We start from the raw sequence: 576,716 nt of genomic DNA, 5'->3' as shown, positions 1-576,716 counted from the left end.
CTCATGTATATGTACTGTGGAAATGTTATGTTACCACAGTGCATATACTGTAGAAGTAACTTGTATGCATTGTAGAAATTACAACTTACCACATTGCTTGCATTGTGGAAGTACTGTGTTACTATTGTACAAGCATGGTGAGAGTGCGATGTTATCTATATTCATTCATTATGAGATTGTGATGGTGCCACTTTGCACTGTTTGAGTACTACATTGTCACTGTACATGCACTTTTGGAGTACTACGTGTATTTTGTTACAATTTCACTGTAGAAAGACTATGTTATCAAAGTGTGAGCGTCAGTATATATTGTATTACAGAGACTGATGAATGTATCACACATTCAGGATTTTATAATAAAGCCATCTCTAACCAAACTCTACTGTATATTTATAGAGCAGTATTTTAGTGTGTACTTTTCCCTTTTTTTAGATTTCTTGTAGCTTTATAGCCTATTTCATATGGTGTTAGTAATTATTAGTATAGTTCAAGGTAACAGCGAGTGTTTGTCCTGTTCAGCCCGTTCTTGCCGCTTCCACTTACTGCTACCTGCTTGACACTTCACTTATGAACTGGAATAAATCAAGCATCAGCCATAATTATCAGTAAGAAATCATTTAGCAGAAATAAGGTGGTTAAGTAGAAAGAGGTTGTTAAACTCTAACACCACTAGGTTAGTGTGCTAAACACAACTGATTGGTTTAGTGCCAAATAAGCTTTCTGTTTGTTCACTTGAACACTTACTACTCTACGGGAGATGATATGGTAGCATATACAATACCACGCAGAGGAGTGAAGACATTTACTGTAATAAATGTCACCACTCCTGTCTCGGATTATTTCAGTGTGACCCAAAAGTAAATGTTATCCGCAATCTCAAAGTGAGACTGAGAGGCTGTGATCAATTAAATAGAGACTGTGTACTATTGCAAAGGTTAGGGAGGTAATTGACTATTATCTCTCATAAAGCCAATATGATGGCACTAAGGCTTATTACAGTGAAAACCAGCCTTATATCACATCAACAGTAGTACTCAATGGCTATTACCCTAGGACACTTATGTATTCGCGGCATCTAACTTTCGCGTTTTCGTGGCAACGGCATCTCGCGAAAATTTCATGAGCGAAACTAAACTATCATAACGAATGAGCGAAAACGCGAAATTAAATGGCTTTCTTCGTTGATATTCACAATAAAATCGTCATATTAGAAATGCAGGCAATTTTCGGGTGTGGTTGGCTCATTGGGCAAGTTTTGCTAAACTCATTATAGCTAATACACCGACTGAGTAGCTTAGCAAAACAAATTAAGATAATAAGTTTTTTTGGAAAAGCCTAGACAAATGAGGAAGATGATGATATTAGTTTATTTATTGAATTTGTAACTGATGAGGATGACAGTCTGGTAGGGAAAGTCATAAAATTGAATAATAATTATTGTGGTGATGAATTTTATTACCAACCAAAAGCAATAACAACGCGGGGCCATGGCCACCACGGCACCGCGTGCTATAAATACTTGAATTCTAATATTTGTACGACATCAGTCACTGCGGCAGGGAACTTGACGTCATTGATAGTCCAGGAGAAAAACTGCAGCAAGCGATCAAATTGCATTATTGATCTCGCCTACACATTTCTACCTGCGGTTCACAAATACAAACTACCGTACTTTTCGGACGATTAGCCGCTACTTTTTTCTGATGATTTGAGCCATGTGGCTTATAGGTAGGCCTACAAAGGTGCCGGCTAATCGCTGTGGCTTATTCTGTGGCTTTTTCTTTCACCGCTAGGGCGCACTAACGGGAATTTCCAATTAGTGCACTTCTAGCTGTGAAAGAAAATACGAAACAATGCCTCACGGTACTGTCCCGTTAGGCACTAAGTTAAAAAGCGTCGGATAATACGAAACTGTGCCGTTTTGCACCGTTACGTTTTAAATGGCAAAGTTGCTACCACGTTAAAAAGCACAGTCCTTAGTTCTGCGGCCTATAGTAAGGTGCGGCTTATGTATTGTTTTATTATCGTTTTTTGGAAAATAAAGCAGATGCGGCTTATATAAAGGTGCAGTTTATAGTCCAAACAGTACGGTAGTCCCAAATTGAAAAATATTTCGTACCAGTGAACTGGACCTGAGGAATCTAATGTTTGTTCCACTGCATTTATTTTCACATCACTATATTTTCACACTCATCAGAGCTGCGAAATTAAGTTCCAGCAAAATTTTACTCTGTATGCTACTCACAAAACTAAATACTAGCGAAATATAAGTGTCCTAGGGTAGTAATGTTTATAGTTTGGTAGGGATTCAGGCGTGTCCAAATTGTTTGCCGGTGCTGGACCATGGATGCATTCGACAGAGATAATCAAGGAGTTGTCTACTACTTTTTATTTTATATTCTCTTTGAATTGTCCTGCTTTACTTATATTCAGTTTTAATCAAAGTTATCAGAAGATAAACCAGAAATATGTGAACCTTAGTAACTGGAATATATGGAGTGTGTGAGCCATATAGATCAGTGAATCATAGTTGAGCAAAAATTAGGTTTGCATAAGATTTACCAAACATAGAAAGAGTTTGGTAACTTCAAACTCAACTATGGATGCTGTGCAGGGGAATTTGGTTAAAGTTTGAAATCTATCCTTAAATAACTGATTGCTATGGTTTAGATGGGTAACAACCGCACAATTGCCCTTAGTAAACTTTTTCCCGACAATTATTGATCCGTAATACAACTCCCCCACTTAAAAAATACATTTAAAAAATTTATGTTCTGCCTCAAAATGCTTTATTAATTCATTATTTAAATTCGGAGCAGTTATCCTATAAAGGAAGTTGTTTTGCAGCCGTTTAAATAAACTTGTACTAAAAATTGTGGGAATATCGTAAACAATGGGAGCTTATACATTAACGAATAATAATCTGTAACGAATTGTGCAGCATCCACTTTATGTATATGAATTATAAATATGAATATATATATACATGTATATATATGCATGTATATATAATGTGCATATAATATAATGTATATTTATTGTATATTTATATGCAATATACATAGATATCATATGGTTTATCCCACGACCAAACAAGAGTGAAACGATTGATTGGGAGAATTATGATAAATGCACATGTGCACACAACTCCCGAAAAATTATCCGTTAACGGCCGTCACCAAACCCTTGCAACGAAATTCTATCAACAAATTTAACTATTTTTCAGTAAAGTCGTTTAAGTATAATAAAGATACAAAACGCATATAAACTTATTTAAATATGTTACCAAGCCTTTGAAAGGTTGACGCAAATACCTAAAACTAACCCATCTGATCGGATTATACATAAATAGACAGATTTATTAGGACGAAAATCGTCACAAAACGCCTGTAAAGCTTCGTTTAATAAAAGTTAAGACCGGAAATTGAAACGCCGAGCGACAGAGAATAGAACGATAAAGTCTTGCCACAAATCGCCACAAAACGCTTGAACAGCTTGGTTTATTAATAGTTTCGACCGACCTACGAAACGCCAATAAAGCCGTGCGACAGATAGTAGAACTGTTTACTGTGTACTGTTTGAGGCGTAGACCGATTTACAGGTACGAAAATGTGGTACACAGTTTATCAGCCTACGTTTTTGTCCAATTACCGAAGGTTTTTCAAATTATCTAGAACATCAGCCAGATTTCTTTACATCTTATCTACAAGGTAGGGCGTTACTACAACGCCCTTTTATGACAAGAATATTTCTTTATTTCACTCCAGTTTGCATAAAACTTCCAGACGCGTAAATGCCAACGCTTGCTCTCTGTTACATATCGCTGTCAAAACCATTCTACATTCATCACAACACAACCAACTTTCAAACTGTATATTACACATCAGTTTGCCGTTTAACGTTTAATATTGCATTTCAGAGATATAATAAACATATTTATTTAGTGTTGTCATTGTTGTTGTTAGTTAAATTACGTACAGTAGGTTAGGTCTACAGCTTGAATTAATATTTATTTTATTATTGTAAAACATAAGTTTGAGATAGTTAAATATTTATTTTATTAATATTTATTTCTGTTACATATCGTTGTCAAAACTGTTCTGCATTCAACACAACCAACTTTCAAACTGTATATTACAATATATTTTACTTGTAATATTGCATTTCAGAGCTATAATAAACATATTTCATTATTGCTGTTGTTAGTTAAATTACGTACAGTAGTTTAGGTCTACAGCTTGAAATAATATTTATTTTAACCAACAAACAACTTTCAAATTGTATATTACACGGCAGCTTGCCATTTACTTTTAATATTGCATTTCAATATAATAAAATATATAATAAACATATATCATTATTGCTGTTGTTATTTAAATTACGTACAGTAGTTTAGGTCTACAGCTTGAATTAATATTTATTTTATTATTGTAAAACATAAGTTTTAGATAGTTAATTATCTATTTTATTAATATTTATTTCTGTTACATTTCTGTTATTTCTGTTGCGCCTTTTTAGAGTCGTGCTCCCTCAAATTTATTTTATATCGTCTCAAACAAGTCTCATTTACATTATACTCTGTCAATTCCTGCTGAGAACTACTTTTTCGACAACTAACAGTACCCTTTCTTTTTTCCATTACTACTTTGGTCGTGGGCTGTATGACAGTGGAATTTCTAGTTGATATATAATTCATATTGATTTATATAAATTTACATATACATGTATATAAATATAATATTCCTGTGTATGTATTTGAAGTATGTACATGAGAAAGTCTTTAAGGTATCTTCAAGTTGTAAAAGGGAGAAAAATACGCATGTCATACAGCCAATCAGTGTAATTACTTAACAGTATAAACTTGGCTTAGGAATTCTAAGATTTCTAGCGTAATGTGATGACATCACTCATGCAGTATTTCACAGTGTTAGCTAGTATCTGTAGTGATACACAGTACATTGCTACGGCTGTGCCCAATATCGCGGTACTGCAAAGCCATTTTTAGTGTCTGCAAAATTAAGTTATAGGCCTACACTTTCTTATAGATATACATCTATTTCAATGACAACCAACTAAAATCTGTTTAAAATTTTAAATTCAACATAATCTTTTGCATAGAAATACAAAAATCTAGATAAGTATTACAACTTCTTGATATTGGTTGCTATGACATTTTGAAATGTAAATAAAATCGTGCATTGATTTTCGTTTCTCAAACTTTAATACCAGTTTTCTCAAAACAATTTTCTCGCGCTAGTGGTAAACATGCATTCAGTTTATTGACCGTAAAAGCCGCTGTAAATAAGCTAGAATAATTTTTTTTTGCAAAATAACTGATAATCTTCTCCTTATGTTAGTGTAGACTCTAAATCTCACACACCCGACTTAACCATGGTTTTTGTGATCATGAACCATTTTTTCACTTTGGTTACAGATCGCTGTCAAAACCATTCTGCATTCAACACAACCAACTTTCAAACTGTATATATTACACAGCAGCTTGCCATTTTACTTATAATATTGCATGTCTCTTATTGCAGGTGAGAGATATAAACATACTAGCCGTGTCACCCGGCGTTGCCCGTGTAATAGAAGAATATTTGGACAGAAAATTAATTTGTATTTAACATATAATCACATTTGCCATTCTAACTTTCAAACTACATATCATGAGAGAAGTTTTTTGTCTTATAAATAATGAGAAGTGGTGAGAGTTTTGCTATTAGGGCCATTAGGCAGTTTAATAATGTGAGGAACAGCTTCTCGTGATGTTATGCTATGACCCGCGTCATACGTAAAGCAGTTAGGTATAGCTCTGATATAATGCCTTATATTGGTTGGCCAACAACTGCGACATCCTTAGTCCAGTGGGCTAGACATAAGACTTTTGCCCGGCTTCGTGCGAGATCGAATCTTCGTCGGTATGAAATATTTATTTCAAGAATTTAAGATCTATAGCCGGATTTCCGACATACGACACACGGATTTTGAAAAATATATATGTAGATAATCATTTCCTTTCATTATTGCTGTTTGTTGTACATAATAACAACCAGTACATTGCAACTACTATTGCAGTTATCCTATTGCACTGCAGTGACATTTGACGGCTAATATTGCATTTCTCAACCAACAGTACCTTCTCTTTTTTCCAATATCACTTTGGTTGTGGGCAGTATGACAGGAAAATTTCTAGTATTGTGTATATTTATTGTGTATTTATGTTCATTATAAACATATATCTTATGGTTTATTGATATATAATTCATATGTATTTATATATATTTACATGTACATGTATATATATAATATTCATGTATATATATAATATTAATGTATATGTATTTGAATTATGCACATGAGAAAGTATTTATGGTATCTTCAAGCTGTACAAGTGAGCAAAATACGCATGTCATACAGCCAATCAGTGTAATTACTTAACAGTATAACCTTGGCTGAGGAATTCTAAGATTTCTAGCGGAATGTGATGACATCACTCACTCAGTAGTTCTCAGTGAAGTTACACAGTAGTTACAGTGAGTTACACAGAGTCCCTTCATTCTGAGCTATTATTATTAACTATTATTAACTGCTATCATTCTTCGATCATGAGCATCGCGGATTGTCCCCCACAGACTGGCAGCGGGATAGGCGGGCTTCGTTTATCATCATCCAGCTCGCTGGCCGAGCTGGATAACACCTCCTATGGTTTCGGTAAGCAATGTATAAAGACATGTTCATTTTCACTGAAGGAATATTGTAAGTTTATAATCTGTCTATAAAAAAGATGTGATGTTTCTCTTCCTTGAAGCAATATACATGTAAGTTTATAATCTGACTATAAAAAGATGTGAAACTTATAAACTATTGTGAAAATAAATACATTAGAATCGATGTTTAGCTAGTTACTACTTAGCGACTGCTGAAAGGAATAAGGACCTCATCTAAACTGATATATTGTTAAAGTGAGAGACAGTAGAGCAGTGAGCTGTAGAGGAGCGATTTATGTGTTTTTTAAAAACAAAGAGTCTAGTATCAGGCGCTTCAGTTCATAAAATTGTGTTGGAATCAAACCAAAGCAGATGGCGCATGAGAAGTTGTCATACCCATTAATTTCCTTTCATCATTCAAACTGTATTTTGTGGAATGAATCAACAAACATGACAATGAGAGACTATTTAGTCACGCATTTGACATATGAGCAAAAAATCTGACTGTTTTATCTATATCCTTTCTCACCAATTTTTTGTTTGTCTAAGACATGTCTGTAAAATAAAACATAACATTTAATATATATTATAAAAATGCTTAAGAATGCTTGCTTTTTACTCATATTTGTTTACTTTATTTTAGTCCATACTACCTCCTCTGTTAGGTTGATATGGACTATTTTAAACTGATATCAGCTGCTTCAATCAACTTAGTAAATCAGTCAAAAGACTGCAACAAATTTAATTATAAAATGTAGTGACATTTATTCGAAAGAGTAGCCTCAGGACCTACGTAATAATAAGTCATGAAAGGTCATGATGTCGTTATTCTTATTAAAAACTCGCTATAGCTAGGCCAGTACACTACACTAAAAGATTTCCTTAATATAAGACTTGATAAATTCATTAACTATTTGCAAGTGTCTTTCTCCACAAATTCAATCAGTGAAAAAGTGAACATCTCATGTTGACACAACTATTAACATTCCGCTCCAACCAAACTTTTATGAACTGTCATAACTTTCACTATTGAGTCAGAGTGTTATGAAACTCGATAAGTAACTTTGTTACAAATAGAACTCGATCTAAGACGTTTAAACTGAAATTGTATTATTTCATTTTAGAACTCCCCGAATTCTTTGCTCAAGAAGAGGGCAGCTCTTCCTCCTCCGGACAATCTGCGCCAGCAATTACTTGGCCACTGCCTGCTGCCCTTCAATTTATGCTAGATGCTGGTCATCTAGCTACTTTGAGGGCAGCAGAGCCAAAAAATTTAACGTGGCCAGTGATGGAGGAAGAGCTGCCTGATTCGACATCTACTCCTTCATCTCAACCTCTTCCAATGCAATCAGCACCCTATCCACCTTCACACTCCAAATCTTCACCTCAATTTCCATCATCAACACCCCGATCAGTACCAAAGAAACCATCACCCCATCTACCTTCACCATCGAAATCATTACCTGCATCTCCATCATCAACATACTCAAAAGCACCACTCCTCCCATCATCGCCACCATCTCCAGCCCAAACTGGAACAGTAACAAAGATTTTAATTGGTTGCGCCGCGGTAGGAGTGGCAGTGGCAGCCTTCAAGCTGTACAAGTAAGTTCTTATGCTAAACAACCTATATCATTATAGTACATGTTCTATTGCTGACTAAAGCCTGGTTCCTATATCGATTGCGAGACTCCGGCGGTAACAGGCCCGCTGGCATATGTTCACATAAAGCCACATCGTTATTAATATCGTAAACATAATTTTGTGATCAAATAAAATTTTCGCTCCCCCATGCCGTTCCTATAATGGTGACCTTTACCCGTACAGTGCATTCGGGAAGGCTTTGCCTGCGGTTTTTGCAAAATTTGAGCAGTGCGAAACTATTGCGATGCTGCCGGCAACTACTGGCGGTCCTTGGTGGTACTTGGCGTAGGTTCCCATTTCACCGCTAATAACCAGCTGTGCTGTCGCCGGTGCTTTGCGACGTATATGGGAACCAGCCTTTAAGAATTTAACTAATATCTACATGTTACCAATTATAATTCTTTGACTTGTAGGCACTGGTGCCAATGAAACCACCACTTCATTGCCACCAGAGGATGCTGCCATTGCCACTTCTTTCCATCCACCAACTCACCTACTATCGCCACAACAACTGTCACAACCACCACCTCTACTATCCCAATCACCATCATCTTTCGCTTCACCACCTCTAACACCACCACTGTCGCAACCACCACAAACACCGCCACAATCACCAAATCATCTTCACCACAGCTTCATATTTACCCCATTCACTTCATCGCCACCATCACAATTGCCCCTCTACTACCATCACTATCGCCTCACCATTAATAATCATCAACACTACACATGTCGACTCACCACCCCTACCGCCTAGCCCGCCACCCGCTGCCACTCAACTTCCAACCCACTTTTACTCAAATAAAGCCCATCTCTTCTAATCCACTCTTCACCACAACACCACCAACCACCACAACACTATATCTCAGCCAATGTTGAAGTGAGTATTGATTGTCATTATGATGGATGTAACTTTGTTAGAGGATTCTTGACAAGTCATGGCAGTTGAGTACTGACAGTTTAAAGTTTGCTAATATTTGATAATATTTAGTTTCTACTCAGTGAATGTCTGGCGTTGCACGGGTAAACAAAGTAACTAACTAACAACTTTGACTAACTTAATATGTAACATAAGTTAGCTCAATATTTGTTCTATTACACACAGCATAGGTAAAAAGATGCAAAGATTTGGAAGCATGATTCGCTGACATATGATATGATGACTTTCTATTGACTTTTGACAATCCAAACCTTATAAATCAATAGAGGGTAAAAGGCGTGTCATTTGGCAAGCCATCTTTGGTCTTTTTATTAACTGTTGTCACTGATTTACACAAGAATAACAGTTTATACTGTTTATGCTATGAATAGTAATACTGTATCACATCTGCTTATCGAATTCAAGGATAGAAAAATAGTTATAATCTTCTGAATGCTGCATCTCTTTTATTATTTTCTATCTGAGAGTAGTTGAAGGTGATGTTATATATATATATATATATATATAATATATAAATATATTATAATTACTAGAAATTCCACTGTCATACAGCCCACGACCAAAGAGATGTTGGAAAAAAGAAAGGGTACTGACGGTTGAGAAATGCAATATTAGCAGTCAAATGGCACTGCAGCGCAATAGAATAACTGCAATGGTAGTTGTAATATACTGGGTGTGGGTGTTATTATATGTTTATATCTCTCCCCCTGCAATAGGAGAAATGCAATATTGGCCAATATTAAAAGTAAAATGCACTGATATTATTAGAATAGCCAATATTATTAATATAGTAATAATATAAAACCAATGCACAATTTTGTTTACATTTCAAAATGTCATAGCTAGCATTATCAATAATTTGTGATGTTTAAATAGATTTTTAGAAAAGCTGTACTACGTAGTCATTGTTCTGTAGTCATCCAAACTTATAATAAAATATTGTAATGATCTCATAAGAATTGTTAGAAGGAAATATCATCGTCATTTCCTTTACTTACACTGCATTGGACATCAGTTAGAATATCAAAGTACTCAAAAGTGTCTAAAATGTCAGTTATTTTGAAATCAGCAAATTGTCGAATTGCCGAAACCTTCGGCAATTTGACAATGATATATAGACTGGTGAAATGTGCACGTTATTTTTTTATGAAATGCGCGCGACTTAATCATTTTATTCTCTGTTGCTTGGCGTTTCAAGTTCCGGTCCTAACTTTGATAAAAGTAAGGCTTTTATGGCCTTACTTTTATCAAAGTACGGCCATAAATAATACTAAGTAACGATTTTTGGCCAATAAATCTGTCTATTTGTGTATAATTCATTCAGATGGGTACGTTTTAAGATAATGTCGACACTTTTCAAAGACTTGGTAATATATTTGAATTGGTTTATATGTGTTTTTTATCGTTATTATACTTTAACGACTCTGCTAAACGATGGTTAAAATTTTTCATGAGTTTTCATAACGAGGGTTTGCGACGTCGTTGTTGAAAATTTTTGTAAGTTGTGTGCACATGCATTTATCATGTGAATAATTTATCATAATAATCACATCATTTATCACATCATTACACATGCACATAACGGCAGCCTCGTAATACTCAATGACCGGAATGAAACTCTTATTTAAAGTGGACGAAGGTTTGGAGCTCCCGTCGAATTGGAGAAAGTTGGGGGGCTTTTTGTATGTATATACCTCTTTTTCGCGGGGATAAAACCTCATGAATAAGAGAGTTTTACAACATTTACTTCAAATTGAAAAGCAGAAAGTCCATACTTGGAGTGAACTAATAAAATAATTAAAATAGCATTACTAAGGTGTGCCTAGATACGCAGATTCGTCATTATTTGATACATTAATAAATTGAGTATCGATAGCTTTATTATGATATGATACAGTACCAAGGTGAGCATAGATAGCTTTGTAATAATGTGATACAATCAGATTGTCTCTTAGTGATTACATTAGTAATCTCTTATGGTCTCCAAGTGATCTCTAAATTAGAGAGTCTCCATGTGATCTCTTAGCATCTCTAAGTTGGAGATCATGCTTCTTTTGAATTACCATGTTCTTAAATGTCGGTTGCATTTAAATGCAATTTTTGTTAGCTTTGGTAATAAATATACTTATTGGCATGCAAATTCTTTGCTGTTACTATATGTTTACAGTAATTGAGCCCTTGAACTACCTAGGGGGTACATGTAACTCTCCTGCATGCGGCATGGCTCCAAGTCTGTAATGAATATATTGCAGTGAGAGGAGAGCTGCAATGCCCGCAGTGCATGGTCAAGAACAAGAGGTTAGATTGGGAGTACGCACATCGGCCATCAGCAGTAGAAAGAGGGATAACTCCAAAAGGACAAGTAGCCTATACGAATCCTGTCTCATCAGATAAGAGGTTTGTATGTTGTTGTAACTGCCAATTGCATGGTTGTTACAATCAAATTCAAATGAAAGATGCTGCCAGCAGAAATTTGGTACTGGTATAATACTATTCACACATGAAACAATAATACCAGCAGTAGATACAACCCTCCAGTTTATCAGTATGCATATTTAATTTCTTATACACAAGTTTGTCATTCTTTTTCAGTTTGAAATCTAAAAAATTGGAGCCACCGCTACCGGGGTCAAGTAAAGGTCGTTTATCACAAGCCTCCAAAGTATCAAACCTACTTCTCACACAGAACTATCTGCCAGTCGTGGATATGATGACCAAGTTCTATGGAGAGCATTTGGATACTGGCAGCAAATGACCTTCCGATCTCTTTATTTAGAAATGTGAATAATATCTTTATGTGATGTTTGTGTTGAAACAATTATATATTTTGTTATTATTTTGCGTGCTTTATGAATATAATTTCTACAATATGAAATGAGAGACATGAAGCAGATGGAATTTGAATTGCGCTTGACAGTATTGATCATGTCTTGACTAGTTTGTGCAGTGAATCAGATACAACGCAATGTTTGTTAGCGATTCTCAGCAGATAAACATTCACTAGAGCCTGTCAGTCATGTTACCTATATCAGACGATATTAAACTTCAAAAGTCGGTGACTACCCTAGGACACTTATATTTTGCTAGTATTTAGTTTCGGGAGTAGCTCACAGAGTAAAATTTCACAGCAACTTAATTTCGCAGCTCTGATGAGTGCGAAAATATAGTGATTTGGAAATAAATGCAGTGGAACAAACATAATTAGATTCCTCAGGTTCAGTTCACCGATAAAAAAAATTCAATTTGCGACTAGTTTGTAATTGTGAACCGCAGGTAGAATGGTGTGGGCAAGGTCGATAATGCAATTTGATCGCTTGTTGTCTTTTGTTTCTTGGACTATCAACAGGCCCGTTTTCTCTGTAGCAGCTGGCCGGCTGAGCCGCCCCAACTTTTTGGGAATTTTTTACGGTAAGTACTGCAGTCCAATTCGGATAACTCTCCCTGGATAAAATGTAACGTTTCATCTCAAACACAAGGTTAACTCGAACGGATTCGTTTGGTCAGTTCCAACGCAATGATAAGTTGCTTCAGATAACTCGACCTCAACATCATTTATTCGAAAAGTTATTTGCCCAACGGCCATGGACACAGTTTTTATCGCTGTAGAATATCACTTCATTCCAAGCCATAGAGACCAACATCAACTTCTAGTAGTTCTTAGGCATCATTATTATCATCATCAGAGGCACAATATTTTTGGTAACAACTTTTATAAAGGTTTGCAAAAGATTAAGTTTTGTCAAACACCCGCTTGGCCATGTTCCATCGAAAGCGTAAAAGCCTCCAAATGAACTTAAAATAAAATCCGCAAAATTGATCTTTGTTAAAACGCTCAAAAGAAAAAGATGTCTTTTTCTGAGCGTTTTAACTGCGGTCCAGTTTTGCCTATTTTCATTTAAAAACGTCTCGTCAATCACATCACCTAAAACAAAACAAATCTCAAAAAATAGAAAAATGTTGATACTTTCCGATAAAAATTTTTAAAACTTCACACGAGAGGCCCGGCTGAGGCCCTACATGAAAGAAATATGTTGGGGGCTTACACCGGCCCACCCTCCACACAGTAGGTCTTCATAACTAGTCGCCTAACATTAGCCACCCCAACTTGCAACCAGTGAATACAGGCCTGACTATCAATGAACAAAGCTATTTAGTTTCGCTTTTTCGCTCGTTTGTTATGATAGTTTAGTTTCGCACATTAAATTTTCGCGAGAGGATGACACCGCGAAAACGCAAAAATTAGATGAGGCGAATACACAAGTGAATATGACAACATACTCTTGTGAAAAACTGAAACACGAATATTGTAGTATAGAGAGCTGTCGGTGACTAAATGGTGTGTCACCAAACAGGGTTCAGTATTTCGAAAACTGACCAATCAATGTTGAACAGCTTCTGGTTTTTTGTTGGTCAGTTTTGCGTTAAGCTCTGTGATTGGCTAAAAATTTCCAATTGCACCGCTCTTTCTTTAAAGCATCTTCAGAAAATGTTTGCCTTTTTTATTGCTCAGTTTCTAAAATGGAACTAGTTTCACTTAAATCTGACTGGTTAAGTCATAAGACCTAAACTACTTTCGTTTCAGAATTATTCTGATTGGATGTTTTGGTCATACTCCTAAGAGAACAACTCCAAATATTTGAGAAGTTATATATTTGTGCGTGTGCGCGTGTGTGTGTGTCTGAGTGTGTGTGTGTCTGAGTGTGCCAGTGTGCATGAATGTGCGCCATTTGAATGCAAAGTGTATATGTGTGGTGTATCTCTTAGTGTATGAGTTTGTACTTGTTTGGGTGTAAGAATTTTGTGTATGTATGGTTGTAGTTATTTGTTTGTTTGCTTATTCATGTGTCCTGAATTTTGATCTGTTTAGTTATTTCATCTTTGTGTTTGCACATTTGCCTAGTTTGTGTATTTGTTTTATGTTTTTGTGTATCACGTTTTAGAAATACTGTCGTTTTTTCGCAAACTTCTTTTTTCAAATGTTGCTGGTAAGCGAGATACAACGCGCTAAACACTGTTCAATTGCAACATGATTTACAAGTGTTCTAGTGGAAAATTGCTACTACATTGAAGACTATTAAACTACTAGTATGTAGGACCGCTATCAAACTGCTACTGCAAGTTTGGGATATAACATTATGTGATTGATCAACAAATTAAATACATTGCACTTACTGGTACATATCTGGTTATATAAGTGCGTCTGGGTTCATGCGTGTTGGTAGGTGTTTGTGCGTTTGTGCAAACGTTTGTGTGTTTTTCTGTGTTCATGTGTGTGTGCCTCCGCATTTGTGAGCAAGTATATGACTGTGTGTCTGTCACAGTGAATTTTATTAGAATTACTGACATCGCCTGCAAAAAAGTTTTCTAAATGTTGCAGTGTGTGCATGCATGTGCAAGATTCAAAAGGGTGAACTTTGTTCAATCGCAACAAGCTATCAAAGGCTATGAAATGATCACCATGGTCTTCAAAGAAAAGTTTTTAACTTGAAAGTAGAAAGTACATTTAAAACTATCAGGCTGTTACTATGTAAGAGCTATATCTAGCTTCTACTGCAACTTTGGATATAACAGTTTGCAATGGATGAACAAATCAACTATGTTGCTGTTATTATTTCATATCTGTTGGCATATTAGCGTTTGTGTGTGCGTGCGTGTGCATGTGTGTTTACATGTTTGTGTGTATGCGTTTCGCTCAGTGTGTGTACATGTTTGTGTGGGTGTGGCTGTTTTGGTGTCCGTGTCGCAGTCTGTGTGTGTCGCTGTCTGTGCGTGTCGATGTCTGTGTGTCACTGTCTGTGTGTCGCTGTCTGTGCGTGTGTCGCTGTCTGTGCGTGTGTGTCGCTATCTGTGTGTGTGTGTGTGTGTGTGTGCCGCTGTCTGTGTGCGTGTGTGCGTGTATGTGTGTGTGCGTGTGTGTGTGCGTGCGTGTGTGTGTGTGTGTGTGTGTGTGCGCGCGCGTGTGTGTGCGTGCGTGTGTGTGTGTGTTGCTGTCCGTGTTTGTGTGTTTGTCTGTATATGTTTAGGTGCGTGTCTGTGCTGGTGTGAGCAAGTATAAAGTGTGCGCAATTTTTCCAAACAGCGAAATGTAACGCGAGATTTAATGGGGCAAACTTTGTTCAATTGCAACAAGCTATTTTAATCTTTCCAGAGGTTATCTGCTCTTTAAGGACAAATTTTTTACCTGTACTTGAAAGTAGAAGGTACATTTAAATGTGTGTTTGTGTGTGTGTGTGTATGTCTGTGTGTGTGTGGGCGTGCATGGGTGGGTGTGTGTGAGTGTGTGTGTGTGTCCGCGCATTGTTAGCAGGTGTGTGTGTGTGCGTGCGTGCGTGTGTGTGTGTGTGTGTGTGCATTTATGTGTGCGCATGCATGTTTTTGTGCAAGCGTGTTCATCTTTCTATGCGTCTTTGTTAATAGGTGTGTGTCTGCGCAGTTGGTAGCAGGTATTTATATGGGTGTCTGTCTGTCTCTGTGTTCGTATGTTAACCACTAAAACTATTGTCACCATTCCGCAAACATTTGTGATGACTCATATTATTTTCCATACAAACGCGACATTTCATATAGCGCACAATAGGCTCTCAAAGTGAAATTATCCATGCGGCATAAACTTTTGTGTTTTGAGGTCATGAACTTTCTAGAGCAAATAATATATCAGGAATTGATTTCTTATGCATTTGATTAGCTAAGATGCTTTATTTGACTGTTTTGAAGAAGTTAAAGGGGTTGCTAAGGACGATAAAATGACGATATTTCATTTCCAGTTATTTAGTTTACGTATCGTATTTTAAAATGTCTTACCACGATGTCGATGGTGGCGATTGTTGGAAATAATTTAAGTAGGTAGATCTAGATTATTTAGATTTACAGAGTGGAAAAGAAAGTGATAGTGATTCTGAAAGCAGTGAGGTCAATTTCGGTCTTGAGAATGATGGATAAAATGGGAAATTTCCGCCGAGTTTTACGGATAAAAGTCGTAGTGTAGAGACATGTAAAAATAAGCTGCTGCCCAGCCGAACTCAGATGATACAGGAACAGCTCTGCCAGCAGATGTAGAGTTTAATCGCAGTGATGATAAGTACCTACTGCAAGCAAGTAGATGTAGTCTAAGAAAAGTATTGCTTGTATTATTATGAGTATTATTTTATTATGTATTATTTTATTAGTATTATTATGTAGTATTATTATCTTCTTCCTCAGTTTGGTTTAAGCAACCAACCATCTCTTTCCCTTACCAATCTAACCTTCACTGTGATACATGTATTTAGTGTCATGAATTCATATTTACCTCAAATCAGGTAGTACCATCAATGACCCGACTGACAGGTGTTAAACTTATGAGTTGTTTTTAAGGATGTAAACGGTCATGTGGCTGCATCGAATGGTTTGAAGTGTCAAAGATACCCTGATCCGTGCAGTCAATCAATCATTAGCCAAGGAGAGCAGAGATCTTATCATTATTGAAATGATTTCAGCCATAATTGACGTGTCAGAGACAACAGGCAAAAAGCACAAATACAAGGAGATGCAGCGAAAGCGAAACTGTTGCAACTTTGCTCACAAAGGTATGATGTTTTTGATGTGTTACTGTAGAAAATCTGTGAACGACTGCGTTATTACACACTGCTACATAATGCTTTCTGGTATGTAGGTAAAAAAATATGCAGTGAAACATTTCTTTTTCTCAACAGAATAGGGAAAAACATGTTTCAAACACTGAAGCGACACTATAATAAGACAGAAATAGCTGTACCAAGGAGTTTCAATTACCAAGGTAGAAATAAGGGGGCTGTCACATCAGATGATAGTAAAGGCATTGCAGACTTCTTAGACCACATCGCCTCCATTCACTCTCGTGACCTTCCAGGTCGAGTTTCAGGTAAGCCAACTAGGTTTTGAAATTTAAAAATCAAATGCTTTCAAAGCTTAATTACGGTTATTTTATTTTTTGCGATTAGTTAACCTAAGTTATTATTTTTGTCAGAGCTATATTGAACATTATTCATCAAAAACATTCCAATAGGGTTTCGACGTGAGGAACTAAAGATTCTGCCTAGTAGCTTCACAATTGAGTCAAACTGTGAGCTCTATAAGCAAAGGTGTCAAGAGGCTATGCTTAACTTCAAGTGTAAGTCGGCATTCAGAGCAATCTGTAAGGAGCTCCGCCATACTTTATCATCACCAAACCAAGTAAATATCTGTGTTAGCTCTGCCAGAAAAATAACATGGCATACTTGCGGTATGTGCGTTTACAGTTTTAGTCTTAGTGATATTTGAGCATATTGAATATTCTGGCAAGTGTTCTTTGCACACTGTCCACTACCTTTCGTTATTGTTTGTCACAACAGGTCTGCAAACCAGCCGTTAGATAAACGAACTGCAGAGATCAATCGGCTGCTGAATCTCCTTGAACATGCCTTAATGAGTGCATCCTGCTGTCACCACATTATCTAACAAAAGACTTGAAGCTTGGGGATCAATACTTTTCTGACTGGACCTCCCGTTGCTCACTACGGTTTTGATTATGCACAGCAGGTAGATCAAAACCATTTTTAAAACATTGCTTGTTACAAAACGCAAAATCTCATTTTATATTTTTGTCAAAAACACACACATACACAGCTCAAAATATAACAATAATTGCTCGACTATTACAAGGTTATGAGGCCATGACTGTAGTGTTTTGAGTTTAAACACTGCTGAGTTTTAACAATTGGCAATTAGCAATTGCCAATTGCAAATGCTAATTAATAATTATAAAAACAATCAAGTTTATAAATAAAAATATACTTTTAAAAATAAAAACAGTAAATGTACAGTATACTTTCAAGCCTACAAAAAACAACAAATTTTACTTTTGTTTAATTCTTAGGTTTACTACCCTGCCGACCGGCTATCCTAATCCGAATCGGCTATCCTAAAGATGCTAACTCGTTCATCTCAGTAAAAGTTTTGTGAATGGATTGGGTAATTATTCTAACACTGATACATTGGCATCAATGTTATGCCCAAAACCACCAGTTCAATGTGCAACACAATTTGGTCGTAGCTCCTTTACTGTATATTAATGTGTTATTTTCCAACGACACAACATATTACCTTGACCTCACTGTTTTAAGTATTCTAGTTCATGTGGCGCCATTGGAAACTTTTTTATATTGTTCGCCATGTTCGCTTCCCTAAAGATTTCATTATTCATGAGAACGTAATGCTTGTAGCGGGGGGTTGCTATGACCTTTCAAAACGTCAACAAATAATACTGTTTGATATTTAATCCATCAACTGTAAAGACAAATTTCTCAGTTTGTGGCGTCGACCACATTGACCAACACCCTCTTTGATATAACTCTGTGTCTTAGGTTAAATTGCTTTGATTTTAATTCCTACAACAGTTTTGAAAAGCTGACAAGTTTCTCTATTACTTTGGGCTAAAACCAATTTTGTGATCTGACCTAATTTGTATTAAAAATGGCATGACCTGTCACATTTTTCCCAAATGTTTTAAATATGCAAGATTCAATGGGAGAACTTTGTTCAATCGAAACAAGCTATCGAAACCCGTCAAAAGACTCAAGTGCTTTATAAGAAAAAGTGTTTAACGTGAAAGTCTGAGATACATGTAAAACTATTAAACTGCTACTATGTAGGACCGATATCAGACTGCTACTGCGACTGTTGAATGAACAGTTTGGGATAGATAAAAGAATCAATAACATAGCTGTTACTGTTTCATACTGCTTGTGTTTGCGTTTTGTGGGCATGTGTGGGTGTGTCTGCGCAAAGAGGGCATGTGTGTGTGTGTATCTGCATATTGTAGACATGTGTGGGTGTGTCTGCGCACAGTGGGCATGCATGTGTGTGCGTGTGTGTATCTGCGTATTGTGGGCATGCGTAGGTGTGTCTGCATATTGTGGACACGTGTGGGTGTGTCTGCCCATTGTGCAATATATATATATATATATATACAGATGCATCTGTTTTATTGCAGCACCATTATTTGCAGTGGCTATTACGGAGTGATGGGTTTTTGAGATATTAGATGGATTAAAGAAATTACAGTGTATTCTTATACAAATATCTGCTCCATCATACAACAGTTTTAACATACACTACAAAGTGGGATGAGCAATGCCTGAAAGACCATGATGTCTGCTTAGCTTACTGAAGTAGAAGTTGTGTCCACTTTTTAGGAGTATTGTTGCACAAACACTGGCTCTGTCATCTCAGCTAGACATGGCTGAGTTCAGTGGTAAGATAACCTTGACAACTGGAAACATGCGCAGTTGAAAAGAGAGAAGGCAATTTGAGGTTAGATACCAAAGGTCAGGGTTCAATTCAAACGCCACCACTGGTGACTTTTGTTAGGAATTGAACCCGATCTATGGTTTGCAGACCACTAAGTCTCGACTGCATTGTTTGTCAGTTGTCATGTACGCAGTTGGCACAAATTAGTTGTCACATATGCAATAGGCTAACTTAAAGCCCACATGTGATTAGTCAGTCTCAATCTCTTGTTCCATGGCTCTTTACTGGACCACCCAGCTCTAGAATTTTTATAGAATACTCACAGGCTTAGAAAGCCAAGTTGATTTTTGTTAACAATCTTTATACTCTAAAACTGGCTCAGCAGGTTTGAACAGTTGTTAGCAAAAAGCAATCAACAGTTGGCAATAAACAATTGGCAATAAACATTAAACACTTGACAATAAGCAATCACCATTTAGCGATAAGCCATCAACAGTTGACAATAAGCAATCAACAGCTGGCAATAAGCAAGCACCAGTTGACAATAAGCAATTAAAAGTTGACAATAAGCCATCGAAAGTTGGCAATAAGCAATCAAAAGTTGGTAATAAGCAATCAACAGTTGGCATTAAGCAATCAACATTGACAATAAGCAATCAACAGTTGGCAATAAGCAATTAACAGTTGACACTAAGCAATCAACAGTCGACAATAAGCAACCAACAGTTGACAATAAGCGATCAAAAGTTGACAATAAGCAATCAACAGTTGACAATAAGCGATCAAAAGTTGGCAATAAGCAATCAACAGTTGACAATAAGCGATCAACAGTTGGCAATAAGCAATTAACCGTTGACACTAAGCAATCAACAGTCGACAATAAGCAACCAACAGTTGACAATAGGCGATCAAAAGTTGACAATAAGCAATCAACAGTTGACAATAAGCCATCAAAAGTTGGCAATAAGCAATACACAGTTGACAATAAGCGATCAAATGTGGACAATAAGCAATCAACAGTTGACAATAAGCAATCAACAATTGGCAATAAGCGATCAAAAGTTGGCAATAAGCAATCAACAGTTGACAATAAGTAATCAACAAATGGCAATAAGTAATCAACAGTTGACAATAAGCAATCAACAATTGACAATAAGCAATCAACAGTTGACAATAAGCAATCAACAATTGACAATAAGCAATCAAAAGTTGGCAATAAGCAATCAACAGTTGACAATAATCAATCAACAATTGACAATAAGCAATCAAAAGTTGGCAATAAGCAATCAACAGTTGACAATAAGCAATCAAAGGTTGGCAATAAGCGATCAAAATTTGGCAATAAGTAATCAACAGTTGACAATAAGCAATCAAAAATTTACAATAAGCAATCAACAGTTCGAAATAAGCAATCAAAAGTTGGCAATAAGCGATCAACAGTCGACAATAGGTAATCAACAGTTTGTAATAAGCAATCAACAGTTGACAATGAGCAACCATAATTAGCTACTTTAGGTAGCTTTAGTTTACATTTACTGCTATTGTTCTCTAAGAACAGCTCTAGTTTGCTCAGGCATAATTGCGTAAATTTGCTGTTGGTCAAATCAAGCAAACCAAACTCATGTGTCGTTGCACTGCTTTACCGTTCAAATCTGAAACACTGGTTTTAGGCAAGCAAATTCACTGAGAAGTATCTACATGCATTTTTCCTGACCCTTTCCAGTTAGAAATTTTAGGTATTTGGAAAACTTGGTGCGTTTTTCTTCCTATTAGTTGTTCCAAAAAGTTGTTAAACTTTACCTTTTAAAGTGGCTCAGATGTAGGAAATTTATAAAAAAAGGATTTTTTGTTGACATTTGGCATGCGTCTAATAGTGTACACTATGGAAACACTAATTATAGCTACAAAAGCTTTTTTTATCAAGAGAGCCCAACTCCATTTAAGTTATCCTATTTCAGGCAATAATAACTAGCAGTGGTGCTGACTCAGGGTTCTACATAATAGCATAGGACAAGGACAAAGGCATGCTTGCTAGTTTTATGCCACTCGGCTCGGGCTGCTGCTATACCACCCGCAACACTCCTTTGTAAGTACCAGGGAATGTGTAGCACAATCTATATAAACTACCATGTACACTCAAATTACTTTATATTTAGAACCATGAGCTATACATAAGTATTTATGATAGCCGTAACTTTCTGTGTTAGATGCATCTTTCTTAAAATAAGTACCTGTTTCTGTATTTGAGTCACGAGTTCCATCTCTTTTCTATATAAACTGCATCCTTTTTAGTTATGTAGACAAAAGCGGTCATGTGGTATTGTACAGCTGACTGCATTCTTTCAATGTTTACCCTAGGGCCTAGGCTATTAGTAACATCATCGGGTGGCTTTTATACCAAAAAAGACGATGATGTGGAAGAGTTGACATGGCCATCAGGAGCTCAAACTAAACTCAGCTATCCTATAAATGTTACACTGAGCAAACAGATTTCAATCAATGTAGGCTGTACCAGTTCTCATTCACCTACAACATTTCTATTGTTTGTTTTGTGCCATTAAGTGGTTGCAGTTAGCAGAAAAACACGATATCCTCTGCATTTTTAGTTTTTTACCGAAAGATTTTAGCACAAAAACTTTTCATGAATTTGGAGATGTAGCTAAGAACATTAGATTGGCTCTTCTGGCTAGTAAAAAGTTAATTACTAAAGCCATTTGTGGCCATGTGTCTCAATGTCTAAGATATCACAATTTTTCTTTTTTAACAATAAATGTGTTTTCACACCGGGACGATTTATTGGAGTTGTGTTTTTGATGAAAGAGTTGGAGCTGGAATGACATCCAGTCTGTTCACAATTTGAAATCTAGTTTGCAAACCAAACCCAATTCAAACTCTGATTATTCAGAATGAGTTACATTTTTAGCCAATGAAATACCACATCGATATCCGTTTCATTTGCTTGTATTTGCGTCGCTGTTAACATTGCGATATGTGATTGTTCACTTCTATGTTGTACTCTGTCAATGATGGCTGTTCAAAACAGACAAACATAGTATGCAGAACTTTGCTGATTTAGTGTCGGCAACTGATAAAAATACATTTTTACAACCATTTTTCGTGTTACACCAAACCGACTTTGTGGGCATGAAAGCAACTCCTATAAATTACCCCGGTGTAAGTGCACCTATATGAGCTTTTATCAAATCTGGAACTTGTTAGTTAGATCAACTTTCTGGTATTAGCAAAACAATCGTCACATTAGCCAATTAGCTAGCATGAGTAATTTTTTCAGCCTTCACGTGATTGGCTGGTCTGAAGCCTCACAGAATTTAAGCTTTTTTATTGCTCATTGCTTAACCATCAAGCAAGTGGAATTTTTCTAGACTATTTCTTTGTAGATTGTGGGACGCATCTCTACCACCCTCGTATTCCAGTTTGGAAATCAGTTTATTAAGACTCCAGTTGGACTTACAGAGGGGTTGGAAAACACGCAACATCCAAGCATAGATGATTTGGTAAGATCAATGTTAGTGTTCTAGAAAGTACTGACACATTCCATAGTCTCTTGTTCTAGATCCTATGGCAATACATTGTATGTGTAAATATAAACATATTTTGCTGTATCAATATTTGATTTTTATTGTAGTCACCGCTGCAGATGAGTAATAGAATAGTATACACATGTTAAGCATCCCAGAGTCTACTACAAAAAGCTGGTGTAACTACTTCGCAGACGGAAAGGCAACATGTTGATTCTGTACACAAGAAATAAGTCATACGCACTGCAGGAAGACTGGCTTACATTGCTGTCAATACTGACAGCATAATGACATTTAGGCTAAGCTGCCTTAAACTATGACATGTCCACACACCTGCTCTAGGGTTGCATTGGTATGCCTCAGAATATGATCATAGACATCTGTAGACCTATCATAACCTATCATAACCCGAGGAAATCAACTGTAAATAGTTTTAAATAGAAGTTGAATGGTGCTTCACATCCAGGCATGTCAGTTGCTAATATCCAGGCATGTCAGTTGCTAATATCCAGGCCTGTTAATTGCAATTATCCAGGCATGTCATTTGGTAATATCCAGACATGTCAGTTGCTAATATCAAAGCATGTCAGTTGCTAATATCCAGGCATGTCAGTTGCTATTATCCAGGCATGTCAGTTGCTAATATCCAAACATGTCAGTAGCTAATATCAAAACATGTCAGTTGCTAATATCCAGGCATGTCACTTGTTAATATTCAGGCATGTCAGTTGCTTCTACTTGCTGCTACCTGCTAGACAGGTCACTGTTGCTTTTGATCAGCGTGATAGTCTGCATGCAGAGCATTCCTATTGGAGTGGCTCTTGCCTTGCTTTTTAAATGTTCACTTGTCTAGACTTGTCGACTTTTGATCTTTGTTGAGGCAGTTAAGAGTTTATCAGAATACCAGTATCGAAGATGAAATAATACGTTTGCAGAGCTTATGAACTGGAGTAAATCAAGCATCAGCCATAAGTATCAGTAATAAATGATTTAGCAGAAGTTGGGTTGTTAAGTAGAAAGAGGTTAGTAAACTCTAACACCACTAGGTTTGTGTGCTAAACACAACTGATCTGTTTAGTGCCAAATAAGCTTTCTTTTTGTTGACTTGAACACTTACTACTCTATGGGAGGTGATATGGTAGCATATACAACACCACACATAGGAGCTGAGACATTTACTGTAATAAATGTGTCACATCTGTCTTGGATTATTTCAGTGTGACCAAAAGGTAAATGTTATCCGCAATTTCAAAGTGAGACTGAAAGACTGTAATCAGTTAAATAGAGACTGTGCACAATGGCAAAGGTAAGGGAGATAATTGACTATTATCTCTCATGAAGCCAATATGATGGCACTAAGGCTTATTACAGTGAACACCAGTCTTTTTTCACATCAACAGTAGTACTCAATGGCTATTAGTAATATTTATAGCTTGGTTGGGATTCAGGCGTGTCCAAATTGTTTGCCGGTTCTGGACCATGGATGCATTCGACAGAGATAGTCAAGGAGTTGTCTACTACTTCAAGGTTGTCAGCTCGTGAACAAAAGCTCTTTTAATACTCCATAAGTCTCCACCCATACAAGGTATCCGGGGTGAGAAAACAATTTCATATATATATATATATATACAGTATATATATACATATACAGTGAAACTCGGATAACTCAAACTTCAAGGGACCGAGCAAAAGTGTCCGAATTATCTGAGTGTTCAAGTTATCAGAGCACTGTTACAAGTTCATGTATTCACTTATTTATTAGTAGATACATGAACATATACAAACTATAATATAAATCAAAAGCACAAATGGCTTGTTTCAAATTAAATGCTTCTAATGTAAAGTTTAAAACGTTTTTATCAAAAAGTATAGAGATTTTTCTATCACTTGAGATTGGTTTGTTGTTTGAGGTGATGTTATTGCCAGGACGTTTTTTAGATTGACATTGGCAAAACTTGATCGTTGCTGAAATTCTCAAAAGAAAAGACATCTTTTTCTTTTGAGCGTTTTACCCACGATCAATTTTGCCGATTTTTCTTGAAGTTTATGCAAAGATTAACTTACTTTACCTGGCATTCGTTAAGAGCAACACTCCGAGGCAGTTCAATTAAAAGTTTTACGAGGTTTTACGGTACATTGTGTATCACTAACGATTTTTGAATGGATACTTACTGAATGTACACACGTATTCTGTGTTTAGGTCAAACGATGAATAGTTTTTTTTTAGCTAAGACAACGTATACGTTTAAAGATGTAGTTGCGTCAAAATTTAAGTTGATCTTAAAAGAAAGCTTTTTTTTCTTTATCAGTTGATATGTTGTTTGTTGTGTTACGCGATCGCATTGCCAAGATATTTGAAGATTAAAACCGAAAAAATCTGATCGCCGTAAAAACGCTCAGGCCACAAAACGTGCCCAGCCTCGCCAAAAATGATGTCACGCGTTTGGCAACCTCTCTCTATCTCTCGTATTCACATCGGCTATTTGCGATAAAAGTCTAGTCTTACGCGGCTCTATTGGCATATATCTTATTTTGTATTTGCTCGTGTTGGCTAGAATAAAATTTTAAATCCTGCTACAGATGCATTATTATGAATGTTTAAAAGGCCTCAAATAACGAAAATTGAAAGTTTGTTCTACTCACTTTCTCCAAATGTTGTGTAAACATTTGGGTACCGACTACCAATTCTACCGGTCTACGGTAATTCTGTCTAGTCACTTTATGTAGAACGTGGTCTTTGTATCAGCACAGTTCTGCAGCTACCCATATAAACGATATACAGCCTCCCATAAGCCCCGCCCACATTATGTCGCCTATTACCTATTGCCTACGTACTAGTTTCTTACTAGTATTCTTACCGAATGCTAAATAAGCAAGCCACCTCTTTGAAAAGAATATAGACAGGGATTTGAACTCACATTCTCCAGTTCTGCAGACACCCATATACCATATCCGATTCACTACAATATTCTGCAAATCATGTTTTGCATTATCTTCAACAATATTATTTTATTATATAATTTTTACAAGCAAAAATGATTTCATCTCGGCATAAAGCTTTTATTAAAAATATTCATCAAGTCGTGGCCACTCACATAGTATTAGCTGATACAATAAGACAAATTCATCTACTGCAACAAAGTCAAACAAAACATCATCCAGCACGCATTCAAGTCTCGCTTTCTCCTTTATGGCAGTTTCCACACAATGACAAAGCTTCTTCGGCTGGTGGGACGACATAAACATTCTGTAATCAGTAAAACAAGTAAATGTAAACAAAGTAGATGCATTATATATGTCATTCATAGATATGTCATTCTAAAGCGTATCTATTGACAGCTTCCAAATTGGGAGTTAAATAGATTGCAAGTGTAATTTTAAAAACGAATAAACATTTAATAAAGGCACAAGTACGCCAAGCCAACGATTCGAAGCTTTGGTTCTGGAAATTAAAGATTTGCAATGATCAATCGATTTTACCCACTTCCTACGAGTGAAAATAATTTGTAATCATGACTCTAATTTACCAAATAAAATTCGAAAAAAATATTATAGCTAGGTAAAACGGCAGATAAGCTATGAAACGATGATTGGAGATAGCAAAGAATTATCATTTTATTAATTAGTATATGTATTTATGACTATAAAAAATATTACATTTACTAAAGTATAGAAGACTCTCTAATAAAGTATAGAAGTATAGAAGTTAATTTACCTCCATTCTGTCTTCTTCTGCAGCAAAACGCTGCTGACGCCTGTCAGCTTTGGCCATATGCTGTCTACTCTAATCTTTTACTAAAAATTGCTCAGATAACTCTGAGTAGCGGTCGCTCGAACTTGAAGCCATTTTAAAACTATGTATAACTTAGTAATTGTTGAAACACGTTGAATCAGTAACGTTGAGAATGAATTCTCTAGCGATGAGAATCTTCGAGATCACAGACAACGCGTTTTACGAGTGATAACATTTATTACGGCCTATACAAAAATTTCGCGCTCGTGATTGGCTAACGAAGCGACCTCATATTTATCGCTTGTGGTTTCGTTTCAGATAACAAGCTTGTGACGTCACGAAATAGCCACCCGCTGGAACATGAGCTTTTTAAAAGAGGGCCTCATTCAAACGCATATATCTCTGGACAGGGTTGGTCTACAAAGACAACAATGGCATCAAATTGTAGCTGATGTTTTAGCCTTTTATGGGTCCTAATTTAATTTTTGACGCAACTACATCTTTAATTACCACAAATCTTAAAACGTTTTAAACATTCAACATTCCGACGTTGATTCAACACGGAATCCATGTCGGAAAACTATTCATCACGGGCTAGCCGGGTCACGCACTCAAGGATTTTCGCCACGCAAATACAAAACAAAAACATGCTGTTTTTGTTTTGTATGTGCGTGGCAAAAATCCTTGTGCCCGTGACCCAGCTAGCCCGTGCTATTCATCGTATAACAGTATAAATCAAATTTCACCAAACCTTTAGAACAGTCGTTGACAAAAATATTTTGCCGATGGAGGTAGTAACGACGCTTATGAATTACGAAAAGTTGAAGTTTACCTCTATGGCTTGGAATAAAGTGATTTTCTAAAGCGATAGCAACCGTTTCGGTAGCCGTAGGGCAAAAAAACAGTTCGAGTTAACAGTGTTGAGTTCGAGTTACATAGAGCCATTTATCATTGCGTAGGAACGGACCAAGCAAATCCAGTCGAGTTAACCATGTGTTCGCTATATCCGAGGGCGAGTTATCCATGTTTCACTGTATATATATATATAAATTGTTTCCTCACCCCGGATTCCCCGTATGGGTGGTAAATTCTGCTCTAACTCGGGCCTCCTACCAGAGACCTGGGAGTTTTAGCACTCGCCTCAAGATCTTAGCTGTTCCCAATAGCGCACTTTTCCATTATATATATATATATCATCAACTCTCATTGGTAGTGGGATTTGTGTCCCTTGCCAAAGCTCTGAGCTGCACTGATGAGGCTTCAATTGCCGAAACAGTACTGTCTGTAGCATATATATATATATATATATATATATATATATATATATATATACATATATTAATATATATATATATATATATATATTAATATATGTATATATATATGCTACAGACAAAAGAGCTACTATAATAGATATAGCAGTACCCAATGACTACAATATAGACAGCAAAGAAAAAGAAAAGGTAGAGAAATATCTCCCTCTTGGAGAACAGATTGAAAAATGCTGGAATGTAAGAACAACTGTAATCCCAGTAGTCATTGGGGCAGTGGGCGCAATAGCACCGGCGCACAGAATGTTGCTTGCCCAGACACGAACAGCAATCAACTCAGGTGAGTTGCAGAAAAGTGCCTTACTGGGACCAGCTAAGATCTTGAGGCGAGGGCTTAAAGTCTCAGGTCTCTGGTAGGAGACCCGAGTTAGAGCATAAACTACTGCCAACCTTACGGGTTAACCGGGGTGAGGAAACAATTTATATATATATTAATATATATAAATTGTTTCCTCACCCCAGTTAACCTGTCAGGGTGGTAGTAGTTTCTGCTCCAACTCGGGTCTCCTACCAGAGACCTGAGAGTTTAAGCACTCGCCTCAAGATCTTAGCTGATCCAAGGAAGGCACTTTTCTGCAACTCACCTGAGTTGATTGCTGTTGGTGTCTGGGCAAGCAACATTCTGTGATCCGGTGTTATCGCGCCCAGTGCCCCAATGACTACTGGGATTACAGTTGTTCTTACATCCCAGCATTTTTCAATTTCTTCTCCAAGAGGGAGATATTTATCTACCTTTTTTTTTCTTTGCTGTCTATATTGTAGTCATTGGGTACTGCTATATCTATTATAGTTGCTCTTTTGTTCTCCTTGTCCACCACCACTATATCTGGTTGGTTTGCTAGAACATGTTTGTTAGTCCGGATGTAGAAATCCCAGAGGATCTAAGCGCGGTCATTTTCATTCACCTTACCAGGAGTTTCCCGTCAGTGTTGTGGTTTATTAAGGCCATACTCGTCACATAGACTTCTATACACAACACCTGCGACATGGTTTTGCCACTCAGTGTATGATTTTCCTGCTAGCTGCTTGCATCCATTAATGATGTGTTGGATGGTTTCAGGTGCATCTTTGCACAGTCTGCATCTAGGATTGTCTCTAGTGCGATATATTTTTGTTTGGAGTTGCCTTGTTGGGAGCACTTGCTCCTGGGCTGCCATGATTAGCGACTCTGTATTAGTCATTAGGTTTCCTTTTTTCAGCCACATATATGTCTGGTGAAGATCGCCAACCTTAGATATTTGTTGGTGGTAAGCACCATGAAGAGGTTTCGTGTGCCAGTCAATTTCCTCATCATCAAGGAAAAGGTCCATTGTAAGAGCAGCCGATTGAAATTCTGCTAGCAACTTATCTGAAGTGGCCATGGAGGCTGCATAAGCTTTGATGCTTTGTTCTTCCTCCTTTACGGTCTGCTGTACACTTTTGAGTCCCCTACCGCTATCTTTCTTATTGAGATACAATATAGTAATATCAGATTTTGGGTGGAGTGCTCCATGCATGGCCAGCAGTTTACGATTTGCTGAATCTGTTTCCTTGATGGCTTCCTCAGTCCACTTTATTATACATGCTGAATATCTTATTACTGGCAGTGCGTAGGTATTTATTGCCATGACGTGATTCCTGGCATTGAGCTGGTTCCGTAGGACCTGCTGAAGGCGTTTCTTGTATTCGGTGATGGCTTTGTCACGTACCTCAGCTTCGTGGTTGATGTTGCTTTGTATAATTCCCAAGTACTTGTACCCAAATTCTAAATTTTTGATGGTACCATTTTGCACTCTTACGCCATCATCTGTGAGCATAGAAGGGAATTTTTTAACATTTAGCCTTCCACATTGCTCAATACCGAAGGTCATTCAGATGTCCTTGCTGTATACCTGAGTGAGGTGTATTAGCGAATCAATGTCCCTTTCTTTGTTAGCGTACAGCTTGATGTCATCCTTGTAGAAGAGGTAGTTTATTTTGGTGCCACTTTTTAACTGGTACCCATATTGAGTCTTTTCCAGCATATTGCTTAGAGAGTTTAGGCATATGGTATAAGTTTTGGCAGAAGAGCAGCGATGATAAGGAGTGATATTGATAGATGCTTCGCTTTATTTTACATTCGCCAGTTTTTTGCCATTGGCCTCTAGTTCCGTTTTCCATTTGGTCATTGACATCTTGATTAATGCCTCAAGAGCAGGGTGAACATTGTACATACTGAGACACTCAAGTATCCAACTATGAGGAAGTGAGTCATGGGCCTTTTTGTAGTCAATCCAAGCCACGGCAAGATTGGTATGCCTTCTCCTGCTGTCTTGGCAGATCGTTCGATTCACCAGTAACTGATGTTTGGCTCGTCGGGTGTTGCGCCCAATTCCTTTCTGAGCACTAGTCATATAGTGACTCATGTGCTGTTCCAGTTTGTCTGCAACTATTCTTGAGGGCAGTTTCCAGGTCATGGGCAAGCACATTATTGGTCGATAGTTTTTGGGAATCGACTTGTTATTCCACTCCTTGGTCATGCCGAGTGTGCTACTAGCTGCTGTTTGGCAGATTCTGAAGCTTCTATTGTGGCTTCCCTTTTTGGATTTAATGGAAATTCAGGGCGCATGTTTATCCACAGTTGACGCATCCTTCTCATGTAGCCTCACTTTTGAGGTTCAATGTTCACTCATAAAGTAGCTCTGCATGAGGTCCGTGTTATCAGTTCGAGACTATTTCATCTGTTTTAAACCATTAGCGAATTTTTCACTGCCGTCTCCTGGTTCAGCTACAGGCATCACAGACCTTGTTTGACCGGGCGACATCCGAGTAGGCATGGCTTTGGTTATTGCACTCATCATGGAGGTCGTAGATGTTATACAAGCAAAGATCTTGTCTAAGGACCACCAGAAGGGTGCAGTTATTGGGGTTTGAACTTAGGACCTAATGATCACCATCCCGACACCTTACCACCTGCACTACCTGCCCTGTATATATATATATATATATATATATTTATATATATATATATATATAATAATATATATACCTACTAGCTGAATGCTTGGCGGTGCCCGGGGAATAAAAGTTTTTGCACAGAAAATTTATTTTTGTTTAACATATATCAACAGTTACCATTTGAACTTGCTAACTTATATCATGAGAAAATTGTTTTGCTTAGTTTAAAGGTTGACTTGCAAAAAAATTTGCATTACAGTTATTTGGTATGGAAAGATTCACCATGTCTTACTCTGTTGTTTTTTAGGTGCCAAATACGTGGAAATGTGATTACAAAACCTTAGAAGCTCAAAAATGAAAAGCCGCCGTAGATTGGACTCTAGTTATTTATCTGACGTGTTCATTACCGTTTTTTTATCGTCTTGTCACATGATGTTCTCACGTGTATTAAAAGGCCAATAAAAAGCTCACTATAAAACATATCGTAGCACTAGTTTATGGCAAACACTTTGGGTTTTACCGAAGCCCCCGTATTAAATATAGATGCTCGCTACTTTACAGTTTTGTTTTGGCATTATTCAATCGTCAAGTCGTAATTTGATCACATGGCCCAATACTTCGCAAATAATTTTGCAGCACTTTTCGATTATCACAGGTAACCAACAGGCTTGTCATGATTATCAGACAATGATATGTACTCCTTCGAGCTAAGATTAGAAATTTTAACGATTTTTTACGGTCAGTTATAAGATTTCAGTGCTAAAAGTGACAACATTACAATGACGATAAAACAGACGCGTAAGAACAATAGACATGGTTTTATTGAATGCGTGAAGGATATTTTTGAAAATATTTCGATGAATGAGGTTGCATGAAATTGTAAACAGAAACCATCCTCTAACAACTACGTCCCATTTGAGCCGTTTTAGAAAGCGAATCCAAGCTACAGCGGTCTCGAGTGGCTGCGATTAACTGTTTGTTTTTTAGTTTTTGAAAGCTTTTAATCACATTTCCACATATTCGGCACCTACAACACAGCAGAGTAAGATATAGTGAATCTTATGATACCAAAACTGTAATGTGAATTTTGTTGCAAGTCAACCTTTAAATAAATTAAGAGAAAAATAAAACATCTGTAAAGGTTTTCCCTTCTCCGTGAGTTGAGCAATCACTTGCGCAAACACTCACAAATTCTTTATTCCGAGATATGAAAATTTCTATAGCTGAACATTTACAACGACGAAAACACAAACTTTGAAAAATATATATACATATAGATTTATGGATAGATACATACCTCATATTTGTTGTGCAGCCGTTGTGCAGGCACAGGTTTCAGACCAAACATTATATATGAAGTTCTGGATACATGCAACTGGGCTATAATCACAAAAAATCAATTGTGTGGTTTTCCATTGCAGGAATAACTAACGATTGTTGATATACAGCTGTACAAGCTAGTGGAGTAGGTAATAGCAGTAGAAGGTTATTCTTAACCCTTACACTCGAGTATACTGGTACTTAATAGGGCATGAAATGGTTAACGTTTTAGTTGCAGCTTTCACTATTAAAATGGCGCAAAGGGTAAACTTGTTTTTTTCAGTTTTTTTATGAGAAATTTTTTTTTGAGGGGACATGAAACTGACAGTCATTTCAAGACTATATGACAATGGATGTTCTATGTGTGTTGAGACCAGCAGAAAACTAGTAAAAGTAGCTACGCTAAATGTCTACTAAACCATTGAAAAATTAACACACAAAATCAAAGGCAAGGTCTTATGCTAAAAATTTACAGCCGAGAAGGGAAAACTTAACATATTGCACACATATGTATTGTATATGTATTTGACCAAGAGACATATACCTTTGCATGTAACTGAAATGTTGCGCTAATATGAACACTCCTTTGAATCAAACAGTTTCAAACCTTGTTAGTATTTTATCTTTTTGAAAAACTTGGAGTCGGAGAAGAACAGTTTTTGTCTAATGAAAGAGTACTTTACCTAAGCCAGCCATACTCTCAACTCTATGAAAGAAAACGAAGAAACTAACTTATCTTCTATTGTTAAAAGTATTTCTATTGCCTGTTGTGTGTAATGTAACCATGATATTGTTTTTAAAGAATGAAACATCCGGAGAGAATTGTGTCTCTTGAAATTCTCCAAGCAAAGATTGAACTTAACGAGCCATGCAATGTACATAACAACACGAGTAACTGAGTCATGTACCATCACTAGTAACTGAGTCATGTAATGTACCATCACTAGTAACTGAGTCATGACATGTACCATCACTAGTAACTCAGTCATGTAATGTACCATCAATAAAAACTCAGTCATTTAATGTACGGTCACTATTAACTCAGTCAGGCAATGTACCATCACTAGTAACTGAGTCATGTAATGTACCATCACTATTAACTCAGTCAGGTAATGTACCATCACCAGTAACTGAGTCATGTAATGTACCATCACTATTTGCTGGCCAGTTGTCAAGTTTTAGCTGATAGAAAACACAAATGTATTAAGGGTGCTCCTTAAACAAACATCATTGACACAACAAAAAGTCTCAATATAGTGCAGTTTTTACTAGTCTTACAGCCAATCAGCTACATGTATATACATTTCATTTCCACTAGCCAATGAGCCAGTTGTGTTTCATTTCCACTAGCTGATGAGCTGGTCGCATTCCTTTTCTACTAGCCAATGAGCTGGTCACATTTTTTTCCTATTAGCCAATGAGCTGGTCGCATTCCTTTTCTACTAGCCAATGAGCTGGACACAGTCCTTTTCTACTAGCCAATGAGCTGGTCGCATTCCTTTTTACTAGCCAATGAGCTGGACACAGTCCTTTTCTACTAGCCAATGAGCTGGTTGCATTTCTTTTCTAATAGCCAATGAGCTGGTCACATTAAATTTCTACTAGCCAATGAGCTGACTGCTCTGCTGTATTCAACTGTCTAGTTTTGCAAACTGTATTAGGTCTACTGAGTGAATTTTACATTCTGCCTTTCACCTTGCTTATTGGACGCTTTGGTTCATTTGTTGTGGTAACTTTAACGGTTTTAACAAAGTTATCACCCATCACAACTCTTCATTAATCACATGTTTGTATGATTTTGTTAGTTACTCAAGAGCTATTTGCTAAACACCCACACTTCCTCCCTCTACCAGTATTCCATAGAATTGTTGGACATGTTCCATTGCGACAAAGATCAGCCATCGGGACCAGATGTTGGCATAAGTCAGTTGTATTTCTAATATTTTTGGTTGTATCTCCAATATTGTTAGTCGATCTCCAATATTGTTAGTCGTATCTCCAATATCGTTAGTCGTATCTACAATATCGTTAGTCATGTCTCCAAGATCGTTAATCGTATCTCCAATATCGTTAGTCGTATCTCCAAGTATTGATAGTTGTATCTCCAACATGTTTAGTCATATCTCAAATATTGTTAGTCATCTCCAATATTGTTAATCGTACCTCCAATATAGTAGCCTGATTTCTTTACAGAAACTCTGTGTTATTTTTATTTATTTACTTTATGTTGGCTATTGTATGTAGGCCTGTCGTTTTCAGTTCCTATGAATTCTTATGATTACTGAACTCTATGTCTATGTACTGCATGCATGATGACTCATTCATATGTCTATGTATTGCATGCATGATGACTCATTCACATGGCTATATATTACGTGCATGATGACTCATTCATAGGGCTATATATTACGTGCATGATGACTCATTCACATGTCTATGTATTGCATGCATGATGACTCATTCATATGGCTATGTATTGCATGCATGATGACTCATTCATATGTCTATGTATTACATGCATGATGACTCATTCATATGGCTATATATTATGTGCATGATGACTCATTACATGGCTATATATTACGTGCAAGATGACTCAGTCATATGGCTATGTATTACGTGCATGATGACTCATTCATATGGCTGTGTGAGCTCATCATTCCGTGTCTAACATGTACTGGCGCACATTGCGTAGAACGCTACTATGGCATGGCTCCAGGCTTACCAACTGGGTTGGAATTCTGGCTAAGGGACTGAGAATTGCACCCCTGGAGGGGGTGCAATTCTCAATGTTAATATCCAATTTTACCTCCTAAATTTTCTTATGTAACCTCATCTTGCCTGCTATCTACCTGCTTCTGATAGCCAGTTTACTTTTTTGCGTTTCTTTTTGCTTCATAGTTTCGCAAGGGTGTCTATTTTGCTGATTGCTCCAATAAAAGTGCCATTTATTGCTTTCCAAGAAAAACAAAAATGTTGGATAGCTCCTGCGTAATGAGGTCATGCTAGGTAAGTTGTATGTATGTTACAAAGTAAATTATGCAAGCTAGACCGTTTAGATGTACACAAGTGAAGTTATGCTAGCTAAGCTGTTTAGATGTATACTACGTAAGTTATACCGGCTAGACTGTTTAGATGTACACTGAGCAGGTTATTCCAGCTAGACTGTCTAGATGTACACTAAGTAAGATATACCAGCTAGATTGTTTAGATTTACACTAGGTAAGTTATACCAGCAAGACTGTTTAGATGTACACTGAGTAAGTTAGACCAGCTAAGCTTTTTATATGTACACTAGGTAAATTATACCAGTTAGACTGTTTAGATGTACACTAGGTAAGTTATTCCAGCTAGACTATAAAGATGTACACTAGGTAAGTCATACCAGCTAGACTATATAGATGTACACTAGGTAAGTTATACCAGCTAGACTATATAGATGTACACAAGGTAAATTACACCAGCTAGACTATATAGATGTAAACTATGTAAGTTATAACAGTTAGACTGTGTAGATGTACAATAGGCAAGTTATACCAGCTAGACTGTTTAGATGTACACTAGGTAAGTTATACCAGCTAGACTTTTTAGATGTACACTAGGTAAGTTATACCAGCTAGACTGTTTAGATGTATACTAGGTAAGTTATACCAGTTAGACTGTTTAGATGTACACAAGGTAAGGTATTCCAGCTAGACTATATAGATGTACACTAGGTAAGTTGTACCAGCTAGACTATATAGATGTACACTAGGTAAGTTATACCAGCTAGATTGTTTAGATATACACTAGGTAAGTTATTTTAGCTAAACTCTATAGAGGTACACTAGGTAGGTTATACCAGCTAGACTATTTAGATGTACACTAAGTAAGTTATACCAGCTAGACTATATAGATGTACACTAGGTAAGTTATACCAGCTAGACTATATAGATGTACACTAGGTAAGTTATACCAGCTAGACTGTTTAAATGAAGTCTAGGTAAACTACACCAGCAAGACTGTTTAGATGTACACTAGGTAAGTTATACCAGTTAAACTGTTTAGATGTACACTAGGTAAGTTATAACAGCTGTACTGTTTAGATGTACACTAGGTAAATTATACCAGCTAGACTGTTTAGATGTACACTAGCTAAGTTAGATCAGCTAGACTATATAGATGTACACTAGGTAAGTTATACTAGCTGAACTGCTTCGATGTACACTAGGTAAGTTATACCAGCTGTACTGTTTAGATGTACTTAAGGTAAATCATACCAGCTAGATTGTTCAGACGTACAATAGGTAACTATACCAGCTAAACTGTTTAGATGTACACTAGGCAAGTTATACCAGCTAGATTGTTTAGACTTATGATAGGTTAGTTATAGCAGCTAGACTGTTTAGATGTACACTAAGTAAGTTATACCACCTAGACTGTCTATAGAAGTACACTAGGTAAGTTCCATCGGCTCGATTGTTGAGATTTACATTAGGTAAGTTGTACTTGCTCGACTGTTTAGATGGAAACTAGTTAAGTTATACCAGCTATACTGCTTAGATGTACACTAGGTAAATTATACTAGCTAGAGTGTTTAGATGTACGCTAGGTAAATTATACCAGCTAGACTATATAGATGTACACTAAGTAAGTTATACCAGCTAGATTGTTTAGATGTACACTAGGTGAGTTGTACCAGCTAGACTGCTTAGATGTGCAACAGGTAAGTTATACAGTTTACACTGCTTAGATGTACAATAAGTAGGTTATACCAGCTAGACTGTTTAGATGTATCCTAGGCAAGTTATCTGAGCTAAATTGTTTAGATGTACACTAGGGAAGTTATGCCAGTTAGACTATATAGATGTACACAAGGTAAATTATACCAGCTAGACTGTATAGATGTAAACTAGATAAGTTATAACAGCTAGACTGTGTAGATGTACAATAGGTAAGTTATACCAGCTAGACTGTTTAGATGTACACTAGGTAAATTATACCAGCTAGACTGTTTAGATGTACACTAGCTAAGTTAGATCAGCTAGACTATATAGATGTACACTGGGTAAGTTATTCCAGCTAGACTATATAGATGTACATTAGGTAAGTTATACCAGCTGTACTGTTTAAATGTACACAAGGTATTTTATACCTGCTAGAATGTTTAGATGTACACTAGGTACGTTTGACCAGCTAGACTTTTTAGATGTACCCAGGTTAAGTAATACCAGCTAGGCTGTTTATATGTACACTACGTAAGTTATTCCAGCTAGTCTGTTTAGATATATGCTAGGTAAATTATACCAGCTAGACTTTTTAGATGTACAGTAGGTAAGTTATACAAGCTAGCCTGTCTAGATGTACACTAGGTAGTTATACCAACTAGAGTGTTTAGATGTACACTAGGTAAGTTATACCAGCTAAACTGTTTAGATGTACACTAGGTAAGTTATACCAGCTAGACTGTTTAGATGTACTCTAGGTAAACTATACCGGCACGACTGTTTAGATGTACACTAGGTAAGTTATACCAGCTAAACTGTTTAGATGTACACTAGGTAAGTTATACCAGCTAGACTATATAGATGTACACTAGGTAAGTTATACCAGCTGGTCTATATAGATGTACACTAGGTAAGTTATACCAGCTTGACTATATAGATGTACACAAAGTAATTTATACCAGCTAGACTATGTAGACGTAAACTATGTAAGTTATAACAGCTAGACTGTGTAGATGTACAATAGGTAAGTTATACCAGCTAGACTGTTTAGATGGACACTAGGTAACATATTCCAGCTAAACTATATAGATGTACACTAGGTAAGTTATACCAGCTAGACTATATAGATGTACACTAGGTAAGTTACACCAGCTAGACTATATAGATGTACACTAGGTAATATACCAGCTAGACTATATAGATGTAAACTAGGTAAGTTATAACAGCTAGACTGTTTAGATGTACAATAGGTAAGTTATTTCAGCTAGACTATATAGATGTACACTTGGTAAATTATCCCAGCTAGTCTATATAGATGTACACTAGGTAAGTTATACCAGTTAGACTGTTTAGATGTACACTAGGTAAGTTATACCAGTCAGATTGTTTAAATGTACACTTCGTAAGTTGTACCAGCTAGACTGCTTAGATTTACACCAGGTAAATTATACCAGCTAGACTGTTTAGATGTACACTAGCTAAGTTGGATCAGCTAGACTGTTTAGATGTACACTAGGTAAACTACACCAGCTAGACTGTTTAGATGTTTATTGGGTAAGTTATACCAGCTAAACGGTTTAGATGTACACTAGGTAAGTTATACCAGCTGTACTGTTTAGATGTACTTAAGGTAAATCATACCAGCTAGACTGTTCAGATGTACAATAGGTAAGTTATACCAGCTGTACTGTTTAGATGCACTTAAGGTAAATCATACCAGCTAGACTGTTCAGATGTACAATAGGTAACTTAGACCAGCTAAACTGTTTAGATGTACACAAGGTAAGTTATACCAGCTAGATTGTTTAGATTTACGCTAAGTAAGTTATACCAGCTAGACTGTTTAGATGTTTATTAGGTAAGTTATATCAGCTAAACGGTTTAGATGTACACTACGTAGGTTATACCAGCTAGACTATATAGATGTACACTAGTTAAGTTATACCAGCTAGACTGTTTAGATGTACTTTAGGTAGTTATACCAGATAGAATGTTTAAATGTACACTAGGTAAATTATACCAGCTAGACTGTTTAGACGTACACTAAGTAAGTTATACTAGCTAGACTGTTTAGCTGTACTCTAGGTAAACTACACCAGCTAGACTGCTTAGATGTTTATTAGGTAAGTTATACCAGCTAAACGGTTTAGATGTACACTAGGTAGGTTATACCAGCTAGACTATATAGATGTACACTAGGTAAGTTATACCAGCTAGACTGTTCAGATGTACTTTAGGTAGTTATACTAGCTAGAATCTTTAGATGTACACTAGGTAAGTTATAACAGCTGTACTGTTTAGATGTACACTAGGTAAATTATACTAGCTAGACTGTTTAGATGTACACTAGCTAAGTTAGATCAGCTAGACTGTTTAGATGTACACTAGGTAAGTTGTACCAGCTAGACTATATAGATGTACACTAGGTAAGTTATACCAGCTAAACTGCTTCGATGTACACTAGGTAAGTTATACTAGCTGTACTGTTTAGATGTACTTAAGGTAAATCATACCAGCTAGATTGTTCAGATGTACAATAGGTAACTAAAACCAGCTAAACTGTTTAGATGTACACTAGGTAAGTTATACCAGCTAGATTGTTTAGACTTACGCTAGTTTAGTTATACCAGATAGACTGTTTAGATGTACACTAAGTAAGTTATACCACCTAGACTGTCTATAGAAGTACACTAGGTAAGTTCTATCGGCTCAATTGTTGAGATTTACATTAGGAAAGTTGTACTTGCTCGACTGTTTAGATGGAAACTAGTTAAGTTATACCAGCTATACTGCTTAGATGTACACTAGGTAAATTATACTAGCTAGAGGGTTTAGATGTACACTAGGTAAATTATACCAGCTAGACTATGTAGATGTACACTAGGTAAGTTATACCAGCTAGATTGTTTAGATGTACACTAGGTGAGTTGTACCAGCTAGACTGCTTAGATGTGCAACAGGTAAGTTATACCAGTTACACTGCTTATATGTACACTAGGTAGGTTATACCAGCTAGACTGTTTAGATGTATACTAGGCAAGTTATACGAGCTAAACTGTTTAGATGTACACTAGGGAAGTTATGCCAGTTAGACTATATAGATGTACACAAGGTAAATTATACCAGCTAGAGTGTATAGATGTAAACTAGGTAAGTTATACCAGCTAAACGGTTTAGATGTACACTAGGTAGGTTATACCAGCTAGACTATATAGATGTACACTAGGTAAGTTATACCAGCTAGACTGTTTAGATGTACTTTAGGTAGTTATACTAGCTAGAATGTTTAGATGTACACTAGGTAAGTTATGACGGCTGTACTGTTTAGATGTACACTAGGTAAATTATACCAGCTAGACTGTTTAGATGTACACTAGCTAAGTTAGATCAGCTAGACTGTTTAGATGTACGCTAGGTAAGTTGTACCAGCTAAAATTTATAGATGTACACTAGGTAAGTTATACCAGCTAAACTGCTTAGATGTACTCTAGGTAAGTTATACCAGCTGTACTGTTTAGATGTACTTAAGGTAAATCATACCAGCTAGACTGTTCAGATGTGCAAAAGGTAACTAAGACCAGCTAAACTGTTTAGATGTACACTAGGTAAGTTATAACAGCTGTACTGTTTAGATGTACACTAGGTAAATTATACCAGCTAGACTGTTTAGATGTACACTAGCTAAGTTAGATCAGCTAGACTATATAGATGTACACTAGGTAAGTTATACCAGCTGAACTGCTTCGATGTACACTAGGTAAGTTATACCAGCTGTACTGTTTAGATGTACTTAAGGTAAATCATACCAGCTAGATTGTTCAGACGTACAATAGGTAACTAAAACCAGCTAAACTGTTTAGATGTACACTAGGTAAGTTATACCAGCTAGATTGTTTAGACTTATGATAGGTTAGTTATAGCAGCTAGACTGTTTAGATGTACACTAAGTAAGTTATACCACCTAGACTGTCTATAGAAGTACACTAGGTAAGTTCTATCGGCTCGATTGTTGAGATTTACATTAGGTAAGTTGTACTTGCTCGACTGTTTAGATGGAAACTAGTTAAGTTATACCAGCTATACTGCTTAGATGTACACTAGGTAAATTATACTAGCTAGAGTGTTTAGATGTACGCTAGGTAAATTATACCAGCTAGACTATATAGATGTACACTAAGTAAGTTATACCAGCTAGATTGTTTAGATGTACACTAGGTGAGTTGTACCAGCTAGACTGCTTAGATGTGCAACAGGTAAGTTATACAGTTTACACTGCTTAGATGTACAATAAGTAGGTTATACCAGCTAGACTGTTTAGATGTATCCTAGGCAAGTTATCTGAGCTAAACTGTTTAGATGTACACTAGGGAAGTTATGCCAGTTAGACTATATAGATGTACACAAGGTAAATTATACCAGCTAGACTGTATAGATGTAAACTAGGTAAGTTATAACAGCTAGACTGTGTAGATGTACAATAGGTAAGTTATACCAGCTAGACTGTTTAGATGTACACTAGGTAAGTTATACCAGCTTGACTGTTTAGATGTACACTAGGTAAGTTATACCCGCTAGACTGTTTAGATGTATACTAGTTAAGTTATACCAGTTAGACTGTTTAGATGTACACAAGGTAAGGTATTCCAGCTAGACTATATAGATGTACACTAGGTAAGTTGTACCAGCTAGACTATATAGATGTACACTAGGTAAGTTATACCAGCTAGATTGTTTAGATGTACACTAGGTGAGTTGTACCAGCAAGACTGTTTAGATGTGCAACAGGCAAGTTATATGAGCTAAACTGTTTAGATGTACACTAGGGAAGTTATGCCAGTTAGACTGTATAGATGTACACTAGCGAAGTTATAGCAGTTAGACTGTTTAGATGTACACTAGGTAAGTTATAACAGCTGTACTGTTTAGATGTACACTAGATAAATTATATCAGCTACACTGTTTAGATGTACACTAGCTAAGTTAGATCAGCTAGACTGCTTAGATGTTGTACACTAGGTAAGGTACACCAGTTGCACTGTTTAGATGTACACTAGGTAAGTTATACCAGCTAGACTATATAGATGTACATTAGGTAAGTTATACCAGCTGTACTGTTTAAATGTACACAAGGTATTTTATACCTGCTAGAATGTTTAGATGTACACTAGGTACGTTTGACCAGCTGGACTTTTTAGATGTACCCAGGTTAAGTAATACCAGCTAGGCTGTTTAGATGTACACTACGTAAGTTATTCCAGCTAGTCTGTTTAGATATATGCTAGGTAAATTATACCAGCTAGACTTTTTAGATGTACAGTAGGTAAGTTATACAAGCTAGCCTGTCTAGATGTACACTAGGTAGTTATACCAACTAGAGTGTTTAGATGTACACTAGGTAAGTTATACCAGCTAAACTGTTTAGATGTACACTAGGTAAGTTATACCAGCTAGACTGTTTAGATGTACTCTAGGTAAACTATACCGGCACGACTGTTTAGATGTACACTAGGTAAGTTATACCAGCTAAACTGTTTAGATGTACAATAGGTAAGTTATACCAGCTAGACTGTTTAGATGGACACTAGGTAACATATTCCAGCTAAACTATATAGATGTACACTAGGTAAGTTATACCAGCTAGACTATCTAGATGTACACTAGGTAAGTTACACCAGCTAGACTATATAGATGTACACTAGGTAATATACCAGCTAGACTCTATAGATGTAAACTAGGTAAGTTATAACAGCTAGACTGTGTAGATGTACAATAGGTAAGTTATTTCAGCTAGACTATATAGATGTACACTTGGTAAATTATCCCAGCTAGTCTATATAGATGTACACTAGGTAAGTTATACCAGTTAGACTGTTTAGATGTACACTAGGTAAGTTATACCAGTCAGATTGTTTAAATGTACACTTCGTAAGTTGTACCAGCTAGACTGCTTAGATTTACACCAGGTAAATTATACCAGCTAGACTGTTTAGATGTACACTAGCTAAGTTGGATCAGCTAGACTGTTTAGATGTACACTAGGTAAACTACACCAGCTAGACTGTTTAGATGTTTATTGGGTAAGTTATACCAGCTAAACGGTTTAGATGTACACTAGGTAAGTTATACCAGCTGTACTGTTTAGATGTACTTAAGGTAAATCATACCAGCTAGACTGTTCAGATGTACAATAGGTAAGTTATACCAGCTGTACTGTTTAGATGCACTTAAGGTAAATCATACCAGCTAGACTGTTCAGATGTACAATAGGTAACTTAGACCAGCTAAACTGTTTAGATGTACACAAGGTAAGTTATACCAGCTAGATTGTTTAGATTTACGCTAAGTAAGTTATACCAGCTAGACTGTTTAGATGTTTATTAGGTAAGTTATATCAGCTAAACGGTTTAGATGTACACTACGTAGGTTATACCAGCTAGACTATATAGATGTACACTAGTTAAGTTATACCAGCTAGACTGTTTAGATGTACTTTAGGTAGTTATACCAGATAGAATGTTTAGATGTACACTAGGTAAATTATACCAGCTAGACTGTTTAGACGTACACTAAGTAAGTTATACTAGCTAGACTGTTTAGCTGTACTCTAGGTAAACTACACCAGCTAGACTGCTTAGATGTTTGTTAGGTAAGTTATACCAGCTAAACGGTTTAGATGTACACTAGGTAGGTTATACCAGCTAGACTATATAGATGTACACTAGGTAAGTTATACCAGCTAGACTGTTTAGATGTACTTTAGGTAGTTATACTAGCTAGAATCTTTAGATGTACACTAGGTAAGTTATAACAGCTGTACTGTTTAGATGTACACTAGGTAAATTATACCAGCTAGACTGTTTAGATGTACACTAGCTAAGTTAGATCAGCTAGATTGTTTAGATGTACACTAGGTAAGTTGTACCAGCTAGACTATATAGATGTACACTAGGTAAGTTATACCAGCTAAACTGCTTCGATGTACACTAGGTAAGTTATACCAGCTGTACTGTTTAGATGTACTTAAGGTAAATCATACCAGCTTGATTGTTCAGATGTACAATAGGTAACTAAAACCAGCTAAACTGTTTAGATGTACACTAGGTAAGTTATACCAGCTAGATTGTTTAGACTTACGCTAGGTTAGTTATACCAGCTAGACTGTTTAGATGTACACTAAGTAAGTTATACCACCTAGACTGTCTATAGAAGTACACTAGGTAAGTTCTATCGGCTCAATTGTTGAGATTTACATTAGGAAAGTTGTACTTGCTCGACTGTTTAGATGGAAACTAGTTAAGTTATACCAGCTATACTGCTTAGATGTACACTAGGTAAATTATACTAGCTAGAGTGTTTAGATGTACACTAGGTAAATTATACCAGCTAGATTGTTTAGATGTACACTAGGTGAGTTGTACCAGCTAGACTGCTTAGATGTGCAACAGGTAAGTTATACCAGTTACACTGCTTATATGTACACTAGGTAGGTTATACCAGCTAGACCGTTTAGATGTATACTAGGCAAGTTATACGAGCTAAACTGTTTAGATGTACACTAGGGAAGTTATGCCAGTTAGACTATATAGATGTAAACAAGGTAAATTATACCAGCTAGACTGTATAGATGTAAACTAGGTAAGTTATAACAGCTAGACTGTGTAGATGTACAATAGCTAAGTTATACCAGCTAGACTTTTTAGATGGACACTAGGTAAGTTATACCAGCTCGACTGTTTAGATGTACACTAGGTAAGTTATACCCGCTAGACTGTTTTGATGTATACTAGGTAAGTTATACCAGTTAGACTGTTTAGATGTACACAAGGTAAGGTATTCCAGCTAGACTATATGGATGTACACTAGGTAAGTTGTACCAGCGAGACTATATAGATGTACACTAGGTAAGTTATACCAGCTAGATTGTTTAGATGTACACTAGGTGAGTTGTACCAGCTGGACTGCTTAGATGTGCAACAGGCAAGTTCTACGAGCTAAACTGTTTAGATGTACACTAGGGAAGTTATGCCAGTTATACTGTATAGATGTACACTAGCGAAGTTATAGCAGTTAGACTGTTTAGATGTACACTAGGTAAGTTATAACAGCTGTACTGTTTAGATGTACACTAGATAAATTATATCAGTTAGACTGTTTAGATGTACACTAGCTAAGTTAGATCAGCTAGACTGCTTAGATGTTGTACACTAGGTAAGGTACACCAGTTACACTGTTTAGATGTACACTAGGTAAGTTATACCAGCTAAACTGTTTAGATGTGCGCTAGGCAAGTTATACCAGCTAGAATGTTTAAATGTACACTAGGGAAGTTATACCAGTTAGACTCTTTAGATGTACACTAGCTAAGTTACATCAGCTAGACTGTTTAGATGTACACAAGGTAAATTATACCAGCTAAACTGTTTAGATGTACACTAGGTAAGTTATACCAGCTAGACTGTTTAGATGTACACTAGGTAAGTTATTCCAGCTAGATTATATAGATGTACACTAGGCAATTTATACCAGCTAGACTATATAGATGTACACTAAGTAAGTTATACCAGCTAGACTGTTTAGATGTACACTAGGTAAGTTATTCCAGCTAGGCTATATAGATGTACACTAGGTAAGTTATACCAGCTAGACTGTATAGATGTACACTAGGTAAGTTATATCAGCTAGACTATATAGATGTACACTAGGTAAGTTATTCCAGCTAGACTATATAGATGTACACTAGGTAAGCTATACCAGCTGTACTGTTTAGATGTACACAAGGTAAATTATACCAGCTAGACTATATAGTTGTAAACTAGGTAAGTTATACCAGCTAGACTGTGTAGATGTACAATAGGTAAGTTATACCAGCTGGACTGTTTAGATGTACACTAGGTAAGTTATTCCAGCTAGACTATATAGATGTACACTTGGCAATTTATACCAGCTAGACTATATAGATGTACACTAGGTAAGTTATACCAGCTTGACTGTTTAGATGTACACTAGGTAAGTTATTCCAGCTAGGCTATGTAGATGTACACTAGGTAAGTTATACCAGCTAGAGTATATAGATTTACACTAGGTAAGTTATATCAGCTAGACTATATAGATGTACACTAGGTAAGTTATTCCAGCTAGACTATATAGATGTACACTAGGTAAGTTATTCCAGCTAGACTATAAAGATGTACACTAGGTAAGCTATACCAGCTGTACTGTTTAGATGTACACAAGGTAAATTATACCAGTTAGACTATATACATGTAGTTGTAAACTAGGTAAGTTATACCAGCTAGACTGTGTAGATGTACAATAGGTAAGTTATACCAGCTAGACTGTTTAGATGTATACTAGGTAAGTTATACCAGTTAGACTGTTTAGATGTGCACTAGGTAAGTTGTACCAGCTAGACTGCTTAGATGTACACCAGGTAAGTTATACCAGTTACACTGTTTAGATATACACTAGGTAAGTTATACAAGCTAGACTGTTTAGCTGTATACTAGGTAAGTTGTACTAGCTAGACTGTTTAGATGTACATCAGGTAAGTTATACCAGTTACACTGTTTATATTTACACTACATAGGTAAGTTATACCAGCTAGACTGTTTAGCTGTATACTAGGTAAGTTGTACTAGCTAGACGGTTTAGATGTACACTATGTATGTTATACCAGTTACACATTTTAGATGTACACTAGGTAAGTTATACCAGGTAAACTGTTTAGATGTGCGCTAGGCAAGTTATACCAGCTAGAATGTTTAAATGTACACTAGGGAAGTTATACCAGTTAGACTCTTTAGATGTACACTAGCTAAGTTACATCAGCTAGACTGTGTAGATGTACACAAGGTAAATTATACCAGCTAAACTGTTTAGATGTACACTAGGTAAGTTATACCAGCTGTACTGTTTAGATGTCAACAAGGTAAATTATACCAGCTAGACTATATAGATGTACACTAGGTAAGTTATACCCGCTAGACTGTTTAGATGTACACTAAGTAAGTTGTTCCAGCTAGGCTATATAGATGTACACTAGGTAAGTTATACCAGCTAGACTATATAGATGTACACTAGGTAAGTTATATCAGCTAGACTATATAGATGTACACTAGGTAAGTTATATCAGCTAGACTATATAGATGTACACTAGGTAAGTTATTCCAGCTAGACTATATAGATGTACACTAGGTAAGCTATACCAGCTGTACTGTTTAGATGTCAACAAGGTAAATTATACCAGCTAGACTATATAGATGTACACTAGGTAAGTTATACCAGCTAGACTGTTTAGATGTACACTAGGTAAGTTATACCAGCTAATCTGTTTAGATGTGCGCTAGGCAAGTTATACCAGCTAGAATGTTTAAATGTACACTAGGGAAGTTATACCAGTTAGACTCTTTAGATGTACACTAGCTAAGTTACATCAGCTAGACTGTTTAATTGTACACAAGGTAAATTATACCAGCTAAACTGTTTAGATGTACAGTAGGTAAGTTATACCAGCTAGACTATGTAGATGTACACTAGGTACGTTATACCAGCCGTACTGTTTAGATGTACACAAGGTAAATTATACCAGCTAGACTATATAGTTGTAAACTAGGTAAGTTATATCAGCTAGACTGTGTAGATGTACAATAGGTAAGTTATACCAGCTAGACTGTTAAGATGTACACTAGGTAAGTTATACAAGCTAGACTGTTTAGATGTACACTATGTATGTTATACCAGTTAGACTGTTTAGATGTACACTAGGTGAGTTGTACCAGCTAGACTGCTTAGATGTGCACCAGGTAAGTTATACCAGTTACACTGCTTAGATGTACACTAGGTAGGTTATACCAGCTAGACTGTTTAGATGTATACTAGGCAAGTTATACGAGCTAAACTGTTTAGATGTACACTAGGGAAGTTATGCCAGTTAGACTGTATAGATGTACACTAGTGAAGTTATAGCAGTTAGACTGTTTAGATGTACACTAGATAAATTATATCAGCTAGACTGCTTAGATGTTGTACACTAGGTAAGGTACACCAGTTACACTGTTTAGATGTACACTAGGTAAGTTATACCAGCTAAACTGTTTAGATGTGCGCTAGGCAAGTTATACCAGCTAGAATGTTTAAATGTACACTAGGGAAGTTATACCAGTTAGACTCTTTAGATGTACACTAGCTAAGTTAGATCAGCTAGACTGTTTAGATGTACACAAGGTAAATTAGACCAGCTAGACTGTTTAGTTGTACACTAGGTAAGTTAGACCAGTTAGACTGTTTAGATGTACCCTGGGTAAGTTAGACCAGCTAAGCTTTTTATATGTACACTAGGTAATTTATACCAGTTAGACTGTTTAGATGTATACTAGGTAAGTTATTCCAGCTAGACTATATAGATGTACACTAGGTAAGTTATACCAGCTAGACTATATAGATGTACACTAGGTAAGTTATACCAGCTAGACTATATAGATGTACACAAGGTAAATTATACCAGCTAGACTATATAGATGTAAACTAGGTAAGTTATAACAGCTAGACTGTGTAGATGTACAATAGGTAAGCTATACCAGCTAGACTGTTTAGATGTACACTAGGTAAGTTGTACTAGCTAGACGGTTTAGATGTACACTATGTATGTTATACCAGTTACACATTTTAGATGTACACTAGGTAAGTTATACCAGGTAAACTGTTTAGATGTGCGCTAGGCAAGTTATACCAGCTAGAATGTGTAAATGTACACTAGGGAAGTTATACCAGTTAGACTCTTTAGATGTACACTAGCTAAGTTACATCAGCTAGACTGTGTAGATGTACACAAGGTAAATTATACCAGCTAAACTGTTTAGATGTACACTAGGTAAGTTATACCAGCTGTACTGTTTAGATGTCAACAAGGTAAATTATACCAGCTAGACTATATAGATGTACACTAGGTAAGTTATACCAGCTAGACTGTTTAGATGTACACTAGGTAAGTTGTTCCAGCTAGGCTATATAGATGTACACTAGGTAAGTTATACCAGCTAGACTATATAGATGTACACTAGGTAAGTTATATCAGCTAGACTATATAGATGTACACTAGGTAAGTTATTCCAGCTAGACTATATAGATGTACACTAGGTAAGTTATACCAGCTAGACTGTTTAGATGTACTTTAGGTAGTTATACCAGATAGAATGTTTAGATGTACACTAGGTAAATTATACCAGCTAGACTGTTTAGACGTACACTAAGTAAGTTATACTAGCTAGACTGTTTAGCTGTACTCTAGGTAAACTACACCAGCTAGACTGCTTAGATGTTTATTAGGTAAGTTATACCAGCTAAACGGTTTAGATGTACACTAGGTAGGTTATACCAGCTAGACTATATAGATGTACACTAGGTAAGTTATACCAGCTAGACTGTTTAGATGTACTTTAGGTAGTTATACTAGCTAGAATCTTTAGATGTACACTAGGTAAGTTATAACAGCTGTACTGTTTAGATGTACACTAGGTAAATTATACCAGCTAGACTTTTTAGATGTACACTAGCTAAGTTAGATCAGCTAGATTGTTTAGATGTACACTAGGTAAGTTGTACCAGCTAGACTATATAGATGTACACTAGGTAAGTTATACCAGCTAAACTGCTTCGATGTACACTAGGTAAGTTATACCAGCTGTACTGTTTAGATGTACTTAAGGTAAATCATACCAGCTTGATTGTTCAGATGTACAATAGGTAACTAAAACCAGCTAAACTGTTTAGATGTACACTAGGTAAGTTATACCAGCTAGATTGTTTAGACTTACGCTAGGTTAGTTATACCAGCTAGACTGTTTAGATGTACACTAAGTAAGTTATACCACCTAGACTGTCTATAGAAGTACACTAGGTAAGTTCTATCGGCTCAATTGTTGAGATTTACATTAGGAAAGTTGTACTTGCTCGACTGTTTAGATGGAAACTAGTTAAGTTATACCAGCTATACTGCTTAGATGTACACTAGGTAAATTATACTAGCTAGAGTGTTTAGATGTACACTAGGTAAATTATACCAGCTAGACTATGTAGATGTACACTAGGTAAGTTATACCAGCTAGATTGTTTAGATGTACACTAGGTGAGTTGTACCAGCTAGACTGCTTAGATGTGCAACAGGTAAGTTATACCAGTTACACTGCTTATATGTACACTAGGTAGGTTATACCAGCTAGACTGTTTAGATGTATACTAGGCAAGTTATACGAGCTAAACTGTTTAGATGTACACTAGGGAAGTTATGCCAGTTAGACTATATAGATGTAAACAAGGTAAATTATACCAGCTAGACTGTATAGATGTAAACTAGGTAAGTTATAACAGCTAGACTGTGTAGATGTACAATAGCTAAGTTATACCAGCTAGACTTTTTAGATGTACACTAGGTAAGTTATACCAGCTCGACTGTTTAGATGTACACTAGGTAAGTTATACCCGCTAGACTGTTTTGATGTATACTAGGTAAGTTATACCAGTTAGACTGTTTAGATGTACACAAGGTAAGGTATTCCAGCTAGACTATATAGATGTACACTAGGTAAGTTGTACCAGCTAGACTATATAGATGTACACTAGGTAAGTTATACCAGCTAGATTGTTTAGATGTACACTAGGTGAGTTGTACCAGCTGGACTGCTTAGATGTGCAACAGGCAAGTTCTACGAGCTAAACTGTTTAGATGTACACTAGGGAAGTTATGCCAGTTATACTGTATAGATGTACACTAGCGAAGTTATAGCAGTTAGACTGTTTAGATGTACACTAGGTAAGTTATAACAGCTGTACTGTTTAGATGTACACTAGATAAATTATATCAGTTAGACTGTTTAGATGTACACTAGCTAAGTTAGATCAGCTAGACTGCTTAGATGTTGTACACTAGGTAAGGTACACCAGTTACACTGTTTAGATGTACACTAGGTAAGTTATACCAGCTAAACTGTTTAGATGTGCGCTAGGCAAGTTATACCAGCTAGAATGTTTAAATGTACACTAGGGAAGTTATACCAGTTAGACTCTTTAGATGTACACTAGCTAAGTTACATCAGCTAGACTGTTTAGATGTACACAAGGTAAATTATACCAGCTAAACTGTTTAGATGTACACTAGGTAAGTTATACCAGCTAGACTGTTTAGATGTACACTAGGTAAGTTATTCCAGCTAGATTATATAGATGTACACTAGGCAATTTATACCAGCTAGACTATATAGATGTACACTAAGTAAGTTATACCAGCTAGACTGTTTAGATGTACACTAGGTAAGTTATTCCAGCTAGGCTATATAGATGTACACTAGGTAAGTTATACCAGCTAGACTGTATAGATGTACACTAGGTAAGTTATATCAGCTAGACTATATAGATGTACACTAGGTAAGTTATTCCAGCTAGACTATATAGATGTACACTAGGTAAGCTATACCAGCTGTACTGTTTAGATGTACACAAGGTAAATTATACCAGCTAGACTATATAGTTGTAAACTAGGTAAGTTATACCAGCTAGACTGTGTAGATGTACAATAGGTAAGTTATACCAGCTGGACTGTTTAGATGTACACTAGGTAAGTTATTCCAGCTAGACTATATAGATGTACACTTGGCAATTTATACCAGCTAGACTATATAGATGTACACTAGGTAAGTTATACCAGCTTGACTGTTTAGATGTACACTAGGTAAGTTATTCCAGCTAGGCTATATAGATGTACACTAGGTAAGTTATACCAGCTAGAGTATATAGATTTACACTAGGTAAGTTATATCAGCTAGACTATATAGATGTACACTAGGTAAGTTATTCCAGCTAGACTATATAGATGTACACTAGGTAAGTTATTCCAGCTAGACTATAAAGATGTACACTAGGTAAGCTATACCAGCTGTACTGTTTAGATGTACACAAGGTAAATTATACCAGTTAGACTATATACATGTAGTTGTAAACTAGGTAAGTTATACCAGCTAGACTGTGTAGATGTACAATAGGTAAGTTATACCAGCTAGACTGTTTAGATGTATACTAGGTAAGTTATACCAGTTAGACTGTTTAGATGTGCACTAGGTAAGTTGTACCAGCTAGACTGCTTAGATGTACACCAGGTAAGTTATACCAGTTACACTGTTTAGATATACACTAGGTAAGTTATACAAGCTAGACTGTTTAGCTGTATACTAGGTAAGTTGTACTAGCTACACTGTTTAGATGTACATCAGGTAAGTTATACCAGTTACACTGTTTATATTTACACTACATAGGTAAGTTATACCAGCTAGACTGTTTAGCTGTATACTAGGTAAGTTGTACTAGCTAGACGGTTTAGATGTACACTATGTATGTTATACCAGTTACACATTTTAGATGTACACTAGGTAAGTTATACCAGGTAAACTGTTTAGATGTGCGCTAGGCAAGTTATACCAGCTAGAATGTTTAAATGTACACTAGGGAAGTTATACCAGTTAGACTCTTTAGATGTACACTAGCTAAGTTACATCAGCTAGACTGTGTAGATGTACACAAGGTAAATTATACCAGCTAAACTGTTTAGATGTACACTAGGTAAGTTATACCAGCTGTACTGTTTAGATGTCAACAAGGTAAATTATACCAGCTAGACTATATAGATGTACACTAGGTAAGTTATACCCGCTAGACTGTTTAGATGTACACTAGGTAAGTTGTTCCAGCTAGGCTATATAGATGTACACTAGGTAAGTTATACCAGCTAGACTATATAGATGTACACTAGGTAAGTTATATCAGCTAGACTATATAGATGTACACTAGGTAAGTTATATCAGCTAGACTATATAGATGTACACTAGGTAAGTTATTCCAGCTAGACTATATAGATGTACACTAGGTAAGCTATACCAGCTGTACTGTTTAGATGTCAACAAGGTAAATTATACCAGCTAGACTATATAGATGTACACTAGGTAAGTTATACCAGCTAGACTGTTTAGATGTACACTAGGTAAGTTATACCAGCTAAACTGTTTAGATGTGCGCTAGGCAAGTTATACCAGCTAGAATGTTTAAATGTACACTAGGGAAGTTATACCAGTTAGACTCTTTAGATGTACACTAGCTAAGTTACATCAGCTAGACTGTTTAATTGTACACAAGGTAAATTATACCAGCTAAACTGTTTAGATGTACAGTAGGTAAGTTATACCAGCTAGACTATGTAGATGTACACTAGGTACGTTATACCAGCCGTACTGTTTAGATGTACACAAGGTAAATTATACCAGCTAGACTATATAGTTGTAAACTAGGTAAGTTATATCAGCTAGACTGTGTAGATGTACAATAGGTAAGTTATACCAGCTAGACTGTTAAGATGTACACTAGGTAAGTTATACAAGCTAGACTGTTTAGATGTACACTATGTATGTTTTACCAGTTAGACTGTTTAGATGTACACTAGGTGAGTTGTACCAGCTAGACTGCTTAGATGTGCACCAGGTAAGTTATACCAGTTACACTGCTTAGATGTACACTAGGTAGGTTATACCAGCTAGACTGTTTAGATGTATACTAGGCAAGTTATACGAGCTAAACTGTTTAGATGTACACTAGGGAAGTTATGCCAGTTAGACTGTATAGATGTACACTAGTGAAGTTATAGCAGTTAGACTGTTTAGATGTACACTAGATAAATTATATCAGCTAGACTGCTTAGATGTTGTACACTAGGTAAGGTACACCAGTTACACTGTTTAGATGTACACTAGGTAAGTTATACCAGCTAAACTGTTTAGATGTGCGCTAGGCAAGTTATACCAGCTAGAATGTTTAAATGTACACTAGGGAAGTTATACCAGTTAGACTCTTTAGATGTACACTAGCTAAGTTAGATCAGCTAGACTGTTTAGATGTACACAAGGTAAATTAGACCAGCTAGACTGTTTAGTTGTACACTAGGTAAGTTAGACCAGTTAGACTGTTTAGATGTACCCTGGGTAAGTTAGACCAGCTAAGCTTTTTATATGTACACTAGGTAATTTATACCAGTTAGACTGTTTAGATGTATACTAGGTAAGTTATTCCAGCTAGACTATATAGATGTACACTAGGTAAGTTATACCAGCTAGACTATATAGATGTACACTAGGTAAGTTATACCAGCTAGACTATATAGATGTACACAAGGTAAATTATACCAGCTAGACTATATAGATGTAAACTAGGTAAGTTATAACAGCTAGACTGTGTAGATGTACAATAGGTAAGCTATACCAGCTAGACTGTTTAGATGTACACTAGGTAAGTTATACCAGCTAGACTGTTTAGATGTATTCAAGGTAAGTTATACCAGTTAGACTGTTTAGATGTACACAAGGTAAGGTATTCCAGCTAGACTATATAGATGTACACTAGGTAAGTTGTACCAGCTAGACTATATAGATGTACACTAGGTAAGTTATACCAGCTAGATTGTTTAGATGTACACTAGGTAAGTTATTTCAGCTAGACTCTATAGAGGTACACTAGGTAGGTTATACCAGCTAGACTATTTAGATGTACACTAAGTAAGTTATACCAGCTAGACTATATAGATGTACACTAGGTATGTTATACCAGCTAGACTATATAGATGTACACCACGTAAGTTATACCAGCTAGACTGTTTAGATGTATAATAGGTAGTTATACCAGTTAGACTGTTTAGCTGTATACTAGGTAAGTGGTACTAGCTAGACTGTTTAGATGTACATCAGGTAAGTTTAACCAGTTACACTGTTTTGATTTACACTACATAGGTAGGTTATACCAGCTAGACTGTTTAGCTGTATACTAGGTAAGTTGTACTAGCTAGACGGTTTAGATGTACACTAGGTAAGTTATACCAGTTAAACTGTTTAGATGTACACTAGGTAAGTTATACCAGCTAGACTATATAGATGTACACTAGGTAGGTTATTCCAGCTAGACTGTTTAGATGTATAATAGGTAGTTATACCAGTTAGACTGTTTAGCTGTATACTAGGTAAGTGGTACTAGCTAGACTGTTTAGATGTACATCAGGTAAGTTTAACCAGTTACACTGTTTTGATTTACACTACATAGGTAGGTTATACCAGCTAGACTGTTTAGCTGTATACTAGGTAAGTTGTACTAGCTAGACGGTTTAGATGTACACTAGGTATGTTATACCAGTTACACATTTTAGATGTACACTAGGTAAGTTATACCAGCTAAACTGTTTAGATGTGCGCTAGGCAAGTTATACCAGCTAGAATGTTTAAATGTACACTAGGGAAGTTATACCAGTTAGACTCTTTAGATGTACACTAGCTAAGTTACATCAGCTAGACTGTTTAATTGTACACAAGGTAAATTATACCAGCTAAACTGTTTAGATGTACAGTAGGTAAGTTATACCAGCTAGACTATGTAGATGTACACTAGGTACGTTATACCAGCCGTACTGTTTAGATGTACACAAGGTAAATTATACCAGCTAGACTATATAGTTGTAAACTAGGTAAGTTATATCAGCTAGACTGTGTAGATGTACAATAGGTAAGTTATACCAGCTAGACTGTTAAGATGTACACTAGGTAAGTTATACAAGCTAGACTGTTTAGATGTACACTATGTATGTTATACCAGTTACACATTTTAGATGTACACTAGGTAAGTTATACCAGCTAAGCTGTTTAGATATGCGCTAGGCAAGTTATACCAGCTAGAATGTTTAAATGTACACTAGGGAAGTTATACCAGTTAGACTCTTTAGATGTACACTAGCTAAGTTACATCAGCTAGACTGTTTAGATGTACACAAGGTAAATTATACCAGCTAAACTGTTTAGATGTACACTAGGTAAGTTATACCAGCTAGACTGTTTAGATGTACACTAGGTAAATTATTCCAGCTAGATTATATAGATGTACACTAGGCAATTTATACCAGCTAGACTATATAGATGTACACTAGGTAAGTTATACCAGCTAGACTGTTTAGATGTACACTAGGTAAGTTATTCCAGCTAGGCTATATAGATGTACACTAGGTAAGTTATACCAGCTAGACTGTATAGATGTACACTAGGTAAGTTATATCAGCTAGACTATATAGATGTACACTAGGTAAGTTATTCCAGCTAGACTATATAGATGTACACTAGGTAAGCTATACCAGCTAGACTGTGTAGATGTACAGTAGGTAAGTTATACCAGCTGGACTGTTTAGATGTACACTAGGTAAGTTATTCCAGCTAGACTATATAGATGTACACTTGGCAATTTATACCAGCTAGACTATATAGATGTACACTAGGTAAGTTATACCAGCTAGACTGTTTAGATGTATACTAGGTAAGTTATACCAGTTAGACTGTTTAGATGTGCACTAGGTAAGTTGTACCAGCTAGACTGCTTAGATGTACACCAGGTAAGTTATACCAGTTACACTGTTTAGATATACACTAGGTAAGTTATACAAGCTAGACTGTTTAGCTGTATACTAGGTAAGTTGTACTAGCTAGACTGTTTAGATGTACATCAGGTAAGTTATACCAGTTACACTGTTTATATTTACACTACATAGGTAAGTTATACCAGCTAGACTATATAGATGTACACTAGGTAAGTTATACCAGCTTGACTCTTTAGATGTACACTAGGTAAGTTATTCCAGCTAGGCTGTATAGATGTACACTAGGTAAGTTATACCAGCTAGAGTATATAGATGTACACTAGGTAAGTTATATCAGCTAGACTATATAGATGTACACTAGGTAAGTTATTCCAGCTAGACTATATAGATGTACACTAGGTAAGTTATTCCAGCTAGACTATAAAGATGTACACTAGGTAAGCTATACCAGCTGTACTGTTTAGATGTACACAAGGTAAATTATACCAGCTAGACTATATAGTTGTAAACTAGGTAAGTTATACCAGCTAGACTGTGTAGATGTACAATAGGTAAGTTATACCAGCTAGACTGTTTAGATGTATACTAGGTAAGTTATACCAGTTAGACTGTTTAGATGTGCACTAGGTAAGTTGTACCAGCTAGACTGCTTAGATGTACACCAGGTAAGTTATACCAGTTACACTGTTTAGATATACACTAGGTAAGTTATACAAGCTAGACTGTTTAGCTGTATACTAGGTAAGTTGTACTAGCTAGACTGTTTAGATGTACATCAGGTAAGTTATACCAGTTACACTGTTTATATTTACACTACATAGGTAAGTTATACCAGCTAGACTGTTTAGCTGTATACTAGGTAAGTTGTACTAGCTAGACGGTTTAGATGTACACTATGTATGTTATACCAGTTACACATTTTAGATGTACACTAGGTAAGTTATACCAGGTAAACTGTTTAGATGTGCGCTAGGCAAGTTATACCAGCTAGAATGTGTAAATGTACACTAGGGAAGTTATACCAGTTAGACTCTTTAGATGTACACTAGCTAAGTTACATCAGCTAGACTGTGTAGATGTACACAAGGTAAATTATACCAGCTAAACTGTTTAGATGTACACTAGGTAAGTAATACCAGCTAGAGTATATAGATGTACACTAGGTAAGTTATATCAGCTAGACTATATAGATGTACACTAGGTAAGTTATTCCAGCTAGACTATATAGATGTACACTAGGTAAGTTTTTCCAGCTAGACTATAAAGATGTACACTAGGTAAGCTATACCAGCTGTACTGTTTAGATGTACACAAGGTAAATTATACCAGCTAGACTATATAGTTGTAAACTAGGTAAGTTATACCAGCTAGACTGTGTAGATGTACAATAGGTAAGTTATACCAGCTAGACTGTTTAGATGTATACTAGGTAAGTTATACCAGTTAGACTGTTTAGATGTGCACTAGGTAAGTTGTACCAGCTAGACTGCTTAGATGTACACCAGGTAAGTTATACCAGTTACACTGTTTAGATATACACTAGGTAAGTTATACAAGCTAGACTGTTTAGCTGTATACTAGGTAAGTTGTACTAGCTAGACTGTTTAGATGTACATCAGGTAAGTTATACCAGTTACACTGTTTATATTTACACTACATAGGTAAGTTATACCAGCTCGACTGTTTAGCTGTATACTAGGTAAGTTGTACTAGCTAGACGGTTTAGATGTACACTATGTATGTTATACCAGTTACACATTTTAGATGTACACTAGGTAAGTTATACCAGGTAAACTGTTTAGATGTGCGCTAGGCAAGTTATACCAGCTAGAATGTGTAAATGTACACTAGGGAAGTTATACCAGTTAGACTCTTTAGATGTACACTAGCTAAGTTACATCAGCTAGACTGTGTAGATGTACACAAGGTAAATTATACCAGCTAAACTGTTTAGATGTACACTAGGTAAGTTATACCAGCTGTACTGTTTAGATGTCAACAAGGTAAATTATACCAGCTAGACTATATAGATGTACACTAGGTAAGTTATACCAGCTAGACTGTTTAGATGTACACTAGGTAAGTTGTTCCAGCTAGGCTATATAGATGTACACTAGGTAAGTTATACCAGCTAGACTATATAGATGTACACTAGGTAAGTTATATCAGCTAGACTATATAGATGTACACTAGGTAAGTTATTCCAGCTAGACTATATAGATGTACACTAGGTAAGTTATACCAGCTAGACTTTGTAGATGTACAATAGGTAAGTCATACCAGCTAGACTGTTTAGATGTACACTAGGTAAGTTATACCAGTTAGACTGTTTAGATGTACACTAGGTGAGTTGTACCAGCTAGACTGCTTAGATGTGCACCAGGTAAGTTATACCAGTTACACTGCTTAGATGTACACTAGGTAGGTTATACCAGCTAGACTGTTTAGATGTATACTAGGCAAGTTATACGAGCTAAACTGTTTAGATGTACACTAGGGAAGTTATGCCAGTTAGACTGTATAGATGTACACTAGTGAAGTTATAGCAGTTAGACTGTTTAGATGTACACTAGATAAATTATATCAGCTAGACTGCTTAGATGTTGTACACTAGGTAAGGTACACCAGTTACACTGTTTAGATGTACACTAGGTAAGTTATACCAGGTAAACTGTTTAGATGTGCGCTAGGCAAGTTATACCAGCTAGAATGTGTAAATGTACACTAGGGAAGTTATACCAGTTAGACTCTTTAGATGTACACTAGCTAAGTTACATCAGCTAGACTGTGTAGATGTACACAAGGTAAATTATACCAGCTAAACTGTTTAGATGTACACTAGGTAAGTTATACCAGCTGTACTGTTTAGATGTCAACAAGGTAAATTATACCAGCTAGACTATATAGATGTACACTAGGTAAGTTATACCAGCTAGACTGTTTAGATGTACACTAGGTAAGTTGTTCCAGCTAGGCTATATAGATGTACACTAGGTAAGTTATACCAGCTAGACTATATAGATGTACACTAGGTAAGTTATATCAGCTAGACTATATAGATGTACACTAGGTAAGTTATTCCAGCTAGACTATATAGATGTACACTAGTGAAGTTATAGCAGTTAGACTGTTTAGATGTACACTAGATAAATTATATCAGCTAGACTGCTTAGATGTTGTACACTAGGTAAGGTACACCAGTTACACTGTTTAGATGTGCACTAGGTAAGTTATACCAGCTAGACTATATAGATGTACATTAGGTAAGTTATACCAGCTGTACTGTTTAAATGTACACAAGGTATTTTATACCTGCTAGACTGTTTAGATGTACACTAGGTACGTTTGACCAGCTAGACTGTTTAGATGTACCCAGGGTAAGTTATACCAGCTAGGCTGTTCAAATGTACACTACGTAAGTTATTCCAGCTAGTCTGTTTAGATATATGCTAGGTAAATTATACCAGCTAGACTGTTTAGATGTACACTAGGTAAGTTATATAAGCTAGCCTGTCTAGATGTACACTAGGTAGTTATACCAACTAGAGTGTTTAGATGTACACTTGGTAAGTTATACCAGCTAGACTGTTTAGATGTACACTAGGTAAGTTATACCAGCTAAACTGTTTAGATGTACTCTAGGTAAACTATACCAGCACGACTGTTTAGATGTACACTAGGTAAGTTATACCAGCTAAACTGTTTAGATATACACTAGGTAAATTATACCAGCTAGACTATATAGATGTACACTAGGTAAGTTATACCAGCTGGTCTATATAGATGTACATTAGGTAAGTTATACCAGCTAGACTATATAGATGTACACAACGTAAATTATACCAGCTAGACTTTGTAGATGTAAACTATGTAAGTTATAACAGCTAGACTGTGTAGATGTACAATAGGCAAGTTATACCAGCTAGACTGTTTAGATGTACACTAGGTAGGTTATTCCAGCTAAACTATATAGATGTACACTAGGTAAGTTATTCCAGCTAGACTATATAGATTAACACTAGGTAAGTTATATCAGCTAGATTATATAGATGTACACTAGGTAGGTTTTACCAGCTAGACTGTTTAGATGTACACTAGGAAAGTTATACTAGCTAGACTGTTTAGATGTACACTAGGTAAGTTATACCAGCTAGACTGTTCAGATGTTAACATTCAGTCTAGTAGCCATTCATGAGATTCTCGCTGATTTTTCAAAGATTCCTGAGCTCTTGCATCATGACCACCAGGTCAGCATAATTAGAGGCTTTATTGTTTCTGTGCAGGTCTGCAAAATGAGATAGTCTCTTTAGACTACTGTGCTGACAAGCTGCCTAAAGGAAAACTCTCTGTAAAAGCTTGCGGGAAGATGACTCCAAACCCAGAGCGCAATACTGACCTGTAAGTCCTTTTCATCGGGTGCCACCATTAAATTCCTATTGACTTTTTACTTGGTATATAAAGGAAACATTTACACCAAACACAACTTTTATATTATTACAAAAACTCAAACTGTGTTAATTAAAGTTTGATAGACTCAACACCAGAAGACTCTGATGGAAAAAATATCAAATGCTTTAACGTTTTCCATTATCATATGAAGGCTGGTAATATTGAAGCAGTTTATCACTTTGATCATCAACTAGTGATCATGTTCTTGTTGACTATAAATCTATTTGTCATGAGTTTAGATAGCTCTACATATCGGTATATGATAGCATATGATATCTGAATCACACAGGGATGGCGTAACTGTACCATGTGGAAAGCCTAAGAAGACAGATACAGTCAACTCATTAGGTTATACCAATGATTTACAGTCCCCCATACAGGGGGACTGTATATCATTGGTTATACGCTCTACAACAATGAGTACATAGTCTATAACACCAACCAGATCAAGATGAAATATCTTCTCAAGGTCAAGTTCAACTTCCGCCACTAACTCCTTCCATACCAATGCCAACTAGGCCCCAGGGCTGATACTCCCTCCTAAAAGGCCCATTAGGTTTGGCCCAAAATCACGTTTTAGGGGGGGTTTTCAGACCATGGGGCACTGTCAGTGATTTTGCTACTTTAGGGGGAGTTTCCACAGCCAAGCCAGTAAAAGGGCTCATGATCATTAAGGTTTTATTCAGTCAAAGTTATACCAAGAAATTGCACCGAAAATCCAGTCTTAATTTTAATGCAGATTGCTGTTGCTTGCTTGCTGACGGAAAAGGAAGGTAAAAGAGACTGTCGACACTGCATTATAGAGGTGGAACGAGACACGAGACGTCTCGAGTATTGACCTGTCTCGTCTCGTATCGGTCTCATCTCGAGTTAACTATTGCCAAACTCGAGACAGGAAATAGAACTAAAGCGCCTGCGCAAGGTCGTTAAAACATGGCTTCTTGCGGTAGCAACAACTCCATATATTGTAACAGATTGCGGGCAGCTGCCTTTAAAGTTCTACCTGGTCCGTTACTACCTGTTGCTATTGATTATGTTGGCCACTGAGTCCAATCATGTAGTCCGGACAACGGCCCTGTCATATTTTAGTTCGGTTCTGTGTTCTTAAAACAGATACCGGGTCGTATCTAATTGCTCTTCGGATAATCCAATTTAATAAATTGGATAACTTTTGCGGGTAAAATGTCTGTATTTTATCGTATCGTGTCTAAACACCAACTGACCTTCATAAAATTCGGGCCTCTTTTACGTATATATTACCAATCGCGGGTAAAACTTGCCCGGACACGGAGAAACGAACGAAAGGCCGTGTCGACCATAGTTCGTGTTCGGTTAACAATGACGTTTTGTTAACTCAATATAAGAATATACATGTATACAGTAATTAATATAATTTCATGAGTACAATTTAAATGTAATTCACATACTACAGTTAACACATAAACAAAACTTAACATTAATGAAACGATAAGAATGAAAGTGTTATCGTGTGTTCTTTTAGTTGCGGTATTTCTTTGTAGAGCGACGGTTATCGGTTTTATTACACATTACATTAAAAAGTAAAAACTATTCAATAGATGGTAAAAATATACATGTACAAAGCAATATGTTTATAATAATTATGATCAATCAAGCTCAAAATTCTTAGAATATATAACTTCGGTATTTTAGAGCTGTTTGTGTCACTTTTGTTTACAAAAACTACATGCATATCACTATAATAATTAAAATGCTGTATTTAAATCATTTACACCAGTTGAAAATTCAATTTAAAAATAGATTTATTAATTCATATATACCGAGTAGCTAGTACTTGTGTAGTGAAATCATCACCAAATGCTCATTATTTTACTGTCTCGTGTCTCGAGTCTCGACTTTTCACAAGACAGTGTCTCGAGTCTCGTCTCGAACTTAAAAAACCTGTCTCGTTCCACCTCTACTGCATTATCTTAGCAACCCTTTAGCAATATACTCAGAATGGATGATAAACTTATTTCATTGTTATTCATTCTGTTTTCCTTTGTAAATGAAAATGATATTCTGATGGTTGATGCTTGGAATAAGTTATATTAACCCTTTTGCAGTCATATGTGTTGGACCCTGCGACCAACACGTAGAGGCGACTAGGTCGGCTTACTCTACCGGTCTGCATTCGCTCTTCACAGGGGCTGTGTAAGGGTTGCCCGTGACCAACACGCGGAGGCGACTAGGTCGACTTACACCACCGGTCCACATCAACCACCTTACAACAGGAATTGCTCCCTGAGTGGCACTATACTAGTTCGACAAGGTCGACCTGAGGTCGACGGGGTCGACAGTGTTTCTGTGGCTTTACTCCCAAAGTACAGTCCATAGACTGAGTCTTGGAGTAAAGTAAGTGCTCGGTGTGGTTCTGCTATTGCGCAAGTAACAGAATAGTATGGTTCCAAATGCAAGGCATATATTGAACAACGTAAATGAGCCGTGGCTCTGCCTTAAATACAGCTGAATATGCAAATAAGGTAGCAAAGGCCAGCCTCCTTTAGGGGCGTGGTTACATAAATGAAAAAGAGAATACAACTCCAAATGATATAAAGAAAAATAGGAGATGGCAACATACGTTTCCATCACACATAGCGACATTTTGCCGTTTTGCGATTACTGACGTTAGTGGGCAGAGCGACTATTATGCCGCCACACGAACGGTTTTTATAAATAGATTTATGGTTAGCCAATTGCCTTTTTTGTTTAATTTTTTTACCAATAGAAAATTAAAATATATTGGCTTCTGTTAGCAACAAAAAAATAATCAGTTCACATAAGAAAAAAACGATCGTTTTTGCAATACTAAACAAACGAAAAATCCGAAATAAAAACGTATTTAAATAAAATTGGGAATTTTGTTTGTAGCTTTTTTCTGCTTTATTAATGCATGAATCATATTGAATGTGTAGTGGGGCGTGAAACCTGGGTGCCCTCTAGGGAACTCCCAGTGTTTAGGGGGTGTATTTCAAATTGGCCAACCAGGTGATTGGGGGTACAATATCCAAATTCAAATTGACCAACCAGGTGATTGGGGGTACAATATCCAAGTCTGGGCCTATCCAGGTGGGTGTTTCTTTCAGAGTATCAGCCCTGAGAACTACGCTCGATTGCTTTAGTTCTTTCTTGTCAGTTTTCTTTGTATTGTCTCGTTGTTATGATTTTAGGCTTGGTTATTATATAGATTTGTAGTTTTTAACTTTTTAGATAATTTCTCTTGGTACTATTGCACATTGTTCTATTCTTTACTGTGTAAATGAGGATAACAGTTGGCAAGTTACTGTTGCCACTTGCCGTTAGTTGCCACTTTCTGTTGGTTGCTCACAGTAGACGCTATCAAAAGTTCATTCAAACAGCCAATCAAAACTTGCAAGGAACACTTGGCTAGGTTTTCTTATTATGTTGTATCAAATACATGTGTTTGTAGACTCGATACACGGGGCTGGTTCATTGCTGCCATGAATAGTGGTTAGTTTAACATGACCTTGACCTGCAGTCTTCCTCGTTAATGGTCACACCATCAGCTCTCTACCAGATATGAATTGGTTCGATGCCAAAAAGTCAAATTACCTGCTCGTGAAAATGTTTCTTGAGTTCATAACCAGTTTTTAGTAACACAAGCAATGATCCTTACTCCATCCTTACTTAATCATGCAAGACGTGCCTAAGAATATTCATCATCACAATCATCAGAATTTCACTCTCTTTTGTAGTCACTGAGGTTTAAATTTGATCAATTCACCTGTAGAAATCTTTATAGATGGTTAACAACCTGATCTGAAGACTTTAATATGTTTTGATGAATGATGAGAACAACCTTCAGGAACAGCAAATGGCTTAATACCAGCCATGTTACGGTGTTTCAAAGTGCGTTTACTAACTTCAAAGCTCTTTGGTTTTATCCTTAAAACTTTGCAAACAACACCATCAAATAAGTAATAACTGTATCCGTTTAACATGTTTACTTAAAGTAGTTCCTTGATAGACTTGTTTAACTTGGTCTGATATTTGAACTTATATTAAAAATGGTATAGCAAACATTCTGAGACCCACGCGTGAAGGCTGCTCTGTCCGAAAGAGATTGAAAAATATAGGTGACATTAGCAGTGCTTTGTTCATATCAAAGTTAATTTTATCTTTCCAAAATTCTCACCAGCTAGTGAGGAAATGAAGCATCACATTTTATTTGAATGTCATGACTATTATAATGCCACTTGAGAGGAATGGTTGGAAAAATACAGCGCCAAAGGGCTCAAATAGAGGTTTCATATTATATTCCAAATATTTTCTGCCTTCCTTTGAATAGAACTTTTGTTGCTCTTTAGGGAAGATAGGATATTCAGTATCATAAAATAGGCTTAGGTCAAGGCATCGCCCATTTAACCATTTAAAATTGTTGATCTGTCATTTTCCATCGTCCCAGTAAGTCAATTATTCTCAAACATGGGAGTTTTTGCTACAAACCTTAGTTCTTTTAACCAGAGTAAATCAAAACATGCAGAGAACCCTCAGTCATCATATTATATTACATTGTATAAAATACCTGTCTGTTTATACTTGGTACAAGTGGCTGGCTCAACAGCACCCGGACTAGTTGTTAGTTTAACATGATCTTGATATCCGGTTTTTTTTGAGAAAGACGACCAATCGGCTTTTCATCAATGTCTTGCAGAGCATGTCTAGTCTGCAAAACCTGTTACCATATAGATTACACTGGGCAACCAAGTTTCAAAGAATTTTTGCTCGCCCAACAAAATTAGCTGTTTTCTGTCAAGTTTTTTGTGCTAAATACAATTATCCGCGTAGAAAATCGAAAGGATTTTGGTTAGTGAGCTAAAGGAGGTTGTCCGATCCTTGACCCTCTATTCACAGATATCGCAACTCTAAACCTGCTGCTGACTTTAAAGGGAAAATTCCACTTCCCTGACAAGTGGAAAATACCAAGGAGACACAACTGTTCTGCTGGTGCAAGGTGGTAAACTGTTGGAAAGAACAAGCCAAATTGGTGTAATTCAGAAAATTGCTGACTTACTCACATACCCTAGGACACTTATGTATTCGCGTCATCTAACTTTCGCATTTTCGCGGTGTCGTCCTCTCGCGAAAATTTCATGAGCGACACTAAACTATTATAACGAACGAGCGAAAACGCGAAATTAAATAGCTTAGTTCATTGATATCCACAATAAAATCTTCATATTAGAAATGCAAGCAATTTTTTTCTGTGGTTGGGCTCAATGAGAACCTTTTGGTAAATTCATTATAGCTAATAAACCGACTGAGCAGCATGGCAAAGCAAATTAAGATCATATCAGTTTAGTCACGGAATTTGTAACTGATTAGGATGAAAGTCTGGTAGGTGAAGTCATAAAATTGAAGAATAATTATTGTAGTGATGAATTTTATTACGAACAAAAAAAAATATCAACCCTCACCAGGTCCAACCACATTATACGGTTTTGGTTGTAAACAGACACATTAAAGACAGTTCTGCTACTTTAATTATCTGTATAATCACGAAACTCTAAATATTGATTGGCTATACTGTAATCAACAACTAATTACCTGTTTTATGACTCGCCCGCGGTCTAATCTAATTTAAAATTTTCCCACTACACCCTTCTAGAAAGAAGGAAAGGTGTGGGAACTCTTTTATTACAAAAATTCTCTACTAAAAACCTCTCAGGTCTCGAGTTGTTCTCGGCCAAAAAGAATTAAACAACGCATTTGTCCGGATTGTTGGCACAAACAGACCTGCTTTCTGTTGAGTGTTGTGGTGCTTGATAGTATTTTTAAAATCAGGGACCGTAAAGCTCATTTCCACTGCTTTTAAAAAAAATTCACACCTAATATCTTCTCGCCGTTTAGCTAAACTCTCGATCCCTGTATTTGCTCTTATTTCTGTAAAACTGACTTGCCCCTTTAGTTTAAAAATGAACCTTAAAGCGGTGTTTTGTATTTTCTCAAATGTTTTGGTATCTTTTTTCACAAACGGGTCCCATACCGTGCAACCGTACTCTAACAGTAAAAATAAGCAATCTGCCGAGTTTTTGTGTCAGCATGCTTTAAAACTCTACTTAGCATGTGTAATGTTCTATTAGCTTTGTTTATTATTTTTACATAGTGAATTTCTCATTTCAGGTTATTTTGCAACTCAATGCCAAGATATGGATGTGAATCAACATTGTCTAAACGTTGGTCACATAAAAAATAACTTGCTTTTGAATTCGGCTCTCCAACTGAAAGAACAGCACATTTAGAAACATTAAAAGTCAATTGCCACTCATTAGAATACTTTTGAAGTACCCTAAGGTCTTGTTGCAATACCGCTTTGTTGACGCGGGAATTAAATAAAAGAGTATCATCAGCAAACAGTCGGCATTCTGACACCATAAGGTCTGGCAAGTCATTAACGTACAATAAAAAAAGAAGGGGTCCCATAACTGACCCTTGGGGCACTCCTGAGTTAATTGGAAAAAATGCAGAGTTGGCATCTTCCACGGAAACAAATTGCCTTCGGTTCGATAAAGAATCCTCTATCCAAAAAATAAGATTTTCATTTATACCGTAATAGTTGAGTTTGAGTAAACGTTTACAATGATTCACAGTATCAAATGCCTAAGAAAAATCTAATATGATTACATCTGTAATAATTCTATTATCCAGATTAGAAGCAAGATCGTTAATTGTATAAACAAGCTGGGAATCACAAGATCTTCCACTTCTAAATCCATGCTGACTATTGCGCAAAAATGTTATATGTGTTTAGATGATCATGAATTTTAGAAGATAAAATATGTTCGAGAAGTTTACAAGTAATGCAAGTCAAAGACACTGGTCTGTAGTTAGTGGGTAATTTTTTACTTTTTTTTATAAATAGGTATGACCCTTGCAACTTTTCAGATTGATGGTATTGTGTAACTGTCTAACGAGTATTGAAAAATCTCCGTAAGACATGGAGCTATAATGCGAGAAAACAGTTTTAAGTCTTTACTAGACAAATAATCAGGTCCACCAGTTTTACTTTCCTCTAGATTTTGCAACAGGTCAAATACTCCTTCTCTAGAAATTATCAAGTCAGTTTTATCTTTAGGTATATCCACTGATTTCGTTTCAGGTGATTGACCATCATCTTTGACAAAGACAGACTCAAAAAAGGAACCCAGAAACATAGCTTTCTCAGCTGGTGTTTGAGCCAACTTATCATCATATTTAAGATCTGGAATGATGTTGCTTGCATTGCTTCTACTCTCTTTTAGGTAGTTGAAAAAAGGTTTACTATTGCCAGTGAGTAGTGGTTCGTATAGTCGTGTATGTAAATATGATCTCTTAGCTTGTTGCACCAACTTTCATTTTTCTGTGAAGCATTTTTTGCTTACTCAAATTTTTTTTGATATTTGCAGTCATCCATTTTGGATCATTTTGCTGTGTTTCCAATTTTTTGGTAGGTATACATTTGTTTCTCAGCTCGTTGATACCGTTAATAAACAGGTCGTAGATATTACTTATGCGGTGGTTAATGAACTCACAGAAAAATGTTCATTTTTCGATTAGAAAATATCAAACAAAAGCTTGAAATTGCTTCGTTGTTTTAAGCTGATTTTATTGATAGATCTTCGGACAACACAGTCAATTTCATAAAACTCTTAAAGACCGTGGGTTATGTGGTCAACGAATAATAAAACCAGGTTACCACGCAATTGCTGAGAAAGTCCAAAATAGCGTTTATGGCAGTGGCCTCTAGAAAACGCATAAATGCGTTTATGGCAGCGAAAGGGTAATACAGTTTTAGTTGTTATCTGTCAATTTTCTTCTTCTTGAGATTCGAGAGTGAAAGTCACAGCGGGAGGGACTTAGACGTCATTGATAGTCTAAGAAACAAATGGCAGCAAGTGATTAAATTGAATTATCGATCTCACCCACACATTTCAACCTGCGGTTTACAAATACGAACTAATCCCAAATTGAATTTTTTTCTTATTAGCAAACTGGACCTGAGGAATATAATCTGTTTTTTCAACTGCATTTGATTTCACATCACTATATTTTCGCACTCATCAGAGCCGGGAAATTGAGTTGCAGCCAAATTTTACTCTGTGTGCTACTCATGAAAGGGTATTGAGGATGATACTTCTCACTGCATTGTGATGCTGATGCAATTTACAGTATTCCCAACATAGTGACTTGTCAAAGATGAAGCTCGCTTGAGCAATGTGAACGCTGGTGCAATTTAGGATAATTTCCTGTTATTATCTAAAAATTGCTGGTATTTTCAAATCACAGCAAACTAATGTAATGATGGTAGATCGTTGATGACAAACCTTACTAACCTGACAGGATTATCTAGCTAAGCTCAGAGATCCTTAAATGCTTTTTTTGGTATTGCGGAAGCTTTTTACAGCTAGCTACTTTCTCTAACTTTGGATAAACATATAATTTTATTTTTCCAAAAATTCACAGCTAATATAATTTCATGGTTTACTGCTACAGCCAGTATAACTCAATTACTGTATAGCTGTATCAATAAAATTGTATATCGAATTGTAGGGAAGCTCTGGACACGAGTGTCTCTAGGGATGTGAGTAAATGCTTACTTCTACATATTTTCTATGTCTATGCTACTATCACTAACTCCTTTTAGAACACGTTAGTTAGGCTCTTGATGTTCTCTATTTTGTCTCATACCAACTTACCTTCTCATATTTTTAAGGAGAAACGAAACTTGCGGGCAACCTTTTACATTGGAAATACCAAGGACTTTTTACTATAGAAATACCAATAACTTTCTACTATAGAAATACCAAGAACCTTTTACTATGGAAATATCGATAGCGTTTCATTATAGAAATACAAAGAGCTTTGATGTGGAAAAACCAAAAGTCTTTTACTATGGAAATACCGATAGCATTTCATTATGTAAATTTTTGCTTAAACTTGTTGTCTATATGCCATTCAGTTTAGATTTTTAGCAACTCAACAGTCAGAGATTCTATCAAGTATTATGTTTTGTCCTTCACTTAATAAGAGCCGACGTGTTTTAGTCTTAAAGATTGACTTGCGACAAAATTCATATAACAGTTATTTTGTATCAAAAGGTTCACTATGTCTTACTCTCCTTTTGGTAGGTGCAAAAAAGGTGGAAATGTAATTATAAGCTCTTAAAAGCTACAAAGCGAACAGTTAATCACAGCCATCACCAAAGCGTCGTAGTTTGGAATACCTTTATTTCAATGATGTACTCATTTCAGCGTGGTAATTTTGTGATGCACGTGCTGTTATCACCTGAATTGAAAGGCCGATAAAAAGCTCAATAGAAAATTTTTGTAGCATTAGTTTATCCCAAACACTGGGTTTTACCGAAAATCTCTTATCAAATATAGATGCTCGTTACATTACAGTTTCGTTTCAGCTTGGTATAATCATCTAATCGTAATCTGATCACATGCCACACAGAACGATTTCTGCAGCATTTTCCGACTATCACCGATGACCAACAGGCTCGTCATGTTTATCAAAGGAAGATATGCATTCCTTTGAACTAAAGTTAAAAAATTAAACTAATTTTTATGGTAGGCTTTGAGATATCAGTGAGCAAAATTGCAGCATTACAATGACGATGAAATAGACGCGTAAGGACAATAGACGTGGTTTTATTGAATGTGTGAAGTATATTTGTGAAAATATTTAGACTAATGAGATTGCGTCAAAGTGTAAAAGGAAGCGCATCGTGTTCAACTAAGTTCGACTGGAGCTGTTTTGGTAAGAGATTCCAACCTACGGCAACAACCTACGTTTTCGTGATGGCTGCGTTTAACTGTTCGTTATTGAATATTTAAGACCTTGTAATCACATTTCCACATATTTTGCACTTACAGCACAGCAGAGTGAAACGTGGTAAACCTTTTGATACCAAATAACTGTAATGTAAATATTGTTGCAAGTCAACCTTTAGCCAAAACTATGTGTTCTCTTGGTTTGTAACAGGTGTTTATTCACATTGCAAGAGTTTTAATATTAGACTAGCCATGTGTCCGACGCTTCACGGGTGATAAAATAATTACCCCAATGAGTTTGAGTAACTCACGATGGTAACTTAAGCTAGTCTAAATAGTTACTATAATAACAGCTATGTTTGAAGCCAGCTTAATAATCATTAGCTATCATGTAACAAACTCTATTAATACAGTTAGGCAGTAGTAACCATTAGTATTTTTGCAAGTGCTTCAAGAGTGCCTATTTTAACTGATGTAAGATATATGACCGCACTTATGCTATTGTATAGCAGTTTAGCCACTCGGTCTAGTAGTTTCAAATCCAGTCCAAAGCAGATTTTCATTCCAAAAGCTATCACTATGGCTGGGCGAATGACAGACCAACAACAGATACTGAAATTTACATCTATAGGTTGCTGATTATTTTTAGTTTGTTGTTATATTCCCTTATATGGTGAGCTGACAAGGAAGAGATCAAATCAAAAGTCTGCCAACTGCTGTTTTTGTGACAAACTGTGCTTCATACTTTATTCAAGAGTTGTGAAGCAAATTTTTGAATGCGCCTGTCAGGTATGGTCGCCATATAAAAAACCCTAATAGATATGCTAGAAACTATCCAGAAGCGTGTTATTAGATGGGTTTTTACTCTTTAGATTAGAGTAATCAAAAAGTGTCACTAGCTGTATGCAAGAGAATGCCATAGATTTGTTTTAGAATTTTTTTGACAATTTTGAAATTGATATGTTAGGATTAAATTAAAAACAGCTCCCATCTGCAAGCACTATTGTTACTCTGCTGCATCACTGTGACACCATTGAAAACTTGAATTGTTTACACGTATTGCCAGCTAATTAGGTGACTCTTTGGTAGAGAGCGAGTGCCAACTTGCTATATATAAAATAGTCTAAGAATAATAAATACTTTGTGAAAAACACTGGGGATCCATACATTGAGAATATTTTAAAATGTCAATCTCAAAGATAATTTTGTTATTGGAGCTTGAAGAAAATAGCAAAGAAATGCTAAAAATACAATATAACTGCTGTGAAAAAAATTAGGGTAGTCAATGGAAGAGTATTCAGTTAGTTTTATCAAACAAAAGATAACTCCCACACTGGGTGTAACTCATACACGGCTAGGAGTATGATTCAGAATAGTATAATTACTTCCTTTGTTGTTAGCTGGTGGAGCTGAAGAGGAAGCCAGCATTGTTGTCGTCGTGTAAGTAGTAACTACCACATACTTGTTTTTGTCGGCTGTTGCTTGGCAGCAGGCGCATTTCGGCGAAAGATCTTTCCAAGAGACAAGAGTTTTTCTAGACCATATCCAAATCCCAAATAATACCTACAGCTAAACACATGAAGTATTTGAACATGTAGACTGAGTACCCTGGTTTAATACTTGAAGTGTCACACAGGCACTTAATAGTTCTGTCCCATTCCGATGCACAAAGTTTGCAAAATGCTGACAAGAAGCCAATTAAAAGTTATTATTCTCAAACGGTCTGTATATAAGGAGCTTCTGAAAGTGATTAAATGAGAGTACCCCAGACAGGTGACAAGAAGTAGGCCAGGGAGGCCAGATGAGTGAACTTATATTACCCTTTTTACCATAAAGAGACAAGGCCATTTGGTCGAGTACTGCGGTTATACTGATAAGTTTTTGAGGATACCTTTTTATCACTTATTTTGACGAGGAATAGATATTATATATATAGAATATATAGAATATATTATACTGCAAACTGTTTAAACAACTTTTCTTCATTCGTTTTATGCGCAAGTGAGGCTTATTATTTATAGATATACCTTATATCGAAGTCTGAGATAAGCTAACCTATTATTGATATGACAACGGTATTCGAGTTTGCGTGCAGAATTTGAAATTGACGCCGAAAAGAGGCTATATGCTAATAATATAACAGCGGCTAACGCTCATACTACAGAGGAACAAACATTGGCGCCCAAGCGAGAAAAGACAACTACTGAGAGATTAGTATACAAACATTCAGGAGACGACAACTTGTGTTAGAATTATAAATAGATTAACTAGCAGATCATACACAAATTTGCAGGATTGATTTGACAGTTGGTTGAAATAAAAAAACATTTTATTTGCCTGGCAGGAAGAGCCACTTAGCCAGTTTGAAAGATTTATTTGTTACATGAAAAAATCAGTCAGGAGTGCTACCTTACACAACATTGTATTGAACCACACAAAAACACGATTACATTTTTCTTAGGCTACATTTAAATATTTTTTGAAACATTAATTTTCCAATTCAAATAGTCCTTAATATAGTATTTTGGATATGGTATATTATAATATATAATTATTTTTGTTCTAACATGAGAAAGGTTTAGCCTTGTATCGCACTAATTGTTTAAAAAAATATATCAAATATTTATCCGATTTAAATATATATTATTTAGTTTCTTTTTTTATTTTTCTCACATGAAAGTAGCAAACATTGAAATAGTGCATTTTTAATGCTAAACACACATCGTTATGATATGCTCAAAGTATATAACACATTGCTGAACTGTATATTTGTTGAATAACAGCATTTTCTATTTCACTTTAGATAGCTAAAATAGGTAACTTTCCAATAATCTTTTTGAGTTGCTTTTTCCTATCATATCAGTATTTCTCCTATAATATGTTTACTAATCATTCCCTTTTATAAGTTCTATTTTATAAAGTTTTTTTTGTTTTGAAACATAATTAAAAGTTGTCTTTTCTCTTTTTAACGACTGTAATTATTATCTTTCTAATTTTAAATAGCCTCAGATTAATATTGATGCATATTGAGCTCCATATTCATAGTTGTCTAAAAGTTGTATTAGAAAAAGCCTGGGCTATTTCTGCTAATACTTTCAAAATTAGTAGTTTACGCCATTTTGTGCGCTGCGCGGTTGCTACTTTATTTTTTGTTGTGTGAACCATCGAAGGTTTTTATTTAACCCTTTGTATTTTTCTCCCTTATTTGTTTACCTTTTTTGTTGAAATAAGTTTACCTATGACCAAAGCATTTTTATTACACTGATTATTACCTGACAAGTAATTCCCTGACTTAGCGTTGCCCCAACGAATGATTTACCTGAATTTTCTTGGCACTTCAGAACACAAGTTTCAGTGGGTGCCGTTATTGGCTTTTATTTATAATTAATCTGTTGTTTGCAGGAGTAGCAAAAATGGCATGCTATTTAAGTATATTCAGCATATTGACTTCATTCCACTTTTTATAGTGTAGTTTTATCACTAAGAATTCTATGGTAACTGCAATTAAGAATCACAAATGTTTGACAATGCATGTTAATACGTGTTGCAAAAAAGTTAACGTTCCTTACAATTCGAGAGTAACGTTCCACTGTAAACTGTGTTCACATTATCGTATTGAAGGTATCAAATAATATGCTAGAAATCTGCAAATTGTTAAGTTATAAAATAATAATCAAATGTTACAAAGATATAACCAAGAAAAATTGGCACAGACCAACTTTATTTATAATACATTCATAAACAAAAATTTATGGTTTTAAACCAAAATTAATGTTTGCAAAGCAAAAATATTAGCATTGATTGCTCAGCTAGTTGCGCTCTGATTGATGTTTAGTTTGAAACCATTTTATATTTTTCTGGTTGTTCAATACTTTCCACAGTGTGTTTAAACCTCATCTTTTATGCACAGTTGAGCTGGTCAATATAATAATTCAAACAATGTTCAGCAGAGCAAAACTGTTACGCGATGCACTTTAGAATACATCTATACAACTTTTCAGGCTAAAAAAAGAGAAACATCATGTAATCAAAATAGCTCTAGACTTTACCCTCAAAATACGTAGTAGCGCAGATTCATTGTGAATGCTCAAAACTTATTTCACATACATTGAAGTATTATGACCATTTTAAAAATAAAAACTATTAGCATGAAACAATAATTACACTAATGATAAATCTAGTTTGTACTAATTAGCTACTAATTTATAAATCCGTTATGCAATCTGTCTCCATGATTCTTAGTAGAACTGCAGTAATTGACCTTAAAATTTTTCAATTGTGGTGGCACAATGCGGTAAACTTTGTTTACTAGATCAAACTGTTCAAATTCATCGGGAGACTATACCATAATTTTCATAGACAAATGTTTAACCAGAAGCTTGTAGATATGCTCAAACTATTAACATGCTGCTGTTCAGGCCTACTTAATAGCAAAACTTGTTGCATACATATGGATCGACAACATATTGCAGTTTATGTTACATCCTGAAAGCATTGGTTGTGTAACCTCTTGTCACGAAATATGATCAGCTCTAAATATTGGCTTTTTACCTACTGTAGTTACTGAAATATTACCATGTATGAACAGATAAATTTGAAAAACACCTTGTACTCAATTTCGATCTGATGTGAACAGATTGCTTTTAGCTACTGTAGTTACCCAAATATAATCATGTATGAGCCAATTATTTTGAGTTGTGGTTTGTACCCAAATATGATCAGAAAGCTTCAAGCTACTGTAGTCACCCAGTTGATGAAATATAAACAGACTTGTCTGCAGACCTGGAAGTTCCGAGTTCAAACGCAGTACAATTCAAATTTTTCATTGCTAAAATTTTATCACTATAGCTGAATAAACTACCAACAGATGACAAATGGACACTGAGATTTATAGGTATTGATTAAGACATTCTTTAAGTGTGTAGTAAGCTAAACTTGAAGTTTAAAATCAAGTTTAAATTGACATATTAAATTCAGTCTAAACATTGAAGTTTACTTTGTTTTACGAGCTTCAAAAATTGTAGCCACCAAACATGTTGCCGTCAAGTCTCATTCACATTACCTCTAGCCATATGTCTGTCTCAAAGATAAAAGCTGTACAGTACTAAACTTAGTAATGTTGGACTTCACTGCAAATCATAACCACTAAATAGGTCATTCTTACACTGTGTGGGTAGATAGCGAATTACAACAGATTCAAACACATTTTTCATAGTATTATCTAGTTTTTAGGGTTGTTCTTCATGGTATGGGAATGATTAAAGTTATATGCATACTGATTATTTATTGTTTTGATTGTTTATTATGATATTTGTACAGTTATAGCAATTTTATAAAGGAAATAAATAGTGCCTTAAGATACAGGAAACCTGCCATGCAAGTTCAGTCCCGGAGTGCACTAAGTTCATATATCGAGGTTAATTAGCAGCTGCAGTAGTGTTTAAACACATTCTAGAATTATTACTTTGATAAATATTTATGGAGCTATAACAATAGACTACACAATTAAAATACAGTATAAGTTTAAACTAGTTCAATATGAGTTATTTTTAGTTCGCAAAAATGCAAATATGTCATGAAAATCCACTCGTACACCAAAAATGCTGCACATACCGTACAGGATGAAAATATCCGATGGATATAAAAATTCGCGATTTCGCGAGCAGTCAACTCCGCGAATTATTAAATTCCGTGAATAATTAGTTCTATTTTTATCACAAGGGAGAATAACTACTGCATCAAATTGAAAACTAGTCGCTAGGCTAGTTTTTAATATAACTACTAAACGTAGGTGAGTTCCAAAACATTTTTAAAATCATTGCTTAGGCTTTGAGCTAACACCATTGCCAATGCATCACATTTATTTACAAAATTATTCAAGGTTGTCACAAGATAGGCAGAATGGTGTCATAGCGAAAATAGCCACTAGGCAGAAGTACTAAACGTAGCCGAGTTCCAAAACTTCTTTAAAATCATTGCCGGGGTTCCGAGTTTTATTGCCATTGCAGCAAACTTTACAAAATTATTCAAGGTTTTTACAAGTAGTTCGGCATGGCTTCATCATCGCAAAACAGCTCTCCTAGTCTTTATACATTGAAATCAACTCCATCAATCTCGAGTACCGAAGTTGAGGACGATCATGATTCTGATCTGGACATTATGGTATGTATTTGATGTGCTGTGCAGATACGTTTTTCCATTATTAACTGCATTAGTTAATTCTTTTGTTTAAAAACTGATCGCTTTCATTAAATACTTCAGCTATTGTTTTTGTACTTCCTTGACACTTGTTAAGATTTTTTTCTTTTTTGTGTTTACTGCAGATTGAGAATAAAACAACCTACTCCGATTACGAAAACTAGAGACAAGTAGTAATATTCATCAAGGCAGGAATATTGGCAGAGAATCTACCAGTCAACCTAGACCCCTTCATTGACAACAACTCCTTGATATCGCTGCAGCAAACATGATTAAATTATATATTTTATTTCATGTATATATCTACTATATAAACGGCAATCGTTGTCTGTCTATCTGTGTATCTGTCCGCTTTATAGAGTACCGTACTTTTCCGACTATTAGCCGCTACTTTTATATAAGGGCGTGTCTATTCTGTGTTTTTTGTCACCGCTAGAGCGCATTAACGGGAATCTCCGGTTAGTACACGCCTCTATTATAATACGTAACCCGCTATTCATCGTAGGGATGGACGATAAATACTGATATGCTAATAGTATGAGTTGTCTTCTCGATATATTGAGTCACCGATAACTCCCAAATATGAGCAGTATAAATAAATTACCGTATATGGCGGTCTTTTTTTTTCGATTCGATCGTTAGTTAGTTAGTAATCTTTTGTTTTGCTGATAACAAAAAGCCTCTATTTGCAGGCATATTATCCAATAAAACGGAAACTGTAGAAGAATCCTGAATGCAAGATAGTAGTGAACAATTCATATTTAGTTTGAGATTATTTGTGTAAAAGTTAAAAGAAAATTTACATGAGAGGATGACTTTTAATAAGTAATGCAGGATAGCTTATACAAAGATAAATTGATTGATATCTCCACTACTTAATAACGTTGGATTTGGCGCTGTTCGTGATAGTGGGTCATGTTCATTTCCTTCAGCAGCCGAGTTACTAATTTTTTTCCAGCTACGAGTAGGCCTACTGTAACTTACTATTACAGAACTTTCACGAGTACTCCGAGGGTTGCGATACGCTATTGTGAAAAGAAAGAGAGCAGCTGCTATCGACTTACTGTCACCCTGCATCAGCCATGACCAGCTATACGTCGCCTGCTCAAAAGTAGGCACACGCCGAAAACTGTTTCTTCATACGCCCGACAGAAAAACCAAAAATGTTGTCTACCGCATGTGTTGCGTTGAACTAAGGGAGGGAGAGAGGGAGAGAGAGAGAAAGGGAGAGAGAGAGAGAGCGAGGAGGAGAGGGGGGGAGAGAGAGAGGGAGAGAAGGGGGAGAGAGAGAGAGGGAGAGAGAGGGAGAGGGAGGGAGAAAGAGAGAGGGGAAGAGGGAGCGAGGAGGAGAGAGAGGGATAGAAAGGGAGAGAAAGAGGGAGAAGAGAGAGGGGAGAAAGGGAGAGAGAGGGGAGAAAGGGAGAGAGAGAGGGAGAAAAGGGGAGAGAGAGAGAGAGCGAGGAGGAGAGGGGGGAGAGAGAGAGAGGGAGAGAAAGAGGGAGAGAGAGAAAGGGGGAAGAGGGAGGGAGAGAGGGGAGAGAGAGAGGGGGAGAGAAGGGGAGAGAGAGGGAGAGGGGGAAGAGGGAGGGAGAGGGGGAAGAGGGAGGGAGAGGGGAAAGAGGGAGAGAAGGGAAAGAGGGAGAGAAGGAGAGAGAGAGGGAGAGAAAGAGGGAGGGAGAGAGAGGGGGAAGAGAGAGGGAGAGAGAGGGGAAAGACGGAGAGAGGGAGAGAGGGGAAAGATGGAGAGAGAGGAGGAGAGGGGGGGAGAGAGAGGGAAAGAAAGAGGGAGAGAGAGAGGGGAGAGAGAGGGGAGAGACGGAGAGAGGGGAAAGAGGGAGAGAAGGAGAGAGAGAGGGAGAGCGAGGAGGAGAGAGGGAGAGAGAGGGAGAGAAAGAGGGAGAAGAGGGAGGGAGAGAGAGGGGAGAGAGAGGAAAAAGGGAGAGATGGAGAGAGGGAGATGTAACTGCATATTTGGAGTTGTTTTACGGTATGAAAGCCAACTCTCAATAAACCTTATGCTGCCCGTGAATCTGCTCCTGTAGACGGGTAATGCAGCTAGTATATTATAATTTATTACAAACTTGAGTGTACAAATAAAATTTTACAAACGATGAATGGAGTAAATATAAACAGTTTAGTCTATATTGCGGTTGTCTAGAGCAAAAAAATTAAACTGATACTCTTGATAAGTGAATACTAGTGTGTAATGGCGCTCTCTGACTAGTTATTTTGGTAATAGCAGCTCTACATCGCTGTTACTGTCTTGGGTAGATGTTAAAGACGATTCTCTTGCTACTACATGGCTGGTAAGGAAGTTATCATCAGAACTCTCCTCGTAGCTTACTATTGCAAAGTTCTGCCAGCTGGCCAAAGATTTGTGCTCGTAAAGGCGTTTTTGCTTTTTTTTAAATCAGATATATTCTCCTCGTAAGTAGCTGCGGTCACTTCTATCTGAATTTCCAGACTTCCCTGAATGATTTGTGATCTTCTAAAAATGACATACACCACCCTTGCAATCATTGTTCTTCCGTGTATGATGAAAAATCTCTCTCTCACACTAAAACAAATAATGAATTGGTAGGGATGGAAAACATGAATATTGCGTTTTACCGAAGAACCAAAGTAAGATTCAACTAATTTAGTAAATGTGAAAAACTCATTACTTACCACAAATTGTTGGTTCATCAAAGGCCTCCAAATCTGTGAATATTCGTGAAAACTTCTGAACGCAACAAAGAATTTATAGCTTAGTACGATCCACCCGTAGTTGTAAGCTAAATAGAAAACGGAACGCGCAATGCGCGCAGCCGCGCATGCGTAATGTGAACTCTATTGCTAGACGTAATAGAGTTAACTTTTCCTAGAGAGTGGAAGTTTTCAGCCGCGAATAAATTCATCCGCGAATATGCATGAAAAGACAATTTTCGCGAAATATAACTCCGCGAATAAATTAATCCTGTACGGTATATTGCAACAATATCTATTTTTGCGGTGGTGGTGTTATGTTTGTGTGAGCATGTGTGTGTGTGAGCATGTGTGTGTGTGAGCATGTGTGTGTGTGAGCATGTGAATGTGTCCGTGCGTGCGTTTGTATAGATATCATTCAAATGCAGTGTATATGTGTGGTGTATCTCTTTGTGTATTATTTTTTACTTGTTTGTGTGTAAGCAATTTGTGTATGTGTGGTTGTAGTTGTTTCTGTGTTTGTTTATTCATGCGTCTGGAATTTATAATGGTTTAGTTAGTTCATTTGTGTGTGTGCTCGTAGGTACCTAGAGTGGGTATCTGGTGTACGTGTGAGAAGTTTTAGAATTATTGGCATTGTTTCACAAACGTTTTTCCAAATGTTGCTAATAAGCGAAATACAATGTGGTAAACATCCTCCAATCGCAACAAGTCTGTCAAGGAACTTCTCTGAACTTCAAGGACAAGTATTTAACTTTAAAGATAAAGATACATATAAAACAATCAAATTGCAACTGTGTAGGATCGCTTGATTGAAAAAGGTTGTGCTAAATAAACGGTCAAACATATTGCACTTACTGTTACATATCTGACTACACAAATGAGTGTATGTTCATGCGTGTTGGTGTGTGTTTGCAATTGTGTGTGTGTGTGCGTGTAAGTGTGTGTTTAATTCCTTGAGTGTAACTGTACACATGTGTATCTGCACATTTGAGTACATTTTGTATCTGTGTGTTTGTGTATATGTGTTTTTGTGTATCTGTGTGTTTGTTTGTGTTTGTCTGTCAGTATATGTGTCTGTGTGTTAGATACTTGTTAAAAGTATAGATTATGCAATCATGAATCTTTTTAAAATATTGATCTAGTGATCTTCATGTAAGGGTGTGTGTGTGTGCGTAGTGCGTGGCGATGCATGTGTGTTTGTGTATGTTTGTGTTTGTGTATGTTTGCTGGGTCTGTGTTCGCACGTGTTTCACTGTTAATTTTTTTGTATTGGCGTTTGCTGGTGTGTTCCTTTGTGTCCTTTTTTGCGGTTGTCGTGAGTGAATTTGTGTGCTTTTTTAGTGTTTTGCTATGTCTTTGTTTGCATTTTTGGTTGTGTGTGTGTCTGTGTGTGCAGCTGTATGTGTGTCTGTATGTGTGTCTGTGCATGTGGTTGTCTTTCTGTGCGTGAGTCTGTGCGTGAGTCTGTGTTACGATTGTTAGAACTATCATCATAGCTCTGCAAATATTTTTCCAAATGTTGCAGATAAGCCAGTTCATTCAGGTGAACTTTGTTCAGTTGCAACAAGCTGTTCAAGTCTGTCAAGCTGTTGCTGCGATTTTTAAGAACTAGTGATTAACCTGAAAGTTGAAGGTACATTTAATACTATCAATCTGCTATTATTTAGGACCGCCATCTAGCTACTACTGCAGCGTTTTGATAGAGCAATTTGTGATAGATAAATGGACCAAATACATCACTGTTATTGTTGTCTCTTGACATATCTATGTGTGTGCGTGTATACGTGTGTATGTGAGTGTGAGTAAATATGCGTGTGTCTGTCTTGCATATGTGTCTGTGCATCCTTATGTCTATGTGTCTATACTGTTTGCGTTTGTGTGTCGGTGTGTGCTTGTGTGTGTCTGCAAATACGCTTGTGTATGTCTGTGTTTAAGCTTGAATGTGTGTCTGTATGTGTGCGACTGTGTGAGTGTATGTATTTATGCACATAGAGATACACACGTGCATGTGTGTATCTGTATGTGCTTTTGTGTGTGTGTCTATGTTTACGCTTTTGTGTGTCTATATATGTGGTCTGTTTGTATGTGTCTGTGTGTGTTTTTATGTGTGTGTGTTTGCGTGTGAGCAAGTAGGCGTGTATGCTTTGCATGTGTGTTATGATGTGTTCTTTTGCTGTTACATGTGTGTACATCCATGTGTATGTTGCAGTATTGCATGTGTCTGCACATTCGTCTGTCTGTGCGTGTGCATGCACGAGCGGGTCTGCGTTTTTGTGTGTGTGCCTGTATCAGTGCATGTGGTCTGTTTGTGTGTGTTTGTGACTGTATGGGTATGTCTGCGTGTGAGTAAAGGTGTATGTTTGTCTGTGCGTGTGTTTATATATCCATGTGTGGTTGCGTCTATGGGTCTGTCCGTGTGTGTGTCTGTTTATGCGTTAGACGCTCCTTAAATGTGTAGTTTTCGAAAAATTGGTTCTCCATGGGAAGAATGTGGGTGTATGTTGGTTAAAGTCAATGTTTATGTGTGTCCGTATGTTTGTGTGTGTGACCATTATTAGAACCACCATTATCATTCTTCAAACATTTTTTTCAATTTTTGCAGATACCCGAAATTCAATTGGTCGAACTTTGTTCAATGGCAACAAGCTATCCAAATCCGTCAAGTGATTACCAAAATCTTGAAGTACAAGTTTTTGACCTAAAAGTTGAAAGTACATTTAAAAGTATCAAACTACTACTTTTTAAGACCGCTATCAAGCTGATATTGGCAAACTTTTGATAGAACAGCTTGTGATAGATGAATCGATCAAATACATTGCTGTTGTTGCAAATTTTTTGATACATTTGCTTGTGTGCGTGTACATGCCTGTGTGCATGCGCGCGTGTGTCTGAGCGCCTGTGTGCATTGGTCATGGATTTGTGTATGCATGTGCTTCATTTTTTATTGATGTGTATGTGTGTACACAGGTGTGTTCATTTGCTTTTTGTTTGCTTTTTAACTGTATGTGTTGTTGCTTTATGTTTTTATTTGTGCGCGTACATGTGTGTGGTGTGTGTAGTGTGTGTGCATATGCCTGTGTACATGCCTGTGTGCGGAATTCCTGCGTGGATTTGCGCAAGAATTGCGTATGATTGTGCTTCACTGTTTATTTCTGTGCTTTGTTGACTCGAGGTATTTCAATAAAAAAGAAATAGCTCTTGTTCTGTAAATGTCCTTTACAGAAATATGTTGTGTCATGAGTTTTATATCATTCGTTGAATAAAGAACAAGCTTTGCCTACTATGAACTATAAAGATTATGTTTATGCGGATTCTGATGCTTACAATTGATTACATTTATGCATACTTTGAGGGTTGTTGATGCTTAAAAGGTCCAGAGCTTCTGGACGCTGCCCCAAACCTCATTGGGGTCTAAACCGCTCCCAAACTCCCTGGTGCTCACAACTAGTCGCCTAACATTTGCAGCCCCAACTTGCAACCAGGTAATAAAGGCCTGCGTCATAGCAACCGATATCAAGAAGTTGTGATATTTATTTAGATTTTTGTATTTATATGCAAAAACATATGCTGAATTTAAAAATCTAAACATATTTTAGTTGATTGTCATAAAAATAGCTGTATATCTATAAGAAAATGTAGGCCTATTAATTAATTTTGCAGATATTAAAAACGGCTTGGCAGTACCGCAGTATTGGGCACAGTCGTAGTATCATCAACAAATTCTGTAAAAAAATAATAACAGTAACATATTGCCTAACATCGATCACTACATACTTCAATCTTGTAAATCCGAATGATTATTCTTATAATTAAATATTATAATCATCTTATAAAATCGAATAACCATTCTTATAATTAAATATTGTTATAATCTTATAAGAATCATCAGAAAAATATCATCATAATTTCCGTTACTTTCACTGCTTTGGACATCAGTTGGAATACCAAAGTACCCATTCTAAGTGTCCAAAATGTCAGTTTCTTTGAAGTTGGCAACAAAGAAACAAATACTTTTCAGTACTTTTAAGTTAATTACAGAACCCTTTGGCAATTGGGAAATGACGCAGACTGGTGAAATGTGCACGTTTTTCTCGTGAAATGCACACAACTTAATGGTTCTTCTCTCTGTCGCGCGGCCTTATTGGCCAGTCCCAATTTTGATTAGAAAGGCATGTCAAGTTTTTATGTCGATTTTAGGCCAAATTAATTGGTCCATTTGTGTGTAATAGGTCATTTGTGTGTAATCCAATCAGATGGGTTAGTTTTAGGACATTGTCTACAAATTTCAAAGACTTGGTAACATATTTCAATAGGTTTATATGTGTTTTGTATTGTTGTTATACTTGAACGACTCCATAGAAAAATGGTTAAATTAGTTTGGGAGATTTGGGCACAAGGGTTTGGACGGCCGTTCATGAATAATTTTTGTGAGTTGTGTGCACATGCATTTATCATAAAGCTCCCAAACAATCGCTAAGCTCGTGTTCGGTCGTAGGGTTATAAAAATGATTAAGAATGTTTACTTTTACTTGTTACTCATATTTGTTTACTTTATTCTAGTCCATACTACCGCCTCTGTTAGGTTGATATGGACTATTTTAAACTGGTATCAGCCGCTTCAATCAGTTTAGTAAATCCCTCAATAAAGGGAGACAAATTAAGTCAGACAAATATAATCTGATGACATTTATTCGAAAGAGTAGCCTCAGGACCTACATAATAATAAGTCATAGGCTGCAATGTAGTTTTTCATATTAATAATTTGCTATAGCTAAGCCGTACACTCAACTAAAGTCTAAAAAACTTTTCATCATTAGACTTGATAAATTCATTCAACTATTTGCAAGTGATTCTTTTAATTTCTTAGTGACACAAATATTGACATTCTGCTTGTATCAAACTTTCATAGCTTTCAATATTGAGTCAGAGTGTTATGGAACTTGATAATTAACTTTGTTAAAAATACAACTTGATCTATTACATTTAAACTGAAATTGTACTATTTTATTTTAGAACTTCCTGAACCCTATTAGAAGAAAGAGGGCAGCTCTTCCTTTATAACATCTGCGTCAGCAATAACCTGGCCGCAGCCTGTTGCCCTTAAATTTATGGTTGATGTTGTTCATCTACGTAGCTACTTTGAGGGAAGCAGAGCCCAAAACTCTAACGAGGCCAGTGGCAGAGGAGTGGATGACCAATTCTATATCTTCGTTTAATCCCTTTCACCCAACCGTCACCACGATCAGTACAAAAGCAATCACCATCACATCCGTCTTCACCATCAAAATCATCCCTTCCAATTCCATCATCCACACCATCCTTACAAGCACCACTCCTCCCATCATTGCCGCCCTCTCCAGCCCCAACAGGAACAGTGAAAAACTTTTAATGCGCTGTGCCGCTGTAGGAGTGGCGGTGCCGGCATTCAAACTATACAAAAAGTTCTAACGCCAAAAAATCTATACCGTTGTAGGCACTGCTGGCATTGCTACAACACCACATCGTTGCTACCAGGTGATTCTGTCATTACCACTCATATAACCCACTACCAGCAATCATTATTTCTACTGACACCATAAGCATCACCACCACCACCCAATCACCTCAATCACAACGATCCTCTTCGATGAAATCACCACCACTATCACCGTCATCATCAACGCAACGATCTTCCGATTTACCACTATCACCGCAACAACTCTCACAACCTCCACCTCTTTGCTGTCGCAATCACCATAATCTTCAATACCATAATCTGTAACTCCATTACTTCCGCAACCACAAACACTGCAACAGTCACTAACTCATCCTCATCACAACTTCATCTTTACCGCAATCACGTCATCACCACCATCACAATTGCCATCTCTACCACCAACACTATCTCTCATCAATCATCAACACTACACATATCAACTCACCGCCTAGCCCTCCACCCGCTGCCACTCAACCTCCAACCCGCTGTCACTCAAAGAAAGCCTATATCCCCTATCCCACCATCCACCAACAAACACCACAAGACAATACCTCAGCCCAGGTTAAAGTGAGTATTGATTGTCATTATCATAGATGTAAACTTGTTAGATGATTCTTGACAAGTCATGGCAGTTGGTTACTGACAGTTTAAAGTTTGCTGATATTTGATGCTATTTAGTTTCTACTCGGTGAATGCCTGGCGTTGCACTAGCAATAAAATAACTAACTAACAATTTTAAGTAACTTAAACTCGTAACATAAGTTAGTTTCAATCTTTATTATAATAATAGCCATGTCTGTAGCCAACTCAATATTTGTTCCATTACACACAGCATAGGTAAGAAGATGCATATATTTCAAAGCATGATTCACTGAAGTAAAAATGCTGAATTTCTATTGACTTTTTACAGCTGAAAACTTATGAATCAATACAGTTTGAATACCGTGTCATTTGACAAGCCATAATTTTTATGTAATAATTGTTGTCACTGAGTTTTTGCCAGAATAACAGTTTATCCTGTTTATGCTATAAATAGTATTACTGTATCACATCAGCTTATCAAATTCAAGGATAGAAAAATAGTTATAATCTTCTGAATGCTTCATCTCTTTTATTATTTTCTATCTGAGAGTAGTTGAAGGTGCTGCTATAGTCTGAGAGTGGTAGAATGAGGAGACTACTCTATGTAGATGGGCGAAGGGTTAGACTACAAACTAAAGCAGATTTAAAACTTAAGCTGATATTTAAGATACTTGCTGGTAAAAATCTTACTTATATAGTGGGCCATAATGATTGGACCATTTGAAATAAAACATTATTTATCATTAATTATTAGTTCCTTTAGTGTATATTAGATTAATTCTTGTCATACACACATCAATAAAACACAAGAGATGTTCTACACCCGAATATTATTAAATATCAAAGTGTATTCGTTTGTGCGTATCTGCACATTATTACAAATTCCAATAAAATTTTGTTTATGCTCATGGTAAAAATTGACTGAATTTAATGCAGTTTTGAAGCATATTAATACAAGTAGTTATACGCGAGTAAATTGGTGCTCCTTTGAAGTATTACTAGCATCTTAATAGCTGTACTGCCCTTATTATCATCACAGGATAGGATACAATGGGTGCTCAGTAAATATGTCATAATTCTTGAGAAATTTTTTGATGGCGAACAGGCCATACAAGCTGCTTTTTAAATATTGATTATATGTACGGTCTGAAAAAGTAAAAAAATAAGTTCATGCAATGAATGGTAATATCCAGGTGTGTTACTCACTAATATCCAGGTGAGTCACTCATTAATATCCAAGCATGTCACTTGCTAATATCTTGGCATGACAGTTGCTAATATCCAGCCATGTCTTTTGCTAATATTCAGGCATGTAATGTTTCACTTTGCAGACCCCTCGTAGACAAATTGCTAGATATATATAGCTTTGCTCTTGGAATTGCTTCCCTCAAGTGAAAACCATGAGGACATCAGTCTATTCACACCAAGTACTGCACAGAACCAAATATATTCTACCCAGTATTCAGAACAACAATGCTGCTGAGTTGGCATCTACACCCATACCTAGCTTTAAAGATGTTGAGAGGCCTCTCCGGATGCCTTCAGCTCCATCAGGTATTGTTCTCTCCTGGCACTATTGTATTCCTCTTCTATTTCCTGCTGGTCATGCATTTCCAATTTCTGTAATTTGGTTTTGGATACAATTAGAAACTAGCATATCTTTAAAATGTGACCAGAAACCAAAATGACGTGAAAACTTGCTGTTAATTTTAAAAAGGAAATGAACATTTTTAAGTACATAAATGTCACTAAACATCGCACTGCTTCAATAAAATTGGCAAATACATGCTTATATAAGTCAAGAGACAGTACTGTTTGTGTAAACTACTACATTGGTACTCTCTGGTACCATAGCAATACTATTAACATACTGCTTTCTGTGCACTGCAGGAATGGCGTGTTATCAATATAACAGTATTATGTGTTCCTGTGTATGCGCAGCAAAAGCACTCTGTCACTCAAATGCATGTTTGTAGAAGTACTGTGTTACCATTGTGCCAGGGGTGTAATATTGTTGTTGTCACTATGCATAATTGTGGGAATGTTATTCTACTACTGTATATGTACTAATGAAATCTTGTGGTACCTCTGGGCATATACTCTAGAAGTATAATGTACATGCTGTGAGAATAGCGAAAACCACAGGGCTTGTTCTGTGGAAATACTATGTTACAATTGTACAATACTGTGAGATTACGATATTATTCATATGCATGCATTGTAAAATTGTGATATTGCCGCTGTTCATACACTGTTTAGTAGTACTTTGCCTCTGTGCATGCACTGGTAAAGTACTAATTTCCCAGTGTATGCACTGTTAGAATATGGTGTGGCCAGTGTATCACACTGTGGTCGTACTATGTTGGCACTGCGTATGTAATGTTGCAGTACTACGTTGTCACTGTGAGTGCACTGCTAGAGTACTACATGTATGTCATTACGGTTTCACTGTAAAATTACCGTCTTAGCCAAGTGTGAGCGTCAGTGTATATTGTATTACAGAGACTGATGAAGGTATCACACATTCAGGATTTTATAATAAAGCTATCTCTAAGCAAACTCTGTTGTATATTTATAGAGCGGTATTATAGTGTGTACTTCTCCTTCTCTAACACTACCTGTGGGTATACATGTTATTTTATACGGTATCAGTAATTATTAGCATAGTTTAAGGTTACAATGAGTGTGTGTTTTGTGGTGACCTTTTTGGCTGCTTTTGCTTGCTGGTATCTGCTAGACCTGTCACTTTTGCTAGTACCTGCTAGACCTGTCACTTTTGCTAGTACCTGCTAGACCTGTCACTTTCGCTAGTGGTCACCGTGATAGTCTGCATGCAGAGCATTTTTATTGGAGTTTTTCTTGCCTATCCTTTTAGATATTCACTTGTTTAGACTTCCCAACTCTTGATCGCTGTTGAGACACTTGTGGATTTATCATTTAACAGGTTACATATAGAGTGGTTGGTGTACTTTAATACAACCAGGGAGGTGCTAGAAAGCTCCCCTGATTAGCTTATCAATAAATAAGTTTTTTTTTTGTTCGCTTAAACTCTTTCTAATGATACAGTAGCCTAATTATATAAAGGCACAGTTGAGTTTAGGCATTTTCTGTAATAAATGAGTCATCCCTGTCTCAGACCTTCCTCCCATGTGTTCGAAAAAAAGCTATTTGTAATCCGAAAGTGAAACAGAGAGGCTGTGATCAACTAAATGTAGCTTGTGTACCGAGGCAAAAGTTAAGGAGGCAGTTGATTCTTCTCTCTCCTGAAACCAATATTACATTACTAAGTCTTATCTTTGGGATCCAGTTTTATATGACTTTAAGGGAGGCACTCAGTAGCTATTAGAAATACTTACGATTTGGTTGAGATTCAGGAAGGTTCAAATCTTTTGCAGGTTTTGAACCACGGATGCATGTGATAGATATAGTCAAGGAGTTGTCCGCTACTCCAAGGTTGCCCAGGGTTATTCTTCCAGTACTCCCTTGGTCACCCCTTGTCATTTCCAAAAGCAAGTAGTTTTCATTTTATATTCTCCTTGAATTGCTATGTTTCAATTCTTATCAGTTTTAATCAAAGTTATCAGAAGATAAACAAGAAATGGGCAGACCTTAGAAACTGGAATATATGCAGTATGTGGGCTGTAAAGATCGGTGAAAAATAATTGAGCAAAAAAGGTTTTCATAAGATTTACCAACCATAGAAATAGTCTGGTACCTTAAAAAAACTATGGATGCTGTGCAGGGGTGGGCAATTGATGAAGTCTAGATGCTAGCCTAAAAATGATTGGTTTAAATGAACTGTTATTAAAAATAATGGGTGGAGATTGTAAACGACAGGTGCTTATATATTAGCCTAGAGCAAAATCTGCGAAATATATTGTATATAAATAGAATAACTTAAATACAGCTACGTTTTTGTTAATAGGTTAAGTCCTGTTAGAGAAACTAGCCATAGTTCTCTGGCAAAAGGGAATGATAGAAGCTTAGATAACTCAGGCTATTATAAGCTATCTACAGCAGTGAGGATGTCATATAGAGACCACCTGAAGCCATGTAGAAGACTATGACTCACCTCATTTTATAATAATGCTCTATTTAGCCACTTTTCAGCTTTTAAGTTTTCCAGGGAGGGTATGTAATGCACCCTTTGTGATTCTAAGTGTCATAGCTGGTCAGTTTAAAGCTAAAATGTCTTATTGTTAAATTGACAGGTGGGTATAAAATTAGAGGCCACTTTAGTGCATCTTCCTAAAGATCTTCTTTTGCAATCTTTCTTTGCAAAAAGAGCCAAGAACATTTTCTACAGATGACCCAAACATCAGGGTCTCATGTCAGAGTGACCATCGCTAACCAGTATCGATGCCTAGTTGTTCTGCAACAACAGCTCTTGGAATGCTCAGGATCCTTACATTGCGAATATTGACATTGAATTTTTCATTCCCAAAGCAGTGGCAAGAAAACCGCTAATAGTTTTCTCAGTTATCTCCTCACTGTAAGTTGTCTCATCTCTGCAAAATGTCTTATTATAATACAATCATGTAGATGAACAAATCAAATATGTTGCAGTGATTGTTACATATATGTTGCCATGTTTGTGTGTGTGTGTGCGTGCGTATGTGTGTGTGCATGTGTGTGTACATCTATGTGTGTACGCGTGTCACTATGTGTGTGTATTTGTTGGTGTGGGTGTGGCTGTTTTGGTGTCCATATGTGTGTGTCGCTGTCTGTGTGTCGGCGTCTGTGCGTCGCCGACTGTGTGTCGCTGTCTATGCGTGTCGCTGTCCATCTGTTTGTGAGTTTGTGTGTGCGATGGTGCATGTGTGTGTGTGTACAGGTGTGTGTGCATCTGTGTGTGTGTCTGTGTTTATGTTGTGAGCAAGTAAATTAATGTGTCTATCTGTGTGACTATTATTAGAAATACCGTTATCGCTTAGCAAACATTTTTTCAAAAGTTTCAAATACGCGAGATTTATTTTGGGTTAACTTGTAGTCAATGGGGTTAACTTTGCTCAACCACAACGAGATTTTCAAGTCTGTCAAGAGGTAACCATAACCTTCAAGGGCAATTCTTTAACTTGAAAGTTAAAGGTACATTTTAAACTATTAAGCTGGTACTATGCAAGACCGTTATAGTGCTGCTGTGGTGAACTTTGATAGAACAGTTTGCAATAGATGATTGGTTTCACCACATTGCCGTTATTCTTACATATCTGTTGACATGTCTATGTTTGTGTGTGTGTCTCTGTGCGTGTTTGTCCGTGTGTTGGTGCGTTAGACATTCTTTAAAAGTTGAGGTATCGATATTTTGATTCTTGTTGAAAATAACGGGTGTATATATGTGCGCTTGTGCGTGACTGTGTGTGCATATCTTATTGTATGCGTTTGTTGTGTTTATGTTAGATTCTGTGTTTATGTACACGTGTTTGTTGTGTGCGTGTATGTCTGTGTGGCCATAATTTGAATTGTCATGAAAGCTCTGAAAAAATTGTTCCAAATGTTGCAGTTACGCGAGATTCAATGGAGTGAACTTGGTTGTTGAAACTACATTTAAGACTATTAAACTACTACCATGTAGGACCGCTATCAAGCTGCTACTGCAAACTTGAATGAACAGTTTTGCGATATATGAATGAATCAAATACGTTGTTGTTTTTGTTCCAGACCTGTTGAAATATATTTGTGTGTGATTTCATTTGTTTGGGTCTGTTCATGTTGTTGCGGGTGTGTGTGTGTGCTTGTTGGTGTCTGCCTGTATGCGTGTGTGTGTGCGCGCGTGTGTGTGTGTGCTTGTTGGTGCCTGGCTGTATGTGTCTGTGTGTGCGCTTGTTGGTGTCTGGCTGTGTGTGTGAGCTTTTTGGTGTCTGGCTATATGTGTGTGTGCTTGTTGGTGTCTGGCTGTTTGTGTCTGTGTGTGCGATTGTTGGTGTCTGGCTATGTGTGTGAGCTTGTTGGTGTCTGGCTGTGTGTTTGTGTGCTTGTTGGTGTCTGTGGGTGCGTGTGTGTGTGCTTGTTGGTGCCTGGCTGTGTGTGTCTGTGTGTGCGATTGTTGGTGTCTGGCTGTGTGTTTGTGTGCTTGTTGATGTCCGGCTGTAGTTGTGTGCACTTGTTAGTGTCTGGCTGTAGTTGTGTGCAATTGTTGATGTCTGTCTGTGTGAGTGTGTTGCCGCACGCACGCTTGTTGGTGTCTGGCAGTGTATTTCTGTGTTTTTTGTGTGCCTGTATGTGTATACAATTGTTTGTTTGAGCATGTATATGTGTGTGTGTGTGTCTGTGCAAGTTGTGTTCATCTGAATGTGTCTCTGTGTTTATGGGTGTGGGTCTTCGCCGCTATTATCACGTTTATTAATGTGTGTCTGTCTGTGTCTGGGTGACTATCATTAGAATCATTGACAACATAACCCAGGGTCTTGAGTACTTTCATGATATTGAAAATGTTGTCGGAAGATATCTCTTTAAATTTAGCCTAAAATAACGAAGCAATTTAAACTTTTGTTTGAGAACTACTCACCTAAAAACAAATAATTCTTGTGTAAGTTTTGCTAATAACTGCCCAAGTAAGAAAACAGGTAATTGCTTATGTTTATGACGTTATAGCCAGTTCAGATTTATATTTTTTGTGATTATACAGATAATTAAAGTAGCAAGAGTGACTGGTAGTGGTGAAAGTAATAGTTTTATAAGAGCAAAGAACATTGTGAAGGATCGTCTTAGCTTCGTACTGATCATCGCACAAAGTATATATACATTGGATTTTTTGCATAGAAGGGTTAGTTAAAATGTTGGCAAAATAAAATATGTTACAAAAATGTTCTGGATAGAGTTTGAAACTGAAAAAAATATTGTATATATATCGTGAAGCAATATCGGCAACTTTTGTTAAAATGGCTGGCACTAAGTCGATAGCTAAATTTGTACATCTATGGCAGTGAAAGGGTTAAGACTATCAAACTGTTACTATGTAAGACTGATATCCAACTGCTACTGTGTACTTTCAATAGAACCTTGTCTGATTGATGAATGAATCAAATCTATTGCACTTACTGGTACATAATTATCTGGGTAGATAAGTGTGTCTGGGTTCATGCGTGTTGGTGGGTGTTTGTGTGTGTGGAAGTGTGTGTGTGCGCACGGCTGTCTGTGCGTGACTGTTATTTTGTGTGACTGTGTGTGTGACTGTGTGTGTGCGTGCGCGCGCGCGTGTGTGTGCATGCAAGTTTGTCTCTGTTTATTGACTGAGTGTGTTTCTATGTTTCTTTCTGAGTGTGAATCTCTGTGTGTGCGAGTGTTTGTGTATCTGTGTGTTTGGTGTATCTGTGTGTTTGTGTATCTGTGTATTTGTGTATCTCCGTGTTTGTGTATCGGTGTATTTGTGTATCTGGGTTTGTGTGCATGTATCTCCATATGTGCGTTTGTGTTAGATATTTTTTTTATATATAGGTTTCATAAACGTGAATGTTGTTGCAAAGTTTGATCTATCGATCTTCATGTATGTATCGGTGCATGGTGCAATGTATGTGCGCAAGCGTGTTTCTTTGTGTATGTGTGCTGAGTGTGTGTCTGTTTATTGCCTGAGTGTGGTTCTATGTGTGTCTCTGCGTGTGAGTCTATGCATGTCTGCGCATGTGTGTCTGCGCTTTGGTGGTTGTGTATCTGTGTGTTTGTGTATCTGCGTGTTTGTGTATCTGCGTGTTTGTGTATCTGCGGGTTTGTGTATCTATGTGATTGTGTTTCTATGTGATTGTGTATCCGTGTGTTTGTGTACCTATGCGTTTGTGTATCTATGTGTTTGTGTATCTATGTGTCTGTGTATCTTGGTTTGTGTGCATGTATTTGTCCATGCGTGTGTTTGTGTGTTAGGTATTTTTTAAAGTATAGGTTTCGTAATCGTGAGTTTTGATGAAAAGATTGATCTAGTTATCTTCATGTATGTATGAATGCAATGTGTGTGAGCATGTGTGTTTCTTTGTGTATGTGTGCAGAGTGTGTGTTCACATGCGTTTCACTGTTTACTTTTGTATTTCCGGTGTGTTGTTTTGTGTCGTTGTTTGTTGCTATGTGAGTTTGTGTAAATGTGTGTCATTGTTTTTGAGTCGCTTTGTATTGGTGTTTTTGGTTTTGTCTTTGTGTGCTTGGGTGCATGTGTTAGAACTCAGAAACATGCATACGCAATTGTCTTTGCATGCATGTTTTTGTGTGTGCATGCGTGTGTGTCTTTTTGGTTTTACAGTGTTTAAGTTTGTCTGTGTTTGGGTGCCTGTATGTGTGCATTGGGTCCGTTTGTCTGTCTTTGTGTGTGTCTTCAAGACAAGCAGGCATGCGTATGTTTGTCTGAGTCTTAGCATGTATGTGCGTTTGTGTGTTTAAATTTCGGTATGTGTATCTGTGGGTAATTGTGTGGCTGGGTGTGGTGTGTTTACTGTGCATGTGTCGGTGTCTGTTTGTATGTTTGCACGCGCGTTTGTGTTTGTGTATACATATGTGTGTGCGCGCGCTTGTTGGTATCTGGCTGTGTGTGTGCTTGTTGGTGTCTGGCTGTGTGTGTGCTTGTTGGTGTCTGGCTGTGTGTGTGCGTGCGCGCGTGCGTGTGTGTGTGTGCTGGTTGGTGTTTGGCTGTGGAGTTTTCTATTTTTTTTGCTTGTGTGCCTGTATGTGTATGGATTTTGCTTGTGTTTGCATGTATATGTGTGTGTCTGTGCAAGCTGTGTGCATCTGAATGTGTGTCTGTGTTTATGTATGTGTGTCTTCACTGTTATTAATTACTTTATGAATGTGGGTCTGTTTGTGTCTGCATGACTATCACTAGAATTGTCATCATTTTTCTTCAAACCTTGTTCCAAATGTTGCAGATATGCCAGATTTAATTGGGTAAACTTTGTTCAATCACAACAAGGTTTTCACATCAGTCAAGAGGTTACCATAATCTTCAAAGACAAGTTTTTAACTTGTCCTTAAAGATTATGGTAACTTCTTGACCTTATGAATCCTACTGGACAAGTTTTGAACTTGTCCAGTAGACGCATAAATGCGTTTTATTTGGTCTAGTGCCGTAGACGCATAACTACGTTTTATATGGTCCAGTGCCGTAGACGCATCATTGAGACTTCCCCAGCAATTGCGTAGTAACTTCATTTCATTATTCGTTGACAACATGACCCACGGTCTTTAGGACGTTCCTTATATTGAATACGTTGTCCGAAGATATCTCTATAAACTTCGTTTAAAATAACAAAGCAAGTCAAACTTTTGTTTGAGAACTACAAACTTAAAAACAAACAATTTTTTTTAAGTTTTGCAAATTACTGCACGAGTTAGAAAACAAGTAATTGCTTATGTTTATGATGTTATAGCCAATTCAGATTTAGGTTTTCGTGATTATACCAATAATTAAGGTTTTAATAGATAGAGTTTGAAATTGGAAAAATATTGTATACATATCATGAAGCAATATCGACAATTTTCGGTAAATTTGCTGGCAATAGGCCGATAGCTAAATGTTTTCCAGGATGGCAGTGAAAAGGTTAAAGGTTGACTTGCAACAAAATTCACATTACAGTTATTTGGTGTCAAAAGATTTGCCATGTCTTACTCTATTGTGTTGTAGGCGCCAAATATGTGGGAATGTGATTAAAAGCTCGTAAAAGCTCAAAAACAAACAAAAAATCGCAGCCACACGAGACCGCCCTAGTTTGGATTCGTTTTCCAAAACGGCTAAAATGTGACGTATGTGTGCTAAAACGGCTAAAATGTGTGCGAGGTAGTTTATGTTTACACTTTCAAGCATCCTTATTCGTCGAAATATTTTCACAAATATACTTCACGCTTGCAATAAAAACCATGTTTATTGTTCTTACGCGTCTATTTCATCGGCATCGTAATGCTGCAACTTTGAGCACTGATATCTCAAAGCGTAGCATAAAAAGTTGTTTAATTTCTTAAACCTAGCTTGAACGATTGCATATCATCCTCTGATAAAAATGATGAGCCTTTTAGTCCGCTATGATGGTCGAAAAATGCTGTAGAAATTGTTCGCGCCATATGGCGGGAATTGTAAGTCGCGTGATCAGATAATGTTAGTTTCAGTTCAAGTTTGATCTGTCCCAAATAGCAGACACGCTTTCTCGTATTAAACTTCAATTCGTCATAATGTCTAATGCGCCACATCGTGTTTGTGCAGCTGCCAACTGCCAAGCTGAGAAGCACCTTTTTTCTTGGCCAAGAGCAGAGAATAGACCAGACCTTCACCGGGATGTTACAAAGCTGGATGTTACAAACTTTATTTATTCGCCTGCTCACTCTTACCTTTGTTTCCGCCATTTCAAAGACGACATGTTTTCTAACCTGTTTGCTTGCTCTACATGTCACCAAAGCACGTGAGTAATTTATTTTATGAACTATTTGTATTAGTAGTAGCAACTCGGGATATTTTCTAGTTTTCTCCTAATACTACTGTATTAATCTATATTTAGTATTACAATATTAATGTCATTTAATTGTAATATGATATTATTAGTATTTTATCGTTTTAATTACGTGTATTATTCTTATTATAATAACAAAACTAGTTCATACTGCATATCTATCTGTAAAACGTAATATATTAATCTATAATTGATAAAATAATGTTATAAGTTTCACGATTAATTTCGCCGAATTTCTTAGCCCCACTCACTTGTAGATATGTTATATAAAATACTCATTGTCATTTTCTGGCATCATCGTTAATAGCATATTAATATTATTATCATTCACACATCTTGCAGTGGTTGTCACCTACATTTATTTAGTTTGAAGCTCGATCGGACTAAGGCAGTTCCATCCATTCGTTTCCGGAGTGAGGAAAGCTCCCGTGTCGTCCTGACACCTCGGAAGAGAAAGTTGGAGGATGCTGCAATGACTAAGAGGGACCACCGCACTGTGCTGCGCCAGGCATTGACCGAGTACAGGGAGTACGATGATACTTATGTTTATATGTTATTAACAATGCAAGCTCACTATTGACTTATTCAAATATTCATATCACTGAGACGAGCTTTTGCTAAGATATTCCTCAGTTGTCAGTTTGTAGTGAATCCGATCTTTTCGTCATACATGTTTAATCTTTTCGAACCATTTAATTTCGTCATTTACAATATATTACACAAGACATTTTCAGAGCTCCTTCACTTACCAGTATGTTATTTGTGTAGTTGCAGACCTACTGCTGCGGCTACTGCTGTCCAACCATGCCAGTCAATACCTCCACCAGGGAGAAAGTTGCCTCTGCCGGTGCTGATTGTGGCTAACCACAAAGTGTCGCAAGGTGTGTTTAATGGGTGATAGACCCAGTTAGTTGTTCATCCCATTGGTGCTGTTGGTTTTTGTTTTGGTGTTGGTTTGTTTTGGTTTAGACATGACAATTTATAGATGCGTCATACATGAAGCTCATTATCGCTATGACACACCAATTGTTTCATCAGTTTATATTCTTCCAGTCGTTTGATGGTTATCGGTGAGCTATTGATTGTTTGTTCTATCGGACTATTTGACTGATGATAATTTGATTGGCACTAGGTCTCCCTTATTGTATCGGCAATGGAGTTTCAAATTTTTTTTACTCAGGTACTAACACGGATCGAAATGTTCGGCCCCACTTTCAAAGTAAGGGGGTGCAAGCAGACTTTCCTTACCCTCAGCTTAAAAGGGGTTATAAACTATTATACTATAGGCCGATTTTTGATTAGGAAATTGGTGCAAGGAATTATAGTGATCTCTGATGGATTGGTAAACGTCCGCTTGACTTTTAAAGTTTTCTATTCATTAACTTCTAATTTTAATATATTTAATCCTATAGTAGTTCGTAGTTCATTCACCAATATGATTCTATGTGTTACCTAATTGTTGAGTTAATCTTTTAATCATAGCGAATAATGTACAAGACCGCGCTGTATGTGTGTGCCATCTACCGAGTCATGGAGGGCTGAAAGGGAGGACAAAGTGATGGTTGAGGAATTCCTCAAAAATGTAAAATTTTCATTTCTTCGATTACCAAAAACGGTGATGTCCCCATATGCTATGTCCCTTGGATACTAGTTGCCGCTAAGATACTCTAAGCCATAAGGCCTTTAAATTTAGCAGAGCTGTTAAAAATTGTAAATAAAAAAGAAATTATGAACATTCAACTCTGACAAGGTGGTTTTTAAATAAAGTTTTTTGGTCCAAAAGTAAGCCTCCTTTGGCAAATGTGGAATATTGGTGTGTAAAACAACACTAATCTACAGCTTTGAAAAAGAAACACTTGATTTACTACATGCGCAACCTTCTCAATATTATTTGAACAGGAAGTTGAAGATTCATTGGCATTAGATGATGAAGAGTTTGTGCCAACCGCTGAAGACTGGGAAGAGTTTGAGCGCTATGTTGGCCAGCGTCAAACGCTCTCCAATTACATGTAAGATAGAGCTGAACTTGACCAAACTTGACAAAATATAAAGAATATCCAGAGTTATTACTCACATTTTGATGTTTACATTATCATGGATTCTGAAAAGGTTTTGTAAAATCTGTGTCATGATTGGATGGCTATATATTTATTATTTTTTGGATCGAGCAAATATGATATAATAACAGGAAATGATGTACAAATCTTATTGCAAGTCAAATATTGTGTTGTTTATTTTAGACCGGAATCCTTCTTCAAAGAGGAGAAAATAATAGTGAGTGTGACAGCACTCCAGCGACTATTTTACTGTCACGTCTGCGCCCTCCCCTGCTCATTCACGATGGTGCGAGAAGGCGGATGGGTAGAGTTCGAGGTTACATGGGCCTCCTGTCACCAATCCTACACTTGGGAGACAACTGCCAGGGTGAACAGAGCGCACGTCATCAACCCCCTGCTGGCAGCTGCATCACTGTTTTCTGGCGGATGCCTTACGCAGAACCTCCGTTTTCTGACGCTCCTGAACATCGCGATACCAAGCCACAGCGTTTGCCTCTACCAACAAAGAGAATACTTACATGGTGTGAGTGTTAATAAATATTTACCCATAAACTTGAAAAATGTGAGTTAAAGCTTGGCAAACTAATTGAATAACGACATTTAGAAACAATTTTTTTCTTGAAATGAAAAGATGTCATTCTTCAAGCGAAATATATTATAATTCAAAATTCTGATTCATCATCATAATATAGCACAAAAAGGGGAAGAGGATTCTACATTCTTAGACTAATGATAATGATACAAATAAATCTTGTATAATGAAGTTTTACAATATTTTACAGTGTATTGCTGAGCAGTACACCCTGCATAATGAGGGATTGATGGCAGCAATTGATTGGGGGTTGGATTTGGCAGGTGACCGTAGATGCGACAGTCCAGGGCATTGCGCACTATTCGGGGCCTACACTCTTATGGATCAGAGCTGCTGTTTAATAGTCAGCAGCCATCTTGTCAAGGTAAAACTTTGACAGTTTTTACTTCTAAGCCTGACAGAAACCCAAATGTTTTAGTAGTTATCAATACACAGACATGAAGTTCTGATCTAGCTAAAAAATTTATCCAAATAATGTGAAGGTGATTATTGTTGGTCGTAACTTGCTTTACTTTGCAGTCAACGGAGACCACCAGCTCTAACGCCATGGAGCTGGAAGGCTTCAAGCGGTGCCAGTCCGATCTAATTTCGCACGGCCTGAGCGTGAGGTCAATTACGACGGACCGGCACTTGAGTGTAGGAAAATACATACGAGAGGAGTGGGCCGATGTTTGTCACTATTATGTTGCATGGCACATCGTGAAAGGTAGTAATGATTAATAATGGAGCATAAAAACTAGTTAATCATAACAAAAACGCAGCAATTATGCACTGCAAACTGATATAATGTCTTTACTGTTGTAGGACTAAAAAGAAGCTCTACAATCAGGCGAAGACTGCCGCCTTTCGACTTCTGGCTGAACCAGGTAACAAAGAGCCAGCTGGCAACTGGATCAAGGCCATCATAAATCATTTATGGTACTCAATAAACCATACAGATGTGCCAGATGAACGTGAGGCACGATGGCGACAGTTACTCCCTCACATGAGAGATGACCACCGTCTGTGTGACCACCCTCCACTGAAGAAGCTTTGGATTAGACCTGGTATGTAACCTAATATTCGATCAAGTAATTTTAGCACAGATTTTGGTCTGTTGACATTTACAAATATTACAGGAACCAAACTAGATGCTTGGCTCAGTCAAGAATTATCATCCAAACGGCTGATTAGTGATCTCAGGAAAGCAGGCGTGCAGAATACTGCAGAGCTTGAATCATTCCACAAACAGCTCAACCACTTTGCTCCAAATATGGTTGGGTTCTCTTATGATGGAATGAATTCAAGGTGAGTGCAGATTTAATAAACAAAATTGTTCAATGGTAACGTTTTCCTATGTACAGTTGGAATTGTTTTTCACAGACTTCGGCTAGCTGTGATGTACCACAACGAGAACGCCACCCGCTCGTTAAAGTTTGATCGTTTGGGCAACCAGCAATATGTAATGGCACGAAGCAAAGACAACAAGCTGACACAGACGGCGAAAAGAAAGAAAGTCAACCCAACATATGGTAAAAATATATTAAGAAATTAATTACATATGAACCATCAACTAATTTCAAATTGCTTACAGAAGAATTGTCTTACAAAATTCATTGGTGAACTGATGACTTGGTTAGAGAACCACCTTTCTGCCGGTACGAAACCTGACAATCAGCGTTTGCAGCCTCCGTCGCTCTACTCAACGGGTCCTCAGGAAACACGCGAGGAAACTATTGCGAAGTGCCAGGTGTCATCACGCGGCATTCTCCGGAGGAATTGAGAATTCCAGCTCAACTCTAAAGGCGCTCTGAGGCTTCAAAGCCAGAATGATAGTAGGTGGTACTCATTCCCCGGCGATGAGGTTCTCAGAGTGGGCGCCCAGGTAGGGAACCCCAGCCATGAACGCAAACTTCGACAAAGTGTTGGGGCTTAGTAACCGGTGGTAAGCGGTGAAACCAATATGCGTTCCTCTATGTATTTGTTTTTATTTTATAAAATCAGTGATGGCAGATTTATGCACGTTAAGCATGTGATTTTAAATATGGAAGCAATGTAACAGCAGTTTGCTAACAAAAATTACTTTGTTAGCCACATGGTGTGTAGTCACCATGTGGCTTAGCCTGAGTAAAAGTAAAATAACAAAATGACATTGCAATAAAAATGAGTACCACCTACGATATAGAGTTGATCTAGAATTCTCAATCAAAGTCGTTGAGTCTCTTCATCGCCATAGCGGAAGCCTTTGAAGATGTAGTCTGCAAACTCTTCTTCATCATCTGTTGGTGGGAAAAGAGCCCGAATCTTAGACACCAGGCAGGCAGAGGCCGTCGCTCACCGCGACGAATTTGCGGCATAAGCCAAAACACAAGATTGCGGTATGCACACAACCTTTTCCGAGCATTTGGCGATGGCTCTCCAAATGGGAATAGATTATCTACCAAAACAATTATTGAAAAACAATAATTGCTGATCATCAAAATAATCTCGATCTTTATATAATAAAATCATAAAACTAATACACTCTCTACTGTAGTAAGTGTACAAGCCAAATATATATTCTTGTGTTCCACGAGTTCAGAATATGTGTGTTCAACCGATGCATTAAATGTGTAACACAAGAATTGTAGATAATGCTTGACACATTAGCATAGCTTTGGTGTTGTTGGCTGGATTGAATGGAAATCCAACTCACTATGATATCGCAGGTAATTATTCCACCCCAACTCAAGGGGTGCAGGCGCTACCAGTTCGTCCACACCAGGATGCGTACACAGGCATTCATGCTCCCCGCGGTCATGGAGACAATGAAAAGAGATGAACAGATATGTCTATGCAACCATAGCTAATACATCAGGTCGATGTTATCCAACAGTATATCAGTGCAGCACTAGATTTAAATATTAAAATTGTTAATGTTGTCATTCGAGAAAAATCTGTAATTATTTTTTTCGCAATATTGAAGCGATAATTATCATCATTAAAATCATATATAATAATATTCGTTCTATCACTCTCAAGCTAAAACTCTTACTACTAGCTAGCTTGGCACATAAGAGCTGGCTAATGGCGGTGCTTACTTGCTGGGAGGTTTGATTCTGTTGAGGATCTTCTCCAGATGGAGCGTCAGGCTCGAAACGCCAGGGTCTTAACTCTTCAGAATTTGACATTTTTTATGATCGCAACTCAGACATGAATTGTCGAACGGAATGGCCAAGCCGAAACTGTAAAGTAGCGAGCATCTATATTTGATACGGGGTCTTAGGTAAAACCCGAAGTGTTTGTCATAAACTATTGCTACGATAAGTTTGATATTGAGCTTTTTATTGGCCTTTCAATTCACGCGAGAACATCACGTGACAAGACAATAACCAAACGGCGCGGATACGTCATCAAAATCAAGAGTTTCCAATCTACGGCGGCTTTTTGTTTTTGAGCTCCTAAGAGCTTTTAATCACATTTCCACATATTTGGCACCTACCACACAACATAGTAAGACATGGCGAATCTTTTGATACCAAATAACTGTAATGTGAATTTTGTTGCAAGTCAACCTTTAAGACTATCGAACTGCTACCATCTAAGACCGCTATCAAGCTGCTACTGTGTACTTTCAATATAGCATTTTGTGATTGATGAACGAATCAAATCCATTGCACCTACTGGTACATATCTGGGTACATAAGTGCATCTGGGTTCATGCGTGTTGGTGGGGACTTTTGCGTGTGTGTGTGCGCGCGTGCATCTGTCCCCGTGTTATGTGTCTGTGTCTTTGCAGTTGTTAGTGTGTTTATGAATGTGTGTCTGTCTGTGTCTGCATGACTATCATTAGAATTATCATCATTTTTCTGGAAACCTTGTTCCAGATGTTGCAGATACGCCAGGATAAATTTTGTTCAATAACATTATTTTCAAGTCGGCCAAGGGGTTACCATAATCTTCGAGGACAGGTCTTTCCCTGAAAGTTGAAGGTACATTTAAAATTATTAAACTTTCACTATTTAAGATCACTATCAAGCTGCTACTGTGAACTCTCAATAGAACATTTGGCGATTGAAGGACGAATCAAATCCATTGCATTTACTAGTACATACGTGTATCTGGTTACGTAATCACATGTGTATGTGCATGCATGTGGATGTGTGTGTGTTTTAATGTGCACGGGTAGATGTGCACATGTGGACGTGCTTGCGTGTGTGCGTGAGGGTGCGTGCGTGTGTGGTGTATGTGTACTGTATGTGTAGAGTGTGTATGTCTGTGTACGTTTATGTCTGTTCCTGTTCTGTTGTGAGCAAGTATATGGATGTATTTGTTTGTCTCTGTGTCTGCGTTGTTATTATTAGAATTACCATCAATGCTCTGCAAACATTTTTCCAAATTGCGCAATATCGCGAGATTTAATGTGGGGAACTTTATTCAATCAAACTAAGCTGTTTTAATCCCTCAAGAGGTTACTGTGCAGTTACTGTGCAGTTTTTTACCTAAAAATAAAAGGTAGATTTAAACTATTAAATGTGTGGGTTTGTGTGTGTATGCATGCGTGTGTGTGTGTGTGTGTGTATATGCTTGCATATTGGTGGGAGTTTGTGTGAGCGTGTGTCTGTGCAAGCATGTGTTTGCGCATGACTGCGTTTGCGTGACTGTATGTGTGTGCAACTATGTGTGCATGCAATTGTGTGTCTGTTTAATCGCCTGAGTGTGTTTCTGTGTGTGTTTCTGTATGTGAGTTTGTGTATTTCTGTGCACATTTGTGTCTGTACATCTGCGTGTGTTTGTATATCTATCCGTTTGTGTATCTGGGTTGGTGTACAAGTATCTGTCAATGCGCGCATTTGTGTGTTAGACCCTTTATAAAAGTATAGGTTTCTCAATCATGAATCTTGTTGAAAGATTGATCTAGCAACTTTCATGTATGTATGGGTGCATGGTGCAATTTGTGTGGCCAAGCGTGTTTCTTTGTGTATATGTGCTCAGTGTGTGTTCAGACGTGTTTCTCTGTTTACTTTTGTATCTTTGGTGCGTTGGTTTTTGTCATTGTTTGTTGCTGTGTGTGAGTTTGTGTAACTGTGCGTGATTGTTTGTGTCGCTTTGTGCTGGTGTTTTTGATTTTGTCTTTGTGTGCTTGCTTGCGGGTGTTAGCACACAGAAACATGCATGCACGATTGTATTTCCATGTGTGTTTCTGTGTGTGCTTCTGTGCCTGCATGTGTGCATGGGGTTTGTTTGTGTGTGTCTACAATACAAGCAGGTATGCCTGTGTCTATCTGAGTCTGCATGTATGTGCGTTTTTGTCTGTACATTTTTGTATGTGTATTTGTATGTATTTGTGTGTGGTGTGTGTTGTGTATGTGTACTGTGTGGTGTGTGTGTCTGTACATTTTTGTATGTCTGTTTGTGTGTGTGCGCGCAGGTATGGTATGTGGTGTATGTGTACTGTGTGGACTTGGTTTGTACTGGGTTTGTACATATGTGTGTGGTGTACTGTGTGTGGTGTGCATGCATATGTGTACTGTGTGAGTGTGTGTCGCTGTCCGTGTCTGTGTGTATGTCCGTGTGCATTTATGTATCTGCCTGTTCTGTTATGAGCAAGTATATGAATGTATTTGTTTCTTTCTGTGTCTGCTTGAATATTATTAGAATTACCATCAATGCTCTGCAAAATTTTTTCGAATAGGTGATATAGCGAGACTCAATGGGGGAACCTTGGTTCAATCACACTAAGCTGTTTTAATCCGTCAAAAAGTAAAAGTAAGTTTACTAGTAAAGAAAGTAATAGGTACATTTGTAACGATTTAATGTGTGTGTGTATGCGTGTGTGTTTGCGTGTGTGCGTGTTTGCGTGTGTGTGTGTGCGTGCGCGCGCCCGTGTGTGTGTGTAGACTCACAAGATTTAGTGTGTGCGTATGTGTAGCGTGTGTAGAGTATGTGTGTGTGTGTGTGTGTGTTGTGTGTATGGTAGAATTTGCGTTTATGTACATGTGTGCATTGTGTATGTGTCTGTGTGTGAGCATGTATGTGTGTGTATTAGTGTTGGGCCGGTATTGTTGGGCATGGTAACCTCAGCGCGCATTGGCGAACGAATTCAATGGACTTTTCCACGCTTACCGTATCTACTATTATATTACGTTAAATTGGTAATGCCACCAGCCTCGAAGGTTTGGGAGTTCTCCAAAGATAGGAGGATGTACAAAGACTCTAACGATGCCCTTGTGAAATGCTTGTTGTGTGACAAAGAGTTGAAACAGACCAGAGGATCTACCAGCAACATGATATCGCATCTCAGATCAGCACACACCAATAAGCTCTACTCAGCCTCTTCTTTTTCAAGCTCTGGTTCAGGTGAGTCATTGAGATCGATTAAGTTGATTATAGAACAATCAAGAATAGTAAACAGTAAGTCTATAGTCTATGCTAAACTAGGAAACACAAGATAACCCACTCGACTCCAGCAATTCTTTAGTATAGCTATTAACTCCAAATTACACTACTTAGTACTTACTTTATTTTACATAATTATTAATGGAATTGTAGCTAATAAAATAATTTTATTATAACTTTTATATTCATGTAATTAAAAATTTATAAATACTAATTAATTTTAACTAAACCGTTTTGATATTAATTTCAAATGGTTTTTCAAGTTGATATCTCTGGAAAGACTTGAATTCATGATACCATTTGCAAATTGTTTTAGATATAACGTTGACTGCTATGCTAGCAAGCTCAGGTCAAACTTTCAAATGTTTAAATGTTATTGCTGAATAAATAGGATAATTTGTAAAAAATGACCACGTTTCCTTCGTTGTAATTAATAAGTACAAAACCAATGTCTTACACCATGGCATCATCTACCCAAAAGAAGCTGGACAGCTTCGGAATGACCGATCTTGATCACAGCGATTCTCCTCAGCTCTCTGACATACTTTCCTCTCCCCCAAGGTCTCAGGTGACTTCAACCCCACACAGTAAGAAGAATACTAGAACACCAATACACATGTTGAATAGCGATGAAGACGAAGGTAAGCAAAGCATTCATGATTTAATATCTTACAAACAACTTATCCATCAAGTCTTAAAGATAACCATAAATAAATACTCAAATATAAATGCATATTGTAACAATGCAAATCTTTCGATAATAATCTCATTGGTCCACTAATGTCACTCATCCCCTGATAACTGATAACTACAGAAGTATACAGAATGCCCCACACCTCCCTTATGTATGTACCCAAACAGCTACTTGATTTAAACTTATGTTGTTTCAGATATCTCATGTGTTGAGGAAACAGGCACCAAAGCTAGGCTTCAACCAGTCAAAAAATCACAGAAGCTTTCTAAAGGGGAATCTATCCACCAGCTCTTTAGAACTCCTTATTCTTCAAGTTCGGCAAACTACAAGAAGCTTACTACTGCTGTAGCTACATTTATCTTCAAAGAAGGCTTACCACTGTACACTGTGGAGAAGACAGGCTTCAAGGAATTGCTGTCAACTTTTGACCCATTGTAAGTAAAACTAAAATTGGCACAGTAAGTGGATTTGGCAAGGTTGTCATATTAGTCATTTTTTAGCGCCACTACTGACCATTGGTATTTTATAACCAAAGACCTTTTTATGGCGTATACTGTTCACTGGTTAACGGATGAATTTGAGCTCAAGACACGGCCGTTACAGGTAACCAATCTTGACTTCTCGATATGTTATATTTTTCACGCCCCCAATTATTTTGTAACAATAATGAGAAACCATGATGACAAGCAAAATCGAAGTGAGCCCCGAAACTATTGAAAGCTTACCCAGAAACAAATATTGGGATGCACAAACAAGATCAACCAAGGTTGTTTTATGGTGATTTTTCTTCACAAGTCTGTTGTTGAGTTTAATTAAAAGTATGATTTTAGTCTTATTGCTGTTATAACCACACGGTGAGTATAGAAACAGATAGATCATGTGAGACAAGATGTTATTTGATTTTCGTATTAACAATCAAGGCTTGGGTGGATGGTGCAAGCAGAAAACATCATGGTCATTGGTTTGCTTACTAATAAAGTATTAAGATTGCCAGTTCTATATATGTCTATTGTATAGCGCCTTCACTTCAATATATGTACATATTGTGTTTATAAACTGTTCCTCTAGAGAGGAAGTCTTATTCTCTCTTTGATTATTTTCTGTATGTTTAAAGGTCAGCCACTGTCCAGAAAACCACACCGCAGCTAACATTCAGTTGATGTTGGACCAAGTGTTTCTAGATTGGGAGTTGGATGCTGAGAAGCAAGTATCCGTTACAAAAGATAATGCTTCAAATATTTCCACTGCTGTCAGAGATCAAGGTAAATTATAGTTCATTTTATGCCTTTGGCCTACTTGGTCTGATAATCAATTCTTATCTTTTTTCATGGAATTTTAGTTTGTGGAGTTTGTAATTCGTATTGAAATTAATGGTCCAAGTGAACTTCCTTCAAGTATCAAACTATCCAAATAGTTTTATCATTTCCAGACTGGTTACGAGTACAATGTTTTGGCCACCGTTTGAACTGGGCAGTTACTTCTACTTTCAGGAAGTACGATGAGGAGATACAACCTTCGTTAGCTGCCATCAAGAAGATTGTAAGCCACTTTGCCCACTCTCACAAGAAGAAGCGATTGATGAAAGAGGCACAGGTTTGTTTGACAAAACTTTGTTTACCATTCTCACAAGACTGGAAATCCCAAAACAAGTTATTATTTAATATATAATAATGATATACATTTGCAGATAAATAATATTTATCTGCAAACGTATATCATAATGACAAATACGTGTATTAGAATACAATGATGGCTAGTAGTGGTTCCCCTAATAGATCTGAAACACACAGGGCAAGTCTTATTCTGTTCATCATAGATATAGCTTTGAGAATCGCCCATAATGCTGTTACACTCCTAATATTATTGACATTGGAGTGTTTATATCAGACTGTTTGCAAGTAAAAATGTAGTCCGTTCAACCCAAAAGCTATTTGAAATAGCAGTCTTTCACACTGCAGCTGCCAGATCTACAAGAACGTAGCTTTGTCAGTTGCAGCAAAAAGCAAAAAAGTTATATATATAACATCCTTTTCTAACATTTCAATTCTTGCATTCAGGATCGCCTGAACATGAAGAATCAATGCCTATTAAAAAATGTTGGACTCGATGGGCTAGCACCTTCCTCGCCATACAGAGGATGTTGGAGCAATAGAGCGCAGTAAGAGTGGTACTCTCAGCTGATTATTCAGCCACCTATCTACTTCTATCCAATGTTGAGCTAGACATCGACTGCTATAATTGATGCCACGATGCCCATATCATTAATTACCATTAATGACATAATTATGTTATCATATTAAAAAAAAAGAATTTTTGTTGACATTTGGAATGTGTCTTATAGTGTATAATACTATAGAAACACTGATTATGGCTACAAAAGCTTTTTATCAAGAGAGCACAACTTGATTTAAGCTTTATAAGGTATGAACTCAATCATCTCTATCGACCATGTGAATCATCTCCTATGACATATGTACATAGTTAGGCTACCTACATTGATTTAGCCTAAGTTTCCTGAAAAGTTGTATCAGCTATGAGGGTGGAGAGCGGGCAACCGTAACTAGCCGTGGTTCTGACTAAGGCTTCTACACAATAGCATACAACAAAGATAACCGCATGCTTGCTAGTTTTACCCCACTCTGCATGGGCAGGTACACGTGGGCATGGGCATGTACACTCAAACTCCTTTATATTTAGAATTATGAGCTATACATAAGTATTTATGACAGCAGTAATTTACTGTGTTAGATGCATCATTCTTAAACTAAGTACATGTACCTGCTTCTGTATTTGAGTCACGAGTCTCTCATCTATTTTCTACATAAACTGCATCCTTGTTAGTTATGTAGACAAAAGCGGTCATGTGGTATTGTACAGCCAACTGCATTCTTCCAATGTCCACCCTAAGCTATTGTACGGGTGGCTTTTGTACCAACCAAGAGGAAGATGTGGGAGAGTGGACATGTTTAATCAGGAACTCAAACTAAACTCAGCTATCCTATAAATGTTACACTGAGCAAACAGATCTCAATCAAAGTAGACTGTATCAGTTCTCAGCCACTTACAACATTTCCATTTTTTGTTTTGTGCCATCAAGTGGTTGCAGTTAACAAAAGAATCGATACCACCTGCCTTTTTAGTTTTATACCAAAAGATTTTAGCACAAAAACATTTCAAAAATTGTAATTGGGAACATTAGATCTGTTCTTCTGGCTAGTAAAAAGTTAATTACCAAAATCGTTTGAGGTTTATGTGTCTCAATGTCTATGATTACACATTTTTGGTTTTTTTAACTTTAAATGTGCATTCACACATTTAATTTATCACATTTTGGGGCGATTTATCGGAGTTGTGTTTTCACAACTAATACTCGGGCATTCCATTTGCTAATATCCAGACATGTCTGTTGCTAATACTCAGACATGTCTGTTGCGAATATCCAGGCATGTCACTTGCTAATACTCAGGCATGTCACTTGCTAATATCCCCGCATGTCGCTTGCTAATATCCATGCATGTCAATTGCTAATATTCAGGCATGTCAGTTGCTAAAACTCAGGCATGTCAGAAGTTTCTGTTGCTAATATCCAGGCATGTCAGTTGCTAAAACTCAGGTATGTCAGAAATGTCTGTTGCTAATACTCAGGCATGTCATTTGCTAATATCCATGCATGTCACCTGCTAATATCCAGGCATGTCACTTGCTACTATCCAGGCATGTCAGTTGCTAATATCCAAAGCATATCAGTTGCTACTATCCAGGCATGTCTGTCGCTAATACTCAGGCATGTCTGTTGCTAATATCCAGGCATGTCACATGCTAATATCCAGGCATGTCAATTGCTACTATCCAGGCATGTCAGTTGCTAATATCTAAAGCATATCAGTTGCTACTATCCAGGCATTTCACTTGCTAATATCCAGGCATGTCAGTTGCTACTATCCAGGCATGTCAGTTGCTAATATCCAGGCATGTCGGCCAAGAGTTGGAGTTGAAATGACATCCCATCTGTTTAGAATTTGAAATGTAGTTTGCAAACCAAACCCGATTCAAACTTCGACTATTCAAAATGAGTCACCTTTTTAGCCAATGAATTACCACATCGGATATCCATACTGTTTTCCTGCATTTGTGTCGCTGTTAACATTGCGATATGTGATTGTTCACTTCTATGTTGTACTCTGTCAATGATGGCTGTTCAAAATAGACAAGCATAATATGAAGATTTTGCTGATCTGGTGTCGGCGACTGATACAAAGGCAGTTTTACAACAATTTTTCGTTTTACACTAAACCCACTTTGTAGGTGTGAAAGCAACTCCTATAAATTACCCCAGTGTAGATGTACCTACAAAAGCTTTTATAGAATTTGGAACTTGTTAGTTAGATCAATTTTCTGGTATTAGCAAAACATTTGACACATTAGCCAATTAGCTAGCATGAGACTAATTTTATCAGCCCGCACGTGATTGGCTGATCTGAAGCCTCACAGAGTTTAAAGGTTGACTTGCAATAAAATTCACATTACAGTTTTTTGATATGAAAAGGTTCACCATTTTTTACTCTGTTGTGTTGTAGGTGCAAAATATGTGAGAATGTGATTACAAGCTCTTAAAAGCTAAAAAACGAACAGTTAATCGCAGCCACACGAGACCGCCGTAGTTTGGATTCGCTCTCCAAAGCGGCTCAAATGGGACATACTTGTCACAGGATGGTTTCTGTTTACACTTTCATGCAATCTCATTCGTCAAAATATTTTCACAAATATACTTCACGCATTCAATAAAACCATGTCTATTGTTCTTACGCGTCTGTTTTATCGTCATTGTAATGCTGTCACTTTTAGCACTGATATCTTATAACTTACTGTAAAAAATCGTTAAACTTTTCAACCTTAGCTCGAATGACTACATATCATTAGCTGATAATCATGATGAGCCTGTTGGTTACCTGTGATAATCGAAAAGTGCTGCAAAAATTATTTCCGAAGTATTGGGTCACATGATTAGATTAAGACTTGACGATTAGTCCAAGCCAAAAGAAAACTGTAAAGTAGCAAGCATCTATATTTGATACGGGGTCTTCGGCAAAACCTGAAGTGTTTGTCATAAACTAGTGCTACAATAAGTTTTATATTGAGCTTTTTATTGGCCTTTCAATTCTCGTGAGAACATCACGTGACAAGACAATAACCAAACTGTAATGAATACGTCAAATAAATAAAGAGATTCCAATCTATGGTGGCTTTTCGTTTTTGAGTGTTTAAGAGCTAGTAATCACATTTTCACATATTTGGCACTTACAACACAACAGAGTAAGACATGGTGAATTTATTGATACCAAATAACGAATGTGAATTTTGTTGCGAGTCAACCTTTTAGCTTTTTTATTGCTCATTGCTGAACCACCAAGCTAGTGGAATTTTTCTTAACTATTGCTTTGTAGATTGTGGGACGCTCCTCTACCACCCTGGTATTCCAGCTTGGAAATCAGCTTATTAAGACTCCAGTTGGACTTACAGGGGAATTAGAAAGCACGCAACCTCTAAGCATAGATGATTTGGTAAGATCAAGGTTAGTATTCTAGAAAGTACTGGCGCATTGCATTCTCATGTTTTAGATCCTATGGCAAAACATTGCATACGGTATGTTAATATGATCATTTTTGCTGTATCAATATTTGATTTTTATTGTAGTCACCGCTGCAAATGAGTGATAGAATAGCGTACCCATGTCAAGCATCCCAGAGTCTACTACAAAAATCCGGTGTAACTACTTTGCAGATAAAAAGGCACCCTGCTGGCTATGTACTCAAGAAGTAAGTCATATGCACTGCAGCAAGACTCGCTTACATTGCTGTCAATACTGACAGCATAATGACATATAGGCTGCGCTGTCACGTCACTATGACATGTTCACACACTTGCTCTAGGATTGCATTGGTATGCCACAGAATATGATCATAGACATCTGTAGACCTATCATAACATATCATAACCCGAGAAAATCAACTGTAAACAGTTTTAAATAGAAGTTGAATGGTGCTTCACATCCAGGCATGTCAGTTGCTAATATCCAGGCATGTCAGTTGCTAAAATCCAGTCATGTCAGTTGCTAATATCCAATCATGTCAGTTGCTAATATCCAAGCATGTCAGTTGCTAATATCCAAGCATGTCAGTTGCTAATATCCAAGCATGTCACTTGCTAACATCCAGGCATGTCACTTGCTAACATCCAGGCATGTCACTTGCTAATACCCAGGCATGTCATGTGCTAATATCCAGTCATGTCAGTTGCTAATAATATCCATGCATGTCAATTGTTAATATCCAGTCATATCAGTTGCTAATATCCAGTCATGTCAGATGCTAATATAGCCATAGATGACATAGCAATATTTCCATACTATGGCCATACTGCTTTCTGTGCACTGCATCGCTGGCATGCTATCAATGTAACAGTCTTAGGTTGGCTGTGTACGCACCGTGAAAGCACTATGTTACCCAAATGCATGTCTGTAGAAGTACTGCGTTACCACTGTACAAGCGATGTGGGAGTACTGTTATCACTGTACATGGTTGTGAAAATATTATGTTAGTACTGTACAGTGAATGCTAGGAATGCTGTGTTCCCCCTGCATATGTATGGGATTATGTTACTCATGTATATGTACTGTGGAAATGTTATGTTACCACAGTGCATATACTGTAGAAGTAACTTGTATGCATTGTAGAAATAACAACTTACCACATTGCTTGCATTGTGGAAGTACTGTGTTACTATTGTATAAGCATGGTGAGAGTGCGATGTTATCTATATTCATTGATTATGAGACTGTGATGGTGCCACTTTGCACTGTTTGAGTACTACATTGTCACTGTACATGCACTTTTGGAGTACTACGTGTATTTTGTTACAATTTCACTGTAGAAAGACTATGTTATCAAAGTGTGAGCATCAGTATATATTGTATTACAGAGACTGATGAATGTATCACACATTCAGGATTTTATAATAAAGCTATCTCTAACCAAACTCTACTGTATATTTATAGAGCGGTATTTTAGTGTGTACTTTTCCCTTTTCTTAGATTACTTGTAGCTTTATAGCCTATTTCATATGGTGTTAGTAATTATTAGTATACCCTACAGGATGAATTCATTCGCGGAGTTATATTTCGCGAAAGTTGTCTTTTCATGCATATTCGCGGATGAATTTATTCGCGGCAGAAAATTGCCACTCTCTAGGAAAAGTTAACTCTATTACGGCTAGTAATAGATATTCCTACGCATGCGCACACCACGTGTTCCGGTTTATATTCAGTTCACAACTGCTAGACGATCATGCTATTCTACGGTAAACAATTTTTGCTGCGTCCAGAGGTTTTCACGAACATTTATCGCTTTGGAGGCCTTTGATACGCCAACAACTTGTGGTAAGTAATGAGTTTTTTACATGTACTAAATTAGTTGAATTTTACTTTGGCTCTTCGGTAAAACGCAATATTAATTTTTTCCATCCCTACTGCTTCATTATTTGTTTTAGTGTGAGAGAGATTTTTCATCATACACCGAAGAACAATGATTGCAAGGGTGGTAGATGTCATTCTTAGAAGATCACCAATCATTCAGGGAGGTCTGGAAATTGAGGTTGAAGTGACCGCAGCTACTTACGAGAAGAATATATCTGTTTTTAAAAAAGGAACAAAAACGCCTTTACGAGCACAAATCTTTGGCCAACCGGCAGAACTTTGCAATAGTAAGCCACGAGGAGCGTTCTGATGATAACTTCCTTACCAGCCATGTAGTAGCGAGAGAATCTCCTTCAACACCTACCCAAGACAGTGACAGCGACAGCTGCTATTACCAAAATAAATAGTCAGAAAACATCATTACACGCCAGTATTCACATATCAAGAGTACCAGTTTAATTTTATTGCTAGACAACCGCCATATGGACTAAACTGTTTATATTTATTCCATTCATCGTTTGTAAAATTTTATTTGTATTTGAAACATTTTATTTGTACACTCAAGTTTGTAATAAATTATAATACATCTATACATGAAATAAAATATATAATTTGATCATGTTTGCTACAGCGATATCAAGAAGTTGCTGTCGATGAAGGGGTCTAGGTTGACTGGTTGCCTCTGCCAATATTCCTGCCTTGAATATTACTACTTGTCTCTAGTTTTCGTAATCGGAGTAGGTTGTTTTATTCTCAATCTGCAGTAACCACAAAAAGAAAAAATAATAACGAGTGTTGAGGAAGTACAAAAACAATAGCTGAAGTATTTGATGAAAGCGATCAGTTTTTAAACAAAAGATTAACTAATGCAGTTGATTATGGAAAAGCGTATCTGTACTGCAAATCAAATACATACCATAATGTCCAGATCAGAATCATGATCGTCCTTGACTTCGGTATTAGAGATTGATGGAGTTGATTCTAATGTAAAAAGACTAGGAGAGCTTTTTTGCTATGCTGAAGCCATGCCGAATAACTTGTAAAAACTTTGAATAATTTTGTATAAAGTTTGACGCAATGGCAATAAAGCTCGAAGCCTGGCGATGATTTTAATGAAGTTTTGGAACTCGGCTACGTTTAGTACTTCTGCCTCGCGGCTATTTTTGCGATGACGCCATTCTGCATATCTTGTGACAACCTCGAATAATTTTGTAAATAAATGTGATGCATTGGCAATGGTGTTAGCTCAAAGCTCAGGCAATGATTTTAAAAATGTTTTGGAACTCAATTACGTTTAGTATTTACATTAAAAACTAGGCTAGCGACTAGTTTTCAGTTTGATGCAGTAGTTATTCTCTCTTGTGATTAAAAATAGAACTAATTATTCACTGAATTTAATAATTCGCGGGATTGTCTGTTCGCGAAATCGCGAATTTTTATGACCAACGAATATTTTCATCCTGTAGGGTAGTTCAAGGTAACAGCGAGTGTTTGTCCTGTTCAGCCCGTTCTTGCTGCTTCCACTTACTGCTACCTGCTTGACACTTCACTTATGAACTGGAATAAATCAAGCATCAGCCATAGTTATAAGTAAGAAATGATTTAGCAGAAATAAGGTGGTTAAGTAGAAAGAGGTTGGTAAACTCTACCACCACTAGGTTTGTGTGCTAAACACCACTGACTGGTTTAGTGCCAAATAAGCTTTTTGTTTGTTCACTTGAACACTCACTACTCTACGGGAGATGATATGGTAGCATATACAATACCACACAGAGGAGTGAAGACATTTACTGTAATAAATGTCACCATTCCTGTCTTGGATTATTTCAGTGTGACCCAAAAGTAAATACTAGCCGCAATCTCAAAGTGAGACTGAGAGGCTGTGATCAATTAAATAGAGACTGTGTACTATGGCAAGGGTTAGGGAGGTAATTGACTATTATCTCTCATGAAGCCAATATGATGGCACTAAGGCTTATTACAGTGAAAACCAGCCTTATATCACATCAACAGTAGTACTCAATGGCTATTACCCTAGGACACTTATGTATTCGCGGCATCTAACTTTCGCGTTTTCGCGGCAACAGCATCTCGCGAAAATTTCATGAGCGAAACTAAACTATCATAACGAATGAGCGAAAACGCGAAATTAAATGGCTTTCTTCATTGATATTCACAATAAAATCGTCATATTAGAAATGCAGGCAATTTTCGGGTGTGGTTGGCTCATTGGGCAAGTTTTGCTAAACTCATTATAGCTAATACACCGACTGAGTAGCTTAGCAAAACAAATTAAGATAATAAGTTTTTTTGGAAAAGCCTAGACAAATGAGGAAGATGATGATATTAGTTTAGTTATTGAATTTGTAACTGATGAAGATGACAGTCTGGTAAGGAAAGTCATAAAATTGAATAATAATTATTGTGGTGATGAATTTTATTACCAACCAAAAGCAATAACAACGCGGGGCCATGGCCACCGCGTGCTATAAATACTTGAATTCTAATATTGGTACGACATCAGTCACTGTGGCAGGGAACTTGACGTCATTGATAGTCCAGGAGAAAAACTGCAGCAAGCGATCAAATTGCATTATTGATCCCGCCTACACATTTCTACCTGCGGTTCACAAATACAAACTACCGTACTTTTCGGACGATTAGCCGCTACTTTTTTCTGATGATTTGAGCCATGTGGCTTATAGGTAGGCCTACAAAGGTGCCGGCTAATCACTGTGGCTTATTCTGTGGCTTTTTCTTTCACCGCTAGGGCGCACTAACGGGAATTTCCAATTAGTGCACTTCTAGCTGTGAAAGAAAATACGAAACAATGCCTCACGGTACTGTCCCGTTAGGCACTAAGTTAAAAAGCGTCGGATAATACGAAACTGCCGTTTTGCACCGTTACGTTTTAAATGGCAAAGTTGCTACCACGTTAAAAAGCACAGTCCTTAGTTCTGCGGCCTATAGTAAGGTGCGGCTTATGTATTGTTTTATTATCGTTTTTGGAAAATAAAGCACATGCAGCTTATATAGAGGTGCGGTTTATAGTCCAAAAAGTACTGTAGTCCCAAATTGAAAAATATTTCGTACCAATGAACTGGACCTGAGGAATCTAATGTTTGTTTCACTGCATCTATTTTCACATCACTATATTTTCACACTCATCAGAGCTGCGAACTTAAGTTCCAGCAAAATTTTACTCTGTATGCTACTCACAAAACTAAATACTAGCGAAATATAAGTGTCCTAGGGTAGTAATGTTTATAGTTTGGTAGGGATTCAGGCGTGTCCAAATTGTTTGCCGGTGCTGGACCATGGATGCATTCGACAGAGATAATCAAGGATTTGTCTACTACTTCACAGTTGTCAGCTCTTGAATTAAAGCTTTTCCAATACTCTGTAAGTCACCCCTTATCATTGCTTAAAGCAATTAGTTTTTATTGTATATTCTCTTTGAATTGTCCTGCTTTACTTATATTCAGTTTTAATCGAAGTTATCAGAAGATGAACCAGCAATATGTAAACCTTAGTAACTGGAATATATGGAGTGTGTGAGCCATATAGATCAGTGAATCATAGTTGAACAAAAATTAGGTTTGCATAAGATTTACCAAACATAGAAAGAGTTTGGTAACTTCAAACTCAACTATGGATGCTGTGCAGGGGAATTTGGTAAAGTTTAAAAGCTATCCTAAAATGATTGCTATGGTTTAGATGGGTAACAACCGCACAATTGCCCTTAGTAAACTTTTTCCCAACAATAATTGATCCGTAATACAACTCCCCCACTTAAAAAACACATTTAAAAAATTTATTTTCTGCCTCAAAATGCTTTATTATTTCATTATTTAAATTCGGAGCAGTTATCCTATAAAGGAAGTGGTTTTGCAGCCGTTTAAATAAACTTGTACTAAAAATTGTGGGAATATCGTAAACAATGGGAGCTTATACATTAACCTAGAGCAAGGTATCCTAAAAAGTGTATTATTATATTGTCTAAGACTTTTAGACATTTTATCTAAAGAGTGTGATACTTAATTGTACCACATGAAACTATTAGTAATAAAATGCTTAACTTATAGAGTGAAGTTCCACTTATACATATTTTATAATTTAGCTCTGATTTATCATTGAGCACTCTGTAACGAATTGTGCAGCATCCACTTTATGTATATGAATTATAAATATGAATATATAATACATGTATATATATGCATGTATATATAATGTGCATATAATATAATGTATATTTATTGTATATTTATATGCAATATACATAAATATCATATGGTTTATTGATATATAATTCATATTGATTTATATATATTTACATATACATGTATATAAATATAATATTCCTGTATATGTATTTGAAGTATGTACATGAGAAAGTATTTATGGTATCTTCAAGTTGTAAAAGGGAGAAAAATACGCATGTCATACAGCCAATCAGTGTAATTACTTAACAGTATAAACTTGGCTTAGGAATTCTAAGATTTCTAGCGTAATGTGATGACATCACTCATGCAGTATTTCACAGTGTTAGCTCGTATCTGTAGTGATACACAGTACATTGCTACGGCGGTGCCCAATATCGCGGTACTGCCAAGCCATTTTTGGTGTCTGCAAAATTAAGTTATAGGCCTACACTTTCTTATAGATATACATCTATTTCAATGACAACCAACTAAAATCTGTTTAAAATTTTAAATTCAACATAATTTTTTGCATAGAATTACAAAAATCTAGATAAGTATCACAACTTCTTGATATTGGTTGCTATGACATTTTGAAATGTAAACAAAATTTTGCATTGATTTTTGTTTCTCAAACTTTAATACCAGTTTTCTCAAAACAATTTTCTCGCGCTAGTGGTAAACATGCATTCAGTTTATTGACCATAAAAGCCGCTGTAATTAAGCTAGAATAAATTTTTTTTTTCAAAATAACTGATAATCTTCTCCTTATGTTAGTGTAGACTCTAAATCTCACACACCCGACTTAACCATGGTTTCTGTGATCATGAACCATTTTTTCACTTTGGTTACAGATCGCTGTCAAAACCATTCTGCATTCAACACAACCAACTTTCAAACTGTATATATTACACAGCAGCTTGCCATTTTACTTATAATATTGCATGTCTCTTATTGCAGGTGAGAGATATAAACATACTAGCCGTGTCACCCGGCGTTGCCCGTGTAATAGAAGAATATTTGGACAGAAAATTAATTTGTATTTAACATATAATCACATTTGCCATTCTAACTTTCAAACTACATATCATGAGAGAAGTTTTTTGTCTTATAAATAATGAGAAGTGGTGAGAGTTTTGCTATTAGGGCCATTAGGCAGTTTAATAATGTGAGGAACAGCTTCTCGTGACGTTATGCTATGACCCGCGTCATACGTAAAGCAGTTAGGTATAGCTCTGATATAATGCCTTATATTGGTTGGCCAACAACTGCGACATCCTTAGTCCAGTGGGCTAGACATAAGACTTCTGCCCGGCTTCGTGCGAGATCGAATCTTCGTCGGTATGTAATATTTATTTCAAGAATTTAAGATCTATAGCCGGATTTCCGACATACGACACACGGATTTTGAAAAATATATATATAGATGATCATTTCCTTTCATTATTGCTGTTTGTTGTACATAATAACAACCAGTACATTGCAGCTACTATTGCAGTTATCCTATTGCACTGCAGTGACATTTGACTGCTAATATTGCATTTCTCAACCAACAGTACCTTCTCTTTTTTCCAATATCACTTTGGTTGTGGGCAGTATGACAGGAAAATTTCTAGTATTGTGTATATTTATTGTGTATTTATGTTCATTATAAACATATATCTTATGGTTTATTGATATATAATTCATATGTATTTATATATATTTGCATATACATGAATGTATATAATATTCATGTAACAGTATTTGAGTTATGTCACACATGTCATACAGCCAATCAGTGTAATTAATTAAACAGTATAAGCTTGTCTGAGGAATTCTAAGATTTCTAGCGGAATGTGATGACATCACTCACTCACTCAGTATTTCTCAGTGAAACCACATTTCTTCCGCAATTCATTTAGCTAATTCCCTATTCAAAATGAACAGCGAACAACATGTCTTTTTTGAACCTACTAACTGTCCCCCGCAGAGTGGCAGCGGGAGAGGTGGGATCCATTTATCATCATCCAGCTCGCTGGCCGAGCTGGATAACACCTCTTATGGTTTCGGTAAGCAATGTATAAATACATGTTCATTTTCACTGAAGGAACATTGTAAGTTTATAATCTGTCTATAAAAAAGATGTGATGTTTCTCTTCCTTGAAGCAATATAAGTTTATAATCTGACTATAAAAAGATGTGAAACTCATAAACTATTGTGAAAATAAATACATTAGAATCGATGTTTAGCTAGTTACTACTTAGCGACTGCTGAAAGGAATAAGGACCTCATCTAAACTGATATATTGTTAAAGTGAGAGACAGTAGAGCAGTGAGCTGTAGAGGAGCGATTTATGTGTCTTTTAAAAACAAAGAGTCTAGTATCAGGCGCTTCAGTTCATAAAATTGTGTTGGAATCAAACCAAAGCAGATGGCGCATGAGAAGTTGTCATACCCATTAATTTCCTTTCATCATTCAAACTGTATTTTGTGGAATGAATCAACAAACATGAAAATGAGAGACTATTTAGTCACGCATTTGACATATGAGCAAAAAATCGGACTGTTATGTCTACCCTTTCTCACCAATTTTTTGTCTGTCTAAGACATGTCTGTAAAAAAAAACAACATTTAATATATATTATAAAAATGCTTAAGAATGCTTGCTTTTTACTCATATTTGATTACTTTATTCTAGTCCATACTACCTCCTCTGTTAGGTTGATATGAAATATTTTAAACTGATATCAGCTGCTTTAATCAACTTAGTAAATCAGCCAAAAGACTGAGACAAATTTAATTATAAAATGTAGTGACATTTATTCGAAAGTGTAGCCTCAGGACCTACATAATAATAAGTCATGAAAGGTCAGGATGTCGTTATTCTTATTAAGAACTCGCTATAGCTAGGCCAGTACACTCAACTAAAAGATTTCCTTAATATAAGACTTGATAAATTCATTAACTATTTGCAAGTGTCTTTCTCCACAAATTCAATCAGTGAAAAAGTGAACATCTCATGGTGACACAACTATTAACATTCCGCTCCAACCAAATTTTTATGAACTGTCATAACTTTCACTATTGAGTCAGAGTGTTATGAAACTCGATAAGTAACTTTGTTACAAATAGAACTCGATCTAAGACGTTTAAACTGAAATTGTATTATTTCATTTTAGAACTCCCCGAATTCTTTGCTCAAGAAGAGGGCAGCTCTTCCTCCTCCGGACAATCTGCGCCAGCAATCACTTGGCCACTGCCTGCTGCCCTTCAATTTATGGTAGATGCTGGTCATCTAGCTACTTTGAGGGCAGCAGAGCCAAAAAATTTAACGTGGCCAGTGATGGAGGAAGAGCTGCCTGATTCGACATCTACTCCTTCATCTCAACCTCTTCCAATGCAATCAGCACCCTATCCACCTTCACACTCCAAATCTTCACCTCAATTTTCATCATCAACACCCCGATCAGTACCAAAGAAACCATCACCCCATCTACCTTCACCATCGAAATCATCACCTGCATCTCCATCATCAACATACTCAAAAGCACCACTCCTCCCATCATCGCCACCATCTCCAGCCCAAACTGGAACAGTAACAAAGATTTTAATTGGTTGCGCCGCGGTAGGAGTGGCAGTGGCAGCCTTCAAGCTGTACAAGTAAGTTCTTATGCTAAACAACCTATATCATTATAGTACATGTTCTATTGCTGACTAAAGCCTGGTTCCTATATCGATTGCGAGACTCCGGCGGTAACAGGCCCGCTGGCATATGTTCACATAAAGCCACATCGTTATTAATATCGTAAACATAATTTTGTAATCAAATAAAATTTTCGCTCCCCCATGCCGTTCCTATAATGGTGACCTTTACCCGTACAGTGCATTCGGGAAGGCTTTGCCTGCGGTTTTTGCGAAATTTGAGCAGTGCGAAACTATTGCGATGCTGCCGGCAACTACTGGCGGTCCTTGGTGGTACTTGGCGTAGGTTCCCATTTCACCGCTAATAACCAGCTGTGCTGTCGCCGGTGCTTTGCGACGTATATGGGAACCAGCCTTTAAGAATTTAACTAATATCTACATGTTACCAAATATAATTCTTTGACTTGTAGGCACTGGTGCCAATGAAACCACCACTTCATTGCCACCAGAGGATGCTGCCATTGCCACTTCTTTCCATCCACCAACTCACCAACTATCGCCACAACAACTGTCACAACCACCACCTCTACTATCCCAATCACCATCATCTTTCGCTTCACCACCTCTAACACCACCACTGTCGCAACCACCACAAACACCGCCACAATCACCAAATCATCTTCACCACAACTTCATATTTACCCCATTCACTTCATCGCCACCATCACAATTGCCCCTCTACTACCATCACTATCGCCTCACCATTAATAATCATCAACACTACACATGTCGACTCACCACCCCTACCGCCTAGCCCGCCACCCGCTGCCACTCAACTTCCAACCCACTTTTACTCAAATAAAGCCCATCTCTTCTAATCCACTCTTCACCACAACACCACCAACCACCACAACACTATATCTCAGCCAATGTTGAAGTGAGTATTGATTGTCATTATGATGGATGTAACTTTGTTAGAGGATTCTTGACTAGTCATGGCAGTTGAGTACTGACAGTTTAAAGTTTGCTAATATTTGATAATATTTAGTTTCTACTCAGTGAATGTCTGGCGTTGCATGGGTAAACAAAGTAACTAACTAACAACTTTGACTAACTTAATACGTAACATAAGTTAGCTCAATATTTGTTCTATTACACACAGCATAGGTAAAAAGATGCAAAGATTTGGAAGCATGATTCGCTGACATATGATATGATGACTTTCTATTGACTTTTGACAATCCAAACCTTATAAATCAATAGAGGGTAAAAGGCGTGTCATTTGGCAAGCCATCTTTGGTCTTTTTATTAACTGTTGTCACTGATTTACACAAGAATAACAGTTTATACTGTTTATGCTATGAATAGTAATACTGTATCACATCTGCTTATCGAATTCAAGGATAGAAAAATAGTTATAATCTTCTGAATGCTGCATCTCTTTTATTATTTTCTATCTGAGAGTAGTTGAAGGTGATGTTATATATATATATATATATATATATATATAATATATAAATATATTATAATTACTAGAAATTCCACTGTCATACAGCCCACGACCAAAGAGATGTTGGAAAAAAGAAAGGGTACTGACGGTTGAGAAATGCAATATTAGCAGTCAAATGGCACTGCAGCGCAATAGAATAACTGCAATGGTAGTTGTAATATACTGGGTGTGGGTGTTATTATATGTTTATATCTCTCCCCCTGCAATAGGAGAAATGCAATATTGGCCAATATTAAAAGTAAAATGCACTGATATTATTAGAATAGCCAATATTATTAATATAGTAATAATATAAAACCAATGCACAATTTTGTTTACATTTCAAAATGTCATAGCTAGCATTATCAAGAATTTGTGATGTTTATATAGATTTTTAGAAAAGCTGTACTACGTAGTCATTGTTCTGTAGTCATCCAAACTTATAATAAAATATTGTAATGATCTCATAAGAATTGTTAGAAGGAAATATCATTGTCATTTCCTTTACTTACACTGCATTGGACATCAGTTAGAATATCAAAGTACTCAAAAGTGTCTAAAATGTCAGTTATTTTGAAATCAGCAAATTGCCGAAACCTTCGGCAATTTGACAATGATATATAGACTGGTGAAATGTGCACGTTATTTTTTTATGAACTGCGCGCGACCTAATCATTTTATTCTCTGTTGCTTGGCGTTTCAAGTTTCGGTCCTTACTTTGATAAAAGTAAGGCTTTTATGGCCTTACTTTTATCAAAGTACGGCCATAAATAATACTAAGTAACGATTTTTGGCCAATAAATCTGTCTATTTGTGTATAATTCATTCAGATGGGTACGTTTTAAGATACTGTCGACACTTTTCAAAGACTTGGTAATATATTTGAATTGGTTTATATGTGTTTTTTATCGTTATTATACTTTAACGACTCTGCTAAACGATGGTTAAAATTTTGCATGAGTTTTCAAAACGAGGGTTTGCGACGTCGTTGTTGAAAATTTTCGTAAGTTGTGTGCACATGCATTTATCATAGGAATAATTTATCATAATAATCACATCATTTATCACATCATTACACATGCACATAACGGCAGCCTCGTAATACTCAATGACCGGAATGAAACTCTTATTGAAAGTGGACGAAGGTTTGGAGCTCCCGTCGAATTGGAGAAAGTTGGGGGGCTTTTTGTATGTATATACCTCTTTTTCGCGGGGATAAAACCTCATGAATAAGAGAGTTTTACAACATTTACTTCAAATTGAAAAGCAGAAAGTCCATACTTGGAGTGAACTAATAAAATAATTAAAATAGCATTACTAAGGTGTGCCTAGATACGCAGATTCGTCATTATTTGATACATTACTAAATTGAGTATAGATAGCTTTATTATGATATGATACAGTACCAAGGTGAGCACAGATAGCTTTGTAATGATGTGATACAATCAGATTGTCTCTTAGTGATTACATCAGTAATCTCTCATGGTCTCCAAGTGATCTCTAAATTAGAAAGTCTCCATGTGATCTCTAAGTTGGAGATCATGCTTCTTTTGAATTACCATGTTCTTAAATGTCGGTTGCATTTAAATGCAATTTTTGTTAGCTTTGGTAATAAATATACTGATTGGCATGCAAATTCTTTGCTGTTACTATATGTTTACAGTAATTGAGCCCTTGAACTACCTAGGGGGTACATGTAACTCTCCTGCATGCGGCATGGCTCCAAGTCTGTAATGAATATATTGCAGTGAGAGGAGAGCTGCAATGCCCGCAGTGCATGGTCAAGAACAAGAGGTTAGATTGGGAGTACGCACATCGGCCATCAGCAGTAGAAAGAGGGATAACTCCAAAAGGACAAGTAGCCTATACGAATCCTGTCTCATCAGATAAGAGGTTTGTATGTTGTTGTAACTGCCAATTGCATGGTTGTTACAATCAAATTCAAATGAAAGATGCTGCCAGCAGAAATTTGGTACTGGTATAATACTATTCACACATGAGACAATAATACCAGCAGTAGATACAACCTCCAGTTTATCAGTATGCATATTTAATTTCTTATACACAAGTTTGTCATTCTTTTTCAGTTCTAAATCTAAAAAATTGGAGCCACCGCTACCGGGGTCAAGTAAAGGTCGTTTATCACAAGCCTCCAAAGTATCAAACCTACTTCTCACACAGAACTATCTGCCAGTCGTGGATATGACGACCAAGTTCTATGGAGAGCATTTGGATACTGGCAGCAAATGACCTTCCGATCTCTTTATTTAGAAATGTGAATAATATCTTTATGTGATGTTTGTGTTGAAACAATTATATATTTTGTTATTATTTTGCGTGCTTTATGAATATAATTTCTACAATATGAAATGAGAGACATGAAGTAGATGGAATTTGAATTGCGCTTGACAGTATTGATCATGTCTTGACTAGTTTGTGCAGTGAATCAGATACAACGCAATGTTTGTTAGCGATTCTCAGCAGATAAACATTCACTAGAGCCTGTCAGTCATGTTACCTATATCAGACGATATTAAACTTCAAAAGTCGGTGACTACCCTAGGACACTTATATTTTGCTAGTATTTAGTTTCGGGAGTAGCTCACAGAGTAAAATTTCACAGCAACTTAATTTCGCAGCTCTGATGAGTGCGAAAATATAGTGATTTGGAAATAAATGCAGTGGAACAAACATAATTAGATTCCTCAGGTTCAGTTCACCGATAAAAAAAATTCAATTTGCGACTAGTTTGTAATTGTGAACCGCAGGTAGAATGGTGTGGGCAAGGTCGATAATGCAATTTGATCGCTTGTTGTCTTTTGTTTCTTGGACTATCAACAGGCCCGTTTTCTCTGTAGCAGCTGGCCGGCTGAGCCGCCCCAACTTTTTGGGAATTTTTTACGGTAAGTACTGCAGTCCAATTCGGATAACTCTCCCTGGATAAAATGTAACGTTTCATCTCAAACACAAGGTTAACTCGAACGGATTCGTTTGGTCAGTTCCAACGCAATGATAAGTTGCTTCAGATAACTCGACCTCAACATAATTTATTCGAAAAGTTATTTGCCCAACGGCCATGGACACAGTTTTTATCGCTGTAGAATATCACTTCATTCCAAGCCATAGAGACCAACATCAACTTCTAGTAGTTCTTAGGCATCACTATTATCATCATCAGAGGCACAATATTTTTGGTAACAACTTTTATAAAGGTTTGCAAAAGATTAAGTTTTGTCAAACACCCGCTTGGCCATGTTCCATCGAAAGCGTAAAAGCCTCCAAATGAACTTAAAATAAAATCCGCAAAATTGATCTTTGTTAAAACGCTCAAAAGAAAAAGATGTCTTTTTCTGAGCGTTTTAACTGCGGTCCAGTTTTGCCTATTTTCATTTAAAAACGTCTCGTCAGTCACATCACCTAAAACAAAACAAATCTCAAAAAATAGAAAAATGTTGATACTTTCCGGTAAAAATTTTTAAAACTTCACACGACAGGCCCGGCTGAGGCCCTACATGAAAGAAATATGTTGGGGGCTTACACCGCCCCACCCTCCACACAGTAGGTCTTCATAACTAGTCGCCTAACATTAGCCACCCCAACTTGCAACCAGTGAATACAGGCCTGAATATCAATGAACAAAGCTATTTAGTTTCGCTTTTTCGCTCGTTTGTTATGATAGTTTAGTTTCGCACATTAATTTTTCGCGAGAGGATGACACCGCGAAAACGCAAAAATTATATGAGGCGAATACACAAGTGAATATGACAACATACTCTTGTGAAAAACTGAAACACGAATATTGTAGTATAGAGAGCTGTCGGTGACTAAATGGTATGTCACCAAACAGGGTTCAGTATTTCGAAAACTGACCAATCAATGTTGAACAGCTTCTGGCTTTTTGTTGGTCAGTTTTGCGTTAAGCTCTGTGATTGGCTAAAAATTTCCAATTGCGCCGCTCTTTCTTTAAAGCATCTTCAGAAAATGTTTGCCTTTTTTATTGCTCAGTTTCTAAAATGGAACTAGTTTCACTTAAATCTGACTGGTTAAGTCATAAGACCTAAACTACTTTCGTTTCAGAATTATTCTGATTGGATGTTTTGGTCATACTCCTAAGAGAACAATTCCAAATATTTGAGAAGTTATATATTTGTGCGTGTGTGTGTGTGTCTGAGTGTGTGTGTGTGTGTCTGAGTGTGTCAGTGTGCATGAATGTGCGCCATCTGAATGCAAAGTGTATATGTGTGGTGTATCTCTTAGTGTATGAGTTTGTACTTGTTTGGGTGTAAGAATTTTGTGTATGTGTGGTTGTAGTTATTTGTTTGTTTGCTTATTTATGTGTCCTGAATTTTGATCTGTTTAGTTATTTCATCCTTGTGTTTGCACATTTGCCTAGTCTGTTTATTTGTTTTATGTTTTTGTGTATTACGTTTTAGAACTACTGTCGTTTTTCGCAAACTTCTTTTTCAAATGTCGCTAGTAAGCGAGATACAATGCGCTAAACACTGTTCAATTGCAACATGATTTACAAGTGTTCTAGTGGAAAATTGCTACTACATTGAAGACTATTAAACTAGAAATTCCACTGTCATACAGCCCACGACCAAAGAGATGGCCAGAGATATTGGCAAAAAAATAAAGGGTACTAATGGTTGAGAAATGCAATATTAGCAATCAAATGGCTCTGCAGTGCAATAGGATAACTGCAATGGTAGCTGTAATGTACTGGGTGTGGGTGTTATTATATACAACAATAAGCAATAATGAATGGAAAAGATGTTTATATTTTCCCCCTGCAACAGGAGAAATGCAATATTGGCCAATATTAGAAGTAAAATGCACTGATATTCTTAGAATAATCAATTTTATTAATATAGTAATAATAGAAAACCAATACACAATTTTGTTTACATTTCAAAACGTCATAGGTAGCAATATCAAGAAGTTGTGGTATTTATATAGGTTTTTAGAAAATTTATTTAAAAAGTGTTTGGTCATGACAAACAACAACAATGAAAGGAAAATATTACGTTTATATCTCTCTCTTGCAATAGGAGAAATGCAATGTTGGCCAATATTATAAGTAAAATGCACTGATATTATTAAAATAACCAATATTGTTAATATAGTAATACAGCAATAATAGAAAACCTATGAGCATTAATGCGTCTCGAAGATTTCTGCAAACTGCAGCAAAATAAAAGCTGTTATAAAAGTGTTATAAAGCTATAGGCCTAATTTACTGTAATGTATGTAATTCAACAACGATAAAGAAATATGTTTATTATAATTCTGAAATGCAAAATTAGAAGTAAAATGGCAAGCTACTGTGTACTATACAGTTTCAAAGTTGGTTGCGTTGAATGTAGAATGGTTTTGATAAGCGATCTTTAACAGAAAGCGGGTAGGAGCATTCACTCGTATAAAAATGTAGCAAAATAAAAAATGTTCTCGTCATGAAGGGGCGTTGTAGTTTGGCCCTAGCTTGTACGTAAGTTGTAAAGAATATCGGCTAACGTTTTAAATAATGAAGCCTTCGGTGATTGGACAAAAAACATAGGCTGATAAACGGTGTACCACAATTTCGTACCTGTAAATCGGTCTACGCCTCAAACGGTCTACGTTTATTACAAAAACCTTCGAATAAATTCGATTACAAGTAAACAGTACCATAGACTGGTAAAATGAACACGGTTTTCTCGTGAAATACGCACTACTAAATTGTTCTACAATCAGTCGAACGGCTTTATTGGCGTTTCAATTTTCGGTCTTAACTTTTATTAAACCGAGCTTTTCAAGCTTTTTGTGGCGATTTTCGTTCAAATAAATCTGTCTATTTGTGTATAATCCGATCAGATGGGTAAGTTTAAAGATAATACCGACAATTTAGAAAGACTTGGTAACTTATTTAAATAGGTTTAAATGTGTTTTGTATCGTTATTATACTTTAGCGACTTCACATTCCGATGCTTAAATTTCTTGATGAAATTTCTAGCCAAGGGTTCGTCTCATTGTTGATGAATAATTTTCGTAAGTTGTGTGCACATGCATTTATCATAAAAAACTCGCACACATCGCTCCGCTCGTTTGCTCGTGGGACTACTAGTATGTAGGACCGCTATCAAGCTGCTACTGCAAGTTTGGGATATAACATTATGTGATTGATCAACAAATTAAATACATTGCACTTAATGGTACATATCTGGTTATATAAGTACGTCTGGGTTCATGCGTGTAGGTAGGTGTTTGTGCGTGTATGCAAACGTTTGTGTGTTTTTCTGTGTTCATGTGTGTGTGCCTCCGCATTTGTGAGCAAGTATATGACTGTGTGTCTGTCACAGTGAATTTTATTAGAATTACTGACATCGCCTGCAAAAAAGTTTTCTAAATGTTGCAGTGTGTGCATGCATGTGCAAGATTCAAAAGGGTGAACATTGTTCAATTGCAACAAGCTATCAAAGGCTATGAAATGATCACCATGGTCTTCAAAGAAAAGTTTTTAACCTGAAAGTAGAAAGTACATTTAAAACTATCAGGCTGTTACTATGTAAGAGCTATATCTAGCTTCTACTGCAACTTTTGATATAACAGTTTGCAATGGATGAACAAATCAACTATGTTGCTGTTATTATTTCATATCTGTTGGCATATTAGCGTTTGTGTGTGCGTGCGTGTGCATGTGTGTTTACATGTTTGTGTGTATGCGTTTCGCTCAGTGTGTGTACATGTTTGTGTGGGTGTGGCTGTTGTGGTGTCCGTCCCGCAGTCTGTGTGTGTCGCTGTCTGTGCGTGTCGATGTGTGTGTGTCGCTGTCTGTGTGTCGCTGTCTGTGTGTGTGTGCATGCGTGTGTGCGTGCATGCAGGTGTGTGAGTGTGCGTGTATGCATGCGTGTGTGCATGTGTGTGCGTGCGCGCGTGTGTGTGTGTGTTGCTGTCCATGTCTGTGTGTTTGTCTGTATATGTTTATGTGTGTGTCTGCGCTGGTGTGAGCAAATATAAAATGTGCGCAATTTTTCCAACAAGCGACATATATCGCGAGATTTAATGGGGTAAACTTTTTCTTCGCAACAAGCTATTTTAATCTTTCCAGAAGTTATCTGCTCTTTAAGGACAAATTGTTTACTTCAAAGTAGAAGGTATATTTGAATGTGTGTTTGTGTGTGTGGTGTGTGTATGTCTGTGTGTGTGTGTGGGCGTGCATGGGTGGGTGTGTGTGAGTGTGTGTGTGTGTGTCTGCGCTTTGTAGGCTTGCGTGTGTGTGTCTGGGCATTGTTAGCAGGTGTGTGTGTATGTGAGTTTATGTGTGCGCATGCATGTTTTTGTGCAAGCGCGTTCATCTTTCTATGCGTCTTTGTTAATAGGTGTGTGTCTGCGCAGTTGGTAGCAGGTATTTATATGGGTGTCTGTCTGTCTTTGCAGTTGTATGTTAACCACTAAAACTATTGTCACCGCTCCGCAAACATTTGTGATGACTCGTAGTATTTTCCATACAAACGCGACATTTCATATAGCGCACAATGGGCTCTCAAAGTGAAATTAGTCCGTGCGGCATAAACTTTTGTGTTTTGAGGTCATGAACTTTCTAAAGCAAATAATATATCAGGAATTGATTGCTTATGCATTTGATTAGCTAAGATGCTTTATTTGACTGTTTTGAAGAAGTTAAAGGGGTTGCTAAGGACGATGAATGACGATATTTCATTTCCAGTTATTTGGTTTACGTATCGTATTTTAAAATGTCTTACCACGGTGTCGATGGTGGTGATTGTTGGAAATAATTTGAGTAGGTAGATGTAGATTTTTTAGAATTACAGAGTGGAAAAGAAAGTGATAGTGATTCCGGAAGCAGTGAGGTCAATTTCGGTCTTGAAAATGATGGATAAAATGGGAAATTTCCGATGAGTTTACGGATAAAAGTCGTAGTGTAGAGACATGTAAAAATAATGTTGCTGCACAGCCGAACTCAGATGATACAGGAACAGCTCTGCCAGCAGATGTAGAGTTTAATCTCAGTGATGATAAGTACCTACTGCAAGCAAGTAGATGTAGTCTAAGAAAAGTAGTGCATGTATTATTATGAGTATTATTTTATTATGTATTATTTTATTAGTATTATTATGTAGTATTATTATCTTCTTTCTCAGTTTGGTTTAAGCAACCAACCATCTCTTTCCCTTACCAATCTAACCCTCACTATGATACATGTATTTAGTGTCATGAATTCATATTTACCTCAAATCAGGTAGTACCATCAATGACCCGACTGACAGGTGTTAAACTTATGAGTTGTTTTTAAGGATGTAAACGGTCATGTGGCTGCATCGAATGGTTTGAAGTGTCAAATATACCCTGATCCGCGCAGTCAATCAATCATTAGCCAAGGAGAGCAGAGATCTTATCATTATTGAAATGATTTCAGCCATAAATGACGTGTCAGAGACAACTGGCAAAAAGCACAAATACAAGGAGAAGCAGCGAAAGCGAAACTGTTGCAACTTTGCTCACAAAGGTATGATGTTTTTGATGTGTTACTGTAGAAAATCTGTGATCGACTGCGTTATATTTTACACAGCTGTTATTGTTATTACGCACTGCTACATAATGCTTTCTGGTATGTAGGTAAAAAAGTATGCAGTGAAACATTTCTTTTTCTCAACAGAATAGGGAAAAACATGTTTCAAACACTGAAGCGACACTATAATAAGACAGAAATAGCTGTACCAAGGAGTTTCAATTACCAAGGTAGAAATAAGGGGGCTGTCACATCAGATGATAGTAAAGGCATTGCAGACTTCTTAGACCACATCGCCTCCATTCACTCTCGTGACCTTCCAGGTCGAGTTTCAGGTAAGCCAACTAGGTTTTGAAATCTAAAAATCAAATGCTTTCAAAGCTTAATTACGGTTATTTTATTTTTTGCGATTAGTTAACCTAAGTTATTAATTTTGTCAGAGCTATATTGAACATTATTCATCAAAAACATTCCAATAGGGTTTCGACGTGAGGAACTAAAGATTCTGCCTAGTAGCTTCACAATTGAGTCAAGCTGTGAGCTCTATAAGCAAAAGTGTCAAGAGGCTATGCTTAACTTCAAGTGTAAGTCGGCATTCAGAGCAAACTGGAAGGAGCTTCCGCCATACTTTATCATCACCAAACCAAGTAAATATCTGTGTTAGCTCTGCCAGAAAAATAACATGGCATACTTGAGGTATGTGCATTTACAGTTTTAGTCTTAGTGATATTTGAGCATATTGCATATTCTGGCAAGTGTTCTTTGCACACTGTCCACTACCTTTCGTTATTGTTTGTCACAACAGGTCTGCAAACCAGCCGTTAGATAAACGAACTGCAGAGATCAATCGGCAGCTGAATCTCCTTTAACATGCCTTAATGAGTGCATCCTGCCGTCACGACAATATCTAACAAAAGACTTGAAGCTTGGGGGTCAATACTTTTCTGACTGGACCTCCCGTTGCTCACTACGGATTTGATTATGCACAGCAGATAGATCAAAACCATTTTTAAAACATTGCTTGTTACAAAACACGAAATCTAATTTTATATTTTTGTCAAAAACACACACAGACACAGCTCAAAATATAACAATAATTGCTCGACTATTACAAGGTTATGAGGCCATGACTGTAGTGTTTTGAGTTTTAAACACTGCTGAGTTTTAACAATTGGCAATTAGCAATTGCCAATTGCAAATGCTAATTAATAATTATAAAAACAATCAAGTTTATAAATAAAAATATACTTTTAAAAATAAAAACAGTAAATGTACAGTATACTTTCAAGCCTACAAAAAACAACAAATTTTACTTTTGTTTAATTCTTAGGTTTACTAACCTGCCGACCGGCTATCCTAATCCAAATCGGCTATCCTAAAGATGCTAACTCGTTCATCTCAGTAAAAGTTCTGTGAATGGATTGGGTAATTATTCTAACACTGATACATTGGCATCAATGTTATGCCCAAAACCACCAGTTCAATGTGCAACACAATTTGGTCGTAGCTCCTTTACTGTATATTAATGTGTTATTTTCCAACGACACAACATATTACCTTGACCTCACTGTTTTAAGTATTCTAGTTCATGTGGCGCCATTGGAAACTTTTTTATATTGTTCGCCATGTTCGCTTCCCTAAAGATTTCAATATTCATGATAACGTAATGCCTGTAGCGGGGGGTTGCTATGACCTTCCAAAACGTCAACAAATAATACTGTTTGATATTTAATCCATCAACTGTAAAGACAAATTTCTCAGTTTGTGGCGTCGACCACATTGACCAACACCCTGTTTGATATAACTCTGTGTCTTAGGTTAAATTGCTTTGATTTTAATTCCGACAACAGTTTTGAAAAGCTGACAAGTTTCTCTATTACTTTGGGCTAAAACCAATTTTGTCATCTGACCTAATTTGTATTAAAAATGACGCGACCTGTCACATTTTTCCCAAATGTTTTAAATATGCAAGATTCAATGGGAGAACTTTGTTCAATCGAAACAAGCTATCGAAACCCGTCAAAAGACTCAAGTGCTTTATATGGAAAAGTTTTTAACGCGAAAGTCTGAGTAAAACTATTAAACTGCTACTATGTAGGACCGATATCAGACTGCTACTGAAACTGTTGAATGAACAGTTTGGGATAGATAAAAGAATCAATAACATAGCTGTTACTGTTTCATATCTGTTGGTATATCTGCATTTGTGTGTGTGCGCATTGTGGGCATGCATCTGTGTATCTGCGCATTGTGGGCATGCATGTGTTTGCGTTTTGTGGGCATGCGTAGGTGTGTCTGCGCACAGAGGGCATGTGTGTGTGTATCCGCATATTGTGGACATGTGTGGGTGTGTCTGCGCACAGTGGGCATGCATGTGTGTGTGTGCGTGCGTGTGTGTATCTGCGTATTGTGGGCGTGCAAGGGTGTGTCTGCATATTGTGGACATGTGTGGGTGTGTCTGCCCATTGTTCAATATATATATATATATATATATATATATATATATACAGATGCATTTGTTTTATGGCAGCACTATTATGTGCAGTAGCTATTACGGAGTGATGGGTTTTTGAGATAATAGATGGATTAAAGAAATTACATTGTATTCTTATACAAATATATGCTCCATCATACAACAGTTTTAACATACAAAGTGGGATCTTGAAACAAATTAATTTTATATCCAGAAGTTTAACTGCATATTTGAAAAGTTGGTTTGTGGCTGAAACTTAACTGTTTGTTTACTTTGTGAAATTTACTATTAATTTCATTTATATTTATGAACTTCACAAACTAAACTAATTCATTAGTTGGATAGTATTTCTGCTTGTTTAGTCCATTTTCAGTGTTTAAACAAGACTTCTTTGGCCTGTAAGAGCAACCCATTGCAGAGTCTGGTGCCAACTCAGCTGGGAGCAGACATGTTCTTCGAATTTGAAACAATGTAGTTTTTAAACCGTGTTCGTACAAGAGTAGATGCTTTGTGAAAAACATTCAATTTGTGTCACATGTATTATATATTATTATTATTACAGTTGATTGCCTTTCTAGTAGATGTGAAATGTCTGACATTTGCCTTTGTCATTTATACAGTAAAGTTAAGCAAGAAGAGGCAGCAAGGTTACGATGCCGAGAGATTCCATTTACTAGGTACTAAAGTCTTCGACTAAAAGTGCTGGTGATAGACTTGGAATCTTTAATACGATTATGAAAGGAGGGAAACCTAAAATACCAAGTTTAAAAACTAAACCATGCAAAGGTCAAATATCGTGTGCACAGATCACTGATGCTTCCAAACAAAATAATATCCTTTCAGCTTCAAATGGGAGTCATCTACCCATTCGATGGAGTGATCGTACCAATATTAAGTGTGTATGAGCAATGCCTTGAAGACCATGATGTCTGCTTAGCTTACTAAAGTAGAAGTTGTGTCCACTTTTTAGCAGTATTGTTGCACAAACACTAGCTCTGTCATCTCAGCTAGACATGGCTGAGTTCAGTGGTAAGATCACCTTGACAACTGGAAACATGCGCAGTTGAAGAGAGAGAGCAATTTGAGGTTAGATACCAAAGGTCAGGGTTCAATTCAAAGGTCACCACTGGTGACTTTTGTTAGGAATTGAATTCAATCTATGGTTTGCAGACCACTAGGTCTCGACTGCATTGTTTGTCAGTTGTCATGTACGCAGTTGGCACAAATTAGTTGTCACATACCATACAAGTATATTGTGAAAAACACTGGCAATTTATATGTTACGAATAATTTAAAATGTCAATTTCAAAATACATTGTTATTATAAGAGCTTGAAGAAAACAGTTGAGTAATGCCTGAAATACAATAAAATTGCTATAAAAAAATTAGTGTGGTTAATGGAAGAGTTTTCAGTTAGTTTTATCAAAGAAAAGATAACTCCCACATTGGGTGTTGGTCATACATTGTTAGGGGTATGACTCAGAACAGTTTAACTACTTTCTTTGTTGCTAGTAGGTAGAGAAGGAGGAGGGGCTAGCATTGTTGTTGTCATAAAAGTAGTAATTGTGGTGTACTTACTTTGTCAGCTGCTGATCGACAGCAGGCAATTTGCAAATGCAGGCAGCAGGATTATTCAAGAGGCAAGTTTTTTCTAAACCATACCCAGAAGCCCAAAGTATTTCAAACAAATGAACAAATAAAGTATTTGAGCATATAAAATTAGTACTCTGGTTTGGTACCTGAACTATCACACGGGCATGTAATGTTTCTGTCCCATTCGGCTCTATAGTGTTGCTCATATAAATGACACGCTATCCCAATCACTGCAAGAACTAAGTACAATACAGAAAAAATATTGATTCTCATCATGAGCTTTTTTATTTTTTCTGTCCTACGATGACCATTCTGCCGGACCACATATATTATTTGGAAAAAATTGACGAAGCCTGCAACTAAATTAGGAGGTACCAAACAGAAGATACAGTCAAGCGACCCTAAAACAAATCCTCGTAGATTAGTCATGTTTTAGTTTCCAATGTGACCTCCCTGTGACATGGCCGTCATCGATGTTGTCAGTAGCTATGGTAGGCTGGATCACATGATACAGCCTTGTGTACAATAGCAAGAGGAATTATATAACTGATGAAGCCCATGAGGTAGCACCCACTGAGGAATATGATTGGTCTCTCCGGATACTCAAACGGGACTCAAACCTCTGCATGTCCAAAAAAGGTTATGACTGTGAAAAGAGTTGATACGCTGTGCGCAACAGAGGATGTTACATTTCACCTATCATGTAAAATAGGCTCCATGGCAGCTCATTACGCAGTTTGAATTCCCGCTGTACTAACCTTGTTGTAGTACTGTGACTCTACAGATAATTGCATTCACTTACATCTGAACATTTTACACAATAATTATTAATTTTAATGCGAATATTTTAAATATTTAATATTTATTACTATGAATATTTAACTATTTTTTTGGCATATAATAAAACAAGTCATTATGTTGATGATTACGAATGGCAATAAAAAGCTGTAGATAAATACTAACCCTATTTCTTTTCATCACCAGACACTCTCATCATTTTAAAGTGAGTGTTATTTCTGTTTCCTTGATACTTTATTCCTTAATAATTAATATTCCAAATGACTGAACAACTGCCTGGGTATTTCATGAACATCACTGTGCAAATGATAAATTATAGTCAACACACATCATTGCTGTGTTCTTAATATGGCTAATACCGCTGTTTATGTTCTACATATTGCAGCTATTAGTCTATCAATTACTGGATAAGTATATCATGCTAGTGAACTAACTAATTAACGCACTAATATATTAGTGTGTTGGTGCATTAATGCTTTATTGAACTGATGCATTACATGCCTATTACATTAGTGAGCTAAATACTAATATGCGAATGCACTAATTCTCTAGTTTGATAATGCAATAATTAGCTAATGAATTAGTATATTATTACAATTTTTTGCTATTTCATTAGTGTATCAATCTCCTTGTGTACTATTTCATTAGTGCATCAATGCACTAGTGTGCTATTGCACTAGTGTATTAATGCACTGTGTGTTATTACATTAGTGTATTAATGCATTATTAATTATTAGTGTATTAATGCACTGTGATATTGCATTAGTGCATTAATGCACTTGTGCTATTGCATTAGTGTATTAATGCACTTGTGTGCTATTGCATTAGTGTATCAATGCTCTGGTGTGCTATTGCATTAGCGTATTAGTGCCCTGGTGTGCTATTGCATTAGTGTTTTAATGCTCTGGTGTGCTATTGCGTTAGTGTATTAATGCTCTGGTGTGCTATTGCATTAGTGTATTAATGGTCTGGTGTGCTACTGAATTAGTGTATTAATGCTCTGTGTGCTATTACATTAGTGTATTTATGTACTGTGTGCTATTGCATTAGTGTATCGATGCACTTGTGTCCTATTGTATTAGTGTATTAATGCACTATGTGCTATTGCATCAGTGTATTAATGCACTTATGTGCTAATACATTAGTGTATTAATGCACTTGTGTGCTATTACATCAGCATAGATACATACATCTATTTTCGTAGAAATGCATTTTCACAACACCTGATTTATTTATAACACCGAAAGAATATTGGAATATAGAGAATAGAGATCCAGTATATGAAAATCAACCAAACAAGCCATTATTTACAATAGTGAGGGACTTGACAGTCTGTAGAAAGTGATCCTCTGTCCAGGCAGACTCGCTAGTAGAAGTATTGGCATCGCTGCTGCTGCTCTCTGCACTGTAAACATCAGGAGACACACAGACAGATGGATTGCAAAGGTGAGGGATATATACGATGAGTACATGCAAATCAACTAACAAGTAATACCATTGAAATACTATTTTTCAAAATTGTATATATACCACATAAACAGTCCATTTACATTCATCTTTACTCAACAAAATATATTATCTATTATTAATAATTATTAATATATTCTATTTTATTAAATAACATGATATATTATTATTAATTTATTATTGTTAAACTTACAGATAAATGATATACTGACTGCCTCAATAGAGACAAATGCTTCATTGTCTAATAAAACCACAATTTATATCAGTTTTTATGAACAGCAATTAGTGTAGTTTTAGTGTAGTAGCAATTCGTTAACAGTGTTTTCTGGCAGCAATATAAGATTACAAATGAGAACTGTTTAATTAGCCGAATAAGTCTGATGTAAGCTTCATAGCTAATTTCATATTGATCAGATTCAATAATTGTTCCTCGTAATTCTATTTAATTGTGTACAACGTATATAAGACATGATAAGTAGATTGGGGTGGGACTAGGGCTTCTACAAGTTTTGATGTAAAGAGCACGCCTAGATTTAAGAACAAAAGCTAACTAGACATACCTGATATGAAGAGGATTATTGAAGGTAAGGAGAATATCAGATGTAAACTGGGGGAGCCTAAGAAGGGCCATATGAACTTCTACTGTGTTTCTGGCAGTGTCCTTGAACTTGCTCACTGACTGTATGCCTTTCATGAGCCGACAACTCTTACAACTACAAAATCGGTAACTCATTTGCACTCAGCCTATGCACTTCATCAAATAGATGGGCAAGCTTGTAACAAAAGCTTTTCAGAAAAAATGGCTACCTACTCTTCCTTAATAAATCTTCCAAATATACTATGATAAAAAAATATACTATAATACAACAATACGCTATAATATACTATAATAATAATATAATATTTTATGATATACTAAAATATAATATGATAATATAATATACTATAATATACTATGATAATATAATATACTATAATATATTATGACCTTATAACTGTCCAATTATGTACACTCATCATATACACTTGTGATGTCACAATTATGTACCTAGCATAAAGTTAATCATAGAGCAATCCCGGAGGCTCACTGAAATCATAGCCTAATCAGTAGTCTATCGATTGTTTTGGACAGAAAATATGGGATAAACATCATGGAAGATGCTGAACTTTGGCTTTCTGGGTAGTTTGACCTCAATGCTGTAAATGAGACTTGATAGTAGCAGTTTACAAATTTTGTGAAAATGATTAGGGAAAAAATAGCTTAATTTTAATTGGAAACAAGTCCCTTGATAAATTTTTTTAATCATTTGGCACAGTTGCGCGAGCAGTAGCCTAGATAACTGACAAATGCTAATTATGGTTTTTAATTATATACATTGTAGATGACGAACAACTCAACTAATTAAAAAATGACCTTGCGAAAATTGATCTCCATTGCTTTTTCCCAGATTACAGGTTTGAGCTTCCTAAATAAATATTGTCAGAGGTTTCCATTTTTAATGCACCCAATTATACATAGATTGACCAAAAACATCCTTCTTGCTATACATAAACAAGCCTATCATGAAAATGATTCGCCTAATTGTTGTGTCTTTGAAGGCTAATGTGGTTCAAATCTTTATTTAGTGACCACAGCATCGTCCGTGCCCCAACAGTAAATATATCAAAGTTCAGTTGTAAATAGGCTGAGGATGTCGGATACGTCAAAAAATTCAAATGTTTTTAAAAATTGTGAAATTTTAAGAAAAAAAGATCTTTATTAAGCTGAGGCATAAATTGCAGCACATACCAAGAGGCAGATAAAGAAGACAACTCCAGAGGCTGGTTACAGAGACTATTGACATCCAAATCTGCATTATTTGTGTCGACTAAATCTTTGAAGTATATCCTAAAGGAGGGTGAAAGAAATAGTAAGTAATGTACATTCTCAGCACAGCCAGTAAATTAGTGTCTAACAAACACACTGAAAGACATGTTTGAAATGGGTAGCTGGAGTCATAGCAACCTAAATATACACTAGTATGTTCAAGCTAGCATTTCAAAATAAGTTAATTGAAAAGGTGTATGAGAAAACACAATCAAAACATCAATATCATTACGGCTAACACCAACATAATTGGGAATTGACTATTTAAGAGTGGAAATACGCAAAAAAATTACAAATATGAAGGAGGCATACCTACTAACTAAAAACCAAACCCATACAGAAAACAAACGGAAGAAAATAAGTGAATGTGTAAAAAGATAAGAGAGACTGAAGATAGAGAGAGTAAGAAGATAGAACAAAGGAAAACGAAACGATGGGAGACTGGAGGGCGAAGACAGAGAACAGGGAATGAGGGTGAGGAGAAAAAGAGGTCAAGAGAGAGAAGAGAGGATGACAAGAGAAAACGAAAAAAGATAACGAGAGAGAGAAATATAAAGAGTGAGGAAAAACAGTGAGGTGAGGGCATGGGGAAAGAGAACGACGAGAGAGGATAAAAGTAACATAGGAAAAGACTCCAACCTGAGTGCCTGATCATCATCTTCCGATTCCTCATACTCCATCACTTCAATAATGATACTCTGGTCAGTACATGTATGAGCAAACACTTCCTGATTATCTGGAATCTCACGCAGGTCACTGGAAACGCAAGTAGATAAAACCAGGTTATACCCAACTGACTGACAATGTGCCATGCGCTAATTTATCTAGCAACTTTACCGTTCTTTATTTTTAGTGACTTCAAAACTACTTTGCCAAATATCACATATGACTCAAAACATGTAAGTTTATGGTACTAATCTATCCTCGTAGCAGCAATGAACTGTTGGGCATCAGAAGCAGTGAATCTATACAACTGATGTCAGCTGACGTGCAACCAGTGGCATGAGTTCACAACATAAACTCAGAGTCAACACTTAATCTTGCAAACAGGCCTACACCCGTCGCCTCAACATCTAATTTTGTAATACCCTGGAGTCCACTTCAGAAGTCCAGGCTACCCCTCTAGGGCATAAAGAGATAAACCGGAGCAGATAAAAACAATACATATGTTTTTTTTCAGATCTATATCCAGTGCCCAAAGCTGGCCCCTTAAAAACAGGAAAAGTAAGAGAGGTTGAAAACTCTTATGGACTGACACTCCGAGAAAGCTACATCAACAGGTTGAGACAGCACACAGGGGGGGGGGGGGGCTCGACCAGCCAGTCGCCCAGCTGAGAAGAAGAAAGGGAAGAAAAGCAAGAAACCAAAAGCTTCTGAGTCATCAGATACAGAACCAGAAATAGTCTCCTGACCTATCAGATGAGGAGGCTGATGTTACTCAAATTCCTACGTAAGAGTTGGTGACTATGTGTTGGTCAAACAGTAAAACATGTGTATACGGTAAAACACGAAACTAATACAAGAAATATGTATCGGTAGTGGCTATGATAGGTGATGGAGATGTTTGTAAGCTTCCTGAAGAGAGTAAATATTCCCCAGAATATTTACTCTGAAATATTCTGGGGAATATTTCAGAGTAAATATCCTTCCCCCAGCAAATATTCTACAACTGAAGAAGATTCGGTTGGTGGCTCTGAAGTTATGAGAGTTCTCCCACAACCAATTGTAGGTGATCATTTTGTAAAATTCCTTGAAGATGTTGATGCCAACTAAACTATCCATAAATGACAGTCATCGTTTTGTTACACAAAGTTATTTCACGGACACGCAGAATTCTTATAGTTTATCTGCTTACTAACTTGCAAAAAACAGGGGTACCCGTCATAGAAGGTTGACTTGCAACAAAGTTCACATTACAGCTATTTGGTATCAAAAGATTCACCATGTCTTATTCTGCTGTGTTGTAGGTGCAAAATATGTGGAAATATGATTACAAGCACAAAAACGAACAGTTAATCGCAGCCATCATGAAGACGCTGTAGTTTGGAATCCCTTTATTTAGACAACGTACTCAACGTGGTTTTTGTTTTAACACATGAATTGAAACGCCAATAAAAGGCTCAAAATAAAATGTTTTGTAGCACTAGTTTATGGCAAACACTTCAGGTTTTATCAGAAAGCCCTTATTAAATATCGATGCTCGCTAATTTACAGTTTCGTTTCAGCTTGGTCTAATCATCTAGTCATATTCTGATCATGGGACTCATACTTCCTGCCGAATAAGGCGAACAATTTTTGCAGCATGTTTAGATTATCATAGGTGACCAACAGGCTCTTCATGTTAAGCGGAGGATGATTTGCAGTCCTTCGAGCTAAGGTTAACAAATTAAGTTAATTTTTAGGCTAGGTTTTGAGATATCAGTGCTCAAACCGACAGCATTACAATGATGATGATGAAATATATGCGTACGGATAATAGACATGGTTTTATTTAATGCGTGAAGTATATTTGTGAAAATATTTCGATGAATGGGGTTGCATGAAAGTGTAAACAGAAGCACATCGTGTTCAACTATGTCCCATATGAGCGGTTTTGGAAAGGGATTCCAACCTACAGCGTTTTCGTGATGGCTGCGATTAACTGTTAGTTTTTGAGAGTTTGTAATCATATTTTCAAATATTTTGCACCTATAACACAGCAGAGAACACATAGTGAACCTTTTGATACCAACTAACTGTAATGTGAATTTTGTTGCATGCCAACCTATAACAAACATCACAAGTTTTTAACTCTCGTGCATCTCAATGTTTTATGTACACTGTTACCAATAGTTACATAGATGTTGCATAAAAGTTTTTGTTAGTTTGAAATTCAACTTGTTACGTAGAAAGAAGACTTCAGTTCCGCTAATTGCTCACTTTTCTGAAAACCGCAGGGAAGGTACTTCTTGGTGACTTTTTGTGTAATTTTATTGGTGGCGTAATTTCATCATTTTACATTCAGTTTTTTTGTTACTGAGTGTGTGGCTCTTGCTTACTTGGCTACTAACTTTTTATGTTACTTTGATATCGTGTGTTCTCATGAAAATGTGCAGTTATATGACTAAGATTCATTAACATGCATGAAAAACATAAATTTGGTTGTGAGTATTTCAATACAGCTCAAATTCAAGTTTTGCTCACGTGCCCCATGTATGATCAACCTGTCCCCCACTAATGCTCAACCAACCCCTTGTGCGATCAATCAGCCCCGATTTTTTCAGGCCACCTTTTTTATCACGGTTTGGTGTCAGTTGATCCTTAACATCTATGACTTCAATGGTGGCTAGGCACATATACTCTGCATCTTTTCCCCAATTTTGAAGTCGTTTGATCCACTGAATGTGAATTTATCAGGACTTTATCAAAACAGCGCTCAACCTGCCCCGGTCTTCTCTACAAGTGAGTTATCTGATCCTCGACCATATTAGCAACTTTCCACAAACTGTGAAAGCGTTTAAAACAGCATAATTCCTTTTGAACTGTATATCATACTGAAACTCTAAAAGCGCACAACACAATACAAAACAGAAATCAAGAGTAAAATGTTTTTACTCTGTCTCAAAGAAGTGATGTTATAGAGGTAACCGAAGAAACATAATGATTGCAGAACATGAAATCTGATGAATTGTGTATAAATTTGTTACGACAAGAAAAACAAACAGTTTAGCGTAAAGATCTTGTTGCTGAGAATAAGAAGCTTTTTAGCTTTGTCAAAGTTGGATGCTTCCATATCAAAAATGTCAATCAGTGTGTCATTACAAGCTAAAGTTCTGTTAGCAGCCATTAGTTATTTTTCCGTCAGTTAAAAGCTAGCCTACATTAAAACCTCTACTTGAACTCTACTCGAATTATTTGAACGTCAGTTTGATATTCTTTAATTTTTACGAACCCATAAAAGCAAGTGATCAGTAAAAAAGTGCCAACAAAAATGTACTAATAATGACTAGGTTACATGAACAACAATTAATAATAATGATTAGGTTACATTAACAACAATTAATAATAATAATAATGACTAGGTTACATTAACAACAACTAATTCCTTCATTGTTTCTGTTCTTATCGAAATCCATTTTTCAATTTCAAAGCTTTTCGTTTTTTCGGTAAAACTTTGAAAGCAACACCAACGAAATAATTGATCACTGTATTAGGCTAATAGTAGCTCCTTGTTCAACGCAGTCTTGATACTTTGATGTATGTGAAAAATGGTTTCCATTAATGATGGTATATGAACGACTAGTTTAAGGCTAAAAGTTGTGCTTAGTACCCATCCGACTACAGAGTTTACAACTATTAGTGCAACAAAATGCAAGACGTAAAAGTTGACTAGTTGAGTAGTGTAGAAAATGAGTTGAGGTCAGGAGTTGAGGATTGAACAGCTAGAAGATGTTTGTTCCAACAATAGCAATAATCAGAGCACAACTTGTCGAGAAAACGATGCAAATGTTTTTGCTAAAAAAATGATATTTTTGGTTCTGCATGTATTATAAGTATGATTTGTTTATGTTACTTGTTCTTGAATATGTATTTGTAGAATTTGGTAGATTATTAATGTATATTTTATAAATTTGCAGATTTATAGCATATGATTTGATAGCATCCTAGCGGTTGTCTCAACACGGCTTACAATGGATCGACGCTCATAAATCATTTTCTATTGCACATAAAAAACCAAGTTCGGCTGCAAACTGTGATAACCATGTCAATAAATGCAATGAGCTTTTATGCAACAAATATGCTAAATATAGTTACAAAATAAAAAATATCTCTAAATTTAGAATGAAATAAAAAATTATAACTCCAACAAATTTCAAAGCATTTTACTCATCATACCTTAATATGTAGGAATTACACTTTCATTCATTTTTTGCATTTAATAGTTATTGTAACTACATTTACTTTTAGCCTAGTGTCATATTCCTACTAATTGATGAAATAAAACGCACGCGCGCACGCACACACACACATCCGAGAAATGCAGAAAGAAATTCCAGCAAAATAATCGGTAAAATGAGTGATGGTTCCGAAAAAGTCCATTGTCGAATGACTACGCACAGTAGACCATAGTGTAAAAAGCGTTCAGATATCCAATGCAGGGAGACATGCTGAACTGACAAGTAGACAAGGTGAGCGAACGCTATATATGGAAGAAGAACTTCTGGCATAGAAGTTGACCTTAAAAAGATGACCGACTATTTGATGATATTGACAGGACCTTTTACGAAATATATATATAAATATAAGATAGCAGTGAACCAATCATGTTTAGTTTGAGATTAATTGTGTAAAAAATTAAAAGAACATTTACATAAGAGGATGACTTTAACTAAGTTATGTAGCAAACTTGCGTAAAATTTACAAAAAAGACTTTCCACCACTGAAGCGAAGGAACAACTCCTCATTAAATGATGGTGACACTGAGAAGGGCCGAAGAAAGGATCGGAGCAAAGGCTAGAACTACACTATCGAGTCAATAGGAGCTTATTTGTCTAACTAAAGAATTCAAATTATGATGTGTTCCAACGGCTAACAAAGAATGAAATAAATGCAAGCTAAAATACACCCGCTAAAAGAACTATGAGGCACCCGCTACCTTGGACTTACAAGAAGAAAATCCTCTGAACTTCAAGAAAGAGTATTCGTTGGTTCCTTGTTTTATTATCAACTCTTTTCCCATAGTAATTAATGTGTTATAAAAATAAAGCAACATTTTTATATTCTGCATTTACTTGTAAATAGCGTTTGTTTTTTTGAAAAGTAAATGCCATTTTGACCTACAAATTTAAACTATTCGTAACCACCAATCATGTTGTGTTTGCTTCTGCTCGCTTATATAAACAGTTGTTTTTGCATTTGAGGAGCAGTCAAAACTTGGCTAGTATGGTGAGGCATACTATGATATCACAATAAATTTATTTAAGTTCAACACATCTTCTTTTGTAACTTAGACAGCTTGGCTTAAAAAGTGTGCTAGTTTATACACAGTCTGCTATCGGCTGTTATAGAGTGATTTATCGGCTCTTATTGGAGTTGCATTGTTATATACACAGTCTGCTATCGGCTGTTATAGAGTGATTTATCGGCTCTTATTGGAGTTGCATTGTTATATATACAGTCTGCTATCGGCTGTAATATATAGTCTGTATTATCGGCTCTTATTGGAGTTGCATTGTTATATATACAATCTGCTATCGGCTGTAACATATAGTCTGTATTATCGGCTATTTTGCTGGAATTGCACTGGTATATATACAGTCTGCTATTGGCTGTGTGATAGCGAGTCTGTATTAACGGCTTTTACGCTGGCAGTGACGGAAGTATAGTTAAATTGGAGGTGCCTAAGCCTGAGTGGAAAAGTGAGAGGGGATGCAACTCGGTCCAAGGCATTTGCACTGAGCTCCTAGAAATGGTGGTAAAAAACGGCGTATTTTATTGCGTTCACCATGGCATTGAAATTGTTTTTTCTAACCAACTATGCTACTCACAGGCTAGCCATAATTTGAGATATATTGAGCAAAAATTCAATACACGTGGAGTCTATTGAAAGTACAATAGTCAATATAGCAAGTAAATCTTATGCCTAATGCCGTAATTGAAAATCCAAATGTACATTGTCATTAAATTGGCTATCGTTGACTGCTGGATTAACTGCATGGTTGTTACATGTTCGCATGCTGGCGTAACCAACATTATTCTAGTTATTTCTGAATTCTGAACTCAAATTAACATTTCTGCTCATCTCATGTACCATTTTCATTATACTTCAAGTTCAAATTTGTAGTTTGTCATTCCAGAATTAAACAGAATAGTTCAAAATATAGAGGGAAAGTTACCAATGACTGAGTGAGTAGCAGGCGATATATTTTTAAAACTATATCATGAAATAAAAATTATTTATATATATTTATGTATTATATAATTAGATAAATATATTTATTGACTTATTACAAATTTTAAATTACACATAATTTTATACCGTTATCATAGTTTATCTATATTGTTATATAATATTACGTACAATTAACAATACTACTGCGTAGGCCTACTACCAATCATATAAAAACCCCCACAGGGATAGTCAATGAGCATCACGTGAGCAGGGTTTAATGATCGAGCTCTGTTGAGATGAACCCAAACACGGCATTCGAACAAAGAAATATATGTTGAATAAAACCCCTTGTAAACTTACAAATATTATGAATAAGTGGTTATTTTACTGATCTGTTGGTTTCATTTTGTTGTCAAATAAATATAATTGCCCAATATTGTCACCGTTATGATCAGTTAGTTGTCATTCACAAGCATTCATGATATTAATAGTCGCCATTGTGAGATAGTCTAAATTTGCTTTTAGATTTAGAGTATGAAAACTACACTGCACCGCTTTGCCTGCTGTCCCATCTTATTGACCGGGTCAAACAATATGACAACGATGAAAGACTGTGTCATTTTATATTAGAGGTGGCAAAATATTAATAAAAAAAACAGAACAAAGGACATTGTTCGGGTGATTTCGGATAAATTATATTTAACTTAAAGTATATAACTACGACTCCTAAAAATTTCAAAATTGAGAAAAATAGGTAATTGGAAATGTTTTATTTTCCATGGATCCATTTTTTTGTTTAGGTATTATTATCCCTACACTGTAGAAATTCAAGGCCCGCTATTGTGAACCACAGGGGTCTACTGACTGAATGAGCTAATGACACGATAACAGCGAATTGTGTTTTCAAAAACCTAACAGGGCAATGCAACTGCCCCGCGAGAACTGTGTTAGCCCTGAAACCTAGGCTAGCACAATCCTAACAGAGCTCGATCATTAAACCCCGCCCATATGATAGCCGTCACCTATTCTTGTGGGTGTTTATATCATTGGTACTACATACAATACATAAGTGATAAATATACAACTACTAGCTGTGCAACCCGGCATTGCCCGGGTAATAGAAGTCTCTGGACAGAAAATTGATCTGTATTTAACATAACAACATTTGCCATTCTAACTTTCAAACTACTGTACATATTATGAGAAAAGTGATTTGTCTTATAAAAAATGATAAGTAGAGAGAGCTACTCGCTATTAGCCTTCGTGCTATTAGCCAGTACATTTAATAATGTGAGCTAACAGCTTCTTGTGACGTTATGCTATGACCCACGTCGTACGCAAAGCCGTTAGGTATTTGCTCTCATATAATGACTTATATTGACAACCTAGCAATTCAATTTCTGTGGTCTAGTGGGTAGGGCGTCCAACTGGTGCACGGCAGAGTTCGAGATCGAATCTTCTTCGGTATGGAATCTTTATTCAAGGTTTTGGGATCTATAGCCAGAATGCGTACCAACATATCCACAAACATACTTTGAGAAATATATACAATGAAACTCGGCTAACTCGACCTTCACGGGACCGAGAGAAAGTGTTCGAGTTATCAGAGCGTTCAAGTTATGAGACCACTGTCACAAGTGCATGTATTTATCAGTACATATACAAGCTATATATAAATCAAAAGCATTGATTGCTTGTTGCAAGTTAAGGGGCCGCTCGTGTAATGTTTTAACAATTTATATCAGAAAGTATAAATATTTTCCTATTATTTGAGATTTGTTTGTTTGTTTTAGGTGATGTGACTGCCAGGATGTTTTCAGATTAAAATAGGCAAAACCTGATCGCGGTTGAAATGCTAAGAAAAAAAGATATACTTTTCTTTTGAGCGTTTTACCTAAAACCGATTTTGCCGATTATTCTTTAAGTGTATCTGAAGGTTACCTCGTTTCTCCTTGCTTTCGAAAGGCTATCCCCAAATGGATGTTTGGGAAAATTTGATTTCTTCGCAAACCCTTAGAAAAGTCGTTAACGAAAACATTTTGCCGATAGTGGTAATAATGACGCCTAAGAACTACTAAAAGTTGATGCTTATCTCTATGGCTTGGAATAAAGTGATATTCTAAAGCGATAACAACTGTCTTGGTAGCCGGTGGGCAAAAAACTGTTCGAGTTAACAAAGTTGAGGTCGAATTATCTAAAGCAATTTATCACTGCGTGGGAACGAACCAAACAAATCTGTTTGAGTTTACCATGTGTTCGAGCTACCCGAGGGCGAGTTCTCCGAGTTTCACTGTATATAGATTATAATATTTTATCATGTCTTATTTTATTAGTTAGTGCTAATCACAATGTAATAATTATAATAATTTATTTAATTACATTGACATTTACTATATTTAATGATATTTATTTTATTGTAAAATGTGTATTATACTATATTATTAACTTAATATATATTAAACTTAAAGATGTGGTTGCGTCAAAAAGGTCGATTTAATGAAATTAAGACCAATAAAAAGCTGAAACATCAGCTACAACTTGATGTCGTTTTTGTCTTTGTAAACCAATCCTGACCAGAGATATACGCGTTTGAATGAGGCCATCTTTTAAAAAGCTCACATTCCAGCGGGTGCTTCATTCGTGACGTAACTAGTGATACATCTGAAAAGAGTCCACGAGCGATAAATATAAGGTTGTTTCATTAGCCAATCATCAGCACGAAATTTTTATATAGGTCGTAATAAATGTTATCACTCGTAAAACGCGTTGTTTGTGATCTCAAATTTAGGGATTTTACTCTATTATTTAATCGCATGGACATCGATATTTACTAAATTAATTAACATCGTTACTTTAATGGATTACTCGATCGACACGTTTTATTGACGAACAACAGAATTGTAAAGTTACTGCGAAGGTGACTCCGGGTTTTCTGGGCATCAAGTGGTTAATGTGCTACGGAGAAAAATAGGAGAATGTAGGTAAATTTATCTTTTACTTTGAGTCTCCTATAGACATACTGTTGAGTTTACATCCAGATTATATTTCCCTGTTTGAGGTTATAATGTAATTTCCTGCGCGTGTGAGATACGTATGTACAGTGAGTTCTTGACGGCTCGTTTTTAATCCATAGCATCTAGCAATACAATGGCTTAGATTGATGAATATACTAAAGGTAATATTTTTAGTACTCATTAATACATGTACTAATTAATAAAATTATAACTTCTTGCTATCACTAATCATCGTTTTATTATTTTTTATCGGTTCACCTAGCTATATTTGCTTCAAATTTTCTGTGGCAGTTTTATCTAGTAAATTAGATTTATGATTTGACTTTAGATGTTCACTTCTCACTTGTAGAAAGTGAAGAAAATCGATTGATCAATGCAAATGTTTATTTTCCAGAACCAAAGCTTCGAATCATTGGCTTGGCATACTTATGCTTTTGTTAAACATTTATTCATTTTTAAAACTACACTCACAATCTATCTAACTCCCAATTTGAAAGCTTTCAGTAGATACGCGTTAGAATGACATATCTATGAATGACATATATTTATTGCATTTGTTTTACTGATTACAGGATGTTTATGTGGTCCCACCAGCCGAAGCAGCTTTGTCAGTGTGGAAACTGCCATAAATGGGAAAGAGAGACTTGAATGTGTGATGCATAAACCATGATGCTTTGTTTGAGTTTGCTGTAGATGAATTTGTCTTATTGTATCAGCTGAAACTATGTGAGAGTCCACGACTTGATGGATATTTTTAATAAAAGCTTTATGCCGAGATGAAAATTTTTTTGCTTGTAAAAATAATATTGTTGAAGATAATGCAAAACATGATTTGCAGAACATTGAATATATCATAGCCCCGTTGAGACCTGTGTTGAGATCTTTTCTGATAGATGGATTTATGAAGAGCAACCAGAGCGGCATGGACAGTTTAGTAATTTGTTTAGTAATTGAATCCACTAATCAAATGTGAGCAGTGAATTTTTTTCTACACATTGATACCAATAATGACTCGATAACATTGACAGTCGACTACACATACAATGTACACGACTTTTAGGGATGTAGTTGGTTTTGCCACATATTTTTTTCAAAGACAAAGTTTGCTTATTTTACTTACGGTAGTAAGAAACTAGTTTTCGGTGTGGGCAATATACAGCCCCTCCCCAGGAAAGGTGACGGGCATAATGTGGGCGGGGCTTTTGGGGGGCTGTATATCGTTAGTGTGGGTAGCGACGGAACTGTGTTGATACAAAGACCTTATTTTACATAGCTTGCTTGACAGAATTAACATAGACCGGTAGAATTGGTAGTCGGTACTAAGATGTTTACACAGCATTTAGAAGAAGCTAATATGACAAGTTTTTAATTTTTCTTGTTTGAGGCCTTTAAGACATTGGTAATAATGTATCTGTAGCTGGATTAAAAATTTTATTCTAGCCAACATGAGCAAATACAAGATGAAATATATGCCAATAGAGCTGCGTAGGACTAGACTTTTATCGCAATAGCCGATGTGAATACGAGAAATAGAGACAGGTTGTATCAGGCGTTACATCATTTTGGGCAAGTCTGGGCATGTTTTTTGGCCTGAGCGTTTTTTACTGCGATCGAATTTTTTTCGATTTTAATCTTCATTCATTAATCTTTAATATCTGGACAATGAGATTGCCTAACTTAACAAATAACATATCAACTGATAGACAAAGAAAAATACTTTCTTTTAAAATCAACTTAAATTTGACGTAACCACATCTTTAAATATATGTAGGACTATGATATTAAAATTAAATAGTTTATAATAGCAATAAATCATATAAAGTAATACATCTTCATAGTTTATAAAAGCATGCAACATGCAAAATATTAATTCGAAAATTTCTAATTGAAATACTACTGGTAGCAATATTGATAATTTAATTAATTGATATAACATTATAAATCATATTGATTGGTAAATGAAATGCTGCCGCAATATTGTTGGGTATTTTATGTCTAATATTGCAGTGCCTAGTAGCTGCTATGCTCCAGGTTGCTCAAATAGAAGTCGTAATGGTAACCATAACTATCACCGATTTCCCAAAACAGAGGAGCTCAATGGCCACGCGAGATGTCGTCCCAAGAGTCTAAATTAACTGAAACAGAGGTGATCAAAAATGTCTATTAAAGATGTGATTGCGTCAAAAAGGTCGATTTAGTGAAATTAAGACCAATAAAAGGCTAAAGCATCAGCTACAATTTGATGTCATTTTTGTCTTTGTAGACTAACCCTGTCCAGAGATATAAGCAATTGAACGAGGCCATCTTTTAACAAAGCTCACATTCCAGCGGGTCCTTCACTCGTGACATGACGAATGATACATGTGAAAAGAGTCCCCGAGCGATAAATATAAGATCATTTCATTAGCCAATCTTCAGCATGAAATTTTTATATAGGTCATATTAAATATTATCACTCGTAAAACGGGTTGTCTGTGATTTTGAAGGTTCAGGCTATTAGGGATCCCACTCTATTACTAGTTAGTCACGTGCGTTGACTAGTAGTAGATTCTACTAGCAACGTGCATCGACATCGATATTTAATTGACATCGTTAATTTACTGAATTACTGCACCAACACGTTTTATTGACGAACAACAGAATTGTAACAATGCGAAGGTGACTCAACGTTTTCTGAGCGTCAGGTGAATAAAGATCGGGGCAGACCGATTATGGTTAGAGCTGACGAGCGTCAACCGCGTCATGCTGCAGAGAAAGATGGGAGAATGGAGGTAAATTTATCTTTAACGATGAGTATTCTTCTCATGTATTCTAAAAAAATGGTAATAATTTTAATACTCATGAATACATGTACTAATAAGTAAAATTATAACTTTTTGCTATCACGAATCATCGTTTTACAACTTTTTATCATTTCATCTAGCTATAAAAATTTTTTGGCATTTTTAGCTAGTAAATTTGATTTATGATTAAAACTTATGTTCATTTCTCACTTGTAGAAAGTGAGGAACATCAATTGATCAATGCTCATTTTTAACTCTCAGAAACAAATCTTCAAATTGTTAGCTTTGCGTATTTATGCTTTTGTTAAAAATTTATTCAATTTGAAAATTACACTCGCAATCTATCTAACTCTCAAATTTAAGGCTTTCTGTAGATACGTGTTAGAACGACGTATATATGAATGAAAGTTGTTTTATTGTTACAGGATGTTCATGTTGTTCACTAGGGGAGCAGTCGTGTCGGTCTGGAAACTGCCATAAATGGGAAAGAGAGACACGAATGTGTGCTGCACAAACCATAATATGTTTTGTTTGAATTTGCTGCAGTAGAATAATTTGTCCTATTATATGAGATGAAATTATGTGAATGGCCATGACTTGGATGATTTAATAAAAAATTTATGCTGTGACGAAAAATTGTTTGGCTTGTAAAAATTATACAATAAAATAATATCGTTGAAGACAATGCAAAACATGATTTGCAGAACATATTGAATACATCAGAGCCTTGTTGCCATCTGTGCTGAAATCTTCTCTAATGGATGGATTTATGAGGTGTAATCCGAGTTGTATTGGCAGGTACTTTTGCATAGTTCGACACAATTCCAACGAACTAAATATTAAGTTGAAAAGACTTTATGCTCCACCGTACTAAGAGAAAACAGGTGAGTCCACAGACCGCCAACCAGGTGCAAGAACCGCTTTGGTAATCCTTTGCCAGAATAGGTTTGTTAATCTATTTCAACGAAATTGACGTTGTTTTGCATACAATATTTCGGTCAACTCATCAAATCATTCGTTTTGTGCCTGAATTAACTAATCGAATGTATCCACTCTCACTCTTCCACTCAGGCCTAAGCTACTATAACCAAACATTAGTTCCTGCTTGGCCTGGTTCGGGGGTGCCCTGATTTTACTTCAATTATGCGGAATAACTTATGCAAAAATAAATTGATTGATACTACATGTATATACAGTCATAATTCATTTTACGAGTGTCCCGACATACGAGAAACCTGAAATACGAGCCATACGATACAAGTTTTAGAACTAACATAAAAGCAATGTCTGAGATACGAGCACCCGAGTCAGTGGCCAAGTATGTCAGAGGTGTTTTATGAGAACAGCATCACTCTGTATCTTTCAACTGCTCAGGTTATACGTTTGCATCGTGTTTTTCAGCAAAGAATTGTGTAAATTAAAAGTACTGTGCATAGACCAAAAGTTAACTGGTACAATGATGGGCAATGCAAAGAAAAAGCAAATGATAAGATATGATATTAAACGTGAAATTATTGAAAAATATAAGAGAAGTGTACGCGTGATTGAGCTGGCTCGCCAATATGACAGATATACATCCACAATATGCACAATTATCAAACAGAAGAATATTAAGGGCATAAAGCCTGCAAAAGGACTGACCACAGTTTTCGAACGGCATAGCGATCTTTACGACGAGATGAGGACACAGCTCATGTTTTGGATAAAAGACAAACAATTAGCCGGCGACAGCACAACTGAAACAATACGATGTGAAAAGGCTGACGATATCTATCATGACTATAAAAATTGACATTCGGACATGTTGGCTAGTGGTCGTGAATTCACTCTTTTTGACGACACCTGTGTTCATCCTTTACGCAACATGTTGAAAGGGTGACAAAGGCAAGCGTCCTTAGATAAGTTTCTCTTAAAACGACCGGCTGATCATGAGAGCAAAGCAAAGGAAAAGTTAACTAAGCTGGGAGAAGAAATTTAAAACTATGAACGCCTTTTAACAAGTTAATTTCGTCACAAACAAATTTTACTTACGTTAAGCTTAAATTAAAAGTTTGCTTTTAAGTCTGTGCATCCATCACAATCCAAATTTATCAAAGTCAAATGCTGGTATGAAAGATAAATTTTCTCTCCCTCTTTGGCAAACGTTAGCCTTAGCTGCTAGTGTATGTATTTCATTTTAAATTTTAATTAATCATATTTTCTTGCATTATTTTTATTTGTTTTTTTGAAAGTATGTGGTAAGTTAGGACAATTATCAACATGTTTTTCTGTTACAATATCTTCTTTTATGTGTTTTTGTTTGTGTGTTTCATAGTATGGAAACCAATCAATATATATTTAATTGTTCTATATATAAATAAACTGCACCAACATGCGAGTAAATTGACATACGAGCTCAGTCCCAGAACGTATTAAGCTCGCAAGTTGAAGTATATGGCGCCTTACAGTGCCTCGCCTTGCGCGTTCACAACTCGAGTTGTACAACTCGAGTTGCACAACTCGAGTTGTGAACACGCAACGCGACTTTTCAAAAGTAAGGTGCAATATATCGGTATTACGGTAGCATAACCGTAGATCTAGTTATATTAACAAGGGTACATCAATAGGCACCCGTTAGCTAATAGAAATTAAACTGTATGTACTGTAAAACTAGAGCTAATAGCGAATTATTAGAATTATACTGTGCCGAGTTTGCAACTCGAGTTGTACAACTCGAGTTGTGCAACTCGAGTTGTACAACTCGAGTTATATTTACAAACTCGAGTTGTACAACTCGAGTTGTGCAACTCGAGTTGTACAACTCGAGTTGCAAACTCGGCACAGTATAATTCTAATAATTCGCTATTAGCTTTAGTTTTACAGTACATACATATAGTCTGGTGGCCACAGGGCATTTTTGTGTCGTTTTTTTGCCAAGGTGGCACGACAATGGGGTATAACGAATCTTAGATTTAATGGATAGAATAAAACATCTCCTAACTTTTTTATTATACCTACCGGAATTATTCTTGTCAAGCAGTGATTATTTGCCATTAAAAGATGGGTAGAAATGCATAAATGAGATTTCCCTTGCGCCATGCGCAATTAGCCAAATCAGCTAGGTAAACATAAATCTATGCATTTGTTTAATACGGGGCGTATTTGCATTCACCGATAACATTTGTGCTCTTAGTCTGTTTCCGCTGTTCCGTGTTAAAAACTGCCGTATACGTTGGTTAGTAGTAGCGCAAATTTAGTTTCTTCTATTTAAATTGATTACCACAGCTAGCTATTATTAGTTACATAATTCATTATAATCAAGTTTTACATGCTAAGAAGTCAACAAAGTTTTACTAACGGAAAAAAGCGATAATCCAAAGTTTTTATGAGATGTAGAGCACCATCTACAAACAGTCAGATCGCAGCTCGCAGTGTTAGTCGTATGTAAATGCCACACTGAATGCTTGAGGAAGATTGCTAGTGACTCGAATTAACAAAGAGCTTCTCAAGTTGCAAAGAATCTCAAACCCCTGAAAAAAATAAGGTGAGATGATAGCAAACTCATTTGCTTAATATTTATGAATAATTAATCAAAGATTAAATGCATTGCTTTATTGAAAATCTTGCGTTTCCTTCACTGTGTACTGTAGTCAGTTGGATCAATGAGTGATAGGTGTTGATTATAATGAATCAAACTCTCAAGTCAAACTTCTCAGTCCAGATTTTACATATTGGTTACAAACTATACAATAAACTAATCTCTGTCGTAGGTATTGTTGCTGTGTCTTCAGACACTCACTGTTTCATACACTCAATAGCTTAACTCAATTTGTTTAATTTTTAGGCTAAAACGGTAGCACTACATAACATTATAAGCTACTTATATTACTTATACTTACTTATACTAGAATACCTAGATTGGGTATTTTTTTAATAAACCAGTAATACTGGACTATTTGTAATATAGAATGCCTCTGCTGATTTTTATTAAGACTTAGCTCGCCTATTTACAAAATTGGAGACTGTATTGCTCTTTGAAACGTCAAACCAATATCAACACAAAGTGTAGTACCTTTATGCAAATGTATGATTGTTATTTAACTGATGGTTTGGTTAGTTTTAAGTTACTATATTGTGTCACGCAGAACTTATCAGTACTGTATTATTGTGTTATTACCCTATATTCTATTGTATTGTATTATAATAGCTGTATTATGTTGTATTGAACTGATTTGAATTGTGCTATAGGACTGATATGTTGCATTATGTTGTGTCATATTATATATATTAATACATATTTTGTTGTATTTTAATCAATTGTATTATATTGTATTGTTATAGCACTCACATATCAATTATTACCTTACAGAAGTATGCGATGTATGAGTTAACTAATTATTGTTGTGGTTAAAGCTAAAGGGGGTACATCTATTACTTTTATGTAGGGCTATGCACATTGCGTACACGTTCAAATCAGTATTGTAGCTCTTCCTATTTTCAAGTTTTAAATTTATTGCTACATGCTTTGATAGATCGTTTTTCGGGTAGGTTATGATCGATAGATATTGCACCATAAATGTATGTCAGCTCTTATATGTCTATATGATCATTTTGTATTTTGAACTCATTGTCTGTAATGGATGCGATTCTTTACATTGTAGTCGGCCGCCAGGGACTTGATATGACAAACATTTCTCGCCATCACCTTAGCCACTGATCTGCCAGAAACCCTCTTCATACTCGTTACATTGATACCTGTACAACTACTGATTGACAGGCTATACTGTATACCTCATTTGGTACACTGGTTGTGACGCAGACTAACTAACAAATCTAATGTAAACTTAATCTTTTAAATAAAATTATTATTATTAAAATTCTTTTTTATTTAACTGACATCAATATGCGAAATTTCTGGCTTAGCTTTAGATTTATTGTACTGGTAGCATGTTAAAACTATGCAGTATTTTGAAACCATGTATGGTTGAAATTTTGAATGTAACCAGTATGATGGAATGTGTGGTGCAGTATGTTCGATGACAACCAACTTTCTGGATGATTAATTAATATCATGTCTTTGTATGGGTATCTTAGTACTTATGATGACTAGTATGAAGACTATGAAGACTAGTATGATTATTATATAGCATGTTTACCAAAGTACATAGTCTGTTTATCATGATACATCAAAAACTGTTAATTGTTTCTAGAAAGCATATTGCAAAGTATTTAATAAAACTATTACATAATTATAATCTTAAAGCTCATCATCACTGTCTAATTGATTACCATCCTCAATCTCGTCAGTCATTTCATTACTGCACTCTACACAGCCGCATAGACTTGCAAACTCTTTTTTTTGCATGAGCAACTGGTCCATTGGACAAGCTGCCTAGGAATAGCTCTTTGCTCATCAGGAAAGCATTGCCCAGAAATCTCATCATCATCTTTACTCCAGACATGGTTTGTGGGATCTGGGGGCACCATTAATGGTTGAATTTTCCACTGCTGTATTGCTGCTTAGTAATTGACCCTCATTAAATGCCGACGGAGAGAACCCTCTTGGTGGAAGGTTTTTTTCATAAGATGTCCTTGATGAGAACAACCTGTATCTGGCGTCGGCTTCACATGTAGAATCAGACTTGCCATAAAGATGCAGTGTTGAACGTGTTAGTGCGTTGAACAACCTTTTATCTAATATAATGTAGTAGTTGATTATATTGAATTATGTAATCCATGACAGCTAGCTTTGGAAATCGGTATAATTAGTAAATTAAAGTTTTCGATCATTACTCCAAACGCCGGCGGTCGCTTGATGAGACAGGAAACTGACAACAAACCTAATTGATATCGGGGTAATTTATTACCCCCGTACTACAACATGAGGTAAATGTTGGTCTACGGCTCTGATTAGCTGGTCCGACTGACTGCACACGGCGTAAGAAAAAATTTATTTTTGTATAACTACTCACCATTTAATGGCAAATTACTCTTAGCTTATCAACTAAAATAGCGGTAGGAAACTAAATTAGTAATGAATAAATTAGAAACATGTTAAAAGTGTCAAGTTACCATAGACCCCATCTTCTGCCACCTGTTGACACGATAATGCCCTGTGGCCACCAGACTAATAGTTTAATTTCTATTAGCTAACGGGTGCCTATTGATATACTAGTTAATATAACCAGATCTACGGTTATTCTACCGTAATACCAATATATTGCACCTTACTTTTGAAAAGTCGTGTTGCGCGTTCACAACTCGAGTTGTGCAACTCGAGTTGATCAACTCGAGTTGCGAACACGCAACGCGAGGCACTGTAAGGCGCCATAGAAGTATGACTGTACACGTGTTCTTATCTACTATAAACTACGTATGTAATATTTATTACAAATTTATATACGGCAGAATATAAAAACAAATCGCAAAAGTAATGCATGCGCATAAGTACATTGTATATAAATTTCCTCAAGAAAACAAAAGAACCATTAAATGAACAAATAAAGGGATGTTGTGTAATTTGACAATCTTAGCAGATGTATGTTTGATACATAACACAATACAAAATACTACAACTTTTATAATAATTGTTTAAATTACCTCACATCAACACGTGGTTCGGGCAATTTTGCAGTTAAAGCACCACCAAATAGATCGACAGATGACATTATATTCAACGCATTCGCAAGCTTGCGGAATTCGCTAAGAACCAGAAATATAGACTATGCGTGTTAACTTTATTGTTATTTGTGTAGCATGTATGTACGTACGTACAAATGTACGTACTTGTACAGGACACTTAAAATTAAAAATTGCAAGACTTAATGCCGCCAGCTCCTATTAGTGTTCATATGGCGAAACTGGATTCGCTAATAATAGTCTACAGGATTTTGGGAGGATGATTCAATTCTATTTCATCGCGGCAAATCAAAGTTGCGCGCATACATTTCACGAAGCTACTTGACGGCTTATTTTGCATGTATCAATCAATGAAATCCAATGTGTTGCCTGAATTTATATAACACTATTTCTACTATTATCACATTCTATATGCGTCTTTTGTTGCACATATGTAGTATCAATTTTATTGTATTTTTTAAAAAGTACTTTTTATTGACGGAAACTTTATATACGAGTGGTATCCAGATCTAGGCTAGCAATGTTACTTGAAACGGGCAATACAATAGGGTGTGTCGAGAGGAGGTGGAATAAGAGAACCTTTTAACCTCAATTTATGACCTCATAACAACAGAAGAGAAAATTTATAAGTTTGTAATCGTCCCAGCAGCCATATTTTAGTATAAAATTGTGTTATGTGGGATTTGGGAGGAATCGTTATACACAATTCATCGGCACCCAAACACGCCTCTGTTTTGGATTTGCTTTGTCATTTTATTATATTTTGGCTATGCTTAGTTTGTACACTTATGCTTAGGCTGTGCAACAAATATTTTTATTACTGGTATAAGCATTGGTGAATGTGTTGAGCTGATATGTGTGGTTATGGAGAAATTATGTTATGGGTAAGGCCGTTTTTGGCAGGATTGTGACGCGCGGGACATTTGAACGCTTCCTCGCATACCTCTTAGCTCAGATGCGAAATTCTGGTGTCATTCATACTGTTTTAGAAAGTACTTGACATCAACTACCAATGAATGAGATTTCATCCTTGTCATGAAATGTGTTAACAAATTATGAACCATTGAAGCTGGTGTGACGCGCGGGACCATAATTTGACATGAAAAACTACTCTTTGATCAATTGGAAAAATCTTCTGAAATTTTGAACTCATAACATTATTATTTGACGAGCGCAAAGCTCTATTGTCCTTCTGCTAGGAATACATACCATTTTGTTTCCAGGCCCAAATTTAATGTCTCTGTGAGGTTTGAAAGAAGACAACCATCTGTGACGCGCGGGACTGTGACGCGTGGGACAAAAATAACATCATGAAAAATTAAGCATTTTTTTATGTTTTGTAGTTGTTAGACCACAAATTGCTATGAGTTGTAGTTGCAACAGTGAATATAATTGTATTAAACCAACTAGTAATTTAATATTATTATATATTGCATTTAATTTATTTAAACATAAAAAATGTATATAACCTAAAGATTGTCAGACTTTCATGCAGTAAACCATTTTTTCTTAAAATCAGCATGATTAATTTTCCATGTTACACACAGTTCTTTTCAGTAGCTGGTGGACAGTATACTGTATACAGTGCCTACTATAGTAGGCATTTCCAAAGAACAGACACTAGCCTGCCGCAGTCCCAGTAGAGCTAAATCCGCATTGTTGCAGTATTTGCAAGCACAGACAATTTGACCATGTCTAGAAACTGGCTTGCAATTTACTCGGCGCAACTCTTTTTAAATTTACCAAGGCCAACCTTGATATCTGGATATTCCTCCTTGAAAATCTCAAAGATGTCACTTAACGTGTAGTTTAGTGTTTCCGAAGTTTTCATCGCTTACCAGTCTTGTCCTTTACACTGATGGTATCCTTCTGGCTTGGCATTTCTCGACTGATCTTACTGTCCAGGTAAAAATATGTTATCTTCTCCACTGTTGATTCAAGTAGCTTGTTCCGTGACTGAAAATTCATTCGCGCTTTTGGTTTAGGCAGACAAACTGCCTGAAGGACAATATCCTGTTTGGTCGGGCTCATCATGGACAGCTATTTACCAATCAAAAGAGCTTTTCTCCATGGAAAGTGTGGCAATGCTGTCTGTAGCTTTTTTTTCGCTCCTCATTCAGACAGTCAGCTTAAAAATATGGAAGAGGTGCTTGTTCCTGGTGTTGAATTAGCTTCTGCCTCTTTAGTGCAATATTTGGCCTTTCTCTCTTTCCTTAGCACGCTTTGCTTCTAAATCTGATGGAGCCATGGAAAATCTCTTTCTCTCACTGTGCTATCTACGCCTATAAAATCATAAAACTGTACACTAATATGCAATACAGATTAAACCATATTATGTACATATCATATACATGTATATGGCATGAAACCTGTTGAATGTTTACTCAAATTCGTGATTCATCTTACATCATCAAACCACCAGTGGTGTGATTGATAAAAAATGTTGTACGTACTTGTGTATACTTGCTCAGAAATGTATAATAGGCATTAAATATATTTTACCTTTCATTCTCTAGTTTCCTGAATGCTTTAATTCCATGTTGTGCTATGAATATTTCTCTACTCTTACGCTTACGATCCATCGAGTTAGGCATCTTGCAAGCAAATGACATCTAACATAACGTCAAGTATGGCATGACGTTGAGCGTTATGTTGAGTGTGGTGTTATTCTGTCAGCCTTGCCTGACAGCGAGGATGGCATGTTAGTATGGAGTCACTTTGGCAGTATTACCATACTGACAGGAAGTGTGGCATGATGTTAACAGCAGTTTGGCAGTCATTAGAACACATGCCAGTTTGAAAATGTCAAAAAAGCAAACGTACTCTTTCTGAAAAATTCTTAGTGTTTATGAGGGAAACCTACTTTCTCTACTGACTGAAAATTCAATGCATGAGTGGAAAGGAATTTTTGTAACCATACTTTACAAATACACATTTGGTTCAAAGATTACCTCGTGATTTGCACGCTAGGTGTGTGTATTAAAAGAGTAATCTTGACAAGCTCCATATTTTGAGTTACAAAACATGAAATAATTCTATTTCATTATTTTTCTTAAAAGAAACTGGCTTTTAAGACTTGGAATATCCAGCATTACTTTCACATACCAGAGTATCAAAGAGAACTCCCAAACAAAGGCAGACATCACCATATTATTAAAAATGTCCCGCGCGTCACAAATACTTCCATGTACCTATAAAACTAAAACTTGCAGTATTTTCAGCAAATTGGCGTGTTTGGCTAAGCTACAGCAGCCCAAAATCGAATTATAGATGAGAATTTTTTATCTCAGATAGCTTTGAAAGAACAGGCTGCAACTAAATGCACTTAAATTGTGACGCGCGGGACAAACTATTTTTTGCTTGCCTAAATGGTAAGGAAAAATTGGCATTTGTTAGGAAAAACACCTGGGCTAGAAAATACACTATAGTATTGATTATAAAATGGAAGAAAAATTTATTTCAGAATGAATTGCAAAGTTTGAGAAGAGATGATCAATTGTCCCGCGCGTCACACACCATACCAGAAAAACCTACTTGCATGCCCAATATCTTCATAAGAGAAGATTTCATTATGAAAACTTTTGTGTTTCCACATGTCTGAACATGTTTGCTTGCTAATTAACTGAAAATTATGGTTGCTAAAGGCAGAAAAAAAATTGCCTTTGTGTGTGACACCATGCTTGGCCTTGCCCTTATGCATAACTCATCCGAATTCACACACAACATCAGTGTTGAATTTGCTTGTCATATTATTCTATTTTGACTATGTTTAGTTTGTGTACTTGTGCTTAGCTTGTGGGAACTAATTGAATTATTACTGGTTCAGGTACAAGTGAAGGTGTTGAGCTATTGTAAGCAATACCAATATCTACCAGTCAAACTTACTTCTTTATTCTATAACTCAAACAATAAAATACACAACTAACAAACTTCTAAAACAATTATATTAATGACAAAACAATTAGAAGAGCTGATAAAAATTACGTCCTTACTCGAATGGTGGTCTATGCTTGTTGATCAGTCCTGCACTGCTGTTAGTTTCGACAGTCAAACGAGAGTTGTGAGAAGCTATATGTAGAGAGTGCCAGCAGGTGAGATAGTGGTGTAGAAGAGGCTCAGCCGGTAAAGGAGAAGGAAGCTCCATCGGTAGAGAGAGGCTCCTCAGCAGGCAGATGGGAAAGCGTCCAAGGAGGCCCTCGGAAAGAGAGAGAGAGCGTGAAGCAGAGCTCAAGCTAGAGCCAGAGATAACGATGGGGATAGAGATGCTGAGTCATTGGAGCTGTTCTCTTTTATAAATGTCTGGCATGTGGGATGGTTAGCCTGTGGGTGTAAGTTGGGTGTTAAGGTTCAATGTTTTCTGTCAGGGGTATGAAGGTATATTGTTTGCGTAAGTCTTCAGCTGGTGCACGTGATGTCGGCGTGCAGGGTGGAGCTCGTGACTTACTCCTGGTATCTAGGTCATGTTTGACAGGGGTGGCAGATCTATATGTGTGCACTCATTTGATTCGTCTATAATGTTTCTCTGGTGGTTTTCTGATGATGGTGGTTGGTAAGTTTAATTGCTTCGACTTCCCTTTGGTGGTTTCCACAGGTGGTGCTGGTGCAGTTTCCATGACTGATTTCTTCCAATTTGAAAGTTTCTAATTTTCTTTTCACGTTTTCAATTATTGGATCTTTTGACATCTTTTAGGCCTCTTGCTGTTCGTACACATTATATGCTTTCCCTGTGGTCTGGCCTCATTCCCTATTGGTATATTGTGTTCGCAGTATTTCCATACAACAGAGCTATTATAAGCAATACTGATATTTACCAGTAAAGGCACTTAGGCTTATTCTATGAGATAAATTCAACAATTAAAATATACAAATAACAAAATCTAAAGCAATAATATTAATGATGGAAGGTAAAAAATAGCCAATGAAAGTTACATCTTTACTCGAATAGTTGTCCATGTTCTTCGCTCAGTCCCATATGGCTGCGAGTCTCGACACTCAAACAAGAATCATGACAGCCAAAGATAGAGAGGCTCAACAGTTGAAATAGTAGGAGTTTTAGCAGTCTCATCTCCTTCCTTGGCAGTGAAAGAGAAGAGGCTCAGCAGATGATGAAGAAAGAGACTCCGCAGATCGGGGGAAGAAGGCAGAGTCAATGGAGCTGTTATTTTTTGTAGATGTCTTTGTCAGTCTGTAAGGAGGTGTTTAGGTGCTCAGGTTATGTTCTATGTGTTGTAAAGGGCTGATATGTGAGTGGACTTGTCTTGACTATGTCATACAAATATACTGGTTAAAATTATGACTAACTCAATTAATTTTGGTTGTATATGGTGAAAGCGAGCTGCAGAGCTGAGTAGGCCTACATGTAATTGCTTCTATTTTCTTTTGGTGGTTTTGGTGACTTTTTTTCTTTGGTGGATTGCTTCCAACAAAGTTTCTAATATACATCGGGATCATTGCTTCTCTTGATGTCCCTTTGTTGTACCATGTGTTTTTGTTCTTTGTAATATTGGATTAATCTCCTGATGCTTAGGCGTTGCTGGATTATGCTATCTGCTTTTGTTAATACCTTTTCACAACAATTGTACAATGTTTTCTGATAAAAAGCAGTATATCTTAAGAGTGCTGTCAAAAGCTGTTCCGTTGAATTTTACAGCTGATCACCATAAACTGTTAAGAACAGTTGTTTTATTTTTATTAAGTTTTTTTGAAAATGAATTCTCCAAAACAGACACTTTTTGATCATGCGATCTGTTGGGTGCAGGTCAAAAAAAGGAAAGACTTTAAACATCGATCACTAGTAAATATTGAAAAACTACTGAATTCTCGGCGTTGCCTGAGTAACAAAATAAGTCTATATAAAGAATTTATGCAGATTTAACATAAAGCAGCAGTTACCATTTTAACTTTTAAGCTTCATATCATGGGAGAAGTGTTTTTTGTGCAGTTCAAATGAATTAACAGATAAAAGAAAACAGCTGTAAAGGTTTTCAAACTTTTTCAAAAAACTAACTTTTAAATTTTACAACTTGAAAAAGAGTGTTTTGTTGAAATGAATTAGGAGACAAAATAAAAATGTAAAGGTGTTTAAATGTAAATGTGAAATAATTACCAAGTAATGGGCAAATAAATTCTGTTTTGCTATGATTGCAAAAAAAAACTTTTGTATACAACTATGTCATTTTATTTCATCTCAGTGTTGGCATCGTAAAGCAAAAATATCATATAGAGTGATAAAGAAACCCATAGTAATTATCTAATGCAAACACCCCCTGGTAACAATCATCAAAATTTTATGTACATATTACAAATTAATAACAAAACAACATGTTAATCTTAGTAACTTTAGTTACCTACATTAACTTTATTATATTTAGTGGTTATGATCTGCAAGAAAATCTAACATTACAATGCAGTATGTACCGTGGGGAGTACTTACCTTCAACACAGATGTATAACATAAACGTTGAATTTAACTTGAATAAATTTAGCTTACTAAACACATACTTGAGGCCAAGTTTCAGTATGTATTTTATTGAACTAAGCTTCAAATTTTACAAGGGCTAAAATTTTACCACTTATCTGTTATCGACTTCTAACGCAATAACTTTTAACGCAAAACACTTAATTGAGTTAGCGATAATCGCATATCTCTTTTAGGCATTAGGGGAGGGCAAATAGCATATCTGTATTCTTATTATTTCGTCGTAGTCAGTACACTGACTGCCAAATTTTAATTTCAAGAGTACCTTTTGTTGATATCGTATGATGGAGAAAAAGTTAAAAAATAATTCATCCTTGTATAGTGCGGACGGACAAACATTGCCAACAAAAATTCAATTTGTAAGAGAATAAAATATTGTCAAACTTTATTTATAAGTGGCAATTTATAAATGGCTGTATAGCTCCATAAATCTTCATATAACCAATAATAAAGGTTTTGCTAATGATGCTGTAGTCTATTTTTTCAACACAAAATCAATACTTTTAATGGCTTATATATTATTGAATTTATAATAAAAGGTTTGCTAATAACTAAAAAACATGTTCTTATATATTTAGTTGTTGATAGAGTGAACGTTGCAGTTTGGTGATTTTACAATTTTAGTGTGAAGTCTACGATGCCTCCGAAAAAGAAGCGAAAAGTTGATGGTAAGCAATAACTATCGTAGACTTGCTAGAGGAGATGCCTTGAGCTGCAATAACCATTTTGAGTTTGGTAAATTAATCATTTAGTTCCAATTTGTTCTTGGTAGCTTGCGGAACTTTAGCTTTTCTCCAAAAAGTTTCCATATGTATTGGATGCAACAAGAGAGGAGTTTTTTGAAGAGAGACTAGAACTGTTAGTATTGTTGCAGAGGGCCCTTTAGACAGCAGCTTTCAGTGGCAACTGGAGGAGAAACCCAACTCATGGGTAATATATGATGATGAGACACAGAAAGTCCTAACACAAGCCTTCAACAACAAGGAGGAAGAGTGCGAGATCGAAGGTGGGGACTTCGTTGTCCTATTAATCAAGCCTTGCCAGAAGACCAAAGCTACAGGGTATCAAAAGCGGGTCCGAATAGGCAAAGTCGACAAGAAACAAGACAAAGGTTGGATAGCTGTGCAGTAGATTTGTGTATAAAACTGTGAGACTATTTGTTGTCATTTTCACATGCTTGTCATGTGGAGTTGTGACTAAGGATTGGAAGCTTTGATATTCCAGTGGTGACGTGGAGTTGGGAGGATGGTAGAAAAAAGCGGCATTACTACAGTGTGCAGAGCATGATTGACTTAGAGGATGACAAGGATTACTCAACTCTTGATGTACAGTCAGAAGGCAAAACCTACAACGTCGATGTGAAGAATATGAAACATGGAAATAAATATAAAGTGTTTCGTGATGTTGCTGGTATGTGAATTTATGACTTTGTAAAGGCTGTATAAGCTACTACTGTTGGGGTAGTTGCGAAGGTAAAGTTGATACCTCACCTCTTCAGCATAAAAAATAATCCATCACAAGAACGGTTACTTCATCTGAATTTTACGTATTCCAAAGCATAAAATACATGTCAATAGTTTAATCCATTCCAAGTCTTCCCAAACTCACCCCTTTGACTCTCTAAAAAAATTAAACTCAACTTCTCAATTTAATGACTGTACAGTAACTTTAACTTTAGTATTAGTAGTTTGTATAAACAACTTTCCAGTTTTTTTTCTTATCACTAACACTTGGTTTAGTGCCCATGATTACAGTATCTTTAAGTTACGGGGGGCACACACCTTCGCCGGAAAGTTAAATCAATTCTTTTCACATTTTTCCACAGCAAGGTCCAAGCTGCAAATAAGAAAAAAGTTGTGTATAGATAGAATAAGTAAAATAATATAATAGATACCCCCGGTACCCTATAGATTGTTTTCTCTCTCAAAAATGACAGGAGATGAAAATGATATTTTTAAAGCAAACCATGGGACTCTCGTTATTCAAATCGAGTCTGTGAACTTGCGCTGACTTAACACTTTCCATTAAATTTACATTACATTCCTTACAATAGACGATGCAAGACTTTACATTAATTCTATATATTCAGTAGAATTTATGTAAAAGGAGGTTTTTAGAGGTGTCTACTGCATTGTCATTAATACTGCATCTGTATCATACAATCAATATGGAGGGCAACTCTTGCTGTTTTATTACAAAAGATTTCTTGACATTTAAGATAAAATTTGCGCCACTGCCCCATCTTTTGCTCTTGTTTTCTCAGTAGATTATACAGCTACTTGATTGATCAATTGTGGTTGTTTGTTCTAATCAAACCACAAAAAACTATTTATCACAAAAAAAGTTATTTATCGCCCGTAAAAGTGCATCGTCCTGCTCTGTCTTTACTTTAGATGCCAAGGCAGCTATAACAGACAAAGCAGCGGCTTCCTCTACATCTGATAAGGCTAAGAAAGTTGCTGGCAAAGCAGCTGCTGACCTCAAAACTAAAAGTGAAAAATCGACAGCCAAGGAAGCTAAAGAAAGTGAGTTTTCTTTACCAAGATTTTTTGCAATCGGGAATCTTATTTAGCTTCAAGCATCACTATTTCTTAACAGTTGACCTCCCACCTTTATTCTAGAAATTGTGGAGAAAACAGTCTTGAAAAAAGGTAAAGTTCCTGTGGATCCTGATTGCCCATTCAAGGAGTCTATGCATGTCTATTGCTCTGGGGAAGATATATGGGACTGTATGCTCAACCAGGTAAGTTTTAATGTAGGCACAGAAGTTTTACATGTTTTGCCTCATTGATGTTTGTGATAGTTGTCACTCGCTACCCTTGTTAATTTATTACTGTTAGTTTAGGCTTAGCACAGAGACTAGCTGGTGAGCTTCTAGGGGTTTTGACGGGCACAGTATTCCTTAGCAAGTATTTAGCTATCTCTCAAAAATTGATTTATTATAACCACATTTCCCTATAGATCAGGGTTTTTCTACATTAGTTTGAGCGAAACTTTATCACACAACCATCTTAAAGTAGACCGTGACAGGATAGACTATGGTAGCTTTCAAGTAGGACTGCAGTAGGTAAGGAACCATCTTGAAGTAGGCTATGACAGTATAAACTATGGTAGCACTCAAGTAGGACTGTAGTAGGTAAGGAACCATCTTGAAGTAGTCTACGACAGTATAGACTATGGTAGCTCTCAAGTAGGACTGTAGTAGGTAAGGAACCATCTTGAAGTAGGCTATGACAGGATAGACTATGGTAGCTCGATGCAAATAAAGAATTTTATGATACTAACTATATTTTGAGTCATAAAATGATGATGAACATGTGCTCAATGGATATGATGCTACTGTAAATGTTTTTATGAGTTTTTTAAAATCGTACGAACTTTTATAGTTTTGGCTTGAATAATGGTGTAGGTGTGACGCATGTAGGTGTTGACATGTTTTTAACATAATCATGCATGTGTGCTTGTTCTGTGTGGCTTAACATGCATGTGTGTGCCTGTATTGTTTGGCAGCAGCATGCATGCGTGCCTGTAATGCTTGGCTGTAGCATACAGGTGCACCTTTATTGTTTGGCAGAAGCATACATGTATGCCTGTATTGTTTGGCAGAAGATTACAGGTGTGTCTGTATTGCTTGGCAGAAGTATGCAGGTGTGTCTGCATTGTTTGTCAGTAGTGTGCAGGTGTGTCTGTATTGTTTGGCAGAAGCAAACAGGTGTATCGGTATTGTTTGGCAGAAGCATGCAAGTGTGTATGTATTGTTTGTAGACATACATGCAGAATAACAATAACAAGTACTACATAATTCAATTGCTTGAGGCTGACTCGTTGAACAAGTACACTGTTTGGACAAGGTGGGGTCGTGTTGGCAAAGCTGGTCAGACCGCTGACTACCCGTGTGGGCCAATATTGGAAGAAGCAAAGAGGGTCTTCTGTAACAAGTATGTAATATTTCCTTTCAGGATAGTTTTAGGGCAGTTATTTTTTTATGATGGTCATATCAAGGGAAGTTTTAAAATTCTCAAGTGTTATGCATTGTTGGTAAGGGGTGGTTCATAGTTCTCATTAACTACCTACTACATTGTTGGTAAGGGGTGGTTCATAGTTCTCATTAACTACCTAATACATTGTTGGTAATGGATGGTTCATAGTTCTCATTAACTACCTACTACATTGTTGGTAATGGATGGTTCATAGTTCTCATTAACTACCTACTACATTGTTGGTAAGGGGTGGTTCATAGTTCTCATTAACTACCTAATACATTGTTGGTAATGGGTGACTCATAGTTCTCATTAACTACCTACTACATTGTTGGTAAGGGGTGGTTCATAGTTCTCATTAACTTCCTACTACATCGTTGGTAAGGGGTGGTTCATAGTTCTCATTAACTACCTAATACATTGTTGGTAAGGGGTGGTTCATAGTTCTCATTAACTACCTAATACATTGTTGGTAAGGGGTGGTTCATAGTTCTCATTAACTACCTAATACATTGTTGGTAATGGATGACTCATAGTTCTCATTAACTACCTACTACATTGTTGGTAAGGGGTGGTTCATAGTTCTCATTAACTTCCTACTACATCGTTGGTAAGGGGTGGTTCATAGTTCTCATTAACTACCTAATACATTGTTGGTAAGGGGTGGTTCATAGTTCTCATTAACTACCTAATACATTGTTGGTAATGGGTGGTTCATAGTTCTCATTAACGTCGTGAGAAGAGAATTACACGTGAGTCGCTCTCATTTTTCTTTTTTCAACTCAACCATATTTCAATACGGTAAAATTTCTATTTATTATAGCTCTATTCATCCCCTATATATCAGCTCATCTCTTTTACATTTCCTCCAAATTATTTCATTATATTTGTAAAAGAGGTAACTTTATGGGTTTGTAGACTGTTATTTTATAAGTTGTTCACATTGACATATTGCTATAGTTGTGCGCAAGATCATGGTCGCTTTCCTAACTACAGTGAAACTCAGATAACTCGCCCTCGGATAGCTCGAACACATGGTTAAATCGAACGGATTTGTTTGGTCCATTCCCACGCAATGATAAATTGCTTTAGATAACTTGACCATAACTTGGTTACCTTGAACAGTTTTTTTGCCCAACGGCTACCGAGACGGTTGTTATCGCTTTAGAATATCACTTTATTCCAAGCCATAGAGATAAACAACAACTTTTAGTAGTTCTTAGGCGTCATTATTACCACTATCGGCAAAACATTTTTGTTAACGACTTTTTTATAGGTTTGCAAAAAATCAAATTTTACCAAACATCCGCTTGAGTATAGCTCTCTTGGGAGATTGGGAGAGCTCTCTTGGGGGATTGGGCATGGCTCTCTCTCCCCCTCCTCCCAAGACAGCCATGCCCAGGCTAGGGGATAGCCCTCCGCAAGCAAGGAGAAGCGAGGTAACCTTCAGATAAACTCTAAGCAAAATTGGCAAAACTGGTTTTTGTTAAAACGCTCAAAAGAAAAATGTCTTTTTTTCTGAGAGTTTCAACCGCGATCAGGTTTTGCCTATTTTAATCTTAAAACGTCCTGGCAGTCACATCACCTAAAACAAACAAACGAATCTCAAGTAATATAAGGAAAATATTTATACTTTCTGATAAAAATTGTTAAAACATTACATGAGAGGTCCCTCAACTTGCAACAACCAATCAATGCTTTTGATTTATATATAGTTTGTATATACATATACTGATAAATACAATAATACATGCACTTGTGACAGTGTTCTCATAACTTGAACGCTCTGATAACTCGAACACTTTCTCTCGGTCCCGCGAAGGTCGAGTTAGTCGAGTTTCACTGTATTATCATGTTTCTGTTTCCATTTGTGAGTTATTTTCTCTTGTTTTTTCCCAAATTCACTCAGTCAACTGTTCTATCAGGCTTGTATGTATGTATTAGTTTATTCTCCTTTAGATTCCTTGTAAACGTCTGCCTACACAATGTGTTGATGGAAACTGGACAACGGAATGTTTTTATTTTCTTTCAATGCCGCCTGTCATCTGAGATGACAGTAAACATAGGAAATCATGTTTCACAAATAAAAGCAGAGATTAATAGTGGTCATTGTAGCTGGGCCTGAAAGAAAACATGTCTTTTGATTTTAATTGAACTCATAACTACGTATATCCCCTTTATATGATACAGTAGATAGGAACCCTAAAACCTTTGTTATAGCTGATCATAGGAGCAACTGTGGTTCAGTGGTTAGTACGCTGGCATGTAATCATTAGGTCAGTGGTTCAAATCACTGAAGGACTGTTGGTGGTGTTAGGAAGGGCATATAGCTACAATTGCTTCTGTCCTCAGTCGGGTCATCGGCGACCAAACCGGCCCTCTATCCGCGCTCTAGTGTTGGTGAGGAGGGTGGCTAGCAAGCTGCAGGACTATAAACAAAACCTGATAAAGGTTGGAGGAGTTCCTGTGTGAGCCAAAGGTCTGCTAGTAAGAGACTGTCTCAATAAAAACACTCAACAGAAAGCAATGACAAACCCATGTTGAAACCTGCTAAGAGCAGTCATGGTAATTGGAAGAGTGGAGATCCATGATCGCTTACATTCTCATAGTGCATGTTATTTAGAGAGAGAGATAATTGATTACTTGAGCCATGTTATCCGTTATAATACACAGTAGAAGGAAAGAAGAGGGTCTGGAACCCTTTTTCAGTTCCCTCAGATGTTGAAGCAGATGAATTGAAAAAGTAACCTCTTTAACACAATTCTGATGTTCTTACTTTGAATGGTTCTTTTTAGGTTCAGAGATAAAACCAAGAATGATTGGTATAAAAGAAAGAATTTCACTAAAGTTTCTGGAAAATATGACTTGCTTGAGATGGACTATGATGCCGGAGTATGTTTTCTTTGCTCATATCTGCAACTTGAGCAATATTGTTGCCTCTCTTGAGTGCTCATACCAAATATTAGTATATACACCTGCATATTTATCTATACAGGCTGAAGATACGGATACTGATGCTGTAGACAGTGCTAAGGTGGAACCTGCTGATGTTCCTGATTGCAAACTGGACCAGCGTGTGCAAGTATGCTTGCAGTTTTATGTTGCATTATCTGGTATAGTTTGTTCTCCAAATGTATGTCTAACAAACTTGGTCTTCATTCTCAACATACAATTCATATTTCCTTGAAAAAACTTATTGTAGTTTTTTTGACAAGCTCAGACCAACAAACGCACTAAGTTATGAAGTTAGCATGTAGGAGCAGACAACTTACAGTGTGAAACTATCATGTGTGTGCAGTAGTTATGACATGAACTAGCTGGTTTATATGGTTTATTCTTTTATAAGAAACTTAGGAATATTTAGCTCGTGCTTCTCCGGTTAATCCGATTAGAGTCATTCTGCTCCTTTGCAGGACCTGATAACTCTAATAGCTGACGTGAGGGCCATGGAGGCAGCGGTTGTTGAAATGAAATACGATGCTAAGAAGGCACCTCTTGGTGAGTAACCAACCTTTTTGTTGTGCCACCACTCAATGTACTGTATAATACAACACAGTCTCACGGCAATCTGCCTGGCTGTTGGCAGGCAAGCTTACTAAAGCTCAAATCAAGCAAGGTTACAGCGCTCTAAAGGACATAGAGACACTTATCAAGGCTGACAAGTTTGGCTCCGAACTTACTGAAGCCTGCAACGCTTTTTACACACGAATTCCTCATGACTTTGGGTGAGTCTCTTTCCAGCACCGATTATAGCAATCCCTTACTTTTTGCAGTCAATCGGCCAGTGCGCTGATCTCCGTCATTCATAAGTGAGAATACGTGAATATAGAAGCTGATAAAGTCATATCTAAAAAGTCACTTTCTCATTAATCATAAGCATTTTCCCCTTTTTCTTGTTTGTTAAATGATTTTGAGTGTTGAGGCAGTTCAAGAGGCATGATGAAGAGTGTTAAATGCTTCACACTTTTGCACTCCTAAATGTAACAGGAAAGTGTAACAGTGATCTGCGACGGCTGCTAGCACAATGTGTGTGTAGAGGGATCTCACTGGACCAGAGTATGGAAGAGATTTATATATTTTCCCACGACCAAACACGAGCGAAGCGATTGTTTGGGAGCTTTATGATAAATGCATATGTGCATACAACTTCCGAAAGATTATCTGTCAACGGCCATTACCAAACCCTTGTACCGAAATCCTATCAAAAAATTTAACCATTTTTGTGTAGAGTCGTTTAAGTATAATAATGATACAAAACACATATAAACATATTTAAATATGTTACCAAGTCTTTGAAAAGTTGACGCAATATCCTAAAACTAACCCATTAATTTGGCCTAAAATCGCAAGAAAAACTTGACAAGGCTTTTTTAATCAAAATTAAGACCGGCCAACGAAACGCCGATAAGGCCGTGCGACAGAGAGTAGAAACATTAAGTCGTGCGCATTTCACGAGAAAAACGTGCACATTTCACCAGTCTATGGCATTGTCCAATTGTCGAAGGTTTCTGTAATTAACGTAGAAGTACTGAAAAGTACCGTACTTTTCGGACTATGAACCGCACCCTTATATAAACCGCATCCGCTTTATTTTCTAAAAAAACCATAATAAAACAATAAATAGGCCGCACCTTTGCATAGGCCGCAGAACTCAGGACGGTGCTTTTTAACACGGCAGCAACTTTCCAGTTTAAAACAGAACAATGCCTAACGACACAGTTTCGTATTAATCGACGCTTTTTAACCTAGTGCCTAACGGAACAGTACCGTTAGGCATTGTTTCCTATTTTCTTTTACCGCCAGAGGCGCACTAACCGGAGATTCTGGTTAATGCGCACTAGCGATGAAAGAAAAAGCCACAGAATAGCATCACCCTTATATAAGCCGCATGGCTCAAATCATCAGAAAAAAGTAGCGGCTAATAGTTCGAAAAGTACGGTAATCGTTTCTTTTTTGCCGATTCTACCGGACTGACCTTTTGGACACTTATAATGAGTACTTTGGTATTCCAACTGATGTCAAAGCAGTGAAAGTAAAGGAAATGACGATAATATTTTTCTAACGATTCTTATAAGATTATTACAGTATTTAATTGTAAGAATAATTATTCGATTTTATAAGATTATTATGAGATTTAATTATAAGAATAATCATTCGAATTTACAAGATGGAAGTATATAGTGACCGACGGTGTGCAATATGTTACTGTTATTATTTGTCTAAAGGTTTGTTGATGATACTGCGGCTGTGCCCAATATCGAGGTACTACCAAGCCGTTTTTAATATATGCAAAATTAATTAATAGGCCTACATTTTCTTATAGATATACATCTATTTCTATGACAACCAACTAAAGTCTGTTTAGATTTTTAAATTCAGCATAATTTTTTAGACATAAATACAAAAATCTTGATAAATATCACAACTTCTTGATATTGGTTGCTATGACCAATGGTATACAGCCCCCCAGCCTGTGTATAGTACACAGCAGCTTGCCATTTTACTTCTAATATTGCATTTCTCCTATTGCAGGGGAAAGATATAAACATATAATCTTTTCCTTTCACTATTGCTGTTTGTTGTCCATAATAACACCCAGTACATTACAGCTACCTTGCAGCTACCTTGCAGCTACCATTGCAGTTCTATTGCACTACAGTACCATTTGACTGCTAATATTGCATTTCTCAACCGGCAGTACCCTTTCTTTTTCCAATATCGCTTTGGTCGTGGGCTGTATGACGGGAATTTCTAGTATTTAATATTCATGAAGTTTGAAGCGGTGAATAGCGAGTAGTGAGGAATTACTGTACATACTGTATGTACTCGTGTATAAATTCTGTTTCATTTATAAGTAGATCAAGAAGTTTTAAAGACAACAATTGCCTTATTTTTCCAGATCAATCTGGAATAATTATATTAAATCTGAATCGATGTTTGCTGGCCGAAACAAAAACATAACTTTCAAAATACCAAGTATTTTACTCAATGCGATAAATAGAGTTCTATGGTTTGCTTTAAACGGGGTTTGGATTGACTCCATTGCGGTATTATTTGTGCAATGACAGCACGCTAAAACACAAGTTAAGCTTTGCCTCTTCATAATCACCTGCTTGTTACTCCATGGCTAGTACACGAACAAAAGCGAATATTTGTAGAAAAAGGTCTAGTCAAAATGTACAGTCGTAAAATTTCACTTACTGTTTTCCAAATATATTACCAGTTAAATTTATACCAGCCAGTGGCAGTACAGCACAACAATGGCGGCTGTCTTGTTTTGATTGAAAGCGCCGTCGTAAGCTTGTTTACAGGTAATATATATATATATACCGTATTTTCACTGATATTTGATACCGGTAATTCTGTGAAGCAACTTTAACATTTATACGACTAGAAATTCCCCTGTCATACAGCCCACGACCAAAGTGATAATGAAAAAAAGAAAGGGTTCTGCTGGATGTTGAAAAAGTAGTTGTCATCAGGAATTGACAGAGTATAGTGTAAATGAGTTGTTCGAGATGATATAAAATAAATTTAAGGGAGCATCATCATCATCTGGAAACAAAGGGGCTGCCAAGTCCATGTCATTTACATCGCCTACAGCACCTACTGAAGAATTCTCTAAATCAGATTTCAGTAGCGTGTTGTTGAAAATTAGCATTTGATGTTGCTGTGAGGACCTTCTATTTATCCTCCTATTGAGCTGTAATAATTGAGAGACCTGTGGACGGCCACTGCGTCGGCCGAAACGTGGTGTTCTGAAAAGTTGTATGTCCATGGTAGTTGTCAAGTTCTTTTGAAATTAAATTCAAAAAGTCAAATGTGCAAAACAAAAGGTTGTAAAAAATCACCCCTAATCTAGTACTATCTCTAACCTATGTTTTACAAAAATAAGATAAATATTAATTAACCCTCTGGGGCCCCTTGTTGCACTGGTGCAACATAAATTTCAAAACTAGATAGAGCAACTACAAATGCTTTATAGCCAAATATTATTCTCAAGTGGCTTCTTACATATCTTTATGCAACCCTAAACCCAAAATTGATTGGATGTCATGCTCGTGATGTCATCACATAACTCTAGAACATTCCATGGAATTGAGAGTTGACCACACATGAGGAAAGCAACTTTTTAGGCAAAGATTTATAGCTCTTTGAGGTAAGTTGGTATAACTCATTTTCTGTTTTTTGGTACTATGTTGACCATATTTTTACACACATTAAATGTTTCGAAGAAGTACATTTTTTTCTTCTATCTATATGAGCTCAAAATTTCTTGTGCAGGAGTGCAACATTGGGCTCTACATAGCTAAGCTGCAAGCCAAGGGGTTAGTATCGGATGTTCCAATAGACCATTGTTAGGGCTAATGCTCTTCATTCTTGTTGATGTGCATAATACTTAGTGTTGTAAACATGGTAGTAGAGGTACACTGACTACCATTGAAGTAATATTACCAGGTTACCTTCACTGCTACTAGTACTACTACTATTAGTCATTGACTACCAAAGCAAATTGGTATTTCCGAATGATACAAAATTGTGCAATTATTTCAATTGATATAGCATGATAGTTAGGTGTGTAGGCTTTCTTTTGAGCAATTTTAGGTGTTAGATGAATAGTATTTTAAAATATTCTGTTTTAGTTTGTAGATACAAAATGCATTCAAAGCCTTCCACTTCAAACAGCAACAGCAATTGCCTTCGAATGAGAAGCAGAGTTGATGGAACGAATTTGCTAGACGAGCTCTGGAAAATGTGACGAAGGATAGGTGCCACATGGAATGAATGTCTATAAACAGAACCCGACAATACATAAAGAGTAAGCCACATCCATGGCGCTTCAAGATCTAGCATCGAGCAGGAGTCAGTGGCATTTTGCATGACTGAAGTATACCAAGGTGGTGATGGTAAGCAGATGGAGTTGGGCTAAGAAGCTGATGTTGTGCTCAAGCTAACATCTACTCTACAAAAGAACTGGAGGTACAAAATTGTCGGAGGCAACTTGTTTATTGCTATTCCCTTCATCTCTGAGCTAAATAAAACTGGGATGTTCTATACTGATACTGTTCAAACCAACAGGGTTCAAGAATGCATGCTCAATAATGCAAAGTCCTCAAACGAGATAGTAAAGGATCTTATGACAGCTATGTAAAGGAGGTCAACAATGTGGTTGCTGTCAAATAGTGTGACAACAAAGTTATCACCGTTCTCTCCTCATTGACTGGTGTACAGCCCTTTGCTCAAGCCAAACGGTGGGACAAGTCGTCAAAAGAGCATCGTTTCTATAACATGCCTGCTGTTATACAACCACATAAAAATATGGGAGGCAGTGATTTGTAAGATTTATTTTTAGCAGAGTATCGTTTTACCATGAAGAGCCGGTGATGATATCTCTACCTGTAATGAAATTTGTAATGGTAGCCGAAATCAACACTTGGAAAATCTACAGAAGTGATAGTCGCCTTCTCAAGCTACCATAAATAAAGTACTAAATAGAAGAGAATTCCAAGCTGAAGTTGCCGGCAGTCTCATCTATGTCAATGGTGCTGCCAAACAAGGACGACCAGCTGCAGCAGGTGATGCTAGTCTATGCCTTACACCAGCTAAAAAATTGGAAGAGGTCCGTGCAATGTTCACTATGACAATTTTGCTCATTGGCCAATAAAGGCTCCAAAGCGAAGTCACTGCAAGCTGTTCAAGAAAACAACTACTACAAAATGTGAAATAGTCTCTGCTTTCTTGATGAACGAAATTATTTTTGTACCTATCACTGCAAGCGAATGAAGAGCTATAGTTACTTTGGAACAGTTGATATTGCTCCAGGATTTAGTCCATTTGTACCAAACAGTGATGTAAACTTATATGCTTGTGTTATATATATATATATACATGTATATATATATTTATATATATATATATATTTATATATGTATATATATATGTGTGTGTGCATATATGTATGCATATATACCATATATACATATATATATGTATGCATATGTGTATGTATATATACAATTTATATATACTGAATGTATATATATTCAATATATGTACTATATATATGTATATGTATGTATCTGTATACATGTATATGTATATAAGTACATTTACCATTTATTTATTCAAATAAAGTTATTTTACTGGCTCAAATACTTCATAACACTATTGTCTAATGCGTAATGTATATAGGTAGCATTAAAGCCCAATGTTGCGTGAGTGCAACATTTAATATCGCAGGTCAGGGTCGTTGTAGAAAATAAAAAAATTAGAAAAACACTCATACATATATCTGGAAACTATCCAGAAAGTTTGAAAATTTTTAGATCAAAGCTTCTGTGTATGGGCCTCACAGGGTTAAAGCTGTAGGACTAAACTACTGTACTGTATGTAATTTAATAACATCAATAATTAAATATGTTTATTATATTTATGAAATGCAATATTACAAGTAAAATGGCAAGCCGCTGTGTAATATACACAGTTTAAAAGTTGGTTGTATTGAATGTAGAATGGTTTTAATAGCGATCTGTAACAGAAAGCGGGCATCAGAATTCCGCAAACTGGAGCAAAATAAAAAAATGTTCTTGTTATAAATGGGCATGGTATTCGGCCCTAGCTTGTACATAAGATGTAAAGCATTTTGGCTAACGTTCTGAATAATTTAATGAAACCTTCGGTAATTGGACAAAAACATAGGCTGATAAACTGTGTACCACAATTTTGTACCTGTAAATCGGTCTACGCCTCAAACGGTCTACGTTTATTACAGAAACCTTTGGATAAATAAATTCGAATGATTATTCTTATAATTAAATCTCATAATAATTTTATAAAATCGAATAATTATTCTTGTAATTTAATATTTTTGCAAGATATTAAAAACGGAAAGATATTATAAACCTTCGGCAATTAGACAATGCCATAGACTGGTAAAGTGTGCACGTTTTTTTCGTGAAATACCCACGACTTCATGGTTCTACTCTCGGTCGCCCGGCTTTATTGGCGTTTCGTTGGCCGGTTTTAATTTTGATTTAAAAAGGCTTGTCAGGTTTTAATATCGATTTTAGGTCAAATTAATCTGTCTAGTTATGTATAATTCAATCAGATGGGTAAGGTTTAGGATATTGTCTACAAATTTCAAAGACTTGGTAACATATTTAAATAGGTTTATATGTGTTTTGTATCGTTCCTATACGACTCCATTAAAAAATGGTTAAATTTGTTGATGAGATTTCGGTACAAGGGTTTGCGATGGCCATTGATGAATAATATTTGTGAGTTGTGTGCACATGTGCATTTATTATAAATCTCCCAACCAATCGCTCCGTTCGTGTTTGGTCGTGAGATTATTGTTTTTATGTACCAGTCTGCATCAGTAGTCTACATCAGTAGATTAAACACTTGAATTTGTTCTTGAATGCTGATTCCGTGGGGTCTCCAACTCCTTTAAGTCGTCATCGTAAGCGCATCCTTGTGCTGGCTTTAATGGAGTTCTTTTAATAATGATTGCAATTGTTTATTGGTTGCGACCATATTCCTCGGCAATATTAACAATACGGGCGCCTTCTCCCTATTTATTTATGACCTCCAACTTTGTTGAAGACGAAATCATTTTTCCTTCGTCTTGTAACATTTGATCGGTCTCAGATTCCATAGCTAATTAATTAAATATAGATACTTGTAGTTTTATACGTATGCTGAATAAAAGTTTATAGTAAAAGGGAGTATAACGCTAAGAATGAATATTTGCTAATACTGACTGGAGAGAAGTCGGTCATCGTGTCTTTTCTAAACGTTGTGAAAATGTTTTCAGCGAACTGCATATTGGTGTCTTTGTTATTTCGACTTACATAATAAGCACACCGACTGCCAAATTTGAACTTGGGTGAAAATTTTTGTGAGTTCGTATTGTGAAATAAAAGTCGTATGATTAGGTGAAAACTTCACCATGTTCAACTTCGTAATGTGAAAAAAATCGTATATCAGGGTAACCGTATCCTGAGAGTGCATTATAGTATATATATATATACCGTATTTTTCGGACTATTAACCGCACCCCTATATAAACCACATCTGCTTTATTTAAAAAAAAAACAATAATAAAACAATACATAGGCCGCACCTTTGTATAGGCTGCAGAACTCAAGACGGAGCTTTTTAGCACGGCAGCAACTTTGCTGATTAAAACGGAACAGTGCCGTTAGTAACTGTTCCGTATTAACCGACGCTTTTTAACCCAGTGCCTAATGGAACAGTACTGTTAGGCATTGTTTCGTTTTTTCTTTCACCGCTAGAGGCGCACTAACCGGAGATTCATTTTAATGCACCCTAGCGGTGATAGAAAAAACCACAGAATAGCCACTCCTTTTTATAAGCCGCATGAGTCAAAACATCAGAAAAAAGTAAGTGGCTAATAGTCCGAAAAGTACGCTACATACATACTAGTTGAATATATATACTATACATATAATAGTATATATATTTAGAAAATATGTTCAACAGATATATTAAACATGCTGTGCGGCCTTTGTGTGGGCACAAGTTTCAGACCAAACAATATATGTGAAGTTCTGGAGCCATGCAACTGGGCTAAAATCACAAAAATCGATAATGTGATTTTTAATTGCAGGAATAACTAACGATTGATGATATACCGCTGCACATGCTAGTGGAATAAGTAATAGCAGTAGAAGGTTATTCTAAACCCTTACTATTTAGCATCTCAGGAAATGGTTGATGCCACAGGTGCAGCTTTTACTGCTAAAATGGCGCAAAGATTAAACATGTTTCTTTCAGTTCATTTAAAGAAAGTCTTCTTTGAGATGAACATGAAACTGACAGTCATTTGAGGACTCTATGACAATGAATGTTCTATGTGTGTTGACACCAGCAGAATACCAGTAGAAGTAGTTACGCCACATGCCTACTAAACTATAATAAAGTTAACACACAAGATCAAAAGCATGATCTTATGCTAAAAATTTGCAACAGAGAAAAGAAGATTCTAGTTATAGCATTTATTGGGAATACTCAATTAAATGTATACAAGATTTATCGCAAATATACTAGGCTACAAGCAACTAGCAAAGTTCTAACCAATTGCTGGCTAAACCAAAATTCAGTACATCGTATTTGACCAAAAGACAATTAATTACCTTTGCATGTAACCGAAATGTTGCACTGATATGAACACTCTTTTGAGTCCAACAGTTTTAAACCTTGTTGGTATTTTGAGATAGCTTTTTGAAAAACTTGGAGTCAGGGAAGAACTGTTTTTCCTAATGAAAAAGTACTTTGCCTAGGCCAGCCATACTCTCAACTCTTTGACAGAAAACGAAGCAACTAACTCATGTCCTATTGTTATAAGTATTTCTTTAATGCATGATGTGTGTAATGTAATCGTGATATTGTTTTTCAGGATGAAACCTCCGGAGAGAATTGTCTCTCTTGAAATTCTCAAAGCAAAGATGGATTTGCTAGAGGTATGTCAATAAACTTAACGAGTCATGCAATGTACATAACATCACGAGTAACTGAGTTATGTACCATCACTAGTAACTGAGTCATGTAATGTACCATCACTAATGACTCGGTCATGTAATGTACCATCAATAGTAACTGAGTCATGTAATGTACCATCACTAGTAACTGAGTCCTGTAATGTACCATCACTAGTACCTGAGTCATGTAATGTACCATCACTAGTAACTGAGTCTTGTAATGTACCATCACTAGTAACTAAGTCTGCGCTACCTTAAGCCTGGTTCCCATATACATCGCAAACCACCGGCGACAGCACCGCAGGCTATTAGCGGTGAAGTGGGAACCTACGGGCCGGGTATCGCCGAGGACCGCTGGTAGTTGCCGGCGGCATCGCAATAGTTTAGCGCTGTTCAATTTTCGCCAAAGGCCGCAGGCAAAACCTTCCCGAAATTCGCTGTACGGGTGAAGGTCACCGTTATAAAAATGGCATGGCTAGCGAACATTTTATTTGATTACGCGATTATGTTTAGCGATGCAGCTTATATGTGAACATATGCCGCCGAGTCTTACGTCGCAAACGTTTTGCTGCGCAAGTTATCGCCGGAGTATCGCAATCGATATGGGAACCAGGCTTTACTGTCCGCGCTCACAGAAGGTAAACAATGAATCACAAATAGATGGATGTAACATTTGGAAGGTTTTCTTGGATAGACATTTTGTTGAAAGATTTTACAAACAAATGAAAAATGGACAAATTTCGCTTGCTCTTAGTTGTTTGGCTCATCTTCTAAGTTGACTTAGTTAAGTGATATAGAAGTTCACAAGTATGCGAATCGTTCCTCTGTCCAGGCGCTTGGAGATATTGAGATTGCCGTGAACGTACTAAAGAAGGGAGACCAGAACATTCATCCAATAGATAGAAAGTACTTGTCACTTGAGTGTGACCTTGAACCGATGGATAAATCTTGTGATGTATACAAGGTATTGCTACCTTTTACTTCAACCGCTATTTATACTCCTTATATTGACATATGCGTACATTAGGGGGGTATGAATGTTTCTCTCTTTCACTAAAAAATTATTATTTGCAGCTTTTTACTTGTATTTCAGCGTTAATTAGGTTCTCAGTGCTGTTCAACCTACTGGTTATGCCATGTATCTACTATATAAACGACAATCTGTGTTTGTCCACCTTGTAGAGCGGTCGTTCCTTTTTTCGTCGTACGAATTTCAGTCGCACGAAGCAAACTGAATTAATACGAGTAGTAAATAGACTATAGAGCGGTCTTTCCTATTTTTTCGAGTCAGCAGTACGGTGAAATTTATAAACAATCTGTTTCGTCATAGATGCTGTTTAAACTGCCTATTGTTAAACCAAAGCAGTCATGTTTTGCCGATATATCTATGGCGAAATGGATTGTTTATAAATTTCACCGCGGTCGTACGAAGCCAACGGAAGGTCACGTGACTGTTTCTTTTTTTTTTCGGCCACCTAGACAATTCTTTTCGCGTCAAAAATTACCTACTAAGTTTCTACTTCAAAAAGGTAAGTACTTCTTATTCAATGTACTAGAACTCTATCTAGAACGTTTATATATTTTATTTTGCCAACATGTTAACAAACACTGCTATGCAAAAAAGTAATTGTATCTATACTTTGTGCATTGATAAAGCGATTGGAAGCTACGAAGCTAAAACCATCATCTACAATGTTCCTTATTCTTACAAAACCATTACTTTCACCACCATCAGAGTCAGTGTTACTGTTGCTATTTTAATTACCTGTGTAATCATAAAAATCTTAATCGGCTATAGTGGCATCAACATAAGCAATTATTTGTTTTTGAACTCGGGAGGCACTTACAAAACTTACACAAAAAATGTTCATTTTCAAGTTGGACATTCCCGAACATAGATTTAAAATTAAATTTTAAGCTAATTTTATAGAGAAATCTTTGGACAACACTGTCACTACCATAAAAGTCCTAAAGATCGTTGGTTATTTTATCAGCAAATAATAAAATACGCAATTGCTGGGAAAGTTGCAAAAATGCGTCTACGGCAGTCGACCATAGAAAACGCATAAATGCGTCAACATCAGTGAAAGTGTTAAAAACGTTGGATTTGCTACTGTTCGAGATAGTAAACATGTTCATTTCCTTCCGCAGCTGATTTACTTTTTCTTTTTTCTCAGCTACGAGTACTACAGAACTACAGCTACTACAGAACTTGCACAGGTACTACTACTGCATTTTACCTACTAAATTCCTACTTCAAAAAGGTAAGTACTTCTCATTCAATGTTGTATTGTCTATGAATTGCCACACATTCACTACTTAAAACGTTGGATTTGCCATTGTTCATAATAATAAACATGTTTATTTCCTTCCGCATCTGAATTACTTTTACTGTTTTTTCAGCTACGAGTACTACAGAACTACAGCTACTACAGAACTTGCACGGGTACTCTGAGCGTTGCGATAGGCGACGGTGAGAAGAAAGAGAGCAGGGTATACTACAAAAAAGCCCACCATCTCATTCACTTTTAGAAACGCTCCCGATTGAAAATATACCTCAAATAACTTAAAAACCGGAAGTTTTACCAATTCAAACGCTCACCTCTTGAAGCAGTACGATGCCTCCCAATAAGCCTACACTACTGCCAAAACTCAAAAACAGTTTGATTCCCGTAGAGAAAGAGACCGAATTCGCAAAGCAGCAGCTAGACGAGCAGAAACTGCTGAGCAAACACGGCTACGGCTAGAACAGGCCAGAACTTTCACTGCAGCGGCTAGAAGTGCAGAAACTGCAGAGCAAACACAGCTACGCCGACAATGAAACAGAATCGCTACTGCATCTGCTAGAAGTGCAGAAACTGCAGAGCAAACACAGCTATGCCTACAACAAAACAGAACTGGCACTGCACCTGCTAGAAGAGCAGAAACTACTTAATAAACACAGCTACGTCGAGAGCAGGCCAGAATAGATGCTGCAGCTGCTAGAAGTGCAGAGATGGCTGAGCCGACCCAGCAGCGACTCAAACGGCTCAGAGCAGTTGCTACAGCTGCTAGACGTGCAGAAACCACTGAGCAGATTGCGGCGACAAGAACATGATGCACTAGCTACAGCAGCTGCTCGGCGAAATGAATTTCCGGAGCAGACGCAATGGTAACAACAGCAAGATGCACTAACTACCGCAGCTGCTCGGCCAGCTGTACATTGCCTGCTTGAGAGTAGGCACAAGCCGAAAACTGTTTGTTCATACACCCAACAGAAAAACAAAAAATGTTGTCTATCCGCAAGTGTTGTGTCGAATTAACATTGTGTTATAGTAACGTCATGCTTGCATCGAATTAACGTTATGTTATTTTCATGTCATGCTATGTCCTTCATGTTCTGCTTTACTTACATATTATCCACATGCAGCATTTTCTAACATATTTTTCAGTATATACATGCATATATTTTCATGCATTCTTTGTCCTTATTATATCTCATAAAAAGGCTATCATGTTGGCGTTGTTTTATTATTGTAAGCTGCTAATGCCGTATCTGCCTTGACATCATACTGTCTGTGGTATTATACATGTAAATTTTACTGATAGTAAATTTTATCAGCGCAACCACATTACTGTTGCACTGTTTGTATATAACGTGTCAAAACACAGGTTATAGACGAAGATCTGGTCAGCTCTGATTAGTTTTTTAAGCATGGAGGAGTCTCCATTCAATAAATGCTGGTGATAGCAAAATATTTTGTAGAATTTCTTAAAACATGGAAAATTTTTCAATACTGCCAGTTTGAAGAACCTCAGTTTGTCTAGCAATGTCAATTTCATTATCAGTTCTCTGTACAAATATAGGACAACTCTGATTTGAGTGGTTCGAGACTGATGCATTGTACACTAGCTGTCAAACACATTGCAGATATCCATGATTGTTCGCCCCAACATTATTGACATATATGACTGCATATGTGTATGCAGTCTGATCAGATGAACAATTTCAGTAGGCTGCATATTTGGAGTTGTTTTACAGTATGAAAGACAACTCTCAATAAACCTCTTGCTGTACGTGTATCTATTCCCATAGACGGGTAATGCAGCTAGTTAGTGTATAAACATGAGATTAGATGAGACTCAACAACATTGGTCAGTTGTTTAGCATCGGTAGCCAATAGGTACTGGCCAACTGTAACGTTTCTGCCAATGGAAAACAGAAATGTATGAAGGGTGCTCCTTAGGCTAAAATCATTGACGCAACCAAATGGCTCGATGTAGTGCAATTTTTGCTAGTCTTACAGCCAATCAGCTACATGTATATGCATTCTATTTCCACTAGCCAATGAGCCAGTTGCATTCCATTTCTACTGACCAATGAGCCAGTTGCATTCCATTTTCACTAGCCTGTAAGCTGGTCGCATTCCTTTCCTAATAGCCAATGAGCTGGTCGCATTTCTTTTCCACTAGCCAATACCTAGTTGCATTCATTTTCTACTGGCCAATGAGCTAGTCATATCACATTTATACTAACCAATGAGCTGGTCACATTCCATTTTTACTAGCCAATGAGCTGGCTGCACTGATCTACTCAACTGTCTAAGTTTAATGTTCAACACATTTCATTGATAGACAGTAAATTCTCAAGCCTGCCTAGTCTTGTAAACCGTATGAAGTCTACTTATAAATATTACATTCTACCTTTCACCTTGCTTATTGAATGTTTTGGTTAAGTTTTTGGGGTAACTTTAACAGCTTTAATAGAGTTATCACCCATCACAACTTTTCATTAATCACATGTTTATATGATGTTGTAAGGTACTCAAGAGCTATTTGCTAAACACCCACGCTTCCACCCACAACCAGTATTCCATAGAATTGTTGGACATATTCCTTTGCGACAAAGATCAGCCATCGGGACCAGATGTTGGCAATAAGTTAGTTTTATCTCCAATATTTCATAGTAGCCTCGTTTCCTTACAGAAACACTATGTTTTCTTCATTTTCTATATGAACACTATGTTGGCTATTGTATGTAGGTCTGTCATTTTCAGTTTCTGTGATTTCTTTTGATTACTCAACTCTATGTCTATGTATTACGTGCATGATGACTCATTCATATGTCTCTGTGAGCTCATCATTCTCTGTCTAACATGCACACATTGTGTAGAATGCTGCTCTGGCATGGCTCCAGGCTTACCAACTGGGTTGGAATTCTGGCTAAGGGACTGAGAATTGCACCCCCGGAGGCTCCTGTTACAGGTTACATGGTGAGTAAATGACAGTTTTGTCGACGCTATGACAAATATTTGTGTTACACTAGTAAGCGGGTATAAATGAAGTTGCCGTCTTATGCAGGTGTGACTGTTTCATCAACTAAAGGGTCCAGTATATTATAAGGTGTAACCCTGCCAGTAGCTCAGTGTTCAGCCATCTAAAATTGTTGGAGTCTCCCAGAAGTAGAAGATACCCATTTGAGCTTCGAATAACCGTTAATATCTTACCTAGCAATGCCTCATTCGCTATCAATGTTTATATCCAATTTTACCTTCTAAATTTACTTATATAACCTCATCTTGTCTGCTGTTTACCTGCTTCTGATAGCCAGTTTACCTTTTTTGCATTACTTTCTGCTTCATAGTTTGGCAAAGGTGTCTATTTCGCTGATTGCTCCAGTAAAAGTGCCAATTATTGCTTTCCATCAAAAACAAAGAATGTTGGATTGCTCCTGCTTAATGAGGTCACGCTAGGTAAGTTATAGGTATGTTACTAGGTAAGTTATACCAGCTAGACTGTTTAGATGTACACTGGGTAAGTTATACCAGCTAGACTGTTTAGATGTACACTAGGTAGGTTATACCAGCTATACTGTTTAGATGTACACTAGGTATGTTATACCAGCTAGACTGTTTAGATGTACACTAGGTAAGTTGTACCAGCTAGACTGTTTAGATGTACAATAGGTAAGTTGTACCAGCTAGACTGTTTAGATGTACATTAGGTAATTTATACCAGCTAGACTGTTTAGATGTACACTAGGTAAGTTATACCAGCTAGACTGTTTAGATGTACACTAGGTAATTTATACCAGCTAGACTGTTTAGATGTACACTAGGTAAGTTATTCCAGCTAGACTGTTTAGATGTACACTAGGTAAGTTATACCAACTAGACTGTTTAGATGTTTAAATTCAGTTGAGTAGCCATTCATGAGATTCTGGCTAATCTTTCAAAGGTGCCTGAGCTTTCGCAGCACGACTACCAGGTCAGCATAGTTGGAGGGTTTATTGTTTTTGTGCAGGTCAGCAAAATGAGCTAATCTCTTCAAACTACCGTGCTGACAAGCTGCCTAAAGGAAAACACTCTGTAAAAGGTTGTGGGAAGATGGCTCCAAACCCGGATGGCAATACTGACCTGTAAGTTTCTCTTCTTCGGTGCCACCCTTAATTTCCTGCGAAATTGTTAGTTAATATATAAAGGCAACATTCAACACCAATAGAACTTTTATATTATTATAAAATTCAAACTGTGTTAACCAAAGTTCCATAGACTCAACACCAGAGGACTCTGATAGAAAAATTACTAAATGCTTCAACATTTTCCATTATCATATGAAGGCTGGTAATATTGAAGCGGTTTATCATTGTGATCATCAAGTAGTGATCATGTTCTTGCTGACTATAAATCTATTTGTCATGAGTTTAGATAGCTCTACATAGCGGTATATGATAGTGTATGATATCTGAATCCCACAGGGATGGCGTGACTGTACCATGTGGAAAGCTTAAGGAGACAGGAACAGTCAACTCATCAGGTTATACACTCCAGTACAATGAGTACATAGTCTATAACACCAACCAGATCAAGATGAAATATCTACTCAAGGTCAAGTTCAACTTTCGCTACTAACTCCTTCCATAGCAATGCCAACCAAGCCCAATTGCTCTAGTTCTTTCTTGTCAGTTTTCAATGAATTGTCTCGTTGTTATGATGTTTAGGCTTAGTTCTTTTATAGATTTGTAGTTTCTAACTTTTTAGATTATTTCTCTTGGTACTGTTGCACATTGTTCTATTCATGACTGTCTAAATGAAGATAATGGTTAGCAAGCTAATGCTGCCACTTGCCGTTAGTTGCCACTTGCTGTTAGTTGCCCACAGTAAATGCAATCAAAAGTTCTTTCAAACAGAGCAAATCAAAACTTGCTGGGAATGCTTTGCCAGGTTTTTTTATTATGTTGTATCAAATACATGTGTGTGGACTCAATACATCGGGCTGGTTCATTGTTGCCACGAATAATGGTTAGTTTGACACAACCTTGACCACCAGTCTTCTTGGTCACACCATCAGCTCTCTACTAGATAAGAATTGGTTCGCTGCCAAAAAGTCAATGCACTTGCTCGTACAAATGTTACATGAATTCAAAACCTGTTTTTCAGTAACACGAGTGATGATTCTTCATAGACAGTTTTCATTAACGGTAAATGTATTTATTTGACTAAAACTTATCACACATGATATATGCACACAAGGAGCAAACTTACTCCTATTTTGTTCTGTTTTGGACCATTTCTCCCCTTCCAGTTTTGTTATGACACGCTTACAGCTTTTGATCTACCTGCAGCATGAGAGGGATTACAGCCAGATAATGAATGCGTTCAACCTAAGCTATGATAGCATGTGAACTGATAGGATGGGCATATTTCAAATGTTATTGCTGTAAATCCTCATTTGAACGCCACCTCTAATAGAACGCTACTAAATGGGAAGGGTTGAAGAAGACAGCGTTACCCTTTTTTTGAATGTCGCCTCTATTAGACCGCCACATTGACATTCATTATGTTTGATCTTTACGAAACTGTAATAGAAAGGTATCAGTAGAAATTGTACACCAAATGCTACTAATAATGACTCGGTTACATCTATAGCAATTAATTCTTTCATTGCTGCTGTAGTGGTTGCCATTGTTTCAGTGGCGATGTGCCTGAGTACATGTAGATGTGATCATCACAATTATGAGAACTACACTCTTATTCGAAGTCACTAAGGTCTAAATTTGATCCATTGCCTTCAGAATTGTACATAAGGTGGTTTACAACCTGATCTGAAGACTAAAACATTTTGATGAATGATGATAATACTCTGTAGGGACAGCGAACGATGTAACACCGGTCATTGTTATGGTGTATTAAAGTGTGTTTTCTATCTCCAAAGCTCTTTGGTTTTTTTCCGTAAAACTTTGAAAGCAAAACCAGCAAAATAAGTACTAACTGTATCCGTCTAATGTTTACTCAAAGTAGTTCCTTGTTCAACTCGGTCTGCTACTTTGACGAATATGAAAAATGATTTAAGCAAAAATGATGAGACCCACGCATTAATGTCGCTCTGCCCGAAGGAGATTGCAAAATATAGGTGACATTAGCATCGCTTTGTCCATAAAAGGGTTAATTTTATCTTCCCAAAATTATGGCCAGCTGGTCAAGAAATGAAGTGCCACGTTCTATTTGAACATCACCACTAATATAACGCCACTATAGTGGAAGGATTGAAAAATACAGTGCCAAAGCGCTCAAATAGAGGTTTTACATTATATCTTAAAATATTTTTAGGATTCCTTTTAAAAGAACTTTTGTTGCTCTCTAAGGAAGATAGGATATTTAGTACCATAGTTAGACTTGGGTCAAGGTATCGCCGTTGGGTTGTAATGAACCTTACTACAGAAGTAAAAATTGTTGATCAGTCATTTTCCATTGTCCCAACTAGGCAATTATTCTCAAACATGGTAGTTTTTGGTATGTGTTGAAGTAAACATTTTAAGACAACTTCGATTCTGGCCTGCATTTACCTATTTTGGAGGCCAGGTGATAACCTTATGCACCCTTAGAACCTTAAAGGTTGACTTGCAACAAAATTTACATTACAGTTATTTAATATCAAAAGATTCACCATGTCTTACTTTGTTGTGTTGTAGGTGCAAAATATGTGGGAATGTGATTACAAGCTCTTAAAAGCTATAAAACGAACAGTTAATCGCAGCCACACGAGACTGCTGTAGTTTGGATTCTCTTTCCAAAACGGCTCAAATGGGACGTAGTTGTTACAAGATGGTTTCTGTTTACACTTTCATGCAACCTCATTCGTCGAAATATTTTCACAAATATACTTCACGCATTCAATAAAACCATGTCTCTTGTTCTTACGCGTCTGTTTTATCGTCATTGTAATGCTGTCACTTTTAGCACTGATATCTTATAACATACCGTAAAAATTCGTTTAATTTTTTAATCTTAGTTCAAAGGAGTACATATTGGTGTCTGATAATCATGACGAGCCTGTTGGTCACCTGTGGTAATCGAAAAGTGCTGCAGAAATTATTTGCGAAGTATTGGGTCACATAATCAGGTTACGACTTGGCGATTAGATCAAGCCGAAACAAAACCGTAAGGTAGAGCATCTATATTTGATACAGGGTCTTTGGTAAAACCTCAAGTGTTTGTCATAAACTAGTGCTACGATAAGTTTTATATTGAGCTTTTTATTGGCTTTTCAATTCACGTGGGAACAGCATGTGACAAGACAATAACCAACTGTAATGATTACGTCAGAGAAGAACAGATTCCAATCTACGGCGGCTTTTCGTTTTTGAGCTTTTAAGAGCTTGTAATAACATTTCCACATATTTGGCGCCTACAACACAACAGAGTAAGACATGGTGAATTTTTTGATACCAAATTACTGTAATGTGAATTTTGTTCCAAGTCAACCTTTAAACTTTAGTTCTTTCAACCAGAGTAAATCAAAACTTGCAGGGAACCCTTAGTCATCATATTATATTGTATCGAACACCTGTCTGTTTATACGTGGTGCAAGTAGCTGGCTCAACAGCACCCAGACTAGTCGTTAGTTTGACATAATCTTGATCTCCAGTTTTCTTCAAGAATGATAACCCATCGGCTCTCCATCAATGTTTTCCTGAGCATTTGTAGTCTGCAATACCTGTTACCGTATTCATTACACTGGGCAACAAAGTTTCAAAGAATTTTGCTCGCCGAACCAAATTAGTTATTTTCTGTCAAGTTTTATGGGCTAAATCCAAATATCGTCGAAGGAAATGAAGAGGATTTGGCTAACAGGCTAAAGGAGGTTGTCTGATCCTTGACCCTTTGTTCGCAGATATCGCAACGCTAAACTTGCTGCTGGTTTTAAAGGGACAATACCATTTCTCCTGACAAGTGGAAAAGGCCATAGAGACAACTGTACTGCTGGTACAAGGTCCGTAACGCCTTGGAGAGAGCAAGTGTAAGTTGGTGCAACCTAGAAGATTGCCAACTTAGTCACTTATTGAGGATGATACTTGCTGGTGCACTGTGAACGCTGGTGCAATTTAGGTAGATAGCGAACCTAGTCACTTGATGAAGATGATGCTTTGCTGGTGCATTGTAAATGCTGGTACTAGTGTAGACGAATGCTAGCTAGGTACTGCTTGTAAAAAGATCCGGAGGAGGTTGTCATTTGTCGAGTATTGTGCATAAGAATGAATATAATCATGCATCCAAAAGCATTTATACCCCAGAGGGCGGGCCTTAGAAAGTTCAAGAGGGTAAAGCAGATGTGTCAAATATTATGATTCGCAGTTAGTAGCAAACAGGCCCACCCTGAACACTTGATTACATAAAGTCTAGTCCTATTATACACATCTAATGGTTACACATAAACAAAAAGGGGATAAATAAGGATATATATTGTATTGTTTATACCAGCTCACATCAAAAAGGCTGATTGGCTCTCATTTTTGAGATATAGCACTTTTGAAAATATGGTTTTTATGACAAACTACAGCAGCATGACAGGCTTCAAATACAGGATTTGACACAAATAGGCAATGATTACTACATATCACATGCACACTAATACAAACACAATGTTTGTAGTCCTCCCGATTCATTGATTGTTTATTTTTAATTATTGATGTTATTTCAATTAGAATTATTATCATTGATAACATTGATAAAAGGAGAAACCATTACACACAAATATGAAGTGGAAACCTCAATCATAAGTCTCCACCTTCTGTCTTAGGTCACCCTGACCCAAAAGTTAATGGGGGATGATCGCTATGCCATCATATACTCGCTTGGTATATTCTCTTGGATGCGAGTATATACTCACGGTCAGATCTAAAAAAGATAACGATTTGTGAGTTTCTAGCCGTATTTCCTAAATCGGTTGCGGAATGTACACGTATCGGTATCGGTATAAATAGATCCTGCAGATATTCATATGAATATATTGTGCAGGCCTCAAGTTTGTACAATCAAAAGTATAGACTAAAATTACAACCTCAAAAACAAAAAATAAAAAAGCTTATTGTATGACATATATATCTCCGAGTTTCATATCTCGTATAGTTCTCGGAAGGAAGCTATTATGGTACTTGTTGTTATTTGCGGTTAAATTCATGGGCTGCGAGGCACGCTGACTTCTAGTGGTACAATGATCTTCATTTTTATTTTTACTAAAAAGCTCAGGAAACTTGTGTGATATTGCTCCTGGAGACTCGGAACAGGCGTCTCTGATCATTTTATATAACAAACATTTACGCAAGTTGGTTCTACGTTCCTCTAACGTCTCCAGGTTCATGTCTTTAATTAAGCCAGTTATACCAATATCGCGACCTTTAACATTGCAAATAAATCTTACAGCCTTTCTCTGAACCGCCTCAACCTGGTCAACCTCGTATCTCTTGTACGGGTCCCACACCTGGCATCCATACTCCAAAATAGGTCTAATAAAGGATTTATATGCAAGTAGTTTGAGAGCTTTAGGTGCACTAGATATAGATCTCCTTAAATTGATTTCGGCGTCTACAATATAACTGCGCGTTAATAAGGCCGCTTGTACGCAACTACAAAACTGCTAATGCTAGTTGCACTGAGTAGTTGTAGTAGGCTGTTGTTGTAAATGGTTTTTAGTATACTTTTGAATAGAGCTCGTACATTGATAATATTATTACGAACTATTACTTATGTACTACAATGCAAAACGGTTATTTTGTATGACTACAGCAGGTTTTGGCTTGCCACAAAACCGTTTTACTTTTTCTTCTAATTACAATACAAATTTGAACCTGACTTTTCAGCAATTATTAGCCTAGCTACAAAACAGTTATATTTCTATTAAATACATATTGGAACCTGACTTTTCAGCAAATATTAGTCTAGCTACAAAACAGTTATATTTCTATTAAATAAATCCATTACGTCCATGGTACTACTGATTACATATAATCGCCAACACAGTTACACAGTTTTCAAACCGAGTTAGGAACTGCGGGCTAGAAACTCACAAATCGTTATCTTTTTTAGATCTGACCTATACTCACGCATCTATTGACCTGACCTTGCTATTGTCCTTCACCTTAACAGAGTTTAGCGAAAAATAAATTACATGAATAGCGTGTCGGCTTTCCAAAGTGCGCATTCCGAAAAAGTTTTGATTGGGTGAAACAGTGTCGTAAAGGGACACTATACGACACTGGGGTGAAAACGGTGTCGTATATACGACACCGAGACCGGGACAGTGTCGTGTCGTCCCTATACGACACTGGATGAAAACGCCTCAATGGTGCAAGCATAACTTACGGGTCGGTTAGGTACGGCGCCAGTACGGGTGATGGAAGAACATGATAGCTCTTGAGAGAAGCGAGAGTGTCACCTGAGTAGAAGAGTGGAATTTTTGCTCAATATACCTCAAATTATGACTAGCCTGTGAGTAGCAGAACAGAAAAACAATTTCAGTGCCATGGTGAACTCAATAAAATACGCCGTTTTTCGCCGCTATTTCTAGGAGCTCAACGCAACTAGCCTTGGACCGAGTTGCATCCACTCTATCTCCCTTCCACTCAGAGTGTCACATTCTCTTTTTTCTTCCCTATTGCCTCGCTCTACCCGTCTTTCCAAAACCCCGCACTGCCGCCGTACCTACCGACCCGTACATTTTGCCCTTTATGGTAAATTCTACTGACATCTGTGCCAATATACAGCAGCATTCGAAGTTGCTCTTGGACAGAACAGTTTACAATAATTCATTTAAGGCTAGCAACGAATGCGTATTTTGTAACGTAGTAAGGTCATACTTTCCAGTTTTATAGTGCCAGGCTCTATCGTGGTACACAAGATTCGCTGGCAGTTTTGTGCACAAGTTATAGGCCTTATTACCGCAGTAACTTTTATTGGTTCATAGTTTTTTTTTTATATCTATTTATGCGTTATAATCATGTGTGCATATGTATAGTTGATCATGTATTCAAATGTTTAAATATTTTAACTGAAATGTTGGTTGATAGGGTTATTTTTATGTACTCTATTTTAAATCACGTTTTTGCGAGCCATGTACATTCGTAATTAACAGATAGCTGGTGCGAACAAATGCAAGCCTGTTCAACTACTTCTACATACCTGCCAACTCTCACGCATTGGGCGTGAGACTCACGCAATCACCCCAAAGAAAAAATGAAAATGCGTGAGAAATGCGTGAGATTTTTGCCTCAATTTCCACAATTTTATATATACTATCATTGATATATTAATTGCCCCAAATCCAAATCTCACGCATTGCCCCACTCTTGGGTTGGCAGCTCTGTACTTCTATAACCCGATATTGCCCTGACTAAATATAACCCCAACTGAATATCATCTGAAATAGACATAATATGGAAAAAGATGGTATAAACTCATTTGACGTAAATTATGTCAAATGCCCTGTTAGCTCTCAGAATCCATGTGATTTGTTGAAAAAAGAAATGGTTTGTAATCATAGCCAACTGTTTTATTCACGGGTTTTAAGCAGAATAGAAAAGTAGGTTACTCCAACAACACATTTGTGAAGCTGAATTTCTATAAATATGGAAATGTTGTTGTTTGCTGCCTTATTCAATGCCTAAACTCTTTAAGGTTACAAATTCATCATATCTGCCATTCTAAAGCTGTTGACAGATAATAATATATTCTAATAACATGCGTGTAAACATTAGACCATTCCGTCAAAAATGAAGTACATGTACAGACAATATCTATAAAATGTTTCATTGTTTCAAGTGGAGTCAACAAAGATATGGAGAGTACGACAGACGCTCTAGAGCAGGATGCGCTTGATACTGAAGTCATAGATGTCACCTTTATGGATGAGCCTGCTCTTGATCAGACCTCAGGTAATACTAATGGATGAATTATTTTTTTCTGCAGTGCAGCATAAATCTAGTGCATGTTCAACCTGATTTTTTATTGGCCAATATTGTCACCATTGGCTGAGCGTAATATACATTCGAATATTGACTCATGATCACCTCAGTGTATGAATAATTGAAACACGACGCAAAATGTGAGCGGAGATTTATCTCAACATCGAAAGCAATTGGAGAGTAACTGGCTTACTGGTGTAGACTACCTTACCTGCAAACAACGTGTTGAAGTTTAATTTTTAAAGAAGAAAGGGATCCGACCTTAAATTGACCTTAGGTAAATCAGCCCATAAAAATAGCCAAATTATCATAAAATCAGTTTTGGCTATAACTGACCTGCTTTTATTGTTTGCCTTACATAACTGAACATAATGTGTGTTAGTATTTATAACATTTATCAGTAACTATGTTTGTTAGTAATTATAATATCTATTAGTAACTATAAGGTGTGTTAGTAATTATAACATTTATCAGTAACTATGAGGTGTGTTAGTAATTATAACATTTATCAGTAACTATGGTGTTTGTTAGTAATTATAATATTTATTAGTAACTATGAGGTGTGTTAGTAATTATAACATTTATCAGTAACTATGATGTTTGTTAGTAATTATAATATTTATTAGTCACTATGATGTTTGTTAGTAATTATAATATTTATTAGTAACTATAAGGTGTGTTAGTAATTATAACGTTTATCGGTAACTATAATGTTTGTTAGTTATTATAACGTTTATTAGTAACTATAATGTTTATTAGTAACTATAATGTTTATTAGTAACTATAATGTTTATTAGTAACTATAATGTTTATTAGTAACTATAATGTTTATTAGTAACTATAATGTTTATTAGTAACTATAATGTTTATTAGTAACTATAATGTTTATTAGTAATTATAATGTTTATTAGTAACTAATGTTTATTAGTAACTAATGTTTATTAGTAACTATAATATTTTATTAGTAACTATAATATTTTATTAGTAACTATAATGTTTATTAGTAGTCATAATGTTTATTAGTAATCGTTAATCTATTAGTTCCTCCAACATATCACAGTTTTAAGATACGAATAAAATCTCTGGGCGGCTTAACTAGGTTTGACTGTAGGCTACACAGAGGATTGTCTTATCTTCCTTCGTAACAATGAGTTTGTCTCAAAGATCAAATCAACAAAATTTTAAGGTTGCTTGATAGAAAAAGGTATACAGAATATTTGTTTTTTTTTATTTGTAAAAATACACGCTAATCTTAGATTTATTGCCCCAATCATTTTTGGCCAAATTTAAGAGCTCCTTGTCAGCTTAGCTCCTTACTATTTTCCTACTGTTTCATTTTTTCTGAGCAGAAGGCAGGAGCATTCATTTTAGCTTCAGTTGCATTAAATATGTCCTTAGTCAGACCAGCGAGGAACTACATGGTAACCTCTGTTTATATGGCATTACATTTAGTTATCGATAGTAGCGCTATAAGCCAAGCGATTCAATTTACCAAAGTATTAAATGAAATTTCAAAGGATTATCTTGGTTAACTTAGCAACTGTCTTTGAATTAACGGTTCGCTCACTGTTTCATTTTTCTAAATTACTAGCTGAAACCACTAATCATAAACTTTCTCAAAATTTTATCTAAAAATATTGGTATTTTTTCATTTGCGATTGCTTTTGATGTTTGAACTGATCTGAATGTCAAGATGTTTCAAGATTAACATCGATAAAATTTGATCGAGGTTAAGACGCTCAGATCAAGCAAATGCGTGATTATGACATCTATAGCTGCAGAGTGACAGAATAAAGAGTAGTAACTTTGCAATTTCAAAGCAATAGCCGATATCAACTATCGCAACGATAACAACTAGTGACTTCGTTTCGCATGTATTTGTCTTTTTGGCGTTATAATTGCGATGAAGTTTTGTCGATTTCAATCTTGAAACATCCTGGCAGTCAGATCACCTCGAGCATAAAAATATCTAAAATTTTAGAAGAATACTTATGATATCTGATAGAATCTCTTAAATTTTTGTATAAGTTCATCTTTGATAACCAATTTTTTATAACGATTAACTGCCTAATAAGTCATAGAACATACTTTGCAATCAGTTTAGTCTGATGGCGCTGAACTAGATCAGGTGGTGTGATGAATAGTTGTCTCTCTGCCCTTGGTTTAAATTAGCGCAATTTACCTGTGAGAGTTTAAGATGGCTGTTAATGTATATGCCTGTAACAATATTTGTTCAAACAAACAATTTATTTTAATCTATGCACTCTGAGAATTATGTTATTAATCTAAGATAATCTTTATAGTAGTCAGTGAGATATTGACAACTATCTCTGCATTGGTAACAACTACATCTGTCATTTTAATGCAGGTATTGAACGCAAGCCTCTGACAGGTGACACATTAGCATCTTCGATCAAAAATTATACCAATTCTGAAAATCCGAACTCTGCTGACAATGCGACACATGCAGCGGTTGAGGGATCACACAGCGCTGACATGGCTGAAATGGGTCAGGAGCCTCAGTCAAATGTTGGCTCAGTAGAAGCTGATGCTTTGAATGATGATAGGCCAGAAGCACCTGCGGTAGCTGGCAGCGCTGTCAGTACTTCAGAAGCACCTGCTGTAGCTGGCACTGATGTCATTACTTCAGAAGCACCTGCGGTAGCTAGCAGTGGTGTCAGTACTTCGGAAGTACCTGCGGAAGCTGGCAGCGATGTCAGTACTTCAGAAGCACCTGCGATAGCTAGCACTGATGTCAGTACTTCAGACGCACCTGCGATAGCTGGCGGCGGTGTCAGTACTTCAGAAGTACATGCTGTAGCTGGCACTGATGTTAGCTCTTCAAAAGCACCTTTGGAATCAGACATTAATATTAGTTCGAAAGCACCAATGCTAACAAAGACATCAGAGTTTGTTGCCCTCAGCATGACTGACAGCCCAGGTCAGTCTAAGGTGGAGGCTGCAGCACCGAATATATCAAGTTATTTTAACAAGACACCTGATGACAATCCATTTAATATCATCGGCAGCACAGAGAAAGTTGTGGAGAAACAGCCAGGTGGGCAGGAAATATTGAAACATTTTATTTGGTAAAATTTCAATGTTTTAGTGAGCTAGCGGTTTTTTTCTCTGGTATTTTTATGGTCTGCGTTACATTTAAACCTTTATATTCCCTGAGAATAATGTTAACATTTAGGCCTGAGATAATGCGGCGAATTGTTTTTCACTTGATCCTACGCCTGAGTAAATACGTCTGCATAGTTTGACCTTGTTTTTTCCATTATTTCGGTTTGCTTAGGATTAGGAAATTTCGGTCACTCTGTCCAAAATAATTTTTCCGTAGAATTCCGAAGTTTCAAATTGACTGAACTATTCAGCTCTAAGATATTGCTGAAATGCCGAGGACACTCGTAGTTGTCCAAGAAATCAAAAATGGCTGCTAACAGAACATTCGTGCCACACTGGATGACACGGAATAAAAATAGTCAAAAATAAAAAGCTTATTCACCATCTTCTTTTCACAAAGAGATTTACACTAAAACTTAGTTTTTCGATTCATATCTAATATACACACTCTATTGACTCGGTGTGCTGCAATCATTAGATTTCTCCTGTTACCTCCGAAACATTACTTATTTGAAAAAAAGGTGGATAAAACCTTTTATTTTCTATATTTGATTTATATTTTTTATTGAGCTCTTGAAGCTTGAAGCTATAGTACGATATTCAATTCAAAATAATTTATTCTAAGCGCATCTCCTATCGATGGAAAGTTAGCAAGTTGTTAGTAAGCTCTAAAATCAGGGGACCTGCCTGTATATACAGGACTAGGCTGGACAGTCTTGAAGAATGAATGAACTACAAGCTTGCTGTCCGTCCTGAATGTCTAGTAAGACCCATCGCTGTCAGATTTTTAGTTAGCATTCTATTTGGACTCGCTTACCATTTAGCCAAATGGTAAGCAAAACTCTCTAGAGCATGGATACTGTGTGTTGTGAGAGGTGGCGGTGAAAAGAAAGAGAAAGAAGGGCATCTTACTAAAAGGCGCACCATCTCATTCACTCTTGCAAATTCTCTCAGCAGATAATAGACCTCGAATAACCTAGAAATTAAAGGTTTACCCCTCGAAACCTCAGCTCATCCAATGGTAAATAACTTTCAAACTTGTCAACTTCAGTTTCTACCCGCTACCGCCTTTTGAAACTTATGTACCCTTTGGGGAGGTGAGTGTTTGGAGTGGTGAAATCTTTCTGTTTTTATGTTATTCGAGGTCAATTATCTGTGGAGAGCATCTGCTACCCTTCTCTTTTTCCTCTCATCCTGTCCTTTGTAATACGCGTAGTACTTGTGCTGTAGAGATATGCCAGACTCGTATTATGTGCCCAAATTGACGTATTATTTGAATTATTAACTTCATTTTAGACACAAACGCTGAAGGCATGAAAGTTAGGTTGCCTGCAGCAGAAGAAATATTCAGACTACAGGAAGAAGATGGAGAGCGCTTATACTCGCCTCCTATAACTAAGGAAGAGATGGAAAATGAAGACCTTTCTGCAATACAGAATCTTTCAGGTTATGATCATATATAGCTAGTCATTGCAGCTGTTAATCTTGCAAAGTATTCTATAGGAACCATGCAATGTTCATGACAGCAACTAGTAACCTACAATACATGTAGGCGCCTTATAACATTAAAAGTTCTAAATAGTTAATAGTGCAATTTGGCATGCTGGTAATCTCTCAGTAATATGGAAAGTCACAGCCTACTCTTCGAATTTTATTTTTGCAAGTTTTAACGGAAATATTTTCAAGTCACGGATATATGTACAGTCAACCCTCTACATCAGATATATGTACAGTCAAACCTCTACATCAGATATATGTACAGTCAACCCTCTACATCAGATATATGTACAGTCAACCCTCTACATCAGATATATGTACAGTCAACCCTCTACATCAGATATATGTACAGTCAACCCTCTACATCAGATATATGTACAGTCAACCCTCTACATCAGATATATGTACAGTCAACCCTCTACATCAGATATGTGTACAGTCAACCCTCTACATCAGATATATGTACAGTCAACCCTCTACATCAGATATATGTACAGTCAACCCTCTACATCAGATTGCCTTAGCATTTAAATCGTTTAATCTTCAGCATATGTTCCGATATGTCTTTGATTTTACAACCATTCAAGGATTACTGAATTGATTTAAATTAATTTTTTTCATCAAGTCAAAACATACACCATAAATCAATCATTGATGAAGGGTCGATTTGGGCAATAGCCTGGTTAATCAAGGCGAAGAGCACAGTTGTTGCAGAACTATCGGGCTTTTGTAAGTAAAAGGAAGGGACTGGTGAAAATACAGATAAATAGTCAATATAACAAGTACAGTCAAACATGGATAACTCGGCCACGGATAGCTCGAAAACATGGTTAATTCGAACGGTTTCTTTGGTCCGTTCCCAGGTAATGATAAATTGCTATAGATAACTCGAACTCAACACTGTTAATTCGAACTGTTTTTTTGCCCAACGGCTACCGAAACGGTTGTTATCGCTTTAGAAAATCACTTTATTCAAAGCCATAGAGGTAAACCTCATCTTTTCGTAATTCATAAGCGTTGTTATTACCACCATCGGCAAAATAATTTTGTCAACGACTTTTCTAAAGGTTTGGTCAAATTTGATTTATATTGCTATACGATTAATAGCACGGGCTTGCCGGGTCACGGGCTCAAGGATTTTCGCCACGCACATACAAAACAAAAACAGCATGTTGTTTTGTATGTGCGTGGCGAAAATCCTTGAGTGCGTGACCCGGCTAGCCCGTGACGAATAGTTTTCCGACGTTGATTCCGTGTTGAATCAACGTCGGAATGTTGAATGTTTAAAACGTCTTAAAATTGTTTTTATTAAACGTATACGTTGTCTTAGCTAAAAAAACTATTCATCGTTTGACCTAAACACAGAATACGTGTGTACATTCAATAAGTATCCATTCAAAAAGCGTGAGTGATATACAATGTACCGTTAAACCTCGTAAAACTTTTAATTGAACTGCCTCGGAGTGTTGCTCTTAACGAATCCCAGGTAAAGTAAGGGATTTTTCTTTGGGAACTTTTTCTTGAAGTTGCATAAACTTCAAGAAAAATCGGCAAAATTGATCGTGGGTAAAACGCTCAAAAGAAAAAGATGTCTTTTCTTTTGAGCATTTCAACAACGATCAAGTTTTGCCAATGTCAATCTAAAAAAACGTCCTGGCAATAACATCACCTCAAACAACAAACCAATCTCAAGTGATAGAAAAATCTCTATACTTTTTGATAAAAACGTTTTAAAGTTTACATTAGAAGCATTTAATTTGAAACAAGCCATTTGTGCTTTTGATTTATATTATAGTTTGCATATGTACATGTATCTACTAATAAATAAGTAAATACATGGACTTGTGACAGTGCTCTAATAAGTTGAACGCTCTGATAATTCGAACACTTTTGCTCGGTCCCGTGAAGTTCGAGTTATCCATGTTTGACTGTATATGATCAAGTTGAGTTAATTCAAACTTTTTATAGCCTTCATTAGAATAAGATACACTTTATGCTTCTATCACAACCTTTACATGCGCAATGGCCAGTTTACATTTGCGTTTTCATGTCCCTCAAGTAAAGTTACAATGACAATATTTTTATACATTACTAGTTGATTGCCCGGTGTGGCCTGGTAATAAAAAAGTCTTCGTACAAAAGTTTATTTTTATTTAACATATAACAACAGTTACCATTCTAACTTTCAAACATTATGTCATGAGAAAAGTGTTTTGTGTAATTGAAATAAATTAAGAGAAAAAATAAAGCAACTGTAAAGGTTTGCAAACATTTTCAAACAACTTTTAAACTTCACACCATGAAAAAATTATTTTGTTGAAATAGAGTAAGAAAAAAAATAAAACAACTGTAAATGTATGTAAATGTTAAATAATTAGCAAGTAATGGTTAAATAAAGTCTGTTTTGCTACGATTACAATGCAAAATTATTTGGTATACAATTTTATGATTTTAATTCGTTTCAGTTTTGATATCGTAAAGCGAAAGTATCGTATACATGTAGAGTGGTATAGAAACCTATAGTAATTATCTAATTCAAACACCTGGTGAATATCATCAAATTTTTATATATGTGTTGTACATATTAAAAATTAGTAACAAAACAATATGCTAACCTTAGTAACTGTAGTTACCTACAGTAACTTTAGTGATTTAGTGTATTTACTGGTTATGATCTGCAATAAAATTTTACATTACAACGTACTACATGCAGTACATACCGTGGGGAGTTCTTACCTTCGAGACAGATGTATAACATAAACGTTGAATTTTACTTAAATGAATTTAGCTTACTAAACACATACTTGAAGCTAAGTTTTAGTATTTTACTAAACTTTAGTTTTGTCATAGACTAAAATTTAACCACTTTTCTGTTTTCCAACTAGTTTGTACTATAACATAACTATTAATGCTGAACTGAGATAGCAAGCATTATCTATTTCCAGCATTGTGGGAAAACTTTCGGCAATTAGCATATCGACATTTTTGCTATGTTATTGTAATCTGTTCACCGACCACCAAATTTTAATTTTGTGAAAATTTTTTATTGATATCGCATGGTGGATAAAAAGTAAAAAAAATTCCCCTCACATGGCGAGGTTGAAAAATATCGTGTTCCATATAATGAGGTGAAAAAAATCTTAACAGGAGCATCATAATCTGAAGGAACACTGTATTAATTAATAATAAAAAGTACGCATGTACCGTGTGCAGCCGTGAAAAGGATATACAGTATATGATATGAGAGATGGATGGGATAAGAGCTGCTTATCCTTCTAGTTACGCCCGCTTGTTAGCAGACTTGTGATTTGACTATCGTGAGTTCCAATCCAGTATGAAGGGGACTTCATCACTATAACTGGACAGACGATCGACAGACAAACAGACAGACTTAAGATTTATATAGATTACTTTATTTAGTTTTTTCTGTTTTTTGCAGACATTTTAGGTTTCTACTTTTTATTTTTTGTGGTTACATAAAATAAATTATTTAATGCTTTGTGTAAGCGCCTGCTTTAAAATATTTGCTCCAAAAATTGACATTTTTAACATATGAAACAAATCCTGGAACGAATCAACTTTGTATGTAGCCATTTGACTATTGTGAATAGTTAGGCATTATTATTTGCGAAATTAATTTTTTCCACTTTTGTTATAGCTAACATCATAAAGAAAGCAGACAACTCTTTGTACCCTGTATCATTATTTGCCGACTACAGTCATACTTCGACATATGAAGATGGGCCTGAGGGTGTATGTGAATTTTTTCGTATCTCAAATCAATTTTTCTATATAAAATAACTATATACGCGGTAATCCATTCACACCCCCTGACAAAACCATTGGAAAACAGAATATTACAATGGAAAATGTGTTTTTAATAGTTCTAACTCGGCAATATTCGCTCACAAAGATCATATACCGATCTAGTGGTTTTGATCTGAAGTAAAATGTAACATTATTATACACACCACTGTATGAAGTTCTTACCTTAAACACAGATGGTAGCAGCTAAGGGGGGTGTGTGAGAGACATGATGGCAGCAAGTGCGGTATGCTACACTTTTGTGGCGCTATGTAGCATAACGTAAACTGTAAATCTCACTTAAATGAATATTGCTTACTAAACACACAATTAAAGGTAAGTTTTAGTCTTACATTAAATCTAATTCTAATTACCTCTTCGTTTTTATTGTTTTATTAACTTCTTCCAGTTCTTTTTGCCTCGCTTTCATCTTCACTTTTAGCCAGCCCTTTTAAACCTTTTCTCAAACTGATTCGATGAGAAGGACCGAATGATGCTGTTCTTGTAATTGGTTTCATGCATACTCGGCCACCTTAACAGCCGCATTTAGAACCGTTTTTTTCGTATGCTCGTATTTCACTTCTCAAGACAAAATTTGCTTGGACTTTTCCTTGTATCTCAAGTTTTTCGTCTTTTGGGGTATTCCTATGCTGAGGTATGACTGTATAGCTATACTAAAGTGGCCTGTTTATAGAATCTTAAATCTTTTGAAATGATATGCTCACAATTCTTATACAGGAAGCCATACAGCATATTGATTGGTTGTGGAGAGACTGCTGTCAAGATTAGGTAGTCTCCATGGACTGTTTTTAATTCTTCATTTATACAAAATAAAACTGTATCATGCACCCTCCAATAGATTATAGAACAAGACTCGCAAGTGAGTCAGTCAATAGATTATAAAGCAAGACTCGCAAGTGAGTCAGTCAATAGATTATAAAGCAAGACTCGCAAGTGAGTCAGTCAATAGATTATAAAGCAAGACTCGCAAGTGAGTCAGTCAATAGATTATAAAGCAAGACTCGCAAGTGAGTCAGTCAATAGATTATAAAGCAAGACTCGCAAGTGAGTCAGTCAATAGATTATAAAGCAAGACTCGCAAGTGGGTCAGTCAATAGATTATAAAGCAAGACTCGCAAGTGAGTCAGTCAATAGATTATAAAGCAAGACTCGCAAGTGAGTCAGTCAATAGATTATAAAGCAAGACTCGCAAGTGAGTCAGTCAATAGATTATAAAGCAAGACCCGCGAGTGAGTCAGTCAATAGATCATAAAGCAAGACTCGCAAGTCAGTCAGTCAATAGATTATAAAGCAAGACTCGCAAGTGGGTTGGTCAACTTGCAGCTAAAGTAGAAAAACAAATTAGGTGTGCCTAGTCTATACAGGTGATAAAAACTTCATGTTTTTTTACTAATAATTTGTATACCTCTGCTTGAATGACATTTTTATTATCCAGTCACAATTTCACAGGAAGTAGTTCAAATGGATGTGGGTGGTTGTGTTGATGTCTGATGGTTCTAGAGTTGGTCATATTTCATTTATATCTTTTATTGTCTTGTACAAATCTGTCGCATTTTTGCTTGTAAACTGTCTGTTCTCTATATACAGTGGACACTAGCAAGTCAAGTCCACAAGAGATAAACAGGATGTATGATGCCTGGATTCCTAGCGAGTCAACGAAACACTTCCTTAAGCAATCCATAGCAGTCGGTGGAACCTTGCACTTGGCTGCCGATAAACTGCTGAGGCCCAGGCTAGCAATGGCTGACACGCAGGTTAGTCATGTATGTGCATTTACTAGCAGGCTCTTATCTACCCCTAGTAGTGTAGGCTTGAATCACATACATAATGTAAAAGACCAATCAAATAACACCTTAACAACTACTCCACTTGTTCGATTTGTAATCTTTTGCCAACTACGTGTGAAGGGTTAAGGCTTGGCTATGTACACGTACAAAATGTTATTCGTGTAGTTCTAGTAGGCCACACTAACAATTGTAACAGAAACAGCCACATAGCAAGATGTTGGTAATATAGTTTTGCTTGAATGCTGAATGTTAGAAAAACCACCCATAGTTACAATAGTATAGAATAGCAAGTTGCTGCTCAGTCTCAAGACTAGCGACTGTGCTTTTTTCTTTAAGAGGCGCCTCAAATAAAGTTTTTATTCTATGCTCATGATTTGGTCAGTGAAGGATGCGGCCATTAGTTTGGAATTATCACATTTGAGAAGAAAATGCAGTTTTCAAAATTTCAATTGAATTGTTTCAGTGTAGAAGGTTGCTCAGTCGAGAGCCACCTTACCAATTTGTGCCGTTTTCGCTTGCCAATAAAAAAATAGTAAAATCTTAAGAGTTTATGTAAGTTAATGTAAGTGACCTTATATGATGGTAGATACAAAATGTACCTGGGTTTCCATGTACATTTTATTGATGCTTGTTTTCTCCTTGTCTAGCGTTGCTATAAGGTTGGTTTATTTTAGATTTCAGTTGCTTCTATGTTCTGCAGGCAGATCCGGTTTACTTGGAAACATTCAAGTTAAGGGGGGAGCGTGAGACGCAAAAAAGGAAACATATTCTAGACCTGAGTCATGTCGATCACACAGTGGATGGTCTCCATAAGCTTATAGTATGTTTCTATATTATCTGTTTAATTCCTATTCTTCACCCTCATAATAAAGCAGTGCTTGCTATCGCTCACTAAATGTTTCTGGTTTACAATGTTTGGCTTATCACTGTTTTGTTTACCATTGAATATAACCAGTGATGAAAATGGAGCTATATGTAACAGTGAAGTGGGTTGGAAAGAAAACTATGGAATACATGGACATCTACCGTAAAACCTCTATTTGAATGCCACTCTTTAATTGAACGCCACCTCTATTTGACCACCAATTTGACTGACATTCATTCTGTTTGATCTTTATGAGCCCACTCTAGAAAGTGATCAGTAGAAATTTGTCCCCAAAATGGGGCAAATAATGATTCGGTCACATCAATAACAATTAATTCTTTCGTTGTTGCTGTAGCGGTTGCCATGGTTTTAATGACAATGTACCTGGAAAGATTGATCGTCACAATCATCAGAACTACACTTTGATTCGCCTAATCAAAGTGTAGTTTTGTCAAAGTCACCAAGGTCTAAATCACACTCATTGTTTTTATATTCGTTCATACGGCAGTTTACAACATGATCTGAAGATTTGAAAATGTTTTAATGAACAACGAGAATATTCTTCAAAAACACAATCCGATGTAATAGCAGCCTCTCTTACGCTGTATCGAACTCTGTCTTCTAACTCTCAGGCTTTACGGTTTTTTCTTTAAAGCTTTGGACCCAACCATCGGAACAATTAATAACTTCCCCCGTTTAATGTTTTACTTAAAGTTGTTTCTTGTTCAACTCGGTTTGGTACATCGGTGTATATGAAACGTGGTTTAGCAAAAATGCTGGAGCCAACAGCATTAATGTCGCTCTGCTGAAGGAGAGTGCAAAATATAGGTGCAAAATATAGGCAACAATAGCATCGCTTCGCCCGTAACAGGGTTAAATTATTTCTCAAAATTCTGATGAGCTAGTCAAAAAGTAAAACGCTACCTTCTATTTAGTCTACTTTAATAGTGCGCCACTATAGGAGAGGGTTGAAAAATAGAGCCTCACTGAGAAAATGCAGCTCAAACAGAGGTCTTACAGTAATTGTGTAATGTTGACTGTTTTAAGCTGTTCTGCCAGTGGGTTTGACAGTGAAATGCTAACGGTATGTCTCTTATTAGAAAAAACCAGTTTGAATGATGTACAGGTTGGTTCATCGTAGGTGGCTGAGTGTTGGAGGTCCGCCTTGGATCTGACAGCCATAATTTTGACCAACATGGGGCAGGGTCTGCAGCCTCTTTCAGCTTCTGTTGAGTATGTGATAACGCCTGAGTCTATGAAGGTAGGCTTATAAAGCTGGTCTTAATAGCTGTGATTATTGTACGATAGTGTTCATGTATGTCTTTGGGCACTTTTTACTGTATCTAATAATGATATATCGGTTAAATTTAAATTAACACACTACTTTCAATTTTTGCATAATTTAGTTGAAGGTAAGTTTGAAGGTATAGCTCAAATTTAATATACAGTGGTCCCTCATTTTTCACGGTTAACGGAGAGTGGCGTACCCTGCAAAAAGTAAGAATCTGTGAAATAGGAAATAAATTTTTAAAGTATCTGTATATGCCAAATTCTAACACCAGAACACTGAAACTGTTTTCTAAACATTTTGTATGTATTTCCTATATATAAAGTAAGTTGAAGTTCTCTTGATTGACTTTCTGTTTGTATGTCAGCTTCAGTCCTAGTATTTTAAGCCAGGGAATGCACTTACGTAGGAACATCTAGTAGAGTCTAGTAACGTACTCAGTCTAGAAATGTACTCAGTTTAGTAACGTACTCAGTTACACATACACAGAGTTACTTTTATTCTAAGCAATGATGTTCTTGGGCGACTCATTCACATATGTTAGGTCACTATAATCTTATATACTACAAATATATACATTCCAGACCCAACTGTGCTATGTCATATTCCAGACCCAACTGTGATGTCATATTCCGTGAAATAGAAACTTGATTTTTTCAAAGCGCGGGTCATAACTTTAACATATCTCAACGCTTTATACAGTTTTTTAAACTTTTGCAATTACTACACATGTAAGTACATGCACATGTTTTCCTACACTCTATTCGCTATAGTATATTTTATATACATTAATAAAATCTGTGAATGATTAATGAAAGCTAACCAGTGAAGCATGTCTGAGGCGAGAATCAGAGAGGCTCGATGCTAAAAATCTTGAGTCAATCGGTGTCAGGCTAGCAAAACTATGGAAAGGGCCTATTGGTGACTCTCTGTAAACGAATGAGAAGGAATGGTAAATTTTGATTCGATAATTGAAAAGCTGTGTGATGATCTCAAGCTTTTCTTGGTAGAGAGTCTATTTGTATCGCTGATATCAACCAGCGTGTTGCTAGAGAACTTTCATATAAATAGATTGTGTACTTCACATTTAGGCTTTGAGTATGAGACTGACACATGTATGCAAGTGAAGGCCATCAAGAATCCTTAATACAATAAAGTCACGAAGTATAAAGAATTACTGTATATGACTGCTTTGTGCTCGAATCTTTACGAGCATCTCTTATGCAGGTTTGGGCCGTGCGAATAGCCCTCCTTACCAAACTGAGATTTTACAGCATTGCTGAGGCAGAATGCCAGCAGTTTGGACACATGGACAACCCTCAGCTACATTTTGAGTTTTATTCTAAAATGTACCCTGGAAGAACAGGTTGGTCACCCTGCTGTCGACATGAGGTGTAATCTTGTATGGCCACCTTGATCGAAGGTTTCCAACTTGTAACTATTTTACTATGTTGACATGCTACTTCAACATGCAGCAGTCTACACGGGCTATTTAACATTGGGAACTAAACTACTAAGGGGATATGACTAAAGGATATGCAACAGTGTTACACCCGTGTGGCTTGTGTAGCTTGGCCCAAGCCTGTCATTGCTCTAACACACTAGTATCACAATACATCTGCCTTGGGATTAGGGAGTGGTTAAATCACATCAGAAGGCTAACATCTATTAATATTCCATGATTATCTTGATGACTCCATACTGTACATCTGCTTCTTATATGACTCGCACTGTACGTCCGCTACTTATATGACTCACATTGTATGTATGCTACTCATATGACTCGTACTGTACGTCTGCTAGTCATGTGACTCATACTTTACGTCTGGTACTCCTGCGACTCATACTGTACGTCTGCTACTCATGTGACTCGTACTGTACGTCTGCTTATCATGCGACTCATAATGTACGTCTGCTAAGCATGTGACTCATACCATATGTCTGCTACTCATGTGACTCGTACTGTACGTCTGCTACTCATGTAACTCGTACTGTACGTCTGCTTCTCCTTCGACTCATACTGTACTTCTGCTACTCATGCGACTCATACTGTATGTCTGCTACTCATGTGACTCATACTGTACGTCTGCTTCTCATGCGACTCATACTGTACGTCTGCTAAGCATGTGACTCATACCATATGTCTGCTACTCATGTGACTCGTACTGTACATCTGCTACTCATGTGACTCGTACTGTACGTCTGCTTCTCATGCGACTCATACTGTACGTCTGCTTCTCATGCGACTCATACTGTACGTCTGCTACGCATGTGACTCGTACGGTATGTCTGCTACTCATGTGACTCGTACTGTACGTCGGCTACTCATGTGACTACTGAACGTACAGACTGAGTACTTTTTATGGAACCATTAAACTATAACAAACTGTTCTGTTTTCATGTAAAACTCAAAGCAATCATATTCAGCAAAATATGATCTTCAAAATAGCTGGATAATGTTATATTTGCATGAACTCATTTATAACTAGCATGCTTTCAACTTTCAATAGTTAATTATTCCGTAGTTTTTGTCTTGCAGCCATGTCATCAACCAACAACTGTGTAGCCATACAGGACAATTGTAAGGATTGTGACAGCCTATTGATGACATCACAGCTAGTCATTCTCCAAACACACGCTTAATTTGCTAAACATTCATTTTGCGCTGTATGTAGTAGATTCCTGTTTAAGTCCTCAATACTTAATAAATATTAACAAGTCGGGACGTTATTAATATTACAGGAAGTATGGTGCCATTTAGTCTCCGCCTTCTTTACGCTTGCCTACCCCAGTTCCTTGGTCGCCACAATGAGTCTCTTGACAGACTCTTTCATGTCAGAGGACAAGTTAGCAAAATTCTACACAACTTGAAGAATGGTTACAGTGAGGATGGCGGAGCCACCGTCCTCTCATCTGCCAGCTCTGCAGGTTGGAGTTATGACTACTTCAATTGTAAGAGGGGTTAGGTTCATTTTGCTATTCCAACATATTTAAGGGCTAACTAGTTGGCAGATTTAAATTTTCAGCAGATAAATGGCATTTCAAGGGCCACCTCCAAGATTACGTTTTAAAACTTTTAGGGATGTGGTACACCCGGCCGCTCTTGATACTTAGTGTATAAATTGTCAAAAGTTGCATATTTGTTTTACTTTCTAGAAATATTCTCATTGATACTTTCATAACAATTTAGCCAATTTTTATTTGGCATTCATGTTTTTGCCATCACTGAAGAAAGTTTTGGTTTGGAACGTTTTATATTTCTGGTGAGTCATGGAACTCTCCCATATTTTGTTGAGTATTGTACAGACATGTAGGAACTGCATGTCTTTTCAGTGATAATCTTTTTCTAAAAAATTACTTCTTATTTATCAAAAACAGGGCATGTGTTCATATCAAGAATTGTTTCCCCTTGTTCAGGGACTGTACTAAAAGAGAAGACAATTTTTAAAAAAGTTCAAATATCAAAACTTGTGTACTGTACCGTACATAGACCAGTCTATATTGCCTTGCACTCATACTCCCAGGCTACAATATGGTACAATATGCTTATAAAGCATACATGAGACAGTAAAATATGGGCATACCTGCATAATACAGGGTACAGTATAATACCTGCATAATACAGGGTACAGTATAAAACCTGCATAATACAGGGTACAGTATAATACCTGCATAATACAGGGTACAGTATAATACCTGCATAATACAGGGTACAGTATAATACCTGCATAATACAGGGTACAGTATAAAACCTGCATAATACAGGGTACAGTATAATACCTGCATAATACAGGGTACAGTATAATACCTGCATAATACAGGGTACAGTATAATACCTGCATAATACAGGGTACAGTATAATACCTGCATAATACAGGGTACAGTATAATACCTGCATAATACAGGGTACAGTATAATACCTGCATAATACAGGGTACAGTATAATACCTGCATAATACAGAGTACAGTATAGTATTAGTAGCAGCGTTAAAAAGAAACAAAAACGACTATACAACACTCTGGTGGAAAACTCACACGCTTGTGTCGCTAGCGTCGCCTGTCGTGGCAGCCACTTATCGATTAAATTTGTCATTCTTCGGACAGACACGGCTGCATTGGACAAACGTCGAGACCCAGGACGTTGTCCGGGCTATTGAAAGCCAATGGAAGTATAAAGAAGCAGGTTTGACGTTACTTAAAATATATTTGATTATCTTTGCGTTTTATTTTCAACTTTTACAAACTTTTTTACTTTCATAAATTTGTTTCGAAGAGTTTTAACATCATATTTTGCAAATTACTTCATAATTTGAAAAAAAATATGACAGGTCGTATCATTCTCAATACAAATGATGCATTTCATATAGTGCACAATGGGCTCCCTAGGGGGAAAATTGTCAATGTGGCTTAAACTTTTGTGAAGCCAAGTCATTCCAAACATTCATGAAAATTCAATGTTTGTAGCGTGCGGTTGCTATGACCTTTCTAAACGTCAACAATCTTTAAAACGTCAACAACTGTTTTAAATCCAATTCATCATCTTTGAAGACAAACTTTCCAGTTTTTTGTGTTGACCATATTGACCAGCATCACCTTCGATAAAAAGCTGTATTTCAAGTTAATTTGCTTCGATTTCAATTTCGGAAATAGTTTTAATAAGCTGAAAAATTTCTCTATTACATAGGGCTGAAAAACAATTTTGGGATCTGACCTCATTTGTATTGAACATTATATAACCTGTCGCAAATATTTTGCAACGTTTTCTATTTTATTTTTAACAATTCTTATGCAAGGTGATCATAAGTCAAAGGTTGATCATAATAAGACTAATAGGAATGATAGTAACAGTAGTGTTTGTTTCTTTATTGAGTAGTCATGACAGCGGTCTAGTTGAACTCAGCTCTGACTTTTTTTGCACTTCTCACTAAATACAAAGGAAGATACCCAAGTAAGACATTTGACACCCAAAAGTACTTGCCTACATTATCCCACCATGCCTGTAATGAGATGCCAGGAAGCATCAATATTAGTAACAAAGGCTGTCATTCTCACAACATACATTTTGACTGTTTAGCTTCGATGGCCCTCTGGCACCAGAGAGAACTGCGGGTGGTCTACAGTCTTGCCGCTTGCCTCACTGATATGAAGGACTTCAGGTTAGCTATCAGCATCTATAAGGACATACTCGTCAGAGACCCTGAGAATGTACATTTCACCTATAGTGCGATGGCTAGATTATGCTTGCAGGTAAGATTCCAATGACAGTTTTTATCCAGACGTTAGTAGGCTGACAATGTTCAGACATTGGACAACAAAGTCATAAATCTTATGAACATTCTGAGATTTTAGAGTACATTAGCATCTATACTATGTATGCTAATGTATAGATGATAATGTTTAGATGCTAATGTTTAGATGCTAATGTTTATATGATAATGTTTAGATGCTAATGTTTAGATGATAATGTTTAGATGCTAATGTTTAGATGCTAATGTTTAGATGCTAATGTTTATATGATAATGTTTAGATGCTAATGTTTAGATGCTAACGTCAAACTTACTGGCTCAGTGTTACCTGGAGTTTGTTAATTTTCATTCAGATAGCCCACAGCACTCATATAGGGGTTCACCACACTTTACTACACTGCTTTCAGGACAGCAATCCATGAATGAGTTCATTACGGAATATTGTACTTAATGTGTACTAAGGCGCATTCTTGAGTTTCCAATCATACAGACCGTAATACATTTATACTGAAAACAGAAGTTCTAACATTACCAATGGAGCCTGGCATTGCTTAAAGTCTGCCTGATTTTGTGCATTAAGTAACTCATAGTGAGTCTGCTTTTATAAGTCTTTGCTCGCACGGGGAGATTATTCGTATCGGGATTCGTTAACATCACGGAACATTCTTATTATTCTACAGTGGTGAAATGAGGCTGAGTGGTGCCAGGGGTAGGTTTGTCAATCAACCAATCTGATGCTGAGACCCGTAGGAAGCAATTTTTGATAAAGCACCTTAATTACTGACTCTTTCATTTCTTCAGTAGTTCAAGCAAAATTACAAGATCAAAGTTATATAATATAATAGTGTGTAAATAGTTTCTTGTAATTTTTCAAACAAACCTTGAGTCACGATAGTTTGGTACACTGTAGAAATTACTAATAACTATTACCCTAGTAGTCTGGTGTACTATGAGAGATCATCATGTGTGCCAATAAAGCACAGAGAATAGGCATGTGCACAACTATTCTGAACTGCTGGAATGCGGATGATTAGCCTCAGGGTCAAAGTGTCAGGCTGACAAGCCGAATGTCACGAGCTTCAACCCTGTACAAAGCAGTCTTGTTTCCCAACCCTCAACCCTATCTTCAGACACACAGGCTTTTATTATAGTAAAGACTAGGTGAATGCCCGGGTAATAAAAAGGTTTTTCCGTAGAAAATTTATTTTAATCAACAAATACAACATTTACCATTCTAACTTTTAAATAAAGGTATGTGTTTATTTCTCTGTGTGTCCTGCGAATGCATAATTCAAATATTCGAAAGCTTGAGGCGGAGCTAAAACAAATTGCTGAAAAAAATTGTTTACTTCCTACGCTACTCATTCACACAAGATGTGAGAAACAGTAAAACCTGGATTTGAACGCCAGTAAGTAACTTGTAACTTGAGATCTTATTTCAGTTTTACCTTATATAAAGAGCCACGTCTGTTCGAAGCTAGCTAAGAGTGTTCGGAAAAAAGATAGCGCCTCACAGGAATTGACTCCGTACATTCGCATGCACGGATGTGAAGCCAATTGCACTACCAGTAAGCCATGCTGCCACCTTACTATGGTTTGGAATGATGGTAGTTATCATCACGATCTCTTACGCGTGCTGGACTGCAAGCGTGCGTATTTCAACCAAATGCTATTACTGAAAATTCTAATGGCCGCAAACAAACACTTTATTTTATATATATATATAGATTATAGTAAAGATTATAGGAAAGAGTTTGTGTGTTGGTTAAACCAATCACTAGCAAAGTTGAGTGGATGCCCAAGTATTTGATCAATCGCTGGTCAAGTTGCGGCAGCATGTCAGCATCTGTACATTTGATGATTCCTTTCTCTATGACCAAACAGTTGCATATATTTTATTGAAAGTAATAATTACACGTGCAAAAGAGATTCTCTGGATTTATTGTTTATTCTACCTTCTATAGATGGGAGCTTTGAAAACAGCTGAGTCATACTTTGTGTTGTCCGTTAACTCCTGCAAGGATGCATCTTTGAGAAAACAATTGATTGAACTACACAGGTTGGTGCTAAGCGTCACCTTTGTTTTCCTAAGTAATGTTTGAAATCTCTTTTTTGTATAACATAACCAAATCGCCTACGTGCAGACATACCATAAGACGTGCAGACATACCATAAGATGTCACACTTTGGAATCTCATTGTTGATTTGACATATTTAACCCAAAGGAGTTGGCTGCACAAAGCTAAACCAAAGTTTCTGATGTCAAAAGTTTTTCTCAGGAGAAGCAGCCGAGTAAACAAAGTGTGAAAACTTGCGAATGAACGGCATCAGCCATACTTGGTTTAGTTCATCTGGGTTAGCCTGTCTTGACAAGCTGTGGTTTTGCGTAGTTGTCCCCCCTCCCCCCGTCGAGCGGCGAGCAACAACAGCTTGTCACAAGACGTACTGCACCTGATGCATCAGTTGCACTTATAGGGAGTTGTTCTCTTCCGTCTACGCGGCTTGGCCGCGATGTTATGTCGGTCGCTCCATTGGTAATCATAACGGATTTCACGCAAAAACTTATGTAGAAAAATTAAGATAAGAACGTTTAACTGGCGACCCCTCTCTGCAGTAAACTTTATTAGAATTTGAGAACTTAGGCAACAACAGCGACTAAACATGTCGTTATTTGTACGCTCAGTCAGTTTTATTTCTATTTTTGTATCAGTCAGTTTTATTTGTTCTTATGGATTTTATTTTGAGTTTATTTTATTCTCAAGTTCTACTAAAGTTTATCACAGAAACTGGTTTTTGGTTAAACGTAATCTTGTTTTTTTTCTACATAAGTTTTTGCGTGAAATCCGTTATGATTACCAATGGAGCGACCGACATAACATCGCGGCCAAGCCGCGTAGACGGAAGAGAACAACTCCCTATAAGTGCAGCTGATGCATCAGGTGCAGTACGTCTTGTGACAAGCTGTTGTTGCTCGCCGCTCGACGGGGGGACAACTACGCAAAAACAACAGCTTGTCAAGACAGGCTAATCTGGGTGCAAACGAAACTCTCCTTGGCTTGGACAACGTAGTATCACCGGATGCAATGTTTACTTTACTTTTTCACAAATGATTGACTCAGTTTAAATTCAGGATGCAACAAATAGAATCATGAGACCATAGAACAGGAAATGCAATGGTCATAATGTTCTAACTTCGGTTCTGACCGTGTGACTGATTTGCAAACATCAATTGCTTCTGCTGAGGTATAATCATTTTGGTCAGCTGCTGTGTGGCCATCTTTTCAGCTGCAAGTACCAGTACTCCGGTTTACTACAAATTCACTTGCAAGTTTTTCAATAGAATATTCGTATTTTTTGAACCTTAAGTCATTGAAGATAACATTACTTCAAATGCCGTTACAAATCTGACAGCCATTACACTTCAATTTCACTGGCATATGTTTTGTATCATTGAAAGATTTTAAAAACATGGCAAGTAATCTCAAAATTGAAGCTTTTTGTTTAGGTAAACTGATATGTAGTACATGTACACACTTGTCAACTTTAAAATAAATAAACAACTTCACATGTCTACATGTCAGCTTTTGCAGCAGTACATTGGTTATAAGGTAATCAAAAGGTTGCGGCGCCAACTATTTATCTTAATATTCCTAATACTATCATACTCAGTGAAACACGAGCATTACATTAGCAATCGCAAACGTTATTATTAATACTTGATCATTGTACCAAGTCACCGAGTTTTATTGTCATTACATTGAAAGGCAGTAAACAGTATTTATTCCTATCCTTTACCAGGTTGCCGATGCTACCATTATCTGATGTTGCTACCTATTTGATTGTGTTACGAGTTTTCTAAGTGTGTCTTAGAATTCTTTTCAACATTGTTTAGACAGGTCTGGTTATTAGGAACTAATAAGCAATTGGAAGGGTCAAATGTGGTGGTTTTTATAACTGAAAAATAATCACTAGCGAGTGATTACTGACCAGTGATTACTAGTGAGTGATTACTAGCGAGTAATTACTAGTGAGTAATTACTAGCGAGTAATCACTCACTAGTAATCACTGGTCAGTAATCACTCGCAAGTAATTACTCGCTAGTAATCACTCGCTAGTAATTACTCGCTAGTGATTACTAGTGAGTGATTACTCACTAGTAATCACTCGCTAATAATTACTCGCTAGTAATTACTCGCTAGTATTCACTCGCTAGTAATCGCTCGCTAGTAATTACTCACTAGTAACCACTCACTAGTAATCGCTCGCTAGTAATTGCTCGCTAGTAATTACTCGCTAGTAACCACTCACTAGTAATTACTCGCTAGTATTCACTCGCTAGTAATCACTCGCTAGTAATTACTCACTAGTAACCACTCACTAGTAATCGCTCGCTAGTAATCGCTCACTAGTAATCGCTCGCTAGTAATTGCTCGCTAGTAATTACTCGCTAGTAATCACTCGCTAGTAATTACTAGCGAGCGATTACTATCGAGTGATTACTAGCGAGTAATTACTAGCGAGTGATTACTAGCGAGTGATTACTAGCGAGCGATTACTAGCGAGTGGTTACTAGTGAGTGGTTACTAGCGAGTGATTGCTAGCGAGCGATTACTAGCGAGTGATTACTAGCGAGTGATTACCAGCGAGCGATTACTAGCGAGTGGTTACTAGCGAGTGGTTACTAGCGAGCGATTACTAGCGAGTAATTACTTGCGAGCGATTACTTGCGAGCGATTACTAGCGAGCGATTACTAGCGAGCGATTACTAGCGAGCGATTACTAGCGAGCGATTACTAGCGAGCGATTACTAGCGAGCGATTACTAGCGAGTAATCGTTTGCTAGTAATCACCGATGCTATAGCGCTTAATCTGTTTCAAACACACACACAAAAATGATTTGGCAGACATGACTTTGTTTCTTTGTGAACAAGTTTCTTTTTTTGTGGATAAAAAATTTCCATCAATAATCTATGGTTAACTAAATGTTAATTTGAAGGGTTTGTTTACAGTGGCTACATGAGCATTTGTGAGGGATGCTACAGGAACAGCCCATCTTCATTTAACTCGGCCTCAGATCATGAAATGTTAAACACTTTTGTAAGTTTCTCTTCTTGAACATTTTATATCATTTAAAGGTTAACTTGCAACAAAATTCACATTACAGTTATTTGATATCAAAAGATTCACCATGTCTCACTCTGTTGTGTTGTAGCTGCAAAATATGTGGGAATGTGATTACAAGCTCTTAAAAGCTAAAAAACATACATTTAATCCGCAGCCACACGAGACCGCTGTAGTTTGGATTCTTTTTCCAAAACGGGTCAAATGTGATGTAGTTGTGGTAGATGGTTTCAGGTTACACTTTCATGCAACCTTATTCGTCAAAGTATTTTCACAAATATACTTCACGCATTCAATAAAACCATGTCTATTGTTCTTACGCGTCTGTTTTATCGTCATTGTAATGCTGTCACTTTTAGCATTGGTATCTTATAACTTACTGTAAAAATTTGTTTAATTTTTTAACTTTATCTCGAAGGAGTACATATCATTGTCTGATAATCATGACGAGCCTGTTGGTCACCTGTGATAATCGAAAAGTGCTGCAAAAATTATTTGCGAAGTATTGGGTCACATGATCAGATTACGACTTGACGATTGAATAATGCTGAAACTCAACTGTAAAGTAGCGAGCATCTATACTCGATACGGGGTCTTCGGTAAAACCCGAAGTGTTTGTCATAAACTAGTACTACGATAAGTTTTATATTGAGCTTTTATTGGCCTTTCAATTCACGTGAGAACATACGTGACAAGATAATAATTTCGTGGTTACCTCATCGAAATAAAGATATTCCAATTTACGGCGGCTTTCGTTTTTGAGCTTTTAAAAGCTTGTAACCACATTTACACATATTTGGCACTTAAAACACAACAGAGTAAGACATGGTGAATCTTTTGAAACCAAATAACTGTAAATGTGAATTTTGTTGCAAGTCAACCTTTAAGTTATTATAGGTACTTTTGCACAGCTTGTGAAACCTTACAATTCGCTACTGGTCTGATGATGCACTGTTAAGCGGATATGGCAGGTGTATCGATTCATATATTTCTGGTGCTGTAGTATTTATTGTTTTTGCTGTTATCTGTTTTTTGTGGTAGCCTTGCTGCTTTCTGTTGCCATTGTAGTTTTTAGGCATTAGCAGATGGGGGCTTAGACTTTTAATAAGCCCTCTTTTTGGGTTGGCCAAAAAATGTTCACAATATTTCAATATTAAAGATACACACTATTCAAATTTTTTTTACAAACTCGTAATATACTGATACTGCACAAAAATATAATGTAAAGCGCTTTGGTGAAAACTTGGCTTCTCTACCTACTTTCGCGTGTTTCAGTTTAAACATTTGTCATTAATACAAAGGTACTGTGCGGTGTGCATAACCGTGTGTATTTTGGTTTTATTTTTGATGTGACAAAAAGTAAAGGGTTCAATAACTTTCTACAAAGATAACGATGCAACTCAGTGGTAACCCTTTTGTATATGACAAATGTTCATTTCCTGTAGAGCTGTGTCACGCCAAACTAGTTGTCACTTAATACTATTGACTTCTGCTCCGCTTGTGATTCGCTGGTGCCACCAACACCCCCTGCATATGATTATATTTATAAGCTAGGTGACTGCCCGGGGAATAAAAAGTCTGCATAAACAATTTATTTTATATTTAATATTTCACAATTTTTTCATGATATGAAGTCTGAAAGTTACGATTACTTTCAGACTTCATATCATAAAAAAGTGTTTTGTGCAGTTTAAATGAATTAAGAGAAAAAGTTGAACAACTAAAAGTTTTCGAACTTTTTCAAGCAACTGTAACTTTAAACTTTCATGTCATGGAAAAAATGTTGGAATAAATTAAGAGAAAAAATGAAACGATTATAAAGGCGTTTAAGTGTAAATGTCAAATAGTTAGCAGGTAAATATAGTCAATGTTTGCTGCAGTACAATAAACAATGATTTTGTACACAATTACCGGTATACGATTTTAATTCGTGATGCTATCCTGGGTTGAAAATATAGTATATAGTGGTATAGAAACTCATGTTAATTGTCCAATGCAAACACCTGATAAAGATCATCTAATTTTATATACATGTATGTCCTGTGCATGTTAAAAATTAATAACAAAACATTATGTCAACCTTAGTAACTATATAGTAACTGTATAGTAACTAACTAACCTACAGTAACTTTAGTGTATTTAGTTGTTATGATCTGCAATTAAATTTAACATTACATTATACTATGTGCAATATTTACCGTGGGGAGTTCTTACCTTCGAGACAAATGTATAACTTAAAAGTTGAATTTAACTTAAATGAGTTTAGCTTATTTAACATATACATAAAGCTAAAGGTTTTAGTATATATTTTACTAAACTGAACTTCGACTTTGTCATAAGCTAAAATTTTATCACTTATCTGTTTCCTAATGCATTTTCACTTTCATTTACAACGAATAATGCTGAACTGAGATGGCGAGCATCTTGTATCTCTTTCAGGCATTGTCGGAGGGATTTTGGCGAATTGTATATTGGTATTTTCGTCGTAATCAGCACACCGACTGCCAAATGTTGATTTCAAGATCATTTTTTGTTGATATTGTATGGTGGAAAAATATTGTCCTCACATGGCGAGGGCGAAAAAGTATCGTGTTTCATAGAGTAAAATCTTTTAAACAGCGGCATGGTAACCCGTAAACGCGTGAATGTGTATTAACAAATAATTTGGTGCGTGCAGTCGCGAAAAGACTATAGGCCTACAGTATACGGTAAGAGCAATGAATATGATAAGAACGGCTTAGCCTTGTGATTATACGCTCATTAATACACTAGTGATTTGTATGTCAAGAGTTCAAATCCAGTATTAAGGTGGTTTTTCATGGTTGAAACTTTATTGCTATAGCTAGACAGACAAATGACAGATAGCCAAATGTTGAGATATCGGTAGATATACATACAGGCAAACTCGGATAACTCACACTTCATGAGACCGAGCAAAAGTGTTTGAGCTACCAGAGCGTTCAAGTTATCAGAGCTTTGTCACAAGTTCATGTATTTATTAGTAGTATAACTCAAAAGCATAGATGGCTTGTTGCCAATTAAAAGGCTTCTAATGTAAAGTTTACAAATTTTTATTAGAAAGCATAGAGATTTTTTTATCACTTGAGATTTGTTTGTTGTTTGAGGTGATGTTATTGCCAGGACGTTTTTTAGATTAAAATTGACAAAACTTGATTGTTGTTGAAATGCTCAGAAGAAATGTCATCTTTCTCTCTGAGCATTTTAACCAAGATCAATTTTGCCGATTTTACTTTAAGTTTATACGAAGGTTACCTCGCTTTTTCTTGCTTTCGAAGGGCCATCGCTAAGCGAATATTTAGGAAAATTTGATTTTTTGCCAACCTTTAGAAAAGTCGTTAACAGAAATATTTTGCCGATTATGGCAATAACGATGCCTAAGAACTACTAAAAGTTGAGGTTTATCTTTATGGCTTGGAATAAAGTGATATTCTAAAGCGATAATAACTGTCTCGGTAGCGGTTGGGCAAAAAACTGTTCGAGTTAACGAAGTTAAGGTCGAGTTATCCAAAGCAATTTATCATTGCGTGGGAACGGACCAAACAGATCCGTTCGAGTTAACCATGTGTCTGAGCAGTCCGAGGGAGAGTTATCCATGTTTGGCTGTACAGTCATACTTCAACTTACGAGCTTAATGCGTTCCGAGACTGAGCTCGTATGTCAATTTACTCGCACGTTGGTGCAATTTATTTATATATAGAACAATTAAATATATATTGATTGGTTTCTATACTCTAAAAAATGCAAATAAAACACTCAAAACAGGATATTATAACAGGAAAAACATGTTGGTTATTGTCCTAACTTACCACATGCTTTCAAAAAGCAACGAATAAAAAAACAATGCAAGGAAATGTGATTAATTAAAATGTAAAATTAAATACATACAGTAGCAGCTAACGCTAGCATTTGCCAGGGAGGGAGATATAAGTGTTATCCTTCATTACAACAGTTGAATTTGATACATTTGGATTTTATCAAAGTCTTAAAAAACAAACTTAAAAGCAAACCTAAAAGCAAATTTTCATTTTTAACTTAACGTAATTAAAATTTCTTCGGCGTTCATATTTGGAAGTTTCTCGCTGGTTAGCTAATTTTTCCTTTGTTTCGCTTTTATGACTAGCCGGCCGTTTTAAGATAAACCTATCTAAGGGCGTTTGCCTTTGTCGCCCTTTCAACGTGTTGCGATTAGAACGAACACTGGTGTCGTCACAAAGGGTTAATGCACGACCACTAGCCAACTTGTCCGAAAGTCTATTTTTATAATTTTTATAGATTGCACCGGCCTTTTCACATAGGCCTTTTCGCCTTTTAACCACCGGCCTTTTCGCCTTTATTGAAACATCGTTTCAGTTACGCTGTCACCGGCTAATTGTTTATCTTTTATCCAATGCCTGAGCGGTCTCTCCATCAGCGGTCGTGAAGATCGCTGTGTTGTTTAGAAACTATGGTTAGTCCTTTTGCAAACTAAATGCCCTGAATACAACCTTTCGGTTTGATAATTGTAGATGTATTTCTGTCATATTGCTGAGCTAGATCAATCACGCATACACATTTCGCATATTTTACAATAATTTTCCGTTTAATATCAATTGTTATCATTTGCTTTTTCTTTCCAATATCTTTCATTTTACTGGCAAACTTTTGGTCTATGCGCCGTACTTTTAATTCACATAATTCTGCACTGAAAATTGCGCACAAAAAAACACGGTACAAAAGTATAACCTGAGTAGTTGAGAAATACAGAGTGATGCTGTTCTCATAAAACACCTCCGGCATACTTCGCAACTGACTCACGTGCTCGTATCTCAAACATTGCTCGTATGTTAGTGCTGACGCTTGCTTAAAAGCTGGCTCGTATCTCAAGTTTCTCGTACATTAGAGCACTCGTAAGTTGAAGTATTACTGTATATATACCGTACTAGTTGAATGTCTGGCATTGCATGGGTATTAAAAACAGCTTATAAACAGTGGCAGGTAATGTAGTTGTCTGAGGCTTGCCATTAGCCTGGCACATTGCCAATCACTAATTTGAGTAAGCTACTATCCGAATTGCTAAATGTTCTAATAAGAGCTGTTAGAGCAAGCTTTAGTGACGTTGGGTAACGCAGAGTGCTATAGGTATTTTAACCGAGATACTGATTCATATTGCCTAATTAATCCATTGCATCGCCCGTAGCTTAATGGTTAGGTTATCACCTGTTGACTGGGAGGTGTCGAGTTCGAATCCGTCACGACATGGATCTTTCACTCCTAGATTTTAGTTGCTATAGGTAGGCAGACGTTGAAATTTACATAAATATAGATACAAACAGTACTTTTTCAGCTATTTAAGTTTCATCAGTTCAGCTCCAAGCTGGCAAGATAGATGAATAACATTGCCAATGAGAGTTGACTTCCTGCCATGAAACAACTAGGTTGCTTTACAGACTTTAAGAAAAGTCAAATTGTGACACAAGAGTGCTCAAATCACAAATGTGATGAACATTGCACTATATATATATATAGATATCTAGATTGTTGGAATGGCTACTCCAACATTCTATATATTTATAACACTCTGCAGGTTTCAGAGCGTGGAGTGATGGTAGCACTAGGCCTGACTACTTAACCACCATATAGATAGTATATATATATATATATAAATATATATATATATATATCGAACACATATAACTTTTTTTATTAAGTTCATAATATACGTTCTGATGTCAAAGAAATGAAATATAGAAAAACTTACGTGTGTATAGCTGTTGTTGATCCTTTGTAGGCAAAGAACAACGCAGCTGTGTGTATGTTATACAGCGGACAGCTCAAGACAGGTGTCCTCCTACTTGAGGAGCTAATCATGTCAGATCCTGCCAAGTACCTGCAGGACATTACGGCCACCAACCTTTGCACCCTGTATGAGCTTGAGTCAAATGTATCGACTGCCAAAAAGCAGTCTCTTTTGTTTCTAGCTAATCAGTACAAAGGAAACGGGTTCAACATTAACTGTTTAAAGATGGCGTTGTAGATTATATAATGGTGACCGGTATTTGCTGTACCTCAAGTTTTGATGATCATTTTAAGATATCTGATGAGAATGTAGACCTTCACTATTTGTTCTTTTTGTCTTGCTTCCATGTTTAGACATGTTTCCAATTTTAGCTAAAGACAAAACTGTTGATAATAGTTCATTGTTGTTTCAATATGTAACTTACTAGTAATAACTTGCTAGTAAGTACTAAGAAGTGATTCCTAGCTAGTGATTACAGTGTCGTCAGAAATTTGAGACCACCTCACATTTTAAGACACATTTCCTGTGAGCGATGATTTTCTGCCTCAATTTTGCTAGAAACTACCGCTAAACATATACTAGTAGATGCAAAATCTTTCACCATCAATTTCGAGTGTGTTTCCATTGAGCAGTAATTAGCAATTAATTGTTTTCAATGAAACTTTGGATGCAAATGACCTTGACACGACTCAAGAGAGAGCCTAGTTATTTGCCTATTGTATTCACTACTAATTAACTTTGTGATACTCTAGCAACATTATTCAAACAGCTCTTGTGATAGTTGTAAAAAAAGGCTCATTAGGGATGTAAATAGCAGTTGGACTATTATTAATATAGATATAACACTAATAACACTAATTCCATCACCTCTGCTATAAAATGAGATTAAAACTTTTGCTTTATTTTGCTAGAACAAGGAAAGATTTCTACATCTAATGATGTGCAATATGTCATAATTAAATGGATTACATCGCTCCAGCAAGGGTGTCAAAGTGAACATGAGCGTGAATTGTCTGGTGGTCTCATAATTTCTGGCAGCACAACAATACTATGCAACTTTGAGTTTAAAAGTCTCTGAAAATGTGAGGATATCTGACCTTGGTGTCTTTTCAGTCACTGAGGTGAATTAAGAGCTCTATTAATGTATGTATTTATGTATTTATACTCGACAAACATGATATAAATAACAAGGACAGGTAGATGATATTATATACACAAGATTGTATCCAATGTCTGGTGTGATATTTCGTCATACAATCATAACTTTCTGTCATCATTCCTCATTTACTTGTATGGTTATAGCTGCAGTTATCTCCCATGGTTTGAACATCTTCCAGTCGTTGAATCATTTATTTCTTGTTTGGAGCTATGATACCTTCGAGCTGATTCTACAAATCAAATTAAGATACAAGTAGCTGATATGACTGGATAGAAGGATGACTGACCTAATAAATGCCTGTTTTACAACTTTCCATCATAATCTTAGTTTTTAACTGTGAACAAGATGCTTTGTTTTCAAAAGACTTGCAACATTCCTGTTAACATTCCAAAAAGCTAACAATTGGTTTAATCAGGGAGGTTGCCAAAATTTGAGTTTGCTTTGAGTGTTTGGTTTATATACACCAGTGGGAGAAAAAGCCTGCTAGTTTTACCTTGAGCTGAGCATTGGTTCGTTTGAGGAACTGCAATTCCTCGGCGTGTTTCTTCTCCTCAACCTGACGAAGTTCAGCAGCTCTTTTCTCTATTTGCTCGCAGCGTGCTTTCAACTCATTCACTTGCCTCTCCAAGTCACGTTTATCCTGCTCCAACTCGGAAATCTAAAACAAGCGATGAGCTCATTTGAGACATGAGTAATGTTTGCTGATTGACTCTACATACAGATGTTACAAATTTGTTTTTTAAAAACCTAATAATTATAAAAAAAAAACATACTAAATGCTTTATGAATGCTGTCGAGAGTTATGGACAGCATAACAACTTTTCTGTGGTATATCTCAGCCACAGTACCCACCTTTCTTTCCATATCAGCCTTCCCTTGTTCGGCTTGTAGTGCTTTTCTCATACCAAAAGCTACGCTGCTTTCATACAGTGTCTGATAGGCAGCTATTGTCATCCTAATCTCATCTCTCACCCTCAGCAGCAACAATCCTCTTTCTGCGCAGTTGATGGTAACCTGTCTGATCAGCTCATCTACAAAACAGCTCAAGCTGATTTCAATTGTTTATGTCGAATGTTCATAGCTGACAGGTTTTCTTAGCTAAAAAGTTTGGCCTGTTGACTATTCTAGTTTTACTTTTCGTATTGGCTTTTAAAGATCTATAGTTTTTTATGGTCTGCTTAGCAACCTTTATAAAACATGGTAACACAAAAACTTGAAGTTTAAAGGCTAAAGGCTATGAAATAGTACCAAAGCATTGAGAGTAGAGTTCACGTCGCACTGGGCAGATGCCGGTTTCTCTAGCTTGTCTTTGCTGTAGCCGTCTATCTAACTCTTCTTGTTGGTTTACCACATCCAATCTTGTGGCTGGAGTGCTAGACACTTGTTGCACCTGCCAATATAGTAGGTTATTAGATACTTTGAAATTTTTTAAATTCATTTTAGGAACTAAAGCCAACATTTTTTGGCCTTTGACAATAAACTGAACTCAGCCTTCATGCATACAATAAGATGGTCTATTAGCCTTTCGACAGCATTCGGCATTTTGTGCATATTATTTTGCAAAAACCAGAATCACTCACCCAAAGCTGGCCATTTTCGGTCCACTCTCTTGGAGGCAAAATCGAATTCAAAATCTCATCAGTTTGTTGGTTACTTTTGGCATCAACTGGAGGAAGCTTTTTGCTAGGTGGCGTTGGAACAGGTCCTGATCCAGGAGGAGGAGATGTTGATGTTACTTTTAATGCTCGAGACTACAGTAAAAATGAATCATACGTGACAATAAGAAACGACAAGCTAAGTCTTCTTCTAGAATTTCGAGACAAAAACTCGTAAAGTTGAAAACGTACAAGTTTGTTAAAAAAAACTATAGATTAGTTATAAAAATAATTACCATTAAATGTTAAGTTATTTTTGCAAATGCCTCTAAAACTTCGAGCACTACATTAGTTTGCAGATCAAGAATTTGAACAGCTTACGTTTCTGTAGTTTCTTACCTTCGGTGTCTTTTTCTCTGTATTTCTGCTAACTAAAACTGGATTATCGTATTTGACAAGGGATGAATTTGGAGGAATCATAACTGCTGCGTTAACAACGGTTATTCCTTAAAAAATACTCAAACAAGTTTCGTATACGATCGTGCGATGTTTGTAGTTGCGAACTAACTGCTAGTTGTGTTCGTTACCAAGGGTACCCGTTGTGGACTTCCGCTATACCATAAAGGCTTGAACGCTGTAACAACCTAGCTATGGGTGAAGAGCTCAAAGAGGCAATAGACTGCTACTGGATATAGTCGGTCGGACTGAAGCATCGCGAATAACCCGATTGAACAAGCCGTTCTTCGGTACTACTAACAACATGGCAGCTCCCATAGTCAAAGATTTTTCTGGTTTGTAACGAGCTATACTATTTTACTTAAAATTGACAAATTTGTAGTAATCTCAGTTTCAATATATTGGAAGTTCTATTTTTATGTTACCAAATTGACATCAACCTAGTTTTTAACAGTAGATTAGATCGTTTCCTTATTGCTCATATTTTAGCGTCATACTTTCTGTTTATGAGGTGTAGAATTTAGCCTTGGTCTATTAAACCAGAACTTTTGACTTTGAGACCATAAAGCGTCGGGAAATGTAAAACTAAAATGTTTATCAGTTGCGCTGTGTCATCTATTAGATAAACCTTTTTAATATTATGACCATATAACGCCGTAGGTCGCATTGGACAGATTAGAATATGTAGGCCTATATAGATAAACTTGAATAAGGGTCTGTCCATAATCACCGTTGCAACATTTAGAGAGGTTTTTTGCATGTAGTTGTTTATTAAGGGTCTTTTGAACGTATTAAACGCTATATTCTGATAGAGCTTGCAAATCTCTATGAAATGATATACCGGTATAGACCTATTGGTTACCTATGTGCACAACTCGTCTAGTGTCTTCAAACTTTTCAAAAACGTGTGTCACTCTTGCGACGTCAGAGAATTGCGATCTTATAAGTTACTTTAGCTATTTGAAAAACTGTGATTTATGATACACCACAATGGTTTTGCTGAGTTATGATGTTTAGAACACGCATAGCTACAATAGAAACCATGTGCATAGTAATATACATGTATGTCAAGGTGAAGGTAAATTACAAGCCTTAGCATTTGGCACCGTTGCAACAGCCTCGTGTCACCATTGCAACTCGTCTGAATTTTGAAGAGAATTAGTGTTGTAGATTATGTTTTAGTGTATATGGTTTATTGATGATAAAATAAAATGAAATTATGAGTTTAAACATAATTAACATAAAGTAAAAACTAACAAACATAATTGTAATGTGCTAACTAAAATCGAGAGTTTATATATACGCCTACATTTAGCAGTAATTAGATTATCTAGAATTTAAAAAGAACATGAAGTTCAATGGTATTATTAGAAGTCTTTAAAGTATGGAGTTTCCAAAAATATTGAATAGCTAAGAATACGACCTTATTCTACTAGTGATAGGTCTTCTTTAAAGCAGTCTTGATTTCTCTTGTTTAGTGTCGGACAAGACGGTGGCATGGTGATCTATTCAATTGTCACCCATGAAGTATCATTAGTTTTTTTTGTAAATGCACTAGTACTAGAATTAGCCTGCTTTAAAAACTTAATCTCATAGACTTCACTGTCTACCCCTCTGAGCAACCCTACATAGTTTTTTAAGGCTTTTTCTCTCTCGTTATTTTCGTTAAAACGAAGTCGGCCACTTTTAACTTGAGAATTTTTTGGTTATTACCACCTTCATCATTGTGACTGCCATCATCTGAGAATGGTGAAGCAGGTTCAGCTTCAACAGGATGTAGATGTACGAAGGAGTGCTTTTTTTGGTCAGAACTTTGGCTGACTCAACTATATGAAACCGAGTACTTGTTTGTTGCTTGCACATGATGTACATGCTGAATGTGTAAGCAGGCATGTGTAAGCAGCCAACGTTGATCTAAAAATTCTTTCTCTTCAGAAATAGTAGTAATGGGAATCACAATTATTTCTGCTGTAGATTTATTACATGCCATGGCAAAATCTTTGGCATCTTTGATTATCAATTTATGACTTAGTAGGCCTACTTTTTTGTCGCACTAACCTTTTTAAATATCCACCCAATCCATCTATTGGTCCTTTGCCATGTGATGTGGCAAAAAATTCCACTCCAGATTTTCTAGACCATAACTTTCTTTGAACTAATACAGATTTGACATGAGAAATTTGTTTTTGAACTGTGCTGCTGAACCATCAGAAAAAATTTTGAAACTGGGTACTTTGCTGTCAGCAGCACGTATTTTGCCAATGAGCTTGCCCATGAAGGTATGCACAGCATACTTATCATGGGTGGTACAGTCACTTACACAACACAAACTTTTTACACCAGCAGAACCCCACAGCACAATTGGAATTAATGTAATCTGTTTATAAGACCAGTGAGCGGATTAGATCTCGTCCTGGTGAAAAGTTTGGTACTTTTCACTGAAGTCCCCTTGAGCAACCACCTCATTTTCATTGAGATTTATTTTTGACCACGACTACGACCTCATAATACGACGACTGTGCATCTTTTACGTAGCAGTGTGATAGAAATCTAAGCCACTGATTAAGTAAACATGTGACCACGTCGTCAAAAATTTTGCCTTCATCTTTAGTCTTTTGTACCCATTTTTCAAAAGTGCCCCACTGAAATGGGACACTGTTGGAAATGGGGTACAGAAAACGGGGGTACAGATCAATGGGGCCTATATTCCCTTTGATCTTTGACTACTATAGTATACATAATAATCGGTACAATAAGAGTAGATAATGACCAAACAAACAGTTCCCGTAGCCAAGTTGCAATGGTGACACAATTATAAAGAAAATTCTCAAGTTACAGTGAAGGTCTGCTTGTCGGCTTTAAATAGGTGTGAAACTAATTTAGGATCCTAAAAAAATAATTTATCTAATGAAAAATAACAGTGCTAGGCTAATTTTTTCATCTTTTCTGTCGCCGTTGCAACAAAGAATATGCCTGCAGTATAGTGCGTGTCTGGTGAACATCAATCTACATAGACAGTTTTGAATTTTTTCGATAGATAGTAGACAAGTCACATAATACAATTACAACAGTTAATCATGGCTCAATGTTCTAAACCCCTGTTGAATACTAGTTGAGTTTTTAAAGATATTTTGTTTAAAATATTACATAAAATACCCATGATCTAATAATGATTTTGTTATACATTGACGTAGCATATCTTTAGGAGAGTCACATATTCCTACAATTTCAGGTGTTTACTATTGAATGCAAAGTTTTTTTTAACTTTCTTTTCGAAAAAGTCCTTCAGAATTAATTTATTTATGGACATACCCATATACATGTATTCGAGTCGAATGCCCAGTGTGTCACGGTATTAAAAACAGCTTATAAACAATGTCAGGTAAATTAGTTGTCCACCATTAGCCTGGCACATTGCCAATGGATAGTTGGTGAGCTAGCATCCGTATTGCTAAACTTACTACTAAGAGCCTTGAGAGCAAGCTTCAGTGACGTTGCACAACGCAGAGTGCTATGCGTATTTTGACCCAAATAACGACTCATATCGCCCAATGAATCCGTTGCGTAGAATCGTTGTAGCCTAATTGGTTAGGTTATCACCTGGTGAACTGGAGGTTACTAGATCAATTACAGCACGAAGATGATATTTCATTTCTACATTTTAATGGCTGTAGCTGGACAGACCGAACGATGGGCGTTGAGATATATATATATATATAGACTAGCTGCATTACCCGTCTACAGTAACAGATTCACGTGCAGCATAAGGTTTATTGAGAGTTGGCTTTCATACTGTAAAACAACTCCAAATATGCAGTTACGTCTCCCTCTCTCCATCTCTCCCTCTTTCCCGTCTCTCCCCTCTCCCTCCCTCTTCCTCCCCCTCTCTCTCTCCCTCCCTCTCTCCCCCCTCTCCGTCTCTCCCCTCTCTCTCCCCCCTCTTCCTCCTCTCCCCCTCTTTCTCCCTCTCTCTCTCCGTCTCTCCCCTCTCTCTCTCCCTCTTTCCGTCTCTCCCCTCTCTCCCTCTCTCTCTCTCCCCCCCCCCTCTCCTCCTCGCTCTCCCTCTCTCTCCCCTTCTCTCTCTCCCTCTCCCCCCCTCTCCTCCTCGCTCTCTCTCCCTTTCTCTCTCTCTCTCTCCCTTAGTTCAACGCAACACTTGCGGATAGACAACATTTTTGGTTTTTCTGTCGGGCGTATGAAGAAACAGTTTTCGGCGTGTGCCTACTTTTGAGCAGGCGACATATAGCTGGTCATGGCTGATGCAGGGTGACAGTAAGTCGATAGCAGCTGCTTTCTTTCTTTTCACAATAGCGTATCGCAACCCTCGAAGTACTCGTGAAAGTTCTGTAATAGTAAGTTACAGTAGGCCTACTCGTAGCTGGAAAGAATTAGTAACTCGGCTGCTGAAGGAAATGAACATGACCCACTATCACGAACAGCGGCAAATCCAACGTTATTAAGTAGTGGAGATGTGGCAATTCATAGACAATACAACATCGTATAAGAAACACTTACCTTTTTGATGTGGAAATTTAGTAGGTGAGAAATGCGTTTTTCCAGTGGCTCCAAGAAACAAACGTTTACGTGACCTTCTCGGTACACGTTGGCAGTAAATATTAATTGCATGTAAATAACTACTCGTTAATTTATTTTATTTAACGAATAGTACATTTGTATAGCTGTATAGACACCTTTGTATAGGCCGCAGAACTCAGGAAAGGTGCTTTTTAACACGGCAGAAAATTTGCCGTTTAAAAAGCGTGCTAACCGGGGATTTCGGTTAATGCGCCCGAGCGGTGAAAGAAAAACAACAGAATCGCCACTCCTTTATATAAGCCGTTTGACTCAAATCGGCAGAGAAAAGTAGCGGCTAATAGTCCATATTACGAAATTACGATATTACGATAATTAGTACAGTACTCATATTAATTCGGCTGGCTTCGTTCGACCGAATGGAAAAAGAAAGACCGCTCTATAATTTATTTACCGTTACTACACATATTAATTCATTCGCTTCGTACGACCGAAATTCGTACGACGATTATACTGCTCATATTTGGGAGTTATCGGTAACTCAATATATCGAGAAGACAACTCATACTATTAGCATATCAGTATTTATCGTCCATTCCTACGATGAATAGTAGGTTACGTATTATAATAGAGATACTAACCGGAGATTCCCGTTAATGCGCCCTAGCGGTGGAAAAAAACCACAGAATAGACACGCCCTTATATAAAAGTAGCGGCTAATAGTCCGAAAAGTACGGTACTCTATACCGCGGACACTCAATCACATACACACACACACAACGATTGCCGTTTATATAGTAGATACTATAGGTGCCTGGGTAATAAAAAATTCATTGGACAGAAAATTGTATTTAATATATATATAACAACATTTGCCATTCTAACTTTCAAACTACATATCATGAGAAAAGTGTTTTGTGTTTTTGAAATAACTTAAGAGAGAAATTAAAAACAACCGTAAAGCTTTTCAATCTTTGTCAAACAACTCTTAACTCATTCGCACCCAGGCGCGAGTTAACTCGCATATTTATAACGTAGCTATGCACCCAACGCGAGTTAACTCGCGTCTGAAATTTACCAACTCCTTGCATCGTTATTTTTAAATTATAAAAGAATATTTTTGATTAGTTAGAAAGACAAAGTTTTGGCCAATCAGACAAACTTTAAAATATGCCTTTATGACGTCTCCGGCAAAAGTTATAACCAAATTAGTACACCCATCTCAGTTTCTATCAAAACCGGAAATCGTCATGCCGACTTGAAATTTTATCATTCGTGATAATTTTTTTTCAACTCCAGAAGTAAATATGCAGATTCAGAAGTGGTAAGACATTCAAAGACTGCATAAATCAAATCAAAACATTATTTTTAGTGTTTCAAAGTTTTTATTAACTTTTAATTTTGCCAATTTGTATCGTTATGCTCGAATGAAAATGCACTCTTCACGCTGCCAGCCGTAGTCGGACTAACGTTATCTTTCAGTTTCGATAGGATCATATTGATTCATAGAGCTGTCTATGAAGTCTGAAAAGTCAAAAACAGAGTTATTGAACATATTTTTATTATTTGAAACATTTTCATGTTTTATTTGAGTTATATTGGCATATAGATTTGCTATGATTTTGTTTGAAGGATGATGCTCGCGAGGAAAGGTTCGAAGTTAGAGTTTCATGATTTTCATGTTCATCACTAACTGCATATGTATAAATAATAATCATAAATATGTATTGTCTGTAATAAATGAGTAATTTCAGTCAAACTTTGTATATTTTATAATTTTTATGGTGCAAATCTAACTTTGTTTCAGCAAATGACAATTTTTTCAAAATTTGAAATTTCCTGAAACTACCTTCTTTGAGGCACGGATCTACATAAAAGGGACACAAGGTGTCTATATGAATGTACTATATTTTGAAAGAGGAGACTTGGTTGGTTCTTTTGAAATTTGATTGAATAAATTATCTCAAGTCTGTCTCCTGTAGTAGTAATTTGAATTACGACAATTTTCTGAAAAATTAGCGGTATCTGGGGCTGATCGCCTAGAAATTCGTCGGGTGCGAATGAGTTAAACTTCATATTATGGGGAAAATGTTTTGTGCAGATCAAAAAAATTTAAAAAAAAACAAAACAACTTTAAAAAGTTTTTGACATAAATGTGAAATTATTAGCAAGTAATAGCTAAATTGAGTTGGTTTTGCTACGATTACAATAAAAGATGATTCGGTAGTGATACAATTAATACGAACTAAGAAAACAAACAAAAAACCCTGAATATGTAGAATTAATAATAACAATTCTTGCATAGAAGTGTGTGCGCGCGTGTGTGTGTATAAAAAAGATTACTGTTCCACCAGAAACTACCCGTCAAAATTTTGAATACGACGATACTGGTACCTCCCGATACTGGTACAAATGTAAAAACGAGATATCTTACTGTTTTTCTGTGACCGAATGGAGAGATAGTGTCAAGGCTCTTCCCACGGAGACAATATAATTGTCCGTGTGAGAAGAATTGGCCTTAGCCCCAAATATAGTAATTGAACCTTATGAAAAATATTTCTTAACAGGGGCGTCGACAGTGTGGCCTCATTGGTAAAATAATCAGCATGCGCTATTGCTGAACGCACCTACACACCAACACTGAGAAATATATACAGTACATGTATATATATAGATGCATTTGTATGCAAAGTTCAGATCGGCCGTCATTAGTCTGTCCGCAAGCTATCAGGGACTTGGTTTTGTGCTACATTGCACGTTCTCAACGATTTGACTAGTTTTTAGAACCTGTAAACAATAACAAAGCTTAGGCTAATTCTTATAATAAATCATAAACTGTATGTTAATGTAAGGTGTGCGCATGAACAACCTACATTAACACACAGTTAATGTAAGTTTATGTAAATGTAAGTATTAACATACAGTTACATACTTACATTAACATACATGGTTAATCTGGTTTTGTTGGTATCTAAATGCTTATGACTTGTTTGTCTTGTTGCAAGACCTCTTCTATTGTCGAAGGAAACAAAGTTCAGAGTGCAGTTAGTACATATGTATACCCTGTTAGTACATATGTATACCCTGTTAGTACATAACTATACCCTGTTAGTACATATGTATACCCAGTTAGTACATATGTATACCCTGTTAGTACATATGTATACCCAGTTAGTACATATGTATACCCTGTTAGTACATATGTATACCCTGTTAGTACATATGTATACCCTGTTAGTACATAACTATACCCTGTTAGTACATATGTATACCCAGTTAGTACATATGTATACTCTGTTAGTACTTATGTATACCCAGTTAGTACATATGTATACCCAGTTAGTACATATGTATACCCAGTTAGTACATATGTATACCCTGTTAGTACATATGTATACCCTGTTAGTACATATGTATACCCAGTTAGTACATATGTAAACCCTGTTAGTACATATGTATACCCAGTTAGTACATACGTATACCCAGTTAGTACATATGTATACCCTGTTAGTACATATGTATACCCAGTTAGTATATATGTATACCCAGTTAGTACATATGTATACCCAGTTAGTACATATGTATACCCTGTTAGTACATATGTATACCCAGTTAGTACATGTGTAAACCCTGTTAGTACATATGTATACCCAGTTAGTACATATGTATACCCAGTTAGTACATATGTATACCCTGTTAGTACATATGTATACCCTGTTAGTACATATGTATACCCTGTTAGTACATATGTATACCCAGTTAGTACATGTGTAAACCCTGTTAGTACATATGTATACCCAGTTAGTACATATGTACTAACTGGGTATACATATGTACTAACTGGGTATACATATGTACTAACTGGGTATACATATGTACTAACAGGGTTTACATATGTACTAACAGGGTATACATATGTATACCCTGTTAGTACATATGTATACCCTGTTAGTACATATGTATACCCTGTTAGTACATATGTATACCCAGTTAGTACATATGTATACCCAGTTTGTACATATGTATACCCAGTTAGTACATATGTATACCCTGTTAGTACATATGTATACCCTCAGGTACATATGTATACCCTGACCAATTCAAACGTAGTAGGCTAATAGTAGTAGTAGGCTAATAGTCGCAACTTGGTTTTGTTATCGGGACAAGATTAAAGCAGTAAAATTTGAAAAATCTTTTGCACATGACTATAATGCATCTTAGACGCGAATGTGATTGAGTATATCCTGGATATATAAATCCTAATTCTGTCCACATGATTAAATGCAAGTGAGCCAAAATAAAAGCTGTGTAATTATGTTTTACGTTTGTGTCAGACTTATCAATTCTAATTAATTAAAAGTAAAGTTCTCAAATTGTCACCTAATGACAAGAGATTATGAGAAGAGATCGATCACAATTATTTCGACTTCTTTTTGTTGCACCAACTGTTTATCTTCTTTTATAATTTAGTTAGCTTGTGTTCTGAGCTTAGTCTTCAGCTGGTTAGCTACATGAATGTACATATATACTTTGTTAGATATTAGGTACATGAGTGTATATACTTTGTTAGATATTTGATGTTTAATTAAATTCGTGATACTTGAATACATGAAAATAAATTAAATATTATGTTATATCCTTGGTATTTAGTTGTTAACCCTTTCGCGGGCAGAGCGACGTTTTTGTCGCTTTGCGATACGGCTGCTAATGGGCAGTGCGACGTTTTTGTCGTTTCAGTAACGTATTTTATTATTGCAGTTTCTGGTTAGCTAAATGCCGTTTTTTATTTAATTTTTTTACAAATAGCAAGCTACGATATCGTAGTTTCGGTTAGCCTCAAAAATTGACTTTAAAATTGTGAAAAAAACGATCGTTTTTAGCAGTGATGAACAAATAAACTTTCGAAAAAAATTAGAAAATTGTTCTAAATAATTTATCAACTTTTATTTTTCTTGGTTCGGTTTTAGCTTTTATTTACCAAATTTTTCGAGAGTTTGAATTTAGTTTACTGTCATGGCGACTTCTAAAAGAACCTCCCGAGATTATTCTAATAAAGCAAGTACTAGTACCGAAATTACTAGAAGATTCAGAGCTGACAGTGACTTTTTAGATTTAGTAGCAAGAGATGACGGTGAATCAGGTTTGGATTTTGATTGGAATGACTTTACATCTGGAAGTGACAGTGAATAAAAGGCTGGTAGCAGTAATAATGAGGATGTGAGTAGGAGCGATGCCAGTGCCTGGAAGAATATAACCAACATAAACAGAGATAAATCTCCTACAATTTAGCAGTTTATAGCAGTGACAGGCCCAGTATTTACTCCAGTAGATGCTCAACCAGTAGAGTATTTTGAAAAGTTTTTAGAACCTGTCAATCCAGGAAGTACATCTTTGTGGGAGCTCTTTGTTACACGAATAAGTACATGATGCAAAGACTGTGATGTGGGCCTTTGTAAAGGAGAATGCTTTCGAAAATATCATTCGTAAATAGACAATTATTATGAAAAGCATATATTTATGTTATACATTTTTATTTATTTATAATATATATATTTGCCCATGGACATATACATGTATACATATGCACCTTTAAACATAGATATATACACATAATAACACACAGAAAAGTGTATGAACCTTTTAAAAAAAATTGATTTTTTGGAAAATTAATTCGCCCATGGGAGTCTGATTTAGTTTTGAAAATTCGCCCGCGAAAGGGTTAAGGTATTTAGGTTTTTACTCAATTATTTTACTTTGTTCCAAGTAGTATCTCTCTAGCTATTTCTCAACTTATTAATTTTTTTTTACTGTTTAATTTATCTCATATTTGAATTTGCTGGATGCTGATCCACATAAGCAACACAAGTGCATGAGTCATGCAGAGCATTCTACTGTAGGTATTATGAGTTAAAGTTTTCAGCTATCTGTTGAGGTAGTACACAAAGTTGCTCAGATATCTGTTATGGTAGTACACAAAGTTGCTCAGATATCTGTTATGGTAGTACACAAAGTTGCTCAGGTATCTAAGCTGGGGCGTTTAGAATAAATTATACAAGTATAATTTTTATCACAAACAAAGGAAGCTAGTTTCTCTTAATCTCAATGCATTACACTAATAATTCTTGTTTGCACAAAGAAACAAGTCTGAATGTATTGAAATAATGAAATCTATAAAATAAATTACACCCAACCTTTTACAAGATTTCATAATACTGTACGAAATGGCAAACAACAAAAGTATATCAGCACAATTGTCATAACGAACTATATTTGACCATTCTGGATAAAAACATGCTGAGTCTCAGCGCAGTTTAGCGAATCACCGATGTTACCAGTTGTACAGGCTACCACTTCAGCTTTAGCATCTATTCAATCAAAATTAGTACATCAACTTTTGGCAAAATTATAGAAAGGTTAGATGGAGTTTGAGCATCATACCAATATAAAACATCACAAGTTGGATGTCAAAATAGTCATGCATCTTTTTCTTATAATAGGCCTATAATAGACATTAATTGGCATCATGTTTTAATGAAGTATCTACAATCACTGTGTTTGCAAGCTTTGACCAAATCAAAATAAATGTGGTGAAGTTAAAACTCTTTGTTCATTCCTTTTTCGTATGTGAATTAATCAGCTAAAAAATTAGAACGGTTCAATCTTCTGATGGAAAGACTAAAAACGGATGCAAATGAACACCGATAACATAAACATATGTATCCAGTTGTGGTTTGGGACAAATGGATGGGCATGACTCTCAATTATAGTAAAAACTAGCGGAATGCACGGGTATTAGAAATCAGCTTATAAACAGTGACATTTAACGTAGTTGCGTGCCATTAGCCTGGCACATTGCCAATAGCTAATTTGAGCAAGCTAGTACTTTGAGTACTTACTGATAACAGCCGCGAGAGCAAGCATAAAATTACGTTGCGCCGCGCAGAGTGGTATGCGTATTTTCGTCTACATACCGACTCATATCGCCTCGGAATTCAATGCATCTCGCGTAGCTTAGTAAAATATTTGCCTGGCGCATTGGAGGTTCAGAGATCAAATCCAGATAGCTCATTCACGGATAGTTCATTCCTAAATCTTAATAGCTATAGCTGGACAAACTGAAACACTTACACACATCTACACACAAACTTTGAGATGTATATACTGTATATAGATTACAGTCAAAATTGTTTTTTCTGTGTTAATCAAGCTGGCTTAGTTGATATAGAAGTGAAAACATTCAACATTGTATGGCTGTATTTGATTTGTAGTCAATGATATGCTTTTTGCAATGCATATCACTTGCTGACTTTTTAGCAGATATTGATAATTCACCCATTATTTGCTAAAAAAAACTGCTAGCTAGAGTTCTAAAACCTTTTTGGGGACTGAATACACAACTGTAATAACTTATGTATAGAGTTATTTTACCATTTACCTTTACGGTTGTTTTATATTATTTCAGGTGCTGAGAGGCGGCTTCAGCAGATGCGAGATGAGAACATACGCCAGAGCAAGGAAGTAGTGGACCTGTGGAGGAGATTTATTTCGTCCCATATTGGCCGACTTGGTGCAGACAGTAAGCTGAGCTGTCAGATTTCCAATCAGAACTGATCCGTTATTATACTCTTGGCCAGTGATCTGTTCTGAATTTAGAGCAATGACATTTTAGTATGACTCTGAGGATTAAGTTTTGACACTTTCATTATATGGGTTTCACTTTTGTCTCATGCTCGTAGCAGTAGCTAGACTCGAGGTGTTCCAGCATATTCGCAGGCCAGACAGCTGTCTAGAGCTAGTCGGCTATTGAAAAGTTATGTATAAATGTTACTGAGAGTTATTGACTGTAACACTTATCACTTATAGAATGGCTAGTACTAGAGCAGGCATTTATAGCAAGCCTAGATGTGGGAGACATCGCCGTGACAACAGTAAGTGTCACACTATCATCTTATCTTTTGTTCTCAAACTTCATTGTGAACATACAGTGATATGCTATATTGTGTGTATAACATACAGTGATATGCTATATTGTGTGTATAACATACAGTGATATGCTATATTGTGTGTATAACATACAGTGATATGCTATATTGTGTGTATAACATTCAGTGGTATCCTATATTGTGTGTATAACATTCAGTGATATGCTATATTGTGTGTATAACATACAGTGATATGCTATATTGTGTGTATAACATACAGCGATATGCTATATTGTGTGTATAACATACAGTGATATGCTATATTGTGTGTATAACATACAGTGATATGCTATATTGTGTGTATAACATACAGTGATATGCTATATTGTGTGTATAACATACAGTGATATGCTATATTGTGTGTATAACATACAGTGATATGCTATATTGTGTGTATAACATACAGCTATACACTGGGTATAGCATGCAATACTATGTTGCAGGATGTCTACGATCTGTTGCATGCACAGTTCTCAGGGAGCAACAGACTTCTTAGGTTACGTGGCATGTACTTAGAAGCGAGGGGCAAGTATGTGCTACTATATATAAAATATCATTGTTTTACTTCAACTAAACGGTAATTGGCTGCTGCTCTAGTATATCGTGAATAGAATATCGATTATCCACTGCTGCTGGTCATTGTTTAGAGGTCTATGTAAGCATATTCCTACATGGTTTAGACTTACAATTCAGAGTGGCATATACTTCTTACTAGCATGCGTATGCTCAGTCTTGATTAGTCCTCTGCTGTTTGAAGGGTAATTTGTGATTGGTCATAAAGACACACTATGTAACTCTACCCTGATGGTTGGAACAGTCGAAATCGTCTTCTCCTTGTGTAATTCCTTACTAGTATTCTTAGTAAACATATAGTGTCCATTGTCTTTGTCAACTTCATCTCCTATCAATGGAAATGAAGTCATGATTTATGTCAATTTTATTGTTCTGTTTAGTAAATAGTTTTCCTTTAAAGATGAACCTACGCAAAATTTTTGTGAATCTTATCAGAAAATATTGGTATTTTTTTATCATTTGCAATTGTTTTTGATGTTCGAGGTGATCTGACTACCAGGATGTTTCAGGATTAAAATCGTCACAACTTGATCACTGTTGAAACACTCAGATCAAGTGAAAGTGCTACTATGACATCTTTAGTCGATATCAACCATAGCAATGATAGCAACTAGTTACATTACCTGGTGTGTATTTTGCTTTAGGGCGTTTTAAGTGTGATCAAGTTTCGTCAAATTCTATTTTGTAACTGCCTGGCTGTCAGATCACCTCAATATCAAAACCAATCGTTCTCATTTTATTAAAAAGTATCTCAAAAGAATTATGATACTTTCTGATAAAATCTACCAAACTTTCGTGCACGTTCATCTTCACATGCAGCATTGTAAGGGTGAACCCTTCAGTGTTGAACATCCTTTATAATACTGATCAGGTTTCTCATCTACCCTAGGACACTTATATTTCGCTTGTATTTAGTTTCGTGAGTAGCATACAGAGTAAAATTTTGCTGTAACTTAATTTCGCCACTCTGATGAGTGTGAAAATATAGTGAAGTGAAAATAAATGAAGTGGAACAAACACAATTAGATTCCTCCGGTCCAGTTCACTGGTAAGAGGAAAAAAATCTATTTGGGACTAGTTTGTATTTGTGAGCCGCAAATAGAAATGTGTTGCCGAGATCGATAATGCAATTTGATCACTTGCTGCCATTTGTTTCTTGGACTATCAATGACATCAAGGTCCCTGCCGCCGTGGCTGATGTGGTACCAATATTAGATCTCAAGTATTTATAGCATGCGGTGTCCATGGCTCAGGGTTGTTATTGTTTTTGGTTGGTAGTAAAATTCATCACCACAATAATTATTATTCAATTTTATGACTTTCCCTACCAGACTTTCATCCTCATCAGTTAAAAATTCAGTGACTAAACTAAAATCATCATCTTCCTCATTTGTCTTGGCTTTTCCAAAAAAAACTGGTTATTTTAATTTGCTTTACCATGCTGCTCAGTCGGTGTATTAGCTATAATAAGTTTAGCAGAAATTGACCAATGAGCCCAACCACACACAAAAATTGCCTGCATTTATAATATGACGATTTTATTGTGGATATCAATGGCCATCAATAAACAAAGCTATTTAATTTCGCGTTTTCGTTCGTTATGATAGTTTAGTTTCGCTCATGAAATTTGTGTGAGAGGATGGCTCCGCGAAAGTTAGATGTCGCGAATACGTGTGTCCTAGGGTATGGGATGTTTTCCGGATTCTTAACACGCACCTGTTGAAGGGCATTACCTGTTGTTAAACATTTGTTAGTAGATGAGGATTGCTTCATATTTTTAGGTTTGATGAAGCAGAAGAGATATACGCAAGCATTCTCGCGGATGACCCTGTGGATTCTGTAAGTTAATCATCTTCCTTCCATTCACTGCATTTTATCCTTCAAAGATATCTTTGTTCGTGGTTGCCATCTTTTCAAGTTTCTGAGCAACATTTGTCATTTTGATATCAAAGGTACACATAAGTTCATGAACTAGTCGATTTATGGTTTTGAGTTTACACTAAAATTATGTTGGCTAAATTTTTTATTGTAATGAACTGATATGAATGACCATGGTAATGTTACATTGCTCGGTCATTCATACAAATCTGATATTGCTAGATGCAGTTAAAATCTTCAAAGATTACTATTTTCAGTTATAAAATGATTTGTTTATAGTCCTGTTGTGTGGAGGGTACGCGCTGTAAAACTCTTGCTGCCTGAGGATCTGACTTAATATTTTTGTTTGTTTCAACGCTTTGAAGAAAGTGACAAAGAAACAATTTTCAAAATTTGGAAGCAGAAATATTACGTCATTCCATGAGTTGTGTTCCCTTAACTCTCTGAATCGTAAACATTAATTTTCCGCTCAATTTTTCTAGCAGTTGGCATTTTATTCAAATGTTATTATACAGCCATATGAATAGCAGAGAACAGCCTAGTGCAGCAGTTTTATAAAACTGAGCTCGTTATGTATTACGGCATGTCATCCTGTCACTGTGCTGTCACGTCATGGCAAGTGTCCTGTCATTGCGTATGTCATTATGTATGTCATATCATTATGTATGTCATGTCATTGCAGGCAACGCAGAAGAGGATGGCATCTCTACGCAAGTCTCAGGGTAAAATATCAGAAGCCGTTCAGACACTCAACAAATATCTAGAAATGTAAGCATTTGTGACCTTGAGTGGTTGCTATCTAGTTTCTTAGCATGCAAATTGGTGTGTATGCCATACCTGTATTTGTATGCCATATCTGTGTTTGTATGCCATACCTGTATTTGTATGCCATACCTGTATTTGTATGCCATACCTGTATTTGTATGCCATACCTGTATTTGTTTGCCATACCTGTATTTGTATGCCATACCTGTATTTGTATGCCATACCTGTATTTGTATGCCATACCTGTATTTGTATGCCATACCTGTATTTGTATGCCATACCTGTATTTGTATGCCATACCTGTATTTGTATGCCATACCTGTATTTGTATGCCATACCTGTATTTGTATGCCATACCTGTATTTGTATGCCATACCTGTATTCGTATGCCATACCTGTATTTGGAGACTAAGGTAATCAACTGAGTAACCCCCTGGCCTTTAAACCTACAGACTTGTGGGGCCCTAGTTTTTAGTTTCTTTAGATACCTTTAGAGCTGAGGCTTCTTCGCCACAATCAGCATGATGGCTACTTGAATATCGCTTTAGAAAATGTGGGCATCCTTTTTGCAACATTTTGTTTGCAAAGAATCAATTGCTGCGGTCAATCCAGGCAGTGCATTAAGAGTGTATACGGGGGTGTCAAAAACACTGCTACAACGTTACTAATTAATCTCTGGTTCGGTGATGTTTTGGGCTCTTCTGGTTGACTTCTGCGACTGCTCACTCGTCACGTACGCTCCATCTTGGGTTTTCCTTTTCACAAACTTTTTGGTAAAGTTAATAAATAGAATTCTGCTATTTTATCTTAATTTATTAAGCTCTCTTCGTTGGAGGTAAAAAGTTTCAGCATTGTGATCAATTCCCAACAGGCATCATGGCTTAGTTCGTGCAACTAGTTGACTACGGATGAATTGAAAGGTGACCGCCACCCGAAAGCAAGTCAACTTTAATTTAACAAGTTTTGTTTTGAGGGATACTTCACAAATATCGGAAAGATCTACATATATATATATATACATGTATATAGTGCCACTCTGAATTGGTGACACGTTAGGGTGCGAATTGTCGACAGTGGGCAACTCCTTACTCATTCGAAGCATGTTGGCGCTGTTTATGAAAGTTTGTTTTATATTTTATAAAGAGCTGAGTTTAGATGTATCTGTAGAACCAAGTTGTTCTCAATTACATTTCTGTACTGTTTCATGTGTTGCTGGAATCTTTAGTTGGGGATGTGACCGCATACTTTTATAGAAACTGTATGGACTTTGAGGCCTGGTTGGAGTTGTGTGATCTCTACCTCAGTCAGTGTGACTATGAAAAAGCTGCCTTCTGCACAGAAGAGCTGATATTGAACAACCCCAACAACCACTTGTATCATCAGAGATATGCTGAGGTTGGCTGGTTATTCCCGATACAATGAGCCCTTGTTGCACGTTTTATGTTTACCCAGTATTATACTGGGAATGTTAGGTACTATTTTCCCAAAGTTTCACTCTGACTCCACCATCACTGTGGTCAAAGGTTTGCTAGTAATTATACTAAAGACTCTTTCGAATTTCCTACCCATAGAGGTATGCATATGGGTATACATAGAGGTATGCATATGGGTATACATAGAGGTATGCATATGGGTATACATAGAGGTATGCATATGGGTATACATAGAGGTACGCATATGGGTATACATAGAGGTATGCGTATGGTTACACATAGATGTATGTATGTGAGTACACATAGTGCATATGTAAGAACTATTGTTCAGGTTATGAATTGTATTTACTACTACTATTTGGTACACAATGGTATATAATAATACAGTGATTGAGGCCTCTCTGCCATTGGTTAAGTATATACCTCTTAAAACTGTAGTCTGTAATCTTTGTAATAGTTAATATTTCTAGGCTACGCTAATAAAATCATTTACGCCATCCAACAGATGCCTGTGGTTAATGCTAAAATGGTTTCATTGGATTCATCTTTAGGTTCTACCCTTATCAATAGAGCAATTGTTACTCTGTTGTATATCATTCAAAGCAGCTAGTAGAAGATAACTTCAAGTTTATGGTTTTATGCATTCCTTCGTGATTTCTCGTCACAGACCTCCTTGTCAGTAATAGATATTGTGTACCCCAGATACTCGTAGGAACTCTAAAGTCACCAAGTATAGGCACAGTGTTATGAAGTTGGCCACAAGTGGTAAACTAGCGTTCTGCATCATGAAGGCTCTGGCTATAAAGTTGCCTGTCGAAATTTACTTACAATTCCTGTATAAATGTAGCTGTTTGTTATAAGACACCTGTCACACCTGTCACGTGGAGTATGATATCTTATAGATAAAGTACAGTCAAGGTGATTTTGAGCAGGCCAGAACCTATTTCACTCAGGCATATAAACTGTCTCAGAGCAACATGCGTGCCCTCTATGGAACAATTCTGGTATGTAATGACTATATCATTCTGTGTTGTTTCTCTCTTGTGTAGGAGGTAGGATGTTTGTCATGCCTCCAGTCCTTTACTCTCTGCCTCCTTACAGTGTTCACAGAAGTTGGCAGCTGGTAAAAGTAAGGGCAAGTCGGAGCACTTTTCAATAGCCAAAAAATCCTTAGCCCTGATTGACAAGCAAATGGCTGTGAGTATTTCTATGAACCTTCAATTCTTTGTGTTTACTCTATGGATTCATTGTTTTGTCTCACTAATATTCTATGTAAATATTGCAAGGGCCAGAGTTATCAATACGTGTTAGAGTGAAACAATCGTTGCTAGCTTTCAGCAATTTGTATTTGGTGCTGAAATTGTAACAACATTTTCAATGCATAAAATAATCCTACTAAGTGTACAACACAGATACTTAATAACACTACTAAATATGGTAACACTACCAAATATGGTAACACCACCAAATATGGTAACACCACCAAATATGGTAACACCACCATATATGGTAACAATACCAAATATGGTAACACCACCAAATATGGTAACACTACCAAATATGGTAACACCACCAAATATGGTAACACTACCAAATATGGTAACACCACCAAATATGGTAACACTACCAAATATGGCAACACTATCAAATATTGTAACACAGCCTAATAAGGTAACACTCCCTAGTATGGTAAGTAACCAGGTTGACTATGAAAACTCTATGTAGTTAGCAAGTGTTTAAGTTGGGTGGGCTTGCACAAAGCATAAGCAACTCTGGCATGTTTCCACCAACATTGCACTGCAATTTCAATCATATGCTTTTTTTGAAAAGCTGTGAATGAAGCATGTCTGTTGTAGACCTCTGATGTGCCTACTCAGAAGATACACGATGCCGCTATGGAGTCATTAATTAGTGGTATTCTGTGATACATTTATTTTGTTATATATAATATATCTTTTCAGTTCATTGTACTTACATGGTCTCTTGTCATTATTGAGAATTTTAGTTCTTTTGCAATGTGAATCAATTTATTAATAAAATGGATACAATTTTTTCACTGCCCTTATAGTAGTTGCTTTTCTGAATAAATTGAGAATGATTGTTTTTGCTGGCCTCCTGACTATCACTCAACTGGGGTTCTATACCATGCTAGTGCTTGAGAGAATTGGAAGATTGTTTTACCCTTGAAAACAGCGAGCCTTGGGTGAGTAACGATGCAGCGACGAGTTAGAGTGCTTTCAGGTTCTCTATATATACACTAGAAGGGTCCAAGTGACAAAATATTGAATAAGTAACTATTTTTGAGTACACACTAAATTATTCTTTATTTTACGCGTCTCTATAAACTTGGAATTGTCCCTTCCCTGTCACTTATTGATATATGACCTGGATGGTGATTCTCTGATGACCCATGAGTGGAAAAACTTCTCAAGATACTTTAATGTTTTTAGTCAGCTGTAAACAAACATTTGAATTGTTGTAGAATAATTTGGTGCTTATATGTATTATAGTAGAATGGATAAGTGGTCCGGCCCAGTGTCGTATAGTTTCACAGAATCCCGTGACCAAAAGCCGGAAACAAAAACGCTTGATTATAAACAAACCCAATCGACATACTGATCTCTAATGGAATATTCTTACCTCACTCTCAACATCTCACTCTTTTGCATTTACTTTACTTTATTACAAAGAATCATTGGTAGTTTCTTGTAGAGAATTTTGTCATTTTTCAAATGGTGTATAATACAACAATCAATTTCAGAGCGACTGCCAATGGGAGTAATTTTTGGTGGTTAGTGTAGCGGCCTCTTCATTATAACTTATATAAAACAATAGTGGGAGCGGCTTGTTTGTTTGGAGCCGTGCGAGCTCCGATATGCGCATCCGTTAGCAGCAAAACTCTGTGAAGTTATACAGCTCTGTACTGGCAGAGTCATATAGCTTTAAAAAGTCTCGCGACCAAAACCGGAAACAAAAACATCGGATTCCAAACAAACCAGATCGACATACTGATCTCCAATGGAATATTCATATCTCGCTCTCAATACCGCTCTTTTTTGCATTTACTTTACGTTTTTACAAAAACGTTATTAGCAGAATTTTGTAGGAAATTTTGTTTTCTTTCAAATGGTTTGTGGTACAACAATCAATTTTAAAGCGACTGCTAATGGGAGTAGTTTTTGTTGATTAATGTTGCGGCCTCTCCATTATAACTTATATAAAAGTAGTAGGCGTGGTCTGTTTGTTTGGAATCGAGCGAGCTCCCGTATACGCTTCTGTTGGTCGGCACTCTGTGAAACTCTCTGGCTCTGGTCAGGCCTACTGCTGACAGCACAGGACGCTCTAAAAAGTGTGGAGTGCTATAACTAATTAGAGTGTGGGAATAGGTTAAGGTTAGTTATCTTTTTTTCCAGGTTGATGTTTCCCTCTGGGGTCACAACAGGTCTGTTTCGTGCTTCTGCACTTGTCAGGTGACTTGGGTTATGTGGGACATTAATGTCCCACATATGTACAGATTTAATGTATAAATTAATGTGCCATGTATATACAGATTAATGTGTAAAAAAATGTCCCACGTATATACAGATTAATGTATAAATTAATGTGCCATGTATATACAGATTAATGTATAAATTAATGTGCCATGTATATACAGATTAATGTATAAATTAATGTCTCGCGTATATACAGATTAATGTATAAATTAATGTCCCACGTATATACAGATTAATGTATAAATTAATGTGCCATGTATAAACAGATTAATGCATAAATTAATGTGCCATGTATATACAGATTAATGCGTAAATTAATGTCTCGCGTATATACAGATTAATGTATAAATTAATGTCCCACATATATACAGATTAATGTATAAATTAATGTGCCATGTATATACAGATTAATGTATAAATTAATGTCTCGCGTATAAACAGATTAATGTATAAATTAATGTGCCATGTATATACAGATTAATGTATAAATTAATGTCTCGCGTATAAACAGATTAATGTATAAATTAATGTGCCATGTATATACAGATTAATGTATAAATTAATGTCCCACATAAATACAGATTAATGTATAAATTAATGTCCCACGTATATACAGATTAATGCATAAATTAATTTGCCATGTATATACAGATTAATGCATAAATTAATGTACCACGTATATACAGATTAATGTATAAATTAATGTACGTACCACATACAGATTAATGTATAAATTAATGTGTCATGTATATACAGATTAATGTATAAATTAATGTACCACATACAGATTAATGTATCAATTAAGGTACCACATACAGATTAACATATGAATTAATGTACCACATACAGATTACTGCATAAACTAATGTACCACGTATATACAGATTAATGTATAAATTAGATATGCATCTATCTCATTTGACAAAGATTTAAAGACTGGAGTACAGTAGTTGAATGCATCTTTTGGTAAGTAGAAAATAAAATCATCACGCCATGAGTATCTGTTACTTGAGTATTAAACTGTATAAGTGATATATTTCTAAGCTAAAATGCTTGTTGCAATTCTTTGCTGGTCTGAGTACTTGCTGTGTTGATTATCGCTGAAAGGGGAATGTAGTTCCATAAATTGTTTCTTCTAGAGAAATTTTTAGCTGAATATTACATGTTTTTGGTCTAATGGTGACAGTTGCCTATTTGTATTAATGAACTGACAGCCACACCGTTAGGCAAGAAGATAGTTTTTTCCAACAGTGCGGGTGTTCTGAAAATAACAGTAGTTGTACACCTACACACTTACACGTGAAGAAAGTTGAGAGTTAATATCAACTAATTCTATTGAGTTTGTGTCTCGCTGGCTCTACCTAATTTTGATTTCTGTACCCATGTACAAGTAGGTATGTCTGACCATAATTTACAATTGTTACTTTTTACTGGGAGGTCACTAAATGTATTTATAACAATAATTACATTTCAAAACTATAATGAATGTCTCCATATTGTAAAGAAGTACTTAAATTTGGTATCTTTTAATTAAAATTAATTTTAATAAAATTCTTGACCTATGCTACATTCCTTGGAGCTGTGCTACTTTTTATGGAGCTAGGTTACATTCAATGGAGATTTTTTACATTCTATAGAGCTATGTTACATTCCATGGAGCTACGTTACATTCCGTGAAGCTATGTTACACTCCATGGTGCTATATTGCGTTCTATGGAGCTATGTTACATTTAATGGAGCTATGTTACACTCCATAGGGCTATGCTACATTTCATGGAGCTATGCTACATTTCATGGAGCTATGCTACATTCTATGGAACTACACGACATTCTATGGAACTAAGCTATTCCCTATGAAATTGAGTTTGGACCAAAAGAGATGGGGCAAAGAGCAGGTTAATTCATTCCACAGAATGTTTGCTCGTGTCTATTATCATTATAATGCTACTCCCTCAATTAACAGAAAACTTAGGTATAATACTCGAAGCCTGAGGCTATAGCCAGGGCCATGAGAGATCCACGAAGAGCCTCCATTAACACGGAACAAAAAGCGTAAATGCAAATGTATTTATTCAGTAGCATGACCTGGTGTTATTGATCATAGCGCGACAGTTGTATTGTATTTCTTAATGTTTGTCTGAGTCGCCATCTCGTGAATTGCGAGTTGAACTACTGAACCGCGACATGTATTAGCAAATTGAACTAGTGAACTTTAGCTAGCATATCAGCTGCGCTCCAGCACACAATATCTTAAAGCTCCTTTGTGCAGGTTAGTCAAAGATTTTACTTGTGATAATAACTCACACATCATACCTACATATCGTGCTAAAATACAGGCTAGACAAAGCAAGTAAGTGTGCAAATTACTAACTCTTGCAGGTTATACCAGAGGAAAGATGCTGAGATCGGGTGCGTGTCAACTTCTGGTTTTACTGCTTTTGGTGTTTGGAGGAGAGACGAGAAAAGCCAAACCTAACATTGTAATCGTAGTCGCAGACGATATGGTAAGTTAAAAGGATTGTAGCAACTACAGAGATAATAGCTGTGGTGTGCCATATGCACAACTGGTAGCTGTTGTTTTTTCTCCATGTTACTTACATTTACCTTCTTCTCTGAATGAATGTACTTACCTTACATGGTATCTTTATAGAGACTCAACTCGTTATATGATAATCTATTCTTTAGGTCTTCTTGCAAAGACATTTATTAAATACATTATTGATTGTACCTAGGGCTACACTGATGCCGGGTTTCATGGGGGAGACCAGATACCCACCCCTCATATAGATAAACTAGCACATGAAGGTATCATACTAGATAACTACTACACAGCTATGATATGTACGCCATCAAGAGCTGCTCTACTTACTGGAAGGCATCCTATGCAACTGGGGTTACAAAAAGCTGTAGTAGCACCTACAGAGCCATTTGGGTTGGGGCTCAATGAGACCCTCCTACCTCAATACCTCAAAAAGTATGGCTATGTTACCCACATGATCGGAAAGGTTGGTTTTATTTGCACACCAAATAATGGTACACACATTTAATAGTTCTCTGTTTCTGTTACATGCTTTTCATCTGGTTTTATCTATTTTTGCCTTCTAAATCCCTCACCAGATGTACGAACAAACAAGCGTGTGTGTGAGATGGGAACTTTAATCCTGCTATTGTAGTGGCATTTGGGGTCTTTCAAGCTTGTCTACACACCAACAAAGCGGGGATTTGACACCCATCTTGGCTTCTGGAATGGAAAAACTGATTATTTTACTCATATGGACAGAGGGAAAAGGGTGAGTTATAGGGATTCAGATAGAGTAATTTATCCTCTCTGTGTTTCCAGTGGCATTTAGGCTCATACAAGCTTGCCTTCACACCGACTCAGCGAGGATTTGACACCCATTTGGGGTTTTGGGCAGATAAGACAGATTACTTCAGTCACGAAAATAAAGGACACAGGGTAAGTAGAATAACAGCAGAAAGTCAATTAGTAAGTTGTTGTCTTCAGAGATTGTGAGCAGCGTCAAAACACCTTCATTTCTTGTCGAATTCCAGCTGGTAGACAACATTCTAATCACTATCCGTTGTTATGGTTTGTTCTTATCATAAAGGTGGTCTGCATATCAGGTTGACTTATAGCACGTTAATACATGCTGCTCCTTTGAATGATTGCATGTCTGGCTATACCCTGTTTTTCATCCTCCGTAAACAGAATGCATCTAAAATCATTGGACTGGATTTCTGGGAGAACCTCAAGGTAGCAAGGGAATACAATGGCAGTTATGGCACCGAGTTATTTGGGAACAGAGCTGTTGATCTGATCTTGAGTCATGACCAGTCTAAGGTGAGTCATAGTGGTAGTTACGGTACTGAGTTATTTGGGACCAGAGCTGTTGATCTGATCATGAGTCATGACCAGTCTAAGGTGAGCCATAATAGTAGTTATAGTACTGAGTTATTTGAGAACAAAGCTGTTTATCTGATCATGAGTCACAACTAGTCTAAGGTGAGTCATAATAATAGTTATGGTACTGAGTTCTTTAGTAGCAGAGCTGTTGATCTGATCAAGAGTCATAACCAGACTAAAGTGAGTTATAATGGTAGTTATAGTACTCAGTTATTTGGTAACAGATCTGTTAAACGGATCATGAGTCATGACCCGTCTAAGATAAGTGTAATTGCATGTAGCATTTTGATAATCTACTAGCCGAACGGCCCGTGCTAGGGAAATAGAATAATTACTTAATGAATATTAGTAACTTACCTGAATAGCTAAATATTTACTAAACACTTTACAAAAAAAATTTTGGGTCAGCTTAACAATTGTTATGCGTAACGGTCAACAGTGCTAGTTATTAACCAATAAAGCACTTTATGCATGAGCATCTTAACCAATGTAATGACTATTTACTCAATGAATACATTGTATTTTTTCTAGCTTAATCGTTAAGTTTGTCAGCTCTGGATCTGAATCACCTCTAAATCTGGAGGTCCCGGAGGTCAAATTCAGTGCTGTGCAGTATTTTCATTCTTAGAATTTAATTGCCTTAACTGGACACACTGTTTACCAAAAACACTGAGGCTTATATATATATATATATATATATATTTAAACCAAAAATATTGTTTGCCTATTTCTCAACTGTTTCTTTTATAAATAATTATATTGATATATAATATACTATAATTTTTTTATTTTTGTCTAAGCATTCAACCATATTGTTATTTTTTCAGCCTTTCTTCCTCTACTTGCCACACCAAGCGGTCCATGCCGGGATAACGCCACAGCCTCTGAAGGCTCCTCAAGAATATCTGGATCGATTTAAATTTATTCAACATGATGGAAGGCGACGCTATGCAGGTCAGTAGATGCATAAATTCCTAGATACGCAGGTTAATAGATACACATTAATAGATACACAGGTCAGTAGATATACAGGTTAGTAGATACACAGGTTAGTATGTATACAGGTTAATAGATACACTGGTTAGTAGATGTACAGATTAGTAGGTATACAGGTTAGTCAATATACAGGTTAGTAGAAATACAGATTAGTAAGTACATACGTAGGTTTGTATATATACAAATTAGTAGATATGCAAGTTAGTAGATGCACAGGTAGATACCATGTTTGGAAAGCACATTCGCTATTAGATACATAAACAGTAACTGCACAGATTTGTATGCATACAGTAAGGATGAATATTAATAGATACAGTTATTAAATTCAGACACCAACAAGAGTATAGGTTATCCAGTTATTGCATGTATTACAGCTATGCTCTCAGTGTTAGACGACTCCATTGGAAACCTGACTGCAGCTCTAAAGAAGAGTGGAATGTATGAGAACACAATTCTCATTTTCACCACTGATAATGGTGGCCCGGCTGATGGTGTCAGTCACAACTATGCGTCTAACTGGCCACTGCGGTATGCAAATATAATATTACATTTTCCTCTTACTTTGATAAAATATTTGTGAGAAATGTCTGTGCCAGCAAGATGATTGCAAACAGAAGTACATGACAGACCTTACTTGTTTCATGTTAGGAAGCAAAGCTTTAGGCATCATTAGAACCACAATAAAAAAATTTAAATCTTAGTCTACTTTTTCATTTTTATTTTTTCTGTCTTTTTATTTGCAATGAACTTGCTTGAACATCAATTGAGTAAAGACAGTAAACATCTATTTATATTTAGTTTCACTTGTCTGTGGATATGACCTCTATAGCACCTAACTTCTAATTAAACAATCTGCCAAAAAATGCTGGTTGGTTTCTTCGATACTCTCTCAAGTTTTAAGCACAAAAAACCCATTTGGGGTCATGACCTCTCATGGGCCACTCTAATGGGCATGAGGGCGACAAAAGGATGTTTTTCGCGAATGAAAATGAGGCTTTATACAGTCTTGTAGCTCGACGTCTAAAATGTTGACCACTGATCCTTTGACCCCTGACGGCTTATTAGACCAACAAACATAACTACTTGGCCACCTTACAAAGCCTGAGAATAGTTTTGCAAATCAGTGATAAAAACTCATTATTTATATTTCTCTCTTGTTTTTTTGTTTGTTGGATATCTTTGAAATTTTTAGGAATATGAAAATGAAGTTAAAAAATCAAGTTGTATTTTTCATGCTGAGATTGTCGTGTTGTATATACATATACTGGTACATGTATTTACAGTCATGTTTTGACTTATTTGTTTATTTAGAGGCTGCAAGCATACTAACTGGGAAGGGGGTGTGAGAGCTGTCTCCTTTATACACAGTCCATTGCTTAAGAACCCTGGTACTACTTCCCATCACCTCATGCACATCTCTGACTGGCTACCAACTATCATGACTGCTATAGGTGATACTCTAGTAATCTTTGCGTTAAAAAAATGAAAAACTGTACATAGTACTGCAAGCACTTTTGCCGACAGATATGATGTAGTTTTGATTTGTATAAAATAGTTGTATGCTCTATGGCATGATTTTACACTCTATGGAATAGTTGTACACTCTTTAAAGTAGTTTTACACTCTATGGAGTAGTTGTAAATTCTATGAATTAGGTGTACACCCTATGAAATAGCTGTACATTCTATAGAACTACATGTATAATAGTACTGGCTATAGTATAGTAGTGCATTATAGAATGTACCTACGTGCCCGTTAAATGTGCCTATAGAACAGGTACACTTTTTGAAACAGCTACACACCGTAATAAATAAGATACCACATATGTGCTAAAAGGAGCTCATGGAATTAGTATTTATTAAAATAATAATAACTGAATGATGGTTGCAGGTGAGAAACTACCAAAGGATATTGATTACTATGGAGTAGATCAATGGCCGTCTATACAGTTCAACTCTCCCTCTGCTCGTAATGAACTCATGCATAACTATGATGATGGAGCAGGGGCTATCAGATACGGAGACTATAAACTCGTGGTACGTGATACTAAGTGATTTGTGACAGACCTTTAAAATCAGATTTGGGCAGTTGCTATTGGGAGAGAATTATCAATATTGGTAATTTGTATCAATCTGTTGCGATTTTACTGAAGATCTATCCTACATATTTTCAATAACCCACTTTTAGCATCTTAATAGTAAATGCTAACTTTCAAACCCTTACAGATTTGCTGCACAATCAACAAAAATGGGTGGTACCCTGAGGAGCACTTCTATATCGGAGCCAATCAAAAACCTTACATCTTTTGTGGAGAACGCAACTCCTCTCTACCATCTTGCACCTCAGCTAATAAATATTGTCTGTTTGACATAGCATCTGATCCATGTGAATACAACAATATTGCTTCTCTTAAACCTGATCTAGCTGAGAAACTGTATAATAAGCTGATGACATTTGCTGACGCTGCCCAACCTCCTAGAAACAAACCTTCTGATCCTGCATCGTATCCAGACTTGCACAACGGGCACTGGACTGACTGGCTCGATAAACATCCAATATTTTAGCTCTCTGTGGTGGAGAACACTGCTCAGTGATGTTTTTCAAAACATTTGGCTATGTCTCTGATTGATTTTTCTCATTTTCCTGATAACATAGCATTGGTTTTTATTGTTACGATTTGATTTTTTATAGTAGAAATAATTATTCTTAGAAATATATCAGCATCATATTGCTAAAGTTATGACGGAGACATGTTTATACGGTGCCTTTTCTAATTTAATAGTAGCTATTAATTTGCAATATAAAAAAAACAAATATATAGATAACAAAATATATAAAATATATTATTATCTAAATATTATAAAGATAATATAATATACTTATATATAATATAATAATGACTGTGATATACAAGTAGGTGCTGTTCACTAAAGTAGCTGAATTGAAGAAATGATCAAGCAACTAATTGCTGCCAGAGTCACTCTCAGCTCGTGACAAAGGTTGTCTTTGATAAATGGTGATGTAGAAGCTAGAGGACAGGAAGATAGAGGCAGCATATTATTATTACAGAAGCAAACAGTACAACTAAACCGTGCATGAGATGTACTGTTAATACAGCTATAACTGTTGTGGCATTTGGGTTTCTTCAAGCTTGCCTAGCAGTAAGCCGGGTGGTGTCTGCAAATACTTTTATTTTCACTCAGACAGACTTCTGGTGGTTAAAAAGCTGGTTTTAGGGATCAAATAAAAGTTTGAAACGACGTATTTTAGTGACCTGGCAGAAGGCGTGTCATGCTATGCGTGTCATGTTTGGATGAAATCATCCAATAATATGAAAGCGCAGAGTGTCTATGTGGGCTAGCAGACACACCAACACATGCTAACAGGCACACATGCTAACAGACACACCCACACACGCAAACAGACACACCCACACATGCTAACAGACACACTCACACATGCTAACAGATACACATGCTAACAGACACACCCACACACGCAAACAGACACACCCACACATGCTAACAGACACACTCACACATGCTAACAGATACACATGCTAACAGACACACCCACACACGCAAACAGACACACCCACACATGCTAACAGACACACTCACACATGCTAGCAGACACATCCACATATGCTAACAGATACACATGCTAACAGACACACCCACACATTCTAACAGACACACCCACACACGCTAACAGGCACACCAACACATGCTAACAGACACACCCACACATGCTAACAGACATTGAAAAAGTTGGATTAATTAATATAGATGTTATTCTCAAATATGTTAGTTACAAATAGCAGTTTAGCTACTGCTTAGTCACAAATCATTGCCTGGTATAGTAGTGTCTAGCTCTTTGAACACTCAAAATCACCAAATACCGTGTATTTGTGGTAAGTATTTAAGTATATCTAGTCAATATACCATACCTACTACCATACCTAGAAATTGATAAATGTTCTATATATTTTTAATAAGCAGTATCAGGGATGATTCGCTCTCAGTAACACATTTAGTACATATTTACAGTAGAATATATCACATTTTTCACAAGCTCAGTTGACTGCTGGAAATAAAATAAAACCAAATTGCAGTATAGTAAGGCATGATGAGGCCCACATGCGCACTAGCTCTGCAGCTACTTGGGGCACTGATATCAAGATATTGAATTAAAGCAAGATATCGAGGTATTGCAAGATATGGGAGTATTGCAAGGTGTTGGAGTATTGCAAGGTATGGGAGTATTGCAAGGTATGGGAGTATTGCATGGTATACGAGTACTACAAGGTATGGGAATATTGCAAGGTGTGGGAGTATTGCAAAGTATGGGAGTATTGCAAGGTATGGGAGTATTGCAAGGTATGGGAATACTACAAGGTATGGGAGTATTGCAAGGTGTGGGAGTATTGCATGGTATGGAAGTATTGCAAGGTATGGAAGTATTGCAAAGTATGGGAGTATTGCAAGGTATGGGAGTATTGCAAGGTATGGGAGTATTGCAAGGTATGGGAGTATTGCAAGGCATGGGAGTATTGCAAGGTATGGGAGTATTGCAAGGTATGAGAGTATTGCAAGGTATGGGAGTATTGCAAGGTATGGGAGTATTGCAATGTATGGAGTATTGCAAGGTATGGAAGTATTGCAAGGTATGGAAGTATTGCAAGGTATGGGATTATTGCAAGGTATGGGAGTATTGCAAGGTATGGGAGTATTGCAAGGTATGGGAGTATTGCAAGGTATGGGAGTATTGCAAGGTATGGGAGTAGCTCGAGGGCTCTCTTCACCCCTTTGAAAGCTAAGTATTTCTAATTGATTAATATGAGAAGTCAGTAAAGCCTTTATAGAGTTTATTTAAAACTTAAATTGCATGTATAAAATAGGTATGAAGCAGTAACAGCAGATCTTGGTGTTACTGCTCGCTGCAACTGAATGAAATTAGAGAAAACAAGGAAGTTACAAACACAATACATGTACTAGTAAATCTATCCTCGTATCCAAGCAGTGTTAGTGAAGGTGATATAAATGACCAGATTTGGCAAAAGAGTTACACTGACTGTTGCCATCGACTAACCATGCGAGATAAAGAAAAATCAGTATGAAAAATGGAAACATTCTGACTAGACAAGACACTGCAGAAAATGACAGAAAAGTGGGCTTGTCTCATCGCACTATTGTATGGTTTGACGTAATCGCGCTTTACTTCCTGGTCTTATGCGATGGTCCTCTGTGTCAAGCCACATTGGTATCCAAGGTCGTACTCAACTCTGTTCTCAAGCCACACTAAACGCTATACGCATTGTCATACTCAAAGCCGCACACCACATTGTAGCTAACACCATATGCAACTCTGTACTTAATGCTGTACTCAATACTCTGCTCAATACTGTACTCAATACTGCACTCAATACTATACTCAATACTGTACTCAATACTGCACTCAATACTGTACTCAATACTGTACTCAATACTGTACTCAATACTGTACTCAATACTGTACTCAATACTGTACTCAATACTGCACTCAATACTGTACTCAATACTGTACTCAATACTATACTCAATACTGTGCTCAATACTGTACTCAATACTGCACTCAATACTATACTCAATACTGTACTCAATACTGTACTCAAATACTATACTCAATACTGTACTCAATACTGTACTCAATGCTGTACTAAATACTGGACTCAATACTGTACTCAATACTCTACTCAATGCTGTACTCAATACTGTACTCAATGCTGTACTCAATACTGTACTAAATACTGGACTCAATACTATAGTCAATACTGTACTCAATACTGTACTCAATACTGTTCTCAATACTGTACTCAATACTGTACTCAATACTGTACTCAATACTGTACTCAATACTGTACTCAATACTGTACTCAATACTGTACTCAATACTGTACCAAAATACTGTACTCAATACTGTACTCAATACTGTACTCAATACTGTACTCAATACTGTACCAAAATACTGTACTCAATACTCTACTCAATATTCTACTCAATACTGTACTCAATATTGTACTCAATACTGTACTCAATACTGCACTCAATACTGTACTCAATGCTGTACTAAATACTGGACTCAATACTGTACTCAATACTCTACTCAATGCTGTACTCAATACTGTACTCAATGCTGTACTCAATACTGTACTCAATACTGCACTCATTACTGTACTCAATACTGTACTCAAATACTATACTCATTACTGTACTCAATACTGTACTCAATACTGTACTCATACTCTACTCAATACTGTACTGAATACTGTACTCAATACTGTACTCAATACTATACTCAATACTGTACTCAATACTCTACTCAATATTCTACTCAATACTGTACTCAATACTGTACTCAATACTCTACTCAATACTGTACTCAATACTGTACTCAATACTGCACTCAATACTGTACTCAATACTGTACTCAAATACTATACTCAATACTGTACTCAATACTGTACTCAATACTGTACTCAATACTGTACTCAATACTGCACTCAATACTGTACTCAATACTGTACTCAAATACTATACTCAATACTGTACTCAATACTGTACTCAATACTCTACTCAATATTCTACTCAATACTGTACTCAATACTGTACTCAATACTGTACTCAATACTGCACTCAATACTCTACTCAATACTGTACTCAATACTGTACTCAAATACTATACTCATTACTGTACTCAATACTGTACTCAATACTCTACTCAATACTGTACTCAATACTGTACTCAATACTATACTCAATACTCTACTCAATATTCTACTCAATACTGTACTCAATACTGTACTCAATACTCTACTCAATACTGTACTCAATACTGTACTCAATACTGTACTCAATACTCTACTCAATACTGTACTCAATACTGTACTCAATACTGCACTCAATACTGTACTCAAATACTATACTCAATACTGTACTCAATACTGTACTCAATACTGTACTCAATACTGCACTCAATACTCTACTCAATACTGTACTCAATACTATACTCAATACTCTACTCAATATTCTACTCAATACTGTACTCAATACTATACTCAATACTGTACTCAATACTGTACTCAATACTGTACTCAATACTGTACTCAATACTCTACTCAATACTGTACTCAATACTGTACTCAATACTGCACTCAATACTGTACTCAATACGCTACTCAATGCTGTACTCAATACTGTACTCAATGCTGTACTCAGTACTGTACTAAATACTGTACTCAATACTGTACTCAATATTCTACTCAATACTCTACTCAATACTGTACCCAAATACTGTACTAAATACTCTACTCAATACTGTACTCAATACTGTACTCAATACTCTACTCAATACTCTACTCAATACTGTACCCAAATACTGTACTCAATACTCTACTCAATATTCTACTCAACACTGTACTCAATACTGTACTCAATACTGTACTCAATATTGTACTCAATACTGTACTCAATACTGCACTCAATACTGTACTCAATGCTGTACTAAATACTGGACTCAATACTGTACTCAATACTCTACTCAATGCTGTACTCAATACTGTACTCAATGCTGTACTCAATACTGTACTCAATACTGCACTCATTACTGTACTCAATACTGTACTCAAATACTATACTCATTACTGTACTCAATACTGTACTCAATACTGTACTCATACTCTACTCAATACTGTACTGAATACTGTACTCAATACTGTACTCAATACTATACTCAATACTGTACTCAATACTCTACTCAATATTCTACTCAATACTGTACTCAATACTGTACTCAATACTCTACTCAATACTGTACTCAATACTGTACTCAATACTGCACTCAATACTGTACTCAATACTGTACTCAAATACTATACTCAATACTGTACTCAATACTGTACTCAATACTGTACTCAATACTGTACTCAATACTGCACTCAATACTGTACTCAATACTGTACTCAAATACTATACTCAATACTGTACTCAATACTGTACTCAATACTCTACTCAATATTCTACTCAATACTGTACTCAATACTGTACTCAATACTGTACTCAATACTGCACTCAATACTCTACTCAATACTGTACTCAATACTGTACTCAAATACTATACTCATTACTGTACTCAATACTGTACTCAATACTCTACTCAATACTGTACTCAATACTGTACTCAATACTATACTCAATACTCTACTCAATATTCTACTCAATACTGTACTCAATACTGTACTCAATACTCTACTCAATACTGTACTCAATACTGTACTCAATACTGCACTCAATACTGTACTCAAATACTATACTCAATACTGTACTCAATACTGTACTCAATACTGTACTCAAATACTGCACTCAATACTCTACTCAATACTGTACTCAATACTATACTCAATACTCTACTCAATATTCTACTCAATACTGTACTCAATACTATACTCAATACTGTACTCAATACTGTACTCAATACTGTACTCAATACTGTACTCAATACTCTACTCAATACTGTACTCAATACTGTACTCAATACTGCACTCAATACTGTACTCAATACGCTACTCAATGCTGTACTCAATACTGTACTCAATGCTGTACTCAATACTGTACTAAATACTGTACTCAATACTGTACTCAATATTCTACTCAATACTCTACTCAATACTGTACCCAAATACTGTACTAAATACTCTACTCAATACTGTACTCAATACTGTACTCAATACTCTACTCAATACTCTACTCAATACTGTACCCAAATACTGTACTCAATACTCTACTCAATATTCTACTCAACACTGTACTCAATACTGTACTCAATACTGTACTCAAAACTGTACTCAACACTGTACTCAACGCTGTACTCAATGCTGCGCACACCATTGTAGCTGACGCAATAAGCATCTTGACGCCGTACTTAACACTGTGCGCAACGTTGTACACAATGATGTGGCGTAATTAATGCTTTGCGCAATGCTATGCACCACACTTGAGCCAACACTGTGTTTGTCTTAATACTCAAAGATATGTAGGCTAGCTACCGAAAATCTGTAACTAATCTGTAATCTCTTCCAAATCTTTAACAGCTTTGTTCATTTGATGAGACCCTGACAAAGAATTATTATTTAACCAACGAAAGAATCCATGATTTTATTAACAATCATTTTCAGCATAGCTTTATGATCAAGTATTTCAGCATGGTACCCTTTTACTAACTACTCAAGCAAAGCAAGTTCAACAACGTTAGTACACACACAAATCCAACAAACATGGTTGTAAAGCTTTGGTAAACTCTCATTTAAAACAGTAACAGAGTGAAGATCTGCTGGGCTGTAATGTGAGGACAATTTCTCAACATACCATTGATTATTAATACTAATATCATCACTAATTATATAATCAATCACTATCATAGATATATATATATATAGATATATAGATATATATAGATATCACTAGATAATCATCACTATCATCACTAATATTTGCAAACACCACTTTTTAAAACAATAAAGTGTGACTTGCTTATTTTTACAGACTCCTTAATCTAATGCGATACAAAAAACAAAAAGCCGCTAGCCAAAAGCGCTTTGTTATTGAACTTTCTTCTTTGTATTGTTATTGCTCTTTGCATTATTCAGTCACATGGTATGGTAACATTGATCATAGCTCATATGCTTTATTGTATTTGTTAAGTGAACTAGTGAACTACAAAGTGAGCGAATCAAGTGAGCTTATGGACTTGCTAATACACCATAGTAATATCAGCTGCAGTAGTACTCGGTTCCTAGTGTTGTGACTCTTCCGGGTGCGGGTTAGTCACAAATTTTACTAGTAGAAGGTGGATTACATACATCCGACATATATACATACTTACTGCATATCCTAAAATGTAGAGAAAGCTGGTAGACATGAAATGACTAACTCTTACAGTTTATACCAGAGGAAGAATGCTGCGATTGAGTGCATGTCAACTTCTGTTATTACTGCTTTTGGTGGTTGGAGGAGAGACGAGAAAAGCCAAACCTAACATTGTAATTGTAGTCGCAGACGATATGGTAAGTTAAAAGAATTGTAGAAACTATGGAGATATTAGCTGTGCTGTACCATATACACAACTGGTAGCTGTTGTTTCTTCTCCATGTTCCTTCCTCTCTGAACGTATGTACTTACTTTGTATGATAGTTTTTCCCCATGTTACCTACATTTAACTTTTTCTCTGAATGAATGTACTTACCTTACATGGTATCTTTATAGAGACTCAACGCTTTATATGTAACTCTATTGTTTAGGTCTTTTTACAAACAATTAATATTCATGAAATACATTATTGATTATATTTAGGGCTACACAGATGCCGGGTTTCATGGGGGAGACCAGATACCCACCCCTCATATAGATAAACTAGCGCATGAAGGAATCATACTAGATAACTATTACACAGCTATGATATGTACGCCATCAAGAGCTGCCCTACTTACCGGACGACATCCTATGCAGCTGGGGTTACAACATGGTGTTGTAAGAGCAACAACTCCATTTGGATTGGGGCTCAATGAGACCCTCTTACCTCAATACCTCAAAAAGTATGGCTATGCCACTCATATGGTTGGAAAGGTTGGTTTATTTGCATACCAAATAATGGTATAAACAATTAATAGTTCTCTATTTCTGTTCCATGCGTGTCATCTGGTTTTATCATTTTTGTCTTCAAAATCCGTCACTGGATGTATGAACAAACAAGCGTGGGTGTGAGATGGGAACTTTAATCTTGTTATTGTAGTGGCATTTGGGGTCTTTCAAGCTTGTCTACACACCAACAAAGCGGGGATTTGACACCCATCTTGGCTTCTGGAATGGAAAAACTGATTATTTTACTCATATGGACAGAGGGAAAGGGGTGAGTTATAGGGATACAGCTAGAGTAATTTATGCTCTCTGTGTTTCCAGTGGCATTTAGGCTCATACAAGCTTGCCTTCACTCCGACTCAGCGAGGATTTGACACCCATTTGGGGTTTTGGGCGGATAAGACAGATTACTTCAGTCATGAAAATAAAGGACACAGGGTGAGTAGAATAACGGCAGAAAGTCAATTGGTAAGTTGTTGTCTTCACAGAGTGCAAGCAGCATCAAAACACCTTTCTTTCTTGTCCAATTCCAGCTGGTGGACCACATTCTAGCCATTATCAGTTGTTATGGTTTGTTCTTATCATAAAAGTGGTTCGCATATCAGGTTGACTTATAGCACGTTAATATAGCAATTTAATACATGCTGCTTCTTTGTCTGATTGCATGTCTGGTTATACCCTGTCTTTTTCATCCTCTGTAAACAGAATGCATCTAAAACCATTGGACTGGATTTCTGGGAGAACCTCAAGGTAGCAAGGGAATACAATGGCAGTTATGGCACCGAGTTATTTGGGAACAGAGCTGTTGATCTGATCATGAGTCATGACCAGTCTAAGGTGAGTCATATTAGTAGTTATGGTACTGGGTTATTTGGGAACATAGCTGATGATCTGGTCATGAGTCATAACTAGTCTAAGGTGAGTCATATTAGTAGTTATGGTACTGGGTTATTTGAGAACAGAGTTGTTGATCTGATCATGAGTCATAACCAGTCTAAGGTGAGTCATATTAGTAGTTATGGTACTGGGTTATTTGGGAACATAGCTGATGATCTGGTCATGAGTCATAACTAGTCTAAGGTGAGTCATATTAGTAGTTATGGTACTGGGTTATTTGGGAACAGAGCTGTTGATCTGATCATGAGTCATAACCAGTCTAAGATAGGTGTACTTGCATGTAGCGTTTTGATAATCTACTTGGCGATTGCCCGTGCAAGGGTAATAGAATAGTTACCTAATGAATATTAGTAACTTACCTGAATAGCTAAATATTTGCTAAACTCTTTACAAAAAACATTTTGAGCCAGCTTAACAATCGTTACGCATAACGGTCAACAGTGCTATTTATTAACCGCAAGAAAGCACTGAGCATCTTAACCAATGTAATGACTATTTGCCCAATGAATCCATTGTATTTTGTGTAACTTAATAGTTAAGTTTGTCAGCTCTGGATCTGGAGGTCTCGGAGGTCAAATTCAGTGCTGCGCAGGATTTTCATTACTAGAATTTAATCACTCTAACTGGACACATAGTTTACCAAAAACACTGAAATATTTATTTATATTTAGATATTTATATATATAAACCAAAAATACTGTTTTGCATATTTCTCAACTGTTTCTTATATAAATAATTATAGTCATATATAATACATTAATATATATGATATTGTTATCCTTCCATTGTGGAATTTTCATTGCTACTGAAAACATCGTTTAACAAAACGGCTAAAAGACTAACCCTGAGATTTATATATATATATAAACCACCACTGTTTCGCATATTTTTTAACTGTTTCTTTTATAAATAATTATAGTGATATATAATATACTATAATTTTTTTATTTTTGTCTAAGCATTCAACCATATTGTTATTTTTTCAGCCTTTCTTCCTCTACTTGCCACACCAAGCGGTTCATGCCGGGATAACGCCACAGCCTCTGAAGGCTCCTCAAGAATATCTGGATCGATTTAAATTCATTCAACATGATGGAAGGCGACGCTATGCAGGTCAGTAGATGTATAAATTCCTAGATACGCAGGTTAGTAGATATGTAAGTTAGTAGATGCACAGGTAGATACCATGTTTGGAAAGTACATTCGCTATTAAATACATAAACAGCAACTATACAGATTTGTATGCATGCATTAAGGATGAATATTAATTAATATATACAGTTATTAAATACAGACACCAACAAGAGTATAGGTTATCCAGTTATTGCATATATTACAGCTATGCTCTCAGTGTTAGACGACTCCATTGGAAACCTGACTGCAGCTCTAAAGAAGAGTGGAATGTATGAGAACACAATTCTCATTTTCACCACCGATAATGGTGGGCCAGCTGATGGTGTCAGCCACAACTATGCATCTAACTGGCCACTGCGGTATGCAAGGATAGTATTACATTTTCCTCTTACTTTGATAAAATATTTGTAAGAAATGTCTGTGTCAGCAAGCTGATTGCAAACGGAAGTACAGGACAGACTTTACTTGTTTCATGTTAGAAAGGTAAGCTTTAGGCATCATTGGAGCCACAATACAAATTTTTAAATCTCAGTTCACTTTTTCATCTTTATTTTTTCCATTGTTACATCCACTTATTTGCAATGGACTTGCTTGAACATCAATTGAGTAAAGACAGTATACATCTATTTATATTTAGTTTCACTTGTCTGTGGATATGACCTCTATACCACCTAACTTTTATGGTAATTAAACAATCTGTCAAAAAAATGCTAATGGCTTTTTTGATACTCTCCTAATACAAAATGTGTAAAAAAATGCTGGTGAATTCTTTGATACTCTCTCAAGTTTTAAGCACAAAACCCTTTTGGGGTCATGACCCTCATGAGCCACTCTAATAGGCATGAGGGCGACAAAAGATGTTTTTTGCGAATAAAAATGAGACTTTATACAGTCTTGTAGCTCGACGTCTAAAAAATTTCGGCGAATGATCCTTTGACCCCTGACCCCTGACAGCTTATTAGACTAACAACTCAACTACTTGGCCACCTCACAAAGCCTGAGAATAATTTTGCAAATCAGAGATAAAAACTCATTATTTATATTTCTCTCTTGTTTTTTGAAATTCTCTTGAAATTTTTAGGAATATGAAAATGAAATTAAAAAATCAAGTTGTATTTTTTATGCCGAGTTTGTCGTGTTGTATATACATATACTGGTACATGTATTTACAGTCATGTCTTGACTTATTTGTTTATTTAGAGGCTGCAAGCATACTAACTGGGAAGGGGGTGTGAGAGCTGTCTCCTTTATACACAGTCCATTGCTTAAGAACCCTGGTACTACTTCCCATCACCTCATGCACATCTCTGATTGGTTACCAACTATCATGACTGCTATAGGTGATACTCTAGTAATCTTTGCGTTAAAAATGAAAAACTGTACGTGGTACTGCAAGCACTTTTACCGACAGATATGATCTAGTTTTGCATTGTATAAAATAGCTGTGTGCTCTATAAAACCGTTGTACATGCTATGGCATGGTTGTACATTCTATGAAATAGTTGTACACTCTATGAAGTAGATATACACTTTATGGAATAAGTGTACAAGCTATGGGTTAGTTGTACTTTCTAGAAAATAGTTTTACAACATGACATAGTTGTACAATTTATGAAATAGTTGCACACTCTATGAATCAAGTGTACACCATATAGAATAGCTTTAAATTCTATGAAATAGCGGTACATTCTATAGAACTTTAATACTGGCTATAGAATAGTAGTACATTCTAGATGGTACTCATGTGTATGACCGTGAAGTGTGCCTATAGAACAGGCACACTTTTTGAAACAGCTACACACAGTAAAAATAAAATACCATATATGTGCTAAAAGGAGCTTATAGAATTAGAATTTATTGAAATAACAATAACTGCTTGATGATTGCAGGAGAGAAACTACCAAGTAATATTGATTACTATGGAGTAGATCAATGGCCATCTATACAGTTCAACGTCTCGTCAGCTCGTAATGAAATCATGCACAACTATGATGATGGAGCAGGGGCTATCAGATACGGAGACTATAAACTCGTGGTATGTGAGACTAAGTGATGCAGTCACAGACCTTTAACATCAGATTTTGGCAGTTGCTATTGCGAGAGAAATATCAATATTGGTAATTTGTATCAATCTGTTGCGATTTTACGGAAGACCTATCCTACATATTATCAACCACCCACTTTTAGCATCTCGATAGTAAATGCTAACCTTTAACCCCTTACAGATTTGCTGTTCAATCAACAAAAATGGTTGGTACCCGGAAGAGCACTTCTATATTGGAGCCAATCAGAAACCTTACATTTTTTGTGGAGAACGCAACTCCTCTCTACCTTCCTGCACCTCAGCTGACAAATATTGTCTGTTTGACTTAGCATCCGATCCATGTGAATACAACAATATTGCTTCTCTCAGACCTGATCTAGCTGAAAAACTGTATAATAAACTGATGACGTTTGCTGACGCTGCCCAGCCTCCTAGAGACAAGCCTTCTGATCCTGCATCGTATCCAGACTCGCACAACGGGCACTGGACTGACTGGCTCGATAAACATCCAATCTTCTAGTTCTCTGTGGTGGAGAACACTGCTTGGTGATGCTTTTCAAAACATTTGGCTATGTCTCTGATTAATTTTTCATTTTTCTGACAACATAGCTTTTGATTTTTTTTATCGTTATGATTCGATTTTTTATAGTTGAAATAATTATTTTTAGAAATATATCAGCAGCATATTGCTAAAGTTATGTTGGAGACATGTTTATATGGTGCCTTTTCTAATTTACTAGTAACCGATAACTTGGAATATAAAAATTAATATATAGATAATAATATACATAAAATATATTTTTGTCTATATATTGTATAGATAATACACGATATATTTATATATAATATAAATATATACAAATATATCTATACATAATTTAAATATAGTATAGTATTGATAGCTACAATGATATGGGTGCTGTTTACTAAAGTATCTGACTCGGAGATGTCATCTGGCAACTAATCGCTGCCAGAGTCACTCTCAGCTCGTGACAAATGAATTCTTTGATGAATGTTTATGTAAAAGTTAGAGGGACAGGAAGATAGAGGCAGGGTTATCACGGAAAGAAACAACACAATTAAAATGTTCGTGAGTGAGATGTATTGTTAATCTCGCTATTGTAGTGGCATTTGGGTTTCTTCAAGCTTGCCTACACACCTACAAAGCAGATATTTGACACACCTGAATTTCTGAAATGAAATTACTGATTAAAGAGGGATTACTAGAGATTACTAGGTGTTACTAGCAGTAATCATGGTGGTGTCAGCAGTTTCTTTTATTTTTATCCGACAGAATTCTGGTGGGTTGTTAAGAATCTGGTTTTAGGAATCATATAAAAGTTTGAAATGACATATTTTATTGACATGGCAGGTGTGTGTATATGCATGTCATGTTTGGACGAAATCAGCCAATAATATGAAAATGTAGATGTAAATGTCTATGCGGGCTAACAGACACACCCACACATGCTAACAGACACACCTACACATGCTAACAGACACACCCACGTATGCTAACAGACACACCCACACATGCTAACAGATACACATGCTAACAGACACACGCACACATGCTAACAGACACACCCACGTATGCTAACAGACACACCCACACATGCTAACAGATACGCATGCTAACAGACACACGCACACATGCTAACAGACACACCCCCACATACTAATAGAAAAACCTACACATGCTAACACAGACACCTAAGTAAGTATATCAAGTTAGTATTTAAGTATATTGTAGTATTTAGTATAATTTTGTATATTTTAGTATATTTAGTATTTGTAGTAAGTATTTAAGTATATCAAGTCAATATACTATACTTACTCTCATACTTAGAAGTTGCTAAAGTTTTAATTATTTTTGATACGAAGTATCATGGACGAGCAGCTCTCAGTAACACAATTATTATCAATCTACAGCTGAAATTATCATATGTTTTATCTCAATTGTTTGACAAAAAAAAAAATATTTTCATAATTCACAGGTTTATGAAAAAATGCTCAGATTAATTTAAAAGCTGTTTTCAGTGCTATAATCAGTACTGTAATCAATACTGTACTCAATACGGTACTCAATGCTGTACTCAATACTGTACTCAATACTATACTCAATACTGTACCCATTACTGTACTCAATACTGTAGTCAATACTGTACCCAATACTGTACTCAATACTGTACTCAATACTGTACTAAATACTGTACTCAATACTGTACTCAATACTGTACTCAATACTCTACTCAATACTGTACTCAATACTGTACTCAATACTGTAGTCAATACTCTACTCAATACTGTACTTAATACTGTACTCAATACTCTACTCAATACTGTACTCAATGCTGTACTCAATACTGTACCCAATACTGTACTCAATACTGTAGTCAATACTGTACCCAATACTGTACTCAATACTGTACTAAATACTCTACTCAATACTATATTCAATACTGTACTCAATACTGTAGTCAATACTGTACGCAATACTGTACTCAATACTGTACTCAATACTGTACTCAATACTGTACTCAATACTATACTCAATACTCTACTCAATGCTGTACTCAATACTCTACTCATTGCTGTACTCAATACTCTACTCAATACTCTACTCAATACTGTACTCAATACTGTACTCAATACTGTACTCAATGCTGTACTCAATACTGTACCCAATACTGTACTCAATACTGTAGTCAATACTGTACCCAATACTGTACTCAATACTGTACTAAATACTGTACTCAATACTGTACTCAATACTATACTCAATACTCTACTCAATGCTGTACTCAATACTCTACTCATTGTGGTACTCAATACTCTACTCAATACTCTACTCAATGCCGTACTCAATAATGTACTCAATATTCTACTCGATACTGTACTCAATACTGTACTCAATACTTTACTCAATGCTGTACTCAATACTGTACTCAATACTCTACTCAATACTGTACTCAATACTGTACTCAATACTGTACTCAATATCATAGTCAATACTGTACTCAATACTGTACTCAATACTGAACTAAATACTCTACTCAATACTGTACTCAATACTGTACTCAATACTCTACTCAATACTGTACTCAATACTGTACTGAATACTGTACTCAATACTGTAGTCAATACTGTACTCAATACTGTACTCAATACTGTACTCAATACTGTACTCAATACTGTACTAAATACTCTACTCAATACTGTACTCAATACTGTACTCAATACTGTACTCAATACTGTACTCAATGCTGTACTCAATACTGTCCTCAATACTCTACTCAATACTGTACTCAATACTGTACTCAATACTGTACTCAATATCATAGTCAATACTGTACTCAATACTGTACTCAATACTATACTCAATACTCTACTCAATGCTGTACTCAATACTCTACTCATTGCTGTACTCAAAACTCTACTCAATACTCTACTCAATGCTGTTCTCAATACTGTACTCAATACTGTACTCAATACTGTACTAAATACTCTACTCAATACTGTACTCAATACTGTACTCAATACTGTACTCAGTTCTGTACTTACTACTCTACTCAATACTCTACTCAATGCCGTACTCAATACTGTACTCAATACTGTACTCAATACTGTACTCAATACTGTAGTCAACACTGTACTCAATAATGTAGTCAACACTGTACTCAATACTGTACTCAATACTGTACTCAATACTGTACTAAATACTCTACTCAATACTGTACTCAATACTGTACTCAATACTGTACTCAATGCTGTACTCAATACTGTACTCAATACTCTACTCAATACTGTACTCAATACTGTACTCAATACTGTACTCAATATCATAGTCAATACTGTACTCAATACTGTACTCAATACTGAACTAAATACTCTACTCAATACTGTACTCAATACTGTACTCAATACTCTACTCAATACTGTACTCAATACTGTACTCAATACTGTACTCAATATCATAGTCAATACTGTACTCAATACTGTACTCAATACTGAACTAAATACTCTACTCAATACTGTACTCAATACTGTACTCAATACTGTACTCAATACTGTACTCAATATCATAGTCAGTACTGTACTCAATACTGTACTCAATACTGAACTAAATACTCTACTCAATACTGTACTCAATACTGTACTCAATACTGAACTAAATACTCTACTCAATACTGTACTCAATACTGTACTCAATATCATAGTCAATACTGTACTCAATACTGTAATCAATACTGAACTAAATACTCTACTCAATACTGTACTCAATACTGTACTCAATACTGTACTCAATACTGTACTTACTACTCTACTCAATACTGTACTCAATACTGAACTAAATACTCTACTCAATACTGTACTCAATACTATACTCAATACTGTACTCAATACTGTACTCAATACTGTACTCAATACTGTACTCAATACTGAACTAAATACTCTACTCAATACTGTATTCAATACTGTACTCAATACTGTACTCGATACTGTACTCAATACTGTAGTCAATACTGTACTCGATACTGTACTCGATACTGTACTCCATACTGTACTCGATACTGTACTCGATACTGTACTCGATACTGTCAATACTGTACTCAATACGGTACCCAATACTGTACTCGATACTGTACTCAATACTGTACTCAATACTGTACCTAATACTGTACTAAATACTGTAGTCAATACTGTACTCAATACTGTACTCAATACTGTACCAAATACTGTACTCAATACTGTACTCAATACTGTACTCAATACTGTACTCAATGCTGTACTCAATACTGTACCCAATACTGTACTCAATACTGTAGTCAATACTGTACTCAATACTGTACTCAATACTGTACTAAATGCTGTATTCAATGCTGTACTCATTACTGTACTCAATGCCCTACTCAATACTGTACTCAATGCTGTACTCAATACTGTACTCAATACTGTACTCAATACTGTACTCAATGCTGTACTCAATACTGTACCCAATACTGTACTCAATACTGTAGTCAATACTGTACCCAATACTGTACTCAATACTGTACTAAATACTCTACTCAATACTGTACTCAACACTGTAGTCAATACTGTACGCAATACTGTACTCAATACTGTACTCAATACTGTACTCAATACTGTACTCAATACTATACTCAATACTCTACTCATTGCTGTACTCAAAACTCTACTCAATACTCTACTCAATGCTGTACTCAATACTGTACTCAATACTGTACTCAATGCTGTACTCAATACTGTACCCAATACTGTACTCAATAATGTAGTCAATACTGTACCCAATACTGTACTCAATACTGTACTAAATACTGTACTAAATACTGTACTCAATACTGTACTCAATACTCTACTCAATACTGTACTCAATACTGTACTCAATACTCTACTCAATACTGTACCCAATACTGTACTCAATACTGTAGTCAATACTGTACCCAATACTGTACTCAATACTGTACTCAATACTGTACTAAATACTGTACTCAATACTGTACTCAATACTGTACTCAATACTCTACTCAATACTGTACTCAATACTGTACTCAATACTGTAGTCAATACTGTACCCAATACTGTACTCAATACTGTACTAAATACTCTACTCAATATTATACTCAATACTGTACTCAATACTGTAGTCAATACTGTACGCAATACTGTACTCAATACTGTACTCAATACTGTACTCAATACTGTACTCAATACTATACTCAATACTCTACTCAATGCTGTACTCAATACTCTACTCATTGCTGTACTCAATATTCTACTCAATACTCTACTCAATACTGTACTCAATACTGTACTCAATGTTGTACTCAATACTGTACTTACTACTCTACTCAATACTGTACTCAATACTGAACTAAATACTCTACTCAATACTGTACTCAATACTGTACTCAATACTGTACTCAATACTGTACTCAATACTGTACTCAATACTGTACTCAATACTGTAATCAATACTGAACTAAATACTCTACTCAATACTGTACTCAATACTGTACTCAATACTGTACTCAATACTGTACTTACTACTCTACTCAATACTGTACTCAATACTGAACTAAATACTCTACTCAATACTGTACTCAATACTGTACTCAATACTGTACTCAATACTGTACTCAATACTGTACTCAATACTGTACTCAATACTGTACTCAATACTGAACTAAATACCCTACTCAATACTGTATTCAATACTGTACTCAATACTGTACTCGATACTGTACTCAATACTGTAGTCAATACTGTACTCGATACTGTACTCGATACTGTACTCCATACTGTACTCGATACTGTACTCGATACTGTACTCGATACTGTCAATACTGTACTCAATACGGTACCCAATACTGTATTCGATACTGTACTCAATACTGTACTCAATACTGTACCTAATACTGTACTCAATACTGTAGTCAATACTGTACTCAATACTGTACTCAATACTGTACTAAATACTGTACTCAATACTGTACTCAATACTGTACTCAATACTGTACTCAATGCTGTACTCAATACTGTACCCAATACTGTACTCAATACTGTAGTCAATACTGTACTCAATACTGTACTCAATACTGTACTAAATGCTGTATTCAATGCTGTACTCATTACTGTACTCAATGCCCTACTCAATACTCTACTCAATGCTGTACTCAATACTGTACTCAATACTGTACTCAATACTGTACTCAATGCTGTACTCAATACTGTACCCAATACTGTACTCAATACTGTAGTCAATACTGTACCCAATACTGTACTCAATACTGTACTAAAAACTCTACTCAATACTGTACTCAACACTGTAGTCAATACTGTACGCAATACTGTACTCAATACTGTACTCAATACTGTACTCAATACTGTACTCAATACTGTACTCAATACTATACTCAATACTCTACTCATTGCTGTACTCAAAACTCTACTCAATACTCTACTCAATGCTGTACTCAATACTGTACTCAATACTGTACTCAATGCTGTACTCAATACTGTACCCAATACTGTACTCAATAATGTAGTCAATACTGTACCCAATACTGTACTCAATACTGTACTAAATACTGTACTAAATACTGTACTCAATACATTACTCAATACTCTACTCAATACTGTACTCAATACTGTACTCAATACTCTACTCAATACTGTACCCAATACTGTACTCAATACTGTAGTCAATACTGTACCCAATACTGTACTCAATACTGTACTCAATACTGTACTAAATACTGTACTCAATACTGTACTCAATACTGTACTCAATACTCTACTCAATGCTGTACTCAATACTGTACTCAATACTATACTCAATGCTGTACTCAATGCTGTACTCAATGCTGTACTCAATACTGTACTCAATGTTGTATTCAATGCCACACCCCCAATGTAGCCGACGTCATACACAACTTGATGCTGTGTTTGGCGCCGTACCCAACGCTGCGTGCAACGGTGTACACAATGATGTGGCGGACTTGAAGCTTTGCGCAACACCACACACAACACGTTACCAACACTATATTCAACTGTATACTCAAAGATATGTAAACTAGCTACAGAGAACATTCAAATCTCTAATAGCTTTGTTTATTTGATGAGATCGTGACAAATAATTATTATTTAACCAATGAGGGAATTCATGCCAGATTTTAATGACAATCAGTAAGCTATTTTTTAACATAGCTTCATGAGCAAGTTTTTCACCATGGTACCTTTTCACTAAGTATTCAAGCAAAGCAGGTACCCGAACGTTATTACACACACAAATTTTCCAGATATGGTTGTAAACCTTTGGTAAACTCTCATTTAAAACAGTGACTGAGTGAAGATCGGCTCGGATCTAATGTGAAGACAATTTCTCAACTTACAATTGATAACATCACTAATATTTGCAACCACCACATTTTAAAACAACCAAGTGTGGTTTAATTTTGTTTACAGATTCCTTAATCTAATGCGATACAAAAAACAAGAATTTGCTAGCCAAATGCGCTTTGTTATTGATCTTTCTTCTTTGTATTGTTATTGCTCTTTGCATTATTCAGTCACATGATATGGTAATATTGATCATAGCTCATGAGTTTCATTGTATTTGTTAAGTGAACTAGTGAACTGCAAAGTGAGCGAATGAAGTGAGCTGGTCGAAGTTCGCTACTACATTATAGTAATATCAGCTAGTATTTGGTTCCTCGTGTTCTGACTCTTCCGGGTGCAGGTTAGTCACAGATTCCACTATTAGAAAGCAGGCCTGTATTCTCTAGTTGCAAATTCGGGCGGCAAATGTTAGGTGACTAGTTATGAACATTTTGGAGTTTGGTGGAGTTGTAAGCCGCCAGCGGAGTTCGGGGCAGCACCCCAAAGCTTTGGATCTTTCAAGCATCAACAACATCAAAGTATGCATAAATGCAATCAATTGTAAGCATCAAAATCTACATAAATATATTGTTTATAGTTCATGGAAGGCAAACCTCTTTTCCATTTAACAAGCGATAATAAAATTATGATATAAAACTCAGGACTCTACAGATTTTTGTAAGGGACATTGATAGAACAAGAGCAATTACTTTTTATTGCACTAGCTTTCGTTCTGTCAATGTGTCCATGGCAGAAATCTTTCACAATTGGTTCTGAATCTATTTCAACATCTTTATATAATCATGTGTAATACTAGAATATTATTTAGACGAGCCTGCCCCAAAGTGCCCCTCATCGATGTTTTGATTCGGCTATGTTACGATAAAGAAAATGCAAGTTTGGGGCCTTCTTCACACCTCCACTATAAACAATAAAGTTCTTGTTGCCAAAAAACCAAAAAACTTTCCAAGTGTTAACAAAGTCTCACAAAATCACTCATTTGGCGAGATCACCTCGGAGACAATATAGAACGCTAGTTGCTAGTAAGTTAGTTGTTGGAAATTTCAAGTGAATAAGCTTATAACTCCAATTTTTAGTACTTTGCCGTCGAAAATCACTAAAATGTTGAGGCGGCTCAGCTGGCCAGTCGCCCCAGGGAATACGGACCTGGTAGAAAGCTACTTACATGCACCCAACACCTTGCCAATACACATTATAGAACACATCATAATGCAAAAAGAGCCTTTTCTACCAATACTCATAAGTTTATTTTGCTGCTGTTCATTTTTGTCTTTTGCTTTAGTTTGCTGTGAACAGCACTGACTGATGTAAATACAGTTTATATCTTTCATATACTTTTAGTGCATGTGTATCCTGGAATGCAGAGAAAGTTAGTACGTGTGCATATTACTAACTCCTACAGGTTATACCAGAGGAAAGATGCTGAGATCGGGAGCATGTCAACTTCTGGTATTACTGTTTTTTGTGGTTGAAGGAGACACTAGAAAAGCCAAACCTAACATTGTAATTGTAGTCGCAGACGATATGGTAAGTTAAAAGGATTGTAGAAACTATGGAGATAATAGCTGTGGTATGCCATATGCACACCTGGTAGCTGCTGGTTTTTCCCCATGTTCTTTCCTCTCTGAACGTATGTACTTACTTTGTATGATAGTTTTTCTCCATGTTACGTATATTTACCTTCTTCTCTGAATGAATGTACTTACCTTACATGGTATCTTTATAGAGACTCAACTCTTTATATGTTACTCTATTGTTTAGGTCTTCTTGCAAACAATATTCATAAAATACATTGTTGATTGTATTTAGGGCTACACTGATGCCGGGTTTCATGGGGGAGACCAGATACCCACCCCTCATATAGATAAACTAGCTCATGAAGGAATCATACTAGATAACTACTACACTCCTATGATATGTACGCCATCAAGAGCAGCCCTACTCACTGGAAGACATCCTATGCAACTGGGATTACAACATGGTGTTGTAGGAGCAACAACTCCATTTGGGTTGGGGCTCAATGAGACCCTCCTACCTCAATACCTCAAAAAGTATGGCTATGTTACCCACATGATTGGAAAGGTAGGTTTTATTTGCATACCAAATAATAGTACAGACATTTAATAGTTCTCTGTTTCCGTTCCATGTTTTCATCTGATTTTATCTATTTTTGCCTTCTAAATTCCTCACCAGATGTACTAGCAAATAAGCGTGTGTGTGAGAAGGGAACTTTAATCCTGGTATTGTAGTGGCATTTGGGGTCTTTCAAGCTTGTCTACACACCAACAAAGTGGGGATTTGACACTCAAATTGGCTTTTAGAATGGAAAAAATGATTATTGTACTCATATGGACAGAGGGACAGGGGCGAGTTTTAGGAATTGAGATATAGTAATCTATTCTTTCTGTGTTTCCAGTGGCATTTAGGCTCATACAAGCTTGCCTTCACCCCGACTCACCGAGGATTTGACACCCATTTGGGGTTTTGGGCAGACAAGACAGATTACTTCAGTCATGAAAATAGAGGAAATGTGGTGAGTAGAATAGCAGCAGAAAGTCATTTGGCAATTTGTTGTCTTCAAAGATTGTGAGCAGCATCAAAACATTTTCAAATCTTGTCAAATTTCAGCTGGTAGACAATAATTTATATTCTACTCATTATCAGTTGTTATCGTTTGCTCATATCAAAAAGTTCGAATATCAGGTTGACTGATAGCAGATTACTACATGCTGCTTCTTTGGCTGATTGCATGTCTGGTTATACCCTGTCTTTTATCCTTTGTAAACAGAATGCATCTAAAGTCATTGGACTGGATTTCTGGGAGAACCTCAAGGTAGCAAGGAATTACAATGGCAGTTATGGCACTGAGTTATTTGGGAACAGAGCCATTGATTTGATCATGAATCATAACCAGTCCATGGTGAGTCATAATGGTAGTTATGGTACTGAGTTATTTGGGAACAGAGCTGTTGATCTGATCATGAGTCATAACTAGTCTAAGGTGAGCCATAATGGTAGTTATGGTACTAAGTTATTTGGGAACAGAGCTGTTGATCTGATCATGAGTCATAACTAGTCTAAGGTGAGCCGTAATGGTAGTTACGGTATGGTACTAAGTTATTTGGGAACAGAGCTGTTTATCTGATCATGAGCCATGACCAGTCCATGGTGAGTCATAATAGTAGTTATGGCACTGAGTTATTTGGGAACAGAGCTGTTGATCTGATCATGAGTCATAACTAGTCTAAGGTGAGCCATAATGGTAGTTATGGTACTGAGTTATTTGGGAACAGAGCTGTTGATCTGATCATGAGTCATAACTAGTCTAAGGTGAGCCATAATGGTAGTTATGGTACTAAGTTATTTGGGAACAGTGCTGTTGATCTGATCATGAGTCATAACCAGTCTAAGGTGAGTCATAAGGGTAGTTATGGTACTGAGTTATTGGGAGCAGAGCTGTTGATTTGATCATGAGTCATAACCAGTTTAACATAGGTGTACTTGCATGTAGCATTTTAATAATCTACTAGCTGAATGCCGTGCTAGGGTAATAGAATAATTACCTAATGAATATTAGTAACTTACCTGGATAGCTAAATATTTACTAAACACTTTACTAAAAACAATAGTCACATTTTGGACCAGCTTAACAATCATTAGGCGTAATGGTCAGCATTGCTAATTATTAGCCCCTAGAAAGCACTTTAAGCATGAGTATCTTAACCAATGTAATGACTATTTTCCCAATGATTCCATTGCATTCTATGCAGCCTAATAGTCAAGCTCACCACCTATGGATCTAGAGGTTTCGAGGTCAAATTCATTGCTTTGTGCAATTTTCATTGCTACTGAAAACATGGTTTAACAAAACGGCTAAAAGACTAACACTGAGAATTATATATATAAACCACCACTGTTTCGCATATTTTTGAACTGTTTCTTTTATAAATAATTATATTGATATATAATATACCATAATTTTTAAATTTTTGTCTAAGCATTCAACCATATTGTTATTTTTTCAGCCTTTCTTCCTCTACTTGCCACACCAAGCGGTTCATGCCGGGATAACGCCACAGCCTCTGAAAGCTCCTCAAGAATATCTGGATCGATTTAAATTCATTCAACATGATGGAAGGCGACGCTATGCAGGTCAGTAGATGCATAAATTCCTAGATACACAGGTTAGCAGATATACAGATTAGTAGATATACAGATTAGTATATACACAGGTTAGTAAATACACAGGTTATATATACAAATTAGTAGATATGTAAGTTAGTAGATGCACAGTTAGGTACCATGTTTGGAAACCTATTCGCAATAAAATACATAAACAGCAACTACACATATTTGTATGCAGGCATAAGGAATGAATATTAAAAATACTACAGCTCTTGAATACAGACACCAACAAGCGCTAAAGTTAACCAGTTATTCCATGTATTACAGCTATGCTCTCAGTGTTAGACGACTCTATAGGAAACCTGACTGCAGCTCTAAAGAAGAGTGGAATGTATGAGAACACAATCCTCATTTTCACCACCGATAATGGTGGGCCAGCTGATGGATTCAGCCACAACTATGCATCCAACTGGCCACTGCGGTATGCAAATACATATATAACGTTTCAATTTTGGTACTTTGAGAAAATATTTGTAAGAAATGTCTGCGTAAGCGAGCTGTTCGCTAACAGAAGTACAGGACAGACTTCACTCGTTTCATATTAGGGAGGTAAACTTTAGTCATTATTAGCTTTACATTAAAAACTTTTAAATCTTAGTCTTATTTTCATCTTTATTTTTTCTGTTTTTTATTTGCAATGAACTTGCTTGAACATCAATTGAGTAAAGACAATATACATCTATTTATATTTAATTTCACTTGTCTGTAGATATGCCTTCTATACTATCTAAGTTCTAATTAAACAATCTGCCAAAAAATGCTGATGGCTTTTTTGATACTCTCCTAAGTTTTAAGCACAAAAAAACCTTTTGGGGTCGCCACCCTTATGGACATGAGGACAAAAAAAAGTTTTTGTGATTAAAAATGACACTCAATACGGTCTTTAGCTCGCCGTCTAAAATGTTGGCCAGTGAACCCCTGACCCTGACAGCCAGCCAACAAACTTAACTAATTGGCCACTTTACAAAGCCTGAGAATAATATTGTAAATCAGAGATAAAAAGTCATTATTTATATTTCTCTTTTATTTCTTGTTGCATTTCTTCAAAAACTTCAAGAACATGGAAAAAAATTAAAAGTCAAGTTTTAGTTTCCATGTTGGTTTTGTCGTCTTGTACATACACTACGTATACTGGTACAGGTGTGTATAGTCATGTCTTGACCTATTTATTCATTTAGAGGCTGCAAGTATACCAACTGGGAAGGAGGTGTGAGAGCTGTCTCCTTCATACACAGTCCATTGCTTAAGAACCCTGGTACTACTTCCCATCACCTCATGCACATCTCTGATTGGCTACCAACTATCATGACTGCTATAGGTGATACTCTAGTAATCTTTGCGTTAAAAAATGAAAAACCGTACATTGTACTGAAAGCCCTTGTACCGACAGAAATGATGTAGTTTTGCCTTGTATAAAATAATTGTATGCTCTATGGAATAGTTGTACACTCTAAGGAATAGTTGCACGCTCTATGGAATGATTGTGAATTATATGCATCAGTTGTACATTTTCGGAAATAGTTTAACACTCTATGAAATGGTTGCACACTCTATGGCATGATTGTACACTCTATGAAATAGCTGTACATTCTATAGAACTATAGTACTGGCTATAGAATAGTAGTACCTTCTAGAATGCACCAATGTGCGTGTCTTTAAAATGCGCTTATAGAAAAGGCACACTTTTTGAAACCGCCACATACCGTAATAAATAAAATACCATATATGTGCTAAAAGGAGCTTATTGAATTATTATTTATTAAAATAATAATAACTGAATGATATTGCAGGAGAGAAACTACCAAGTAATATTGATTACTACGGAGTAGATCAATGGCCATCTATACAGTTCAACGCCCCTTCAGCTCGTAATGAAATCATGCATAACTATGATGATGGAGCAGGGGCTATCAGATACGGAGACTATAAACTCGTGGTACGTGATACTAAGTGATGCAGTGACAGGCCTTTAAAATCAGATTTGGGCAGTTGCTACTGGGAGAGAATTATCAATATTGGTAATTTGTATCAATCTGTTGCGATTTTACTGAAGATCTATCCTACATATTTCCAATAACCCACTTTTAGCATCTCGATAGTAAATGCTAACTTTCAAACCCTTACAGATTTGTTGCACAAACAAAATGAATGGATGGTATCCGGAGAAGCGCTCCTACATTGGAGCCAATCAGAAACCTTACATTCACTGTGGAGAGCGCAACTCCTCTCTACCTTCCTGCACCTCAGCTGCTAAATATTGTCTGTTTGACTTAGCATCCGATCCATGTGAATACAACAATATTGCTTCGCTCATGCCTGAATTAGCTGAGACACTGTATAGCAAGCTGATGACATTTGCTGACGCTGCTCAGCCTCCTAGGAACAAACCTTCTGATCCTGCATCGTATCCAGACTTGCACAACGGGCACTGGACTGACTGGCTCGATAAACATCCAATCTTCTAGTTCTCTGTGGTGGAGAACACTGCTTAGTGATGTTTGTCAAAACATTTGGCTATGTCTCTGATTGATTTCTCATTTTTCTGACAACATCGCTTTGATTTTTTTATCGTTATGATTCGATTTTTTATAGTTGAAATAATTATTCTTTGAAATATATCAGCAGCATATTGCTAAAGCTACGTTGGAGACATGTTTATATGGTGCCTTTTCTAATTTAGTAGGAACTATTAATTTAGAATATAAAAAACAAATATATAAATAATAATACACATAACATATATTATTATCTATAAATTATAAAGATAATATATTATATTTATATCTATTATAAATATAAAATAAAATTAATAACTACTGTGATATAGGTGCTGTTTGCTAAAGTGGCTGAATAGGAGATATGATCAAGCAACTAATCGCTGCCAGAGTCACTCTCAGCTCGTGACAAAGGATGTCTTTGATAAATGGTGATGTAGAAGTTAGAGGGACAGGAAGATAGAGGCAGCACATTATTATTACAGAAGCAAACAGCACAATTAAACCGTGCATGAGATGTACTGTTAATACAGCTATAACTGTAGTGGCATTTGGGTTCATTCAAGCATGTCTACACACCTACAAAGCAGAGATTTGATAGTCACCTTAGTTTCCGAATGTAAGGACAGCTTCTGAAATGGAAAAACTGATTAAACAGTGTTACCAGCAGTAATACGGGTGATGTCTGCAATTTCTTTCCTTTTACTTAGATAGACTGCAGGTGGGTGGTTGGGAAACTGGTTTTCAGGGATCAAAGAAAAGTTTGAAACCACATATTTTAGTGACCTTGCAGAAGGTGTTTGTATATGCGTGTCACGTTTGGATGAAATCAGCCAATAATATGAAAACGCAGAGTGTCTATGTGGGCTAGCAGACACACCCACACATGCTAACAGACACACACCCACACATGTTAATAGATACACCCACAAATGTTAACAGAAACACCCACACAGGGTAACAGACGCACCGATGCATGCTAACAGACACACCTACACATGCTAACACACATACCCACACATGCTAACACACACACATGCTAACAGGCACACCTACACATGCTAACAGACACACCCACACATGCTAACAGACACACTCACACATGCTAACAGACACACCTACACATGCTAACACACATACCCACACATGCTAACACACACACATGCTAACAGGCACACCTACACATGCTAACAGACACACCCACACATGCTAACAGACACACGTTAACATGCTAACAAACACACCCACCCATGCTAACACAGAATGACAAAGTTGGACTCATTAATATAGATGTTATTCTCAAATATGTTAGTTACAAATAGGAGTTTAGCTACTGCTTGGTCAGAAATTATTGCCTGGTATAGTAGTGTCTAGTATTATTGTCTGGCATAGTAGTGTCTAGTATTATTGCCTGGTATAGTAGTGTCTAGTATTATTGTCTGGTAATAATAGTAGTGTCTAGTATTATTGCCTGGTATAGTAGTGTCTAGTATTATTGCCTAGTATAGTAGTGTCTAGTATTATTGCCTAGTATAGTAGTGTCTAGTATTATTGCCTGGTATAGTAGTGTCTAGTATTATTGTCTGGTATAGTAGTGTCTAGTATTATTGCCTGGTATAGTAGTGTCTAGTATTATTGCCTGGTATAGTAGTGTCTAGTATTATTGCCTGGTATAGTAGTGTCTAGTATTATTGTCTGGTATAGTAGTGTTTAGCTCTTTGAACATTCAAAATCACCCAATACCGTGTATTTGTAGTAAATATTTAAGTATATCAAGTCAATATACCATACTTACTACCATACCTAGAAGTTGCTAAAAGTTCTATATATTTTTAATAAGCAGTATCAGGGACGATCAGCTCTCAGTAACACATTTAGTATAAATTTACAGTGGAATATATCACATTTTTCACAAGCTCAGTTGGCTAGAAATAAAATGAAACCAAATTGCAGTATAGTAAGGCATGATGAGGCCCACATGCGCACTAGCTCTGCAGCTAGTTGAGGCACTGATATTGCAAAGTATGGGAGTATTGCAAGATATGGGAGTATCGCAAGGAATGGGAGTATTGCAGGGTATGGCAGTATTGCAAGATATGGCAGTATTGCAAGGTATGGGAGTATTGCAGGGTATGGCAGTATTGCAAAGTACGGGAGTATTGCAAGGTATGGAAGTATTGCAAGGTATGGAAGTATTGCAAGGTATGGGAGTATTGCAAGGTATGGGAGTATTGCAAGGTATGGGAGTATTGCAAGGTATGGGAATATTGCAAGGTATGGGAGTATTGCAAGGTATGGGAGTATTGCAAGATATCGAGGTATTGCAAGGTATGGGAGTATTGCAAGGTATGGGAGTATTGCAAGGTATGGGAGTATTGCAAGGTATGGGAGTATTGCAAGGTATGGGAGTATATCAAGGTATGGGAGTATTGCAAGGTATGGGAGTATTGAAAGGTATGGGAGTATTGCATGATATCGGAATATTCCAAGATACCAAAGAGTCTAACTAAAGTGGAGCTGTTCAATAACTATAAAGGACAAACTCGAGTGTTGCTTTTCACCCCTTTAAAAGCTAAGCATTTCTAATTTATTAATATGAGAAGTCAGTAAAGCCTTTATAGAGTTTATTTAAAACTTAAGTTTTATGTGTAAAATAGGTATGAAGCAGTAACAGCAGCTTTTGCTGTTACTGCTCGCTGCAACTGAATGAAATTAGAGGAAACAAGGAAGTTACAAACACAACACATGTACTAGTAAAATCTATCCTCGTATCCAAGCAGTGTTAGTGAAAGTGATAATAATGACCACATTTGGCAAAAGAGTTACACTGACTGTTGCCATCGACTAACCATACGAGATAAAGAAAATCGGTATGAAAAATGGAAACATTCTGACTAGACAAGACACCCTGCAGAAAATGACGGAAAAGCGGGCTTGTCTCATTGCACTAATGTATGGTTTTATGTAATCGCCCCTTCACTTCCTGGTCTAATGCGATGGTCCTTTGTGTCAAGCCACACCGGTATCCAAGGTCATACTCAACTCTGTTCTCAATGCCACACTAAACGCTCTTACGCATTGTCATACTCAATGCCGCACACCACATTGTAGCCAATGCCATATGCAACTCTGTACTCATTGCTGTACTCAATACTGTACTCAATACTGTACTCAATACTGTACTCAATACTGTACTCAATACTGTACTCAATACTGTACTCAATACTCTACTCAATACTGTACTCAATACTGTACTCAATGCTGTACTCAATACTGTACTCAATACTCTACTCAGTACTGTAAGACAATAAACATCTATTTATATTTAGTTTCACTTGTCTGTGGATATGTACTTTATACTACCTAACTTCTAATTAAACAATCTGCCAAAACTGCTGGTGAATTTCTTTGATACTCTCTCAAGTTTTAAGCACAAAACCGTTTTGGGGTCATGACCTCTCATGGGCCACTCTAATGGGCATGAGGGCGACAAAAGATGTTTTTTGCGAATGAAAATGAGGCTTTATACAGTCTTGTAGCTCGACGCCTAAAATGTTGACCAATGATCCTTTGACCCCTGGCTACTTATTAGAACAACAAACATAACTACTTGGCCACCTTACAAAGCCTGAGAATATTTTTGCAAAGCAGAGATAAAAACTCATTATTTATATTTCTCTCTTGTTCTTTTGTCTTTTGAAAATTTTCAGAATATGAAAAAGAAATTAAAAAATCTAGTTGTAGTTTTCATGCTGTGATTGTCGTGTCGTATATACATATACTGGTACTGGTACATGTATTTACAGTCATGTCTTGACTTATTTGTTTATTTAGAGGCTGCAAGCATACTAACTGGGAAGGGGGTGTGAGAGCTGTCTCCTTCATACACAGTCCATTGCTTAAGAACCCTGGTACTACTTCCCATCACCTCATGCACATCTTTGATTGGTTACCAACGATCATGACTGCTATAGGTGATACTCTAGCAATCTTCGCGCTAAAAAATGAAAAACTGTATGCGGTGCTGCAAGCACTTTTACCGACAGATATGATGTAGTTTTGCATTGTATAAAATAGTTGTATGCTCTATGGAACCGTTGTACATGCTATGGAATGGTTGTACGCTCTATGAAATAGTTGTACACTCTATGAAGTAGGTATACACTTTATGGAATATGTGTACAGGCTATGGATTAGTTGTACATTCTAGAAAATAGTTTTACAACATGAAATAGTTGTGCAATTCATAAAATAGTTGCACACCCTATGAATCAAGTGTACACCCTATGGAATAGCTTTAAATTCTATGAAATAGCGGTACATTCTATTGAACTTTAATACTGGCTATAGAATAGTAGTACATTCTAGAATGTACTCATGTGTATGACCGTGAAGTGTGCCTATGGAACAGGCACACTTTTTGAAACCGCCATGTACCGTAATAAATAAAATACTATATATGTGCTAAAAGGAGCTTATGGAATTAGTATTTATTAAAATAATAATAACTGAATGATGATTGCAGGTGAGAAACTACCAAAGGATATCAATTACTATGGAGTAGATCAATGGCCATCTATACAGTTCAACGCTCCCTCAGCACGTAATGAAATCATGCATAACTATGATGATGGAGCAGGGGCTATTAGATACGGAGACTATAAACTCGTGGTACGTGAGACTAAGTGATGCAGTGAAAGACCTTTAACATCAGATTTGGGCAGTTGCTATTGCGAGAGAATTATCAATATTGGTAATTTGTATCAATCTGTTGCGATTTTACTGAAGACCTATCCTACATATTTTCAATAACCCACTTTTAGCATCTCGATAGTAAATGCTAACCTTTAACCCCTTACAGATTTGCTGTTCAATCAACAAAAATGGTTGGTACCCGGAGGAACACTTCTATATTGGAGCCAATCAGAAACCTTACATTTTTTGTGGAGAACGCAACTCCTCTCTACCTTCCTGCACCTCAGCTGCTAAATATTGTCTGTTTGACATAGCATCCGATCCATGTGAACACAACAATATTGCTTCTCTCAGACCTGATCTAGCTGAGAAACTTTATAATAAGCTGATGACGTTTGCTGATGCTGCCCATCCTCCTAGAGACAAGCCTTCTGATCCTGCATCGTATCCAGACTTGCACAATAGGCACTGGACAGACTGGCTCGATAAACATCCAATCTTCTAGTTCTCTGTAGTGGAGAACTCTGCTTAGTGATGTTTGTCAAAACATTTGGCTATGTCTCTGATTGATTTTTCTAATTTTCCTGACAACATAGCTTTGATTTTTTTATCGTTATGATTCGATTTTTTATAGTTGAAATAATTATTCTTAGAAATATATCAGCAGCATATTGCTAAAGTTATGTTGGAGACATGTTTATATGGTGCCTTTTCTAATTTACTGGTAACCGATAACTTGGAATATAAAAATTAATATATAGATAATAATATACATAAAATATATTATTGTCTATATATTGTATAGATAATACACGATATATTTATATGTAATATAGATATATATATTATATTTATACATAATATAAATAAAAACAAATAAATCTATATGTAATATAAATATAATATAGTATTAATAGCTACTGTGATATAGGTGCTGTTTATTAAAGTATCTGACTCGGAGATATCATCTGGCAACTAATCGCTGCCGGAGTCACTTTCAGCTTGTGACAAAGGAGTTCTTTGATAAATGTTTATGTAAAAGTTAGAGGGACAGGAAGATAAAGGCAGTGTTATCACGTAAAGAAACAGCACAAGTAAAATGTTCATGAGTGAGATGTATTGTTAATCTGGCTATTGTAGTGGCATTTGGGTTTCTTCAAGCTTGCCTACACACCTACAAAGCAGATATTTGACACACACCTGAGTTTCTGAAATGAAATTACTGATTAAATGTGATACTAGCAGTAATCAGGGTGGTGTCTGCAGTTTCTTTTATTTTTATCCGACAGAATTCTGGTGGGTTGTTAAGAAGCTGGTTTTAGGAATCATATAAAAGTTTGAAATGACATATTTTAGCGACATGGCAGGTGTGTGTATATGCATGTCATGTTTGGATGAAATCAGGCAATAATATGAAGGCTATGTGGGCTAACAGACACACCCACACATGCTAACAGATACACCCACACATGCTAACAGATGCACCCACACATGCTAACAGACACGCCCACGTATGCTAACAGACACACCCACACATGCTAACAGACACACCCACACATGCTAACAGGCACACCTACACATGCTAACAGACACACCCACACATGCTAACAGATACACCCACACATGCTAACAGACGCACCCACCCATGCTAACAGACACACCCACGTATACTAACAGACACACCCACACATGCTAACAGACACACCCACACATACTAATAGAACAACCTACACATGCTAACAGACACACCCACGTATACTAACAGACACACCCACACATGCTAACAGACACACCCACACATGCTAACAGACACACCCACACATGCTAACAGACACACGCACACATGCTAACAGACACACCCACACATACTAATAGATAAACCTACACATGCTAACACAGACACCTAAGTAAGTATATCAAGTTAGTATTTAAGTATATTGAAGTATTTAGAATAATTTTGTATATTTTAGTATATTTAATATTTGTAGTAAGCATTTAAGTATATCAAGTCAATATACTATACTTACTCTCATACTTAGAAGTTGCTAAAGTTTTAATTATTTTTGATATAAAGTATCATGGACGATCAGCTCTCAGTAACACAATTACTATCAATCTACAATTGAAATTATCCCATGTTTTATGAACTCAATTGTTTGACAAAAAATAAAATATTTTCATGATTCACAGAATAAAGAAAAAATTCTCAGATTAATTTAAAAGCTGTTTTCAGTGCTGTAATCAATAATGTACCCAATACTGTACTCAATACTGTACTCAATACAGTACTCAATACTGCACTCAATACTGTACTCGATACTGTACTCAATACTGTACTCAATACTGTACTCAATACTTTACTCAATACTGTACTCGATACTGTACTCAAATACTGTACTCAATACTGTACTCAATACTGTACTCAATACTGTACTCAATGCTGTACTCAATAATGTACTCAATACTATACTCAATACTCTACTCAATACTCTACTCAATACTCTATTCAATAATGTACTCAATATTGTACTCAATACTGTACTCAATACTGTACTCAAAACTGTACTCAATACTGTACTCAATACTGTACTCAATACTGTACTCAATACTGTACTCAATACTGTACTCAATACTGTACTCAATACTGTACTCAATACTGTACTCGATACTGTACTCAATACTGTACTCAATGCTTTACTCAATAATGTACTCAATACTCTACTCAATACTGTACTCAATACTGTACTCAATGATGTACTCAATACTGTACTCGATACTGTACTCAATACTGTACTCAATACTATTCTCAATACTGTACTCAATACTGTACTCAATACTGTACTCAATACTATTCTCAATACTGTACTCAATACTGTACTCAATACTGTACTCAATGCTGTACTAAATAATGTACTCAATACTCAATAATGTACTCACTACTATACCCAATACTGTACTCAAATACTTTTCTCAATACTGTACTCAATACTCTACTCAATACTGTACTAAATACTCTACTCAATGCTGTACTCGCTACTGTACTCGATACTGTACTCAATGCGGTACTCAATACTGTACTCAATACTGCACTTAATACTGTACTCGATACTGTACTCTATACTGTACTCAATACTGTGCTCAAAACTGTACTCAATACTGTATTCAATGCTGTACTCAATACTGTACTCAATATTGTATTCAATACTGTACTCAATACTGTAGTCAATACTGTATTCAATACTGTACTCAATACTGTGCTCAAATACTGTACTCAATGCTGTACTCAATACTGTACTCAATACTGTACTCAATACTGTACTCAATACTGTACTCAATACTGTACATACTGTACTCAATGTTGTACTCAATAATGTATTCAATACTGTACTCAATACTGTACTCAATACTGTACTCAATAATGTACTCAACACTGTACCCAATACTGTACTCAAATACTGTACTCAATACATTACTCAATACTGTACTCAATACTCTACTCATTATTGTACACAATACTGGACTCGATACTGTACTCAATACTGTACTCAATACTGTACTCAATACTGTACTCAATAATGTAGTCAATACTCTACTCAATACTGTACTCAATACTGTACTAATTACTCTACTCAATACTATACTCAATACTGTACTTAATACTGTACTCAATATTGTAGTCAATACTGTACTCAATACCGTACTCAATACTGTACTCAATACTGTACTCAATACTGTACTTACTACTCTACTCAATACTCTACTCAATGCTGTTCTCAATACTGTACTTAATACTCTACTCAATACTGTACTCAATACTGTACTCAATATTATAGTCAATACTCTACTCAATACTGTACTCAATACTGTACTCAATACTCTACTCAATAATGTACTCAATGCTGTACTCACTACTCTACTCAATGCTCTACTCAATGCTGTACTCAATACTGTACTCAATGCTGTACTCAATACTCTACTCAATACTCTACTCAATGCTGTACTCAATACTGTACTCGATGCTGTACTCAATGCTGTACTCAATACTGTACTCAATGCTGTACTCAATGCCACAGCCCCAATGTAGTCGACGTCATACAGAACTTGATGCTGTGCTTGGCGCCGTACCCAACGCTGCGTGCAAAGGCGTACACAATGATGTGGTGGACTTAACGCTTTGCGCAACACCACACACAACACTGTACCAACACTATATTCAACTGTATACTCAAAGATATATTTAGACTAGCTACAGAGAACATTCAAATCTCCAACAGCTTTGTTTATTTGATGAGATAGTGACAAATAATTATTATTTAACCAATGAGGGAATCCCTGCCAGATTTTAATGACAATCAGTAAGCTATTTTTCAACATAGCTTTATGAGCGAGTTTTTTATCATGGTACCTTTTCACTAAGTATTCAAGCAAAGCAGGTACCCCAACGTTATTACACACACAAATTTTCCAGATATGGTTGTAAACCTTTGGTAAACTCTCATTTAAAACAGTAACTGAGTGAAGATCGGCTGGGATCTAATGTGAAAACAATTTCTCAATGTACAATGGGTAAAATCACTAATATTTGCAACCACCACATTTTAAAACAGCCAAGTGTGGTTTAATTTTGTTTACAGATTCCTTAATCTAGTGCGATACAAAAAACAAGAATTTGCTAGCCAAATGCGCTTTGTTATTGATCTTTCTTCTTTGTATTGTTATTGCTCTTTGCATTATTCAGTCACATGATATGGTAATATTGATCATAGCTCATGAGTTTCATTGTATTTGTTAAGTGAACTAGTGAACTGCAAAGTGAGCGAATGAAGTGAGCTGGTCGAAGTTCGCTACTACATTATAGTAATATCAGCTAGTATTTGGTTCCTCGTGTTCTGACTCTTCTGGGTGCAGGTTAGTCACAGATTCCACTATTAGAAAGCAGACCTGTATTCTCTAGTTGCAAGTTCGGGCGGCAAATGTTAGGTGACTAGTTATGAACACTTTGGGGTTTGGTGGAGGTGTAAGCCCCCCAGTGGAGTTCGGGGCAGCATCCCAAAGCTTTGGATCTTTTAAGCATCAACAACATCAAGCTATTCATCAATGCAATCAATTGTAAGCATCAAAATCTACATAAATATATTGTTTATAGTTCATGGAAGGCAAACCTTTTTTTCATTTAACAAGCGATAATAAAATTATGATATAAAACTCAGGACTCTACAGATTTTTGTAAGGGACATTGACAGAACAAGAGCAATTACTTTTTATTGCACTAGCTTTCGTTCTGTCAATGTGTCCATGGCAGAAATCTTTCACAATTGGTTCTGAATCTATTTCAACATCTTTATATAATCATGTGTAGTGCTAGGATATTATTTAGACGAGCCTGCCCCAAAGGGCCCCTCATCGATGTTTTGATTCGGTTATGTTACGATATAAAAATTCAAGTTTGGGGCCTTCTTCACACCTCCACTATAAACAATAAAGTTCTTGTTTCCAAAAAACCAAAAAACTTCCCAAGTGTTAACAAAGTCTCACAAACTCACTCATTTGGCGAGATCACCTCGTAGACAATATACAACGCTAGTTGCTAGTAAGTTAGTTGTTGGAAATTCCAAGTGAATAAGCTTTAAACTCCAATTCTTAGTACTTTATCTTGCTGTTGTTCATTTTTGTCTTTTGCTCTAGTTTGCTGTGAACAGCCCTGACTGATGTAAATACAGTTCATATCTTTCATATACCTTTAGTGCATGTGTATCCTGAAATGTAAAGAAAGTTAGTAAGTGTGCATATTACAAACTCCTACAGGTTATACTAGAGGAAGGATGCTGCGATCGAGTGCATGTCAACTTCTGGTATTACTGCTTTTGGTGGTTGAAGGAGACACGAGAAAAGCCAAACCTAACATTGTAATTGTAGTCGCAGACGATATGGTAAGTTAAAAGGATTGTAGAAACTATGGAGATAATAGCTGTGATGTGCCATATACACAACTGGTAGCTGCTGGTATTTCCCCATGTTCTTTCCTCTCTGAACGTATGAACTTACTTTGTATGATAGTTTTTTCCTATGTTACGTATATTTACCTTCTTCTCTGAATGAATGTACTTACCTTACATGGTATCTTTATAGAGACTCAATTCTTTATATGTTACTCTATTGTTTAGGTCTTCTTGCAAACAATATTCATAAAATACATTGTTGATTGTATCTAGGGCTACACTGATGCCGGGTTTCATGGGGGAGACCAGATACCCACCCCTCATATAGATAAACTAGCTCATGAAGGAATCATACTAGATAACTACTACACTCCTATGATATGTACGCCATCAAGAGCTGCCCTACTCACTGGAAGACATCCTATGCAACTTGGATTACAACATGGTGTTGTAGGAACAACAACTCCATATGGGTTGGGGCTCAATGAGACCCTCCTACCTCAATACCTGAAAAAGTATGGCTATGCCACTCATATGGTCGGAAAGGTTGGTTTTATTTGCACACCAAATAATGGTACACACATTTAATAGTTCTCTGTTTCCGTTCCATGTTTTCAGCTGGTTTTGTCTATTTCTGCCTTCTAAATCCCTCACCAGATGTACTAACAAATAAGCGTGTGTGTGAGATGGGAACTTTAATCTTGTTATTGTAGTGACATTTGGAGTCTTTCAATCTTGTCTACACACCAACAAAGTGGGGATTTGACACTCAAATTGGCTTTTAAAATGGAAAAAATCATTATTGTACTCATATGGACAGAGGGACAGGGGCGAGTTTTAGGAATTCAGATATAGTATTCTATCCTTTCTGTGTTTCCAGTGGCATTTAGGCTCATACAAGCTTGCCTTCTCCCCGATTCAGCGAGGATTTGATACCCATTTCGGGTTTTGGGCAGATAAGACAGATTACTTCAGTCATGAAAATGGAGGAAACATGGTGAGTAGAATAGCAGCAGAAAGTCATTTGGCAATTTGTTGTCTTCAAAGATTGTGAGCAGCGTCAAAACACTTTCAAATCTTGTCAAATTTCAGCTGGTAGACAAAAATTTATATTCTACTCATTATCGGTTGTTATGGTTTGTTCATATCATAAAGTTTGGATATCAGGTTGACTGATAGTAGGTTACTACATGCCGCTTCTTTGGCTGATTGCATGTCTGGTTATACCCTGTCTTTAATCCTTTTTAAACAGAATGCATCTAAAGTCATTGGACTGGATTTCTGGGAGAACTTCAAGGTAGCAAGGAAATACAATGGCAGTTATGGCACTAAGTTATTTGGGAACAGAGCTGTTGATTTGATCATGAGTCATAACCAGTCTAAGGTGAGTCATAAGGGTAGTTATGGTACTGAGTTATTTGGGAACAGAGCCGTCGAATTGATCATGAATCATGACCAGTCTAAAGTAAGTCATAATGATAGTTATAGTACTGAGTTATTTGGGAACAGAGCTGTTGATCTGATCAAAAATCATAACTAGTCTAAGGTGAGTCATAATGGTAGTTATGGTATTGAGTTATTTGGGAACAGAGCTGTTGATTTGATTATGAGTCATAACTAGTCTAAGGTGAGTCATAATGATAGTTATAGTAATGAGTTATTCGGGAACGGAAAGGTTGATTTGATCATGAGTCATAACTAGTCCAACATGAGTCATAAGGGTAGTTATTGTACTGAGTTATTTGGGAGCAGAGCTGTTGATCTGATCAAAAATCATAACCAGCCTAAGGTGAGTCATAACGGTAGTTATGGTACTGAGTTATTTAGGAACAGAACCCTTGATTTGATCATGAGTCATGACCAGTCTAAAGTAAGTCATAATGATAGTTATAGTAATGAGTTATTTGGGAACGGAAATGTTGATCTGATCATGAGTCGTAACTAGTCTAAGGTGAGTCATAATGATAGTTATGGTATTGAGTTATTTGGGAACAGAGCTGTTGATCTGATCATGAGTCATAACTAGTCTAAGGCGTGTCATAATGGTAGTTATGGTACTGAGTTATTTGGGAGCAGATCTGTTGATTTGATTATGAGTCATAACTAGTTTAAGGTGAGTCATAATGATAGTTATAGTAATGAGTTATTTGGGAACGGAAAGGTTGATTTGATCATGAGTCATAACTAGTCCAACGTGAGTCATAAGGGTAGTTATTGTACTGAGTTATTTGGGAGCAGAGCTGTTGATCTGATAAAAAATCATAACCAGCCTAAGGTGAGTCATCAGGGTAGTTATGGTACTGAGTTATTTGGGAACAGAACCCTTGATTTGATCATGAGTCATGACCAGTCTAAAGTAAGTCATAATGATAGTTATAGTAATGAGTTACATATTTGGGAACGGAAATGTTGATCTGATCATGAGTCGTAACTAGTCTAAGGTGAGTCATAATGATAGTTATGGTATTGAGTTATTTGGGAACAGAGCTGTTGATCTGATTATGAGTCATGACTAATCTAAAGTAAGTCATAATAGTAGTTATGGTAAGTAGATATGTGAGTACCTTGCATAAGTTTGTGTCAATCTAAATGTGCTACTTGAAGCATCAGACTACATTGTCTGTCACTTGTCAGAAGTCTTTGGACACATTAGTCTGTTAGCTGTCACATTTTTGCGTTTACAATAAATTTGATTGTTTTCGCTCAGCCTGTCTTCCTGTACTTGGCACACCAAGCAGTACATAATGGAATTGGTCCACAGCCTCTTAAAGCTCCTCAAGAATATCTTGATAGATTTAAGTTCATTCAGCATGATGGAAGACGGCGCTACGCAGGTCAGTAGGTGCATAAATTCCTAAAGACACAAGTTAGTAGGTACACAGGTTAGTAGATACACAGGTTATTATATATACAAATAAGTAGATATGTAAGTTAGTAGATGCACAGGTAGATACCCTGTTTGGAAAGTACCTTCACTATTAAATACATAAACAGCAGCTACACATATTTGAAAGCAGGCAATAAGGGTGAACATTAATAGATACAGCTCTTGAGTACAGAAACCAACAGGAGCTAAAGTTAACCAGTTGTTGCATGTATTACAGCTATGCTCTCAGTGTTAGACGACTCCATAGGAAACCTGACTGCAGCTCTAAAGAAGAGTGGAATGTATGAGAACACAATTCTCATTTTCACTACTGATAATGGTGGTCCAGCTGATGGCTTCAGCGCCAATTATGCATCCAACTGGCCACTGCGGTATGCAAGTATAATATTTAATTTTTTTGGTACTTGAAAAAAATATTTGTAAGAAATGTCTGTGTAAGCAAGCTGTTTGATAACAGAAGTACAAGACAGATTTCACTTGTTTCATATTAGGAGGCTAAGGTTTAAGGTTGGTTCAGACTATATCGCCGTATTTTGGCGTTGATGCCACAAAACTTCGTTGATCGTCGATGATAACGATGTTCACACAATCACATACCCATCCGCGTTTGCATCAAAAAATACTTCAAAACGACGTGTTTTTATTTATCTTTTTCAATTTTTGCGAAGAACCCTTTTTGTTCTTGCGGGCTGGAATCAAAAGATAGTCCCGCAGCGACTATCATAAACAGATATGAGTAAATCATTATCAGCGATTGCGAATTACCATGGCCAAAATAGTTCACATTTGAAACGCGATCGTAGATGCTCGGCAAAATGTCAGGAAAGTTTGACAGCTTCAAATTTTTACGATGTGTCCGCGATGCTTCATCGATGCCATCAATTCACGGTTCACATAATTGATGATGAACGCCAAAAGGGAAATGCTGACAAACGGCGATATAGTGTGAACCGGCTTTTATGCATCACAATTTTTTTGAATTTGAATTACAAACTTTTTTGAATTTCAGTCTAAAGCTTTTCCACTCCATTTTTGCCATTTCCCTTTTAAACTTTTCCTTTTTTCAAAATCAGTTAAGTTATGAAAATCTATATATACAGTATATACATAAACAGTATGTATAGACCTATACAGTATGTACATAAAAGTTGTGACACATTTGTTCATTTAGAGGCTGCAAGTTTACTAACTGGGAAGGGGGTGTGAGAGCTGTCTCCTTCATACACAGTCCATTGCTTAAGAACCCTGGTACTACTTCCCATCATCTCATGCACATATCTGATTGGCTACCAACTATTATGGCTGCTATAGGTAACACTCCAATTTTCCTTTGTATTAAAGCAAAAACTGTACATGATACTCAAAACAATATTATCTCCAGATCTATGATATTTAGCATATCTATGATATGGCCTAAACATGGATTAGTTGTACACTCTATGAAATATTATTTCACTCAATGGAATAGTTGTACGCTTAATGAAATTGTTGGACACACTATGGAATAGGAGTACACCCTATGGAATAGTTGGACACTCTATAGAAAGGTTGCCCACTCTATGAACTAATTATACATTATACAGAATAGACATACTCTTTCTGAAGCTATTGCACACCTAATAAATTAAATATTACCGGTATAAACATAATATAACGAACTCCTTGGTTTATTATGAAACTAAATGAATGCACAGCGTTACACGAGTAACAAAAAAGTTTTTGCACAAAAGTTTATTTTTAATTAGCTCAGGTTCTTTACCCCTCAGTTTTCTTTCAGTAACTTAAGTTAGTCTAAATTTTATAAAAATAGGATCTGTGTCTGTCCCTCTGAAGCGAGCGTTAGCAAAAAAGATTGCATCATGATCTGTCCTACAATCATGATCTTTAAGCGTGCTAGGTGAAGCGTGAAGCATGTGATTTTAACCGATCGGCACTAACGATTGGCCAGCTCATAAGTATGTGCACAACTATTCCTTAGTAATGCCAGTTGGGTGCCAGTTTAATGGATAGCACGTCTGTCCGCAGGATTTTTCAATCCTAAAACTTTGTCGCTATAACTGGTCACACAAACGACAGACCCTAAACCACAAACACTGAGATTTATATTTCATTAAAGATAATTGTCTATACTCTTTGGAATAGCTGAATTTTCTATAGAATAGACACCCTTTGCAAAACAGCTACACACCGTAACAAATAAAATATCATAAACATAGTATAACAAGATTTTGGGTTTAGTGTCTATTAATTACTACGGAATGATGGTTGCAGGAGAGAAACTACCAAAGAATATTGATTACTATGGAGTAGATCAATGGCCGTCTATACAGTTCAACGCCCCCTCTGCTCGTAATGAAGTCATGCATAACTATGATGATGGAGCAGGGGCTATCAGATACGGAGACTATAAACTTGTGGTATGTGAGACTAAGTGATGCAGTGAAAGACCTGTAACATCAGATTTGGGCAGTTGCTACTGGGAGAGAAATATCAACATTGCTAATTTGTATCAATCTGTTGCGATTTCACTGGAGAATGTTTCATTAAATTGTCCTACATACATGTATGTTTAATAATTTACTTTTAGCATCTTGATAAGCTATACTAAGTTTTAAAATTTCACAGATTTGCTGCACAAACAAAATGAATGGTTGGTATCCGGAGGAGCACTTCTACATTGGAGCCAATCAGAAACCTTACATTTTTTGTGGAGAACGCAACTCCTCTCTACCTTCCTGCACCTCAGCTGATAAATATTGTCTGTTTGACATTGCATCCGATCCATGTGAATACAACAATATTGCAATGCTCATGCCTGAGTTAGCTGAGAAACTGTATAATAAGCTGATGATGTTTGCTGACGCTGCCCAGCCTCCTAGAAACAAACCTTCTGATCCCGCATCGTATCCAGACTTGCACAACGGACACTGGACAGACTGGCTCGATAAACACCCAATTTTTTAGTTTTTTGTGGTGAAAAATGCTACTTAGTGATGTTTATAAGATGTGATGGCAAAGCATCCAGCTATGTTTATGATCAATTTGTCTTATGCTATTTGAACCAATTAAAAATAATTTGATATATATTTATAAATATTTTTATAAATAAACATTCTTTTTGAAAGATTTTTTCAAAATTTATGTCAGCGAGCATTTCACAATCTATTTGAAAGTTTACTGCCAAATATGAAATTTTGATTGACTGTTAAATTATCATTAAATGATTTCATATTCCACCTTTCGAAATGAGTTTCTGACCACAACAATCATTCCAGAACGACGTTCAATGATTGAGTTGTTTGAAATGGCCTTTTATTTGCAAACGATGTCAATTATTTTCAAATTTAGGAAATGATTATTTTAAACATTTGCATTATTTTCCACCATAAGCTGTATGTAAAAAGAACAGGTAATATTTGCACATAAGTGCAATGAATTTTTTATCAATACTTTTTAATAGAGATAGCTGAATTGAAAAGTGTAGTGCTGTATCTATAGCATTTACTAAATTAGCCATGTTTTTTCAATTTTTGTTGTAACATCAATAGGTAACCAGTATGAACAGCCAGCATGAATAACCAGTAAAACAATACACTACTGAACTACACAGAATACAGTCAGTAAGAAGCAAACCTCAACGAAGATTCCCTTATAAAAGTTGAAACCTGAAGATAATGAGAAAGTGTCAGATAGGCTACAAAGGTTACAGAGATGTAGCAGCAGATTTCCTCAGCTTATCTCAAAAGTGTTTGAAATGTGAATCTTTTTGGCATCCAACACAAAAGAGTTCTTAATTTTATGCTCAAACTATGATTTGCTTGAAATCTGAGACATTGGAAAACAAGGTTGGAGTATGCTGTAGCTGAATTGTAAATACTGTCTGCAATTTCTCTAGGGTGTTTTTTAATTTCCATTCTCTGACTGAAAGGAGCCATGATACTGACAAAAGGTAGTAAGTATCCATGACAGTTCAACGGAATAACGACTAACATTGTGTGGCGGCCATCAAACTGTGGTTGAGGAAAAGGTTGTCTATAGAGTTGTATTTAATTGAAGGATTAAATCCTTATGAGAAGGGATGGGGAGAGGTTTTACAGCACTTTTAAGTTCCTTAGACAGAGGACAATGTGTTATTATTTTACTGTGAAGGTCTTTGTGGTATAATGACAAAGTGTTATTGTACCATAACCTATGTACATGTAGGTCTCTAGGCTCTGACAAAATCATCATCAACAAATTGTTCAAATCAAAAATTTTGTAAGTCAAGGCTTGAGCAGTTTTTTGTTTTATAATATTGGACCTAAATAGTCACAAGTGGTAGTCTTGCTACTGCGTAGTCACAAGTGATATAGTCTTGCTACCGTGTAGTCACAAGTGATATAGTCTAGCTAATGTGTGATTACAAATGATATAGTCATGCTACTGTGTGATCACAAGTGGTAGTCTTACTACTGTGTATAACCAAGTGATATAGTCTTGTTACTGTGTAGTCACAAGTGATGTAGTCTTGCTACCATGCAATCACAAGTGATATAGTCACGCTACTGTGTAGTCACAAGTGATATGGTTTTGCTAGTGTGTTATCACAAGGGAAAGTTTTGGTATTGTGTGATCACAAGGGGTGGTTTTGCTACTGTGTGATCACTGGGATAGTTTTTCTACTGTGTGATCACAAGTGATAGTCTTGTTACTGCGTAGTCACAAGGGACATCTTGCTACTTCCTGTTCACACAGGATGATCTTGCTACTTCATGGTACCAAGCAATAGTCTTCTTACAGTATGTATACAAACATACACTTCTTTTTGATGCAGTTTGCGTAAAACTGTTAAGACATTCCAAAGTAACTTAATACATTAAAAGTGTAGTTATGTATCTGACACATACCAATACATGCTTCACTCAGAAATAGATTTTACTAGCTTTATGACTTATTTTTAACACTGTAGTCACTAAAATTTAATTTGTCAGAACTTTCACTACTGTAATATTCTCATTATTAAACCATTACTAAATTAGATAGCAGTTACAATATATTCAATCTAGATAAGACCTGAAAAGTACTTATACATCTTCTTAGCTCTCTGCATGCTTATTCCCTTAAAGGTTGACTTGCAACAAAATTCACATTACAGTTATTTGGTATCAAAAGATTCATCATGTCTTACTCTGTTGTGTTGTAAGTGCCAAATATGTGGAAATGTGATTACAAGCGCTTAAAAGCTCAAAAACAAAAAGCGGCCGTAGATTAGAATCTCTTTATTTCGATGACGTAGCCACGAAATTTGGTCATCGTCTTGTCACGTACGTTCTCACCTGAATTGAAAGGCCAATACAAAGCTCAATATAAAACTTATCGCAGTACTAGTTTATGACAACCACTTCGGGTTTTACCGAAGTTTTACCATAGATGCTCGCTACTTTACAGTTTTGTTTCGGCATTATTCAATCGTCAAGTCGTTCTCTGATCATGTGACCCAATACTTCGCAAATAATTTTTGCAGCACTTTTTGATTATCACAGGTGACCAACAGGCTCGTCATGATTATCAGACAATGATATGTACTCCTTCGAGCTAAAGTTAAAAAGTTTAATGATTTTTCACGGTAAGTTATAAGATATCACTGCTAAAAGTGACAGCATTACAATGACGATAAAATAGCCGCGCAAGAAGTATAAACATAGTTTTATTGAATGCGTGAAGTATATTTGGGAAATTATTTCAACGAATCAGGTTGCAAGAATGTGTAAACAGAAACCATCTCTCACAACTACATCACATTTGAGCCGTTTTGGAAAGGGAATCCAAACTACGGCGGTCTCGTGTGGCTGCGATTTTCTGTTCGTTTTTGAGCTTTTAAGAGCTTGTAATCACCTTTCCACATATTTTGCACCTACAACACAGCAGAGTAAGACATGGTGAATCTTTTCATGTCAAATAACGGTAATGTGAATTTTGTTGCAAGTCAACCTTTAAATAATATCGTACAGTTTTATAAATCATACATTAGGTCTCATAGGCTTTGTTTATCATTATCAATACAAACATTAATAACAATAACACAGGCTCTAAAGCTAGATTATTGACATAGCACAACAGTCTCAAGGTCATGTTCACAAGCATGGAACAGCTATTGTGATGCTAGATAATAAATAGGAATAGTGTCATTTGGTATTGGAGCATGGGTGGGTAAGTTAGTACTTGCATAGTAGGAGGTGGTACTAATACAAACATAGTAAGAGGTGTTACTAGTACATGCATAGTAGGAGGTGTTTCTGGTAAATGTATAATGGGAGGTGTTCCTAGTAAATGTATAATAGGAGGTGTTCCTAGTACATGTATAGTAAGAGGTGTTACTAGTAAATGTATAGTAAGAGGTGTTACTAGTACATGCATAGTAGGAGGTGTTCCTAGTACATGTATATAGTAGGAGGTGCTACTAGTACATGCATAGTAGGAGGTGTTCCTAGTACATGTACAGTAGGAGGTGGTACTAGTACATATATAATAGGAGGTGTTACTAGTACATGCATAGTAGGAGGTGGTACTAGTACATATATAATAGGAGGTGTTCCTGGTACATGTATAGTAGGAGGTGTTCGTAGTAAATGTATAGTGGAAGGTGTTACTAGTACATGCATTATGCATGTACTAGTAGGATAGTAGGAGGTACTACTAGTAGATTTATAGTAATGTATGCATTGCCCTTGCTGTTAAAAAACTACTCACAATGTTTTACGATGTCAATCCTAGAGCTGGATTTCATCACATGAAACACTAGTATCCCAAAACCTTCACGCAATGTTTAACAGTAATCATTTGCATGGCTGATGCCATCAAAATTTAAAGAGCTTTCAAACTTTTTTGTGTTGCCTAGATGATACAGCATAGCACAGTGCTAAAGGAATGTTTATTTTAGAATGGGGTAGGTTATAAGCAATCATTCAGTTCTAAGCTCTGCCATATACATGGAGTTGTCCTCTATTAGACTCATACGGCAATATAGAAATAACAGAGTGATTACTCTATTGATGACCGGCGCGTGAATCTACTAACACACTTTTAGTCTACACCATCTGTGTTTAATTATTGTAGTTTAAAATCGTTAAAATTATATATTTATAAAAGAATTATAAAAAAAATCATTTAAAAGATAATAAAATTATAAAAATTTATGAAAATTTATAAAGTTCTCAGGCCATGACTATTGTTGATGCATCATCACGCATGCATCCATCTATTTTTATTGTGCCGTATTGGGCTCTGTTTTTGTGTAAGTCAATCATAGTAAATGCTAATTTCCCTTTTCGTAAAACTCTAATAATTTGAACTTTTCACTTGTATCCTATTATGTGCCCCTATGAGTCAAATGTATCTTATCACGTGCCCCATGAGTCACACAGATCCTATCATGTGCCCCTATGAGTCACATGTATCCAATCACGTGCCCCTATGAGTCACATGTATCCTATCATATGCTCTTATGAGTCACATGTATCCAATCACGTGCCCCTATGAGTCACATGTATCCAGTCACTTGCCCCTACAAGTAGAAAGTGTATAAAAGAGCTCTAGTTACTCACTTCTATGTATCTTGCACTATGTTGGAACTTGAGCTGTGTAAACCAGCTGCACAGAAGTCATATACCTGCCTGTTCTTGAGTTAAGCTGTAGCTCTATCAAGGCTGTGAGAAACTAATTATTCATACAAAAGTGCAAAGCCCAAAACTCAATCCTTGTACTTAATTCTAGCTGGAGTTTGCTATCAGAATATATGTGCATCTCTTCAAAGTTGTTTCAATGATCTAAATGTGTTCAGCTTGCTCAGAAGTTGTGTTTTTTTTAGAATAAAACAAGGCAGTACTGTGCGAGCCTTGAAACTGTAATAACCCGCCTGTTAGTTGTTCTGTTTTTAGATGATCTACTAGATGATTAGTGTAGAATAAGAATGCGCTAAAAAGAGGGTGTTCATTTCTGTGTGCTTTGCAAGGTAAGCTCAAAAAATGCCATAAACAACATTGGGCCAATCAATAATTAACATAAATATAATATTGTAAAAGTTTTGTGCGACCTTCACTTTCCTCCACTAGTACATGATTCGTGCATGAGTACATTACATATATTTCTGCTTAGTTCATCAAGGTGTACAAGAAATGAATCAAGTGGCAAGCAATGAACAGGCCCAGAACAGCTCTGCTCTACTAGACAAATGTTCGGGCTTATATAGCTGCTAAACTCCACCCCTGTTCTGCTTGGTTAGACCTAGCCTGGGCATGGCTCTCGTGGGGGATTGGGAGAGAGAGCCTGGGACACATAGCAACACTCGAGGAAGACAACTCTAACAGTCGACTTCTGCAGTCGCTAATATCACAATCGTTATTTCCGAAGGAGTATCATGTGACGGTCTTTTTTATGGTCTTCGCGAGTATTATGTATTATTTTTAATCTGAATTGGCAGCAAAAAAACGCTGATTGGTAAGTATGAAATGTTGGTTGCATAATAAATCAATCGCGGAAGCTATATTATTTCATATGTTTAATTAATTAGGTTTTGATTTAATTATAATCAAAAATTAAATCAATTGAATAAAAGATTTTCACAATAACAATACAAACGAATAGCAATAGAACAACAAAAATGAATCGCACGCTGCTAGTAAAGAAAGGTTTATCTAGTAAAAAGTAATCTCAGTTTTATTTTACTCGCGTGTATTGTAATTACTCGCGACAGTTATTATGAGCAACTCGGACCTACCACTGCAAAACGGTGCCATCTGAAAGCAAATACTCTTTCCGAAGCCAGTAGGAAGAATTATAAATTAGTCAAACCCTGCGATAATATGTTGTAAAGCTTGAAACTGTTTTGGTCTCAGCGTGGCTATGCCTAGCTTTGATAGATGGTTTTTGAATCGCTCCATTTTTATTAGTATATGAAATGAAACTGCAAACGTGAAAACGCAAGAGCATAGTAACCTATGGTTCTTATCGTTTTGTTATCAAACGGGGTATTACATAGCTACCCAGCCTATCAAAAACATAGTGCCTTCCACTAGATCGAATCACGTTACCGTGACGATAGGCTTTTAAACGCGCCACATCTAGTACATCGTGAGATTTGAATCTATCGACACGCTTTCGTTAGTATCAGTCTGAGCGTCATATGTAACATATGTCGCTCGTTTTGCAGAAGTTATCTTACCTTTTTTTTGCTATGTGTCCCAGGCTCTCTCTCCCAATCCCCCACGAGAGCCATGCCCAGGCTAGGTTAGACCCAGGCTAGGCTAGGTTAGCATGGCTCAACCCGGCTCGGCTCGGTTTTCAGTCGGTACGGCTCTGGCTTGGCTATGCTTGACTCGACTGTACATCGGCTTGGCTTGGCAAGATGTAAGAGGACGCCATTCACCACACACTCCCCCCATTGGCAACTAGGGTCTCCAATTCACATCCCGTGGGACGACAGGCTGGGCCAGAGCCTCATGTTGTCGGGCTCCATAGCGGAGGCGCTTTATCTCCTCCAATAGTAGCTGGCGTTCCCGGCCCTCTAGGTGTCCCTGCCGCAGGGTCGCCTGCATAGTCTCAGCAGCCCTCATTCATTCCTGGGCGTCCTGCACTAGCAACCGGGCCCAGCTGCGCTGCGTCTGCAGGAGGGTCTGGCTGGCCAGAGTCCATCCTATCACTTCGGCCAGGGTGCATGACCCGGCGGGCTCCCCAGTCATCTTGCTCCTCCTGGTCGAAGCTGGGCAGACCCGGGCTGGGGGGCACGGTGGTGTCCTAGCCCGCTGTACTCCTCTCCGGGGGCTGCGACATCTCCTTCTTCTGGTAGTGGGTGTGCAGGCAGCCATCATCAGGGAGCCATACGGCGGTCTCGTGTGGCTGCGATTTTCTGTTTGTTTTTGAGCTTTTAAGAGCTTGTAATCACCTTTCCACATATTTAGCACTTACAACACAACAGAGTAAGACATGGTGAATCTTTTGATACCAAATAACTGTAATGTGAATTTTGTTGCAAGTCAACCTTTAAACAAAGAATATGAGTAAGTTTTAAATATAATCGACAAGATATTAGTCGATAAATTAAATTATGAAATGAATATCCGAAAGGCGTTGCTTTGTGCTAAAGAAATCGCGCCTCCTTAGAAAAAACTAAAAGCTGAAAATACCGGTCAAGATCGGCTCGACTTTCAAAGCGGTAAAATAAACTATTATTTGATTCTCCGATCGTAAGTGATTTTTGGTGTGATTAGAATAACAATAATTCAGATGACAGAAGTGATGTAAACTTTTTAGACTTAATAATACTTGGAATATACAGAGAAAAACGATCGCTATGGTAGCTCGCACGGCAACGTTATAGTACCGAAAGGAATGCTTCCGAACATTTCATACAGAGACAATTGTACATGGTTGTATTTTTTTGTAGTAGTAGATATGTAAATGGATGCTTATGTACAAAATATTTAGTTCATAGAAATAAATTTAAGTTTTAGCTATGCATGTAACATGCATAGCTTAAACTTAAATCTACTAGGTACTACTTGCTCAGTTTTATAGACTATAGTATAGTAGCATTATTTTGAACATGGTGCTCTATTAATTTTACTTTTTAACTCTACAATATTATTTAACCAAATTATTTCTACTACTATTAGGAGCCTACTCATTTCCTACACCATTCAGCATTGTACCCAGTGATAATTCTACTTCATGCTAGCTGCGGCCAACCCCTTTAGCAGCTCTCATTCACATTATATTTTTGATAAGCGTTGTTAAAGACAATCTCAATAAACAGTTTTATATTTAAAAAACTAGATTATAATGTCAAATTTGCTGTTAGAACATGTGCCCCATCAGGAGCCAAGTGTGCTAGATTTGCACCATTTTTACTAATAATACTAAAAATTTTCTCGGGGGACCCCCGGACCCCCCTCCTCACACCGAGAGGGCGCTCGGTACCCATCTTGGACTCTCCCCGCAGTACCATTTTCAAACAGGTGGATACTGCCCTGGATTTGGGCAGTTTCTATTGGGAGAGAATTATCAATATTGGTAATTTGTATCAATCTGTTTCGATTTTACTGAAGATCTATCCTACTTATATTCAATAACCCACTTTTAGCATCTTGATAGTAACTGCTAACCTTTAACCCCTTACAGATTTGTTGCACAAACAAAATGAATGGATGGTATCCGGAGGAGTGCTCCTACATCGGAGCCAATCAGAAACCTTACATTCAGTGTGGAGAACGCAACTCCTCTCTACCTTCCTTCACCTCAGCTGACAAATATTGTCTGTTTGACTTAGCATCAGATCCATGTGAATACAACAATATTGCATCTCTCATGCCTGAATTAGCTGGGAAACTGTATAGCAAGCTGATGACATTTGCTGACGCTGCTCAGACTCCTAGGAACAAACCTTCTGATCCTGCATCGTATCCAGACTTGCACAACGGGCATTGGACTGACTGGCTCGATAAACATCCAATCTTCTAGTTCTCTGTGGTGGAGAATACTGCTTAGTGATGTTTGCCAAAAAATTTAGCTATGTCTTTGATTGATCTCTCATTTTTTTGACAACGTAGCTTTGATTTTTTTATCGTTATGATTTGATTTTTTATAGTTAAAATAATTATTCTTAGAAGTATATCAGCAGCATATTGCTAAAGTTATGTTGGAGACATGTTTATGTGGTGCCTTTTCTAATTTACTAGTACTACACGCACGCACGCACACACACACATGCTAACAGACACACATACACATGCTAACAGACACCCTCAAACATGCTAACAGATGCACCCACACAAGATAACAGACACACCCACACTTGCTAATAGACACACCCATACACGCTAACAGACACACTCACACATGTTAACAGGCACACCTACACATGCTAACAGACACACCCACACATGCTAACAGACACATCCACACATGCTAACAGACGCACCCACACATGCTAGTAGACAAACCCATACACGCTAACAGATACACTCACACATGCTAACAAACACACTCACACAAGCTAACAGACACACCCACACATGCTAACAGACACACCCACACATGGTAATAGACGCACCCACACATGCTAATAGACAAACCCATACACGCTAACAGATACACTCACACATGCTAACAAACACACTCACACATGCTAGCAGACACACCCACACATGCTAATAGGCACACCCATACACGCTAACAGACACACTCACAGATGCTAACAAACACACTCACACATGCTAACAGGCACACCTACACATGCTAACAGACACACCCACACATGCTAACAGATACATCCACACAGTCTAACAGACGCACCCACACATGCCAATAGACACACCCACACACGCTAACAGACATGCTCACACATGCTAACAGACACACCCACACATGTTAACACACAATGGCAAAGTTGTACTCAATAATGTGCTCAATACTGTACTCAATACTGTTCTCAAATCTGTACTCAATACTGTACTCAATACTGTATTCAATGCTGTACTCAATACGGTACTCAATGCTGTACTCAATACTGTACTCAATACTGTAATCAATGCTGTACTCAATACTGCACTCAATACTGCACTCAATACTGTACTCAATATTCTACTCAACGCTGTACTCAATACTGTACTTAATACTCTACTCAATACTGTACTCAATACTGTACTCAATGCTGTACTCAATACTGCACGCAAGGCTGTACTCAATACTGTACTCAATACTCTATTCAATACTGTACTCAATACTGCACTTAATACTCTACTCAATACTGTACTCAATACTGTACTCAATGCTGTTCTCAATACTGTACTCAATACTGTACTCAATACCGTACTCAATACTGTACTCAATACTATACTCAATACTCTACTCAATACTGTACTCAATACTGTACTCAATACTGTACTCAATACTGTACTCAATACTGTACTCAATACTGTACTCAATGCTGTACTCAATACTGTGTTCAATGCTGTACTCAATACGGTACTCAATGTTGTACTCAATACTGTACTCAATACTGTAATCAATGCTGTACTCAATACTGTATTCAATACTGTATTCAATACTGTACTCAATACTGTACTTAATACTCTTCTCAATACTGTACTCATTGCTGTACTCAATACTCTACTCAATACTGTACTCAATGCTGTACTCAATACTGTACTCAATGCTGTACTCAATGCTGTACTCAATACCGCGCACACCATTGTAGCTGACACAATAAGCAACTGGATGCTGTACTTGACGCCATAGCTAACGTTGTGCGCAACGTCGTACACAATGATGTGGCATAATTAATGCTTTGCGCATCCCTATGCACCACACTTTACCCAACACTGTATTCATCTTAATACTCAAAGATATGTAGGCTAGCTACAGAAAATCTGTAGCTAATCTGTAATCTCTTCCAAATCTCTAACAGCTTTGTTCATTTGATGAGACTCTGACAAAGAAATATTATTTAACCAACGAGAAAATCCATGCCAGATTTTATTAACAATCATTTTTAGCATAGCTTTATGATCAAGTATTTCAGCATGGTACCCTTTTACTAACTACTCAAGCAAAGCAGGTTCAACAACGTTAGTACACACACAAATCCAACAAATATGGTTGTAAAGCTTTGGTAAACTCTCATTTAAAACGGTAACTGAGTGAAGATCTGCTAGGCTGTAATGAGAGGATAATTTCTCAACATACCATTGATAACATCACTAATATTTGCAACCACCACATTTTAAAACAACAAAGTGTGACTTGCTTATGTTTACAGATTCCTTAATTTGGTGCGATTCAAAAAACAAAAAGCCGCCAGCCAAATGCGCTTTGTTATTGAACTTTCTTCTTTGTATTGTTATTGCTCTTTGCATTAATCAGTAACATGTTATGGTAATATTGATGATAGCTCATGAGTTTCGTTGCATTTGTTAAGTGAACTAGTGAACCGCAAAGCGAGCGAATCAAGAGAGCTGATGGACTTTTGCTAATACACCATAGTAATATCAGCTATAGTAGTACTTGGTTCCTAGTGTTGCGACTCTTCCAGGTGAGAGTTAGTTACAAATTTCACTATTAGAAGGTGGATTACATACATCATACATACTTACTGCATATCCTAAAATGCAGAGAAAGCTGGTAGACATGAAATTACCAACTCTTACAGGTTATGTCAGAGGAAAGATGCTGAGATCGGGAGCATGCCAATTTCTGGTATTACTGCTTCTTGTGTTTGGAGGAGACACGAGAAAAGCCAAACCTAATATTGTAATTGTAGTCGCAGATGATATGGTACGTAAAAATTATTTTTGTGACTGTGGAGATAATAGCTGTGGTATGCCATATACACAAATGGTATCTACTGTCTATTACCATGTTACTTATACATTTACCTTGTTCTCTGAATGAATGTACTTACAGAGATAATTAACAACAGAGATAAAAGTTGTGGTGTGCCATATACACAACTGGTAGCTGCTAGTTTTTCCCTATGTTACTTACATTTACCTTCTTCTCTGAATCTTTATAGAGGCTCAACTCTTTATATGTTACTCTATTGTTTAGATCTTCTTGCAAACAATATTCATGAAATATATTGTTGATTGTATCTAGGGCTACACTGATGCCGGGTTTCATGGGGGAGACCAGATACCCACCCCTCATATAGATAAACTAGCGCATGAAGGAATCATACTAGATAATTACTACACCGCTATGATATGTACGCCATCAAGAGCTGCTCTGCTCACTGGAAGACATCCTATGCAACTTGGATTACAACATGGTGTTGTAGGAGCAACAACTCCATTTGGGTTGGGGCTTAATGAGACCCTCCTACCTCAATACCTCAAAAAGTATGGCTATGTTACCCACATGATCGGAAAGGTTGGTTTTATTTGCGCACCAAATAATGGTACACACATTTAATAGTTCTCTGTTTCTGTTCCATGCGTGTCATCTGGTTTTATCTATTTTTGTCTTCAAAATCCGTCACCGGATGTACAATCAAACAAGCGTGTGTGTGAGATGGGAACTTTAATCCTGGTATTGTAGTGGCATTTGGGGTCTTTCAAGCTTGTCTACACACCAACAAAGAGAGGATTTGACACCCATCTTGGCTTCTGGAATGGAAAAACTGATTATTTTACTCATATGAACAGAGGGAGAGGGGTGAGTTTTAGGGATTCAGTTAGAGTAATTTATCCTTTCTTTATTACCAATGGCAATTAGGCTCATACAAGCTTGCCTTCACCCCGATTCACCGAGGGTTTGACACCCATTTGGGGTTTTGGGCGGATAAGACAGATTACTTCAGTCAAGAAAATAAAGGACACAGGGTGAGTAGAATAACAGCAGAAAGTCAATTGGTAAGCTGTTGTCTTCAAAGATTGTGAGCAGCATCAAAACACCTTTCTTTCTTGTCCAATTCCAGCTGGTGGACCACATTCTAGCCATTATCAGTTGTTATGGTTTGTTCTTATCATAAAAGTGGTTCGAATATCAGGTTGACTGATAGCAGGTTATTACATGCCGCTTCTTTGGTTGATTGCATGTCTGGCTATATCCGTTCTTTCATCCTTTGTAAACAGAATGCATCTAAAATCATTGGACTGGATTTCTGGGAAAACTTCAAGGTAGCAAGAGAATACAATGGCAGTTATGGCACCGAGTTATTTGGGAACAGAGCTGTTGATCTGATCATGAGGCATGACCAGTCTAAGGTGAGTCATAATGGTAGCTATGGTACTGAGTTATTTGAGAACAGAGCTGTTGATCTGATTAAGAGTCATGACCCGTGTAAGGTGAGTCGTAGTGGTAGTTATAGTACTGAGTTATTTGAGAACAGAGCTGTAGATCTGATCATGACTCATGACCAGTCTAAGGTGAGTCATAATGATAGTTATAGCACTGAGTTTTTTTGGAACAGAACTGTTGATCTGATCATGAGTCACGACTAGTCTCAGATAGGTGTACTGCATGTAGCATTTTATTTATCTATTAGCTAAATGCCAGCATCGTAAAAGTAATAGAACAATTACCTGTTGAAGTTGAATAACTTACCTGAAAAGCTATGTCTTTACTAAAATCTTTACAAAAACAATACCCACTACTTGGGTCAGCTTAACAATCGTTACGCATAACGATCAACAGTGCTAGTTATTAACCCTAAAAAAGCACTTTATGCACGAGCATCTTAACTAATGTAATGACTATTTGAGCAATGAATCCATTGTATTCTGTGTAGCTTAATAGTTAAGTTTGCCTCCTCTAGATCTGGTGGTCTTGGAGGTCAAATTCAGTGCTGTGTGCACATTTTATTGCTATAGCTGGACACATGTTTAACATTAGAAAAAACATAAAAAGGGCAAACACTGATATTCATATATAAAAACAAACGATACTGTCGCACATATTTCTCAAATGTTTCTCATATAAATAGTTATGGTGATATACGATAAACTCTCATTATGCATTTTTCAACCATATTATAATATTTTCAGCCTTTCTTCCTCTACTTGCCACACCAAGCGGTCCATGCCGGGATAGCGCCACAGCCTCTAAAAGCTCCTCAAGAATATCTTGATAGATTTAAATTCATTCAACATGATGGAAGACGACGCTATGCAGGTCAGTATATGCATAAATTCCTAGATACACAGGTTAGCAGATGTACAAATTTGTAGATATACACAGGTTGTTAGATACACAGGTTAGTATATACACAGGTTAGTAGATACAGAGGGCAGTAGATATACAGGTTAGTAGATGTACAGATTATTAGGTACATAGGTTAGTATATATACAAATTAGTAGATATGTAAGTTAGTAGATGCACAGGTAGATACCATGTTTGGAAAGTACATTCGCTGTTAAATACATAAACAGCAACTTTACAGATTTGTATGCATGCATTAAGGATGAATATTAATTAATATATACAGTTATTAAATACAGACACCAACAAGAGTATAGATTATCCAGTTATTGCATATATTACAGCTATGCTCTCAGTGTTAGACGACTCCATTGGAAACCTGACTGCAGCTCTAAAGAAGAGTGGAATGTATGAGAACACAATTCTCATTTTTACCACCGATAATGGTGGGCCAGCTGATGGTGTCAGCCACAACTATGCATCTAACTGGCCACTGCGGTATGCAAGGATAGTATTACATTTTCCTCTTACTTTGATAAAATGTTTGTAAGAAATGTCTGTGTCAGCAAGCTGATTGCAAACGGAAGTACAGGACAGACTTCACTTGTTTTATGTTAGGGAGGTAAACTTTAGGCATCATTAGAACCAAACTAAATTTTTTTAAATCTCGGTCTACTTTTTCATCTTTATTATTTTGTTTATTATTTGCAATGGACTTGCTTGAACATCAATCGAATAAAGACAATAAACATCTATTTATATTTAGTTTCACTTGTCTGTAGATATGTACTCTATAACACCTAACTTCTAATTAAACAATCTGTCAAAACTGCTGGTGAATTTCTTTGATACTCTCCTAAGTTTTAAACACAAAAAAAACCCTTTTGGTCGCCTTTGGGCCACCCTCATAGGCATGAGAGCCAAAATATATGTTTTGTTAATGAAAATGTTGGCCAATGAACCCCTCACTCTGGACTGCCTATTAGGCCAACAAACAACCATTAGGCCACCTTACAAAGCCTGAGAATAATTTTGCAAATTAGAGACCAAAACTAATTACTTATGTTTCTGTTTTTTTTGTTCGTTGGTTTTCCTTGAAAAATTTCAGAATACGACAATAAAATGAAAAATAAGTTATAGTTGTCAAGTCGAGTTGTATATACATACATATGTCGTATATAGTATATATATAGTATATAGTCGTATATACCGGTAAATGTGTTTACAGTCACGTCTTGACTTATTTGTTTATTTAGAGGCTGCAAGCGTACAAACTGGGAAGGGGGTGTGAGAGCTGTCTCCTTCATACACAGTCTATTGCTTAAGAACCCTGGTACTATTTCCCATCATCTCATGCACATTTCTGATTGGCTACCAACTATTATGACTGCTATAGGTGATACTCTTGTATTCTTTAAAGAAACAATGAAAAGCTGTACATGGTACTGCAAGCACTTTTACTGAAAAATATGATACAGTTTTGCATGGTATAAAATAATTGCATGCTCTATGGAATAGTTGTACACTCTATGGAATAGTTGCGCGCTTTATGGAATTATGTAAATTATATTCATTCGTTGTACATGCTAGGAAATAGTTTAACACTCTATAAAATGTTTGTACACTCTATGGAATAGCTGTACATTCTATGGAACTATCGTACTAGCTATAGAATAGAAGTACATTCTAGAATGTACCCATGTGTGTGTCTTTAAAATGTGCTTATAGAAAAGGCACACTTTTTGAAACAGCTACACACCGTAATAAATAAAATACCATATATGTGCAAAAAGGAGCTTATGGAATTATTATTTATTAAAATAATAATAACTGAATGATATTGCAGGAGAGAAACTACCAAGTAATATTGATTACTACGGAGTAGATCAATGGCCATCTATACAGTTCAACGCCCCTTCAGCTCGTAATGAAATCATGCATAACTATGATGATGGAGCAGGGGCTATCAGATACGGAGACTATAAACTTGTGGTATGTGAGACTAAGTGATGCAGTGAAAGATCTTTAAAATCAGATTTGGGCAGTTGCTATTGGGAGAGAATTATCAATATTGGTAATTTGTATCAATCTGTTGCGATTTTACTGAAGTCCTATCCTACATTATTTCAATAACCCACTTTGAGCATCTTGATAGTAAATGCTAACCTTTTAACCCTTACAGATTTGCTGCACAATCAACAAAAATGGATGGTACCCGGAGGAACACTTCTACATTGGAGACAACCAGAAACCTTACATTCAGTGTGGAGAACGCAACTCCTCTCTACCTTCCTGCACCTCAGCTGATAAATATTGTCTGTTTGACATAGCATCCGATCCATGTGAATACAACAATATTGCTTTTCTCAAACCTGATTTAGCTGAGAAACTGTATAATAAGCTGATGACGTTTGCTGACGCTGCCCAGCCTCCTAGAGACAAGCCTTCTGATCCAGACTCGTATCCAGACTTGCACAATGGGCACTGGACTGACTGGCTCGATAAACATCCAATCTTCTAGTTCTCTGTGGTAAAGAACACTGCTTAGTGACGTTTTTCAAAACATTTGGCTATGTCTCTGATTGATTTTTCTCATTTTTCTGACAACATAGCTTTGATTTTTTTATCGTTATGATTTGACTTTTTATAGTTGAAATAATTATTCTTAGAAATATATCAGCATCATATTGCTAAAGTTATGACAGAGAAATGTTTATATGGTGCCTTTTCTAATTTACTGGTAACTGATAACTTGGAATATAAAACTAAATATATAGATAATAATATACCTAAAATATATTTTTCTCTATATATTGTATAGACTATATATTTCATTCCCCTGTCATACAGCCCACGACCAAAGTGATATTGAAAAAATAAAAGGTACTGCTGGTTGAGAAATTCAATATTAGCAGTCAAATGGCACTACAGTGCAATAGGAGAATTTCAATGGTAGCTGCAATGGTAGCTGTAATGTACTGGGTGTTATTATGCACAACAAACAGCAATAAGGAAAGGAAAAGATTATATGTTTATATCTCTCCCCTGCAATAGGGAAAGTGCAATATTAGAAGTAAAATGGCAACCTGACGTGTAATATACACAGTTTGAAAGTTGGTTGTGTTGAATGTAGAATGGTTTTGACAGCGATCTGTAACAGAAAGCAAACATTAGCATTCACGTGTGTCTGGAAGTTTTTTGCAAACGGGAGCAAAATAAAAAAATGGGTCATGATCACAGAAACCATGGTTAAGTCGGGTGTGTGAGATTTAGAGCTATCTGCACTAGCTAAAGGAGAAAATTCTCAGTTATTTTGCAAAAAAATTTTGATTCCAGCTTAATTACAGCAGATTTTATGGTCAATAAACTGAATGCATGTTTACCATTAGTGCGAAAACATAGTTCTGAGAAAACCGGTGTTAAAGTTTGAGAAACGAAAACCAATGAAATGTAAACAAAATTGTTTACATTTCAAAATGTCATAGCAACCAATATCAAGAAGTTGTGATATTTATTTAGATTTCTAAATTTATATCCAAAACATTATGCTGAATTTAAAAATCTAAACAGACTTTAGTTGGTTGTCATAGAAATAGCTGTATATCTATAAGAAAATGTAGGCTTATTACTTAATTTTGCAAATATTAAAAATGGCTTGGCAAAATTGGGCACAGCCGCAGTATCATCAACAAAATCTTTAAAAAAATAATAACAGTAACATATTGCACACCATCGGTCACTATATACTTCGATCTGGTAAATTCAAATTATTATTTTTATAATTAAATCTTATATTAATCTTACAAAATCGAATAATTAAATCTAATAACAAAATCGGCAAAACAGAAACGATAACCTTTAGTACTTCTACATTAAATACAGAAGCCTTCGACAATTAGACATAGATTAGCCATAGACTGGTGAAATGCACACTGCTCAATAGTTCTACTATCTGTCGCACTGCTTTATTAGCGTTTTGTTTGCCGGGTCTTAATTTTGATTAAAAAAGGGTTGTCAGGTGTTAATGGCGACTTTAGGACAAATTAATCTGTCTCGTTATGTATTATCCAATCAGATGGGTAAGTTTTACAATATTTTTTCAACTTTTCAAAAACTTGGTTACGTATTTAAACAGGTTTATATGTGTTTTGTATCATTATTATACTAAAACGACTCTACACAAAAATGGTTAATATTTTTTATTGAATTTCGGGAGAAGGATTTGGTTACAGCCGTTGACGGATAATTTTTTAGAAGTTGTGTGCGCATATGCATTTATCATAAAGTTCCCAAACACTCGCTTCGCTCACTGTTTGGTCGTGGGATAATACGCTATATATCTATACATAATAGAAACATATATAAATATAATTATATACGATATAAATATATTATATGTAAATATATTATAAATATTTATATATAATATAAATATGAAATAGAATTAACAACTACCGTGATAAAGTACTGTGATGTACAAGTAGGTACTGTTTGCTAAGCTACTGCTGTTGGTTAAGTAGCTGACTCGGAGATATGATCTGGCAATTAATCGCGGCCAGAATCACTCTTATCTGCTTACAAAGGATGTCTTTGATAAATGTTTATGTAGGACTAAAAGAGACGAGAAGGTATAGTTTTTATCGAATTGTTGCTTCACTTCATGGTTCAATAGTTTAATGTTCAATGGTCCTTTGGACTCAATGAACTGAACGCTGTACTCAATACTGTACTCAATACTGTACTCAATACTGTACTCAATACTCTACTCAATACTGTACTCAATAATGTACTCAATACTTGTACTCAATACTGTACTCAATACTGTACTCAATACTGTACTCAATACTGTACTCAATGCTGTACTCATTGCTGTACTCAATACTGTACTCATTGCTGTACTCAATGCTGTACTCAATACTGTACTCAATACTCTACTCAATACTGTACTCAATGCTGTACTCAATTCCATACACACCATTGTAGCCGACGATATACTCAACTTGATGCTGCGCTTTGCGCTGTACACAACCCTGCGCGCAACGCCATACACAATGATGCGGCGCAATCATTGCTTTGCTTAACGCCATGCATAACACTTTACCCAACGCTGTATTCAGCTCTCTGCTCAAAGATATGTACATGTAGGCTAGTCACAGAGAACATCCAAATCTGTACCAGCCTTGTTTATTTGATGAGATCGTGACAACGATTTATTATTTAACCGGTGAGAATATCCATGCCAGACTTTATTGACAATTGTTTTCCAGCATAGCTCCATGAGCAAGTGTTTCACCATGGTACCCTTTTACTAAGTAATCAAGCAAAGCAGGGTCACCAACGTTGGTACATGCACAAATCCAACAAATATGGTTGTAAAGCTTAGGTAAACTGAGCGTCAGCCACACTGACTAAAAAGTGAGTCACTGAGTGAAGATCTTCTGGGCTGTATTGTGAAAACAATTTTTCAACGTACAATGGGTAGCATCACTAATATTTGCAACCACCACATTTTAAAACAACAAAGTGTGATTTGCTTAAGTTTACAGATTCCTTAATCTAATGCGATACAAAAAACACAAAGCCGCTAGCCAAATGCGCTTTGTTATTGAACTGTCTTCTTTGTATTGTTATTGCTCTTTGCATTATTCAGTCACATGGTATGGTAATATTGATCATAGCTAATGAGTTTCATTGTGTTAAGTGAACTAGTGAACGAAGCGAGTGAAGTGAAGCGAGTGAAGTGAGCTGGTTGACTTTTACTACCACATTATACTAATAATAGCCAGTATTCGGTTCCTTGTGTTCTGACTTTTCTGGGTGCGGGTTAGTCACAAATTCTACTAGTAGAAAAAGGATTACATAAATCCTACATACATGTATATGCATACTTACTGGATATCCTAGAATGTAGACAAAGTTAGTAGGTGTGCATATTACTAACTCCTACAGGTTATACCAGAGGAAGGATGCTGAGATCGGGAGCATGTCAACTTCTGGTATTACTGTTTTTTGTGGTTGAAGGAGACACGAGAAAAGCCAAACCTAATATTGTAATTGTAGTCGCAGACGATATGGTAAGCATAAAATTATTTTTGTGACTGTGGAGATAATAGCTGTGGTATGCCATATACACAAATGGTATCTACTGTCTATTACCATGTTACTTATACATGTACCTTGTTCTCTGAATGAATGTACTTACAGACATAATTAACTACAGAGATAATAGTTGTGGTGTGCCATATACCCAACTGGTAGCTGTTGTTTTTCACCATGTTACTTACATTTACATTCTTCTCTGAATGAATGTACTTACATTACATGTATCTTTATAGAGACTCAACTCTTTATATGTTACTGTATTGTTTAGGTCTTCTTGCAAACAATATTCATACAATACATTGTTGATTGTATCTAGGGCTACACTGATGCCGGGTTTCATGGGGGAGACCAGATACCCACCCCTCATATAGATAAACTAGCGCATGAAGGAATCATACTAGATAACTACTACACAGCTATGATATGTACGCCATCAAGAGCTGCTCTGCTCACTGGAAGACATCCTATGCAACTTGGATTACAACATGGTGTTGTAGGAACAACAACTCCATATGGGTTGGGGCTTAATGAGACCCTCCTACCTCAATACCTCAAAAAGTATGGCTATGTTACCCACATGATCGGAAAGGTAGGTTTTTGTTATTTACACTAATAATTGTACATTGGCAGCTACATTCTACAAGAAGGTTTAACAGACGTATTCAACAATTTCAACATTTTAGTAGTTGTTGGGCCTGTTGATTATTTAAGAAGTAACGAAACTATAAAGTGCTTGAATTGTATAAATAAAACAACTTGTGAGAGGTGGAATAAACAAAAGAATTGTACCGTAACTACATATTCCATGCAACAATCAGCTTTCGCTAAAGATTTCCTCAATCTAATTGCTTGTCATTATATTTTCACGAGTTGACAATTCTTTGTAAAATTAAGCATTTGGAATGGAGGTTTCCAGTATTTTAAAAAATGATCTTCTACTACAGAAAACCTATAATAATTGAAGTTTAAAAGCCCCAAATGGATGTTACCTGAAAATGCATATTGACTCAAAGAATTTGATTAATAAAACATCTATAATACACAGGTGAATACACAGGTTAGTAGATACATACAGGTTAGTAGATACACATGTTAGTTTATAAACAGGTTAGTAGATATACAGGTTAGTAGATACACAGGTTGGTATATAAACAGGTTAGTAGATACACCAGTTAGTAGATATACAGGTTAGTAGATACACAGGTTAGTAGATACACAGGTTAGTAGATACACAGGTTAGTATATAAACAATTTAGTCAATACACCAGTTAGTAGATACACAGGTTAGTAGATAGACAGGTTAGTAAATACACAGGTTAGTAGATACACAGGTTAGTACATACACAGGCTAGGAGATTTACTGGTTAGGAGATTTATCGGTTTAATCAAATGGTTTTATTTATATACCCATTTACTAGCTTTCTGAGACTGCTGAATGATTATTTGCACAGTTTTACGAAAACTAAAATAACTATAGTGAATTTCAAACTAAAACTATAAAACATTTTTACAAACTATATAAATATATAATATAAATTTAAACATTATAATAAGCATAAATTTATACTATAAACTAAAAAATAATACCAACCTTAAAAACACCCAGAGAATTAATAACCACCGTGATATATAAGCTGTTGTCACTGTCGTGGTTGACTTGGAATTGAAAAGATGATGTATAGCAACAAAATCCTGATCCCACTTGTTGACAAAGGGTGGTGTTTATAAATGTTCATGTAGAGATTAGATAGACAAGAAAATAGAGGCAGTGTTATCATAGAAACAAACAGCACAACTAAATTGTGCGTGAGATGTACTGCTAATTCCGCTGTTGTAGTGGCATTTGGGTTCCTTCAAGCTCTCCTACACACCTACAAAAAGGGGATTTGACACCAACTTTGGGTTCTGGAATGGAAAAACGGATTATTTTAGTCATATGGACACTGGTCAAGGGGTGAGTTGCACAAATATTTGTAATTATTTGTTTGAAAATTTTATGTGTTTAAACGAATTACTGGCCTCATGAAAGCACTGTGTAAATAATGCAGAGTGAGTGGATGTACTACAACATTGGATTATCATGTTTTGACTAACTTATTGATCTTGACTCAAGAACAAGCTGGTTTTTCATGCTCAGCCAACAGGAGCTAACAAAAGATACTAACAGTACCTAATGTCTAGACTCTTGGTATCTGACTCAAATATATACATATAGTCATATGTATATTGTATACAATACAATATACATATAGTCATATGTATATTGTATTTGGAGCATTTTGTAAATATGTTATATTTACAAGACCTCATTTTAGTTTTTCTTAAAATAGTGACAAAAAACCAATGAGAAGTATTAAACTAGCGTTTTAATAAATACTATATTATTTTACATTACATTTTATATTAACACTAACTGAATACTCAACGTTGCTCGGGTAATACAAGGTCTTTAGACAGAAAATCTTTTTTTATTTAACATATAACAACATTTACCATTCTTATTTTTAAACTTCATATCATGAGAAAAACGTTTTTGTGCAGTTCAAATGGATTTAAAAAAAGAAAATAGTTAAGGTTTTGAAACTTTTCAAAATACTGTAGCTTTTAAGTTTCATATCATGAAAGAAAAATAAAATTGTTGAAATAAATTGTTTTGTTGAAATAAAATAATAGTAAAGATAAAACTGTAAAAGTGTTTAAATGTAAACATGAAATAATTAGCGAGTAATGGCTAGATGTAGCCTGTTTTGCTACAATTACAATGAATAATTATTTGGTGTACACTTATGTGATTTTAGTTTGTTTCAGTGTTGACATCAAGTGGTATAGAAACCCATAGCAATTATCTAAAGCAATCACTTCCTGGTAAAAATGATCAAAATTTTCATCGTTAAAAAATGGTAACAAAACCATATGTTAATCTTAGTAACTATAGTTACCTACAATAACTTTAGTGCATTTAGTGGTTATGATCTGCAAAAAAATGTAACATTGCAATGTACTATGTGCAGCAAATACTATGGAGAGTCTTTACCTTTGAGACAGACGTGTAACATAAATGCTGAATCTAACTTAAATAAATTTTACTGACTAAAAACAAACTTGAAAGAACTTTTAGTATGTATTTTAGTAAACTTTTAACTCAAATTTTATCTCCCATTTGTTTGCGAATCCATTTTTACCGTAGCGAAATCGCAAAGAGATAACACATAACAATTGCCAAAGTTTAATCTAGAGATAAATTATTGTTGATATCGTATGGCAAAAAACAAACTTGCCCTAGGATGGCGAGGGCAAAAAAGCATCGTTTTTCACTGAGTCAGGCAAAAATATTTTATAACAGGGCATCGTAACACCGTAGAAGCAACGTATTAATTAATGCATCATTTAGTGTGCGCACTCGAGAAAAGGGTATACGATATATGCTAGGAACAACAGAATCTTTTGGACTATATTGCTCAGTGATTAAACGTGTGGTAAGAAAATTGCCATGGCAGCTCCATGAGTTTAAACTAGCACAAAGCGAGCGTCTCATTCCAAGATTTTAATGCCTATGACTAGACAGACCAAATCAAAGACTGGAATTAGAGATTGGAATCAGAGGCCGAATCACAGATATAGATTTAGATATATTTACATAATATCTTTTTTATAAATCCCAGTTTGTCTTTGTGAATGTGTGCGCGTGTGCGTGCATATGTGCATGTGTGTGTGCGTGCATGCATATGTGCGTGTGTGCATGTGTGTGTGCGTGCATATGTGTGTGTGTGTAAAACTACTTGTTTTTACACCCATATGCTCACCCATATGCTCACCCATATGCTCACCCATATGCTTACCCATATGCTCATCCATACGCTCACCCATACGCTCACCCATACGCTCACCCATACGCTCACCCATACGCTCACCCATACGCTCACTCATACGCTCACTTATACGCTCACTCATACGCTCACTCATACGCTCACCCATACGCTCACCCATACGCTTACCCATACGCTCACCCATACGCTCACCCATACGCTCACCCATACGCTCACCCATAAGCTCACCCATACGCTCACCCATACGCTCACCCATACGCTCACTCATATGCTCCTGGCCTTCTGCCAGCTTTTTAAAAATAATTGGTTTAAAAACTCCATCTGGTTCTTGAAAACCAGCTTCCTAATCACCTGATTAGAAACTCAAAAATGCACCTTCGCATGCTTAAGAACAATTATCCTCAATGATGCGTTCATTGATAGTTGTGTAGCGATTCAGTGTAGCGGTTCAGTGTAGCGATTCAGTGTAGCGATTCAGTGTAGCGATTCAGTGTAGCGATTCAGTGTGGCGATTCAGTGTAGCGATTCAGTGTAGCGATTCAGTGTAGCGATTCAGTGTAGCGATTCAGTGTAGCGATTCAGTGTAGCGATTCAGTGTAGCGATTCAGTGTAGCGATTCAGTGTAGCGATTCAGTGTAGCGATTCAGTGTAGCGATTCAGTGTAGCGATTCAGTGTAGCGATTCAGTGTAGCGATTCAGTGTAGCGATTCAGTGTAGCGATTCAGTGTAGCGATTCAGTGTAGCGATTCAGTGTAGCGATTCAGTGTAGCGATTCAGTGTAGCAACTTGTGATGAAGATCAAAAAATCAAGGATCAATATCAGTCACCCACATAGAAACGTTGCCATACTGAAAGAGATTAGCCATGGATCTGTTCAAATATACAGTATATTACTTTTTATATATTATTATGGTCGCAATGTTGCAACCACCTGGTGATTTTTTTTCCTTTATCATTCATTGCATGAACTCATTTTTTACTCCCTCAGACCATACATACAATAAATATTTAAAAAGCAGCTTGTATAGCCTGTTCGTCATCAAAAGCCTTCTCAAAAACTATGATATATTCACTGAGCACCCATTTTATCCTATCCTGTGATTAATAATAAGGGCAGTACAACTAACTATTAAGATGCTACTAATACTTCAAAGGGGCACCAATTTACTCTCATATAACTACTTGTATTCATATGCTCCAAAACTCTATTAAATTAATTCAAATAAAAATTTTATTGTAATCACGATTACCACTGTATTTTATACAGCAAAGATAACTTGAAAACTTTACTAGTGTTCACATTACATTTGCTGTTTCGCGGACTGTGTATAAAAAACAAGTCTGTTCTTCAATTAACTGTCAATAATACCAACCACTTCAGTCGCACGATATAAGGTAATAGACAGAATATTTTATACACTCCTCCTTAATTTTATTGCTTCTTGTAAACCTTTTGTAAATTTCAAATGGGTTTTGAAATGGGTTCCTAAACTGTTAAATTTGGCCAATTTTGATACATGAATATAAACTAAGTTTTATTGTGTTTTTGTCATAATGTGCAGACACAACATGTTAAACTTCAAAAGGGTTTTAAAAGTTAAAGTTTTTACATCTGAAGAGTAACTTTGATTGCCTAGTTTCAGCTGCTAGACAACATCCTAACCATCCTAACCACAATCAGTTGTTAGGGTTTGTGCTGACCATATTAAAAGGTAAGATATCAGGTTGACTGATAAAAGTTTAGTACTGTGTCTGTCATGTTTCATACACAGAATGCATCTAAAATTGTTGGATTGGATTTCTGGGAAAACCTCAAGGTAGCACGGGAATATAATGGCAGTTATGGCACAGAGTTATTTGGGAACAGAGCTGTCAATCTGATCATGAGTCATAACCAGTCTAAGGTGAGTCATAATGGTAGTTATAGTACTGAGTTATTTGGGAACCGAGCTGTTGATCCGATTATGAGTCATGACCAATCTAAGGTAAGTCATGATAGTAGTTATGGTGAGTTGATATGTGTGTACCTTGCATAAGTTTGTGTCAATCTAAATGTGCTACTTGAAGCATCAGACTACATTGTCTGTCACTTGTCAGAAATCTTTGGACACATTAGTCTGTTAGCTGTCACATTTCTGCGTTTGCAATAAATTTGATTGTTTTCGCTCAGCCTGTCTTCCTGTACTTGGCACACCAAGCAGTACATAATGGAATTGGTCCACAGCCTCTTAAAGCTCCTCAAGAATATCTTGATAGATTTAAGTTCATTCAGCATGATGGAAGACGGCGCTACGCAGGTCAGTAAGTGCATAAATTCCTAAATACACAAGTTAGTAGGTACACAGGTTAGTAGATACATCGGGCAGTAGATATACAGGTTAGTAGATGTACAGATTATTAGGTACATAGGTTAGCATGTATACAAATAAGTAGATATGTAAGTTAGTAGATGCACAGGTAGATACCATGTTTGGAAAGTACCTTCACTATTAAATACATAAACAGCAGCTACACATATTTGTATGCAGGCAATAAGGGTGAACATTAATAGATACAGCTCTTGAGTACAGAAACCAACAGGAGCTAAAGTTAGCCAGTTGTTGCATATATTACAGCTATGCTCTCAGTGTTAGATGACTCCATAGGAAACCTGACTGCAGCTCTAAAGAAGAGTGGAATGTATGAGAACACAATTCTCATTTTCACCACCGATAATGGTGGTCCAGCTGATGGCTTCAGCGCCAATTATGCATCCAACTGGCCACTGCGGTATGCAAGTATAATATTTAATTCTTTTGGTACTTGAAAAAAATATTTGTAAGAAATGTCTGTGTAAGCAAGCTGTTTGATAACAGAAGTACAAGACAGACTTCACTTGTTTCATATTAGGAGGCTAAGGTTTAAGGTTGGTTCAGACTATATTGCCGTATTTCGGCGTTGGTGCCACAAAACTTCAGCGATCGTCGATGATAATGATGTTCACACAATCACATACCCATCCGCGTTTGCATCAAAAAATACTTCAAAACGACGTGTTTTTATTTATCTTTTTCAATTTTTGCGAAGAAACCTTTTTGTTTTTGCGGGCTGGAATCAAAAGATAGTCCCGCAGCGACTATCATAAACAGATATGAGTAAATCACTATCCGCGATTGCGAATTACCATGGCCAAAATAGTACACATTTGAAACGCGATCGTAGATGCTCGGCAAAATGTCGAGAAAGTTTGACAGCTGCAAATTTTTCCAATGTGTCCGCGATAACTTCGTTGATGCCATCAATTCATGGTTCACATAATCGATGATGAATGCCAAAAGGGAAACGCTGACAAACGGCGATATAGTGTGAACCAGCCTTTATGCATCACAAGTTTTTTGAATTTGAATTACAAACTTTTCTGAATTTCAGTCTAAAACTTTTCCACTCCATTTTTGGCATTTCCCTTTTAACCTTTTCCTTTTTTCAAAATCAGTTAAGTTATGAAAATCTATATATACAGTATATACATAAACAGTATGTATAGACCTATACAGTATGTACATAAAAGTTGTGACACATTTGTTCATTTAGAGGCTGCAAGTTTACTAACTGGGAAGGGGGTGTGAGAGCTGTCTCCTTCATACACAGTCCATTGCTTAAGAACCCTGGTACTACTTCCCATTATCTCATGCACATCTCTGATTGGCTACCAACTATTATGGCTGCTATAGGTAACACTCTAATTTTCCTTTGTATTAAAGCAAAAACTGCACATGGTACTCAAAACAATATTATCTACAGATCTATGATATTTAGAATATCTATGATACGGCCTAAACTTGGATTAGTTGTACACTCTATGAAATATTATTGCACTCAATGGAATAGTTGTACACTTTATGAAATTGTTGGACACACTATGGAATAGGAGTACACCCTATGGAATAGTTGGACACTCTATGAAATATTATTTCACTCAATGGAATAGTTGTACGCTTAATGAAATTGTTGGACACACTATGGAATAGGAGTACACCCTATGGAATAGTTGGACACTCTATAGAAAGGTTGCCCACTCTATGAACTAATTATACATTATACAGAATAGACATACTCTTTCTGAAGCTATTGCACACCATAATAAATTAAATATTACCGATATAAACATAATATAACGAGCTCCTTGGTTTATTATGAAACTAGATGAATGCTCAGCATTGCACGAGTAACAAAAAAGTTTTTGCACAAAAGTTTATTTTTAATTAGCTCAGGTTCTTTACCCCTCAGTTTTCTTTCAGTAACTTAAGTTAGTCTAAATTTTATAAAAATAAGAGCCATATACGTCCCTCTGAAGCGAGCGTTAGCGAAAAAGATTGCATCATGATCTTTCAGACAATCATGATCTTTAAGCTTGCTAGGTGAAGCGTGAAACATGTGATTTTAACCGATCGGCACTAACGATTGGCCAGCTCATATGTGCACAACTATTCCTTAGTAATGCCAGTTGGGTGCCAGTTTAATGGATAGCACGTCTGTCCGCAGAAGTCGAGGTTCAAAATTCAACTCCAGTGTGAAGTGGATTCTTCAATCCTAAAACTTCGTCGCTATAACTGGTCACACAGACGACAGACCATAAACCACAAACACTGAGATTTATATTTCCTTTAAGATAATTGTATGCAATTTAAAATAGCTGAGTTTTCTATAGAATAGACACACTTTGCGAAACAGCTACACACCGTAACAAATAAAATATCATAAACATAGTAGAACGAGATTTTGGGTTTAGTGTCTATTAGTTACTGCGGAATGATGGTTGTAGGAGAGAAACTACCAAAGGATATTGATTACTATGGAGTAGATCAATGGCCATCTATACAGTTCAACGCCCCCTCAGCTCGTAATGAAGTCATGCACAACTATGATGATGGAGCAGGGGCTATCAGATACGGAGACTATAAACTGGTGGTACGTTATACTAAGTGATGCAGTGACAGACCTTTAACATCAGGTTTGGGCAGTTGCTACTGGGAGAGAAATATCAACATTGCTAATTTGTATCAATCTATTGCGATTTTACTGGAGAATGTTTTATTAAATTGTCCTACATACATGTATGTTTAATAATTCACTTTTAGCATCTTGATAAGCTATACTAAGTTTTAAAATCTCACAGATTTGCTGCACAAACAAAATGAATGGATGGTATCCGGAGGAGCGCTTCTACATTGGAGCCAATCAGAAACCTTACATTTTTTGTGGAGAACGCAACTCCTCTCTACCTTCCTGCACCTCAGCTGATAAATATTGTCTGTTTGACATAGCATCCGATCCATGTGAATACAACAATATTGCAATGCTCATGCCTGATCTAGCTGAGAAACTGTATAATAAGCTGATGACGTTTGCTGACGCTGCCCAGCCTCCTAGAAACAAACCTTTTGATCCCGCATCGTATCCAGACTTGCACAACGGACACTGGACTGACTGGCTCGATAAACACCCAATTTTTTAGTTTTTTGTGGTGAAAAATGCTGCTTAGTGATGTTTATAAGATGGGATGGCAAAGCATCCAGCTATGTTTATGATCAATTTTTCTTATGCTATGTGAACCAATTAAAAATAATTTGATATTTATTTATAAATATTTTTTTATAAATAAACATTCTTTTTGAAAGATTTTTTCTAAATTTATGTTAGCGAGCATTTCAAAATCTATTTGAAAGTTTACTGCCAAATATGAAATTTTGATTGACTGTTAAATTATCATGAAATGATTTCATATTCCACCTTTCGAAATGAGTTTCTGACCACAACAATCATTCCAGAACAACGTTCAATGATTGAGTTGTTTGAAATGGTCTTTTATTTGCAAACAATGTCAATTATTTTCAAATTTAGGAAATAATTATCTTAAACATTTGCATTATTTTCCACCGTAAGCTGCATGTAAAAAGAAGAGATAATATTTGCATATATGTGCAATGAATGTTTTATTAACACTTTTTAATAGAGATAGCTGAATTGAAAAGTGTAGTGCTGTATCTATAGCATTTACTAAATTAGCCATGTTTTTTTAAATTTTGTTGTAACATCAAAAGGTAACCAGTATGAACATCTAGCATGACTAACCAGTAAAACAATACACTACTGCACTACACAGAATACAGTCAGTAAGAAGCAAACCTCAACAAAGATATCGCTTATAAAAGTTGAAACCTGAAGATAATGAGAAAGTTTCAGATAGGCTACAGAGATGTAGCAGCAGATTTCCTCAGCTTATCTCAAAAGTGTTTGAAATGTAAATCTTTTTGGCATCCAACACAAAAGAGTTCTTAATTTTATGCTCAAACTATGATTTGCTTGAAATCTGAGACATTGGAAAACAAGGATGGAGTATGCTGTAGCTGAATTGTAAATACTGTCTGCAATTTCTCTAGGGTGTTTTTTAATTTCCATCCTCTGACTGAAAGGAGCCATGATACTGACAGAAGGTAGTAAGTATCCATGACAATTCAACGGAATAACGACTAACATTGTGTGGGCCATAAAACTGTGGTTGAGGAAAAGGTTGTCTATAGAGTTGTATTTAATTGAATGATTAAATCCTTATGAGATGGGATGGGGAGAGGTTTTACAGCACTTTTAAGTTCCTTAGACTGAGGCCTAGGTGTTATTATTTTATTGCGAAAGTTTTTGTGGTATAATGAAAAAGTGTTATTGTACCATAACCTATGTACATGTAGGTCTCTAGGCTGGCTGTGACAAAATCATCGTTAACAAATTGTTCAAATCAAAAATTTTGTAAGTCAATGCTTGAGCAGTTTTTTGTTTTATAATATTGAACATAAATAGTCACAAGTGGTAGTCATGCTACGGTGTATAACCAAGTGATATAGTCTTGTTACTGTGTAGTCACAAGTGATATAGTCTAGCTAATGCGTGATTACAAGTGATATAGTCATGCTACTGTGTGATCACAAGTGGTAGTCTTGCTACTGTGTAGTCACAAGTGATATAGTCTTGCTACTTTTTAGTCACAAGTGATATAGTCTTGCTACTGTGTAGTCACAAGTGATATAATCTTGCTACTGTGTAGTCACAAGTGATATAGTCTTGCTACTGTGTAGTCACAAGTGATATAATCTTGCTACTGTGTAGTCACAAGTGATATAATCTTGCTACTGTGTAGTCACAAGTGATATAATCTTGCTACTGTGTAGTCACAAGTGATATAGTTTTACTGCTGTGTTATCAATACTTTCAATAATGTAATATTCTCATCATTAAAACATTACTAAATTAGAGAGCAGTTACAATATATTCAATCTAGATAAGACCTGAAAAGTACTTATACATATTCTTAGCTCTTTGCTTGCTTATTCCCTTAAATAATATCATACAGTTTTATAACTCATACATTAGGTCTCACAGGCTTTGTTTATCATTATCAATACAAACATCAATCACAATAACACAAACTCTAAAGCTAGATTATTGACATAGCACCACAGTCTTAAGGTCATGTTCACAAGCGGAACAGCTATTGTTATGCTAGATTATAGATAGGAATAGTGTCATTTGGTATTGGAGCATGAGTGGGTGAGTTAGTACTTGCATAGTAGGAGTTGGTACTAGTACAAACATAGTAGGAGGTGTTACTAGTACATGCATAGTAGGAGGTGTTTCTGGTACATGTATAGTAGGAGGTGTTCTTAGTACACGTATAGTAGGAGGTGGTATTAGTACATGTAAATAGGAGGTGTTCCTAGTAAATGTATGGTAGGAGGTGTTCCTAGTAAATGTATAGTAGGAGGTGTTCCTAGTACATGTATAGTAGGAGGTGTTCCTAGTACATGTATAGTAGGAGGCGTTTCTAGTACATGTATAGTAGGAGGTGGTACTAGTACATGTATAGTAGGAGGTGTTACTGGTCCATGCATAGTAGAAGGTGTTTCTAGTACATGTATAGTAGGAGGTGTTACTAGTCCATGCATAGTAGGAGGTGTTACTAGTACATGTATAGTAGGAGGTGTTACTAGTCCATGCATAGCAGGAGGTGTTCCTAGTACATGCATAATAGGAGGTACTACTAGTAGATTTATAGTAATATATACATTGCCCTGACTGTTAAAAAACTACTCACAATAATGTTTTACGATGTCAATACTAGAGCTGGATCTCACCACATCACATAAAACACTAGTCTCCCAAAACCTTCACGCAATGTTTAACAGTAATCATTTGCATGGCTAATGCCATCAAAATTTAGAGAGCTTTCAGACTTTTTGTGTCCCCTAGATGAGACGGCATAGCACAGTGCTAAAGGAATGTTTATTTTAGAATGGAGTAGGTTATCAGCAATCATTCAGTCCTAAGCTCTGCCATATACATAGAGTTGTCCTCTATTAGACTCTTGCAACAATATATAAATAATAGTGATTACTCTATTGATGACCGGCGCATGAATTTACTAACACACTTTTAGTCTACACCATCTGTATTCAATTTTGTAGTTTAAAATCATTAAGATTATATATTTATAAAAGATTTCTAAAAAAAATCATTTAAAAGATGATAAAATTATAAAAATTTATGAAAATTTATAAAGTTCTCATGCCATGACTATTGTTGATGCATCATCCCGCATGCATCCATCCATTGTTATTGTGCCATATTGGGCTCTGTTTTCGTGTAAGTCAATCAGAGTAAAAGCTAATTTCCCTTTTAAAACTCTAATAATTTGAACTTTTCACGTGTATCCTATTATGTGCCCCTATGAGTCACATTTATTCTATTACGTGCCCCTATGAGTCACATGTATCCTATCACTTGCCCCTATGAGTCACATGTATCCTATCATATGCTCCTATGAGTCACATGTATCCTATCATGTGCCCTATCCTACCTGCAGAAGTTTTCAAGCATGGTGGAACTAAACTTACCAAGAAACTGCACTGCCTTTTTACACTTGTGTGGACAACTGAGAAAATACCTGATGAATTACGTGATGCACTGATTGTTACCATCTTCAAAAAAGGAGATAGGACGATGTGTGGGAACTACAGGGGGATATCCCTCTTGTCAATAACGGGGAAGATTCTAGCTAGAATTCTGTCCTATAGACTCTCCAGTGTTGCGGAAAAAATTCTTCCAGAGACGCAGTGTGGTTTTAGGCCTGGCAGGGGTACAGTAGATATGATATTTGCTGCTAGACAGATTCAGGAAAAATGCCGAGAACAGAACAAGGACCTTTACATGGCCTTCATAGACCTTACCAAGGCTTTCGACACTGTTGACAGACAATCTCTCTACAAAGTACTTGAGAAAATCGGCTGCCCTCCCAAATTTGTGGCTATTGTGCAGCTTCTGCATGATGAGATGAACGCATCAGTTTTGGTGGATGGCCAACAAACGGATCCTTTTGGAGTAAAAACTGGGGTGAAACAAGGCTGCGTGATTGCGCCAACGCTGTTTTCTATCTACTTATATGCTGTACTACAACTTGTGAAACAAGAACTCTCTGAAGGTATCACATTGAACTACCGAATAGGCAATCTGTTCAACCTGCAGAGACTTCGGGCTAAAACTCTAACTTCGAAACAAAGTGTTCTTGAGCTCCAATATGCTGATGACAATGCTCTCGTGGCTCATACAGAAGAACATCTTCAAGAAGTCATGACAGCTTTTGAAAATGCTTACAGGGCTCTTGGACTCAAGCTGAATGCAAAGAAAACTCAAGTTTTGTACCAACCGAAACCTGGAAAAAACATAGTCACTCCACGCATAGTTGCCGGAGGCGAACCACTTTGCCCTGTAGATGACTTTGTATACCTAGGTAGTAATCTCTCCTCCAAAGCCGACCTAGGGAAGGAGATAGAGAGAAGACTGCAGGGAGCTAGCATAGCATACAGCAAACTGAGACAAAGAGTGTTTGAAAATCCAGTCTTGCAAGTCAACACCAAGCTAAAAGTGTACAAGGCAGTAATTGTCCCCACACTACTGTATGCCTCAGAAACGTGGGCTACTTACAGCACTGACGTCAAGGTTCTGGCGAACTATCACATGAGGAAAATGAGAGAACTGCTAATGATCCAATGGTCTGACAAACGCACTAACAATAGTGTGTATCAACAAGCTAAGATGTCCAGCCTCGAAAGTATGATCGTTAAGAACAGACTTCGTTGGGCTGGACACTTGGTTAGAATGCCAAACTACAGACTACCAAAACAGATTCTGTATGCCGAACTAGAAAATGGGAAGAGGTCACAGGGGGGACAGAGAAAGCGCTATAAAGACTGTCTCAAAGATAGCTTGAAGCGTTGTCACATCAGATGTGAAACCTGGGAATGGAATGCCACGAGAAGAACTGGATGGAGAACTCTAACTCATAAAGGGGTGAAGATACTTGAAAATGAAAAAATGCGTCACAGAGAGGAGCTCAAAGCAGCACGAAAAGTGCAGCGTAGCTCATCTGATACTTTGATGAATGATGACTACCAATGTCCACATTGCAATCGTCAATGCAGAGCAATGATCGGACTACGGAGCCATCTTAAAACACACCTAACACATCAATAAAGCAAGCAGACATCTTACTCTAAAGAGAGGGATTGCATAGAGAGAGAGAGAGAGATCATGTGCCCCTATGAGTCACATGTATCCTATTACGTGCCCCTATGAGTCACATGTATCCTATCACTTGCCCCTATGAGTCACATGTATCCTATCATATGCTCCTATGAGTCAAATGTATTCTATCATGTGCCCCTATGAGTCACATGTATCCTATCATGTGCCCCTCTGAGTCGCATGTATCCTATCACGTGACCCTATGAGTCACATGTATCCTATCATGTGCCCCTATAAGTCACATGTATCCTATCATGTGCCCCTATGAGTCACATGTATCCTATCATATGCTCCTATGAGTCACATGTATCCTATCATGTGCCCCTATGAGTCACATGTATCCTATCACGTGCCCCTCTGAGTCATATGTATCCTATCACGTGCCCCTATGAGTAGAAGGTGCATAAAAGAGCTCTAGTGACTCACTTCTATGTATCTTGCACAATGTTGGGACTTGAGCTGTGTAAACCAGCCCACAGAGAAGTCATATACCAGCTAGCCTGTTCTTGAGTTAAGCTGCAGCTCTATCAAGGCTGTGAGAAACTAATTGCCCATACAAAAGTACAAAGCCCAAAACTCAACCCTGTACTTGATTCTAGCTGGAGTTTGCTATCAGAATATATGTGCGTCTCTTCAAAGTTGTCTCAATGATCTATATGTGGTCAGTTTGCTCAGAAGTTACGTTTTTTTTAAATAAAACAAGGCAGTACTGTGCGAGCCTTGAAACTCTAATAACCCGCCTGTTAGCTGTTCTGTTTCTAGATGATTAGTGTGGAATAAGAATGCGCTAAAAAGAGGGTGTTCATTTCTGTGCTTTGCCAGGCAAGCTCGGAAAATGCCATAAACAACACTGGGCCAATCAATAATTAACATACGTATAATATGATATTTAGTATGTTATATAATATGATATATAGTATGATATATAATATTATATATAATATAATATGCAGTATGATATATAATATATATCATATTATACATAATATGATATATAATATATAATATGATATATAATATAATATATAATATGATATATAATATGATATGATACCAGCAAAATAAGTGGGCAAATTACTGCTAAACCTTAGCATAGAGCTCTAGCAGTATTTATAATAAGTAGGTAAGTTACTGCTAAACCTTAGCATAGAGCTCTAGCAGTATTTATAATAAGTCAACTTGAAATAAATTTTATGCTATTAAAAGCTTTATAATGTTTTAGTGGTTTGCACAAGAATGCTTTTGACTATCATGTACCAAATTATGTGGATCTTCATGGTGGCCACATACGTGGAGGGAGGGAGTCACAAGCCTAACATTATCATAGTGCTAGCAGATGACTTGGTAAGTGAAATGTAATATTTACGTATGATTCAGAGAATGAGTTAAAACAATGAGCTACAACAAAGGAAGAAAGGGAGACGAAGGAGAAAGAGAGAGCGATAAATTGTTAAAGAAAGGCCTACAATATATTCCGCTTTAATAGGTTGTTATCACTGTTCACTAAGGAGCTGCATTGGTTTAGTAGTCTATACAAGCTTAATACCTCAATATGTCTCCAACAACAACAATGAAATCTGCCTAAATAAACAGATTAATAACTAGATGTAGATGGTACTCTGTTATGGATGTAAGTCAACTAAATATATAAATATTATCTGGCATGAACTGTGAAGTAAAAACATACTATCTTCAGTATTTAATACCGTGTACTTACAATAGATATTAGTTATAGTATACTTACAATAGATACTAGGTATGGTATACTTACTTATATTAGATATTAGGTACAGTATACTTACATTAGATATTAGGTTTATATTATATCAGATTTATATTTAAATTGCATTGCACACAAAATGAAGATACTGTATATAGCTCCGCACAATAGAAAACCCAAATTTAAGTTCTTTATGTTTTATAGCATAGTTTTAAGAAAACTTTTATGAGAGAAAATGAAATAGTTACGCAATATACAATGTTCTTTTTTAACTACCAAAAACCTTTAGCTAAAAGTTTGTCGGGACAGTTTGAATGTTTCTGTTGTGCATGTTAGTTCAGACCTACAGTATTTAATGCAAAGTTAGTTTGTTTAGACTGCACTCAAAGCTTTAATTATACTCTTGATCAGAAAGTCACTTAAGTTTAGCTGGCCCTGTTTAAAAATACTGTGTTATTCTATTCATCTACCGACCTAGCAGTGTTAAGTACAGTGTACCTTAAGCAAAAGTGAGCGTATAAGGTAATAGAATAGCATGTCTTCAGCTAGACAGATTAGGCTGCTCAAAAAGCTATGTCTCTATAGTGTTTATTTTGGGTTTGAAATGATTTTTGGCACTTAATGTATTTGAGTCCGCTTTGTCGAGTCTTAAACCCTGCATAAGAGTGAAGACAGTGAAACAAAGCTGTATTGATAAAGGCTGTCTTTTAGGGCTATACAGATGCTGGGTTTCATGGGGGAGACCAGATACCCACCCCTCATATAGATAAACTAGCTCATGAAGGAATCATACTAGATAACTACTACACAGCTATGATATGTACACCATCAAGAGCTGCCCTGCTTACTGGAAGGCATCCTATGCAACTGGGGTTACAGCATGGTGTCGTTGCACCCCCTTGCCCTTTTGGGCTAGCATTGAATGAGACCCTCTTACCACAGTATTTGAAGAAATTTGGCTATGTTACTCACATGATAGGCAAGGTCAGACTTTAAACTTTCCTCTATTGTAGCATGCATCTGTTTATCTATGTTGTGTGCTGTTCTCTATCGTTAAAGCTCTTTAATAGGCCCCTTGCCCTACCCGCAGACTGATTGATTATTCTATTGATCTCTTCATCAAAATAAATGTCTACTGATCAAATCTTTTGGAGCAACGCATTTATATACTCTAGTCTGATCAGTTGCCTATGCATTATTATCATTGCTTAACATATGTACGCAATCAAACCTCTAGTCAAAGTTCCTTATTTAACAAATTTTCAACATCATGTGTCAAATCTGAGCACATATTTTACTCAACACTTAAAAGTAATTTCCAAAATATGATACACAAAGTATCTTGAAGAATAGCTGTTTTCTACTTGAAAAGTTATACTGTATCAAATATCAAGAATATAATGTACAAAATATTGTCAAATTAATAGATTACCTGTGTGTAAGTAACGGTAAGTTTGTTTAAACTTCACCTAACCTCAGTTAAAGTAAGTTACGCACATATCTTAACCACCACCTCTGCCTCAGTGTATCCCAACCACTACCTCTACCCCTGTGTATCACTACCACGACCTCTACTTTCTAATTTACACAACCTACTCTACAACATGTCTATGAGATAAAAGAACAATACAAACCTCCTTCTATTGGTCAGTACCTTATTAATTTAATTTATACAAACAAGTTAGTGTCTCACATTTGATTTTAATGCCATGTGTAATTAATTACGTATTTATATTTTTTAAATTGTGTAATATTTATAAATATATTTATAGATTAATAAACATTTATATTTTATAAATATTGGTGAAGAAGTCATTGTCGGTGTTTAGTCTGTGGCATGAAGGAACAATTGCTCTAACCAATGTCAAGGATTGACAGTAAATAGATACATGAGTTCTTTAATAGCTGATAGCTAGTGGCGTTTTAATGAATAGGCTACTTCCTCATCTTTGTATGATGTAGAAAGAGCTAATGCTTGCTTAATATTTTTTTAAGAAGATAATGGCTGAATTACTGAATAAGCAAGAACATTTTAAGATAATCCACAGTTCTACAAGTTTATAAAAGGCAAACTTTTACTACTAGGCAGCATTCTCCTTTTTATATTCAACATATATCTTCACGAAAAATTTTGTCATATGTACGGAAAGGAATGTTTTTAGATGCAGTAACAGAATTTAAACTTTCATTTAATTTTTGAACAATACTCATAAAAATAATTATCGTATGTTGATACTAATATTGTAAGATTTTCGAACAAGCAATTTACAATAATTAGCTTCATGTTGCAGTGGCACCTGGGTTTTTTTACTCAAGAATATACTCCTACGCACCGGGGATTTGACAGCCATCTTGGATTTTGGAGTGGAAGAACAGACTACTTCTCACATGAAAATGGGGTTTGTTATTTATATTTCTAAAGTTTTCAATGTTTTTAGAAACAATAGTATCATTATTGATATTTACATGTATGTATGTGGTTTGTTTACCAAACTTTTAAACAATGCACTAAGAAATAGTAGTGTTAGTTCCTAGCAAACAATATTCCTCTAACAGCTTTCAATATTGAAGGAGACATGGTGTAAATGAACTTGGAAGTTTTTACACGCATTGGGAAGTAAACGTACAGAATGAATGACGGTCTGGAGACAAAACTTACAAGAAGTGATTTTTTATAAAACTGGTTGGATTATGCAACATGGTTGGATTATGCAACATGGATGGATTATGCAACATGGTTGGATTATGCAACATGGATGGATTATGCAACATGGATGGATTATGTAACATGGTTGGATTATGCAACATGGTTGGATTATGCAACATGGTTGGATTATGCAACATGGTTGGATTATGCAACATGGTTGGATTATGCAACATTGTTGGATTATGCAACATGGTTGGATTATGCAACATGGTTGGATTATGCAACATTGTTGGATTATGCAACATGGTTGGATTATGCAACATGGTGTTGTTTAGAATCTAAATGAGAGAATATGTATGAGTATTAAAGAGAATGATTTTACTAGTAATAGTTTTTGAGTTATGATTATTTTTGTATAAAATTCACTACCAAAAGTTATTATCACGTGACAGAAATGCCGACTTGTGACGAATCAGTCTATAGTTACAGAAATAACAGCGATGACACACTGTAAAAAGCTGCAAAAAATTGATGGTTTGAGTCATATACATGTAAGAACATAATAAATGAAGCCAAATAAAAAAATCTAAGAGAAAATTGAAAGAAGATCAGTTAGACCTGGTCCAAGAGGGGCCTAGAAATATAGCGAAAGATGTAAGAGAAGATGACTCCAAATCACCAATGTCAGACAACTTCAAAAACTTTGAAAACCTACAAATAATAATGAATAAAGAATCAATACTGAGACTAAAATCTGGACTAAAAACTAGCAGAGTTACATGCTCACCGTTAACTTGAAAACAAGTTGATAAGAGGTATTTGGAGTTGTAGGTAAAATTGAACATAGAATTCCTCCTTTAACTTAACCCTCGTTTGATTGGTTAATTCAAATTAAGAAAATATAAATAATCTATACTAAATGGGACTTCTATTTTCGGCCTATTTAAGGTTCAAAAATATGAGCTAGCATGGTATTTTAACTCTTGTAGCCTGAGCTTACAACTGTAAATATTTCAAAACTTATAACATGAAACAGTCTCGGTACGATAGTGTTTAACATTGACTTGTTACATGTGCATGGAGAAGATTAACATTTGTTCATATCATCTAGCCTAATTCATTATTTGATTTGTACGGAAGGGGAAACGTGGTGCAGGACTGGATTTCTGGGAGAACATGACAGTGGCTAGAGAATATAATGGTAGTTATGGTACTGAGTTATTTGGGGACAGAGCTGTTGATCTGATTATGAGTCATAACCAGTCTAAGGTGAGTCATAATGGTAGTTATGGTACTGAGTTATTTGGGGACAGAGCTGTTGATCTGATCATGAGTCATAATTAGTCTAAGGCGAGTCATAATGGTAGTTATGGTACTGAGTTATTTGAGAACAGAGCTGTTGATATGATTATGAGTCATAATTAGTCTAAGGCGAGTCATAATGGTAGTTATGGTACTGAGTTATTTGAGAACAGAGCTGTTGATCTGATCATGAGTCATAACCAGTCTAAGGTGAGTCATAATGGTAGTTATGGTACTGAGTTATTTGGGAACAGAGCTGTTGATCTGATTATGAGTCATAACCAGTCTAAGGTGAGTCATAATGGTAGTTATGGTACTGAGTTATTTGGGAACAGAGCTGTTGATCCAATCAAGAGTCATAACCTGTCTAAGGTGAGTCATAATCCCACGACCAAACACGAGCGAAACAATTGTTTGGGAGCTTTAAGATAAATGCATATGTGCACACAACTCCCGAAAATTATTCATCAACACCATCGCAAACCCTTGTACCGAAATCTCATCAACAAATTTAACCATTTTTCAATGAAGTCGTTTACGTATAATAATGATACAAAACACATATAAACCTAATTAAATATGTTACCAAGTCTTTGAAATTTGTAGACAATTTCCTAAACCTTACCCATCTGATCGGATTATACATAAATAGACAGATTAATTTGGCCTAAAATCGCTATTAAAACTTTGACAAGCCTTCTTTAATCAAAATTAAGACCGGCCAACGAATCGCCGATAAGGCCGTGCGACAGAGAGTAGAACTATTAAGTCGTGTGCATCTTATGAGAAAAACATGCACATTTCACCAGTCTATAGCATTGTCCAATTGCTGAAGGTTTCTGTAATTAACGTAGAAGTACTGAAAAGTAATTGTTTCTTTTTTGCCGATTTCAAAGTAACTGACATTTTGGACACTTATAATGAGTACTTTGGTATTCCAACTGATGTCCAAAGCAGTGAAAGTAAAGGAAATGACGATGATATTTTTTTAACAATTCTTATAAGATTATTACAATATTTAATTATAAGAATAATTATTCGATTTTATAAGGTTTAATTATAAGAATAAGCATTCAAATTTACAAAATTGAAGAATATAGTGATCGATGTTGGGCAATATGTTACTGTTATTATTTTTCCAAAGATTTGGTTGATGATGCTATGGCTGTGCCCAATATCGCCGTACTGCCAAGCCGTTTTTAATATCTGCAAAATTAAGTAATAGGCCTACACTTTCTTATAGATATACATCTATTTCTAAGTCAACCAACTAAAATCTGTTTAGATTTTTAAATTCAGCATAATTTATTGCATATAAATACAAAAATCTAGATAAATATCACAACTTCTTGATATTGATTGCTATGACGTTTTGAAATGTAAACAAAATTGTGCATTGGTTTTCATTTCTCAAACTTTAACACCAGTTTTTTTAAAACTATGTTTTCGCACTAATGGGAAACATGCATTGACCATAAAATCTGCTGTAATTAAGCTGGAACCAAATTTTTTTTGCGAAATAACTGAGAATTTTTTTCCTTCTGCTAGTGTAGATAACTCCAAATCTCACAGACCCAACTTAACCATGGTTTCTGTGATCATGACCCATTTTTTCACTTTAGTTGCAGATCGCTGTCAAAACCATTCTGCATTCAACACAACCAACTTTCAAACTGTGTATATTACACAGCAGCTTGACATTTTACTTCTGATATTGCATTTCTCCTATTGCAGGGGGAGAGATATAAACATATAATCTTTTCTTTCATTATTGCTGTTTGTTGTATATAATAACACCCACACCCAGTGCATTGCAGCTACTATTGCAGTTATCCTATTGCACTGCAGTGTCATTTGACTGCTAATATTGCATTTCTCAACCAGCAGTACCCTTTTTTTCCAATATCACTTTGGTCATGGACTGTATGACAGGGGAATTTCTAGTAGTAGTTATAACTGTCATGATAATCAATTACTAAATTATCACTGCTTACAAGACCATAGACATGCAGTGAGTATTTGGCTAATTAATTACTACGCAACTTGTTTTCCTCCCTATGTCATAATATAGCAAATATACTGCATTGCATTATAATAAAATACAAACAATGTAATGCAATTTAATGTGCTATAATAATATATAATGACGTAAAAAATATATTACAATATTATAGGATAATATGCAGCAACATAATATCATTTAAAGTATCATAATAATATATAATGAAACAGTAACAAGATAAATTATTCAACGATTACTGTAATATGTTATAAGATAATATTATACAGCGTAATACAGTATAATATTATACGAAAAATTATAATATGGCTATAATATAGAATAATGAAATATGATAAAATGTAATACAACATAATATACATGTAATGTGCCGAAATACAAATTAGCGTTATGTTATAATATAATGTAGTCAATAAAGCTTAATACTAACAATGAGTAAAACTGTACATTGCATCTTATACACCAGTAATTAATGGTTAGACAGCATTTACTTAAATATTCATAGCAATATTTTAGCAGACACATAATTATAGTAAATATTGCGCGGAGTACAAAATTCACACTAAATATGCTAATCTTTAATAATTCTGGTGTTTCAACAAGCAGAGAAATATTAAAGACTAGCTGTGCCACCCGGCGTTGCCCGTGTAATAGAAGAGTCTTTGGACAGAAAATTGATGTATATTTAACATATAATCACATTTGCAATTATAACTTTCAAAGCACATATCATGAGAGAAGTGTGTGGTGTAATTGAAATAAACTAAGAGAGAAATAAAAACAACTGTAAAGATTTTAAATCTTTGTCAAACGACTGTGCTTCTCAAGCTAGTGGCCTGGCATATTGCCAATGGAAAACTGCACTAAGCTCCATGTAGTTAATAAGGTTAGGCTTCCAATGACGGTAAGCCATAACTTACCATTCTGCATTGTTGTCTGCATTGTTGTCCAGCTCAGCTGTTCTAATAATAGCTATAGCCGGATTTCCAACAGACAGATATACGGACTTTGAGAAATATATATATAGATAGATGAACATGAAACAATGGGTAGAGTCCCCTGGACTTCCTCCAAATAAAAGCTATAGTAAGGATGTTCAAATGCTGAGTTATGATTCGCTGTCAAACCTTAATGTTGCAATACAATTGGTTGTCTGTGTAACCTTTAATATACACTGTTGGATCCACTGTCAAAAGATTGTTATGTTGTTTGTAGCATTAATACTGATATTTGGGATATAGTGATAAAATATGAAGTGTGTGCTTTTGTTTGTATGTACTATGTAGCCCTTCTTCTTGTATCTGCCACATCAAGCTGTGCATGCTGGGATTCCCCCTCAACCCTTAAAGGCTCCTCAAGAGTACCTCGACAGGTTTAAGTTCATCAAACATGATGGGAGACGTCGATACGCAGGTCAGTAGATACGCAGGCATGCTTTCATCACAACGGTTTGGTCAGTTCTAAAAATATGATAAAGTCACTGGGTACATAACTATCAGCTTACTGTTTTAAGACAAGCAACGCCATTGGCCAACATCTTATGAAACCTAGCAACACTTTACTGTTGTTTCTTTGATAAGAGATCCAAGGTTGTAATGGCTTTATATAGTTGAGAATGCCACACATAGAGTTCACTAACTGAAACGTTAAGCCTGGTTCCCATATACGTCGCAAAGCACCGGCGACAGCACCGCAGGCTATTAGCGGTGAAATGAGAACCCACGCGCCGGGTACCGCCGAGGACCGCCGGTAGTTGCCGGCGGCATCGCAATAGTTTAGCCCTGTTCAAATTTTGCAAAAGGCCGCAGGAAAAACTTTTCCGAAATGCACTGTACGGGTGAAGGTCACCATTATAGAAACGGCATGGCGAGCAAACATTTTATTTGATTACGCGATTATGTTTAGCGATGCAGCTTATATGTGAACATATGCCGACGAGCCAACCGTCGCAAATGTTTTGTTGCACAAGTTACCGCCGGAGTCTCGCAATCGATATGGGAATAAGGCTTAAGTTGTCATATGAGCAATGTTGAAATGATACCAAAATGTTGCAAGTGTCAATACTGAAATTATGTTAATACTGACATGGTGTCAAAGTGCTTCAAACGTCAAAATTGACATGTTGTCAAAGTGCTCAAGTGTCAACGTTGACATTTTATTGAAATGCTGTAGCTGTCAATGTCGATATGATATCAGATTGTCACAAATAGCAAAACTGGCATGTTGTCAAAGTACTCAAGTGTCATTGTTGACATGTGGGCCAAGGTGTGAAAGCACCGATACTGAAATGATACTTGCATGCTACAAATGCTCATTATAGCTTTCATCATTTATAATCTTAAGACATCTTCTGACAGACTTGTATGATCTTCTAATGCTGGTTTCAAAATTATCCAAACATAGTAAAACTCTGAGCTTATCAGAGGTTAGAATTACATCTTTTGGGTCAGCTAATGATTTCAAGTGTATTGAACTGCAATAAAATCTTTTGTTCAAATACATTGTTAAAAATATTATTTAGTTTTCGGTTTTATTTCGGCAGAAAAAATTTGTTATGTTTTTTTCATCATCTGCCATGTTGGCTGCAGCTATGCTCTCAGTGTTAGACGACTCCATAGGAAACCTGACTGCAGCTCTAAAGAAGAGTGGAATGTATGAGAACACAATTCTCATATTTTCTACTGATAATGGTGGTCCAGCTGATGGCTTTGATGGAAACTATGCTTCTAATTGGCCATTGAGGTACAAAGCTATAAAATTGAAGTTTATTTTTACTAAAGCTAGTAGTGCAGTAAGTGAAACTAAAATCATGCATTTTGATTTTTACTGTACATATATGTTTAATTCATTTTGGTATTTGCTTCACACATTAAAACCATTGCATGTTATATCAAATATTCTTATAGGAACTTAAAATTAGTCATTCAACAGCCAAAATATTAACAATAGACCAAATGAATTATTTAAGAGAGCTCCACTTATAAAACCTTAATTTTTTTAAATATAACCTAAACCAGAGCTTACTCTTCTTATGCAGAAGAGACAGACAGTATGCAGGTAGATAAAATACACCTTAATAAATAAGATAAATATGCAATAATTATAATCTAATATACAGTAGACTATGTGATGAAATTCAATATTTTTACGCTTTATTCGGATAGTCTTTCATTAGCTTCAAAACTTTGACCCATTTCAAAAAAATTGTCATTTCATTATTTTTACTCTTGACAAGGTTTAAATCTCACCTCTTATTTTTAATTCTACGTATGTTGAAACATTGAGATGTTAAAGTAATTGTAAGTATAGGTTTGCCTGCAGTCTGAGAAATGAGGCTTCTGCCAAGTATCAGCAAAGCAAACCTTTCTTGGACTAGTATGCTCTGAATGTGGTCGAAAGAATTGTACTGAACGTAAACACATGGAGATAAAAAATACTGTATTCAAAATAGCTTGACACATTTTGTGTTTACGCAATGGAATAATGGTGATAATCTTGATTGCAAAAATGTTGTTTTTTTGTTTTTTTTCTCAGCCTAATGGTGTCTAATTTAAAAATGTGTTTATAAGTTAAGCTGAACGTTTGAGCATAGTCTTGAGAGGAGGATGAGCCTTTGAAGGGAGATAAATAAAAACAGGCTGAAAACAGGCCTTTTGTGAAGAATATATTGTGTAGCATTGAAACAAAAAAAATAGACTAGCCTAATTTCACATTGCAAGAAATCAGGTGAAACTTTGATAGCTTTGAAAAACTATCCAAGGTCAGCATCCAATTAAGTGGAGAGATGAGTTTGACACACATTTCCTTCAGGTGCTTTTCTCTTTTTATATAAAGTCGGATGTGGGTCTAACCCATGTCTCTCAGTCTAAAGAAGTTAATTTACCTAGCATTTTAGTTAATTTACTTACAGAGGTTGTAAATATACCAATTGGGAAGGGGGTGTGAGAGCCGCCTCCTTCATACACAGTCCATTGCTTAAGAACCCTGGTACTACTTCCCATCACCTCATGCACATCTCTGATTGGCTACCAACTATCATGTCAGCGATAGGTATGTGTCTCATCTTTTTATAAGGTATAAAATTTGTTCAAAATAAAAAGTTTCATCACAAAAAAAAGCATATTTCAGTCAACTAATGATGTGAGAAGTTCAATGTATGCTTTGGTAAATGAACTAAAAAATATTTGTATAATTGAGTTTAATTATATTTGGAAAGTTGGTCTTAGAGTTTTGACAATTTATTCTACAATTTTCCGGAATCGTTTTTGAAGTCAAATAAAAGTTATCAAGCATAAAGTACTCAAAGCTAGAGAAATAATTTACAAGGAAATGTCATGTCATGCTTTAATTTAGCAGCCTGATTTTCAAGCAAACAAAACTTGGGAAATGTACTAATAAGCTTGAAAATGTCAGGTCAAGGTCATGTCTGTTTGTCATTTCGCAGGCAGCAAACTACAGCGTGTAGATTACTGACAAATTTTAACCTGTAAAACAACTTGAGATCTTCGCTTCACAATCGCTATTTATCTGGAAAACTATGAATGTTTAATAGCGAAAGTTGTGCTCCTGTGAGACAACCAACACCAGCTAAAGGTTTTGCTTTAGGGGAGAAACTACCAAGTAATATTGATTACTATGGAGTAGATCAATGGCCATCTATACAGTTCAACGTCTCCTCTGCTCGTAATGAAATCATGCACAACTATGATGATGGAGCAGGGGCTATCAGATACGGAGACTATAAACTCGTGGTAAGAAAGAAGCTGATAGCCACTGTATCAAAATAATATTTGATACTGCACTAGATTTGTTATTAGGGAAGGCCTCCTAATCACTACGTTAGCTCTAAGAGCTTTCTAGGCCAGAGTAATACGCTAATTTGAAGCATTAAGTTTATAGCTAACATCCACACAGTTGGAGCTGATGTTTATATCTTTGCAGGGTATAATACGTGCGGCTTCTTATATAACTGCAAATTTGTTATTCAATATTACAGATATGTTGTACAGAAAATGAAATGAATGGTTGGTACCCTGAGGAGCGCTCCTACATCGGAGCCAATCAAAAACTTTACATTCACTGTGGAGAACGCAACTCCTCTCTACCTTCCTGCACCTCAGCTGACAAATATTGTCTGTTTGACTTAGCATCAGATCCATGTGAATACAACAATATTGCATCTCTCATGCCTGAATTAGCTGAGAGACTGTATCGTAAGCTGATGACGTTTGCTGACGCTGCCCAGCCTCCTAGGAACAAACCTTCAGATCCCGCATCACATCCCTCCAAGCACAACGGGCACTGGACAGACTGGCTAGATAAACATCCAGTTCTCTGATTCGTTTAAAATTAATTGAGAAAAACTGAATATTTAGAAGCAAATAAATATTGATTTGTTAACTTGAGTATTTAAAAAGATAATAAAAGTTGACATGAAGTCCATTTAGCTCACTGCTGATTTCATTCCTCATGACACAGAAATGAAAACAACTTGTCACACTTCCTCTACAATTGCTAGAGTATGACGCGACATATAAACATCAAATATAAGTATTTTATGTTTTGCAGAAACACTATGCAGCACCAATCTGTGAATACTTTCAAATAGTAAATTTGTTTTGTCATCAAACCAAAAATATCCTAAAATTTATCATTATATTGCGGTCACTAATGGTGTATTGGGTGCATCACAAATAACCATGTAACACTTCGATGCATCACAAATAACCATGTAACACTTCGGTGCATCACCAATAACCATGTAACACTTCGATGCATCACCAATAACCATGTAACACTTCGATGCATCACCAATAACCATGTAACACTTCGATGCATCACAAATAACCATGTAACACTTCGATGCATCCACACGTAATGAAAAATAAACCAAGCATTTACTTACATTGTATCTGTGAAATTGCAGCTTCAAACAAGACTTCATCAATCATGCCAAAAGTTTGCATAGAATGCTATTTAAAAGTGTACTTTTAATGAAAGAGTGTTACAGGAACCTTTGGCAGAAATTTTATCTGATTTCTGCCAAATCTGATAAAATTGTTGTGCCAGCTCATGTTTGTGGCGTATATCTTTAGATTTATTCTACGGGTCATTCGAGTCAACAATGACCTCTCTAGCAGCTCTATCACCTAACATACTGATCTCAACAATGACCTCTCTAGCAGCTCTATCACCTAACATACTGATCTCAACAATGACCTCTCTAGCAGCTCTATCACCTAACATACTGATCTCAACAATGACCTCTCTAGCAGCTCTATCACCTAACATACTGATCTCAACAATGACCTCTCTAGCAGCTCTATCACCTAACATACTGATCTCAACAATGACCTCTCTAGCAGCTCTATCACCTAACATACTGATCTCAACAATGACCTCTCTAGCAGCTCTATCACCTAACATACTGATCTCAACAATGGCCTCTCTAGCAGCTCTATCACCTAACATACTGATCTCAACAATGACCTCTCTATCAGTTCTATCACCTAACATACTGATCTCAACAATGACCTCTCTAGCAGCTCTATCACCTAACATACTGATCTCAACAATGACCTCTCTAGCAGCTCTATCACCTAACATACTGATCTCAACAATGGCCTCTCTAGCAGCTCTATCACCTAACATACTGATCTCAACAATGACCTCTCTAGCAGTTCTATCACCTAACATGCTGACCTCAACAATGACCTCTCTAGCAGCTCTATCACCTAACATACTGATCTCAACAATGACCTCTTTAGCAGCTCTATCACCTAACATACTGATCTCAACAATGGCCTCTCTAGCAGCTCTATCACCTAACATACTGATCTCTCATCACAGGTCTGATTGCAAGGATCCAACAGAATGAATCCTTGCAATGGATGCGCGCGATGATGTATCCCACAGTACACCGCTAGACCCTTTCAACCTATCCCACAATTCACACGGACACCAGGGCGGGCAAAAAATTTTTTCCCAAACAGGTTTACATACGGCAGTAAAATTTTGGCTCCTGATTGGCTTTAGTAATTGAGTTTTAGTAATCAAAACCTACATCATTACATTAAAAGTCAATAGTTATAATTAGAGAAGTACACAAAATTTCAAAATTTTATTCAAAATGGCTTAAATTAATGAGTTTTAAGTGAGCGCCTCTTCCGTTTTAACAGCACTTTTTGAATGATAACATAAGTTTTACTACGTTATTTAAAATTTTGTGTTCCTTTCTAATTATAACTATTGATTTCTAATGTAATGATGTAGGTTTTGGTTACTAAAACTCAATTACTAAAACCAATCAGGAGCCAAAATTTTAGTGCCGTATGTAAACCTGTTTGGGGAAAAAACAATTCGCCGCTGGGGGTGTTCCGAAGAAATCGGTCTCCCGTATGAAAGAATAAGCCTGGTTTTCATACTACAGCGCAATTTCGCAACGGAGAGCTATTTTTCCGAAGAAATATGTCTCTCCTACGAAAAAGTAAGGAAATTATCCAACCTGTCCAATGCAAGCATGGCACCTACGCGCGATATGGAAACACTGCATCGCGGCCCAAGCAGTGCACTGCACACGATCACTGGGCCGCGCACGATCATTGCGCTGACATATGGAAACCAGGCTCTAGTTTCTCTTGGTCCTTTATCTGCTCAACTTGCCTGAGTTTACTCACTCATGGCCAAGTCTCCTGCTGTCCCAAAACTTGGCCTAACTATAGCATCGCTCCAGGGTTCAGCTAGGCAGCTTGCCCTGGTCTCTGCACTTTGCCATCACATGGTGGTGTACTGCGATGCTATCACTGTTCAGAACCTAATAAATCCTGCAATATGACTCGTGATATGGGTGGCTATATGGGACCTATGATGGGCCTAGACGATACCAAGGTAAAAGGAGAGAAGTAGGATACTTGGGCCACCAAAATATTAAAATTCTTTATTGCGGAACATAGCTAACATTCTTTATAGCTAACATAGTTTTGTATTTATAATTTTGTATGTTTGTAGAACTTGGTTGAGTGCATCTGTGGACATGGTTTTACTTTTGTACTCCCAACTGCATTCAAATAATTGTGGAGTAAAGTCAATGGCCCATCTATTCTTGAAAAAGGATGCATGGGTCAGTATGGAGGATGCATGGGCCACCACTTGAGAATACTTGGGCATAAGGGCAAATTTCATGATCTATGGCTACACGCCTAACTTACTGCTTTTCATCTATTACCTTATCTACAGCACTTTTCATAACATCATTTGATGTATAGCTTCTTGCTGTTTTCTTTTTTTAAACTAGGGCTTTGTCTAAAAGTATACATTGAATGAGTTATGACAAAAGGATAGATGGGCCGCTCGACCCATCTGACCTTTTATGTGCTTGCACTGAAGTAGGATAGTTGAGCCCACTGGCCCAAATACCCTCATCTTTAATGGCCCATGTGTCCTCAGGTTATAAGTTTTGTAAAGTGCAAAATCTCTCAAGTTGTTTACAGATTTGTTCTAAAATCGATCTTAAACCAGCTAAAAGATGTTTATTTATATTATAAAAGAGAATTTAAGTAAACATCGTTCATTCATTGCATGTTAAATCCGCTAGAATTTTCAGTAAATTTATAAAACAATGCTAATGAAAGCCAACTTACTTCTGCACTTGACAGTTTCACTTTGACAGGAACTAATATGGCAACAGTGACCTATTTTTTGATTGGACAAAGTTATTCAAGCAATGGAAAACTAAAATAAAGTACACAACTCCTAATAATGGGGGTGGCCTATGTATCCTTTATGCCTATGTATCCTACTTCTCCTCTATAACTCTTAGAGGTTCCTTGCTGAAGTTCGACGTCTCTACCAAAAGAATAGAATGTCAGGGCCTCTCCTTATTGTGGTTGGAATTTAAAAAAAAATCTTACTTCAATAGCATCCAAATCTAAATCTAAAAACATCAAAATCAGTGTTACTATGATTACCTTGATATGTTAATAATATAGAGATCAGTGTTATTGTAATTACCTCGGTATGCTAATAATATAGAGATCATGGTTATTATTATTACCTCGGTATGTTAATAATATATATATCATTATTACCTTCATACGCCGGCAACAATTTAGCAAGCTAGAAATATGCCTTTATTATTGTCTGTATGCCTTCAAGCTATTTGAAGCTGCTTATGTAAGTTTTATAGCAGCGAGCAGTATGTTAACAGCTTGGCGGCAGATTTTATCAAAGGTCTTTTTATAAAGGATTAGCTAAGTCAACATTGAACTTGCTCTGAAAGGAAGGCAACGTAATTCATAATCTTTCTGCTATTTGTAGCATTACTAGCTGTTTATATGTCACACTATACAGCGCAATACTATAAACATGCTATTAACTAGGCTGTTACTGCTACTAGATGTTTGTATATTTCACAGTAAAAAGATTTTGAAGTGCAAGTTTAATGTTGACCTAATTAATCTTTTATACTCTATGAATGAATGTGTTCTTATTGAGAAATTGTGTTTATTGAAATTGGGGCTCTAATGGGAAACTGGCATCAATAGTAGTACTACGGGTGGTGAACTAAACCACCCCAAGTGCAAGAAGTCTTTTACTAATAATGCTTTTAGAGCAGTTTGGACTAAAAGGCATTTATTTATGCTGTACGTTGTATATTGTAGTTGTTTAGTGACTGACAGGGAGTGCTAGCTAGCTACGCTCGAGTCAACTCTTTATGAACCAAAGTTTTTTCACTGATCTAGTATAGGCCTGCGACACTTGACAAGCAGAAGGTTCACCTTTTTTATGCATTCTGGTTACACAACCCTTATATAACTTAAAATCTCACCCTACAGTACTCGGGTTATATTAAAATATACTAACACTGTCCGATTCATTTCAGCATTGTTGAAGGTTGTCTTCTCACTCTAATAAAGGAATGCGAGAACTACTATGAAATACTTAACTAGCAAGATTTAGCGGGCATTGGAAGAGGCTACCGACCACACTGGCAACATAACCAGTGTTTTATAGGTTGCAGGTGCAATATAAAACCATATAACCATCCTGATATCCTGGAGTGGTCGTTGAACCAATGACCTGCTGTTTGGTAGTCCAGAGCGCTGTCCACTGTACCACAAATGCTTTATCTGGAAGTAGTATGTTTGAAAATAGCTTTTAGAGCAGGCATCGACCTTTAGTTTTATTCTTAGCCTCAGCTGTGCAACAAGCCTCAGTGTAACTAAGCTTTTGCTGTCAAAATCAAAATGTTTACCTATTTTGGTCACACTACCCCTATATTACTTAAGATCATAGATTACAGTATACAGGCTATTAAGTACAGTAGTAACTAATTGTACTAACTAATAATACTAGCTAATAGTACTAACTAATAGTACTAACTAATAGTACTAACTCTGTCCAACTCATTCAAGCACTCGTATAAGTTTGAGTCATAAAAGATTTTTATCCATAATGTAGTAGTTGTCTTCCCTATGTGCTTACTCTTCCACTTATTAAAAGTGAGAAGCACTGCTATATGTGTTTATGTGTGTGTGTTGAACAAACAGACACCACCCTGATCATCTCCATAGGTGACCCTTTTTAAGGTATGTTAATCAGCAATAACCTGATCTCTGTAATATCTTATGTCAACCTTTGATCTCTCGCTCATATCTCATATCTCATCTCTGCTGATTCATATTATTATATTTGTTTATGTAAAATAGCTACACTTATATTACTGACTACATGTTTTACTGATAATATTTACCTAGCTGTTTTCTTAGTTTTTAGATAAACAAGATACTCACAGAAGTTTCATTCCTTTATTTCAGGTCTGAGTGGTCACATGACCTCAACACTTTAGTGCACTTGGCTTATATAAGCTAACCAGTCTGTTGGCATCTTTGATAGCAGCTGCCAGGTCGATCTTATAAACTTTTTGTTATTCAGAATGAAATTTGATGAGATTTTAACGGAGATCGGAGAGTTTGGACGTTATCAGAGGATAAAGTATTTACTCATATGCTGTGTTGGAATTACTGCAGCTTTTCATGCTTTGTCCTCTGTCTTTACGATCTACACACCCGAGCACAGGTAAGTCCTGCGGGCAGCTATTCCAGTCTGAGTATTGCTGCCAGAAGTGGGCTGAGCAGTAAAATTTAGTCTCCTGAACAGAATATTCATGGTGAATGTGAATGGTTAGTGTGTTGTTCTCGATCTACCCTTAGATTTAGAAACACAGGAGATACGCACTGTATAATATAGTGTGCATAGAATCTATTTACCCATCTACATACATACATACCGAGCAAAGGTAAGTCTCGTGGACCAAAAATAAATTTAAAGTGGGGATGAACAAAATGGCGTTTTAAGTATTTCTAGTTATTTCTTGCAAAATTTTAAAAACTGTTTTTAAAACCAGGTATTGAAGTAGAGAGCGCAGAGAACAAAAAGAAGGAAATAGAAAGTTTTTGTGGGTAAGAGACTTAAGGAAGGGAAGAGATTAACGGGGTAGATCGGGATATAGTGATAAAAAGACTTAAGGAAGGGAAGAGATTAACGGGGTAGATCGGAATATAGTGATAAAAAGGTTCTGAAGCTTATTCTCAGGAAAGAAACATTCTACAAGCAGTTAGATACTACGCTGCTATCAATCATGCTGCCGATGAGTAGAAACTGTTGACAGGTCACCCCTCCACCTCCTACATATTTCTGTAGCGGTATATTTCTTGACAAGACAAACTTTTCACACAACATCCTAACATCCAAAGTTCCAATTAATAAGCAATGCTTTCATATGAAATCGTCAGAAATGTAATTATTGCATAACAGCTGCCAAGCGCCCTGGATGATTATTTGTTTACCATGGACCCGAGCATCAGTTCATTCAGTCAGTATGACAGCGCTAGGCAGCGCTGCGCTGTCATACTGACTGAATGAATAATTGATTACCTACAGTAATACGTTACAAATACACAACACTTGTCTCTGAAATATTCGTTTCACTTGTTTGCAAAGCTTTACATACCGATGCTAAGTTTTCACTTGTCAGGTTTTGAGATTTAAAAGCGTTTAACGCATTTTACAAAAGTGATCACAAAATAGTCAATATTGTTTTATTTTGGAATGACTTCCTTGTTAAATAATTTTTAATCAAACAGGCTGAATTCATCCTCCCTATGGTCATGCATGGATAAGTATGGAATGTCGACAAGTTGATCAAATGCATTCAGACTGGTATATGTCGAGATGTCTTGCTTCATAAACGAGCTTCCAGTCCTATTCTCTGCCGATGTCTACCATTCATTACAAACCGAGGATATACACCTATAGAAGTCTTTTAATAATTAGCAACAAATTCAGCCCAAGTTTGTTTTTTAAGTTGAAATTTTATGAATTTAATGAAATTTTAAATAACATATAAGTTATTATGTTAACTATGCTAAAAACATAAAAACAGCCTCTTTTAAACTTTTAAAAATAAACTTAATAACTCTGACTTATTTTATATGCTGCCGGCATCAGAAGTATTATATATGCTGCTGGTAAGAAATTATAAAGAGGAAACCCTAGGCTCAGTAAAAGCAATAATAGTTAGCCTTAGAGAATCTATCAAATAGTCCAGTTAACTAGGCGAGTGGAGGGTAAGCAGAGACCAGGGTCCACTTACTGTAGTTATAGCTGTAGTATTGACAACAAGGGAGAGCTGGTTCTGAAGCCATTTTGACGTCAAAAACCACGGCGGTGTCAGCTTCACCAGTGTTGATATAGAAAACACTGATGTGGTCAGATAGAGATAGGGTTTGACCACAGATGTGTGGATCAAGGAAGTATTTACACAAGCTATGTAGCACCATATACATCCGATAGCATTTCCACTAGCGTTCTCAGCCACATTCTCATAAGGTTTCCTAATCAAATAACCACTCAGCCAAGTATGTTTGTGTTTTTATGAGACTTGAAGTGAAGCCTCTCTTTGACAATCGTAAAAATGAATTTACAAAATTTTTTAGTAGATTTTACCAGAAAGTATCAGTATTTTTTTTCATTTAGGATTGTTTTTGATGTTTGCGGTGCTCTGACTGTCAAGACGTTTCAATTAAAATTGACGAAACTTGATCGTGTTGACAAAACGTTCAAACGCTCAGAAGAAAAATACGTGCGGAATTAAGTCACCAGTTGTTATCATTGCAACTGTTGTTATCGGCTATTGCCTTGAAGTTGCAGTGTCACGCGTCTCCATTCTATCGGTCTCTTTGCAACTGTAGACATGATAATCACTATTTCACTTTATTTGGGCATTTTAACCCGATCAAGTTTTATTAATTTTAATCTTGAAACATCCTGGCTATCAGATCACCTCAGACATAAAAAGCCATCGCAAATGATAGAGAAATGCTGATACGTTCTAATAGAAAAAATCTACTAGAATTTTGTGTAAATTCATCTCTATTGTTCTTATTCGTATTCTTTCTGTGACAGTTGATAGAGTGCTGGTCTAACAAACAGTTTATAGAGTGCTAGTCTAACAAACAGTTGATAGAGTGCTGGTCTACCAAACCAAATACCATGCTTTCAAATCTCAATATAGCCATCTTTTATCTCAAACAGCAACCGAGGCTGAAGAGAATGATGACAAACAAACACGCTATTGCATCAATATTAAATAAACTGCCAACAACTCATTATCAAAATCTTTTTACTACAGTGCACTCCTTGGTGACTACAGTACACTCCTAGGTTACTACAGTGTACTCCTAGGTTACTACAGTACACTCTTAGGTTATTACCGTACACTCCTAGGTTACTACAGTACGCCCCTAGATTACTACATTGTACTCCTAAGTTACTACAGTACACTCCGAGGTTACTACAGTGTACTCCTAGGTTACTACAGTACACTCCTAGGTTACTACAGTGTACTCCTAGGTTACCACAATACACTCCTAGGTTATTACAGTGTACTCTTAGGTTACTACAGTACACTCCGAGGTTACTACAGTGCACTCCTAAGTTACTACAGTACACTCTGAGGTTACTACAGTGCACTCCTAAGTTACTACAGTACACTCCTAGGTTACCACAGTACACTCCTAGGTTACTACAGTGCACTCCTAGGTTACTACAGTGCACTCCTAGGTTACTACAGTGTACTCCTAGATCACTACAGTGTACTCCTAAGTTACTACATTGTGCTCCTAGGGTACTACAGTCCATTGCTCGGTTACTACAGTGTACTCTTAGGTTACTACAGTGTACTCTTAGGTTACTACAGTGTACTCTTAGGTTACTACAGTGTACTCCTAGATTACTACAGTACACTTCTAGGTTACTTCAGTGTACTCCTAGGTTACTACAGTACACTCCTAGGTTACTTAAGTGTACTCCTAGGTTATTACAGCGCACTCATAGGTTACTACAGTATACTCCTAGGTTACTACAGTACACTCCTAGATTACTACATTGTACTCCCAAGTTATTACAGTGTACTCCTAGGTTAGTACAGTGTACTCCTAGGCTACTACAGTGCAATCATAGGTTACTACAGTGCACTCCTAGATCACTACAGTGTACTCTTAGGTTACTACAGTGTACTCCTAGGTTACTACAGTGTACTCTTAGGTTATTACAGTGCACTTCTAGGTTACTACAGTACGCTCCTAGGTTACTACATTGTACTCCCAAGTTATTACAGTATACTCCTAGGTTACTACAGTGCCCTCCTAGGTTACTACAGTGTGTTCCTAGATTACTGCAGTGATCTCCTAGGTTACTACAGTGTACTCCTAGGTTACTGCAGTGCACTTCTAGGTTACTACATTGTACTCCTAGGTGACGATTAACCTGTTATTTGGTTTTTTTCACCTTACTATGTGCAACACGATGCTTTTTTCACCTCCGCCATACGACATATTTTTCGCCATTCGACCATTAACTTTGGCAGTTGGTGTGTTGAATGCGTCACAATAATTACATAGTCTAGCACAATAATAGCAGAATAATAGCATATTGATATGCTATTCACTGAATTCTCTCCCACAACTCCTGAGAAGGATATGATGCTCGCTCTCTCAGTTCAACGCATTCACTATAAGTTATAGTGAAACCAAAACCAGAAAGAGATAGGTGATGAAATTTTAGGCAATAACAAAATAATAGTTTAGCTTACTGAAACACATACTAAAATTTAGCTTTAAGTGTGTGTTTAGTAATCTAACCTCATTTAAGTTAAATTTAACGTTTATATTATACGTCTGTCTCGAAAGTAAAAACTCCCTACAGTATGTACTAAACATAGTAAATTGTAGCACTACATTTTATTGCAGATCATAATCACTAAATGCACTAAAGTTACGGTAGGTAACTATAGTTACTAAGGTTAACATACTATTTTGCCACCAATTTTTAATATTTATATATATAAAAAGATTTATATAAATTTTTAATGCTTTTTCTAGGGCTGTTTGCATTAAATAATTACTATCGGTTTTTATACCCCTCTAAATGACGGTTTTGCCTTACGATGTCAACACTGGAACGAATTAACGTCGTATGGTGAGGGCTCTAGGTAATTAGGTTATACGCCCTGGTAGTCTTATACATGTTCCGAATCAAGTTTTGTCCATTAATATTAGTTGTTCTACACCAGGGGCTGGCAAGCTGTTTAAGCCACAGCCCTTACGTATAACTTCATCTCATATCGACCCTATAATTATGCAAAATATATCCGATGCCAGCACCCTATAGTGGGCTTACCTTTGTTCTAGCGTTTGTTGAACATTCTTAACATAGTTTAAAATAGGCTTACCGTTAAATCTCTGTTTGAATCCCATGGTGTCCTATTTCTCAACTCTTCCACTATAATTATTGGTGGCGTTTTATTAAATATAGTGTTCAAATAAAGGGCAGCACTGTAATTTTTGACTACCTCGTAAGAATTTTGGGAAAGATAAATTTAACCCTTTAGCGAGCGAAACGATGCTAATTTCATTTATATTTAACACTTTCTTTCAGGTGAGTTGACATTAATGCTGTCAGCTTCAGCATTTTTTGTTAAACCGTTTTTTGTATACGTCGAAGTATCAGACAAATTTAAACAAGGAACTACTTTTATTATAAAAAATTAACGTGGTAATCTTATTAATTATTTTGATAGTGTCACATTTAAGGTTATAAAGAAAAAAACCATAAAGCTTTGGAAGTAGAAAACAAACATTACGTTTTTAACTTTTAAAGATGTTTTAATGTTTAAAAGTTAGAACACGCTGTAACAATGTCTGCTATTACATCATTAATCAAAAAATTATAAAGTTTTCAAGAAAGATTGTAAACCACATTAGAGATGAATTAAAAAAATAATGAAAATGGTTTAGACCTTAGTGACTTTGAATCTGAGTGTAGTTCTGCTGATTGTGATGATGAAGATCTTCTCAGGTAAACCGTCACTAAAACCATGGTAACCACTACAGTAACAACGAAAGAACTAATTGTTATTGATGTAATAGAGTTATTATTACTACTTGGTGTACACCTTTCTATTGATCACTTTCTATTATGGGTCTGTAAGGATCAATGATAGTCAACTAATGCCGGTCAATTGGAGGGCGGCATTCAATTAAAGAGTGGCGTTGTAGTTTTCAACCCTTCTTCTATCGTGGCGTTATATTAGCGGTAGAGTTCAGTTAACGGGTGGCATTCAAATAGAGGTTTTACGGTATGTTACGTTGATCTATCAGTCTTGATGTGAAAGGTAAAATTTATTCGAAATTAGCATTTCTGCAGTTGAAGTCAATAAATCAAACTCACCATTGGGGCCATTGTAAAAAGTCTTCGCCTGTGAGCACTTAGCTGACCATATCAATGTAAATGCTATCAGTAACCAATTCTCTGAATTATAAGTAATCATCGATAGATTGATAGATATATTGATAGATATATAGATAGATATATAGATAGATATATAGATAGACAGATATATTGCTAGATGGTAGATAGATAATATAGATATATAGATAGATATATAGATAGATGGTAGATAGATATATTGATAGATATATAGTTAGAAATATAGATAGACAGATATATTGCTAGATGGTAGATAGATAATATAGATAGATAAATATATTGATAGAGGGTAGATAGATATATTGATAGATGGTAGATAGATATATTGATACAGTGTAGATGGTAGATAGATATATTGATAGATATTAACTTTATTTACCCTGGTAAACGCTGTGTAGAGCAAATTAGGCAATGAGAAAAAAGAATATAGTAAAGTAGATTATGTGTATTGAACAAAGCTCTTTTTGCATAACTCTGTTATATAATATAAATTGGCGGTATGTAATGTAAGGTGTTGGTGTCTGGTATAAATAAATTTACGTGGTTTTTGAAAAAGTAGGAATGTAATGGATGATCAGACAGATTGAAGATATGATCATACGTCTAATTTTCTTTTATTCCTTTTATTCCTTTTGTTCTTTTGTCTTCTTGTCACATTGATCTTTTATCTTTGCAGGCTTCATAGCATCTTCTAACATAAAAGGTAGAAATGATGTTTCATTAGTAAATATTTATAATAGTAAATAAATTAGTGGTATAAGTCCAAATTTTAGATATTTTTTCAAATACTGGTGGCATTTTTCGTTAATATCACAAGATGCCATTATGGCATGAAACTTTCAAAAAACTCTCAAATAAAACCCAGTTCCCAAAAGACTTGTGGCGATGGAAAACTTGACCAGTTCTGAGAAAGTAAGCGTCAATGAAACGAGTTGTTCTAATGCTTTTCCCAGTCAAACGAAGCCTGATATTTCATTGGGATTAAAGTTGTGACACGTTGACTTTGCATGCATCTTATTTCCTGCTCGGCTCATGCTTAGGGGGAAACCAGCAACAGACTAACAAAGTAACACAGCATAGATATCAACATTAATGGGTTTATTAATAGATCTATATGGCAAGTGAACGCATGGAATGATTTGAAGTGCAATTTTTCGGGGAGCTGGCATTCACTGAAGGCCAGTGATGTTTTATTAGTTGCTATGACAACAAGGATTGGTGCCACTGTAGCAGCCACACCATCATACATGGCCTACATAAAAATAACGATACTCTGATTACAAAATCAAAAGTAATGGTGATCATTTTTATGAATACTTTCATAGTTAACAGATTATTTTAGTAGGAGTCAGTTAACTCCCTTTTGACACCTAGACTATTATCGACCCCGTGGAATACCCCCATCCACTTGCAATGGGTCTATTTCAACCCCTATTTCGACTCTTGCTGTACACAATATAATATTCAGTGATTTGTTTATAATTTTCAAAGTATCTCAAGTATTAAGCGTAACAATGATACATTTCTGTCTTTGAGAGTTGTATTTCAAAAGATGTGTCATCCTTGGTTATCTTGCTACAATACAGGGTTGTGCAACGAGAGATTGGATGGTCACATATCAATATTTTCTTTGAGTGTTGCTTAAGTTGGATGATATAGCACACATACCGCAAAATGCCTGCATCAGGTGCAGCCAGTTGAAATTACTTATTGATGAAAATTAGTTTTATGATGGATGATGAATTTATGATGAGTGAGGACGAATAATGATTATTATATAACATTAACATGACTCCAGATTATAGCAATCTATAGATTACTATAATCTATAGATTATAGTAATCTATATATACTGTGTATAGATTACTATAATCCATAGATTACTATAATCTATAGATTACTATAATCTATAGATTATAGTAATCTATATATACTGTGTATAGATTACTATAATCCATAGATTACTATAATCTATAGATTATAGTAATCTATAGATTATAGTAATCTATACACAGTGATTAACAAAATAAACTGGACATCTTTCCTGAGTATATATGACCTGAAATTAGCTAATAAAAATGTATGTGGTGTTATTATATCTTTACAGATTTTTATCTTCTGTGGAATATATGTGAATATCTGAAACTTTTCCGTGATTAGCGAGTGATGCAAAAGCTGACTTTTATGGAAAGCCCGAGAACTAAGTATGAGGTATCGATATATAAGCGGGGGGGGGGGGGGGGGGGGGGGGGTCAATCAGTGTTGATAGAGAGAAAACCTAAAAGAGAAGAGCAATTGAGCTATTGAGTTACAAAGCCTTTGTTGACAGAAAATGCAGATAGATAATATGCACATAGTTGTGTAGGTATAAGAGACCATCATGTATCAGTCACTATGTTTCCATGACACACATGAAGCGCATCATGCAGGTTTAGAGCTGAGCGCAAGTTGTGTTACCTTGCGAATTAAGGGATTTTATAGACATTCGCATGATGCGGGTTGTCTCCAGCGCCTTGTTGAAAAAAGTAAAGGTATTGTACACTATAAGTTAATAACTAGCGACACAGTTAACAACGTATGTGTTAGCGACGCAAACACCTACGATTCAAAAACTCGGGGAAGTATTAAAAATGTTTAAAATTGAATAGCTGGTGGGGTAATTTAATGTGCATCACTCGCAAGTGCTGTTTCGATTATTTGCAAAAATAATAGGTTCAATAAAGTTTTGCCAAACGTAAAACTTGCTTAGCTTGTGGATTTATGCCGTTTCCATGATGCAGTTAACTTGCAGATTGGCTCAAATTTGAGAATCATGTGTGTCATGAAAACATAGAGAGTGAGGCTTGCGTACAGTTTGGCAGTAAGGAGTGTTGTGAGATTGATGACAGCATTCTGCTGTGGGTGTGTATCATCGTGGTGATGAAGGTTGATGGCAGAAGGGAGGTTGGTGTGCCATTGTCGCAGATTGTTGCTGAGTAACAACTTCTGTGCTGATTTGCTTACATCTTCCACCATTAAAACATAAAATGTTCAAAATTTTAGTTACATAATTGTTCAAAAATATTATTTTACTTCTGTTTTGGTTTACATATTTGAATTAATTGTTTAATTAATATATTATTAAAATATTACTTTAAGACTTGCCACCTATTTTTCAAAAAGTGTTGGTATTGATAACAAAGTCCAAGAAAGTAATCACCTCATCATCTTCATAGGAGCAGACCATAATTAAATTTAAGTGAAAGAAGATCGGAAGAATAGCAAAAACAAGATAAGCAGAATAACTTTTGTACTAGTGTATGGCGCTCTAAGAATCTGCCTCCACAGCATGAGAGCTATGCACAGCCACTGCACAAATGCTGTTTCCTTGCTGCGAATTTGCACTGGCTTCGCACTGATTAGTACGCAGTGATTTCAGTGCAAAGACGCAGTTTCCAAGATTCGGAGAGAGCGCAACTCCAAAGTACTGCGCATCATGAAAACAGTGAATGTTGTAAATAAGAATTTTAGTTTTTCAACAAAGGTGTCCAGATTATTTACACACCGCTGTACCTATCGCACAGCTAGGCTGTCTTGTGTTCGATAAGACAATGTCATCTAGTGTTCGAAGCCGAAACATCACATAAGGCTTTAAAAGTTAACATTCAACAGTGTCTGGGAAGGCAGCCCCCTTTCTTTCTAAAGTTCTTTGAGCTAAAAGCATTGAGTTTAAGTCTATTTTTATAAATGAATTTGGTATGTTGATGAGCTAAAGGACAAAATAATTGAGTGCTTCTAGAGAGTTGACTGCTTTCAGTTAAGGAGACATAAGACAGTTAAGGTGATCCTAGGGCTAATGTTGTTCATTCATAGAGCAACTATAACATAAAGTAAAACTCTCAGATTTTTTAACCAAGGATTTATTCAGAGTATTCTATTTGTTTAATACTTTAGTACCTACCAACCTACTTGAGACATTTTCCAATAGTTATTGAAAACTGGGACAATAATAAATGTTACCATACACTGTATTATTCTGATTAAATATAAACTTGTAGGGTTCATCAGAGCTATCCAGGTCCTTCTGTTTGTATTCAGATGTTTTCCAAATTTTTCTCTTTTATACTAACACGATAAATCTGGAGTGATTTTATGGTAACGTCGAGATTTGACTGTATATTATAAGTGAATATGGAGTTGCCCTCTTTTGGCTGTTGTACAGTGTTCTTTAAATAACATTCCTTGACCTTGATTGTAATATATACATGTTTAGATTCTAATTTTCTAAAAAGCAAAAGTTAGTTTAAGAGTTTTCTGTCCTTTGAGTCCTTGTAGTTTTTTAGTAACTTCAAAAGTTCTGTTTGTCTAAAATTCTAGACTGCTGAGCGATTCTTGAATGTCTTTGTTGTGAGTTGTGTTCTCTTGCACTACTATTAAACATGAGTAATTTTATGATATTTTAGGTGCAGGCTAGATCCAACAGTTTTCAATAGCACTGATAGCTGGAAAAGTCAGTCCTCTGAGCATGCAAGACTCATAGACTTGTATGTGCCAAAAGACTCAGAAGGCAATTATGACTCGTGCAGTCTCTATGTCTATGATGAGCAGAATAGAAAGCCAAGCAATAACACTGCGAGCTGCAGCAGATGGGTCTATGATGATGAACAGCTGATAAGCTCCATTGTTACTTCTGTAAATAAAGAATTGCTTGCACTTGAGAATGATGCTCAATTGAGAGTTTTGTGCCCGTTAAAAGCATGTTCAACTAAGACAGGGGTTCCCAACCAGGGAGGAATTCCCCCTTAGGGAGAATTTTGAATATACATGGAGAGAACAGAAAGGTGTCTAATTTGTTAAAATTTCAATTTATTTACTGCAGCGCCGTGCGAGTTTGGGTTCCATCATTTAAAATTTTGATTTTATCTACGACACTAGTTGCTAATAATGAGCTAGTAATCAGAACCCAGATATATGTGAACACAACCATCCAGATTTTTATTAGATAGTATGTAAATCTAGTCATAAATCAATTCACCGCCATGCTGAAAGTCATGTATTGTTGTGTGTTGTATGCATGCTGTATAAAAATTAATAATACGGTGTATGTTGTTATATGTTTTGATATGTACAATAAAATGAGATTATAATTTGTATCGGTTGTTTTAGTCATGTAAGTTAAAAGTGAGTGGGGGATCAAATTTATGAAAAGGCATAAGAGGGGAACTGAATGAAAAAGGTTGGAAACTCCTGAACTAAGAGCTGCATGCCCTAGCACTTGTTTATGTACGAGCTGTGCCAGAGTAATAAATATGTTAAATTGAGAGTTGCATGTTCTTATGAATCTGTTCATTTTAGAGTTGAGTACCCTTAAATTTTCTTTTAATATAAAGTTTTCATTCTCTCTATCTTTAGTTATGTCATAAGTTCTCTCTAAAACATTTACTGTGGTGAGCCATCATACATTATGGGTGCATGTAAAAGTTGTCTAACCTTGAGCTCTTTCAAATAACTTGAGTCATAAGCATGGAAATGTTTATTAACATACCTTACTCTCTACCAACTGATGATGTCATATCATGTTACATTTATCTGTAGTGGAATCTTGTCTGTGATAAAAAGCTTCTCGCTACCCTTTCATCCACTATGTACATGTTTGGGAACCTCCTTGGGAGTGTTGTTTGCGGAATTCTATCGGATTGGTAAGTTGGGCAGCTGTGATCTATAAGGAGTTGTCTTTTCCTTTGTTTTACAAATTGCAAAACATTCAGCATATGCTAACTTTAGCCCCTTTGAAGGTTTTTATTCGTCAAACCTTCTGTCTATGTTTTGGCATCTAAAGTTCTCTCTTTATATTTTTTTGCAAATGGCAGATCTCACTTTTTGCATACTTATAATATTTTGTATACCACTCAAACTAAGAATGGTTTTTTTCTTTTTATGACATTATTTCTTTGATCAGGCTGGGACGCAGAAAAACCCTTTTAATTGGATTGGTGGGGCAGCTGCTGTCAGGAATAGTGATGACTTTTGCTCCAGAGTTCTACACATTCACCATATTTAGATTCTTTATGGGAGTCTTTAACCTTCTGGTGTTTTTGGCAGCCTTTGTTTTGGGTAAGTAGTGGAACTATCCCTAGAACTGATGCTGTCTTCAAACGTTGTTGTTTTCTGTTTCAGCAAGAGATTAGGATGCTGTTGTTTTAGTTGCTTTGAATGTGTGTATAACCTTTTTCAGTAATCATCAACATAAATGATGTTTTCATTTCGTGCAAAAACCAAAGAAAAAATGAAAAGACAGAAATTAGGAATTATTGAGTGAGTTGAGCAGTAAAACACCGTGTTTTATAAGTTGATAATTTAATAGTATTATGGAAAAGTCAGGATAGTGAATTGAAGGTTGTAGTAACAGAGTTTATAAAACTGAAACATATGATGGTAGATTTGGTATGTTGGTGTAAGAGAATAGAAAACGATGTTGTCGTATGCATGGAAGGATGAATACAAATATTCTGGGCATAATTTATACAGGTTTTTGAAACCCGTAACACAAATCATATCATTTATACAGGTTTCTGAAACTCGTAACACAAATCGTATAATTTATACAAGGTTCTGAAACCTGTAACACAAATCATATAACTTATACAAGTTTCTGAAACTCGTAATACAAATCATATAATTTATACAAGTTTCTGAAACCCGTAACACAAATCATATAATTTATACAGGGTTCTGAAACCTGTAACACAAGTGCAAAGACGAGCAAGTTGGATAAAAGGCAATTTGTTTAAAGGTTGACTTGCAACAAAATTCACATTACAGTTATTTGGTATCAAAATGTTCACCAGTCTTACTCTGTTGTGTTGTAGGTGCCAAATATGTAGAAATGGGATTAAAGTTTTTTAAAAGCCCAAAAGCGAACAGTTAAAAAACTGGCTGTAGGTTTGAATCCCTTTATTTTAATGACATACTCAGCTCGACATGGTTATTGTTTTGACACGTGATAATATCACGCAAGACGAAAGGCCAATAAAAGGCTCAATAGAATTATATATTATTTCAAACAAGGGGCAGTATTTCTACTAAAAATACAATAGAATAAATAGACCATCCCTCCTGTATACCCATTACGGTGTCATCTGTTAATTTTTAGGCATGGAACTGATTGGACCCCAATATCGACTTGTAGCGGGAGTGGGTATCTCAGTATTCTGGGCCATAGGCTTTCTGCTCCTAACCTTAATAGGTTATGCTATAAAGCGTTGGATGTACATACAACTAGCCTTGACACTGCCAGTTCTCTTTTTCATCACATACTATTGGTGAGCTCATTTTTTAACCGTTTGCTGACTTCATTTCTAAAAAATCTGTTTGCAGTGGGAAAACTGTATATACAAAAAAATAATTACCTGTGTAATCACTGTAGAGCTAGAGTGTACACAGGTGTGTGAATAGGGCATTCACACAGTTTCTGTTTAGTGAAATGTTCAGGTACATATTTACACAGCATATGAGGTGAACCCGCTCACCTGTTTTCAGGATTGCTGTTAAGAAGCAAATAACAGGAGAACTGACGGATAAACTGACCGACTGATTGGCTGACTTGCTGATTGGCTGACTTGTTGATTGGCTGACTAGCTGATTGACTGACTCGCTGATTGGCTAAATTGCTGATGAACTGTTTAACTATGGTGCATAGTTTTTGTTTATTTACTTCAAAGAGGTTCCATGTATGAAACTGCTGCAAGAGCATATTGCCGATAGTCAACTCAGCTTAAAACTTGAGGTAAAACAATTCTAATCTAAATGTTGAACATCTAGTGTCATGTACTACCAAATGATATTATTGTAGATGCCATTTTTGTAGGTGGCTGCCAGAGTCAGCTAGATGGCTTCTGACCAAAGGAAGAACTCAGGAAGCTGAAGAAATTCTTCAAGCAGCTGCTAGAGCCAATGGTAAGTAAGGACCATGACATCCACTATAACATTCTCCATAACATCCACCATAACATCCACTATAACATTCTCTATAACATCCACCATAACACCCACTATAACACCCACTATAACATCCACTATAACATCCACTATAACATCCACTATAACATCCACTATAACATCCACTATAACATCCACTATAACATCCATTATAACATCCACTATAACATTCACTATAACATTCACCATAACATCCACTATAACATCCACTATAACATCAACTATAGCATCCACCATAACACCCACTATAACACCCACTATAACATCCACTATAACATCCACTATAACATCCACTTTAACGTCCACCATAACATCCACTATAACATTCACTATAACATTCACCATAACATCCACTATAACATCCACTATAACATCAACTATAGCATCCACCATAACATCCCTAACGTCTATCATAACATGAACAAGCCTATTGTCAATTTTTTGTGATTGTGTTGACTTCAAACCATAGCGTTGTTTCATGGTACCTTCTAGTTCACATGTGTCAAACTCATGGCCTACAGGCCAAATCCGACCCATCATGTAATTATATCCAGTCGACAAGATAATTTTACATTATCGTTATTCATAGCCCATCAATATGAAGCGAGACGGGTTCAGGGTCTGGCCTACAGATCCCATAATGCAATATTTCAGTTGCCGTGCCATGTACTTTTTTGTTAATTAGGTCTAACTATTAAAAGTTATTACAAAGTTATAAAATGTGATTCTAAAAACAGAGCCTTTAATAACCAATAGGAGACTAAGTATATGTTTACTGACAATGCTATTCCATATAATTTTGACAGGAAATTGTTTTGAATAGCATAATTTTAAGGAGGGCAAAATATTGAATATAATTTATTTAAGGTTTAGGTCTGTTTCAGAATGATAGTTCTGTATGTTTTTATTCATATTTATGTTCCAAAAACATTTAGTTTTGGTGTATTCAATAATTGTTTTTTTCGTTCGGTCCCTGACTTACAGTGTGTTTTGAATTTTGGCCCCTTGTACAATTGATTTTGACATCCCTGTTCTAGTTCCAGAAACTTATTTTTCTACACAATGAAGAACAAGCAACTACCAATTAGGGACTTTTTTAGGAAACACCCTTCAACCTGGAACTATGGAGAAGCTGGGAGAGTCTCAGAAAACAGAAAGTCTAAAAGCTCTTTTGCGGGCTCCCAGGCTTTTAATCCGAACTGTCATTATTTTCTTTAACTGGTTAGTAGAATATTCTCGATGTTAGCTTAAACTTATGATCACCCGATCTTTATCAGGTTAAAACAGCGTAAAGTTATACCACCGTTAATCATGTTAACACCATAGATCACATTCTTATTAAGTTATACTATGGTTTGCAAACAAGTTAACACATTAACACGATGACACCTTAGAATGAATTCTTATCAAGTTATATCATGCTTTGTCAGTAAATTAACCTGTTAATATTATAGGTTAACAGGTTAATCCTTATCAAGTTATACCATGGCTTGTTAACAAGTCAACACATTAACACCTTAAATTGAATTGAATTCTTATCAAGTTTATCAATGCTTTGTCAGCAAATTAACTGGTTAATACTATAGATCATATCTTTTTTAAGTTACACATTGCTTTGTTAGCAAGTTAACACAATAACACCATAGATCGAAATCTTCTCAAGTTGTGTTATGCTTTGTTAACAAGTTAACATGTTAACACTATCAACGTTGCGCAAGAAAGATCAGTTTTGATCTTCAGTAAATATATTCACATTTTTCAAGCTTTTTCAAGCTTTTCAAGCTGAAGCTGATGCTGATGCTTACAAGCAAGGCCTACCCTTTCCTTGGGCTTTAACTAAATTCGTAAGGAGACAGAACATCAGTGATGTTAAAAAAACGTCAGCAGCTTTGTTTCTGAACATAGTGAGAACCAACTGTGGGTTACTAGTACGCTTACAAGTGATTCTATTTTCAGATCGTACTAATTTAAGTAAGTAGTGTCACATGTCAAAATCACATGTCAGTCTAAACAAACAGTTGAATTTCTGACTTCTACTAACTGTATAGCTAATGACATGGTCTATTCCTCAGATCAGTGTTTTTCAACCTTTTTTGAGTCAAGGCACATTATTACATTGGAAAAATTTTGTGTTACACCACTAACCAAAAATATTATAAAATGACACACTGAACAGTATATTTAATCACAATATATTTCATCAATTTATTTATACTCAGTAAGTGGGAAACCTGGGTCTGTATAGATAAACACAAAGCCGATATCCTGGCAGGGATAAAAGAAAGACAGACACGAAGGTCTTCTTCAACAGTCTCTCTCTGTTTTTAGTTTATATAGAAGTTAGGCTTGAAAAGCACAGCTCACACAGATATGTGGTGGAAAATGGGAGCAATGTGAGAACAGCTTTGTTGACCAGAATGGGGAACTCTTTGGCAGCAGCCAACCAAAAACTGTCCAAAGGAAGATCAACAAATCTTAGTTTTAAACCCGATCCTGTTTCAGTTCAGTTAGTTCCTCTTGCTCTTGTAAAGTCATGTCCTTTCGAACAACTGATGCAGAGCTGCATGGGTCCCTAACCCAGTCAAAGCGTTCAGTGGTGGCTGAAGAGAAATAAAATGACAACTTTTGCTCAAGACTTTTCAAATGTTTACATATTACCTCACACAGTGCAGCAGTGGGACTAAAACTATGGAACTAGCTTTTAGTGCTTTCTCATTTACCTTTGTGGTTTTTCTCATAAAGGTTACCTGTTTCTCTGTATTTACACGCAAGCGAACAAAATAGTCTGTAGGCTTGTTTTGAAGCGAAGGGTGTTTCATTTGGAGATGGCGTTTAAGCTTGCTCGGCACCATGGCGCTGTAAGATAGCTTCTCGCTACACACCAGGCATAATGGAGTAGGTGTCATCTCATCCTCGGTGAAAGTGAATCCATACGAATGATAGCTTTTACTATATTGCCTTGAGCTCACCGTCTTCGCTTTCTTTTTCCCACCAATCATACTAAGGCCTTCATTCGGGTCAGAATCTTGTACAGAGACCAATTCGGAGTTTGCAGTTGTCCTTTTCAAAAACTTCTCCATGACTGTCACCCCGACCTCTCGGGTACATCAGTCAGCTACTGTGCCAGCTGGATGAATATTACCGTAAAACCTGTATTTGAAGGCCACTTTTATTTCAAGGCCACCTATATTTGAGTGACACTTTGATATTCATCACACTAGTTAGTAATCAAAGGTGCCTAACTGGGCATAGTGTACTAAACGACCATTCCATTCGCTTTTGATGAACTTTGAGTTTTGAGGGCCGATATTAAATGCATTGACCATGCATTAAACCCATGAATAGATGCACCTGGATCATGGTGCCTGGATATTTAGCCTATCACATCAAGGCCTTAGCATTCAAATACAACACTCCTACCTCATAGGTTGCCTCAGAGCCTGAGGAACCTGTAATTAAAAAGGGACATTGGATAATTTTTCACGGCACACCTGAGGATCTCTCACGGCACACTAGTGTGCCGCGGCACAGTGGTTGAAAATCACTGCCTCAGATCATCAGCTACAACGCTACCACAAGACCTTGACCTTGGCTGGCAGAATTCATTGTTTATCTCAATGTTGATAAATACAGTCTTACCTATTTAACCGACTGTAAATACAGTACATGTCATCAAAAACTTTTTTGTGGCATGTATTGTGTCTACAGAAATAACATTCCTGATCTGTACATAAAAACTATCACAATTAGCTAGGAGAGAATAAGAGCTGCCCTATAGGCTGTTCAATATCAACAAAAGCAGATAGTTGAGCTTGTGGGAAGGTTTGGGATTTAACCACAACTTTAATAAACCTACAAAATGAGATAATTAGCGAAAAACACAACATAATTTGATAACACAATTTTCACTATATTTAATTTAACTTAATTTTAATTATATGACCGTAGAAATAAAATATAATTGGTCTTCATTCACTCTCCATCTTTGCAGATATTTTTACAGATACAAGCAAAGCGTTTGTGTGTTCGAAAATCACACCCCTCCCTGTCCTCCCCGCTTCATACATTGTGTCACATATCCTGTTACTGATCAGTCATTGTTTGCCATGTGTCTGATTTATTATAGTTTTGTCATCTCGACCTCAAGAAATGACTCAACGAAATTTCCATAATGAGAAATGGCAAGAGCTACGTGAATCTCTGTTTTATCACTAATATAATATTTTGCTGCAGGTTTGTCATCTCAATGACCTACTACGGACTTTCCCTAAACAGCGGAAACATGCCAGGGTCACTGTACGTCAACCTCACGCTGTCAGCTGTCGCTGAACTTCTCGGTTACCTAATATGTTTCCTCTGCTATATTACTGGTCGGAAGATTATGCATGTAGTGGCTATGGTAGTCGGTGGACTGGGCTGTATCTGCTCCATCCCAATCTTGTACATCGAGAATGGTAGGTTCACAGGCTACTAAATGTTATTAAAACTTGATCGACTAAGTTCTCCACTGACTAAAATAAACACAAAAGAAGGTTAAACATTATTTTCTGACGCATAATGGTATGTTTCAAAGATCACACAAACATATGTATCAGTTGAATCAAGATGGCTTGAACAGTAGTAACTTGGATAAAGACAGGAATAAACCAGATATAACTGGTTATTGAAGTGACTGGTAGAGTCAATTTTTAGCAAGATGATGAGAGAGTAACAAGCCCCAACTCTGCTGGTAAGGGGAGATGCAGAAGTGAAGGAAGCAATTTCTAGAATGAACTCCATAAGTTGTGCTATAGCTGATTGTGTGTACCATATGTGCTCTAAGTATGTGTGACCTGGTAGTTCAAGTATTATTTATATGACTCATAGTACGCCGTAATATGAGTCATGTTATTACGGGAGTCGCCTTACCTATCTATCAATACATTCTACAATAAATAACTTGGTGGAAACTCCATGTTATATCAAAGTGTCTAACTAAGAGAATTACATATTTGGCAACAAAAATAATATAACATGAGAAGCAAAAATAATATAAGATACAAAAAATAGCTCCTCCAAAGGCACAGTAACACCAAATAAAAACCTCACGGCTAAAATTGCAACTACTTCTTCAGTAACCTCAGGTGGTTTTGGGAGTTAAGGAACTCGTTGTGAAAGATTCCTAAAGTGGTTATAGGTCTTACGTAAACGCTCAGCAAAACACAGTTGGAGAAACAAGATTAGGTCTACAAAAAATGCCAACTGATGAATATGTAATGATTTGTGCAATTCTGTTCATATTTCTGTTCTCGCTTGCATTTGTTGTACCTTTATGTCTTTCAGCTACAGAGGAGCAAAAGAACACATATTTTGTCGCTCTAAATTTCATTGGAAAGCTTGGAGTGACAATCGGATTTGCTGTTATTTACTTCTGGTGCGCTGAAATATTTCCAACTGTGTTACGGACATCTTTGATGGGTGGGAGTTCAACCTTTGCTCGTATTGGTTCAATATTTGCACCAGTCATCGCTGACATAGTAAGTAACCGCTGTTGCAGAAAGTAGCTGTTGATATAGTAAGTTATATGCTAACGCTAGAGTAAGTTCCTAAAGTATTATAAAATATAATAAACATATTTTAACATAGATTTGAAATAACATAAAAGTATAGCGTAGCTGGTAATCCAGCCAAGTTTACGGGCATCAGTTTATCTTATCATGAGCGCCAGTTTGACCTATTATTAGCACCAGTTTGACCTACCCTAGGACACTTATATTTTGCTAGTATTTAGTTTCGTGAGCAGAATACAGAGTAAAATTTCACTGCAACTTTATTTCGCAGCTCTGATGAGTGCGAAAATATAGTGGTGTGAAAATAAATGCAGTGGAACAAACATAATTAGATTCCTCAGGTTCAGTTCATACTTTCATGCAATCTCATTCATCAAAATATTTTCACAAATATACTTCACGCATGCAATAAAACCATGTTTATTGTTCTTACGCGTCTGTTTTATTGTCATGGTAATGCTGTCACTTTTAGCACTGATATTTTATAACCCACCGTACAAAATCGTTAAACTTTTCAACCTTAGCTCGAATGAGTACATATCATTGTCTGATAATCATGACGAGCCTGTTGGTTACCTGTGATAATCGAAAAGTGCTGCAAAACTTATTTTCGAAGTATTGGGTCACATGATCAGATTATGACTTGACGATTAGTCCAAGCCGAAACAAAACTGTAAAGTAGCGAGCATCTATATTTGATACGGGGTCTTCGGTAAAGCCCGAAGTGTTTGTCATAAACTAGTGCTACGATAAGTTTTATACTGAGCTTTTTATTGGCCTTTCAATTCATGTGAGGACATCACGAGACCAGACAATAACCAAACTGTAATGAATACGTCAAATAAATAAAGAGATTCCAATCTATGGCGGCTTTTCGTTTTTGAGCTTTTAAGAGCTTATAATCACATTTCCACGTATTTGGCACCTACAACACAACAGAGTAAGACATGGTGAATCTTTTGATACCAAATAACTATAATGTGAATTTTATTGCAAGTCAACCTTTAACAATCGCTACGAGTAATGGTCAACAGCCCTAGTTTTCAACCCCAAGCAAACGCTTTAAGCTTGAGTATCTTAATAAATGTAATGACTATTTGCCTAATAAAAGCGTTTGTAAGCACTGTTTTCTGTGTAGTTTAATGGTTAAGTTTGTAACTTCCAGATGTGGAGGTTGTGAGATCAAATCCAGTGCGGTACAGAGTTTTTATAGCTAGATTTTAATTGCTATTGCTGTGACCAATTACTGGACAGAGTTTAGCAAAAAAACAAACACTGATATTTTCAAACATGGATAGATTAGAGTGAGTTCCAAAAGTATTATATAATATGATAAACATATTTCAACATAGGAGATTTGAACTACAGTAATATAAAAATATTGTGTAGCTAGAAATTCAGCCATTTCGGTTGCCACCAGTTTGACCTATACATACTGATAGCGAATGACTCTGTGGGTACACATCTTTGCAGGGAAAACTCGTGCCAACCAAGTACAAGCTTATACTTCCTCCAATCATATTTGGTATTTTGACCATTTCTGGAGGTCTTCTATCTATAGCACTGCCAGAGACAACCGGTCATGACCTCCCTGACACCATTGAAGGAGCCAACGTGTTCCCAAAGTAAGAGTACCTCTAGGCCAGTGTTGTACCCATAGACCTATTACCTATACAGTATAGTTGTACCCATAGACCTATTACTTATACAGTATAGTTGTACCCATAGACCTATTACCTATACAGTATAGTTGTACCCATAGACCTATTACCTATACAGTATAGTTGTACCCATAGACCTATTACCTATACAGTATAGTTGTACCCATAGACCTATTACCTATACAGTATAGTTGTACCCATAGACCTATTACCTATACAGTATAGTTGTACCCATAGACCTATTACCTATACAGTATAGTTGTACCTTGAACTTCATAAATGTATTACCCTAAGCAGTGTTATTTTCTCCACTTGAATGAAGCATTTTTGTTACAACATATTCGAATGATTACTATGCAGCTCAAAACCAGTTTCACCTATATTTCGTTTTAAAAGATTATTTGAATAACAAATTGCTGAAATTTCCATTGCAAATCCCAGTCTTTCCATAGCAAGCAATGTACAGTGGAACCTCGGTTCTCGAACGCTTTGGTTCTTGACCAATTCGGTTTTCAACCAAAATAATTGAGATTTGTTTGTCTCAGATCTCAAACATAAATTCGGTTCTCAACCAAACCGGAGCATGTGCATTAAAATTAAAACGTTCGGAACAGCTCCGGAAACAGCATGTTTATACGTTTAACGATGTTGTTATGAGCCACTTTTGAAAGGTTCTCAAAAAAAGAGAGAAGTTTCACGTTATTAGTTTTTAACAAAAAGGAGCCATCTGGGAGGATGTCGCCTCTACCGAAGATATTTTCTAGGACCACAACTCCTCCAGTCGAGTTACCCTAAATTGTTTTAGAGGAGGATTCTTCTTCAAAGATCGGATGTAAATGTGCTATTGCTGTTTCTATTTTCTTTTTCACACGATTTTCGATTTAACTGATCTGTTGTATTTTTTTCTGTTTCGTAACAGCAATTTTTGGTATTGTATCTTAACCTACAATGTTTTCAATATTTTAAGAGCAAAACATACGAAATTTTTACTTTTTATTTTCTGCTTTCAATAGATAATAGTTTTTTGCTTTGGATAGAAATTTTTTTATGAAAAATAAACACGATTTATATCTACCTGTCTTTATTTATAGTATGTAGTATACAGTACAGTTTATGGCAAAAAGTTAAAAAAATACTTTGCCGATGTTGTTATCTCGGCTTGGAACAGATTAAATTTACATACAATAATTCTAATGGGAATAATTGTTTCGGATCTCAAACAACTCGGTTTTCCAACATCCTTCTGGAACGAATTATGTTCGAGAACCAAGGTTCTACCGTAACTAACTTCAATCTGCAAATCAGACATCATATACGAGGAATCATAGGTACTCACACTCACTAAAGATAATATGAAGAGCTTCAATTAAAATTTCTTTAGTTTATCTCGCATGTTTCTAAGCTCCAAAGTTCGATTTGGCATTCAAAGCAAAAGGTTTTGAGTTTTACTTTGAACCTTGTGTTTCCTAAGAGCTGTGATGTTACTAAATCAATCTTAGATTGTAGTCTAGTTCATTGTAAAGAGTAGTCAGCCCTTGACTTAAGCCAATGTTTGCATATTTGTAGAAAGTTACAAAGAGCTGAAGATGAGAATGATGCCAATGAAAAGGAACACGACGTTTAGGTATACTTAGTGAGGAGACAATTGCTGATTTACTAATTTTTTACAGCTTCAGTTTATGAAAACAACAGAATCCGGAAGATCACAAACCAGAATATTAAAGGTTCAAGAAAACCAGTTATAGGGATGGCAAAGACATTCACTTGAGTAGAGCCAAAGTAAATGATTTAACAAAGAAGTGAACTCCACTCAATGAAGACTCGAGTCTCTGCATTTTCCTTGTTAGCCTATATCTTTCATCTATCCTTCTACAACTCTCGTTGTTTTGCAAATGCATATCTGATCAAAAAGAAATATACTATTTTCCAAATTGAATTTTTTGTTAAGTTTGCCGCAACTTTTAGGCTTATTGTAAAAAGATTGAAAATTCGCCTTCGACAGGTTTAGTACACTTCCAAGGTCAGTGGTATGTTCCAAATCTTGATGAAAGAAAAGATGACCTCACTTCTTATGCATATTAAATAAAAGCACACCTATCCCTTCTCTACTGAATTACATATTATATATGTTTAGTAGTACAACAGCCCCGCTGTGGCCTCGAGGTCTCAACCCTGACCTGTAAACTACAGGTCAGAGTTCAATTCCCAACAAAGCGGTGACAGGAATGACATCTAACCTTAAACTTCTCTCTACAACTGGACATGTCTCCTGTCATCCAAGTTTCCTTGCAACTGGACTCAGACATGTCCAGCTAAGAGCAGGCATATCACAGAGTCGCTATGTGTGTGACATGCCTGCTCTCAAAAACCTGCACGACTTCTGTTTTCGGTAAGCTAAACAGACCTCATACTCTGTCTTTGAGGGATTGATCATACACATAAGAATATTAAATGTAGTAATAAAAATAAATAACAATGCACATAATGAAAATGTATTAGAGCCTGTAAAGAATCAGATATGTAACAACTGCAACTGAAAATCATCATTCCAGTAATTTAAGTAAAGAAGCTAGGCTCCACCGAGCTTTACAGCAACATTCTCTCTATATTCTTAAGCCATTTCTTTCTGAATTCTAGTTGGTGTTTTGGGTATCAAGTTAAAATTGTATGTATTTTATTGTATGTATCATATTAGAACCAGTTTTTACGATATATGTTTAGTTGGGCAGGAATTTTGGATTAGCTGCTTCCGCAAGGACCCCTAACTAAATAAAATAGAGGCAGAACTTATGACTCTCAGACTTTGATAGAATATCAACCATTCTTTGTTGTCAATAACAGGAAATATGAACAGATTCTACTGACAAATAGTAACCTTTGTCTACTGTGTATATTTATTTAAAGTTTTCAATCATAATCTATAACGAACTTATAAATAAAATGCGAATAAAATCATAACACAATTATTAAACACATAATTAACTCCCCTTTTATAACCGCCCAAATACATAATAAGTATTTGCTGTTACAATCAAAAGACTGGATGTTTATCGAGCCAGTCTGTCCAGTGTCCATTGTGCAAGGCCGGGTACGCAGCCGGATCTGCAGGTTTGTTTCTAGGAGGCTGAGCAGCATCAGCAAACATCATCAGCTTATTATACAGTTTCTCAGCTAGATCAGGCATGAGCGAAGCAATATTGTTGTATTCACATGGATCGGATGCAATGTCAAACAAACAATATTTATCAGCTGAGGTGCAGGAAGGTAGAGAGGAGTTGCGCTCGCCACAGTGAATGTAAGGTTTCTGATTGGCTCCGATATATAAATGCTCCTCAGGGTACCAACCATTCCTTTCATTTTCAGTGCAGCAGACCTTCAAGATTTAATAGACAAGACCTTAATAAGCTTAAGACCAGATGAGACTATGTGAGTAGCAGTGGATAATTACATGTAGACTATAAATACAGTAAATGGGCCTGCATCGGAAATAATCTGTCCTGAGAAACTTTACTTTGTAGGGAGGGATTTTATGTTATATGAACAGTAAAATACATGTTGAGGGCCTAATACATTCCAAGATCTTCACAAACTCACCCCTTTAGCACTTTAAATAAAAAATGCTAAACCTAACTTTTACATTTAGTGATTGTACAGTAACGGTGGTGATATTGGATAGACCATCTTGCACCGCACACTACACTGCAAAGGTACTAGTATATATAATAGAGATATCCATATGCATGGTTTTATTTCCCAAATGCATCAAGAGAGAAAGTAATATTTTTAAGGTTACAAAATTCTCATTATTCAAATCAAATTTGAAAAGTTGCACTGACTTTATGTTTTGTGTTATATGGGGTTTTTTTATGTAACACGAAGGAAAAAATTTTACATAAAAATCCTTTACATTTAGTGAAATTTACATTATAGTATACATTATGCTAATGTATAAAAAACTGTTCCTTGTGAGCCAAGTAGTATGTGATTAAGTTTAAATGAAAGTTTAGTACGAAATTGGAACTAGAATTGTTTTCTCTTGAAAAATCAGTACACAAAGAGCAAACAACTATTTATATAGCATTCTTTCCGTATAAATTCTAAAACATGAGTACATATTAGTCAATATTCTAAAGCTTGCTCAATTCTAACATCAAATAAAAAGGTCATCAATTTACCTATTGTTTTGTTTTGTTTGAGTTAATTATTAAATTAATTGATTGTTAATTATTAAATTAATCAATTCAAATAATAATTAGTATATTATTATTATCATTAATAAGTTGATAACAAAAATAATTTTCAGACGTTCTCTAAGAAATGGCCTATCTATGTAAATGACAGTCAAAGCAAGCTATCAGAGGGTAGTCTTTCCATGATGTATTTCTAAACACATGTAGGTTAAGAGTTGTCCTAAACCTACCACAAGTTTATAGTCTCCGTATCTGATAGCCCCTGCTCCATCATCATAGTTATGCATGACTTCCTTACGAGCTGAGGGGGCGTTGAACTGTATAGACGGCCATTGATCCACCCCATAAAAGTCAATATCCTTCGGTAGTGTTTCTCCTAGCAAAAATCATTATTGGTTAAACATATATTCATGTATGCCTCAAAGATTTGCAATTCAGAACAGGTTTGTAGAAGATATGATAGTGCAACTGAAAATCATCATTCCAATAATTTAAGTTCAAAGTTAATTTACTGTAAAGCTCTTATTCGAAACCCTACCATTATTTAAACTCCTCTTCTAATAGATCACCAATATAAGAGAAGGGTTGAAAAATACAGTGCCAGCCTTTAATTGAATGCCATCTTTATTTTACGGCAACTTTGATTTTGTTAGATTTTTTCAAAGCCATAATAGAAAGTGATCAGTGGAAAAGTGTTTACAAAATCGTTCTAATAATGTTATAATAGTTATATGTAACAACACTTACAATAATTATAACAATACTAATGATGTTAAATCAATAATAATTAATTATTTTGTTGTTGCTGTAGTAGTTGCCATGGTTTCAGTGACGGTATACATGAGAAGATTGATCGTCGCAACCATCAGAACTACACACTGATTTGAAGTCACTGAGGTCTAAATCCTATCCATTGTTTTAGGATTCGTCCATACGGCAGTTTACAATCTGACCTGAAGACTTCAAAGTGTTTTGTTGAATGATGGGAATACACTTCAGGAACATTGTACGACTTAATGGCAGCCATTGTTATGATGAATCAAAATCCGTTTTCAATTCTAAAAGCTTTACAATTTTCCTTTGAAACTTTAAAAGTGATATCAAAATAATTAATAATTGTATCCAGCTAGTAACAGTTCTGTGTTTAACTCAGTCTCGTACTTTGACGTAAATGGAAAATGGTTGCAAATATAGTCGGCATTAGCATTGCTTTGGCTGTGAAATGGTTAAAATCATCTTTCTAAAATTATGACGACCTAATCGAAACATACAGTGCCACCCTTTATCTGAGCATCAACTCTAATAAAATGCCACTACAGAGGAAGGGTAAAAAAATAGAGCACCGTGCCATTCAAATGAAGATTTTACGGTAATATCAAAGGTAAATAGCCTGGGATTTCAAACTGATGTACTTGGACAAAAAATTACACATACCAATAGCTGAAATGATAGTTGGTAGCCAATCAGAGATATGCATGAGGTGATGGGAAGTTGTACCAGGGTTCTTAAGCAATGGACTGTGTATGAAGGCAGCGCCCCTCACACCCCCTTCCCAGTTGGTATACTTGCAGCCCCTAAAATCGCCATTTTGCATGTTTACTAAGCCAATGATGATCAAGGTCATAGGTCTTCAAACTAAAATTTCCAGAACATTCTAAAAAATCTACTTTTACTGATTAGAGTAGCTGAAAAAATGTATTAATAGCTTGATCTGAGTTTAGCTGATGTTCTCTTATGATGAGCGGGGTCTGTTCGAGGGTTTCCTCAATTCTATGCTGTTATACTAAACAGTGTCTAATCATTAAACCACAGATAGAGGCTATTGTGAAAGGCTAAATTGCAAGTTTTTATTAACCGAAAGCACAGAGAAGCTAACCTCTGATATGGTCAAACCTCAGCATACAAAGTTTATTCATCTGAATATTTGGCTTATATATTGAAAGCTTTATGTTTTGGAGCAACTATTCTGATAAGAGTGTTTGGTTTAATTGGTTCCAGAGCCAAAAATGATGAGAGACACTTTAATTAATTAGGCTACATATAAAAGTAATAAAATAATTATACAAAAGTAAGTGATAATTAAATGTAAAAACTTGAATAATATAAAAAACTGAATTAATAGAATAATAATCAGTAAAAATAGTTTTTCATTGTTACTTTAATTTGACAAAACATGATAAAAGTATAGGCTCTGCAATGCATAGGTTTGGTAGTGGAGTAATAAAATTATGCGGTGTAACTTTATTGCATGTAATTTATTTCAATTAATTTAATTAAGTAAATTTAATTTAACTTTTTTTATTGTTTGTATGTTTCGTTTATAATTTATGCAAGCTTTTTACATAAAAACTGCAAAGTTTCGTGAAATATCTCATGCAATATGTTGAAAATAATGAATTGCAAAAGTAATCAACTTTAAATTGGGGCTCCTTATAACAACTTTCATAATAGCGACTGTCAGTAAAGCGATGACACAAACACGACTTTTTAAAACAGGGATTGTTACAAATGACCACCCGATGGTTGTAATACAAGAGCTATTATCACAATGTCACTGTTGTCCAACTGTTAGTTTAACATTGCAATCAAAATCCTTTACCAAATCTATCAAACAACTGGCGACAGCGGAAAACACTGACAAAAGATAAAACCACAAAGAGTTAAAAAACTTCCATTCTAGTAACTTTTGGTCAACAATTACATTTCAGCTAAATTGTCTACCAAAGCAAAAAACTTTTTTACCAAATCTGACAAAAATATTGCCCAGTATAAAAATTTATCACAAATTGTTGACAATTAAATTTAACGTAGATAAGCTATGTAATACATACATGTATATGATTTTTTAAAACAATAAAATACGATGTAAAATTCGCTATCATAACAGTCTATATTAAAATATGGTTACATACTTCCAAAAATCGTTTTAATTTTTGTTCCGGAGTACTAGCATATATTAAAAGTATTGCTAACAAAAATGTCTGTCACTAAAATTTGCTACTTTTTCTGCTTTTATATGGGCGGACAATTTTGAATATTCATAAAATGCTCATAACTGGCTGAGCTTTAAACCATAAATTTAAAGCAAAACTTATTATCAATTATTATTAATATATAAACTTAATATCAATAATATATAAACTTAATATCAATTATTATACAATAGAGAGCCATGGCTCTCTATTGCATCAACGCTGTGTGTCCAGCCAACATTGGCTGGCCACACAATAAAACTGCGTCCTCTTCACTTTTAAATTATATCCATTTGCAACGTGGAGCCATGCCCTCTTATAACCAATAGAAACGGAGGAGAAAATAAAACATAAAAAGCATATAACTTCTATTATCAACTGAAGCAAGTAGAAATCAGCTAAAATCTAATGAATGATTATGAGCTTTAAAAGCTCATAAATACTTTTAAAAAAATTGTATTCTTACCTTAATGGCCAATTAGAGGCATAGTTTCCATCAAAGCCAGCGGAGGGTCCTCCGTTATCAGTAGTGAATATGAGAATTGTGTTCTCATACATTCCACTCTTTTTTAGAGCTGCAGTCAGATTTCCTATGGAGTCATCTAACACTGAGAGCATAGCTGTAAGTGATGATAGATGCAATCAAGAAGTAAAAAGGTGCTTACAAGAAAACAGTTAGCAATTTATTATAGAACTTCTTTCCAACTTCTATAGCCTAGCCGGGGTAACATGTCAGCAGAATGAAGCCATCGTCATCTTGGACATTTGTAATTTAAACTGAATGATTTTTTAACTGATGGCTTAGATAAGCATTCAAATAAGTTCGTCAAACAGCGATGCAATAAAACTGTACGAAAAAAGGAGGCTAGTTAGTTTATTTTCCTTTGTTAACTGAAATGAAAAAGAAAACAATTATCTATTATGTATATCTTAGATAACAACAAACACTTGATTACGATATATTTGTGATCCGTTCACCGGACAGTCATGTAAAGTTACAAAAAGGCACTTGCTGAGCGATCAATAAATAGGTCACAAACTTCTCTAATACAACTGCTGAGAAATTCAAGAGATGTGATTGAGACAATAATAAGTTCTTTAAAAACCTTGTACTAAACTTCCAACATTGTGTCTGATAAACATTCTACTATAAAATAAAAAGGCCTGCACGTAATAGTAGTCATATATCCCTTGCATAACTCGTAAACTATTGAGTCTAAACAGAATTTGCATAAATTGTGACCTCTGAATATACTAACTTGTATATTTACTAACTTGCATATCTACTAACCTGTGTATCTACTAACCTGTGTATCTACTAATCTGTGCATCTACTAATCTGTGTATCTACTAACATGTGTATCTACTAACTTGTGTATCTACTAACCTGTATATCTACTAACTTGTGTACCTACTAACCTGTGTATCTACTAACCTGTATATCTACTAACTTGTGTATCCACTAACCTGTGTATCTACTAATCTGTATATCCACTAACTTGTGTATCTACTTACCTGTGTATCTACTAACCTGTGCATCTACTAACCTGTATACATACTAACCTGTGTGTCTACTAACCTGCATATCAACTAATCTGTGTATCTACTTACCTGTGTATCTACTAACCTGTGTATCTACTAACCTGTATATCTACTAACCTGTGAATCTACTAACCTGTGTATTTACTAGCCTGTGTATATCCTAACCTGTGTATTTACTAACCTGTGTATATACTAACCGGTGTATTTACTAACCTGCGTATCGACGTCTCCCATCATGTTTGATAAACTTAAATCTGTCCAGATATTCCTGCGGTGCCTTCAAGAGCTGAGGTGGTTTCCCAGCATGCACTGCTTGGTGAGCAAGGTAAAGCAGCATGGGCTAACAACAACAAAAGAAAAAATGATGTTATCCTGAGCTGCTGTCAGTATGCTAGCTGATTATCCTACTGGCAGAAGACTCTTACTGAAGAATACATAATTGTACCAACTGTCACAATTAGTATGTTGCCGCTGACATTCAACTTGTTCCTAAAGCTACATTTCATAGTTCAGGGTCTGTACTCATTTTCAGTACTCCTAATATATTTATCTTATGCCAACTGGAATTTATTCAGCAATATCAAAACCATATTTAATATATTAATGCATAAGCATGCATATAGATAAGGCAAAGAACCCAGTAATAACACTAATAACACATTATACTTTCTAACCTGCGATTCACAAAGCTATGAACAAAAAATTTACAAGCTACCCACCTTAGGCTGACCATTACTGACTTTCATATCAATAGCTCTGTCCTCAAATAACCCAGTACCATACCTACCATTATGACTCACATTAGCCTAGTTATGACTCATAATCAGATCAACAGCTCTGTTCCCAAATAACTCAGTACCATAACTACCATTATGACTCACCTTAGACTAGTTATGACTCATGATCAGATCAACAGCTCTGTTCCCACATAACTCAGTACCATAACTACCATTATGACTCACCTTAGACTGGTTATGACTCATGATCAGATCAACAACTCTGTTCCCAAATAAGTCAGTACCATACCTACCATTATGACTCACCTTAGACTAATTATGACTCATGATCAAATCAACAGTTCTGTTCTCAAATAACTCAGTACCATAACTACCATTATGACTCACCTTAGACTGGTTATGACTCATGATCAGATCAACAACTCTGTTCCCAAATAAGTCAGTACCATAACTACCATTATGACTCACCTTAGACTGGTTATGACTCATGATCAGATCAACAGCTCTGTTCCCAAATAACTTAGTACTATAACTACCATTATGACTCGCCTTAGACTAGTTATGACTCATGATCAGATCAACAGCTATGTTCTCAAATAACTCAGTACCATAACTACCATTATGACTCACCTTAGACTAGTTATGACTCATGATCAGATCAACAGCTCTGTTCCCAAATAACTCAGTACCATAACTACCATTATGACTCGCCTTAGACTAATTATGACTCATGATTAGATCAACAGCTCTGTTCCCAAATAAGTCAGTACCATACCTACCATTATGACTCACATTAGACTAGTTATGACTCATGATTAGATCAACAGTTATGTTCCCAAATAATTTAGCACCATATATACTATTATGACTCACCTTGGACTGGTCATGACTCATGATCAGATCAACAGCTTTGTTTCCAAATAACTCAGTACCATACCTACCATTATGACTCACATTAGACTAGTTATGACTCATGATTAGATCAACAGTTATGTTCCCAAATAATTTAGCACCATATATACTATTATGACTCACCTTGGACTGGTCATGACTCATGATCAGATCAACAGCTTTGTTTCCAAATAACTCAGTACCATAACTACCATTATACTCTCTAGCTACTGTCATGTTCTCCCAAAAATCCAATCCGCCATGGTTACCCTTTCAAACAAGAGAAAGACCAATTGATAAAATTAATGAGGAACTACATGAAAATCTCTACAAGCTATGGCTCAGGTAAAACAATGCTTTTACTAGTAAAGCAGTGACAGAATACGATGACCTGACGTCACACAGAACAGCTTTCTTTTCTCATTTATTCCATATGATTAGCAAACAAACTAGCACACGTCTACTAGTACCACCCTCCTAGTCTAGCCCGTTAGTCTGGCCTTGTTAGTCCCGCCCTCCTAGTGCAGCCCCGCTAGTCCCCACTTTCCTATTCCGGCCCTGCTGGTCCGGCACTGCTAGTCCCGCCCTCCTAGTCCAGCTCCGCTAGTCTGCACCTTCCTAATCCGGCCCTGCTAGTTCCGCCCTGCTAGATGCAATGAGACAGATTAAAAACAAGTGCATGTTACAAAAAATGTTGCAGCCAAATAGCTTTGGATAAATCAAGGGTAACTTCTTCATAAAACAATTTATAATAGTTTGCTATGCTTGTGAACAACCAGTGAATACAAAGTCTCATCATATTGGTTTATGTGACTATTTGCTCAACCAATTAAAACTTTGATATGTGCAATACGTTATTACAGCGCCACTTTCATTGTTCTTAAGCTTTGTTTCATTTTAATTGTTTTTTATTGTTTTTGCTTAAAATGAAATTCTTTTAGATTAGCCTAATAAACCAATCTCATCATTAATACGGCCATGTGTTTATTCCAATTGATACTTTGAATTCGCACTCCTTGAAGGGGAACTTATATCTATCGCACTCTGTTGCCTATCAATACCAACAATATTATATTATTACTGCAACAGATCTAAATTAACAATTTTAATATTAGTTAAACTTTAGTTTGCATATTTTATCAAATTTATTTACACAATAAAATAACAGCACTTTCAAAACCTTTTCACATTTTTCTGCATTTAAAACATGTTAACAGATTGGTTTTTTCAATTTTCAGCTAAAATTACCTAAAATAATCTTAGCCATACTTCCAGCTTGAGGTAATGCACAATAAGCAATTAAAATGCATAGTTGGCAGTGTTTCAGCAACCCAACGCGCAAAAGGCAGATCAACGCAGGTAGATATATTATTAGTTTTGGCATAAATCTAAACACGAGGAGGTAAGACTATAGAAACTTGGTAAAATTCTCATTTCACACTTACGAAAGCCGAACTTAATAAGTGCTTAAATGATCATAAAGACACAGTATTCTTTCCTTTGCTTCAGAGAATATATTTTAGACTTTGAGACAAGTATTAGAGCTAACCCACAGGCTAGCATGGCTTTATTATAAAACTATATAGGAATGATTTAAGTGTAGTTGACTCAACAATGAAGAAAATCTTTTATGACGCTGAAGCAGTTCAAACAATCATCTCTAAAGGTGTTGCAAGCTGCTATTGAGTTATACCTCTCAGTCATAAGATACAAACAAAGTGAAGAGTTTTTTAGGTGAAGTAATTAAAAGAGTTTCACCTTTTTAATAAAACGTTTTTTTCCTCTATATCAGAAATAAACAACTGGCAAGTTGCCAAATCTGCATTATGCGAACCTGAATGAGTCTCAGATGGTAAAATAGTAAATACATAACCATCATTTACCCTTCATGATATTTAAATAAATATATAAATAAATATATAAATAATATAAATAAAAAGCAAACCCCGGTGTCATGCGAGAAGTAGTCAGTTCTTGTTCCCCAAAATCCAAGGTGGCTGTCAAAGCCTCGGTGAGTCGGAGTATATTCGCTTGTGAAGCTGCCAAGGTGCCACTGTAGAACAGTTAAAGGTGCAGGTACACATCTTCAGATGAGCAAACAAGAACAAATAGCAACATAATCTAATAGGAAACGCAGGCATTATTAAATGAACCAAATCAATAAATGGGTTTATAAAAGGCCAAAACTGGCTGCAAAAAGCTCTACAAAGTTATTAACATGACTCATAATGACTAACATCGCTCTGTCAAATTAAGGAGCAAATCTCGGCGTTTAATTTATTTCTAGTGTCCTGGTAGAATGGTGCGCCGTGAGAGATCATCAAGTTTAACTGTACCGTACAATTATTCCAGGATGTGGCAGAGTGGTCGATCGGCGCAGCTGGTAGAGTGTTTGTCTACCAAGTTGAAAGTCCCAAGTTTGAATCCATTTGAAAGCAATATTTTTCCCTAACCTCTAGGCATGACTTGAGACATCAGGACTAGTACCCTGGCAGTTAGTAACGGGTGTTCAGGTGTAATAACCATACGCGCAGTTATTCTGACATGCCAATGGGTGGTTGATTGGTGCAGATATTAGAGTGCTGATCTATCAAGCTGTATGGAGTAATATTTGTGCTAACCTCTATACGCCACATTGGACAGACGGAAAGACAGACACTGCCCTTGTTATTGTATAGACGGAAGGTTATAGAGAGTTCTATAGATTGTGACAAATCACAAAAATGGTTTCATGAAATACAATGAGTAGCTTCATGAATCTAAACTTTTGGGATGCTAAGAATGGCTTTATGAAAATATGTCGGTAATGGCTCAATGAAATGCTAACGGATTTAGGAAATATTGAAGATAACTTTTTGTTATATGAGCAAGTGAGGGTCACTCTATTTGATACTCTATGTGATATACCTGTGGCTCTTCAAAATGCTAGTAATGGCTCTACCCATAAAGTGCTTGGAGCATTTGTACAGTGGTGTGCAATATAAACTGGCACACTTTGTTCATTGAACAAATGTCTCAAACTTATTTATAATTTGTTGTTTCTGTCCTTGTTATAAGTAAACAAACATATATTATATATATTGTACTGCTAAATTCAAAATCTTTCCAAGATTGAGAGTATTCCATCAAATAATCAGTAGGATCAGCACCTAAATAGAATTAGATGCAGTTTCTTGAACCAATGTAATAACACTGATAAGACTACATATTACCGAGTTTCATGAGACAATTTATTGTATCTCGATTTCTTTGTTTCCAAAATCTAGTCTCATAGGCAAATCTAGTTTTGAAATAAGCAAAAACAAATGTATGAAGTGTAATCTTATCTGTACAGATTGTTATCTTCAACCATTAACAAAATAAAGTGTTCAGAATTTAGCCAACATAATAATTCAAAAACATAATTTTACAGCTGTTTGATTTACGTATTTGAAATAAAAACAAAATGAGGATTAACTTACCATAAGTTATGGCTGTTGACTAAACTCATAATGAGTAACAATGTTTGAAACAAGAATGTTAGTTTTCCAAAAAGGGGGTTCAGTTTATTTCTCATACCGCTGTACATAAGGGTATTCATATTTTTAGGTAGCTATGACTCTGAGATAATAAACTCTAAGTGATACCCAGTAGTGGTTCTACTTGGTGCCATCTGCCCTCTGCCCAATACTACCATCTGATACTATTAACTAGTACCAACATTGACATTACGCCCGACACTATCTTCACTCAGTACTACCATCACTCAGTACTATCATCACTCAGTACTATCATCACTCAGTACAACCATTACTCAGTACTACCATCACTCAGTACTACCATCACTCAGTACTACCATCACTCAGTACTACCATCACTCAGTACCACCATCAGTCAGTACAACCATCACTCATTACTATATACCATCACTCAGTACTACCATCACTCAGTACTATCCTCACTCAGTACTACCATTACCCAGTACCACCATCACTCAGTACTACCATCACTCAGAACTACCATCACTCAGTACTACCATCACTCAGTACAACCATTACTCACTACTACCATCACTCAGTACAACCATTACTCAGTACTACCATCACTCAGTACTACCATCACTCAGTACTACCATCACTCAGTACTACCATCACTCAGTACCACCATCAGTCAGTACAACCATCACTCATTACTATATACCATCACTCAGTACTACCATCACTCAGTACTATCCTCACTCAGTACTACCATTACCCAGTACCACCATCACTCAGTACCACCATCACTCCGCACTACCATCACTTAGTACCACCATCACTCAGTACTACCATCACTCAGTACTACCATCAACCAGTACTTCCATCACTTAGTACTGTCATTACTCAGTATTATAATCACTCAGTACCACCACCACTCAGTACCACCATGACTCAGTATTACCATCATTCAGTACAACCATCACTCTGTACCACCATCACTCAGTACTACCATCACTCAGTACTATCATCACTCAGTACTACCATCACCCAGTACCACCATCACTCAGTACTACCATCGCTCAGTACTACCATCCCTCAGAACTACCATCACTCAGTACTACCATCACTCTTTACCACCATTTATCATATACCTCCGATTATACACATATCTCGCACATAAGCTGACCTTAGAAAATCAGCCCTGAATTCATGTAAGTTAACTCCATAAAGTTTAACACGTTTTCTGTGCCTATCGAAGCCAAAAGTTGCAGAAACGGAGCGACTTTTGTAGGCTTAGTACAAAACATTTCTGATTGGTGAGTAGTATTGTAATTAGGATATCGTGCCTCCAATTATTCAAATGAACACAATCATCCGTTTGCGTTGAGCCAATGGAACACATGTTTGCATTTTATGCTGAGATTAGTTTTGCTGTGCAAAGACACAAGTTTAATGGCTATTTTTTCACTGAGCTGATCGGACACATTACAGCTACATGTATGTAGGTTTCACAAATGCAGGTCAATAGACTTTATATAATTATCTATTGGGCAATAGTAGTAGTGACACTAGTTCTTTTTAGCAGTAATAATAATGGCATAAGAGATAGCAATAGTTATAACTAGTGTGACTAGGAATATGTTCAACTTGTCAACCATGATGGTATCAAGGTGACAAAAAAGTGTTCGAGCGGCTTCTGCAACACATTTGTGGCCTTTTATGGCATCAGATGATGTACAATTTTATGCTAACTATTTTGGTCACATGTTACGACAACTTACATGCACCAATGTCAAATAGTGTGTTTGACATTGGTTATTTGGTTATTACTATATGAAGTACTATACTAACATGTAGTAGTTCATATAGAACTACTATGAAGATGCATCAGTCTTAGTCAGTATGATAGCTCATTACTCTACACACCAATACAAACACAACCCAGTACTAAGCTTACTCAGTGCTTTCACAAACCAATATTAGCATCTAGTAATATTTTCATCTTCCTTACTCTCTCTTGTTTCCACCTCCTGTCACCCTCAACTAATGTTATCTTTATCCAGTACTTCTACCATTCAGTAATATCTTCATTCAGTAAGACCTTGACTCTACACTAGTTGTATCTATGCTGAACACCATTCATTGTTAGAAGTTCTCACCTTTCCGACGATGTGAGTAGCATAGCCATATTTTTTCAGGAACTCCGGCAGTAAAGTCTCATTCAGTCCTAGTCCAAAAGGACAGGGAGCACAAATCACACTATGCTGTAACCCCAGCTGCATTGGGTGTCTTCCAGTAAGTAGAGCAGCTCTTGATGGTGTACATATCATTGGTGTATAATAGTTATCTAGTATGATACCGCCTTGAGCTAGATTGTCTATATAAGGGGTGGGTATCTCATCACCCCCATGAAACCCAACATCTGTGTAGCCCTAAAAATCATTGATAAAGTACAGCATAAACTTGTGGTGGCTTGGACCTTAAACTAGGACTCGTAGAAAGAAGTTAACGCTGGATTGCTTTTTTCTAGCTAATTAGAGTTATGGGATGTGATATTCATTTTCTTTAGAGTTCCTAGTAATAGTAACAAAAAAATGACAAGACTTTTTCTACAGCATAGAAACTTTGATGATATAACGAAATAAATAGACAGCTGAAATAAGTTATCCTTGATCAAAATTCTTTGGTTTTCTAGGGACAGAACAAAAGGTCCATAGCCAAAAGTGGTTGTTTATTGAGATACATGTAGACCAAGCAAAAGGTCTAAAACTAAAATGGTTGTTTACCAAAATAGACAGAACAAAGGGTTCATAGCCAAAAATGGTTGTTCATTGAAACAGTCCAAACAAAAGGTTCAAAACTAAATTGGTTGTTCACCTAGACAGACAGAAAAAAGGGTTCAAAGCCGAAAGTGGCTGTTTATTGAGATACACGTAGACCAGGCAAAAGGTTCAAGATTACAATGGTTGTCTACTTAGACAGACAGAACAAAGGGTTCATAGCCGAAGGTGGCTGTTTATTGAGACAGGCTGAGCAAAGGGTCCAAGACTAAAATGGTTGTTTTTCTAGACAGACAGAACAAAGGGTCCATGACAAACACTCATCAGGACAATTGCTGCGCTGACGCTGTTAGTAGGGTCAAGCGTTAGTAACGATTAAATATTTACGGGAGTATCAGCTGGTCTATATAGTCATGTGACATCCTAGCAGCTTCAAGTGACAATGTTAACAACTCTTTTCCATTCACAATTCTGCAAAAATACTCTTAACATCCCAACCATTCTACAGACAAAAATCCATAAATACAATTCCACCAAACCTCTGTCTCAGCTTATATATAAATATAAATAAAATATTTGGCAACATGTATTGTGATCTTAATTGAAGGGCAGCTTTGTTAGAATTCTGCAGATAGCCTTTCTCACTCGCACCAGCATTTCCACAGAGTGTGCCAAATTGGAAAAAACCCTATGTATAATTTGAAAATATTTATTATTACCTACCAAGTCATCAGCCATGACAATGACAATGTTGGGCTTACTCCCTTCGGTCTCCACAGCAACACTCAACAGGAGCCATATGAGAATGTTTAATGAGCCGAAGAGAATCATAGCTGCGTTACGAGCTGCAAAGTTTGAAACTTGTTTGAAAGTTTGATGAAGGCATGACAAATAATCTGACAAATAGATAATTGTAGCAATCACAAAGAGCAAATATACCTAATATCAAGTTATTCAACAGTAGTTACAAATATACCTAATATCAAGTTATTCAACAGTAGTTACAAATATACCTAATACCAAGTTATTCAACAGTAGTTACAAATATACCTAATACCAAGTTATTCAACAGTAGTTACAAATATACCTAATACCAAGTTCTTCAACAGTAATTACAAATTTACATAATATCAAGTTATTCAACAGTAGTTACAAATATACCTAATACCAAGTTATTCAACAGTAGTTACAAATATACCTAATACCAAGTTATTCAACAGTAATTACAAATATACCTAATACCAAGTTATTCAACAGTAGTTACAAATATACCTAATACCAAGTTATTCAACAGTAGTTACAAATATACCTAATACCAAGTTCTTCAACAGTAATTACAAATTTACATAATATCAAGTTATTCAACAGTAGTTACAAATATACCTAATACCAAGTTCTTCAACAGTAATTACAAATTTACATAATATCAAGTTATTCAACAGTAGTTACAAATATACATAATATCAAGTTATTCAACAGTAGTTACAAATATATCTAATACCAAGTTATTCAACAGTAGTTACAAATTTACCTAATACCAAGTTATTCAACAGTAGTTACAAATATACCTAATAACAAGTTATTCAACAGTAGTTACAAATATACCTAATACCAAGTTATTTAACAGTAGTTACAAATATACCTAATACCAAGTTATTCAACAGTAGTTACAAATATACCTAATACCAAGTTCTTCAACAGTAATTACAAATTTACATAATATCAAGTTATTCAACAGTAGTTACAAATATACCTAATACCAAGTTCTTCAACGGTAATTACAAATTTACATAATACCAAGTTCTTCAACAGTAATTACAAATTTACATAATATCAAGTTATTCAACAGTAGTTACAAATATACCTAATACCAAGTTCTTCAACAGTAATTACAAATTTACATAATATCAAGTTATTCAACAGTAGTTACAAATATACATAATATCAAGTTATTCAACAGTAGTTACAAATATACCTAATGCCAAGTTATTCAACAGTAGTTACAAATTTACCTAATACCAAGTTATTCAACAGTAGTTACAAATATACCTAATAACAAGTTATTCAACAGTAGTTACAAATATACCTAATACCAAGTTATTTAACAGTAGTTACAAATATACCTAATACCAAGTTATTCAACAGTAGTTACAAATATACCTAATACCAAGTTCTTCAACAGTAATTACAAATATACCTAATACCAAGTTATTCAACAGTAGTTACAAATATACCTAATACCAAGTTCTTCAACAGTAATTACAAATTTACATAATATCAAGTTATTCAACAGTAGTTACAAATATACCTAATAACAAGTTATTCAACAGTAGTTACAAATATACCTAATACCAAGTTATTTAACAGTAGTTACAAATATACCTAATACCAAGTTATTCAACAGTAGTTACAAATATACCTAATACCAAGTTCTTCAACAGTAATTACAAATTTACATAATATCAAGTTATTCAACAGTAGTTACAAATATACCTAATACCAAGTTCTTCAACAGTAATTACAAATTTACATAATATCAAGTTATTCAACAGTAGTTACAAATATACATAATATCAAGTTATTCAACAGTAGTTACAAATATACCTAATACCAAGTTATTCAACAGTAGTTACAAATATACCTAATACCAAGTTATTCAACAGTAGTTACAAATTTACCTAATACCAAGTTATTCAACAGTAGTTACAAATATACCTAATACCAAGTTATTCAACAGTAGTTACAAATATATCTAACACCAAGTTATTCAACAGTAATTACAAATATACCTAATACCAAGTTAGTCAACAGTAGTTACAAATATACCTAATACCAAGTTATTCAACAGTAGTTACAAATATACCTAACACCAAGTTATTCAACAGTAGTTACAAATATACCTAATACCAAGTTATACAACAGTAGTTACAAATATACCTGATACCAAGTTATTCAACAGTAGTTACAAATATACCTAATACCAAGTTATTCAACAGTAGTTACAAATATACCTAATACCAAGTTCTTCAACAGTAATTACAAATTTACATAATATCAAGTTATTCAACAGTAGTTACAAATATACCTAATACCAAGTTATTCAACAGTAATTACAAATATACCTAATACCAAGTTATTCAACAGTAGTTACAAATATACCTAATACCAAGTTATTCAACAGTAGTTACAAATATACCTAATACCAAGTTCTTCAACAGTAATTACAAATTTACATAATATCAAGTTATTCAACAGTAGTTACAAATATACCTAATACCAAGTTCTTCAACAGTAATTACAAATTTACATAATATCAAGTTATTCAACACTAGTTAGAAATATACCTAATACCAAGTTCTTCAACAGTAATTACAAATTTACATAATATCAAGTTATTCAACAGTAGTTACAAATATACGTAATATCAAGTTATTCAACAGTAGTTACAAATATACCTAATAACAAGTTATTCAACAGTAGTTACAAATATACCTAATACCAAGTTATTCAACACTAGTTACAAATATACCTAATACCAAGTTATTCAACAGTAGTTACAAATATACCTAATACCAAGTTCTTCAACAGTAATTACAAATTTACATAATATCAAGTTATTCAACACTAGTTAGAAATATACCTAATACCAAGTTCTTCAACAGTAATTACAAATTTACATAATATCAAGTTATTCAACAGTAGTTACAAATATACGTAATATCAAGTTATTCAACAGTAGTTACAAATATACCTAATACCAAGTTATTCAACAGTAGTTACAAATATACCTAATACCAAGTTATTCAACAGTAGTTACAAATATACCTAATACCAAGTTATTCAACAGTAGTTACAATTATACCTAATATCAAGTTATTCAACAGTAGTTACAAATATACCTAATACCAAGTTATTCAACAGTAGTTACAAATATACCTAATACCAAGTTATTCAACAGTAGTTACAAATATACCTAATACCAAGTTATTCAACAGTAGTTACAAATATACCTAATACCAAGTTATTCAACTGTAGTTACAAATATACCTAATTACAAGTTATTCAACAGTAGTTACAAATATACCTAATACCAAGTTATTCAACAGTAATTACAAATTTACCTAATACCAAGTTATACAACAGTAGTTACAAATATACCTAATACCAAGTTATTCAACAGTAGTTACAAATATACCTAATACCAAGTTAATCAACAGTAATTACAAATATACCTAATACCAAGTTATTCAACTGTAGTTACAAATATACCTAATACCAAGTTATTCAACAGTAGTTACAAATATACCTAATACCAAGTTATACAACAGTAGTTACAAATATACCTAATACCAAGTTATTCAACAGTAGTTACAAATATACCTAATACCAAGTTATACAACAGTAGTTACAAATATACCTAATACCAAGTTATTCAACAGTAATTACAAATATACCTAATACCAAGTTATTCAACAGTAGTTACAAATATACTTAATACCAAGTTATTCAACAGTAGTTACAAATATACCTAATACTAAGTTATTCAACAGTAGTTACAAATATACCTAATACCAAGTTATTCAACAGTAGTTACAAATATACCTAATACAAAGTTATTCAACAGTAGTTACAAATATACCTGATACAAGTTATTCAACAGTAATTCCAAATATACCTATAATACCAAGTTATTCAACAGTAATTACATCACTAATGTAAAACCTGACCTATTATGTCATACTATAAATGCTCGCTTGCCGTTATTAGCAACCTTCTCAAGTGAAGATAAAAATGTTTTATAGAGCATCTCTTTGGTATAAACAGTTAATATCCAACTGTACTTACCTTGCTCAAGTTCTCTACTTAGGTTAGGTCTGCTTTAGCAGTCGCTAGTACACTGCCTCAGTAACAGAGTCCGGGGTCAGAATTAGGTGGTTGAATTAGGGGCAGAGTTCAGTCCACTTGCTCATCTGTAACCTTTGACGGGTCAGTGTGCTATGCTATAAAGATACCCTGCTACTGTTTACGATCGACTAGTACTTTGTGTGATTCTACTACTACAATGCACGTATTCTTTGAACTGTCAAGCTATAGTGTGTGATCAATATCCTTTGTTAAAGCTCTGCGGCTGTCATGTGATAATAGCTAACATGAATAGTGATATATTCGCAAGCACAATGCAATCTCTTCATGAGTTTGAACTTTAACAACAGAAAAGGCCAGAAAGTTTTGTTTGTTTTACCAGCATTATATGCTCTCCAGTTTCAGAGACACACTCAACTTGCGCACTCTGATCGTGCCCTCTAATTGACTCAGTGACAAAAACGGAACACATTTACATATGCGCCTTAGAAACAGCAACTCAATTTTGTAGCATCGCCGTAAACAATGAATCAATACCGGAATTGTTTGCAGAACTTCTTTTTATAGCACTAATAGACTCTGAGATTGGTAACTTGTATAGATATGGCTCTAAAACTGTTTAATAAACCAGCCATATATTAAGTATAGTTTATCACGATACATAAACAGATTCTACTGACAATAGTAACAACTTAACCTTTGTTTATTGTGTATATTTATTTAAAGTTTTCAATCAAAATCTATAAAAAATATAAGCGAATAAAATCATAACATAGTTATTAAACTAAAATTAAAAACTAATCACAAACTAAAATTATTATCTCCCTTTTTATAACTACCCTAACACATAATTATCTCCCCTTTTGTAACTACCCTAACATATAACTATCTCCCCTTTTATAACTACCCTAACACATAATTATCTACCCTTTTATAACTACCCTAACACACAATTATCTTCCCTTGTATAACCACCCAAATACATATTCAGTATCTGCTGTTACAATCAAAAGACTGGATGTTTATCGAGCCAGTCTGTCCAGTGTCCATTGTGCAAGGCCGGGTACGCAGCCGGATCTGTAGGTTTGTTTCTAGGAGGCTGAGCAGCGTCAGCAAACATCATCAGCTTGCTATACAGTTTCTCAGCTAATTCAGGCATGAGCATTGCAATATTGTTGTATTCACATGGATCGGATGCAATGTCAAACAGACAATATTTAGCAGCTGAGGTGCAGGAAGGTAGAGAGGAGTTGCGTTCTCCACACTGAATGTAAGGTTTCTGATTGGCTCCGATATATGAATGCTCCTCAGGGTACCAACCATTCCTTTCATTTTCAGTGCAGCAGACCTTCAAGATTCAATAGACAAGACCTTAATAAGCTTAAGACCAGATGAGACTATGTGAGTAGCAGTGGATAATTACATGTAGACTATGAATACAGTAAATGGGCCTGCATCGGAAATAATCTGTCCTGAGAAACTTTACTTTGCAGGGAGGGATTTTATGTTATATGAACAATTAAATACATGTTGAGGACCATTCCAAGATCTTCCCAAGCTCACCCTTTTAGCACTTTAAATAAAAAATACTGAACCTAACTTTTACAATTAGTGATTGTACAGTAACGGTGATGATATTGGATAGACGATCTTTCACCGCACACTACACTGCAAGGGTACTAGTATATATAATAGAGATATCCATATGCATGGTTTTATTTCCCAAATGCATCAAGAGAGAAAGTGATATTTTTAAGGTTACAAAATTCTTATTATTCAAATCAAATTTGAGATGTTGCACTGACTTTATGTTTTATGGAGTTTTTACATAATACGAAGCAAAAATATTACATAAAAAAACTTTACATTAAGGAAAATTTACATTATAGGAGCGTCTACTGTATATCAAACAATTGTTCATTGGGAGCCAAGTAGTATGAAATTAAGTTTAAATGAAAGTTTAGTACGAAATTGGAACTGAAATTGTTTTATTTTGAAAAATCAGTACAGAAATTCAGTATACAGTATTCAGGCAATATTCTAAATATTGCTTAATTCTAATATAGATGAAAAAGTCATCAACTCATCTATTGTCTTGTTTTTTCTTGTTTCAATTAATTATTAAATTAATCAATTCAACTAGTAATTAATATAATATTGTTATCATTAGTAAGTTAATAATACAAGTAATTTTCCGATGTTTACCTAGAAATGACTTATTTATGTAAATGTCACTCAAATTAAATTATCAGAGAGTAGTTTTCTATAGGGTATGTTTAAACAGGTTAAGAGTTGTCCTAAACCTACCACAAGTTTGTAATCTCGGTATCTGATAGCCCCTGCTCCACCATCGTAGTTATGCATGATTTCATTACGAGCTGAGGGGGCGTTGAACTGTATAGACGGCCATTGGTCTACTCCATAGTAATCGATATCCTTTGGTAGTGTTTCTCCTAGCCAAAAGTCATTGATTAAACATATATATATGTATGCGTCAGAGATTTGAAATTCAGAGCAGGTTTGTAGAAGATATGATAGTGCAACTGAAAATCATCATTCCAATAATTCAAGTTCATATTTAATTTACTGTAAAACCCCTACTAGTCCAGTGCCTGTGATGCTGAATTGTAAAATAGCAGAAAACGGCCAGCAGAAGGTTTTTGATTACTTCAAAATGGTTAATGTAACATAAATTAGCTAAACTAAAGCTTTTGGAAACTGAAAACTTGCCATTTCTAGTAAAAATGTTAAAAATACAGTTGTACTATTTTGCAATGGTCAGTCGTGATTTCATAATTACTACGCCCTCTTAAACTATGAGTGATCTAAACTTGAAACCCCACCATCATTTAAACTCTACCTCTAATAGATTGCCTTTATAGGAGAAGGTTGAAAAATACAGTGCCAGCCTTTATTTGACCGCCACTTTGACTTTCTTGGATCTTTACAAACTCATAATAGAAAGTGATCAGTGGAAAAAGTGTCCACAAAATTGTAATAATGATGTTATAATAATTATAACAGCACTTACAATAATTATAACAATACTAATGACGTTACATCAATAATAATTAATTCTTTCGTTGTTACTGTAATGGTTGCCATGGTTTCAGTGACGATATACATGTGAAGATTGATCGTATCAATCGTCTGAACTATACTATGATTTGAAGTCACTGAGGTCTACATCATATCTATTGTTTTCAGATTTTTCCATAATGTGGTTTACAATCTGACCTGAAGACTTCAAAGTGTTTTGAGGAATGATGGGAATACACTTTAGTAACATTGTACGATATAAATAGCAGCCATTGTTATGACGAATCGAAATCCATTTTTCAGCTTTAAAAGCTTTACAGCTTTTCTTGGAAACTTTAAAAGTGACATCAAAATAATTAATAATTGCATTATTAATTTTTTTGATTTCATTATTATTAATTACTAATTAATTTCAGCTAATAGCAGTTCCGTGTTTAACTCAGTCTGGCAATTTGACGTAAATGAAAAATGGTTGCAAAAATAGGCGGCATTAGCCTTGCTTTGGCTGTGGAATGGTTAAAATCATCTTCCTAAAATAATGACGACCTAATCGAAACATACAGTACCACCCTTTATCTGAGCATCAACTCTAATAAAATGCCACTATAGAGGAAGGGTGAAAAATGGAGCACCATGCCGTTCAAATGGAGGTTTTACGGAAATATCAGAGGGAAATAGCCTGGGATTTCAAACTGATGTCCTTGGGCAAAAGATTACACATACCGATAGCTGACATGATAGTTGGTAGCCAATCAGAGATATGCATGAGGTGATGGGAAGTGGTACCAGGGTTCTTAAGCAATGGACTGTGTATGAAGGCAGCGCCCCTCACACCCCCTTCCCAGTTGGTATACTTGCAGCCCCTACAATGCCCATTTTGCATGTTTACTAAGCCATTGATGGTCAAGGTCATAGGTCCTCAAACTAAAATTTCTAGAGCATTCTAAAAAATCCACTTTCACTGATTAGAGTAGCTAAAGAAATGTATTAATAGCTTGATCTGAGTTTAGCTGATGTTCTCTTATGATGAGCGGGGCCTGTTCGAGGGTTTCCTCAATTTTATGCTGTTATACTAAACAGTGTCTAATCATTGAACCGCAGATAGAGGCTATTGTGAAAGGCTAAATTGCAAGTTTTATTAACCGAAAGCACAGAGCAGCTAACCTCTGATATGGTCAAACCTCAGCATACAAAGTTTATTCATCTGAATATTTGGCTTATATATTGAAAGCCTTATGTTTTGGAGCAACTATTCTGATGAGAATGTTTGGTTTAATTGGTTTCAGAGCCAAAAATGATGAGAGACACTTCTATTAACTACTTATAGAAATGAAAAAATAATTATATAAAAGTAAGTGATAATTAAATGTAAAAACTTGAATAGTATAAAAAATTAAATTAGTAGAATAGTAATCAGTAAAAATGATTTTTCATTGTAACTTTAATTTGACAATACATAATAAAAGTATAGGCTCTGCAATGCATAGGTTTGGTAGAGGAGTAATAAAAATATGCGGTGTAACATTATTGTACGTAATTATTTCAATTAATTTAATTAAGTGAATTTAATTATGTTATTCTTTATTATTTGTAGGTTTTGTTTATAATTTATGCAAGCTTTTTACATATAAAAACTGCAAAGTTTTGTGAAATATTTCATGCATTTGTGTATTTACCTTAATGGCCAATTAGAAGCATAGTTTTCATCAAAGCCAGCGGAGGGGCCTCCGTTATCAGTAGTGAATATGAGAATTGTGTTCTCATACATTCCACTCTTCTTTAGAGCTGCAGTCAGATTTCCTATGGAGTCGTCTAACACTGATAGCATAGCTGTAAGTGATGATAGATGGAATAAACTAAAAAATTGGTACCAAGAAAACAGTTAGCGATTCATTAAAGAAGTCCTTTCTAACTTTTAGGGTCAACCTGAGGTAACATGCCAGCAAATAAGAATCATGGCCATCAAAAGTCATTTGTTATTTAAACTGAATGACTTTTTAAACTAATGGTTTAGATAATCATTCAAGTAAGTTCAGCAAACAACGATGCAATAAAATGGTGCAAAAAAAGCTGCTTGCTAGTTTCTGTTGTTAACTGAAATTAAAAGGTAAACGATTCATTATTTTGTATACCTTAGATAACAACAAACACTTGCTTGCAATATATTGTTGACCCGTTCATGGGTGAGCCAAGTAAAGTTACAAAAAGGCACTTGCTGAGCGATCAATAAATAGGTCACAAACTTTTCTATTACAACTGCAAAATATCCAAGATGTACTTGAGACAATAATAGGTTGTTAAAAACCTTGTATTAAACTTATAACATTGTGTTTGGCAAACAGTCTACAGTAAGACAAAAATACCTGCATGTAATAGTACTCATTTCTCCCTTGCCTAACTCGTGAACTATTGATTATACATAAAATTGGCATAAATACTGGCTGTACATATACTGATCTGTATATCTACTAACCTGTGTATCTACTAACCTGTGTATTTACTAACCTGTGTATCTACTAACCTGTGTATCTACTAACCTGTGTATTTACTAACCTGTGTATCTACTAACCTGTATATATACTAACCTGTGTATCTACTAACCTGTGTATCTACTAACCTGTGTCTCTACTAACCTGTATATCTACTGACATGTATATCTACTAACCTGTGTCTCTACTAACCTGTGTATCTACTAACCTGTGTATCTACCAACCTGTGTATCTACTAACCTGTATATATACTAACCTGTGTATCTACTAACCTGTGTATCTATTAACCTGTGTATCATCCTACTAACCTGGGTATCTACTAGCCTGTATATATACCAACTTGTGTATCTACTAACTTGAGTATCTACTAACCTGTGTAACTACTAACTTGTGTATCTACTAACCGTGTATCTATTAACTTGTGTGTCTACTAACCTGTGTATCTACTAACCTGTATATCTATTAACCTGTCTATCTACTAACCTGTGTATCTACTAACCTGTGTATTTACTAACCTGTGTATCTACTAACCTGTGTATCTACTAACCTGTGTATTTACTAACCTGTGTATCTACTAACCTGTATATATACTAACCTGTGTATCTACTAACCTGTGTATCTACTAACCTGTGTCTCTACTAACCTGTATATCTACTGACATGTATATCTACTAACCTGTGTCTCTACTAACCTGTGTATCTACTAACCTGTGTATCTACCAACCTGTGTATCTACTAACCTGTGTATATACTAACCTGCATATATATTAACCAGTGTATATACTAACCCGTGTATCTACTAACCCATTTATCTACTGACCCGCGTATCGACGTCTTCCATCATGTTTGATAAACTTAAATCTGTCTAGATATTCCTGCGGTGCCTTCAAGAACTGAGGTGGACTCCCAGTATGCACTGCTTGGTGAGCGAGGTAAAGCAGCATGGGCTAACAACAAAAGAAATAATGATGCTATCCTGAGCTGCTGTCAATATGCTAGCTGATCATCCTACTGGCAGAAGACTCTTGCTGAAGAATACATAATTGTACCAACTGTCACAATTAGTATGTTGTCGCTGACATTCAACTTGTTCCTAAAGCTATTTCATAGTTCAAGGTCTGTACTCATTTTCTCCGCTTCTAATATATGGAGCTTATGCTAACTGGAGTTTATTCAGCAATATCAAAACCATATTTACTATATTAATGCATAAGCATGCATATAGATAAGGCACAGAACCCAATAATAACACTTATACTTTCTAACCTGTGACTGAACAAACTACGAACAAAAAGTTTACTAACTACCCACCTTGGACTGACCACGACTGATTTTCAGATCAACAACTCTGTTCTCAAATAACTCAGTATCATAACTACCATTATGACTCACCTTAGACTGGTTCTGACCCTTGATCAGATCAATAGCTATGTTCCCAAATTACTCAGTACTATAACTATCATTATGGCTTACCTTAGACTGGTCATGATTCACCATCAGATCAAAAACGTTGATCCCAAATAACTCAGTACCATAATTACCATTATAGCTCACCTTAGACCGGTTATGACTCATGATCAGATCAACAGCCCTGTGCCTAAATAACTCAGTAACATAACTACCATTATGACTCACTTTAAACTGGTCATGACTCATGATCAGATCAACAGCTTTGTTTCCAAATAACTCAGTACCATAACTACCATTATACTCTCTAGCCACTGTCATGTTCTCCCAGAAATCTAATCCGCCACGGTCACCCTTTCAAATAAGAAAAAGACCAGTTGATAAAATCAATAGGAAACCACATAAAACTTTCTGTGGTTCAGCTGAAGCATTGCTTTTCCTGGTAAGGAAGTGACATAATACAATGACCTGGTGTTACACAGTACAGCTTTATATTCCCATTTATTCCATATGATTAGCAAACAAACTGTACTACCATGTGCCTACTAGTGCAGCCCTGCTAGTACATACTACAGTACTAGATATCATGAGACAAGTTTACAAAGACTTGAATGTACATAATACATTTCAGGCAAATAGTTTCACATAAATCAAGGGTAATTTCATCATAAAACAATTTATAATAGTTTGCAATGCTTGTGAACAACCAGTGAATACAAAGTCTCATCATATTGGTTTATGTGACTATTTGCTTAACCAATTAAAAATTTATTGATTTGTGCAATTTATTATTATTAATTATCCACGACCAAACACGAGCGAAGCGATTGTTTGGGAGCTTTATGATAAATGCATACGTGCACAGAACTCACGAAAACTATTCATCAACGGCCGTCGCAAACCCTTGTACCAAAATCTCATCAACAAATTTAATCATTTTTCAATGGAGTCGTTCAAGTATAATAACGATACAAAACACATATAAACCTATTTAAATATGTTACCAAGTCTTTGAAATTTGTAGACAATATCCTAAACCTTACCCATCTGATCGGATTATACATAAATAGACAGATTACTTTGGCCTAAAATCGCTATTAAAACTTTGACACACCTTTTTCAATCAAAATTAAGACCGGCCAACGAAACGCCGATAAGGCTATGCGACAGAGAGTAGAACCATTAAGTCATGCGCATTTCATGAGAAAAACGTGCACATTTCATCAGTCTATGGCATTGCCCAATTGCCGAAGGTTTCTGTAACTAACGTAGAAGTACTGAAAAGTAATCGTTTCTTTTTTTGCCGATTTCAAAGTAACTGACATTTTTGACACTTATAATGATTACTTTAGTATTCCAACTGATGTCCAAAGCAGTGAAATTAAAGGAAATAACAATGATATTAATTTTTTGTAATAATTCTTATAAGATTATTACAATGTTTAATTGTAAGAATAATTATTCAATTTTATAAGATTTAATTATAAGAAATATCACAACTTCTTGATATTGGTTGCTATGGCGTTTTGAAATGTAAACAAAACTGTGCATTGGTTTTCTATGATTACTGTATTACTATATTAATAATATTGGTTATTCTAATAATATCAGTGCATTTTACTTCTAACATTGCATTCGTCTTATTACAGAGGAGAGATATAAACATATAATATTTTCCTTTCACTATTGCTGTTTGTTGTATACAATAACACCCAGTACATTACAGCTACCATTGCAGTTATCCTACGAGCAATATTATATTATTACTGCAACAGATCGAAATTAAAAATTTTAATATTAGTTAAACTTCAGTTTGCACATTTTATCAAATTTATTTACACAATAAAATAACAGCACTTTCAAAACCTTTTCACATTTTTCTGCATTTAAAACATGTTAACAGATTGGCTTTTTTCAATTTTCAGCTAAAATTACCCATACCTTAGCTATACTTCCAACTTGAAGTAATACATATTAAACCATTAATATGCATATTTGGCAGTATTTCAAAGACCCGCCGTGCAAAAGGCAGACCATTGCAGGTAGATATATTAGCTTTGACATAAATCTAAACATGAGGAGGTAACACTGCTGAAAGTTGATAAGATTCTCATTACACACTTACTTAGTGATGAACCCACTTAAGTCGAACTTAATAAGTGCTTAAATGACTATAACAACGCAATATTCTTTCCTTCAGAGACAATATTTTAGACTTTGAGCCAAGTAGTAGAGCTAACCCACAGGCTAGCACTGCTTTACTATAGAACTATAAGCTAACCCACACGCTAGCATGGCTTTATTATAAAACTATATAGGAATGATTTAAGTGTAGTTGACTCAACAATGAAGAAAATCTTTTATGACGCTGAAGTAGTTAAAACAATCATCTCCAAAAATGTCAAGCTGTCATTGAGTTATACTTCTCAGTCATCAGATACAGACAAATGAAAACTTTTTTGATTTGAAAAACAAAATTTTTTTCACTTTTTCAATAAAACGTTTTTGCCCTCTATATCAGAGATAAACAGCTGGTAAGTTGCCAAATCTGCATTATAGAAACCTGAGTGAGTTGCAGGTAGCAAAACAGTAAATACATAACCAACATCTAGCCTCCATGATATTTAAACAAATATAAATGAATATATAAATAGTATAAATAAAAAGCAAACCCCGGTGTCATGCGAGAAGTAGTCAGTACTTGTCCCCCAAAATCCAAAATGGCTGTCAAAGCCTCGGTGAGTCGGTGTATATTCTCTTGTGAAACTGCCAAGGTGCCACTGTAGAACAGTTGAAGGTGCGGGTACACATCCTCAGATGAGCAAACAAGAATAAATAGCAACAGAATCTAACAGGAAATGCAGGCATTGTTAAATAAACCAAAAGATGAGTCAATAAATGGGTTTATAAAATGCCAAAACTGGCTGCGAAAGATTTGCGAGTCATCAGATTTAACTGTACAACTATTCTAGGGTGTGGCAGGGTGGTCGATAGGCACGGCTAGTAGAGTGTTTGTCCACCAGCTGAAAGTCCCAAGTTTGAATTAATTTAAAAGCGACTCTTTTCGCTAACCTCTAAGCGTGATTTGAGACATCCGGACTAGTACCTTGGCAGTTAGTAAAGGATGGTCAGGTGTAGTAACCATACGCACAGTTATTCTAACATGCCAATAGGTGGTTGATTGGTGCAGGTGTTAGAGTGCTGATTTATCAAGCTGTATAGAGTAATATTTGTTCTAACCTCTAACCACGACTTTGGACAGCTACGGCTCTTATTATAGTAAAGATGAATGTATACACAAATGTATGCAGTGTGATCATTTGTGTAGAGAAAAATGAAATGTTTAGACTTTAAGCTACATAATAATTCAATAATGTAATTAATTCAACAGCTGTTTGATTTACATATTTGAAATGAGGACAAAATGAGGATTTACTTAACATTTAATTTATGGCTATTGAAAATATTAATAATGAGTAACAATATTTTAAATGAGAATTTTAGTTTTTTAAAATAGGAATTCAGTTTATTTCGCATACCGCTGTACATGAGGGTATTAAAATTCTTTATATAGCTTTGTACCTCGGATAAAAAACTTCAAATGATTCCCAGTAGTAATTCTACTCAGTTCCATCCGCTCTCTGCCCATGACTCCCTCTGCACTATTAACTAGTACCAACATTGACATTACACTCAGTACTACCATCACACAGTCCAACCAACACTCAGTACTACCATCACTCAGTACAACCAACACTCAGTACTACCATCACTCAGTATTATCATCACTCACTACTATCATTACTCCGAACCATCATCACTCAGTATTACCATCACTCAGTACTACCATCACTCAGTACTACCGTCACTCAGTACTACCGTCACTCAGTACTACCGTCACTCAGTACTACCGTCACTTAGTACTACCAACATTCAGTACTACCGTCACTCAATACTACCGTCACTCAATACTACCATCACTCAGTACTACCATCACTCAGTACTACCATCACTCAGTACTATCATCACTCAGTACTACCGTCACTCAGTACTACCATCACTCAGTACTACCATCACTCAGTACTATCATCACTCATTACTACCGTCACTCAGTACTACCGTCACTCAGTACTACCGTCACTCAGTACTACCGTCACTCAGTACTACCGTCACTCAGTACTACCGTCACTCAGTACTACCGTCACTCAGTACTACCGTCACTCAGTACTACCGTCACTTAGTACTACCAACATTCAGTACTACCGTCACTCAATACTACCGTCACTCAATACTACCATCACTCAGTACTACCATCACTCAGTAGTACCATTACTCAGTACTACCATCACTCAGTACCACCATCACTCAGTACTACCATCACTCAGTACTACCATCACTCAGTACTACCACCACTCAGTACTACCATCACTCAGTACCACCATCACTCAGTGTTACCATCACACAGTACTACCATCACTCAGTACTATCATCACTCAGTACAACACTTATTCCATATCCCGCATATAAGCTGACCCTAGAAAAACTGCCCTGAAATCAGGGAATTTATAAAAACTTTCATGTAAGCTGACTCTATAAATCGTAAAAGTCATACATTTCTATCAGAGTGAAAGGTTGTGGAAATAGAGTGGATTTTGCAGGCTTAGTATAAAAGGTTCTTGATTGGTGAGTAGCTTTATAGTTAGTGTATTGCGCTTTCAATTAATCAAAACAAAACACTCGCAGTACTATTATGAAAAATTATTAGTCTTAGTCAGTATTATAACTCATTACTCTACACACCAATACAAACACAACCCAGTACTAAGCTTACTCAGTGCTTTCACAAACCAATCTAGTAATATTTTCATCTTCCTTACTCTCTCTTGTTTCCACCTCCTGTCACCCTCAACTAATGTTATCTTTATCCAGTACTTCTACCATTCAGTAATATCCTCATTCAGTAAAACATCGACTGTACACTAGTTGTATCTTTGCTCAACACCAGTCTCTGTTAGAAGTTCTCACCTTTCCGACGATGTGAGTAGCATAACCATATTTTTTCAGGAACTCTGGCAGTAGAGTCTCATTCAGTCCTAGCCCAAAAGGACAGGGAGGACAAATCACACTATGCTGTAACCCCAGCTGCATGGGGTGTCTCCCAGTAAGTAGAGCAGCTCTTGATGGTGTGCATATCATTGGTGTATAATAATTATCTAGTATGATGCCTCCTTGGGCTAGATTATCTATATAGGGGGTGGGTATCTCATCACCCCCATGAAACCCAACATCTGTGTAGCCCTAAAAATCATTGATAAACTACAGCATAAGCTTGTGGTGGCTTGGACCTTAAACTAAGTACTCGCAAAAAGAAGTCAACACTTGATTGCTTTTTTCTCTAGACAATCATAGTTATAGGGTGTGATATTAATTTTCTTCAGCAAAAACACTCTTAACGTCACAACCATTGTACAGACAAAAATCCATAAATGCCATTCCAACCAACCTCTGTTTCAGCTTATATATAAATATAAATAAAATATTTGACAACATGCATTGTGATTTAATTGAAGGGCAACTTTGTAAGAATTCTGCAGATAACCTTTCTCACTCGCACCAGCATTTCCACAGAGTGTGACAAATTGGAAAAACCCTACCTTTAATTTAAAAATATATTATTAGTTATTACCTACCAAGTCATCAGCCATGACAATGACAATGTTGGGCTTACTCCCTTCGGTCTCCACAACAGCACTCAACAGAAGCCATATTAGAATGTTTAATGAGCTGAAGAGAATCATAGCTGCGCTACAAGCTGCAAAGTTTGAAACTTGTTTGAAAGTTGGATGAAAGTATGACCAAGTGTGACCAACAGACTGACAAACAAAAAATCTGACAAATAGATAATTGTGGCAATCACAAAGCGCAAATATACCTCATATCAAGGTATTCAACAGTAATTACAAATATACCTCATATCAAGTTATTCAACAGTAGTTACAAATATACCTAACATCAAGTTATTCAACAGTAGTTACAAATATACCTAATACCAAGTTATTCAACAGTAGTTACAAATATACCTAATACCAAGTTATTCAACAGTAGCAACAAATATACCTGATACCAAGTTATTCAACAGTAGTTACAAATATACCTAATACCAAGTTATTCAACAGTAATTACAAATATACCTAACACCAAGTTATTCAACAGTAGTTACAAATATACCTAATACCAAGTTATTCAACAGTAATTACAAATATACCTAACACCAAGTTATTCAACAGTAGTTACAAATATACCTAATACCAAGCTATTCAACAGTAGTTACAAATATACCTAATATCAAGTTATTCAACAGTAGTTACAAATATACCTAATACCAAGTTATTCAACAGTAGGTACAAATATACCTAATATCAAGTTATTCAACAGTAGTTACAAATATACCTAATATCAAGTTATTCAACAGTAATTACAAATATACCTAATATCAAGTTATTCAGCAGTAGTTACAAATATACCTAATACCAAGCTATTCAACAGTAGTTACAAATATACCTAATATCAAGTTATTCAACAGTAGTTACAAATATACCTAATACCAAGTTATTCAACAGTAGGTACAAATATACCTGATATCAAGTTATTCAACACTAGTTACAAATATACCTAATACCAAGTTATTCAACAGTAGTTACAAATATACCTAATATCAAGTTATTCAACAGTAGTTACAAATATACCTAATACCAAGTTATTCAACAGTAGGTACAAATATACCTGATATCAAGTTATTCAACACTAGTTACAAATATACCTAATACCAAGTTATTCAACAGTAGTTACAAATATACCTAATATCAAGTTATTCAACAGTAGTTACAAATATACCTAATATCAAGTTATTCAACAGTAGTTACAAATATACCTAATATCAAGTTATTCAACAGTAGTTACAAATATACCTAATATCAAGTTATTCAACAGTAGTTACAAATATACCTAATACCAAGTTATTCAACAGTAGGTACAAATATACCTGATATCAAGTTATTCAACACTAGTTACAAATATACCTAATACCAAGTTATTCAACAGTAGTTACAAATATACCTAATATCAAGTTATTCAACAGTAGTTACAAATATACCTAATATCAAGTTATTCAACAGTAGTTACAAATATACCTAATATCAAGTTATTCAACAGTAGGTACAAATATACCTGATATCAAGTTATTCAACACTAGTTACAAATATACCTAATACCAAGTTATTCAACAGTAGTTACAAATATACCTAATATCAAGTTATTCAACAGTAGTTACAAATATACCTAATACCAAGTTATTCAACAGTAATTACAAATATACCTAACACCAAGTTATTCAACAGTATTTACAAATATACTTAATACCAAGTTATTCAACAGTAGTTACAAATATACCTAATACAAAGTTATTCAACAGTAATTACAAATATACCTAACACCAAGTTATTCAACAGTATTTACAAATATACTTAATACCAAGTTATTCAACAGTAGTTACAAATATACCTAATACCAAGTTATTCATCAGTAGTTACAAATATACCTAATACCAAGTTATTCAACAGTAGTTACAAATATACCTAATACCAAGTTATTCAAGACTAGTTACAAATATACCTAATACCAAGTTATTCAACAGTAGTTACAAATATACCTAATATCAAGTTATTCAACAGTAATTACAGATATACCTAATACCAAGTTATTCAACAGTAGTTACAAATATACCTAATACCAAGTTATTCAACAGTAGTTACAAATATACCTAATACCAAGTTATTCAACAGTAGCAACAAATATACCTGATACCAAGTTATTCAACAGTAGTTACAAATATACCTAATACCAAGTTATTCAACAGTAGTTACAAATATACCTAATACCAAGTTATTCAACAGTAGGTACAAATATACCTAATTTCAAGTTATTCAACAGTAGTTACAAATATACCTAATATCAAGTTATTCAACAGTAGTTACAAATATACCTAATACCAAGTTATTCAACAGTAGCAACAAATATACCTAATACCAAGTTATTCAACACTAGTTACAAATATACCTAATACCAAGTTATTCAACAGTAGTTACAAATATACCTAATACCAAGTTATTCAACAGTAGCAACAAATATACCTAATACCAAGTTATTCAACACTAGTTACAAATATACCTAATACCAAGTTATTCAACAGTAGTTACAAATATACCTAATACCAAGTTATTCAACAGTAGTTACAAATATACCTAATACCAAGTTATTCAACAGTAGCAACAAATATACCTAATACCAAGTTATTCAACACTAGTTACAAATATACCTAATACCAAGTTATTCAACAGTAGTTACAAATATACCTAACACCAAGTTATTCAACAGTAGTTACAAATATACCTAATACCAAGTTATTCAACAGTAATTACAAATATACCTAATACCAAGTTATTCAACACTAGTTACAAATTTACCTAATACCAAGTTATTCAGCAGTAATTACATCACTAATGTAAAACCTGACCTATTATGAATTTATGTCATACTATAAATGCATGCTTGCCGTTATTAGCAAACTTTTCAAGTAAAGATCAAAATGTTTTATAGAGCATCTCTTTGGTATAAACAGTTAATATCCAACTGTACTTACCTTGCTGATGTTCTCGTCTTAGGTTAGGTCTGCTCTAGAAGTCACTAGTTTTTTGCTTCAGTAACAGAGTCCGGGGTCAGAGATTTCTGGCAAAGATAATGGTTGAATTAGGGGCAGAGTTCAGTCCACTTGCGCATCTGTAACCTTTGAATGAGTCAGTATAGTCGGTATACTATTGAGATACCCTGCTACTGTTTACGATCGACTAGTACTTTGTGTGATTCTACTACTACAATGCAGGTATTCTTTGAACTGTCAAGCTATAGTGTGTGATCAATATCCTTTGTTAAAGCTCTGCGGCTGTCATAAGATAATAGTCCACATGAATATATGCGAGCGCAAGCGCCACATGAGTTTGAAGTTGACAAACAAAGAGCTGAGAGGTTTTTGTTTCTTTAACCAACACTATGCTCTCCAGCTTTAGGGATACACTCAACTTACGCACTCTGTTCATGCCCTCTAATTGACTCCGCGATAAAAATTGAATACGTTTACAGATGTGTCTTAGAAACAGCAACTCAATTTTGTAGCATCGCCGTAAACAATGAATCAATACAGAAAATGTTTGGAGAAATTCTTTTTATTGCACTAATAGACTCTGAGACTGGTAACTTGTATAGATATGACTCCAAAACTGTATATTAAACTAGCCATATATTAAGTATACTATATCAATCTTTTCAATTTACTTTCAACTTTTAGAAAATATTGTTGCTGGCTGCTTTAACAATCTTCCACCTAATATCTGTTCTCTCCACAGAGAAAGATCTTTTAAACACTACGTCGAACCATTTATTTGATTTTAGCGGCCAACTGTTGCCCCCTTTTTTATTTCATTGTTGTTGTATAGCAATTAAAGAAACATTCCTATTTGAAATCAAATAATTGCCAATAAAGTACACATATATACGCTATTTTTATTATACATGTATATTAATAAAGCGTATATATAATATATTATATATAAAGACAAATTATATATAATATAATATTTATACTATATATATATTTACATTATATATAATATTTTATATATAATATATCTTTATATAATATATTATTTATATCAGATATATGTATACTTATAAATATATACATTTGTATAAATATATATCTACATATATAGAGTATACATGCAAATATATACATATATCTTAGGAAGAGGGGGAAGCAATAGCGTAAACTTGCAATGACTTATACAGGCGAAATAAGAACAATGAAGACTGTTCATTTAAGCTAATTTTACGTATGAAAGTTATTTAACTTTTAAAAGAAGTTTTAGACCTTAACAAAACCATGGTTTAGTAGTTATTCTGAAGTTATGTTACCTTTGCAAGCGTCGATGTCATGTTCCTATATTAGCAATGTTCTTAATTCAGTTAGTTAATATGAGTGACATACTTTTTTTGCTTTTCGCTACAGACTACTTGTACATCCTTCAAAGAATGAGAAATATTAGGAGGAAATTAGACTGTTGACTAGCATTACAACCATTCTTTACAATATCAGCAATAAGACAATAAATTCAATTAACAGTCTCCAGCTAAAATGTACCCACTATAGCACAGAAACAAGCAATGACTGTGGGTGGCATCTTCCAACCCTTGCCTTTGGACAGACGGATGGACACAGGTCTTATTATAGTAAAGATTAATTTTTGCAATTAGCTTGTGGCATAGTTTTACGTCGGTTTTTGATCGGTTAGATTTCCATGCGTAATTTCCTGCAATATTTATGAAGAAGTTGTAGGTTGTACAGATATGAAACAAGTTGAACAGATTACAGTGTGTTCTTATGCAAATATTTGATCCAACATATGATGGCTTAACATACAAAGCAGGTTTTACAATGAACTAACATCGAATGTAGAGGCTGTACACATATCTCATAAACTTTCACTTGCTAGGGGTAACTTTGTACTTGTGTATTTAAATGCCAGTATAAGCAGTCAGTTTTCTCTGCTTGCTCTTCCTACTCAGGGCAAGACAACTTATAATTGAAACTATTTATGAGTGCCAAGTCATGACATATTTTCACAGCAGCAGTTCATCTGTTTTTCTCCCAAGCATTCATAAATAAGCAATGGTTGAACAGTTTATAGGTTTATGGTTCTCTCTGACATGCTACCCTATGCTCCTTAGTGCCTATGATTGACACTAGCTTATATTCCACAACACATACTCTATGTTATTTGACACTAGCTAATATTACACAACACATACTCTGTGTTGTTTGACAATAGCTTATATTACACAAAACATACTCTATGTTGTTTGACACTAGCTTATATTACACAAAACATACTCTATGTTGTTTTACACTAGCTTATATTACACAACACATACTCTATGTTGTTTGGCACTAGCTTATATTACACAACACATACTCTATGTTGTTTGACACTAGCTTATATTACACAACACATACTCTATGTTGTTTGACACTAGCTTATATTACACAACACATACTCTGTGTTGTTTGACACTAGCTTATATTACACAACACATACTCTATGTTGTTTGACACTAGACTATATTACACAACACATACTCTGTGTCGTTTGACACTAGCTTATATCACACACCACATACTCTGTGTTGTTTGACAATAGCTTATATTACACAACACATACTCTATGTTGTTTGACACTAGACTATATTACACAACACATACTCTATGTTGTTTGACACTAGCTTATATTACACAACACATACTCTATGTTGTTTGACACTAGCTTATATTACACAACACATACTCTATGTTGTTTGACACTAGCTTATATTACACAACACATACTCTATGTTGTTTGATACTAGCTTATATTCCACAACACATACTCTATGTTGTTTGATACTAGCTTATATTCCACAACACGTACTCTATGTTGTTTGACACTAGCTTATATTACACAACACATACTCTGTGTTGTTTGACACTAGCTTATATCACACACCACATACTCTGTGTTGTTTGACAATAGCTTATATTACACAACACATACTCTATGTTGTTTGACACTAGACTATATTACACAACACATACTCTATGTTGTTTGACACTAGACTATATTACACAACACATACTCTATGTTGTTTGACACTAGCTTATATTACACAACACATACTCTATGTTGTTTGACACTAGCTTATATTACACAACACATACTCTATGTTGTTTGACACTAGCTTATATTACACAACACATACTCTGTGTTGTTTGACACTAGCTTATATTACACAACACATACTCTATGTTGTTTGACACTAGCTTATATTACACAACACATACTCTATGTTGTTTGACACTAGCTTATATCACACAACACATACTTTGTATATAAACAATTTTATTTGTTTGCAGACTACTGATGTACGAGCAATTGAACATTCGCCAATACGGACTGCATCTGGTTACATCATAAACTAGCTGCAAGGTCAAGTTTTTGGTTTTGTGAAGAATTTAATGCCAAAACCTTACTTGACTATCTTTTACAACACTCAAAATAATAACGATTGCTTTTGATCGTGTCGATACATTGTGATCAATATCAATATAATCTTATAAAGGAATGCATGAAGTCTTGAATATTTTTGCCTTGAGCAGAAAATTAGCAAGCCCCAGAGCAATGAGCACACAGATTCCTACGACACTAGCAATAAATTTATCAATAGTGTATGTTGAGTGTACATGCCTCTAAACAACCACATTATACACACGTACAGTTTTGTTGCTGTACAGTTTTTTGTACCATGAACTTAGTATACAGTGCATTTGTCCATTTACGTTTATAAACACCTCAACAAAAAATTCAAAGAATGCAGAAATGTTGTTTGAGAGTTCCTTTCATTTTCAACACAAATTACTACACCACTTTCACAACTAAAATACATCAACTTAATCATAGAAGATTATTCAATTGTTCTTAAAAATGTAGTTGCATCAAATTTGACTTGATTTTAAAAGAAATTACTTTTCTTTGTCTATTAGTTAACATGTTGTTTCAAGGTCAAAGGTCATGAGTTTATAATTAGATTGTGCAGTATTCATATGGATAATCCAAAGTTCTAAGGTTGTCAATGAAGCCCAGCATTGCTTGAAGCTGGCCTCATTTTTCACACTAAATAAGATTTAGGTAGTGCCTCGAGCTCTGGCAGTCTGTTCTTATAATTCTTTAGGCTTGAGTGAATTTTTAATGACACGGAACACCAATCTTATTATAGTAAAGATTGCTCTAGAAGTTTGGAATGAGGTTGATAAGTGCAGTTGGTACAGCGTCAGTCTGCCAAACAGAATGTCATGAGATCAAGGCCTGCAAAAAGCAACCTTTTTTGAAGTGCTTTAATAGCCGCTTATATTAGTTTTTCAATGCAAGAGTTTCAAGCATGATTTCCAGTTCAGGATTTATAGGCGGTATGTAAGATAAGAGATATAAGATATAATTATCTTACCTCTCTTTTTTAAGATTCACTTAAATATATATAAGTAAATCTTAACAAATAGAAAAGGTGTTAAATATGAATTTATACAAAATTTTAGTAGATTTTACCAGAAAGTATGAGTATTTTTGTATCATTTACGACTTTTTTTGATGTTTGAGGTAATCTGACTGCCAGGATGTTTCAAGATTAAAATCGAAAAAACTGGATTGCGTTTCAACCGTTCAGAAGAAAGAATGTGTAAAATGACATCACTAGTTGTTATCATTGCAGTAGTTGATATTGACTGGTACGTTCAAGTTGCAGTGTTACGTTTGTTTGTTTTATTTTACAATAAATCATTATAATAATTATATCAAGATAATAGACAAAGTAAGGTGCGATGATGGCCCATATGCCCAGTAGAATGGCTATTGGAGGCGCGGAACTCGATGAGATTGTTAATGAAGAAAACATGGATAGTCGTGTATTTATTTTGTGGTCTCTTTGCAGCTATAGACTTATAGACTAAGCGAACTCTCTCTTGATCTGAGCGTTTTAGCCGCAATCAAATTTTATCAATTTTAATCTTGAAACATCCTGAAAGTCAGATTACCTCAAACATGAAAAACAGTCGCAAATGATAGAAAAATACCGATACTTTCTGATAAAATCTACTAAAATTTTGTGCAAGTTTATCTCTCAAGAGTTCTAAAAAAATTCTTAGTGTGACGATAATTTCACCTGTGCTTCATCTAATCACTAATCATGCTCCGTTGCAACCTTTATTTGTGGTCTATCAAGGTTTTAAAGCACTGCAATGTGAAGTCCAATTTGTAGTAATCTTTGCAGTATTTGTTTTTGCTTGAATTCTGCATCCAACAACCAGAGCCGTCTCTCAGACACCCCTCTATTGTTTGGGAGCATGTGCCTTGACTGAAAGGGCAATGTCGGGGACTAGAGCCCATATTCCTTTTGTGTGATACTATTGCTTAGAATTTTGATGAGAAGCTTATCAATCAACTAGACCCTGGCCGAAAGTCCTTGAGCTACAGAGGCTACTGTTGACAGTAGGATGACCCTAGACCAGGTTACATCAGTTATGCTCAAACAATGGTTCATCGAGGATGATCACAATTCTTCACATATTATTATTGTCTCACACTGCGTATGCATACTTATCTATAAGTTGCAGAGCCCCTTCTCTTTGCGCTTCTTAGAATAGAACAATATACGAAGTGCATCGTTAATATAAATCCTTAGCCACCTATCTCATGATATATATTTGAATATTTGCTTGTGTGTGATTTCCGTGTTCCGAGTTTAGATTTGAATTCATAAACTGACTTAGGCAGAAAGCTGTTAAATTGATAGCCAGACATTTTAAAATAAATAAAATGAGAAGACAATTTGAAATATCGTAGCATGATATGTATTAATAGTGCTAAAACAAAACTTGTTACTTTGCCAGGAGTAAAAGTTACAGATTCATCAACATGATTTGGTCGATGAAGACTCTACTGTTGTTGCATCAGCATTCACAACTGGAAGTGTTTTATGTGAAGCTGAGCAGCAGTCTCTCTATTATCTCAAAGGATACTGCGTTCAATTGTTGATGAAACTGCGGCAACTGTGCAAGACCTGCGCAGACCAACGTCGTGTTGCGGACAGCTGTCATCAAAACCAATCAAGGTTCACCAAGCTCAAGAATTTTAAAGATGGTCCACTTTTTGGGGTGAGCGATGAGTTCTTTGCTAAGCTTATGAAATGGGAGGCTGCTGTACGGGCTTGTGAGGCAAAAATTCATATGCCAAAAATAGGGGAAGCATTGACCAACCATTGCTTAGAGCTCAGCGCAGAGTGCCATGCACTGACATCGTCAAGCTGGCAACATCAGCTAGGACATCGTCTGGCGAAAAAGTTTGTCACGGTACGTCTGCACATCATGTGTAGAAAAGCCACTGAAGCGCTGAAAAATGGATCGCCTGTGAGCTTCAGGAATGATTCAATGGCGTTGCGAGATGTTGTGCAAGGAGTTAGCGTCATTAGTTAACTTTTAGCCTAGATCGTCTGTTGAGGAACAGAGCCGAAGAGCGCCTTGTTAGCCGAACTTTCTTTTCATTGCTCTCTCTGTTTATATTTTCGGGAAACAGTCCCAACATCGACAAGTCCGAACCTAGACCAGTCCCAATCTCGATAGAGGTTGGTCCGAATCTAGACAAAGGTTGGTCTGAATATCGACAAAGGCTGGTGCAGTTTTACAATAATTTAATCCTTTATTCTGGTGCTCTCATGCACTAATCTTCAACAAATAATAAATGTATTTCGCAGTTCTATACTCACTTCAAAAAATAAAAATCAAAGCTACTCACTGAAGTTTAGATTTCAAGTAAATACACACTGCTAGCATAACAGTCAACCATATTTATTATTGTTACTTCTTTTAGCATTCGCTCTATATTTAGATTGAGCAAAATATTGCTAGGCCTACATAAGCTGGGGAGTCCTGCATCAAATGGTTCACAAAATATTTTTGCGCAAATAAATCTTTTAAATGTAAATCCCTCATATACTATGAAAATAGTAAATGGTAAAATAGCAAAACCGCTGTCGAGATTGGACCAACCGTTGTCGATATACAAACTCGTCGAGCTTTAAACCAGTCGAGGTTCAGACTATAAACCATATTTTCTTATGCTTAATATTTTTCAGCTTAATATATGTGACAGCGCGTATCATTTTCAATACAAACGCGGCATTTCATATAGCGCACAATAGGCTCTCAAAGTGAAACTGGTCCATGCAGCTTAGACTTTTGGAATTTGAGGTCATGACTTTTCTAGGGCGAATCATATGTCAGGAATCAGTTTCTGAGGCGTATGATTAGCTAGGATGCTTTATTAGACTGTTTTGCAGACTTTGAAGTGGTTGCTAAGGACGACAAAAATAGCGATATTTCATTTCCGGTTATTCAGTCTATGTATCGAGTTTTAAAATGTCTTACTGATTTATCGTTGGTGGTGACTTTTGGAAAGAATTTGAGGAGGTCGATGTGAATTATTTAGATTTACAGGGTAGAGAATCAAGTATTAGTGATTTTCGAAACAGTAAGATCGATGTAGATTTTGAGAATGATGGATTAGATGGAAATTTTCCGCCAAGTTTTACTGATAACGGTCGTAGTTTAGAGATCCTGTCGTCACGACAATATCTAACAGAAGGTTCGAAGCTTGGTACCAACACTCCTTTGTCTGGACCTCAGCAGGTAGGTCAAAAACATTTTTTTAAACATTTCTTGTTGCAAAACGCAAATCTTATTTCATGTTTTCGTCAATAACGCACACGCAGCCCAAAATATAACATTAATTAGTCGACTATTACAAGGTATAAAGCTATGAACGTAGTGTTTTAAGTTGAAACATTGCTGAGTTTTAACAATTGGCAATTAGCAATTGCAAATGCTAATTAAGAATTATAAAAGCGATCAAATTTATAAGCAAAAATATACATTTAAAAAATAAAATATAAATAGTAAATGTACAATGTACTTGCATGTCTATAGAAAAACAACAAATTTTCGTTCTGTTTAATTTTAGGTCCACTACCCTGCCAACCCACAGCAACCTGGGCCACTCTATTTCAAAACTACTCGGATGTGTGCGCTATTTGGAGTGGTCTGTGACACCTTCCCTGCACAAGTGAATTATCTGATTTATGAGACTGCTTGTTCGACAAAAGGAGCCAACAGCGTCATATCTTATATTCATCAGTATCTAGAAACCTATTGCCTTGATGAAGAGAAAGCTTTGTTCCACGCTGACAACTGTTGGTATGCAAGCAACAACCAATGTTTTGAAGTTTCATGTTTGTATTGAAAATGTATTGATACAATTATGTATATCAAACCCTTTTTAATGGCCAGAATAAAAACAACGCAGTAATACAGTACTTGGCTTGGCGCGTTGCAAGCGGGCTGTACAAGGAGATTGAAATGAATTTTCTCGTCGCAGGTCACACGAAGTTCAGCTGCGATTACTGCTTTGGCTTGCTAAAAAGGAAATACAGAGCTAACAGAGTTCCTCTCTTTCTGATATAGGTGAGGTATGTTTCTCATTTTGTCAATTAGTGAAATAAGAATTTTCAAATCTAAAGGTTCTTGGTTACTTAATCTGAGTTTTATTTAATTAGGTAGTAAATGGCTTGGCTTGGCTCGGCTAAACAGTGCCCAGCTTGTCATGGATGATCATGGCAATGTGCTTGTTCCAATAAAGGACTGAAGTGGATTTTTTCATGCAAAAAGCAAAAAGATCAGCCAAATTAAGAGCTACCACCAGTTTATCTTATCGGCGGAAAGATTAGGCCTACTTTGTTTTGTGTTCTTTGCCATCCTGAATTTTGGCTTTGAAAGTACAACATAGAGAAATTCAATAATGTTGTACAATAAATGTAATACTAATAGACAGTGTGTGCAGTAATCATTGTTTTGCTGCAGGCAGTGTCCAAGTAAAAAAGCATGCCAATAGCGTGGAGAGTGAAGATATACAGCTTATGTCTGCAGAGTCAGCCAGGTCAGGGTGGCCTGAAATCATTCCGCCTCCTTGTCTGACTGTTGAACGTCAGCAATATCTTTTCAAAGAAATCAGAGAGTTATGTGATGAGAGCAAAAGAGATATTGTGTGCCCAGCGCCTATTCAACAGCCATCACAGCTCAATACGTCAGCTCAATACATCACAGCTCAACCGCTGCAGAATCCAAAAAGACTACTAAAAAGTCTACTAAGGCTAGCTCTATCGCCCCGATACGGAAACGTAAACGTCAATCATAGACAGTAGCAGCAGTGCTACTAGTTTATTTTTTTATTGATATTATATTATTATATTATATTCATGTTATTTTGATAATATTTTAATCAATCTTAACTTGCTTTAACTTGAATCTAATTTAGCTATGAAACAAGTAACATTGATCTCAAATTGTCTCCCCGGGCTCAGAAGCCTGGATCGTCTACCCTAAAGACGCTAACTCATTCATCTCAGTAAAAGTTTTGTGAGTGCATTGGATTATTATTCTACCACTGATACATTTGCATCAATTTTATGCTCAAAATAATCAATTCAATATGCAACACAATTTGGTAGTAACTCCTTTACTGTGCATCAATGTGCTCCTTTTCAATGACACAACATGTGACCTTGACCTCACTGTTTTACGTATTCGAGTTGAAGTGACATCATCGGGACCCATTTCATATCGTTCGCCATGTTCTCTTCCCTATAGATCTCAACATTCATGAAAATATAATGTCTGTAGTGTGCGGTTGCTATGACATTCCAAAACGTCAACAAATAATACGGTTTAAAATTCAATCCATCAACTTTAAAGACGAATTTCTCAATTTGTGGTGTCGACCATATTGACCAACACCTTCTTCGATAAAAACCTGTATCTCAGGTTAAGTTGCTTCGATTTCAATTCCGAAAACAGTTTTGAGAAGCTGCTCTATTACATTGGGCTAAAAAACAATTTTGTGATCTGACCTCATTTGTATTGAAAATGACACGACCTGTCACATATTGTCAAAATATCAGTAGTATCCAACTGCTCCCCTGAAACCATTGTTGCAAATGCAGAGTTAATCTTTTTAACAGAATTCCAAATTTTACTGCACTATTATTTTGTTTTTATTGTTTGTCACTGCTACATAAATTATATCTTTATCTAGTCGAGTGCAGATGATCTTAATATCTGAAACTGCTTACCAGAGCCTGGCTTTGCATATGTATTGCGATACTGTATACAATATATTTCGCATATATGTTTTGCTTAATTGATCTTCAGCTGATAGTGCCTTGGTGCGCTTGTATGACTGAGAGTTGAGGGAAAGGTATCAACAAGCAGTATTCAAATGAATATTGCTGCCAGCCACTATGTCATAGCTGATTAGTAGCGGCATCCATGATTTTTACACAAACTTTAAAACGTAATTCTTTTAGCAACCCAAACCAGAAACTGGTTGCCGATACAAAACCTATCAGAACTCGAGCTATATATCAATTTAGGTAAGACGTGTTTTAATAAGGGCCAATATGAGCCTTAAAAAGATTATATTTTCTTAAATTGAAAAATTTATCGGTAGCTTCTTGTAGGGAATTTTGTCCTCTTTCAAATGGTCTATAATACAACAATCAATTTCATAGTGACTGCCAATGGAAGTATTTTTTGTTGGTTAATGTTGCAGCCTCTATAAAATGTGTATAAAAATAGTGGGCGTGGCCGGTTTTGTTGGAAACGAGCGAGCTCCCTTATACGCTTCTGCTGGTCGCGAGACTCCGTGAAACTCCGGCTCTGGTACTAGGTGTGAAGTCGTTCATGACCGTAGCTTCAGTCCGTGAGCAAAATTAGTTTCACGAGTCGGTAGTCTACAATCTGTAGAAATCGGCAAATCAGTGAGCTGTAGGGAAGGTAACAGCGACGAGGGCCCGTCCAAAGGGATGAATTAGACAAACATATTTAAGGCTCTGTCGGTATTATTGAAGATAGTACGTATAACAAATCATTAGGTAAATATATTTGGCATATGCTCAGATAGGGTGACAATCGTGCAAACTATACTGCTTTCTCATTGTATATTTTGTACTATTTTGCTCATTCGATAAATATATGTTCTGTTAAAAAGAAAAACATTCGTCATCGATACAAAAGGAGAGCTAATAGCTTCCTCATATAAATTCATCAACCCAGCGTACAATCTATTCATATATAGTAGTACCTTTTTTATTATTGACTTATTCAATTATCCTTTTTGTCTACGAAAACGAGACATTACGCGGCGATATACTGTTGTGTTGATTATTGATAGTATTGGATTATCCTACCAATCAATCTTACAACTACATGTATTAGGGAGTAGCTCGAGTTTATTATCAAACATGCAGATACACTGCTAATCGCCAGTACTGACTTCTCAGATTGGACCAGTCCTGATAAACGACTGCTAACCAACGTTTTGTTGATAAACGTAATCAAGACCCTATAAAAGACATTCCTAGATGTGAGAATCTAAGCACCGTGCTCTGAGAAAGGGAGTGTCTAAGGCATGCAAAGAGGGGTTTCACTATATGTTATGTTTATTTAAGAACAAGAAAATATATAATAAGTTGCACTCTAGACTAAACTTAATGTATAAACAGACCTGCCAACCCAAGAGTGGGGCAATGCGTGAGATTTGGTTTTGGGGCAATTGATGTATCAATGATAGTATATATAAAATTGTGAAATTGGGGCAAAAATCTCACGCATTTCTCACGCATTTTCATTTTTTCTTTGGGGTGATTGCGTGAGTCTCACGCCCAAAGCGTGAGAGTTGGCAGGTATGTGTATAAAAGTAACTTTCTAGAGACTTGGAATATAGTCACCCCCATTTGTTCTCCAAAAATTGACTCTTCCACTTGTTCTGCTGACACGTCTGACCGCTGTGAAGAAGCTTATTTTAAAGAGTGATGTATATGGGTGAATATGCGTTCTTATATATGGGTTGAGAGTTAGTCTTGGTGTCCAAGAGTGGAGCTATATGTTCCAACTCTTCAATTTTGAGTTTTGTAATTTTAGGGGTTCTTGGCTACGTCCTGTTGTATTCCGTCAGCGGAGATTTCAACATGTGTAATATTCAATCATAATGTTAGGTCTGGTATAGATTGGTGTCAGATACGAAGCTTGCTATCGCATGACGCAAGTTGTCATAGTCTGTACCAAAAATGTAATCTTTTGGCAATTATCTGACATTTCCTTACGCCAAGTTCTCATTGTCTCGGTAGTTCAATGGGTAGGTTGGAACTGGAAATAGGTTTGTAATGGGGATCTTCTCAACTTCGGAATTTGTATATGTTGTCTCCGTGAGGATCTGTTAGGGAAGTTGGTGTAGTTTGTTATTCTTTCCATGGTTATCTGTACATGGCTTATTTTATATATAACAATACTATTGTGTGGAAGTATTAGCAAAGCAGGTACTAGAAGATAGCCACATCTTAATTAATCACAGGAAATATACCGTGGTCAGGTGTTATACCATCTTAACCGTGGTAGAGGTATTCCACAGAAGATATTTGTGGAACACCTCGACCAAAGAGAGTTCTTACTGTTAGGTTTCTGATAGCTGTAGTAAACTTAAAAATCAAGCAAGATATTCTAAAGAACAAACGCTATGAACAGAGTGGTGGCCCTGAAAAGGCCATGGGAGGAATAACTCCGAAGAATTGTCCTATTTGGATCCGTTCCAAGGACGTCAGGCTCTTCAAGGCGCTTCGGACACTTGATGCAGCAAAACATAATAGACTGATCAAAGGAAAAGGTGACTTAGGCGATATATATAGAGAAGGGACTTCTGAGACAGTGGTTGACCTAGAAAAAATAACAGACGCCATGTATTAAGATTTTTACGCAATGTACAGTCTTTTATAATTCATTTCTCGCTGTTTGCTCGTTTGAAGAATTTTCTTATGTTTATGATTACGTGTCAGAATGATCTAGTTTCTGTTCTAACTAAGTATTAGTTGCTTAAAGGTGGACTTGCAACAAAATTCACATTACAGTTATTTGGTATCAAAAGATTCACTATGTCTTACTCTGCTGTGTTGTAGGTTCAAAATATGTGGAAATGTAATTACAAGCTTTTAAAAGCTAAAAAACAAACAGTTAATCGCAGCCACACGAGACCGCCGTAGTTTGGAATCTCTTTCCAAAACGGCTTAAATGGGACGTAGTTGTACAAAATGGTTTCTGTTTACATTTTCACGCAGCCTCATTCGTCAAAATATTGTTACAAATATACTTCACGCATTCAATAAAACCATGTTTATTGTTCTTACGCATCTATTCCAATCATCATTGTAATGCTGTTATTTTCAGCCCTGATATCCTATAACCTACCATAAATATTCGTTTAAATTTTTAACCTTAGCTCGAAGGAGCACATATCATTGTCTGATAAACATGACGAGCCTGTTGGTCATTTGTGATAATCGAAAAATGTTGCAGAAATTATTCGTGAAGTATGGGTCACATGATCAGATTACGACTAGACGATAGACCAAGCTGAAACAAAACTGTAAAGTAGCGAGCATCTATATTTGATACGGGGTCTTCGGTAAAACCCGAAGTGTTGGTCATAAGCTAATGCTACGAGAAGTTTTATATTGAGCCTTTTATTGGCCCTTCAATTCACGTGAGAACATCACATGACAAAACAATAACCAAATGTAATGACTACGTCAGAGAAATAAACTGATTCCAATCTACGACGGCTTTTCGTTTTTGAGCTTTTAAGAGCTTGTAATCACAATTCCACATATTTGGCACCTGCAACACAGCAGAGTAAGACATGGTGAATCTTTTGATACCAAATAATTGTAATGTGAATTTTGTTGCAAGTCAACCTTTAAATTACTTAAATAATATTGTTTCCGTAAGATTTTGTAATTAGCCCCTTTCATTATCAAAATATGTCTTACTGTTTTGTTATGATTACTGTTCTCTATCCATTATATACGTAGAATTTTCTGGGTTTTTGGCTAGTGTTTAGATTGCTGCTCTGCAATGGCTCATTGTCTAGCAATAATTTTTTATTGTTACGAATGTGAAAATTGCTAGAAAGTCGGCAGTCAGCAAGACAATATGATTGGTCGGTTTGAACGATAACCGTCAATCTCTAGGCCAATCGCTTATGTAATATAAATACTGCCACAAATTTTTAGGCAGTTCAGCTTGGGTTTGACTCTTGAATTAGACACATGATTAGTACTAGAAATTCCACTGCCATACAGCCCACGACCAAAGTGATATTGGAAAAAAGAAAGGGTACTGATGATTGAGAAATGCAATATTAGCAGTCAAATAGGATAACTGCAATGGTAGCTGTAATGTACTGGGTGTGGGTGTTATTATATACAACAAATAGCAATAATGAAAGGAAAAGATTATATGTTTATATCTCTCCTCCTGCAAAAAGAGAAATGCAATATTGGCCAATATTAGAAGTAAAATGCACTGATATTATTAGAATAACCAATATTATTAATATAGTAATAATATAAAACCAATGCACAATTTTGTTTACATTTCAAAATGTCATAGCTATCAATATCACGAAGTTGTGATATTTATATAGATTTTTAGAAAACCTGTACTACGTATTCATTGTTCTGTAGTCATCCAAACTTATAATTAATTATTGTAATAATCTCATTAGAATCGTTAGAAAAAATATCATCATCATTCCCTTTACTTACACTACGTTAGATTTTTAGAAAATCTGTACTACGTAGTCATTGTTCTGTAGTCATCCAAACTTATAATTAATTATTGTAATAATCTCATAAGAAAATGAAAAAACTGAAATCGGCAAAAATGAAATGATTTCTGTACTCCTATGTTAATTGCCGAAACCTTCGGCAATTCGACAATGCTATGGACTGGTGAAAAGTGCACGTTATTTTTTCGCGAAATGCGCACGACTTGATCGTTCTATTATCTGTCGCTCGGTGTTTCAATTTCCGGTCTTAACTTTTATTAAACCAAGCTTTTCAAGCGTTTTGTGACAATTTTCGTCCTAATAAATCTGTCTATTTGTGTATAATCCGATCAGATGGGTAAGTTTTTAGAGAATTTTGACAATTTACAAAGACTTGGTAACATATTTAAATAGGCCTATATGTGTTTTGTATCGTTATTATACTTAAACTAATCTACAAAACGATGGTTAAATTTGTTGATGAAATTTTCAAACAAGGGTTCGTCTCATTGTTGATGAATAATTTTCGTAAGTTGTGTGCACATGCATTTATCATAAAACCTCCCTAACTTCGCATTCGTTCGTTTGGTCGTGGGATTACTATAATAAAGTCGTTATTGTTGGAGAAATATCATTTACAATCATCACAAACAGCAAGCTCACACAAAATGACTACAAATAAATTGGATAATTAAATAATTATTATCCTTACAAAAGTTGTGTTCTCCTGTTGGTTTCAGCAGGTTATGGCGTTGGTTTTAGCGCACTCTGTTGGTTTCAGCAGAGCACAAGTGAGTTGGGTTCAGCTTCCTCCTGTTGGTTTCAGCAGGTTGTATTGTCGGCAGCGTTGGGTTCAGCGCACTCTGTTGGGTTCAGCAGTGCACAAGTGAGTTGGGTTCAGCTCCCTCCTGTTGGTTCCAGCAGGTTATGTTGTCGGCAGCGTTGGGTTCAGCACACTCTGTTGGGTTCAGCAGAGCACAAGTGAGTTGGTTTCAGCACCCTTCCTTGGGTTTGGCAGGTTGCAGCGTTGGTTTCAGCGCACTCTGTTGGGTTCAGCAGACACAAGTGAGTTGGTTTCAGCTCCCTTCTGTGTGTTTCAGCTGCCTTCTGTTGGTTTCAGCAGGTTGTACTGTCGGGGGCATGAGGTTCAGTGAACTCTGTTGGGTTCAGCAGAGCATGAATGTGTTGGTTTCAGCTCCCTCCTGTTGGGTTCAGCAGGTTGTAGCGTTGATTACAGCGCAGAGACTAGAGGTAGGGGTTGTGCCCACCCCACTTTTGTGAGTTTTCTTCACAGCACTAGTTGAATGCACAGTAATAAAAAAAGTTTTTGCCCCGAAAATTGATTTTCATCAACATGTATAACATTTACTATTCTTACTTTTAAATGAAGGTATTTGTTTATTTCTGTGTGTGTCTAGCTAATGCATGATACATTATTTGAAAGCTAATGTTTGAAATATTTAAAAGCCCGAGGCAAAGCTAAAACAGATTGTTGAAAAACATTTCTTTTTATGCTACACATTCATTCAATATTTAAACCAGCTTAAGCTTGGTTCCCATATCGATTGCGAGACTCCGGCGGTAACTTGCTCAGCAAAATATTTGCGACAATAGGCTCGGCGGCATACGTTTTCATATAAACTGCATCGCTGAACATAATCGCGTAATCAAATAAAACGTTTGCTCGCCATGTCGTTTTTATAATGGTGACCTTCACCCGTACAGTACATTTCAGGAAGGTTTTGCCTGCGGCCTTTTGCGAAATTTGAACAGCGCTAAACTATTGCGATGCCGCCAGCAACTACCGGCGGTCCTCGGCTGTACCCGGCGTGTAGGTTCCCGTTTCACCGCTAATAGCCTGCGGTGCTGTCGCTGGTGCTTTGCGACATATATGGAAACCAGGCTTTATAAACAGTGTAGCAGGTATTGTAGTTGCCATTGACTAAGCTTTTTTATCCAATGAATTTGAGTAACTTAAGTTAGTCTAAATCTTTATTATAATAGAAGCCGTTATTATAACTTGGTCACCATTAGGAAAACATTGCGTCGTGATCTTTCATGCAATCATGGTCTGCAAGTGTGCTAATTAAAGAGTGCTATTTTAATCAATCGGCATTGACTGCTGCAATGAGTATGTCAACAATTATGCAATAATACGGCAAGGATGGCATAGCGCATTGGATAGCACTCCTGTCTGCAGAACGGTGTTTCCAAGTTCTATATTAGAAAAATCAATAAAATTATTTGATTCGGAGTTAAAGGAGACATCTCCAATCAAATTCTTAGGAATTTATTTGGACAGTCACCTGATATGGGACAGTCACCTGATATAAGATACACACAGAGTCACCTGATATGGGACACACAGAGTCACCTGATATGAGACACACACAACAATAAACTGAATAAGCATATAGGATCTATGTCTGGCCTGATTAGCAGATGTTCTAATTTTTTACTCAGAAGTATTATGAAACTAATATACAACGCGTTTATTAATTGTAAAATTAGTTATTGTCTGGAGTCATGGAGAAATACTCCATTTTGTTATTTCAAAAAAATATTAATATCACAAAAACGTCCAATGCGCATAATATTTAATAAACCGCCATTAACTTCATTTCGGTCCCTGCTTGTTCAGCTGTCTGTGTTGCCTGTTGATAAACTTTATCAGTATAAAATTCTCTTGATAGCTTATTCAAAATTTTATTCAAGTGATGACAAAACCAAGAAAGATTTATGCTATAACACCAGATTTTTAGAAACCATTCTACCTTTACCATTATTTTATATTGCTTCGGGTCAAAAAACAATCGAATAAAGAGTACCATCACAATGAAACAGTCTTCCAATAGACTTGCGCAAAACCTCTGCATTTACTAGTTTAGAGTTAATGTTAAAAGCCATTTTTAAGCCTAGATTAATTCAAACCTGTTTGAGTTTGCCAATTCCTGTGGGCCCAGCGCCTCGACTAGCTGCAGTGCTATTGCGCCTGTGGGCCTCATCATGCCTCAACAAGTAGGAACTAAGCTTTCATTTATTTTGTTTAACTTAATCAATATTATAACTATATTATCATCTTTCTTAATGTTATGTTTCTACTAATTGATGAAATAAAATACGTACACACACAATTATACTAATGCTCAGCAAGTCTGTCTGGTGATAGCAAGTTTAAACACTATGAGATTAACAAAAATAACCCTAAGGTTTCAGTTTAGCTAGCAATATCACAAAATGTTTGTTGTTAATATTGTCTTGCCAGTTGTAGCTTAATACAGGTCACTCAGTTTGAGTTATAACCATTCTCTATGAGTGAGTATCGCGACAAAACACTCCATGAAGGCTTCCTAGGTTGATTTGGGCCTGGTTATTGAGTTTTCACCCATCTCCAGTTACAACTTACATATATACTACCCGTGACAAATTGCTTTAAAAGGCTTACTTTATTGAAGTAGGTCAAGTTAGACTGTTTCACCTTACATTGAGCTGTAACTTTTTTCACTTATTGCAATCTTGCAATATGCGTTTTGGAAAGGAATTCCAACCTGCTTCGGTCTCGTGATGGCGGCGATTAACTGTTCGTTCTTGAGCTTTTAAGAGCTTGTCATCACATTTCCACATATTTTGCACCTACAACACAGTAGAGTAAAACATGGTGAATCTTTTGATATCAAATAACTCCAATGTGAATTTTGTTGCAAGTCAACCTTTAAGCTTTACATTTCATGTTATAAACATTAACAGCTAGCTGCAGGCTTGCACCTTTAAATACCCAGTTACACTATCCAGACTTACTCATTGACATCACTGTAGTTGGCGGCAGCGTAAATGTGCTAACTCTACTCATTAATGAATTTGGTGTAATAAGTACTGTATTAATACAATTATTCGACATGACCAGCGAGTATTCGAGTGGCACAGGTTTTAGAATATCAGCCCACCATGCTAAAGATCATGAGTTCAAAATCTATAGGATGCAATCTTTTTTCTCAACCGTGGTTATAGACGGACGGACATGCTGTTATTATACACTAGCTGCATTACCCGTGTTCGAGAACAGATTTACGTAAAGCAATAGTTATATTGAGAGTTGTCTTTCATACTGTAAAACAACGCCAAATATGCAATCTACTGAAATTTTTGTGCTGATCAGACTGCATATACATATGTCAATAATGTTGGAGAGACCAATGGAAATATGCAATGTGTTCTACACCTAGTCTACAATGCATCGATCTCGAACCACTCAAATCGGAGTTGTCCTAATTTTGTACACAGAACTGATAATGAAATTGACATTGCTAGGCAAACTGAAATTCTTCAAACTGGCAGAATTGAAAAGTTTTACATATTTATTTTAAGAAATTCTAGAAAATATTTTGCTTTTGCACTGCTAAGCTATCGCCAGCATTTATTGAATTGAGACTTCTACATGCTTAAAACACTAATCATGGCTCACCAGTTCTTCGTCTATAGCCTGTGTTTTGACATGGTATATACAAACTGTGAAGCAGTAAATTATGTGATTGTGTTGATAAAATTTATTATCAATAAAATCTACTATATAAACTACATATATGGCCTCTCGCCTTTCCAACGTAAGGCATTACATCTGGAGCATTTTTTGACATTCGTCCCATAGAAAAATTCAGCCCTATACTGTGTTGCAGGACTGTAGTCAAGTGCAAAGTTTTCTGTCCATACACAACGCCTAGTAGCAGCTGCTGTAGTTAGTGCATCTTGCTGTTGTCACCGTTTCATCTGCTCTGGAAATTCAGCTCGCCGAGCAGCTGTTGTAGCTAGTGCATCATGTTCTTGTCGCCGCTGCATCTGCTCGGAGGTTTCTGCACGTCTGGCCGCTGTAGCGGCTGCTCTGAGCCGTTTGAGTCGCTGCTGGGTCAGCTCAGCAGTCTCTGCATTTCTAGCAGCTGCAGCATCTATTCTGGCCTGCTCTCAATGTACCTGTGTTTGTTCAGCGGTTTCTGCTCTTTTAGCAGCTGCTATTCTGTTTCGTTGTAGGCGTAGCTGTGTTTGCTCTGCAGTTTCTGCACTTCTAGCAGATGCAGTAGCTATTTTGTTTCGTTGTAGGCGTAGCTGTATTTGCTCTGTAGTTTCTGCACTTCTAGCAGCTGCAGTAGCAGTTCTGTTTTGTTGTGGGCGTAGCTGTGTTTGCTCTGCAGTTTCTGCTCGTCTAACTGCTGCTTTGCGAATTCGGTCTTTTTCTTTAAAGGAATCAATCTGTTCTTGCGTTTGGGTAGTAGGCTTTTTGGGAGGCATTGTACAGCTTCAAGCGTTTCTAAAAGTGAATAAGATGGTGTGCTTTTTTGTAATATACGCTGCTCGCTTTCTTCTCACCGTCGCCTATCGCAACGCTCGGAGTGCCCGTGCAAGTTCTGTAGTAGCTGTAGTTCTGTGGTACTCGTAGCTGGAAAAAAAAGTAAAAGTAACTCAGCTGCGGAAGGAAATGAACATGCTTACTATCACGAACAGTTGCAACTCCAACATTTTTAAGTAGTGGAGGTGTGGCAATTCATAGACAATAGAACATTGAATAAGAAGTACTAACCTTTTTGATGTAGAAATTTAGTAGGTAAAACGCAGTAGCGATACCTGTGCAAGTTCTGTAGTAGCTGTAGTTCTGTAGTACTCGTAGCTGGAAAAAAGTAAAAGTAACTCAGCGGTGGAAGAAAATGAACATGTTTACTATCACAAACTGTGGCAAATCCAACCTTTTCAACCCTTTCACCGAAGTATACTCATTCATGCGTTTTCTATGGTTGACCGCCATAGACACATTTTTGCGACTTTCCCAGCAATTGCTAGTAACTGAATTTTATTATTCATTGATGACATAGCCAACGTTCTTTAAGACTTTTATGGTAGTGACAGTGTTGTCCAAAGATTTCTCTATAAAATTAGCCTAAAATTTAATTTTAAATCTTTGTTTGAGAATTTCTAACTTAAAAACAACCATTTTTTGTGTAAGTTTTGAAAACGCCACCGAGTTAGAAAACAATTACTTTTGTTGATGACATATAGCCGATTCAAGTTTTTGTGATTACACAGATAATTAAAATGCACAAAGTAGGCTTATAGATACAATGAATTTTTTGCATAGCAGCGCTTGTTAACACATTGGCAAAATAAAATATATAACCAAAACAAATGTTCTAGATGGAGTTTCAAATTGAAAAAATATCATGAAGCAATATCTGAAAAATGGCTGGCAGTAGGCCGATAGCTAAATTTGTTCATGGACGCTGGTAAAAGGGTTATGTATTGGAAGTGGGGCAATTCATAGACAATACAACATTGAATAAGAAGTACTTACCTTTTTTATGTGGAAATTTAGTAGGTGAGAACTGCGTTTTTTCCAGTGACCGCAAGAAACAAGCGTTTACGTGCCCTTCTCGGTACACGTTTGCAGTAAATATTAATTGCATGTAAATTACTACGCGCTAACTAGAGATCACGTGATTTTTGTGTTATACATACCGTAGGTTATGTATAATAATAGAGGCGCACTAACCGGAGATTCCCGTTAATGCGCCCTAGATACCTAGTAGCGGCTAATAGTCCGAAAAGTACGGTACTCTATAAGGCAGACACGCACGCACACACACACACACAGACAACGATTGCCGTTTATATAGTAGATGTTAAAGATTACTATTGTGAATCAGAACATGTCTGATGTTGAATTTATTTTTTAGTATTTTTATTTCCTTGACAATCTAAATTTTTGAACCAAGCGATAAAACATGCTCGATATTTGTTCACATTTCATGCTGTCGTCTCTAGCTGTGCAAGAAAGATTTGCTAAAATTTCTGCAGGAATATACTATCAGTTTGTTGAAGAAGTCAATTTATACCTAGATCCTAGCATTGTGTATAAGCTGTAATTATTCCTACTTAGTACCCTGGAAGTCTGGTGAGTGGTAAGAGATTATCAGGTGTAATAACCAACTAGACAATTATTCCGACATCATGGTGGTTGAGTGGTGCAGGAGGTAGAGTGTTCATTTACCATGCCAAAAGCTGTGAGTTTGAATCCTGTTGAAAGCTATCTTTTTTTCTGTTTTAAGGGGTGATTCCTACTGACGAACACAACTCTTATTAAAAAAGATTAAATGTACCTTAGTCTATACAAAAGCTAATTTTATCATATCTTCTGTCTAATGGCGAATGATACTCTTCCAAAGACTGACATCCTAAATGCACATTTGAAGTAGACGTCTCAAAGATACCTACTAACAAAGACTAGATAAGGTTTTACACATTTGCAACTGCTGATTGTTATACTGTGAATTTGTTAGTTGATTTGAAACTCGATCATGTATGTTGAGATTACTTGTCTATCCAAAGTTCACCAACATATCATCTCCTTAATCATGCTTGTGGTTAGCTACTGTTTGTTAAGAGACTTTACTCCAGTTTGCTGAGAGCCTCTGTATAAATCAGTCTAATCCGCTACTCAATACTCCTCCATGAGGCACTGATCCTAGTTTCTTATGTAAGTAGACCAGTAGAGTATAAAGAGGTTGTAACTGTGAGAAATAGAGTGTAGAGTTTAAGTGATTGCAGGAAATGATCTGTTTTTCACTGCATGTTGTTTATATTTGTTAGAGCTGTTTTCATTGTCTTAAATAGTTTTTTCCAACTTGACCAACAATTTACCATAATATAAGTAATAATATATTTGTGTATCATTTTTATTCAATTCTGATTCTGTTACATTGTTTCATCTTGTACCTATTTTAGGCTCTGTATTTTGAGTCTTTTCGCTCATGAAATGTTTGCCAAGCTACAAGTTGCACCAAAAAGAGCAAAGATTTTAATATTAGAAACATTTTTATTTTTAATAATGTTAAAAACTCTCATTAATAATTATTATTAACATTATTATTAATAATGTTGTAGTACACATCAATAAAATATGTACTCAATTCTGGTACACATTGAAAATGTGTACCAGAATTGAGTGGCTAACTAGAGTGAACTACTCTATACCAGATGTAATAAACTAATATAGTTTTGTATGTTAACTTAATGTATAAAGTTGGTCCTCTGACATAGGAGTGTACAAGAGATGTCTTGGTTAGGCACATACCGACGTGTTTTATAACTAGTTAAATAACTTTAAAAACCACAATGCAAAAACTGATGATCAAAAGATAGTTCTGGCTAACAAGTTATTTGGCTCACATTCAACTGATCCCTATAAGATTCTAAAGTGATTGTATATTGGAGCTCGCTACTCCAAATACGCTAAATTCTACTTGGATAATATATCCAAGTAGAATTTGTATTAGAGTTAAAATGTTTTGTTTATATCGTTTTGTTTGCCATGAGAGGATGCTGTGATGGAAGGGTTTGGATTAATGGCATATTGTATGTTTTGAAAAACTAAATAGATATCATTGAATCATTACCGCTTTTAAGCGCGTCACTGTTTAAGCATTGTAGATTTTCTCTGTATCACATCATATAGGCTGAATTTTATTATCTACTATTTCCTAATCTTTGATCATCCTGGCAGTTAGATTGCGTAAAATGTGGAGCAAAATCTCAAATGATAGAAAAACATATATACTCTCTCAAAAAAATCTATTAAATTGGGTGCAATCACATTTTTAATAATTGGAACTAATTCATTGTTAAGTGCAGTTTTGTATGCGTTTCAGAGCTGGTTCTATCAAAGATGGGACGCACTTGTCTATGTCTCATCCTTGTTCTCACCATAGTTTTGGGTACCGAGGCTACTTCAAGCAAGCCAAACCTCATCTTCATTTTGGCTGATGACATGGTAAGTTTTTTTATTGAAACAATCGCTGGGTTCTATAAGTCAGGGTTCTCTGTATTGAATTGGTGAATTGCCTTTCAGCAGGCATCTTACTGCTTCCTTTCGACTCAAATGAACTCGAGTCAGAAGATGACAATAGTTTGACACATTCAGCAGGTTAATAGTCATTTGTAAAGGTTTTGTGCGACCTTCACTTTCCTCCACTAGTACAAGACTCGGTGCATGAGTTTATACATATATTTTCTGCTTAGTTCATAAGTTGTACAAGAATGCGCAAATAACAGGCAATGAACAGGCCCGGAACAGCTCTGCTCTCTACTGCAAATGTTCATGCTTATATAGCTGGTAGGCCCCCGCCTCTGTTCTACTTGGCTGGGCCCGGTTCGGCTTTGGCTTGGCTCTGGCTTGGCTTGACTAAATGCAGGTGGACGCCATCCACCACACGTTGACCTAATTTGGTTGTTGATTTATTTTGGCTGTTGACCTATTTTGGTTGTTATTCTATCTTGGTTGTTGGCCGACTTTGGTTGTTATTCTATTTTGGTTGTTGGCCAATTTTGGTTGTTGACCTATTTCGGTCATTTAATATTTGCAATTTTTTATGCCCATGATTCTTTTGAAGGTTGTTTATATTTGAAGGTTTATCATTAAAAACTTTTTGTGTCAATTTAAAATATTATTAATATAATGTTTGATCATAACAAGTTTGCATTTATCTACACAGCAGGTATTACAATACTCACTCCTAAACAAAAGCTGGATATTTCTCACTGCAGTTTAAATATTCAAAGATCAACATTTATATTCGTTGGAAGATATTTCTTAAAACTCATTCCTTGGATAATTGTTGTAGGGAAACATCCTTGGTACAATCAAATTTATGTAGATTTATAGTAGTGGAATTTTCTGAAAATGACCTTTTCTATTCATTGAAAGAACCTTTGTAAGACTTTTTTTGTAGCTGTGAGCATTTTTTCTTTGTCAGAATTTCAATGTCTCAAAAAGTTACAGTAGTTAACCCCGTGGTATTAATAACTGGTGTCACGAAACATATTCATTGTTCAAGTTGAATGGACCATGAAGGCAACCTTTATTGTTGCTTTATGATGCTTTTTAGGGCTACACAGATGCTGGGTTTCATGGGGGAGACCAGATACCCACCCCTCATATAGATAAACTAGCGCATGAAGGAATCATACTAGATAACTACTACACAGCTATGATATGTACACCATCAAGAGCTGCTCTACTCACTGGAAGACATCCTATGCAACTGGGGTTACAGCATGGAGTCGTCTTTCCAGACCTCCCTTTTGGGTTGGGACTCAATGAGACCCTCCTACCTCAGTATCTAAAGAAATATGGCTACGCTACTCATATGGTTGGGAAGGTACACATTCTAAATCATAAGATACAGCAATGATTGTTGGCATGGATTTTTATTTTTGAACACAAAACATTTCATTACATTTATGACATATGTGGCACCTTCCTTGTGTAGACAGCGTGTTTATTTCTAATTTATCAGCAAATTCTCATCATTTTTATGAGGCTATAAAAATCTAGGCTAGACGCTAAAGATGGTGATAAGAGGCTCTGCCGGGGAGTTACTCCCTCTTATTGATTATTATTTGTGTATGTTTTCAAACAGCTCAAAAGTCCTTGAAAGCGGGTTGAATTGATTTATGTAAATGATTATGTTACTACGCTGCAACATGATTTGTAAGCTGTTTGCACCCCTACTACATAATGGGATAAAGTGACTCACAGCATCATATGACTCAGCAATCATATACGCATCACTTATTCACAGCCATTAAACATGGTAAATAATATGGTTACAGAAAAGAATGCATGGTCATTAGCAATCCTAAGGTATGAGATATTGTGGTAACTTCAGTGAAATCTTTTGGGATAATGTTTGAGTATGTTTGAATGGTTATACGCATTTGTTATATATCTACAGCTATATGAGTAGGACATACATATCGCCATTGCGAAACCTACTTGTGGCTTTGACGCTTCTCACAGGTGCCTAAACCGCTTGAGAATAGGAAAATAAACCTGCTTTCCAGCCAGTCATTTCATCAAATTTTAAAGTGTTCATTACTTCTATCAATTAATATGTAATATTGTAGTGGCATCTTGGAGGACACATGCTAGCCTATACTCCAACTAAACGGGGCTTTGACACCCACTTCGGCTTCTGGTCAGATAAGACTGACTACTTCTCTCACAATAACACAGGGGTGAGAGCTGCATTCAGTGATCTGAGGCAGTGCAGAGGTTGGGCACGGCAGTTGCAGGCCTCGGTATTACTACCACTAGTATCCTGGCCACCTAGTGTGCTGTGTGAGAGATTGTCAGGAGTGTCAATAAAGTAAAGCTCATCACTATCTACACATTTATTCTGAAATGGTGGATGGTGGTTGATTAAGGCAGGTGTTAGAATGTAGGTCCACCAAGCTTGAACTGGCGAGTTCAAATCGCACATTATACAATTTTTTTCTCCATATCCAAACCCGGCTACGGAGGGATGAGCACAGAACTTGCTACAGTAAAGATTTTACCAGTCACCGGATAGCAAAGTGCTTTCAGAATAATGCAAGCACAAGGCAGTTGTTGACAATTAACCCTGAATGATATGCCTTATTTTTAAAGCATGTCATTCATTAGTATACATAGTCCGTAAGATGTCTTTGAGATGTGTCATTTTTAGTTAACTTGTGGTGTAACATGTCATTTAAACAAGAAACCTATGTTGTGGCTGTCGCCTTAGAAAATCAGACAGGCAACCGAAGTCCTAGGCTCAACTTCACTTTTTAAAACACATTTATAAAAACTTTATAATCACTTATAATCATTTATGAAAAAGAACAGTGTCATTGCTTGTGGAAGTGGAACCCTCTACAGTATAAACCCTATGATAGCACTCTCCTGCTCCTACTGTATAAACCCTACAATAACACTCCCTCTCCAGCAGTATAAACTCTACAATAATACTCCCTCTCCTACAATATCAGCTATTGTGTTCACTGTAGTCAAACTTCAGCGGTTGGAGTTAATCCGCTGTTATATTTGTTTCATATGCCGAGACCATCAGATCACCAAAAGAAAGACTCCAAGTGTTCTTACTCTCTGGTTTCAGGGCAACCAAGAAGGACTAGATTTCTGGGAGAATCTCAAGGTGGCTAGAGGGTACAATGGTAGTTATGGTACTGAGTTATTTGGGAACAGAGCTGTTGATCTGGTCATGAGTCATAACCAGTCTAAGGTGAGTCATAATGGTAGTTATAGCACTGAGTTATTTGGGAACAGAGCTGTTGATCTGATCATGAGTCATGACCAGTCTAAGGTGAGTCATAGTGGTAGTTATGGTACTGAGTTATTTGGGAACAGACCTGTTGATCTGATCATGAGTCATAACTAGTCTAAGGTAAGTTGTAATGTCTTGTTAGCAGAGCTTTAGTCATTCGTTGTTATGACTTGTCAGTAGTCATATTATTAGTAATATAGCCAATGCTCGCTCATTTTCTTTTCAAATGATGAAGTCTGAATTCATATCGCACAGAGATTTGAATCCGTCAATTGGAGACCATGTTTACGACAATTTAAACTTGGACTTTTCCCCTGTGTTGATTGACGAGTCATGTTCGCTTTTTAAAGTGACAGTACTGCTGAAGGGTGATTTGTGAACATTGCACTAGAATGGCTTAATGTGTTTACTGTTGATTTATGTCATGGATTGAAATTAAGTTAAACTTTGTTGTTTACAAAGATTAACAATGCTCAGAAGAGATCAGAACAGAAAATGAGAGCATACAAAATACACTGTTCATAAAGTGCTAGTTGCGGGTTATCTCTATGCCCTGTCAAATAATAGTATTATTTATACTCATGATCAAGAACAGACAACTCACACATACGTGTACAATAAATTACACAGACAATTATTATCAACCAACTCAATGTGCAAAATCACCAGATGGAACACACTATTCAGGGGATCCACAGGGAACATTGTCATGCTTGTTCTTCATTGCTTATCAGAGTTCTCTAGAAACTCAGATAAGTTTTTATAAGGTTTCAAGTTCATTATTAAAGGAAAGCTTAAAATTAGAGATGCTTCTATATATTCAATTAAAAGTAGGATATTATAGATTAATGAAATGATAGAATAAATTATAATTATAAATAGAATAAAATTATAGAATAATGAAAAGCCTACTCATATCCTGTTGGCAACTGTCAGTAGTAACATGTTGGGAATGTGCAGTAGTAATCAAACTGATATCAGGTAGGCCATTTTGTCACAGCGGATCTTTCGTACGATTATAATACAAGGCCTGGATCTTTCGTACGATTATAATACAAGGCCTGGATCTTTCATAAGATTATGATACAAGGCCTGGATCTTTTGCACGACTACAATACAAGGCCTGGATCTTTTGTATGATTATATTACAAGGCCTGGATCTTTCGTACAATTATAATACAAGGCCTGGATCTTTCATATAATAAATAATACGAGGCCTGGAATTTTCATATGATAAATAATGCGAGGCCTGGACCTCTGATGGGGGACTAAGTTTTACATACATTGAATTCATGATTTTGTATCTGATGGTGGGCTATTTTGTTGACAGGTTGTATGTTCATCAAATTAATTGGTTGGTATTGTAGCCTTTCTTCCTCTACCTCCCGCATCAAGCTGTACACAACGGCATCAGGCCTCAGTTCCTTAAGGCCCCTCAGGAGTACCTTGACAAGTTCAGTTTTATTTCTCATGATGGCCGTCGTCGATATGCAGGTTGGTTGGTTGGCTCCCATAATCCTCCAGCTAATTCCCATAATTCTCCAGCTATATTCATTATCTCTTCTCTAACAGACTGCTGTAAGGTCTATCTTTGCACTGTGTATGACTAGGTATAAACATCTATAGCAGTGGTTCTCAACCTTGTTGGGGATATACTGAACCAGTTTCATATCCGCTTTTACCAAACCCTTTTTTGTAGAATGATAAAATATGATTTTTTTTCATATTCAAGACAGGTATACGTTTTACCAGTCTACAAAATGAACTGTATATTCACATGACTGTGTTCAAAGAACAAAATCAATATAATGCATAAACTCACAATAAATTACATATTTGTTCATAAAGACATGACCTTGCGAATCATTGTGACTTCTGCTGTTCCTTTTGAGAGACCTTTACCAAACCCCTCAGACTGACTCACTGAACCTTCAGAGTTTGATCGCATCCAGGTTAAGAGTCACTGCTTTATAGGGAGGAAATATTCTCACTCTGATTAGCTATTAATTAATGGTTGTGACTTCAACAGCCAAATAGGTTCAATTAGCAACATGTTTTATAGGTTTGTAAACCAGGACATCTCGTTTGTTAAACCCTGTTTAATGCCACGTTCATGTCATTTGTATTGATGAGCTCAGAGGATTGTCAGGCATCAAATTAATTATGAATCTGTTATGCTTAAATTTGCAAAATAATATTTAATTATGTTACAGTTATGCTCTGTAGCAGTGCTGTATGGTGGAAGTAACAAGATTTTTGAGTAAAAACCCTTATTTATAAGGACTTACTCCTTTTGTCAAACTGCTCAGGAGAGCCCAAAACAAGCTGAATTAGTTACTTAAACTAAACTTCACCAACTTATCATTCTGTTGTCACCCTTTCTACTTTGCTTCTTTCATTTAGTCAGCCAACTTATCATTCTGTTGTCACCCTTTCTACTTTGCTTCTTTCATTTAGTCAGCCAACTTATCATTCTGTTGTCACCCTTTCTACTTTGCTTCTTTCATTTAGTCAGCCAAGGTTTTCTGTATTTCAAGAAATCTCAGTAGATTATTGGTTTGTCTTTTTTAGAAAAATTGCTTTTGCAGCCTTGTTTGTAAAGTCGAAAGATTTTAAAGTCACATATTGGAATGTTTGGTTTGTTGAATTTGTCGGACCAAAGCATTTTGAACTCACCACAGTTGTGTCTCCCATATCTGTTGCACCATACGGCACACTTGAAACCTAAAACTTTCTAAAAAAAATTGACTTTGCACTCTTTACTACCGTGCGTTTCGTGTGTGGACTGAGTTCTGAGATTTATTGTGTGCCTTTGATAAGGGCTCTACGGTCACCACTTCATTGACACTTTCTCGATAAAACAATGAAAACTCCTGCTAAGTATAGAGCAGAAGTGTGCTCCTAATTTTTGATGTTTACTTGTGTGAGAAACTCCCTTAAATGGCATCATTAAAGCGACATTCTTATGAGGCATAATTTAAACTGGGGGCAGCGAGGGGAGGGGCAAGTTACACCACCCTCCGAGGGCGAACTGTTTACGCACGGGTTAAATGAGAGCCAGCATCTATTGTCAGAGTTTTCAAAAAAGCCGGCATCAATTTGAACCGCAACCGGCCGACGAGTCTGACTCAGACAATGATGAGGAGGAATGTTAGAAGAATAGTGAATATTTTAACCAATACTTCAATGGAGTTGATTAAGTTCACTGTCTTGCCTTTGTTGATGTTTCTACGTATGTTTAAAATGTGTTTTGTAATATGATGCGCCTCATATATTGGTTAAGTACAGAAATAGACTACGAAATTAAGACTGCGCCTTGTGATGCGGTGCAGAAAATACGGTTATTTGTCATCAACAGTTGTAGACGCTATTCTAGAAATGCTTTGCTGAAATTTTTAAACTACATTAAATCTGTAATGAAGCCATTTTGTGAAAACTATTTGAGGAGTAAAAACTTGATCATTCTGTCATCTGCCAGGTAAAATTGGTTAGTTTTTGACAGTAGTATATATTATAATTCATTGCCAAATCTTATAAAAGGCACATATAATATGTTATTGATCTGCTTGGCAATAACAGACGTAGCACCACCTTTTGCCAATTAGTTTGGAGCTGACAATCCTCTTGTTATCAGACTAGTTGATCGAGTTGATAACTCCTGTCTTATCAGGCCAGTGTTTTGAGGTGACAACACTCATGTTATCAGACTGGTTACTTGAGGTGAAAACTCTCATGTTAACGAGCTACCTAGCTGAGCGGACAACTCTCATTGTATCGAACTAGTTGATTGAGCTGACAACTCCTATGTTATCAGGCTAGTGTTTTGAGAGGACAGCACTCATGTTATTTGACTAGCTACCTAAGCTGAGAACTCTTATATTGCCAGACTAATTGTATGAGCAGACAACTCTTATTTTATTTTTTTATGCTGTAATTCATTTATCAACTAGTTTTGCACTAGTTTTAATCTGGTGAGTATATGAGAGATAAGAGAAAACATGAAACCAAGCTGCTGTACTATTGGTCATTACAAGGCAGCTCATGAGTAGAATGCTACATTACAGCCATGCTCTCCGTGCTAGATGACACCATAGGGAATCTGACTGCAGCTCTAAAGAAGAGTGGAATGTATGATAACACTATAGTCATGTTCTCAACGGATAATGGTGGTCCTGCAGACGGGTTCAGCCAGAACTACGCATCCAATTGGCCTCTCAGGTTGGTAACTATTATAACTGTTACCATTGCCGTCTGCCAGTATTCAGAGACCATCTGTTATTTTCTGTTGTCAGTTATTATTTATTAATGATGAACTTTCAAAAAATGCATTTTCAATGAAAATTTGATGAACTTTCAAAAAATCGATTTTATCAGAAAGCATCTGTATTTTTCTATCATCTGAGATTGCTTTTGTTATTTGAGATGATCTGACCGCCAGGATGTTTCAAGATTAAAATCAGCAAAACTTGATCGTGTTTCGATTGATCAGAAGAAAAAAAGTGTGAAATGAAGTCACTAGTTGCAATAGTTGCTATAGCCTAGTTAATATCAGCTGTTACGTCAAGTTGCAGTGTACGCACGTCCATTCTGTCGGTCTCTTTACAACTACAACTCTATTGTGATTTGTGATTTATTTTCATCAACAAAATTAGTTAAGTAAAAGAAGAAAGCTGATGGTTTTGATCTGAGAGTTTTAACCACAATCCAGTTTTGTCGATTTAATCCTTGAACATCCTGGCAGTCAGATCACCTCAAACATCAAAAGCAATAGCCAAGGATAGAAAACTCCTGATACTTTCTGATAGAATCTACATAAATTTTGTACAAGCTCATCTTTAAGGAAGCATTAATTTGTGTCAACATCCAACATGGTAAAACCATTCTAACTTAGGATTAAGGAGTTTTAGTGTGCTGGGAGATTATTAATCATTTAGCAGCTAAAACACAAGTGTATTATATGGATACTGTATTCAAATATGTTGGTTTTCATGTACGACGACTCAATTATTCCTTATGAAGGTTTATCTAAATTTAGAGGCTGCAAGTATACCAACTGGGAAGGGGGTGTGAGAGCTGTCTCCTTCATACACAGTCCATTGCTTAAGAACCCTGGTACTACTTCCCATCATCTCATGCACATCTCTGATTGGCTACCAACCATCATGTCCGCCATAGGTAACGTGTTATTCATTCCTCATTTTATTTGGCATTCCCATGGTGCTTGTAATCTGCTCATTATTGCTCGATTAGGTTTTCAGTGGAGTTGTTTTCTCTATAATAGATACATCACGCTCTATAATTAACCGCTCTACTTTTTAAAGCATTCAGCTGTGCATCATTGTTACACAATTATGCTTTAGATGAGAAACTACCAAGTGATGTGGATTACTACGGAGTAGATCAATGGCCGTCTATACAGTTCAACACCCCCTCAGCTCGTAATGAAATCATGCACAACTATGATGATGGAGCAGGGGCTATCAGATTTGGAAACTACAAACTTGTAGTAAGCTCTTATGTGTGTTTTTTTTTCCTGTCAAACCATAGTATACCCTTGATACTGCCTCTTAGGAGACAACAAATCAACCAGTTTGTTAGAAGCCAGTAGCAAAATATTAGTACTGATAGATCTGTCTATACACTGCTATAAATAAACTATGCATACAGGGGGCGTTTGTAAAATTCAGTGTATGGCTACACCGATAGCATTTTAGTGTATGGTTACACAAATAGTATTTTAATATATGGTTACACAAATAGGATTTCAGTGTATGGTTACACGAATAGGATTTCAGTGCATGGTTACACGAATATGATTTCAGTGTATGGTTACACAGATAGGATTTCAGTGTATGGTTACCCGGATAGGATTTCAGTGCATGGTTACACGAATATGATTTCAGTGTATGCTTACATGAATATGATTTCAGTGTATGGTTACACGAATAGGATTTCAGTGTATGGTTACACAAATAGGATTTCAATGTATGGTTACACGAATAGGAATTCAATGTATGGTTACACAAATATGATTTCAGTGTATGGTTACACGAATAGGAATTCAATGTATGGTTACACGAATAGGATTTCAGTGTATGGTTACACGAATAGAAATTCAATGTATGGTTACACGAATAGGATTTCAGTGTATGGTTACACGAATAGGAATTCAATGTATGGTTACACGAATAGGATTTTAGTGTATGGTTACACGAATAGGATTTCAGTGTATGGTTACACGAATAGGAATTCAATGTATGGTTACACGAATAGGATTTCAGTGTATGGTTACACGAATAGGAATTCAATGTATGGTTACACGAATAGGATTTTAGTGTATGGTTACACGAATAGGATTTTAGTGTATGGTTACACGAGTAGGATTTCAGTGTATGGTTACACAAATAGGATTTTAGTGTATGGTTATACGAATAGGATTTCAGTGTATGGTTACACAAATAGGATTTTAGTGTATGGTTACACGAATAGGATTTCAGCACATCTAAAACCGCTAATTAAAACCTTCGTGTTTTTAGTCTGCTTTATTTTTCCATATGATCTGTTAATGGGTAGTGAAGAGGTAATTACAGCATACATACGTGTATAGGAGTCTTATAACAGATTACATATCAATATTTTATTTTGCAGATTTGCTGCACAAACAACATGAATGGTTGGTACCCTGAGGAGCACTTCTACATCGGAGCCAATCAGAAACCCTACATTTTATGTGGAGAGCGCAACTCCTCTTTACCTTCCTGCACTTCAGCTGACAAATATTGTCTGTTTGACTTAGCATCAGATCCATGTGAATACAACAATATCGCTTCTCTCATGCCTGAATTATCAGAGAGACTGTATAGCAGGCTGATGATGTTTGATGCCGCTGCCCAGCCTCCTAGGAACAAACCCGCAGATCCAGCATCATATCCAGACTTGCATAATGGACACTGGACTGACTGGCTCGATCAGAATCCGATCAACTGATTGCAGTGCAGCATGTTGGCTAAATGAATCATTTGCATTATGTCTTACAACACATTGTCTTACAACACATTGTCTTACAACACATTGTCGTAGAGCACGTCGATGAAGGAACTGCATTGACATATTTATAGAACACCTTTTAGTCGCAATATAGTATTTTATTAGTTATCTATTACAATACTCTACTTTTGTGCTATTATTAACGTAAGATTTATTTTACTGTTAGAAATCCATTTTATTAGACATTCCTTTTTTTAATTTCTTGTAAGAAGTATTGATCTTAGCTCATCTTTTTCTGCAAGTTTAGCTACCGTAAAACCTTTATTTGAACCGCCACCTTTACAAATATGGCATCTAATGGAGGTTTTATAGCAGTATTAATTTTTTTATCTAATCATAATGCAGCGCAATAAAATCTCATTTGAGACACTTCTGTTTGACAAAAAAATATTGTTTTGGTAGAAATATAAGTAATAAAGAAATTTCTAGAATAACTAATTTAGCCTGTATTGGACTAAAGAGTCGACCCGCGGACATTAACAGGAAGAACGAATACAAAGACGAAACTAATGTAAGATTGTGACGGTAGCTGAGCTGAAAGCTATCAAGTCGACTCACACTGGGAGGATGAGATTGTGACGGTAGCTGAGCTGAAAGCTATCAAGTCGACTCACACTGGGAGGATGAGATTGTGACGGTAGCTGAGCTGAAAGCTATCAAGTCGACTCACACTGGGAGGAGATTGAAGGAGAAACTGACAAATAATAGGAGACATGGATGTTGGAACGATTCTATACCGATGAGATTGATAGGCAATATTTCTGCAATAGTATCGCAATCGCCGATCAACTACTCAGGTTTGTACTTTTACGACGCGTTACGGTTCTGCAGGATGCAACGAGAGACTCTCTTTCATGTTTGCACTTTCACTGCAGTAATAGATTTACACAAAGTGAAATGAACTAGATTAAACTCGTTAATGCATGGCGTTAATTACCACACATACTCAAAACCATGTGTTTGAGATTAGGCTTGTTCAATACAATTTGTAGCAAATGGCATTGAATATTTCGTGAGCGAACTCTAGACAAGCCTTGGTTGACAGCCGTTTGGTGTCGTAGCATCAGGAAATCAGGTGGTTGATATGAGAGCGTTATATGAGACTCAAATTCTCATCAAATCATTTATATCAGATTGTGAATGTATCAGGAATGACCACAGCTAATAACTATTAATATACAGTACAGTGCAATTCATGCAAGAGTAGATTGTAGGACCTCAAATTATTACAGCAGATAATTATAGAACACAAGCATAATAATACCTAGGTCATAAGGTCACAAGCATGCCAGCAACTTGGGCAGAAGCTGATAATTCAAACTCAAGTAGCAGATAGCAGACTATGCATATGGTGAAGCAAATCTTTGGGTAACAAACTATGTTCTTAAATGCTCTCTCTCTCTCTATGTACCGCGTCCTGTGAGGACCTAGGCAGTCATTTCTCCCCTCTTTCTTATAACCATGACTTTTCTTGGCAGGTTTCAACTGTGGTTTGCCATTGACTTCTGGTTAGTGTTATTTTGGAGACACCATTTCTAATTAGCTGGCCGTTGGCTCACAGAGGAGCTCGTCCACCCTATGTCGGATTCAGGTTTTAGTCGTACAGAGTTGCTAACCACCCTTCTCATCCCCGCTTGAGAGCACAGATGAGGGAGGCGGTTGAGTCTCCGACAAGCCAACCTGGCACAGGAGCAATTGTGACTGGATGCCCTTCCTAATACCACCAACAGTCCTTCAGTGATTCAAACTGGTGACCTAATGATTGTATGCTAGCGCATTAACCTTTGAACCACGGCTGCTCTTTAATCTCTACAAAGTGAAATTCTTGAATAATATATATAATTTATATCATAAGATATCAGTATGGTTGTTTCTCAGGCTACATTACACTTCAACTGGCCCACAATACAGCAGAAGTCATGTACCTACTGCACACATGAAAGGGATTGCAGTAAAACTACGGCATAGCCTCAGTTGATAGCACCAGATTCTTTAACATTCCTTCAAGATTATGTTTTAGATCCCTCTCTGCAGGTGATCGTCAGGTGGGAGTGTATAGTGAGTTTCTTTGGTTTTTAACTTAAAAATAGGAAAAGCAACATAGATTTGATTAATATGACTCATTTGCATTCATTTTACCTTAGTTAGTATTGAGCTTCATAGCTGTTGATTTTATCAACTGGCTGCACATTTCTTGTTATACAGTTTTATCATTGGTCTTTGTTGCTCCATGACTATTTCTCTGACCAATAGCAGTCCTGAATGAGCTTACTGATGAGGAACGTAATGACGCGACGCTGGACTCTTAATTTCAAATTTTATGACACAACACAAGTTGGATACGATTCTACCTTGAAGTAGAGTACTGTTATCAAGGAATATTGAGAGCAGACGATATAATTCTACCTTCAAGTAGAGTACTGTTATCAAGGAATATTGAGAGCGGAAAAATAGAGGCACAGGTCAGTATTTAATTGCTTTAACATTTGGTCATTCTTTTTAATTATTCCGCCACAAAAGTTACAATTACGTTAGGCCTATTGGTTATTGTTTTGTGATTTACAAAACTTATGTAATTGTATACAAAGTTGCAATGTCACAGGTTTCACGGTGTATTAGATTCAATAAATAGGAAACTCTAACTGCATCTTTTTCTGACTTTAACCTTTGACCTCGCTTTAACCTCTAAAATTGATTTTGAAGTTTGTTTAAAACTTTACAGACGCAGAAATCTTAGCATTCTAATCATCTTTTCTTTGCTTCAAAAATATACTTTTAATAGCAAATTAATCTAATATTTTAACAACTTAATTTTAAAGTACTTGGTTTTCAGTTAGGACCTCTTTTCAATTGATTGCGATTTACCTGTTATAAATATCCCCATCAACCTTACACACTGCTTTTATAGTTTTAATTTACAGTTTACAGTGAAATAAATAATCGTATATAAATTGAAAATTTCTAACAGTATAACAGTCTTTTCGTTCTAACTTTTTGCCTAAGCTAACTACAAGTCTCCAGGTATTACCAAGTTACTTTCTTAAAGAAAATGTTTGAAATGCCTCGGGTAACAAACTCCCAACTTTGTTAACAATGATGCTGACAAAAAAAACAAAGATTAGGACTAGATCGGTTTTCATTTTGTTTGTAGTTATATTATATACAGTTAATATACAAATACATGTATAATTTATTGTCTTCACATTGCAGAGCACTATGTCAACACTAACAAATGGCCCAGAGTGGTATAAAGATCAATTTTGTGAAACCTGTAACTATGAAGCTGGAGGAAAGTGTGATGGCACAAAAAGTGAGTGTTACTTATTTCGCTACTTGTAGCTTGTGACCAACTTGGTTATATGATTTATGTTTAGCAGCTTATGAATAGTAAGGAACAAAACTTATGCAACTTTGATAAGCGAAACCTTTTTTTTAAGCTAAAACTAGAAAACTAGCTTAATTCTTACTGCTTTAAAAAACAAAAGACTGTCAACCACTGAAAGGTGGTGATATTTATAAATTTTTTGTGTTTTTAGTTTTGATTAACTCCATATATGATAGAATATTCATCTAGTAGTGAGCCTGATCAATATCAGAGCCTGATAATGTTGCTTCAATCTGACGCAGCAATCTTAGTATTTGGTCTTTTCTTTTTTTAATAAAACTATAGTAGATAATAGTTTAATATTTTAATCATTTAATTTTACTTAATTTCGAAACTCTTTGGTTTCATATTGGCCTGTTTTCATAGCTCTGGCTACAATTTACCTGTTATCGACATTTCCGTCAATTCTAATAGTACTGCTTTATAGCTCGAAAGCTTAAAGCTTTTCAGCTTTACAGCTTTAATTCATGATTTACAGCAAAATAATTAATCGTAAATAGAAAGGAGTAGAGATTTTTAATGATGTGTTACACTAAGTATTAATCTTAATATTTAGTGTAATTAATCTCAACACTACTATTAATCACCTGAAACCATGTACAGCAGCAACAATACGCTACCATGTTTTCTTGATAGGCTACCTTGAAGAAATAACACCAAGTGTTTCCCAAATTTCAATGAGTTCTTCTTCAACTCCATTGTCAACTTCATCATCTTCGCAGTCAAATCCACCACCTGCGGCAGGGCCCAGTTCGCTGACACAGTACCGAGACTATGCCGGTGAACACGGTTTCCAGTTTCACATCTTACCAAGACGACAAACTACACTGCTCAATAATTCTACTAACACTCGACACCAAGGACTAGACTGGTGGAATGAAACAACACAGACAAACTTTAATAGGATGACTGCTGAGAATTGCTCACAGACTCTCACTACAGATACTGACAATGAAATGATGACTGACAGGGAGACAGACAGACCTACACGTAAAGACTGACAATGAAATGATGACTGACAGGGAGACAGACAGACAGACCGTAAAGACTGGGCTCTGTCACTATTTAATTTTTGGTTGTCTTCATGTATTTCGTCATTGTTATTATTATTATAAGAAATATATTTATTCTCCTCCCATTAACTTAAGTAATATCGTTACTGACTTTTATTCATTTTAGACTTCATCATATTACGGCTAAATCATAACCACATTTCTCAAAACCAAACAGAAAATAAACTTTGATCATTGGTGTGCTTGCATTTGATCAAAAATATATTGAACTGAGCAAATGTTTTAAAAATACAATTTAATTTGAAAAGTGAAAGCGCTTTTTTGTAAAATTTAGCTAATGCAATTGTAGCAGCAACTGTAGTAGTTGTAGCACCTGTTGCAGTTGCTACAGTTTGGGAACACAAATATGAGTATATGAAATGCAATATTCTTTCTTGTAACATCATGAAAGGTTTGCTGGCATTAGTTCTGTACAATTACTACAACAATAATCTATATTCCATCAGCATCTCCCAATACAATTAAAGCAAGACATGCTCACATGTCGAGGGTAAGATAACAAGTGGTCTGTAAAAACAGATTAGTAGCTCCAAGGTAGGATTAAAAGTTCACAGTTGACAGAGTATTTGATCTCGGAACCTTTAGGTCTGAAGACCTGCGGTCTATGCCACTACACTATAGTCAGTCGACTGATCATACGGTGAATAATTGTGATGACATTCATTACATCGGTTAAAATACTCAAACCTGAGTAGCTTCGGTTTATTAACTAGCACTGTTGATCGTTACGATTAATGTTTTATGCTGGCTTAATAATCGTTACGGGTAACGATTATTAAGCCAGCATAAAACACCGCTATCATTTTAGTAAAGATTCAAACTATGAAGTAAGTTACTCAAATTCATTGGGTAATTATTTTGTTAGACACACTAGACATTCGGCTAGTATCCACTGTATATACATCTATATATACATTTATGTAAATGTGCATGTACATATGTACATGTGTATGTATATATATATACATATCTATGTACTAATATATATATATATATATATATATATATATATTTCTCAAAATATGTTGATCTGTCTGTCATTCCGGCTATAGGTAAAGCTATAGCGTACGCTGATGATTTTACCGATGCAGCCACCCGTTACGATGCACCTGTTAAGAAATATTTTTCGTAAAGTTCAATAACTATATCTGGGGTCAAGGCCAATTCTTTTCCGTGGGAAAAGCCTCAACATTATCTCTCCATTCAGTCAGACAAAAAAAGTACGATATCTCATTTTTACATTTGTACCAGTATTGTCGTATTCAAAGTTTTGATGGATAGCTTCTGGAGGAACAGTAACCTTTTTTATACACACACTTCTGTGCAAGAATTGTTATTATTAATTCTACATATACAGGATTTTGATATTGTTTTCTCAGTTCATACTAAGGGTATCATTACTGAATCATCTTTTATTGTAATCATAGCAAAACCGACTTAATTTAGCTAATTACTTGCTAATTATTTCACATTTACATCTAAACCTTTTTATAGTTGTTTTATTTTTTTTAAGTATTTTACCTGCACGAAACATTTTCCTCATGATATAAAGTTTAAAAGTTGTTTGACAAAGTTTTAAAACCTTCACAGTTGTTTTTATTTTTTTCTTAATTTATTTCAGTAACACAAAACATTTTCCTCATGATATGTAGTTTGAAAGTTAGAATGACAATTTTGATATATGTTAAATACAAATCAATTTTCAGACCAAAGACTCTTTTATCACCTGGGCAATGTCAGGTAGCACAGCTAGTAAGTATATATATATATATCTATATATATATATATATATTAGTTAAATGCCCGGCGTTGCACGGGTAATATAAAAATTACCATAAAAATTTTAATTTAAGTCAAAATATACAACAATTACAGTCATAACTTTTAAATGAAGGTGTTGGTTTATTTTTGTGTATTTCTGGCCAAGGCATAATTAAAATGCTGTATTGGAAACCTGGAGGTTAAAACAGATTGCTGAAAAACATTTCTTACTTATCGTGCTATACATTTATTCAAGATTTAAAACAACTTATAAACTGTGGCAGGTAATACAGGTGCCAATGGCTAAGTCTCTTTACCCAATGAATTTCAGTAACTTCAGCTGTTAACCTAAACTAGGCTAAATCTATATGTTTATAAATCTCAAAGTTTGTGTTTGTCCAGCTATAGCTATTATAGTTTAGGAATGAAATATTTCTTTGACTACGAATTTAATCTAGAAACCTTACGCTGGCCAGGCTAATAGTTTACCAATTATGCTACGCGAGACGAGACCGAGACGGAGACGCATTAAATTTTGAGGCGGTATAAGTCGTTACGTCTGTTAAAATAGCCATAGCATTTTGCATTGTGCAACGTGACTAAAGCTTGCTCTCACGGCTCATATTGGTAGGTTCAGCGATATAGATAGAAATGTACTCAGATTAATCTTTGGCAATGTGCTAGACTAATGGCAAGTGGCAGGCAACTACATTACCTGAAACTGTTCGTAAGCTGTTTTTAATACCCATGCAATGCCGGACATTTGGCTAGTCTTCACTCCTTCCGTCTAAGTGGAAAAACAAAGATAGAATTTGAAAACTATCCAGATAAAAATTTAATGAACTACTTTATGCAGAATTTGAAAACTACCTCACAAGACTCAAACCTGTACATTCGGCGGATGCTCAACTGTGTAGTGGCTTCACAACCGAATATTTGGTGGATGCTAAGTGAACTACAACTAAGCCACTCAGCCAGCTTGCAATGGCTTAGACTAACTGTACTTACAATTGTTACAGGTCATGATCTCTCATGCAATCATGATCTTCAAGAGTGCTAGTAGTAATCAAACAATTATTTCATAGTATGCCTGTATGGCATATCGACTAGTGTGCTTGTCTGGCAAATCATTGTTGCCAAGTTATATTCTAATACAAAGCAGTTTTTGATTTCTGGAACTTTTTCGCTATAACTGGGCTTACAGACGACAGACCAACAAACTGACACTGAGGTTTATGTATATAGACATAAGAAGGTATACACGTGTATATATATGTATATACTAGAGCTGGCATAGATAGTTCACCCGCTCTTGACCCACCGGGTCAGAGGTGCACGGGTCGGGCCACCTAACCCTCGGGTCTTTCTATGCAAAGACACGAGTAGGTTTATGGCTAAACGAGAGCGATTGTATATTGCTTTTTAAGTGCAATTGAAATAGAGTCGCACTTAGTCTTAGGGCGGAAGGACCAGGCAAAATAAAACAAGGTGAGTCAAGACTATATTTTTACATCTGCGACAATAGTCTTTGGACTATAGGTTTTACAACGTTTCTTGAAAAGAAATAATCAACTCGTCGGTGGTCTAGGAGTTTATGAAGAAGCCAGTCACAAAAGGGAAAAACCAAGTTATTTGTACAATATGCGAAAGCAAGTTAATCTACAAAGAAGGGTCCACCTCAATACTATTGAGGCATTTACAACGAAGGCATCCTGAGGAGCTTAAAAGCGCATCTAAGAACCTTCGATCCAGCAAAGAACAAAAGAATGATATAGAAGAAGGTAAACAACTGATTTTAGCTGCTTTTATGAGTGAAAAATCAAAATTGGCAGCAAGAAGTTTTTAATTTGAGTTTCTTTCACTAATACCAGAAGTTTTAGGGAAGTGATAGATTTTTGTTTTCCACTATGCTGGATTATCTATTTCTATATTTGTAAAGTATTTCTTAACTAATCTTTTCTTGTTGATAATAATAGCAGAGTTGAAAATAAAATCTGTAACAAAAACACTTTAGCCAGAGTCAGGCCGTCTATCATCTATTGAATAGCATTGATCCACCAATGTCTAGCCAGAAATTGTAGATTGCATCTATAAACCAAGCAACAAAATATAATGATTGGTGTGATAATGGGTTCTTTTATCTTAGGTTATTGATGTCACAACATTAGGCTGTAATAGAACTATCTCTTTACCTTAAATGAATAAACTGGCCCGACTCGATCTTGGCCCTCATTGCTGACCGGGAGTCTGACCTGACCCTGCATTCCTTGGTTTCGTTCCAGCTCTAGTATGTACATATATGTATATGTATATACAGTCCCAAATTCACATAAAAAGTTATGTTCCAAAACCTGTCTTATGTTGAAACTGCTAAATACTGAAGCAGTAAGAATACATTGTTTGGAGATGTTCTATCGCTACCATAACTCCTCAATAAATACTGCAGGCAGCAAAAATACAATTGAATCCTCTTAAGCTTTGTTTTAATAGTCTTTAGTGTGCAAAAGTGTAGGTCAGGTGATGGTTAGGTACTGAGGTAACAAAGAGTGTAGGTCAGGTGATGGTTAAGTACTGAGATAACATAAAGTGTAGGTCAGGTGATAGTTAGGTACTGAAGTAACAAAGAGTGTAGGTCAGGTGATGGTTAAGTACTGAGGTAACATAAAGTGTAGGTCAGGTGATAGTTAGGTGCTGAGGTAACAAAGAGTGTAGGTCAGGTGATGGTTAAGTACTGAGGTAACATAAAGTGTAGGTCAGGTGATAGTTAGGTGCTGAGGTAACAAAGAGTGTAGGTCAGGTGATAGTTAGGTGCTGAGGTAACAAAGAGTGTAGGTCAGGTGATGGTTAGGTACTGATGTAACAAGGAATGTAGGTCAGGTGATGGTTAGGTACTGATGTAATAAGGAATATAGGTCAGGTGATGGTTAGGCACTGATGTAACAATGGTTATAAAATATGTTGTAAAACTTCAATTTAAACTAATTTAGCTTAAATAGTTGATACCATGTTTACATTTGTTTTTCATTTTTTTTCATGATTTTAACCTGCTTCTTCAATTTTACCTACGAAACTGGAATGTTTAAAAAAAACTTCCAATGATTTATATTAAAAAGTAGCCCTACTTTGAGTGCAATCCAGCATTTGTTCAAGTTCTACCTGGTAAATTGGAAAATTTGTATTTTGAGATAGTGGTAAGTCAAAACTGAAATGTCTTCGACTTGGTTACTCAACCTCTGCAAACACGCTACATTTTAGGCCTTCTCATTTGTGGATTAAGTAGACTGAAGATGGTTCCTTTTCAGAACTTCATGCGTACTTATTGTTCATTTTGTATTATTGTTTCTATAGAAGAACGTGCAAATAATTATTTTATGGAAGAATAGAAGATTTTATGGAATAGAAGATTGGATCAGTTCAATGCTGCCTTGTTGGCATGCTGCCATAAAGAGGATTGTGTCAAAAATCATTTTTTATGCTTCATCATTTGCTTGTATTTACCACACAAAAAAACAACTCAACCTCCATAATTGTCTCATCAAATACTTCATAGCAACAGGCATGTCAGTCCATCATTTTTAGCTTCTACATTTTGAAATTGTTAGCAATCATTAGCCTTGTATCAACCTTCTTTGAGGTAAAGAAGCCTTGAGATCTGATTGTTTGTATGTATTGTAGTCCACAAAATGAATATGAAATGTTTTTTAATATTATAAATAGTCAGGTTGCACTTTGATATCTCTGACACCAATTTTGTTAGGAAACGTTGCCAAAGAAATTTGATTGAAAAAATATTGGTATAGGATCTCCAGAAAAATCCATATAAAGAGGCAGATCAGAAAGGAATATCTATACACAGCAAAATATCTACATATTAGTAAAATAATACATCTGCAAGCAAGTTGGGTGTCATCTACAGATAGGTTCGATGTTACAGTCAAGCCAAATACAGTACATGTCATGTGTAAACAAATTTGATGTCATCTGCAAACAAAATTAATTGATTTGAATGTATGGCATGCCGAAGGACTACAGTCTAGTAGTTTACGCAAGCCTAGCAGTATCTATAGAGGCCAAATAAAGACAGGTTACACCAAAAATAGCCACTGCAAATTCCTTGGGTATTTATATACAAAAGGCTGTTTTTTCACTGAACTTATGAACTCTGAACTGGACCCGCTTATAGGTTCTGCTCCTTTTCTTCTGCTTTCTCTTGCTCTGTATTCTCTTCCAACTTTCTGTAAAAGTAAATTGAAACAATTGACCCACAATTAGCTTCTCTCACCATTAACAAATGTCCTACTGTGAAAATATATATTTATTATATTAAAATAAATGTTTTTCCGCTTACAATTTATCAAGCTCAAGTAAAAGAAGCCACGCTTTTGTGATTATGAGGCACTACAAGGATCTGATAAACATCAAATGGCAGGAAAAAACCACAAACATAGAAATTTTAAAATGGACAGGCCCATCATCTGAGATGTCTGAAATGGTTGGGCCGTGTAAACAGAATGGAACCAGGTCACCTTCCATGTCAACTATTATACTCTCAACTATGTGATGGTAAATAAAATCAAGGAAGGCATAGACTCTGCTATAAAGATGTAGCTCCCCTAACAGGAATTTAAAATGGAGGCAGATCAATACAAACTCACGGTAGACGACTGCTTGTAATCAGGCTGATTAGAGATCTGCTATCATATGTACGCCACAACCATAGACAGTCTTATTCACCTCAACTGACACACAGACTGACACACAGACTGACAGACAGACTGGCTGACTGACTGACTGACTGACTGACTGACTGACTGACTGACTGATTGACTCACTGATTGACTGACTGATTGACTGACAGAGAGACGCAGCAAAGACTTTGACATAGCAGAAAACATGGTGTTTGTCAAGGTACGATTGTCATTTACATAAAAACAAAGTATAGTAAAAACCTGTGCTTGACCTACTCAGGAAAGATATTGGCTTCTTCAATGGTGTCAGGGAGGTCATGACCTGTTGTCTCTGGCAGTGCTATAGATAGAAGACCTCCAGAAATGGTCAAAATACCAAATATGATTGGAGGAAGTATAAGCTTGTACTTGGCTGGCACAAGTTTTCCCTGCAAAGATTTGTACCCACAGATTATTTGCTATCAATATATATAGGTCAAACTGGTGGCAACAAACATGGCTGAATTTTTAGCTACACAATATTTTTATGTTAATTCAAATCTCCTATGTTGAAATATGTTTATCATATTATATACTAAAAATTCTACTGTCATACAGCCCACGACCAAAGTGATATTGGAAAAAAGACCAATATTAGAAGTAAAATGCACTGATATTAATAGGTCAAACTGGTGCTAATAATAGGTCAAACTGGTGCTCATGATAAAATAAACTGATGCCCATAAACTTGGCTAGATTTTTAGCTACGCTATGTTTTTATGTTATTTCAAATCTATGTTGAAATATGCTTATCATATTTTATAATACTTTAGGAACTTACTCTAGTGTTAGCATATAACTTACTATATCAACAGCTACTTTCTGCAACAGCGGTTACTTACTATGTCAGCGATGACTGGTGCAAATATTGAACCAATCCGAGCAAAGGTTGAACTCCCACCCATCAAAGATGTCCGTAACACAGTTGGAAATATCTCAGCACACCAGAAGTAAATGACGCCAAATCCTATTGTCACACCAAGCTTTCCAATGAAATTTAGAGCAACAAAATATGTGTTTCTTTGATCCTCTGTGACTAAAAGGCACAAGTTACAAGTCAGTCATAAATTCAAAACCAAATCATTTAGTTTGAGATGCAAGATTCTTTAGATGTTATCTCAGTCCACACAATGTTCGCAACAAATAATTTTTTGTTGTTGTATCTCTATTACTATTGTATTTTTATTATTAAATTTTAATTATTACATCTTTATTATTACATCTTTATTATCATATTTTTGTTGTCATTATTATTATATATTGATTTAGATTTTGATTCTAAAAACTCTCATTATCCAATACATTCAAAGTTGAAGAGAAAATGGTGAAAATGTGAAAATATTTAAATTCATCACCATTCAAACCAAATGGTTTAAGTTTCACGACTCAAACAAGCTCCATAGACAAGTTTCATAGACTTAAGATCTGTGTTGAAACATGAATCTGATGTGAAGTATTGTTTGCATAAAAGAGGACAGATTCAAATCTTTCAATTTTTTTTAACATGCTGATGAGTGCTCACCAGACAGCTAGCTATAAAATTGTTGGGTGAGCAGCTTTGCATCTACCTAATGATGTGCCACACTATGGCAGTTTTAAACGGCTCAAGAAATAACATCACCTCAATATCTATCGGTGACAGTTCTATACACAATCTGTTTATCTAACAATGTTGTCTACACTTCGCTTGTGTATTTGAAGCAATGAGAAGCTTGAGAAATTGACACATTTTAAAAAGCCTGAGCGAAATACATGTAACTTTTAAGGCAGGCTGAATACATACAAACATATAATTGACCAAACTGTGACATTATTTAACCAATTATTCATCAAGCCCAATATACACCTGCTCACTGACAAACTGGGTTTGTCTAACTTTTCAATAGCTGTTCAGCGAGTGTATAGCAACGCTTCATAAACTTAGAGCCTACCATTGTCGATATACAAGATTGGGATGGAGCAGATACAGCCCAGTCCACCGACTATCATAGCCACAACATGCATAATCTTCCGACCAGTAATATAGCAGAGAAAACATATTAGGTAGCCGAGAAGTTCAGCGACAGCTGACAGCGTGAGGTTGACGTACAGTGACCCTGGCATGTTTCCGCTGTTGAGGGAAAGTCCGTAGTAGGTCATTGAGATGACAAACCTGCAGCAAAATATTATATTAGTGATAAAACAGAGATTCACGTATGTCTCGTCATTTCTCATTATGGAAATTTAGTTGAGTCATTTTACTCACCAGTTGAAAAATATTATAAGAGTTCTGATTAGAAGCTTTGGAGCTCGTAAGAGAGCTTTAGGGCTCTCAGCCTTCTTTGGTCCTTCCAGCATGCTGAGAACTCCATGCTGAAGCGTTTTTCCTGCAATAAGTAATGAGAGAGTTTGTAACCTCGCAATTTGTAGAGCATTATTTCAGACAAGCCCTCATGTAGTCAATAAACCAAAGAGAAATTAAGTCCTAATGTAATGTAGTCATAATTTTGTGCCTTGCTGATTTTCATAGTCAATTGCTCATAACTTATTTGTGACCTATTTATTGAACTTCTGTCTATGTTGTTTGTAGGAATATTTGATAAAAAGGTGCGAATTTCGCTCATACCACTACTACTACTACTATCACTGCTACTACTACTGCAAATACTTCTACTATTACCACTACTAATACTGTTACTATTGTTACTACTGCTACTACTACTACTACTACTAATACTACTATCACTACTAATACTGTTTACTACTGCTACTACTGTTACTAATACTACTACTGATATTACTATCATTGCTACTATTGCTGTTACTGTTGCTACTATTACTACTTCTGTTACTTGTACAACTACTACCGCTGTTTTCTATACTACTACTAAAACTAGAACTGCTATGGCAACTATTACTACAACTATAGGTGCTACTACTATGTACTAACACTACTATTATAACAGGTACTATTACCACTACCTCTGCTATATACTAATATTCCATTACTACTGTACTCTACAGCAACTCCTAGCTCTACCCAGTTTCTCTTACTTTTTACCCTGTGGATTTGTTTGACAATACGGAAAATTTTAAACTACTTGTAAATGGAAAATATTTATAGTCTTCTGGGAATTAGATAAACCATTGATGATTAACTAAGTATCATATATGTCACAGTAGATCAGCCTTCATATCTGACATAATTTCCTATGTAAATCTAGTAATTTTGACGTGGTCAGGAAACATACAAAAGACAGCAGAAACGATAAACATGATAAACATTAATTGTTAAAAAAAGTATTAAGTTGTTAGCTTATGATTCTTTAAATCTTTAAAGACTTCTGGCTAAAGCTACACCACAGCCCCAAGGCTACAATAACAGGGCTCTAGTAACGAGGCTGGGGAACCAAGGCTATAGTGCCATCATTGATGGAAAATAGCAGACGTAACCTTAATACAATTTTAATACAATAGGGGAATCGAGTTTCTTTTTTCTAATCTGCCAAATGTCACATTTTCATTGTCAGTGGCACTTGAAACTTGATTCTTACATTTAGGGTCAATTTACAATTTTATAAAGCTTTCACTAGGCTTACTTCTGCTATAATTTATAAAGTTTACGTTCAGAGCTGCTAATGTGCTATCATACAGTAACTATATTGTCATAGCAACCACTTTATAAGTAGCTATATAAAAATGGTCAGATTGTGGTGGGTGAATAGCTAACATGGTGAACGTGCATACGCTCTATGCTTAGGCTTCTCTCCCGATGTGGCATTTTATCGCCAATATGGCAGTGATTTGACTACCAATTTATATAAAATGCACCAACGTATTTACTATTATATTTATAATTATGTTTACATAATATTGTTAAGGCAGAGACCCGTGACCAGGGCCATGGCGATCAACCTCCTGGTTACCACGGTCACCGAACCAAGCCTGCTGGTCACAGGGAAAGGCTCGGTCACCGTTAAGGGCGCTCGGACTGTTGTAATATTCCTTATTACTGTGTCTATGATCACATGGGCAGCTTATGTTTACACCCAGTACGTGTTACCACTAAGTGCGCTCATTTTCTTTGCCTTAGTCAGTTTATGGTGTACACTTGTTAACGAATAAACCTTATTCATATTCATCTGTATAACACAGCAACTCTTACAACACAGATGACTGAAAAAACTGATTAGAAGACCAAATATGAAATCAAGAGAAGGGGCGGAGCCTAAAAAAGAAGCATATATAACGAGAAAGATTTGATCATTTTGACAGAGGTGTATGCGCACACTCTCTGCATGTACTGTCTTGTGGAGAGTAAAGAGTTTCCGTTACAGACCCATAAACTATCATATGTATTCTTACGTTTTTATTTATGTTGTGAAACAAGGTTAATAGGTATTTCAGCAGTGATTGCAGACCAACCCAGGCTAGACACTTTTGTTCTATATATGTCAGAAAAAAAGCACAGAAACTTGCCATTACATTAAAAAGATATGAATTGTCAGCATTCAGAACAGTTCATGTCTAATTATTCTGGACAAAGTTTTATGAATTTTAAAGACAAACATCTTAGAACATGTCAATCCTTACAGATTACCGTTCTAAATCAATGCTCCATGTCCTCGTAATCCTCATATACAATATCTACTGCTTGCAATTGGCCTACGATGATCTTACAGCCTGCGTTGCAATTTCTCAGGGCTATCAAGTTTTTTATTTCAGTCTAAATTTGAAGGCATATTTTCATTTTATAACTACGAGCGTCATACATTGTAAGCCGAGTTCATAAAACTGCGATGAAACTGTCAAGTAATATGCTATTAATATGCAAGTTTATGAGTTATAATAAAGTAATGACTATCTACATTATATATATATATATATATATATATATATATATATATATATATATATGACTATCTACATGTATATTATATTTATACTAAACTATATTACATTGTTTCATATTATTTCTAATTGTACTAATCATATTATATTATTTTATATTGTAATATATTATAACATATTTACCAGGCTCGTATTCCCTAGGGCGGCGGGCCGTTTGAGCTGCCCCAATCTTTTAGGAACTTTCCGCGGCTAAGTACAGTCAAACTCGGATAACTCGCCCTCGGATAAAATGTAACATTTCATCTCAACACAAGGTTAACTCGAACGGATTTGTTTGGTTTGTTCCCACGCAATGATAAATCGCTTCAGATAACTCGACCTCAACATCATTTATTCGAAAAGTTATTTGCCCAACAGCTATGGGCATGGTTTTTATCGCTGTAGAATATCACTTTACTCCAAGCCATAGAGACAAACATCAACTTTTAGTAGTTCTTAGGCGTCATTATTATCATCGTCAATGGCAAAATATTCTTGTTAACGACTTTTATAAAGGTTTGCAAAAGATCAAGTTTTACCAAATATCCGCTTGGCCATGTCCCATCGAAAGCGTGGAAACCTCCGTATGAACTTAAATAAAATCGGCAAAATTGATCTTTGTTAAAACGCTCAGAAGAAAAATATGCTTTTTTCTGAGCGTTTTAACTGCGGTCAAGTTTTGCCTATTTTAATTTAAAAACGTCTCGTCAGTCACATCACCGAAAACAAAACAAATCTCAAAAAATAGAAAAATGTTGATACTTTCCGATAAATTTTTTTTAAACTTCACATGAGAGACCCGGCTGAGGCCCTACATGAGAGAAACCTGTTAGGGGCTTACACCGCCCCCTCCACACCCCCCAGGTGTTCATAACTAGTCGCCTAAAATTAGCCGCCCCAACTTGCAACCAGCGAATACCCGCCTGATATTTACCATTAACTCTAGCAGCATTCTGGAGAATCTCCTCCGCTTCATAAATTCTCCCCTTTGTTAGTAGCCATCGTGCTGACTCTGGCAGCAACCTGGCAAACAAGCAGCATTCCTTGAGATTGTATAGGGCCTACATTATGCATTACGCACAAACCTTACATTCGCAATAGTTCAGTAAAGATGAAAATGTAAAATGGAACTCCACCAAATAGTGCTTGAAAAGACAGTCATCAAAATGCTTTCCCATCCTGAGAAAAGTACAAGTCCCACATCCTACCAATAGTAAGCGATGAATAGAATAACTGGCAGAGTGATAACCAGTTGAATGTACATCCAGCGTTTAATGGCGTAGCCCAAGCCTATGAGTATGAGGAAGCCGATTGCCCAGAATATCTCGATGACTATGCCAGCAATGATCCGATAGTTGGGTCCTATCAGCTCCATCCCTGCAAAAATTGCCACGACATGTATGAAATCAGGCTATGCGTGAATGCTATAATGCATTTAATAGAACTAAGTGGTTACAGGTGTAGGTCTGGGTCCGCGAAGGTCTAAATGGTTGTAGCTTCAAATTTAGGATTTACCCGTAAGGGCTTCAAGTGGTGGTAAATTGAGCTATCACTAGATACAGCAACATAATCTAGGTCAAATTTTATGTTACGTAAGGAGTTACAGGGAACAACAATTGACAAACAAAGCATTAGATTCATCTCTAAGTAGATTGCTACATGGAAAGAAAGGTGAAACCACCTAGAGATCAATGTAATGAACTATGTTATGTAGAACTTAAAGCCACCTAGAGATCAGTGTAATAAACTATGTTATGTAGAACTTAAAACCACATAGAGATCAATGTAATGAACTATGTTATGTAGAACTTGAAACCACCCAGAGATCAGTGTAATGAACTATGTTATGTAGAACTTAAAACCATCTAGAGATCAATGTAATGAACTATGTGATGTAGAACTTGAAACCACCCAGAGATCAGTGTAATGAACTATGTTATGTAGAACTTGAAACCACTCAGAGATCAATGTAATAAACTATGTTATGTAGAACTTGAAACCACCCAGAGATCAGTGTAATAAACTATGTTATGTAGAACTTAAAACCACCTAGAGATCAATGTAATGAACTATTTGATGTAGAACTTGAAACCACCCAGAGATCAATGTAATGAACTATGTTATGTAGAACTTGAAACCACCCAGAGATCAGTGTAATGAACTATCTTATGTAGAACTTAAAACCATCTAGAGATCAATGTAATGAACTATGTGATGTAGAACTTGAAACCACCCAGAGAGAAGTGTAATGAACTATCTTATGTAGAACTTAAAACTATCTAGAGATCAATGTAATGAACTATGTGATGTAGAACTTGAAACCACCCAGAGAGAAGTGTAATGTTATGTTAGGGCAATGGCCCCTATTACTACTAAATCCACTATAACTCTATTAGTACTGCAACTACTATCACTGGTATCACTACCGCTCTAGTAGTACTAGCACTGATATTACTAGTGTTACTAGTTCTCTAGTGGTAGCAACACTATCCTTCTTAGTATCGCTATTATTGTACTGTTACAATCTACTGTTACTACTCACCCAAAACAAAGCCTGTCAGAAATGTCTGCATGTTGAATATCCCTATAAGGAATCTAAATATGGTGAATGTGTAGAACTCTGGAGCAAAAGTCATCACTATTCCTGACAGCAGCTGCCCTAATATACCGATCAGAAGGGTCTTCCTACGCCCTAACCTGTCAAAATAGGAAAGTTTATAAGATTACAGCATAAGTTCTACTCTTTAAATGAGTTTTTAAAAATGGTATATGGATGCAACCAATTTTTAAAAATGGATGCAATAGAATCACTAAAAAGATTGGGAATCCTAACAATAGTCATTTGTGGCTAAACTAAATCAGTGATCCTATTCTCTCAGAGGTAAATATTGACATAGAGTTAAAGACATAGACATAGAGATTCATGCAAATATTTGAATTGTTTTCATATAAAAGTATACAGATGGTGACAAACAGCTCACTGAAAATTGTGAGCTATGGTATTAAACATATCAGTATGATGATTACTTACAAGTCAGATAAAATCCCGCATACAATACTTCCGACCAAATTGCCAAACATGAACATGGAAGATGAGAGGGTTGCTAGCAGCTTTTTGTCGCAAACGAGATCCCACTACAAAAAATAAAGGGTTGCATTCCATCCTTATTAGTTTGGCATTCAAACATTGTAAAAGATTTCTAGAGATCTGACAACTCAGATTTGTACTAATGTTTGGCATTTCTATACAGCTATCAACTTAGCCAACCTTCTATTAACGGTATAAATTTAAAGTACATTGATATAACTTTCCAATATCTTATACTTTAATAGCATAAGCCTATATAATAATATATAAACCTTAATAACATATATAATAATATATAAACAATAGTAATATATATAGTAGCATAAAAACAATAATAACATACATAATACATAAAAGTTGGCATGTATAACATTTATACACATTTCGTGGAACTGCTGTGGTACAAATACAGACGGAAATTTCAAACACACAAAATTTTAAACTCAAATACCATTAAATATGCAAAACTGTGAGCTAGTATAATCATATTAACTTAGAGGTCTCCGTGTACTTGTCTAAAAACCTTTCAATACAATCAACCTTGACCTTCAAAAGATTTTATAGCGCCTTACAGAAGTAATAATAGAGTTCACTAGCTGTTCATCATCATAGACCCAACTTTGGCAGCTTGCAGTATTATTGCTTGACTTTCCATTCTGCTCATCATAGACCTTGAGACTGCATGAGTCATAATTGCCATCTGAGTCTTTTGGCACATATAAGTCTATGAGTCTTGCATGCTCAGAGGACTGGCTTTTCCAGCTGTCAGTGCCATTGAAAACAGTTGAACTCAAGCTGCACCTAAAATATCATAAGATCACTCTATGTTTAATAGTACAACAAGAGAACACAACTCACAGCAAAAACATTCCAATAACGTTCAGCAGTGTAAACTTTTTAGCAAGTAGAACTTTTGAAGTTGCTGTAAGAGCGAACAATATAGGTTATTCCGTCTCAAAGAACAGAAAATTCTCAAACTAACTTTTTCCACTTTTAAAACCATACAATCCAAACATATATTCCATTCAAGGTCACTTAATACTATCTAAAGAACATTGATAGCAGCCAAAAGGGGCAACTCCAGATTCACCTAAAATATTAAGTCAAATTTCGAAGTTATCATAAGATCACTCTAGATATTTTTAGTAGTAGTGCAAAAGAAAACAACTTGGAAATCATCTGAATCCAAATAGAAGGACCTGGATAGCTCTGATTTACCCTACAAATGTATATTTAATTAGAATAATACAGTGTACGGGAACATTTTATTATTGTCAAAGTTTCCAATAACTGTTGGAAAACGTCGCAAGTAGGTTGGTATGTAATAAAGTAGGAAGTGAATAGAATACTCTGAATTAATTTTTGATTAAAAATTTTGGAATTTTACTTTATGTTATAGTAGCTATATGAATGAACAACATTAGCCTTAGGATCACATTGTTCCCTTATCTGAAAACCGTCAACTCTTAAGGAGCACTCCACTATTTTTCCTTCAATTCATCAACAGACAAACTCATTAATAAAAATAGACTTGAATATATCTTTAAAGAACATTTTAGCTCCAAGAACTTTATGAGCTGCCTTTTTAGACGCTATATAACGTTACCTCCTCCAGCCTTATATGATGTTAGCCTAAAACACTAGATGACATTGGCTTATCGGACACAAGACAGTCTAGCTCTGCTATAAATACAGTGATGTACAGATATGTAGAGTGTTAATATAAGAGAACACAACTCGGAATAATCTCTCGCAAAGAAGAAGAAGAACCATTCAATCAGTGTCCAGCAGTCTAGAGTATTTAGCAAACAGAATTGTTGAGGTTCCTGGAAGATACAATGTAACTCGTCTCAAAGAAGAAAAACTCTCAAATTAATTGTTTCCACTCTTAAACTGTACAATCAGAATATACATGAAGTACATTCAAGTTCACTTGATGCTGTTTAAAAAACAGGGATGTTTCAGTCAAAAGGGAGCTGAAATATTCCAGATTCACTTAAAATATACTTCACAATTCTAAGTTAATTCATATAAAAATCTACTTCATGTGTTGGATTAAATATTCCCATATGAATACATTAGAATTCATTTAATTCGTTCCACAGGACCCATGACACGCTTTAATAAATGCTTCAGGTGATTCTACTATATTTAAACAAATGAAATGTAAAAATAATTATCAACAACTAAAAGGAATAAAACATATTTTATGTTTTATAGTAAACTATTGGAAGAATAACCATTAACAAAATGTTCCTGTTGTTACATAACTTTAGGAACACGCAAGCGAAAGCCACAGTACATTTAGGTTTAGCAGTACATTGAATATAAAAGGTGGTGATGGCGACGAGTGGTTTAACTTCTTTCTATTTGAATTACCAGTAGGTTAAATTCTAGTTAACTTACCTTATGTATGCTTTATTACTTTTTATATTTTTTCAAGTGTTTCTATGCTGAACTTTGATCAATCTTTTTGACTTTCATAAAAACACAATGTTCTAAGGGGCTTCAACTGTCATATGCTGAAAATGACCTTGAGTTCGATATATTTGCTAAAATTATTCATCATATTTTATAAAACTTGTATGTTGAGTCGATCATACATATTATATACATACAGTATATATATATACATATATATATATACGCAAATATATATATATATATACGCAAATATATATATATATATATATATATACGCAAATATATATATATACGCAAATATATATATATACGCAAATATATATATATATATACGCAAATATATATATATATATGCAAATATATATATATATATATGCAAATATTCCCACGACCAAACAGAGCAAAGCGATTGGTTGGGAGATTTATGATAAATGCACATGTGCACACAACTCCCGAAAATTATTCATCAACAATGAGACGAACCCTTGAATCAAAATTTCATCAACAAATTTAACCATCGTTTTGTAGAGTCATTAAAGTATAATAACGATACAAAACACATTTTAAGGTAAGTTTTAAGATAATAACGACGGTTTACAAAGACTTTGTAACATATTTAAATGGGTTTGTATGTGTTTTGTATCGTTATTATACTTTAATGACTCTACAAAACGATGGTTAAATTTGTTGATGAAATTTTGATTCAAGGGTTCGTCTCATTGTTGATGAATAATTTTCGGGAGTTGTGTGCACATGTGCATTTATCATAAATCTCCCAACCAATCGCTTTGCTCTGTTTGGTCGTGGGAATATGTTACAAAGTCTTTGTAAACCGTCGTTATTATCTTAAAACTTACCTATCTAATCGGATTATACACAAATAGACAGATTTATTTGGACGAAAATCGTTGTGAAAACTTGTCAAGCCTCACTTTTATAAAATTTAAGACCGGAAATTGAAACGCCGAGCGACAAATAATAGAACGATTAAATCGTGCGCATTTCACGAAAAAATAACGTGCATTTTTCACCAGTCTATAGCATTGTCAAAGGTTTTGGTGATTAACGTAGGAGTACTGAAACCGTTTCATTTTTGCCGATTTCAAATTAACTGACATTTAGACGCATTTGAGTACTTGGGTATTCTAACTGATGTCCAACGCAGTGTAAGTAAAGGATATGACGATGATATTTTTTTCTAACGATTTTTATGAGATTACGATATTTAATTATAAGTTTGGATATTCTTCTTGATATTGTTAGCTATGACAGTTTGAAATGTAAACAAAATTGCGCATTGGTTTTCTATTATTACTGTATTACTATATTAATAATATTGGTTATTCTAATAATATCAGTGCATTTTACTTCTAATATTGCATTTCTCCTATTGCAGGGGAAGAGATATAAACATATAATCTTTTCCTTTCATTATTGCTGTTTGTCATGACCAAACACTTTTTTAAATAGATTTTCTAAAAATCTATATAATAAATATCACTTTTTGATATTGTTAGCTATGAAGTTTTGAAATGTAAACAAAATTGTGTATTGGTTTTATATTATTACTATATTAATAATCTTGGTTATTCCAATAATATCAGTGCATTCTACTTCTAATATTGGCCAACATTGCATTTCTTCTATTGCAGGGGAAAGATATAAACATATAATCTTTTCTTTCATTATTGCTGTTTGTTGTATATAATAACACTCACACTCAGTACATTACAGCTACCATTGCAGTTATCCTATTGCACTGCAGTGTCATTTGACTGCTAATATTGCATTTCTCAACCATCAGTACCCTTTCTTTTTTCCAATATCACTTTGGTCGTGGGCTGTATGACAGTGGAATTTCTAGATATATATATATACGCAAATATATATATATATATATACGCAAGTATATATATATATATATACGCAAATATATATATATATATACGCAAATATATATATATATATATACGCAAATATATATATATGTAATATATATTTACGTAAATATATGTATGTATGTCTGTACGTATGCATATATATATAGCAGTACCTAAATAAACAGCTGAGACCTTTGAGGCGAGGGCTTAAACATCGAGTTTTTTAGTAAGAGACCTAAATTGGAGTAAACAATACTACCACATAGGTTGACAAGGTGAGTAAACATATAGGCCCTCTATAGAGTCTTAGTTCCAATCTTTGTTTGCCTTTATTAACGATTTTTTTCCATTTCTCATTATAATTTTATTTGTTTCCACTTGGTTCTCTGCATTTGTTTTTTGTTCTGACACAGTTTTTACAAGTTTTATGGTGAGGTTCACCAAAATAATATAATACATATGTATATATATGACATCTATTCAAGGCTACTCGTTTATAAATAATTGTATCAGCTAAAAGTGAATGCTCCAGATTTTTATTCATTTTTGTAAGAACACTGAATTGCTGAAAGCAAAAACATTCAATTAAAGGCTGTGCAAATAGTTAATACGCATAATTACATAATAATAATTACATAATACCATTAATACAGTGGACACATGCCACTAGCTGTTAAAAATCAGCGTGAAACCATAGAAAATCCTGTTAATAAAAGTACTTATGCGGTTTGTATTGTCTTTGCTAATCCTAACTGAACTAGGGATGAGACAGTGAAAAGTTTCTATGTTCAAAATTGTCAGCTGGCAGATAACGAAAAAAAAAACCAAAGTAAAATTTAACAAAACTGTGCTCAAAAAATAGCGAAAATGTGGATACTTAAAAATAAGTATGATGAAGAAATCACAAAAACTAATTTGTACTCATTTTATTCATTTATTCGTTTACCATAGACAGTTCTACCATAGACAGTTCTACCATAGACAGTTCTACCATAGACAGTTCTACTATAGACAGTTCTACCATAGACAGTTCTACCATAGACAGTTCTACCATAGACAGTTCTACCATAGACAGTTCTACCATAGACAGTTCTACCATAGACAGTTCTACCATAGACAGTTCTACCATAGACAGTTCTACCATAGACAGTTCTACCATAGACAGTTCTACCTGCTCAACGGATGGATGGGCCCAACAGAGACATCTAATCAAGCTGACTATGGTCTATTTATGACTTTCAAGAACTAGTTCATGACCTCTGACTTCTGACAGTGTGTAGGCTTAACTAGGTTCAGATATTCGAGACAGACAGGAGATAACACAAAACAGCCATAGTCGAAGTTCTAGTTCTAACAAAACTAGAAGTTCACTTGAGTTTTGAGACTTGCTGGTACATAAACGTAGGTGCGTGACTCCAAGCTTTGTAGCACGTAGGCCTATAGCATCTCACGTATAAGCGGCTAGGTTGTAACCTTACCTTGACACGTGTTAGTAACAAGTGTCTTCCCTAGTAATATAAAACAGATCTACAATGGCTAGTTAATTATCACTAGCTGACCTTGGTGATCACGCATATGACTGCGTGACATCGCTGGTGGCGCCTTGCTGCTGCAATACATTATTCCTGAACTAAATACAGATAGCAGAGCTTGTGATTTATAATAACGTTATAAAACTGTCAAGTTCACTAGTTAGCTAAATTAGAAAGGCTGCGACTTTTTATTGAGGAAAGACAAATTGGATGAAAGGACAATGGGCTTGCATTACAGGAGGGTCAAAAATCGGATCACTCGGTACATAAAGTTCCCATCATGTTGAAATACTTAGTCATTAAGATAAAAGTGATGAAGAGATGAAGAGATGATCACAAATACTTCAGGCGTCAACTTATACATAACCTTGCACAAAATGTTAGTAGATTTTATCAGAAATTATTGCTATTTTTATCTCTTGCCACTGCTTTTGATGTTTGAGGTGATCTGACTGCTGGTATGTTTATAAATTAAAAATCGACTCAACTTGATCGCGGTTAAAACGCTCAGATTGTGTGAAAGTGATGCGTGGTTATGACATCTATAGTTGCAAAGAGACCGACAGCATAGAGGTGGGCAATGCTGCAGCATGTAAGCAATAACCGGTATCAACTATTGCAACAGTCGGTGAAATCAATTTGTGCGTTTTTTTAGCGTTTGTATTGCAATTAAATGAAGTTTTGTTGATTTTAATCTTGAAACATCTTGGCAGTCAGATCACTTTAAATATCGAAAACAATCGTAAATGATAGAAAAATATTGACACTGTCTAATAAAATCTATTAAAATTTCAGGCAAGCTTATCTTAGATGAAGGTAAAATACTCATGGGCTGTTTGTTTTTTTTCCTGTAAAGGTGAAATACTGGACACAACTGGAACTGAAATAACTACGGTGTGGGAGAGAAACAGAGGAAGTGCTACGTGTGGCACTTCAAATCTCAAAGCAAGGGTAAACCATATCTATGAACACCTCGGAGAGGAAAATAGAAACCTCAAGAAATTAAAAGATACATACATGTGCAAGGAGTTGAGTTAAGGAAAGCACATTAAAGCAAAATGGCAAAAAACTGCGTGAGAGAAAGTAAGATGAAATAGCGAAGCAATGGTTAGGTTGAATTTGGAGCTGGTAGTAGCTGAAGAGAGGAGTAAAATGTCAAATAGGATTATTGGTGGGAGTTCATAGCCTGTCACTCCATAGCAACTACAGCAGCAAGCACGTACAGCATGTAGCAGCGTACTTAAAGCAGTACGCTGAACTGGTCAATGTTTTTGCTTGAATTATTTTAGTGCTTGTTTAAATATCGAGCAGAGAGAGTGAGTAACACTGGAGAGTTTGTATGTTGAGATCATTGTAAGTAGAGGTTTGACTGTACTAAAATACGAGGTGTGACTGCATCTAAAAGCTGAGACAGCGTCTAATTACAGACCACAAAACACTCTCAACCCTCAAACACAGACTTCTGTGTATACATATGTTATACTGCTATGACTTGTTTTGGATCTTTGCTAAATGTAACCGGACACACTCAGCTCATTACTGAATATTATATTACGTGAATATGTATGTAATACACTGTAAACTGTCATAAACTTAAAATGGTTGTTATATAATCATAGTGATGTGCGCTTAACAATCTAGAATCATGATACAGTACAGTTAGTCGCAGACTTGCGACGCATTTTATTCCGATCAGTCATAAGACGAATTAGACGCAAGTGGATTCTCTATATTCTGTCAATTCTGATCTAACTTAAATGAATTTAGCTTACCAAACACATACTTGAAGGAAGTTTTAGTATGTATTTTAGTTAACCTCACACTTTGAACAAAATTTTTATCATTTATTTGTTTGCGAATCCGTTTTTACAGTAACAGATAATGCTGAACTCGCCAAGCCGAGCAACGTATATCTTTTAATAGCGAATATAATCAGTACACAAATCGCTAAATTTTAATTTTGAGATAAATTACTGTCGATATCGTGTGGCAGAAAAATCTGCCCTAACAAAAAATAACGAAAAAGCTTAATGAAAATAACGAAGAACGGCTTTTGCTATGCTTCGCACTAAGCTGCCTGACCTTCTCACAGACCTGGTCATAAATTCGGGTGGACATATGTCATTTAGGTCGTAAGTCAATGACTTACTGTATTGTGACTCCAGGAGGAAGAATGAGTGGGGGGGGTGATGAATAAGACAAAATGGGAGACAAAAAGAGATGGTGATAAAGAGAGCGGAAATTGGAAAAAAACATGGAAAATTAGCTTTAAAAAAATTGAAGACTTAATTGGCATCAAACTATTTCCACTTTTTCTTCTCTTTCCTAACTCTTAGTTTAATGTATTCATTATCTGAAACAGATATCTCCATTAACAAATCCTACTATGTCATTCTGTCTGTCTGTTAATCTGCAAAAATGCTATGAGTTTCTATATTTTCTGACCAATTTCATCAAAACCACATGCACTATGCTTTATGCCTTCTGCCTGGGTCGCTCCTAGCTCCTCCTAAATTGCTAAAAGTGTTTGGCTTGAAAGTTATATCTGAGAACCAGCTTCTTAAACACGCACCTAGAGCTATCTGAGTAAAAATACTACGAGTATATAGTTATAATGATAACAGTAAGAATAAGAATAAAGAGTCAATAGAAAAATGTTTCACCATTTCAACGTTGAACGTTCAATGTTTCGATAGTTTTTAAGAGGCATCAGTTTCAGCCAACCAACTGCTCTACTGAGAGGCTGAGATCTACATATATTTCTAGCAGTAGGTAATAATGAGCATACATGCATTTTGTACCCAAATTCTCTTCAACAGCTGCTCTAAAAGGCTGCCGCTATGTTTGCATTGAGTGCGAATGATGCTGACTTGGAGTTGTGTGCACATTGAGTTACCATGTGATGTTTCAGTGAATATTTGCATGATGAGGATTAACGCTGGCGCATTGTTAAAAACAATAAGGAACTCTAAATCAGGGTCATAGTCGCGCACTCCTGTCTCGCATCAGTGACAAGTGTAGTTTCCATCTTCCGTCAACATGAAACATTCGATAAAAACTTGTGAGTAAGAGAACTCGGTTCACTTGCGGGTTTTTGTTGTTTCCACCTTGTAAATGACTTGCAGATGATGTTAACTTGTCGATCAACCACAGCATAGAAACATTGTGTGTATACTAATATTAAAATTTACCAAGTCGCATACATGTATGTGGTTGAAGTTGAACTCAGTCATTGCATGTTACCACTAGACTAGATGCTGGATCTTCATAGATGAAACCTTCATCTATGAAGGTTCAGCTCAATAAAAACAACGCGATGAATGACAGTCATCTTTTGAAAATTAATATCTAGTTTTTCCTCTAATGAAAGCCATGCCAGTCCACCCATCTGTGCCATGATTAAAAGTTGAAAAAAAAGATTACAGCATGCAGGAGTTGTACCCACAACATTCGTCTTCACCAGCACACCACCCCCTGCCCCAATCATTCACCTTCCAGGTGTTTAGAATTATAGAGCATGTAATTGCTCTCTGTGCTTTGTAGGCACACTCCATGATCTCTTACATCACTTGAGACTTCCAGGCATAATCTTCTTTCAATAAAGTGCCAAATAACAAAATTAAATATTGAAATAATAAAATTAATATACATAGTTTTGATATTCTGTTCTGTTTCAATTCTCCTAACTAGCATTTAGTGTATATAATAGCGCTGTTGCTGCTATGTTAAATCAAAGTTGAAAAACCTTGAACAGAAAAAATTCAAAGACAATTTGTCGCAGCAATAGAACCAAATACCTAAAGCTTCTGAGCACATTGCGGCAGTTTGCAAAGATTTGGGAAAATTTAATTTTTGGGAAATTTTCATTCCTTGACTGCCAGTATTCTTTACTCGAGCATTGACTGGATGAGTATAGAAGTTATCTTCCTCTGCTTTTCTACATATTTTCTCTAACTAGACATCAGCCTGTCAGTCTTTGCTGGGCATCGTTGACAATTGGAGTAGCCAGTTCAGAAGCAATAATTTTGTAGGTTTTATTGCAATATTATTATTCGCTGTCTCCTAGTGTCTGGGTCAATCAAAGGATCCCTAGAGTTCACTAAAGGTCATTACGACATTGCATACATTAATATATATATATAGATACACCATAGAACCATTATTTGAACGCCATGGCACTCAATTTTCAACCCTTCCCTTAGAGTGGCGCTTTATTAGAGGTGGCATTTAAATACAGAGTGATGTTGTATTTTCCAAATGCCTTGTCAGAGTGTTGAGAAGATAAATTTAACACCTTCATGAGGAATCAAATGTCACCTATATTTTGCACTTTCCTTCAGGTGGTGTGACATTAACCCATTTGGATGCATGGAATTTGCAAACTCACCTCCAACTCATCATAGATCTTTAAATAAAGACGCATGATCAATGCCTCTGCCAGTTGATATATATTGCTTGCCATTAACCTATGATGATCTTATAGCCTGCGTTCCAGTCTGTTAGAGCTTTCAAGTTTTTTAGTTAATTTTAAACTTGAAGGTATGGTTTCATTTTATAATTATATTTAACAATGTTGCATAAAAACATATTGCACTCATCAATATGTTTGCTACAGTTTGCAGCCAAACCTGGCTTTTTATGTGCTATAGAAGAGGAGTTACGCACAGCGATTCATTATAAACGGAGTTCAGATTACCGCAATCATGCTATCAAATAATATGATATAAATATGTTAATTTATAAGCTTTATAATAATAGTAATCTATTAAATGCTGTAAATATATATTCTAAACAACTTGGGTTGAAAAATGCAGTGCCATGGCATTCAAATAAAAGTTTTACGGTATCTATATATATAAAATACATCTATGTATATAATATACCATAAAATCTGTATTTGAATACCACCTTTAATTATACGCCACTTCCATTTGAACCCTACTTCTATTTGACTGATACTATTTGACATTCTTGTTCTTCACAGATTCATAGTAGCAAATGATCAGTAGAAAAGTGTCTACAAAAATCGTACTAGTATTAACTCAATTACATCAATAATAAATTTTTCTTTGTTTTTGTTTGTTACGAAGTCCGTTTTTCAACTCCAAGCCCTAAAGGTTTTTTGTTACAAACTTTGATTGCAGCATCATAGAAATAATTAGTTGCTGTATCAAGCTAATAGTAGTTCCTTTTTTAAAGTGGTCTTCATACTTCAATGTTTGTAGGGAAAGGTTTTTGCATTTACGATTGAATCCGTGCTACTACGTATTTTGAGGCTATTTTGATTACGGGCGGTTTCTCTTTAGTTTCGCTAAAGGTTTCTATTTACAATGGCATCGCGTAAAGGTTTTACTTTACTAAAAAAGTTGTTTGGACACAAGTATTGACTAGCTTAACTGTGCAGATGATGGGTTGAGGTCCGAAAACATTGTGGATGATATTGAATAACCAGAAGAGTGTGAACAGCAGCAAATATTTTAAAAATGTTAATATTTGTTTTAAAATGTTAATATCTGTTGCTGTTTGTAATATAATTACGGTTTGTTTATGTCACTTGCTCATAAATATATATTTGTAGAATTTGATATATTATCATTATATAACTTATGAATTTGCAGATTTATAGCATATTATTTAATAGCATAATTGCGGTTGTCTAAACTTGGCTTACACTGGATCGACTCAAATAACTCCTTTTCTAATTTACATAAAAGCCAGTTTTGGCTGCAAACTGTAGCAACCATCAATGATTGCAATGATCTTTTATGCAAAATTCTTAAATACAGTTATAAAACAAAAATATGCCTTCAAGGTTAGAATAAAATTTTAAAAAGTTGAAAGCTTCAACAAATTAACGCATTCTACAAAATCATCTCAAGTTAATTGCCAGCAATAAACATCAACTGGTAGATATATTACTCAGCTTCCTTCTTGTGTATTTATGTAGAGATCTAGTCTAAGTTAGAGGTAGGTTAGTAGATTTATTGCATCCAAAAAGGTTAATGTCGCTCATCCGAAGGAGAGTGCAAAATATAGGTGCCATTCGCTTTACCTGTAAAAGAGTTAAATCTATCTTCCCAAAATTCTGACGAACTATTTGAAAAATACAACACCACCCTCTATTTGAACACCACCTCTAATAAAATTCCATTTTAAGAGAAGAGTGGAAAAATAAAGCGCCATGGCATCCAATAAGAGGTTCAACGGTATTCGTCTCTGTATATTTAGCTCAGATCTCAGTTTTTTGTAGAAACCCTGTGATTACATGAGAGCTGAAGCTAAGCAAGAAAAGCTGTCCTCAACTATGAAATCATCAGCAGCTGTAACATGACATTGTTACTTAATAGAATTTCGATACTGCTTCTTCTTGATTGGTCGGTTAAAGTTACAAGATGGCCATATTAGCCATGATTGCGACACACCCAGTCTTTTTATATCATGGTCTGTCAATAGACATTCCTGATGTCTATATCATCTATAATCTAACCCGGCAAAGTAACCTTATGTCACTTTTCATCTTCAATTGAAAGCATGCCTTCTACGCAGGGGTTCAGAACCCATTTGCACATGTGATAATCAATAGCAGGCAGTTTAAAAAGTTCAGCTTGAGAAGGTATTGCTTGTCAAAGCAGAAAGACTTTTGCGGTCAAACTCGAAATGAAAAAAGCTTTCCTGATTCCATCAGCTGAATATCTATCAAACTTGAGTGAATCTTTTGAAAATGCCTGTAACTGACCGATGGGAATTCTCATCAGTTTTATAGTTTGGTTGTTGTTGACACATGGTTGACGTCAAGAAAGCTCTGTTATGTTATTTTACAGAGAATCTTTTGGTAAAATCTTCCTATAATATATAGGTAAGAAAAAAATGTACAACTCAACTTTTAAGAAAGATTAGAAATAGCTATGAAATCAACTTCAACAGGTAAAGCAGTATGTTTGTATCTTTGTTGATTAATCTATCAAAATACAATTGTTATTGTTATTGTTACAACTACAAATGCTGACTAAATCATGTCTTAGTCTGGTTGTCTTTTTGATACCTTACAATCAGGAAAATGTCTTGCCTAATCAAAAACTGGTTAAAACCACAAATAGAGAAACCAGTTGTAGATGTTCATAATTAGCTAGTGATATTCAGGCTTCAAATTTAACTAACACCGATGCACCAGAAAGTCATGATACAATAAGCTACACATAAGATTTCAAGGAGACGTGAAAGGGCCTGGTGCCTCCCCACTCTCATCCAGTAAAGCATGACAGTTAGACTAGGTGGAAACGCTAAATAAATCTAAAACCAAGGAAGACATGTAGGCTATCAATGCAACAGGAAAGCACCATTCATTTGACTAAACGTAAAACTAAATTTCAAGATGGCATGAGAGGGCATGGTGTCTCCTTACTCTGACCTAGTAAAGCATATAATCTAAGTTTAAACATTAAATGCTAACACAAGGTATTTATAAATCGTAAACAAAGGAAAACTTTAATATTTAAGGATTTGGTATATAATATATAAGAAAACTTTAATATTTAAGGATTTGGTATATAATAGAAAGAAAATGTTACAATGTTTAGGAAGATGTCAATAACTACTGAAATAAACGGTGTATCAGCTTTCTTTTATGATGCTGTTTTGGAGAGAAAACAGTTCTCTGAAACCTTCTAATTTATCCTGCGCATTCTAAATTTTGTGTCTATAATTGCTAAGAAAGATTTTGTATGCTTTAGGTTTAACAGTTACAAAAAAATAAATATAACAAAAAATTTTGATAAAAAAGAATTGAGTCAAAAATATCCTTGATAGATAGTCCACAAAACTTACCTGTGCTCGAGTATGCATACTCTGTACACACTATATTATATAGTGTGTACACACTATATAATATAGTGTGTATCTCCTGTGTTTCTAAATCTAAGGGTAGACCAAGAACAACACACTAACCATTCACCGTGAATATTCTGATCAGGAGGCTGAATTTTACTGCTCAGCCTATTTCTGGCAGCAATACTCAGGCTGGAATAGTTGCCGGCAAGACTTACCTGTGCCTGGGTGTGTAGATCGTAAAGACAGAGGACAGAGCATGAAAAGCTGCAGTAATTCCAACACAACATATGAGTAAATACTTTATCTTCTGATAACGTCCAAACTCTCCGATCTCTGTTAAAACCTCATCAAATTTCATGTCGAAGTATTCAAAGAAACTTGACAGCTATCTTCCTACTGCTGCCAGTGATGCAAATCCAACTGAGAGTGACATATTCACCGCAATGAATTAAAGCCAGACGATGTTAAGTAAAGTTACTTGCGGTGGTTGCAACATGACACCCTCGATAGGATAGTATAAGAGTGTAAGCTAAGGCCATGAGAGATCATCAATATTTTCTCGCAGCAGCGTTACGTTACGAGGAGGAACAGCCGTGGTGACAATGATTAGATATGTCAGAATCATTGCGGTAGTGACAAGTCTGCCCCTATCTCAACCACAACCCTGTCACTTATAAGATCTGACTGCTGTTTTGGTAGGTCTACAGACACGAGCTGATTACAAGGCTTTACATGATTACATGCTTTTCAGAGTTCAGTCATGTAAAAAGAAAAAGCTTGCTTTTCAGGGTAGCCGCAAAGTTGAAAAGCATTTCCTGAAGGAGGGCTATGTTTATTGAAACGAGGTCGTGACATACAACTTGCAACCAAGTAATTAATCAGCTATCGTCTCCCCTCTTGGCCGTTAAATTGTAAGGTACCACATTGAGCAATTCTTACAAATAGTGTTTTCATGATATGATACCATGGCAGTTACCGAATCCTTTTTGATAAACTTCCTAAAAGCTCAATGTGTAATTATTCCTTTAAAGATGCACTTACAAAAGTTTGTAGTAGATTCTATCAGAAAGTGCAGGTATTTTTCTATCATTGACGATTGTTTTTGATGTCTGAGGTGATCCGATTGCCAGAATGTTTAGAAATTGAAATTGACAAAACTTGATCGGGTTAAAATGCTCAGCTTAGCACATTTATTACAAACATACACAAACGTATGCTTGTGGTTCTCGTATCTTAGATATGAGAATCACAAACATGTTTTAAGCAGACGTCGACATATTGCTGACATTGAGAGAAAATTAAGGTACGAAGTTCATACTCTCTGGCATTAAAACAAAACTATATTGCTCTGAATTCACCATAAAACATTGGCTACTGTACCTCTGGACTCACATGAGTGCACGCATGGATGCGCGTGTGTGTGCGTGTGTGCGTGCGTGCGTGTGTGTGCGTGTGTGTGTGTGTGTGCGCAATCTCACGTATTCATGCGCTCTTGTGTTCATGTACTTTGTATTCCGGTATTATGCGTCTTGCAATTAGGATATATTCATTCATGTGTTTAAATATTCATATAATCAAAGAATGTTTAGTATTCATGTACATATGTATTTATATAATCATGTATTCATGTACATATGTTTTTATATAATCACGTATTCATGTACATATGTATTTATATAATCACGTATTCATGTACATATGTATTTATATAATCACGTATTCATGTACATATGTATTTATATAATCACGTATTCATGTACATATGTATTTATATAATCACGTATTCATGTACATATGTATTTATATGATCATGTATTCATAGTACAGGGTCTAGAACTCATACACTCATACAGCCTACATATGTACTCATGTACTCATATAATCCTGTATTGGTGTATATTGGTGACATATACATGTAATCATGTAATTTATGTATATTTGCTTCTTTAGCATGACATATATTTGCGAAATTCATATTAAAAATTTATGGGAAAGTTCCTATTTAAAGACGTACATGTCAAAAACGAAAGTAAAACTTTATACAACATAACGTTACATATACAATAATATGTCATGTAGGCCTATCACTGCCTTTTGATAAAAGTTATGATAAAGATTTTTTTAAATTAAGTTAGTAACTGTTCTAGAAAGGCTGAAAGCGTTTGGGACGAGTGTTATATAAATATGCAGACATTGCGTATTGATTATATTTAGTTTTGCTATTAATATGTGATTCTATGTCTATAAATTCAATGCTCTATGACATTCTCAGCCAGCTGAGCAAACGCCATAGGATACGATATTAACCGAGCAACAATGACATTTTGTGTCAAATCCCATACGAGGTGTCTTCATTGCTCACTCTAATCTGTTTACAACAGGCCTACTTCTACAGATGAGGATATTTTCATGCCCTTTCCTTGTTCACTAATAGCCCTTATGTCATTATCAACGAATAACAAAATGCGCTCACAGAAATGATTCACTAGTCATTTCTGTCTCAGTACCGCCTCTCAGTTACCGCGCCGTTTCACTAAAGCTAAGTCTAATGCTCAGGCTAAGGCTTTTTCTAATGACAATTTAACATTCAACATATATACCACAAAAAATGTTCATTTCCCCAAACTGTACTTGAAAATTGCAGGCAACTCTTCATTTCATACAGTCAATTTTTAGTCATTTGCTGAGCTCATAGAAAAACTTGGTCAAAACTTTATATTTTGATAAGCATTCAGTTGGCTGATGAACTGGGATGAAATGTTCACTTTACTCTTTTTCTATCAGCTCCTACTGGCTGGTTTAGACGTATACAATAGGCGCTCTTACACAGTAAATAATCCGTTCCAGGAACGCTTACGTAATAAGAACAGTAAAATACATGTAAATTGCTTGATTCGTTTCAAAAAAATTTCAAACTAACCCTTTTGGCCATATGAGAAGGAAAAACTTGACTTAACTTTTTTAAGTTGTTGGCTGTACCATAATTGCAGTATTATTGGTTTGCATCGACAATTCTTCTTTTTGTTATGATCAATCTCACTGGCTTTATAGACCATGATTGCGCTGATTTTACAATAAATATCTGGAAGCGCTTCTTCGATGCTCATTGACAACGATTTGCTTATTTTTTTAACCGGCAAAGTCTACTCTGCATAGTAAAACTAATAACAAATATTTTATATGCTTACAATAAAGCAAAACAAGAAAATATTTTTATTATAAAAAGGATTTTACTGGTGCATCTATCTGTATTCAGGTGTCAAGGCTAGGATTAAAGAGAACTTTTGACGCTACCCCAACTCCTGACAGTTAGATTGGTAGACCGATGCTTTAACACCTGCAGCAATCACCTTGCGCAGCTATTTTATTCTCTGTTTTGTTGACTCATTTGATGGTCTACTACTGCGAATTAGAATGTCGTGGTTGTTGTATATATAATAGATATAACGCTATAAGCCCGTCGCTTTTGTTCCTTAAGTGCGGTGAGATAGGCTAACATATTAAATCAAATTTGAAAACTCACCGGACTTGATACTTTACATTGTATAGACTTTTTTACGTAGTAGGAAGCAAAAACTTCACATAAATTTTTTACATAATCTAAAATTAAGGTTTTTGGAGGTATACATTATCGAAGGTATACGTCATAGAAGGTATACGCTATAGAAGGTATATGTTATAGAAGGTATATGTTATAGAAGGTATATGTTATAGAAGGTATATGTTATAGAAGGTATATATTATAAAGGGTATATGTTACAGAAGGTATACGTTATAGAAGGTATACATTATAGAAGGTACATGTATATGCTATAGAAGGTATATGTTATAGGAAATATATGTTATAGATTATAGAAGGTATATGTCATAAAAGGTATACGTTATAGAAGGTATATGTTATAGAAGGTATACATTATAGAAGGTATATGCTATAGAAGGTATATGTTATAGGAAATATATGTTATAGATTATAGAAGGTATACGTTATAGAAGGTATCTGTTATAGAAGGTATATGTTATCGGAGGTATATGTTATAGAAGGTATATGTTATCAAAGGTATATGTTATAGAAGGTATATATTATAGAAGGTATATGTCATAGGAAGTATATGTTATAAAGAGTATATGTTATAAAAGGTATATGTCATAAAAGGTATACATTATAGAAGGTATATGTTATAGAAGGTATATGTTATAAAAGGTATATGTCATAAAAGGTATACATTATAGAAGGTATATGTTATAGAAGGTATATGTTATAAAAGGTATATGTCATAAAAGGTATACATTATAGAAGGTATATGTTATAGAAGGTATATGTTATAAAAGGTATATGTTATAGAAGGTATATGTTAGAGGAGGTATATGTTATAGAAGGTATATCTTATAAAGAGTATATGTTATAGAAGGTATATGTTATAGAAGCGTCTACTGTACAAATTTAGTAATATCATCTTTTCTGTTCTGCTTATCCAGTTATGTAATGATGCCATTTGTTATCATTAAATTATACTACATGAAAAATGCTGATAGAACCTTGCTTGAGACTGTCATATTGAATATATTTTACAGGTGGTAATTTAAATGTTATATAAAAGATTACTTTGCACAGGGCTCGAACTCATAACATTCAGCTTAGTAGACCAGCACTTCACCAACTTTGCTAGTCAACCAACTTTCACAACGAAGAACAATCTTTGCTGTAATAAAAGCGGTGGTCTGTGACGTTAACGAGCTTTTGCCGTTATCCAAGACTTCTAAGGCCAGACTCACTAGGGCTTATTTAATCTGAAAAAACGGATTCATTTAAAAAAATGTCGGGCTCAATTGGCAATCTTACAACTTATGTTTTCCTTATAAATGTACCTCAATCTATCCTATTGGAAACTCTAGACTCTGCCTTAATATGCATTAAGACAATTGCCCTCAATGAACACATTCATAGATTGTTGTCATGAAACAATTTACTCTGAAAACAAAAGAAATCCCGAACATCGCTGGGCCTAATGCTACTACTATTATATATACTCGGAGGCACTGTAGGCAATTAATTACAACTGGAACCAGGCGTGCTTGCAACCGGCCAACTGCCAGCTCCTTGACCATCCCACTAATTCGGAAACTTTGGCAAGTATTTAGGGGAGTTTCTCATAGACATTTCTATGATTTTTACGGAAGACTTTATCATAACATAGCCAAAAGCTCTTAAGAATATAGGCAATTCTTAAACTACCCTCTGTATTATATTTTTAATATTTATCCTTTTACACGCCACATTCTCATCATACTAAAGGTAATGTATGACTGGTCAGTTTGTAGGATTAATAATCCAGTTTATAAACAAACTTATAACAAGTATTTTAATTAAATTATTAGAAAGCTTGAATGGTAACAGGTGCAAACAACTTCACATTATTTTTATTTGTCATTCTAACAGCTTTCCCTCTCAATCATCACTCTTCTGTGCATCTATCTTTTTATGGAGAGATTTCCTTTTTCTTTCTGCATCTTTCTTATCCCAGTTAATCCTGAGAAGGGTTGTGAGCTCAGATCCACGCGATACGTGATAGTGGCAGAGGCGATCCGTCTCGCCTTCCCAGGAGAGACGATAGTCTATCCTTCTACATGATTCCTTCATCTCCTCCTCACTCTTCTTTAGACAATGTTCGGTATCCTTGTTGATGGCCTGAAACCAAACCAATTTTTGACCTGCTCAGAAAATTGTTAAAAAGTGTAAAATAGCCCATGGGTGCTATACATCTGCCAATAAAAGTGTTAATACAACTGATTTCTTATTATTCAACTTTGAGCGGTATTTTCTTTTTGGGCTTACCTGAGAAAACAACTACCAATATTGCTTTTACACTTGTAGTTTGTATGTACGTAGTTTGAGTTATAGCAAATCTTTACTATAGTAAGAGCAATGTCCATCGGTCTGTTTGAAGCTACACTAAGATTGTTCAGAAAAATATTGCATCACACGGGTGTTGAACTCTAATATTCAGATTAATAGTCTGACACACAACCAACTGCACCTCTTAAACCACTTTGCTGGAATGCAGAATAATTCTGAAGATAATTAAGACACATCATGCTCTCTTATGCACTGCCAGGGTGCTAGTCATATTTAGTCATATTAAGCTTTACTGTTAAATTACGCACCTTCTGTAGGGCTTCTTTTTCTGCATTCATTCTTTCCTGTCCAAACTCCTCAATTTTCTGTTTGAAGTCCTCAAGAAGCATCTCATACATTTTCATCTCTCCTGTTAAAGATATAACATCACTTACAGTAGTTGTCTTCTTACTACTCCAACAGAACAAGTAAAATAGTGACATCTTATGACTCGTTAAATAAAAGTTCTCATTCTCTCAGACCAGATCACACCACTAAAGAGCGCTTCATCGCATTACCACATCAAACTGTAGCGCATGAGGTTCTGTCCCATCGGCCCAGGCCGCTCAAAAGTACGTTCTACTGTCCTACTAGTAAAGGTGAACACTGGTAACAGCTGTGCTCTATTTCTGTTGCCACTTCAAACATTTTTTAGCCACAGGAATAGTTTTATTTTTAAGATAGCCTTTATTTACAGTTGAGGCCTTTATTTATAGTTAAGGCCTTTATTTACAGTTGAGGCCTTTATTTACAGTTCAGGCCTTTATTTACAGTTGAAGCCTGTATTTACAGTTAAGGCCTTTATTTACAGTTGAGCTAGGCAGTAAAGAGATGAGCATATTATGTTAAAATGTTAGTTAGAGTGTGAGCAATGAAATGATTTTTTTCGCAAACTATTTTAAAAATAACTATCTCATTTGTTAAACAAAACTGTATAGGCTTATTGGCTAATAACAGTTATAAGAACTCTCATATTCGCTAATTTCAATGCTAGATCCCTTGATGGCAAAACGAATTATATATCCTTTGATCGTCTTATTTATAATAAGCAGCTTCAACTGATTAGGGGCAGTTGAGGCTGCAGCTGTAGGCTGTAGCTTAATTTTAGATTGTAGCTTCAATAAAGTATTATACTTGAAAAAAATGTGTTAACATTATTGGATGACTTGTTCAACTCCAACATGATTACAGATCAAACGCTATTACTTTCTCTCATTTATCAATCGTTATAAATTTATTTATCAACAGGCCTATTTATTGAAATTATAATAATTATTACTATTACTTACATTATTATTGTTATCACCATTAATACCTTAATTATTGCTGTGGTTACTATCAATATTTGTTATTATAACTATTATGTGTATTAATTATTTCATTGCTAACATTATTATTATGGGGATAGTCATCATTATTACTTTGCTACTATACTTGTTGTTTCTATTATTAGTCTTGTCATTATATTATTAAAAATAAAAAGAATAAAATTACAAGATTAATAATTATATTTATTCTCTCAGCAAAACTGGTGATCATCTAGGACAGAACTATTAATCATCTATTAAAAACTATCCAAGATCCAATAGAGCCAAAGGAATATTTTTTTCCTTCAACCTAATCCTCCTCTACAACATTCCTTGTTATCAATTGTTATCAATGCTCTGCCATGCAAAATAAACTATTATTATGAAACTACTATTAATGAATTATTATTATTCTGAATGCAATTGAAAATTGGGTATGATGATATCAGCCAACATCTACAGCCTATAGTGAGTTCCACTACTACTGTTATAATTCCTAGATTTTCTCTGTTAAATTTTTTATGAGACACCCAGACATATACACAGACATACCAAGAGACATACAGACAGATACACAGACAGACACATAGACATACAGACAGACACACAAACAGAGATACATATACAAATACATAGAGAGACTTACACACAAACACATAGACAGACACACAGACAGACCCACAGACAGGTACACATATAAAAAAATATGAAGGCATAAACACAGACAAACATACAGACAAATACACAGACAGACACACAGACGAATACACAGACAGACACACAGACATACAAACAGACACACTGACAGACACAGAGACAGACAAATACCCTACAGGATGAAAATATTCGTTGGTTGAAAAAATTTGCGATTTCGCGGACAGTCAATTCCGCGAATTATTAAATTCCGTGAATAATTAGTTCTATTTTTAATCACAAGGGAGAATAACTACTGCATCAAATTAAAAACTAGTCGCTAGGCTAGTTTTTAATATAAATACTAAATGTAGTTGAGTTCCAAAACATTTTTAAAATCATTGCCTGGGCTTTGAGCTAACACCATTGCCAATGCATCACATTTCTTTACAAAATTATTCAAGGTTGTCACAAGATATGCAGAATGGCGTCATCGCAAAAATAGCCGCTAGGCAGAAGTACTAAACGTAGCCGAGTTCAAAAACTTCTTTAAAATCATCGCCAGGCTTCGAGTTTTATTGCCATTGCATCAAACTTTACAAAATTATTCAGGGTTTTTACAAGTTACTCGGCATGGCTTCGTCATCACAAAAAATCTCTCTTAGTCTTTTTACATTGAAATCAACTCCATCAATCTCTAATACCGAAGTTGATGAAGATCATGATCTGGACATTATGGTATGTATTTGATTTGCAGTGCAGATACGTTTTTCCATTATTAACTGCATTAGTAAATTCTTGTTTAAAAACTGATCGCTTTCATTAAATACTTCAGCTATTGTTTTTGTACTTCCGTAACACTTATTAATATTTTATCTTTTTTGTGTTTACTGCAGATTGAGAATAAAACTACCTACTCCGATTACGAACACTAGAGGCAAGTAGTAATATTCATCAAGGCAGGAATATTGGCAGAGAAGCAACCAGTCAACCTAGACCCCCTTCATCGACAACAACTCCTTGATATCGCTGCAGCAAACATGATTAAATTACATATTTTATTTTATGTATAGATATATTATAATTTATTACAAACTTGAGTGTACAATTAAAATATTTCAAATACAAATAAAATTTTACAAACAATGAATGGAGTAAATATAAACAGTTTAGTCCATATGACAGTTGTCTAGCAATAAAATTAAACTGGTACTCTTGATAAGTGAATACTAGCGTGTAATGGTGCTCTCTGACTAGTTATTTTGGTAATAGCAGGTCTGTCACTGTCACTGTCTTGGGTAGATGTTAAAGGCAATTCTTTCACTACTACATGACTGGTAAAGAAGTTATCATCAGAACTCTCCTCATGGCTTACTATTGCAAAGTTCTGCCGGTTGGCCAAAGATTTGTGCTCGTAAAGGCATTTTTGTTTCTTTTTTAAAACAAATATATTCTCCTCGTTAGCAGCTGCGGTCATTTCTATTTCAATTTCAATACCTCCCTGAATGATTGGTGATCTTCTAAGAATGACATCTACCACCCTTGCAATCATTGTGCTTCTGTGTATGATGAAAAATCTCTCTCACACTAAAACAAATAATGAAGCTGTAGGGATGGAAAAAATAAATATTACGTTTTACCGAAGAACCAAAGTAAAATTCAATTAATTTAGTAAATGTGAAAAACTCATTACTTACCACAAATTGGGGGTTCATCAAAGGCCTCCAAATCTATGAATATTCGTGAAAACCTCTGAACACAGCAAAGAATTTATAGCTTAGCACATTCGACCCATAGTTGTAAGCTAAATAGAAAATGAAACACGCAATGTGCGCATGCGTAGTGTTAACTCTATTGCGAGATGTAATAGAGTTAACTCTTCATAGAGAGGGACAGTTTTCAGCCGCGAATAAATTAGTCCGCGAATATGCATGAAATGGCAATTTTCGCGAAATATAACTCCGCGAATAAATTCTTCCTGTAGGGTAGAAAAACACGCAGGCAGCCAGACACACGCACATACACACACAGACATTTGCACAGACACATGCACAGACACACAGACAGATACACAGACAGGCATACAACCCGATACATAGACAGGCATACAACCAGATACACAGACAGGCTTACAACCAGATATGCAGGCGGACACACAGGCAAGGACATAGACAGACACACAGACAAATACACAAACGGATACGCAAACACCATAGACCTATTAACTATACTTATAGTTAATAGTATAGTTGATAGGTCTATGACAAACACACACAAACAAGCACATGGACAGACACACAGGTAAATACACAGACACACAAACACACACGGACAAACACATGAACAGACACGCAGACAGACACACAAACAGACAAATATATGTCCATATTGCCTCAGCATGACAGAATTAATGTATTATTATAATCTTACCTTCATTGTGTAAAACTACTGTTTTGTTCACTCTCTCATCTAGTTCCTCGTAGCCATAGTACTCTGGTCGAGCGTGCAGACTGAATGTTGTCATGTCTTCAAGTTGCCAGTTCAGCTGCTCCTTGAGTAGTACGAGTGACTCAAGCATATACTCTTGTATGATAACGAGGTGAAAGTCATGGATGATATCTTCTACTTTATGTCGCACAGCTTCCCTATTGTCATTGTGAGCCGCTGGGTAACCAAGGCTAAATAGCTGGATGTTTCGATATGGCAAGTTGGAGTCGAAGTCGAATATCCTTGCAAATTGTCTATATTGATATTTTATAAAATAATTGAATGAGTTGTCATTTACAAAATCACTCCAATCATTATCATAATAGATGGCCTGAAGGTGAGCAATTGGATGCCGTATGACCACAATTAATCTGCAATATAAAAAGACTAGTGGGGTACAACACAACTAAGTAAAGTAAGTAACAGGTAAGTAGCAGGTAAGTAACGTGAAATCTCATCAATGTTGCGTAGTTAACAATTTATGATATAAAGTTTAGCCTGATTTAGGTCTCTACAACTCTCTAATATAATAGAATTGTATCTGGTATCTGTCTGTGTGTCTTTCATTGTGGCTGTCTGTGGGTCTGTCACTGTGACTATCTGTGTGTTGTATCTTTGCATCTGTCTGTGTATATGTCTGTATGTCTGTCTATATGCCTAAGTGCCTGTTTGTGTCTTTCTCTGTGTCTGTCACTGCATCTGCTTCTGTTTCTGTGTGTCTGTCTCTGTGCCTACCTATATCTAAGTCTGTGTGTGTGCATGCCGGTGTGTACATGCATGTGTGTGCGTGCAAGCGTGTGTGTGCATACATGCACGCATGCATACATGCGTGCATGTGCATATGCGTGTGCGCGTGGGTGTGTGTGCGCGTGGGTTTGTGGGGGGGTATGTGTGCGCGTGCATGTGTGTGCATGCGTGTTTGCTTGTTCGCGAGTGTGTGTGTACTTCTACACTCCTACGTGTCTGCATTAATAGAAAGATTTATTAAACGTTAAAACCTGTTAGCGATGTAAGAATAGAGAAGATATTAGTGATGTAACAATAGTTAAGATATTGGTGATGTAACAACAAAAAAGATATTTGTGATGTAACAATATAGAACATATAAATGGTGCAATTTTGAGATGTTGCACACAATGTTCTAAATTTCGAGTACTTGCCAGTACTTGCCAGTACTTGCCAGTACTTGCCAGTACTTGCCAATACTTGCCAGTCGTATCAAATAAGAAGCTTTAGATAAGAATCTTTCTTAAGCTTAAACTAATTCTTTACTATAATAAGAAGTGTCTGTCTGTCTGTCTATCTGTCTGGCCAAAGATGATCTGTCTGACTTGTGTTTCCTGATTTGGCTTACTAGCTTGACATTCTAACACATACACAAATTGACAGCCTTACAGGTGTTTCAATTAATTTTGCACATATTTATACTCATTTCTTTATCAATGCACCGTGGTGTACTTTGAGATGATCTCTTGCAGTACACCAGAATGCCAGGGTATTAGTATTAAGCTATAGTGATTCGGAGTATCTGAGGTATTTAATTCACATAAAGCGGTCAGGGATCATTCTATTGAGTCTCTCTAGCAATGATAGCTTTTTGTTAGTTAGGAGTCTTCGTTAAAAACTAAAAAAAGTTTTGTGAACTCACTTGAAGTTAGGCTTGACGACTCGGCCAGGTAAATGTCTTTCATAGCGAATCTGATGCACCATCATATCAAATGGAGCCTCATTGCTGTTGTGTGGGCAAGTTCTGCGAAGTATCAAAGGCATGTTTAGACAGGTGTTTTTCCGCATCTTCAAGGGCATATCATACCAGGTGCTTTTAGCGTCATATAATGCCATTGTTAACAATTAACGCAAAGATCAGAGTAGTTGCATGTTGCAAAGTTACCAATAATCAGTTTTCTAGACAGATATCCAAGTATTTATGCGCCATCGTGTTCTCAAAATCTACTATATTGACAACTTTTCCAAATGATTGTTAAAATATTGTTTATTGCGATTAGTAGAATTGTCTACATGTAAAATTTTGTTGCAGTTTGTTTTTTTAACACCAAATTTACAAACTGAGGATAATACTTCATGTCATTGTGGTTTTTTGTGTTGTCAGTAGGCTTCCGCCTATTGTCTGTTCAGAAATTAACAAATTGTTCAGTGGGCTGACAACCCTCACTCAGCAAGCTTGTCTGGAAAAACTTCATTTAATCTCAAGCACGGATGCACTTGTCTTTTCTAATTGTGTAATTTCTCAGCTAAGTTTATCAAGTGCATGGTTATTTACCAAATATGGTATCTGATATTTATGCATGAAAAGGAAATGTCACCCTATTTCAATCAAACATAATTCCAGTTATCTGGTTGAAAGTTGCAAATCATACAGTTGAAGGCATATTTAAATACGCCGACAAAATACATTTTCAATTTTGCCAATGCTTTGGCAACGCATCATCAACACCCTGTAGGCACGTCATTTTAAATACGAACGCCTTGGTTTACATTGGCAGATACAAAACTAATAGATCTGTGATTGGCAGAACTAGTTGATTGTTTCAATCATGATTCAATTTTATTACTTTTCAGTGCTGGTGTTAGCTGTAGACAGTTCAATAAAAAAAACTCAACCAAAAACCATTTCAGTCTTTTTTACTTCATTTTAAGATCATCATTCTAAAATATAGTAAGTTTCATCAGTTTTATATTGCACTGCATAGATATCACACAACCTAAAAGGGCTGCAATATAGCTATCAGAGTTGCTTAGTTACCTGATAACTAATATGTTTTTGTACATTTTCTAATCCATATCTTAGCTGAGAATAAAACTGTGTTTAAACAACTACATCAAATTAGGTCACATTTATGTCAAAAACATTTAACCACATCTAAACTGAAAAGAAAAAAATCCGGAGTTGTCTTCTTTTGAGTTCTAATTCCTAAAAAGAAGGCAGACATCTCTTCACACTGCTTAGATGTATGTGATCGTTGTTTTTCATAATTCTTTCAAATAAAGGATAAGGTTATGCAATTTTTGAAAAAGATTTTGCTTAAATGCTTTGAAAATGGGTTAAAAATTGCTCAATTAAAATGCATTTTTGCTGCAAATCTTTGAATAAGCTGTTGTTCATCCATTAACATTCACTGTTTCTATTGTGTTGATGATGTAAATTCGGAGTTGTGCACATCTGTAGCTACTGTGTGATAAGTGCTTCAATGAACATTCGCATGTTGCGGATTAACGAGGGTGCTTTGTTTAAAAAAATAAAGATTTCTATGCTAGAGGTCCTTCGGAGGTCAACCGGAGGTCAACTAGAGGTCATTTGGAATTGCTCAAAACGAAATAAGAATGACTGTAGAATGGAAATGTTTAAAATGGCATAGCTTGCACAGAATTTTTTTGCTTATTTTATTCGCAAGTGCCGCTTCTATCTTATGCAAGCATGCATCAGTTGATAAAAACATTTGGAGCAGTGAAACTCGCTGGGTTTGCAGATGCTTGTTATTTGTATCTTGGGATGATGCAAACTTTCTAATTAACTGTTCATGAAAACATAATGATTATCAACTAGTGCACTGTTGGTCTCTCCTTACTTACTGTTCAAACTTGCTGATTAACTGGCCATAAAAACATAATGATTATCAACTAGTGCACTGTTGGTCTCTCCTTACTTACTGTTCAAACTTGCTGATTAACTGTTCATGAAAACATAATGATTATCAACTAGTGCACTGTTGGTCTCTCCTTACTTACTGTTCAAACTTGCTGATTAACTGTTCATGAAAACATAATGATTATCAACTAGTGCACTGTTGGTCTCTCCTTACTTACTGTTCAAACTTGCTGATTAACTGTTCATGAAAACATAATGATTATCAACTAGTGCACTGTTGGTCTCTCCTTACTTACTGTTCAAACTTGCTGATTAACTGTTCATGAAAACATAATGATTATCAACTAGTGCACTGTTGGTCTCTCCTTACTTACTGTTCAAACTTGCTGATTAACTGTTCATGAAAACATAATGATTATCAACTAGTGCACTGTTGGTCTCTCCTTACTTACTGTTCAAACTTGCTGATTAACTGTTCATGAAAACATAATGATTATCAACTAGTGCACTGTTGGTCTCTCCTTACTTACTGTTCAAACTTGCTGATTAACTGGCCATAAAAACATAATGATTATCAACTAGTGCACTGTTGGTCTCTCCTTACTTACTGTTCAAACTTGCTGATTAACTGTTCATGAAAACATAATGATTATCAACTAGTGCACTGTTAGTCTCTCCTTACTTACTGTTCAAACTTGCTGATTAACTGTTCATGAAAACATAATGATTATCAACTAGTGCACTGTTAGTCTCTCCTTACTTACTGTTCAAACTTGCTGATTAACTGTTCATGAAAACATAATGATTATCAACTAGTGCACTGTTGGTACCTCCTTACTTACTGTTCAAACTTGCTGATTAACTGTTCATGAAAACATAATGATTATCAACTAGTGCACTGTTAGTCTCTCCTTACTTACTGTTCAAACTTGCTGATTAACTGTTCATGAAAACATAATGATTATCAACTAGTGCACTGTTAGTCTCTCCTTACTTACTGTTCAAACTTGCTGATTAACTGTTCATGAAAACATAATGATTATCAACTAGTGCACTGTTAGTCTCTCCTTACTTACTGTTCAAACTTGCTGATTAACTGTTCATGAAAACATAATGATTATCAACTAGTGCACTGTTGGTACCTCCTTACTTACTGTTCAAACTTGCTGATTAACTGGCCATAAAAACATAATGATTATCAACTAGTGCACTGTTGGTCTCTCCTTACTTACTGTTCAAACTTGCTGATTAACTGGCCATAAAAACATAATGATTATCAACTAGTGCACTGTTGGTCTCTCCTTACTTACTGTTCAAATGTCTTAGGAAAGCACATTGAGTCTCGCTTGGTCTGAGGCAGGGCGACATTTAGGTCTTTTTGAATTGCCTTCCTAAGCAAGATATTTTGGATGCTGTCAGCTTGGGTGCTCGGGATGTAGACGAGAAACACCCTGTTTATCGGCTCCTTTACATCGATCTTCCTTGCTATCGTAGGAACAGCTTTATCAGGGTTTTCTAGTACTTGTGGCTTGTCATCTATGGCTGCTTCTGTAGGAAGGGTATTATTCTTTTCACTGTGCACTACTCCGTTGTAGGTGACCCATATGCCATAAAATATCGTGGCCAAGAACCCAAAGAGCATCAAAGATCTTTTTCGGCCTCGTCTCATTGTCTGTGAAGAAGCAACGTTCTCTTCTGTCATTTACGTATGTACCCCTGGAGCAAAGAGTGGACAACTCTAACAGTGGTTAGTTTTATATTAACCAGAATTTTGAGGACATTTGCATTTTAGGAGCTTAGTTTAGCAGAGCATCTTGAAATCTTGGAGTAAAGCAGAGGTTGTACAAAAAGATTATTTTTGCCTAGTTTAGTTAGCAAATGACGTGCATGCAAATCTGACTGACTAGTAAACAAACATAAGTAAAAGATATGTCAATGGGTGGCAAGTGTTTGTGAGGGACACCAGCCAGCTAAAAGTTCAACCACCCTCAGCCTTACTCGGCCAGCAATGAGACGGCTCGGCCCAGCCAGACCAAAAGGAAGAGCGACTGGCTCGGCTGAGAAAGCGCCATGCCAGGCGCCAGTCGGAGCTAAGAAGATTGGTCAGCTTCCGAAAGAAGAGGGCGAGATCCTCCAATATATAAAGCTGCTGTCAGGACCCAGCAAGCCAAAGCATGTAAAATTCTTAGTGCGTACAGTTGCGTGTGTACGTTTTGCATACCATTCACTATAATAATATATTGCACAAATATATTTATTCATACTAGAACAAACGGCTGGCTAGTCTCAAGTAAAACGGTAAAGGGTCTCTGGTGCTCTTTTACATGTTTAGTATAAATGGATAAAGAATGACAGTCTGTATGACAGGTGTCTAGTGAACATCAGTGGAAGGCATTTAGGCACATTAGGCATGATAAATAGATGTAACAAGGTACATGTATATACCAGTATGTAGCTTTTCTTATACAAAAAATAAAGCTAAATTTTAAATTTTAGAAACTAAAGTTTGCTATATTATGATTATACCGATTAAGCTCTTCATCACAAGACTTCATATTAGATTAATATTTACTATAATAAGAGTTGTGTGTCAATCCGTCTGTCAACTCTAAGTGTATTAGAAAAAAAGATTGCCTCACCCAGGAAACAAACTCCAAATTTAGTAGTCAGGTACACTACAAACTAAACCACTCAACCACTTTGCCATATCTAAGAATAGTTGTGAGCATATTTATCACGCATGACAATTTCTCACTATTCGGCAAGTTTAATAGTATTAATAATTATTTCGAGTCTTGTTTGCCAGCGTAACACCGAATGTGTGACCAACAATTTATATGGCTACAAACTTCTTATTATGATGTGTTTATAGCCATACAGTGCTGACTCAGTCACTGCTAACTCGGTCACTGCTGACTCAGTCACTGCTGACTCAGTCACTGCTAACTCAGTCACTGCTGACTCAGTCACTGCTGACTCAGTCACTGCTGACTCAGTCACTGCTGACTCGGTCACTGCTGACTCAGTCACTGCTAACTCAGTCACTGCTGACTCAGTCACTGCTGACTCAGTCACTGCTGACGGAGACAAAGGAGAGCTTTTGCATTTACTTTAAATCAGTTTAGAAAAAAACGTTTTTGATTCTTTTCTAGATTTTATAATTGTTAGAATATATTTCAGTTACCTGTTAGAAGAGTTTGAAAGGAATGATACTCACTGTTTGTGTAGCTAAGTTCTCATTGCAGCCAGTTGCCTCACAGTTAGCCGCAAAGACTAGAGTAGGAATAACACTAGCAATGATATGATATTGATTTCCCTGTTTTTTTCTATTGTCTTCTATCGGAGATCTAAACAGTATTGTTTGATCATTTGTTTAGGCTTTCCAATACAATTGTATTGTCACAAAACTAGCCCTGACTAGTTACGTTTAGCAAAAGACCTGCCGGCACCAGATTAAGCTGTTCCTATTTTGTAAAGAGATGGCGGATTGTGAAGACGAAGTTCTGTAAATTAAATGTACTTTAAATTTCATCTAAATTTAATGATAGATTACTGATGGCTGATTGGCTGATGGCTGATTGGCTGATGGCTGATGGCTGATTGGCTGATGGCTGATGGCTGATTGGCTGATGGCTGATTGGCTGATGGCTGGATGGACATTTGTTGGTTGATCTCAACTCTACTGGTTGTGATTTGCATACAACATTTTGTGAAATATATTTTGCAATTGGTGTAAATAATAAAAAAATAGTTCCTTTAACAATCTTCTACCTAATGTCCTCTTAACAAAAAAAGTATTTTAAATGTTATATGGCAAACCAGTTATTTGATTTCATTGATTATTTGTTTCCTTTTTTACCATTTTTGCATAATTTTAAAAACAGTTCTGTTTGAAATGAAATTATTGATAGCAAATTAATAAATATACAGTAGGTAAAAGTTTTTCTTCTTTTATTGTTTGTTTACATTGGTCGAATTCATCAAATGGCTTAAATTCATTTAGCCAGGAGAACAAGCGTTTATTGGAGTTGTTGTCTCTAAGAAGATCTGAACAGGTGAAAACATGATGAGATAAAGAATTAAATGGTAAATTTTGTTAATGTTTGGCTTACAACAAAATTCACATTACAGTTATTTGGTATCAAAAGATTCACCAAGTTTTACTCTGTTGTGTTGTAGGTGCAAAATATGTGGAAATGTGATTACATGCTCTTAAAAGCTCAAAAACGAACAGTTAATCGCAGCCATCACGAAAACGTCGTAGGTTGGAATTCCTCTACAAAACGGCTCAAATGTGAGGAAGTTGAACATGATGTGCTTCTGTTTACACTTTCATGTAACCTCATTCGTCGAAATATTTGCACAAATATACTTCACGCATTCAATAAAACATGTCTATTGTCCTTATGCATTTACGCTCTTATCATTGTATTTGTAATACTGTCACTTTGAGCACTGCTATTTCAGAACCTAGCCTAAAAATTAGTTTAATTTTTTAAACTTAGCTCGAGGAGTGCATATCATTTTTAGAGCTTTTAAGAGCTTGTAATCACATTTCCACATATTTTGCGCCTACAACAGAGCAGAGTAAGACATGGTGAACCTTTTGACACCAAATAACTGTAATGTAAATTTTGTTGCAAGTCAACCTTTAAAGAAAAAGAGTATGGCAGCCTGACCTACCTAATAAACAACTAATTGGGTCAATGACAAAGCTGGCGTCAATGACAAAGTTGTCTGTTAGCCGAAACTGCTTGGAGGGAGTGAGTAGCCTACAATTCTAACTGATGTTATCTCACCATCTTTCGGGTCGATTAATACTCCCCAAAATTGTTGTTTATATCCAATGAGTCTATTATTTGTGTAAATTACCTACAATAGAAATATGAGAGAGAGAGCTTGTGTGAACTGATATTTAAATGAGCACAGTCGGTGTATCTGTCTATGTCTATGTTTTTGAGAAAAATGCATGGCCTGAGCACCAAACCATTGGCAAAAGCTTCTTAGCAAACCTAGATAAGCATTTGATCATGAAGTCAGCTGGGAGTGGTGGTGCACTCTTGTAATCCAACTACTTGGAAGCTAGGTTTGGTGGTTTCAGTTTCATCACGAACAATCGGCCATCACTGCTTAAAAAATAAAAATGTTTCTACAGTATTAGAAAAAGAACTGGAAACATTTGACTTTTGCCAAATTCACCCAGACCTTTTTAAAGATAATATATAGGAATATTTTAACATTGAAAATTTATTCAACTAAAATGCTTATTAACTAAAGTCAACCAACAAGCTTTTAGCTTGAAATTTATTTCTAATAACCTTGAGTGTAATTTGAGGTGTTGACTGTAGCCACGCCTCAAACAGCTCTATTACAATTTGACAGTAACAAAGCCTTCATGCGGGTGCAACCTTAGTAGGCACAGCTCTATTGCTATCAATTGAATACCCTTCCTACTCCTATACCATTCTTTTCTATTCTATTCCACCCAACCCACCTCCCTAATACTTAAAAGGCACCCATGTTTATTAGCACACCATTACATACAACGCAAGATGTGCAGTTCAAAATAGAACATCAGTGACACAAATTTTATGGTTAATACAAGGTTTGTGATTACTAGAGACTCTGTCACCGCTGATGTCCTTTAGTGCTGATCTTGGTTATTGTCATAAATAATCACCAGGAAGTTGTCATAAATAATCAACAGTTAGGTTAACTCTATTTGCAAGTCAGACAGTTCAAAGTTCAACTAAACTGAACAAATAAAGCTGAGATACAAAACAGCTGAACGTTATTAGACAGTTACCAAACTAAAATAAATTGGCAGTTTCTCTTAAAACAAAGTTTGAAAAATACTATTTAGTAATTCTACTAGCTTCACAAATACATTCCACTTTGTTCAGCCCCGATTTCATCAATGACCAATCATTTGTGTTCCTTCCTCTCTAAGGAAACTTCCAAAAAAGCCGTTATTGATGGACTAAGAAAATGGCTCGTTTTAAGCTATAACCATCAGTTCCAACGCCTCATGTATTTAATTGCAATAAAAATATACGGCAATATCTAGCAAATGCATTACATTTATTGCTGGTATATTGTCTTTAATCAAACACGAGCTTATAAATTTCATCAAATACATTTATAGCCAATGTTGTACAAATAGATTTGATGACATCACAAGACAAGCTGGCTCTTATACAGATGCCAACTAAACAACCAGCATGAGTGAAAAGAATTAGCACGCTTCACAAATTTTGACTAAGTCTTTTGTCATATTGTAAACATATTCTCAGTGCATTGTTAAGGAGTGAGTGAAAGGCACACTTAGTAAGGACTGTTTGCTAAATAAGGTCTAGTAGGTGCGAGTAAGGCGCAGGGAAGAGCATATTCTATGGCTCAGCTCCCTGCACGCTATCACTTCCAAGTCTTAGCTTAGCTCAGCGCACATGTTTTCACAAGCATCAATTTACTGGCAGTTTCTACCTACCGCGTGTCTGGCGTTAACTGTTTTTGTCTATGCGGTGACCAGACGCAAAGCCAGGTGAGTTACTAGCTAAATAACATTATCCTAAAATAATTTAAAATATTGCAATTTACAATAATAACTTACATTAAAATAAGAAGTTTACCAAGTTTCTATAGAGTGCTAGTGTGGGGACACCGGTGCCAGTGACAGAGCGTGACGCTGGGCCGACAGGAGGATCATGTTTCCATAGGGCCTTAGAGTAGAGCTATGGTTGTGAGAATCCTTATGTCTCCGTTGTATCTTTAAGAGGTCAAGGACCAAACTCACTTTGACTATGGAAGATTTTCTAAGTATTTTACTCAAGTTAAACCCGTCATTGTACTCAGTTAAAAAACCTGTCAATTTTGGAGTTGGTTCACACGGTGTCTTCTGCCATTTTCAGTTTCAAGTGAAAACAGATAAGTTAAAGCGTTTCAACAACAAATATTTTTGCATATGAAGTAACAGGTAAGCAAGACCTATGCACGCGCACAAGTGCGATGCTATTGGTCACTACTTCCATTTCCATGGCTCAGAGATGAAGCGTCGCGCAGGTGTTCCGCTTTCAAACAGCGACACTGAATCGCGACAGAATGAGAGCGATACAACCATTTCCATAAAGGAAAGGCATTGCAGAGCCGTACGGCAATGTGTGTATTTAAGATATCCCTGTATGGAAACTCAAAAAAATTATCACACTGCTATACCACAGCATGTCTAGCCGATTCAAACAACAGATTTTTCACCTAAATTCTTAATTTTTTTCAATCGTTTGCAAAATCTCGTACTAAATTCGACCTACTGTCTGATCATTTGAACAGTGGCAGCGTCTACAAAACATCTCTGGCCGTATTTTTAGTTAGGCACTGTTTAATAACAGTAGCCGTAGCAGCAGATGCAAGTTGTAGAAGATACCTGCTGACCTACTAGCGTGTCTAATAAGTTAAACGGTAAACCTTTATGGTCTATGCCTCTATGCCTACTCTATTGGAGATATATGCCTCTATGCCTACTCTATTGGAGATATATGCCCTTCCCTGTGCTGTCATAGCTTAGTATTGACTTCAACTCGTTGCGCAGGTGATACAAATGATATAAATTTGCTCATTAAATTTGTTGATACTCAGATGATCGAGCCTTTGCCAATGTTCGCTTAGTCGTTCTCTCTTGGTTACTTGTAGCCTAGATAACTCTATTATTTTATGCGATGTGCTTTAGGTTCAAAAGAGTTGATATGGTTGAAACTGTTCTTGATTCTATACTGTCTCTTAAAACATTATATAAATATGAGAGTTTAGAAGTTGAATTTGTCTGGTTCTCTAGACAGGAAGAGATTGACTCTCAATCACGGTATGTACCTCATTGTGTTCTCCTAATTATTGTCGGCTTTGGTTCCCTTACCCAAATATTTCAGCAGCAGTTGCTTCCAGCGATTAATGATGGCTTTCCAGTCTTCTAGCAATCAATAAGCACGCACCCTCTATACATCCACCTACTGGTTATGGTTCTAGGGCTACATCATCATGGGCTAGTCATCTAAATAATTTTGATCTAATAATAATTTTACTGGTTTGAGGTCAAAACAAGCAGTTTACGGAATTATACCCCAAACTTTTCTAACTTTCTGAGTTTATTTATATCGGCAATTTACTGGCTGCTCTTATGTTCATGGAATACACCTCTATGGCACACAAACAGGAAGTTATTGGCTACAGGGCTATTTACAGTTTTAGCCAATAAGCACAACTTGTGAAATGAAATTGTTCGAGAGTCTTGAAAAGGAATTGCATGCAGTACACAATTAATGTCTTCTGACAATTCCTAAAGAAATACACTGAAACAAACTCATAACATAAGCCTAACATAAATGCCATGACCATAACATGTATGTTATGGCCATGATTACATTTGTTTTAGCCATACATAGTGTGAGCGCATTATAGATGACAAGAACGTAGCTTGTATCACACAGAATGTGTGTCACGGCCATAGTGTACATGGCAGACAAATTATTTACATGACAGGAACATAACATATAAATATGATAGTATATTTATAGATATAATATTTAAGTAGTCAGGCCTACTGCTAACAGCACTATACACTCTGAAAAGTGAAGAGTGTTATAAATAACTAGAGCGCTGGAATAGGTTAACTGTACATATCTTTTTTCGACTGAATTCTTTTTTTAAAGTCACTACAGGTCTGTTTTGTCCTTCCGTACTTTACCACCGAAAGAGTGCAGAAGCACGAAACACACACACATATATATATATATATATATATATATAATTATATATATATATATATATATATATATATATATATATATATATATATATATATATATATATGGGTATATTTATGTTTATTTATATATATACATTGTATATGTATATATAGGTTGATGTATATATTTATATATATACGTATACTAAGTGAATGCCCGGGTAATAAAAGTCTTTGCACAAAAAATTTGTTTTATTTAACATATAACAACATTCTAACTTTCAAACTTCATAGCATGAGACAAGTGTTTTCTCATGCAGAATTTTATATTTCTAATTTTAGAAGAAAATTTTATTTCCAATTTTTAATAGCTATAGCTGGACATACTGAACTACACACAGACAAACTTTGAGATTTATATATATAAATATATACAAGGATTCATAACATATAAGTATTTTAGTATATATAGATATAATATTCATCATCATACAGTGTATAAGTATTTCAGTGTTTAGCTTTGAAATATTTTTTATTATATTTATTGTACATTAATAGCATATTAACATTAATAGCATATTAACATGTATACATATTTATTTTTGTATGTATAGATGTATATGTATATATAAACACACACATATATATATTACTGTGCAATAAATATACTAAAAATACTTATATCAAAATCATTATTGTTATTACTATTATTAATATAATTATTCTTTATTGAGCACTAAAATCGTTATTCTATTGATGTCAGGTCATGTTCAATCACTCAGTGACCAACATTATTTACTACGTTGATCGATGCACTACCCAATGAGACTATCATCAATGTACCATCGCCTAATAGAAACTTGGTGATTGTAGGTAGACGTAAAAGTTGCCGTATAAGTAAACGTAGGGAGTATAGCAGCAGTGAATACACTGATCGTAGTCTAGCTGAAGAATGTCAAATAGGAAAAACTAGAGAAAACGATGAAGGCTGTCCTACAAAAATCATAATGACCTACAAAGGATAACCACTGTTAAGCTTTTCTCTATTAGCCAATGAGAAATCGCTTTACATCCCACTACAGAACGGATGAAGGAATGTTGTTTCATTATTATTTCAATGCATCACCCCCAACGAAATCTTCTAACTGGGAATTACTTGAAAGTACATGAAGTATTTGGATGTACATGTATATTGTAGATGGAGGGCCTTAATCAGACGACGAAGAGAATCTCTGATCAAGCTAATCAAAGCTATTATATATGCAACCTTTTTACTATTATTCACCGTATTTATATTACTGTGAGTATATCCGCGAACATATCATACTTGATTTGTCTTTGAGAACTGTTATTTCTTTTTAATCGGTGCCCATGGTTTCAAATACTCAAACTGATTATTTGGAAAAGTTGAAGTGTTTTTAGAGTACTTTGCCAATTGGCTCAAATGTCTTATAGCAGTATACTGCCTGTGTAACAAGTAACATAAGTTGATTTCTATACTAAATGTCTTATAGCGGTATACTGCCTGTATAACAAGTAACATAAGCTGATTTCTATACTAAATGTCTTATAGCAGTATACTGCCTGTGTAGCAAGTAACATAAGCTGATTTCTATACTAAATGTCTTATAGCGGTATACTGCCTGTATAACAAGTAACATTAGCTGATTTCTATACTAAATGTCTTATAGCAGTATACTGCCTGTATAACAAGTATCATAAGCTGATTTCTATACTAGATGTCTTATAGCGGTATACTGCCTGTGTAACAAGTAACATAAGCTGATTTCTATACCAAATGTCTTATAGCAGTATACTGCCTGTGTAACAAGTAACATAGGCTGATTTCTCTACTAAATGTCTTATAGCAGTATTCTGCCTGTGTAACAAGTAACATAAGCTGCTTTCTATACTAAATGTCTTTTAACGGTATACTGCCTGTATAACAAGTAACATAAGCTGATTTCTATACTAAATGCCTTATAGCAGTATACTGCCTGTATAACAAGTATCATAAGCTGATTTCTATACTAGATGTCTTATAGCGGTATACTGCCTGTGTAACAAGTAACATAAGCTGATTTCTATACTAAATGTCTTATAGCAGTATACTGCCTGTATAACAAGTAACATAAGCTGATTTTTATACTAAATGTCTTATAGCAGTATACTGCTTGTGTAACAAGTAACATAAGCTGATTTCTATACTAAATGTCTTATAGCAGTATACTGCCTGTACAAAATCTACTGTACGCCCTACTTGTACTTTATAATATTTGGTCTTTCAACTCTTTTGTCTGTTTTAGGACAGCTCGATTTATTATCAACGACTTCAGTTGCTCAATCATATTGTCAAGCTTTTCCAATTTCACTCATTCAAATGGAGGCATGCAACTAATTGCTGCAACACCGGGTTCAGGCAGCGATTACTGTCGAATTGCATTAGGAATTATGACAGGTAATTAATTACTCACTCACCGCATTATACTAATTTATCTACCTGTTATGGCACTATGACAGAGAAGCGCAAAAGTTTGATATAGCACTCTAACAGAAGAGTGCAAGTGCTTTTTATTGCACTATGACAGACAAATGCAAGTACTTGTTATGGCACTTTGTTTGACAGAGAACCCGAAGTACTTGTTATTGCTTTATGATGGAGTAGTACGAGTGCTTGTTATGTCCCTATGACAGAGTAGCACAAGTACTTGTAATAGCACTATGACAGAGTAGCACAAATACTTATCATCACGCTATGACAGAAGGACCCAAGTACTTGTTATTGCACTATGACAGAGAAATGCAAGTCTTGTTATAGCAATATGACAGAGTAGGACAAGTACTTGTCATCGCACTATGACAGAAGGGCACAAGTACTTGTTATGGCATTATACAAAGGAAGCGCTTGCATCTTCTCTTAGCATCTGTAGCACTTGATGCATTATCTTTACACTATAAAGTGTGTACATACTTTTTTTTCAATTAGGAAAATTCAGGTAGCACATTTTTAAGTTGCTGCTTTCTCGGTTGCCTGTTTCTGAATCTCAGAAAGTTCCGGAACTGCTCATAGCTCTGCGAGTAGCGAGTTAAAAGAAGTCAACAAAATAGTTAACTCTTTTCCTACTTTATTTTCTAAAGTGGGTATTGGAATTATCTTCTTAGCCGACATGAGAGGCATCATTCTTATACAATGAGAGGTCTCGTGTCATTCTTTGAGCGTCATGATAAATATTGACCAGGTAGCTCAGAATTACGGGAGAGTCAAGTGGCAAAAATGAGCTTAGTCTCTGCAATCTATAACAATGTCAACAAAAGCTGTTGGTTCAGCTGTGTTTTTGTTAGAACTCCTTTGCAATTCAACCCCCTCTCGCACAATAAGGGTGCAGTATTCCTATTCTTGGCATTTTTTTGGCTCGTTTACACGTTCTGCAAGCGATAACAGATGTGACCTTATAAATGCACAAAGGGTGTTTTTTTCTGCAGTACTTTTATAGTCTCACAATATTGTATTAAAGCATTTTATTGGAGAGTCGCCTTACCATGGCCACTTGTTTGTTAATATGCTTCTATCAACACATAGTCAAGCGGCAATATATTAAGGTTATATCATCACATTCAACTGTATATTAGTTTAAGTCAAGTGTCATCTGTTTTATGTTTAGAATACTTTCATGTTTAGTGACACAGAGTGATATTTAGAGTACTTCTATGTCTAGTAATATAAAGTTATGTGTAGAGTACTTCCATGTCTAGTGACCCAGAGTTATATAAAGAATACTTCGACATCAAGAGACACAAGTTCCTGTTTAGAGCTGTCACTTGATCTAGATTTATGTGTGGTATTCTTTTATGTCAAGTGGGACAAGTTTTAGTATAAAATATTTGTCTTCTGACCCAAGTTAATGTGTAGCGTACTTCTATGTCTAATGACACAGAGTTATATGTGGAGTACTTCTATGCCTAGTGACACAGAGTTATATGTGCAGTACTTCTATGTCTAATGACACAGAGTTATATGTGGAGTACTTCTATGTCTAGTGACACAGAGTTATATGTAGAGTACTTCTATGTCTAGTGACACAGAGTTATATGTTAGAGTACTTCTATGTCTAGTGACACATAGTTATATGTGGAGTACTTCTATGTCTAGTGACACAGAGTTATATGTTAGAGTACTTCTATGTCTATAGTGACACAGATTTATATGTAGAGTACTTCTATGTCTAATGACACAGAGTTATATGTGGAGTACTTCTATGTCTAGTGATACAGAGTTATATGTGGAGTACTTCTATGTCTAGTTACACAGAGTTATATGTGGAGTACTTCTATGTCTAGTGACACAGAGTTATATGTGGAGTACTTCTATGCCTAGTGACACAGAGTTATATGCGGAGTACTTCTATGTCTAGTGACACAGAGTTATATGTAGAGTATCTTAATAGTGGCCTTCACTAATTTGTGATTTTGCCAAGGTCAAGTTTTAATATAAAGGTGCAGCAATATTTCATGGTGCCATGTTGAACAACACTTTGGTAGATTAACCGTTACGACGGATAGCAAAGTAGAAATGTGCTCTATGAGACAGTTCAATTCTGTCTCAATCATGTAAAACTTTGTATTTCCTGTTCTCACAATCAAATAAACATAAGATTTTCAGCGATATTAGTCATCCTATTCATATCGGATAAGCTTGCTTGAAAAAGATTGCAAGTTCAAATATACATGTACATAATTTATTCTGAAAAGCCATGATATTGCACAGAGGTTCATAACATATAAAATAACCATTGCAGGCTTTGTCACTGGCTCCGTGTATGAAGTCATGAACCTGACTAGTTTTAACCAGCTTCCATACAGACCCTTCTACTACAAGTCTCACTATCCCTTCATCGCCTCTGTTAGCCGAGTAGACAACTTTATCAATATGAACCCCCACAGAGTTGTAGTCTTGGTGCGAAATCCATTTGATGCGGCCTTCTCAGAGTTTATCAGGTAAGCATAGAGTAAACATAGAGCAAACATAGAGTTAACATATATTTATTGTATCATCTTCTATTAATTTTTCTTAACTAGCTTTTAAAATTTAAATTAACCTGTATTGGCAGAAATGTTCTCTTTGAATACTATACCATACATTGTATGTATGTATGTATGTATGTATGTATGTATGTATGTATGTATAACTTTTAATTGGCATTGGTAATTGTGAAAAAATGATGTTTTTTGTTACCTGCTAAAATAAAGAAAAAAATGACAACAGAAAAATCAGGAATTATTCAATGAGTTGAACAAAGGCGTGTTAAAAAGTGATAAACTAATAGCATTGCAGAAGAGTCGGGATAGTGAATTGGAGGTTGCAGTAACAAAAAGTTCATAAACTGAAAATTTACCATAGTGGATATAGTACATCAGTGTCACGGAATAGAAGAGGATGTTGGTCATATGTGGTAAAGGGTAAATGCAAATATTCTGGGCAGATTATTGATTGATTGTATTTGTGAAAGCTTCAGTTATATTTGCTTTACGTAAGCAGACATAAACGCTTTCAAAATATATTATTAGCAGTTTTTCAGTTTCAGAAACATTTGATCTTGATTTGTTTCGATGATCTATCAATTGCAACCAGTTTTCATATGACGACGCCTGAGTGTTTATATGTATTCCCAGAGTGGCAGCTGCTCCTAACGAATAAGATAGCTGTTGCGAGAAAACACTGTGCATAGCTGTTGATTTTGATATTGAACCTCTAATCCTTGATGTAACCTACTTAATTTCACCTCAAGTTATCCGTGTTAGATTAAACTCGAGGCTGCTCACAGAGTTCTCTCCTCTATATACTAAATCTGAACTCTAGATCAAGAGGGAACAAAACTTCTAGTCCAAAACATACTTGACTCTAAGCTAATATCATCTGGTTTCATATATAAATTTACTATGACCCAGAAAGTTCTCCTTCTCAACATTGTTTACATACTAAATGAGAAGTCATCTGCTCTTTAGTCGGAAGATATACATTTATATTACTCCGATCAGTAATTTGTTGCCATCCAATAGCTTGTTCTCTTTGATATTTTTTTCAATTGGTTTCAAGTCTATCAATTGTATTGCAATTGCAGACAAAAGGTGAGCTTGGTTAACAAAGACATCGATAATAAGTACAATAACATGGACCAAGTTATCAGAGAGAAAGACTTTCTTGTCTACGGAAGCAAGATGGTGCTCCAACCAACTGAAGGTAGAGTGCTACTACATCTGCTAGTCTAAGGTTTAAATTTAGTCTAAAGATAGACAATAGATTTATGTCATGTAGATTCTAGGTTGGCTAACAAGCCTGGTAGATCAGAAAGAAATCTTGAAGGACATATCACTCATGTTCATAGAGAGAGAACCTAAATAAAAAACATTGGGCTATCAGTGAGCTAACGATAGACACGGCTGGGAATAGAGCCTAATGAAAGGTAGTCATGAGTGAGAAATAGGAGTGCCAGAAGTAGTAGTGGCTCAGAGGTAGTAGTGAGTAAGAGGTAGTAGTGACTCAAAGGTAGTAGTGAGTCAGAAGTAATGGTGAGTGAGAGGTAGTCGTGAGTGAGCGGTAGTAGTAAGAGGTAGTAGTGACTCAAAGGTAGTACTGAGTCAGAAGTAATGGTGAGTGATAGGTAGTCGTGAGTGAGAAGTAGTAGTAAAAGATAGTAGTGGGTGAGAGATAGTAGTGAAAGTTAGTTATGAATGAAACAATAGTGATTGGCAAGTAAATTAACGACATGTATAGTAGTTGGTAGTAAATGATGCTGTCTTTGTTATAAATAGAGCTAGAACTACACATGAAGACATACTTCATAATGTGGAAGAGTTTCCATGAATACTGGTTGAGAAACTACCACGGTTCCGTGAAAGTAATCCTATATCAAGACCTTGTAGATGATATTCTGAAGTTCAAAGAAATCACCAACTACTTTGGCTATTCCGTCGACTCAACAAGACAAAGGTAAATACAATAAGTACATATTCAAAAAGTTCAAACTTATATTGATGGACGAGATATCGCCTTGTAACATACCTATACCTATACCCGCTAACCAGGTGATAGAGTTAAAGTGCACAGTTAATATCATAAACTTTTGTTAAGGTTTTTGCTACAGTTGCTTAAAAAGGGAAGTAACCATCGTTTGACTGTACATCTATTTTAGACAGCAACGTTTGAGTTGCTTCCTTACTAACACCCAAAAGACAAAATACAGGAAAAGACCGAGCTCCATAATAATAGATGAAACAAAAAGGAGGTTGAGAGAGCATTTTGAAAGTGACACAGCGTCTGCAATAGCCTATGTACAGCTATTATACTCGAATAAGTACAATGAACCTTTACACATATCTTGATAAGCTGTCCGCCTTTATAAATCTTTTTTCTAACAACTGCATTTATTTTAAGTATTTATACTATTTTTGTAGTTTATGTGTGCAACACTAGTGCCATGCTTAATATATGTCAGGAGTCTACAAAAATTATTAATTATTGTTAGTTTAATAGTTTTAGGAGAATTGCGCTAGAAATTAGCAAGTATTAACGCTCTGACTCTGTGCAATATGTTGGTGTACCTCTGCTGCCAAGATGCTGTTCTACAATTCCCTTTTTGATTCAGTAGTTTCATTGTCAAACCAAAACTTTCAATTCAACTTTTACTATTTGTGCCTGGGTAGCGTAGGCGGATAAACTAGACTTTCATGATGCTTGTCTGAAAGCATATTTCAACATTTCAATGCATGTCCTGCATAAGCTGTTCATGATAACTTTTGTACTTCCTTACACGTGGTTTATGGAATAAATATGATCTTGCAATGTGATTAACAAGTAGGCTACTCATTGGCTGATAATGAAACTAATTAGCCACTCAGAATAGGTTTTACATCAAAAGTAATGCCAAGCATATTTACTTGTTTAGCACAAAGATTTATTATGTTTACTATAGCCACAAAATATCATAAACTAGATAGATGCCCAGCATTGCGCAGGTAATAAAAAAACATTACATTATCACATCGCATTTACTCTAGATTACCTGCAACTGTTTATAAGCTGCTTTTATTACCTTACAAGGCCGAGCATTCATCTAATGAGGCCAGTAAGTAAACGTTACGTTACGTGTGGGGCAACATCGTTTAACCGGTGTAATGTTAACTCTTATTAATCTTTGCCATTATTCTACACCATGTTCAGTTGAATGCTTTAGTCTAATGGATAAGCTCAATGCTTCCAGAACTGATGGTTCTTAGTTCAAATCTTTTGCAATGCAGGTTTTTCTTTACAAACTTAATCGCCTTCATTTCAACAAACACTGAGATTTATATATAATATATATAAATTATCTAAATAACTATAAAATATTAATCTTTAACTATCACTCATCTATATATATAGATGAGTGATAGGGAAAGAATAATAATGTTAAACCGTTACAGTTGCAATGTTCCTAATAGTTACAGTTGCAATGTTCCTAATAGTTACAGTTGCAATGTTCCTAATAGTTACAGTTGCAATGTTCCTAATAGTTACAGTTGCAATGTTCCTAATGGCAAACACGAGAAGAAGATAGTTTCTAGAAGACAACAAATAAAGTTGACAGATTTCCAATCGCAAAATTAAGCAATCGACAGCTATCTCAGAAACTAGATCTGCTCCGGAAATAGAGAAGACAACTACTATAATGTTGCTGTCGCACAACACATCCATACTTAGCATGACTCTGTTAGCTGATTTGATTGGCACAGACCGCGATTGTAATCTAACCTGATTCAGTGGTGAATATCCTCAATATAAGCATCATGTTGTATGTTCATCATCAGCATAATTGGAAATAATTGCAGCAAATGAAATCATGATAAACAATCACATCTTCTCTACTCTCTAATAACTTGATTGTGACTAACAATTAAATTAAATGATTTTTTATAGAAGTCTATGAGTGTCACTGCGTGTTCTCTTACACTTTCTCTCTCATTTGCTCCCTTCCTCTCTCTCTCTCTCTCTCTCTCTCTCTCTCTCTCTCTCTCTCTCTCTCTCTCTCTCTCTCTCTCTCTCTCTCTCTCATACAATCTCTCTCTCATACAATCTCCCTCTCTCTCTCTCTCTCTCTCACATACAAACTTTCTCTCTTGCTCTCTCACACACTCTTATGCTTACCAATACCCCAAGCATGCGGTTTGGTTCAAACTTCAGTAGAATTTGCTAGACACTGACAATTTTAACACACTTGCTACTGGGAATGCTTTTGCTATTATACACTGCTTATATTATAAGCTTTCAGTAGCTGCATTCTGATCTCTATCTTTACAGAGGGTTGTCAGTGACTCTCACTGATGACCAGCTATGATTTCTGTCGCCGTGACAACTTCACTACTTTCAGACCTCTTATTGATGGAATGCTGAGGTGCAACAAATGAGCTAAATGAACCAAGCATCAGGATACGACATGCAGAGAGGAGATTTCCTGGAGGTATGTGAGACCATCAATAGTAAAAATAAATTAAATCCATTGTATTTTAGTTGTAATATTCCTAACAAACATGTTTTAGGTGAAATTCTCTAGCCTTTCTATAGCTCATATTTGTGCTTTCCTAGCCTAGTTTCCATACGCTGTCTGTTTTGACTGTAGGGGGTGCAGACTACTTCTCTACCTCTCATCAACAAGTTTGAAGTTCAGCAGGGTCAAAAGAACTCAGAAGAGAACTTAAAACATTTGAGTCTTGCAGAGCTGGCCATGAAACTGAATGCAGTGAAACAGCTAAGAAAGGTAAGAATAATAGGGATTGTCATAAAATCCATGGATTAAAGAGCCTAAAAATTTATGGCTCTCACGAATAACTTTGTAAAAGAAGTTTACATTAGGTTACCGACATGTATGCATAGCCGCGTTTTATAATCAGTTTTCAATTGTTTACTTAGTTTTGCTTTGCTTCTGTAGGTATGTGTTCTTTTGTACTTGCATTACGTTAGCTCTAATTATTGTCTAAACCTTGTATAGTGTGACTCATGTTTCGTTAGATCTGCACTCATTCTATTGTCAAGTATCGCCAGGTGGTTTTATAATTACAGTTTCCATACAGCGATAGGGTAGAGGCACCTGGGCACCAGGAAGCATTATGTTGCCTGACAAACATATATTTTTCCATAGGTGCTATAGTTTATAGCAGGTCACTCACTTTAAGAGGTCAACATACCTGCAAACTCTCACGCATTGGGCGTGAGACTCACGCAATCAACCCAACGAAAAAATGAAAATGCGTGAGAAATGCGTGAGATTTTTGCCCCAATTTCCACAATTTTATATATACTATCATTGATACATCAATTGCCCCAAAACCGAATCTCACGCATTGCCCCACTCTTGGGTTGGCAGGTCTGGAGGTCAAGGACAAAAGAAACTGGAAGATTAGAAAAAAAGCTGTTACTTCCTTTTACTACCTAAGACTCTGTAAGCTCTTTCAGGTAGTTAAGGAATGTTTGGCCATTTTGGGGTTGGTCTACACAGCTTTCTCTTCTGCCATTTTCGGTTTTAAGTGAAAACAGATAGATTAGAGCATTTCAACAACAAAAATTTCTGCATGTGGAGTAACAAGAACGCAAGACCTATGCCCGTGCACAAGCGCGATGCTATTGGTCACTACGGCCATTTCCATGGCTCAGAGATGAAGCGTCGCATAGGTGTTCTGCTTTCAACCAGCAACACTGAATCCCGACAGAATGAGAGAGACACCGTCATGCAGCACCATATGGGAGTTTGTATTTAGGATATCCCTGTATGGAAGCTTATTACTCATACTCTGCTAGTCAACTGCCACTATAGTGTTAGCAAACACCGCAGATACAGTTTGTGGTTTTAGGCCATGCGGACCGAGAAGAACAGAATGGCACAGACATTTCACCAACCCAAGTTGAAAACACCTATAAGAGCAACGTAAGTTTATTGAAAATAGTCACAACTATAGGAAGAAAAACTACAAATAGCAAAAAACTAAAGGTTACCTCTTGATGCCTATAAAGGTAGACATAGAAAGTGATTGCAAGAAAATCTTTACTATAGCATGTCCGTCTGTCCTTTTGTCCGCCTGTCCATCTGTCTGTAGCCTCAGTTAAAGCATTAAAAAAATGCATTGCACGAGAATTGAACTCAAGCAACTGACTTGCAGCCAAGTGCGCTACCAACTACGCCAGTAAATCACAGAGCGGTACTATGGGAGAATTGTGTACGCACTGATTACACATGTCGGCCTCTCACGGCGCACGTGACTGCCGGCGTACTAATATAGATAAAAAATCAAATAGCTACCAAAATATGGCTAGAATTGATGACATTTGGCATTAACTAAAAAGCAAAAGCAGAAATTGACAGGACAAGGTCTACAGTTCTATGAAAAAGGTTCATTGGGAAGCTAGATTGATTGATTCATTGATTGATGGATTGGTCAATTGATATAGCTCTGAATTCTGTATACAGATTCAAGTTTTTCTAGCTATTTGTTGGGTTTTCCCTTCTCGGGTGGCAGCAAGGTGAATGTACAAAATTAAAAAATTGACCCAAACTTTCATATCTATTTTCTGTAACGGAATAAACCGAATCCTATTATGAACTCTCATAACTAAAATCGTTACTTCATTGATCTCACATATGATCTTTAGAGTAATGTGCAGAAAGGCTAAGGAAACTACAAAGTTTAGCAAACAGAACTAGCGTTAAGAAAGTTTAGATAGGGCTGAATGACAATGTTATTTTCGTGCAGAGTTTTGCCTGCATCACATGATTGGTGGAATGACACACACACCACGCTGCCTAGCAGAATCAAAACGACTCAACCTGTGGAAAAGAGAAGGAGTCAACTGCAGATAAGAAATGATAAAATCCAGCAACTGTGCTCATTAGCAGAAGGAAAAAAAAGTGTGTCGAAAGAGCTTACGGTCATGAACAGTTACCATTTCAACACTCCTGCTTGCTCCTCCTACTGTGCAAGTCAAGCTGGTTGCTCTTCACTGATGGACTATAGTCACCCCTCACATCAGGTAGGGGGTGCATACAGTCACCCCTCACATCAGGTAGGGGGTGCATACAGTCACCCCTTACATCAGGTAGGCCCCTTTTCTCAGCAAATTACTTTAAATCCCTACTCACTGATTACTTTAATAAAATTTTGGAATTTTCCATTTTTCATATTTGTTTCATTAAAATATCCAAGATTTTGAAATTTGTAATTTTGAAATTTTGTAAACGTACATTTGTTAAATTAAACAAATTATAATAGATTTTAGTTTTTGCAAACTTTAAAAATTTACAAATAGCTTTTAAACATTTTGTAGTACTGAAACAAATATATAATAATTACTGAATGCCGGGTAATAAAAGAGGCTTTACACAAAAAATTGATTTTTATCTAATGTATAACAACAGCTACTATTCTAACTTTAAAATGTTATATCATGGGAACAACTGTAAAGGTATTTAACTGTAAATGTGAAATAATTAGCAAGTGATGGCTAAATATAATCTGTTTTGCTATGATTGCAATGAAAAATGATTTGGGAATAATACAGATAATTTGAACTGAGAAAACAAAATAAAAATCCTGAATATGTTGAATTAATAATAGCAAATAGTGCATACAGAGTTGCAGCAGAATCTATCAATCAAAACTTTGAATACGATGATACTGGTACCTCTCGACACCGGTATAAACATAAGAATGGCCTATTGGACTGTCTTTGTCTGATCGAATGGAGAGAATGTAGAGGCTATTCCTAGTCGAGATAGTACAGTTGTCCATGTGAAAAGTATTCAGCCTATACAGATTTAGTGAGCGAACTTTAGGAAAAACTGGAAATAGGAGTGTAACGGCACATTTGAAATTAAAATAGCACATTTGAAAATTACAAATTAAAAAACAGGTAATGAGTAAAGATAAAAAAATGTTTGAAAAATTTTTTAAAGAAAAAAACGCAAGCGTTAAATTGATTGATAATAACAAGTACATTTTTAGCATGTGCACTTGGAATACGGAAAGATAAAGAGTTTAGAAATTAACGAATGGCTTAGTCTAGTGCAGGGGTCAGCAGCCCGCGGCTCCGGAGCCGCATACGGCTTTCTCATCCCCTCGCTGCGACTCCCTCTGACTGAGGATTTTTTTTTATCTTTTTTCTATCGTATGCCAAATTAAATCATAAAAACATAAAAGTTTTATCACTAAACTTTTTAATATAGTTTAAAAAATTGCAACTATGGTAATAAATCAAACATTGTCGCTTGTTATGCGCCATTATTTATGCACCAATAAATCCACCAAAATTACACCAGCTGACACGCCACTTCTGGATTTTTTTACCCCAGGTAGGCAAACTAGGACGAATACTAAAAAAAGAAAAGAAAAGTGACAGAGGAAAATAGAACATTTAATCCTTAAGTGGGCTGATTAGTTTGTTTTCACTGCGGATGATACTGGTTCACCAGTTTTCTTAATATGTAATGAGAAATTTGCAAATGACAAAAAGTCAAATGTTGCAAGACACTTTCAGAATAAACACGCAGCCTTTGCTAAAAAATGTCCAGCGGGAGATGAAAGAAAAACGATCGTTTCGGAACTGATGCATAAGGCTAATTTGGGCAAAAATCATTCCAAGAAGTGGGTGAAGTCCGCAAATTCAACTAAATATGTTGGTTTTGCGGCCGCTCAAAAAATAGTCCGGCATGGAAAGCCATTCACCAATGGAGAATATATAAAAGAATCATTTGTTAAGATTTCTGAGCAACTGTTGACGGACTTTACAAATAAGACAGAAATTGTGCAAAATCAGAGATATGCCTGATTCTGTGGCGTTTTGTTAAAAGAACTGAATTAAACATGAAGTAGCAATTTTTCTTGAAAGTAACCTTACAAACAACGTAATATTTTCACGTTACGTTCAAATTATTATTAGCTACTTTATTGTTCTTTGCAAAAGTGTAATTTAGTTTTCTCAGCAATTAAATCATTATACATGCCACACCTTTTCATTTTATGGTGTAAACATGGTATAAAAGCATTAAAGGCTAAACAAAAACGTTGCATGTGGTATTTATCTATTTATCTTTTTATTAATTTAAACTATCAAAGGTGGTTTGTGGCTCCCATTGCGTTCTTTCATGCGAAAAACTGGTCCAAATGGCTCTTCGAGTGGAAACGGTTGCAGACCCCTGGTCTAGTGGTTACATGCGCTTTTTAGTAGACTTGCATTTTAAATGATGTGAGTTCAAATCTTCAGTGGTATATATTTTACCTTACTACAGCTTTATAGCTATAACTGGACAGACAGACGACAGACAAACACTCAGATTTATATAAATATAAATAAAAATAACAATAAATAATTACACCTGAAAATAGTTTCTGTATATTTGTAGAAGGAAGAACTTGCTAGTGTAAAAATAGACAGCCACAGAACAGGTGAGTTAACTATGTTCGTGTTAAATAAAACTCTACCAAGTTTTGCAGGAGTTGTGCACTCACAAAAGTTTGTTATCGCTTGAAAACTAATCAATACATACATCTAACTGCAATAACACTATGAAAATAGTGCATACACCATCAGCCATCATAAATACCCTAGTTTAGAATCAACATTGTATTACACAGAGGCAATACCTGTACCTCAGAGCGAACACAAAGGAGATTCGAAGGTTGTTATAGATAGTAAACAATATGTAGCTTTATTTAGATTTTTTGGCACACGAAATTGTGCTATAAATTTAGAGATCAATTTATAGATTTATTATAAATCATAGATTATAAATTTATATAAATTTGTTAGAAATACTTGTAAACGCAACTGATATGACTAACAAGGCGGTGATCATTACGAATATGGATAACATATATGTTGTTATATGTGTTTCGGTAAGAATCATGTTATGCATTACTAATCCAAATCCACACACGACGTCACCATTGAATTTGCTTTGTAATCTATTCTACATGTAGTTAGAGGACTTTTGCTTAGCTTTTGTGAACTAATTTGGTTATTACTAGTTCAGGTACTAGTGAAAATGTTAAGCTATTGTAAGCAATACCGATATTTACCAGTAAAAGTTACTTCTGTCTTCTAATAATAAGTCAAACAATTAAAATACATAACTAACTGAATTTTAAATGATAACATTAATGACACAAAATTAGAATAGTTAATAAAAGTTACATCCTTACTCAAACGGCCGTCCATATTTTTGCTCAGTCCCGTATGGCTGCGAGTCTCGACAGTCATACGAGAGTCATGTCAGTCCATAGGTAGAGAGTTTCAGCAGTTGAGATAGTGAAGTAGAAAAGGCTCACCTCATGAAAGAGAATGAGGTTCCATAGGCAAGGGGGGATAAAGGCTTCTCAGCAGGCAGAGGGGAGAGCTCCTAAGCAGGCCCTCAAAAAAGAGAGGCTGAGCCATTGGAACTGTTCTCTTTTATAGATGTTTAGCATGTGGGAAGGCTAGCGTCTGGGAGTAGGTTCAATGCTTTATGTCGGGTGTGTGAAGATATTTTATTGCGTAAATCGTCAGCTGGTGCACGTGATGTAGACTCGTTGAGTGGAGCTTGCGACTTACTCCTAGTATCTAGGTCATGTCCGGCGAGGGTGTCAAATGTTTATATATGTAACCATCTGATTTGTTTCCAATGTCATTTTAGTGGCCCTTCTGTAGAGCGATTGATTCATGTTCTAGGATTGATTTTTGAAATTTTTAATTTGCTTTTTAACGTTTTCTAATTATTAAATCTTTTGGTGTCTTTTGGAGCCTTGCTGTTTATATGTATTGTATGCTTATCCTGTGGTCTTGCTTTACTCTCTATTTGTACTTTGGTTTGGTGATATCTCCATACAACAATGTGGAACAGCCATTAGTGCAACTGTTGAAACCTAGCTAGGTTCACCAAATACACCTTGTAGAGGCTTTTATTTCAACGAAGCTTTTTTTGTGACTGAACTCACCAAAAATAAGAAAAGTTGCATAACAGTTTTGATAAAATGTTTTAATTAGCTTATTTTCAGGGAATGAACCCACATGCAGTCAAGCCATCATATACGCATATCAATATTAACAATGTGCTTTGTTACAATTGGTTCGGAACTAAATATTTTATGCAAATTCGCTTTAGCCGGTATACCAGAGATTTGTAACTGTGACTTGCTAGCGTCTCAGGAAATTAGGCTAAGCTTTTAATTTACAGGTACTTCAATGGGTTTTTAGAAATGTGGATTCTAGCTCTTCTTTAACCTCTTGAAGTTATGTCCTCTTGACTGCATAGGCACACAAATGTCAGGTTATAGGGATAGCAATGCGTAACTGCAGCTTCAAATATATTTTTATACTGTAGTAAGTATGGCGCTACTAGTACCTTGGCATAAAAATGCATTAAAATTCACTGCAGCCATAGACATGCATATTAAATGCATGAAACCAATTTAACTCAAATTGGACTAAATGAAGCAGAGGAAGGGGCTTTCAGCAAAATAAAAAGTTTATACTATATCGAAAGATCAATCTAAAAATCATTCTATATCACCTGACTAGGTTTTTGGGCTTCCAGAAACACTATCCTCTGTTTTGCTATTAGCTACAATGCCTAGCTGTTTGTAAGGATGTGCTGAGACACTGCAGTGGCTGTATGAACAGTCTGAACCATGCAGATAGTAAGTTAAACTTTTATAAATCACTGTACTTTATTGGCACAAATTGAGGTTCCATGTTAATAGCAATTAAAAGCTAAAACATTTTTCTCCCAAATATAACTTTGGTAGTAACTAAGAGAACTTACATATCGTTCTAGTTATTTTTTATCACCCATGTATCAGCCTCATGCATGACTTCAAGGTAGAGCTAAGGCTAACTCTATGGTAATTTGTTTATCGTCTTCTCTTGTCATTTAGGTCTCATAACTGTTTTTTGACAGTCATTCATTAATTAATCACCTCTATTAGATGGGTGGTTTAAGTCATGGGAGGTCTAAGTTATGGGAGGTCTAAGTTATGGGAGGTCTAAGTTATGGGAGGTCTAAGTTATGGGAGGTCTAAGTTATGGGAGGTCTAAGTTATGGGAGGTCTAAGTTATTGGAGGTCTAAATTATGGGAAGTCTAAGTTATGGGAGGTCTAAGTTATGGGAGGTCTAAGTTATGGGAGGTCTAAGTTATGGGAGGTCTAAGTTATGGGAGGTCTAAGTTATGGGCGGTCTAAGTCATACTCTTTGCGTATATGCTAAGGTAGTGGGACATAAGCACTTGTATGTGATCTTGGTACATCTTTAAATGCTATACACAAAAACAATTAAAAGAATGCTTCGTTATAACATAATACGACCATTGTGGGCAGAAAGTGCACACAATTTAAAACTGAACAATAGTTCTTGAGCACAACAAACATATAAAATGCAAGCGACTCAAAAAAAATCTGATGTTAGAAACCTTGCTAAACCGCTAAAGATAGCGTAATCCTTGACATTATAGTTGGTGTCTTACATTCATTACATGACTTCTCTTTGCAGGTGATTCAGTGTTAACAGAATTTAATCACTCTGATTATATCCATGAAGGCACCTCAAGTGACTGCATAGAATTTTGCCAATGTCAGGAACCAGAAATTCCAATTTTATATTCATGCAGGTAACATGTGCTAGAATATTAGTTAGAGTAAACATTACATATTTGGCTATCAGGGTGATAAGTAGTAAAAGTACAACGTAGTATATGACGTATGAATAGCAGATGTCAGAGAAACAAAATTTTATTAGAAAAACTGACAAAGATAACACTGGGAAAAAATATTTAGCCGCTAGAAGTATGGCTGACAGTAAAAACACTACCGAAAAGATGCTTTTGATGCGAAAAAAATTTTGTGTCACTAACATTTTATACCCACCAACCTATGTTTCGGATTATGAACTCACTTACTAAAACATTCATTTCACTATCCTGTCTCCTCCAAGATTACGGTGACAGATTATCAACTTTTAAAACACGTCTGCTCAACTCACTTAATAATTCCTGAATTCTGCCTTCTCATTTTTTTGGCATGTAACGAAAAACTTCATTTTGCTAATAGTTACCATTGCTAATAAAATGTTATACATACTATATTAACATCCCTTTGCTTGACTTGATCAACATATTACACAAGTCTTACTCAAAATTACATATTTGAAGGTTTTGTTACTGCACTTTTCGGCATCGGCCATTCTGTTATGAAAAGCTGGTGAGATGGCCCCGCTGTGCAACATGTGGTGAGGTATGCAAGGGAGTTGCTGAATCTTCTACACATGAGGAGGCATTACTGTTCAGTAACTACACCTCAACTGACAGCTTGCAACAATACCCACACTCACTCCTCCATGTGAGAGATGAGTCAGCAGAATTAAATGCTGATCAATTAGAAGTCCGAAGCTCCAGGAATCCCACAGCTAGTGAAAGGTGAGCAACTAGTTTATTAGCAATGAGTCGTGATTTCCGTTTAATAATATGATTGATTGGAACCCCCATAGGACTGTTCATGCTCCTTATTCACTGCACTTATTAATCTCGGTCTTGTGTACAACTCTTGGCTGACCCAACACAATGTCATTACAGCGCTGCTAGGACGAGAATAACTAACAATTCCAATGTGGCTGATACACTACCATATAGGGGGCAAAGCATGAGAAAAGGAGACAAGACCAACAGCCATGACTCTGAGACTAGCAATGATCGTGCCAGTCGATGTTCCTACATATCAGATAAAATTGATGATCGGAGCTTTATAGAGATGCAGAATATCAAACAGGTAGCTCATTAGATTGTATGTTTGATAATAGTACTGACACATCATTGATTTATATAGTTGATAACCAACTTTACAGTCAACACTTGCCTATTGATATCGGAAAGATACTATATAACAAGCTATCTATCGACTTACTCATATCCTGGCAGTCTAGTGTGCTGTGAGAGTCTGTCAGGTAAATAAGTACAACTATTCTCAACTGATTATTTAGAGCTTCAACACGTATTCCTAAACAATTGATCGGCACAGGTATTTTTGTTGCAGTCTAGCAAATCGAATGTCGCGAGTTCAAATCCAGTATCATACAATATTTTTCCAGTAGTTTCAGGTGGACAGGTGCAGCTCTTATTTGGTAAAGATTATTAGATGATATGAGAACTTCATCATTGAAGGAGCCATGTAAAAGCATATTAAATAATACTTTAGATTTTATTGCCTTGCAAACAAGAAAACATTGTAACTTTGTACAGCATGCCCAACTCAATCCTGTCAACCACCCTTAGCATGGTGGGTGACACAACTGGGAAATCTATACTTTGTCTGTTGCTTCCAAACTGTCACAAGCACCTTCAGTTCAAACTATTAAATGCTAATCTAAACATTCTCACAATTACAGACAGTCATATTTGTATTAAATTTGTTGCAGCACGGTGAAACTTGAATCTTTTTTTATAACATGTTTTGGTTAGTAGAGAGAGGTGTAGGTTTAAACTACTAATGATTACTGCTCACTACTAGCACCGAACACTTACTGATAGTGCGGTCTGTTCATTATAAATGCTTACTAGTCAATACTAGCACTAACCACTAATAGTACTTACTGCTCACGACTAGCACCAAACACTTGCTGATAGTACTTATTGCTCACTGCAAGTGCTTACTATTCGCTACACTTAATACTTACTGATAGTGCTCACTGTTCACTACTAGCACTTACCACGTACTGACAGTACTTACTGCAAGTGCTCACTATTCACTACTAGCACTTACCACTCTCATTCTTGGCTTGCTATCTTTCCTAACGGTGATTACTAACTACTCAACTTGCTACTCATTACTTATGATTACTATTTGCTGTTAAGAGTTTTCCACAATATGCACTCGCTGTAGAGTACCAATGGAGCCCCTACATCGAGCGGACAGGCTGACCAACATGAGAAAAAACGAGCATTTACAAAAAGAAGACCAGTACCGGACTTCAGCAAAGTCCATCGACAGGCCTACATCCAGGCTTTAGCGACGAAGAAAGCGAAAGATGTGCTAAAGAAAGCGCAAAAAGGCAATATTCCTCTCAAGCACTTGTTCGATCTGATGTTCACCCCTAGTTATACATTTTCTTACTTTGGCATTGACTCGGAGAAAAAACGAAAGGGAAAAATGGAGAGTATAATAGGAAAAACTGACATCTACAAATACTATCCAAGGACTAAATAGGCTTGGTCACATTTTAATGGAGTTGTCTACCGTTTAAATTGCAAAGGCTGGACTATGTACCAGAGACCCTCATAGGCAATGTCCTTGAAAAAATGGAGTTATCATGGATAAGTATCTTTCAGCATGATGCCAGTGTTTTTGCGCTAAAAAAATGATGTCATTAGCAAATAAAACTTGACTGCAAATTCTGTGCTATTTAACCAAAGTCATATGCTTACTATTTGCCAATGGATGTCCAAACAAAAATTTTGTCAATCTAACACAAACCTTTTTAACCTAATGCGAGGTTGCCATTTAATGTTTGGTGAATTCTAACCAATTCAGCAATGGTTTGATTCGAAAGATGCTAAGGCCAAAGGTTCTATTATAAATCATTTCAATGGCGAATGTGACATGGCTCTTTATTGTGCAAGCAAGTGATCTGAACTCGATCTGAGATACAAAATGGTGTATTTGAAAAAACTTAGATATGGATTTACACAAGCATACAAAATATAAATTAGAGAAGATTAAGTTATTGCAAAACCAAAGGCTATGACCTGTAATTGGAAGTGAGAAACCAAAGCTACATCCAGCCTTTGGTTAGAGATCAGAAACCAAAGGCTATTCGCAGTTTATCCACCTGAGAGGAGATGACTTCCACCTTTTTGAAGAGACTCTCAAGGGCTAAAAGAGTAGATCGAGAAATAAAGATTATATACCAAGTGCATGCAAGAAACTCGAGTACATGCAGCAAGCCTGCAATCCAGACATCAGCACTCTCTGCATACATGTCATTACTTAGACAATTAATAACTTTTTTTTGCTTGTTTATGAGCTTGTAGACAACATAATATATTCTATCTGTAGTGATAAATTTCTAGAGCTAATATCTGTTCGCTCAACGTTTATGTAAATAAAGCTGAAATTCTGGTATGAGGTATGCTAATACATACAGACAAGCTGACAAGAAACAGTCGGTTTAAACTGCACCTACAAAAAGCTGTATGAATATAAAAACCTGCAGCATTAGGTAGTGATACTACCTTATTCCAATATAAAGTCACATTTTGAGTTGAAGTAGGTTTTACATCATCAGCAAAGTGTATCAGTTGAATATATCATATAAACACAAACCCTTACAGCATTTGCAGTGCTTCAAAAATCTGTATTCCTACTCAACAATTTAATCATGCTCCTGATTATTCTGCCGCTGACTTACTCGCTGTCTCTCTTTCACTCTGATGAGATAAAAAGTTTATGCGGAATCAATAATAAATGATCTCAACTCTCAAGCAATACTCTACATGTTTGTAAATGACTAGTCGCGAGCATACCAACTAAGCAGAAGAGATTAAGTTCTGACACTAAAGCGAGGTAGAGTGCAGACGGATGGCAGCGAGAAAAGTGAAAGAGAAACGACAATTAATGAAAGTTGGACTAACCTGACTTGCAGTTCTGAGACACCAACATGCTGACCATGGCAAGCCGTGGAACAGACGACAGAGACTTGAGGTACTGCTCTACCGTTTCCAGTTCATCTACCAACAGCATGGATAATTCACTATATGATGGCATCAATGTGTAACTTGGATACAACTAAAATGGTCAGCTATTTTAGACATCAAAACAAGGATCTACGGCAGACCTATTAACACCCAACAATATTGTATAGTCCAACACCTCAGCAGCAGAACAACCAGATGTCATAGGATGACATTTGTCAAAAATAATTTACAATTGACCAATGTAAAATTTGACTCAGGATGCCAAGGTCACACAAGTAAATCCCGTCTTCCTTCATGTTACACATACAAAAAACAATAATAACAGCTACTGCTTACAAGCTGACTTCTGTTGCGGAAGACAGTCAAAAAGGGAAGACAACTCACCTGTAGTAAAGTGATTGTCCATGCATATAACTAGAATTTCTAACATGTCAGCCTCCAACTTGTTACTGATAACTATAAATTATAGACAACACAAAATACAGTAAATTCATGCATGTCAGTTCTCAACACTCCTATCAAATTGTGCATGGAAGGCCCAGAACAGATGATGGCAATGATATGGAGCTATTGGTGAATGAAGTTGAATTACTGGTGTTTGGAGCTCTGTCTTGCATGGCCAGTTGACTCCATTGCTAAATGTGGATTCTTATCACACGCATTACTACCAGCCGGACAAACACACCTTATTATTGGCTGCTTACATTAAAACAGTAATGACGGAGATAAAAGTCACACATTCATGAAATTGATTCAAAGTAAATAGCGTTCTTTCCATTTGCTGTTGATTTCAGTCACAAAATAAGTTGGCATTCATATGAATAAATGAATGATAGTGGTGAGACCTTTATTGTCACTCGACTTTAGATTTAACCTCGTCTTAGATTACTAAATATCAGTTGATCGAAAACTCTCAATAGCAATCAAACTGCAGTAACCAATTACCTAGCTATGTTCCTTTATTAGCATGCAACTAAAAAAAACTACTTGAAATAAATCAGGGATCTCATTTACGGAGCGGAAAAACAAAAATGATAACGGAGGTGAAAAGGGATTTGATACTAATAACTACAGATAACTAATAACTACAGATAACTAATAACTACAGATAACTAATAACTACAGATAACTAATAACTACAGATAACTAATAACTACAGATAACGAAAGTATGCATGTAGTACAGGCCAGATCTCAGTATAACTTATATGAACCTGTGTCTGAATGATCATCAACAGAATCCAACTACTGAACAAAAGGAATGCTCACATTATAGACTCTCATCACTTGTTCGTCGAATGACCTTTTAGCAAACCTATGTCGCAAGGTGAATGGGTCAAATACCTTCTAACAGTATATTGCCACAAGAGATAATGAAAATACGACTTGCCTTCTTATTTAATTTAATGATATGAATAGAGCAGGCAACTCTCTGCATCACATAGTAGTACAGTCAAACATGGATAACTCGTCCACGGATAGCTCGAACACATGGTTAATTCGAACATTTCCTTTGGTCCGTTCCCACGTAATGATAAATTGCTATAGATAACTCGAACTCAACACTGTTAATTCGAACTGTTTTTTTGCCCAACAGCTACCGAAACGGTTGTTTTCGCTTTAGAAAATCACTTTATTCAAAGCCATAGAGGTAAACTTCATCTTTTCGTAATTCATAAGCGTCGTTATTACCACCATCGGCAAAATATTTTTGTCAACGACTTTTCTGAAAGTTCGGTGAAATTTGATTTATACTGCTATACGATGAATAGCACGGGCTAGCCGGGTCACACGCGCAAGAATTTTCGCCACGCACATACAAAACAAAAATCGCATGTTGTTTTGTATGTGCGTGGCGAAAATCCTTTAGTGCGTGACTCGGCTGGCCCGTGATGAATAGTTTTCCGACGTTGATTCCGTGTTGAATCAACGTCGGAATGTTGAATGTTTAAAACGTCTTAAAAAGTGTTGTAATTAAACGTATACGTTGTCTGAGCTACAAAAAACTATTCATCGTTTGACCTAAACACAGAATACGTGTGTACATTCAATAAGTATCTATTAAAAAAGCGTGAGTGATATAGAATGTACCGTAAAACCTCGTAAAACTTCTAATTGAACTGCCTCGGAGTGTTGCTCTTAACGAATCCCAGGTAAAGTAAGGTAATCTGCATAAACTTCAAGAAAAAACGGCAAAATTGATCGTGGGTAAAACCCCAAAAGAAAAAAATGTCTTTTCTTTTGAGCATTTCAACAACGATCAAGTTTTGCCAATGTCAATCTGAAAAACGTCCTGGCAATAACATCACCTAAAACAACAAACCAATCTCAAGTGATAGAAAAATCTCTATACTTTTTCATGAAAACGTTTTAAACTTTACATTAGAAGCATTTAATTTGAAACAAGCCATTTGTGCTTTTGATTTATATTATAGTTTGTATATGTACATGTATCTACTAATAAATAAGTAAATATATGGACTTGTGACAGTGCTCTGATAACTTGAATGCTCTGATAATTCGAACACTTTTGCTCGGTCCCTTGAAGTTCGAGTTATCCATGTTTGACTGTATTATAACTACTGATAGAGCAGACAACTCTCTGCATCACATAGTAGTATTATAACTACTGGTACCCTGGCAGTCCCGCATGCCATACCAGATCGTCAGGTGTGAAAACTATGCGTACTATTATTCTGAAACACTAATGGGTGTCTGATTGGCACAGATGGTGACGTGCCGGGCTGTGAGGCCGAGTGCTGCGAGTTCAAACCCTATATAATGCCTGTCAACTGCGGCTTCCGACCCACGTACAATCAAACATGGATAACTCAAACTTCACGGGACCGAGCAAAAGTGTTCGAGTTATCAGAGCGTTCAAGTTATCAGAGCACTGTCACAAGTCTATGTATTTATTATTTATTAGTAGATACATGCACATATACAAACTATAATAGAAATCAAAAGCATAAATGGCTTGTTTCAAATTAAATGCTTCTAATGTAAAGTTTAAAACTTTTTTATCAAAAAGTATAGGAGATTTTTCTATCACTTGAGATTGTTTTGTTGTTTGAGGTGATGTTATTGCCAGGACGTTTTTTAGATTAAAATTGGCAAAACTTAATCGTTGTTGAAATGCTCAGAAGAAAAGACATCTTTTTCTTTTGAGCGTTTTAACCGAGATCAATTTTGCCGATTTTTCTTTAAGTTTATGCGAAGGTCACCTCACTTTTCCAAGCTTCCGAAAGGCGATCGCTAAGCAGATGTTTGGTAAAAATCAAAATTCACCAAACCTTTAGAAAAGTCGTTGACAAAAATATTTCGACGACGGTGGTAATAACGACGCCTATGCTTTACGAAAAGTTGAGGTTTACCTCTATGACTTGGAATAAAGTGATTTTCTAAAGCGATAACAACCGTCTTGGTAGCCGTTGAGCAAAAAACTGTTCGAGTTAACAGAGTTGAGGTCGAGTTATCTATAGCCAATTTATCATTATGCGGGAACGAACCAAAGAAACCGTTCGAGTTAACCATGTAGTCGAGCTATCCGTGAGCGAGTTATCCATGTTTGACTGTATAATAGTTAGCTGGTCCCACATTATCATTTCATAGCTCAACTAAGAAGAGACGACTGTTGAGGAAACAAGATGTGAAAAGAATATTGCTGTAATGCCTAGTGAATTCTGTTTATAATCTAGACTAAGTAGCCACAGGGCAATCTTCCCACCAACTTTTAGAATTAGAATGTCTACAAATGAAATGCTTTCAAATCTATGATAGGAGACATAGAAAAATCGCTCTAAAAATAACCCAATTTCATTAAACAAAAAAACAACTACTATTGAAAGAAAAGCTGATTCTAATTATGCTACAAAAATATTAATTGAGCAAATAATTAATGTTAAGGACACGCATGATTGGATAAGATAAAAGCCTATGAAAACAAACAGTATAGAGATGACTCAGGTCAGTCAGGTCAGTAAATATTCAGCAGGTATAAAACTCTTGTGAGCAGAAGAAATTGCATTGTTCACATGATGCGTGATATATGTCGTATATTCATCCACCTACATCAATACAGACAAAGAAACTTGACTACATCTTTGGAAAGGCAGCGTGTAGTAAGTACTTCATTTATATTCTTCCTTATACCTTCACTATCCGCTGCTATACTTCAGGCCTAACATAGGTCTATAAGCAGGTAATACCTACCATCTACATGTACAATGTGACACTTAGCTGGGATTACCTATGTAAATAAACAAATGTAAGTATTTGTTTTGCGCCTTATGCTTGGTGTTATCATTATGTCAATGAATAAGGCAGTTTTTATTAACTTGACACGAGCTAATCTGAATTCACATCAGCTGGAGCCAACTGAGTTTTGCCTGGCTAGTTCTAACTTACAGTTAAGCTGTGGCTATACAGATAAATGATTCAGGACGAGAATTTTCAGCAAGGAGTGCTATACTAGTCAACAACTAGCTACAGAGATAGATACTACATGACGACGTTTTTAAAATGATTTATATGAGGTAACCAACTATCTTTTAACATAATTCCCACCAGTTTTATATTGTCCACTAAACCTGAGTTCATACAGCTCATAATATTTAGGCATACAGTCGGTAATTTGAGCAGTTGAACTTATCATTTATAGTGAGTTTAGTGGTTGGACTTATCATTTATAGTAAGTTTTAAGAACATATACATGTGTTCATCGACAAGAGAACTAGTTAATGAAGGTTGAGCGATGCTAGCCTTGCTAGCGTTTTAGAATATAACTTGTTTTTAGTTCAAACAAGGGCAATAATGATAAACAATGATTAAAAACTACTAGGTGATGCAAAGTTATGTACTCTTTTCATGCTGTTAAAATAAAAAAGAAGGCAACTCGTACTTTCATAATCACTAATGACCATCTGTTCATAGAAGGCCCATGACCTATTCAGATAAGTTATAATAAGAACCTCACTTGTACTACATACAAGTAAGCTTCAAAGGCATATATACCGCTGTTACCATGGCTTTACTAGCGCACACTCTATTACCATTTATGCAATAGAGAAAAGAGGAGACAACTCCAGTGCCAATATGAAATACGTAAGAGATGGCACTACTGATAAGGCTGATTTGGCAGATGACAATGAGCTTTACAAACCTGAACCAAGACTCGATGGTGGAATTTGGCGAAGGAGCTGAGCATACGCGGCTGTGTCTTTGATATGCCTCATAGAAGTCCACGCTTGTGTGAACTCATAGGGCGTTGGGCTATAAGCAAAGGCAGCTGAATAGGGGTAGTGGAAAAGACACAGATATGTAGACATGTACATCTAACGAGAAAATAGGTTATGCCTGTGATATATGTGAGCAACTCTGAGCTAACTTCATTGATGTGCAATGAAACAACTTGCCATTCTTCACTACACATCAATATGAAATCTTACACCTGTTTTATCCAATTAAACCAGACTAAATTCCTAAGTTATATATTAACTAGCCGAATGCCTGGGTATTAAAAACCAGCTTATAAACAGTGACAGGTAATGTGGTTGCCTGCCACTTGCCATTAGCCTGGCACATTGCCAATGGCTAATTTGAGTAGGCTAGTAAACATATTAATGAGAGTAATGCATACTTTCACCTCCACAGCGACGTATATAACCCAATGAACCCATCAATCTCATGTAGCTCAATGATTTAGCGTATCGTCTGGGAAACGGGAGGTTATGCGATCAAATCCCCTGCGATATAGATTTTTCCTTCCAAGATTTTAATAGCTAAAGCTGGGCAAATCGAATCTCACACCCACACACACAAACGTTGAGATTTATATACAGTCAAACATAGATAACTCGAACTTCACGGGACCGAGCAAAAGTGTTTGAATTATCAGAGCGTTCAAGTTATCAGAGCACTGTCACAAGTCCATGTATTTACTTATTTATTAGTAGATACATGTACATATACAAACTATAATATAAATCAAAAGCACAAATGGCTTGTTTCAAATTAAATGCTTCTAATGTAAAGTTTAAAACGTTTTTATCAAAAAGTATAGAGATTTTTCTATCACTTGAGATTGGTTTGTTGTTTGAGGTGATGTTATTGCCAGGACGTTTTTTTTAGATTGACATTGGCAAAACTTGATCGTTGTTGAAATGCTCAAAAGAAAAGACATCTTTTTTTTTTGAGCGTTTTGCCCACGATCAATTTTGCCGATTCTTCTTGAAGTTTATGCAACTTCAAGAAAAAGTTACCAAAGAAAAATCCCTTACTTTACCTGGGATTCGTTAAGAGCAACACTCCGAGGCAGTTCAATTAAAAGTTTTACGAGGTTTAACGGTACATTGTATATCACTCACGCTTTTTGAATGTATACTTATTAAATGTACACACGTATTCTGTGTTTAGGTCAAACGATGAATAGTTTTTGTAGCTCAGACAACGTATACGTTTAATAAAAACAATTTTTAAGACGTTTTAAACATTCAACATTCCGACGTTGATTCAACACGGAATCAACGTCGGAAAACTATTCGTCACGGGCTAGCCGGGTCACGCACTCAAGGATTTTCGCCACGCACATACAAAACAACATGCTGTTTTTGTTTTGTATGTGCGTGGCGAAAATCCTTCCGCGCGTGACCCGGCAAGCCCGTGCTATTAATCGTATAGCAGTATAAATCAAATTTGACCAAACCTTTAGAAAAGTCGTTGACAAAATTATTTTGCCGATGGTGGTAATAACAACGCTTATGAATTACGAAAAGATGAGGTTTACCTCTATGGCTTTGAATAAAGTGATTTTCTAAAGCGATAACAACCGTTTCGGTAGCCGTTGGGCAAAAAAACAGTTCGAATTAACAGTGTTGAGTTCGAGTTATCTATAGCAATTTATCATTACGTGGGAACGGACCAAAGAAACCGTTCGAATTACCCATGTGTTCGAGCTATCCGTGGACGAGTTATCCATGTTTGACTGTATTAAGATTGTGCTCCGAAGAGATCTACATACGTACCATAAACCACATTCCTGCAGAACTATTTTAATATTAGATTTACACAACTTGCCCCTAAGAAACAAGTTTGGTTAACTCAAAACACTCCAACTTCAACAGATGAGTTGCAATTGCTGGCTGGCACTATGGAATACTTTGAAAATTCATCAATAAAAACTTTTCAGCATTCCAGTCTTGAGCCACAGAAATCATAGGTTTGATAATGCTACATCAAACTACCCAGACAGTATATTGACACTGAAATACTGTGGATAGTGGATGCTCAAGCATTGCATCAATAAACCTATCAACTACAAATTAGGTAAAGCTATTAATGTTATCAGTTGTAAGGTTAAAGGCCCGTGCACACTATCGCTTAAACCAATGATTAACTGTACGATGGACTGCAACGATTAGCTGATTTTAGCTGTAGGTGACCGCCAACCAACAACCAATTAGAAATTACGAAATTGCATTGGTGATATCGTGGGTCCTTTTGTAATCCTTTAGTTATCTGATTATACAATTCATCAAAAGCGTAGTTCTTCGCCATGCTTGCGAATATATATTGACACCAATCTTCACAACTGTTGAAATTGGATCTGATGCGGTCAACAAACAGCCAATCAAGATGGTAACAGTTGCGATCTTCGGTGTCAAAGTTCAACATGCTGAAAGTCTATGCGCATCATCGCTAGCAACGATTACGTAGGCATCCCATCGCAAAATGATGTCATAGCAGCCCATCGTTGTGGTCTATCACACAGCTAATCTTCGATTTGAGTGATAGTGTGTACGGGCCTAAATACTGATGTAAAGACTCCCATGTTCAAAGGTGTCTACTAATTAGTGACAAGCTCACCTTGCAGATAAAATAGGAACCTCTGATTGGCTAGTTTTGACCTCACTAGCGGCTTTTTTTGCTGCCTGCTTCTTTTTCTGTCGAGACTTGTTCTTGCCTTGTTTCTGTGGAGCGGCTGTAGGGACGGAAGAAGATGCACCGATGCGAGGTGAACTTTCTGTATCTGAATCACTCCCCTCCTCGATATGTATCCTTACAGGCTTCTTAGAGCTCGACGAGGCTGGCTTTACTTCTGTTACTTTTGTCGACTCCCTTGAGACCTCAGACTCTACGTTCTTTGGCTGTTTACCAGCCATGGACCGAGGAGACTTCACCTTTGTTCTTGTATTGGCTTTAATGGTACTCGAATCTTTAGCCTCCTTTGGCTGTGATGGTTTTGATCCTTTTGCTGCTTCCGATTGTGACGTCTTTGATGCTGAAGTGGCAACATTTGGCTGTGAGCTCAATGACTTCTTGGCGGCGGATAACTGTTGTATGGACTCCAAATGCTACAAAGAATAAGTTAACAGAATGAACATCTGACGTTAGCAATAATGGAAAAGGTTGAGATGTAAATCATGACAGACTTTCTATTAAAGATTTCCTTGACCTCAAATAACCTCCAAGCAAAACTCATTTAACCAGTAAACCAGCAGGCTACTAGAGATATACATCGTCAAGTCTCAACTAGAATACATTTTTGTATGTTTTAGAGATTAAATACTTAAATTAAATCAACTGGCTGTTCTCTAATCAAATCACTAATCGGGAAGATTTCATACATGTTATTCCTAAATTTTGGGTGAGTAATGTTCATTTCATAGAGTTATTCTCAACATAAATGCTAGACATACAGAGCTGGTCAGAACAGAACGAAATTATTTAACCCTTTCGCGGGCAGTGCGACGTTTTTGTCGCTTTGCGATACGGCTGCTAATGGGCAGTGCGACGTTTTTGTCGTTTCGGTAACGTATTTTATTGTTGCCGTTTCTGGTTAGCTAAATGCCGTTTTTTGTTTACTTTTTTCACCAATAGCAAGCTACGATATAGTAGTTTCAGTTAGCCTCAAAAATTGACTTCAAGGTTGAAAAAAAAACGATTGTTTTTAGCAGTGATGAATAAATAAATTTTCGAAAAAAATTAGAAAATTGTTCTAAATAATTTATCAACTTTTATTTTTCTTGCTTCGGTTTTAGCTTTTATTTACCGAATTTTTTGTGAGTTTGACTTTAGTTTACTGTCATGGCGACTTCTAAAAGAACCTCCCGAAATTATTCTAATAAAGCAAGTACTAGTACCGAAATTACTAAGAGATTCAGAGCTGACAGTGACTTTTTAGATTTAGTAGCAAGAGATGACAGTGAATCAGGTTTGAATTGTGATTGTAATGACTTTACATCTGGAAGTGACAGTGATGAAAAGGCTAATAGCAGTAATGATGAGGATGTGAGTAGGAGTGATGCCAGTGCCTGGAAGAATATAACCAACATAAACAGAGATAAATCTCCTACAATTCAGCAGTTTATAGCAGTGACAGGCCCAGTATTTACTCCAGTAGATGCTCAACCAGTAGAGTATTTTGAAAAGTTTTTTGAGCCTGTCAATCCAGGAAGTACATTTTTGTGGGAGCTCTTTGTTACACGAATAAGTACATGGTGCAAAGACTGTGATGTGGGCCTTTGTAAAGGAGAATGCTTTCGAAAATATCATTCGTAAATAGACAATTATTATGAAAAGCATATATTTTATGTTATACATTTTTATTAGTTTATAATATATATATATATATATATGCCTATGGACATATACATGTATACATATGCACCTTTAAACATAGATATATGCACATAATAACACACAGAAAAGTGTATGAACCTTTTAAAAAAAATTGATTTTTTGGAAAATTAATTCGCCCATGGGAGTCTGATTTAGTTTTGAAAATTCGCCCACGAAAGGGTTAATAGGCTAATTCAGACCAAATTTGTCATCTCATCATATTTTTCATCTCTCATGCAGATAATATGGATATTTATATATCAATAGAATGCTTTAACTCTAAGGAATCTAACCAGTAAAACCTCTAATTGAACGCGACCTCTAATTGAAAACCACCTCTATTTGACCGTCACCATAGAAAAAGGGTTGAAAACTAGAGTGCCAACCATTAATTGTACATCAAATTCATTTAACTGCCACTTTGACATTCTTTGATCTTTATGAACCCATAACAGCAAGTAGCCAGTACAAAAGTATCCACAAAACTGTACTAATAATGACTCCGTTACATCAACAGTAATTACTTCTTAATTTTAATTCGTCTCTATTTGCACCGAAGTTCATTTGCCAACTACAAGTATTTTCAAGGTTTTACAAGGTTTACAAGGTTTTTCCGTTAAAACTTTGAATGCACCACCATAGAAATAATTAATAACTGTATCAGGCTAATAGTATTTTTCTATTTAATGCGGTCTTGATACTTCGACATATATGGAAAACAGTTTAGAATTACGATGATGCATGAACGACTATTTTTACACTAAAAGCTGTGCTTAGCGCCCACGCGGCTAAAGGTTTATCACTATTTGTGCGAAATTTAATGTGTAAAAGTTTTGCTTGGCTAATAAATTGTTTGGACACTAGTGTCGACTAGTTAAGCAGTTTAAAAGAAAAGTTGAGGTCAGAAGACATGGAAGTTATTGAACAACCAAATCATTCCAAAATAAAGCAATAATCACAATGCAATCGGCCTCGCAAACGATGCAAATATTTTTGTTTCTGCATATATTATAAGTACGGTTTGGTATGGCCCTTTTTCTTGAATATATACGTACTAGTGGAATGCACAGCGTTGCACAAGCACTAAAACCAGCTTATAAAACAGTGACAGGTAATGTAGTGGCCTACCAATTACTATCAGCCTGGCACAATGCCAATGGCTAATTTGAGTAAGCTAGTTATGATTGCTCTCACGGCTCTTATTAGTAGTGAGCAAGCATGAGTGAGAGCAAGCATAAAATTATGTTGCGCCGTAACGGAGAGCGGTAGCATATTTTCGCCCACATAGCGACATATATGAACCAATAAATCCACCAATCTTGCGTGGCTTGATTGGTAAGACGTCTGCCTGGTGAACGGGAAGTTCTGAGATCAAACCTTCTAAGATTGGATTTTTTAATAGCTATAGCTGGACAAACTGAAGTACAGAATCACAGAACAACAAACACACAGACTTTCAGCTTTATATATAGATTTGCAGCATTTGATAGATCATTTTATTACTCATAAATTTGCAGATTTATAGCATATTATTTGATAGCATCATTGCGGTTATTTTAACTCGGCTTTCAATGGATCGATGCTCGAACTCCTCTATCTTCTTCTGTAGATATAAATCTCAATGTTAGTGTGTCGTCTGTGATTCTGTCGTTCCAGCTACAGCTATTAAAGTTTTGAGATGAAAAGCTCGCATTGTGCTGGATTTGAACTCACGAAGATCGCAACGGCAAGTTTCTAAACTTGCGCATCGAACTATAAAGCTACGCAGACATTGTAATTCCATCGTTCTTATTATATATTGGATACCCTTTTACGATTGCACACTCTAAATGACGTATTAATCAATGTATTGCACCCACAAAATACAATACCACTGTGATTTTTCGTCTTCGCCATCCTAGGGCAAATTTATTTTCTGCAATACGATATCAACAAAAACTTTTCTCAAAAGTAAAATTTGGTGATTGTTGTACTGATTATGACGGAATAACAAAAATGTCGATATGCAATTAGCCGAAGTACCTCCCACAATGCCGGAAATAGATATGCATTGCTCGCTATCTCATTTCACATTATCCATAATTATCTGTGGATTATCCGTGGATTAGCCTAGCAAATACTAAAACTAACTTCCTTATCCGCATGGCCACTAAAAAATATTAGCAAGTTATGATCAGTGAAAATTTCTATTAAGAATTCAACAGTTGGTGATACTTGTACACATGCTTTCTTAATTGGTGTTTAAATTGACCAAAAAAATGATAAAATTAAACTCATTAGATTATTAAAAGTATAAGGAATCAAAATATATATAGTTTTAGAGATACCAGTAAAAAAAACTTTAAAAATTTCAACTGTATTAAAGTTAAAAGCTGAATTGCCATGCAATGCAGAACATTTGTCCAATTTTTTTTCTGCACTGTACCTTAATATACGTATAAGGTAATGGGACTACTTAAAGAATTTCTTTTCATAGTTAAAAATTTGTGTTTTCAGTATGACGATGAGCAGAAAGTGTCAATCGGCAGTATTGAGGAGTCCATTTTATAAGCAAAGGTTGTTGCATGATTTGTTCTCACATGCAACAAACCACTTGAATCACTCCATAGACTGAAGAAACTGAAGACACTTGCAGTTCATCCAATCTAGCCTGAGGCAATCAATAGTTCAGATGAAGAGTGAATCATATCCAATCGTTCTAGCATGGCACAAGCTATGTACATGTATATGGATCATCTTCATGCAGGTTACATATGGATGCTAAGCAAAGAGGGAAACCTTTTTGTATGCTAGCTTCACATCGGCCATCTCTTTACTGGCTGCCTTGTTGTTTGGTTCCTTCTTGAGGAGATTCACCAGATCTGCGAGACTCTCTTTGTACTTGCTGAGCTCCTAAACCAGAGAATAAACTGATAAAATCTTGTCATTCAAAAAAATAACAGATTGCTCTTATAGAGACACTTAAATTGCTAAAAGGATAAACTCAGCTCACAGAAACATAGATTACTTCCTGAATTTAACTAAAATACTGCCGTGCTAGGTCCGGCACTCAACTACAAAATGACAAAGTTGGGGAATGATTGAGCCTCAGTTGCATAGCCTTGGGTCCAAATAAAAAAGCTTTGTCATGGTAGAAGCTCGATGACAGCTAAAAAAATAGCACATTAGAGAGAGGTAGATTTTGATGGAGCTGTGTGTACTCATCATGACACTTAAGTTAGGGTGATTGTTCTAGTATGGAAGCACTTCACCTTATAGACTGAACAGATCTACAGCAAGCAAGTGCCAACTCAGATACAATAGCTCTAGTACTTGGTTTCACAGCTGAAACGTGAAAGATAACCACAAGAAGAGAGTTACTAACTAACTTATACCTTATTCGCTTGAGCCCTTCGAAACAAGGCTTTTATGTGTCCAGGGTCCATAGCAAGGACTGTATCGCAGTCCTACAAGAGTAACAGATATCTGATACAGGTGCACCAAAATATATTTCAATAGACCTCAATGTGTTTCTTATTGACCTCAAACCTGATAGACTTCAATGTGTTAGACCTCACAAACATCTATGGTTTTCAATGGTAGATGTTACAGTAGGAAAAAAGAGGAGGGGGAGGGAAGAGAGATAAGGAGAGACGAGAAGAGAGGAAAAGGAGGCGAGAGGGAGATGAGAGGTGAGAGGGAGATGAGAGGCGAGAGGGAGATGAGAGGCGAGAGGGAGATGAGAGGGGAGAGGGAGATGAGAGGCGAAAGGGAGATGAGAGGCGAGAGGGAGATGAGAGGCGAAAGGGAGATGAGAGGCGAGAGGGAGATGAGAGGCGAAAGGGAGATGAGAGGCGAGAGGGAGATGAGAGGCGAGAGGGAGATGAGAGGCGAGAGGGAGATGAGAGGCGAGAGTTCGGTTCAGTTGAGTTAACTCAGAAATACAGAGAGAAGAAAGGCTTACCTTTACAGCGAGTTCAGGTTTATCAGATTTCAAGTAACACAGTGCTCTGTTACTGTATGGGGCGACTCTATCTGAGAAGATGTCTATAGCTTCTGTATAGTAACTGATGGCCTTCGCGTAATCCGTCTGTAATGATAACACAATGATTATGGGAAGTATAAGCATAGAGTTATTCATATGGATAACTATTAGAGTGTAGAGAACAGTGCTTTATAAAACATAGATTGATATTATGAATTGAATTATAAAGAACAGTAATTAAATAGAGTGATTGAGACTAAGCAAGCACAGAAATATCTATATAGATAAATTACAGGGGTAAATGGTTAAAATTAATATTCCATTGAGTTGCACTCAATTTCTTTTTATGATCAATAATCAATCATTAGTGATAACAATGATCTACAGTGGTGCATGGACTAGACCCCTCCGTTAGAAAATTAAAATTCTCATTTACAAACGTGTTATTCATTGTGAATTTAGTCAACAGCCTTAAATTATACATTAAATTAATCCTCATTTTGTCCTCATACATCTTATTTGCATATATGAAGTTATATACACTGTATGTGCAACGAAATCTTAAATCTAGTGGTTTTGTTGATCGACCCCAAGAGAACCTACAGAGCAGTAAATATACTCATTCTTTAACAAATTACTTGCAGATCACTGAAATGTCAGTTCGAAATGTTAGTACTTGTTCATTTTCAAAGAACAGTATAATAATCGATGGTAGAGCCAAAAGAACAGTTTAATACATATGTATATACATGTATATACGCTAGCAGACCTTGGAGTACTGGTTCCCCGCCTCTTTTAATCTTTGAAACTTTTCATCATTCGATTCAGCGACTTGTATGGCTTCAGCCAGTGGAACATTCTAGAAGACAACGATGATAAAGTTTACAACAAATGTTACACCACTCGTCAACAACACAGCTGAGTCTTAAATTTACAATCGCTGCAACAACTACCCTCTGGCAGTAAACCAGCTTCCTGAGTGTTGGCTGACCCAGATCAAAGGAGATAGTGGTGTCATCAGTGAATTGCGAATATTCGCAGCACCAACTCTGACATACCAGCAGCAACCCAAAGAGTTTGAAAGGTTTCTTGTCTTGATCAGTCTTCCTGACAGTAATGTTGGATGGTGCCATAACAGCAATAATAAACCCTATAAACTGTGGCCTTGGATCTACTTCATAACAGCTTTTGTTATTTACATATTCTGCTGGTGATATTACTACGACTATTATCGTAAATTCCAGCACATAAGTCGAAAATTCAACACAAATTTTATGTACAAAAATCCATCCTTGATTTATGCTACAGTGACATTTTTCATGACACATATTCTAGTAATTCAGATAGGAGAAAACTTACAAATCAAAGCTATGATATGACATATGGAGATTCATTTATGGAAATACTAGTAATTCTACTCAACATAAGATAGATCAAGCACAAAGTCTCATTCTTCACCATTCAAACTGTCATTGTAAATATCCTCTTCTGGAATAATGGTTTTTCGTATTCCATGTTTTTTTCGCAGTGTCCGCTAATGAGCCCTCACTTCGATAATTCATTTGACACATTCACTATCATCCATCCTTTTTCTTGTACATGAATCCACGACTCCTGTTGAAAACATATCTTGCGACATGGCTTTTGCTGTTAAATACAATAAATGCTTTTAAATTATTATAAACGGCAGTTTCGCTCTATTGGCGACGCTTGTGTACACGACGGCGAAGTGTTGTTTTGCTGACTTGCGATCTTCAACAGGACTACAACAATTCTGGTGAAGATAACAGTTTCATCTTCTGCAGTTCACCAGAATTCTTGTATTGCCGATGACAACAAAAAACATGAGCATTTTTGTTGATGAAACAATTGATTATCCAATGACATATCCTTAGCTACGCCTCACCCGCTTCTGATGCCAATTGAAATATCTCGATCAAACGATTTGAACCAGAGAAGGGGATCAACTTGTATGGCAGGTACATATCAAAAATAAGATTTTTGAGCGAAACTTATAGACTTCGACTTACACGACACGTCGACTTGTACTCTGGAATTTATGGTATTATTATTAATAGTATGAATGTTATTAGAGTTGATCGACTCGTGAGATTGAGATGAAGTAGCAAGAAGAAATGAGTGTTCATTATGTATAGGCTAGAACATACAATTGAAGAAGTAGGTGTGGGTGCCTGAGGTGTAGAACCATCTACCAAATGGTCTTCAGGCGCCTTCTCTACCTCGTACACAGGGAGGTGAGAGGAACTTGGTATCTTTGGTAAGGTACTTCTCCATTTGTTACCTTCAGTACTAAGGAGCATCTTCTCACACCTTAAAGACACCATCAGATGTAAACAGAGTACATGTGAGCAATAAATATATGAAAGGCAGTCAGGAAATCACTTCAGGTCACCTGCTAGCGCCAGCATAGGCAGTAACAGCATTTGGGTCAATATTTATGACATGTCGATAGTCAAGATAAGCATCCCTGTACCGCTCCAGCATTTCTTGAGCAGTAGCCCGTCGTAAGAGAGCTAAAAGTACCATATACCGAGTTATGAAAATTGCTACTCCAAAACTCTTGGATGTCATACAATCAGGTAGTACACTAATACACATCACAGAGACTCCCCAAGCAAGAAATGTATACAAATAAAAATTGCCATGCCAGTCTTCAGAGAGTAAATCTCACGCTAACAAAGCTTAGTGAGCACCTGCAAATACAATAGATGATCATAAAGTATGAACTTCCTTTTACGTAAATTCCAATGAGCGTATAGAACTTATGTTAAGTTTTTGCGTCGTTAAGACAAGAAATTCCATATAATGTAAATTGTGAAGTCCGTACAAGTTCTCTAATTCGATTTGAATAACGATAAATCCATAGGTAACGTTGAAAGTGATTTAATTTTTGCTAAAATCGGGAGAATAAACGACGTGACGTATTTTATATAGTTCTATAAAAAAATACTATTTTTTCTACTTTATTTTAGGCATACACAATACTTTTTTTTCTTTGCAACGTAGACTTTTCTGTGGTAAAAAAATATGAAAACAATCAATTTAAATTGACATTAAAGGTGTGAACTCCCCTTAATGTAAAATTACAGTAATCATGGACACTAAACCAAGTGTGAGTGATAAAAAAAGTAAAAGGTTGTCAATACAAACTAATAATATAGTTACTGTACAATGGTTAAATTATAAAATTATGTTTAGTTTTTTTTTCGTTTTGAAGGCCAAGTAGGTGAAGTTCAGAAAATCTGAAAGTATTAGAATATTTCTCTGTATTTTACGATTCGCATAACACAAAATTCCAATAATGCAAATGTTCTCGGAGCAGATCATTTTCGTTATAGGGAAATCTACGGTGGAGGTCTATCATTTGCCAGAAAAGTGATATGGTGGACAAGGGACCAAAAATTGATTACCTACCATTTCATTTCACCTCTCTTTATCACCTCAGAGGGTGAGTCTAGGAGTAGTGCAGTAACATGGTAGTCTAGGCAGTAAGGTAACATGGTAATAGTGAGAGGTAAAGTGTAGGAGTAGAGTGCAGTAACATGGTAGTAGAGAGAGGTAGAGTGTAGGAGTAGAGTCTAGTAAGGTAACATGGTAATAGTGAGAGGTAGAGTGTAGGAGTAGAGTGCAGTAACATGGTAATAGAGAGAGGTAGAGTGTAGGAGTAGAGTCTAGTAAGGTAATATGGTAATAGTGAGAGGTAGAGTGTAGGAGTAGAGTGCAGTAACATGGTAATAGAGAGAGGTAGAGTGTAGGAGTAGAGTGCAGTAACATGGTAATAGAGAGAGGTAGAGTGTAGGAGTAGAGTGCAGTAATATGGTAATAGAGAGAGGTAGTGTGTAGGAGTAGTCTAGTAAGGTAATATGGTAATAGAGAGAGGTAGAGTGTACGAGTAGAGTGCAGTAACATGGTAATAGTGAGAGGTAGAGTGTATGAGTAGTCTAGTAAGGTAATATGGTAATAGAGAGAGGTAGAGTGTAGGAGTAGTCTAGTAAGGTAATATGGTAATAGAGAGAGGTAGAGTGTACGAGTAGAGTGCAGTAACATGGTAATAGTGAGAGGTAGAGTGTATGAGTAGTCTAGTAAGGTAATATGGTAATAGAAAGAGGTAGAGTGTAGGAGTGGAGTGCAGTAACATGGTAATAGAGAGAGGTAGAGTGTAGGAGTAGAGTGCAGTAACATGGTAATAGAGAGAGGTAGAGTGTAGGAGTAGAGTCTAGTAAGGTAATATGGTAGTAGAGAGAGGTAAAGTGTAGGAGTAGAGTGCAGTAATATGGTAATAGAGAGAGGTAGTGTGTAGGAGTAGTCTAGTAAGGTAATATGGTAATAGAGAGAGGTAGAGTGTAGGAGTGGAGTGCAGTAACATGGTAATAGAGAGAGGTAGAGTGTAGGAGTAGAGTGCAGTAACATGGTAATAGAGAGAGGTAGTGTGTAGGAGTAGTCTAGTAAGGTAATATGGTAATAGAGAGAGGTAGAGTGTAGGAGTGGAGTGCAGTAACATGGTAATAGAGAGAGGTAGAGTGTAGGAGTAGAGTGCAGTAACATGGTAATAGTGAGAGGTAGAGTGTAGGAGTGGAGTGCAGTAACATGGTAATAGAGAGAGGTAGAGTGTAGGAGTAGAGTGCAGTAACATGGTAATAGTGAGAGGTAGAGTGTAGGAGTAGTCTAGTAAGGTAATATGGTAATAGAGAGAGGTAGAGTGTAGGAGTGGAGTGCAGTAACATGGTAATAGAGAGAGGTAGAGTGTAGGAGTAGAGTGCAGTAACATGGTAATAGAGAGAGGTAGAGTGTACGAGTAGAGTGCAGTAACATGGTAATAGTGAGAGGTAGAGTGTATGAGTAGTCTAGTAAGGTAATATGGTAATAGAAAGAGGTAGAGTGTAGGAGTGGAGTGCAGTAACATGGTAATAGAGAGAGGTAGAGTGTAGGAGTAGAGTGCAGTAACATGGTAATAGAGAGAGGTAGAGTGTAGGAGTAGAGTGCAGTAACATGGTAATAGAGAGAGGTAGAGTGTAGGAGTAGAGTGCAGTAATATGGTAATAGTGAGAGGTAGAGTGTAGGAGTAGAGTCTAGTAAGGTAACATGGTAATAGAGAGAGGTAGTGTGTAGGAGTAGTCTAGTAAGGTAATATGGTAATAGAGAGAGGTAGAGTGTAGGAGTAGAGTGCAGTAACATGGTAATAGAGAGAGGTAGAGTGTAGGAGTGGAGTGCAGTAATATGGTAATAGAGAGAGGTAGAGTGTAGGAGTAGAGTGCAGTAACATGGTAATAGAGAGAGGTAGTGTGTAGGAGTAGTCTAGTAAGGTAATATGGTAATAGAAAGAGGTAGAGTGTAGGAGTAGAGTGCAGTAACATGGTAATAGTGAGAGGTAGAGTGTACGAGTAGAGTGCAGTAACATGGTAATAGAGAGAGGTAGAGTGTACGAGTAGAGTGCAGTAACATGGTAATAGTGAGAGGTAGAGTGTACGAGTAGAGTGCAGTAACATGGTAATAGTGAGAGGTAGAGTGTATGAGTAGTCTAGTAAGGTAATATGGTAATAGAGAGAGGTAGAGTGTAGGAGTAGAGTGCAGTAACATGGTAATAGAGAGAGGTAGAGTGTAGGAGTAGAGTGCAGTAACATGGTAATAGAGAGAGGTAGAGTGTACGAGTAGAGTGCAGTAACATGGTAATAGTGAGAGGTAGAGTGTACGAGTAGAGTGCAGTAACATGGTAATAGTGAGAGGTAGAGTGTATGAGTAGTCTAGTAAGGTAATATGGTAATAGAAAGAGGTAGAGTGTAGGAGTGGAGTGCAGTAACATGGTAATAGAGAGAGGTAGAGTGTAGGAGTAGAGTGCAGTAACATGGTAATAGAGAGAGGTAGAGTGTAGGAGTAGAGTCTAGTAAGGTAATATGGTAGTAGAGAGAGGTAAAGTGTAGGAGTAGAGTGCAGTAATATGGTAATAGAGAGAGGTAGAGTGTAGGAGTAGAGTCTAGTAAGGTAATATGGTAATAGTGAGAGGTAGAGTGTAGGAGTAGAGTGCAGTAACATGGTAATAGAGAGAGGTAGAGTGTAGGAGTAGAGTGCAGTAACATGGTAATAGAGAGAGGTAGAGTGTAGGAGTAGAGTGCAGTAATATGGTAATAGAGAGAGGTAGAGTGTAGGAGTAGTCTAGTAAGGTAATATGGTAATAGAGAGAGGTAGAGTGTACGAGTAGAGTGCAGTAACATGGTAATAGTGAGAGGTAGAGTGTATGAGTAGTCTAGTAAGGTAATATGGTAATAGAAAGAGGTAGAGTGTAGGAGTGGAGTGCAGTAACATGGTAATAGAGAGAGGTAGAGTGTAGGAGTAGAGTGCAGTAACATGGTAATAGAGAGAGGTAGAGTGTAGGAGTAGAGTCTAGTAAGGTAATATGGTAGTAGAGAGAGGTAAAGTGTAGGAGTAGAGTGCAGTAATATGGTAATAGAGAGAGGTAGTGTGTAGGAGTAGTCTAGTAAGGTAATATGGTAATAGAGAGAGGTAGAGTGTACGAGTAGAGTGCAGTAACATGGTAATAGTGAGAGGTAAAGTGTAGGAGTAGAGTGCAGTAACATGGTAGTAGTGAGAGGTAGAGTGTAGGAGTAGAGTGCAGTAACATGGTAATAGAGAGAGGTAGAGTGTAGGAGTGGAGTGCAGTAACATGGTAATAGAGAGAGGTAGAGTGTAGGAGTAGAGTGCAGTAACATGGTAATAGAGAGAGGTAGAGTGTAGGAGTAGAGTGCAGTAACATGGTAATAGAGAGAGGTAGAGTGTATGAGTAGTCTAGTAAGGTAATATGGTAATAGAGAGAGGTAGAGTGTAGGAGTAGAGTGCAGTAACATGGTAATAGAGAGAGGTAGTGTGTAGGAGTAGTCTAGTAAGGTAATATGGTAATAGAGAGAGGTAGAGTGTAGGAGTAGTCTAGTAAGGTAATATGGTAATAGAAAGAGGTAGAGTGTAGGAGTGGAGTGCAGTAACATGGTAATAGAGAGAGGTAGAGTGTAGGAGTAGAGTGCAGTAACATGGTAATAGAGAGAGGTAGAGTGTAGGAGTAGAGTCTAGTAAGGTAATATGGTAGTAGAGAGAGGTAAAGTGTAGGAGTAGAGTGCAGTAATATGGTAATAGAGAGAGGTAGTGTGTAGGAGTAGTCTAGTAAGGTAATATGGTAATAGAGAGAGGTAAAGTGTAGGAGTAGAGTGCAGTAACATGGTAATAGAGAGAGGTAGAGTGTAGGAGTAGAGTGCAGTAACATGGTAATAGAGAGAGGTAGAGTGTAGGAGTAGAGTGCAGTAACATGGTAATAGAGAGAGGTAGAGTGTAGGAGTAGAGTGCAGTAATATGGTAATAGAGAGAGGTAGTGTGTAGGAGTAGTCTAGTAAGGTAATATGGTAATAGAGAGAGGTAGAGTGTAGGAGTAGTCTAGTAAGGTAACATGGTAATAGAGAGAGGTAGAGTGTAGGAGTAGAGTCTAGTAAGGTAACATGGTAATAGAGAGAGGTAGAGTGTAGGAGTAGAGTGCAGTAACATGGTAGTAGTGAGAGGTAGAGTGTAGGAGTAGAGTGCAGTAACATGGTAATAGAGAGAGGTAGAGTGTATGAGTAGTCTAGTAAGGTAATATGGTAATAGAGAGAGGTAGAGTGTAGGAGTAGAGTGCAGTAACATGGTAATAGAGAGAGGTAGTGTGTAGGAGTAGTCTAGTAAGGTAATATGGTAATAGAGAGAGGTAGAGTGTAGGAGTAGAGTGCAGTAACATGGTAATAGTGAGAGGTAGAGTGTATGAGTAGTCTAGTAAGGTAATATGGTAATAGAAAGAGGTAGAGTGTAGGAGTGGAGTGCAGTAACATGGTAATAGAGAGAGGTAGAGTGTACGAGTAGAGTGCAGTAACATGGTAATAGTGAGAGGTAGAGTGCATGAGTAGTCTAGTAAGGTAATATGGTAATAGAAAGAGGTAGAGTGTAGGAGTAGAGTGCAGTAACATGGTAATAGAGAGAGGTAGAGTGTAGGAGTAGAGTGCAGTAACATGGTAATAGAGAGAGGTAGAGTGTAGGAGTAGAGTGCAGTAACATGGTAATAGAGAGAGGTAGTGTGTAGGAGTAGTCTAGTAAGGTAATATGGTAATAGAGAGAGGTAGAGTGTATGAGTAGTCTAGTAAGGTAACATGGTAATAGAGAGAGGTAGAGTGTAGGAGTAGAGTGCAGTAACATGGTAATAGAGAGAGGTAGTGTGTAGGAGTAGTCTAGTAAGGTAACATGGTAATAGAGAGAGGTAGAGTGTAGGAGTAGAGTCTAGTAAGGTAATATGGTAATAGAGAGAGGTAGAGTGTAGGAGTAGAGTCTAGTAAGGTAACATGGTAATAGAGAGAGGTAGAGTGTAGGAGTAGAGTGCAGTAACATGGTAGTAGTGAGAGGTAGAGTGTAGGAGTAGAGTGCAGTAACATGGTAATAGAGAGAGGTAGAGTGTATGAGTAGTCTAGTAAGGTAATATGGTAATAGAGAGAGGTAGAGTGTAGGAGTAGAGTGCAGTAACATGGTAATAGAGAGAGGTAGTGTGTAGGAGTAGTCTAGTAAGGTAATATGGTAATAGAGAGAGGTAGAGTGTAGGAGTAGAGTGCAGTAACATGGTAATAGTGAGAGGTAGAGTGTATGAGTAGTCTAGTAAGGTAATATGGTAATAGAAAGAGGTAGAGTGTAGGAGTGGAGTGCAGTAACATGGTAATAGAGAGAGGTAGAGTGTACGAGTAGAGTGCAGTAACATGGTAATAGTGAGAGGTAGAGTGTATGAGTAGTCTAGTAAGGTAATATGGTAATAGAAAGAGGTAGAGTGTAGGAGTAGAGTGCAGTAACATGGTAATAGAGAGAGGTAGAGTGTAGGAGTAGAGTGCAGTAACATGGTAATAGAGAGAGGTAGAGTGTAGGAGTAGAGTGCAGTAACATGGTAATAGAGAGAGGTAGTGTGTAGGAGTAGTCTAGTAAGGTAATATGGTAATAGAGAGAGGTAGAGTGTAGGAGTAGAGTGCAGTAACATGGTAATAGAAAGAGGTAGAGTGTAGGAGTAGAGTGCAGTAACATGGTAATAGTGAGAGGTAGAGTGTATGAGTAGTCTAGTAAGGTAATATGGTAATAGAAAGAGGTAGAGTGTAGGAGTGGAGTGCAGTAACATGGTAATAGAGAGAGGTAGAGTGTACGAGTAGAGTGCAGTAACATGGTAATAGTGAGAGGTAGAGTGTATGAGTAGTCTAGTAAGGTAATATGGTAATAGAAAGAGGTAGAGTGTAGGAGTGGAGTGCAGTAACATGGTAATAGAGAGAGGTAGAATGTAGGAGTAGAGTGCAGTAACATGGTAATAGAGAGAGGTAGAGTGTAGGAGTAGAGTCTAGTAAGGTAATATGGTAATAGAGAGAGGTAGAGTGTAGGAGTAGAGTCTAGTAAGGTAACATGGTAATAGAGAGAGGTAGAGTGTAGGAGTAGAGTGCAGTAACATGGTAATAGAGAGAGGTAGAGTGTAGGAGTAGAGTCTAGTAAGGTAACATGGTAATAGAGAGAGGTAGAGTGTAGTAGTAGAGTCTAGTAAGGTAACATGGTAATAGTGAGAGGTAGAGTGTAGGAGTAGAGTGCAGTAACATGGTAATAGAGAGAGGTAGAGTGTAGGAGTAGAGTCTAGTAAGGTAATATGGTAATAGAGAGAGGTAAAGTGTAGGAGTAGAGTCTAGTAAGGTAACATGGTAATAGAGAGAGGTAGAGTGTAGGAGTAGAGTGCAGTAACATGGTAATAGAGAGAGGTAGAGTGTAGGAGTAGAGTGCAGTAACATGGTAATAGTGAGAGGTAGAGTGTATGAGTAGTCTAGTAAGGTAATATGGTAATAGAAAGAGGTAGAGTGTAGGAGTGGAGTGCAGTAACATGGTAATAGAGAGAGGTAGAGTGTACGAGTAGAGTGCAGTAACATGGTAATAGTGAGAGGTAGAGTGTATGAGTAGTCTAGTAAGGTAATATGGTAATAGAAAGAGGTAGAGTGTAGGAGTAGAGTGCAGTAACATGGTAATAGAGAGAGGTAGAGTGTAGGAGTAGAGTGCAGTAACATGGTAATAGAGAGAGGTAGAGTGTAGGAGTAGAGTGCAGTAATATGGTAATAGAGAGAGGTAGTGTGTAGGAGTAGTCTAGTAAGGTAATATGGTAATAGAGAGAGGTAGAGTGTAGGAGTAGAGTGCAGTAACATGGTAATAGTGAGAGGTAGAGTGTAGGAGTAGAGTGCAGTAACATGGTAATAGTGAGAGGTAGAGTGTATGAGTAGTCTAGTAAGGTAATATGGTAATAGAAAGAGGTAGAGTGTAGGAGTGGAGTGCAGTAACATGGTAATAGAGAGAGGTAGAGTGTACGAGTAGAGTGCAGTAACATGGTAGTAGTGAGAGGTAGAGTGTAGGAGTAGAGTGCAGTAACATGGTAATAGAGAGAGGTAGAGTGTAGGAGTTTTGTCTAGTAAGGTAACATGGTAATAGAGAGAGGTAGAGTGTAGGAGTAGAGTGCAGTAACATGGTAATAGAGAGAGGTAGAGTGTAGGAGTAGAGTGCAGTAACATGGTAATAGAGAGAGGTAGAGTGTAGGAGTAGAGTCTAGTAAGGTAACATGGTAATAGAGAGAGGTAGAGTGTAGTAGTAGAGTCTAGTAAGGTAACATGGTAATAGTGAGAGGTAGAGTGTAGGAGTAGAGTGCAGTAACATGGTAATAGAGAGAGGTAGAGTGTAGGAGTAGAGTCTAGTAAGGTAATATGGTAATAGAGAGAGGTAAAGTGTAGGAGTAGAGTCTAGTAAGGTAACATGGTAATAGAGAGAGGTAGAGTGTAGGAGTAGAGTGCAGTAACATGGTAATAGAGAGAGGTAGAGTGTAGGAGTGGAGTCTAGTAAGGTAATATGGTAATAGAGAGAGGTAGAGTGTAGGAGTAGAGTCTAGTAAGGTAATATGGTAATAGAGAGAGGTAGAGTGTAGGAGTAGAGTGCAGTAACATGGTAATAGAGAGAGGTAGAGTGTAGGAGTAGAGTGCAGTAACATGGTAATAGAGAGAGGTAGAGTGTAGGAGTAGAGTCTAGTAAGGTAATATGGTAATAGAGAGAGGTAAAGTGTAGGAGTAGAGTCATTTGTGGCACAAGTTATCGTCAACTTTGTGGCTCTCTAGATACAGTCAAACATGGATAACTCGAACTTCAAGGGACCGAGCAAAAGTGTTCGAATTATCAGAGCATTCAAGTTATCAGAGCACTGTCACAAGTCCATATATTTACTTATTTATTAGTAGATACATGTACATATACAAACTATAATATAAATCAAAAGCACAAATGGCTTGTTTCAAATTAAATGCTTCTAATGTAAAGTTTAAAACGTTTTCATGAAAAAGTATAGAGATTTTTCTATCACTTGAGATTGGTTTGTTGTTTGAGGTGATGTTATTGCCAGGACGTTTTTCAGATTGACATTGGCAAAACTTGATCGTTGTTGAAATGCTAAAAAAAAAGACATTTTTTTCTTTTGGGGTTTTACCCACGATCAATTTTGCCGTTTTTTCTTGAAGTTTATGCAAAGATTATCTTACTTTACCTGGGATTCGTTAAGAGCAACACTCCGAGGCAGTTCAATTAGAAGTTTTACGAGGTTTTACGTACATTCTACATCACTCACGTTTTTTTAATAGATACTTATTGAATGTACACACGTATTCTGTGTTTAGGTCAAACGATGAATAGTTTTTTGTAGTTCAGACAACGTATACGTTTAATTACAACATTTTTTAAGACGTTTTAAACATTCAACATTCCGACGTTGATTCAACACGGAATCAACGTCGGAAAACTATTCATCACGGGTTAGCCGAGTCACGCACTCAAGGATTTTCGCCACGCACATACAGAACAACATGCGATTTTTGTTTTGTATGTGCGTGGCGAAAATTCTTGCGCGCGTGACCCGGTTAGCCCGTGCTATTCATCGTATCGCAGTATAAATCAAATTTCACCAAACTTTTAGAAAAGTCGTTGACAAAAATATTTTGCCGATGGTGGTAATAACGACGCTTATGAATTACGAAAAGATGAAGTTTACCTCTATGGCTTTGAATAAAGTGATTTTCTAAAGCGAAAACAACCGTTTCGGTAGCTGTTGGGCAAAAAAACAGTTCGAATTAACAGTGTTGAGTTCGAGTTATCTATAGCAATTTATCATTACGTGGGAACGGACCAAAGGAAATGTTCGAATTAACCATGTGTTCGAGCTATCCGTGGACGAGTTATCCATGTTTGACTGTATATCAAAACATCTCCAATCTTGCAATACTTGGTATAAGATCACTATTTCTCTCCTGCTATAGCCACACAAAAATCAATAATAACCTAAAAACCTTTCATCTTTGAGAAATAAACTAATCAATGATGAATTCCAGCCACAGAAGTACACCGAGAACACTACATATAAAGAACAAAAATGAGTCATGCCTTTGGTGTTACTCGGAATGAGCTCCAACGCTGTCGTCGTGTCATTCACTGCAGCCCTGCAGTCACCAGTCTTAATTTGACAAGCCGCCCTGTTACTGTGCAAAACTGCTTGATGATAGACCAGAGTTGAATCTAGAAAAGATGAACTTCATGAACCAGCATTTATCAGGAGAGCAAACACTATATACGACAGATCTATGTATTTATGCTCTATGCTTCCGTCAACTCACCTCCGATAATCAAATTCAAAGCCTGTGTATAGTAGCCAGAAGCCTCTCCATAGCGTCCGGCTTTGAATAGATCATTTCCTGTGCTTTTTAACAATTCCGCCTTTTCAGGCAGCCTTGGGACCAGTACTACCTGTAAGTCAAAGATAAGTTATGTTGTATGAAGTAAGAATGGGCTAGATTGTATGAAGTAGGGATGGGCTAGATCGTATGAAGTAGAGATGGGTCATGAGGAAGACTAATTAGGTATTTCCCCAAGAGGCACAAACCTGATTCTCGGTGAGACCTTCCTTTACACTTGGCTCTGTTCCGGGTGTATGCATGATAGACCCTGTGGAACTAGTCTCGGTGTACGAATCAGGGAGAGGCTCAACGAAGGTGGCTTCAGAGCCAGGTTTGACTGTATAAACACTTGTCAGGTCTGCAGCCTCTGGGTGAGCCGTCAAGGTTGGAACGGCAGCGCTTGTGTCACTCTCAAGAGCTGCACTGTCGAGCGTTAATTGATCTTCATCGGCTGTACTGCGGCTGGCGCCTGTGTCTATTATGTCTGATAAGCTTCTTTTTCCAGGAGCTGACTCTGTATAGGAAAACTTCACCATATATACACGCAGCTGTGATTATGGATGCCCATTAAAGTAAATTGAATATTTGCATTGTTCAAAAGAAATTCATACAGGTCAAACAAGTGAAAGTTGGCATTACCTAAATCGGCCAGAGATGCACACGGTGGGTTATTATCTTCCTGAGGACTATCGCTAGCACTTCTTAGGCTGTCACTAGTATCTCTCGGGCTGTTACTACCGTCACTTGACTCACTATCACTCTCTTCCACAATTGGAATCCTCCGCACAGAGTTTTCCTCTACAAAAAAAGTCATTTGTAATAGCAATTAACGCCATTGAGAAAAAGGTAAAAACGTTAAAGAAATGGCAACATCATGGAGATAGTTTCTGCTTATATATTCTTTCTGCTTCTATATTCAGAGAGGTAATCTGCAATTTGAACCATACAGAGCATGTCAAAGTGTTAAGAATAATCTGCCTACACTGTTCTTCAAAATGCAATAGTTATTTCTTCAATATCATCTAATTTTGAAATGAAATGTTTGCATTATCTTTCGATAAAACTTCTTTGATTTGTTCTCGTCAAATCCTCCACTGTTGTTGTTTTCTCCTTGACCATCAGATAAATATTCTGTTCACTAGATTGTATTGATTGGATGTTCTATGCTTCTCCCTGATGTCCTGTTAGCTGTTTATACAAGTAGCCAACTTAACTAGGTATATAGCAGCTTCTCAACAAATCAATTATTTGCATTTTAAAAGTGTTTGGTTGTCTAATGCAGACAAGTGAGCTGGTCAATTAGTATAAATAACATGACAAAGTACATGATTAATAGTTGTTGGTGCATGTATATAATTGACCAGCTCTCTTGTCTGCATTAGACAACCAAACACTTTTAAAATGCAAATAATTGATTTGTTGAGAAGCTGCTATATACCTAGTTAAGTTGGCTACTTGTATAAACAGCTAACAGGACATCAGGGAGAAGCATAGAACATCCAATCAATACAATCTAGTGAACAGAATATTTATCTGATGGTCAAGGAGAAAACAAGAACAGTGGAGGATTTGACGAGAACAAATCCAAGAAGTTTTATCGAAAGATAATGCAAACATTTCATTTCGAAATTAGATGATATTGAAGAAATACATGTAACTATTGCATTTTGAACAACAGTTCTGCACATGTAAACAAACAATTGATATTAGCGATGTGAATGTTTTCAGAAGAATGCTTGGTAAACAGCTCATTAGCAAATCCAAATGGTAGTTTGATAACAAGTGACAAGCGTAATAGGATAAAAATCTTTCATTTCAAACACAAATAGAATAAGAACAGATAACCTTTCAAAGCACACAGAAAAGTTTTCTGCATGTGCCACGCGCATGCTCAAAGCTGTGTGAGCACATTTTCTAAATGAGTTACACCGTTTACTTATATTTAATGGTGCTGTCATTTTTAATCGAAAATCGTTGAAAGTTTTATCAAGTACTTAGGGAAGTGATACCATGTACAGAGATGAACAGCATTTCGGTTTAGCAACAAGTGTGTAGCCAACTGTGTAAGCACAGCAAATTATGCCACTGCATATAGCTTACTCTTAGTCTCAGGCACTGCGGTGCTTTGTAAAGGAGAAGTGGGGGTAGGGGCTGCAGCTACTGGAATCTTAATTTCCTCAGCCTCTTCCTCGCTCTCCCCATCTGTCTCCTCTATCACCATCCGGTTGCCCTTTCCCTGCGCTTTAAGTTTGTCCTGATCCTCAAGGTTTTTGCTGACCTCTCGCAGCATGTCCTGTACAGATACATATGTGTGCACATGTCAGTCTATTTTGGTATGACACGTAGAGACAAGTAGCTTGCTTTGAAGCTCCGATCTCGTCAATGAAAGATTATTTAGTAGAATGCTTAAACGACTTGGGAAATTCTTGATTGAATTCCGTAACTCTCTGGCTACAAATGGACTAGGAAACAAGCTGCAGGTCAAGGAAAGCATAAGTTGAGAGTGAATCTAAGCTGAAAGCAGCATTAAACCCTTTTTGAACACTATTGAAAAGCTATGAAAAGCCAAATCCAAAGCTATTGAATACCAACCAAAATGCTAGAATGGTGATAATAAGCAATCAAGGCTTGCAATTTTTGAACTTTATTCCACCAAGAGAGCTTAACAAAGTAGCAAAAAATCAAAAGCTAAAGAACTGTATTAAACATCTGTCAAGTTCCTCTCTAGAAATGTTAGAAACTAACTAAACACAATTATGAAATAGTGGCCATCAACCAACTGTTTTAATTGGCAAATGGGGTAAAATTTCAGTTTCAAATTCGTCCCAAAGTGAAGAGGCGATATAGTCAATTGCTTTAAATATAAAGAAAATAATGTACTATGTCTACAGCAGTAACGCCACTCATGTACTAGGTCTACAGCAATCAAGTCACTGATGTACTATGCCTATAGCAAAAAAAGTAAGTCAAAATTGTACAATAGCAATAAAAAGAAAGTCACTACTGTACTATAGCAATAAAAAGTAAGTCACTACTGTACTATAGCAATAAAAAGTAAGTCACTATTGCACTATAGCAATAAAAAGTAAGTCATTGATTAATACACTCAACAACCCGTATTGTAACATGGCTGTTCGAGGCTATGATAGATATTTCCCAGATTATATGAATGTTAGAAGGTCAGAAGCAACACTGCCTTAGAGAGCTTCAAGTCGAAATCAAGAAAGTAACTTATTGTCAAGTAACAGTGGATACATCTTAGTGATAAACACAACCTCTAAAACTCCAATTAATATTTGAAAGCATGGTTTAAAATCTGTCAGACTTTTTCTCTCAACACAGCAGCAATGTGCAGCCATCAATTTCAGATGCCATGTCCACCTTAGCCAGTCTGGATTCATACCTGGTCTGTAAGATGAGTGTGTAATGTTTCAAATCTTGACAAGCCTTTATGAGCCGAAGCCTTTCAGACGGAGAAACTGCCAAACTCACCCTCATCTCAAATATGATTTTATAAACTTGGCAACCAGACTGAAAGTATGGCAAGAACTATTGAACAGACAATTCCATAGCATTTGTACCTACTTTCGCTCGTTTATTAATTGGTTCGATGTTCAAGACAACCTCAAGGTCATCCTTGGCGGGTCTAAACTTTCTAAGGCTTTTATATGCGCAGGCTCTCCGAAGTAAGGCCTTTACATTTTCTGCTTCGTCGGCAAGCACACGGTTGCAGTCTGCTATTGCATCAGACCATTTGCTCATTCTAACATCTAAAACAACAACAACAACCATATAATGAGTATCTACCATAGGGTAATCTGATGTAGATATAAACATGACAAAGTCGTGTACCAATAGACACTACTGTAAGTCACTACTGTACTATAGCAATAAAAAGTAAGTCACCGACACAGTATCAAGTAGTTATACAGCGAGTGTAGCAATACCTGCGTGTGCCAGTGGCGAAGTGCTACCTGGGACAGACAAGCAGATCATGTTTTCAAGGGGCGCTACAGCAGAGGGATGGTTGCGCGACGCCTTACATTAACAAAAACTTCTGCATATGAAGCAACAGAAAAAAACTAATGTGCACACACAAGTGCAACGTCACTGGTTGCTAAGGCTGTTTTTGTGGCACAAATACGGCGCTTTCAAACAACGACACAGAATTACGAGAGAATGAGAGTGACACGGCTGTTTCCATGATGGCGTTGCAGCGCCATATGAGAGCGTTTAGCCACCTTATCACTATAAAAAAACTTAGTGAGTAGCAATAGTCAGAGAAGCCTTAATGTTTACGGGGCAGTTAACAGTAATAGAGCAATCTTATGCACAATAGAGACATGTGACGCTCACATCAGTAGACGAAAACACTTAAATGTTCAAAGAGCTAGGGCTATGACAAAGAGTCTCACAGGCTAAGGCTCTGTTGTTGTATGTTGCTGTAACTGGCAGAACTGACAAGGACCTGTTGTAGTAGGCGATGGCTTCTATCAGATCCCCTGATCGGAATGCCTAAAAGACAAAGATGAATATGAACCATCAGCTGATATGGAACTTTCCAATATGACTGACAATTCATAGAAGGTCACTGGCAGCTCAGAAAAGGTGACGTCGCCCCAGCTGATCTTCAGAAGCAACCAAGTTTTAAAGTGTTTATAGAATCCCTAAACGGAGAGAGTAAGTGATGGATGGAATACAACTGTGTCATTTAGATTCCAATCAAAACTCCCACGATTGTAGGCAAATTATGGTAGTTCTTGCCTTGACTGAGATGCAAGATGGTGTGAGATGACAGAGTCAGGTAAGCTGTATTGATAGGAAAATAATCACATGACTGCCAATACATAGCCATAAGCCATGGTTCAACATATTTTTGGATAGTCTAATTAGTGGTTGTAGACGACAATAGACGGCACATGCCACAAAAAGTTATTCTTCGTCTCGCCTGTCACCTATATTCTAATCAATAGAGTGACTAATGCATGGATGTCATTTTGCCGAGAGTGGTAAGTTGAGAAGAACTAAAAATTTATAGAAACACATAGACCTAAGTGAATGCTCGTCACACATCCCCATTCAACGAAATTTTGTTTTAGATATTTTAGCTCGAGTACTCCATAGGCAAACTGAAAACACTTTTAAACTACACACCATGTCGGGCAAGTAATTAGGAATAATATCGAGGATCAATGATTTCCCTTTGAGAAGTTAACTTTCAACCAATGAAAACTAGGATAGTGCAATTGATGATCATGAGTTTACGATGCACCCCTTTCTTTGTATTATAACAGCAGACAATCACCTCATTTCCCTTATCCTTTTCGCGATTGGCTAGAGTTACTCGCTCTTCATCAGTCATTCCAGTTGTGTTGACCTGATTGGACAGTGACTGGGATACTTTCTTCGGCGGAGAGCTAACAGACTGCTTAGCAGATTCAGATGGCTGGTCATCCTCTTCATTCAAGTTTTGAACTATCCTGAAAAAATATGGAAAACTAACTTTATTTTAACAAAAATGCATAATAAAATTATGCAATAGAGTTGCAGATCTTTGTTTTATAAAAAGAAATCACTTTTTGAAGTAGTGTGCTGGCGGTTGAAACCTGTGCCTGCATATATGTATGAAAACAGGAATTGTTTGTCCCCTAAAATCAGTCAGCCATTTTACGAATTTGAGAATTTGATATTTTTAATGTAAACTAGTGACCTGAATTCAATCCTGACATTTTGAATAAATACTGTAAAACCTCTATTTGAAAGCCATGGAGTTCTATTTTTAACCCTTCCCTTACAGGCGCGTTCAATTAGATGTTGACGTTCAACTTTTCACCTAGCTGTTCAGAATTTTGAGAAGATAAGTTCAATTAATAATAACATCTAACATATATTGATAATACAAGAAATACAAAAAAACATGATTCTTGGGAAGTAATCAAAAATTTTTCGGTAAAAATCAATAGACACATTGCTATTGTAACTGCTTTCATCATGCATAGGGCCTTCCGTAGCAGCATTGAGTAGTTGAATAATTTCATGTTTATTTGTAGTGCCAGCAGTAACCTTCGTTTGCTAGAAAAGTTCCAGTTCAGTCTTAATCGGGTCGTCTGACTTGAAGCAGCGGACCATGTGATCCTCAGAGCTGTCTAGAATGTTGATCAGCCCACATTCCTTCATTGACTTCATGGTTAGATCATTCGGCAATTGATCTCTAGCATCGACTACCCATTAAAAGTTATAGAAAACCGGTGCGCAATTTGCCAGTATTTGCCATTTGCCAATGGCAGGAGAGATAATGAGGAATAGAAGAGTATAGTTCGTACTGGAAAAAGCTCATTTCCTGTTACAACGGTTCCTTAGTTGACTCGCTAATTGCCGCGAAATATAAGATATTCGCCTGAGTAGTGAACCTACATGTAAGTTACCATTGGAGTATCTGGAAACTATACAATAAGTGCCTGGTATAATCTTTCAACAGAATCAGAATGAGTGATGATGGAGAAAGTCTGGCAGGCAAAAGAGAAAGCAATAAAAAGGGATGGTGAGCAAATAGTGTTGTAGATACTAGAAGTTAGTCTATCTCTGTAGGGTATTTCCTTCGGGTACTCCAAACGTTGCGATAGGCGATGGTGAGAAGAAAGAGAGTTTCTTTCTTCTCACTGTCGCCTATCACAACGCTTGAAGTACCCGTGGTATCTACGGTGGCATGGGTTAGCTTGTGTAGATAAAATGGTTCAATTTTTAGAAAAATAGAGGAAAAAAGTTAAATAAATTGTGAAACTTTAATGCTTCGATTAAAATAAATTTTTTATTGTGTTAGTATTTATAGTATGTCATATGTTGCTGCGTCTAATAAAATATTGAGAGCTGGTTTGTGTGAGCCGATGAATAGTAACTTTAAGATCTTGAGATTTAATTTTACTGAAGGTGTGCAATTCTTTCAGCTCTTGTCTGTGTTCAAGGGATTGCCAGTTACTATTTATCATTTTAAAGGAAATATAATTAAGTCTACTAAAGCCATATACGTATCTACTATATCAATGGCCAAAAATCTGTCTGTATATTTGTGTGTGTCCACCTCATAGAGTACCGTACTTTTCGGCCTATTGGCCGCTACTTTTTTCTGATGGTTTGAGCCATGCGGCTTATATAAGGGTGCGGCTGATCTGCGGTTTTTTCTTTCACCGCTAGGGCGCATTAACAAGAATCTCCCGCTAGTGCGCCCTTATACATAACCTATTCATCATTTTCCCGTTTTCACACAAAAATGACTAATAATTACAACTCTATGAATTTTTTTAGCTCTATGACATGCGATGCTTTTTGTCCTCGCCGTATTAGGGCTAATTTGTTTTCGGCAAACGATATCGACAATAGACTCTCTCTCGATATTAGAATTGGTCGATTAAGGTAAATTCTAATAACTCTATGAAACACGATGCCTTTTTTGTGAACCTGTATTTCCGGCTTTTCTTAAGGTTCAATTGCTAAATCGTCGTAAAGGTTAATACTTTTCACGCGGACAATTGTAATTTCTCGAGTAGGAATAGCCTCTAGAATCTAGATTCTCTCACCTTCGATCAGACGAAGACACTACAATATCTCATTTTTACATACCGTCTGACCAGTATCAGAGTTTTGATGGATAGCTGTCGGTGGAACAGTAACTTTTTTGCACACACACACTTCTATGCAATAATTGTTATTATTAATTCAACATATTCAGGATTATTATTTTATATACAGAATGTTTATTTTGTTTTATCAGTTCGTATTAATTGTATTATTACCGAATCATCTCTTATTGTAATCGTAGCAAAACAGACTCAATTTAGCTATCACTTGCTAATTATTTCACATTTACATCTAATCCCTTTTACAATTGTTTTATTTTTTTTAATTTATAAGACCGGCAGAAAACATTTTCCACATGATATCATGTTTGAAAGAACTACACAAAACACTTTTCTCATGATATGTAGTTAGGAAGTTAGAATGGCAAATATTGTTATATATGTTAAATACAAATCAATTTTCTGTGAAAAAACTTTTTCATTACCCGGGCAACGCCCGGGTACACATACAGCTTATGGTGTAAAATAGCAACTACAAGTACAAGCTTAGCAAGTACAGCTTATGGTGTAAAATGTTGAAAAAATACTTTACCGAAGTTGTTTTCTCGCCTTGGAGCGGATTAAAATTTACACAATTTTATTTTAATGGGAAAAATTGTTTCGGATCTCGAACAACTTGGTTTTCGAACTACCTTCTGGAACTGATTATGTACGAAAACCGAGGTTCCACTATACGTTATCAAAAGATACAGGTCACTGAAAGTTATAAAATTTTAAATTTACATTGGTTTGAAAACCTTTACAGTGGTTTTATTTATTTTTAAATCAGTTGTCCTGCACAAAACCTTTTCTTCATGATATGATGTTTGAAAGTTGTAGTTGTTTAAAAAAGTTTGAAAACCTTTACAGTTGTTTTATTTTCTCTGTAATTTTATTTCAACTATACAAAACACTTCTCTCATGATATGTAGTTTGAAAGTTAGAATGGCAAATGTTGTTATATGTTAAATACAAATCAATTTTCTGTGAAAAGACTTTTTTACTACCCGGGCAACGCTGGGTAGCACAGTTAGTGTTCATATGAAATCCTTATGATTAATTTTCTCTAATAATTTAAAAACTAAGTATTTTAGATCACGGTACCATATCTCGGACATGTATCCATTATAAGCAAGCAAATACTAAATAAGCAGTTCACTTAGCTAGAGAGGAAGCGTCTTTGAAGGTCAAAAAGGGTGGCATTTAACTCCTGAACAATATTGTTTATAAACCCAGTTAAGTCTAAAAATATAGCTTGATATGTTATGCTTAATATAACAATCAATCAGCTGACAGTGTTATTGGTTAAAGAAATTTTTGACTAATGTGGGAATTACATTTATTATCATATCTCCTAAAGAAAGTGTGCAGCAAACTTGTAGACAACCATTTTCATCCTAAAATTCTTTCCTATACTAGTTGAGCAGATGCGTAAAGGTTCAGAGACATTCTCAAACATTTTGAGGGAGTAGTTTGTTGTGGGGTAAAAGAGAATGAAGCTTTCTGTTGAGGATATAATTTATAGTTATCTGTTTGAAATTGCTTTCAGGGGCTCATAGGCCAAAGGTCAGACAGATTAGAGCCCACACTATTAGTGACAAGGTAAGATGTCATTGTATAAATCATAGTAAATAATCACAGCACGCTTTTGATGACATAAGCACAGCCCTCAGTCAAGGTGGCACATTTCATAAAACACAACTGGAGACTGAAAGGACTATCTATTTTGCAAGATTTTTCCTTACTAATTTTTTACTGTAAGAGACTAGATTTCTGTTAACAAGTTTGCCTTTGCTCAGTTTTTTCCATTGTGTGCATGTCATATACCTCACAATGACATCCATTTGGAAACACCTGGATGGAGAGATTATTGATTGTGTTTCATAGATTATGCCTGGTTTGTTGTAGGTTTACTGTGTATCATTGGCCATACGACAAGCATCAGCTTGAGAATGACTATCATAGAATAGCATATCTATGGTTCAGTGCAGTACTTGCGACAAGTGATACCACAGGAGATGTATAACTCTCAAGCCAACAGATATCATCACCTTTTCATTAACAAACTAATTGATGATTATTTCTGTAACCCCATATTGACAAGGACAGGTGCTTGCAATAGTTGCTTTTATTTCATTCGTCAGATTTCTTGTCGTTATTTTAATCTATACTTTTATGTGTGTCTTCTTGTTGATACAGATTACATATACAGTGAAACTCGGATAACTCAAACTTCAAGGGACCGAGCAAAAGTGTTCGAATTATCAGAGTGTTCAAGTTATCAGAGCACTGTCACAAGTCCATGTATTTACTTATTTATTAGTAGATACATGAACATATACAAACTATAATATAAATCAAAAGCACAAATGGCTTGTTTCAAATTAAATGCTTTTAATGTAAAGTTTAAAACGTTGTTTATCAAAAAGTATAGAGATTTTTCTATCACTTGAGATTGGTTTGTTGTTTGAGGTGATGTTATTGCCAGGACGTTTTTTAGATTGACATTGGCAAAACTTGATCGTTGCTGAAATGCTCAAAAGAAAAGACATCTTTTTCTTTTGAGCGTTTTACCCACGATCAATTTTGCCGATTTTTCTTGAAGTTTATCCAAAGATTACCTTACTTTACCTGGCATTAGTTAAGAGCAACACTCCGAGGCAGTTCAATTAAAAGTTTTACGAGGTTTAACGGTACATTGTATATCACTAACGTTTTTTGAATGGATACTTATTGAATGTACACACGTATTCTGTGTTTAGGTCAAACGATGAATAGTTTTTTTTTAGCTAAGACAACGTATACGTTTAATTACAATTTTTAAGACGTTTTAAACATTCAACATTCCGACGTTGATTCAACTCGGAATCCACGTCGGAAAACTATTCATCACGGGCTAGCCGGGTCACGCACTCAAGGATTTTCGCCACGCAAATACAAAACAAAAACAACATGCTGTTTTTGTTTTGTATGTGCGTGGCGAAAATCCTTGCGCCTGTGACCCGGCTAGCCCGTGCTATTCATCGTATAGTAGTACGTATAAATCAAATTTCATCAAACCTTTAGAACAGTCGTTGACAAAAATATTTTGCCGATGGAGGTAGTAACGACGCTTATGAATTACGAAAAGTTGAGGTTTACCTCTATGGCTTGAAATAAAGTGATTTTCTAAAGCGATAGCAACCGTTTCGGTAGCCGTTGGGCAAAAAACAGTTCGAATTAACAGTGTTGAGTTCGAGTTATATAGAGCCATTTATCATTGCGTGGGAACGGACCAAGCAAATCCAGTCGAGTTAGCCATGTGTTCGCTATATCCGAGGGCGAGTTATCCATGTTTCACTGTACTCTGTCTTATATACCCACTGATAATAAGTTTCCATTGTGTTCTATGTCTACTGTAAATGGTGATGACATACTCTGTGTTGTGCATGCACACCTATTGTGAACAGGTATCAGATACCCTGTGTTGTAGACATACTGTCAATTGCTACAAGTATTACTTTGTGTTACACATACATCGTCACTTTGCGTTGTATACGGACAATGAACATATCTCACATACTCTGTTTTTTCGTACGCCTACTGTTATTAATGAGTATCACATAGTCTTTTTGTGTTACAAAATGTTGCTTTTGTGTGTTGAAACAGAATTGTGAATAGTTATCACATACTTTGTATTGTTTTACACCTACTACTGTTCAGTAATAAGTTACCAACTACTGCAGTAAGTACAACATACATAGTAGTTTTGTGTTATAAAATAAAGGGAGCTCATTTACTTTCAGAAACCTGTTAAACTTAATGTTTAGCCCATAGTACATGGAGCCAGGCACACATTTTTCCTTTAACTTTCAAACATCTTTTTCTAAAATTAGAAGTCGTAACAAGAATAGTGTCCGCTATAAAAAAAACAACAATCAATTAACACCATAAGATGATACTAGTAACAGTGAATTTCAATTCAGCTCGCGTTTCTGCGGTGATAGCGTTTACAGGTATCTACATGTATAACAACTAGGATGACCAGCGAGTCAACTAAGGAGCCGTTGTAACAGAAAACGAACTTTTTCCAATACAAACTATACTCTTCTATTTCTCATTATCTCTCCTGCCATCGGCAAATCACAAATACAGGCAAATGGCGCACCGGTCTTCGATATAAAATAAAGTTCCATTGATAGGGCTCGCCAGTTTCCCGGTCCTGCGTAGCTATTGGTGCCGTACACGATATATTTCTCATAGAACTGTTGATTTTATTCTTAAAAGCGGTGTTTTACTGGACGTCAGGGCCTACATAAACTTGGAGCAGCCTCCTGGAATAATGGCTGTATCAATCTGGAGATTCAAGTGCTTCTTTGGTGCATTGCTGATATGACATCAGTATGATTCCTCGACAAGGAAGCGCTTTCCAAACATAGAGGAACCTAAGATGGTCTGCAGTAACTCACCAGCCAGGCTGTCGTTGAAGGAGCAGACAACTTAGCACAGACTGAGGGTATTCCTGAACTTAGTGGCAATCTCCTCAATTAGTCGCTTGTTGTTTAGTAGGATATATGGTCAGCATTTAAATTCATCAGATCGAGCTGTCAGCATGACAGTTATACATGTGTAACTTGTCCCTAGTTTTCACAGGAACCTCTCAGATTTTTTATTTTAAATTATTAGACTGTTCGAATAATTCAAATAGACGACTGTCACGTCTGCAGCATAGATGTCTGTATAGTTCGATGATCGACGCTGCTGTTTGACGAATAATAGGTAATTAAAGATCTTCTCAGTGTACTCCTTCTGACAGTCGTCATTGGATGGCATGAGACTAAGTTGTGGCAAAGCAAAAACTTTCAACCAGCCATTGCTTGCTTTGAAGAGTTTATCTGGCGACAAAAGGAGTGCTTCTCCCCCTCCCCCTCCCCCTCCCCCTCCCTCTCCCTCTCCCTCTCCCTCTCCCTCTCCCTCTCCCTCTCTCTCTCTCTCTCTCTCTCTCTCTCTGAATCATGATCCAACTGACACGGAGTTTCTTCTGACGTTGCTGACGAATCTAGTTGATGAGCTTCTCGTCAAAATTCTTGTCATGCAGAGGACATCTGGCATCTTGGAGTCGCTTGTTTGATAAAATAGTATACAAAAATGCATTTAACTGAGCCTCGAGTTGTACTTATCGTTTGTCCAATATTTGATACACTGATGAGAGACCTCTTGTTTTTGCAGCCTTTGATTTATTGTATTGTCTCAGCGTACATAACAACCAGCTTAAAGTGCAGGTCATATTTCTTTCGCTTCACATGAGTCGCATCTTTGGATTCATAGCTGTTCGGTATATTTGCAAAATTTTATACATTCTCCTGGGGCTCTGCTAAAAATATTTAGCTAGAATTATAAAATTGTTTCGCCGTATCGTTCTCTTCAGATTATAATCTGAAGAACGCAACAGCAAAAATCTTTGGTAGTGACTTCTAGCTCAATTTTTTAGTCACTCATATTATCTCTTTATAATAGAGCCATAGATAGCTGATAGTCGAATGCTTCTCCATTACCAAATACCATGATATTAGTCCATGCAACCAATAAAACTTCAAAATCTAATTAAATGAAGTAGAGGAAATGAATACAGGTTATTTTGACCTAATAACCTCCTCAGTTCCATTTGAGGCCATAACCAATGCAAATGGCTTATTCATATCAGAGCAATGCACATTCTCTCACCTATCCCATTCCTTGTGGTCCCGTGGTACAGGTCTCTTCTTACTGGATGGCACTTCATCTTTGATCTTAGCGCTGCCACTTAGTTCAACGTTGGCTCTAACTGGAGGGAACTCTTCGCTGCCCTTGCCAGAAGTTGATGCATCCCGGCTTTTTATTTCTGCTGTCCAAGCCTGGAACACATACTTAGCTAAAATAACTAAGAATATCTTACATGAAATGTGTGACCGTAATAAAGAGAGAGCTGCCAATATGCAGAAAGCATGACTATATTCACGACAGGTACTGAGATGCTGCCATTGTAGTTATGAAAGCTAAGTGACCAGTTCTTACTAAATTAATATAAGGCACGGCTTCCTGATTGGGGTACAATATTGTTCCCCGTGAAGGTAATGAAAGTGCATTTCTCATTTTCTACCACAATTCTGTAAGGTAAAACTAATACCAAATATTTTATATGTCTACAATAATGCAAAAATGCATATGCTTTTGTATATAATATGTTTTTATTAAAAATATTTTTACTATAAATAAAGCCTGTTCGTTGTCCATCTGAATCCAGGGTCAGGGCTAAGATAAAAGATAACTTTTAATGATACTCCAACTCGTGACATTCAGATTGGTGGACAGACGTTGTGACGCCTGCACCAATTAATCGCCTCAAACTATTTATGAACAATTGTACGGTGACCTATTTTGTTTTGTTGACACATCTGAAAAACTATCGCGATGAACTAGAATGTCATAGAAATTGTATGTATAACAAATACAGCGCTATACGCATGTCTTTTTTCTCACGCAAGAGCAACGAAATAGATTCACATTCAAATCAAATTTGAAAACTCACCCTATACACTTCACATTATATGGAATTTGTTACGTAGTATGAAGCAAAACTTCACACAAGTTATCTACATTATCTGGAACTTACGTTATAGGAGGTATACGTAATAGAAGCGTAATTACGTGTGATCTATTACGTAATTTACGTAATAGAAGCGTCTACCGTATGTCTGCTTGGCATTATGTTTTGAGCCTTTTTTGTTTTATTCAATACTGTTGGGTAGGAGACTGCCCTCCTCAGTTGCAGGGGGTACAACGATGAAAACGATTAGGAAAGTGCTGATATAAGTGCATATCCACAGAGCAACTCATTCAAACAGTTTGGAGAAAGCAAACAATATCGTTCAAATTTGAGGATGTAAAACAATTGAGGATCTTTAACACAATATATGGGTGCTAGAATTGCGTTCCAGACTTTCCCAAGAAAAAAGACGTAATGGAACTCTCGTTAGATCATACGAGAACAAAATATTTGTAACATTCAATCATAGGAGTTTAGCACCAACCAAGCATAAAACAACAAACGTTCAAACCTTCAGGTCATCAATGATAGCATTCTTATCTTCTGACTCACTGGTTGTGACAAGTTTAGTCTCCTTGCGAAGCAGACGACTGCAACATTGACAATCGTATAGCCACTATTAACAGCATATATATGTATATAGAAACAATCACTACTAAAGGCTGGCTAACACTATGTCGCCATATGATGGTGGTAATCACACAATATTTCGCTAATCGTCTGTGACGACAATGTTCACACGATCACAAACCCATCCCCAAAATGAATGATGGGTTTACATCACCTATTTACATTAGTAAAATGACCACAGTATAGTGTTCTCATCATACAGTGAAATACTAGTCCCGCAACTACTGTCATAAGAAATATAGATTGAGCAATTCGCGTCGGTCAACTACCATCGCTGAAGTAGCGCACATTGCACAGGCTGTCGTGGATGCTCGGCGAACTATCAAGAAAAGTTGACAGTTCCAAATTTTCCCGAATTATTCACATTGACTCGACAATGCCTTCGAATTAGGATGCACATAATCGCAAAGGTGACAATGTGACCTCGACCATGACCTCGGCATTGACTCGACAATGCCTTCGGATTAGGATGCACATAATCGCGGATAATTGCTGATAGGACAACTCCGATATACGGTGATATAGTGTGAACCAGCCTTAAATTGACTATAATAAACAACGCTTGTAGTCAATCATACAGCAACAATTAACAACGCGGCATAAAGGTTATCCACTTGTTACATGAAGTTATGCAATGGGTATGAATAGTTTCCCATCTACCAGGTATCACAAAGATAAAATAATTACTATAATATAATTGGGTTAGTTTTTTAAGCAAGACGTGAGAAGTTTACATCACTTAGTGGAGTAAAGCACTAAATAACAGCTAATGATGATATGAGTTTCACATTCTCTACATTATCACAAAAGAAAACACTCAATAATACATTATTATTGAGCGTTGCCTTTCATTCAGCTGATGGGATTAGGTTCATTGTGACTCAAAACTTAGTCTGACACATTTCAAGGCAGAAAATATTTTATTACAGTCAAACCATGAAACACAAAGTTAATTCGGTTATGATATTTGTTTCTTAAGTCGAAGCTGTTGTATCTTGGAAAAATACATTTATGGGATTACATTTGATTTTGTTTAAATCATTTAAGATCTCAAAAAACAATTTAAAATTTACAAATATTACTAAAACCAATGCATTATATGAAACCGTGTAAATAACCAATTGTGAAAACCTAAATTATATGTAAAAAATAGTTTAATAAATCAATAATCGGTGATATAAGTACAGTGCCTTAGGGAGAGTGAAATGAAAGTGTTAGCTCAGCAGTGGGTAAGTTTCTCAGTATATTTTTCATCATATTTATTTTATTTGTACCAGCTTGTTTCACTTTTACTTACAGAGCTCGAGAACATGTCTCGACAAACTTTAAAAACTGTATGATAAAAATTACCTCATATGCAGAGACAAGTCTTTGTTCAAACGTTGTATCATACACTGGCGCCTATCTATAAAAGGCTGTACACACGAAATGTTCAGGTTGTAAAACACTTCTTTGCTTTAAAAACATGTTGCCTTTTGTTAAAGCAATTTCAAGATACAAAGGGCGAATTTTTATAAATATGGGTTGGTACTTAGAGCTTTAGGAATCTATCGAACATACACAAAATCTTCTTTCCTTTCCTATCAGCCCAAGGCTATTACCAGATTACCATTAATCAGTAAACCATGGTATGTTTTGAAAGTTTTTTATCTGCTTTTATTAGTGTTTATGGAGCTTTTATTCACTACGGGCCTCAAGCATGTGATGAAGGAAATCACCACCAGTGGCCTTATCTGGGTGTAGAACCTCAGGCTGTTGTTTGCAGATCAGGCGGTCAAGATCACGCCTGATCTCTTTATGCAATAATAATAGCGTATTAGTTTATTAGAAATTTGCAGTATTTCAATTTTAAGATGTATTTGCTACAGGTTTTAATGACTTTTGAATGCATTTTTGTAATTTATGAAAGATTTGTTTGATTTTAAGGAGCTTGGAACTGATTATGGTAGAAAGTAAAAACCAAAAATGCAGTGTTTCTACTGTTAAAATTTTCACATTACATAACGATCTCGAGAATGGATTAATTTCATACGTAGAGGTACTACTGCATGTCAAAAGATTTTTATGTAGAGGTGAAAGTAAGTACATGTACATCTTCTATTGGCATCTTAGGGAATATCTATTGGAATTTTATTGGCACATCACATGTACATATTATTCTATAGGAGATAGACTTCAAAGAGTTGAGTTAATATTCTAAAACATATCCTACCTTTTCGGTGCCAACTCAACAAGTTTTGATTCACATTGTTTCTCAAGATGCGGGTATATGCCTTCTTCACCTGACCTAGAAATGACACCATGTTCAGGTATGTATTAGTGCTTGCTAAAATAGCAAACAGCGGCTATAGAGACTTGTGGTATGATAAAACAGATAATCATCACAAAGAACCCGCTACTGTAGACAAAATATATTTATGATATATTCCTGTTCCTAAATACAACAGTAATAAACCAATAAGATAACTGTAACAGTTGCATGTCAGTGGTTTGTGTCGGTGTAATATACTTTGTACTGGTCGGTGTATCATGGTAACTGAAAAATGTAGGCGGTTCATGCTACATAAGCCTTGCTATAACACTCAAATCCTGAATAAAATATATATGGTTATGTAAAAATAATAAATCATATATAAACATCCTAAAAATAGAGATGCGGAGATATGGCATCACAGCACTAACTGTAGTGAGAATCTTTCACAGCAAAGCAAATCACAAGTACTGATGAGCTTTACCTGAGTATTTTGAGTATTTTCTCCAGTTCCTTCACATTACTGCAGTTTTGGATGTATTTAACTTCTAGTTTTTCAAGACCAACATCGAGCTTTTCAGCGAGTCGACTAGTTCCGTTTGTTGTTGCCATCTACAGTGTATGACATAACTAGCCTAGAACCTTTTGACTATATGTCAAAAGTATGAAAAAAAGATGTTAGTAGTTGTCAAAAGACCTCTGGTAAGTTCATTTTGGGTGCTTATAATGGAATGTGTAATGTTTACGTGTTCAATAAAATGCATGCCAATGTTGGGCACAAAAATTCTAATTCAAATTTATAGCTACTACGTAATTGACTTTTCAGGCATATGCCCTAAATGCCAAGCCTTACAACTCATGTACATTCTGCCCCTATTAAACCGTTTAGTCGGATGTGAACACAATTTCTCAAAAATACTTTATGGTTGCCACTATCGATGAACAGTAAAGCAGTAGGTTTAATAGTGTCTTTACAAGTTAGAAAGCTCAGGGATTTCTGAATGAGGTATGATTTTAGCTACAAATTAATTAAACCGATAGAACTACAAGCATATTCAGAGTATTAGCGATAACTGTACAAGTTGTTTCTGTGTGCCGAATAGAATAAATAATGACAAGCTAACTAAAAGGGTCTTTCCATTGAGCTGCACAGACATAACTCAACATATGCTTTCGGGTTATACTTGTGTTGCAGTGTTACAAAATTACAATACTTGTGTGCTGTTGTGTCAATGAACAAGGCATAGACTAAAAAACGTATTTTAGTAGTAAGTGTAAGCCATCACAGCCCAACACTGGCTGCAAAATAAACAGACTTTATTAAAGTTACTATGACAGAGGCGAGCTAACAAGGAAACAAAATTTGTATGACAGCAGTTATTTTAATTTTTACTACAACAAAAATGTTTGCAGTAAGAGATGGCAGGCCAGCATATAAATTGAGGTTGTTGAAATGAAATTTAAAAGTCATAGAGATCAGTGAATGAAGCAATTCAAAGAGGTCGGTGCCACTGAAACAGCAACGATTAACAAAGCTGGACACACTGTAATTCACCAAACAACGTATAGGCTCATTTAAGTAGCCTAATCGTGCACAATGTACAGAAATAACGATGCTGTCGGTCGTTAGATATGGCATTGGCTTGTACCTTTGAATGAAGTAACAGTTGCACTTGTTTCACCAGGGAACATTAGCACGTCCATGACACCAAAACTTAATTTATTTGGTTGAGCGAACACATTACACTAACTAAAATCAATATTTTAGACATTTAGGACTAACAGGAAAAGCTAGATTGTTATGACAGAATTTTGATTTATAGACATTGTTCAAGCAATTTCTGAGCGCCCTTCTACAAAACTTCTCAAAATAGTGGTTAGAGTGTACTGAGTCAAGAACATGATTGTCTTATTAAAATGAGGAAAAAGATTTACTGGTGAACCCTATTACACTATCGATTTAACTTTACCTGATTAATCTTTTTGGCTTGAACTTGATCTTGTTGAGCTAGTAGTTACATGGCTACTGGCTGTGTTAAGTTAACATTGAAAAACATGCGCCCGTTGTACTGGTAGCCTATATTCCGTTCATAATCGCCCGTAATAATTTGCATCTGTGCTAGCAGCTGTTACGTGGTTCACTGGGCTACTTATAAACTGCTGTGAGAATGAGAGTCTGCTTTACTGACTCTTGAGCGAGTTACATCGATATGCTGGCAGCCTGTTGTCTGTTGTAGCAATTTGGGCCTGTCTTATAAACCCCGAAATGGGTTAGTAAACCTAACCTACTATTGCTCACATTAATGTTTTCAGTGAAGCTCCACAAGTTGTGCTACTGCAACTGGCTGTAATATAGCGTCTACAATTTTCCCTTTAGCATTAGGTCAGTTAGGTCTTGCAATGTGGGTGATTCACTATTTACTTATGTGGCACAGACTGTCACATTTACTTCAGCAATATCGTAATGAAAAATTTGTAACTGCACTACAAAAATTAAAAAAGCCAGTCTTATTTTTCAACTTTTTGCACAGTCAGCCTTTGCAATATATGCACAGAAAATATTAATGAAAAAAAAACAAAGTTTAGCTTCAAACTTCAACTAGCAAAAGTTTGGCCAGATTCAACAATACTGCACGAGTACAAAAATATACACACAACGCATCTTCAATACATACATACTCCAAACATTACAGATAGGTCGTCAAAAGATTAAGTTTGTTTATTTGTTTCTAATGTAAACAAGAGTAAACGGTAAATTTATATATGGAAAATGGATAAACAAGCAACCGATTAGGCTTATCTTAATGTACTCAAAAATATCATAAAAGTGCTAAGAGCCAGGGATGCGTAGGTAACACTTGATGTGATAGTGACAGAGAACGTAAAAGTCCTAATTTTGTCAATTATGTAACCAGATGTGCTTCTATCCATATTTTAGATGAAATGTTCAGCTACACTAACCTTACAGAACAGCGAGTAAAATCGTTGATATCATTTGACTATGAAGCTTATACTAGTTATAAGAAATTTGCATTACATAGTAAATTAAAAAGCTAGAATTACAGTTGAAGCAATAGCTAAAAAAAAGCCTGATTTTTTTCACCCACCCGTTGATGATATCGAAACTACAATTCAATGTTCTAAAATAAGATAGCTAGTGTCATAAAGCACTTAAAAGTTCAGATTGTAACTAGAAAATTGAAATAATGAACTGTTCAATATAAAATAGTTTAGCAAAAATAGCTAACCTGTATAAAAGATAACTACCGCACTAATTTAGAATTTTCCTATTGCCATAATAACGCGTGAAGCCTTTTTTAGTTTGAGGACCAACAAAACCACTAAGTTAGTTTTCCGAACCCGCAAGCTCGTGAGGAATGTTTCTGTAATACACGTAATGCCACTTTTTAACCAAACACTTTACTACGCCGGACTAAGGCTACAACTCAGAAAACCTAAACCGAGGACAACGCCATTTCTTTATGTAGGATCCGAGCGCGATACATCGCATACCTATCCGAACTGTGTACGGTATGTAATTTCCCAACTGCGATCATTTGTCGTCTGCATACGTTGAAGACACCCAAACGTATGTCGACATGCGTTTACACGCCCTTTTAAAGTTTTGTTCGCCCCTTTACACTAACATTTTCTTTCTCATTTACCAGTTATCATTTATAGCAATACATACTTTACTTCACTGCACTCACCTCGATGATAAGAGAATTGTGGATGGATTTGCTGCAGCGACTGCGTGGTCCCGAAAGCGAGGCTTAGTCGCAGACTATCTATACAAGCAATGATATACAGCCCCCACTGGGTGGCTGTATATCATTGATACATGTACAAGCAAAAATAAAGCTATGCAGTACGTACTCTATTAGACATATACCTGCCAATCCTCACGCATTGAGCGTGAGACTCACGCAATCACTCCAAAGAAAAAATGAAAATGCGTGAGATTTTTGCCCCAATTTCCACAATTTTATATATGCTATCATTGATACATCAATTGCCCCAAAACCAAATCTCACGCATTGCCCCACTCTTGGGTTAGCAGGCCTGATTAGACAGTGCCAATTCAGTTTTTTTCGTGATTGTCTATATACACTATTGAATCAATCTTTATTGTAGTAATCAATAGTCATATTTTACAATATGTTTTTCACAGGGCACCACAGCCAGTAAACAAACTAAAAAGCAGTGTACAAAAAAAAACAATACAAAAAACTGTAGTCCAACTAAAAAACAAATGAATAGTCTCACTAATATAATAAAGGTTAAAACTGAAACCATAAAATATGTCAAAAGCAAGCCTGAGGATTGAGTATTGTTTAAACAAAAAGTGTACAAATAAAAGCTCTGTGAAAATAGTTATTCATATCTATGATAACAGATTTCTAGTTATGAAAACAACATATAATATAAAAATGTTGAAATATGTAGGTAAGGCCAGATGGTGAATGGTATTATTGGTCAGAGGATAGTAGGTGTAGTTTGAGTTTTGTTTTAAAAGATTGCAGATTTTAAAAGATTGTCTCACTCATAGCATTGCTTCAATTATTGATAGTTGCATTATTTCATGCTAGTAAAAATATGTATTCTTCTTACATCGTTACGAATTTGTCTGTCAAATTCTGGTGGCTAAACACAATATTCAAATATAACGTAACAAATTATATTTGAGTGGAGGCATTGCAGAGGGATTGCAGATCAAAGACAATGTAATACATGTACAATACTTTATACCAGTTTAAAATCGGTAATGACAATCAAGGTTTTAAATCGTAGAGGAAAATGTCATAGTTTGGGAAATAAAATGTAAATTAAGTCTCTCTGTACTGATATTGTAGGTACTGTATTTAGCATGCTTATGTAGCATTATCGTAATGAACATTATAATGTTGGAATAGTAGAGTTCACTATTTACTCGTTGCTAAGTTTACTTTTATGAGAGTCTACAGTCTAGACAATGACATCATAGCTAGTTAGCTGTGGCGATGGAAATGCCAAGCCTCCAATTGATAACATATTACTGAGACACTAACTTCCAACCTCTAAAAACCCATTTCAAAAATTAGCTAGGGCTACTTAACCGCAACAATTTTACTTCTCCATCCTTTACTTTGTTGGCGACTCCCATATATTGGGAGTTTTCCTTTCCTAGATGTTTAAAAAGATAACTCCAAAATTATATATAATATAATTGTTAAAATCCATTCTTTGAATAATAATTACTTAATTGTTAGTAGAATTTAGACTTCTTTGATGGTTTAGACTAATATAAAAGTTCTCCAGTCAATATTTTTTAGCACTGGTTTTAAGTTTCAAAAAGTGTAAAAAGAAATTCAGCTCAATGCAAATGTATGCAAGTTTTCTGAATGCACGCCGCCACCAGAAGTGAGGCTCTATATAAAACAATGTTTATATGATTGTCCATACCCTTGTATGTTCCACTCTGATTCGTTGGTGTGTACTGCGGTTGTTGACAACGGGTTTGCTTTCCTTATATATATAACGTGGCCTAATAAACATTACAGTTCAATTCATCTGCTCGTTTAAATCCGCATACATCTTGTAAAGAGTATCTCACTATAATAATCCTACATGGTAGCAGCGAAGTAAAGAAACTGTAAGAATGGGGAATGAGGAGGAAGAAGCAGCACCCACTCCCTAACAGTTAATACAGCGATTTTCTACACCCAGACTGAATACTCCAGATCAGTTCGATTTCTCCGATGGTCTAGGTGAAAATCAAGATGGTCAAGGTACAGGGAAGCCAGTAGGCTAGGAAATCAGCCTGAGAGCACAATTAAACACACTGATCTATATACTGGCGGAGCAGGCTGAGAGCATTATCCTCTCTAGAGGTATTACATAATACACACATGACAATATCTTACAAGCCTTTGATGAATACTTTGGAATATGCACTAACACTATAGTAGAAAGAGCTAAGTTTAACAAACTGTCCCAAGGGTCAGACAATATCGATGTATTTACCAACTGATTATACCACTAGGCTGAATACTGCGCCGACGGAGAATTGCTAGATAAGTTAATTCGAAACTGGTTGGTTGTAAGAGTAATTGACAACCGGCTATTTGAAAAATTACAATCCGAAGCAAACCTCACATTAGACGAAGCAACGAACTAGACGAAGAACATTTTGAGAGCAACAACCGTTAATACGGTAGGTATGGTAAAACACTGGAAGAATCAGCATAATTCCAGAAGTGATGGAAACCAGACACAAACTAGAACTGACTTCAAGCAGAATAATGACAAATCTTCAAAGTGTCATTAGTGCGGTCATGACAAACATAAAAAGCAGGACTGTCCAGCACTAAAATCCAAATGTGTTCATGCTTCCAAGATTGGCCACTGGAAAACAGTATGTAGATTTGCCCCAACCATATCAGAACTTTCACAAGCAGATGAACAATCTGACGAACATGCATTTCTCGGCGAGGTAACAGGAGCCAAACAATAAACCAAACCATGGACTGCCCTAATCAACGTAACATATGGTAGTAATAGTGAACAGCCATGCAGGTTTAAACTAGACACCGCTGTTGATGTCACTGTATGTGGTAACAATGTGTTTGATAAACTGTTAAAGTGTGACAAACCCTCTTAGGACCAGCAGGAACTCCATTACCAGTAATAGGATTTGCATATGCTAAGGTGTGATACTGACAGTATGCTTGAGCAAATTTACATTGTTCGTAACCAAGATTGCAATTTACTTAGTAAACGAGCTTGTGTGGCTCTAGGCCTAATCACATATATTACCAAATACGTAGATAATGTTTCTGTCTGTGTTTCTGATTCTGATAACTCTGTTTGTAGCACACCCAACTATAACTTCAAACTTTAATATCCTAGCATTTTTCAGCGGTTCGGTAGACTATCCGAATCCTACACTGTAACTCTAAATGACGAGTTGCGCCCGGTTGCTTTACATGTCCCCTATGAAGTATCTCAAAGTAGGTCTCAACTATGTCAACTCATCTCAACTACGTCTCCAAGTAGTAAAACTTCAGCTAAACGACATAGACTCGAAAGGTGTCATATCCAAAGTAACTGTAGCCACCGATTGTTGCTCAGGGATGGTACAAGTTCCAAAAGAGAATCCCAACCAAGTTCGCATATGCGCTGATTTGACAAACCTAAATCGTGCCGTTAGAAGAGATACTCAGTTCAGTGCGTCCGTAAGCGCGACACTTGCCAAGATTGCAGGAGCCAAAGTTATAACTAAGCTTGATGCTAATTTTAGAGATTATCAAATACCGCTCTCAGAGGAATCTAAACTGTTAACAACATTTATCACTTCATTCGGACGCTATTGTCACAACAGAGTACCCTTCGGCCTAGTGAGCACAGGAGATATATTCCAACGCTGCATGAGAGACATTTTGGAAAGGCTCGACGGAATTGTCTGCCACATGGTTGGCTAGTTCATTTATACTACCGCCAGCAAAGAGGAGCACGACACCCGCGTTCGCAACGGATCAAATCAGCAGGCATGACTCCAACCTTGCCAAATGTAAATTCTCAGTACAATTCGTCATCTTCCTCAGACATTATATTAGCAGTAAAGGCATATCACCCAAAATTAAAAATAGATAGATAAGAGATATTCAGGAGTTGTCTGATCCTACAGATAAAACTCAACTATAAAGTTTGCTAGGTACAGTCAACCAACTGGGCAAGTTTTCCCCTAGAGTTACTGAACTAACCCTACCACTACGTGACCCCTTGGTTGTGTGGGATATTACGCTGAAACATTTTTGCTGTTTTATTATCAATTTCTGCAATTTTTGGTATTGTATCTTAACCTTAAATATTTTCGATGTTTTGTGAGCAAAACATATAAAATGCTTACTTTTTGTTTTTTATTATCATGGATAGAAAATCTTATATAAAAATTAAACGCGATCTATATCTACCCATCTTTATTTATAGTATACAGTACAGTTTATGGTGTAAAATGTTTGAAAAATACTTTACCGAAATTAGTTAATTCGGTTTGTAATGGATTAAAATTTACTTACATTAATTCTAATGGAAAAAAGTTGTTTCGAATCACGAACTACTCGGTTTTCGAACAACCCTCTGGAATGGATGATGTTCGAGAACCGATGTTCCACAGTACGTCTTTCTCAAAGGTAAGAACTCCTTGCGGTGTATACAGTGCATAACAAAACAAGAATACCATAAAACCTCTAATTGAACGCCATGACCCGCTAGTTTTCAACCTTTCCAGACAGCGTTCAATTATAGGCTGGCGGTGTATGTTTCAAATGGTTCGTCAGAATTTTCGGAAGATATATTTAGCCTTATAACAGGCAAAGCGAATGTCGCTTGTATGTTGCTCTCTTTGTTGGGTGGAGCGATATTAAACATTCTGGATGCAATAAATCTGCTAACTTACCTCCAACTTGACAAAGATCTCTTAATAAATGTGCATTGAGAAACCGAGAAATATTTCTACCAGTTGATATCTATTGCTTGCAATTGACCTGCGATCATAGCCTGTGTCATTCTTTGCAATTTTTTGGCATTTTCAATTTTTATTTCATTAAATATATTTGAAGACATATTTTTAATTTATATCTGTTTAAAGGTTGACTTGCAACAAAATTTACATTACAGTTATTTGGTATCAAAAGATTCACCATGTCTTACTCTGTTGTGTTGTAGGTGCCAAATATGTGGAAATGTGATTACAAGCTCTTAAAACCTCAAAAACGAAAAGCCGCCGTAGATTGGAATCTCTTTATTTCGCTGATGTAGTCATGAAATTTGGTTATCGTCTTGTCACGTGATGTTCTCACGTGAATTGAAAGGCCAATAAAAAGCTCAATATTAAACTTATCGTAGCACTAATTTATGACAAACACTTCGGGTTTTACCGAAGACCCCGTATCAAATATAGATGCTCGCTACTTTACAGTTTTGTTTCGGTTTGGTCTAATCGGCAAGTCGTAATCTGATCATGTGACCCAATACTTCGCAAATAATTTCTGCAGCACTTTTCAATTATCAAAGGTGACCAACAGGCTCATCACGATTATCAGACAATGATATGTACTCCTTCGAGCTAAGGTTAAAAAATTAAACAAATTTTTACGGTAAGTTATAAGATATCAGTGCTAAAAGTGACAGCATTACAATGACGATAAAGCAGACTCGTAAGAACAATAGACATGGTTTTATTGAATGCGTGAAGTATATTTGTGAAAATATTTCGACGAATAAGGTTGCATGAAAGTGTAAACAGAAACCATCTACCACAACTACGTCACATTTGAGCCATTTTGGAAAGCGAATCCAAACTACGGCGGTCTCATGTGGCTGCGATTAACTGTTCGTTTTTTAGCTTTTAAGAGCTTGTAATCGTATTCCCACATATTTGGCACCTACAACACAACAGAGTAAGACATGGTGAATCTTTTCATATCACATAACTGTAATGTGAATTTTGTTGCAAGTGCACCTCTAACATTGTTGAATAAAAGGTCATTGCACCCACTGATATGTCTGCTACAGTTTGTAGCCAAACTTAGCTTTGTTTGTGCAATAGAAGTGGAGTTACGAGCATCGATTCATTGTAAGCCGTGTTAAGATAGCCCAAGGATGCTATTAAATAACATGCTATAAATCTGCATATTTATATATTATACAATAATAATCTATCAAATGATATAAACAAGCATTTATGAACAAGTGACATAAACAAACCATACTTACATACATGCAGAAACAAAAATTTACGGTTTTAAAACAAAAATATTTCCATCGTTTGCTCGGGTAGTTGCGTTCTGATTGTTGCTTTTGATGAAACGATCATCTTCTAGTTGTCTAATACCTTCCACAATATCTTCTGGCCTCAACACTTTTTCTGCACTGCTGAACTAGTTGATATTAGTGTCCAAACCATTTTTTTGGCTGGGTAAAACTTTTACGTGCTGCAGTTAGCACTAATGCAATGAGTAAAAGTATTCTCGTTAAACGTAATCTTTGGTCCAAAACTTCCAAACTGGTTTTTTATGCATGTCTTTCGAAGTATTAGTACCGTGTTAAACAAAAACTACTATTAGCCTGAGACAGTTGGTAGTTATTTTATGGCGTTGCTTTCAAAGTTCCATCTACCATCGTAAATTTAAACCGTTTTTTTTATATATGTACATATGCTTCAAAGTATCAGGACTGCAATAAACAAGGACCCACTATTAGCCTGAGATAGTAATTATTTCTATTTTTATTCATCTACTATCATTAATTTAAGCCATTTTTTATATATGTAGGCTACTTCAAAGTAGAAAGACCGTGTTAAACAGAGAAGTACTACTAGCCTTGGACCGGTATTGATTATTCTTATGGTGTTGCTTTCAAAGTTTTAACTACAAAAGACAAAAAGCTGTGGAATTGAACAACGAGATAATTAACTGTTATTGATATAAACAATTCATTATTAATACGATTTTATGGACACTTTTCTCCTGATCAGTTGATATTATGGGCTCGTAAAGATCAAATGATGTCAAAGTGGCGATCAAATGGAGGTAGCGTTCAATTGGAGAGTGGCGCTCTATTTTTTAACCCTTCTCTCAGGGTGGCGGTCAATTGGAGGTGGCATTCAAATAGAGGTGGCATTCAAATAGAGGTGGCATTCAAATAGAGGTGGAATTCAATTAGAGGCTTTACAGTAATCATGGAAAGTCTATCACCGAATCTTATTTGTATCTCTACAGTGCTTACTGAAGCTGCGATAGGTGAAAAAGTTTTTATTCTTAAGAGTACCGCTACTTCCCTCAAATGTGCCATTTCAATTTAAACATACATGTATTCAATTTCTTGTTCTACTTTCATTTGCATTGACTATCAACAAATCCCAAGGTAAATCACTAAAAACTGTTGGCATTCACCTAACATCTTGCTTTTCCCATGGAAAGTTGTATGTTGTGCTATCTCAAGCAGGCAGTAAAAATGGCCTATACATTCTTTCGCCATTTGGTCAGACAAAGAACATTGCTTACCCTTGTGCGCTTCAGTGATGTTCTAGCTATATGCTCGAAAAGTTTTCAAGGATAGCTTCTGCTGCAACAGTAACCTGTAATTGTTATTAATTTTATATATTCATGATTTTTTTGTTTTTTTAATTGTTTATTGTATTGTTGTTTATTTGTATATCATGTTTGTATCAATTCATTTTTTTTGCAATCAATGTAGTAGAACAGACTTTATTTAGCCATTACTTGCTAATTATTACATGTTTAAACCCTTTTACTGGTGTCTTATTTTTTCTGTAAATTATAATTTTGGATCTGCACAAAATGCCCTTCTCATGAATGTTTTAAAGAATTTCTACTTTAACTTTTCATATAAAAAACTTCATGTACAACAATCAAATTCTTGAGATATTTCAAATTGTATACAATTTCGGTGGTTGATATGCCTACTGGGAAACCCCCACCCTAGAAAATGGGTAATGCGCCATTTTACTACCTCTTGGAAGGTGTGGAAATGGCTTATGTCCACAAATATTCAAATCTATAAATAAACAGCGTTATATAAAGGTCAAAATACTACATGTTATATGTGTTAAATAAAATTAATTTTCTGTGCAAAAACTTTTTTATTACCTGAGCAACGCCAAGTATTCGGCCAGTTTAGTAATATTAGCAGATTCTGAGAACACATTTTGCTTAAGTTAATCTTTCTTTGTATGTTATCATGACCTTATAGTAGCTTTTATTAAGTTTAAGTTATTCAAACCAAAACTAAGGGGTTTTACAGAAGTGGTTTGATCAATCTAGCAATCCCAGTAGTTATTATCATAGGAGAAGTACTGGCACCTGAGTGGACATATGAGAGTGGATGCAACGCAGTCCAAGGTTATTTGCGTTGAGCTCCTAGAAATGGCGGCGGAAAACGGCGTATTTTATTGCGTTCACCATGGCACTGAAATTGTTTTTTTCAATAAACTATGCTACTCACAGGCTAGTCATAGTTTGAGGTATGCTGATCAAAGAGCAAAAATTCAATACCTGTGGAGTCTATTGATAGTACATTACAATAGTCAATATAGCAGGTAAATCTTATGCCTAATGCCTTAATTGAAAATCCAAATGTACAATAGTTCAATGTAGTTCAATAGATAAAGGAAAAGTTACCAGTGACTGAGTGAGTATCTGGTGATATATTTTTAAATAATATCATAATATAAATATTATTTATATATATTTATGTATTATATAATTATGTAAATATATTTATTGATTTATTACAAATTGTAAATTACACATAATTTTATATCGTTATCATATTTTATCTATATTTTTATATAATATTACGTACAATTAATAATACTACTGTGTACTACATACAATACAGGAGTGATAAATATATACTGTAACTATTATAATATTTTATCATGTCTTACTTTATTAGTTAGCGTTAGTCGCAGTGTAATAATTTATTTAATTACATTTTCAT

General features: G+C 36.1%; 24 protein-coding genes and 1 long non-coding RNA gene across 33 annotated transcripts; 17 read left to right on the top strand and 8 right to left on the bottom strand.

Moving 5' to 3' along the window:
- Positions 1–137,194: 137,194 nt before the first annotated feature.
- LOC137387778 (ran guanine nucleotide release factor-like) lies at positions 137,195–158,819 on the bottom strand. The gene is made up of 5 exons (XM_068074292.1): positions 158,565–158,819; positions 139,957–140,073; positions 139,240–139,338; positions 138,011–138,163; positions 137,195–137,388 (listed from the first exon to the last, which is right to left on the bottom strand). The coding sequence occupies exons 1-5, from the start codon at positions 158,630–158,632 to the stop codon at positions 137,271–137,273; spliced, it is 555 nt and encodes a 184-aa protein (XP_067930393.1). The 5' UTR covers positions 158,633–158,819; the 3' UTR covers positions 137,195–137,270.
- On the top strand, positions 154,851–157,234 carry LOC137387640 (uncharacterized). Its single transcript, XR_010977929.1, has 2 exons — positions 154,851–155,508; positions 156,626–157,234. It is a non-coding gene; the product is annotated as an uncharacterized lncRNA (long non-coding RNA).
- Positions 158,820–165,700: 6,881 nt separating the features above from the next.
- On the top strand, positions 165,701–188,807 carry LOC137388910 (poly [ADP-ribose] polymerase 2-like). The gene is made up of 17 exons (XM_068075397.1): positions 165,701–165,749; positions 165,956–166,192; positions 166,306–166,491; positions 167,475–167,606; positions 167,703–167,824; positions 168,847–169,019; positions 171,857–171,953; positions 172,057–172,143; positions 172,475–172,559; positions 172,648–172,786; positions 181,483–181,546; positions 182,397–182,528; positions 186,365–186,483; positions 186,717–186,816; positions 187,188–187,296; positions 187,847–187,961; positions 188,301–188,807. Exons 1-17 carry the CDS (start codon positions 165,719–165,721, stop codon positions 188,452–188,454), a joined length of 2,082 nt encoding a protein of 693 aa, XP_067931498.1. The 5' UTR covers positions 165,701–165,718; the 3' UTR covers positions 188,455–188,807.
- Positions 188,808–194,198: 5,391 nt separating this feature from the next.
- On the top strand, positions 194,199–224,582 carry LOC137388924 (trafficking protein particle complex subunit 12-like). Of its 2 annotated transcripts, XM_068075421.1 has the most exons (13): positions 194,199–194,310; positions 195,640–195,752; positions 198,151–198,840; positions 200,205–200,354; positions 205,818–205,984; positions 206,718–206,837; positions 208,024–208,143; positions 209,398–209,536; positions 210,913–211,098; positions 213,245–213,417; positions 215,381–215,475; positions 218,427–218,514; positions 224,327–224,582. In XM_068075421.1, exons 1-13 carry the CDS (start codon positions 194,300–194,302, stop codon positions 224,570–224,572), a joined length of 2,298 nt encoding a protein of 765 aa, XP_067931522.1. In that variant the 5' UTR covers positions 194,199–194,299; the 3' UTR covers positions 224,573–224,582. The 2 variants fall into 2 exon arrangements, with proteins under 2 accessions (XP_067931522.1, XP_067931523.1); XM_068075422.1 differs by lacking the exon at positions 218,427–218,514 and having other exon boundaries at positions 224,327–224,536.
- A 954-nt stretch (positions 224,583–225,536) lies between these two features.
- Positions 225,537–227,638, bottom strand: LOC137388925 (33 kDa inner dynein arm light chain, axonemal-like). The gene is made up of 6 exons (XM_068075424.1): positions 227,489–227,638; positions 227,075–227,245; positions 226,743–226,884; positions 226,347–226,525; positions 225,988–226,152; positions 225,537–225,723 (listed from the first exon to the last, which is right to left on the bottom strand). Exons 1-6 carry the CDS (start codon positions 227,567–227,569, stop codon positions 225,685–225,687), a joined length of 777 nt encoding a protein of 258 aa, XP_067931525.1. The 5' UTR covers positions 227,570–227,638; the 3' UTR covers positions 225,537–225,684.
- Positions 227,639–227,843: 205 nt separating this feature from the next.
- On the top strand, positions 227,844–246,812 carry LOC137387859 (ER membrane protein complex subunit 2-B-like). Its single transcript, XM_068074374.1, has 10 exons — positions 227,844–227,880; positions 239,541–239,654; positions 239,942–240,006; positions 240,504–240,589; positions 242,415–242,472; positions 243,194–243,279; positions 244,530–244,671; positions 245,612–245,713; positions 245,811–245,906; positions 246,566–246,812. Exons 1-10 carry the CDS (start codon positions 227,850–227,852, stop codon positions 246,632–246,634), a joined length of 849 nt encoding a protein of 282 aa, XP_067930475.1. The 5' UTR covers positions 227,844–227,849; the 3' UTR covers positions 246,635–246,812.
- Positions 246,813–250,584: 3,772 nt separating this feature from the next.
- Positions 250,585–255,883, top strand: LOC137387510 (arylsulfatase J-like). Of its 2 annotated transcripts, none has more exons than XM_068073952.1 (9): positions 250,585–250,707; positions 250,936–251,208; positions 251,544–251,660; positions 251,913–252,044; positions 252,935–253,061; positions 253,478–253,631; positions 254,415–254,554; positions 254,994–255,139; positions 255,329–255,883. In XM_068073952.1, the coding sequence occupies exons 1-9, from the start codon at positions 250,600–250,602 to the stop codon at positions 255,665–255,667; spliced, it is 1,536 nt and encodes a 511-aa protein (XP_067930053.1). In that variant the 5' UTR covers positions 250,585–250,599; the 3' UTR covers positions 255,668–255,883. The 2 variants fall into 2 exon arrangements, with proteins under 2 accessions (XP_067930053.1, XP_067930054.1); XM_068073953.1 differs by lacking the exon at positions 251,544–251,660 and adding an exon at positions 251,377–251,493.
- A 7,211-nt stretch (positions 255,884–263,094) lies between these two features.
- LOC137387516 (arylsulfatase J-like) lies at positions 263,095–268,368 on the top strand. Its single transcript, XM_068073962.1, has 9 exons — positions 263,095–263,202; positions 263,489–263,761; positions 263,928–264,044; positions 264,479–264,610; positions 265,657–265,783; positions 266,010–266,163; positions 267,005–267,144; positions 267,694–267,839; positions 268,030–268,368. Exons 1-9 carry the CDS (start codon positions 263,095–263,097, stop codon positions 268,366–268,368), a joined length of 1,536 nt encoding a protein of 511 aa, XP_067930063.1.
- Positions 268,369–277,141: 8,773 nt separating this feature from the next.
- LOC137387511 (arylsulfatase J-like) lies at positions 277,142–282,435 on the top strand. The gene is made up of 9 exons (XM_068073954.1): positions 277,142–277,298; positions 277,581–277,853; positions 278,188–278,304; positions 278,560–278,691; positions 279,797–279,923; positions 280,224–280,377; positions 281,135–281,274; positions 281,747–281,892; positions 282,083–282,435. The coding sequence occupies exons 1-9, from the start codon at positions 277,191–277,193 to the stop codon at positions 282,419–282,421; spliced, it is 1,536 nt and encodes a 511-aa protein (XP_067930055.1). The 5' UTR covers positions 277,142–277,190; the 3' UTR covers positions 282,422–282,435.
- A 2,040-nt stretch (positions 282,436–284,475) lies between these two features.
- LOC137388250 (cerebellar degeneration-related antigen 1-like) lies at positions 284,476–284,961 on the top strand. The gene has a single exon (XM_068074749.1). The coding sequence runs from the start codon at positions 284,476–284,478 to the stop codon at positions 284,959–284,961; it is 486 nt and encodes a 161-aa protein (XP_067930850.1).
- A 3,545-nt stretch (positions 284,962–288,506) lies between these two features.
- Positions 288,507–291,230, top strand: LOC137388249 (uncharacterized). Its single transcript, XM_068074748.1, has 2 exons — positions 288,507–288,513; positions 290,824–291,230. The coding sequence occupies exons 1-2, from the start codon at positions 288,507–288,509 to the stop codon at positions 291,228–291,230; spliced, it is 414 nt and encodes a 137-aa protein (XP_067930849.1).
- Positions 291,231–292,039: 809 nt separating this feature from the next.
- Positions 292,040–299,398, top strand: LOC137387509 (arylsulfatase J-like). Its single transcript, XM_068073951.1, has 10 exons — positions 292,040–292,054; positions 292,952–293,076; positions 293,359–293,631; positions 293,966–294,082; positions 294,338–294,469; positions 295,793–295,919; positions 296,190–296,343; positions 297,144–297,283; positions 298,244–298,389; positions 298,598–299,398. The coding sequence occupies exons 2-10, from the start codon at positions 292,969–292,971 to the stop codon at positions 298,934–298,936; spliced, it is 1,536 nt and encodes a 511-aa protein (XP_067930052.1). The 5' UTR covers positions 292,040–292,054; positions 292,952–292,968; the 3' UTR covers positions 298,937–299,398.
- A 10,760-nt stretch (positions 299,399–310,158) lies between these two features.
- On the top strand, positions 310,159–315,219 carry LOC137387512 (arylsulfatase J-like). The gene is made up of 9 exons (XM_068073955.1): positions 310,159–310,279; positions 310,601–310,873; positions 311,042–311,158; positions 311,578–311,709; positions 312,490–312,616; positions 312,989–313,142; positions 313,901–314,040; positions 314,491–314,636; positions 314,827–315,219. Exons 1-9 carry the CDS (start codon positions 310,172–310,174, stop codon positions 315,163–315,165), a joined length of 1,536 nt encoding a protein of 511 aa, XP_067930056.1. The 5' UTR covers positions 310,159–310,171; the 3' UTR covers positions 315,166–315,219.
- A 3,138-nt stretch (positions 315,220–318,357) lies between these two features.
- LOC137387508 (arylsulfatase J-like) lies at positions 318,358–328,340 on the top strand. 2 transcript variants are annotated; one of them, XM_068073949.1, is made up of 10 exons: positions 318,358–318,467; positions 318,594–318,718; positions 319,063–319,335; positions 320,584–320,700; positions 324,346–324,477; positions 324,744–324,870; positions 325,189–325,342; positions 326,144–326,283; positions 327,375–327,520; positions 327,729–328,340. In XM_068073949.1, exons 2-10 carry the CDS (start codon positions 318,611–318,613, stop codon positions 328,065–328,067), a joined length of 1,536 nt encoding a protein of 511 aa, XP_067930050.1. In that variant the 5' UTR covers positions 318,358–318,467; positions 318,594–318,610; the 3' UTR covers positions 328,068–328,340. The 2 variants fall into 2 exon arrangements, with proteins under 2 accessions (XP_067930050.1, XP_067930051.1); XM_068073950.1 differs by having other exon boundaries at positions 318,360–318,461.
- A 1,771-nt stretch (positions 328,341–330,111) lies between these two features.
- Positions 330,112–346,317, top strand: LOC137387513 (arylsulfatase J-like). Of its 2 annotated transcripts, XM_068073957.1 has the most exons (11): positions 330,112–330,154; positions 334,407–334,528; positions 335,616–335,888; positions 337,196–337,303; positions 338,367–338,378; positions 338,692–338,820; positions 342,160–342,286; positions 343,462–343,615; positions 344,784–344,923; positions 345,479–345,624; positions 345,870–346,317. In XM_068073957.1, the coding sequence occupies exons 2-11, from the start codon at positions 334,421–334,423 to the stop codon at positions 346,209–346,211; spliced, it is 1,539 nt and encodes a 512-aa protein (XP_067930058.1). In that variant the 5' UTR covers positions 330,112–330,154; positions 334,407–334,420; the 3' UTR covers positions 346,212–346,317. The 2 variants fall into 2 exon arrangements, with proteins under 2 accessions (XP_067930058.1, XP_067930057.1); XM_068073956.1 differs by lacking the exon at positions 338,367–338,378 and having other exon boundaries at positions 330,115–330,154.
- A 658-nt stretch (positions 346,318–346,975) lies between these two features.
- Positions 346,976–347,704, bottom strand: LOC137388248 (uncharacterized). The gene has a single exon (XM_068074747.1). The coding sequence runs from the start codon at positions 347,702–347,704 to the stop codon at positions 346,976–346,978; it is 729 nt and encodes a 242-aa protein (XP_067930848.1).
- A 3,689-nt stretch (positions 347,705–351,393) lies between these two features.
- On the top strand, positions 351,394–374,993 carry LOC137386846 (organic cation transporter protein-like). 2 transcript variants are annotated; one of them, XM_068073013.1, is made up of 12 exons: positions 351,394–351,459; positions 351,806–351,949; positions 362,143–362,371; positions 363,275–363,378; positions 363,639–363,793; positions 364,833–365,001; positions 365,547–365,635; positions 366,778–366,898; positions 369,911–370,131; positions 371,000–371,193; positions 372,700–372,851; positions 374,454–374,993. In XM_068073013.1, the coding sequence occupies exons 2-12, from the start codon at positions 351,807–351,809 to the stop codon at positions 374,509–374,511; spliced, it is 1,635 nt and encodes a 544-aa protein (XP_067929114.1). In that variant the 5' UTR covers positions 351,394–351,459; position 351,806; the 3' UTR covers positions 374,512–374,993. The 2 variants fall into 2 exon arrangements, with proteins under 2 accessions (XP_067929114.1, XP_067929113.1); XM_068073012.1 differs by lacking the exon at positions 351,394–351,459 and having other exon boundaries at positions 351,758–351,949.
- Positions 374,994–375,758: 765 nt separating this feature from the next.
- LOC137387098 (arylsulfatase B-like) lies at positions 375,759–394,428 on the bottom strand. Its single transcript, XM_068073399.1, has 10 exons — positions 394,303–394,428; positions 390,181–390,302; positions 388,837–389,109; positions 385,165–385,272; positions 383,364–383,489; positions 381,805–381,931; positions 380,516–380,669; positions 378,512–378,651; positions 377,308–377,453; positions 375,759–376,260 (listed from the first exon to the last, which is right to left on the bottom strand). The coding sequence occupies exons 2-10, from the start codon at positions 390,286–390,288 to the stop codon at positions 375,919–375,921; spliced, it is 1,524 nt and encodes a 507-aa protein (XP_067929500.1). The 5' UTR covers positions 390,289–390,302; positions 394,303–394,428; the 3' UTR covers positions 375,759–375,918.
- An 865-nt stretch (positions 394,429–395,293) lies between these two features.
- Positions 395,294–410,145, bottom strand: LOC137387099 (arylsulfatase B-like). The gene is made up of 10 exons (XM_068073400.1): positions 409,953–410,145; positions 406,945–407,066; positions 406,280–406,552; positions 403,927–404,034; positions 401,483–401,608; positions 400,668–400,794; positions 399,036–399,189; positions 398,083–398,222; positions 396,628–396,773; positions 395,294–395,668 (listed from the first exon to the last, which is right to left on the bottom strand). The coding sequence occupies exons 2-10, from the start codon at positions 407,050–407,052 to the stop codon at positions 395,327–395,329; spliced, it is 1,524 nt and encodes a 507-aa protein (XP_067929501.1). The 5' UTR covers positions 407,053–407,066; positions 409,953–410,145; the 3' UTR covers positions 395,294–395,326.
- A 10,664-nt stretch (positions 410,146–420,809) lies between these two features.
- Positions 420,810–444,250, top strand: LOC137387515 (arylsulfatase J-like). 3 transcript variants are annotated; one of them, XM_068073959.1, is made up of 10 exons: positions 420,810–420,907; positions 433,341–433,462; positions 434,577–434,849; positions 435,598–435,708; positions 436,608–436,733; positions 438,143–438,269; positions 440,840–440,993; positions 441,811–441,950; positions 442,136–442,281; positions 443,424–444,250. In XM_068073959.1, exons 2-10 carry the CDS (start codon positions 433,358–433,360, stop codon positions 443,760–443,762), a joined length of 1,521 nt encoding a protein of 506 aa, XP_067930060.1. In that variant the 5' UTR covers positions 420,810–420,907; positions 433,341–433,357; the 3' UTR covers positions 443,763–444,250. The 3 variants fall into 3 exon arrangements, with proteins under 3 accessions (XP_067930060.1, XP_067930059.1, XP_067930061.1); XM_068073958.1 differs by having other exon boundaries at positions 420,823–420,928; XM_068073960.1 differs by having other exon boundaries at positions 420,860–420,907; positions 433,324–433,462.
- Positions 444,251–453,701: 9,451 nt separating this feature from the next.
- LOC137386812 (organic cation transporter protein-like) lies at positions 453,702–476,782 on the bottom strand. The gene is made up of 11 exons (XM_068072964.1): positions 476,604–476,782; positions 463,298–463,526; positions 462,669–462,772; positions 462,180–462,334; positions 460,846–461,014; positions 460,572–460,660; positions 457,014–457,134; positions 456,700–456,920; positions 455,611–455,804; positions 455,006–455,157; positions 453,702–454,276 (listed from the first exon to the last, which is right to left on the bottom strand). The coding sequence occupies exons 1-11, from the start codon at positions 476,744–476,746 to the stop codon at positions 454,219–454,221; spliced, it is 1,635 nt and encodes a 544-aa protein (XP_067929065.1). The 5' UTR covers positions 476,747–476,782; the 3' UTR covers positions 453,702–454,218.
- Positions 476,783–481,789: 5,007 nt separating this feature from the next.
- LOC137388247 (galactosylceramide sulfotransferase-like) lies at positions 481,790–492,017 on the bottom strand. Its single transcript, XM_068074746.1, has 5 exons — positions 491,626–492,017; positions 488,357–488,458; positions 486,652–487,079; positions 482,551–482,651; positions 481,790–482,074 (listed from the first exon to the last, which is right to left on the bottom strand). Exons 1-5 carry the CDS (start codon positions 492,015–492,017, stop codon positions 481,835–481,837), a joined length of 1,263 nt encoding a protein of 420 aa, XP_067930847.1. The 3' UTR covers positions 481,790–481,834.
- A 4,659-nt stretch (positions 492,018–496,676) lies between these two features.
- On the top strand, positions 496,677–506,881 carry LOC137387707 (WSCD family member AGAP003962-like). 2 transcript variants are annotated; one of them, XM_068074200.1, is made up of 8 exons: positions 496,677–496,856; positions 498,144–498,170; positions 500,248–500,349; positions 501,356–501,507; positions 503,846–504,044; positions 505,169–505,287; positions 505,860–506,037; positions 506,240–506,881. In XM_068074200.1, exons 1-8 carry the CDS (start codon positions 496,762–496,764, stop codon positions 506,427–506,429), a joined length of 1,062 nt encoding a protein of 353 aa, XP_067930301.1. In that variant the 5' UTR covers positions 496,677–496,761; the 3' UTR covers positions 506,430–506,881. The 2 variants fall into 2 exon arrangements, with proteins under 2 accessions (XP_067930301.1, XP_067930302.1); XM_068074201.1 differs by lacking the exon at positions 498,144–498,170.
- A 1,614-nt stretch (positions 506,882–508,495) lies between these two features.
- Positions 508,496–519,387, top strand: LOC137388246 (uncharacterized). The gene is made up of 5 exons (XM_068074745.1): positions 508,496–508,543; positions 508,703–508,840; positions 509,931–510,004; positions 517,671–517,863; positions 518,974–519,387. Exons 1-5 carry the CDS (start codon positions 508,496–508,498, stop codon positions 519,295–519,297), a joined length of 777 nt encoding a protein of 258 aa, XP_067930846.1. The 3' UTR covers positions 519,298–519,387.
- A 297-nt stretch (positions 519,388–519,684) lies between these two features.
- Positions 519,685–567,510, bottom strand: LOC137387281 (sperm-associated antigen 1-like). Its single transcript, XM_068073634.1, has 24 exons — positions 567,461–567,510; positions 564,697–564,824; positions 564,174–564,248; positions 561,843–561,921; positions 560,470–560,639; positions 552,459–552,633; positions 551,569–551,668; positions 550,739–550,923; positions 549,254–549,446; positions 547,793–547,951; positions 547,360–547,667; positions 547,094–547,223; positions 546,864–546,995; positions 536,779–536,899; positions 536,534–536,696; positions 535,135–535,224; positions 534,345–534,470; positions 533,776–533,847; positions 533,180–533,293; positions 528,647–529,134; positions 525,945–526,054; positions 521,169–521,240; positions 520,722–520,817; positions 519,685–519,963 (listed from the first exon to the last, which is right to left on the bottom strand). The coding sequence occupies exons 2-24, from the start codon at positions 564,822–564,824 to the stop codon at positions 519,887–519,889; spliced, it is 3,363 nt and encodes a 1,120-aa protein (XP_067929735.1). The 5' UTR covers positions 567,461–567,510; the 3' UTR covers positions 519,685–519,886.
- Between the last annotated feature and the right edge of the window lie 9,206 nt (positions 567,511–576,716).

The sequence above is a fragment of the Watersipora subatra genome, chromosome 2 (assembly GCF_963576615.1).
Source record: "Watersipora subatra chromosome 2, tzWatSuba1.1, whole genome shotgun sequence".
Taxonomy (NCBI): domain Eukaryota; kingdom Metazoa; phylum Bryozoa; class Gymnolaemata; order Cheilostomatida; family Watersiporidae; genus Watersipora; species Watersipora subatra.
This window is presented reverse-complemented; position numbering and strand designations above follow the sequence as displayed.

What these genes read in the sequence shown, in the direction of transcription:
- LOC137387778 (XM_068074292.1), bottom strand. Translation starts at nt 158,632, where the DNA reads ATGTCATCTGTCGATCTATTTGGTGGTGCTTTAACTGCAAAATTGCCC. An exon ending in TCTTCTTTATCTGCCTCTTG is followed by an intron (nt 138,164 to 139,239) that starts GTATGTGCTGCA and finishes CCGATTTTGTAG; the next exon opens with TTGTAAGAGTTGTCGGCTCA. An exon ending in AATAATCCTCTTCATATCAG is followed by an intron (nt 137,389 to 138,010) that starts GTATGTCTAGTT and finishes TGATGTTTACAG; the next exon opens with TGCAGAGAGCAGCAGCAGCG.
- LOC137388910 (XM_068075397.1), top strand. Translation starts at nt 165,719, where the DNA reads ATGCCTCCGAAAAAGAAGCGAAAAGTTGATG. An exon ending in GGGACTGTATGCTCAACCAG is followed by an intron (nt 167,825 to 168,846) that starts GTAAGTTTTAAT and finishes TATTGTTTGTAG; the next exon opens with ACATACATGCAGAATAACAA. An exon ending in TGCTAAGAAGGCACCTCTTG is followed by an intron (nt 172,560 to 172,647) that starts GTGAGTAACCAA and finishes GGCTGTTGGCAG; the next exon opens with GCAAGCTTACTAAAGCTCAA.
- LOC137388924 (XM_068075421.1), top strand. An exon ending in TAGCAATGGCTGACACGCAG is followed by an intron (nt 205,985 to 206,717) that starts GTTAGTCATGTA and finishes TATGTTCTGCAG; the next exon opens with GCAGATCCGGTTTACTTGGA. An exon ending in CAATTGATTGAACTACACAG is followed by an intron (nt 215,476 to 218,426) that starts GTTGGTGCTAAG and finishes GTTTGTTTACAG; the next exon opens with TGGCTACATGAGCATTTGTG.
- LOC137388925 (XM_068075424.1), bottom strand. Translation starts at nt 227,569, where the DNA reads ATGATTCCTCCAAATTCATCCCTTGTCAAATACGATAATCCAGTTTTA. An exon ending in CAGAGAAAAAGACACCGAAG is followed by an intron (nt 227,246 to 227,488) that starts GTAAGAAACTAC and finishes TTTTTACTGTAG; the next exon opens with TCTCGAGCATTAAAAGTAAC. An exon ending in GAACCAATGCTCAGCTCAAG is followed by an intron (nt 225,724 to 225,987) that starts GTAAAACTAGCA and finishes TTTGATTTGTAG; the next exon opens with AATCAGCTCGAAGGTATCAT.
- LOC137387859 (XM_068074374.1), top strand. Translation starts at nt 227,850, where the DNA reads ATGGCAGCTCCCATAGTCAAAGATTTTTCTG. An exon ending in CGGATGACCCTGTGGATTCT is followed by an intron (nt 242,473 to 243,193) that starts GTAAGTTAATCA and finishes ATGTCATTGCAG; the next exon opens with GCAACGCAGAAGAGGATGGC. An exon ending in TGATTGACAAGCAAATGGCT is followed by an intron (nt 245,907 to 246,565) that starts GTGAGTATTTCT and finishes TGTCTGTTGTAG; the next exon opens with ACCTCTGATGTGCCTACTCA.
- LOC137387510 (XM_068073952.1), top strand. Translation starts at nt 250,600, where the DNA reads ATGCTGAGATCGGGTGCGTGTCAACTTCTGGTTTTACTGCTTTTGGTG. An exon ending in ACGAAAATAAAGGACACAGG is followed by an intron (nt 251,661 to 251,912) that starts GTAAGTAGAATA and finishes CTCCGTAAACAG; the next exon opens with AATGCATCTAAAATCATTGG. An exon ending in AACTATCATGACTGCTATAG is followed by an intron (nt 254,555 to 254,993) that starts GTGATACTCTAG and finishes TGATGGTTGCAG; the next exon opens with GTGAGAAACTACCAAAGGAT.
- LOC137387516 (XM_068073962.1), top strand. Translation starts at nt 263,095, where the DNA reads ATGCTGCGATTGAGTGCATGTCAACTTCTGTTATTACTGCTTTTGGTG. An exon ending in TGGAAGGCGACGCTATGCAG is followed by an intron (nt 265,784 to 266,009) that starts GTCAGTAGATGT and finishes CATATATTACAG; the next exon opens with CTATGCTCTCAGTGTTAGAC. An exon ending in ACGGAGACTATAAACTCGTG is followed by an intron (nt 267,840 to 268,029) that starts GTATGTGAGACT and finishes AACCCCTTACAG; the next exon opens with ATTTGCTGTTCAATCAACAA.
- LOC137387511 (XM_068073954.1), top strand. Translation starts at nt 277,191, where the DNA reads ATGCTGAGATCGGGAGCATGTCAACTTCTGGTATTACTGTTTTTTGTG. An exon ending in TGGAAGGCGACGCTATGCAG is followed by an intron (nt 279,924 to 280,223) that starts GTCAGTAGATGC and finishes CATGTATTACAG; the next exon opens with CTATGCTCTCAGTGTTAGAC. An exon ending in GCATCCAACTGGCCACTGCG is followed by an intron (nt 280,378 to 281,134) that starts GTATGCAAATAC and finishes TTATTCATTTAG; the next exon opens with AGGCTGCAAGTATACCAACT.
- LOC137388250 (XM_068074749.1), top strand. Translation starts at nt 284,476, where the DNA reads ATGGGAGTATTGCAAGATATGGGAGTATCGCAAGGAATGGGAGTATTG.
- LOC137387509 (XM_068073951.1), top strand. Translation starts at nt 292,969, where the DNA reads ATGCTGCGATCGAGTGCATGTCAACTTCTGGTATTACTGCTTTTGGTG. An exon ending in TTGTAGTCGCAGACGATATG is followed by an intron (nt 293,077 to 293,358) that starts GTAAGTTAAAAG and finishes GATTGTATCTAG; the next exon opens with GGCTACACTGATGCCGGGTT. An exon ending in GCATCCAACTGGCCACTGCG is followed by an intron (nt 296,344 to 297,143) that starts GTATGCAAGTAT and finishes TTGTTCATTTAG; the next exon opens with AGGCTGCAAGTTTACTAACT.
- LOC137387512 (XM_068073955.1), top strand. Translation starts at nt 310,172, where the DNA reads ATGCTGAGATCGGGAGCATGCCAATTTCTGGTATTACTGCTTCTTGTG. An exon ending in TGGAAGACGACGCTATGCAG is followed by an intron (nt 312,617 to 312,988) that starts GTCAGTATATGC and finishes CATATATTACAG; the next exon opens with CTATGCTCTCAGTGTTAGAC. An exon ending in ACGGAGACTATAAACTTGTG is followed by an intron (nt 314,637 to 314,826) that starts GTATGTGAGACT and finishes TAACCCTTACAG; the next exon opens with ATTTGCTGCACAATCAACAA.
- LOC137387508 (XM_068073949.1), top strand. Translation starts at nt 318,611, where the DNA reads ATGCTGAGATCGGGAGCATGTCAACTTCTGGTATTACTGTTTTTTGTG. An exon ending in TTGTAGTCGCAGACGATATG is followed by an intron (nt 318,719 to 319,062) that starts GTAAGCATAAAA and finishes GATTGTATCTAG; the next exon opens with GGCTACACTGATGCCGGGTT. An exon ending in AACTATTATGGCTGCTATAG is followed by an intron (nt 326,284 to 327,374) that starts GTAACACTCTAA and finishes TGATGGTTGTAG; the next exon opens with GAGAGAAACTACCAAAGGAT.
- LOC137387513 (XM_068073957.1), top strand. Translation starts at nt 334,421, where the DNA reads ATGCTTTTGACTATCATGTACCAAATTATGTGGATCTTCATGGTGGCC. An exon ending in TGAGTCATAACCAGTCTAAG is followed by an intron (nt 338,821 to 342,159) that starts GTGAGTCATAAT and finishes TGTACTATGTAG; the next exon opens with CCCTTCTTCTTGTATCTGCC. An exon ending in TGGGAGACGTCGATACGCAG is followed by an intron (nt 342,287 to 343,461) that starts GTCAGTAGATAC and finishes TGTTGGCTGCAG; the next exon opens with CTATGCTCTCAGTGTTAGAC.
- LOC137388248 (XM_068074747.1), bottom strand. Translation starts at nt 347,704, where the DNA reads ATGTTAGGTGATAGAGCTGCTAGAGAGGCCATTGTTGAGATCAGTATG.
- LOC137386846 (XM_068073013.1), top strand. Translation starts at nt 351,807, where the DNA reads ATGAAATTTGATGAGATTTTAACGGAGATCGGAGAGTTTGGACGTTAT. An exon ending in TGCGGAATTCTATCGGATTG is followed by an intron (nt 363,379 to 363,638) that starts GTAAGTTGGGCA and finishes TTCTTTGATCAG; the next exon opens with GCTGGGACGCAGAAAAACCC. An exon ending in AGCAGCTGCTAGAGCCAATG is followed by an intron (nt 365,636 to 366,777) that starts GTAAGTAAGGAC and finishes GGACTTTTTTAG; the next exon opens with GAAACACCCTTCAACCTGGA.
- LOC137387098 (XM_068073399.1), bottom strand. Translation starts at nt 390,288, where the DNA reads ATGATTCTCTTCGGCTCATTAAACATTCTCATATGGCTCCTGTTGAGT. An exon ending in ACTTCTCGCATGACACCGGG is followed by an intron (nt 383,490 to 385,164) that starts GTTTGCTTTTTA and finishes CTTGTTTGAAAG; the next exon opens with GGTAACCATGGCGGATTGGA. An exon ending in ACGGAGACTATAAACTTGTG is followed by an intron (nt 376,261 to 377,307) that starts GTAGGTTTAGGA and finishes TAAATCTTGAAG; the next exon opens with GTCTGCTGCACTGAAAATGA.
- LOC137387099 (XM_068073400.1), bottom strand. Translation starts at nt 407,052, where the DNA reads ATGATTCTCTTCAGCTCATTAAACATTCTAATATGGCTTCTGTTGAGT. An exon ending in TTGTCATGGCTGATGACTTG is followed by an intron (nt 406,553 to 406,944) that starts GTAGGTAATAAC and finishes AATGATTTTTAG; the next exon opens with GGCTACACAGATGTTGGGTT. An exon ending in TGAGTCATGACCAGTTTAAA is followed by an intron (nt 400,795 to 401,482) that starts GTGAGTCATAAT and finishes TTTTGTTGTTAG; the next exon opens with CCCATGCTGCTTTACCTCGC.
- LOC137387515 (XM_068073959.1), top strand. Translation starts at nt 433,358, where the DNA reads ATGGGACGCACTTGTCTATGTCTCATCCTTGTTCTCACCATAGTTTTG. An exon ending in TCATTTTGGCTGATGACATG is followed by an intron (nt 433,463 to 434,576) that starts GTAAGTTTTTTT and finishes GATGCTTTTTAG; the next exon opens with GGCTACACAGATGCTGGGTT. An exon ending in TTGGAAACTACAAACTTGTA is followed by an intron (nt 442,282 to 443,423) that starts GTAAGCTCTTAT and finishes TTTATTTTGCAG; the next exon opens with ATTTGCTGCACAAACAACAT.
- LOC137386812 (XM_068072964.1), bottom strand. Translation starts at nt 476,746, where the DNA reads ATGAAATTTGATGAGGTTTTAACAGAGATCGGAGAGTTTGGACGTTAT. An exon ending in TGAACTCTATTATTACTTCT is followed by an intron (nt 462,773 to 463,297) that starts GTAAGGCGCTAT and finishes TATTTTTTGTAG; the next exon opens with TGGGATCTCGTTTGCGACAA. An exon ending in TGCGGGATTTTATCTGACTT is followed by an intron (nt 462,335 to 462,668) that starts GTAAGTAATCAT and finishes CTATTTTGACAG; the next exon opens with GTTAGGGCGTAGGAAGACCC.
- LOC137388247 (XM_068074746.1), bottom strand. Translation starts at nt 492,017, where the DNA reads ATGACAGAAGAGAACGTTGCTTCTTCACAGACAATGAGACGAGGCCGA. An exon ending in GTCGTCAAGCCTAACTTCAA is followed by an intron (nt 487,080 to 488,356) that starts GTGAGTTCACAA and finishes TTTATATTGCAG; the next exon opens with ATTAATTGTGGTCATACGGC. An exon ending in AGTAGTTTTACACAATGAAG is followed by an intron (nt 482,652 to 486,651) that starts GTAAGATTATAA and finishes TATCTTTAACAG; the next exon opens with GAGAGATGAAAATGTATGAG.
- LOC137387707 (XM_068074200.1), top strand. Translation starts at nt 496,762, where the DNA reads ATGTTTTCACAAGCATCAATTTACTGGCAGTTTCTACCTACCGCGTGT. An exon ending in GAGATTGACTCTCAATCACG is followed by an intron (nt 498,171 to 500,247) that starts GTATGTACCTCA and finishes TGTATATTGTAG; the next exon opens with ATGGAGGGCCTTAATCAGAC. An exon ending in TGCATTAGGAATTATGACAG is followed by an intron (nt 501,508 to 503,845) that starts GTAATTAATTAC and finishes TAACCATTGCAG; the next exon opens with GCTTTGTCACTGGCTCCGTG.
- LOC137388246 (XM_068074745.1), top strand. Translation starts at nt 508,496, where the DNA reads ATGAACCAAGCATCAGGATACGACATGCAGAGAGGAGATTTCCTGGAG. An exon ending in AGAGAGGAGATTTCCTGGAG is followed by an intron (nt 508,544 to 508,702) that starts GTATGTGAGACC and finishes TTTTGACTGTAG; the next exon opens with GGGGTGCAGACTACTTCTCT. An exon ending in AGATGCAGAATATCAAACAG is followed by an intron (nt 517,864 to 518,973) that starts GTAGCTCATTAG and finishes CACTCGCTGTAG; the next exon opens with AGTACCAATGGAGCCCCTAC.
- LOC137387281 (XM_068073634.1), bottom strand. Translation starts at nt 564,824, where the DNA reads ATGGCAACAACAAACGGAACTAGTCGACTCGCTGAAAAGCTCGATGTT. An exon ending in TGCATCTCTGGCCGATTTAG is followed by an intron (nt 547,668 to 547,792) that starts GTAATGCCAACT and finishes TTTCCTATACAG; the next exon opens with AGTCAGCTCCTGGAAAAAGA. An exon ending in GCCTATGCTGGCGCTAGCAG is followed by an intron (nt 536,697 to 536,778) that starts GTGACCTGAAGT and finishes GGTGTCTTTAAG; the next exon opens with GTGTGAGAAGATGCTCCTTA.